We start from the raw sequence: 489145 nt of genomic DNA, 5'->3' as shown, positions 1-489145 counted from the left end.
AAAAATATGATGTCGGCGTGCATCTCACTCACTTTTGGTGCACGATAAAAAAAGTGATTGGCAAGATTGATTATCAAAAATTAATCAAGCAAGGCTGTTGCAAATATTTTTTTGCAATTCCGTCGTGAAACTACTTACTTTTCCTGTCATTCTTGAACGACGAAATAGCCTACTTTTCTGTACCAAAAATAACAGAATCGAATAGCAACACTTTTCAAAAAAAAAGCTGAAAAGTTCTACTTTTCAGCACTCAAATGGGTGCTGAAAAGTTGAACTTTTCAGCACTTGTTTCGAAAAGTAACACTTTTCAACATTTTTTTGATTCAAACGATTTATTGACAAAATACATGAAAATTTGACATAAAATTTCACTCAATGGGTGTTTTTCGGAATTGCAAAAAATGTTGTATGGAACTCGTTGCAAAACTTGATTTTTTCAGCACTCTTCGTATTTATCCAACTCGGTGAACCTCGTTGGATAAATGTACGACTCGTGCTGAAAAAATCCTCTTTTTGCATCTTGTTACATAAACTACTATTAAGTTTTTCAGCCCAATAATCCAGGAGCACAAAAAATATTTTTTCAAAATAATTCAAAATTTTAACGAAATTTTTAGGGCAGTCAGCTGAAAACAATTTAAAATGCATTGTGCGGCGTTTTCAATTATTGTTTACATGATTGAATTCGTTTAAAAGTATTTTCAATTTAAGTGATTTATGATGTACAACAACGCAAAAAGTATTTTATTTTGCAAAAAAAAAAATCTGCTAAAATTTAGATTTTTTATACACTAATGATTGCAAAAATCAACTGTACTAGTGTATAATGCATTTTTCAACAAAGTTTTTATTAAAAAATTGAAATTCTGGCTAGTAATTTCAATTTTTATAACTATTTTTATGTTTATGACACGAGGGACAAAACTTTGAAAATATTTGCACCGGCCTACTTTTTTATTTCGTCATTTGGCATACGAAATAAAAAAGTTGAAAAAAAAAACACAAAATCAACACTTTTCTCAACCGTATGGCGAAAATGCTACTCTCGATGCCTTCAAAGTTAAAATAAACTCAGGAATTTAAAATTCTAAGAAATTAAAAAAATTCTGAAGTTATCTAAGCCCGATCTCACGCACACTAGTACACAATTTTTTTTTGCTAGCCGGTAAAAAAATTAACCCTCAATCTTTTTCGTGTACGTAGACGCAATACATGCGCACGTAGAGAACTCTATTTTGTTATTTTGAATTTAAAAAAAATCTAATCGTCCAAAACTTTAAAAATTAAAAATTTTAAATATTGAAAAAACGCAGTACCCAGATTTAAAAATTCATAAATAAAACATCAAAAATTTAAAAGAAAACAAAAAATATAAAATGTTAAGCCATATTCCCAACATTTGAACGAAAAAAGTGTTTTAAAAAGCATTTTACAATACAGTTTTGTTGTTTTGTAATCTTTCGTTTAAAAAAAAAAAGATGTGACGAAAACAAAAATAACAAAGAAATTTTTTTTGCTGTACTGCAGTACACTTGTGTCTAGCCTTGTTTACTATTTTGACCGATTTTTACAACTGCACTGATATAAATCGTGTCCAAAACTTGCGCATAATATGCCAGTACACTCAACCCCCGGTGGTTGGTCACTCTTTCGTTTGACACTTTTTTAGTTTGTACCCCGTTGGTTGGTCAAAGTCAAACTAAAAAGTGGCGAACTGTCACTTTTTACACGGCGCTCACGCACACTATCAAAACAAACGTTTAGTAGTGTGTGTGAACTCCGTGTAAAAGGGGTGTCAAACGAAAAAGTGACCCCGTTCGTTTGACAACAGTTGGTGTCAAACCATCGGGGTTTGAGTGTATCAGGCCAGTATTATGCGCGTATGGTACGCGCGCCATACGCGGTATGTGGTATACTCGAAGTGCTTAACCCTTAGGCAGTACATGTTCATTGAACATTTTCAAAAATTCAATAATTAATGCTAATGTTTCTTAACGCAGGGGAATCAGCCCGGGAGCATGTTGACAGCTCCCATACAAACTGAGCGTACCTCTTTTTCCTGGGCCTAAGATGGCGGCCTTGATATTATCTAGCCAAATTTTTGAAAATGGCGAAAAGTTTAAATAAATAGAGTTTCTGCCCTGTTTTGGTTTAAAACGACAAAATAAGCAGTTTGGAATCATTTTTTTTTAAAACTTGTTTAGAGGTACGCCTCGTCCAAATATTAGTCCAGAACAGTTGAAAGGAGCGTGCCGCGAAAGCCGTCACGAAAAAAAAGTTTCCCATGCAAATTTTGAGTTGCGTAATTAATGGGCGGATCCGACGAGGCCCACTGGCCATCTGTCGGTGAAAACGCGCAACTCACTAAAACTGTCATCTTAGGGAGCGTTCTTTTATTACGTAACGTAAAATTTGGGATTTTTGACCCCCCCTCCCCCCCCTTTGTAACAAATCGTAACAGATGAGCCATCCCCCCTACCCCGCCTGTAACGCGTAACGCAAGGTCTTTTTGCAATTTTTTATGAGTGCTTATATGAAAATTTTGCGTTACGTAACAGAATTTTTCAGCACACCCCCCCTCCCCCAATTTTCGTAACATTTCGTAACAGACACCGACGCCCCCTCCCCCCCCTAACTGCGTTACGTAATAAAATAACGCTCCCTTAGGGTCCGGCTGAGAGGAATGCATTCATTTTAAATTGATTTAAGCGTGATTTAAGCCGATTGCACTTAAACTTTCATTAAAATTATGAAATTTCTTGAAAATTTTTTTTTGCCCATTTTGGAGCCGAGTGACAAACACTTTTAAAAATATTTGTACCAGTCTTAAGAATCTTTGTTTTTTTTTATTTTCGTATATTGGAATCTTTTTTTTAAATTATTAATTTTAATCAATTAATTTTTATTTTTTTTTAAGTTCTTAATTTTAAGATTTTTTTTAATTTGTATTTTAAAATTTTGATTTTTTTATTTGTAAATATCTTAATTTTGAGAATGTTGTATTTTTTTTAATTCTAAAAAAAACTTGAAAAAAACTCTAGATTTTGATTTGCAACCTCGTTTGCAACGGTCTTAGCAAATCAAAATCTAGAGTTTTTTTTTAGTTTTTTTTTAAAGGTTAAAAAAAAATCTAATATAACCACCTTGTGTCAGGGGTATTCAAAAACACCCAAAAAGCAAATAAAAAATATTTATCGGACCTTTTATTGGACATAATATTGCTTATTGCGAGATAAAATCACGATTCTGTCAACCTGGTTTGCAGTGTCGGTATTATCGCGCTCTCGCGAGATAATTTTCTCTCTCTCGAGTTCTCGCCGCGAGTCTCGAGCTGCCGAGAGAAACTCACCGATTGCCCGAGCTCTCCTCCGCTCGCGAACGGGCTTTCTCGCGAGCCAGAATTGCCCGTTCGCGAGAAGTTGAACGTGTTAGAAACAAACAAAAAACAACACAGCGATTGAGGTTACACCTCTATACCATCGCCTGGTTCGTATTCATAAGCCTGATGAACAAATTGCTAGCTTGGGACGAACGGCTAGCACGAGGCGCTCGCGAGCGCTCGCGGCGAGAGCGAGAACGCGAACGAAAATGCGAGCGCGAGCGAGAAGAGAAAAGTACTACAAGTTCTCTCCCTCGTTCGCGAGCGAGAAATGCTTTCCTTCTTCTCGCTCGAATTCCAACAATGCTGGTTTGTTTTGAATATTTTGCAAAAAGTCAGCTGAAAATTCAAGGCAACCTTTGACAATAGTCAGAAATTTGTTCTGCGGCTGTCATGCGGCCATTCTCCTGCGGTCGTATCAGCACACGTCCGCGATAATATTTATTGAAACATGAAGTAAAACGTTGTTAAATTTTCTGGTCATCGTAACTGAATACATCGTTGTCCTCCGTCAAAAGAGATGTGAGCAGTTTAACTTCTTTTCCGTCAACTGTCATCACAGCTTTCGCTTTCTTCCATCGTTCGCACATCTGTCAACTTGCTGCGCTGCGACGTTTTAGTTCGATTCCATCAACCGTGCTCGTCGGACGTGCGTTTATCTTCCTTCTTATCACAGTTTGTCAACAAAGGCAAAGAAAGCAAAAACTTCCATTCCGCTCTCAAATCGCATCGTGTGCAGTGTTTTGCTTTTATTTTATCAATCGAACCGCGCGCGCTCCCCCGTGCATGTGTGTTGTGTCTGTGTGAAGCCGAACTAAATCGAACGAAAGACAATCGCGCGCGCCTTCGCGGGAAGCAAGAATTACATAAGGATTCCGAGTCGCGGTTGGCTCTCGGAGCAGGAGCCAGTTCAGTTCGCAGTTTCCTTTCGACCAACGCGGAGTGCAGTTTCGGTTTAAAGTCTCCTTTTGCTTTTGCTTGCTCTTCCGGAAGAAACACACACTCACAGTCATGGCTGATAAGGTGAAGGTTTGCATTGTTGGATCCGGAAACTGGTGAGTTTCTTTTGTGAGGGATTTCCTTTTATCTATGCTGATAAGCCACAAAAGAAGAAGCGATTGCTTCGATTTTAGGGGAGAAAGGATTGCATTAGCGTTTATTCAAAGTAGGTTACGTAAACTTGATGGCCCCAAATAAAACAAAGACGATGGTGATAATAGTCGCAAACTGATGAAAAGAAACAAAATATAATACAGCAGGTCATTGAATTTAACGATTTTTGCACCCGCAAAAAGATAGCATCAGACGCAAAAGAAGAGAGAAGGAAAAAAGTTGTTTTTGTTTACATCACGCCACATACAATCGCTCCCCCAGAAAATGTGTGTAAAATGAAACACGTTCAGCGTGGGATTCTGTCCATCAGCCACTGTGCTGTGAATTGCCCGTTCACGATCCTCGAGGATCGCGCTAATTAAGTCAAGAACGTCCCCAAAAAGACGACATCACCCACCGCAGTTATTTGCTCCTATTTGCCCTTCCTCGCGTCCCGGGCTGACAAACATTTGCCCTTGACCTGAGAGCACTGTGGGAAGAGGAGAGGAAAATCTTGTCTAGAAGTTGGATTTTCCTGCGACAAGTTTCGTTACTGAGAAAGATACGCCGGCTGTAACCGGAGTCAACAGGATCGAATTTTCCTCCTCGATATTTTTAAATAAACTGGCAGGAGTGATCAGTCAATATTGCTTAGCGGGGTGGTTTCGAGGCGGATGAAAAGGTGTAAAATAAGCGCTAATGATGAGTAATGAGTTGAACTGGAATTTTTCATATTAATAAATTGAGCATCGATAAATGCTGCCTCTACCTGGAACATTTAGAATATTTGATATGATTTAAAAAATCCAAATTATAAAATTTGAATTGATTGTACTGCTGAAAGAGAGCTTTTCTCATGTTTTTACACTCACTTTTTCAATTTTTTGCATGTTTTTCACATTTTCTGCTCTAGAATGGCGCTATTATCATTTAAATAGTCAAAAAAAAATCAATCTTCTTTTTAATAAAAATATAGGAAACGATAGTTTTAACTAAAAAGCCCTTTCAGATGCATTTTGAATTTTAAAATTAAGTTGAATTTTGCCTAAGTTATAGCCTTTTTAAGATTTTTACGTTTTTGAACCTTAAAAAATTCTGTACCGATTTGCCCCACTTCCCGTTGACCTAGAGTGCTCATATTTTGGCCAGATGCTAGTTTCATATGTACAAACAACCCCTTAAAAATTTCAGGCAGATTGGTGAGTTCGATGCGAGATGGGTATGCTTTGCTCGTGGACTCGCTCTTAAAAACACAGCCAAAGTTGACCCTTACAAAAATGACATTTTTAAAAACATTGGCAAAGTCACATAAAATAAGAAAAACTTCCAACTTTAGAAGCCGGATTCGTATTTCAAAACTTCAACTTTATATATGAACAAACAACAATATTAAAAACAAATCTCAGCAAACTACGGCCTCTGTTCTGTTTTTGAGACCTTTACAAAGTTAACTAAAGTTGATGATTAATTTTCATCTTCATTTTCAACAACCAAAGTGCCATGGATTTCCTATGTACTCTCTACTGATAAGGTTAATTTGTTGCATTAAACGCAGAGATAGCTGCAGTGGACGGATCACATTCCACAGAATCAACAGAAGAGTAAGAATGCGTGGACATACCGTACCAAATCCTCCGGTTTATTGATTTATAATGGTTTATCGTGTGTTAGGGGATTATATGGGATAGGATATATCTAGTGTTTTTATACAAGGTCCAATAAACAAAACTTAAAAAAAAATTACAAGCCAAAAACTTTGAATAAAATGTGTACCAGGCTAACTGTAGCAAAAAAAAAAAAAAACTTAACAAGGATTAAGAGCTTGATTTCTTCTCGTTTCTATGTTTTTACATTTGAAGAAACTTCACGAAATTTCACTAGACCACAAAATCCATGAAAATAAGTTATAAAAGTAAAAAACAAAAGTCCCTGGGCTTTGTCATAATGAGTGTCATAGGTTTGATGCTTGTTTGGCAAAGAGTATGATTTGATTCGATGTGGAATTAAAATCGAAGTGTTCAGTATATTGCTGAAGCTTCCATTTTTACACATGGACACCACTTCATGCTGCGAGAACCCACTTTGGCGCAGTCTCAGGGCTTAATCGATGGCCGGTAAGCTGTCATCGAGACAAGGAGGTTCTCCGATAGTGGAAATATCACATTTGTACAATGAACCGCTACATATGTGATTTTTCCCTATCTTAATGTGGGTGTCAGGTTAGGATGCGGGTTTTTTAAAATTTAGTTTTTGTAGAATTTAGGATTTTAACTATAAATATCAACTTTTTATACTTTGCCTTTAGTTATTTAGGGACAAAATTAGTAACAGTGAATTTAGTAATTCTATCAGAATCGGTGATTTTCATTCAAGTAGCATAAAAACTATTCTGATTTGTCAAAATTTCCATAGAGTCTCGATCAATCAATAGTGAAATGATATCGGACTAAATTCGTTGATCTGTTGAACTAACGGTTGTCGGATTATGATTGTATCGACCATTGTTGCGAATCGAGGATCTACTGGAATTCTGACGATCAAATGGTCGTCTCTTTTTCAATTAGCGACTTGTAAAATATGAATTGTCAATCTTTTTTTTTTTGTTTTAAAAAGAAGCCAAACAGGTTTTAAAAGAAACGTTCTAGATTTTTTGGCTGTTAATTAAAATTTCGGGGATTTGAGATGAGAGTAGCTTTCGGATAGGTTACTTTAAATCTTGTATTCAATTCAAGTTAGGTAGTTATCCGCAAATGAATATTTGGACTTAAATGAATAATTGAACATTATGGACTTATGAATAACACACAACTGTGCATTTATTCTAGAGTCAGATCCATACAGCGTCAGTGTTTATTTGGTCGAAGTGTACTCATTCGACGGTAACATTTCAAAAGGCATCATGTACATTTTGACACTTTCTGGGTTATTGCATATTCTGAAAGTACTCCTAATAAGCTACCTCTCCACCAAAAATGGGCAAAAGTTACTTCAGTAAAGTCTGTTTAATCATGATTTTTAATAAAGTAACATAAACAAAATCTCTGCCATCAGCAGTCCCTGTTTATATAGCCCTGTCAACCTGTCAAACAAAAGACTACATGAACCTCGTGACGAAAAAAAAAGCAACATGAACAAAGCGCCATAGAGCTTTATGACGTTTCGCGTACGCACACTAGCGCACCATTTGATTTTGCTGGCCGGACAAAATTTAACCTCACTTTTTTTCGTGTACGTACACGCAATACATACGCACGTAGATAGCTCTATGTACATTCGGCGAAGAAAAACGAATCATAACAAAGCGTTCCCCTCAATGACAGCAGGGTGATATAGACGTTGGTGATTTCAAAAGAAGTTATGTTTGTTTTTCTCAAATTAAATTACGGAAATGATGTTTTATTGAATTTGGATGATCAAGTATCAATGAAAGCAACGTTTTTCATCGTTTTTTATTATTAGAACATCTTATTTTGCTTTTATATTAAAATGGGAATTGAAAATGGATGCTCAACATTCAAATGCGTTTTTCTCAAAACGCATGGTTTGTACATGATGCTTTTTGAAATGTTGGCGTCGAATTCATTGGCAGATCTGATTCTAGTTGTAATGTACGACAAGACTACTGACGGACGTGACAGGACGAGGGTCCAGTTTAGAGGTTTCGACATCAACGATGTGCGGCTGGATCACCATAAAAAAAAAAAAAAAACTTTTGACAGAAAATGGGTTTGTTTATCACTCGATTTCAGTTGAACACGCTTTTTATGAGCTGTAATTGAACGTCCAAGTGCTGATATGCGAACATAAGGCGCTCGATGAAATTACATGCTGTTTAAAATTACTTTCTTAGCTAGACGAATGTTTTCAAAGTGTACCAAAACAAAATTTAAAAAAAAGTGCAAGTTATCTAACGAATTCCCCCCGAAACCTTTTCGGTTTTCTCCATTCTCCATTCCGCCAGGGGCTCGGCCATTGCCAAAATCGTCGGCGTGAACGCCAAGCGGCTGCCCACGTTCGAGGATCGCGTCACGATGTACGTGTTTGAGGAGCAGGTCGACGGCAAAAAGCTCACCGAGATCATCAACAGCACGCACGAGAACGTCAAGTACCTGCCTGGACACAAGCTGCCCGAGAATATCGTGAGTATAGTTTTTTGCATGCAAAGCGGTTTTATTTTTAGCACAATGCAGTTTGGGTGCACAGTTGATCAACGGCCAAGATCGAAAATAACTCTCTTCTTTCTGAAACAGACGGACGGGGACAACCTCGCCCTTGAAGCGACCAAATGCAATCGATCAGCTGTGACTTGGCGGATTTTGAATTTAGTTCAATTTTTAAACAAAATAACCTGATGATTTTGTTTACGCCAGCTTAAAATGAGGAAATGGCAAACTGATTGAAAAAGTGAGCTCTTCAAACAAGTTCACTCATATGGTTCAGATCCCCCCTTGTCATCGTACTAGTTAAACACTTGAATAGCTTCATGATTAGCCCCCATCACTTGTATGGCTTTTGTAGCACAAACACACGAACAAAGCCACTTTTGGAGAGCGCTTGATTAGCTTTTATCTTATCAATAAGTGACCGCCGCGGGAGCTCTCTCTCTCTCTGTTCTGCTCCCATCAACACCGAGTCCGTTTGTTTATGCTTGAATGCAGCTTAAATGAAATTACTTTGCGGATTGTACTTGTCACGCACAAACAGCGCTGTTTATTGTTTCCAGTTGATTTGGTGGAACCAGATTAGGCGAAAATTTAGGTTGGTCCAGAGTCCAGTTTTTTTTTGGTTGTTTCTTTTGGGGTGGCTGATAAGATTCGTTTCACTTTCGCTATAGACAAACAGGTTTTGAGTTGTCGGGTCTTTCGCGTTGAAAATAAATTCCATTCCATAAGAAGAAAGCCGACGTCGTTGTGTTTCACAATAGTGGCATTTTGATCTTTCAAACCACTTCCGAGTATTCTCCATCGTACGTGGTGCGAGGGTGTTCGAGCAAGACAAGCAAGTCTTGATGAGTACAGATACTTCAACTACTAACTACTATAGTGTGATGGTGAATAATTGACGGTCGCGCTGCACTGTATCACTACATCTTGCATTAGTGAACAGTTCCGGAAGACATGCATGCAGTCTCGGCTAGAAATAACGGCATCTTTGCGGTAGAAGTATCAGACCCTTATTAGGTTTGTCGTTGATGATGATGACGGTGGTGGTGGTGGTGACGAGGGTGGAGGTTTCAAAGTGCAGCCGCTAGGCACGTGACGGTCGAGGTCGAACACGATTCGTGCCGGTTACACTTACACGAATGATGTGGTCGTGTTGTGGGCTGTTAAAATAGCCAGTAGCACTCATAGTGGTATACTGTACAGGATACTCGAGATAAGTGGACTGGACTGAAAAGAGCATTGCCGAGTTGCACCAGGAATGAAGTTCAAAGTGAAGGTTGCAATTGGATAGAGGAAGTTTGTAGAGAGTTCTACGAACTTACGTTTGCTGTAATGAATAGTTAAGTAGAAAAAAAAATACATTGGATAATACTATTTTTAGGTCAACTGTACTTTGCCTGATACATTAAAATACAGTCCACTATCCGACTATCCGAAGGCCTGGGCGAAATTCACTTCGGATAATCGAATCACAAGCATTATTTCCGTTGTCTTATTTTTGATTGTCGAGCTATTTTAAAATAATTTTAATTTTTAAAATAAGAGATGGCAGATTTTTTAAATTTAATATGCAATCAAACATACAAATTTAGCTAAAATGGGGTCGCAGAATTCGAATTTGAAAAGCAAGAAAATAATTTACGAATAAAAATTTGTTCATGATTCGACTATCCGAAGTCCTATACAAAACTTCGGATAATCAAAACTTCGGAAAATCTAAGCTTCGGATAATCGAGTCTTTACTGTACATTAGAAACTAAAAACTGAAAACTAAAAACCAAAAACTAAAAACCAAAAACTAAAAACCAAAAACTAAAAACCAAAAACTAAAAACCAAAAACTAAAAACCAAAAACCAAAAACTAAAAACTAAAAGAGCAATTCCAGCCCAAAACAGGAATTTTTTAAGTACTTTTTTCTCGACCCTCTCCGATTTCAATGAAACTTTGTAGACATGTTAACCTAGGCATATATAAGCCATTTTTGTGTATATGGAGCCAGTAACGCTCGATAATGACATTTGAGAAGGGCGTACTTTTTTTCAATATTTTTGTATTTCGTAATTTAAATATTGCTGTATCTCGAAGCCGTTGCATCGTATCAAAAAGTGGTCAAAGACTAACTTGTAGGAAATTTGACGGGCTTTTCGAAAAAATACGAAAAAAAAAAACGAAGTTGACTTTGTAACTGTCGGCCACCATTGCTAGTACCAACCACTAGTGTCTTCCTTTTAATCTACAAGGATTTCGCCGCCCTGGGCTCCTAAGTGTATGAAAGTATGGCACGGAGCGACGGCGCCGAATACCCATATTTACACAAAGAATTTTAGAGCGCCCGCCGCGGGATTCGAACCAGTGACCTCTGGATTGTGAGTCCAGTGCGCGGTCCGATTGATCCACACGGGCGGGAAAAAATACACTGAAAGAAAAAAACAGTCCACTTTTATGAGATTTTTTGATTTTTAAGTTTAAAAGTCAAATTTGGAGGTGAGCCCACGATTTTTTTTCGCTCAAAATTTTTGTGAAGATAGCCTAAGATGTTACAAAAAGACTCACGAAAAATGCAGGATGGAGCAACTCACCTAAAAAAATACAAAAATCATTTACTGAAACTGTTTTTTTGAAAAGTGCTCTAAACGTCAAAATTTTCAAAATCCGAATACGGGAATCGATTCTCTAGACAATTTTACATAAAAGTCTCCATATTGACCATTGTCCTAAGTCCAATCCTTGTGAAGTTACAGCGGTTTTAAAAATAAAAATGTTGAAAAAATAGGTTTTTTGATGGTTTTTGACAATTTCTATATGACGGACTTGATTTTTCAGTTTCGAAAATATTATTACCGAAAAGCTCGTACAATTTCCCATAAGTTTGCCTTTGACCACATTTCAATTGGATGTATGGGCTTACAGATATAAGCTAATTTATTATCCAGGTTACTTTACTACACTGAAAAATTTTTATGTTTTCAGTTATGAGCAATGTAATTAGCTTATATCTGTAAGCCCATACATCCAATTGAAATGTGGTCAAAGGCAAACTTATGGGAAATTGTACGAGCTTTTCGGTAAAAATATTTTCGAAACTGAAAAATCAAGTCCGTCATATAGAAACTGTCAAAAACCATCAAAAAACCTATTTTTTCAACATTTTTATTTTTAAAACCGCTGTATCTTCACAAGGATTGGACTTAGGACAATGGTCAATATGGAGACTTTTAAGTAAAATTGTCTGGAGAATCGATTCCCGTATTCGGATTTTGAAAATTTTGACGTTTAGAGCACTTTTCAAAAAAACAGTTTCAGTAAATGATTTTTGTATTTTTTTAGGTGAGTTGCTCCATCCTGCATTTTTCGTGAGTCTTTTTGTAACATCTTAGGCTATTTTCACAAAAAATTTGAACGAAAAAAAATCGTGGGCTCACCTTCAAATTTGACTTTTAAACTTTAAAGTCAGAAAATCTCATAAAAGTGGCGTGTTTTTTTGTTACAGTGTATTTTTTTTCGGAAAGCCCGTCAAATTTCCTACAAGTTCGTCTTTGACCACTTTTTGATACGATGCAACGGCTTCGAGATACAGCAATATTTAAATTACGAAATACAAAAATATTGAAAACAAGTACGCCCTTCTCAAATGTCATTATCGAGCGTTACTGGCTCCATATACACAAAAATGGCTTATATATGCCTAGGATAACATGTCTACAAAGTTTCATTAAAATCGGAGAGGGTCGGGTACAACCGATTCCCTATTTGACATGGAATTGCCCAAAAGCTAAAAACTAAAAACTAAAAACTAAAAACTAAAAACTAAAAACTAAAAACTAAAAACTAAAAACTAAAAACTAAAAACTAAAAACTAAAAACTAAAAACTAAAAACTAAAAACTAAAAACTAAAAACTAAAAACTAAAAACTAAAAAAACTAAAAACTAAAAACTAAAAACTAAAAACTAAAAACTAAAAACTAAAAACTAAAAACTAAAAACTAAAAACTAAAAACTAAAAACTAAAAACTAAAAACTAAAAACTAAAAACTAAAAACTAAAAACTAAAAACTAAAAACTAAAAACTAAAAACTAAAAACTAAAAACTAAAAACTAAAAACTAAAAACTAAAAACTAAAAACAAAAAACTAAAAACTAAAAACTAAAAACTAAAAACTAAAAACTAAAAACTAAAAACTAAAAACTAAAAACTAAAAACTAAAAACTAAAAACTAAAAACTAAAAACTAAAAACTAAAAACTAAAAACTAAAAACTAAAAACTAAAAACTAAAAACTAAAAACTAAAAACTAAAAACTAAAAACTAAAAACTAAAAACTAAAAACTAAAAACTAAAAACTAAAAACTAAAAACTAAAAACTAAAAACTAAAAACTAAAAACTAAAAACTAAAAACTAAAAACTAAAAACTAAAAACTAAAATTAAAAACTAAAAACTAAAAACTAAAAACTAAAAAACTAAAAACTACATTATTAAACTAATTTGACTTACAAAATCAATAAATTTCATCAAAGCGCCATTAAAAATAAAAGCATTTTAAATTCACCGCATTCAGTACATTAATATGATTTTTTTTATTTTGCTGTTTTTGTGAGGTATTTTGTGAAATGATCATTGATATTTTTTTTAAATTTTATAAGCAAAACCATATATATTCGCAATTTCATTTGAACAGAGAACGAACTGAAAAAATAGTTCTCCGAACCGAATTTATCTAGGGTTCTTGCCTAAAATCATTAAACCCATTTATTTTGTTATGTTCTGTCATTAGGGTGACCTACGTGCTAGGGCGGCCCAAAAAAGGCATTTTTTTTGTAAATTTTCGCAAAAACCACATTTAAAAAAAAATCTCGCGCCATTTCAACCGCTGTCTTAGTTGCAAATGAAAGGTGATTCGTTGGCCTTTCAAGGAAAAATAATTTAAAGACCGACAAAAATCAGCCAAGCATTTGAAAATGTCGTCTGAAAACTTAAAATGGCGTTTTGAATTAAATTTAAAATAAAATTTACGTTAGCCTTATTGGCCAAACATGTTTTCGGAAACAAAAGATTGTTTCTTAAAAACTAAATTCATTAATTCAGAGTTTGTCAATCCTTTTGAAATAGGTAGTCGTGCCATGTTGTGAAAACAACATAGTATTTTGTTCTGTATATTTTCATATTTATTGTTTTTAGAATTTGTTAAGCCGAAATGATGAAGAAAAAAATACTTATTTTGAGTAAACCTACCTACTATAAGGAAATGTGCTTTCAAAGTTATTCCAACTTACACTGTACTGCAGATAATTAGCTTTATTAAGCGTGAGCACCGCACACACACACACAACTACGCGCTAAGTAATTGCGCATATTATCATTATTAAAGCTTAGCGGATCAATTGTCGACAGAGTGATTAGTATTTCACAGACATTTGGATGTAGTTGTCCCACTTACGAGGCTTATGTCAAGTACTACAATACCTATATGATGTTTATGATTTGCCTGCCTTGTCTGATCCCGCGTAACATTGATAAGCGCCGGGTGACAACGTCAATATTTAATCCAACAAAAACAACAACACACATCACTATCTCTGATGGCGACGGTATGATGGCAATTTGTGCAAGTGTCTCACGTTGCCATTCTGTGTGTGATAACATCATCGTTCAACACAGCAGCGTCGCTGCTCAAGTTTATTGCAACAAGAGATTATATCGGTGACGGGTTGGCTTCACAACGGGCCACGCGATAACCCACCGCCGCCTTCAAAAGAGACTTAAGTCGTTTGAACATTGACCTAAGATCGCGCGCGCGCGACGGTTTGGCTGACCCACTTGATTTAAAACTATTTTAATTAATGCCACACTCGGCGACAGTAGCTTCAACAAAAGGTGCATTCACCCTATAGTGTCGCTATTTCGAGGGCGCCCCTCGATCACGGCCAAACCCGGCAGAGAAAGGGTTTCAAGGTCGGCCGCGTTCAACCTGAGATGTCTCGACATTGGCAGTTGCAATCGCTATGCAAAGTGCTTTTTAGTTGGGGTTCAGTTGCACACGTTCTTTTCTCCTTTCTTTTTGCTGTTGCATAATGCAATCACTTGTAACTTTTGGCTTTATTTATGCTGGGAGCGGGCGAGTTTGCACTGATTCGAAATTTGTTTGGGAAGAGGAAATGCATAAATCAGTTTGTGGGTGGTAAAGTTGTTGCTTGCAAGAGCTATTTTTTATCAATCCTTCAAAATGAGATACATAAAAATGTACAACGAATTGTAGTGTTGAAATAGAAAGTCATAAAATTAAAAATGAATTAACAAAGTGTCGATTATTTTAAAAATTGAAACTGTCTTACAAGTGTCCTGTTTATCGGTTCAAAAATAAGAAATCACTCACTCATCGCCGAACGAATCTTTGCTGATTGCAGTTCGTAACCACTCGCTAGCTTTCAGCGACTTGGCCAATCGCTTCACAATTGATACCTACAAATACTTTGTGAATTTGTTTGCCTGCTACCTCTGTCGACCCGAGTCACAAATGAATATGCTCAGAGAGGAGAGAACCTTACAAAATACCAGCGTGGCGCTCACTTGGCTTGCACTACCAAAGTTTACCGTTAATTGAGTCCTAAAATGAAGTTTAAATTTGTGATATTATTGCTCATAACGATAAAGCTTATTTTTCTGAGTACAATGACCCTTTGAACGACCACAAAGGATTTAAAATGGATTTTTAATTGAATTTTAAAAAAATAACTTCATGGTCCTTCTTGACAGAAAAGGTCCTACTTGACAGCTCGTTCCAAGGGGACCATAGTTTATCAATCGAAAAAATGTTGTCTTGTCAATTTTTTTTTGCATTAAAATAAAAAAAGTGATTAGAAATGGTTTTTAATCGTGTTTTTTACCATTGTGCATAAAAATTTACATAGGGCTTTAGTACCCAATTTGAATTTGTCATGATGGACATTTTTTATCAAATGAGTCTTCAACGTTGAGTACACAACAAAATTGCTAAATATTTTCGATAACATTGGTTTTTTAAAGCTTTTTAATCAATGATCAAAACAAAGCCGATCGCAAACTTGTTTGACTTGTTTGAGCGTTGAGCGACATAACGCACAACCCGATTGGAGTGAGAGGGAGAGCAAAGTGTTATACTTGAACTCAACAATCAAATTAAAGAAACGAGAAAAAAATCTTTGGTTCGATTTGCCGATTTTTTTTTTTAAAAAGTAGTATTTATTTTAAATAGTAATAACTCAAAATTTAAAAATTCAAAGCAGAGAATTAAAAATACGAAAAAAACGAAGTTGACTTTATAGCTGTCGGCCACCATTGCTAGTACCAACCACTAGTGTCTTCCTTTTTAACTACAAGGACTTTGCCGCCCTGGGCCTGGGCTCCTAAGTGTTTGAGTAACGTCATGATTCGAATTCCCGAACGCTTCGAAACCCGGACACATCAACTTGTTTTATCAATTATTTGGATATAAGTTCGCATTATGAATGTCAAAACTGTGTTATTTGATGAATTCTAACATCAACTTTCATTTAAAGTTTGTTTGAACGCTTTAGTTAATGCCAAAACAATCAAATAAAATAAAATTATAAGTTTACCAAAAATGCGAAACATTTCAACTGAAATATTTCATAGGCGTCCAAAGCACCGGGAAGGCAAAGCAGAAATTTATGTTTTTGATTTCCTTAAATTCTAGCAAATGTTTATATAAACTATCGATTGTTTTGATGTTAACAGCTTATTTGAGACCTAAAGAATGCCATTCACTAACATTTCAGTCCAAATTTGTGCGATTCATAAGCAAAATCGAGTGTCCGGAATTCGAAGCAAAAGTATCCGGATTTCGAATCAGCCTTGTGCGCGGTCGGATTGATCCACACGGGCGGGACTTACAGGAATTAAAAAATTCGAGGGTTAAATATTTTATATATTCTTTATTTCTTAAATTCTTAAATTGTTAAAAAAATGTTAAAAAAAAATTGTACAAGCCTAAATTTGGGTTATTTTTGGAGGCATATTTTAGGTTAAGAATAATTAAAATTTCGTTTTTCGATTATCGAGTACGAACTGCATTTATTTTTCAAAAAATCCCTGGATTACAGAACTTTTTTATTTTTTTATGTTTTGAATTTTGAATTCTTATTTGTTGAAAAAAACTCGAATTCATAAAAATTTGAAAATAAATCCAAATTTATGAAATTTAAAATCTTTAAACTTTTTTTTGTATTTTTGAATTTTTAAATTTCTGAATTTCTGTTTTTTTCCGGTCAGAAAATTAAATGATTATTGTCATGGCTTTTCCCTCTGAATCTTGAAATAAAATTTAAAATTACATACCAAAATAGAATTTTTTAACGAAAAAAAAGATTGTCAATTTGCACAGCAGAAGAAAATGAATTTTACAAGCCCTATAAAAAAACAGATTTTCGCTGGCAAATATGCAGAAAGTTAAAAAAATAATTTATATTTGCCATTATTTTGAATTCCTGACAATTTCTTTGAAAAGACTTTTTTCAACTGTTTTATCAAGAAAATTAAAAAAAAAACAAATTGTTCAACTATACAAAAAATAATTAGAAAAAGATAATTCATTTTCCCAGTCCATTATTGAATGTTAATCGGCACCATTTTTTTAAACTTTATTTTAATTGTTTACGCCAGGTCGCCGTTCCGGACGTGGTCGAGGCCGCCAAGGATGCCGACATTCTGATCTTCGTCGTGCCCCATCAGTTCATCCGCGGATTGGGCCAGCAGCTGCTCGGCAAGATCAAGAAGACGGCCGTCGGTCTGTCGCTGATCAAGGGCTTCGATGTGGCCGAGGGCGGTGGCATGGAGTTGATCTCGCACCTCATCACGAAGCACTTGAACATTCCGTGCAACGTTCTGATGGGTGCCAACTTGGCCAATGAGGTCGCCGAGGAGAAGTTCTGCGAGACGACGATCGGCTGCCGGGACATGAAGGTCGCCCAGACGTTCCGGGACCTGTTCCAGACGCCCAACTTCCGGGTTGTCGTGGTGGACGACGTGGACGCGGTCGAGATTTGCGGTGCGCTCAAGAACATCGTGGCGTGCGGAGCTGGCTTCGTGGACGGCATGGGTGGCGGTGACAACACGAAGGCCGCCGTCATCCGGCTTGGTCTGATGGAGATGATCAAGTTTGTGGACGTGTTCTACCCGGGCAGCAAACTGTCGACGTTCTTCGAGAGCTGCGGCGTGGCTGATTTGATCACCACCTGCTACGGTGAGGAGTGTTGTTGCTGGATTGGAGTGATGAACGTGACTGATGATGCGATTAATTGCAGGTGGCCGCAACCGCAAGGTGTCGGAGGCGTTCGTCAAGACCGGCAAATCCATCAAGCAGCTGGAGGATGAGATGCTCAACGGGCAGAAGCTGCAGGGTCCGATCACCGCCGAGGAGGTCAACTTTATGCTGAAGAGCAAGTCGATGGAGGACAAGTTAGTTGGCGAAGCCACCCATTCTTCAACAGAAACAACTGAAACATCTCCCTTTTCAGGTTCCCCCTGTTTACGGCGATCCACAAGATCTGCACCGGACAGATCAAACCAACGGGCTTCCTGGACTGCCTGCGCAACCACCCGGAGCACATGTAAGTCCCCCCAACTCAACAAACAAACACACACACACACCCACCTCTTGAAAGCAAGAGCAGTTTTCCATCAAAATCTCTTCCACCTCTTTTTTTTTTGTTTTTGGCTCGCGTAATTTAAATCATTTTTCGTTGTTTATGTTGGGAGTTCAAAAATATTTATATTTATACAAAATTAATTACACAAGTACAAAACACCAGGGCAAAACAGAGCCAGAGTTTAATCGTTGGAAACTGCTGCTTTTCGTAGAATTGGCGCGCATAGTTTAGGCACACACACAAACACACAAGCAGCAAGAATCAAGTGTAGTAGCTGTGTTTAACAGAGTAGTAGGGAAAGCGATAAAAGTTAGAGCGATTGTATTTATTTTCTGATTGTTGTTCACATCTTGTTATTAATACCTTCAAAGTTTATGATGAAATCTTGTCACACCAAACACACACACCCACACACATCTATAGAATGCTCATCAAATGTGCAATATGTAAGCGCTGTATATTAAGTTTATCGTGTCGATTTGCTAACGATTTGAGATAGTTGTGTCATCATTCATTCAGGAGTACTTTAATCGAAATATAAATGTGTTGATTATGGTTGTATTTAATTTGCCATCCACCTGAGTTGTACTTTTTTTATATGTTTTATTTGTTGTGTGCTTTTCGGAGAGAGAGAATATATGAATTCCGTTTGTTACCCCCACCCGTCAATGTTCTATCATTTAACGGTGAATCATTAGTAAATCAAAAGAAAATCAGCTGCTTTAAAAAAGAGAGCGTTGAGAATAGTCAAAATTGTTAGTCATATACTGCCGTTCTACGCATAATTGTCCCATGTCAGTTTTGGTCGATTTTGACTTTATGACATTTTTAAGTTTAGTTTGATGTGTACTTTAAGAAAAACACATAAAATCTGGTACTTTGTTCGGAAACTCATTAAAAACAACACCAAGTCTGTTTGTCCCATCGTTAAACTTCTACGCATAATTGTCCCACCAAGTATTTTCTTACACTGAATCATTAGTTTTACTAAACATTATGTCTTGTTTACCTTTTGTAAAGCAAGAGAATCACAAATAAAGGTGATAAACTGCTAACTGGGGTGATTAGGGACACATAGGGCGAATAGGAACCCACGGGACAATTATGCGTAGAAACACAGAAATCGGTCGAAAAATTTCAATCGCGTTTTTCTCAGTTGCACTTTTTTGAACATGGGACAATTATGCGTAGAACGGCAGTATAGCCACTGGAATTAGTAGAATTAGTGTGGAAGAGAAAGTGTGTAGAATAATCACGAGTTAAGCGCCTTTAGAGACTATTTCGCCCTCTACAATATAATCACTGTTGTCGAAGCTAACCAATAATTGGCTGTAGTATCAATAGGCAGAGTACAAAATAAAGCTCTAAATTATTTGACCCAGAATGAACGATACTAATTCGATGTGTTTCTTTTTCTAAATTTACTCGTTACCAAATTTCCCTTTGTAGTCCAGCGTACTTTGCATGAAATTGTGAGAATTTGGTGGGTTAAGGGGTTAAGAAAAATTGATGAAGATTCTTAATTTCTAAACTTATCACCATGACTTGAATTGGTCTTTCTATCACTAATATCGTTGTTTTATACTAAAGGTGGTATTCCACTGCGGGATTTTTTTTTTGCGAATTACCTTATCAAAACACATTTTGTGTTTCTCCATTCCACTACGGCAAATTTTCTGTTAACGTCTGCCCACATATTTTCCGATTTTATTTTTATCTTCTCTTGTTTTATTTTTAGTATTTTGATATATATCACTTATCTTATAAACACCAATAATTATATCTTCCTTATTTCGGTAATATTATAGACATTCGCTTTTTTCGGTTTTTTTTTATATTTTTTTTTATTTTGGATGAAACTTTCTATCTGACTTCATTAGTTTTTGCCTTCCTCACCTCACTGAGGCAAGGCTATAAAATCACTCAAAAATTGAACTTTTTAAATAAGCCTCCCAGATATACCTTTACGTATACATATCGACTCAGAATCAAATTCTGAGCAAATGTCTGTGCGTGTGGATGGACGTAGAATTTTTTTTTCTCACTCACTTTTCTCGGAACTGGCTCGACCGATTTTGTCCGGATCTATGTTTTTGGATTTGCCTTCAGGTTCTTTAAGTCTTTTTTAAATTTCATCCGGCTTGGTGTAGTACTTTAAAAGATAATTTATCATACCTAGATGGCAGCACTCAGATGTATAGTGTCTTTACTAAGTAAGCGTTAGCCAAAGCTTTCGTAGTGTGTGGTTGCAAGGCTTTTAGGAGGAAGGCAGCAACCACCTTCCGGTGGATTAAGTAACGTTTTCCATTGAAGTATCTATACAATTTTGCGGCCTAGTCATACAAAATGGGCATGTTTATATTCGAAAATCAGTATCTTGAGTAGGAGTTTTCGGATCGATTTGGCCAAGTTGTACAGTTGTGCCTAAAAAATCTACATTTTTGTAAAAAATGTTTTTTACGGGTTAAATCCCATTAAATAATCAAATGCAAAACGCCAGCTCCTGTTAAGTTCAATCAAGATCATATTTGGGATTTGAGCTCAGCCCCTGAATGACCACCAAAATGTAACCCTCGTCTGCCAAAATTTTTTCCGAGTTTTTTTTTATTTTTTGCCTTCCTCACCTTACTGAGGAAAGGCTATAAATTCACTCGGAAAATGAACTTTTTAATTAGACCTCCTAGACCTACCTTCATTTGTACATATCGACTCAGAATCACCAGCTGAGCAAATGTCTGTGTGTTTGGCTGTATGTAGACATGTGTACCAAATCAATGTCACTGGAATATCTCATCACAGGCTCAACCGATTTTGGCCGGAATGGTTTTAATCGATCCGTCTTAACGTCCCCTAAGTTGCTATTTAAATTCATGCAGTTTTATCATGTATTTAAAAAGTTATGTTAAAAGAACTGTTTCATATTAAATTAAAATTATGGTAAAAAGGGTGGTTTTTTCATGAAACCCTCACATGTTATATTTTTAGAAAGCATATGAGAAGACCTTTTAGGTGGAGTAAGAATTTTCAAGATCTGACTAACCTATCTTAAATTACAAGCAGTTTAAAAAATGGTCTGAATTCACATAACCTCAACTGGTCGGGTCTGATCGCCACGAAAAAGCCGTGTAGAGGGATGCCATTTTCCTCAAAGGCCGTGTCTGTATAATCTTGACAAAAAGTCTGTAAGTAGTCTGTTTTTTACTCATCACTTATTTTTATTAGGACCTCTTAGGTGCTGCGAACTTTAGGGGAGATCCATAAACATGTGGACACTTTAGGGGGGTTGGAATCACTATAAATGAGAGGAAGGCATGAACCACCTAAAGGTGGATTGAGTAACGTTTTTTTTATATTTTGGATAATTTTTTGTATTTGACTTCATTAGTTTTCCATTGAAGTCTCCATACAATTTTGGCTATGTTGTAGGTTAAAATTTGGAATAAAAAAAAATAAAAAATAGATGCAAGCAAAAAACTTTTATTTTTATTTTTAAGCACTAAATTTGGATGTGCTAGAATTGAGGATGGTGCAAATTCTGATACCAGAGATTTAAATTTGAAAAAAATAATATTTTTTTCCTCATTTTTTGCAGTTTAAAAATACTTTATGAAGGAAACCCAGGCAAAACATATTTTTGAAGAGCTGTGAAATTTCCTGTAAATTTTTTTTTTTTACTCTTTTGATCGGACTTTGATTGCTGAGATTCAGCGATCCAGAGTCAAGAGTAGCATAAAAGGGACTAAAATCACTTATATTTGATATTTTCAGCATGATTTGAAATTTTGAAAATCGAACTAAAAGTTTCCAAGATATCGCGAGTTGAAAAATAAGGGCAAACTTAAATAGGCTGATATATTATCAGCTGTCCGATCAACAGAGTCAACACATGAAAATTGTATAAGCTTTTCAAATAAATTTTTTTGAAGTATTTTTAATTTTTTCGAAAAATAAAACCTAAAAATGGCAATAATTCGAAAACGGTGCGTGCGCTTTCATAAAAAGCCATTTCTATTGAAAAAAACTAAAATTGATTTTTGAAGATTCGTTTGGCAATATTTTCAATCCAAAATCCAAATTTCAAAATTTCTTATCGGCGTTACCAGATTTTACACCGCACTCTACCGAAAAATATGCCTTTTTTTAAATCGAAAACTAAAAATTAGTTATTTTAGGAATTCTACTTATAAAAAGTCAGATAAAAATCGGGTTTTTTCGTGTACCTCTTTTTTCGGAAAAGTCCTAATCATAACCTACAACTTTGCCGAAGACTTGATGTCTTAATAACAAAATCCCTTTTCAAGATACTGATTTTCAAATAATCACTAGTAAAATTGTATGAAAAAAACTAACAATGCAAAATGATTTCTTTTGACATAGGGAATGCATGGACAAAGTTTCATTAGAATTAAAACAGTTCAATATTTGCGAATACGTAGAGCATCATTTACTGTTTTCACAATTTGCAAGTCCCTTTTTATTTATTTTTTAAAAGTATTTTTCACATTTTTTGTACAAACTTAAATCATTAGCTTTACAGTTGCCCTAAGTGTGTCAACACATAATCTGGAGCATAATTATTTTGACATTCAAAGTAGCAGATAATGGGCATAAACACGACCAAATTTTACTAAAAAAAATACGTTTTTTCATTGGCAAAATCATACAAAAAAAGTTTTAACATCAAACACAAAATATTAAAAAAAAAGTATAAAAACGTGACGAACTTTCTGTTCCAAGTCCGTCAACAAATAGTGTTGACACTTTCCGTGTTTGTTAATAAATGTTAAATTAATTTTAACAATGTGTGGCTTTTCTAATCATGAAATTTCTTGAATAAACTCACTGAATCAGAAGTGATAGAAATACCAAGTGTCAAGTCAAGGGAAAATCTAAACATAATTCAGATCAATTTTACTTGCTTCCCCTTTAATATCCAGGCGTTTCCATGAAACAAGTTGCTTCGATAATAATTCAATGGAGACGCATGGTGACTCACGACTTGTCAACATCAAATACCATCACTTTATGTGAAATTACGCTGAACTAGTAGTGTTGTACTGACTCAAAAAATCATCTTTCGCTTCCCCGCAGCCATCAAGTGAAAAATTTGCTGATGTTTTGAAGACTAAACTCCTGCTTGGCCGTCCCAATCCCTTGCTTTATGTGTGTTGTTTGCTGCATGCTCTCCTCTCAAGATTGGCGCACAAATATTTTCCGTTTCTTTCCTGCTTGTAGTTTGCCGAAATTCACCTCTGTATAAAAACAAACCCCTTCACCGATTATTGGTTTTACATGTTGTTCTTTTCTTCTTCGTACATTTTAGGACGCAACGGGCAAAGCTCTAAAAAAAATCATGACTAATATCCCCCTCCACAAAAGAAATAAAAAAAAAAGTATCACACATCCAACACCCCAATTGTGTACGCTCACACTAATTGTGTCACGGTTCTTCTTCTTCTTCCACCAAAAAAGGTTTGAAACACCGTGGGGAAGTACGCGTGAAATGATCTCGAAAGATTCGTTTTTTTTAACCAATATTACTTTAGTTTAAATTTTCTGCAAGAATTAAAGACTGCGTTTAGTTTGCATTTATCAGTTACGAGGAAGCAATCCGTTCCATTTTTAACTTCCCCATTAGTAGTAACGCAAACATTAAAGTTCCAGGTTGCACTCAAGATGCTTGAAGGCTGAAAGTAAAAACCAAAATCGTAGGGGGAAAATTGCAATGCTAAAAAGACAAATAAATTCCGGAAATCATCCACTAAATTAGACTCGATTGGTTTTCTTATTGCTGAGAAATGTACGGAGTTCTTTTTGTTTTTTATTTCACAAACCCACATTCAATTTGACTAACTTTGTTTTTTCAACTTGTCAATCGTGGTCCACCCCAACTGTCGTGTAAAACTGTGACTCATTTCCGCTCATGACAATTCGTGTTCTTTTAGTGTAGTTGCACAATACTCGAAGTAGCTGTTACATATTTTCAGTTGCGCTCGGTTTCTTCCAAATTTACTTGCACTACTTTAAGCTCGTTCTTGTAAATGAATGTGTATCAATCGCTGTGTTTCTGTTTTTCCCATTATTTGTTCGGTAAGTATTTCACTTATTTTCTAATCACACAATGTTTGTTCAGCAACTATCGTAAACTTCCATGTTTTATAATTTACCCGCTTCTTTTTCTTTCTCCCCTTTTCTCTTACAGGCAAACTTTCTCCTAAATTCACCCTCCTACAACACACGAAAACACAAACACTCTTTTCGAACACGTGTACGTGTCTAATGTAGTAGCAAAAAGTGCAATATTGAAAGCAACAAAAAAAAAACATAAACGAATCCTAGCGTCGTAGAGTATCACCACGAAACTCACTGTGATTTCCTAGAAATCGAATATTAGCGTAAAAGTTACTAGCCACACCCTTGACCCTCAATGCAAAACTAAAACCAAAAACACAGGAAGTCCCAGCAGGTGCCGCCCCCGCTCAAACCCAGACATCCCAGATTTTCAACTGAAAACCCAACGATATGATAAAAAAACAGTCTCAGTCAGTGACCACGCCAATTGAGTTCGAAGCCGCGTCGTGTAACGTTAGAAATTTGCGAAAAATCTTCCCGATTGTTTGTACAAAGAAAGAGAATATAACGAATGTAAAATACGGTGTAAAGTATTTCGGTGATATTTTAGTAAACCTCTCTTTTTTGGAATTCTTTGAAAGTCTGTAAAAAAATGAACGGAAACAAAAATCTAAGTTGTAAATAGTGACGCTAACCCCGGTGGGGTTGAATGTTCAAACGGAGAGTAAGATGGTTCTATTGAAACTTATGAGAAAAAATGATACTTTGGAAAGAGAATTTATTGTTACCTCGGATGAATATGAATAAAATGATAGTAAAGTATGGTATTTGTTTTCGTAAGATGTCCGAAATCCCAATAAAAATCCTTGAGAGATCCCTCCGCCCCCCTTAATTTATCACTTTGTGCTAAACAGAACATAGCCCATATTTAAAAAAGTTTATGCACCTCCTAAAAACTAAAAAAATCTAGGAAATTAAAAGTGCAAGCATTCGATAACAATTGAAAATACTTAAGGGTGCACAGCAACCAAGGAAGTTGTTGTCTTCTTATTCCAAATTTGTCAAACTTACGGACCCAATCCTGCAATAATCTGATTGTAAAAATAGTCAAACTTTGTTGTGAGTTACTTTGAAGACAGTAATTTAGGGGATGAATAAAAAATCATAACGATAGTTCCCGTAGTTTTGAAGATACTAAAATGTCTGTAACAGAAATCTGGGTGCAAAAGCTACGGTTGATGTGTACCGTTAAAAGTTACAAAATTTATTCGACGAGACTCTGATCAGTTGGATAAACACGACGAGTGCTGAAAAAACGAGTTTTGCAGGTGTTACATTAGTGGTTGCATGGAAAAAAAAGTTGTCCAAATTTAGTGTGCACAGCAACTTTTCAGTTCCTTTTGGGGTCCTAAACAACTCCCTAAAGTTTGGGAACGATTGGTAAAGTCCCCACTTTGCGCAAAGCTGTTCAATTTTGTATGGGAATTAAGCTAAGAACAAGATTGTCCGTTCGACGCAGTGACGAACGCAGAACGCTGTGCCAGTTCGATTTTTCCATCAACTGTCAGTCGAACAATCTACAGGGGTTGCTTTGTTCAATGGTCGATGACTGGCAGGCTATGATGACAGGCGCAAAATTTTGCGTTTGCGTTCAGGCCTGACGGACAATCTTGTTCTTACCTTTAGTATGGGGAAAATCTTTTTTTATGTTGAGATTTAAAAAATCTACGTTAAATACCAAAATTTAAATAAAAAACTTTGCCTAATCCACCCTTAGGTGATTGGTGCCTTCCTCACATTAAGAGGGTAATGCTATTCAAAATAGATACAAAAGGGTGGACCTTTCAGTGTTCTATCAACTTGATTCATTATTCATACCATCAGATTGGATAGTCAGATCTTCATAATTCAGGGCACTTATGTGCTTATAACTTTTGATAGGGTTGTCAGATCTTCAATCTTTTGAACTCGTTGAAAAGGTCTTTCGAATACCCTTCTAAAAATGTATAACATGACGGGGTTATTTACAAAACCCTTTTTACAATCTTCCGGACTTTTGCTAAAATCGATTTTTTAGCATAACTTTTGAAGTACTTAACTAAACTTTATAATTTTCTATAGCGATTTATGGGACACTAAGACGAATCGAATGAGATTAATGTAGGGATTATGGGTTGCTGGATTGAATATGTAATGAATTATTAAATGAGTATTTATTATAAGATTCATAAATAAGAGTTTAGAGCGCAACAAAAAGTGCGCACCTTCATGAATATTGCCTTGTTAGCTGATTGCGGATTGAGTGCGAGAGCGCACTAGCGAGCTGCGAGAGAGAACAACGAGCGAGAAAACAACGAGATGCTCGCGGCCGGCGAAAGAGAGAATGAAGATTGTCAAATCAGTTTTGTGGTTAATTTGTGTGGAATAAGACGTGTTGTTTGTTAATTGCAAAATATCTGTGTTTTCATTAGGTCTATTCCCGTACTTGCAGAATTGCAGAATTTCTGCAGCTTCTGCAGATTTCTTCAGCCCGCATAAGTCACTTTTTTGCAGCACGTTCCCGTACTTTTCAACTCGCTCTCTTCATCTCTCTCTTTTGCAGAAGTTCTGCAAGGAGAGAAGCAGCAACTATTTTGCCTGGGTAGCGCGTTCCAGTACTTTTTCTGCAATATTGTACACAGTTGAATGGATTTACTCAAATTGGGTATGAAAGTTATTTAATTATTTCAAAAAATTAAAATAGAGGGATTGACGAGGGGATTGAGAAAAACAGTAATTGAAAGGAGTTTGCCTCTAGAACGGGGGCATTATTTTTTTATTCAACTTAATATTTTATTTAAAAGCATGTACCATTTATTAGGTAACTAGAAATAAATTATGCTTAGGTAGAAATTATACATTAAAAATTATTCAAAACTTTTACATTAGGTAAAAAAATAGTGAGGGTTGCAGGTACGTTTTACAAAAATAATTAAAAAATGACAAACACGTACCATAAATACACGTTTTAATAGCAAAATGTTTAAAAGATTATTCAGGAAACCATAAATAAATTATAAATGGATGTCACATAGAAGAACAACGGTGATGCAGCGAAATTGACAAATTTTAAAAAATAAGTGAATCACAAAATCATAAAATTAGAAATCTAGACATTTAGAAATTCATGATTAAAAATATTTACAAAAAACTTATATTTTCAAATTGAGAAACATAAAAAAAATCTGATATTTGAGAAATTTAAAAATGCAAATATTTATATCAGAAAAAAAATAAAACACAAATTCAAAGCCTCGTTCAAAGCTTGAAAAATACAAATAATTAAAAAATAAATATATCAAAATGTTCAAAATATCAAAAAAAAATCATAATTTTAAAAATTCAAATTAAACTTAAAAGTTCCTAAACTTAAAAATTCTTATATTTTGAAATTCTGAATAAAAAAATCAAAAGTTTGAATATTTCAGAGTCCAGAACACCAAAAATTCAAAAGCTACAATTAAAAAAAAAAAAGGCTGCTAAAAAATTTCAAAAATAAGTAATGTTTTAAAATTCTGTGAATCAAAAATTTTAAAATTCAGATATTAAAAAAAATAGAAACAGTTAGTACTCTATTTTCCGAAGAACTTGTCAAAATTTCCAACCTCTAAAACCTCTAATCTGAGCTTCTAACCTAAAATATGACTCCAATAAAAAATTGTACTTTTTATGATTCAAGATGGCGGCATTTAAAAATTTCCGAATTTTAGAATTTAAATTTCTTAAAATAGAAGAATTCGACAAAACTACATCAAATTTTTTTGGTTCATATAAGAATACAAATTGGTAGCACCGTTAAAGGTACAATGAATTATTTGCCAATTAAATTTACCTATTATTTAAACAAACATATTTAGTCTTTTCACAATCAATTGAAGATCAAAAATTATTTCTAAACAAATATTTATTTGAAATTATTAAACACAAAATAAATGTGTCTTTTAAAAGATTTTTGAAACAATCTGTTATTATAATATTTTTTTTGTTGAGGTATTAGCCGTGCTGTAATACTGACTTTAGCTATCTTTTTTTTGTCAGGTTAAAATATTAACACTAAAAAATCGCTATATCATAAAGAACTAAGCCTGATACCGTTCTCATTAAAAACAGACATTAGAAAAACTACCCCAAAAATTCATTAATTCAAAATATACAAACTTCCCTTCAAAAAGACTACTTTAATTTAGTAATAATAAAACATAAAGTTTATTGCAACTAATAATTAAATTGATGATTTCACCCAACTTGCAAATTTTACGTAAGCGTGTACTCAACATCCATCACACCAAATTGCAGTAACTTTTCAACAAGAAAGAGAAGAGAGAGCTTGCAGAAAAGTACGGGAACGGTTTTGCTGCAACTTCTACCTCTCTCACTGCAGAAGTTCTACCTGAGAGAAAAGTTACTTTTGTTGCAGAAAAGTACGGGAACGCTCTGCTGCCGTTTTTGTGCAGAATTGCAGAATTCTGCAGTACGGGAATATACCTATTATAAAAGAAAGTCCTCAATCACGACAATTAAAACAGACCAAATCGGTTAATACAGTCCCGAGATAATCGAGTGGCAATTTTTTTTCTGCATCCCACCACACACACAGACATTTGCTCAGAATTTGATTCTGAGTCGATATGTATACGTAAGGTGGGTCTAGTAGGTCAAATTAAGAAGTTCGCTTTTCGATTGATTTTATAGCCTTTCCTATTGAGGTGAGGAAGGCAAAAAGAATCCCATACAAACATATATGGAAAATTGAATCGCTTTGCGCAGAGTGAGGACTGAACCAATCGTTCTCAAACTCCAGACTCGATTATCCGAAGTTTTGATTATCCGAAATTCGATTATCCGAAATTTGATTATCCAAATGTTTGTATGGGACTTCGGATAATCAAATCACGAACAAAAATATCCAGAGTTTTTTTTGAAAAGGACCAATAAACTATTGTCTTTCATATGTTTATAGGACCTAATAAAAAAAAACTCTAGATATGTTTTCTATTTTTTTTTTTTACTTTCAACATCAAATTCGAGTTTTGCGACCCCATTTTAGTTGAATTTGAACGGTTGGTTGCGTATCAATATTAAAAATGCTTTTTTTTTTCAATATTTCATCACCGCCATTTTGGCCGCCATCTTGGAGGTAAAAATTCTTATTCACCTTAGATAAGTTTAGAGGTCACACTAAAGCTCAACAATAAAAAATAAGACAACAATTTTCGCAAAAAACCACATTAAACAAAAATCATAGCTCCGTACCATTTCAACCGATGCGATGTTAGCTTTCTTGGACGCAATTGAAAGGTAAGGAAAGAAAGGGAAAAATAATATGAGATCCAAAAAAAAGTCAAACATTTTAAAAAGTCATATGAAAACTTTAAATTGCGTTTTGATCGTGTCTGGAATACTTTCATCGGAATCCTCGGGAAATTTCACCACACATTTAAAAAAATGTAAGATGTTGATCTTTACGTTCCCGAGATATGATTTTTTGACAATAAATACTGAATTTTCGATGCGCCACGCGCAAAAACAGGAAAATGACGGAAACGAGAAAAATCAACTTTTCACTAAAACTGCGATAACTTTAAAATTTCAGCGATGACCTATACTTTTTTGGGTACCAAAATTTTCGTAATTGACGCAACTTTTGATACCCTTTTTTTAAAGTTACTGTAGTGCAGCGTGGCGCATAAAAAAACTCAGTTTTTATTTAAAAAAATCATATCTCGGGAACGTATGGATCGACATTTCCAAACTTTTGACATATTATGTAAAATTTTCTGATGAATCCGATAAAATATATTTTCAGACATTGGCCCTTTGGTACAGACATAGTAAAAACGACAGTTTTCTTGCGACCTTTTCAAATGTTTGGCTGATTTTTTGGATCTCAAATTATTTTTCCTTTAAAGGCAAACTAATCACCGTGTGTTTAAGTCAAAAACAGCTAAAATCGGTTGAAACGGCTCGGGATAATGATTTGTTTGAAAAATGTGGTTTATGCGAAAATTGGCGAAAATTGCCGAATTTGGGACCACCCTAGCCAACCCTGACTGCAAAAAAAAAAAAAAATACGGGTCTAAAAATTATTTTGGCCAAGGAAACCCAAGACAAATTTTGAGCCCGATTGGAGAACTGTGGCAGTGCGTGGCCGAATGGTTACGCTGTTCGCTTTGTAAGCGGATGATTCTGGGTTCGATTCCCATCTGCTCCAACCTTCCATCGGATGAGGAAGTAAAATCGACGGTAACATTTCAAAAGGCATCATGTACATTTTGACACTTTCTGAGTTATTGCATATTCTGAAAGTACTCCTAATAAGCTACCTCTCCACCAAAAATGAGCAAAAGTTACTTCAGTAAAGTCTGTTTAATCATTATTTTAAATAAAGTAACATAAACAAAATCTCTGCCATCAGCAATGCCTGTTTATATAGCCCTGTCAACCTGTCAAACAAAAGACTACATAAACCTCGTGACGAAAAAAAAAAGCAACATGAACAAAGCGCCATGTACATTCGGCGAAGAAAAACGAATCATAACAAAACTTCCCCCTCAATGACAGCAGGGTGATATCTCGGGTGAGTTTTCAAAAAGCCGTAAGGCCCACCGTGACCTCTGACACTAATTTTCGGTTTTCTCCTATATTAAACAAAATTTCATTTATTTTTAGTTTGGGGCACTTGAAGGACGTGTAGATGAACAATCTCAAGCATTTTTGATATTGGTTTTTCGTAAGTAGGTCGAATACCGATGCAAAAAGGACTTTGTTTACCAATGGCTCTTACGGCTTTTTGAAAACTAATCCGAGATATAGACGTTGGTGATTTCAAAAGAAGTTATGTTTGTTTTTCTCAAATAAAATTACGGAAATAATGTTTTATTGAATTTGGATGATCAAGTATCAATAAAAGCAACGTTTTTCATCGTTTGTTATCATTAGAACATCTTATTTTGCTTTTACATTAAAATGGGAATTGAAAATGGATGCTCAACATTCAAATGCGTTTTTCTCAAAACGCATGGTTTGTACATGATGCTTTTTGAAATGTTGGCGTCGAAATGTCGGTCCCGGCCTTGGTTGTTAGGCCGTTAAGTCATTCCAGGTGTAGGAGTCGTCTCCATGCCATAAGTACAAACAACACACCAAACCAAGCCTACTCCGGTGGAATCGCTGGCGGCGGTTGGACTCTCAATCCAAAGGTCGTCAGTTCAAACACTGGGGTGGAAGGTTCCTTGGAGTAGAAAGAGGTTTGGGTGCTCTCCCCATTCAAGCCTTCGGACTCCTAGGTTCGAGCAGAAACTTGCAATAGAGACCACAAAAGACCCGGGGGTCGTTAATGTGGATGGTTTGATTTTTTGGAGAACTTTATTTCGCTCTTTTCAAATGGAATATTTATTGCTGTAGACCTAACCCTTTTTCATTGCAATTTTATGATTTATTTAATGATCATTTTTGTTGTATTTTCTTAAAAAATGAAGATAAGAAGATTGTAACCTTTAAAACCAATAACAAATATTAAAGAAAATAAATTGAGCGAGGGTCACCCTAAACTTATTATGAAACATCAATGAAATTTCCACCCCTTCAGAGACATCCATTCATTCGACTTGTCATCACCACGTGACAGCAAGGTTTGTGCACCATCACACCACCCACTGTGCTTCTCCAGCACCACGCACACAACGGCACTCGTAGTAAAGTAGTAAACAAACCGAACCCGCTATCTCTCTTACTCCACTGTACCGTTCATTCATGCGCTCACAACCACACTCCCACGAATCGCTCATTCAGCGCACCTCCTCTCTCCAGCTGTCATTCTCATTTCTCTCTCGCGAAATTTTTTGACGTTTGCTTCATTGAAACATCAGGCTCCGCTCCAGCAAAAGTCAGCACTGGACTGCTGTGTTAATTCTACTCTCGCGACGGCCAGGACAGGTACCCCGAATCGACCTCCTGCGAAAAAAAAGTGGTACGCGTTTTTTGTCGGGTTTTAACCTTTGCTCACGGAGCAAAGCATTGCAAACAATTGGCTTGCAAAATAGTGCGAACTGACCGCGATCAGTGACTTCGACGAGGCGATGAAAACGCTGAATCAGCGACGGCGTTCGTAGTGTGCATCGGAATTTCACGTGGAAAATCCTTGGTCCTTGGTGGGACACAAGCACACACACACACACGCTCGGGTCGGGAGTGTTGCCAGGAGGTGGCTCAAAGGACACAGCGGAAAAAAATCAGCCCCAAAAATCAAGATGGCGAGCAGCCTTCGACGTCGCTGGAGAGTGTAAAGTGTGTGCTGTGTTGTGCTGAGCCTGCTGAGATCTCGGCGAGGACGACGAGAAGGAAGAAGTTGAAAGTGATCCTTGAAGGAGGATACGATCTGGTTAAAGTTGGAGCTTGTTGTGTGCGTGGGCGAGTGTGTAATTCATTCATACAATCCGTCATTCAAGGTTCAAACACATCAGGCCAAATTTCATTGTGCTGAGCCGCGAGGGTTTTTTTCCTCCTTTATTGTTATTAAAATTTCTGTATTGCACACACCAATAAATCAAGTGAGTCCAATACATGTAAGGAAAAAGAGTGTGTTTGTATGTGTGCGTGATTACGTGTGCTGGTGTGTGAGTCAGCACGAAGAAAAACAAGTGCATAAAGAGGTGGAACCCACCCCGTCCAACCTCCCTGAAGTCATCGCCGACGAGTGTTGAAGGATTTTTGCTCGAGAAAATTTCCAATCCTCACCACAGCACTGCTCGAAGTGTGTGCAAGAGCAGGCAATGTTCGTGATTGAGTGTTTGTTGTTTTGCTATTAGTTATAATAGTCCTACACCCTACACAGCCGAAGGAAGAAAGAAGAAAATTGGTTAGATTAATGTGTTAATCACGCAATTTCGTTCTCGAGGATTAAAGAGTCCCCCAAACACAACACAACCATCGAAAATGTCGGACAAAATCAAAGTCGCGGTGCGGGTTCGACCCTTCAACCGACGAGGTAAGTCCCACAACCCTGCTGACCATATCAGGAAATATGGTGTGCCTGTGAATGGATTAGTCATCCTTTGTGGAGCTCCCATTGATAGTGTGTTCCCGAACTAGGCAGCGCGATCGAATTTCAATATTTCGCTCTGCTCCCCCCCAAAAAAGCTCACCCCATACTCGCAGGCCGGCGATGGCCAAATAATCACTCACGCGAAAAAGAGAGATCAGCAGCAAAATATACACACGAAATCGGCCAGCGCGTTTGACCTTCTCAATTAAGGCGAAACCCCCTCGACTCGGTTGCTGCTGCTGCTGCGGTGGTGCAAAAAGCTCACAATTATTGTGGGGCAGCAGTTCGCGCTCACTGTGTTTTAGGGGAGCTGAGTTTTGTTTTAAGTGAAGGGAATTTGGGGGAAAATTCGAGGATATTCACGATATTCGATAAAATACATGTAATCTATGTTAAAGCACAGCTGACCGAACCAGTCTTCAAGTACTAACTTCTACTCAAGAAACGCCTTTTGCGCTATAATTACCAATGTTATTTACTGGCAAAATATAAACTGTACTGTTATCTGGGGTTAATCGGGACAAATGGAGCAAATTGGGACAGTAGTTTAAGCAATGTTGCAGCCTAATGTTTTGATATTGTTGAGAGGTTTTGGTTAGACCAGACTTAAAACAACAAATACATTCATTTCCAAATTTGAAGCTCTTACGTGCTCTAAAATGTGATGTCCCTATTTAGACTGTAGTCCCGATTAGCCCCAATTATCAAATAATTCGGAGGAGCAGTTTAAACATATCTATTTTTGCTTCAGACTTTCAAAATCAATTTGGTCAATACACACCAAATAATAATTGTATAAATTTTTCCAACAGTCGCACATTGCGAAACATGATTTAATATAAGGTTACAAATACTATTATTTGCAACTTTCGAATTTCCTGGTTGTACTCTTGCACTCAACTTATTTTTTTGTCCCAATTCTTCAAAATATCAATAAATTCTGGAAAATATTGTTTTTTTTTTCTAGAGTGTTGCGTCAGTTTTTGATGTGTGGTTAGCAATCGATTGTACAAGATTTTTAAATGAAAATTTCCATTATTAGCAATAGGGTTTGACTTTTTTTTTGCATTTTCAATGAAATGTTTAACTTTTAACAAATTTTGAATTGAAATTTTTGTCTGATTGAAAAAAAGTAAGGATTTTAAATGAGAATTTCTAAAACAAAGTTTTCAATGTTAAGTTTTTTTTTAAATATTATTAAAACAGTATGACTTTTCTAAAGATTTTACATTTTTAAAACATGTACTGGGGTAGACCACACACTTTGTCCATGTCGTTTTTTTGCCTAAAAAGCTTTTTTTTAATATTGATTGAAAAAAAATCCCCCTAAAAGTGAGCAAATTGAATTGATTACGTCACATTGACCATTCTTATAGTTACCTTAAATGTTTCTTTTGAAATAAATTACAATTAAATCCAGAGGTAAAGAGAGATAAAACTTTTTCAAAAGAACTCTAGAAATGTTTTTTCAAGCGAAGTTTTATTAACTTGCAATAAAATGTATATACATTTGAGGTTAAGAAAAAAAAGTTTAATAAACCTTCATTAAAAATTGATTATTTCATGAAAATCTCAATTTATGTTGCCATCAAAATCATATCAAATCATGATTCATATACCTATTTTCAATATTTACTAAGAAACTTGTTCTAATGAAAATTATTGTAAATCTAAAGATATTTTTGAACTATGTTTCAATAACACTTAAAACTTGTAACTTAGAAACTAATATAACTGTCCATAGTGTAAAGTTATCCGAAGAATCTGATTAATCTGTCCGTTTTCTGATGCGAACTAATTTTCATTGAAAAAAAAAACATAACACTTTGAAAGTATATAAATAATCCTATTTATCAATGTTTTCATAATTATAGTTAACTAAATTTTAAAACTTTTCAAATTCAAACTCAGTATGGTTCCATACCGTTTGTATTTTATCCGTATTTTTCTTTTTGCTATAAATCTTAATTCGGTTTGCGGTAACCAATATAAGTCAATTTCGATATTTTGGGCGCCATCTTGGAGGATAAATGTGACTCAGTTATCCGAAGTAATTCAAAGGGTCCATACTAGCAAATACCTATCAAGGTTATCGCAAAAAAAAAAAAACAAAAAGTTCTTAACATTTTTTTTATAATTATAATTCCAGTACTATACCCCACACGGGCTTCTTATAGCCGGTTATAACCGATTTTAAAACCTCCGCTATCAAAGTTGTATGAGTTAAAACCTTTTTTACATTTTTAGAACTAAATATAAGGAGCCCATGTGAATGGGGTATTATTCAACGATTGTTAGCCAAAAAATAGATTTTTTTAAATGACAAAGTCATATAATAACTGATCACGTAATTTTTTTGAGAAAATTTAAGAATTCCTCTTCGGGACCATCCATAAACCACGTGGACACTTTTTGGGAATCTCTTACCCCCCCCCCCCCCCCTTCGTGGACAATTGTCCATACAAAAAAAAACTTTTTTGTATGGATCGTGGACAATCGCAATACCCCCCCCCCCCCTAAAGTGTCCACGTGGTTTATGGATGGTCCCTTCTCAATGTTTTTTGAAATCAAAAATTGTTTAAGGGACTTTTGGACGGGTTAATTCAGATATATAAAATTGGACGCCAAGGTAACAGATCTTAAAAGAAGTCTGGACATGGACATATTTTCTGAATCCCTTCATAAGGTTATTGAAAAGATCATAAAGCCACACATAAAAGTAATAAGAAAACATAGAGTTATCCGAATTCGGGATATCCGTTATCCGGATATTACTATCCGTGCATAAATCACCAGGTTAAAATCATTAGATGTTGAAAGTAGCTGACTCACTTAATGTTGAAAGAGAATCACAGTCGCAAACTTATTTATGTTGAAAAACCTCAAAACATCAAAATCTATTATTGACATCGTCGTCAGCCAAAACATTTGACAACCTCTCCTAAATAATGAGCACACTGGAACAGCAAGAGAGCAAAAGTTTATTGATGAAAAGCGAACTAATGCAAAGCGCAAAGCGGAAGCTGTCTCTTCTACTGTGTACTGACGACGACGCGGACCAACCACGGCTGTGGCGCTGACGAACACCAATAATCCGCTGGGGTACAATTATGACTGCATCAAAGTGTAATACAGCGCGCATTTGATGCCATCGAAAACAAAGAGCATTGCCAAAGCGACTGAACTGCTGCTGCTGCTGGTTGAGATGATGAAAGCAAAAACAGTGTGCAAAGAGAGCAGAAGTGCATCGCCGATTGATGGCCAGATGACAGTCGAGACAGCCAGAAAGGCTTCAGCGAATGAGTTCTGCGAAGAACTGGGGGAATGTATTTTTTTCGATGAAAATCGATAGAAGTGCAACGGCAGAATGCAACGAGCAGCCAGCGGAAGTGTATGCTACTGCAGGCATGCTGGGAACCAGCATATTTTATTCAATGCAAAACAGCATGAAAGCTGTGAAAGGTTCAATCTGCGGGACTGCGACCTTGCCACTTGATTTGTTTTTCTTTCATTTTGTCAGTCTTGAAAGAGAAGTGCGCGCATGTGAAACGTTAGTAAGTTAAAGTTAGGGTTTTGAATTTCGGTACTACACTCAGGTGTACGAAAAGTATAAATGAATGAATATATTGAAATAATCTTAAACCTTGCATTTCTTAAGCAAATCTATATCAAGAAAATGGATACAAGACATGATTTGAAATCGAAAATAGACTAGAAATTACTGTTAGAAGCTTCAAAAGTTATATTTTCATAAATATAAAATAAAGTTAAAATTTTATAAAATGTTTTATTGTTAAAAATGCATTTAAAAGTAGCAATAAAATTCGTTTGTTCTAACTTAAAATGTTGAAAACACCTTTGACGGTGTTTATTTATACATTTTATTTGTACATTTCATTTATGTTCAAACAAAAATATAATATTATTAAACCCAAAAAAAAAAAATTCAAACAGAAACTTCCATTTCAAACTATTTGAACAAAAATCAAAGTATTTGTAAAACATGAAAAAAATTAAATTTATAAAACTTTTATAATATTGCTGATTCCTTGATCATTTCTTTCTTAAAAAACAAAAAAAAAAAAAACATTTCATACCCATGAAAAGTAGGTATTTCTCCTGAAGCTTGCAACAATGTTTTTTTTGGTTAAATTTCGAGTATAAAACATGTTTGGATCCATACATCTGTTTAATGTTTCGTTAAGGATATCTGATATTTATTAATAATAAGCCAGCAATACCCGATTTAATCAGCTATATCATAAGGCTACCAACTCTTGCTGAGCCAAAATCCGTATACTTTACCGATATGACACCATGGTATAACAAAAACTGTCAAGGAATTATTTTGATAAGTTTGGAATTTGGGAATTAAAAATATGTTTGTTAAACGTTTAAAAGTTTACGAAATGTCAAGTTTGCTTTTACGAATAATATCGTTGTTAGTGTTTTCACGAAAACATTTCTAGTGTTTTTATTGGAAAGGTCCTATAAATACAAGCACAACACAAGGTTTTCACAAGCCAAAATTTGATCTTTTATTTAATAAATATGTTTTGTAAGGAATTTGAAAAGAACAATCATTGACTATCAAGTTTGAACTGAGGAAAACCCAGAAAATTATGCAAGTTATCCCTTTAAAAACAAACTGACAGTTAAATAAAAATAACTAATTAGAGAAAGCTTTGGCCCAATTAAAAAGCAATGAAATTTTTAGAAAGTTGTTAAAATTCCGTACAAATCCGTTTTATGCGAAAAATTCCGTACAAAAATTCCGGCCTGTTAAAAATCCGCGGAGAAGGTCGAAAATCCGTACGGTAAGGAAAAAATCCGTACAGTTGGTAGCTTTAGCTATATCCAAGCTAAATCATATAATCAATTTATTATTCTAAAACATATATTTTAATTCGGTTTTATGATTTTAATTTCTGCATAAACCTAAATATTCAAAAAATTGGTTAAAACTTAATTTAAAAAATGTTTAGTGATTTGTAACCTTCACAGCAAAAAAAAATGAATTTTGGAATGTTGAAAATTTGGTTGGTTTAATATTCCCTATTTTTTAGTACAATATTACTCAAAAAATCATCATTTTTTTTACACGCAATCTGTCACCATTTCTTGATGAATATTAACATCATTTTTTTCTGTGTTCTACAAACTTGTTTCTTGTTTTATTTAGCACATTTTGATGAGTAATTGAAACATACAACACATCATTTGACAAGTTTTCTGAGCTGTTATTAATGCTGTTTTTTAAATCCAATAAATGATGAAAGAAACAAAAAAAACATAAAAAATTTATATCTCAGGAATTTCTCGATGAAAAATTTCGCTCTTTGAAGCATTGGAAAGCTGAAAAAATTCCTATAAGACACATTTGAAAGCAGCGATGACTATTTTTTCTTCTTAAGGTTGTCCAGAAATAATGCCTTGGTTGCATAAGTTCTTGTTCCAATTGTCATAAATATGTCACGAAAGACTCTTGATTCTTGATCACACATACTTAGTTTTTAAGCATTCTTTAAAATAACCCTAAAAGCTTTATGTAATGCCCATGTTAGCAAAAAATATATCATATGCAACAGTAAGCTGAGACGACGCAAGGCAAATTGGTGCCACACATAAGGTTACGTGTTAATTTTTCGCGAAAAAACTGTGTTCCCTCCAGTTTCTAGAACAAAGTACTGGTTATTTTTGTTTTTTTTTTAACACGAGTTTGAGCCAAACTGCGTCAATATGAGACATTTATGCGAAATGGCAATTTTTCGATCAAAATATAATGTACAAATCCAATACCTCAAAATTATGTACAATTTTTCAAGTATTATAATATTTTAAAATTGAGACCAAAAATTGCGATCGTGTGTTAACGACTTGCTACAAAAATATCATGTGATTAGAAAAACTTTCAAAATTTCCTATAAACCTATAAAGTATGAGTGTTGAAGGTTGTTCACAAATATTTTGGGGTTTCACCTCCGTGTACGCACGAGTGCAAGCAGCAGTCAAGTGCTCAGTGCTCCATCGTTTTTTCGAAATTTTTCGCCGTAATTTACCGTGATTAGCCGCGAGTTTGCTCCAACAGCATGCCAAGGGCCGGCCGTGGCCGAGGCAGTTCGAGTGCGCCCTCGAAAAACCCGCGAAGTTCGTCTACCGGCCGTGTGCAGAAAAGTAAACAAACCAACGCCGCGTCGACCGCCATCGCGCCGGGGAGTGTGTGCGCCAAAGGATTTGACCCCAAGTTATTACACCCTAATTACCGTGTCCAGGGCCGCAGCCCTATAAGGCTCCGTTCAGCTACTTCCGGCAATCCGTCGACCGATGGCGCTTCAACATCCGCCAACATTCCCACCAGTAACAAGTTCGCGAGACTGAGTGACGAGGAAAGCAACAACAACACCGACGGTAGCACTACCGACGACGACGACGACGATGGTTGTGCACGGAAGAAAGTGATTTCGCCAAAAAAAGTAATTACTCCAAAGGAACGACGACCACCACCAATTTTCGTTTTGGACACGTTGGCGGACGATGTTGACGAGCAGCTGGAAGGCCTCGTGTACTGCCTCAAAATAGGTAAATCGTCAGTGCAAGTGTTCACATTTGACCAAAAGAACTTCGACCTGGTTGTGGAGAAAATGAAGCGTAAAAACTTCAAATTCTACACATTCGACCCCGTGCAGAAGACCGCTGTTAAGATCGTCTTGCAGGGGTATCAAGACCGCCCGATCTCCGTCCTCAAGGAGCACCTCTCGGGTGTCGGAATAACGCCGCGAGACATAAAAGTCCTCTCGCGGAAGACAACCGTCACAGGTACACACACACTGTACCTGTTGTACTTCGACCGCGGCACCGTCAAAATTCAAGACCTGCGGCGGACTAAGGCGTTGGACGGTTTTTGGGTAAACTGGCGGTTTTACTCCAAAAATCCGACGGACGCAGCGCAATGCCACCGTTGCCAGAAATTCGGCCACGGCTCGCGGAACTGCAACCTCCAGCCCCGCTGCGTGAAGTGCGGTGAGTCACACCTCTCGGAGGTGTGCGCACTGCCACGAAAGGCGGACTTGGGGGAAAACGCAGAACAAACCAAGCCGCGCGTAAAGTGCGCGAACTGCGGCGGTAACCATACCGGTAATTACCGCGGATGCGTCGCGCGAAAGTCCTACCTCGAGGAGCAGGAAAAGAGGAAGAAGAAAGCAGCAGCGTCCCACCCTCCTCAGCGAAGTACGGGTGCAGCCGTTCCTGCAGCTGGCCAGCGAACGGTTCCAGCAGACAATTCAGCGTTCCCTCCTGGCTGGGGGCGATCGTTTGCCAGCGTGGTCGCTGCCGGTAGCGGCAATGCGGCCCAGCAAGAAGTCACCGGGGAAGATCTCTTCACCCTGCCGGAGTTCTTTGCTCTCGCGGAGGAGATGATGACGCGGTTTCGGAGCTGCCGTAACAAGGCGGAGCAATTTCTGGCCCTCGGGGAGCTGATGATTAAGCACATCTATAAAGGATAAAAAACTGTGATCTAGTTTTAAGCTTTCTCTATTTCTATCCCCTTTCCCTTGCAATTTTAGTAAGTTTTTTTTCTTAATTTTTCTTACTCTTGGCAACACCTTTATTTACAAGCAATAACTGTTCCAAAATGGATTATGATGTAAAACACAGCTGAAAGGAACACCAAAACTCTGTTTTGTACCTCAAAAGAACTTATTGTATCTGATTATTCACCAATAAAACCGAATTTGAATTTGAATATTTTGGGGTTTTTTAAATATCAAATTTTTACAGTAATTAGCAAAAGCTTTAAGGAAACGCGGAACCAAATACATAATTCTGTCCAAGGGTTTTAGTGCAAACGTATAAATTTTAGATGTTTCAGAATTACTTTGTCTAGAGGCGAAACATGGATTTTTATTTGAGTTTAAATTCAAAAATTAATTGAAAATTTCCATTCAAGTTCTTACTTATTCTGCAAAGCTCCAACAAGTTTTACCACCAAATTCGTCACCAGACCGCGAAAACAAACCGCTTCCTACGTTCACTTCGACTTGATTCCACTGCCAAAATTTTCTGCGTCAGCAAAAGTGAGCAAATCTAATGCCACTTACATTATATATAGACTGGGAGTTTGGTTTGTATTACGATCCAAGCACAAGCAGCAGCAGTTAGCAAGTTGGTATAGTAGGCACCACCCAGCGTAAATGCCAACAAATCGCTCTGATGGCTATAAAGCAGAAACAAAGTGCTAAAATATTATGCGCACATGAAGAAACCGCCAACGACTCTCTGTTGGAGTGCCATCGCAAAGAAGCGAAAAACTGAGTTGAGTCTGCAGACTTGGTTGAGGTTGGATGAATGAGCAAAAGCCCACTGACTTCCTTTTGCGCTGTTGCGTTTCTACAGAACCAGCTGGTGGGGTTTTGGTCACAAATTCGGTACATGATTCTGCCGTTGAAACACTCTGTCAAAATGAGCTCCTTTTACCCTATACATGAATCTTGATTTTACTAAAAGGCGCGTCATTTTTCCTTTTTTGCAGAACTCGAGCTCGCCACCGAGAATGTGATAGAAATGAACGATTCCCAGACGATTTTGAAGTATCCTGCCACATTAGATAAGATGGAACGGTAAGTGTGAAGAAAAAAACAAGACGTCAAGACTACTCAAGAAAACGCGCACACTGACTGATGATGAATATGACAACAAAAGGTACTCCTGGGAGGATTGCATGCTGGATGTTGTGTTACGATGCAAGGAGGAGGACACCTGGTGGGTGGATTGGTGGAAACACACGAAAAACACATTCACAACGAAAGGACTCAACCCTACCTGGATGGCTTTTCAAGGGCTTTTGCACGTTTTCCGCGCACCGACAAAGAAGACTGGGGGTGGGGAAACCACCCACCCACTATAATTCTGTGCCCTCGTCCGCGGAGAGTTTCATACTACTTATAATTCAGCACTTTTTCCACGACGACGACACTATTGCTCTCGTGTGTATGTCGAGTAGTGTGTTAGTGTGTGATGTTTTTATGAATTGTGGGTGGGAAAAACAAAAGGAGGGTGGAAAAAATTTTCATTTCCATTCTCTTGAGTGTGGAGTGGCGTTCTTTTTTATGCTCGTCATCGACGGAACCAAAAGCAGGAAGGACGAAGCCGAATGACGACGGTGGCGTCATTCATTTGTGGACCACCAATCAGTGAGGTACTCCTGGATATTAGCTCCTGAAAAGTGCTTAAAAAGTGCAAAAATGCCTCACGGCAAGAAAAAGAGGCGGTCCTCACCAGCAGGATCGGCAGATTTGAAAAAGTTAAAGAATGCCGAGGCGCTACCTGCAAAGCCAGGCAGTTTGAGTAAGGACGCTCAAAATTCGTCTGGAAACCAGTTCGCTACCCTCCCTGTGGACGTGAGCGAGAAAGAAGAAGTTGAACGACGGGAAAAGTTGCCGCCCATTTTTGTGAAAACATCGTCATCGGATTCGGTGCGAAAGTGGCTGACCGGGTTTATCAAATCTGGTGCTTTACGAGCTTCCATTCGCTTGTGTGCTGATGGACTCAAAATTCTGCTACCTACCAGAAAGGATTACAACTACGTTCGGGATTTCCTGAACAACACAAAGATTGAATACTACAGCCACGACGATCCAGGTAAACGCCCCATGAAACAGGTCCTCCGAGGCCTGTACGACATGGATGTGAGTGTGCTGAAAGAAGAGCTCAAAACTCTTAAGTTGAACGTGATCGAAGTCTTCAAGATGACGAGACACAACAAGGACATCAAGTATCGTGATCAACTGTACCTGGTTCATCTCGAGAAAGGATCGACAACGCCGTCTGAGCTGAAAGCAGTTCGGGCTATTTTCAACATCATCGTGACTTGGGAACGTTATCGTCCAGTGCACCGTGACGTGACACAATGTTCGAACTGTTTGCAGTTTGGACATGGTGGAAGGAACTGTTTCATCAAGAGTCGTTGTGCAACCTGCGGAGGTGAGCACAAAACTCAAGCTTGCGAAACAATCAACGAGAACATCGAAGCGAAATGCTTCAATTGCGGCGGCGACCATTCTACCAAGAATCGAAGCTGCCCAAAACGTGCTGAGTTTGTAAAAATTCGCCAGCAAGCGACGACGAGGCACCAACCAAATCGTCGCAAAACACCACCAGCATACACGGACGTGGATTTTCCTGCTTTGGCGTCACCTGGAGCGGGATCTGTTCGAGTGGTTCCAAATCTGCAGCCATTGCCGTTGAATCAGCGGCAAAGAGTTGCAGAGAATACAACACCTCCAGGCTTCAGTCAGCAACCGAGGGAAAACCAACCAACATCAACGGGCGAAGGCAGTAGTGACCTGTTTTCACCACAAGAACTTTTGAACATTTTCATCGAGATGACAACAACACTGCGTGGTTGCAAAACTTGCCAGGAACAAGTAAGAACTCTTGGAGCATTCATCTTAAAATACAGTTCGTAGTTTACTCGTTCTAGTGATTTTGAATATTTCAATGGATCAATTTTTTTTTAGTTTTAAGTTAGGATTAGTTGTTAAAGTGATTTTTTTTTCTTTTTTACCCAAGTGTATTCAATTCAATGCAAATATGTAAAACAATTTGAAGTAAATAAAATAAATATGATCAGTTAATAATAAAACGAAAAATATAACAAAGATGAAGAGCATTAGGCCATACCACTTAGCATGTAAAAGAAATGTAATTATTATAAGAAAGTTCAATAAAGACATATTTAATTTCAAAAAAAATGACGACGGTGGCCACGAAACCGCCCGGTTCGTGAGAGAATATGCGGTGCGGTGGATAAGAGGGCGAACAGTGGTCGCTTGGGAATTGTTTTCAGGTTATTGTGGAAAAAAATGGTAGCTTTTAGATGATATTGTGGGGGAATCAAAACCGCGTGAATTAATTAATAAATTGGTATTTTTTGCTTTTTGAAGGATATATTTTTGTGCTATACATTTACAAATCATTCTTCAAATGAACATTCTAATTGGGCTACAAATATGGACCGAATTTGAATCTCGATTGGTTCTCATGCTGTCCACTGGTCTGTGTCAGATCAAGCCGAATCTATCAATTGATGGATTATTTTTTGTCCAAACTAATGACTTAATCATGGATTACCTAAAAGAGTTGCTATTTTAACTACGAACAAATTTAAGTAACTAAATTTTTCAGCAAATAATGTTTTAGACTCAGGACAATCCGTCGATAATTGTTTGTGCTAAATGACTTCTCTTGTCTTATTTTTGAAAAAAAAAAAACGTATTTGACCAACTATTTTCATTAATAATAAAACACCTTAAAATTTTCTTTTATGTCGCCCCCCCTTCAAAGTCGGCCTGAATAATCAGGGGGTAAAAAAATATTTTTTGAAAAACTTTAAAATTTTAATGAAAATTATCAACTGAAACCCAGTTAAAATTCATTTTCATGCGTTTATAATCATATTTAGCATGTTTGAACTCCTTTGGAGACATTTTAAAATTTCATGAAATGCCAATGTACAGTCCCACGAAAAGATTTTTTTTTGCGAAAATATTCTGAAAACAAATGATTGGCAAGCAACTGGACGCGTATAAAATGCATTTTAAAACACTTTTTTCATCCAAATGTTTCCCGGGAATTACCGAAAAAATATATTTCCCGTTTCCCGGGAAATTTGTAAATTTACCGGGAATTCCCGAAATTCAAGCGGAAGTATACATTTTCTTAAATTTTGGGCACCAATGTTTTGAAAATCTACAAAAAAAAAAAACAATGACAGAACCTTACTTGATTTTATTCATTTCAACCAACTGTCAATTTCATGTCAACGGCCTAGTTGAAACCTAGGCTTGTAGTTTAAATTTTTATATTTTTTTTTATTTTTTTAAAATAATTTTCTAAAAAATATCTTATTTCTAATGTAGTCCAAACTCGAGTATCCGAATCCGCGATTATCCAAATTTCGATTATCCGAAGCTGCGTGGTGCGAGGTCTGTCGCCGTTTTCACACCAGCTCAAACTGTCAAAATCGCACCAGCGTTTCAAGGCTTTGAAGGCTCATGGTATGCGAGATTTTTGAATCAAAATATTATTTTTTTCTAAAAGTTTTTTTTTATTATGAGAGTTTTTTATGAACGTTGATGATTTTTAGACAGTTGTGAGTCATCAGTTTTAATAATTACAAATTTTGAGAATTGTTTATATTTACAATGTGACGTAACTTTTGAATGATCCATTTGATGATTACTTGAACAATGAAACTGTTTAAATAATTGTTTTTATGTTAAATTTTGTAAAAATGAAGGAGAATTTTGGGGTTGTTCCAGTTTCAAGATGATTCCGATCTGCTTGAAATGTGGTTTGTGTTTGTGTTCCACTGAAAAATCTGCTTCAAAGGTGATTTTTGGAATTGCATATAATGCTGTATGCAATTCGTTTTAAAACTCGTTTTTTCAGCAATTGTCATATTTATCTCACTCGGCAGAGCCGCGTTGGATTTTCATCATTTTGCTAATTGTCGGAACAATCGAATTTGTCTACATCGAGATAGCTAAATACCGTTTTGCCACAAAGGTCGCTGAGATGGAAATCTGAGAAAAGAATATTTCATTTATAAAAATCGTAATGGTATAAAAAGTGATAAAAAATGTTAGATATTTATCTTTGATTACTTTTTATGTCAGAAAATAGAAACGTCAAAAACTGAAAATATTAACATGATTTTAGTTTCCTTATTTCAAACATTGTGAATTTTACGTGAAAGTTTATAAAATGACTACCGTGACACTAATTTGTAGTTTTCTTATAAATAAAACAAAACTTCTTTGTTTTGCAGTTGAGATGTCAACCGTTTTTGGAGATGTTTTTATTTTGCATGCTGATCAAAATAGCTTTGTTTTGAAAAGGCTTTTGCGTCCTTTCGATTTTTTTTAAATGTTGTCAATACCTCATAAAGAAAATAGATTTATTAATTGGAAATGAAACACAATCTACCTATTCCAATTTTATATAACAAAAAAATGTAACAGGTTTCCCAAAGTCACCCCCCTCCAAACAATCAACCAAATAGGAAAAAACAGAAATCCCGCACATTCTCCGTTCGTCAAATTGATTTTCGGGGGCTTCCGCCTCCGTTCTCGATCACTGTGTGCGTGTGTGAATGACCCGGTCCTAAAATATTGGTTCTGGGGCTGCCACTCCGGCGGCGGCTTCTCTTTTCACCCCAAAACTTCCGAAGGGAAATTTATTCATTCCAAGGCAAAAGCGTTATGAGTTTTGTAGTAGGATTTTTTGTTGTTGTTGTGAGTGTGTGTATTTGCTCGTTCCTTTCTGGGCCAGCAGCCACTGAGCTCAGCTCGAGTCAAGCTCGGGCACGATAATGAAATGTTGCATGCTTTTTTATTTATTATATGATAGGATATTTATTGTTCGGTTAGTTGGTTTGGCTTCGTTTCGTTTTTGAAATTCGGAAGCAACAGAAAAAAGTCAGTTTTTTTTCTCTTTCTTTCTCTCGATCTCTGTTAACGGGTCGACTCATCGTACACAACCTGGTGATATTAGCTTTTTCGGTACATAAGTATAGCACCAGCACCAGGTAGCTTTTACTTAATGTTTTTTTTTTTGTGAAGGCTGCCAATATAGTAACAACTTTTCGGTGGGGTAATATTTCAGATATTGAGCTATCGAGCCTTGCGATGGCGACAGAAGGGCTTGAAATGAATGGGATGATTTGTTTCGGATATGTTTGTGATGTACGACTGCTTCTTTGTAACTCGGAACAACTTGGAGGTAGCACTTTGTCAAATATTAAACATGCGTTCTCGTCGTTGAGTTGATTAGATAACGACCTCAACTCGAAAGACTTGTTAAATATTTGTACAAGTTAAACTCGTGGTCGATAAAAGTAAAAAATAAGCTCTCAAATCACTACACGTGAAGAATCTTAACCCTTCTTGACTTTTAGATGAGCAGCCCACTTCAATTAGTATCTCGTTAGCGCCCGTTTGGCCACGGGACTGCAGTCTCAACCCACGCGATCACACCATCATCATCATAGTCATTGTCATCGTCGTCATCATCACTAGCCCCAAAGTAAACCCGACAAAGTGTCCAATCCATCCCTGGTGGCAATAGCTAAAGCCTTAAAATATTCCCCTTTCAGCCTTTCACAGCCACAGTTTTTTTTCCTTGACTTCATGACTATATGGCAAAGGCCGAGTCCGAAACTTTTAACGAATGTGACGACGGAACCGTCCATCGGATCAGACAGCGCTCCAGTCAACCTTTAGAATGTCATAAACGACGGAAAGAATTACCAAAACCAGTAGCACAAGTGTATTGTATGGCTCACGTAACTCCCCCTGTGCTAATGGCTTCTGCCAAGTTACTTCCTTGATTCCTTCTTTTTTCCAAGTCCTGTGAGGAAAAAGAACCTTGTCAGTATGTCACTGGGGAAAAAACCGACTCTCCTCCTATGCCGTGCAAGAACAACAGAGTCCACCACCCGCACTGTGGATCCAGTAGAGAAAGCCTTGACCAAAATAGCAATTATTTATTCGAAATTGGCACGAGTCCATCATTTCGTTTAAAAATACAAACCCGTCCAGAAATCAGTGGCATGCGGTATGTGAGCACTGTGAATGAACAGAAAAAAAAACAAGAAGGTGGTGCATCTGCGAGAACCGGCTTTCCGCGAAACCGCCTTATCGCCGCCGTCAGGTGGACGCGGCGACGAGCCGATAAAGCCAGTTCTGTGTGGGGCAACCAGCATGGTTGTGGCAGAGGTTCCCAGTCTAAAAAACAAAACAAAAACTAATTTTGTGGATTTTATTCAGAGAAAATTGATACATTGCTCATTGACACATGGGTGGCAAATAGAGCTTCCAATTTCCCGTCCCGGGAATTCCCGGGATATCCGAAAACATATTTTACCCATTTCCCGGAAATTCCCGAAATTCAGGCGGACATACAAATTCTCTTAACTATTTTGTAACTAAATGTGCAAAAAAAATGAATTAACCCAATTTGGTTTAATAAAATTCAATTTATTGTTCCTATTTAAGTTATCAGTTCGTCTGTAAATTTCATGTCATGGTTTATTTAAGAAGATATTAATTTCTGGAGTATTCACAACTGAGAATAGATCTTGTTTATTTGTTGTTCAACAAAAATTACTATGTTATGGAATGAAAATTAACAATTAAAATTTTGGTAAGTTTTTTAAACGATAATGGTTGTTCTATCATTCGATAATAAGATACCTCTTCGCGCCAAAATCAAAATTGAGTTTTTTTTTCGTTTATGTTTTCCCTGACCAAATTTGATGAAAATTTAATTGGTATCATTAAATATGTCTCAAAGAGGGTTGTGCAAGAAGAATTAGGTTAATTTGTCCAAAGTGTTCGAGAAATTTCAGTTAAAAGTTTAAAATTTGTAGAGTACTAGAACTACAAAGGGTGCAAGATAATGAATATGAAATTACTAAAATACTTTTTTTGCTATAGATTAAAAAAATATTTTTGCAATTCCGTCGTGAAACTACTTACTTTTCCTGTCATTCTTGAACGACGAAATAGCCTACTTTTCTGTACCAAAAATAACAGAATCGAATAGAAACATTTTTTCAAAATAAATGCTGAAAAGTTCTACTTTTCAGCACTGAAATGGGTGCTGAAAAGTTGAACTTTTCAGCACTTGTTTCGAAAAGTAACACTTTTCAACATTTTTTTGATTTAAACGATTTATTGACAAAATACATGAAAATTTGACTTAAAATTTCACTCAATGGGTGTTTTTCGGAATTGCAAAAAATGTTGTATGGAACTTGTTGCAAAACTTGATTTTTTCAGCACTCTTCGTATTTATCCAACTCGGTGAACCTCGTTGGATAAATGTACGACTCGTGCTGAAAAAATCCTCTTTTTGCAACTTGTTGCATAAACTACTATTAAAAATCTGCTTCGTCTTATATCACAAAATTGCAAAAATAATCAAAAAACTCGCTCCAATAACTTTGAAATGTTATCGCATAAAAATGGTTTTTAAGTGAAAAATTGAGTTTTTAAGGTAAATTCATTGTTTATCTATTTATTCATGAGCTCAAAACGATTTATTCTAGAAAAATATGTGCCATTAAAAACATAATTTCTGCAGGTTTTTTTTTATTTCAACTTAGTTACCAATATTATTATTTATCATATTTTCTCAAACCGTTTATAGAGACAAATTTAAAAGCAATTTCATGGTTTTTTAGCATGGATTCATTTAAATAACTGTAAAAACACTGCGATTAAAAAAATAATTCATACTTCTTAACAAAACAAAAAAAATATCATATTTTATTGATATTTTGTAAGAATTGGAAGAAAGCTTATAAATTTAGAAATTTTTATATTTTCTTGAAGTTATATGTTTTTTTTTTACAAGCAGTCATTAATTGATCCTCACACTTATTTTGCCCATTTAAGTTGCTATTCTATACATCAGAAACAGGATCAGAACAATTTTCAAAAAAAATCAAATTTCCCGGGAAATTTGCTATAAATTTCCCGTTTCCCGGGAATTTCGTATTCCCGGGAAATTGGACGCTCTAGTGGCAACATCTTCTTAGGGACCATCCATAAACCACGTGGACACTTTTTTTTACCCATTTAAGTTGCTATTCTATACATCAAAACCAGGTTCGGGACAACTTTCAAAAAAAAAAAAAAAAATCCCGTTTTCCGGGAATTTAGTTTTTTTTCCGGGAAATTGGACGCTCTAGTGGCAACATCTTCTTAGCGACCATCCATAAACCACGTGGACACTTTTTTGATAACAAAATAAACCTTTTTTTTAAACTACCCGACTTTGAAAGCTTTTTATAAAACTATATTTTTGATAAAAATTACAAATTATCAGTACCCAAAAATTTCTACAAAATACCTTATTTTTTAATTACTAAAATTTTCTCTATTTAAAAAATGGGTATCAAATGACGCAAATTTTTGTATATATATTTTCATTTTTTTTTAAATAATGTTTTTTTAATATTATTTTTTATATTATTTTTTAATATTATTTTTTATATTATTTTTTAATATTATTTTTTTATAATTTGCAATATGGTATCAAGCGACGACAATTTTCGTATAGATTTTCAATTTTTTCGTATGAATTTTAAATCACAAACAGACAAGCAAACTGATTAAAATTCTGTTGGCAAGGTAAAATTTACATCTGTTTTTATGTAATTTGTTTTTTTTTGGAACTTTTGAGAGGTTCAAATAATTCACACAAGAAAATTTTATTTGGAAAAATTATTCCTTCTGAAAGTTTTTGTGTCAGAAAAAATTGTTGATTTTAAATCACAAACAGACAAGCACACTGATTAAAATTACGTTGGCAAGGTAAAACTTACATCTGTTCCTATGTAATCCGGAATTTTTGAGAGTTTCAAATAATTCACACAAGAAAATTATATTAAGAAAAAATATTCAATAGTTGAATTTTGGAAGATTCAAAATCTCTCTTTTTGTGGACCTTTACTTAAAGTAGTAAAGTAAATCTTTCCCAGTTCCTGAGGGGAACACCCATGAAGAGTATCGGGGCCGGCATTTACAAAGCGGATTCAGTGGCAGTTTTTCACTCAACTAATGTTAACATGTTAAGGTTATTGTTAACATTCCATAGGTCGCCTCCCTAAGGTGTCGTCGTGATAAGGTCCAGTTTGTGACGATACACTACCTTCCCTTTACACCCAAAGGAAAAATATATCTCAAAATCTGCAACATTGGATTTGCTGCAGAAAATGTCATATTTTATTACATTTTTTGCAGCAAGCCCGTAGATCATTTTTGCCCGCGTGTAAAAATTTCAGCGATCTACAGTTCTCACCAACACATATAATGCTGACCCATCCCCGAGCAACACTCCAAAGAGAAGCATATGTTGGTGCTCTTTCACTCACTTTTCATCTAGCGTCCATGGCGCGGTGGTAGCGTGTCGGATCAATAACCAAGAAGTTGGTGGTTCAATCCTCGTTCTGCTAAGTGTTTTTTTTTGTGAAATACAACCAAAAAGCCGTCGGTAATGTCGATAATTGTCGGTAACGGGCAAAAATGTCATACTCCTATATCGCAAAAAATGCATGAGGACAGATTTCATGCAGATTCTGATATACTTTCATGCCGCCATGCATCACAATCATGCGACTGCCAGTTGGGTGTACTAAGCAATCGATTCCAGAAGGGAAAAGATCACCAGTTGTGTTGGTCCGAGTCGGGATTTGAACCCCGATCTACCGCTTACGAGGCGGAAGCGTTACCTTTAAAAGCGTGTGTAAAAAATGCGACATCAACAGAAACTGATGAAAATATTTTAAAAAGTCCGTGGATCGATCTGTACATTTATGTGGCCGATTTGAATTTGAGCAAAATTCATACAGGAGAAACTATTGGCCTAGGGGTTTTAAGTTTTTGGCTATGTATGAAAATCAATAAAAAACATGTTTTTATAGTTTTGAGTTTTCAATGAGAGTAGGCTTCTTTTGGGTCAAAATATGGCCCTGCTCAAATTTGCATGTAGAAAAGCTTTCGTTTTTATTTTGCAACACGAGAAATTTGGTGCTGAACAATTTTAACGAAGATCACAAATAAGGCAAATTGATCGCGAATTGTATGAAATTTCAAAATGCGTATTTTTAATTTTTTTTTATTGATATGAAAAACCTTATTCTAGTTGGTTTCCGCATCGGATATCAATAGCGTGTAGATGAAAAGGATCTTTAAAATGCTCTTTTCAAAGGCAAAGAACCACTGCCCCCTTATGACAACCCAGCGCTCGCTAGACCAACCGCGTGCTGGACTGAGGACTTGGTGTGGTAGATAAACCTCGCGTAATGTAGGTGAACGCGAGCCGAGCAGGTTACAGGGATGGCTGTTTTGGCTCTTGACTCCAAGTGCAGCAGCAGCACCACAACCACCAGCAACTAAATGTAGTCGAAGAAGTTGCATGAACTGAACTGAAGCAAGAGACCAATGAAAAAAAAAGAAGAAGAAGAAAAAGCTCGGCAATTATTAGGTAATCGAGCGGCAATCGAATGCTGTGTACTGACAGTGTAGCAGCAGCAGCAGTTTGGACGACGAGGAGTCTACCAAGGATGGGTGGGGGACTGGAATGTGGAACCGGGTCAGGAGACACAACCGGACGGAAATGAGGTTCCATTTCCGATGCCACCGTGTCTGGAGCGTTGCTGGTCCTTTGGTTTCGCTTGGCACGAGTGTTTGTCGTCGATTTGGACTGCTGTTTTTTTTTCTCGCTGCTCTGGACTTTGGAGTCCTTTGGATGTTTTTTTTTGCTCTAGTTGTGTGTGTTTGTTGGATTGGACTGTTTATCGGAGACTTTTTCCATGTGATTATAGCTTCGAGGCTGGAATATCGATTCGATTTTTACTTACAGGGAACTGTCTAGTGTCTATACTCTATTCATAGAAGAACATATTTCAGGTTGGAAAATTTTTGTTTCCATGAAATGTGCGTTTTCCATATTCACCTATTTGATCCATCGATCCGACTACAAATACTTACAGGCACGCGCATCTGTAAAGTAAACAAAAAAAAGTAACTTCTGGCGCATTAGCACTAATTAGCACAAATATACCTCTCAGAAGCTATAAATACGTCTGAATTGAGTCAATTTCATCAATAATGTGCCAGTTTACAAAAATGTCTATCGCTCGTGGTTCACGGAATTGTACCTCGGAACTGGCAATATTTCGATATGGTGGTACGGGTCGGTGTCGTTGCAGTCAGTTGGTTCAAGTGACTGATAAGAGCACCCTACATTGCTCGACTTTATTTCACCGTTGGCCTAATTTTACCTCCCAATAACATCACATCGATGTAGAAACTTTCAATTTGGACGTCGTCACAGCTGGTGCTCCAAACTTCAGAAGAACTTTTAGGCTCCGAACAGTACTCCGTCTTCATTAGACAAGGTCAAAATCGTTGGGGCACAACCGCTTTTGTGTCCATCAATGGACAAGTTTATGTTTGTTTTTATGTGTGTGTGTGTGTGTGTGTGTGTGTGTGTGTGTGTGTGTGTGTGTGTGTGTGTGTGTGTGTGTGTGTGTGTGTGTGTGTGTGTGTGTGTGTGTGTGTGTGTGTGCTGTATGTGGCACTCTCTCCTTGTTTGTGTGTCTGGTGCTTTCATTCCGGTGAAATTCAGGTCTGCTGACCTGCCACTATCAGTCAGTGTTTGCAGTTAAGCTCACACTACGGCACACAAACACACATGTTCAACTTCACAGTTTGGATTGCTCAATTTTGGCTAGCAATTTCCTTTACGGTCGTCGGGCCATGTACACCGGTCCCGTGGTCTCGGGATGGAAATTGTTATTCCAAGAAGCGTAAATTTTAATCAGACCTTGCTTCGGGATTTTTATTTGCCCACCGGATCTTGGGACTAGCTCGTAATGCTTCTGAAAAGGGGATGTGTGGTGATCCTGGTTGGAAAGGCTTGATTAAATCTTGTTTTCTAGACTAAAATTAAACCGTTTATTTGTCTTGAAGATGCCAAGTCGTTCCCAAAATTGAAAGAAAAAAGAAGTTGATTACAGCAATAAATATACGAGTTGCCACTTTTTCGCAACTCTTGATCATTAGTGCGTAGCAAAGTAAAACACAAACCAGCGAACGCACTCTCACATCGATTGCACCACCAACAATTAATAAATGTTGAACATTGTACTTAACAGCCACAACAGGCACAAACGCCGCCTTGTTGTTAGTCAATGTCCGCCGCCTCTCTCTTCAAGAACTGTTCTGACTGCTTTACAGCATGATGAGTGATGTCCTTCTCGCAACTGAACTCAGACCGTTGGCAATTCGATGACCCCGCGGGGTTGGCGTGAAAGTCTCCACAGGGTTATTGATTTCAAGCGATAAGCTCGTACTAATTTTCACTCAACCCTCAACATCTTTAAAACACGCTTCTGACGGACTTCAATGTCCAATGTCTGGCGACCAATTAATCAAAACAAAAAAAAAAACGAAGTTGACTTTATAGCTGTCGGCCACCATTGCTAGTACCAACCACTAGTGTCTTCCTTTTATCTACAAGGACTTCGCCGCCCTGGGCTCCTAAGTGTATGAAAGTATGGCACGGAGCGACGGCGCCGAGTACTCATATTTACACAAAGAATTTTAGACTGCCCACCGCGGGATTCGAACCGGCGACCTCTGGATTGTGAGTCCAGTGCGCGGTCCGATTGATCCACACGGGCGGGGTTAGGTTAATCAAAACAAATAATCTATAAAAAAATCAATATAACAAAACAAGTATAAAAAAATTTAAATATAAAACAAGTGAAATTGTTTTTTTTGTAAAACAAAATTGCACAAAATCTTCCTTTTGAACACGAGTTAAATATTTCTTTCGTAATGATCAGTAGAGGGATAAGTCGGGTAATTTATTAAATAATCGAGCACTGAGCACAAGTCGTTAGTTCGCTATACATTTGTGATGGCGATGCATTGACAGTGGCTGGTTTGGCGATTGGCTGACTTATGAGGACGATGATCAGCCGGGCCACAACTCAAGTTTGAATAAGAAGGCCGCGCAGCGGGGTTTAAGTTAATCCACGGTTGACTCATAGAGATGGAAAGATAATCGATTTTTTTTTAATTATTATAAATGTTTTGGAAGAATTGAATAAGAATATTATTTTCATTTCAAAAAATTGATTAATTAGAAAATTTGGTCAAAAAATATCATCAAAATTCGAAAACACAATTTTCATCAATTTTGAGCAACTTCTTACATTTTCCAAATTTCATTTTTTACATAGCCATGTCTCAGCAATCAAAAGGTGGAATCAACTTATAAAAAAATGTAGGGTATCTTTTCGAAAATGTTTTTTAAGGGATGGACATAGATAAACATTTTTTTATATTTAACTGTCTCATTTTTGTGCTGCAAATGCAGTTGCTTTGTCATCACTGAATTGCAGAAAATGACTCTTTAGCCAAATTTTGAATTAAAAAATTATGTTCAGATTTTTTCTTCAATAGAGTATATTTTTGATACTTTAAAAAAAATACTTATTTTTCACAACTTCATAATTTCTACCAAAACAATTTATCCGTCAAACACTATAGGTCACAAAAGTGGTAAAAAATGTCAAAATCTAGATTTGTGACAAAAACCTAATACAAAAATAAAGTATTTATTCTTAGTGTAACCTTTTTTCTGGTACTGGTCCTGGTCATAACCTGTCATAACCTAAAACTTTTCGAAGACGTCAAATCGATCAGAAAATTCATACCCAGTAATTCATTGGAATTTCGCTATTTTTCTGATAAAAAATATTTTGTTCTATATTTTTCCATGCATTAGCTTTGTCAAAAGAAGACAGAATTATACTTTTAATTTTAATAAGTTAAATAAAAAAACGAGACTTTTTTCTAAAAAGTCCTTATCACTAGTTACAACTTTGCTAAAGAGACCAAATCGACCAGAAAATTTCTTGTTTGACCATCCCGTGGTGGATGAATAAGCTGGAAAAACAAATTATGCAAAATGGCTTTTTTTAGACATAGTGAATGAATGATCATTAGAGTGTTTCATCCAAACAAAAAAGTTCTCAGAATCAGGCAAACCGAGGTTCCCCTAGTAGAGGATACCCATAGGGACTCTCATGCCAAATATCAGCCCATTTGGTTGAGAATTGGCCTGTCCCCAGCGGTTCAAAGTTTACATGTAAATTACTATGGGATTTTTATGCTTTTCGTTCAATCGTTCCTACAGGTCTGGGGACAACATGGATTCACTCGGAATAAAGACAGGTGTGTAGGGGATGGTCCAATGAACAAATTCCAGAAGGAATTAGGGTTGTCCATTCTGTCCCCAAGGTGCGCATTGGATTGACGTCCGGTGTCTCCAGAATCAACGATTCACCCTTCAAATGTACGCGTTGTCCTTAGTATGCTATGACGGCTAGCTGAAAATTACGACGCACCATGTCAGACGGTGAACACGTGCAGAAGCATCGATTGCATTATTATTACTAAATCATCATGTTACGTTATTTGGAATAGTTCAAATTGTTACAGGAACATCAAAAATTATAATTTTATTACATTAAAGAATGTTTCTGAGCCAAAACTTGAGTGTATGCTCTGCCACGTGTTCACCGTCTGACATGGGGCGTCGTAATTTTCAGCTAGCCGTCATAGCATACTAAGGACAATGCGTACATTTGAAGGGTGAATCTTTGATTCTTAAGACACCGGACGTCGATCCAATGCGCACCTTGGGGACAGAATGGACAACCCTAATTCCTTCTGGAATTTGTTCATTGGACCATCCCCTACACACCTGTCTTTATTCCGAGTGAATCCATGTTGTCCCCAGACCTGTAGGAACGATTGAACGAAAAGCATAAAAATCCCATAGTAATTTACATGTAAACTTTGAACCGCTGGGGACAGGCCAATTCTCAACCAAATGGGCTGATATTTGGCATGAGAGTCCCTATGGGTATCCTCTACTAGGTGAACCTCGGTTTGCCTGATTCTGAGAACTTTTTTGTTTGGATGAAACACTCTAATTGATCATATTTACTTTAAATTAAAAAATATATATAAAATTAAAACCCGCGTAAGAAAATGCGAATAGCTGAATAATTGCGATGTAAATAAATCTACAAAAACCTGCTAGCAGGAATATGCATATTTGAAAACCTGAGAAAATTGAATATATAATATATTGGGTTATTTCGCGCCAACTGGCACACCACTCGAAATGCACTTTCTCTGATCAGGCTCAAATTTGGTGGAGCTATCGATACTATCAAAACATGTAGGAATCAGGATTTTGAACCAAATTGGACCACCCCTTCTGTTTTGGTACCACTTTGCGCTTTCGTATTTTTTCCAAAAACCTCTTTTTCAATTATCTCAATATACATCAAAGATGATGTCCATATTTAGAAATTTTCTGAAAAGTTCGGCAAAAATAAAATGTTTTCAAGTGATCAAATGTATATTTAAATTAAAAACAACAAAAATTTATTGCAGAATATTGACAACGGCCTATTTAAATTTCAGTATTTTACAATTTTACTTTTTTGACGGTTGAAATTTATACAGCAATTCCCCACGAAAATAGCATGGAAAAAAACAAAAGTGCTCGGATCGGGCTCAACATTTTTCTGGAAATTTCCTGGCTGAAATAATTAGACCCGTATTTATTTTGTTTTGCCATTAGGGTGACCTACGCCGTGTTAGGGTGGTCCGAAAAATTGCCATTTTCGTCGATTTTCGCAAAAACCACTTTTTTCAAAAATTTATAACTCATGGTGAGGAGTTCAACCGATTTTAGCTGTTTTATACGCAAATGAAAGGTGGTAAGTTGGCCTTTCAATTTAAAAATAGTGAGAAGTTTCAAAAATCTAGCCTAACATATGAAAAAGTCGTATGAAAATTTGAAATGCCGTTTTGACGGTGTCTGGATGAAAAAGCATATGTCTGGAAATATTTTTATCGGATTCCCCAGCGGCAAAAAATCAACTTTTTTCACTAAAACTGCGATAACTTTAAAATCTCAGCGATGACCTATACATGTTTGGGTACCAAAATTTTCGTAATTGAAAGGCGCAACGCTTTTTCAGTTTTTCGGGTAAAATTACATCATAAAAGGATAAATATTCAACCTTCCAGAATTACACCTTCCAAATTTACATATTTTTTTACTGTGAGAGAAAATTATTAAATTTGATGGAAATAGGACAGAATCCTTAAAGTGTCAATCATGTGAGAACTTCCATTAAATAGACAAAATAAACCCAACTCATCAGACCGACTCTCGCACCACAAGCCGGTCACCGCTGCGCAGCCACACGGCGATGCACTGGAACAACGAACGAAACGTTTCAGCAATTGATCCAAGTACCGTAACGAGCGCGCAGAAATGCTCGCGTATTGCCCAACTTTTGTGTAGCCTCCTTTTTGTAGACCTGACTGACCAACCGCCGACGAACCAGAAAACCTAACTTTTGCTTTTGCTACCCACCTGACCAACTACGAATGAATGAATGAATGTACAGTTTTATAACACTGCTTTTTCTTCTTTCTCTCTCTGTGCAGAAAACCGCCAAAAATGTTTGCGTTCGATCACTGCTTCTACTCGACGGACCCGGTGGCGGAGAACTTCGCCTCGCAGGAGCTGGTCTTCAAGGACGTCGGCCGGGACATCCTGGACAATGCGTTCCAGGGCTACAACGCGTGTATCTTCGCGTACGGCCAGACCGGCTCGGGCAAGTCGTACACGATGATGGGCAACCAGGAGAACAAGGGCATCATTCCGCGGCTGTGCGACGAACTGTTTGCGTCGATCGCGGCCAAACAGACGGACGAGCTGAACTACAAGGTCGAGGTGTCCTACATGGAGATCTACAACGAAAAGGTGCACGACCTGCTCGACCCGAAGACCAGCAAGCAGTCGCTGAAGGTGCGGGAACACAACGTCCTGGGACCGTACGTGGACGGGTTGTCCCAGCTGGCCGTCACGTCCTTTATGGTAGGTGTCCTTTCCCTAAAGCAGCAGCTCATTATAGTTTTTTTTTTGCTTTCACCTGGACGACTACGCGGACGCGTGTGGTATGCTGGTAATCGATAACCACCACCGATTGTCACGTGTTTGATGTTGCGACACTTTTTCCCTCTTTCTGAAGGTGGGTGGATTGAATTTCTTCACCATTCGACCGTCCCGACAACCCAGGGCTTATTGCCGGTTGGGGGTTTGGTTCCATTTTTTTGGGTGGAAAGTGAGGTGTTTTCGCTCTGCTTTGCTTCAAAGGGGCTAACGATAACGAGTATTGCTCGATGCGTGGCTTCTACGTGTTGGAAATATTACTGGCATGAAAGAAGCAAGCAAATGAAGACTATTTTGAGTTGGATATTCAATTTCAGGGAATTTTTTGTCAAGCTTTCAAGTAGAAAAATTCTCCATAGTTTCTATTTATTAGTTAGCAATCCTTTTTTTCGAAATTTCCCTTAATTTTTTCTCTAATCAATAATTTAAAAAAAAAATAAAAATTGTAGAATCTGCGAAAAAAAAAAACGATTGCAATCAAAACAACAATGTGAACATATTTTTTTCTAAAGAACTGTGCAAACAATTTTTTTTATCAATGTTCATTCAAGATATTTTTCCGTTATCTAAATCTTATTCAAAATATTTGCTGATTCAATTTATTTTATTATCAATATTGTTCAACATTTGTTCTTTCAAAATTGTCGCCCCTTCAAAATTGGTCCAAAAAATCAGAGGACAAACTATTTTTTCAAAAAAATTCAAAATTTTAATGAAAATAAAAGTCAAATCAACTGAAAACAATCTAAATTGCATTTTTCTGCATTGATAATCATATTTAGCATGTTTGGGCTGGATTAAAAATATTTTGAATTTTTATGAAATTCCAATGCCACCACAAAAACTTTTTTCCTTAAAAAAAATTTCGTCAATATTTAGATATCTTGGAAACAAATGATTGCAAAACAACTGGATAGGTGTATAATGCATTTTAAAGCACTTTGTTCATTCAAAAGTTGAAACCATGGCTCGTATATTCATTTTTTACAGTTTTTTTTAATATTATTTTTGTGCTCTCCCTCGACATTGGACAGAGTCGAGGGACATAAATAGTGCTAAAATTCAAAACACAACAAAAATGTGTTATATTTTCTCATGGATGTATTTTTTTAAATATTCCTTATCAATTTGTATAGTTTGCCGAAGATTTTAAATTGATCAGAAATTCCATTTCCAAGTTTTTAAATATATATATACAGCAATTCCATTTGAAAAGAGCCTAAACCAAAAAAAAAGTTCTCCGATCGGGCTCAAAAATTTTCTGGGGTTCCTTGGCCAAAATAATTAGACACGTATTTTGTTTTGTTTGGCCATTAGGGTGACCTACATCATACTAGGGTGGTTCGAAAATTGGCAATTTTCGTAATTTTTCGCAAAAACCACTTTTTTCAAAAAATCATCTCCGCGTCATTTCATCCGATTTTAGCTGTCTAAGACGCAAAAGAAAGGTAATTAGTTTGGCTATTTGAGAAAAATAGTAAGAAGTTTCAAAAATCTAGCTTAACATTTGAAATAGTCGTATGAAAACTTGAAATGGCGTTTTGACCGTGTCTGAACCAATGAGCCTATGTCTGAAAATATTTTTATCGGATTCCTCGGAAAATTTCACATCATACATGAAAAAATTGACGATGTTGAACCTTACGTTTCCGAGATATGATTTTTTGAAAATAAAAACTGAGCTTTTCAATCCGATAACAATATTTTCTGACATAGGCTCTTTAGTTCAGACACGGTCAAAACACCATTTTAAGTTTTCATACGACTTTTTCAAATGTTAAGCTGGATTTTTGAAACTTCTTACTATTTTTCTCAAATAAACAAACTAATCACCTTTCTTTTACGTCTATGACAGCTGAAAACGGATGAAATGACGCGGAGATATGATTTTTTGAAAAAAGTGGTTTTTGCGAAAAATGAGCCAAATTTTAGCACTTTTGAATCCTGCCGGTTTGACATGGAATCTCTGAGTTATGCTTCGATAACTCTACAACACCTTGCTGCTATCGTGTTCTTTCCGAAGGATAACAACTTTAAATTACTACTACTCCACCAAATACATCGTCGTAAATTACTAACGGATAACCCCTTGCCTGGAGGCCGTTCGTGGCGCCTAAGTAGCGTGCAGCAGGTCATCATATTCTGTCGTCGTGTACCTGAACCTCTGAGATGTCGCCTTTTGCGTGAGAGAAGGCCAAAACTCCCCCAAAAAAGGTGCTGTGGGCATGAAGGGGGCGGACTTTATGACTTACACTTTTTGTTGTTTGGATTGTTGCGCCTTCTGGGCTTTCTCTCGAAAGCCAACAAGGATCAGCAGGATGGGACAGGTGTTGTGTGTAAATAAATATCACTTCGGTGTCATCATTACCATCGCATCGTTTGTATTGAAAGCTTTTTTTTGCTTCTCTCTCGATTGATGCTACACAAAACTTGTTATTGTTATTGTGGAGTTTATGTAGCTATTCTATATTGAGCAATGTTGGACGAATCGAACAAAAATATTATTTTTTTGGGATTTGAGATCTTCATGAAAATTTCATCAGATTAGTTCGGTTTGAAGAGCTAAGTCCAAATCATCTGCAGTAACCCTGCAAGCTACAGCCAAGTCATCCACCCACTCACCTAAATTTTCGAGACACTGCTCACTGGTGTTGTTGTGGGTGGTGGTGGTGCTGATGATGGTGGCTCAGGTTTCCTTTCTTCTCTCGCGGAGAGCTCGTTATGTCTAGTAGCGATCAAGCGGCAGCAGCAGACCATTTAGTTTGGGGTCTGCGGCCACGGACGATGACGAAGGTGGTGAACGAAATTAACAAGTTCGATTTTTTGTGTGTTGCTTTTTGCTTTTCTTGCTTTGTAGTAACACCCCATGAGTAAATGGTAGATAACGGCGGTCAGTGAGTAAGCACTCTTCCCATGATTTACTCGCTTGTTTTTGGAGAGAGCTTATGAAATGAGTAAGAATTCTGCGGAATTTTGCATTGTAATGAAATTGGAAATTGGTCATTTGAAGCTAGGTAAATTTGAGTTCATTACTATTCATAGTATTTTTTCGCAACACAATTTTTACAAAAATAAAATTTCTACTAAAATTTGAAATTTTGATATATTTTTATGAAATTTGTTGTCGTTGGATAATTCTCGCTTTCTTTTTCAAAAAGTCCTATTATACATATTGATTGTTTTGAAAAAGAACTCTAGAATTATCCTTAAACATGAATAGTAATCTTTTTTGTATGGAGCGTGGACAATCGTCAGAGAGAGTGATTTTTCTTTAGTAACTTACTTTCACTATTTCAATCTGGCTACACTCCGGTCCAAAACATAAATCCAAGAATGTTTAATTTAGGTAATTGCAAAAATATTCAAAAAAAATTTTGAAGCATTTATAGCTGAAAATCGATTTTGCTTAATGAAAATAAACTATTACAATTTAGGTTAGCTTTGGAATAATTGGTGATATTTTCCGCTAAAGCAAAATTGAGATTTTAAGACGTTTTTGTTTACCATGATCAAATTGTATAAAAAAGGATATGTTCAATACGTTCAATAGTATTATCCGCGCACCACCAAACCGAAGTGCGCATCTCTTCTGTTGCGCCAAAAAAATCGAAAAAAAAGAAATTATATTTTGAAAAAAAAAAAATGTTATGGAGCACCGGTGCTACCATGGCTGACCTAGTATGACTTGTTCAAGAAAATATATTTGTCATAAAAACATAATTTCTGCATGATTTTTTTTTTCAATCCAACACTCTCTCAAACTGGTCACAGAAGTCAGCTTTTAAAACTTATGATTGTTGAGTATGAATTCATTTTACTCACTGTCCAAACACTTTGATTTAAAAATATTTCTCAACAAAAAATACCTGAGATCATTTGTTTATTTATTGTGTGATTTGAAAGACAACTTTAAACTAAGAAAAATAAACATATTTTCTTCAAGTAGTATGATTTTTTTTAAATGCTGTCAAGCTCTCAATTTAACCTCGCACTTATTTTAACCATTAAAATCGCTGCCCTATAATTTTTATGTAAAATATCAATCAAAATCAAAACTAGAAAAAAAATCAATATTTTTTTAAATTCCCGGGAATTCCGGGATTTCCCGGGAAATTTGTTGAAAATTTCTCGTTTCCCGGGATTTTTGTAACCCCGGGAAATTGGACGCTCTATATTGACATCTAGAAAAATCAACAATGGTTCAAAAATTCTACATCAAAATTTTCAACTTGGTACTTGGCAAAAAAAAAAATAATTCGTTGAAAGAAAAATAACAGTAATCATGTTTTAAGCGTTCTTTGATTTGAAATAAAATTAAATTAAGAATACAATTTTTAATTCAGTTATCTTTAACTTTTTGCCATTTTTAGTTAAAACGATGTATCAAAAACTATACGTCTGCAAATTAAAAAAAAAATAAACATTGAAATTATAGGTATTGTTAAGCCTGGGTTTTTTTTCAAAGACTTATTGTATATGTTTCTACTCTAGGTAAATTTAATGAGTGCTTTCATTTTTGAAGTGTTTTTTAGGAGTTTGTGGTAAAGTTTCTGTTTATTTTTTTTTTTTTTTTCTTTCCCAGTTCCTGAGCGGAACACCCTTGAAGAGTATCGGGGCCGGCATTTACAAAGCGGATTCAGTGGCAGTTTCATTCTCAACTTAATGTTAACATGTTAAGGTTAATGTTAACATTCCATAGGTCGCCTCCCTAAGGTGTCGTGATAAGGTCCAGTTTGTGACGATACACTACCTTCCCTTTACTAAGCAATCGATTCCAGAAGGGAAAAGATCACCAGTTGTGTTGGTCCGAGCCGGGATTTGAACCCCGATCTACCGCTTACGAGGCGGAAGCGTTACCACTGGGCTACGTGGCTCGGTCGGTTCTGTTTATTCAAAAATTATAAATAGTTTGATTTTTTAAATTCATCTAAAATTCAGTTTTTTTTGTATGGTTGATATAGAGTGTTTTGTTTTGTGTAAAGAATTATTTAGATATTATTTGAGTTTCTGGAAAAGTCGAGAAAATGTAGGCAATTTGAAAATGGGATTGGAGTGGTCACCCTGATAGTATAATAAAATTCAGCCCTGAATGAATGGTGAAAAGTCTAATTTGAACCACTCTAGTGTTAAAGAACCTTTTTTGTTCGCAGTACAAGTCCATCGGTTTAATTTTTGGCAGTGATTTCAATTTGCATAAATTTACATTTTACATGTTGCTAATTGCTGTACAAGACATCCTCCTTAAACATATGAACATTTTCGGCAGTATGACGTCCGCCTGTTCCACAGTAGGACCATAAAACTGAATCAAAAGTTTTCTTGACTTTGAAACGAGCAACCCGAAAACACTTGAAGCGACTCGGAAAACTTCTTCTTCAACTTTGTTTTGAGAACGGCGAATAAATTAAATTTCCGTCCGAAAAGTTGTAACTTTGGCCGTGTGATTGATGAGTCCGACAATGGAACGTGTCGGGCCGTGTTCAATCAAATCCCACGCCACGATACATGAATCCGTTCCAATTATAACCCGCACGCCGTCGCCGCCGCCAAGTGGATAAGTGTTACCTTTTAGCGTTATAGAACCAAGGGTGGTCTAAAAATCTCCGTCACGCAATTGGTTCAGAGCAGTGGTTTTCCCGGCGAAAACACGCGAATATCGCGTCCTCCATTAATGCAGAACGGTCGGTTGGGGTGCGAAAACAAAACAGCGAAAAAAGGAGTGTCTAATAAGAACAAGGATAGTCACAACACTATATACACGGGATTTCCTCGTCGTCGCCGGTCCCCGCCGGACTAACGCGGACCATGATGCGGCAACCTTTGGCCGTCGGGTCGTAACACTGCTGGCAGGCAGGACATGAAGCAGAAGAAAAATGGTGCGAATTTCCCGAGAGACGGAAAATCGTTTCAGCCTTCCTTTTTTCGCAGCCTTGTCTGTCGCACACGATTTTTCACACATGTGTGTCTGTGTGATTGTGTACTTTTATTTATGGCAAGTCGGGTCAGTAAAACAACCCGGTTGACCCCAGGAAAGTGCAATGTTGGATAGGAGTTTATTTTCTCAGATAAGATATCAGCATTCTTTTTACCATCTTGAATTTAAGGGGAACCGGGACTGCTTGCCAACGTTAAAAAAATACATTTCAACGAAACTTCAAAAATCCAAGAACATGACGCTTTAGTACACAATCTCAGGAATCAATGCTAACAAAATCATGTGTCTAAGTTTTATCATTAAAAACTAGTTTACTTTTTTAGGTTTATTTAAATGTTTTCCCCAAAAAAAAAAAAAAAAAAAAAAAAACAGACAGAACCAAAGTTGGGAACCTCTGCTCAAAAAAATGTTGATATTTCACTTCGATCCGATTCCTTGGCACCAGTTCCAGCTTGCTATAGGGGTAGTGAAAGCTATAACAATAATTCACGCCTATTTCAGCAAAGAACAATTCACGATACATTGTGCATACAACCAAAAACGGAAGAAAATTCCCGATTTGGCCATCGCTACGGGCTTGTTTCTGGGTCGGCCCAAACTCGGGTCATTTCCGTTAATATCCGCTGCAGGGCGAAAGGGGAACCGAGTGACATGATTGACAATTTAAACGGCTCGATATTACAATCTGGGTTGATTGAGACTCCGCCAAGTTACAGTAGCATTACAGCGACGATTTAAATCAGTTTCAAAACAGAAGTGGATGCATTATGTAATTTCATTGCAGTAATTTTTTTACACTAAACTGACAATTTATTCTAAACCCGACTCCCCTTGGAACCATATTTTACATTCACGTAATAATGCCACCATATGCGGTGCCGGTGTGCTGGTAGGACCTGCAATTTACTATATTATGTATGCAGCCAACCCCGGCAGAGCAGTTCCGATCCGGTTCTCCTTCTTTGCCATGCAAACGCATTTTTTTCTCGCTCGCTCATAATATGGTTGTGGAGTAATGTCCCAGATCATATGGTGGCGGGTAAAAAGGTACAAGTTCGAGAGAAAGGTTCAAGGGCACATCGATTTACACCTCCGTGTTCCGTTTAGTCGTGCAGGGTGTTACAAATCGTTAAAGTTATTCCGTCAAACACACAACTCGACACTTTGTGAAGTTGATGTCAGTAACGCTTCAGTTTCGTAAAGGTATGATAGATTTGGGTGCTCTGAACACACTCCAATCGACAGAATTGCATTGTAATGGGAATTCCAATAAATAATATTGTTGATGTGTGCATGAGTCATCTTAAGCAACCATGCGTACCCCTTATTTTTGCTACCTCCAGAGATAATCGTGGGTGCGCATGGTTGCTTAAGTCGCCTAAATCTATCATACCTCGACGAAACGCAAGCCTTTACGCGTTTATATCAAATGATGTTAATATAACCATGAAATCTCCTTCTCCCCCCACAGGACATTGACAACCTCATGGCCGAGGGCAACAAGTCCCGTACGGTAGCCGCTACCAACATGAACTCCGAGTCGTCCCGTTCGCACGCGGTTTTTACGGTGGTGCTCACGCAGACCCTGATCGACACGCTGTCGGGCGTCACCGGTGAGAAGGTGTCCCGCGTGTCGCTGGTCGATCTGGCCGGAAGCGAGCGGGCGGTGAAAACCGGTGCCGTCGGCGAGCGACTCAAGGAGGGCTCGAACATCAACAAGAGTTTGACCACGCTGGGGCTGGTGATATCGAAGTTGGCGGACCAGACCAGCGGGAGCAAAAACAAGGACAAGTTTGTTCCGTATCGAGACTCGGTGCTGACGTGGCTGCTGAAGGATAACCTCGGTGGTAATTCGAAGACGGTCATGTTGGCAACGCTATCACCGGCGGCGGACAATTATGAAGAAACGTTGTCCACACTGCGGTACGCGGATCGAGCCAAACGAATCGTCAACCACGCCGTGGTGAACGAAGATCCGAACGCGCGGATCATCCGGGAGCTGCGGATGGAGGTTGAGACGTTGCGGGAGATGTTGAAGCATGCCACCGGAACGAGCCTGCCGGGTGAGATGAAACGGGTTGACATCCACGACAAGCTGGCCGAGAGTGAAAACCTCATGAAGCAGATCTCGCAAACGTGGGAGGAGAAGCTGGAGAAGACGGAACAGATCCAAAGCGAACGGCAACAGGCGCTGGAGAAGATGGGCATCAGCGTGCAGGACAGTGGCATTAAGGTCGAGAAGAACAAGTACTATCTGGTCAATTTGAACGCGGATCCGTCGCTGAACGAACTGTTGGTGTACTACCTCAAGGAGGTCACACTGATCGGCGGGCATAACAACGAAGGCACTACCAAGCAACTGCCCGACATTCAGCTGATGGGTTTGGGCATCCAGCCGGAGCACTGTCTGATTACGATCGAGGACGGCGAACTGTTCATGGCGCCGATCGACAGTGCCCGGTGCTGCGTGAACGGATCCGTCGCAACGGAAAAGACCTCCCTCAACCACGGCGATCGCATCCTGTGGGGCAATCATCACTTCTTCCGGGTAAACTGTCCAAAGTCCAACAACAATAACAATAATCTGTCCTCGGAACCGCAAACCCCTGCTCAACATTTGGACTATTACTACGCTCAAGAGGAACTGATGCAAAACGAATTCAGCAATAACCCCATCCAGGCCGCCATCTCCCGGCTGGAGAAGCAACACGAAGAGGACAAACAGGTCGCGCTGGAGAAGCAACGCCAGGAGTACGAGAAGCAGTTCCAGCAACTGCGCAACATCCTTTCCCCAACAACTCCGTACGCACCGTACGCCCCCTTCGATCCATTCCGTCTAGGTAAACTCCCTCCAAACACACCAAACGCTCAACTGCGCGTCGAAAAGTGGGCCCAGGAACGGGACGAAATGTTCAAGCGTTCCCTGGGTCAACTCAAGACCGACATTGTCCGGGCCAACTCGCTCGTCCAGGAAGCGAACGTGCTCGCCGAAGAAATGAACAAGCAAACCAAATTCAGCGTAACGCTACAGATTCCACCGGCCAACCTGAGTCCGAACCGGAAGCGGGGCGCGTTCGTCAGCGAACCGGCCATTCTGGTCCGTCGGATGAACTCGGGCAGCCAGATTTGGAGCATGGAAAAGTTGGAAAACAAGATGATCGACATGCGCGACATGTACCAGGAGTACAAGGACAACAACTACACCGTTACGGATGAGAACAAGAACAAGTCGGACCCGTTCTACGAATCCCAGGAAAATCACAATCTGATTGGAGTGGCCAACATTTTCCTGGAAGTGTTGTTCCACGACGTTAAACTGGACTATCACACACCAATCATCAGCCAGCAGGGCGAAGTGGCCGGAAGGTTGCAGGTTGAGATCAGCCGAGTGGCGGGTCAGTTCCCGCAGGACCGTGTCAACGAGTCGGCATCGGAAAGCTCCCAGGACAGCCACGAGGACGACGATATGTGCGAACCGGCGAGCAATCAGGTGACGTGCCGGATCAGCGTCAAGCAAGCTTCCGGCCTGCCGCTGTATTTGTCAAACTTTGTGTTCTGCCAGTACTCGTTCTGGAACCATGAGGTTGCGGTCGTACCGGCTACCAACCAGGAAGTGGCCGCCCACAATCAGAACATTACGTTCAAATTTGATCACGAGTCGGACTACATCATCACGGTGAACGAGGAATTCCTGGAGCACTGCAGTGACGGAGCTTTATCGATTGAGGTTTGGGGCCACCGGTCGGTTGGATTCTCGCGGGCAAAGGACTGGGAAGTGGAGCAACAGCAGGCCAAAGCACGCTCGCTTGCGGATCGATGGGCGGAACTGTCGCGGAAGATTGAACTGTGGGTTGAAATTCACGAGTTGAACGACAACGGCGACTGGGCTCCGGTTGATGTGCAGTGTTCAAAGGACATGCTGACCGGGGGAGTGTACCAGCTGCGGCAGGGATTCCAGCGGCGAATCATGGTCCGCGTGAAACCGGTTCAGAACTCGGGAACGCTGCCAATCATTTGCCAGTCGATCATTAACGTTTCCGTGGGATGCGTTACGGTCCGCTCCAAGCTGCAGAAGCCGATGGACTCATATCAGGAAGAGGATCTGACCGTGCTGCGGGACAAGTGGAGTGAAGCTCTCGGTCGTCGACGGCAATACCTGGACCAGCAGATCCAAAAGTTGATCAACAAGGACGACAAAACCGAACAGGAGAAGGAACGCGAACAGAGTCTTGTCAATCAGTGGGTCTCGCTGACGGAGGAGCGTAACGCCGTCCTCGTACCGGCCCCTGGATCGGGCATCCCCGGTGCTCCGGCGTCCTGGGATCCACCCATGGGAATGGAACCGCATGTACCTGTCCTCTTTTTGGATCTCAACGCCGATGACCTGACGACGCAGAGTGTCAACGACGAAGTGCCCCTCGCCGGCCTCAACTCGATCTTGCCAAAGGAACACGGAAACAAGTTCTACAATCTTCAGATCATCCAGCACCTGGACAAGGACATTTGCGCCGTCTGCAGCTGGGACTCGTCGATCCACGACAGCCCGTCGCTCAACCGAATGACCGAAGCCAACGAGCGCGTTTATCTGATCCTCAAGACCACCGTCCGGTTGTCCCATCCGGCACCGATGGACCTGGTGCTACGGAAGCGACTGGCCCTCAACATTTACAAGCGCCAAAGCTTCACCGACCGGCTGAAGAAGCTCCGCATTGGACGTGCCGAGTGCAGTTCACTGCAGTCCGGCGTGACGTACGAGGTCGTGTCCAACATTCCAAAGGCATCCGAGGAGCTGGAGGATCGCGAATCGCTGGCACAGATTGCCGCCACCGGCGAGGACGTTTCCGCCAGCGATGGCGAAACCTATATCGGTGAGTTTGTGTTATTTGATGAAATTTGATCGATAAGTAAATTCAATTTTTAAATTGCAGAAAAATATACCAAAGGAGTGTCGGCCGTGGAGAGCATCCTCACGCTGGACCGCTTGCGGCAAAGTGTGGCCGTGAAGGAGCTGGAGCAGGTTCGCGGCCCGGCGCTATCGATGCGAAAGACGGCCAGCGTGCCCAACTTCTCACAGGTACAGTGTCAACCAAACCACGAATCTCCCCCCCGTTCCCCCTCTTCCCAAAAATCCCGAGATTTTTCCGTTTGTTCAGTTCAGCAACAGAGCATCATCGTCGTCGTCGTCATTGTCGCTGCTGCTGCTGCTTCCCGTTTGCCGGTGGGCAACATGCTTCTTCGTCGTGCTGGAGAAACTTTTCTTCTTTTGTCCTCCTCCGAGTGTCGTGCTACTTTTTGTCGTTTTGCTCATTTCTGCTCGATGCGAATATAATATACATAACTTCTCTCTATTCTCGCTGCCGCCTCCTCAATCACACACCACTGTACAATTTCCCATGCTTTTTCGGGAACAAGAAACATCCGTTTTCCGTTTCCAACACCTTGCTATTATATCGACACGGGGAGATTGACCAAGGTGTATTCGGCAATCGATTGGTTAATTTTTTTAAATTACTAATAAAATTGAGAAATTTTCTCAAACACAACTCACTTCAACGAATCATTTCTGCGGTTAATTTTATATAGTTGGTCTGGCCGTTTAGAAAATAGGTATGCTGGAAAAAACGCCCCCGGATGCTTCCGAAAGGATCTCTACGCTAGATTAGATTAGACTAGATAAGAAACTAGAATGTTGATCAAATTTGCTAAAATTTTAGTTAAGGAGGCATTAGACTACGGCAAACAAACAAACTCGCACAGTTTGACAGTTTGCCTCAAACAAGTTTGCGAGTTTGGCAAATTATCAAACGCGAAAAAGTGCGAGTTTGTTTGTTTGTTTGTTTGCCATAGTATTATACCTCCTTTAGAAAAAAACAACTTTTCAGCTACCTTTCTGCCATTTAAAAAAATAACCAGTCAATTGTCAGATCGGATTTTTTTTTTATAAATTTCTCCGTGTACTACTTCTACCTACTATCTCCCAGTTTCTTTCTTTCACACTATGCTCTTCCTGTTTCGTGACAAGACATCTTCTCCTTCTGGCTTCCTCTCTGATGAATTCTCGATTAAATTTTCAAAAGGCCCTATCTGCATAGGAAACCCATGAGGGATAGGTTGTTTTGAAAATTTAATCTAGAATTGATATACTCCAGCACAGTTGTCCCTCCAGTTTGCGATTGATTTTTTCTCCTCACGTTTTTTCTCACATCCCTTCACGATATCCCCCTCTGTTACAATAAATAAATATTTCATGAACCACCAAATGTTTTGGAATCGCTCTATTTTTTCTCTATTGTTTTTATTGCATATGCTTCACACGTTGACATATTTATCTCTCTATTTATACCATTATCTGCACGCTGCTAAAAATAATAATAAAAATGTCAATAAAAATTCGAAAAAACACCCTCTTCAAAAAAAATCAATCACGCTCAATCCATACCAAAAAAAAAAAACAAAAAAAGGTCGTTAGAGACACCCGGGAACATACTGGCCTCAAAACCTCGATGACCGTAAGTATAGTAGATGTGGCTTAACACTCATTCACTGTTTTGTCCGTTCTGTCTTTCGTTCTTTACTTAAAAATCTTTTAATTTCCTTACATTGCCAATCCGATCTCTTCTGTCTTCTCTTGTTGGCTGATTCTCTCTCTCTCATCATTTCATTCGTTCGTTCGTTCTTCTTACAAAAACAAAATCTTGTGTTGTTCGCTGCGGACAGACCCCCGAAAGTCCATTGCGTTGTTTGTAATAACCTTTTTGAGTGCGGTGCGTTTGTATGTATTTGTATTTTTCGGAGGGGATCGAGCAAATCTCAACACCCAAAAAAAAAAGAAACGTATTGGTTCGATAAGTTTGTTTAATATTGAGTCTCTCTCTCTCTAGATTGGTTGGACAGTTTTTTTTAGCGGAATGATTTGCGACCACTTGGCCTGGGCTCGACTAACTGTGGCGGTTTCTCTCCTTTTGCAGATGCGATTCTTTGACGCTTCGCTGGAATCGCTGCTGGGAATTGGCCGCTCCGAGTCGTTTGCGGATCTTAAGATGGGGCTGAATTCCGGTGAGTAATGTGGGGGAAAATTTAAAGTTTATGTTTAAGCTAACATTCCAAAAATGATTTCAGCTCAAAGCACTCGGGAGACGGCTACCAGTCGTCAGAAGCTGAAAGGAACCTCCCCAGGAGGTGGCGAAGATTCGGCCAACTCCTCCTACGGGCTAAGTAAGTAAAAGTATTATTTAAGTTACAATTCAATCCTGATGGTAGAATCACAGACAAACAGATAAGACTCTCGAGTTCCAATCCATCTATTAGTATCAACCTGTACAAACAATTAATTTAAAAATAAACAAATTAGTTCGGCATAAGCTCGCACCAACAAGTTGTGGCGCTGTTTTCACGTTCCTTTTTTGATATATTGTTGTGTATGCAAAGTTTTTATAATGTCGATGTTATAAAACTTTTGAATCAAGACTATCGTTTCAAAAGGGCGTAAAATTGAATATTGTTTTTAAAAAGATTAGAAAATTTCACGAATGTTTAATTTCTTAACATTAGAAATTGGACCATTAGTTGCTAAGACACTCATGGTAACTATTTATTTTAAATCGAAAAACTGCAAATATTTCGCTGAAATCAAACATTCGGTGACTCTATCTTGAAAACAGAGCCCTTTGTGAAGTACTTTTTGATTGCAAATTAAATTTTACATAAACAATAGGTCAACAAATTTTATGTATAAAACTTCGATTTTTCACAAAAATCTTTTTTTTTTCAATTCATGACTTGGCGGAATTTTTTTAACCATCTTTTACTATGGCACATAAGTTGCGGGTTTTTGTCCAAAACAAATAAATAAAAAATCTCGAAAATAAAAAAAATAGGGATTTTGTGAAATTGAATTTTCTGCATGGACCTCAACGCTACCTACAACTCTGCCGAATATACCAAATTGATCAGAAAATACCTTCAAAAGTTACAGATTTTCGAACATTTACGTACCATTTTTGTATGGACAGCTGCCAAAATTGTACGGTGACTTGTATGGTTGAACCAATGACACAAAATGGCTTATTTGGTTATAGGGAAGGTCCCCACAAAGTTTGAGCCAAATAAAAAAAATACAAATAAAATCCATTTCCGGTAAAGAATTGCTCAAATGTTTTCTAAAAATATTTTTTTTAAATCCCTAATAAAAATGTAGGAAAATCTAAAATTCATAATCTTTTATAAAAATACTCATATTTCTTTTTTCAAATTTACAGTTATAAAATTAAAGAATTTAAAACTCATAATTTAAAAATTTACAAATATTCAAAAATCGGGGGAAAACTGAAATCAATTAAAAATAATTTGCCTGGATTTTCTTTCACGATGCCTTTGTTTTAACTACTTTAAACATATTTTGAATATAGGAGAAGTTATGACGTTTCATTCACTTTTGACATTGAATATCGGTCCATTAGGTCCTTCCGAAATTACCGAATTGAATATCGGTCCATAATCCTTTTATAGATTTAAAGAATATAAAAATTATTAAAAAAAATTGTTGGAATTTGTGGAAATTTTAAAAATGTCAGAATTTTTGAAAAAAAAAATAAAAAAAATTTCAACTTTTTTTTTAAAGATTTGAAAACGTCTAAAATTAAAAAAAAAATTGTTTTGTAATTTGTTTTATAGGTAGACTGTTAGCATAAAATGTGCACCATGTTAAAAATTCAGAATTTTTGATTTTTTTTTGAATTTTTAGAAATTTAAGAGTTCTTAGATTTTTTTTTAAATTTTAGATTTTTAAGAATTTTAAGAAGAATTTTAAAAACTTCTAAGAATTTTAAGAATTTTAAGAATTTTAAGAATTTTAAGAATTTTAAGAATTTTAAGAATTTTAAGAATTTTAAGAATTTTAAGAATTTTAATTATTTTAAGAATTTTAAGAATTTTAAGAATTTTAAGAATTTTAAGAATTTTAAGAATTTTAAGAGTTTTAAGAATTTTAAGAATTTTAAGAATTTTAAGAATTTTAAGAATTTTAAGAATTTTAAGAATTTTAAGAATTTTAAAAATTTTAAGAATTTTAAGAATTTTAAGAATTTTAAGAATTTTAAGAATTTTAAGAATTTTAAGAATTTTAAGAATTTTAAGAATTTTAAGAATTGTAAGAATTTTAAGAATTTTAAGAATTTTAAGAATTTTAAGAATTTTAAGAATTTTAAGAATTTTAAGAATTTTAAGAATTTTAAGAATTTTAAGAATTTTAAGAATTGTAAGAATTTTAAGAATTTTAAGAATTTTAAGAATTTTAAGAATTTTAAGAATTTTAAGAATTTTAAGAATTTTAAGAATTTTAAGAATTTTAAGAATTTTAAGAATTTTAAGAATTTTAAGAATTTTAAGAATTTTAGGAATTTTAAGAATTTTAAGAATTTTAAAAATTTTAAGAATTTTAAGAATTTTAAGAATTTTAAGAATTTTAAGAATTTTAAGAATTTTAAGAATTTTAAGAATTTTAAGAATTTTAAGAATTTTAAGAATTTTAAGAATTTTAAGAATTTTATGTATTTTAAGAGTTTTAAGAATTTTAAGAATTTTAAGAATTTTAAGAATTTTAAAAATTTTAAGAATTTTAAGAATTTTAAGAATTTTAAGAATTTTAACCTCCTCTGTGTACGCACGAGTGCAAGCAGCAGTCAAGTGCTCAGTGCTCCATCGTTTTTTCGAAATTTTTCGCCGTAATTTACCGGGATTAGCCGCGAGTTTGCTCCTGCAGCATGCCAAGGGCCGGCCATGGCCGTGGCAGTTCGAGTGCGGCCTCGAAAAACCCGCGAAGTTCGTCTACCGGCCGTGTGCAAAAAGGTAAACAACCCAACGCCGCGTCGTCCGCCATCGCGCCGGGGAGTGTGTGCGCCAAAGGATTCGACCCAAAGTTATTACACGCTAATTACCGCGTCCAGGATCGCAGCCCTATTAGGCTCCGTTCAGCTACTTCCGGCAATCCGTCAACCGATGGCGCTTCAACATCCGCCAACATTCCCACCAGTAACAAGTTCGCGAGACTGAGTGACGAGGAAAGCAACAACAACAACACCGACGGTAGCACTACCGACGACGACGACGACGATGGTCGTGCACGGAAGAAAGTGATTTCGCCAAAAAAAGTAATTACTCCAAAGGAACGACGACCACCACCAATTTTCGTTTTGGACACGTTGGCGGACGATGTTGACGAGCAGCTGGAAGGCCTCGTGTACTGCCTCAAAATAGGTAAATCGTCAGTGCAAGTGTTCACATTTGACCAAAAGAACTTCGACCTGGTTGTGGAGAAATTGAAGCGTAAAAACTTCAAATTCTACACATTCGACCCCGTGCAGAAGACCGCTGTTAAGATCGTCTTGCAGGGGTACCAAGACCGCCCGACCTCCGTCCTCAAGGAGCACCTCTCGGGTGTCGGAATAACGCCGCGAGACATAAAAGTCCTCTCGCGGAAGACAACAGTCACAGGTACACACACACTGTACCTGTTGTACTTCGATCGCGGCACCGTCAAACTTCAAGACCTGCGGCGGACTAAGGCGTTGGACGGTTTTTGGGTAAACTGGCGGTTTTACTCAAAAAATCCGACGGACGCAGCGCAATGTCACCGATGCCAGAAATTCGGCCACGGCTCGCGGAACTGCAACCTCCGACCCCGCTGCGTGAAGTGCGGTGAGTCACACCTCTCGGAGGTGTGCGCACTCCCACGAAAGGCGGACTTGGGGGAAAATGCAGAACAAACCAAGCCGCGCGTAAAGTGCGCGAACTGCGGCGGTAACCATACCGGTAATTACCGCGGATGCGTCGCGCGGAAGTCCTACCTCGAGGAGCAGGAAAAGAGGAAGAAGAAAGCAGCTGCGTCCCATCCTCCTCAGCGAAGTACGAGCGCAGACGTTCCTGCAGCTGGCCAGCGTACGGTTCCAGCGGACAACCCAGCGTTCCCTCCTGGATGGGGGCGGTCGTTTGCGAGCGTGGTCGCTGCCGGTAGCGGTGATGCGACCCAGCAAGGAGTCACCGGGGAAGATCTCTTCACCCTGCCGGAGTTCTTTGCTCTCGCGGGGGAGATGATGACGCGGTTTCGGACCTGCCGTAACAAGGCGGAGCAATTTCTGGCCCTCGGGGAGCTGATGATCAAGCACATCTATAAAGGATAAAAAATTGTGATCTAGTTTTAAGCTTTCTCTATTTCTATCCCCTTTCCCTTGCAATTTTAGTAAGTTTTTTTTTCTTATCTTTTTCTTACTTTCGGTAACCCTTTAACTACAAGCAACAATTGTTCCAAAATGGATTATGATGTAACACACAGCTGAAAGGAACTCCAAAACTCTGTTATGTATTCCAAAAGAACTTATTGTATATTGATAATTCACCAATAAAACCGAATTGAATTGAAAAAATTAAGAATTTTAAGAATTTTAAGAATTTTAAGAATTTTAAGAATTTTAAGAATTTTAAGAATTTTAAGAATTTTAAGAATTTTAAGAATTTTAAGAATTTTAAGAATTTTAAGAATTTTAAGAATTTTAAGAATTTTAAGAATTTTAAGAATTTTAAGAATTTTAAGAATTTTAAGAATTTTAAGAATTTTAAGAATTTTAAGAATTTTAAGAATTTTAAGAATTTTAAGAATTTTAAGAATTTTAAGAATTTTAAGAATTTTAAGAATTTTAAGAATTTTAAGAATTTTAAGAATTTTAAGAATTTTAAGAATTTTAAGAATTTTAAGAATTTTAAGAATTTTAAGAATTTTAAGAATTTTAAGAATTTTAAGAATTTTAAGAATTTTAAGAATTTTAAGAATTTCAAAAATTTTAAGAATTTTATGTATTTTAAGAGTTTTAAGAATTTTAAGAATTTTAAGAATTTTAAAAATTTTAAGAATTTTAAGAATTTTAAGAATTTTAAGAGTTTTAAGAATTTTAAGAATTTTAAGAATTTTAAGAATTTTAAGAATTTTAAGAATTTTAAGAATTTTAAGAATTTTAAGAATTTTAAGAATTTTAAGAATTTTAAGAATTTTAAGAATTTTAAGAATTTTAAGAATTTTAAGAATTTTAAGAATTTTAAGAATTTTAAGAATTTTAAGAATTTTAAGAATTTTAAGAATTTTAAGAATTTTAATAATTTTAAGAATTTTAAGAATTTTAAGAATTTTAAAAATTTTTAAAATTTTAAGAATTTTAAGAATTTTAAGAATTTTAAGAATTTTAAGAATTTTAAGAATTTTAAGAATTTTAAGAATTTTAAGAATTTTAAGAATTTTAAGAATTTTAAGAATTTTAAGAATTTTAAGAATTTTAGGAATTTTAAGAATTTTAAGAATTTTAAAAATTTTAAGAATTTTAAGAATTTTAAGAATTTTAAGAATTTTAAGAATTTTAAGAATTTTAAGAATTTTAAGAATTTTAAGAATTTTAAGAATTTTAAGAATTTTAAGAATTTTAAGAATTTTAAGAATTTTAAGAATTTTAAGAATTTTAAGAATTTTAAGAGTTTTAAGAATTTTAAGAATTTTAAGAATTTTAAGAATTTTAAGAATTTTAAGAATTTTAAGAATTTTAAGAATTTTAAGAATTTTAAGAATTTTAAGAATTTTAAGAATTTTAAGAATTTTAAGAATTTTAAGAATTTTAAGAATTTTATGTATTTTAAGAGTTTTAAGAATTTTAAGAATTTTAAGAATTTTAAGAATTTTAAGAATTTTAAGAATTTTAAGAATTTTAAGAATTTTAAGAATTTTAAGAATTTTAAGAATTTTAAGAATTTTAAGAATTTTAAGAATTTTAAGAATTTTAAGAATTTCAAAATTTTTAAGAATTTTAAGAATTTTATGTATTTTAAGAGTTTTAAGAATTTTAAGAATTTTAAGAATTTTAAAAATTTTAAGAATTTTAAGAATTTTAAGAATTTTAAGAGTTTTAAGAATTTTAAGAATTTTAAGAATTTTAAGAATTTTAAGAATTTTAAGAATTTTAAGAATTTTAAGAATTTTAAGAATTTTAAGAATTTTAAGAATTTTAAGAATTTTAAGAATTTTAAGAATTTTAAGAATTTTAAGAATTTTAAGAATTTTAAGAATTTTAAGAATTTTAAGAATTTTAAGAATTTTAATAATTTTAAGAATTTTAAGAATTTTAAAAATTTTAAAAATTTTAAGAATTTTAAGAATTTTAAGAATTTTAAGAATTTTAAGAAATTTAAGAATTTTAAGAATTTTAAGAATTTTAAGAATTTTAAGAATTTTAAGAATTTTAAGAATTTTAAGAATTTTAAGAATTTTAAGAATTTTAAGAATTTTAGGAATTTTAAGAATTTTAAGAATTTTAAGAATTTTAAGAATTTTAAGAATTTTAAGAATTTTTAGAATTTTAAGAATTTTAAGAATTTTAAGAATTTTAAGAATTTTAAGAATTTTAAGAATTTTAAGAATTTTAAAAATTTTAAGAATTTTAAGAATTTTAAGAATTTTAAGAATTTTAAGAATTTTAAGAATTTTAAGAATTTTAAGAATTTTAAGAATTTTAAGAATTTTAAGAATTTTAAGAATTTTAAGAATTTTAAGAATTTTAAGAATTTTAAGAATTTTAAGAATTTTAAGAATTTTAAGAATTTTAAGAATTTTAAGAATTTTAAGAATTTTAAGAATTTTAAGAATTTTAAGAATTTTAAGAATTTTAAGAATTTTAAGAATTTTAAGAATTTTAAGAATTTTAAGAATTTTAAGAATTTTAAGAATTTTAAGAATTTTAAGAATTTCAAAAATTTTAAGAATTTTAAGAATTTTATGTATTTTAAAAGTTTTAAGAATTTTAAGAATTTTAAGAATTTTAAAAATTTTAAGAATTTTAAGAATTTTAAGAATTTTAAGAGTTTTAAGAATTTTAAGAATTTTAAGAATTTTAAGAATTTTAAGAATTTTAAGAATTTTAAGAATTTTAAGAATTTTAAGAATTTTAAGAATTTTAAGAATTTTAAGAATTTTAAGAATTTTAAGAATTTTAAGAATTTTAAGAATTTTAAGAATTTTAAGAATTTTAAGAATTTTAAGAATTTTAAGAATTTTAAGAATTTTAAGAATTTTAATAATTTTAAAAATTTTAAGAATTTTAAGAATTTTAAAATTTTTAAAAATTTTAAGAATTTTAAGAATTTTAAGAATTTTAAGAATTTTAAGAATTTTAAGAATTTTAAGAATTTTAGGAATTTTAAGAATTTTAAGAATTTTAAAAATTTTAAGAATTTTAAGAATTTTAAGAATTTTAAGAATTTTAAGAATTTTAAGAATTTTAAGAATTTTAAGAATTTTAAGAATTTTAAGAATTTTAAGAATTTTAAGAATTTTAAGAATTTTAAGAATTTTAAGAATTTTAAGAATTTTAAGAATTTTAAGAATTTTAAGAATTTTAAGAATTTTAAGAATTTTAAGAATTTTAAGAATTTTAAGAATTTTAAGAATTTTAAGAATTTTAAGAATTTTAAGAATTTTAAGAATTTTAAGAATTTTAAGAATTTTAAGAATTTTATGTATTTTAAGAGTTTTAAGAATTTTAAGAATTTTAAGAATTTTAAGAATTTTATGTATTTTAAGAGTTTTAAGAATTTTAAGAATTTTAAGAATTTTAAGAATTTTAAGAATTTTAAGAGCGAGTCCACGAGCAAAGCATACCCATCTCGCATCGACCTCACCAATCTGCCTGGAATTTTCAGGGGTTGTTTGTACATATAAAACTAGCATCTGGCCAAAATATGAGCACTCTAGGTCAACGGGAAGTGGGGCAAATCGGGACACAAAGTTTGAAGGTTCAAAAACGTCAAAAATCTTAAAAAGGCTATAACTTAGACAAAATTCAATTTATTTTCAAAATTCAAAATGCATCTGAAAGGGCTTACAAAATCCAACAAAATGCAGGGTAGAGCAGCCTAATTGGTTAAATCTAATGAGAGTTATTGGCATTTTAGTGAAAAAATAGCATAATTTTCAAACTCAAATAAAAAAGTGTTCCATCCAGATATCAACTCGGTACGACCTGCAGCTTGTAGAGGCATCTGGGACTACCATCTGAGACTGAGAACGCTTTGGGTAAGGCAGTTTAACATATTAAATAGACACTTTTACTTTTAGTGAATTTTTTGGTTGTAAATTTTTGCTCGGGGGACCCCTTAGATCCCATTTTCTGGTGATAATTTCATCATATTCGTGTTCCTGAGACAATTTCACAATAGAAACATGCATAAAAATGTTTATTTTTATCCATTTTTACCGTTTAAAAAACAAAAGTTAAAAAAAATCTTCGATTCACATTTATTGAAAATCAAGCTCGTTTCCAAGGATACTAGATGACACCAGAAAAAAGCAGCTTCTTATTTTTTTTTAACTATTATTTTTTAAAGGGTTAAAATGGATAAAAATAAACATTTTTATGCATGTTTCTATTGTGAAATTGTCTCAGGAACACGAATATGATAAAATTATCACCAGAAAATGGGATCTAAGGGGTCCTCCGAGCAAACATTTACAACCAAAAACATCACTAAAAGTAAAAGTGTCTATTTAATATGTTAAACTGCCTTACCCAAAGCGTTCTCAGTATCAGATGGTAGTCCCAGATGTCCCCTACAAGCTGCAGGTCGAACAGAGTTGATATCTAGATGGAACACTTTTTTATTTGAGTTTGAAAATTATGCTATTTTTTCACTAAAATGCCAATAACTCTCATTAGATTTAACCAATTAGGCTGCTCTACCCTGCATTTTGTTGGATTTTGTAAGCCCTTTCAGATGCATTTTGAATTTTGAAAATAAATTGAATTTTGTCTAAGTTATAGCCTTTTTAAGATTTTTGACGTTTTTGAACATTCAAACTTTGTGTCCCGATTTGCCCCACTTCCCGTTGACCTAGAGTGCTTATATTTTGGCCAGATGCTAGTTTTATATGTACAAAAAACCCCTGAAAATTTCAGGAAGATTTGTGAGGTCCAAACGACGTCCCATACAAAGGGGTATGCCCTGTTCGTGGACTCGCTCTTAAGAATTTTAAGAATTTTAAGAATTTTAAGAATTTTAAGAATTTTAAGAATTTTAAGAATTTTAAGAATTTTAAGAATTTTAAGAATTTTAAGAATTTTATGTATTTTAAGAGTTTTAAGAATTTTAAGAATTTTAAGAATTTTAAGAATTTTAAGAATTTTAAGAATTTTAAGAATTTTAAGAATTTTAAGAATTTTAAGAATTTTAAAAATTTTAAGAATTTTAAGAATTTTAAGAATTTTAAGAATTTTAAAAATTTTAAGAATTTTAAGAATTTTATGAATTTTAAGACTTTTAAGAATTTTAAGAATTTTTAGATTCTTGAGATTTTTTAGAATCTTTAGATTTTTCAGAATTTCTAGAAATTGAAAAAAAAATATAATTTGTAGTATTTCAAAAAAATAAAATAAAATTTGATACTTTAAAAAATATATAATTTTCAGATATTTTAAAATTTTAAGAATTTCTAAAATTATTTGATGATTATTTGAAAATTTGATGGAATATTAAAAAATCATGAAAAGTCCTATCTGTTTGTCTGTGATGTAATGCTAGAGCCTTACAGTCGTATGCAAATACAAAACTAAAAAAACAGCTCGTCCCTCCCCGAAACAGTGTTCTAGGTGCTTTCCGAATGTGTCCTCCCCACCCTCGATTAATGAAATCCAGTCATCAATGAGCGGAAGTGAACTAATTGCGTCCGTTTGTCTTGTGCTCTCTCTCTCTTTCTTCCTTTCTCACTCACTCACACAATCATACAAACTCACACTCGTTTTCATGGAATGCAGCTCGTCCCACATTCCTAAATCTAAACATAAATTTGAACTCCCTGCGACTTCAGCCAACCAAGCGTACGTAACCAACAAAAAAAAAGCGTGTTTTTAACTAACTTTTCATTTTAATTTCCCAATAATGTTTCATTTCCTGTTCATTTCGTTTCGCGCGTTCGATGTTGTGTTTCGATGTTTTAGGTTGTTTTTTTTTTTTGTCTACGTTCAATTTCGATTTCGGACCGTGCTAATCGTTTTCAATTCAATTTTCAACAGCATCCCCGGCGGCCAGCAAGTTGGCCCAGCGGATGACGACGCTGCACGAGGAACCGCTGATCAAGCAGATCTGCTACGAGGAGGAGGGCGAGGACCGGTTCAGCGAGCCCGAGTACGCCGAGTACGAGGACGATTACGAGCCGCCCAAGAAGCCGACCATGTCCAAGATGAAGTCCTCGTACACGGTCGAGTCGTTCATGGACATTGACAAGCGGCCCGGGCATGCCGGCGTTGGCGGAGGTAGCGATTTGTGCAAGTTCTCGGCGGCGGGAAAGGGCGTTAAGCCTGGTGGTGGAGGTGGTCAGGTGGCGCAGGTCAAGAGCCAGAACATTGCCGCCGGCACGCCCAGCATGAGCTCGTCCACTTCGAGCGGGTACGGCTCGCAGGCCGTGTCCTGCAGCAATCTGACCAACGACGACACCTACTCGATCCGCTCGCTGAGCGTCGGAGAAACGCCTGGTGAGTTGTACTTGAGGATCTTTGATTGAATCGGCAACTTCAACTATTCAATTCTTCTCCAGAAACCATGTCACCGTCCAACAACGTCCTGCGCAGCAACAATCCACTCATGAAGGACGTGGTCAGCTTTGACGAGCTGAACGGCAACCGCGGCGGTGATCTGCTCGAGCAGGAAGCCCTCGCGTACAACAGCAACGCAAAGCGGGCTAGCGAACCGGCGGTCATGACCGGCTCGCGTGACGCCATGATCGACGAGGAAGACGAGGGCGTGGTCAACGAGCAAGAGGTGGAAGAGGACGAGGAGGTGATTGCGATGGACGAAAGTCACGTGAGCAGCACCACCGATGATGATTCGCATCTTCAGCATGAGGATGTGGTCGACGAGGAGAACAATAGCTCCAAGCTGCTGCAGGATTCCGATGGTATGAAGGTCAAGTTTCTTTAGAAATTTGTCAATTTGAATTTTTGATTTATTTTGCAGTTATGGAGAATAGCTTCTCCACGCCGAGCAAGCACGAGAATATTCCGGACTGGGTCATCGTTGGCGAATCGGTTCAGATTCGACCGTACAATACGAGCGGTGTGATTTCGTTCGTCGGAGGAACGCATTTCCAGGTGAGAAGTGACTTCATAATTGTAATATTTGTGCATTTCATGTGTAATGTTTATCTAAAATTGCAAAATTTAAATTTACAGTCCAGACTCAACTATCTGAAAGTTTCGGAAAATATCATTTCGGATAATCGAATCACGAAAAACATTTTAGTGTAATCTTATTTTTAACTATCGAAATCTCGATTGTCCGAAGTTTCGATTATCCGAAGTTTGATTATCCGAAGTTTTGTATGGGACTTCGGATAATCGAATCACGAAAAAAAAAAAATTTTTCTTTTTTTTCTTTCTTAGTTTTAACTTCAAATTCGAGTTCTGTGACCTCATTTCAATCAAATTTTAATGATTGATTGAATATAAAATTATTAAAAAAATCTATTTTTTATATATTTGATCACCGCCTTTTTGGCCGCCATCTTGGATTTCAAAATTCTAAATCACTTTAGAGTAGTTTAGGGTTCATACCAAAGCTCAAAAAAAAAAAACAAAAATAAGACAACAAAAAATATATTTTTTTTGTGATTTTATTTATCCGAAGTGAAATTTTGCCAAGGCCTTCGGATAATCGAGTCTGGACTGTATTCGAAATACATTTCTGCGCAGACTCAGTTGGAGGGAAGCAACAACTTAGAGGTCTCCAAAAACAAGTTTACTTTGATTTTTTTTAATATTTAGGCAGAACCGAACGGTTTCTTCAAAGTTGTTGTACTACAGTAGTTGTAACTGGGCTGCTTTTTAACTGGGCGCTCGAAAACTGGGCTGTAGCCCAGTTAAAAAGCAGGCAAACGTCAAAATACCAAAACAAACCGAAATGACCGAGGGGTTAATGGATGCAAAAATCATGTTCAATAAATAAAATAGTAGTTTATACAACAAGTTGCGAAAAAAAAGGATTTTTTCAGCACGAATCGTACATTTATCCAACGAGGTTCACCGAGGTGGATAAATACGACGAGTGTTGAAAAAATCAAATTTTGCAACGAGTTCCATACAACCTTTTTTTGCAAGAATTATAGGGCAAAAAATGTTGAAAAGTATTACTTTTCCAAACAAGTGCTGAAAAGTTCAACTTTTCAGCACCCATTTCAGTGCATAAAAAGAGGCTCACCGCATAAACCTTCGGACGCCTAGAAATGAGCAGAAACTTGCAAGAGTGCCCACAAAAGACCCGGGGTCGTTAAAGTGGATTGCTTTGCTTTTTTTCAGTGCTGAAAAGTAGAACTTTTCAGCATTTATTTTGAAAAGGGTTACTATTCGATTCTGTTATTTTCGGTAGAGAAAAGTAGGCTGTTTCGTCGTTCGAGAATTACAGAAAAAATAAGGAGTTTTACGACGTAATTGCAAAAAAAACTTTTTCAAACTTTTATTAAATTTCGAGTCACAAATAAAGAAACACAAAAAGTAAGCATTGTAAACAAAATTGAGTAACTTTTATTTTTATATTTCATCAGGAAAATATTATGCATCGTTGGTCCCCTCGTTATTTTTCGTTCAGCTCAGTTAGCGAGCAGCATTCGGTGACTGGGCTACGTTCTCAGACCAGTTACCGAACAAGTACTGTATATTGCCCTAACTCTCCATACAAACTTTGTAGAGAAACCATTCCTGTCATTCTGGGTATATCTCTGACATTATCACTGCACCTTCTTTTTATTTATTTATGTGAAATTTATGTTCAAATCAGATCTGCTACACGACTAGCAAGCTTTTTTTCGAAAACACTTTTTTTAAATCTTGCACAGTTGGGGATCATCCATAAATCACATGGACACTTTTTTTGAGTAAATTTGACCCGATCGTTTAATTCAATTTCAATGTTATTTTCGGGTAGGTGGGTAGGCAGTGCGTGGCCGAATGGTTACGCTGTCCGCTTTGTAAGCGGATGATTCTGGGTTCGATTCCCATCTGCTCCAACCTTCCATCGGATGAGGAAGTAAAATGTCGGTCCCGGCCTTGGTTGTTAGGCCGTTAAGTCATTCCATGTGTAGGAGTCTTCTCCATGCCAAAAGTACAAACAACACACCAAACCAAGCCTACTCCGGTGGAATCGCTGGCGGCGGTTGGACTCGCAATCCAAAGGTCGTCAGTTCAAACACTGGGGTGGAAGGTTCCTTCGAGTAGAAAGAGGTTTGGATGCTCTCCCCATTCAAGCCTTCGGACTCCTAGGTTCGAGCAGAAACTTGCAATAGAGACCACAAAAGACCCGGGGGTCGCGTTAATGTGGATGGTTTGATTTTTGTAGGCAAAATCAATCACAAAAATCAGGGGAAAAAATGTTTTCAAAAAACTTCAAAGCTTAAGGGGTTACATGCATGTAGAAAAACACAAAATTTCATATTTCAGAAAATTTATTAAATCCACTTAAAAGATGATTTTTAATCACTTCTGATAGTTTCATGAAGATATTTCATAATTAAACTGAGTAAGAGATGATTTACGCTCAAAATGTTGCCATGCGCAAGGCGAACTGTCAAACTTTGTGAGCGTTTTTCTCTGAACACCGAGTTGATTTACGGGTGCCACGATATCTCGAGATGGGATGGACCAAATTGGCTGAAATTTCAGTTGAAGACTTACAATATATATTCCATGTGCATGACGAAGCCCAATTTTGAAATTTTTGCATTTTAAAAAAATACTAAAATCAAAAACTGGCGATTTTTTATTTTATATCTTTTTTTTTAAATAAACTTTTTGAAAATCGTACTTTGTCATGCACATAGGATTGGTTTAACGAGTCTTCACCAAAATTTTGAGCCGATTTGGTCAAAGCAGTGTGGAGATATCGTTTTTTGAAACTTCAAGGTTAAAATAGCTGACCGATTCTTAGCGAAGCTACACCAAAATGTCACATTTTTCAATTTTCAATGTGATTTTTGATATGAAAGATTTAATTTTTATTATGATTCAATAATTGCAATGTGCTTTAAATGCGTTTTCTTACCTCAAAAGCCAAAAATATTGACCAAATATGGTCTGCAAGCCATTGAATGGGAGAGGAGTTTTTTCATAAATCTGCTCCTTTCGTTGTCCCGTCACGAAAAGAAATGGCTGGCAAAAACTCAAATTTCAACCAATTCGTTCAGTTCAAGGAGCTAGAGATTCATTTTTCAATTTGTGATAACGTGTTGAAGAGCAAAAGTTTTTTTAAATCAAACTGGCAAAACTGTGGCGATTTTTGTAGTGTGCCTTTTAAAAGTCCAGTTTTACGATGTTGTCCCGTCACGCTACATTTTTATTTCAGGGGAAGCACAGGTACTATATAATTCATTCTGCATGATATTTCTTTGTAGGAAAATCAATTATCTTTCCAAATATGTAATAACATTGGGGGGTTTCTTCTTTTATTTTGCCACTACAGCCAAAACGCTGAAAAAAACTTGGGATTTTTTTGAAAAGGAGCCGAAGAATCGGTCAGCTATATCTCGGCAATGGTACATCCAAATGTCTTCATATTTATTTTGTTAATAGATGAAAATGTACATTTAAATGACCTGAAAACAGATTTATAAAATGTTAAGTGTGTGCTCAAACCAACCTCTGACATTTTTGCCGATTTAAATGTATGCAACCCCTTAATGGAAATAGAAATCAAATCAACTGAAAACAGGGGCGCTCAAAATTTGTGGCGGTCCAAATTTGAAGCTCACATAAGGTTGCGGGCCAAATGTATTTCAAACTATAAAATTGTAAAATACATCTATCAGTTTAAGTTTTTTGAAATTGTAGGTAACTTTTGGACGTTTCCGCCATTATTATTAAAGAACAAAAAATTAAATTCAAATTTTTTAAACAAAATAGCAAAATTATTACAATTCTCATGCCTCAACCAACAGATCAGGTTTTACAATAGCTTTGAAAAAAAAAAAATCACGGTCTGGTCTGGTTGATAGATGATTGATACTTTTGTGACCGAAGACATTCGTTGTTGAACATATTAAATAAAAATGAAAAATGGTTTTTAGCTTTTTTTCTGTAAAAATATGTTTAAAAAGGTTTAAGTAATTTTATTTTTCAATAAATTTCTACCAAAATTATAACAATTATTCCTCCAATTTCAATGAATTTTAGTCAACCTGAATCAGATGTTTCGTACTCAATTCGTAACTTAAATGACTTAAGTTTGGGCGGTTTTTAAGTGAAAAAATGGGGCCCAGCCTTTAAATAAGTTGCGTCATGACTCATCAATTAATATGGGATACCTTTACTGTTTTCCACTTAAGTAAAATTTGAACGTTAAATAACTTATTTCCAAAAATGTTTGATGAAGTTTTTGACGAATTTTTGACGAAATTTATTGTTTTCAATCACACCTTTTGGGCCAAATTTGGCCCGCAGGCCATCCAGGTTTTTAAGCGAAGATGGCGTTCGAATGGTGAACGTCCGAAATGTCAAAATCGCGCAGTAGCACCAACATTATAAAAAAATGTGGCTGTCATGCCATGGCACACTTTTTTCGTAATGTTGGTACCACTGCATGATTTTGACATGTCGGGCGTTCACCTTTCGAACGCCATTTTCGCTTAAAAACCTGGATACTTTGGTCACTCGATAATAAAAATTTAATTTGCATTGAAAAAAAGTTTAAACATTGGATTCTTTTTTTTCAGGGCGGCACCTGGATCGGCGTCGAGCTGGACACGCCCACGGGCAAGAACGACGGCACCGTGCAGGGCATCCAGTACTTTAGCTGTCGGCCCAAGCACGGCATCTTCGTGCGCGTGGACAAGCTGATCCTGGACAAGCGAGGCCGAGCGATGCGGGAGCTGAAGCGGGCGGAGAAGATGAAGGGTGAGTTTTTGTTTTAGATTTCCGTTAGAGAGAAGTTATTAAAGTGGGGTACTTGTTTCAGCCGAATTTGGCGGCAAGAAAGCGGTCAGCGCCAACGGCCCCCGCAAATGATACGGGTTTAACCGGGGCCTCAGCGCTGCCCTGACGGCGAGTGGTTCCTGCTCGGCTGCGGCAGTGATGCGTCCGATGCCCAGGAAGCGGTTCGTGCCCAAGTCGGCTTCGATGGCCGCCTTCGGGCGGACCAAGTAAGAGCGACCTTCCAGAGATCATCTATAGAGTACCTTTCGGTTTGTTTCGTTTTTCGTTTCGTGTAACGTTCGTTTACATCCCCTAGTGATATATGCAAAGCAAAGAAAATGAAACACAAACACACACTCAATGCGCGGTAAGTAAGCAAACCCACACACGTTTCTGAGCAATGGAAAACGATAATAATTGTGTACGAAATTATTTCTATTATTTATACACTTTTACATTGTGTGACACACGCAAGATTAGAAAAAAAAAATTCCCTAAAAAAATGTCCTAAAAACCACACAAAAAGCGGAAAAATATATTTATTGAGTAAGTGTTTGCAAGTGCATTCTAGATAGAAAGAGTGAAAAGCTACTAAAATATGTAATATGTCGTCAGGAAAGCAAATTTTACGATCCAAACAAAAAAAAAAGAGATATAAAAATCAACCAGTTCTGTCCAAGGTCATTTAAAGAATACAAACGAAGCTCTAAAGTATAATTATTATCATCTATTGTATACACATTAACCAGAGAAAGAGGTGAGGTGAGGCAGGATTTTCAGCGCGGAAAAAATGGGTGAAATCATTGAGGCGAGAAACCTATATATTGCTAAGAGAATCAAGAAACCAACCACTTTGTAGCCAAAATCAGACGGAGAGAATTTAACAGGGGGTTCAAAGACGATTGAGATAAGCATTATGAATATTTATATTTATACACATATTTAAAGACAAACAACAACAACAAAAAAGTAAGTATGTTATAAAAGAAACCTTTTTATTCTACTCCTTTGCTACACAACAAGCATTTTCAATAACATCTTTCTTCTGTAAATCTACAAAGCAAATTGATAAGAAAAAACAAGCAGTGTTTAACCCTCTAAACAAGTTGAATCAAACCAACCCTCCTTCACAGCCAGAAGAAGCAGAATGGAAAGACGCGTAGTAAAGTAATCCCAAACAAGCAGCAGCAGCAGCAGCTTCAAACAGCAGACGTAACACCGCTGAAGAGACAGGCTAGACGAAACAAAAAAAGTAAAATAACTAATCCTAGAAGCTATTCAATGTGATGAATGTGTCCACGCAGTTGTAGAACGCGAAATTACCAAATCTAAGTAAAATCAAACACAAACACGAAGAAGTGAAACCATTCATTCAGTCCATCCCGTTCATTTTTTGAGTCTGGTTTACAAAATTACAAAACGAAATCGTAGTATCACGTAGTGAAACGACACGTTAGAGGGCGGAACTTGATGGTGTGATCGCGCAAATATCACTAAATTGTCCAGCAGATCACACACACTCACGACGGAGAACGAGACGAGATATCATTAGTTTGTAGTGGAGACTGTCTGTAAAAATTAGTTCTTTTTCCCTCCCCAAATTTCTTAGATTCGTGTCATGAGTACCAGAGGTAGGTAAATGTTCGGTAGTGGTTTTTGAGATGTTTATTTATTCTACTAAAGTGTTAGACATTGGCAGCGAAGACGCGGGACTTTTGAGTGAGAACAACGCAAATTACGAAGAAAGCAGCAAATGAAAAGCAAAACGAGCACGTCCATTTTTCCCCCTGAGAAATTAAAAAGGTAAAAACTTTGGAATTCTGATAAATTTATCCACAAAACGAGAGATTGAGTAGGAGCAGTCTAGAATAGCAGTCGAACAGCCGGTTGAGACGCAGTGATTAATCTTCAAATTTCTCAGTGTTTTACTAGGCAATAAAGTACACATATTAGAGAGAACCTAGCTATCTTGAGCGCGTGCGGCTTTTTAGACCAGAAAAGAGTGTGCAAAATGATAGGGCAGAATTAGAGGAGTTACTACTAAAATAACGTTGAGAGCGAGCATCGAATAGAAAAAAGAGAGGCAAATTATAGAAGTTACGTAGAGTAAGGTTGACCAGTAGGACCTCGAATATTCCGATTTCAAGTTGGGGACGCGGCGCCGCCGCGGGAAGGATCAAACTAATTCCAAAAAGTTCGTTTCGAGTGCTGCAGTATTTTGCAATATTTCTCAGAGATTGCGCTGTTCGATTGGTGGTAAGAAATTCAAATTTGTTCTGGGAAAAATCACGATTTCGATCGCGAGAAATCAAAAAACAACTTCAAAACACGTCCTTTTCCTTCCACAACTGTCAAATAACTGATCGAGCAGCACTCTGTCAAAAACGTTGCAGTACTGGAACGACGCCCCAACCTTCATACCCAACGTCAGCCGCGCGCCACCACTGAAGCACGTGTTCAGGAAAAAAACAACAAAACAAAGCCTGCTTTGATGGCTACGCCCCGTTGCGTAGCCGTTGTTAGCGCGAATTCCCCCTCCTCTTTTGAAGCTTCGCGCACAACGAACCCGCCCTGGATATGGATGAACCTGCGGCCTGCTTGGATTACGACGTTTCGTGCGTGATGTGGGTCCAGCGCCGAACGCAGCGTGCGCCACGTGCTTCTGTGTGATTTTTTCGAGAAGGCGCGCAGTGGCGTGGGTGAAAAGGTGGGGGTATTTTGAATTTTTGAGTTATCCTTCCCGAAATTGGATGGCGGTGATGGTTCAAAGAGTGTGTGCATTAGATGAGATTTTAGAGCGCAGAAATTCCAAGGGAAACAAGTGCAAGACGATAGACTAGTTTAAATGTGTAACTTTTTTGCTGTCTATGTCAGTCAATGTCAATTTTCGCCACTATTGCCACAACAAGCGCACACTCTTCTAGAACAACGAAAGAGTGTGTGTCCATTTCCTAGAACCAACCAACAAAATGCTAATGTGTAGAAAGCAGAGAATCCAGACAGAGAAAACAAAACATTCAAACACCAGTTAGTCGAAACATGTGAGGGAAAGTGCAATAAGCAAAGAAATGCAATCTTTTGTATTTTTAATCGCAACTGTTTAATATTTGCACCGATCGGAAAACAAATCCTCAATCTTTTTATTGTTCCGTTACATCGACTATCATATCTTTTTTCAAGTTTATTTTTTCTTTGTTTAAGCCTTACGCAAGGCTGAGTGATATCATCAACTGAAACATGTAAATCAAACTTAGTTTAATGCTTAAAACATAAGATTAAAAAAAAAGACTCCGCTTAGTTATCAATCTACTTCCTAAGTTTTTTTTCCAAGTGTGTAAAGATGTTTTGTGATTTAGTTTAATATCATTCTATTCCATCAATATGTTAAAGTAATGAATGGCACAACGTTATTCCATTAAATGTAAAAAAAAACCAAAAAAATCAAAACGAAAAAATATCATTCGAGCTTGCACCGTTATTTTGCGTTTAACTTTGTTTCCCCTTCTATGTTGGTGCTTTGTTTTGAAACGTTAACTCAATTTGTTCATTCCTGTTTATTACTTGAGTTAAGTTCATGTTAGTGTTAACTTTCACACTCTTATTCACACTAAGCAGAAGCACACACAGTTCAGCGTGGAAGAGGCACCGTTTCTATCTAAAAGTACCGTGGCGCGGGAGCGTTGTGTAAAGAACAAACAAAAATCTAACACTCTTTTCTCTAACCTCTAACATGTAAGCGAATAACGCAAAACAAAACAAAAAAAAAAAAAACAAGCATCAGTCTAAATTTATCATCTGTTGAGAATAGGCGATTAAAAAGCGCTACCTTAGTTGATAGTTTATAGAGTACATTAAAGGAAGCAAGTAAAAAAACTGTAGAATAGAAAAAAACAAGCAGTGGAGCAGAAAAGATGGGAAAAGGTGTGTTAAAAAAATGGATAAATTCTAGTCAAAAAGAGAGAAAAAAAATCTACTACAGAGAAGAAAGGACATAATATGCACAGAGGCGCAAACAGCTGCAAGCAGGTTAACAATTATAAGGTTGAACATAACAACACACGGAGAAAGGATTAAAGAACAAAAAACACACACACGCTAAGAATCAGCAACTATACAGAAGTGAAAGCAAAAAGGGAAAATTAAAAATCAGAAAAAGATACAAATATATTAATACTGCTTATTCTGTAATTAACAGAACTGGGTTTAAAAGTTTCTAGTACTTCCGAAAGCCATTTTTACAAATTTTATTTTTAGCTTTTATATCTTGGGCCTGGACTGAACCAAGTAAAGTGCAACCCACCCGCGGATGGGAGTAATTTTTTAAAGCCTCAATTCAAAAATGTTGATACTTGATACAATTATTGAATTTTAGAAATTAAAAAAAGGAAATTCTAAAATCTGTAAACTCAAATTCTGAAATCCTTTAAAATTCTAAAATTCTTATATTGTAAATTCTTAAAATAATAAATTCTAATATTCTACAATTGCAAATTCAAAATCATTAAAAATCTCAAATTCTTTATTTCTTAAGCTCTTAGATTCTAAATTTCTAAAATACTAAAATTCTGATTTTCCGAAACTTTAAAATTTTAGAACGACAGAATTGAGAATTTTTAAATTCTAGAAGTGTAGAATTTTAGAATTTAAGAGTTTTAGGAATTTAGAATTTAAGAAATTGAGAATTTTGGTATTTTTAAGTACTAAAAATATTAGGATTTCATGATTTTAGAATTTTAGAATTTCATTTTAAAAGTTTAGAGTTTAGAAGGTTAGAACTTTAATGTTTTAGAATGTTAGAATTTGAGAATTTAAGAATCTAAGAACTCACGAATTAAGGATTTTTCGAATTTTATTGATTCAGAATTTTAGAATGATAAATTTTGAAAATTCTAGAATTCTAGTTTAAGAATTTTAGGAATTTAGAATTTTAGAGTTCTAGAATCCTAAAATATTATTTTAGAATGTTACACTTTGAAAATTTAATTTTAAAATTTTATAATTTGGGAATTTCAATGATTTTGAATTTACAATTTTAGAATTTAGAATTTTAAATTCTAGAATTTTAGTAATTAACAATTTTAAGAGTATAGAAAATTTAGAAATTTAGGATTTATTTTTTTTCCAGCATTCTAGAGAAGGTTTTAAGTATTTAAAACTCTGAATTCTAAAATTTTTCAATTCTCCTCTAGAATTCCGGAATTGAAAAATTATTTTTTTTTATTTTAAATCATTAAAATTCTCAAATTATAAAACTCTAAAATACCAAAACTTCAAAATTCTGAAATAAAAAAAAAATTGAATTTTAAAAAATTTTAGACTTTAAAATCCTACAAATCTGCAATTCTAAAATACTAAAATTCAAAATTCCTAAAAATTCTTAAATCCTTCTCTAGAATTCTAGAATTTGAAAATTCGGAAACTCATTAAAAACAACACGAAGTCTGTTTGTCTCATCGTTAAACTTCTACGCATAATTGTCCCCCCAAGTATTTTCTTACATTGAATCATTAGTTTTACGAAGTTGTTTACCTGTTGTATAGCAAGAGAATCACAAATAAGGGTGATAAATTGCTAACGGGGGCGATTAGGGACACATAGGGCGAGTAGGAACCTACGAGACAATTATGCGTAGAAACACAGAAATCGGACGAACAATTTCAATCGCGTTTTTCTCAGTTACACTTTTTTGAACATGGGACAATTAGGGGCAGGGGGGGCAGAATGGCCCGCCTAAGTAAAATGCGCCAAAAACCATAGAAAAACATGAAAACTTATGAATTCAGTGTAGTAGGCTTATGCTTTGGGATGTTCCCTTCAATGTTCTATACTTGGTTGATGAAAATTTTTAGCTTAAAACTATTTTTGAGCCACTTTAAAAAAAATGTTTTTTCGACTACTTTTCCAGGGTGCGGGGCAGAATGGGCCACCCTGCGGGGCAGAATGGGCCACCTTAGAAAACGAGCCATTTCGTCTAATACAACGTTGAAGGGAGATAAGAAATGACTTAAAGTACCTTTCTAACATAGTTTCCATGGAGTTAGACCACTTTTATAAAAATAGTCACTTACCAAATCAAACATTTTTGAAAATAGTGTTAATATGTTGAAATAAGACACTATTTTAACAAATAAGCGTCAAAACAACTGAAAAATCAACTATTGTTGCATTAAAGGTGATTTGTGAAGCTACCAGGAGTGAAATATCCATTTAATCCAAATTTCATAACTTTTGATTGTTTTTATAAGGCAGGATAAGGGTGGTCCATTCTGCCCCCAAGTGGATTTTAATTTAACACTTCCACCACCAAGCCTCTAAATGATTTGAAGGTTCCGTTGTTGTTTGTATACCTTGGTAGTTACATCTAGTAACGTTATAAGCATTGAGCAAACTTTTTCAAACAATCCAACTTTTCAGAAAGCTTATTTAAAAACCTCGAAATAAACAACATTTGCGTGGTTTTTCAATAAATTTACATTTTTGCTCATAATTCGAAAAATACAATGAATTCAAACGTCGTTTTCGGTGTGGTGATGTTATTTGACGTCCTTTATAAGACCCTTGCCTTACAATTGGTCTAAATCCATTCTAAAGCCCAAAACCAAGGGTGGCCCATTCTGCCCCCCTGGTCCATTCTGCCCCCCCTGCCCCTATGCGTAGAACGGCATTACTGTTTGCCAAAACAATAATGTTGTGCAAATTGATGTCCTGAGCCGCACTGTTAAAACTACAATTTTGGTGGATTTTTTGTCAAGCTTAATAGGAAAGTTTTCTCATGTCATGTCGGTGAAAAGTCTGGCGGGGATTGACAGTTTTTCGTGTTGGTCCAACACAAGTGCCATTAAATTGATGCGATAAAATGTCTCCACAAAATCCACTAAAAATTGTATGTTTAACAATACTAATCTGACAAAAGAAATAAGGGTTGTTTGTATTTATTGCACCTGCCCATTCAAAAATACTGTTCATCTTGAATGCGATCTATGTTCTGCTTGTATGCAACATTTTGAATCCAATTGCGTTACTATCGAAATCGCACGTGGCGTTACATTTTGAGTTTACTGTCATGACGTCTAAGAAGCAAACATAAACAAAAATAAATCTCTTTGAAAATTTGTGATTTTATTTAGAAAACTTTATTAATTCATATTTTTTACGATGGAGAACATAAATCCTGCCTTCAAGATTGTAAGTTTAGTTATTTGAGTAAACGTTTGTGTTCCTTTATAAATTAAAGGGAGAATTATCGGTGTTCATTGCAAATGTTTTCAAACAAAAGTGTAACGCATGCACTGAGAGAAATATTCTATTTGATTAAATAAGTTTAATTGTTTAGCTCAACGAAATTCGTCAACTCGGTTGCACCGATGAAGCTCTCTGCGCAGCGACCTACCGGACTTATCTGCATCTTTGTGAAGGTTTGAATAGTTTCAATTTTCAAAAAATAAATCGTTTAGAATGATATTTTACATTGTTTCTAAAGACCGCTCCATGTGGGACGTCCAGTACAACTACTCAAGCCCACTGAACACGCTCTACCTGAAAGCCCGCAAGCAGCAGGATTCCCCCGAGGACGTATACATTCCGGTGCCATCCTTCGACAGTATCCCGCTGGAACGAATTGAGAAACTACAAGCTGAGCTTGTTCCACCTCCAGACAGTAACCAAAACGGCAGTCGATGCCTCGTGCTGGCCGTGTGCGATCCAAGCTCGACGGTGCTGTTGTACCGGATGTCCAACGCCATCAAGCCGGTGTTTGGGAAGCCACTGTCGCGGAATAAAATGCTCAAACAACGGGCGGCAGCACGGGCAGGGGGTGGTGATGAAACAATGGAGGTGCAATAAAGTTGATTGTTTTTGAGATAAAGTTAAAAACATTCTTTTAACTAGTGTGCTCTACCCTTTAGTTCCCAAGATTGTATGTGAGAATTTTCATTTTTCACATTTCAAATACAGTCCATACTTGATTATCCGAAGCTCTCGCCAAAAAAAAAATCACTTTAGATTATCGCATCTTCGGATAATCGAAACACGAATTTTTACTTCTGTTTTTATCAAAATTTGGGTCTCTAGCTTGGTCTCTAGGCTGAGCTAAGATGAATGAATTTTAATAGAATTATCGACTTTAAAAGTTTAGACTTTTGAAATTATAGAAATTTTGAATTTCAAAATTTCAGAATTCTAGATTTAAGGAACTTTAGAGTTTTGGATTTTCAAAATTTTAGAATTGGGTCCTAAAATTAGCATAACGATTATTTTATTTTTATCTGGAATTTTTTTATGAATTAAAATGAAAACAGTGATCAGATATGGATTTTAATCGTGTTTTTTACCATCTTCTCTGTATCTATATATATATAAAATTTCGACGGTTTTGTTCGAACGCGAATCAATTCAACACGAAACGTCGGATCGAGGTGCTCTTTGTTGCGTTGGGTTCGTATAAGCTCAAGGAAGGTTCTTACGCCAAAAAGTGACTACTTTGGCCACTTGGAACCGATTCTGGAAAATCTGCAGATTGTATGGGAAAAGTTATTTAAAATCAAAATTTGATCACAGGAGGCTGAATAAGCAAAAACGTCAACAAACGAAAAAAGGCAGAACGAAGTTTTTCGGGTTAGGCTTGTTGTACATAAAAATTGACATTGGGCTTTAGGACCCTATTTAATTTTTTTTTTAGTTTAAGAATTTTAAGCAATTGTCTAACATTTCGGACGATTTTTTTATCGAGAAATTAAAAGTGAGAGTGTGTGCGTGCAACATGGAGTTAAACTTTTCAAAGTGCCATGGTAACCTTCACAGCAACTTCATAGAAAGTTTAACTCCATGTTGCACACACTCTCACTTTTAATTGCTCGATTAGGTTGAAATTTTGATCAGAAAATCCGATCTCAAGATACAGATTTTTGTATGACCAGCTTGCGGGCTGGAAACTTGTATGGACGAACTAATAATTCAAAATGTTTTCTTTGGCCTTGAAATAAGGAATAACAAAAATAAATTTAGAAAAAAATAGCTCACTTCTAGAAGAATTGCTTTTAAGAATTTTAGAATCTTTGAATTTAAGAATCGTAGACTTTAATTTTATTTTTCCCACTTGATATTTTTTGATGACTTTTAGTTGATTTTTTTAAGATACAGTCAGACTCGATTATACGAAAACCTTTTTGTTGTCTTATTATTTATTGTCGAGCTCAAGTATGACCATCAACCTCGAGTGTTTAGAATTTTTAGATCCAAGATGGCGGCCAAAATGGCGGTGATGAAATATCGAGAAAATGTTTTTAGTAATTTTATAGGCAATCACCATTTAAATCTGCCTAAAATGAGGTAAAGTTCTGCGAATTTGATGTCAAAGTCTGAAGATAGTAAAAGAGGAAAAAAATGTTCATGATTCGATTTTCCAAAGCCCCATACAAACCTTCGGATAGGCGATAATTAAGGTTTCGGATAACCGATACTGGATTGTAATTGATATTTAGAATGTCCACTTTAAATTGTTGCAGAATAAAAAAATGTCACGTTTTTTGTTGAACATGTTATGATTTCAATTGTTAATTAAGATTATACTTTTTTAGAAGGATTTTGTGATATTTCCACGGCTGATAGGAACAAAAAAAACCAAGCTTAACTTTTAATCTTTCTGGTACATTTGTTAACCTCGAAAAATGCATAATTGTTTTTTTTTCTTTACCAATAAACGACTATTTAGTACAATGTGTGTTTTTTCTTCACTTTAACTTTCTTTCACTTTTCTTTTCTTAACTTTTTTTTTGCAATTCTTTTAATATGTAAACTCTCTCTCTCTGTCTCACATTTTTCCTACTCTCCTCGATAAAAGTTATAATCACGTGTTTTGTATGGATGTGTCTGTGTTTCCTTCCTTCTTTTTGTGACGATGCCTGCGTTTGATTGTGTGTGTGTGAGTGAGTTACTGTCTGTTTCTAAATTAATGTAACGTTTTTTAAAAAATAAACAACGCGCCTACTAATCTTCTTTCTCTTTCCTTGCAGCAACTGAGCTTGGCTTCTACATAATTCTGCTGTTTTTTTTTACGTTTTATCGCTAAGCCTAGAGTCATACATTTTTTTTCTGTAGTAGTAATAGTAGTTAATAGTGATAGGGTTTTGTAATATTCTAACATTATCGCGCGCGCGCGTGTGTGTGTATGTGTGTTTGCGTTGCTTCTTTCTACAGCTAATATAAACACAATCCACTAATATTAATGCAACTGTTTTATCTCTTCTTTCTTTCTTTTTTTGGGAGGTGGAGGCGATTTTCTTAAAATCAGCAACGTTCTTGGAATTGAACTGCAAACGTAACGTAATTTACGGCTACAGGAAAGGAAGTTGGGGAAAAAAAACTAGCATAAATTGTGATTTTGTTGGTTTCACGGCGTGTTTTAAAAGAATAAATAAACAGTGTTTTATAAATACAATAAAAAGGCAACTGTTACTGAACGAAGGCGCTGATTTAGTATTTTAATTTTGATTGTCTTCAGTGGGGGAAAAAGAAGAAAAGAGAAAAGAAACGTAATCGAATCCATTGCTTGGCAGGGTTCAATTCCACTTTGCTTCCAACAAGCTTTCAACAACAATAAAGGCACCTTACAATTACTTTTTCGGTTTGCTGCTGCTGCTTCTGCATAAATGTGTGATTTTGAGGGGGCTTGATTAACAGTTAAGCTTAAATTCGTATAAAAAGAAAGGAAAACAAATCTTTTTCACTTTTCCCTCTCTCTAAATGTTGATGATGCATTTTTTATCACTCTTCTCGTCGTCGTCACGCGAATCCTTAAGAATCATCTTTAAAGCCTGATTTTATTCCTTCTGTTTCAACCTTAAATAGAGCTGCTGCTAGTCTTTGTCTGGCTTCTTTCTTAAATGTTTGTTTTTTTTTTTTTGCTACCTTTTTCATTCACTTGGAAGACCATTCTTGTTTGTTTTTGTTAGTTGTGTAAAATTTTGTTTTAAAAATCATAAAGAAAAAATCTCTCTCTGCTTGCAGTAGAAGGGGGTTTCTCCACACTCTCTCGCTTTTTTTTGTTTTGTTTATCACCTATTGTGTATATTTTTGCCGCTGTTTTTTTTTGTTTAATCAGCTGTTTAGCATACGTAATTGTATATATTATTAACATGTTTTTTGTTTGTATTTTTTTATATCAATAACAACGACTGTTTTCTCTACCCATGCAGTTTTCTTCAAACCTTTTACTTTTTTTTGTGTTTGCTTTATATCCAATTAGTCCACTTGAGCGATAACGAACGGAAAAGGAAAATAAAGAAAAGTACTCGCTCAAAGGGGAGGAGACCGCAATAGACGATAGGGAAGAAAACAGAAAAAGAACAAAAAAGAAACTAAAAAAACGACGCAAGCTTACTGTCAACACCAGTCCGCCATGTAGGTAAAGTCCTTGAAGTAAGTCTGTTCGCTCTCGGTGAGGACGCGCGGATCCTTGGGCGGCGTCAGCGCCGGCTTCTCCGACGTAAACTCCTCGTCAAAGTTGGACACGTCCTCGGGGGAGCGCTGGAAGGGGAAGAGAGAGAAACAAAATCGTCAAATTGTTGTTTTAGTTTATATTTTTAGTTTGAATTTTATTTAATTTTAATAATTTTTAACTCAATTTTAACTAAGATACCTTGGTATCTTATGAAGCCATAACACATATTTTGTTACCCTCTGACCTCCTCAAATATCGATTTACCTCTTATTACCGAACTCTGTTAATTTTACCGATTTTTTAACTGCTGAACAGTTCGGTAAACTGAAAACTACCGATTTTGGTGAAATTCTACCAAAATACCAAGTTCGGTAAAAAAAAATCTAATTGTGTATACATTGATTTATGTCGAAAAGTTAAATCAAATTTCAATAAGCATAAACCATAATGAAAATTTACACATTTGTGAATTAATTTTTTTTCTTTTTTTAACAAAAACAATCGGACAAGATTGTACATTTACATCACCATTTGACAATATGTAAATTACTACATCGAACACATTTAGATTATTTTTAACCGAATTCGGTAGTTGAAAAATCGGTTAAGTTTAGATCGGTAAACTGCCGTTCTACGCATAATTGTCCCATGTTCGAAAAAGTGCAACTGAGAAAAACGCGATTGAAATTTTTCGACCGATTTCTGTGTTTCTACGCATAATTGTCCCGTAGGTTCCTATTAGCCCTATATGTCCCTAATCGCCCCAGTTAGCAGTTTATCACCCTTATTTGTGATTCTCTTGCTATACAACAGGAAAACAAGATATAATGCTTAGTAAAACGAATGATTCCGTGTAAGAAAATACTTGGTGGGACAATTATGCGTAGAAGTTTAACGATGGGACAAACAGACTTGGTGTTGTTTTTGATGAGTTTCCGAACAAAGTACCAGATTTTATGTGTTTTTCTTAAAGTACACATCAGACTAATCTTAAAAATGGCATAAAGTCAAAATCGTCAAAAACTGACATGGGACAATTATGCGTAGAACGGCAGTAAACCATCTGTCAAAATTAAAAAAATACCAACTTTATTACCGAATTTCGGTAATTTACAGTTTACCGAACTGTTCAGCAGTTGAAAATTCGGAAAACGTCACCGAATTCGGTAAATAAACTTAAGTGTGAAAGGAGGTAAATTTAATCTTTAAATTTTTAACTAAATTTTAAATTTCTGAACACTAGTAACGGAGGACCTCTTTTTCTTGGTAATGAAAAAAGTGAATTTTAGAAGGTAACGCATGAGTGGAAATTACTGCACATGTCTTTTGTTGCGAAATTTGCAACAAATTTTGATTTTTTTTGCAGATTTTTTATACTTTTTGCAATTTTCAGAGATAAAAATTGTTGAAAATAAATTATTAAATTGAGATACGATGTTTAGATGAATAATGAGTAATTTTGCACAAAAACGCGGTAATGTTGAAAAAATATTGACAGTTTTGAATTATTTTAATTTAATCAATGACTTCACCAAATTTAACGAATCACGTTAGATCTAATAATTGGACGCAATAATAAGAGATATTTTACCAAAAAAAAAAGTATGGGATTCATCCCTATGACCAAAGAATCAATTTTGAGTCAATTGTTAAGGTGAAGCCGTTGATCATTTTCGAAGAAAATTGATCATCACTCTAAAATTCTTCTTTTTGTAATTCAATTCAACGAATTTCTGCACCAAAATGAATCAGCATGCGCTGGTTGTTGCCTTCTTGAAGCCGCTGAAAGATTTTTTGGTCTAAATCAAATGTGTTTCAAAATTTATATAATTTTGTGGTACAATCATTGACGTCTTAGTTGGCAATCATTGATTAATGACGATTTCCATAACTTTGTAAGGAATGGGTACAGAGAAACCTCTTTTTACGCGGTGGCGTTACGCTTTTTATTTCGTCGATTTCTCTAAAACCATACAATATTTTTGAAACCTTAAAAAAGCGTTTTGTAGATCTGAACACAACCTACAAATTGCTTTTTAAAGATTGCAAAAATGTTGCGTCGTTTCCGAGAAATCGACAAATTAGAAAAACGTAACGCACCGCGTAAAAAGAGGTTTCCCTGTAATCGTTTCCAAAAGGATTCAGCTTGTGTAGGGCACTATTCTAAACAACTTGTAGAAGGAATTTTGTCAAAATATTGATAGCGACGCAAAATTTATATCTTTGAACGAAAAATCATGGCAATGATGGAAGTCTTCACGTTAACCCCATACAAGTCTCCATACAATGTTGGTAGCTTTCCATACAACAACTGTACTGCCCCTGATCGCATAAATGTCCCATATGCATTTTCATCCCTTTTGAGTTATTGGTTCAAAAACGTGTGCTCTTTCAATAGAGCCTATAACATCCAGTACTTTATTCTAGAAATGAGGAGGAAATCCATTTTTTCGCGTAAACTTAACACGTAGCCTTATGTATGGGACAAACTTCAAATGCGTTTTTCTCAGCTTGCTGTTTTGGCATATGGGACACTTATGCGAACATGGGTAGTGTACGTAAATATTCGAAAATTAGTTTTATTAAAGGAATTTTCTGACCGATTTGGTATCTTCAGCAAAGTGTAGGTATTGATGAGGAAATTTTAAATTTTTAACATTTTTTAATTTTAGTAAAAAAAAATATTCAAGGTTTTTTATTCCTGAATTTTAAATTGTTTGAATGCAAAAATATCAGTTTTTTTTTGTATATTTGTATTTTTGAATTTCTGAATTTCTGGATTTCTAAACGAAGTTTCTTAAAATTTTAATGTTTTAACTTTTTGAACTTCATGATTTTTAAATACAATTTTAATTTTTTTGAGAAATGGAATATTGTCTATTTGCATTCATTTATTTCAAAATAACTGATGCTTTTAATGGTTCGAATTATCTTTTTTTTAATTGTTTGAATATCTATTTGTATTTTTTAATTTCTGAATTCAAAATTTGTATTCCTTAAATGTTCTGTAACTTTGTTATTATTTTCGAATATTTTTGCTGTTGAATTTATAAATTTCGGATTTTTTATTATTGAACTTTCTATAAGAAAATTTTATGATTATTGTTATGCTTTCCTCTGGTTTACATCATTTCAAAAAAAAAAAAAAAAAAAAAAAATCCTTCTGATTTTAAGATTTTGAGTTTTTTTGGCCTTATGAGGCTATTTTGATTTCCAATATTATTGTATCGAATACAACATTATTTAAAAATTTGTAATTTTCAGTTCAGCCGCTTAAGAAAAATCTTTCCGTGACCCTTTCCTTGACCTTTTCTGGAGCATTTTTTTAATAGAGCTTTGCGTTCTTTCCGAGCTCCGTACTTGCCTTAAGTATGACCGATAAACTACTCTAAAGGTATTTAAAAAAATAATCCAAGATGGCGGCCAAAATGGTGGTGTTGAAATATTGAGAAAATGAATTTGTTAATTCATTAGAAAATCAACCATTCAAATTTAACTAAAATGGGGTCGCATAACTCGAATTTGATACAAAAAGTATACAAAATAAAGTGTTTTTTGTTCTTGGTTCGTTTATCCCAAGTCTTGTACAAAACATCGGATAATAGAGGCTTCGAATAATCAAGTCTGAACTGTACAAGGAAATTTGTGAAATAACTCCAAAATTTCAAATTCAATATTATCATTTTAAAGACCCAACATGATCTTTAAAAACGCAGGCTAATTATAAAAACAAAAACAAAAATTACGAAAACCTGGTAAAATTTTATCTTGGGAAAAATGGTTGAATACGACTTAAGTGGTCATTCGTACATTAAAATTGTCTGATCTTTCCGTACTTCCTATTTTTCTTAATAGTTTGTATGGCACGAATAATATGATACACCGCTATCTTGGGATGCATTGAAAATAGATCCTGAGTGTTGAATGTTTAAAATTTGTAAATTTATGTTCAAATTTTATGATTCTCAATCTGTTCCCATCAGAAATCAGAATCAATAGTACACTCAATAAAAAAACTTAAACTTGTGGATTGGTTGAGCGTTTTAGCAGAATGCATTACTATGAATAAAAAGAGACGAAACTTGTGTATGTAGCAAAGTAATAAATTAAAATCTGAAAACAATCTCTAAATACTCACAATGGTTGGCACGAACGGCGGTTTCACTTTCCTGAGCAGCAGATCGTCCCAGACAATGTTCCGGAAGAAGGCCTGTCGCTTAACGTCCTCGGCGTCCCGCTCCGACGAACCGAGCCGCCGTTCGGGATTCTTACGAAGTAGCTGTTGGTGGAAATTATGGTTTGAAATCTCATTTTCAAGACATCCAGACAAACAGTTTAAGACTCACCCTTCTCATGATGGCTATCGCCTCCAGCGAAAGGAACCTCGGATACCGAACCTCGTCATTTACGATCGAATCAAACACCTCCTCCTCGTCATCCCCAGGGAACGGTGACTACAAATAAATATTGTTTTGTTTATATTCCAAACTACTCAAATTCAAAGCAAGCTCACCTCTCCCACCAACATCTCAAAGATCAGCACGCCGAGACCCCACCAGTCGACGGCCCTCGTGTACGAAGTCTCCGTAAGCACTTCCGGCGCCAAAAACTCGGGCGTACCGCAGAACGTTCCCGTCCGGTCACCGAAGCCCATTCCCTCCTTGCACAGACCAAAGTCGGCAATTTTCACGTAACCTTAGAGAGAGAAACAAATTTAAATTCTCAACTTGAAAAAGAATTTAAAAATCCTACCCTCCGTGTCCAGCAGCAGGTTGTCGAGCTTCAGATCGCGGTAGATGATCTTGCTCTCGTGCAGGTACTGCAGCCCGAGGACTACACAGGCCGCGTAGAAAACGGCCCGCGGTTCCGCAAACACATCGGTGTGGATGTGCATCATCAGGTCACCGCCGGCGGCGTACTCCATCACGAAGCAGACGTGTTGCTGGAAAATAAAAATAAAATAAAGAACGATTAGTATATTTTCCTGTTGAGTTTATTTCAAACGCGATTAAGTGTGTGTTTATTTTAATTGAAGAATCGTAAAAATACAATTCTAAAATTCTAAAATTCTAAAATTCTAAAATTCTAAAATTCTAAAAAACTGGTTTTCGAAAACTTTTAAATTATGAACCTTTAAACCTCTTAAATTTCAAAATTCCAAAATGAGGCGACAATAAATTATTTTGAAAAAATATAAGCATAATGGAAACAGAAGTACATTCTTGAGTTCAATAGTTTTTTTGTCCCTTTTGTTGTCCTTTGACTTCAAGGGATGTTTAAAGAATTTTTTACTTATATTTCAAAAATAAAATAAATTTTCAAAGAGCATTGAAAAGTGCGAAAATCTATTATATAAACCAATATATATTTAGGATTTTTTAACTTGTATTTTTATTAACTTTTTATATCTATATATATAAAAAATTTCGACGGTTTTGTTCGAACGCGAATCAATTCAGAACGGAACGTCGGATTGAGGCGCTCTTTGTTGCGTTCGGTTCGTATAAGCCCAAGGAAGGTTTATAAGCTAACTAATTGACACTTTTGGCCACTTTGGAACCGATTCCGGAGCATCGGCAAATTGTGTGGAGAAAGTTACGTAAAATCAAATTTTAATCACAGGATGCTGAATTAGGCAAAAAAGTTAAAAACGTCAACAAACGAAAAAAAGGCAGAACGAAGTTTGTCGGGTAAGGCTTGTTTATAGATAAAAAAATTAGAAATTTTAAAATTTTTGATTTTTTGAACTGAAAAATTTTAAGCAAAATTAATAATTCCGAATTTTTAACTTAGTTTTCTTTTCATGTTTGAACTTATATTTGTTATAATTTAAGAATATTTCTGTATTTTTTTAAGGGTCCTAAAAACATTTTTTTTCGATTTTTTTGATTTTTTTGTTTTTTCGGTGTTTTTGAATACCCCTAACTCAAGGCTGTTACAAAAATATCCAAAGAGCAGAAATTTTAAATTTTGTTCTAATGGACCTTTTCAGAAAAAAATGCTCTAGATATATAATTTTAATTTCTGGAATCTGATTTTAAGGGAATCTTTAAGAGATAGGAGACAAAATTTTAAACAAAATTCGCAATGCAATTTTAGAACTTTGATATTATTGCTCTTTTATTTTTAAATTGTAAATTTTAAAAAATTTAAGGGTTGGATTCTTTTTTAATTTTTTTTGAGAGTTTCAGAATTTTATTGTTTTAAAATTATAGATTTTTGTTTTTTTTTTTATTTCAGCACGGTCCAGACCAAAAAAGTGCTCCGATTTGGCTCAAATTTGGCAAGTAAAGTAAATAATAGATCAAATGAATAGATTGATTTGAAGGCCTCGAGACCAATGAGCTCATAGCTAAAAATATGTTTCTATGCATTTTCAGAATGTTTTCCCGTAACATTTTCAAAAATGGTGAACATCCAATTTTATTTAAATGCCGTTATTGCAAAAATCATTCATTTTTAAGACGGGTCTAGTTATTTTGGCCAAGGAACTCCCTTGCCAAATTTGAGCCAAATCGGACCTAAATTTAATAATTTAAGAATTTAGTTTTTTTATTTGTTTTTTTTTCAGCTTGATTTTTTAGAATACTCATCAATCAATTAATTTTTTAAGCGTTTTGAATGTTTGTTTTGTCATGTTAGTCGCATACATCTAAGCGATTTCGATCTCTTGACCATGACTGCACCTTCAAATGATTGCTGTCACCACACTTTATCGCACAAGCAAGAAAGCGATAGGTCGCGAGAGAAAGAGAAAGCATGTGCCGTGAAACTCACCTCCGTCTGGAAGCAGGCAAACAGATTCACCAGGAACGGGTGCCGCATCGTGTTGGCCACCTCGAAGATGCGCTTCTCGCTCAGCAACGACTCGACCTCGTCCCGCGCAATAATGTCGCCCTTCTTAAGCGCCTTAATGGCAAAGTACTCCCCCGTATTTTTGTACTGCGCCAGAATGACCTTGCCAAAGTGGCCCCGACCAAGCACGCTCAGCAGCCGGAAGCTGTCGATTTGCATTCCTGCTCCGCTTCCGGCACCTCCCACCTGCGACTGGCGCCGACTCTCGTACGCACTGTCCCTGTACTGGAGGGCACGGGCAGGGCCTTGGCGTCGCGCCGGAGCCGCCGGACCGGCCACGGCCAAATCCGGTTGCGGGTGGAGGGCAGCTTGCTGTTGCTGCTGGAGCTGGAGTTGTTGCTGGTAGTACTGTTGCTGTTGTTGGAGGGCGGCTGCCGCTGCCGCCGCGGACGTGGCCACGCCCTGTGAGTGGTGATGTTGTTGTTGTGGTAGTGGTAGTACTACATTGCCGGAAACGCCCAGGTGCTCGAACGGTTGGATAATCTGGAATGGGAAGATCGATTGAGATTTTTGTTCAATTTAAAAGATTTGTTGGTTACAACATTTAGTAATATTAGACGATTACAATAAGCGAGAACGAATATTTTTGAGTGGAAGGGGTCAACACAGATGCTGGAGCAGATGACCGAATGTACGGAGTGAGATTGGGGGAGGAATCTTGACTTACGATGCCAATGGACGGTATATGTATGATGCGATTTGATCAATTAAGTATTACGGAGATTGATGAATTGATGAATTGTTGGATGGATAAAATGATGTTATCGTGCACAAAACAGATGCTTGAAAAATTAAATACTACGTACTGAATAGCATTATTGATTCAATGAAAAATCAATGAAGCAAACGAATCTTCAAAAACGTCATTTTTTTATAAGATCGCCAAAAAATATGTTATGATTCGATTATCTGTACTTCCTTAGAAGACCTTTGGATTATCAAAACATGAGATACTATTTTTTTCTAAAATGAATTTTAAGAAATTGAAAATCGGACAAATAATTAGAATAATAGAGCATTCCAAAAACATAAACTAAAAATTTATAAGCGTTTTCCATTTAACCTTAATTTTTCAACTTACGATAGTTTTGTCGTTTTTCAATGTTAAAAAATGAAATCTGCGCAAAAGTTTCCATTTAATCAAACACAAAAATATTTTCTAAATTTAAAATGCAAGCCTATAATTTCAAATAGGCTGAAAATACAAATCATGACCCTCTTAAATGTTTTTATAAGACCGTTGCAAACATTTTTTCAAAGAAAAAGGAAAAAAAAAGATTTCTGAGTTTGACCAAAACAGCCTCCTTTTTAATAATACCAATATCTCAGTAACTAATGGTCCAATTGCAAACGTTAAAAGGAGAAACAATTGTAAAGATTACGCATTTCTTCGAAAAAAAAAAATAGAGCGTTATATTGAAATTTCCAAAAACGTGTCCACATGGTTTATGGATAGTTCCCTACAGTGCTTTTCGATTGCAAATTTGATTTTACATTAAAAAAAAACTGATGCCAAACAAAATTTTGCCGTGCAAGCTTTGGTCCGTATTACCTTCTCTATGCCTCAAAAGATGCGGGTTTTGTCCATATTACACAAAAAAAAAAATAATAACAAAATCAGCTATTGAGAGAAAATGTAGTTAAACAAACCAGGATTTTTCCGTGTGCCTATTTGTTTTAAATAGTTCTAATCAATACTTAATAACTTTGCCGAAGACACAAATTCAATCACAAGATTCCTCCAAAAGATACAGAATATTTACGTACCAAATTTATATGGACAGTAGGGTGCCCAGAATATGGGACTTTTTCTCAAAACCTCGCTCCACAAGCTGAATATTGTTCCTTGAACTATTCTAGGACTCTGGACCAAATATGAGCAAAATCGGTCATCATTTACCCATTGATACTCGGAGGTGAAGTTTGTATGGGAAAAATCGAAAAAATGTATGGAAAATCCAAGTTTCTTATGGTTTGGTCTGCACGGTGCGCTACTTCCATCCGAATATTCCCAAAAGTGAGATTCTTAATGAAAATTTAATGCTCTACAACTTTGTACAACATACCAAAGCTGTAAAACTCGATCCTGAAAAGTTATTAGCGATTTAAAAAAGTCATTTTTGTATGAAAAACATTTTTTACACCAACTTTAGGCCCGGGTATCAATGGGTTAATCTCATCCAATTTCGCAAAAAAATTACACAGATGCTTAAAATAACCCAAAAAACCGTTTTCCGCTTGTGGAGCAGGGGTCATTTTTTTCTGGGCACCCTAATGGACAGCTGCCAAAATTGTATGGAGCCTTGTATGGGTGAACCAATGACACCAAATAGCTTCTTTGGTCATAGGAAAGACCTCCACAAAGTTTGAGCCAAATAAAAAAAATGCATGAAATCGGCCATTTCTGGTTTCCAGTCGCTATATTGAAGTTTATTGTAAAAAATAGAGAAATTAAAAAAAAAAATCATGGTTCGATTATCGGAAGTTCTTTAGAAGACCTTTGGATAACCGAAACATAGGATAATCGAGTCTAGACTGAATATTTAAAATTTTTGGACTTTGATAATCACATAAACAATTGTTGAGATAATGCATTGGAAAAAAAATAAAATCTAGAAAACAGGTTTTTAGGGGTTTTTTCAATTAGCCTTCATTTTTCAATTAACGATAGCTCGGCAACTTTTGGTCTGATTTTCAATGTTGAAAAATGAAATCTGCGTGAAATTTTCTAATTTATAAAACATAAATATATTTTTTGAATTTCAAATTCGAACCTAATATTCCAAAAGGGCTGAGAAAACAAATGTTTCTTGTGAATTTTAAAAAGATTTTTTTAGAAAGATTGGACAATTTTATGCAGAATTATTTTTTTTTACAATGAAAATCGGACAAACAGTCGCGAGCTATCATTAAGAAGGTTTTAGAATATGATAAACTCGCACTTTTTCGTGTTTGACAGTTTGCCAAACTCGCAAATAAAGAAAAATACATGCAGGCTGACGTTTCTGCAATCAAACATAGCAGGCAAATTGTCAAACTGTCAAAAAGTGCGGGAAAATTAAAATTTTATTCTTTGCAATACAATTATTTGTCCGATATTCAAAAAAATCATTAAAATTGTTGAGCATTTCCTCAGCTACTTGAAAAATAAATAAATTTTTTATTGACATTATTTTAAAAAATCCTAATTATATTTTTTAACCTGGGGTTGAAATGGCTATAACTTGAAAAAGGAGCAATTCCAGCATAAAACCATTGTTGTGTATATGGAGCCAGTTTGACTCGATAATGACATTTGAGAAGGGCGTAAGTGTTTTCAATATTTTTGTATTTCGTAATTTAAATGATGCTGTAACTCGAAGCCTTTGCATCGTATCAAAAAGTGGTCTGAGACAAACTTGTAGGAAATTTGACGGGCTTTCCGAAAAAAATACACTGAAAGAAAAAAAACACAACACTTTTATGAGATTTTTTATTTTTAAGTTTAAAAGTCAAATTTGACTTTCTTATGGAACATTGGACGAGCTTTCTAGTAAAAATATTCACAATACTGAAACATCAAGTCTGTCATATAGAAATTGTCAAAAACCATCAAAAAACCATTTTTTTTCAGCACTTTTTTATTTAAAGCCGCCGTAACATCACAAGGATTGGACTTAGGACAGTGGTCAATATGGAGACTTTTATGTAAAATTTGCCTGGAAAATCGGTTCCCGTATTCGGTTTTTGAAAATTTTGACGTTTAGAGCACATTTAAAAAAAAAAAACAGTTTCAGTTAATGATTTTTGTTTTTTTTTTTAAGGTGAGTTGCTCCATCCTGCATTTTTTGTGAGTCTTTATGTCTCAGACCACTTTTTGATACGATGCAACGGCTTCGAGATACAGCAAAATTTAAATTACGAAATACAAAAATATTTAAAACACTTACGCCCTTCTCAAATGTCATTATCGAGTCAAACTGGCTCCATATACACAACAATGGCTTACCTAAGCGTAGGATAACATGTCTACAAAGTTTCATTGAAATCGGGTCGGTTACAACCGATTCCCTGTTTGACATGGGATTGCTCAAAGGCCAAATTCAGCCATTTAAAAAAAATGAGTCTATTTTTTTCTTAACAAACCCCACACACAGATATTTGTACAGAATTCCATTTTGATATCTTGAGTTATTTTTAAAAGGTCAAATTAACAAAATATTCAACTTTTGTTATTATTAAAAAACACTCAAAAAGCAAAACAAAAGGAATTTTGTTTATTGGACCTTAAAAAAAACTCCAGATGAGAATACTTGAAGGTATATCTAGAAAGCTTATTTAAGAAGTTAATTTTTCGAGTGTTTTGTAGTTTTGCCTAAGTGAGGAACGCAAAACCTTAAAATTCGTTTTTTCTTGAATTTATAAAAATAAAGAAATTTCAAAATTCTTTACGCACTCAAAGTATAACTTGAGAGTCTTCAATTCCAAATTTAGACCAATTTGGTTCACGAGCAAAATGACCTTAAAATGTATTTCACAGAATTGTTATCAAAGATTTTATTTTAAGCAACGTTTCTGAAATTATTAGGTACTTAATTTAGAAAAAAAATGCTACAATAAACATGCAATTAAGAAGATCGTGTTAGTACAGACTAAATACCATGCTCATGCAATAACCAATTTACCAATTTAGTAGTTAAAATTGTTAGTAATAGATAGCGAGAATGTAAGATCCCAGCGAACCAAAACCAAATCCAGCGAAGAGGAAGAATATTACACAAACGGAAAGAATCGCATTCGATCGCATCGCGGCAAAGCTCTATTAAAGACAAAAAAAAAAAGAGAGACGATTTCGCAGCATATTAAGCCGAAGCCAACGCGCTCTGACCTCGATAATCTGGTCGTACGTTTCTCCGCCACCATCATCGTCCTCATCGACCGTGTACGCATCGTAGTCCAGCTGCTGGTTCCGGTCCCGAAAGTCCGGATACTCTAACCCGCCCGGAGCCGGTGACGGCGGTTCCTCCACGATCGGACTGGCCGTGTACGAAATAAAGCTGTCCCTGTTGTTGTTGGCACCTGCTCCAACTCCTCCCATCAGGACCACCGGAGGCATCGACAGCACCGGTCGGAGCAAATCACCGGAGAGACTCTTTTGCAGGGGCGTAGTCGTCGGGGAGATTGGTGGGGGCGTTTTGGGCAAGGGCGGCGGTGGCACGTCGTAATCATCGTCGTCCAGTTCTGAAGGCGCCTGAGTGGCAAACTGAGGGGCCATTTCGTCCTCCTGCTCCTGGTGCTGCTGGTTGTGCAGGAAATCAAACTCCCTCAACGCATTTTGTAACTGGTGCGCAAGAGTAGGGTTCGACACGAAGATAGAAAAGAAGGAGGTTCGAGTTTGTGTTGGTTTTCGGTTGTATTTTAGTTGAAAGGGGATTTCACCGAATTCTCTTAAGTTTAATCGTATTCTAAAGAGACATGCGGTGTATTTTGCAATTCCAATGAGTGTTTTTTGATCGTGCATGTGAAAATGTGTGTGAAAGTACCAAACATTCATGTGTTTTGGTGCTGGGTATTGTGCACACACCAGAAGTTGAAAAGACACATCTATTGACCAAATTGTGGTTCAAATATTTACACAGAGCAGTTGTCAAAGGAAGCTTCATAAAAGCAAAACTGGACCAGCCTTCAGCTGAAAAGCTGAAAAAATAGAAGCTAAAGCACTTCTAAAGTCTCCAATACAATTATAGATATTTTTCAAAGATACAATTGAACAACGTTTTCTTTGTAAGAAGATATAATACTTTGTTAATTGTCTTATTTATTTTTCATTTATCTCTTATATGTTTTCACACCGTACAAATCTTTTTTCTTTTGAGTTTTTTTTTTAATTCAAAGCGTTTGGTACGGTTTGTCCACGTACAGGGTTGTTACGGGAAAGTCGAAAAAAAATCCGCGCCAAATCCGCGCCGAATCCGCGCCGACCGAAACCCCAATCCGCGCGAAATCCGAGCCATATGAAAAAAATCGCGACCAACATTCAAAAAATGTTATTTCCAAAGAAAAAAAACTAATACAGAAACTATTTGATAAAAAAAAAATGAAACTCGTTTTATGTTTGAAGGAATGAAAGCAAAAAATCCTTTTTAAAAATACCTCAAGAGACGTCAAGAAAAGTGTCACGAAAAAAAAAAATTATTTTTGCAAATCAAAGAGACTTAACAATAGTTTTGACAAATACAAACAAAACAGAAAATCAATTATTTGAAAATCTTATAAATAAAATTTAACTTCAAAAATATAAGCTCAAAAAAACCAAAATCTAAAATTTGAATATGATTGAATTCCAAATACCTCACTAAAATTTCATTCCGAAACAAATTGCATTTCCAATATTTGAAATATTTTCTTCTAAAAATATCAAAATCTCTAACCTAAGATATGGCTTCAAAAATTGTGGCATTTAAGAATTTATGAATTTAAAAATTTAAGAATTTAAGAATTTAAGAATTTAAGAATTTAAGAATTTAAGAATTTAAGAATTTAAGAATTTAAGAATTTAAGAATTTAAGAATTTAAGAATTTAAGAATTTAAGAATTTAAGAATTTAAGAATTTAAGAATTTAAGAATTTAAGAATTTAAGAATTTCAGAATTTCAGAATTTCAGAATTTCAGAATTTCAGAATTTCAGAATTTCAGAATTTCAGAATTTCAGAATTTAAGAATTTAAGAATTTAAGGCAATGTGAATATATCCAGTCATTTTTCGGCGGTTCGTATAAAGAAAACACAAATAAACATTTTCAGAAAAAAATATAGTATATACAAATATATAAATATATAATATAGTATATAAAAAAAATATAAAATATAATAAGAAACTGAAATTCTTGCACTTAATAAAAAAAACAAATTATCGTAATTCCTGATAATATTTTTCTTAATAACTTAAAAGTAATTCTATCTCTCCCAATTAATTTATTTATCAAAATTGTCATTCGCACGAAATCCGCGCCTGAGCAAAATTAGCCAGCAAATCCGCGCCAAATCCGCGCTATCCGCGCGAAACGCGCCATCCGCGCGATCCGCGCCGTCCGTAACAACCCTGCACGTATCCTTCCTCCCCTGTAGATTCTGTGAAATGTGATCTGTTCACAGAATCCCTTCTGCGGTTAATGCAAGGAGACTTCTTATATTTATTTATATCCTGTGTTCATTGAAAAAATATGCTATGTACTAGAAAGTTGTGCGGAATTGATAAGAACTCACTGTACAACAAAATATTTTTTTTTTAATAAAATATACGCGATGTCCTATAAGTTCATCAAAAAATGCTTAAAAAAGGAACGGTCACTGATATTGATTGGACGAAATTCTAACTTGCTTTCAGTCATCCATGTTTTGAGCTATGACATAAATTGCACCAAATTTATTTGGCAGTGTTGCCAATATTGATTTTCAAAAATTGAGGAAAAAACAAAAAATAAGCATTTATATTTTTGATGTTAAATTAAATTTGCAATCGAAAAAATCTTATTAGAAACTTTGATATCATGCATAATTTCCCTGTTATAGCAATTGAAAACTGTTTTGTGTGTGTTACATACGGGATATTACAGAATACGGGAGTTAGCAGAACCAAGCTTGATAATTTCTGATTATTATTTTTTTCAAAAGATCTAAATAAATATATTTTCGAAATTTTCAAATCGAGCCGAACATTTGATGTAGAGCAATTCTCTTGGAAATCGGTATTTTTCTTTTAATTTTTGTATTTTTAGTCCTGCTGAAACATTTTTTTCATACAAATTTGGCAACATTTTTTTCATACAAATTTGGCAATTATATATGAAAATTCAAAAATCTGTATCTATTGAAGGATTTTTTTGATCAATTCATCAATCAAAATGTCTTTGGCAAAGTGGTAGGTATGAATAAGATCGGAAAATTTCACGTATCAACAAAGTTCAAAAAAGCAAAATATAGAGATTTTTTTAAGCTTTTAATTTTATTTTTCAAAGGTGGGCAAACATGAATAACTGCGACTATTTTCAAAAAAGTTACTTAAACATGGTTATAACTTGAAAACGGTGCATTTTATCAAAATTTCACTTAAGTAGAATTCTGGAGTTTTTTTTTAAATGGTTCAATAAACCAAATTTCCAGTTTTTGCTTTTTGGGTGTTTTTGAAACCGCCTTGAGTCAGGGGTATTAAAAACACCCAAAAAGCAAAAACTGAAAATTTGGTTTATTGGACCTTTCAAAAAAAAAAAAAAAAGCTCCAGAATACCCAAGTAACATTTTTAAACCAACTAGCCACCACCTAGTTTTATTGAGGTTTTATGGTAGCATCTTGATTGCTTAATAGTTTTATTTGGGCATTCACCGCAACCAATAAGCAAGAGCTAATTAATAGGCCGGGACCGTGGTGTAGGGGTAAGCGTGGTTGCCTCTCACCCAGTCGGCCTGGGTAGGCAGTTGGACTAACAATCCAAAGGTCGTCAGTTCGAATCCCGGGATGGATGGAAGCTAAGGTGTAAAAAGAGGTTTGCAATTGCCTCAACAATCAAGCCTTCGATCACCTAGTTTCGAGTAGGAATCTCGCAATCGAGAACGCCAAGGCAATGCTGTAGAGCGAATAATTTGATTTTGATTTTTTTAATTAATAGGTTCTAACAAGGTTTTATGCCTCGGACATAAAACCTGGTGAAAATAATAGCCGACTGGCCTTTAATAAGGTTTTATGGAAGTTTTAATAAAGGCTTGAAACCAGATGGCAATGCCATGCCAAACGGTTTTATCGCATGCTTCTTTAAAACCAAGGGTGTTGTAGCTGTCAAGTGCCATTAGGCATGCAGAAAGCTCACTTAAAACCATAAGCTCCTAAAAGAGCATTTAACGCAGCCAAATAGCAATGCTTAAATATGGCGCTAAACGCGTGGTCTAATTGAATATGATTGACCGCCATCTTGACAGAAAAAAATGAAAAAGGCATAAATTTGATGAAAACACACAATTATGATAAATTTGTGACATCAATAGCATAGAAGTTCAAAAATAAATTAATTTTTTTTTGCGAAAAAAATGCAAATAAAAAAAACTTTCATTAAAACTGTGATTGCAGAACAAAAATTTTCTAATGAGGCGAGTTGATTTTTTGGCTCTATCTTTCCCACATTTATCGATAATATTTGAACCGAAGCTGAATTTGAGTCACCAATTGCGAGGAATAAGCTTTGGAATTATTTTAATTATTTCCAATATCTATCATATCATCATCGTCATTTTTGACAACCATCTCCATTATTTCATTTGGCAAGACGAAGACTTATTTTTTGCCGTATGAAATGTGATTTTTCCCAAACTCCTAACAAGGTTTAAACAAAGGTTTTATCAAGGTTTTAAGGAGGTTGTTAGGATTCAGTTGAAAAGCCTGAACTCCTATGTGGGTTTTATAAATAGGCCGTAACAACCTTTTGCGGAGGTCCTTTTGGGTTTCAAGTGGGGTTTATCGAGCTTCTGGGGAGTTTGTTACGACTATGTGGTTTTAATGTTGGTTTTGGCTGACAGGTTTTATAGCGGTTGTGACAGCCTTGATAAAGCCTAAAATGTTACTTGGGTAGCTCTGTAATCAAAAATTAGTGTAATTTTCTAATAAGTTTGAAGTAAAATGCTACGAAATTTAATGATTTTTTCAAAATAAAAATAAAAATCAGCGATGGGCAAGCGGTTTTTAGTGGCTATGACTTCGAAAACTGGTAACACTGTAAAATTAAAATTGACCAAAATAGGTTTATATTTTTTTTTGTGTAAAAATAAAATTGTGTAAATGATATTTCTTTTGGACTGTAACTATTTCTGAGATTTCCGAAATCAACTTTGCCGAGGCCACCAAATCAATGAGAAAATCCAATTAGCTGCCAAAATTGGACTGGAGTCTTTTATGGACCAACTAATGATGTAAAATTGTCTTATTTGGTCATAGAAAAAGTACACAAGAAGTTAAATTCAAATTAAAAAAAAATAATGCAAAAAAATCTAATAAATTTGCTTACTCTTTAAGTCATGATTATCAAAAAACAGCAAAGAGTCAATTTTCTCTGATAAGTTAAACTCCTTTGATAAAGGTTCTTCCAGTTGATCAAAACAAAAATTAAATCAAAAGAATAGTTATAGATAGTCAAACTATGTAAACATTCATATTTACTCAAAGATCTTTTTTGATTGAAATCTTATTATGCTGTAAAATAAGATTTCGACAAGCAAAGAAAAAAAAACAAGATAAGCTCGGCCAATAGATGTGTCTTTTCAAGTTCTTTTGTACGCTAAAAGTGTTGTGTCATTCATTGATTGTAGGAATCTTTACCGTTCACCATAAAGGAAAAAACTCATAAATATACATTTTCACTCCTGGAGTGGACCACCATTCACCGCAAATAAAAAAAAACTATTCAAACTAAACAGAAACTCCGATTACATAACCAAAAATAAAAACAAAACAAAAATTAGTCCTCAAAAAATAAACGAAAAAACTGAAATCAACGAAAACTAATAAAAATAAAACCGAAAAAACCGCCGAAGCACAATTCCCGTAAAGTCCCGAAAGTACACTGAATCGCTGCCAGCCCAAATGGTCCCAAAAATGCCCAAAATGTAAGATATGCACGAGGGCGAGATATGATTGTTGTTTTATCGAGTTTTTTTTTGTGGTGTGGCGGCGACGGTGGACGGTGATAAAAGCAGCAGCGATAAGTTTCCCAATTTCCGATAAAACAGGATTAGGAACTTTGATTTTCTCGCGTCAGGGTCTTCTCCGGCAATGGAGGTAATGATTCAGCGCCACAAATGAGTTAAAAAGGGAGGGTGGACACGAGACAAAAAGACGAAAAAGAAGTGCAAAACACTCACCTCCTGGTCCATTTTGGCGGCGGTGGCCGTTGGCGACGTCACCGATTGCGTCAACGGCGTCGTCGTCGTCGCCTGCTGTGATGGTGGTGATGGCATCGGAGGTTTCTTCTGGCGGAAGCTGGCGGGTGTGCTGCCGGGTCGCATTCCGGCCGTCGCCGTCGCCGCCGTGAGGGGACTCGTCGGACTTTGGAGCGAGTGCGTCGAGGGACTGTCCGGCAGGACGGCTACGCCGTGGATTCCTGAAGGGGAGGGGACGGGTGTTAGACGATATTCTCTTGATAATGGTGAAGTTGACTTACCGAGTGGCCTGCCACCGCCGAGGCCGATGGTGTTAAAGTCGGCCGACTCGCCGAGCGTTTCCGCGGGGTCGTGTTCCACGACGGTGTCGAAGGGTGCGGCGGCGGAGCTGGGCGTTGACGGGGTCGTGATCATTGGTTGGGCGGTTCCAGCCGCCGCCGACGATCCGGTGTTCCGCTTGAGCAACCGTCCCCAGGTGGCCACGTTGATGTTCATCTGTTTGGCGCGGGGGATGTTTTTGACCTGCTGCTTGTTGAAGATCATCCGCTGTCGCTGGAGCTTTGGTTTGCGCGATATCATCGGGTTGAGGAATTTGATCTCGGCAAAGAGCAGTCCCTGCGGTTCCAGCTGCAGGGCCATCCCGTGCCGGATGTCGTCGATGAACTCCTCTAGCCGGAGGAACTTGACGGCGCACAGTGACCGCCAGTCCCGCCAGTAGATGCCGATTTCGAGCTCCCGCGACCGGTCTAGGTCTATCGAGAAGCGTTGATCCCAGGCCTGTTGCGAGCAGGGTCGCCACGAGGTCTGACCAACGGTGATGTTGTCTAACTTAATAACAGCCATAATCTCCGACGACGTTTCGTCCTTTACACTGTAACTCTTGGACGAACTCCGACTGGTGACGCCCTTCACGAAGCTCTTCAAATCGCCCGGACTCGAGCCGGAGTCCTTGTCTCGGCGTGACCGTCCCGGAACGTCCTCCAGCAGGTCCTGGCAGCCCATGAGCCGTACCTCGAGCTTCCCCGTGACGGCGGCACACCGGCTGAAGGACAAACTGTGCGCGGGTTTGCCCTGCGTCGTCCCCCGGAATGGGTGAAGGGAGGTGTACTGCACTGGGACGGGGCTGGAGGCTTGCACATTTTGAAGTTCCGCTTTGAGCTGGATCGCGGCTTGCGAATCTTGCGGGAGTTCTAACCGGCGGAGCTCGAGCGCTTTTCGGAGCAGGTCAAGCTTGCGGGAGGATTCCGAGAGACGCGTTTGAGCCTGTTGGGAAAAAAATGAGAAAGTTAGTTTTTTGGCATTTTTTTGAAGGGGTAACATATGTAGGGAACATTCTCTCAAGCACAACATTGCTTACCTATTTGAAAAAAAATGAAAAGACAAGGAATGTGATATTTTTAAAAGATTGTAGTTATTTTAAGACTAGATTTTATTAAAATTACGTCCTCAACTACTGCTAATCTTCCACTAATAATTGCAAAGAAAGAATCCGAAAAAATGCACTTCTAAAAGCAATATTTACACCGAGAAAAAAAGCTACGGAGCCAGCGACGAGTGGTTGTAGTTCCGCAGGTGGTACTTCCGGCGCATGTCTACAATATTGTACGGCGAATCGTCCACCGAGAGCGCCCTCTCGCGCAGACCACCTTCCCGTTCAACCACCCAGCGCCGGCAGTGCTCGCACTGGCACTCCGGATTCCGGACCGGTCCCATGTGGACGCCGGGTTTCCGCTTGCCGGTGATGAGACTGCCGAACCGTCGCGCAAGCGCCAGGTACTCCGTGGAGTAGCCCTCCACCGGGGACCAGACGCGGGTTGATACCGGTGGTGCACCACCGGCTTTCAGCAGGGCCTGCTGGAGGATCCGCTTGGCGTTCGACGCACTTCGACTGGGACAACTCTTCACGGTTGACGGACTGGAGTCGCTAAACTCGGCCTGCGAGTGATTGCTGGGCTCGCTGGGCCCCGGCCGGGACGGACTGTCGTACACGAAGCTGTGGTCCGACTCGGACAGATTGTCCGACTCGCTGTTTCGGCGACGAATCGGAGGATTGTGGATTTCCAGCAGTCTTCGCTCGACGGACGGGGACTTCCAACTCTGGTTGCCCCAACGGCTTTCCATCTCGTAAATCCGATACCGGTCCTCGCTGTTTTCGTACTCGAAACTGTCCGAGTGCGTGGCAGTTGTGCCGCTGCGGTGCAGATTCACGATACCTCCGGTAGCTTCGTCCAGATCTCCGACCTCGTCACCTCCGCCCGAAGCCAGCGCACTGGACAGACTACTGCCGGTGATGTCCCGCTTGGTGGACCGGTTCGAGAACGGGTAGTTTGAGCTGAGGTTGTCATCGCTAGGATCGCGTGGAAGGTACTCCACGTCCGGGAAGGGGGTCATCTCCTTAGGAGCTTGCCCAAGTATGCGACTGAACAAGATTTGTTTGGATTCGTTGATTTCCTCGTTGGTAGTGCAACGCTTGCGACCCTGCCCGCCAGCCTTCTTCAGACTCCCAATTGTGGATAACGTACTCTGATCTGTAAAAAGAACCCACTTTAAAACATGTAAAAGTTATCCCGCACGGAAAGGAGTTCCATCTAAAAGTTAACAGTTCAAATTAGCTGGCATCAAATTGGTGAAACAGCAAATTTTTCGATTAAATCAGCAAACATTTTAGTGAAATTAACCAATTCGGAACTGGTTAAATAACAGACCCCAACTGTTACATTTCTAATCTCAATCGACTTCTCTTGTTATTTTGAATTTTCAGCATCATTTTTAAATAATTATTTCAGGTATTTAAAGTATTTTTTTTTTTAAATATTTAAATCATTTAAAGTTATTACAGTAGTTTTAGTATTTTAAGAAATTTAAGTATTTTAAGTATACCAAATATTCTAAGTATTTAAAGTTTTTTAAGTATTTTCAGTATTTTAAGTATTTCAGGTATTTTAAGTATTTTGATTTTTGTAAGTATTTTAACCCTCTACTGCCCAAATTTTTTTTTCGAACAAGGTCATTTTGAGCAACTTTTGTTCTACGAAAAACTTTACTTCTCTTGTTTTATGTTTTTCTTGTTACATTTATAGTATTTTAATTTGCATTTATCATGTTTAGTTTATGTTTGGTTTTGGTAGTATTTGGCCTACTCTACCACCTCCTATCATTACATTTTGCCTTTCTAATTTTTTCATGTTTTTACAATAACTTTTTTAATTGTTTGCATGTTTTTCACATTTTCTGCTATAAAATGGAACCATTATCATTTAAATTGTAAATAAATGCGTAGAGGCTTAGCCTGGGGCACTAGAAAAATTACTGCATTATTCTTTTTACTTAAAATATAAGAAATGTTAGTAAAAAACACAGCCAAAGTTGACCCCTAAAAAAATTACATTTTTAAAAACATTGGCAAAGTCACATAAAACAAGTCAAACATCCAACCCTAAAATTTTCCAAAATTTTAAAAGTTCTTCTTTCCAATGCTTTTTGAAGATCAAAAATTGGTTGAAAAATGGATTTTTGGCGATTTTTTAAATCGAAGCCCGTCTAGAGGCATGGTTGGGTTGTAGAGGGTCAAGTATTTTGAGTAACGGTACACATCAACCAGAGCTTTTGCACCCAGATTCTTGTTACAGATATTTTAGTATCTTCAAAACTACGGGTAGTACCGAAATATTTTTTTATTCATCCCCTAAAGTACTGTCTACAAAGTAATTAACAACAAAGTTTGACTAATTTTACATTTCCGTTGTTGCAGGATTGGTTCCGTAAGTTTGACAATTTTGGAATAAGAAGACAACAACTTCCTTCGTTGCTGTGCACCCTTAAAGCATTTATAATATTCAAAGTATTTTGAGTATTTAAAGCATTTAAAGCACTTAAAGCATTTAAAGTATTTAAAGTATTTAAAGTATTTAAAGTATTTAAAGTAGTTAAAGTATTTAAAGTATTTAAAGTATTTAAAGTATTTAAAGTATTTAAAGTATTTAAAGTATTTAAAGTATTTAAAGTATTTAAAGCATTTAAAGTATTTAAAGTATTTAAAGTATTTAGAGTATTCAAAGTATTTAAAGTATTTAAAGTATTTAAGGTAGTATTTAAAGTTTTTTAAGTATTTAAAGTATTAGATGTATTCAAAATATTAAAAGTATTTGAAGTATTAAAGGTATTTAAAGTAATTCAAGTATTTAAAGTACTAAAATTATGAAAAGTAATTATAGTATTCCTATTGATTAGACTTGGCTTTACTACCTAGTGTTGGAAATTTTTAATAATAATTCCATTAGCTAGACTAACCAGAAAATACCTTAAAATTTAGCTAAAGTAGCCAACAGACTAGATGAAAACAAGTTGCTTTGAAAACTGTCAGCTTTTGTTATCTGGTAATTTAGTAAAATCTTCAAATTTTTTAGCCAGATTTTTTAGTGATAGAAACTGTATTTTTTTTAAGGATATTGAACTAAAAATTATTGTTCAAAGTACATTTTCTTTTTTTACTTTCAATTTATTTCACGATAAACCTCCTTTCCGTGCTTGAGTCCCCTCTCAACTAACCCACAGTCTGCTGAAGTAACCTCCTGGGAACCTCGTGCTTCCCAGCCCTCTTGTGCCGAACCTTGCACTCTTCCGACTCGTAGACCGTCGGATGACTTGCGCTATTAGCCACAGCGGCCGCAGCCGCTGCCGACTTCAACTCCACAAAGTGACTCGTGTCGAACCGACTGCCGGAAGAGGACGAGGAAGACACGGATCGCGCCGAAGACTCCGCATCCGACGAGCTCGAAGATTCCGCGTCCGACCCGGTGCAGTACACGTCGATGTGCACCGTCCGGGGCTTCTTCCGACCTCCACCACCGCCAGCGCCTTCCCTTTGGCTGGACCGTTGCGATTGCAGCGTATTGCTAGGGGAGATGATGTCCGCCGCCGTCGAGAGGGGCGACTTTCTCGTCAACTGAAACACACACAAAATTCCATTGAAAACAAGAACGTCTTCCTGGACTCTCAAAAGTCTACTAACGGAGTTGTACTTCTCCGCTGGCGCGACCTCCGCGACCTTCTTGCGCAGATCATCTCCACTGGCGCGCACCAACTTGTCTAGCGCGGCCTCAATGTCACTGGTTTGACAGCTGGCGTCCTTCGCCTCGTAGATCCTAGTTGGCTAGAAACCAGCAAAAACAGTTACAAAATAAACAAACACCCCTCCAAAGATTCAATTCCAACCTGCTCCGGAAACAGCGTAAACTTGTCCACCTTGCTGGTGGAAGCGCACTTGCTGACAATCGTCGGAACTTCACCGCCCGGAACCTGCACCGGATGCAAGTCCGCCGTCAGCACGATGCTGCAGGTACTGGTGCACTTGGGAAAGAGATGCGGTGTGATGGTCAGCGTCTGGGGCCGCTCGCTGGCCGATGCCGAGCTGGAGTTGTTCGACAGGCCGGAATCTTCGCTGCTGGTGGGTTTGGGCGGGGGTTTGTCCGCGGTGGGGGGATCGCTAGGGGAAAGGTTCGGCTGGAAACGATGATACGTGGCCGACACGTGGGGTTTAGAAATTGTGTGGTTGTTGCGAATTTGGGGCGAAGGACGTGCCTGGTGTGGTGGTGACTGAATCTTACTTTATATGAGATTTTGTTATGTTGAAATCTTAAGTGTAATTTTCACTTTTATTTTATTTTTGGAAATTAAAAAAAAATAAGTTGCATAGCTTCAAAACGCATTCTCTTTTGAGTCACTCTCTAGAATTTCGCTCATTTATTCGAGATTTTCTACTGTTTTTATATGAAAATATAAATAACAAGCTAGAATTAGAACATAGAACATTTTAATGAAAAAATCACGGAAATGCATAATACATGTTTAAAATTATTATAAAACCATTTCCAGCTAATTGCACTTAACTGAAATTTTTAGGTTGCAGTTTGCAGGTTATTTTTGCGCCCTTATTTTTCTGGCCGTTTTGAAAGATGGGGAGTTCAAAATGTTTGAAAAATATTTGCAACAGCGTGGGGAGCATTCTTTTATTACTTTGAAAAACTTGATTAATTTATCAATAAAAGTTAATTTTTGAAAACTTTTTTTTTAATATTTGACTGAAAATGGTATTTTTTGCGCTAGAGTTTAGGATGGCGCAAAATCTGGTTCTAAGATATGCATTTTAGATTTTTTTTTAATCTAAAGTATTGTAAAAATAAATTTTATATTTCATTTTAAGATGCAAAAAAATGCAATCGAAAACTACTTTACACATTTTGTGTTAATATGCATCGTTTTTAAATTGTAGGAATTTCAAAGGAATTTTTGTTCAGTTTTTTTGGTTTTAAAAAATACTTCATGAAGGAATAGCGCCAATACAAATAAAAAAAAGTGCGCAGGGCTGAAAATGTTAGGAAATTAAAATTTTGTGAAATTTTCTGTACTTTTTCATAAAAATAATTTCTAAATTCAAAAATCAAGCCCAACACATGAAAATGTCCAAAACTAGTGATCTAGTTGACTCTTTTAAAAAGTTATTCTTGATTCTAAAATTTCGAAATTAAATTGAAAGAAATGAAAATTTCGAACCAAAAGTTTTTGAGTTATCGTGAGTTGAAAAATGAGGGCTGATTCACTGATAAAAACTGATTTTTCACAAAATTTAAACTTTAATAAGCTGTATCTCAGCAACCAGTAGTCCGATCGACAAAGTAAAAATAAAATACAATTGTAGGTCAGCTTTTGAAAAAAAAAAAGCTATCGCAGGGTACATTTCCTTAAAAATATATACCGTAAACTGGGGTGACTTTGATAGCCCGGGGTGACTTTGATAGGTTTTTCAAATGCCCGTCAAATTAATATCTTAACATTTTTGAAAATTTTGAGTATGTAAGCATTAAAGGATAACTTATTATCGAACATATATGCAAAAATGTGACTGTTCCATTGGATGTATCAAAATTAGTGACCAAATCAAATTTCTATCAATGTCACCCCGGGCTATCAAAGTCACCCCAGTTTACGGTATTTAAATTGCAAAAAACTGAACATTTTTCGAAAAAAATCACCATTTAATCAAAAATGATGTTCTAAATTCTTTTTTCCGGATTTTTTTTATATTATTTTTTTCGAGACATTTTGTTTTTTCATGTCTGTTGCAGACCTATGATCCAAAAAGTCAATTTCTTAAAAGTTGAAAAGTTAAAAATAGTATAAATTCAATTTAATTCTGTTTATTTCTTTAGTTAGTTAACAATAGTTTTTGTAAGTGCAGTACAGATTTTTGGGGGATCCTTACAGCTGTGACTAATACATTTATCTCAATGGATGAAATAGTATAAATTTAACTCATTTTTCAATTCTTTTGTGTCTAAACACCACTTGTTTAACCACCTTTGAGAGGTGAATTGTGTAATTTGTTTATCTGACAGTACCAATTATAATATGAAAGACTTGTACATAAAAATACAAAATTTAAAAAAAGTGCATTTTTATTTTTAAATTATTTTATCATTTAAAAAAATTTAATCGACAATAAACAAGTATGATTTTTTCCACCGTTAATGACCGAAATTTGTCTATTTTTGATATTTTTTAAATTAAATGATAAAATAGACATTGCATGTACATTTTAAGTTTTTAAAAAAAACATTTTTTTCCTGTGTTAAAAAGGTAAATTAACTTGTAAATATAAACGAAAAATATAAAATTTACACCTTCCAAAATAACTTTCAGCGGATTTTTTTATTTTCAATTTTTAACCAAAAATAATGCAATCGGACAAGATTTTGTCTCAGAGCCAAATAAGTTCCAATTATTCAAGGTTTGCTAATATTCGTCACAATTCACATACCAAATAGAATTTACTTATTAATACCATATTTCATCATAAAAAAAACTATAAAAGTTTTTTTGTTCAGTATGAATTAGTCAATTTCTGTCTTTTGCTAAATTAATGCTTTAATCAAGGTTTAACACAAATTTAAGTACTTTTTCTTACATCACTTCTTTTGTATACATATTTTAAAATTATGTTTAAAAAATTTCAAGGAAATTATATTTAAATTTGAATAATGTACAAATTTAAACTTATTTTGATAAAAAATAACAGCAGAAAACTTATTATGTAACAAAATAAGAAAGACAGCTAATCGAATTTTATGTTGTTTACACTTAAATTGAGATTTTAATCTGATTAGAATTTATATTATTAGATATTAATGATAAAAATAGTTTTGTGCAAACACAAACATAACATTGCTCACAACAAAATTTCATAAAATCACTATATACTGGAAAATCAAATTTATAATCCACGTTTTTTTTTGTTTTGGTATCTCTTAAGTATTTTAACATTGAAATATGATTTTTTTTCCTTGTTTCCTGATATAATTTATCTTTAAAAGGCTCGAAAATGTTGTGTAATGCCGATTTTAATTGGTCTCAGTGCTCTTAAGAGCATTTTTTCAAATAATTAATTCAATTATTTGTTTTTTTTTTCACTAATTTCCTCCATTTTTAGTTGATTTTGCTGCTGCAAAGTTTTTTTTCGTTCGCAGACAAAATTTACTTTAGCTGAACACTCACCACAAAAAAGTTTAAAAAGTAATAATTCATTGGCAGTCACCACACCACCTCCCAGCCCACACGTCCTTCCCCTCACATGTTGATCCCGCGTTCTGCAGGACAATCCACCCTCACCTGTGCCGCAGCAGCAGCCACACCGTCGACGGCTGATTCACCGAAAATAGCACCACCACCAACGACTTTTCCCTTGGCATTTGGAGAATTATTACAGCAGCTTCCTTCGGCGGCCGAGTCGGCGGTGCTAAATTTATAGACCACCTTTACCGGTGCCGGTCCCGAAGGCCTGCTGGACAGGTCTGACTCATTTGCGTCGTTTTTGGCGGGATCTTCCGGATTGGCGGCTGGTTTATCACAGTTGGAACTGCTACCCTGGTGGGACAGGGTCAACTGGGCGTGGACCGTCCATTCGGCGGTTATTTCCGGCGGGGACTGGGGAGTCCCGGATGTGGCCATTTTCTGGACGGGGGTTTCAGTTGACGTTCACTGCGTTGCACATGTTTTTTTTTAGTTCACTCACTTAATTAGTAGTAGGCTGTGTGATCTTCCTCTTGCTCTCTTTCTCTGCGAAGAGTAGAAATGGGAGAGTAATATTCTTTCATGAAGGGCGTCCCCGCGATGCAAAAATATTTATGCACTCAACGACACTGACTCTTCGTCGTCGTCGTCGCCGTTCTAGTGTTGCTCAAGGTTTGTCCCACCATCGAAGTAGGCCACAGACGTCACGCAGACCTGATTTTCTCTGATGGTTCTGAGATATGGCGGTGACACGCGAAAGTACCTGCAAAACTGCGGCCTACTGCGATGACGATTTCACTTGCAATTGTTCTATTCTCGGCCGAGTTCCCCAAATCTAAAACAAAACACACAGCTGTTGAACCGCCCAACTTCCTGGTGGTCGCTCGATCTTCTACTAACATCACACACATTTCCACCACAATTAGCGAATCAGTTTGTCACAGTTGCCTCTAACAAGGGTCGGCCAATGGCCTCTTTTTCACCAATTACACGCCACTTTTAACAGATCTTGTCCGTTTTCTTCCCCGCCCAAATAGCCTACTATTGTTGTTCGTTACTTTCGCGACTTTAAAATAGTGGCCAAAAGATCATCGCGACGAGAGTCGACCAACCGTTTTTTTTTTTGTTGGTGAGGAAATGTTATAAATAGCTGACCAGAGCAGAGTGAGAAGTAGAGAGAGAGTGTAAGAATCAATGAAACAACAAGTGCGTTTACGCAGGGAGGAGTAGAACATGGTTTCGAGGAGGAGAGACGGGACTTATTAAACAAACATGTTTGCTTTGCAACAAACTGCACCGGGTTTACAGAAGAACCTGCTGCAAAAACGCTGCGGGGCAGTGAGTCACCTGCGGGAAATGGTTTCACGAGAAAGGTGGATGCTGTGAAGAGATTTTGTAGCAACTGGTTGGACAATTTATTTGTGAGTAATATTTTGAATCAGGAAAATGTAAATTTTCATTTGTTGATGTGTGAACATATTTATTTCACATCAATTTAGGTAAAATCACAGGTAAAAAAGGTAATATTCAACCATCACAATGATTAAACTTCCAAAAATCAAAATTTTTAGTTTGTAGCACGTTTTTTGAACAAGAAAACTTTTTAGACAGACAACAGTCATAAGAACTGCTGTTCAACTTGATTGCTACCACCGAACACTACACAGTTTAAAAGTTGAATAAAAGTGAAATTTAATAGAAAATAATCAAAATTTCACGAGTTCATAATGTACAACAATTTTGTTGTTGAAATTTTATAAGTATACATCAGAAACAGGTAACATTTTTATATTTTCTATTAAATTCAACTTTTATACACAATCATTTCAGTAAAATTACGTAAAAGAGTAACATTCACCCATCAAATTATCAATTTCACAAAAAAAAAACTTTTTTTAATGTGTACAAATATTAAGGAAATAGATTAAATAAATACAATTTATTGATTTCTATAACATAAAGAGCCAAATAGAAAGGTAATTAAATCTTGTGCGCATCATACAATTGAATTAAAAAATAAGTTTAGATTTGTTTAATCTAAATATGAATTCAAGAAAACTTTATTTTGCAAACCACATAGTAAAAAAAATCTTGGTAATAGTACATCTGCAAGTGTTGAGTTTTTTAAAGGTTTTATGAACTATTGTGTTTCATATGTTTATAGGATCTTGAGAAAACTCTGGAAATGTAATATTACTCTTTAAACATATACATATACATCTCGTTTCATGTAATTTTACTTATTCAACATAACGATGCCTTTGTGTTCTCTTGTACTAAGCTTGCTGGTTTTCCTATCTAATTAGCATAAGAGAGCGCAGAGGCATCGATGAATTGACGTAAAATTACATCGAAAATTATGTAATTTTCGTTCATCAAATTTTGGAATTTTCTAAATTAATCTTTTTTTTTCTGCGCAGACAAGACTCGCACTTTTGACAGTATCCAAGTCTCTTGATAAGATTGTGCACAGTAAGAAAAATCGTGGTAATATTATATCTGGGAATGAGAACTTCTTGTATGACTGGAAAAGTGTAATTTCTCATCTAAAAATGAGTAAATTTACCACGTTTTCGTGCTACAACAGGTTAAATTTAATTGTTTTAATTGATTTGTAATTTAGCTCCTTTGATCAAAAAAATCAACAAAAATCCATTTCGAAATCAATTTTGAATCTTCAAAAATCATAAGAAAGAAAAACATTTAAATTTTCTAAAAAATCCTGTTATGAAAAAAAAATAAGAATCGACATAAACTTTAACAAATATTTGCATCGGCCTAATAGGTAAAGGATAATTATTGGAGATTTTAAAACAGGCCTAATACCACAAAAAAAATGAATAAATGAAGAAAGTCATATACAAAAGAAGTATTTTTTTTTTCGTTAAACGACATATAAAAAAATAATGCAAATTTAGGTGGCCAAGGGATATATTTTTTTCAGAAGAGTTGTTGCAAATGAGAATGGGCAATTTTTGTGAAAAGAAAGTTTCAAGAAATCTAACTTTTACCTTCTAAAAAGTTGTTGAGCGTACCAATTCGAGCTGCTTGGCCATATTATCAATAGAATCAGAGTTGCATTCAATAAAGAGAAGTTTTATGTAATTTTTAAAGGAAATATGCACAAAACTTTAAAATTAACTAATTAACTTTTTTTCCATGTAATTTGCCAACTGAATCGGAATTTTCTTCAATTCGCAATTCGCAATTTTCAGTGTAAGAACGGGCCTTGACCGATCTTATGCACCAGGTTCCCGACGAACACGCACTGCCTTTACACCTACATCTCACCCTTGCTCTGAGTCAGTACGAGCAGCACGCTAGAACACGCTTTGAGTGTTCGTGCCAGGCATGCACACCTTCTTTTCCGGTTACGCATTTTAACTCGGCCGGGAAAAGTATATTATTAAGGAAAAAAACAAAGTTTGTTACAGCAGTATCAATTGGTAAAAAAGAGTGGAAAAGCTTTGAGAGATAAGAGAATCAAAAGTTAGTAAAATCAAAATCAAATGATTAATATAGAAGAATGAATGAAGAAGTGAGAATCAGTAGAGCAAAATAAAAATAGGAGATAGGTGATAGCTGAGAATGAAAAGAAGAGAAACCCCGTTGTGCGATGCTCAGGTACATCCACAGCAGTTGACTCAACATACTGCGAATCGAAACAATACCGTCTACAATCACAAATTACTTCCCTTTCCCACATTGTTGCGCCCCTTTCTTTTAGCCGTCTCGACTCTGAACCGCGGTGGTCAAAGGTTTACGATCCGTTTCCACAGGCCACAAGCTAGGTCATCATGAAAACCAAGCCAACGTGGAGGTAAGAAAATAGGACACTCGCAAGGAACCAGAGCTATACTGTTCTGATCAAGATAATTCGGATGATCTAACAGAACTACGGATGTAGTTAGTTACGCTCCTTCCAGGATGTTCCTTACGTGGACGTCAACCGAAGAGCACGCAACAAGGTTAGTGCCATTGCATGCTCTTAGGTATCAATCCTTGGCCTGCAATCGGAATTTTCTTCAAATCGACAAAACATAAGTTTTTAGTCATATTGAAGGTTAGTTTTATGAAAATACACAGTACTTTAATGTTTGACATTTTGACAAAATACAATAGAAATAATATCTACCAAACAGCAAAAAAAAAAAAAAAAACATAATTCAGCGTCCTGGGTGTAAAATGAATTTGGTATTATTTCATAATATTTATGTAACATGCAATAATTTCAGTCAGTAAAACTACTTGACCGAAATGTCAAGCTCATATTTTCTATAATCATTGTACGTCTTTTATTGAACATTCAATTGTTTTTCCAAAAAGGTGCAGTGCATGCTTTTACATGCGATTTTACTTTAAATTATTAGGAATGGTCTCATTCTTCAATTTCTCTTTCAATCTCTCAAGCATTGGTACGTGAAAAACCATTTAATTCTGAATAAAATGTGTAAAATTTCAATAGTGAATGAAATGTTCAAAATAAACTAAATAAGGGGAAATTCTCGTATGTTTGGCAGGTTAAGCACTCGCTCCTAACTCTATCCTATTTGCTGAATTAGCTTTAATTGAATGTCAAAGTTCTGACCTGCCAACATAAGAGGCCCGCTGGAATTAGATGCTGTTCCCCTATTTATCCGAAATCGCTAAATTTTCGAAGAATATGTTTAAATCTCGTTTACAAGAAATTTAACAAAATAGTTCACATTAGATCAAAATTCCATTATTTTTCAAAATCAGACACAAATGCTCATCGAAACTCCACTCTCTCATCTCTACAATGTCACGTCTGCCAACCAGATGTCTTTAAATTCTACAAACGACGACGACGACGGCGGCCACGAGCACAAATGTCCAACCACATTGGCTGATTAAACCGAGTGGCATTTCCCAACATCATAAATTTCTTCCCACTTTGAAGTTCGTCTTTTTTTCTTCTTTATGATGATTTTTCTTCCCGCAATTGATAACATCCAACAAGTGCAACAGATGTGCAATTTATTATTTTGTTTTCATTCTGGATGGCGGTGCGGTGAATCTGCACTCTTTGAAAAACGTGGCTCCCCGAAAAATGTGACACCACTCAATCATTGTCGTTAGAATCGTTTTTTTCTTTTCTTTTTGTCACAACCACTCTACATACACAATCACAGACAAGCCATAAATCCGTTGCGCACTCAGATTTTCGTAACGTTTTTTCACAGTTTTCCACTTTCTTTTCCCCTCTTGAATCACTTGTTATCTCTTCCTTATTTTTTAAATAAATGGTGATAAATTCCACCAACGCTGCTCAAACCACACACACCCCAATAAAAACGCTTGAATAAATGCACTGGAATTCACATTTTGGAATTTCCGCGAGGAGGCAAAAACCGGCGCGGATTCGATCTCGCCGACCGAAACAATTCAACTGACCGACCCGAACCGAACCGACCACGATCGGAGGTCCTCACGCGGCCAAGACAAAACATCCGAATGGGTTTGCTTTCGCTTTCGACGACGAGCATCGCATGTGAATGGGACCAGCGAAAGAGAATGAAAGTGACGATCACGCACGATCGCACGAAGAAAAAAAAAACGAGCACGATTTCGTTTTTTTCGGAAATCACGAAATTGACGACGTTTCAATACGAATCGATAAATCTGTCAACGGGTGTGGCCAATCGGGAGTGGATTTTTTAAAATCACAAACTCAATTTATCTGGCTCGTTTCGTGCGTGTGGTTTGAGATAATCGTTTTTATTTTCGTTCGACAGATCGCTACCGAACCGATCATCATCTGTAGTCGGGTACTGACGACAAGTCGAAAGATCGAAAGGATTGCAGCCGGTAATGGGTGGAGGGGGAGCGGGGGTTAAATGGGCTTCATAAAAATAAACCATAATTTTATAAATGTTTTCCAAAAATATTGGCCCAAACGTGATCAAAATTGGCCCAGACGTGATCAAAATACTTTTTACATTAAATGAGATAAAAAAACTATTAAATATAATTTAAGTTATAAACCTTAAAACATATAAACGGTTTATTTAGAAATAACCTTTAAAACATATTTGCAACTACTTTTTCACAAAAATGCAAAATTTCTTCTAAATTGAAACAAATGACAAAATCCATTGTTTGATAAGTTTAAATCCAAACAGAAAAAAAAATCAGCAATCAATGTTTTTAAATTAAAGTTTATATAATTTTGGAATCGGGATGATGTCAGCTATCCACTGCAACTAAATTTTGATGAAAATTTTGACATAAATGATTAAATGCAATGTTTCTCGAAAAAATACTCCTTTTTTTTATTGAAATATGGGCATCAAGTGATCGCAAACTTTAACTACATTTCAAACTTAAATACTTTTTTTTTGAAAATTTTCAAATTATTCACAAAACTACGTTTTACAAAAAAAACTGAACTGAAATTTTAAGATTTTTACAATATGGATATCGAATGATCAGGATTTTTTATACCTTTTAAATGTAATATTTTTTTAAATACTCGAAATTTTCACAAAACTACGTATTTTCAAAAAAAAAAAAAAACTCAGGATTGAAATTCGCAGTACGCAACTCAAGATTGTAATTATTAATAAAATTACACATTTTTCAAGAAAATATTCAAAATTTTCACGTAAAAGTGCTAAAAATTAAGATTTTTGCAAAGTTAGATTTTTACAGAACCAAAGTTAAAAATCAAATCAAATTCAAATTTGAGTTTATTTTATTGGAAAATACTCATAAATTTCACGTAAAAGTGATAAAAATGAAGTTTTTTGCAAAGTTAGATTTTTAAAGAATCAAAATTCAGTTTTTTAAATACGTTTTGTTTTTTTTAAGTATTTAAAAAAAATTAATTTCAAAGGTTTGAAAAAATTCTGCTTATTTGATATCTATATTATATTAATCAAAAAATGTCAGTCTTTTTTGGAAAACGTAGTTTTGTGAATAATTTGAGTTTTTTCAAAAAAATATTTATCTGGTTTAAAAAAAAAATAACGATAGCTTGATAGACTCTTATTGTAGGAGTTCAAATTTTGAGTATTTTATTTCGAAATTACGTAGTTTTGTGCTCTTGCAAAAAAAAAAAAAAACTTTTGAAAGGTATGTAAAATCATGTTAAAAATTTCCTGTATTTGGCAGGTGTGCGTGAAAAAATATTCATCAAAAATAAAGCGTGCCATTTCTAAGGGATAAACTTATTTGTTCACTATATTGTTAGTAAATTTCATGATTGCTTGCGTTATGTACGGTATGTCCACGCATGCTTCCTCCCCTATAGATTCTGTAAAATGTGAATCGTTCCGAATCCTCTCTGCGATAAACACAGTAGGGCTGGCCGCTGCAGTTATTAATATTGATAAGAAAAATGGGGCGAACTCTAATCACAAGACACAAGGTTAAAGTGCGTATTTTTCATTATTTCAGATTTTGCATCAAAGCACATAATTTTTTTAATCTGGTAATACTTAATTTTCATCCTGTGTTCACTTCTCTTGTATATATTTTCCTCTAAACCATTTGTGCTGTTTATAAACTTCTTTAGTTTTATTTTTCCAATAATATATTTATTCCTAATAATTCCTTATTAAAAATTAGATTAAATTTTCCGAATTGAATGCAACTATTAAGGGATTAAGTTGGATAAACTTTTGTTTAAAGTCTGCACTCTATTGATATACAAATTATTTCTTATTAAGGTTTCAAAATCTGGTTTCACCCCAATTGTCCCCTTACCCCCAAAAAAACAGTGGCAGCACCCACAACCCATCAGACGTCATCGTGATCTTTCCCGTGGCAGCATCAACATCAGCGTGAGGTGTGCACGTCGGCTTCTCCCACACGACACATTCATGGCGTCTTCTTATTGACGTCGACGGAGTGATGAAAGATGCTGCCAAAAAAGATGCTTCTTCCCCTTAACTCTTTGCATCCTTCTCATAATATGCACAGCCAAGAGTCGCGAGAGAGTAAAATTGCTCGATATTAAGTGGATTTTGGCACCTCCTAAAATTGGAAAATTTCGGGGGTGAAGAAGGCGTGAGGTTGGAATGCAATCCACTTCACCCCGATGACCACCCTCCCAATGTTTCTTAAGGTGCGGGTGTTATTAGGAAGGTGTTAAAGTCGGAATAGAAAGATATTGCTTCGGTTGGACGACACTTCTTGGCTTAGAAATGTTTACGAAAATTAAGCGTGGAATGTTGGTGGGATTATTTTCGTTTCTCTATATTGAGCTGTCAGTTGAGTTGAACGGTTTTTTCAGCTTCTAAAAATTACTTTTTGATTACGTTGTTTCACGATGGGAATTGACTGTTTTGAATGGAGTTGGGGGTGATAAATCAGTCAAAATTAATCTAAATTTTAGTTAGCAACTTGACAATCTTGGCGATTTTCGACCAATTTGCAGAAAATATTTCAACATTAATTCCGAGAAACATCTGTCCGGTTCAGCTCGGCAGTTCATAAAATTCCAAAGAAACATTCAAACCTGCTGCATTGTTTACCGCGGTGGTGGGATCTGTCTACTTGGACAAGACAAACATCATTGCCACAAGGTGAGACGACGCACCGCACCGCCTCCTTGGTCGAGCATAAATTTCCCACATTTTCCGAACTTGTTTCAATCATCGCGGAGGCAGTAAAGTTTGTACCATAAACCTCGGCTCGGCTGTAAACAAGGCGTAAATCTGGCCCCACTCTCTCTGTGTCTTTCAATGAATGGTGTGTGACGAAAAATTCATAAGATAGTTTTTCTCTCACCAAGCTCAGACACCGCACAAACTGACCGAACCAATGGAATGACATTCGGCCACTTGAATATTTTTTTCCGTTGCGGTGGAAAACAAAGGAAAAGTAGGGGAAAAAGATGCTCCACGGGGAAATCGGATGAGGTTAGTTTTCGAAAGGCAGTCGAATAAATATTATTTTAAGCTAGAGCATATGGTTTGGGGTTGACTATAAGGAACAAATCTGAATTTGAAAAGTTTGGACTACCTAGCAGGGAGGAAATGAATAGTTATCATGAATTTACTTAAACAATTTAGCCGTATTTTTGAAGTTTAACAAAAAATTGCTTGTAATTTTCGCGCATGTTTTCCTACTTTCATTTATTTGAAAAGAATGTGCTTTGCAATAAAAAAAAATATATATTTGTGGATCGAACATTTTATAAATTTATAAAAAATATGACTCTTTCAGGATATACTTTTCGTATAATCTTCAAAATAATTTTCCCATCATTATCCTGAAAAAACAGATTTCACTAGAGTTCAAAATATTTGCAAGGAAAATAAAAAAAGTTAAGATTATTTTCAATTTTACATTTTATCACTGAATGTAAAATATGTTGAAAAAAAATTAGAGGTCGAAAAAATACTTTTGAATCAAGGCTTGAAAGTAAAAATCAAAAATCTTTAAAACTTGAATAGTTTGCGATTTATTTTTATTTGGATGAAACTTTGTCCTTACACTTTAGGGACGGCATTCGAAAGAAACGACGACTGTTGGTATCCAACTGATCCACGAAGCGAAAAAAATCACCGGGCTCCAGGCGGGACATTACATTCTATTCCTTTGTCCAAAGAAGCAATTTTTCATAATTATGTTTTCCATACAAGTCTCCATATTATTTTGGTCATACAAAATGGGTATGTAAATGCATGAAATTCTGTATCTTGAGAAGAAATATTTAGATCAATTTGGTGTCTTCGGCAATGTTGTAGGTTATGATTAGGGACCACCCATAAACCATATGGACACTTTTTTTTTGAATTCTCAACACCCATACAAAAAAAAACTCTTTTGTATGGAGCATGGACAATCGCAGAAAAAAAACCCTACTCACTCCTAAAGTGTCCACGTGGTTCGAATTTGCAATCGAAAAATTCTTCCTTTTTTTTGATACGATGTTCCATTCTCAAGTTATAGTTATTTTCCAAGTTTTGTTATTTTGCGTTAAAGAAAAAAAAAATCTTGAGATAAACACCACCAGCAAATATTTTTGAAGAGTTGAGAAATTTGCGGAAAAGTTGTCTTGGCCACAAACAAATAATAACAGATCGTCATACAAAATGTTCAAAAAAGCCATAAAATATTCAAAAATCTGTAACTTGAGAATGTTGTTTCTGACCGAATATCAATCCATTTTTTAAAAACTTTATTTTTGAATTTGTTAAAAGTATAGCTTTAAGGGGTTACATACATGTAAATCGTCAAAAATCTCAGAGGTTGGTATGAGCACACAATTAAACTTTTTTTAAATCTTTTTGCAGGTCATTAAAATGTACATTTTCATCTATTAACAAAACAAATATGAAGACATTTGGATGTACCATTGCCGAGATATAGCTATTTTAAATTAGCAGTTTAAAAAAAAACGGGTGCCACGATATCTCAACACTGCTTTGACCAAATCGGCTCAAAATTTTGGTGAAGACTCGTTAAACTGGTCATGTGTGCATGACGAAGGCCGATTTTCAAATCATAATTTAAAAAAAAGATTAAAATATTTTTATGTATTTCATATAAAAAATCGTTACATTTTGATTTTTGTATTTAAAAAAATCGTAATTTCAAAATCGGGCTTCGTCATGCACACGGGATATGTCTTGGGAGTCTTCACCCCAAATTTCAGCCAATTTGGTGCACCCATAAATCAACCCGGTGTTTAGAGAAAAACGTTCACAAAGTTTGACAGTTCGCTTTGCGCAGCTGTGAACTTAAATCGTCTCTTACTCAGTTCAGTCACGAAATACCTTCATGAAACTTTCAGGAGTGATTGAAAATCATCTTTTTAGTGAATTAAGTGAATTTTTCTGTAATATGACATTTTGGAATTTTCTACATGTATGTAACCCCTTAACTGAGCCAAATGGTCAAAATTCATTTGGTAGAGCTCTTTTGAAAACAAAAATCACGAAAAAACACATTTTTTTGAAAAAATCATGATTCATGAAATCTTAGGAAATATTCCACTGATTTTAAATAAAACATTAGTTAACAAATTACAAAATTTAAAATCAATCGTAACATTTGAAAAGGTAAAAAAACACAAATATACAAAACATAGTCCTGCAACAAGTTACAAAATGATAACTTTTTCAGCACGCGTCGTATATTTTTCCAACGAAGGTTTGGCAGTTTGGAAAAATGAGTGCTATTCTGAAATTTTCAGCACTGTTATTTTTAGTGAAGATAAGTAGGCAATTTTGTCACTATAGTATGACAAGAAATTGCTAAAATGCAATGCAAATGCAATTTTGCATGTTGTTTCTAGAAGCACTCTACCCATCGTAAACCAACTATTTCCCTTTCCTACCTATAATTTTTCAACAACACCAACCATCTGGTGTTCCGCGGTACCACTATTCGGCAGGGGAAGCAATTACTAATTTACGTCTGTAACAGATTTTTTCCTCATAACTCGAACGCTTCCCTTGTTAGCCTGGCGACTAATTTGAGGTGGTTTGCTACCGGTCAACCGCCAACTTGTAAAGTGTCGGTTTTGATTTCGAAATGCACCCGCGGCATTGGCACGTTAGTCATAAAAGCAAACGGGATGATTTGCTTTTCCGTGTTGTGGGTCACCCCAAACGACCTATTAAATGTCAACGGTTTATTTTTGGAAATTTTTCATATTTTTTTACGAGAGTTATGTCACTGCTCAAACTTCGCAACAAAAATCAGCTGATTCAAAGTAGCGTTGCCGGAAAATTGGCTGTCAATCCCCCCGAAACGGCACGCAAAAAAGTTCGCTTCCTGTTGGCACGTATTTATTTTTAAGTCTCTAAATTCACCTTAAAATAAAACATCCCATTAAATGGCGCGTACGATCGGCGACTGCCCCCACAAGTGACACCGCAAAAACAACAAAAATCAATCCACTTCAGCAAACGCACCCAGAGAAAAAAAGAATAAACATCCCGGTTAAATTTGAGAGAATGTTTCATGTTTTACGATCATTTTTGGCGCAAAAAATAAACAGAAATCGCACAAACTCAAACTAACCTCTTCCTCCATTCGAAGCCGCTCCTGAAGTTGCCATTCCTGTGAGGACGACTTTTTAGATTTGGACGACTTGCGGCGAATCCAGTTCATATTTTTAAAGGGATTTTGGCGCGAAATTCAAGAAACGCACCCGCGAACGCGCAGTACTTTGGAGAAACGATCGCGCGCGACGATTGTTCACACGGTAAAACAAAACGCGACGTTTTCCGGCGACGGCGGCGCGATCATCTGGTTTCGCGTTTCGCGATTTTGTCTCAAAAACGTTGAGATTTTCGAGGTTGGCGCGGATTTGGATTATTTTTGCGCTCTTCGAGCGGCGCGCGAATCTTTCGGAACGTTTGGCTGCCTTTTTTCTTTGCTTGCTTTGGTTTTTGGGGTTCGGAGCGGAACAAAAGCCAAAAATAAAAATCTTTCGAACTCTCGCGTGATAAACAAACCGACCCCAACATAGTCGGCGTGTCGTTGCCATCAGTGACATGGCGTTGTGCGATAGGGTTGTCAAAATTTGTTGTTTTCAATCAATTTCAAAAAATATCCAAAAAATAAAATTCATTTGACGAAATTATTTTAACAATAATCTTTAAAGTCCACTTGACCCCTCCTTGCCTCCTCAAAAATACCTTTGGCACGGAATCGATCAGGTTGGCCTGGCCAAAAATTCGAAACGGCTTCCAAGATGACGTTCCCGAAAAAAAAAAAAATCACCCACCGAGTGCTGTCAAGCAGTGACTGAGTGACACACACAGCTACCGAGCACAGCAGGCCGAGATTTTTTTTTGCAATACACACGTGCGAAGGAGGAGAAACGCATTATCTTCCCGCGGAATCTCCGCCGGGATCACGAAATTGGGATTGACATCTGATTGGTGTCTGTTTACAAATTTGTTTGCGGGATTTTTTTTTGTGTGTTGCATAATGTGCGGTAAATCAAAACATTTGGAAATGTTTACCTATGCCAGTGGTGGCGCACACGGTGGGATATCGAGACAGTGTCTGAGTTTTGTCTGGGCAGAAAAAAAAATAACTGCTAACCAGATAATTGTTGCTTTCATCCCATTTCATTGGCTATTTTCTAAAATAAAATTGTATTTAAAAGGGTTAAATAATCCATCAATATTTTAGATGAACCCTCTGCAAGGAAACCTATAGACGAGACGAGAGCATTAGAAAGAAAAACTCTTTTTTTTAATAATGGGTTAGCTGTTTTGTCTTGTTTCATTTGACTTTGCCGCATGATAAAAAATGACATATTTGGAGATTTTCTTTGGCTCTGTTAAAGACTAAAATCCGCTATATTTTATGTTTATGATTTAAATAAATAAAAGTTCAGATTAGATGTATCGTATCGAACACAACACACATTTAACAAAACCATAAAGCGATCAGATAACCTGCGTTGAATTAACTGCAGAGACAGATTCTGTAAATGGATCACATTTCACAATATCAGCAGTGGAGGAAGGATGCGTGGACACACCGTACTAAATCAATCTGACAAAAAAATGGGGAGTGCATTTTTTAAGTGCTTTAAATCTTTCAATCGTGAAATGTATACGTTTAGTTTATCATTTGAATAGTAATAATAAAATTCAAGAATTTGAAATCCTCAATATTCAATATTAAATATTTTTAGCATTCCAGTTCCTTCTTTCAATTAAATATAAAAAATTTAGTGGATACAATTGATGTTTGTAGCCCTTTTATATTTCAAAAATGTTTTTAACTGAAAAATAAATTATATTGATTTCACTTTTTAACGTTAAATACAGATTTCAAAATGCGTTTTCAACTAAAACCAGTTAAAGGGACTAATGAAAGGGAATTTAGCTGGTTTCTCTCAAAAGTTTTGCAAAATAAGTTGTTTAAATAGTTAAAATTGTTGAAATGAATAGAAATTGGACTAATAGGCTTCCAGCTGCCAAACAAACGAGAATTTTGCCTTCTTAAAAATAATGTTTTAATAAATGGCACCAATTTTTTAGAAATTAACCAGTTAAACTTGAAAACGGAGCATTTTATTAAAAAATAAGAAAATTATTTTATTAAAAATAGGAGTATTTTAAGCTTGTAAATTTAGATTTACTTAAAAAAAACGATTTGTAAAATATTTTTGTTTTTACTATCCATATTTTTTTAAATGTATTTTTTCAAGAAAACGTATCTTTGTAAAAAAAACTTCTAGTACGCTCAAAAGTTTCCTTTTTGTTCCCTAAATCATATCGACACATTTTTTTAAATAGCATTTTCAATATGAAAAAATGAAATATTCGTATAATTTTCCGATCTTTTCGAAAACAATATTTTTATTTTTTTTAAATTAGACTAACATTTCAAAAGGGCTAAAAATTCAATATTACGCCCTTTTTGAAATAAAAGTCTTGATAAAAAAAAATTCAAGATATTGTTTTCGTTAAGATCGGAGAATTTCACGAATGTTTCATTTTTTAACATTGAAAATCGGGCAATAAGTTGCTGAACTTTTCGAAAAAAATATTTTCAGAATTGGTCACTCACGGTCACTATTTTTAAAAATCGAAAAAATGCTGAAATCAAACTTTCGGTGGCTATATCTTGAAAATGAGGCCTTATATATAAAAATCTGTAAAGAACATTTCTACATAAAAAATTAGGTAAAAAAAAATTATGCATAAAATTTCGATTTCCAAAAATCAATATTTTTTCAAAATTTCATAACTCGGTAGCAGAATTCCTCTAAAACATATCAAAAAATCTCGAAAATAAAAAAAATACGTATTTTGGGGAATTGAGTTTTTGTGAAAAAATTTTTTATTTAATTAAAAAATCTTAAAAAAAATCCGTGTTCCTTTTTTTATCGGAATAGTCCTCAACAATACCTACAACTTTACCGAAGACACCAAAATGATCAGCAAATTCATTATAAAATTACAGATTTTCGAATATTTACGTACCATTTAAAAAAAAAAATCAAAATAAAATCAAAACCATTTGTTTCCAATTTTATAAAAAGTCTAAAATTAGGAAAATAAACTTACAAGAAGAATTGCGAAACGGGAATCACGATTCTGTTCTTATCGATAAGGAGAAGCGTCATAAAATTGGTTGAGTATCTCTGCCTTAACTCATCATCATCAACGATATATTGTTCCTGGTTTATGAAGAATTGCTTGCTTGATTGAAGGAGCGAGTTTTGCATCGGCCGAGAGAGCACGCATTTTCGGGACAAGGTCTTGGCGTCGTGAATATTTTCGTTTTTTGAAGTGATTTTTCGGGATTTTTGGTCAAATTGGTTTACGGGACGATTAGTGTTGTTGTGTCGTTGAGTTGATCGTGAAATTACATTATTTTGAAGTGTTTTTGGTGTATCAGAACGTTGTGAAGTGTTCGTTTTCTGCAGTGCAAACTTGTTTTTCGAAAGGGGTTTTAGGGGTTATTTACTGAGTGTTTGACGAACGGCAGCAGACAACGAAGTTCGGAGTGGCTTAGAAATCGGAATAACATAATGGAAGTGAAAATTTTCTAGAGTTTCTGGTGTTTTATTGCAAAATTGTGAAATTTGATTTGCTATTTCCAAGATGGCGGTACGAGATGCAGTACCTCGGCTGATGAAAATTTCGGAAGAGAGAAGAGAGATATAATTTTTGCGAGAGCGGAGCATAAAAACTCCACAAGCAGGTTTACCAGTGGCCACAAAAGAGAAAAATGGAAATGTTTCTGAGTTGTGTCAGTGTGTGTGAGCGAAACATAATTGAGAGAGAGAGGGAGAGGGAGAGCTAAGGAAGAAAACATAAATTGCAGAATTTTGAGCCACTGTTATGTTGCGAGCCGTGTGTGTTGGTGTAGCTAAAGAGAAGGGAAGGAGTGTTTTTTATGCTCTCGACCTACTTGGCTTGTGTCTGTGTGAGTTCGTGCGTCTTGGATTACCGCGGGCTTGAAAACTGGAGTGAGCTGTGAGAGAGGAGCGGCCGGTGCGACGAAAGGTGACAGTTCATCGACGCTTTGTGCCAGTGTGTCAGCCACCACGCCATTACGTTTGACGGTGGTCGGTGGCGGAACTAATTCAGTGATGCCTTCTTCGCAGAATCCCGGTGAGTTTGTTCCAAGAAAAAGTTTGTTCTTTTGGTGTCATTCATCATGCATTTAACTTTAAAATTCAATAACTCAATCATAATATATTTTACTTGAAAATTAAGTAACTGAATTTTGCACTGGACAGGAAGCATAAAATACATGTAGATCTTGAATCGGTCTTGTTTCAAATTATTCGTTGATTTGTTAGTGAGTTAAATCTTTCCTCAGTCGCCTGTCTTTGATTTACTTACCATTAACTAATCCTTTAACTCCTTTAAATTTAATATTAATTTTCTTGACAGCAGCATCCGATTGCATGCCGTGAGAATAAAATACATCAATCAACTAAAATTTAGAAAAAAAAAAACTCAGTCTGTATTCTTCGCATTATTCTTAGTTTATCAAATCTTTTCCTTCTCTTTCTAAATTTAATCATAAGTTTGAAGATGTCTTGTCGTATCGAATTTCTGTTCTTTTCTTTTATAAACAAAATAAATCAAGAATCGCTTCAATATTCAGTACAGACTATAAATTTACAACACTTTAAAATATTGATAAATCAATATGTAAATTACTTACAGGATAAAATACAAAACCAGTTAGATTTCAAAAGAAATAGTTTAGGATAGTTAAAATGAAAACTTTAAATCTTATTATGTGCACTCTGAAGCCGGCTGAATGAGTTTAAATACAACAATCTAACAAAAATGCTAATTTAGCAAAAAAAAACCCCAAACAATTAAACAAACTTACATATCACCCGCAATACCTCTCGAGGTATATCCTAGGGTCTTACCTGTCTACTAACATTGAGTCCAAAACCTCCCTACAAACATCTATACCACTAAGGTGACGCAGGGATCCTTGCGCACTTTAGATAGGTGTTTACTAACATTCCTTCCGATCCCCAAAGGATAGCTTGGACCCGGCGAGGACCCCCTTATGCCCTGGGCTGTATTACACACTCATCAAAAGATGAAGACATGGTATCTCCCGTGTTGGATTATTGTTCCGGATGAGGGTCTAACACAACCAGACCAAACAGTGGGATAAGCGTTGTGGAGCCATCCGTGGATAGGGCGTCCTAAAATGCTAATGCTAATGCTAATGCTAATGCTAATTGCTTGCTTGATTGAACTTTTTTCCACTTAAAGTCTATCATTAACTGGATCTCGACACTGTCTCACTATACTGGTCAAATATTTGGTAAGGGTCTATCTTAAATAATGAAAAAAGAAAATAATATTTTTTTCAAATATTGATGGAAAATTCAGGTTGTAACATAATTAAGAAAACATATAAAAATAATCAATAATTATTGTTCAATTCTAAAGTTCTAGAGTAGTACATCAAAAGTAATCTAATATTTATGCACTTTCGCACACCCACATACGACAGTAATTTAGCATTCTACTGCTGCCGGCACCAATATTATTAGCATATTGGCAAGTGGTACATTAGCCAGCTGACACGGACACGCAAACATTTAAAGTTCCCTCCCGCGGACAACTTCGCTGAGAGAGAGCAAACTGATTTAGTGGGGTAAATTGACAATCTCAATCATGTTTTGTTCAATTTTAATTTAATTTTTTTCTGATTTTTTTAAAAACAAATAATTTTAAATTATATTTGAAAAATGTAGAAAAATACAATAAAATGATAATTATTTGACAAATCACCCCGAAGTCCATAACCATGGCTAGGAATCGACCAAAACAAACGCAATAAGTCGCGAAATTGGCAAATCAGCCTGTGTTTGTGAACTTACTCACGCGCTAAGGTTAAGCGACTTTACGTTGGGGAAGATCTCACGCGCTCAGAGGCTTGTTGGTCAGTGTTGGTTCTCCTCTCGCTCATTCTAGGTGGCGTGTTTCAGTAATACGTTGGAATTTTTATAGGAGAAGATTTTTTTTAAAGAGTTTGATAGTGCAACAATTTGTGGTGAGTATCGAAGCGCGGAATTTACGGGTGGCCCCATAATCGGTCGCGATTGATCCAAATAACTTTGGGGATGCCGCGAATTCTAGGTTAAACGTTTAGATTTATGACTTTTAATGGATGATGACGGTTGAGTCAAGCGTCGATTAAGATTTTTGGGGTGCGTGAATTGTGAAGTTGATTGCGTCAGGCGGGCTGTATTTTTTTGGCGCCGAACCGAAGTTCGTTTCGAGAGGAGTCAAAGATTGATGGGTTAAAACAGGTTTCGCGTTGTTTTTTTGTTGTATAGTTTTGAATTGCGGCAATTGCGCGTTGGGGTCTTCCGTATTTGGGTAGATTAAGTCCGGCTTGAAATTTAAGACGATTCTCTATTCATCTTATTATTTTTTTAATTTTGTGTGATTCAGATAATACGAACTCCCGTTAAATGTCTCATGCTTAAAAAGGAACAGTGTGCACAAGATTTGATTGAATTTGATAAGACAGATGCTAGATTGACCAAAAAAGGTACTAACGATCCTAAAAATAATGAATCATTTCCAATTGTCTCTTTCTCCAAGTACAATCAAAAAGTGGTCTTTATCGTTTATTACCTTCATGCTTATTTTCAGCGCGTTGACCGGCACTGATAAAGCCCAAGTCGTTCCAACACCCAGCTCAGTTTGCTGATATCACTTCGAAGAGCGACACATCGCCATGGGTTCCACAACTCGGTTACTAACGCTGCTATTCCTGGTCACAACAACCTCCGTAATTCTGCTAAATGGAGCCGATTCCGCAAGAATTCTGTGCGTCTTTCCGACCGCCAGCAAATCCCACGTGCTGGGCATGCAGGCGTTGATGAAGAACTTGGCCAAACGAGGTCACGAGGTTTGTAACGCAAGGTGATCAAGTGATCGTGTAACGAGAACCTTTCCCTTGTAGATCACCATGGTCAGTGCATTTCCGCTGTCAAAACCCGTGCAGAACTACCGGGACGTGAACGTCCCGATCGAGGCCGCCTTTGGACCGCTGATGGCCAACTTCATGCAGGGCAAAGATCGGAACATGCTGAAGGTCATGCCGGTGATCGTGGCGGCATCGCTGGACTACACCAACACTACGCTGAATTCGCCCCAGTTCCGGAAGCTGGTGGACGAGGAGCGGTTCGATCTGGCCGTGGTCGGGTGGTTCATGAACGACTACGTCGCCGGGATCGGGCAGCTGTTCAAGTGCCCTACGGTGCTGTACTTTAGCGCCGGGTTCAGCAGTATGGTCAACTTTTTCGGAAACCCAGCGGAGGTGGCCGCCGTTCCTCACATGATGCTAGGCAATAAGAATCCGATGGGCTTCCTCGATCGAGTGCAGAACACGCTGATCTACGGAGTAGATGTAGCCATAACCCAATATTTGCGCTACAAAACAAAGCCGTACTACGAGTAAGTACTGTTGACTCTGCTATCATGCGATCGGATCTGACGATCATTCCCCCTCTTTTAGCTACAACTTCCCCGAAGAGCAAGGATTCCTCCCGTACGACGAGGCCAAACGTCAAGTTTCGCTGGTGATCTTCAACTCGTACTTTACCCAAGCGGTACCCCGGCCATACCTGCCGAACGTGATCGAGGTCGGCGGCTTGCAGATCAAGCCCAAACCGGACCCCCTTCCCGCGGACATCCAGGCCTGGCTGGACGGGGCCGAGCACGGCGCGATCTTCCTGAGCTTCGGATCGAACCTGAAGAGCTCGAACCTGCGGCAGGACAAGTTCGACGCCATCTTGGCGGCCCTCTCGAAGCTCAAGCAGAGGATCATCTGGAAGTGGGACACGGACGTGATGCCCGGCAAGCCGGCCAACGTCATGATCGGCCAGTGGCTGCCGCAGGACGACATTCTGGCGCACAAGAACCTGGTGCTGTTTGTGACGCACTGCGGACTGGGTAGCGTCACAGAGTCCATGTACCACGGAGTGCCGATCGTGGGCATTCCGATGTTTGGCGATCAGGAGCACAACGCCGCCCAGGTGCTGAAGGAAGGTTGGGGCGAGGTGGTGACCTTTGAGGATCTTACCGAGGAGACGTTGAGCAGTGCGATTCGGGGTGTTTTGGGGAATGAGCAGTACCGCCAGACGGTGCAGAAGATGGCCGATCTGTACCGGGATCGACCCCAGACGGGGCTGGATCTGGCCACGTTCTGGTTGGAGTACGTGGTGCGACACAAGGGAGCGCCTCATCTGCACTACCAGGGAGCGGATTTGAACTTTTTACAGCGGAACTTGATCGACGTTTTTGCGGCGATTGGAGCTGTGCTGTACGTTGTGTTTAAGATTTTAGGATTGTTGTTTAGAACGGTGAAACGGGTGGTTTGTGGCCAGAAGAAGCCGAAGCAGAAGCGGAATTAGGGTTGGGTTTAGGAAGCATTCCTGTGTTCTTATGTAAGATTTGAGTGATTGAAGACAAGTACTTTTTAACTAAATTTAAGAAGAAAATAACCAAGTTTTTGTAAACCAGGGATTCACCAAATCATTCAAGTCATTCCAATAGAAAATAAAAGTTCAGGTTATTGTATTTTACACAATAAAACAATTCTGTTGATACACAGCAAATAAAGTAGTAATCCAGCTGCGTGTAAAAGGCCTGGGTGTAAAATAAATTTTGCATTGTTTTATGAAATTCTGTGTAATATTACACCCTGAAATATGTAGCCCATCTATATGGGAAATCTACTTGACCGAAATGTCAAGCTCAAATGTATGTATGTATGTATGTATGATCCCCATACCCGCAGGCAACTTGGTCCTGGAACACATGTGAGCGCTAGGTGAACAATTCGATCATCTTTTACTCCGTAATCTGTACACCCACGTGCATAAGTTTTTTTGCACGAATTTTAGTGCTACAAATACCGGCGCGAAGAATAAAAAGAAACCCCTTTCCCCTCCCCAAGCGCCGGAAATTTGTAGCGGGTGTAGGGACACTTTGTATAGACGCCCTTGCTCCCATCACGTCACTGAGGGTATGGAGCGACGAGAAATTAATAAGCATGCCCCCTCAGTCGAACCTTCATTAGAGAAGCAGGCAATCCACAACTCACAGCGAACGACCAAGGGAACACCCTACCGCGTATATAGTAAGATTGGCGTGGTTGGTCTTTAATGAGTTGTAAATATGTTAGAATATATGAAGAGTTGCCTGTATTAAAATGGAAAGCTCTCACCAAATGAATTAATCTTCATTTGACCGAAATGTCAAGCTCAAATATACATTTATCCTTTCCATTTTTCATCGGTCTGATGGCCGAGCGGGCTAAGGCGCCAGTCCTTACTGATGGTGCTGGGTTTGAATCCCGTCGGTTGCAACTTTTTTTTGTATACACAAAAGTTGTACACGCAGTGTGTAATATTAAGTGTCTTTTTTGACGAAGGTGATGTGCATGCTTTTGCATGCGATTTTACCATCGGATTTTTGGCTGTGTAGCTGTAATTAAACTGGTATCATCATGCATTGGGATGGCCATCTTTTTATTGTTTTTGAATGAGTAAACTAATTAAGATACCTAATGCATTTGTACATCTGAATGACTTTTAATTTCTTCTCGGCCTTATCTTTCATCGAGATGACAATTCATTTCTTGTTTTCTAATAAGTAGATTGAGACATAGATACCTAATGCACTCAAATACACAGTTAAAAAGTCATGGTAATGTTACATCTGGCAATGTGTAAATTTACATATTTTAATGTGTAATATTTTTCCAACGTTAATTGCTGTAAAATTACACAAAAATGGCAAAAAAAACACCTTTCAATTTTACACATTCCAAAATTCCACTTTATTCACTGTGTACGTTCTCCAAATCAAATAAGTATGAATACTTGAGCTCCCTCAGGATGACAAATGAAGTTTCAACGCAAATGGAAAAATTGCATAAGCATGATGTAAGCATTTGTGTGTATACAGATTCACCTGTTTTGAGTGCCGCCTATCTTTGACACTCACACTTATTTGTTGTTTTATATAATAGGAAATGTGCGCACAATAAGTTACTGATTACATTTGCCTTGGTTTGCGTGACCGGTTACTTGATAGAGACGATGCTTCCATACATGGGTTAAAATTTGAAAAATTGAATCAAATTTGTCAACCCTGCACAGTATTAAAAAAAGTTGCAAATAAGCGCGTTGAAAATTTGAAGGCTATATATTTAATTTAACATAAATGAATGTGTTAAAAAAACATATTAAACAGATGTAATTATTCCCAGTTTCTTATGTAAACCTACACATTTGTAAGGACACATAATCTTTCAGACAAATTTTGTGACAATTTTTTTTAATTTTCAGTCAAAAACTGAGAAAATTTAGATAGGTGAGGTAAAATTTTCTTCAGTTCCTAACGAAAAAAGAAAACATCATCTGTTTCTGAATGATTTCAATTTTTGCACATTAATTTGGGTAAAATTACACAAAAATTGGGTAAATTTACATCTCATCTTCTTTTTTCACTAACTACGTGAATATTGATATTTCAATTTTAAGTGTAAATTTGCCTCTTTTGCATGTAATTTAATAGAAAAATAATGTTTTAAAAAATAATTACATAGAAAAAGCTGTAATTTTACTCTATTTCTGTAATAAATGCATTTTTTTTGACAGATTATGAACAGAAAAAAAAATTATAATCAGAAACTGATAAAAATGACATGAGCGGGGTGAAACTTTTCATCTTTAATTTTAATTTTTAGCACAAATTAATGTGAGAAAATTAGTTAATCTGTTTCTAAGCGATTTCATTTTTACACTTAAATGTAAGTTAAATTACACAAAAGAGGTAAATTTACATTTCCACTTTTATTTTTTCTTATTGTGTGAAAATTGATATTTGGTTGACAGTATGTGTAAATTTATCTCTTCTATAAGTAATTGTTCCTAAATTACTGCGTAAAAAATAATTACAGAGAAAAACTGTAATTTTACCCAGTTTCTGATGTAAAGCTACACAGTTTTGGAACACAATTAGGCACATTTTGTTCCAGAAAAACTAGTGTAATTTTTAATCTGAAACTGAGCCAAACTACATAAGTGATGTGAAATTTTCATCTGTTTCTATGTGATTTAATTGTTTACTCAGTAATCTGGGTAAAATTGCATTAAAAATGCACATCTCGATATTTATTTATTTAACTTTGTAAAAATAGATAAGAAAGAATTGTTCAACAAATAACTAAAAAATAGGTATGACATTTCATGTATAAGCTTACCTATTTCTACCAAGAGGTATACAAAAGTTCACATAACATTCCACTACCAACCCACCGTCCGCGATATCATCCGACGACTCACTTCCATCGTCACAAACCGTCCAGCAACATTCATCTATCAGTTTCGCACCAACTTCGGGTGCGATCAGAGCGTTCTGTACCATGACGTTTGGCAGTTCTTCAACGGTTACGGCCGCCGCCGTAGCGGTCGTGATTTGCACCTTTCTCGCACTTCCGGGCGCGGTCCAGTCGGCCCGCATTCTGTGCGTGTTCCCGAGCCCCAGCCGATCCCACGTCCTGGTCGGGCAGGCCCTGCTGAAGGGGTTGGCCGTGCGGGGACATGAGGTAAGTTGTGAAGATCGAGTTGAGATTTTGAGGTAATTTAGAATTTTTTTTTGTAGGTCACCATGGTGAGTCCGTTCAAGCTGGCGAAGCCGGTTGCTAATTATCGGGAGGTGATCATCCCGGTGGATGACTACACCAGCAAGATGACCAAGGAGTTTTTGGAGAAGCCCCCGAACATCCTGAAGACGCTGCCGGTGATGATGATCAAGATGATGGAGACGGCCAAGCAGATGGTGAACGATCCCAAGTTTGTGGCGTTGAAAAGTGAGCAGTTTGATGTGGTGATCAATGGAGTGTTTGTGGCGGATTTCATTCTTGGGTACGGAGCGCACTTCCAGGCACCGACGGTGGTGCTTTGGACGGCGGGATTGACCAAGATTACGGCTGATTTGGTGGGGAATCCGAGGGCGGTTTCTGCTGTGCCGCACATCATGCTTGGACCTCAGGACTCAATGGTGCCGGTGGTGGCCCGGTTGAAGAACTTCATGGTCAGCTGTATCGAGAATCTTGTTGGGTTGTACTCGTGGTATCACCAGAAGGCGTTCTACGAGGAGGCCTTCCCACAAGATCGATATCCGAGCTATGACGCTGTCCGGAAGAACGTTTCTTTGGTATTGCTGAACACCCACTTCTCTCACGCCGGTCCTCGTCCATACCTGCAGAACGTGGTCGAGGTCGGTGGTCTGCAGATCAAGACCAAGCCGGACCCATTGCCGCAGGACATCCAGGAGTGGTTGGACGGTGCCGAGCACGGAGCAATCTACTTCTGTCTGGGATCGAATCTCAAATCTAAAGATCTACCGGCGGCTAAGTTGCAAGAGTTCGTGAAGAGTCTGGGCAAGCTCAAGCAACGTGTCCTGATGAAGTGGGAAGCGGACACCATTCCGAACCAACCGGCCAACGTGATGACCAAGAAGTGGCTTCCACAGGACGACATCCTGGCCCATCCCAACGTGGTCCTCTTCATCTCTCACGGAGGCCTGGGTGGAATGGCCGAGGCACGATATCACGGCGTCCCGATCCTCGGAATCCCCATCTTTGCCGAACAATCCGGCAACGTCGGGTCGATTGTCCGCGAAGGTTGGGGCTTGGAGGTAGACTACACCACCCTGACCGAGAAGCGACTGTCGAAAAAGTTGAAGCAGATCCTCACCGATCCAAGCTACCGCGCACGAGCCAAGGAAGTGTCCGTCGTGTACCGGGATCGACCCCAGTCCGCGATGGACACGGCCTGCTACTGGGTCGAGTACGTGATCCGACACAAGGGCGCCCCCCAAATGCACTACCAAGGCGCCGAACTCAACTTTTTCCAAAACGAAATGCTGGACGTGATCGCGATCATCTTTCTGGCGCTGTATCTCGTAGTTAAAGTGCTGAAATTGGCGTTCAAGGGCATCGCGCGACTGCTCTGTCGCAGACAGACCAAGCAAAAAATAAACTAACTCGCCGCTTCATTGCTTGATAAGATAAGAGATACGAGAATGTTCCACAAATAAAAATAATAAAAATCATCCTCCTCCACCTACCTCCTGCAGCGCCTTCTTGTCGATCGTCTTTGTACTCTGCAGCGTCCGGATCACATTCTTGGCTCCGTCCACCACCGCCGCCTCGATCCGTAACCGATGCCGCAGCTCGTCTATCCGGTCCTCGAGCGAGTTCTCCAACTCCCGCGGCCGCCCCTCGCCGTTCTCCTCCGCCACCTTGTTGTTCAGCTTGTTCTGGCGCACCTTCAGTATCCGCAACCGAAGGAACTCGATCTTGGCCTTGGAATCGGCCAGCATCTGGTGGGCTTCGGCGAGCAGCTTCTTGTCGCGGCCGTGGTGCCCGCTCGAGATCGACTGGATCATGTTTTCGGCGCCGTTCTTCACCTTGGTTTCGATGCTGAGCTGCTTTTCCAGCGAGACGAGCAGTTTGTCGTTGGGGGTGAGGTCGCCGCCGGACTGTTGGCCACCGACGCCCTGCGCCGATTGTGTGACGGGGGAGGGGAGCATGTCTGGAAAGGGAGAGGGGGAAAGTGTCGTTAATAAGATTTTAGGGAATATCTTTGCAAAACAATTTAACATTTTCTTGATATTTATAACGATTTCTAATATTTAAAGATAAATTACTGGAACAACCAAACCTTTAAATTTTGCCACCTAGTTTTTTGATTAGCAATCTTTAACGTTAATTCTGTTAGAATGAACTACATACATTCTATATTGTTGTAGACATTCTAATTAGGTATTCATGATCGAAGGCTGTGCTTTTTTTTTTTTAAAAAGAATATAAAGGTGGTATTACACTACCGGAAACTTGGTTTGCAAACTTGTAAAAACATAGTTCAAACAGTTTTCTTTCATCAAAACCTTATTTTGACAAGTTTGAAAACAAAGTATCTGGCAACCTTTAACAAAAATGAGTAATTTTCTACTTTTTCGCACATGATTTTTTTTGTAGTTTGTCGGTAATTTTGTCGGTTGAGTGCACCCTAAAATTTGAATTTTCAAAATATTTTTTTTAATTCTCAATTTTGGATATGCTTTGGGGTATTTAAGACATGCATCTTTTGCGCTAAAGTTTAGGATGGTGCAAAATTAGGTACCGGAGATATAATTATTTAAAAAAAGGATTTGAGAAAAATTAAAATGTTTCAAACAAAATTAAAAAAATAATATGCAAAATTTGAAAAAAAGTTTACATCTAAAATAATAAAAATTTTGATGCAAAATTAAATTTGTGGAAAATAACAGTACACATTACTTTCATGAATTATTTTTATACTACAAAAAACTGAACGTGTTTCGAAAAAAATCACTTCGAATTAGAGGTGGGCAAAACCGCTCTTTTTTAGGAGCCGCTCATTTTCGTTCGCTCATTAAAAAGAGCCGCTCTTTTGAACGGCTCTTTCGCTTTTTTTAAAAATTTGGATGAAAAGGTTTTTTTTTAATAATCGTGTGATTTTATAAGTTATTTCACATTGGACTTTTACAAATTATTTGATAAAAAAAATTCAAACTGAAAACGAGAAGATGCCTTTTAAACCATAGATCTTGGCGGGCGCTCTAAAATTCTTTGTGTAATTATGGGTATTCGGCGCCGTCGCTCCGTGCCATACTCAAACACTTAGGAGCCCAGGGCGGCGAAGTCCTTGTAGTTAAAAGGAAGACACTAGTGGTTGGTACTGACAATGGTGGCCGACAGCTATAAAGTCAACTTCGTTTTTTTTCTTGGCGGTCTCTATGTCAAGATGTCTATGTCAAGATTTTCTATTTAATATTACATTTTTTGGAAATTCAATAAATTATATTGATAACAAAAATCATGCCTTCTTGAGCCGGTTCTTGCAAAAGACCGAAGTTTAAAAAAGAACCGCGGTTCTTTTTTTGTGAGCCACGGTTTTTTCGCTCTTTTCAGTGAATCGGCTCTTTGAGCGGCTCGCTCTTTTTTGCCCACCTCTACTTCGAATTGTCTGAAACTTGAAACCGTGAACTTTATCAACAAATGTGTTGTGCCATTTTTGATAGCAAATTTTTTGTTGCATCTTAAAATTATGTTTGACAATATTTGTTTTTGCTTAACTCAAGCGCAAATCTAGAGTTTTTTCAAAAGATCCTATGAGCTTTTGTCTTTCATATGTTTATAGGACCTATTCAAAAAAAAAAAACTCTTGATATATTCTTTTTTAGTTCCAAACATATAAAAAATAAAAATAAAAAATTCATATTTTGGGAATAAATTTAGTCTTAACTAAAAACAGATTATAAATTAAAAACTGATTAGGGTGTTTTTTCAAAATCTGCTCCTTTTTTTCAAAAAACTTCAAAATTTCAATGGAAATTCAAAAGCAATCAGCTAAAATCAATTAAGAATAATTTTTGACTTGTTCGGGTCTATCAAAAATCCATACAAATTCCCCCTTTTTCTCGAGCAGTTTTTAGGTGTTAAAAATAGAAACTTATCAAAAAATATATTTTTTGTAAAAAATACCTTGAAAGAAAGCACTCATATTTTCGATTTACAGAGAACTTTTAGAAAAAAATGGGCTTAACATTGGCTTTTCTTCGCACTATATTTGTCTGTATAAGTTTTTCTTCCAGTTCATCCGATAACTTTATCTTTTTATCACATTAATCACATTAAACAAATAAGGGGAACATTAAATCTGGATTAGGTACATGTCAAAAAAGGGTAATTTTAATCCACAACATGTTTAATTTTACCATGCTTAGTTGAGGTAATATTAGACCTTCAAATTAAAAATACTTTATTCAATTGTTTACTGTGATGGTGATGTAAAATTAAGTTGTCAATTTTCAATAGGGCGTATCCTTGGATGTAAATACCTAACTCATCCCATGGGATAATCTATAAGTAGAATCTAGTGACGGTTGTAAAGGTACACATAAAAAACGGTTGTAAAGGATGGTAATATTCATCAGGGAATGGTGACAGATTTTGTGTCCAAAAAATATGTAATATAATCATCAGGAACTGGTGAACTTTCGTCAGGATCACATTTTTACACAATTTTTAGGTAATATTACTTATTTTCAACCAACCAAATTTTCAACATTCCAATTTTTGTTTGCTGCGTTAGATTCCCAGAATTTTTATATATGTTAAATATTAATTTTATATAACGAGTTGTTATTGTTAATTATTTAAACAAAGTTGATAACTTTGTACAAATCAAATTAATTAATTTGTAAACATTAACCGACACATTTTACTCTTGTTGTGTTATATCAAAAATTCGTTAATTCCCGGGAATTCCCGTGACTTTTTTAACGACCAAAACCGACCCAATCCGTTTCGGCGTGATTCATGCCGGCTCAGGTAGGACGTTTCCCCAGAATCAATTTGGCAGGTCAATTTGGCAAGCCTGAGTGTGACAGGTATTTTCGCCTCACTCACCATGAGCGAAACACGTTATTTGCTTAAAAATTCCTGGCCGGGAAACAACTCAATAATGTGCATTCCTTTCTGGACTCCATTACCGAACCGTAATATCGGAATCGCTGGCGCAATTACACAACAATTCATCCGGGCTGCATTTTGCGAACCTCCCTCAACATGCAAAAACAATGGTTATTTTGCTGTTGCATAACTTGAGCGCCTTAACTGCCGCATTGCTTATGCTCGTTCGTTCGACTTATAAGATAGAATAAACACCCTTGAGCCGGGCTAAGCTGAGAGTTGAGCCCCAGTACAACAAGAAGAAGAAGAGGGAGAGGAAATCCATTCAGTCTGTACTACAAGTGTATCTGCATATAGCAATAGTACAACATTCCATCCACCAACACCACCCCCGACGAGCAAAGTGGCTCAGCTTCCTTCAACCGAGCAGCCAAGTAAGAGCCCTTATCCAGCGTTATATCCACCTCGCGCGCAGCACGTCAACATCAGATGTCTCAATTATATTACACTTTGCAAACATATGTGAGGTGAATGAAAATAAAGCTCTTTTTCTCTCTCTTTCTCGCTCTCCGCACAATTTCTGCGGAAATTTATTCGCAAAAGTTGGTGAATCTCACGTCTTTGGAAAACTTTATTCAATTTTCACACTGTCGTCATTTGCACACACGTTCGCTGGCACCCTCGCCGGAAATGGCCTTGTGGAAAACTGTGACACAATATGCACAGGCGAAAATCTAGGGATTTTTTTCATCTAAAAACGTGATTTTTTTAATAATTCAAAATAAATTGAGGAAAAATTACATAAAATAGATGTAAATTTACAGTATAAAGATTTAACCCCTTTTTTTTACTGTGCCGGGAGCACTTTCCTCTAGTGGAATTTTCGCGGCAGTGTGCGTGTTGAAAAAAAGTTGAACTACATTTGCTGGTGTCTGAGTGAATGTGTGTGTGTGCGAGAGTCAATTCAATCAGCTTGAATAGAATTACGTGAAAAGCCACGGAAATTGGATTTTTATGCCAGCTTAAGTCAATTCAGTGTAAAATCAAATTTGTTAGCAGGAATCCTGCAAAAAATAAGTGCCGACCAGATTATATTCAGAAAATGCGAAATAGTAAGACGATAACAATTCAAGTTACATATCCAAAAAAATCTTTGAAGCAAAACATGCATTCAAAAAAAAATCAAATTATTCGCTCTACAGCATTGCCTTGGCGTTCTCGATTGCGAGATTCCTACTCGAAACTAAGTGTCCGAAGGCTTGATTGTTGAGACAATTGCAAACCTCTTTTTACACCTTAGCTTCCATCCACCCCGGGATTCGAACTGACGACCTTTGGATTGTTAGTCCAACTGCCTACCAGCGACTCCACCGAGGCAGGACCCAGGGAGACGACTCATACACCTGGACTGAGCTAACGACCTAACCTTTTTAGGTTAGTCCGGGGCCAACATTAACTTCCCGTCCGACGGAAGGCGTGATCAGACAAATCTCGTCTCGAAAAATGCCACCGGGACCGTCTGGGATCGAACCCAGGCCGACTGGGTGAGAGGCAATCACGCTTACCCCTACACCACGGTCCCGGCTGCATTAAAAAAAATAAAAAAATATAGCTCATTTTTCAAATTATTCAGCGATTCCACGTCAAACCAGCAGGATCCTCATCATAAGTGCTCTGATTTGGCTAAAATTTGGCATGGGAGTTTCTGGACCAAAATACTTAATGATTAAACCCATATTTTTTGTTTGGCGATTAAGGAGGGTCCTATCCGAAATGAGGTGGTTTAAAAAATGGCGTTTTTTGACGATTCTGGCAAAAATTAATTATTTATCTAATCTAATCTAACACAAACGCAGCCAGTCCGATGAAAGCAATGCAGTACATCCGAGAACACCCGAAAATGTATTGCAAAAAATAAAGCGGCCAGCCCTACTGCGTTGTGTCTGAGAACGTATCACATTTCACAGAATCTACAGGGGAGGAATGATGCGTGGACATACCGTACAAAACGCTCCAGTTTACAGTTTCATATGAGCAATTCTCTGAGATTTCGGTCATTCGATTTTTTCTATATTTTTTTATCCGGCTGAAACTTTTTTGGTGCCTTCGGTATGCCCAAAGAAGCCATTTTGCATCATTAGTTTGTCCATATAATTTTCCATACAAATTTGGCAGCTGTCCATACAAAAATGATATGTGAAAATTCAAAAATCTGTATCTTTTGAAGGAATTTTTTGATCGATTTGGTGTCTTCGGCAAAGTTGTAGGTATGGATATGGACTACACTGAAAAAAAATGATACACGGTAAAATTTTTTTTGTTGATTTTTTATTTAACTTTTTGTCACTAAAACTTGATTTGCAAAAAAAACACTATTTTTATTTTTTTTTATTTTTTGATATGTTTTAGAGGACATCAAATGCCAACTTTTCAGAAATTTCCAGAATGGGCAAAAAATCTTTGACCGAGTTATGATTTTTTGAATCAATACAATTTTTTCCAAAAAATCGAAATATTGGTCGCAAAAATTTTTCAATTTCACTTTTGATGTAAAATTGAATTTGCAATCAAAAAGTACTTTAGTGAAATTTTGATAAAAGGCACCGTTTTCAAGTTATAGCCATTTTTATGTAACTTTTTTCAAAATAGTCGCAGTTATTGATTTTTTTAAAATAGTGCCCATGTTTGCCCACTTTTGAAAAAAATATTTTTGAAAAGCTGAGAAAATTCTCTATATTTTGCTTTTTCGGACTTTGTTGATACGACCCTTAGTTGCTGAGATATTGCCATGCAAAGGTTTAAAAACAAGAAAATTGATGTTTTCTAAGTCTCACCCAAACAACCCACCTTTTTCTAATGTCGATATCTCAGCAACTAATGGTCTGATTTACAATGTTAAAGTATGAAACATTCGTGAAATTTTCCGATCTTTTCGAAAAAAATATTTTAATTTTCTTTAAATAAAGACTAACATATCAAAAGGGCGTAATATTGAATGGAAATTTAAACATTTTATTACTTTTTTTAAATACTGTCAAAGTTAGTAATCCGTCTGCCAATGTTTACTGATTTTATTCAGCATTAGAAAATATATAATATTCAATTGAAACAAATCAGGGGCAGTAGCGGATAGTAAAGTTATACCGTAAACCGGGGTGACTTTGATAGGATTTCAATTTGTTTTTAGAATATTTTCCAACAGGTAAGGTTTTTCTCAAGATTATTATTTTTAAAACATGTACTGGGGTAGACCACACAAAGTCCATGCACTATTTTGGCAAAAAAGTTTTTTCAATCATGTTTAGAAAAAAAATTACGTTAAAAATTCTTAGTTTTAATTCCGGGGTGACTTTGATAGTCATAGTTTTTCATGTTAAAATCATATTTTAGATGTTCAAACTTTATTTGTCCGCTAAATGTACCATCACTAAAGTAGCTGATATAGTTTTAAAGAAAAAAATCAATGTTTATATTTATTTAACTAAGTTTATAAGCTTTTTAGCAAAATACATATAAATTTTAGGAAAAATTGTTAAAAAGTCGGAATTTTGCCTGAAATTTGTAAAAAACTAGTTTTGTTTGTAAAATTATCGATTTATATTGCATTTTATACTGAATTCAAAGCACGATTCACAAGTTTTCACATTTTACATGAAATTTGTTCAACTGAAATTGCCTTTTAATTTGGAGATTTTTTTTAAATTGTGTTTTAAAAACACATATTATTTATTATTTACAAACTTTTTTAACCTTCTCCTAGTGGAAAATTGTCCAAAGAATCCGAAAATGCATTCCGATTTCCGATTAAAAATCATGTTCATTGAGAAAATCAAGACACTTTGAGAAGTTTAAAATAATGACTTTCATCAACATTTTCTTAACTATAGTTAACTAACTTTTTAAACTTGTCAAAATTTTATGAAAAGTAGTTCTTGAGGTACTTTGAACACTTCTCTACCACGGTCAGTATGTTTCTAAACCATTCCTTACGTTTTTTAATTGTACTCTTCATTTTGCGGAAAAATCGCAAACCTATCAAAGTCACCCCGGCTATCAAAGTCACCCCGTTTTACGGTATGTTGACGCAAGTAAAATTTTATTGATGCAATAACCCCAATGAAAATATTATTTCAAGTTTTCACCTCCCCTGCAAATTTTCCACAAAAAAAAAAATTGCTGGAAATTTGTTTTGAAAAAATAGTAAAATCTATGGTACCCTTTTAACAATTGTATTGCACAGAACAATTGTAACATTTATTTATGCATTTTAAATTTTGAATGTTGTCCCAAGTAACCGCGAGGCACTAAATAGCGGCATTAAATCAGCATTATATTGGCATTTAATACCAGCAAATAATGCTTCAAAACATTAAATCAGCACTTTTCCCTTGAGAAATATTTCAAGTGGCGCACAGTGATGCCGATTTAATGCCTCACCGAAAGCTCGAACAAAAAAAACTGCTTTATCGACGTCAAGGCTGGGGGAAAAAAAAGGACAGCTAGCTGCTCCACACACTTGGTGGTGGGCCTCCTTTGTTTTTTTTTCTCCTGTTGCGTGTCATGTGTGAGTGAGACACTTTGATGTTATTCTTGCATTTTCCTCGTCGATCTCCAGGATGCGCGCCAGCCAACTGATGTATTCTGAAATGAGTGTTTGTGTTGAAACTTTTAATCGATGTGGTTGATGCATCGAACAATAATGAAGACTTTCTTTCTGCTGTTTTGAGATTCTGGTTCATGGTTCTGGTTCAAAAACCCGTTGTCATTTCGTTGGACGGAAATTATTTACGAGTCACTCAGCAAATTGCGGCCAGCCAGTAAGTGCAGTACAATCAATTACGGAAAGCTTGAGGTTAATAGGGACATGTACTGGCTAACGGCTAACGGAAACTGTTTTTCCGAGGAGTGCTTGGTCCACGGTTGGCAAAATTTCACAATGTGTATCAGACTTCCGGAAAGCAGCTTATTGCTTCACCCAATCGGCGGTCGCATGATTGTGATACATGGCGGCATGAAAGTATATCAGAATCTGCATGAAAACTGTCCTCATGCATTTTTTGCGATATAGGGGTATGACATTTTTGCCCGTTACCGACAATTATCGACATTACCGACGGCAGATTGATTGTATTGCAGAAAAAAAAATCTTAACAGAACGAGTATTGAACCATCAACTTCTAGATTGCTGATCCGACACGCTACCACCGCGCCATGGCCGCTTGATGAATAGTGAGGGACAGAGCGCGAACATAATGTTCTCTCTAGAGTGTTGCTCGGGGACGCGCCAGCATTCTATGTGTTGGTGAGAACTGCAGATCGCTGACGTGTTTACACGCGGGCAAAAATGATCTATGGGTTTGCTGCAAAAAATGTAATAAAATATAACATTTTTTGCAACAAATCCACTGTTGCAGATTTTGAGATATATTTTTCGTTTGGGTGTTGTAAGAAAAGTCATTCAATTTACCAGAGAACTTTTGATAATGTCCTTTGTGCTATGGGCATATGTTTTGAAAAATTTGGCTTAATTACAGGCTGCAGTTTTCCACAAAAAAAAAATAAACAAAAAAAAAACACTTCAGTCAGCGGGAATTGAACCCAGTTCACGCAAAATTAAAACTTATGCACACTGGGGGAACTGCGCCTTAGCCCGCTCGCTTATTAGAACGGTATGACGGGAGGAGGATCAAAGTCAATAACAGCGTGTCTGGCTGAAATGATTTCCGTATCGATGGGTTACTTTGTTGATAAACATCAAATGCTTTGAAGCACATTTTCAAGGTCGTAAATGGTGATTTAATGCCAGTTGTAATGCTGCAAAGTTTTGGTACTATGAGGCATTCGCAAAGCTTATTTACTACTTCAAAACATTCGAGTGCTGATTTAGTACTGAATTAATACTTCAATTTAGTGCTTGTGGTTACTTGGGGTGATCATAAAACGATAAAAAAACGTAGAACTAACATTAGGAAAAAATGTTTTAACATTAATGCATTGTTGAAATTTTGCAAATTTGTAACTGTATTTATGTAAAAAGCATTTTGTGATACTTTAAGCTTGTTTTTTTTGGTAAATCCGATTTGTTATTGGAAATTTAGTTTATTTTCTGTTTATGTTATGTCCCTCGATTTCAACCAGAGCTGGAGGACAAAAAAATACATTTCAGCAATTGCTGAGAAAACAACCATTGCTCAACTTTGCAAATCGTTGCAACAACAATCATTTCAAAACTTTAACATTGAACCAAATTTTCCCATGCCCACTCGATTGTCCATAGCAAAACCAGATAACCACAGAAACTGGCACAAGCGCGGCACAATGCAGCTCAGCATGGATACATTCGATTTAAAAAAAAGCGGCCCAGTTGAAATAATACAAATTCTTCCGGCGCTCGCTCCGAGGAATTCCACCGTGGCCAAATTGCTCTAGCCCCGGGGTGGGCTCCTCTGCTCTTCTTGTTTCACGCACATGATCCGCAAATCCGAACCGGTCGTGGAAAATTGCATGAAGCGAAACACGTGGTGGATCGGTAAACTAACAATAAAATGTATTGTAAATAAAAAAAATACGGTAATGAACAATACCGCCTCTCGACGGTGGATGTGAAATGGAAATTGAAAAATTGCATTGTGCGGGAATTTCCGTGCGCAACTTCTTGTGCAACTTTACTTTTTTTTTGTTTGCAGTGAAATACCATGGCGCCATCCTACTTTGGCTGCTATCAAGGGAATTGGCGCAGTGTAAGGTGCAGCTGGAATTTTGATAAAAATATTTTTTTTTGTTTAAATAATTTTTTAAACTTATTTTTCTCAAATTACTTAATTTGAGCAAATGAAACACAAAAATTCCCAACAATTGCAAAAGTTCAACAACCTTGCCACGTGCGTGATTGGCAACGGTACAAATAAAGCACAGTACAATGGCACAGTCTCTCTCTCATTCACTCGCTGCTTTTCATTTTTATTTTTCTGCGACAGGGCCAAGATTAATGAACACAATATCTCTCGTGTGTGTGTTTGTTCCGCTGCACTGGGAACACGAACCTCAGCTCAGCTGAACCGAAACTAATCGGCTTTTAGTGTCGTCCACTCATTTGTCATGTTTTGACGCGGGCTAACACGACAGCAAGGCTGTGACAGGCTGTTTGTTTGGATGTCCTGGGGCTTCTAATTGAAGTGCATTATGGAGGAATTTGGTTTTGCGACATTCCAATGCCAGAAAAAGCTGACAAGCAAGCTTTTAATCGGTAATGAAAGGTGTTTTATTAATTCTGTAAACAACATCCTCAGAATACTACATAATCATAAGAAACACACACACACACACACACACACACACACACACACACACACACACACACACACACACACACACACACACACACACACACACACACACACACACACACACACACACACACACACACACACACACACACACACACACACACACACACACACACACACGCACCATTTAAAAACAATCTAAAACCTATTTTTTTACAATTTTACCATAGTCCAGGAAACATCTTAGCAAATTCCAGTGTCCACGTAGTTTATGGATGGCCCCTGATCCGTAAAAAGATTTGTTTTTTTTTTTCAAATATGCCGATTTTTTAGGCATTTTGGTTAGAGAGCCTGGAACTTATTAGAGAACGGACATCTCAAACCAAAAGTACCAATCGAAGCACGAGCAAAATCCTTTGTCTTATGCTCGATTGGTACCTCCGTTTGACAGTTATCATGTTTCGATTGGTACTTTTGTCTAATTTTGGTCACTGCAGCGATCCAGATCGCAAAATTAAGTAGAAAAAGGAATTTCCGAAAAATTTTGACGGTCCCGGAGCTTTAGTGTCTTCAGATGGTTTCACAATTAGGGTGGTTATCAGCGATGGAATAATCATCATCAAAAGAAAATCATTGGACGTTCATCAAGAGAAAAAATCCGAAGGGAGCATGGCTCTTCTCTCTCGCGCACGTAAGACCAGTAAGTAAAAAAGTAAATCTTTCCCTGTTCCTGAGGGGAACACCCGTGAAGAGTATCGGGGCCGGCATTTACAAAGCGGATTCAGTGACAGTTTATTAATCAACTCAATGTTAACATGTTAAGGTAAATGTTAACATTCCATAGGTTGTCTTCCTAAGGTGTCTTGATAAGGTCCAGTTTGTGACGATACACTACCTTCCCTTTACTATACTTGACAGCTCGTTCCAAGGGGACCATAGTTGATCCATCGAAAAAATGTTGTCTTGCATTTTTTTTTTTGCATTAGAATGAAAAAAAAAAGTGATCAGAAATGGTTTTTAATCGTGTTTTTCCGTTGTTCATAAAAATTGACATAGGGCTTTAGTACCCAATTTTGTGGATAAAGACTACAGTAAAAAAATGATACACGGTAAAAATTTTTTTTGGTGATTTTAATTTTCACTTTTTGTCCCTTAAACTTGATTTGCAAAGAAACACTATTGATGAATTTTTTAATCAATACTTATTTTTTTCAAAAACTCGAAATATTGATTTGATTTTTGCACCGTTTTCAAGTTATAGCCGTTTTAGGGTAATTTTTTTGAAAATAGTCGCAGTTATTCATTTTTGCCAACTTTAAAAACAAATATTCACCTCCGTGTACGCACGAGAGCAGGCAGCAGTCAAGTGCTCAGTGCTCCATCGTTTTTTCGATTTTTTTCCCCGTAGTTTACCGTGATTAGCCGCGAGTTTGCTCCACCAGCATGCCAAGGGCCGGCCGTGGCCGTGGCAGTTCGAGTGCGGCCTCGAAAAACCCGCGAAGTTCGACTACCGGCCGTGTGCAAAAAGGTAAACACACCAACGCCGTGTCGACCGCCATCGCGCAGGGGAGAGTGAGCGCAGAAGGAATCGACAAAAAGTTACTACATCCCGGATATGTTCCAAGATCACCAGTGCGAACCCGTTCCGGTACTTCCGGTGCCACGACCAACACGTCAACATCCGCCAACATTCCCATCAGGAACGAGTTCCAGATGCTGAGCGACGACGAAGAAAACAACAACAACAACACCGACGGTAGCAGCACTACCGACGACGACGACGAAGACGATGGTCGTGCACGGAAAAAAGTGCCAACGTCAAAAAAGAACAATTCTCCAACGGAACGAAGGCCACCTCCAATTTTTGTTTTGGACACGTTGGCGGACGATGTTGACGAGTTGCTGGAAGGCCTCGGATATTGTCTGAAAATTGGTAAGTCGGCAGTGCAAGTGATCACACTGAATAAAAAGAGCTTCGACCTGGTGCTTGAAGAACTGAAGCGTAGCAACTTCAACTTCTACACATACGACCCAGAGAAGCCCCCTGTTAAGGTCTTCTTCAGGGTTACCAAGACCGTCCGATCGCCGACCTGAAGCGACACCTCTCGAACGCCGGAATAAAGCCAAGGGAGATAAAAGTACTCTCGCGAAAGACAACAGTCACGGGTACGCATACCCTGTACCTGTTGTACTTCGACCGCGGCACCGTCAAGATCCAAGATCTGCGGCGGACTAAGACGTTGGACGATTTTTGGGTAAACTGGCGGTTTTACACCAAGAACCCGACGGACGTAGCGCAATGCCACCGTTGCCAGAAATTCGGCCACGGCTCGCGGAACTGCAACCTCCGGCCCCGGTGCGTGAAGTGCGGTGAGTCACACCTCTCGGAGGCGTGCGCACTGCCACGAAAGGCGGACTTGGGGGAAAACGCAGAACAAACTAAGCCGCGCGTAAAGTGCGCGAACTGTGACGGCAACCATACCGGCAATTACCGCGGATGCGTCGCGCGCAAGGCCTACATGGAGGAGCAGGACAAGAGAAGAAGAAAGCAGCAGCGTCCCACCCTTCTCAGCGGAATACGAGCGCAACCGTTCCTGCAGCTGGACAGCGTACGGTTCCAGCGGACAACCCAGCGGACAACCCAGCGATCCCTCCTGGATGGGGGCGTTCGTATGCCAGCGTGGTCGCTGCTGGTAGTGGCGATGCGGCCCAGCAAGGAGTCACCGGGGAAGATCTCTTTACCCTGCCGGAGTTCTTTGCTCTCGCGGGGGAGATAATGACGCGGTTTCGGAGCTGCCGTAACAAGGCGGAGCAATTTCTGGCCTTCGGAGAGCTGATGATCAAGCACATCTATAATTGATTATTTTTGTCTGTGATCTAGTTTTAAGCTTTCTCTCTATCTATCCTTTTTCCATTGCACTTTCTGTAAGTTTTTTGAAAACTTTTTCTTACTCTTGTCTATTCCATAGTTATAAGTAATAATTCTTCGATTGAATTACGATGTAAAACACAGCTGAAAGGAACACCAAAACTCTGTTGTGTACCTAAATGAACTCATTGTAACTTGATTATTCACAAATAAAACCGAATTGAATTGAATTGAATTGAAAAAACAAATATTTTTGAAAAGCTGAGAAAATTCTTTATATTTTGCCTTTTTTAACTTTGTGGATACGACCCTTAGTTGCTGAGATTTTGCCATGCAATGGTTTAAAAACAGGAAAATTTACGTTTTCTAAGTCTCACCCAAACAGTCTACCATTTTGTTATGTCGATATCTCGGCAACTAATGCTACGATTTTCAATGTTAAAATAAAAAAAAAAAATTTGAGACAACATTTGAGCAGTACAGGGTTAAACTCGTGATATCTTCATTTGAAAATGTCTAATTTTCAAGGGAAAAGTGTATGGGACCACCCTAATAAAACTATAAAATTGTCCAACTACATGTTTTTCCATGTAATTTTGTCCACTGAAACTGAATATGCCCTCAGGATTGAGCCAAAGTATCGAAATATCGATTTGTGGTCATATTTTGGCTTTCTATGGGCTTATATGATGATTTCCACCACCAACAATGTTCATCAATTTGGTGGTAAAACATAATAAACCAAGCACACACAATCACACGCTCCTCTCTCTCATTATCACTATTAATTGTTTATTTTCCAGTTATTATAGCCATGATTAATTCAGTATGTGTGCTTTGTCTGCTGCGTACGTGTGCTCTCCCCCGGCGCGTCGCTGGTTATTGTACACAGATTACAACACCAAACCGAGAGAAAGACAGACTTTTATTGTGCAAACGAACACACACGCCGAATCGATTCGAAATTAGCGCGATAATTGGATTGGATTATCGCTTCTTTCTAAAAGACCACCAACTGATATGTTTTGTAAGGTTTCGCCGGGTTCAACGACATTTCGGGACTCACCTTGGCCGTTACTGCTGCTGACGCTGTTGCCCTGCGTCAGGATGATTTGACTCTCGAGCTCGTGCAGCTCGGACTTGAGCTCGGCCAGCTTGTTGTTGCTCTTCTTGACGATCGACGCCACGTCCGAGAGCGAGCGCCGGTCGGTGGCCACCTCGCGCAGCTTTTCCGCGCCCTCTTTGATTTTGAGCTCTTTCCGGATTTCGCGCCGGATCGCCTCCTTGATTTCCTCGAGCCGGTTCGGGAGCAAACTTTCGGGCAGGTTATCCGTGAGTCCATACTTGTGGCTGAGCTCGTACAGGACGGGGTGTTTGATGTATTCGCCCTGGAGGGAAGGAGAGAAGAATAGACAGAAAAAGGGTTAGTAATGTGGTGACTCAAATTCTCGATTTGTGAAATGCTTGCGTTTAAATGGAACTAGAACTCTATCGTCAAGGGGTCATGATTTCCTCAAGAAGCTTAATCGAAAACTATTTGTAATTTATATTTTTATTTATAAAAAATAATTGTTTTGTAGTACAGCCTAGACTCGATTATCCGAAGGCCTCGGGTAAATTTCACTTCGAATATTTGAGTTTTTGAAAATACGTTTTTTTTTCTGTATTTAATTATTTTTGAATTTTTTTCAAATTTTGCATTTTCGCATTTTCTGCTTTTTTGCAATTTAAACAATGTAGGCAATTTTAGCAATTAGAGCATTTTTGACAATTATAGCATTTTTTGCAATTTTTGTACTTTAGATTTTTTTTTTTGCATTTTGTACATGTTTTGAAATATTTGCAATATTTGCAATATTTGCAATTTTGCAATTTTTGCAATTTTTGCAATTTTTGCAATTTTTGCAATTTTTAGCAATTTCTGCAATTTTTGCTATTTTTGCAATATTTGTAATATTTGCAATATTAACAATTTTTTGCATTTTTTGGCAATTTTTGCATTTTTTGCATTTTTTTGCAATTTTATCAATTTTATAAATTTTTGCAATTTTATCAATTTTATCAATTTTATCAATTTTATCAATTTTATCAATTCTATCAATTCTATCAATTCTATCAATTCTATCAATTTTATCAATTTTATCAATTTTATCAATTTTATCAATTTTATCAATTTTATCAAATTTATCAATTTTATCAATTTTATCAATTTTATCAATTTTTTCAATTTTATCAATTTTATCAATTTTATCAATTTTATCAATTTTATCAATTTTATCAATTTTATCAATTTTATCAATTTTATCAATTTTATCAATTTTATCAATTTTATCAATTTTATCAATTTTATCAATTTTATCAATTTTATCAATTTTATCAATTTTATCAATTTTATCAATTTTATCAATTTTATCAATTTTATCAATTCTATCAATTTTATCAATTTTATCAATTTTATCAATTTTATCAATTTTATCAATTTTATCAATTTTATCAATTTTATCAATTTTATCAATTTTATCAATTTTATCAATTTTATCAATTTTATCAATTTTATCAATTTTATCAATTTTATCAATTTTATCAATTTTATCAATTTTATCAATTTTATCAATTTTATCAATTTTATCAATTTTATCAATTTTATCAATTTTATCAATTTTATCAATTTTATCAATTTTATCAATTTTATCAATTTTATCAATTTTATCAATTTTATCAATTTTATCAATTTTATCAATTTTATCAATTTTATCAATTTTATCATTTTAAAATTTTAGAATTTTAGAATTTTAGATTTTTTTTAGAGTTTTAGAATTTTAGAATTTTAGAATTTTAGAATTTTAAAATTTTAAAATTTTTAAATTTATAAAATTTTAGAATCTTACAATTTTAAAATTTTAGAATCTTACAATTTTAGAATTTTAGAATTTTAGAATTTCAGAATTTTAGAATTTTAGAATTTTAGAATTTTAGAATTTTAGAATTTTAGAATATTAGAATTTTAGAATTTTAGAATTTTAGAATTTTAGAATTTTAGAATTTTAGAATTTTAGAATTTTAGAATTTTAGAATTTTAGAATTTTAGAATTTTAGAAATTTAGAATTTTAGAATTTTAGAATTTTAGAATTTTAGAATTTTAGAATTTTAGAATTTTAGAATTTTAGAATTTTAGAATTTTAGAATTTTAGAATTTTAGAATTTTAGAATTTTAGAATTTTAGAATTTTAGAATTTTAGAATTTTAGAATTTTAGAATTTTAGAATTTTAGAATTTTAGAATTTTAGAATTTTAGAATTTTAGAATTTTAGAATTTTAGAATTTTAGAATTTTAGAATTTTAGAATTTTAGAATTTTAGAATTTTAGAATTTTAGAATTTTAGAATTTTAGAATTTTAGAATTTTAGAATTTTAGAATTTTTGTATTTTTGTAATTTCTTGTATTCACTTTTGTCAATTTTTTAAAGCCTATACCGCCCAAATTTTTTTTTAAGATCTAATATTGGTTTAAAAATTGATTTTTGGCAATTTTTCAGATCGAAGCCCGTCGTCTAGAGGCGGAGTTAGGTTGTAGAAGGTTAATTTTGTATCAACTGACCATAATTTTTTTTTATTATATTATCTTTTATTGAAATTTTGATAAGTTGTTGATATTTTCAACAACAACAAAAAAAACTGCAAAATTCTCGCTTTCAAACTTGAACTTGAACTACAGAGCTTGTCCCCTCGTTCGTCAAAGGGGCATGACCACCTCAAGACCACTTTCGCGTGCCAAATTTGGCCGGCAGCAAGCACACCGGCGTACCGGAACGGCCACGCTGAATAGCAATTTCGTGTGTCAAATGAGTGCCGGCGAAAGTCGGTCACCTGTCGCCGGCCGAGACGCCGATCAATTTCAACCCCGGCAATCGAATGCAAATTACAGCGGAGGGACCGAAAAATGATAATTTTGGGACTGCCGGAGGGATTCCCAAAGTCACATAAATCACTGGCGGTCGAGACTCTAAACGCAAAGAAACCGGGTCAGTGAGCAGCAATCATCGACGGCTTTTGGGTGGTGTGGGAAAAGATGTCAACTTTCCAGGTCAGCGTCGAAGCTTGAGGTTGAATTTAATTAAGTTGTTAATCCTCTCGAAAATTGACTCACAAATCAGATGTAAATCGAGCGGACCCCTTCAAAAAAAGGGCTTAAATTAAACAGTGCAGCAATGAATTCTTCAGAAAAAGCAGAGCAGCGATAACCGTTACGTGAGTACACGTCAAATTACTTCCCACCAAGACCTGGGTAGCTCAAGGTTGGGAAGAGAAAATTGAATTTCAAATCACACTCTGAACGAGGAAGGTGCAACTGTCAGACAGCGATGATTGGAGCAGTCTGTTGAGAGATGTTGTGTTTGTTGTGTACTCCCTTTCGCATGATACCTTGGTGCAGATGAGAAACACAATTTGCATACAATTTCCATACGCTTACCGATGGTGCCTGCCGTTTTGTGCCAGTGTGTTTTTGGGCTGCGACAAGAAAAACTCTTCCCTTGAGGAGAGTGAGAGAGCAAGCAAATGTTGAACGAAACTTTTCATGAGAAATTTCACCAGAGAATTTTTTTGGAGCGAAAAGTTTTCTGACAAACATTCAAAGCCGCGCAGCGGAAGTTGATAGCCTGAAGCGAGTCTCGTGTTTTTTTTTTTCCTTTTAGAGTGTGAACGAACAACTCAATCTAAAACACTGTCGAAGGTCAGACCAAGTCATCAAGCCACTAAATTTTATGACCACACAGACAGACACACACAAACCCTCCAAAGCAAACAATTACCGTTGATTGTGAGGAGCGCTAACGAACGGATGATGAATGACCTCTGACTGGTTATCAAGAATTAATTTTCGGTTGTGACAATTTGGGACATGTTTGAATGGTAATCAGGTAATCAGTCAAGTTGACCAATGTTTGGGTATTTTGCCATTCGAGCTTGTAGAATTCACTTGACAATAATTAGTTTTTTGAAATCACTTCAAAAAAAAATCTTTCTTATTTTTTAATAATCTTTCAATTTACCAGTCGCAATTTTTCGGGAATTTCAATCTGGTATTTTTTAATTTGTGTGAAACTTTGCCCATTGATGACTTGTTTCCAAATAAGCCATTATGCATAAGTAAACAATTTTCCATTCTCGATCAAGTTGAGTGAAATGATTATGATTTTTTATTTCTTACACTTCAAAAAAATACATATTTTTTAATCGCAACAACTCGATTTTGACAAATTTTACTCCCCGGGCAGACGGTAATTACAAAATTCAATAACAAATATTTTTAAAATATCAGAAAATGTTATGGAGTCTTCTTGAAAAATCCATTTTTGCATAAGAGTTTATAACAGTTTATGTTATCATAACAAAATTTGTTATTGGTCTGATGTTGGTTGAAAGCCAAAACAACTTTGGAATAACATTTTTTGTTATGAAAGAATAACTCCAAATGTTATGGGATGATCGGATTAGTTGTTAAAATAACAAAAAATTATAACAAAGATTTGTTCGAAGAATAACTAAAAATGTTATTAGTCTGCTATTACAATAAAATTCCAATAACAAAAAAATCATAACGACGAATAACAAATCCTGTTATAAATAACATAAAATGTTATTGGCCTAATATTTTCAAATATCAAAAAATGTTATTCCCAAGTTGTTTCCGTCTGCTCGGGCCCGTTAATTTTTATTTTTTTTTATGTTTTTTTTTTTTGAGTATTAAGACACGGAATCCTGATTACAAGGACTATTGTATCGTGTTACCCATTTTTACTGTTATTAAGCATTCCAGATCTATAACACAGTTCCTATTGAGAGGAATAGTGCTGTTAAATCCAGATGCTGTAAACTCCATTCCTTGTGCCTTGTGCGCTATGTATCGCTAGAACCGCGGTGACAATTTTTTCGTGTCATTTTTCAAGCTCTTCCCAGCAGCTATTATTTGCCGCGCGGGGTCTTGTAAAGACAATTGTCTTTTTGCGGTGCTACTTTTGCGGTGTTCCCTTTGCTCTGATCTGGACAAAGCGACTGGACTGCAGTGCAATACCGATCGGCTGGGCATTATTTACATGCGAAGACACGAGGAAAGTATTTTGGGAAGAGGCGCAAAGGAATATCCCAAGATTGATCACATGCTAGAAGAGCACGTGAAACAACCGTTTTATACTCATACGGTTGCTGCTACCTCTGAACTTAAACCTAAGGCTGCCACCCTGAGAAAAACCCATGACTTTCCGCTTATGAGGCGAAACCCGTAACCATTCGGCCACAGGAGGTTGGTTTTTTTATGTTTAAGTAGAACTTAAACAGTCATAAAGTCATAAAAAAGTATGAACAAAAATTTTGTCGCTGTGTTATGATTTAAAAAAAAAAGTTGTTTTTTGGAAAAAAATAGAAACTCAATTTTAACTGATAAATTCCAGTTTTTCATTTTTTTTAAAATAGTGTCCATTCCAGGAAATATTTTCAGTGAACAGTTGACAAAATGCCTAACAACATTTCTTTAAAATAAACTCTGATCACATCGAAAAAAAATTGTTTTATTTTGGAATCAACCTTAACGTTTCAAAATTTGACCTTTTTAAAATGTTAGTCTTCATTCCAAAATTTAAAAATATTGTTTTCGAAGAGATCAGAAAATTTTACAAATGCGTCAAAAAATTCAAATATAAAAAAATATGGATTTTGAGTAATTGAAGTTTTGTGAAAAAATGTTATTAAAAAACGGCAATGTTTTTTTTCAATTTTCCATTTTTTTATCTGAAAAGTCCGCATCACCTACAACTATGCTGAAGACACCAAACCGATCAGAAAATTCCGTCTATTTTTTAATTTTTTAAAGATTTTTTTTGAACAAAGAGATTGGAAATTTTGTTATTAGGCTGGTACAAATTTTATTTCAAGTTTTGATGGGTAGATTAAATTTATTTTTGTGTTTGAGCAATTCTCTCAGATTTCAGTCATTCGATTTTTTTGTATTTTTTAATCCGACTGGAACTTTTTTGGTGCCTTCGGTATGCCCAAAGAAACCATTTTGCATCATTAGTTTGTCCATGTAATTTCAATACAAATTTGGCAGCTGCCTATACAAAAATGATTAATGAAAATTTAAAAATCTGTATCTTTTGAAGAAGTTTTTTGATCGATTTGGTGTCTTCGGCAATGTTGTAGGTGGATAAGGACTACACTGAAAAAAATGATACACTGTAAAAAAATTTTTGGTGATTTTTAATTAAACTTTTTGTCACTAAACATAATTTTCAAAAAACAAGGGGACATCAATTGCCAACTTTTTAGTAATTTACTGGTTGTGCAAAAAAAAAATCTTTGACCGAGTTATGAATTTTTGAATCAATACTGATTTTTTCAAAAATCTGAATATTGGTCGCAAAAAAGTTGCAATCAAAAAGTACTTTAGTGGAATTTTGATAAAGTGCACCGTTTTCAAGTTAAAGCCATTTTTTGAAAACTTTTTTGAAAATCGTCGCAGTTTTGCATTAGTGCACATGTTTGCCTACTTTTGTAAAAAATATTTTTACAAAAGCTGCGAAAATTCTCTATTTTTTTCTTTTTTGAACTTTGTTGATACGACCCTTAGTTGCTGAGGTCAAACACAGAAAAAAAAATCATGGTAATATTACATCTGGGAAGGGGTACATCTTTTATGTCAGAAAAAATGTGTAATTTTACCTCTGAAAATGTGTAATTTTAAAACTTTTCTGCTGTTATGTCGCTTTTACTGTCTAAATCGAGGAAAAACTACATCATAAAAGAGGTAATATTCAATCTAAAAAAATTATAGCTTTCAAATTTACACAATTTTTTACTGTGAAGGTTTAAAAACAGGCAAATTGATGTTTTCTAAGTCTCACCCAAACAACCCACCATTTTCTAACGACGATTTACAATGTTAAAATATGAAACATTCGTGAAATTTTCCAATCTTTTTGAAAACAATATATATTTTTTTTAATCAAGACTAACATTTCAGGGCGCAATATTGCTGAAAATAATAGCACGAATGTAAACATTATAACCCATTGTAATTACCGAAACAAAATCCAAACACAAACACACTAAAGAGTACGTTTACTGATTGCAGGAGAAACAAGCAAAAAAAAAAAACAACACGTCCAAAGCATCTTTTAAAGCAACAGTAAAGTTACGCACGATTCCGTTACGATTTGGAGAGGAAGAAAGATAAAATAAAAACAGCAAAAGAAAAAAAGCAACATCAACAAAAAATACCTTATCTGCGGCGGCACCGGCACTGACGCAGGTGCTAAACACTCGACTGCGGCGCCGCCTCTTGCTCTGGCTCTGGCTGCGGTAGCGGTACTCGGCAACCTGAAGATCCATTCTCCCCGGTGCCTTAATTATGTCTTAGCCCCGAGAGAGAGAGATAGAGCTTCACCTTTCTTCGATCGCAACACGCACAAGGAAGAGAGCCCAACGTCTCAAGTTGCTTCCACTTTTGAACGCACACACACACACACGACTGGACTGGTCTTAATGAAGTGCCCTCACTCTCTGAGATGAGGGGGTAGGACACCTGAAGACCTGCAGGACGACGATGCAGGTCCACAAATTGCACTCAATTTAATCGCTGCCAGTGCTGCAGTTTTGCAGGTAAATAATTCTCTGAGAAACAACCTGATTTAAAAAAAAATCTTAGGGGTAATACGTGTTGTGTACAATGACAGTCCCTATTACTCCTTAGAAAATTCCTTTTTTGAAATGTCAAGTCAGATATTAAGAACTGATTTGTTTTTTTTTCCTATGAGGTAATATGTGTTGTATACAATTACAACATACATTACCCCTTTCATTTATTTTTTATTTTTTAACAAAACAAGTTAAAAATTATTTTTGATAATAATTATTTGAACTATAACTTTATTTATTCAAAACAAAACTTGAATAAACAATTTCCACAGAGAAGGGGTCGTGCATAAACCACGTGGCCTTTTTTTGGAGAATTTTTGACCCCCCCCTCCCCCCTCATGGTTTTTCGTGGTTTCACGCCAACCCCCCCCCCCCCCCTATATGGCCACGTGGCTTTTTCCTCCCAGGTTAAAAATCTTAAAAAAAAAAACAAAATAAGTATAGATTTCAAAAATGTTTATCCACAAATGATGAACCGTCAGTGGTGGTGACTTTTGGTCAAAAAACGATATTACTGTTGTTATTTTAACACAATAAAAACATTTCAAATTATATCGAAATAAATAATGTTGGGGAATGCTCCTGAATTTACCAACATTTTCCCAGAATATGGCTAGTATAATCCTACGTTCATAAATGCCAATCGTTTTAAAATTAACTCAAACTCACCCTTTAGAGGGGGTGACATTGGGTCAAATAGAAAACATTTTAATTTGTGTAGGTGCTGTAACACCATTAACCAATTTAATCATATATTTAAAAAAACAGAAATTCACTTAAAAGTGTGAAAAAAGTATGATATTACAAAGTTTAAGGTAAATAATAACAATTTATTGAATTGGTACAGAAAGTAAAAAATATTCTCAACAAAACAAGCAACTTAGTAAAACATATGTATTCAAAATTATGGAATTGCAGTGCAATTTATTGCATCCAGAATAAATATGCTTTAAGAATTAAAGCTATTTTGATATATAAACAGCATTCATGATTTAATTTAAATGCGCTTTTAAATATTTTCTTAAAATCGAAATTAATTAAATAGAAAAGTTTTGTTTCAGGAAAAAAATATTTTCATTTTTTTTAAGGATAATATCTAGTAATGAAAGCTCCTGGTTAATATTTATTTTATTCCAAACTTTCATAAAAATCCAAACTAAAGCAACTTTTCTTTTTAATTAAGCATGATTGATTCCAATGATTCAGTGTGTCCAAAAAAGTCGAGCTGTTTAATTTTTTTCTCCATACAAGAATCAGAGACAGGGACAAACATTCAATATTACGACCTTTTGAAATGTTAGTCTTAATTTTTTTTGTTGAAAATATTGATTTCGAAAAGATCGGAAAATTTCACGAAAGTTTTATTTATAAACATTGAAAATCGCACCATTAGTTGCTGAGATATCGACAAAAGAAAATTATGGGTTGTTTGGGTAGTAAACATCCATTTTTCTGTTTTAAAATCTTTGCATGGCAATATCTCAGCAACAAAGCAACAAAGAATTTTCTCAGCATTTCAAAAATATATTTTTTTTTCAAAATTGGGCAAACATGGGCACTATTTTTTTTAAATTAATAACTGCAACTATTTTTAAAAAAAAAGTTACCTAAAAATAGCTATAACTATGAAAATTTCACTAATGTACTTTAAAATTGCAAATTCGATTTTACATCGAAAAATAAAATTGAAATTAAGTTGCGGTCAATATTTCGATTTTTTTAATCAGTGATTCAAAAATTCATAACTCAAACAACGTTTTTTTGCCCGTTCTGGAAATTTCTGAAAAGTTGGCAAAATTAAAAAAAAAATAAAAATTACCATTTATCATTTTTTTCAGTGTAGTCCTTATCCATACCTACAACTTTACCGAAGACACCAAATCGACCAAAAATTTCTTCAAAAGATACAGATTTTTTAATTTTCATTGCTGCCAAATTTGTATGGAAAACTATATGGACAAACTAATGATGCAAAATGGCTTGGGCACCAAAAAAGGTTTCAGACGGATTAAAAAAATCAAAAACTAAAATTTAAGAATAAAGACCGATTTTGTATAGAATTGCTCGAAAATCGATTTCGTGTCATTGGAAAAGTTGTAGACAACGCGCTAAAAATCATTCTTTTAGTCATGGACATCCAAATTGTTGCCTTCCTCACTGAGGTAAGGCTATAATCCTGCTCGAAAAATGAACTTTTGAAATACAGCTCGTAGACCTATATTCATGTATACCTATCGACTCAGAATCGAAAACTGAACAAATGTCTGTGTGTGTGTGTGTATGTGTGTGTGTGTGTATGTATGTATGTGTTCAAAATTCTTGCCAAGTTTTCTCAGCACTGGCTGGACCGATTTTGATCAAACCGGTTGCATTCGACTTGGTTTAGGGTCCCATACATCGCTATTGAATTGTTTGAAGTTTCGATAAGTAGTTCAAAAGTTATATATAAAAATGTGTTTTCACATTTAACCGGATCTCATTTATATGCATGAAAACTATGTCCGGATCCATCATCCAACCCGTCGTTGGTTAGGTAATCGAAAAACCTTTCCAACGAATCCAAAACACTGAAGATCTGGCAACCCTGTCTCGAGATATGGCCACTTAAGTGATATTGATGCACTTTTTGGAAGCCGAATCTCACTTAAATGTATGTAAACGAAGTCCGGATCCATCATCCGACCCATCGTTGGTTAGGTAATCGAGAGACCTTTCCAACGAGTCCAAAACATAGAAGATCTGGCAACCCTGTCTCGAGATATGTCCTCTTAAGTGATATTGATGCACTTTTTTGAAGCCGGATCCCACTTAAATGTATGTAAACTATGTCCGGATCCACCATTCGACCCATCGTTGGTTAGGTTATCAAATAACCTTTCCAACGAGTCCAAAACATTGAAGATCTGGCAACCCTGTCTCGAGATATGGCAACTTAAGTGATATTGATGCTCTTTTTGGAAGCCGGATCTCACTTAAATGTATGTAAACTATGTCCGGCTCCACCATCCGACCCATCGTTGGTTAGGTAATCGAAAAACCTTTCCAACGAATCCAAAACACTGAAGATCTGGCAACCCCGTCTCGAGATATGGCCACTTAAGTAATATTTATGTACTTTTTGGAAGCCGGATCTCACTTAAATGTATGTAAACTATGTCCGGATCCACCATCCGACCCATTGTTGGTTAGGTAATCAAAAAACCTTTCCAACGAGTCCAAAACATTGAAGATCTGGCAACCCTGTCTCGAGATATGGCCACTTAAGTGATATTGATGCTCTTTTTGGAAGCCGGATCTCACTTAAATGTATGTAAACTATGTCCGGATCCACCATCCGACCCATCGTTGGTTAGGTAATCGAAAAACCTTTCCAACGAATCCAAAACACTGAAGATCTGGCAACCCTGTCTCGAGATATGGCCACTTAAGTGATATTTATGCACTTTTTGGAAGCCGGATCTCACTTAAATGTATGTAAACTATGTCCGGATCCTCCATCCGACCCATCGTTGATTAGGTTATCAAATAACCTTTCCAACGAGTCCAAAACATTGAAGATCTGGCAACCCTGTCTCGAGATATGGCCACTTAAGTAATATTTATGTACTTTTTGGAAGCCGGATCTCACTTAAATGTATGTAAACTATGTCCGGCTCCACCATCCGACCCATCGTTGGTTAGGTAATCGAAAAACCTTTCCAACGAATCCAAAACACTGAAGATCTGGCAACCCCGTCTCGAGATATGGCCACTTAAGTAATATTTATGTACTTTTTGGAAGCCGGATCTCACTTAAATGTATGTAAACTATGTCCGGATCCACCATCCGACCCATTGTTGGTTAGGTAATCAAAAAACCTTTCCAACGAGTCCAAAACACTGAAGATCTGGCAACCCTGTCTCGAGATATGGCCACTTAAGTGATATTGATGCTCTTTTTGGAAGCCGGATCTTACTTAAATGTATGTAAACTATGTCCGGCTCCACCATCCGACCCATCGTTGGTTAGGTAATCGAAAAACCTTTCCAACGAATCCAAAACACTGAAGATCTGGCAACCCCGTCTCGAGATATGGCCACTTAAGTAATATTTATATACTTTTTGGAAGCCGGATCTCACTTAAATGTATGTAAACTATGTCCGGATCCACCATCCGACCCATTGTTGGTTAGGTAATCAAAAAACCTTTCCAACGAGCCCAAAACATTGAAGATCTGGCAACCCTGTCTCGAGATATGGCCACTTAAGTGATATTGATGCTCTTTTTGGAAGCCGGATCTTACTTAAATGTATGTAAACTATGTCCGGCTCCACCATCCGACCCATTGTTGGTTAGGTAATCGAAAAACCTTTCCAACGAATCCAAAACACTGAAGATCTGGCAACCCCGTCTCGAGATATGGCCACTTAAGTAATATTTATGTACTTTTTAGAAGCCGGATCTCACTTAAATGTATGTAAACTATGTCCGGATCCACCATCCGACCCATTGTTGGTTAGGTAATCAAAAAACCTTTCCAACGAGTCCAAAACATTGAAGATCTGGCAACCCTGTCTCGAGATATGGCCACTTAAGAGATATTGATGCTCTTTTTGGAAGCCGGATCTCACTTAAATGTATGTAAACTATGTCCGGATCCACCATCCGACCCATCGTTGGTTAGGTAATCGAAAAACCTTTCCAACGAACCCAAAACACTGAAGATCTGGCAACCCTGTCTCGAGATATGGCCACTTAAGTGATATTGATGCTCTTTTTGGAAGCCGGATCTCACTTAAATGTATGTAAACTATGTCCGGATCCACCATCCAACCCATCGTTGGTTAGGTAATCGAAAAACCTTTCCAACGAATCCAAAACACTGAAGATCTGGCAACCCTGTCTCGAGATATGGCCACTTAAGTAATATTTATGTACTTTTTGGAAGCCGGATCTTACTTAAATGTATGTAAACTATGTCCGGATCCACCATCCGACCCTTCGTTGGTTAGGTAATCGAAAAACCTTTCCAACGAATCCAAAACACTGAAGATCTGGCAACCCTGTCTCGAGATATGATTACTTAATAAGACATGAATGCCACAAAAGTGGTAAAATGTCTATAATAAAAAAAAATGATTACTTAAGTTATATATGTGTACGTTTTCTCTGGATTTAAAAAAATTGCTGAAATATGTGTACAAATCACTCCTATTACCCATTGTTGATAAAAAGTGAGGAAGGCATCAAACACATAGGTGGATTGAGTTAGTTTTTAAGTCTTACTCTTACTTTAAAATGGTTTTGCTATCGACTACGTGTTTTGATAAATTTAAAAAAAATTGAGCTAAAATTTGGAATTTATTTTACATTTTTTTTCAGTTGTTTAAATAGGCAATTATCTACAATTTAAGATTTTTGATCCAACTTTTGGTTGCTGAGATATTACCTCAAAATAAATACAAAAAAAAAATAAATAAGTTAATTTTTCAATCTTTTCAATATCTTTGAAATTATTAACACTGGGACGCCCAACGCATGTCCAATATACACGGATGCCAAAGCCTCCTTAAAACGTTGGAACGGTAACTTCAACTCACAGGTTTTCGGGCTTGTCTCCGCGGATTTTCGGGCAATTTTTTTTACTAGAGCAAACAAAAGTTGGAACGACGTTTTTGATCACATAAATTACAGATTTGATCAAATCGAGTTCTGCAAAGTTTAAGGATCATCTAGACATCCTTATAATTCACTCAAAAAAAAAATGTCCCGGTTGGTTGAGTTATGTCGGAGAACCAGCGAGTTGAAAATACCGTTCCATCTTTTTTAAGGAGTTTTATTGCTGTTGATCTTTAACGGCATTGTATTGAAATTTATTTCACAAATTGATATCGGCATTTAAAAATTAAGTGACTTTTTAAAACTTAAATTATTTTAATGTGTCTATATATTTGAGTGGTTTTATCTCAAATATGAAGTTGAGGGTATAGTATATTTTCTCAGCTTAAAGAAAAACTAATATTTTCGAGAAAGGGCACCTTTGGCCCCTATTTTTTAATCTTTAAATTAATTGAGAAACAAATACAATGTTTGCTTGAAGCTCGTTTTTTTTCTCTAAAAATCTAAAATGTTTGCCCATGTTTCTCTTTGGCTCAAGAGATGGTCCCTATTAAGATAAAAAAAAAACTTTAAAAAAATACCTACAACTTTGACGATGGATAGTAAACGTGTATTTTATGAAATGTTATGTAATATAACAATCCGAATTGTGTAACCCATGAAATAAGGAATATATTTTAGACCAAATATTCATCAAATTTTTTGGTGAATCTTAAAGTATGTATCGTTCGTTTTTTCGTTACTGGTTATTTTTTAATGTTAGACGTTTCACTTGCAAATGAGGTAGTGAAACTGAAATTTTGCACGATAATCCTGAAATTGGGGTTTTTAGTTTCTTTGTACTTAAAAAAATATTGCATGAGAGAGGAGATACAAGATATCTTGAGTTTATTTTAAGTGTCAAAAGGAAATCTTTCGATTAAGATTCTTCGATCACTTATAGGACCAGCTACGGTAATTAGCTAAGATCTGAGATTTTGAAAATTATTTTTTTTTCGCAGAGAATCATTTTTAGACACTTCATTTATAATACATATTTGGTTTTTTGCCTTGTTACGAAAATCTTATAAAATTGTCAGCAATATTTATTTTTTAAGTTGTTCCAAAATAGAACTATCGAAGACTACATCTTCTTTCAATGCAAATTTGCAAGCACATTTTTAGCTACTTGATAGCATCAACAAAAAAATGAAATTGTGTTTGCATTTTGGTACGCATTTTTTAGGGTATATTAATTTTGGATACTGTCACCTTAGTTTTTAACAGCTTTTAAACTTTTGCAAGACGTAGTTACATGAGTATTAAAAAGTGTACATTCAATAACAGGCTCAAAGTATTGATATGAATCTGGCGAAATATATAATTCAATATTGAATTGGAAAATATTATGACATTGAAATATAAGTAATAATTTTAAACACAATAATTGTATGGTTTTGAAGTGTAACAAAAAATGTATGCAGATAAGTAAATTCAAAGCGCGTATTTTTTTGTTTTTTTTTTTAATAAAAGATTTTTTTTAAAGGCCACGTGGTCAGCCGTCGACCCCCCCCCTCCCCCCCATGGCTTTTCATGGTTTTTTTCGGTCGGATTTCGGACCCCCTCCCCCCCCCTAAGGAGACCACGTGGTTTATGCACGACCCCGAACTGCACAGGTCGATTCTGCTTGGTGCTGCAAGTTGCGGAAGGCAAAAGTTATTGATTTCCCGATTGGTTTCACTTTCTAGGTATCACACAAGCACAGGCGCGACCGTCAGCGGTAGACCTTGGGACAGTTCACGCGGCCGGACGCGGCCAGATTGAGTTGACCAGCGGACCGGCGGCGGAAGCGAACGACAGTGGGCAATAAAATTAAGTCTCATTATGTTTCTCCAAATTGGCCGCCTTTGGGTGGCGAGCGACGACTCGGGGGACTTGGGGTAGGTTAGGGTGGTGCAGAGGAGAGAGAGAGAGAGAGGAGTGTTGTCTCTTAGGGCATTTATTAATAGATGAGGACATTTATTTAGAAAGAGGAAACTAGCCAGATTGCCGGTTGAGGTGGGGTTCGTCGCTTGAGGAAATCGGCGAAGTCTCTTGAGCAAATAAGGGTATTAATTAGGGGGACTAATGCGTGATAAATTTCTCTAATTGTGTTTATTGTATGGAAAAGTAATACACATGGCTGTTTATTTGTAAGGCAAGCGGATTTTAAAGTTTTCTTTTTAGAAACAAAATTAGGTTAAATTTTGAAAATTTATGATTCTCGGGTTTTCTTTGATTTAAAAAAGAGATATTGTTTTAAATATAATTTGAGCAAAAACTTATTTCAAAGGTTTCCATTTTTTACAATAACTTCACTAAGAGTGAACAGAGTAATTCTCCACAACGCAACTTTCTTTCTTGATTTTTTAGTTTTGTATTTTTTTTTCATTTGTCTAGGACTGATCTGACTGTCTTCGGCAAAGTTGGTGCAAAATCTGGAACCAAAGTTCAGATTTTTAGAAAAAAAATGTGATTTTTGAACAAAACAAAATCAAACATACGGCGATAATAAAAATATGAAATCACAACTTTTTGATGAAATGCACCATTTACATGTCTAAACCATTAAAAAATCGAAAAATGATCATTTTTTTTTACTATGTTAGAATGTTGTATGAAGGAAAATCACCCGTCAGTTGAAAAACTAGGGCAATTTGGTGACACTGAGAAACACTCATTTTCACAAAATTCAAATTCTAAGAGTCTATATCTCAGCAATAGCAACACTTTCGCAGCTTTTAGGAAATATTTTTCGGGCGCTATAAAATATTTTAGTTGTATAAATTTGAATACTTTTCGAAACATTCAACCTTAAATTGCATATAACTTGAAAAGTATACAAAAAAAAAAGAAAATAATAATAATAATTTTCGATTACGAATTTCATTTTTCATGCCAAAATAAATTTTTAATTTTTTGATATTTTCCAAAAATCATATTTTTTTCAGTAATCATAATTTCGTGACCAGATTTTGCACCATTATAATCTAAATCGAAAAAGATGCATTTTTTGTTTTAAAAATCATAAAAAATCCGAGAATAAAAACAAACACTTATTAAAACCTAAATTAAAAAAAAAAACAAGATTTTTCCGTGCTAGAAGATTGTTTTTGATCGTATTAAATTTCACGGCTGCATTTTATTCATGAAAACATGTACATTTTCATGAAATCATGAAAAGCATGATTCACAAATTCACGATTAAAATTTTACGACGTAAATTTTCTACATGCATAAAAAATCGTAAAATCATGAATATTTTTCATGAATTCATGATGTTTAGTCATGATTTCATGAATATTGATTTCAGGAACGAAAATTCATGAATATTCGTAAAAATATGAATAAAATTTATAAATTCATGAATTTTTATTCACGACTTCATGACTAAAATTCATGAAATCATTAAAGGAAACATGATACCCTGAATACAATTATCCACGAATTCATGAATCGAAATACATGATTTCTCACACACTATTTGCCTTGTAGAAAAGTGTGCTGTTTTTGGTTTGGTTTTACATGTATGACTTGAGTATTTTTGTACTTTATTCTGCGCTTTATAAAAAATCTAGATTTTTTTTTGGCAAATCAATATGGCAACACTGCTAATAAAATATGGACAATTTTTTTCAATAATGCTTTTTATAGCACAATTAAATTTTATGTGAGAAAAAAGGTTTTTTTAGAGTATAAGCATATTTTTTGATTTTTTCTCATGGATTGTAGCAATTTTTCAAAACAGATCGATCAGAAAAAAAAACTCCGAATCGATTTTTGAATATTTGTTTAGACTGCTTCCAAAAATAGCATGGTAAAACAAATGATGCAAAATAGCATCTTTGGTCATAGAAAAGGCACTCTTAAAATTTAAGAAAAAAATCTTTAAATAACATTTAGCAAGAATAATGAAAATCAATCGAAACCAGCGTCAATATCGTTTCCAACATCAACCTGAAAATATTCGATCATCGAACCCCCATAAACCGGTCATCGTAACAGTTTCCCAAAACTCGCCACCGACGACTTGTCTCTCCCCCCGGAGACCATATTTGAAAACATAAAGTCCAATTTTATATAATTATCACAACCCTCCCGCCTAATTGATAGTCAGCTTGTCCTCCCGCGCAGCAACGCAGCAGCTCGTTAAGGGTGTCGCCCCTATTTTGGGGACGATCGCCGCCTCCTCCTCTGCATATCCAATGGAAACGTATTGGCTTCGAGTGTAACATTTCATACGGTCGCATGTGCGGTGTTCGCAATACCAACTTGGACTTGGAGGTTGGGGTGTTCCATTTCCAAGCAGGAGGTCGCGTGGGAGTTGGACGGCCAAGAATGCCATCAATTCGACCTGTAATTGCGCGACGTGGTTTTATGTCATCGTGCGAGCGAGTGAGCTCGCGAGACTTTAAAGTGTGGGGCATAGCCAACTTTGGTCAATGAGTTTGAGGTCAGGTTGGCCTTGCGGTTCATTAAGAAGGTGGTTACACGTCCGTTTCGGAGTCGGATCGTAGCAGGTGTTGACTCCGACGGTCGATGTTTCCACTAATTGCAGTGCCTCCTTTGATTGTGGGGTAAAAGTAGTTTTTATCGGAAGAATTTTATCTTATCTTTGGTTTATTTTTTTTCGTAACAGCAAACAAGCGAGATACGCGAGTTCTCGTACAAACATACTCGGCTGTATCGGTTCTCACATAAAACAGAACCGAAAGCAGCGGGGGATTGCCGTTTTGCCGTACGTAAATCGCTGCCAAACACGCAACGCAGAGAAAAGGCAGTCGAACGGAAATAGAATGAGAGTTTATTCGCAATGGAACCCAACCACAGCTGACTTGACTGGTTGACGGTTGTTCCAGCCAGTAGCGACGGGGATTGCATGTCAAAGTGTGAAGACGATGCCGTGGCACGCGAACGGCCCTAAATTGGCACTATAAATTGAGATAAAAGCAACCGGCAGAGATTTCCCTGGGGAGAGTTGCTCAGACTACTTGGGGTTGAGTTGTGTGAGAATCTGAAAGGCTGGCCAATTTTTGATAAAGTTGGACAGTTTTTGATAGCAGTGTAAACGGTTCTTATCTTGAGTCAATAAAGATGTATTCCATACAAATTGAGATTAAGCTGGAGACATTCCCTTACCCCCTGAAAAAAGGCGAAAGTGTGCGCCACTCCGTCCAATTTTCTCCGCTCAGCTGGACTTTGACAGCCGTGGAATGCTTCTGTTGAGCCGGGCTTAACGGTTTCGCTGCAAATTCTTCGGCATAACTCTGCGCGGAGCATGAACAATTTCGTTGGTTTCAGCCCGCTCGAGCTTTTGTTTCTGCTTTAGAAGCCCTAAGCTCACCTGCTGCTGGCTCAATTGGAGGCTTCGGTAACGGTATGCAACTTCACTTGGAGTATGTCTGACGTAAAATGGCTTACCCGAAAGGGGCACTCTAAACTTTCACTGCATTAAAGAGTTGAAGATTTTTTTTTCATGCTTCTTCAGTGGTTATTATAATGGCTACCCCAGGAGCAGCATCCATCGGCAGACTTTATCAGATTTTTGTTCGCTGTCGACAGATGACCGCGGACAGGCCAGACAGCTATTAGCGATTTCTTTAATGAGTTAGCGCTACCAACCAACCAACACGGCGGTGTGGGGACCCGGGCAAATCCGTCAGTAATCAAGCTAACAATTTTGTGTGAGTACACTTTACTACCGCTGCTTGAAGCTTATGAAACCGGGCCGGCTATTGCGAAACCCTAAGAAGCAGCAGCAGCAGCATAGGATTTTTTTGGATTCCACTCACTCGCTGTTACTTATCAGTGCCATAACTGTTAGGGCCTTTTTTTATAGAGTGTGGTTAATCACTCGGAAAAATATGCATTAATCAAGGAATTAATCTTTGTTCGTTGGTAACGTGCAGTTATGTTGCCGTAAGTTTTTGTGAACTAACAAAGCAGAAAGTCATTTCTTCTATTTGTAAGTCTTGGGTAGGTTCAACTCTACCTTGAATAAGTCATATGATACTCTACTTTTTAAGGGGATAAGGGAAATTTGCCTCAAATAACCAACCGGTTTAAGAACATTTTTTGGATGAAGGGAATTGTTGATACCCTTGTTTCTAAGAGGATAAGGGAAATTTTCCCCAATAACATTCGCTTTAAGTTGAATCGTTTTTGAGAAGGTTAACTAACGGAATAGGATGCGCCCTAAGCAAGCGTTACGACCATTGGCAGGCAAATATTTAAAAATTTGTAAGTCTATTTAATATATTTTTTTGAAAATGAGGAAAAACACTCCTTTTCATTTTTTTATATTAGGACACAACAAAAAAAAAAAAAAAAACGAAAATTTAAAAAAGTGTAATGTTAGTGGGAATGTTTGTAAACTCAGATAGAAATAAAGCAATTTTGCTCTTCTTAAACTTCAAGGAAATTGCCTCTCTCAATCTCAAACACCAACCGCATAAACCTCAACCAATTCAACCGCAGAAACCTATGGCCAAGTTCATCCGGAGAAGAAAAGGGACCCAACGAGCAGACAGGGCAGCAAATATTTGCCTGTTTACCGAGTCGCACCCGCCACGGAGAATACAAAATGAATGAACGGAACACTTCTTCAAACATGCACGAGGTCTAATCCAACTTAGTCATCGTCACTTTTCAAACAGACACTTTTTTCATCACATCACTTTTCGGCCTCGGATCACTTTCAGTTTCTCACGCCAAGATCTTCTCATCTTCTTTCGAGGTGTGACAACGAAAAACTTGTCACGTTTTCGATTACGCACTTGATTATTCCGGTCAGAACATTTTTAACGAGCTTCTGGTCAGTCCTCGGCACCCCCTAATTGGATTTGCTTCCTTAAATACTATTCAAGACGAACTTGGGCCCCGGCGACGACGCGTCCGACGAAAGCAAGGGCGGCTTTGGCCACCCCGAAGAACTGACTGGTCGATGACTATAGTGTGGTGTGGCTTGGGCAGCACTGCCGGTGTGTGTGCCAGCAAAGCTGACGACGACGACGACACAGGAAGGAGGATCGATAACGGTGCCGCGCTGCTGCTGCCGACAGGCGATAACAGAGACGGTGTGTCGAAAGTGTGAATTTCTATGAAAATGTTAAAATTTTAGAATATGCTCAGAATTTGTAATCGATTTTGTCTTTACTTATTTTTCATACATCCGTAACATAAAAAAAATCAAATAAAAAAACAGAAAAGATAAATTACAGAAATGTTTAATTACAGAAGATGTTTAATTAATGAATATTTAGAGCACTTATTGGTACAATCGGTGAAGAATTTGCGAAGAACTACTACAATAACTATTAGGATGTAATAAAACGAGTCGATATATTTAAATTTACCTCAAGTAACGTGTAAATTTACCCCTATTCCACTGTAATTTAACTTAACAACCCAACTCGAAAAAAGATAATATTACCATCATCATTTTTTTTACTGTGTGGTGCTACGAGTTTGAAGTTTAATTGAGATTTAAAGTCGTTGATTTTTGCTATTTTTGAGTATCTTACCGATTTTTCGAATATTTAATGGTGCACATCAACCAGAGCTTTTGCACCAAGGTTTTTGATACAGACATTTTAGTATCGAAATCTAAATATTTTTTTATTCATCCCCTAATGTACTGTCCACAAAGTAATTTACAACAAAGTTTGATTATTTTTACAATCACGTTGTTGCAGGATTGATTCCGTAAGTTTGACAATTTTGGAATAAGAAGACAACAACTTCCTTCGTTGCTGTGCACCCTTAAACCACATGAGCTTATATTTTGTGTTCCAGGAAACAATTTTGCGAAAGAATGTTAAGAGATGTGCCCACTCTGTAGAACAGTACAGTATTTAAAACATCATTAAAAAAAACTCAAACTTTTTCTACAAGCTTATCTACTGTCTGCTAGCATGATTTTACCAAGTTCTGATGTAAAATTACACAAATTACACAAATTACACATTACAATTTTAAGACACATTTTGTGTTTAGTGATTAAAAATCAGAAACTTATAAAATTACTTGTTTCTATGTAATTTTTTTATTTATTAATTCAGATAAAGTTACATCAATCCGCCGTATTTAAACTTTTGTACTGTGTAAAACTTAAAATACTGATTTAAGTGCATTTAAAGTGCTTTTTTAGGACGTTTTAAATATTTTTCAAAGTTTATGTCGCCTTTCTTCCAAAATCGCCAAGAAAAAATCGGGGACAAAAAACATATTAAAAAAAAAACAAAAAAAATGGCAAAAGAAGTCTTATACTGCAGATAATTGGAAATGCATTTACCAGCGTTTCAAATAATATTTTACATTGTTAGGATCGATTAAAAACATTATTTTATCCTAGATTTTTTCAAACTTTTCAGGATTACGTGACATTTACATTCGTGAATTCGGTAAAATTTATTTAAAAAATCGATGAATTTTGGTACTTGGCGGAACTATTTAGAGACCTTCCATGTTGTGAATAAATAAAAAAAAAACATAGAAATATTACATTTGGAAAAATGTTGTGTCAGGAAAAATGTGTAATATTACCTCTACTGCTAATTTCCATTTTTCATATTTAATTTTACTTATTACACATTTTAAGGAACAACAACATGAAAAGATCTAATATTCAACCATTAATGTTATTAACCTTCAAAAATTAAACTTTTCAATAGTGATTATTATGAAATTTTTTATCATGAATTGATGTTTTATTAATGCATGAAAATTATTTCTTTTTTTATTTATGTCGCAATAAATGCCATTCACAAAACAATTGTACAAAACTTGTACAATTGATTGTAAACTATTACATGGTATGTTTTTTGTTATGTATTTTTTTTGTAAATTGAGCATTTTCAGACTTTTTTCTAATTTTGAATTTTGAGGCCACAGATCGGAAAGAGACATACAACCTTTGGAAAAAAAATATTTTCAGAGATTCACTATTATTTTGCAAATTTTAGTAGCATAGTAGTAGCGTAGTAGCATAACTGTAATATTGTAAAAAGCATTTTGTGATACCTAACCTAATGCTTAAAATTTTCAAGTTTAGGCTTTTAATTTGAAATTATAGTCCAGACTCGATTATTCGAAGGCATTGGCAAAATTTCACTTCGGATAATCGAATCAGAAAAAAACTTTTTTTCGTTGTCTTATTTTTGATTGTTGATCTTTAGTATGACCCTTAAACTACTCTAAAGTGATTTGAAATTTTTAAACCCAACAAGGCGGTCAAAATGGCGGTGATGAAATATTGAAAAAAATCTTTTTTTTAATTTTACAGGCAATCAACCATTCAAATTTGACTAAAATGGGGTCGCAGAACTCAAATTTCATGCTAAAAGCAAGAATATAAAAAATACAATTTTTTTTTGTTCGTGATTTGATTATCCGAAGTCCCATACAAACCTTCGGATAATCGAGGCTTAGGATAATCGAGTCTGGACTGTACTTCTTTTTTATATTTTGCTAATTCTGCTGCTTTTTGCAGAAATGTCTTCAAGTCTTTAAGTCCAGAATGATTTTTCCAATTTTTTTTTTCGTCAAATCTCACTACTAATTAGTCGCCGTTTGCAAACACCGAGTGACAACGACGCCGCGGCTTTACACAATATCTCGGAAGGAATTTATCAGCACGTTTTCTGCCATCACTTTCGATTATCGCCTCCGGCTTAAGAAGCAGCATGTTAGTAAGTGAGGAATATCGACACATTTGACCACACACACTTACTCACGTATTGAGTCATGAAATATGTGTTCACTTTTTCTGGGAATTTACCACTGTACAAATCTTTGACAACATTTTCCAATCGATCGCTCACTTCCAACCGCACACACTGAAAAAAGTCGACATCACGTCTTCTTCACCTAGGTCACACGCTTCCGACCCGTGACACACTGCTGGGCGGTGATGCATGTGTCCGTCCCTCAGAAGTGTTGCGTGTTCGTGCTGTGTACCATCCTCTTATGGACAAAAGTGCGTCGTTCCGTTCCGTTCCATATTCCGGCATGAAATTAGATACATTTGGCTGTGTGTGTGTTTCCAGAGTGCAGAACAAACAAAACAAAACGAATAAACAAGTACACGCGGGGTAATTTGAATCCGTAGCATCGTAATAATCGGTGCCCAGACCCGCTGCTCCACCTACGTCTCACAACAGGCTGGGGGTCACCCCAGAAATTCAACGCCAAAACGGGGAGTGCGCGCACCTGTGCCTTAGAAGGGCACCACCGACCGTTTGCTTTCTGGATGCGAAATCCAATTATCGTACCGTAAAACGGGGTGACTTTGATAGCCGGGGTGACTTTGATAGGTTTGCGATTTTTCTGCAAAATGAAGAGTACAATTCCAATACGTACGGAATGGTTTAAAACCATATTGACCATGGTAGAGAAGTGTTCAAAGTATCTCAAAACGAACTTTTCATAAAATTTTGAAATGTTTAAAAAGTTAGTTAACTATAATTAAGAAAATGTTGATGAAAGTCATTATTTTAAACTTCTCAAAGTGTCACGATTTTCTCAATGAACATGATTTTGAATCGGAAAACGGAAACAATTTTCCACTAGGAAAAGGCTAAATAAGTTTGTAAATAATAAATAATATGTGTTTTTTAAAACACAATTAAAAAAAATCTCCAAATTATAGGCAATTTCATTTGAACAAATTTCATTTGAATTGTTAAAACTTGTGATTTGAGCTTCGAATTCAGTATAAAATGCAATATAAATCGATAATTTTATAAACAAAACTTGTTTTAACAAATCTCAGGCAAAATTCCGACTTTTTAACAATTTTACCTAAAATTTATATGTATTTTGTTCAAAATCTTATAAACTTAGTTAACTAAATATAAACATTGTTTTTTTTTCTTAAAAACTATATCAGCTACTTTAGTGATGGTACATTTAACGTACAAATATAGTTTGAACATCTTAAATATGATTTTAACAAGAAAAACTATGACTATCAAAGTCACCCCGGAATTTAAACTAAGAATTTTTAACGTAACTATTTTTCTAAACACTATAGAAAAAACTTTTCTTCCAAAATAGTGCATGGACTTTGTGAGGCCTACCCCAGTACATGTTTTAAAAATAATAATCCTGAGAAAAACCTTACCTCTTTGAAAATATTCCAAAAACAAATTGAAATCCTATCAAAGTCACCCCGGTTTACGGTATTGTGTATTTTATCGATAGCGAAAATAAGGTGGAGGAGGTTATGAATGGGGTGTTGGAGGAGGTGGCACAACAACACCTTCCCCTTAAGCGAAATCGAAAATCTTCGTGGAAGGGAGCGTTCGGTGAGATTTTGCGGGAAAATTGCCGGGCTACATTGTTGTTGTTGGTTGTTGAAGGTGTTGTGGGTGGAATGTACCGAGAAATTGAGGTTACCTTGGAATGTTCACGGCTGATTGGAGAAACGAGGAGAGGTTGTTTGATGGGCTGCGGATGACCTTTGGCGCGGGAGGAGTGCCTTATTTATTATTCAAATATTGATTGGGATTTCGGTGAATTTGATTGCACTGATTTATGAATGAACCGCAAGTTGTGGTGTGCTCATGGTGAATAAGGTGTTTGAAAAGTCGTAATAAGGTTTGGGATGGTTCAATTTCATGAAATTGGGTAAAAAAATAGTCATGGTAATATTACCAGTTAGGCCATTGCCCCCCCCCCCCCCCCCTCTCTTCAAAGTCGAAAAACTTCAAGTTTTTTTTTTCGCGAAAAAAAAAATTCCGTCATTACATCGATATTTTGAAAACTAATGATTGGAAAGCAACTACACGCGTGTAAAATGCTTTTTAAAACACTTTTTTCATCCAAATCCAAATGTTGGCTTGTAATTTCAATTTCTATATATTTTTTTACTTTTGGAGACACCAACTCTTCAGAAGTGTTGCAAATGGAAAAGGGAAACTTTTGGTTTTGTTCAAAATTAGGGTGGTTCACGATTATGGTGATTTTAAAAATCTAACTTTTCAGGAATATTTTTGGGATTTTTTTCGTCTTCTAAAAAGTTGTTTGGCTTGCCAATCTAAGCAACTTTGTCGAAGACACCAACATTTTATATCGCAATCTACGCCTTCTACGACCAAATCGTGAACCACCCTAATTTTGAACCAAACCAAAAGTTGCCCTTTTCTATTTGCAACACTTCTGAAGACTCCAAAAGTTCGCCATTTTTCGGAAAATCCATTTTCTACTTAATTTTGCGATCTGGACCACTGTACATTGTTAACATAATGTTTTGAAGGTTTTATCATTCTTTCAAGCCATAATAAAACCTTGTAAAATAATTTAATTTTCAGATAATTTTGATTGTTTTTGCTTTCAACAACAAAAAAAAGTTGTTTTACTACCTATGAAAAAAAACATACATGTGATTTATTTGTGTCAAGTGTTGCTGAATACCAAATAAACAATTAACCCTCTACAACCCAACCCCGCCTTTAGACGGGCTTCGATTTAAAAAATCGCCAAAAATCCATTTTCAACCAATTTTTGATCTTTAAAAAGCATTTTAAAGAAGAACTCTTAAAATTTTAGAAAATTTATTGGTTGGAAGTTTTACTTGTTTAATGTGACTTTGCCAATGTTTTTAAAAATGTAATTTTTTTAAGGGTTAACTTTGGCTGTGTTTTTTACTAAAATTTCCTATATTGAGCATGAGCATGAGCATGAGCATGAGAGACCACCCATGGTTGTCCTTCTCCGTTACTGAACAGGACCGTAATATCCTATCAACACAACCGGTCATACGCTTCAACGATCAAATAATGTTTCCCTTATCAACAGCATGCATAAATGCGCTGAAAAGATAAAACATCACGATCATCAAAACTAGAGCCGTTGCTAATAGGTAACAGTCATTGGCCACCAACGGCGCCCGCCATGTCAGTTTGTAGATCTCGAGGGAACGGGACGGGAATGTTAGTTAGCACAGGCTGCTACAAAGGGTGGGTTCTATACGATATCCACACCCCCGCGTGTGCCGGAAAACTACTTCTACTTGGGATTTTGTTAGTGGGAAAGGGTAATGGCCAGGATTCATCATAGAGGATGATGATGTGGCCCAATAATCAATAAATTTCGTTTAATAGGGTGATGTATTATTCTCAAGGCAAACAGTCGGATGCTGCGGATGAGACTATTCCCGTTTATTTGCTGTTAAGTTTAGCTTAAATGATTCAATCTTAGACAGCCGGCTGTGGAAAGATATGATCAAAATAATATGTAATTAAATTGTGAAATATTATACTCAGCGTAAAATTTTTGTATAGAGTTTAACTAAGATGATTTATACTTTCAAATAATTATAAAATGAGTGCCTAATCAATGTATGATGAATTACGATGTTTTAGGCAGGACTGGAATAATCGCGTTGAAACATTATTTGTCGCGTGTTTTTCGAGCTACAGTGCTAAGAAGAGGTATTCTCACCATGACCCGACGGAAAGACGCTTTAAATTGGACTAGCATAGTTGTCATCGCAGCCACCAGAGCCAGCCGCATTCTTCAACACACGCACGCACACGCCCGAAAACATACCGGCGACGAACTCGAAAAAACAAGCGATCGGATGGATTGGCGCTACAAGTCGAACAAAAAATAAAATGTCTGACACAATTTTGAATACATTCAAGAAAACGCGTTATTGGACCCTGCGTAAATTTCGACCGTTGAAATGCGTACATCTTCTATTCTCTTCGCACATTTTACAAAAAGAAGCGATCGCGACCAAAATAAATAAAGACAAAAAGAAAAACAAAGAACGCTCTCACCCAAATCCAGCAACGATTTCTGTCATCTTAGAGTAGGGCTGCAAACAACAGCTGACAAGTGCACTCAACCGACTGCTGCGCCAACGGAGCCGTTTTTCTTGCACAGGACAACAAGCGATGCTTTCTTTTCGACCCCATGATAGTCAGCAGCAGTCATACACGCCCATCACAATTATAAAAACGCGCACACGGCGGCCCAAAACTTATTTTGTTTGTTTAAGCATCATTCACTACTGGTTCAGATACGCAGCATTCAAAACTACGCATTTTTGCAAATCTCGGGACATAAATTGGCAGAGTTCGTCGTTCACCAATGTACCCAATTATGCTCTCATAACTTTAAACTAAAACTAAACTAAAATTCACTCGCGCTAATGAAGTTCATTTTCAGTATTGTAACAATAATTCCAATTTCGACCACTTTCTTTTCGACCAAGATTGCAATTCCACTAAAACACTTCAGCTCTTCTTGGCCGCCTCTAGTACTGCAATTTTGCAGTCACACTAATACATAAACACTCGCGGACGAATGTTAAAGTGAGAAAGAAAACCGGCACTTCAAAACACACGATCACTGCTTTTGTTTCTCTTTCACACATTCGCACACAGACAATTTACAAAAAGCCATGATTCCATGATTTTCCACAAAGTTTTCGGACACATAAAAAACATGTTTCACGGCATCCATCACGAAAACCGTTCGCCATTATCTCCCGCTTCCGTGTTGTCGGCGCAGCGCACTCATGCTAGAAGCCAAGCTCACCACAACACTCATGCCAGCCGGACCAAGCCCGTCACACACACATTTGTACCCTTTTTCCGGAGGGCAGAACGCCACTTCAGCACTCTTCCGACGACACTTTTGCGAAACAAAACACAACACATCAATCGAAAAATCAAATTTCACGACCTTTTTCTAGAAAACTTCACCTATCTCCACAAGAAAGCAATCACTCGCGACGACTCGACCACTTCCGCGACCCGCTCCGCAACTTCAACGCCACAAATATCGAAAAACAAACCGCGGTGCCACACGGCACACGTCCAACTCGACCGCCATCTTCTTCCCATCCTTTTTACTAAAATTTCCTATATTTTAAGTAAAAAGAAGTATGCAGTAATTTTTCTAGTGTCCCAGACTATGCCTCTACGCATTTATCTACAATTTACATGATGATGGTGCCATTTTATAGCTGAAAATGTGAAAAACATGCCAAAAATTGAAAAAGTTACTGTAAAAACATGAAAAAATTAGATAGGCAAAATGTAGTAATAGGAGGTGGTAGAATAGGCCAAATACTACTAAAAACAAACATAAACTAAACAAGATAAATGCAAATTAAAATACTAAAAATGAAACAAGAAAAACATAAAACAAGAGAAGTAAAGTTTTTCGTAGAACAAAAGTTGCTCAAAATGACCTCCCGAACAAGGGAAAAATAAAAATTTTCGAAAAAAAAATTTGGGCAATAGAGGGTTAAGCAAGGATTGGCATACTATAAACTGCATAAATTTGCATTTTTCATACAGGAACAGTTAGAAATAGAGTATGTACTTTTTTTTGCGAGGTAATAAAATGTGAATGTACAGTCATCCCTCATATTCGGAACAGTTTACATATTAATTATATTTGTAACAACAGCAAGGAATTCAAAATAGCTCAAGTTCAAGTTCCACCTTTTTCCCAATAGAACAAGAATAGATTGCTTTTCAACTGCAAACTTCTTTCCCAAGACCCAGCCATCTCTTCACACGTCCAACACCGTTCGTTCACCAGCTCTCTTCAACAAAACAATCGAAAGCACGCCTGTTGCTCCACCTCTCTTCTGGGATCTGAGAAACAGTAAGTTCGAGCGGTCTTCTAACTGTGCATCATCGTCGTCGTCTTTCGTTTGTTCAAATTTTCAACTGATTTCAAAAGATTTATCGACGTTTTTTGGTTGTTCCACGGTGAGATTCCGTTACGAGAAAAGCATTCTTAAAAAAAAAAAACATTTCTAACAGTTTCGATCCAAGTTCAGTCTGAACTCCACCACTTTTGCTGACAGCCAATCGATAAAACATTGTCGAAAAGAGGGGTGCCGTTGTATTGTAGGGCAAATCGGTCGGTGTTTAGGTCACCATCGCACGTAATCGAGCCCAGAGCCAGGGAAACCTTGCAGTGGCAGCTCGGTTGTGGAGGCTAAGCATAAATTCAGGTTAGGCGAGCGCGTGCCATACTGCCATGCCGGGGTCATCGATCCGAGAAGGAATCGCCGGCTTAGTCAGTCTGTTAGTGGCGCTAAGTAAAGCACAAACATCTCGCGCCGGCCATAAATGCTAAATGCTTAAAGTGGTAATCGATTACACGGACTTTGCATATAAGCTGCAGCAGTCATCATCACCATAAATAAAGTACGGTCATGAACTGCATAATAAATAGCGCGATTCGCGAGCGAGCTCATGTGCGCTAGAAAGAGAGGCCAACAATAACAATAACATTACAACTGGGCTGGAGTTGTACTCTTCTTGTTGTTGCCAAACAATTCACACATATTCACGTAACGAAAAAAAGCGAAAAAGTTTTTTACGAATCGTACCGAAAATGTGGAATGGATGTGATAAGTCAAAATATACACAAAATTATGTCAGTTGCGGGGAAGGTCTGAAGTTGGGTGGAAGGGAAAAATCGCAGTGCTTTTAGGAGTTGTTGTACACTACCCCTATAGTATATTTTGTACATGTGCGAAACCAAGTGCTAACAGCACTCACTCTCAAAAGGTACCGCGCACCGCACCCTGCTCCTTGCCTTGGGTTGTGGAACGCTGTTTATGCCAGTTGGACACGAAACAGATAAAGATGCTTTATGTAAGAACGAAAAGCTCTGGAGCAGGAGGGTTGCGGTTGCGGAATAAATGATGATGAGCTGTGAGAGGTTTGCGAAAACAGTTCTTTTAGAATTGTTTTATTTTGTTTTATTTTGAAAGGAAGAAAGATTTGTTGTTTAAAAAAAAAACAAAACGATTTGATTCCCCAAAAAGTTCAGGAAAAAATAAAAATATTATTGCTAAGAATGAAATACATTGTATAACTTTTGATTTTGTATTTCAAATCAGGTCGGACACTGTTGGACTTTTTGCAATTTTTTAATTTAGGGACCACTTTATTTTGATTTTTTTCGTGTTACAAATATTTTTGAGAAAATATCCTTCAATTTTATATTTTTGATTTTGTCAACCAGACTGCTGTTGCAGAGATGCAGCCTCTTAAATTTGAAATGTTTAAAAAAATATTTTTTCAACTGACGATATCTCGATATCGTCAACAGTTTTAATATCAAAATTATTGTCGAAAATTTTATTTAAGTTTCATTTTTAAACATTGAAAATCGAAGCTATTGTTTGAGAAGTATTGCGAGTTGAAGAATAAGGGTAAATTAGATGACATTGGAAAAAACACATTTTTACAAAATTGAGACATTCAGATACTGTATCTAAGCAGATAGTTGTTTGTAAACAAAATTGTGAGAAAATTTCTCAGCTTTTTCAAAAATATTTTCCTTCATGAAATCGCAAAACATTATCATTCTCGCAAAAAAAAAACCTAAAAAAGTCAATATTTTAATTTTTTTTTAAATTCAACGATTTTTCAAAAAAAATATAACTTTGGTATCATATTTTGCACCATCCTAATCTCTAGCGCAGAAAATACCTTTAAAATTATAAAAAAAATGAAAAATAAAGAAAATGTTACCTTGGAAATTTATTTTTATGCGAAATTTAATCAATTTAGATTCATTTTTCCATAGATTACCAGGTAAATCCTATATTTCCGAGAAATTGGACGCCCTTTTTAACAATTTATTTGAAAAAAGTAGCCACACATGAAAATATGTAAATTAGTAATATTTTTTAATGGGAATATTCACATTTTTCAACACTACTCAGTATTTTTTATTGTAAAATTGGAAGGTTTCATTTTCCCAAAGATGTAATTTTACCTCAATTCAGTTTGAAAAAGTTACATTACACCAAAGTTGTAAAATTACTTATTTTCAGAGGTAGAATTCACATTTTTTCTGACATAAAAGATGTACCCCGGCCCAGATGAAATATTACTATGATTTTTTTACTATACAGATCTGTCCACATTACCAGATGTTAAATTACTACCTTCCAATTGAGGTGTCCTTGAAACAAACAAAATAAAATTTATATTTTTAAAAAAATAATGAAAAAAAATATTGCAAAAAAGATAACAGATTTAGAAGGGCCTTAAATAATAAAATTAAAACAGATTAGGGATCATAAACAAACCACGTTCATTTAGTTGGCTTTTACATTTTTGTTCATTTTAATCAAAAGGTCAAGATTTCTTTAAAAAAATGTCTTCATGTATCAAGATTATTAAAAAAAAATGCAGAAATTACTTGAAATTTACAAGTGACTACAATTGTCATGCTGTCAAATGTTTTCAAAAATCACATCCCAATCCCAATTAAGTTTCATTTTTTGCTTTTTGTGTGTTTTTGAAACCTCTTACTAAAGGAGGTTTCAATTCACTCAATAAGCAAACAAATTAAAATTCTGTCGATTAGATATTTAAAAAAAGTTACATTTTAAACAATAAACTTCTCGTAATATCCCTCATATTTCTCTGAATTGAATATTAAATATCCGGCGACGTCCCAACCAAGCTATGATACTATGTATCAAGTTAATTAAGATTCTTAGTTGATTTCTCCTCACTATTGTCTATTTTTGGGTTAAAACTCAATCAATAAATTGCTATCAACCTAATATCCTTCCGCAAGCAACTCTGCAACAAACTGCTAGAAAGTGCTGGCGAAATTGCTCATATCTCAATATTTCATGCACTCACAAATTGAAATAGTTACTCATTCCACAATTTACGATCCCTTCCTGCTCGCATAGATCTCTGTCCAAGCCCACAACTCTTACTTTCGCCTCACGTCGTCGTCGTGGCTGCTCACAAACAAATTTGTGGGGCAACTTTTATCCTGATACACGATCGTTTGCTGCAAATGCAGTCCGCGGGGCTGCACCTATAATTCTGAAAACCTGCACACTGCAATCGATAATTGATGCCTAGGTGCATATGAAAATTAAATATATATCATACACCTGGATGAAATTGCTTTCACCTCTACACCATTCCCTTTTGTTTAGCTTAGTCTCTCTATTTTCTTGTATTTCGAAAGCGTGCACTATTCCTCTGTTAAGCCTGCGCCGCGACCAAAATGACTCAATTTCACAAAGCTTTTTCTTTTATTTTCTGTTTTCCAAACACAATCGATCCACGACTTGTGCCCCGACCAGCTGGGAAAGTGTAAAAATAAAAGTCGAACCCGGTGACAGAATGCACCGCAAGAAAGTGAAAATCCCCTTCCCCCCTCGGAGAAGGAGGGAGGAAAAGACTAATTTGTCATTTTTCCTTTCCAAGTTTTTCCCCCCACCACTTTGGACAAATTAGTCAACTTTGAGAATTTTGCCCCGACATCGACGTCATGCACGCCCGGGGGGGTTGTGACGAAGGACGATGATTTAGTGCTTCGGTCGCACTCGGGAGGATGATAAAAAGTCATTCACACTACTGGAAGAGAGGATAAAAGAAGGAGCGAAAACTTTGATGTGGGATGTCTGGTTAATGGAAAAAGTTTTTCCCCTGTTGCGAAACTAACTTGACCGAGGATGTGGTTGAATAACTTTCGGTTTCTTTCATGTATAAAAGGTATGGGAAGATGTAGTGGCGAAATTTAGGAAAAAAATGAACTAGGCAGAAAATAAATAAAAACATGCCACGATTATTCCAGAATAAAATATCTTAGAAGAACTATAGTTAATCGAGCAAGTCACCCAGAAATCAGACGTTTTATTTTATTTTTAATTTGCCCTGAAAATTTGTTAGAGTTTTTGTTGAAGATTGTTGAAGAAATCGATATTTTTGGGAAAAACCGCAAACTTGGTCGAATTATATTTGTAATCATTTTTAGATAGTAAAATTGGATTTGCAATTAGAAAGTACTTTAATAAAATTTGATAAGTGCATCGTTTAAGAAATAAATCAGAAGATTTTCAAGTACCGTAAACCGGGGTGACTTTGATAGGATTTCAATTTGTTTTTGAATATTTTTTAACTGTTAACGTTTTTCTCAAGATTATTATTTTTAAAACATGGACTGGGGTAGGCCACACAAAGTCCATGCACTATTTTTGAAAAAAAGTGTTTCCAATAGGGTTTGGAAAAATAGTTACGTTAAAAATTTTTAGTTTAAATTCCGGGGTGACTTTGATAGTCATAGTTTTTCTTGTTAAAATCAGATTCAAGGTGTTCAAACTTTATTTTTACTACAAATGTACCATCACTAAGGTCGCTGATATAGTTTTAAAGAAAGAATTTCAATGTTTATATTTAGTTAACTAAGTTTATAAGCTTTTTAACAAAATACAAATTTCAGGTAAAATTGTAAAAATGTTGCATTTTTTCCTTAAATTCTTAAAAACTAGTTTTGTTTGTAAAATTATCGATTTGTATTGCATTTATAGTAAATTCAAAGCACGAATCACAAATTTTCACATTTTACATGAAATTTGTTCAACTGAAATTGCCTTTAAATTTGGAGATTTTATTGAATTGTGTTTTACAAACACATATAACTTATTATTTACAAACTTATTTTACCATCTCCTAGTGGAAAATTGTCCAAAGAATCCGAAAATGCATTCCGTTTTCCGATTTAAAATCATGTTCATTGAGAAAATCATGACACTTTGAGAAGTTTTAAATAATGCATTTCATCAACATTTTCCTAGTTATAAGCATGAGCATGAGCATGAGAGACATTTCATCAACATTTTCCATCAACATTTTCCTAGTTATAGTTAACTAATTATTTAAACTTTTCAAAATTTTATGAAAAGTTCTTCTTCAGGTACTTTAAACACTTCTCTACCCCGGTCAGTATGATTCCAAACCATTCCGTATGTTATTTATTTGTACTCTTCATTTTGCGGAAAAATCTCAAACTTATCAAAGTCACCCCGGCTATCAAAGTCACCCCGTTTTACGGTACTTTTTTATTCCACATTTTTATGTTACATCTAAACATTAAGTTTTTGTACCGTGTTTTCGAAGTTTATCACTTTGCAATTTTTTACAACTAGTTCTTAGCTCAATAGATTGCCTTTTTCATTCCTCTAAAAATATCCAAAAATAAATGTAACAAATTTTTTCTTGGGCAAATTATCTTTTTGTGGCAAAAAGGTGAAATAAAATTAGTGCCTGCAACTTTGCCGAAAACAACAACTTGATCAGAAATTTCGTTCACAGCAAAAAATCCGATGGTAAACTCGCATGCAAAAGCATGCACATCACCTTCGACAAAATAAACACTTAATATTACACACTGCATGTACATTTTTTGGATACACAAAAAATAGTTGCAACCGACGGGATTTAAACCCAGCACCAACAGTAAGGACTGGCGCCTTAGCCCACTCGGCCAACAGAACGATGAAGATTGGAAAGGATAAACGCATATATGAGCTTGACATTTCGGTCAAGTAGGTTTCCCATAGGGGGATGGCGTCGCTATTTTTAGACCACGTTTTCCACTTTCTCATCGAAACCGACTACTTTATCGACTTCATTTTGCTGGGTGAGATAGGACGCCGTCTATTTTTAGACGATGACTCAGCACTTTTACACTCTTGCGCTTAAAAAAACCAGGTAGCTGTGTTCTTAAGATACAGATTCTAGAGTATTTAGATTTAATTTTTATATCGATGGCTGCTAAATTTGTACAGAAACATGTATGGACAACATGTATGGACTTCGGTCATGGGGAAGGCTCTCGTTAACTTTAATGCAAATAATAAAAAAAAACAAAAAATCTATGACCGAAATTCCGGAAAATTGCTCAAATAAAAAAATCAAAATCGCTTAGCTTGGAGACGGTGTTTTTTTGTGGCATTGCAGACTGGATTTCACCATGTGATGTGATGATTGTTTAAGCCCAAGTTACCTAAGAATTGATAATTGGGAATAGAACCAATTCCACTTAAACCAAATTCTCACCACCAATACAGCCGTTCATTGCCGGCCACTCCAGGGACAAGGCAATGGATATGGGAAAATTTCCACGTTAACCCTAAATCGCTTGCAGTTGGAATTCTGCTGTAAACGACAGTTTACATAAAATTTATAATTTACAAAAATACAGCAGGAAAATTTAATTAAATTTATAATTTAAAATCAAACATCAAAATAACGGGATTTTTTTCGAGAAAACAATGGATTTTTTTATTAAATTAGAAAACAAACTATTTTTTTTAAGGAAAACAAATAATTTTTTTAAGGACATTTATGTACCAACAGAACGCAGAATTTATGATCATAACAATATCATTAAAAAACTTTAAAGGACCTAATAAAAAAAAGTCCAGATATAAAACGTGACGGAACAAAATTGTATGAACTAGTGCGTAGATATATTTTTCAATGTGCCATGTGCGCTGATTTTTTGCTGTTAAATTTTTTAGCTTGATTCACTATAATTTTTTTTTTTAAATAGTTTACTTATTTCTTTTATCGCTCGGCAACTCGGAAAATATAAAACGACTTGCAAAATTACCTCATCAAGAAAAAACTGAAATTGTCATACTTTCAGACATAATTTTCAATTCAGTAAATTTCAAAATACATGAGTTTTCTAGATACATACAGCAAACAGATACCCCTTCAGCTTGGCGGTCAAATCCTTCAGCAGCACCATCTTGCTCGACTTGTAGCTGTAATCGTTGGGATCGTTGATGCTCATGGTTGGCACCACACACCTCGTAATTAGTATATCCTTGGATACCTAATTTCACCAATCTTCTCTTATTTATTTTTTCTCTTTGTATTTTTCTTCCTAACGCCAACCAATTGGCTGAAAACGACGCTTCATTGCGAGGTGAATCACACAGTTGTACCCACTTGTAATTCTATAGATTTCCTCACACTCTCTCGGCCTCGGCTGCTATTTCATTAACACTTCATCCAATTATGCTCATTTGCAGAACACTGGCCGTATTCTTGACCACACGGTGCGGGGCCCCACTCCACGACGCGGCCATCGAACCACTTCGGAACACTTTTCTCTTCCCCCACTCTTCTTCCTTTTCCTCAATCAAAACAGCTCACTTTTCTTGCACTTTTTTTTTTTTTCTTCTCTCGATTATTCAGCACCATCACTCTTACGCGGAAATTCCTCACTTACACGCTAAAGTGCGCGCGCGGTCATTTTTTTTAAGCTGCATTTTTTTCCTTCTTCTCTACGAAATGGGAGAGTCTGTAAAAAAGCGTATTGGTATCTTTATAAATATATATACGCTCGCGCGCGGTTAGTAATTGCAACCTGTGTCCACCACGAGCGACAACGTGTTGCGCGAACCCGCCAAGTAATGGTCGGTAATTACGGTTTGGAGAGCGGTTCGACTTTTTTTTGCTGCTTCCTTCTGTTTGTCTGTTTTTGCGTCAGAGTCCGTAAATCGATCGATTTCTGGTCTCTATTGAGGAAGCTGTCGATTTTTAAAATAAATGCGAGCGAAAAGTTGGTTGAAACGCGCTTGTGATGACGCTTTGGCGCGCATTTTCCGCTTGGCGGCGATAGCCAAGCGTGTAGGGGCGCGCGTGGAATCTCGGCTTGGCGCGCGTCACTGGTTCGAATCCCGTCGGGTGGAACTTTTATTTTCCTCGTGCCGGCGCCACTCACTTCCGATTTGCGTTAGCCTGGTTTATTTTTCTTTATCTGACCACATTTTGCGCGATTCAGGAAGCCGCTCTGTGGCGGCCCACGCAATTCCGCGATGCAAACAAGCCCCGCGGGGTTGAGATCTCCAGAGAGAGGGAGGAGGAAAAAATAATCACGCTAAACCAGAAAATCGTTACGAATTATATATTTGCAGAGAGCGATAAAAACAAGATGCTGATGCCTTAGTGAGTGTGTTTGTTCGTCCGGATGAGTTGCAGAAAAAAAGAAGAAGGGAAAAAAGAGCAAAAACAACAAAACAAACCAAGACACGAACCTCGGGGCGTAGGATTGATTATGCAGTGAGTACGGAGAGCAAATGTAGACACGTGTGTCTTACATGGATCCCAGATGGAATGGGATTTTCTGTTGATGGAGCGAACTTTTGATTTGATGGAGTTGTGTCGAAATGTGTGTGCTGGTGGTACATGTTGAACAAGCTGCTTGTGGGAAATTGTGTCGATTTCCTGTGCCGGGAAATTGCTTTTCCACTGTTTTTGCATTCTGGACAACATCTGTGTAACGTCCCTTTCGGTTACATCTGATGGCAATGCTAAACTGCTGATTCGAACTGTTTGTAAACATTTAATTGAATTTTATATCCTCGTAAAAAAAGTTATTGAAAATCCGAAAACAAATCACACTCTTTACGTAACGAAACCGCACCCCATATTTCGCCTATTTCGCAACAAATCTCCCTCAATTTGCTCTAATTTGTTTACCGTGGCACAAATCTCGCTCGGTCGTCGTTGACGTTGTTGGTTTGCATCATCTGACTGACTGACTGTGTGTGTGATGCTATTTCATGAGGTGTGTTGCGTTTTGCTGCTTCTGCTGGATGCTATCAAATTGCACTTCTACGCTGGTTGGCGTCACCATATCATATGATCATCATCCCCCTCCACCTCGATCTTAATTGAGGAAGGAGCATTTCGAAAGGGCTTATTAGAACACATTTTCGATTTAAAATCATCAATTTTAACAAACCATATTTTTTGGCTTCCTCTCCGAGGAATGCCATATAAAATCACTTGAAAATTGGCCAAAAAATTGCACTTCGATTTCTCGGAAATGGCTGAACGGATTTGGACACTTCCGGTTGCATTCGATCCCTCTTAGCTTCCGATAAGTCGCTATTGAAAATCTTCCCCGTAGCCCTTTCCTGTCAAAAGATATTTACGAAAAACGATTTGCAAAACTAAAATGGAAAAACAAAAAACGATGAAAAATTTTCAAAATTGCTTCATTTTTGCACAACTAGGTAGTCTGGAATGTCCTCCATCCACGGCTGAAACGGGACAAAAATCCATTGAAATTAGCCAAAGTTACAGCCACTTTAAGAAAACTGTTTGCATTCAGCCGCCTCCAAATCGACTAAAACGTGGCCAAAATTAACCAAAATTTCGGCATGTTGCACATTTTTGTAAAGCTTTTTCAAAACCCAATCCAATGAGATACATATCTCGACGAATTATTAGGCTTAGTCGCTAATATCTGCACTAAACTGCTATTTTTGACGATACCAATGCATTATCACATGCTGGTTCGCCCATCCGGCTAAAAAACCCAGAACTATTATACTTCACTCGAAAGCATTTTTCATCGTGCTTCGAATGTCATTTTAGGAAATAAAATTCCCTTTGTGAATCGCGTCCAGCACGCTAAGATTCTGTCGTCCCTAAATCAGGACCAGAATAGCCTCAAAAGTCGAGCGGCCGGAAGATTGCTCGAAAAACCAAGTCGAGCACCTTCCGGCCGGAAGATTGCTCGACAACGCGCAGAGAGAAAAAAAAAAACAAATCAGCTCAGAGAGCGAGCGGGAGAGAACGAGATTCGAACCCACGGCCAAAAATAAAATTCTAGGGCGCGCCCTAGCTCACTACGCCGACTCGACTTGTTGAGAAGAGTGCAACAAGAACGCGACCAACTGGTCGCAATTGGTTTACGGCAGATTATTTTATTTTGGGGGAACCCGAGTTTTGGCTTCCTCTCCGAGGAATGCCATATAAAATCACTTGAAAATTGGCCAAAAAATTGCACTTCGATTTCTCGGAAATGGCTGAACGGATTTGGACACTTCCGGTTGCATTCGATCCCTCTTAGCTTCCGATAAGTCGCTATTGAAAATCTTCCCCGTAGCCCTTTCCTGTCAAAAGATATTTACGAAAAACGATTTGCAAAACTAAAATGGAAAAACAAAAAACGATGAAAAATTTTCAAAATTGCTTCATTTTTGCACAACTAGGTAGTCTGGAATGTCCTCCATCCACGGCTGAAACGGGACAAAAATCCATTGAAATTAGCCAAAGTTACAGCCACTTTAAGAAAACTGTTTGCATTCAGCCGCCTCCAAATCGACTAAAACGTGGCCAAAATTAACCAAAATTTCGGCATGTTGCACATTTTTGTAAAGCTTTTTCAAAACCCAATCCAATGAGATACATATCTCGACGAATTATTAGGCTTAGTCGCTAATATCTGCACTAAACTGCTATTTTTGACGATACCAATGCATTATCACATGCTGGTTCGCCCATCCGGCTAAAAAACCCAGAACTATTATACTTCACTCGAAAGCATTTTTCATCGTGCTTCGAATGTCATTTTAGGAAATAAAATTCCCTTTGTGAATCGCGTCCAGCATGCAAAGATTCCGCCGACCTCAAATCAGGTCCAGCATGGCCCCAAAAGTCGAGCGGCCGGAAGATTGCTCGAAAAACCAAGTCGAGCACCTTCCGGCCGGAAGATTGCTCGACAACGCGCAGAGAGAAAAAAAAAAAAACAAATCAGCTCAGAGAGCGAGCGGGAGAGAACGAGATTCGAACCCACGGCCAAAAATAAAATTCTAGGGCGCGCCCTAGCTCACTACGCCGACTCGACTTGTTGAGAAGAGTGCAACAAGAACGCGACCAACTGGTCGCAATTGGTTTACGGCAGATTATTTTATTTTGGGGGAACCCGAGTTTTGGCTTCCTCTCCGAGGAATGCCATATAAAATCACTTGAAAATTGGCCAAAAAATTGCACTTCGATTTCTCGGAAATGGCTGAACGGATTTGGACACTTCCGGTTGCATTCGATCCCTCTTAGCTTCCGATAAGTCGCTATTGAAAATCTTCCCCGTAGCCCTTTCCTGTCAAAAGATATTTACGAAAAACGATTTGCAAAACTAAAATGGAAAAACAAAAAACGATGAAAAATTTTCAAAATTGCTTCATTTTTGCACAACTAGGTAGTCTGGAATGTCCTCCATCCACGGCTGAAACGGGACAAAAATCCATTGAAATTAGCCAAAGTTACAGCCACTTTAAGAAAACTGTTTGCATTCAGCCGCCTCCAAATCGACTAAAACGTGGCCAAAATTAACCAAAATTTCGGCATGTTGCACATTTTTGTAAAGCTTTTTCAAAACCCAATCCAATGAGATACATATCTCGACGAATTATTAGGCTTAGTCGCTAATATCTGCACTAAACTGCTATTTTTGACGATACCAATGCATTATCACATGCTGGTTCGCCCATCCGGCTAAAAAACCCAGAACTATTATACTTCACTCGAAAGCATTTTTCATCGTGCTTCGAATGTCATTTTAGGAAATAAAATTCCCTTTGTGAATCGCGTCCAGCACGCTAAGATTCTGTCGTCCCTAAATCAGGACCAGAATAGCCTCAAAAGTCGAGCGGCCGGAAGATTGCTCGAAAAACCAAGTCGAGCACCTTCCGGCCGGAAGATTGCTCGACAACGCGCAGAGAGAAAAAAAAAAAACAAATCAGCTCAGAGAGCGAGCGGGAGAGAACGAGATTCGAACCCACGGCCAAAAATAAAATTCTAGGGCGCGCCCTAGCTCACTACGCCGACTCGACTTGTTGAGAAGAGTGCAACAAGAACGCGACCAACTGGTCGCAATTGGTTTACGGCAGATTATTTTATTTTGGGGGAACCCGAGTTTTGGCTTCCTCTCCGAGGAATGCCATATAAAATCACTTGAAAATTGGCCAAAAAATTGCACTTCGATTTCTCGGAAATGGCTGAACGGATTTGGACACTTCCGGTTGCATTCGATCCCTCTTAGCTTCCGATAAGTCGCTATTGAAAATCTTCCCCGTAGCCCTTTCCTGTCAAAAGATATTTACGAAAAACGATTTGCAAAACTAAAATGGAAAAACAAAAAACGATGAAAAATTTTCAAAATTGCTTCATTTTTGCACAACTAGGTAGTCTGGAATGTCCTCCATCCACGGCTGAAACGGGACAAAAATCCATTGAAATTAGCCAAAGTTACAGCCACTTTAAGAAAACTGTTTGCATTCAGCCGCCTCCAAATCGACTAAAACGTGGCCAAAATTAACCAAAATTTCGGCATGTTGCACATTTTTGTAAAGCTTTTTCAAAACCCAATCCAATGAGATACATATCTCGACGAATTATTAGGCTTAGTCGCTAATATCTGCACTAAACTGCTATTTTTGACGATACCAATGCATTATCACATGCTGGTTCGCCCATCCGGCTAAAAAACCCAGAACTATTATACTTCACTCGAAAGCATTTTTCATCGTGCTTCGAATGTCATTTTAGGAAATAAAATTCCCTTTGTGAATCGCGTCCAGCATGCAAAGATTCCGCCGACCTCAAATCAGGTCCAGCATGGCCCCAAAAGTCGAGCGGCCGGAAGATTGCTCGAAAAACCAAGTCGAGCACCTTCCGGCCGGAAGATTGCTCGACAACGCGCAGAGAGAAAAAAAAAAACAAATCAGCTCAGAGAGCGAGCGGGAGAGAACGAGATTCGAACCCACGGCCAAAAATAAAATTCTAGGGCGCGCCCTAGCTCACTACGCCGACTCGACTTGTTGAGAAGAGTGCAACAAGAACGCGACCAACTGGTCGCAATTGGTTTACGGCAGATTATTTTATTTTGGGGGAACCCGAGTTTTGGCTTCCTCTCCGAGGAATGCCATATAAAATCACTTGAAAATTGGCCAAAAAATTGCACTTCGATTTCTCGGAAATGGCTGAACGGATTTGGACACTTCCGGTTGCATTCGATCCCTCTTAGCTTCCGATAAGTCGCTATTGAAAATCTTCCCCGTAGCCCTTTCCTGTCAAAAGATATTTACGAAAAACGATTTGCAAAACTAAAATGGAAAAACAAAAAACGATGAAAAATTTTCAAAATTGCTTCATTTTTGCACAACTAGGTAGTCTGGAATGTCCTCCATCCACGGCTGAAACGGGACAAAAATCCATTGAAATTAGCCAAAGTTACAGCCACTTTAAGAAAACTGTTTGCATTCAGCCGCCTCCAAATCGACTAAAACGTGGCCAAAATTAACCAAAATTTCGGCATGTTGCACATTTTTGTAAAGCTTTTTCAAAACCCAATCCAATGAGATACATATCTCGACGAATTATTAGGCTTAGTCGCTAATATCTGCACTAAACTGCTATTTTTGACGATACCAATGCATTATCACATGCTGGTTCGCCCATCCGGCTAAAAAACCCAGAACTATTATACTTCACTCGAAAGCATTTTTCATCGTGCTTCGAATGTCATTTTAGGAAATAAAATTCCCTTTGTGAATCGCGTCCAGCATGCAAAGATTCCGCCGACCTCAAATCAGGTCCAGCATGGCCCCAAAAGTCGAGCGGCCGGAAGATTGCTCGAAAAACCAAGTCGAGCACCTTCCGGCCGGAAGATTGCTCGACAACGCGCAGAGAGAAAAAAAAAACAAATCAGCTCAGAGAGCGAGCGGGAGAGAACGAGATTCGAACCCACGGCCAAAAATAAAATTCTAGGGCGCGCCCTAGCTCACTACGCCGACTCGACTTGTTGAGAAGAGTGCAACAAGAACGCGACCAACTGGTCGCAATTGGTTTACGGCAGATTATTTTATTTTGGGGGAACCCGAGTTTTGGCTTCCTCTCCGAGGAATGCCATATAAAATCACTTGAAAATTGGCCAAAAAATTGCACTTCGATTTCTCGGAAATGGCTGAACGGATTTGGACACTTCCGGTTGCATTCGATCCCTCTTAGCTTCCGATAAGTCGCTATTGAAAATCTTCCCCGTAGCCCTTTCCTGTCAAAAGATATTTACGAAAAACGATTTGCAAAACTAAAATGGAAAAACAAAAAACGATGAAAAATTTTCAAAATTGCTTCATTTTTGCACAACTAGGTAGTCTGGAATGTCCTCCATCCACGGCTGAAACGGGACAAAAATCCATTGAAATTAGCCAAAGTTACAGCCACTTTAAGAAAACTGTTTGCATTCAGCCGCCTCCAAATCGACTAAAACGTGGCCAAAATTAACCAAAATTTCGGCATGTTGCACATTTTTGTAAAGCTTTTTCAAAACCCAATCCAATGAGATACATATCTCGACGAATTATTAGGCTTAGTCGCTAATATCTGCACTAAACTGCTATTTTTGACGATACCAATGCATTATCACATGCTGGTTCGCCCATCCGGCTAAAAAACCCAGAACTATTATACTTCACTCGAAAGCATTTTTCATCGTGCTTCGAATGTCATTTTAGGAAATAAAATTCCCTTTGTGAATCGCGTCCAGCATGCAAAGATTCCGCCGACCTCAAATCAGGTCCAGCATGGCCCCAAAAGTCGAGCGGCCGGAAGATTGCTCGAAAAACCAAGTCGAGCACCTTCCGGCCGGAAGATTGCTCGACAACGCGCAGAGAGAAAAAAAAAAACAAATCAGCTCAGAGAGCGAGCGGGAGAGAACGAGATTCGAACCCACGGCCAAAAATAAAATTCTAGGGCGCGCCCTAGCTCACTACGCCGACTCGACTTGTTGAGAAGAGTGCAACAAGAACGCGACCAACTGGTCGCAATTGGTTTACGGCAGATTATTTTATTTTGGGGGAACCCGAGTTTTGGCTTCCTCTCCGAGGAATGCCATATAAAATCACTTGAAAATTGGCCAAAAAATTGCACTTCGATTTCTCGGAAATGGCTGAACGGATTTGGACACTTCCGGTTGCATTCGATCCCTCTTAGCTTCCGATAAGTCGCTATTGAAAATCTTCCCCGTAGCCCTTTCCTGTCAAAAGATATTTACGAAAAACGATTTGCAAAACTAAAATGGAAAAACAAAAAACGATGAAAAATTTTCAAAATTGCTTCATTTTTGCACAACTAGGTAGTCTGGAATGTCCTCCATCCACGGCTGAAACGGGACAAAAATCCATTGAAATTAGCCAAAGTTACAGCCACTTTAAGAAAACTGTTTGCATTCAGCCGCCTCCAAATCGACTAAAACGTGGCCAAAATTAACCAAAATTTCGGCATGTTGCACATTTTTGTAAAGCTTTTTCAAAACCCAATCCAATGAGATACATATCTCGACGAATTATTAGGCTTAGTCGCTAATATCTGCACTAAACTGCTATTTTTGACGATACCAATGCATTATCACATGCTGGTTCGCCCATCCGGCTAAAAAACCCAGAACTATTATACTTCACTCGAAAGCATTTTTCATCGTGCTTCGAATGTCATTTTAGGAAATAAAATTCCCTTTGTGAATCGCGTCCAGCACGCTAAGATTCTGTCGTCCCTAAATCAGGACCAGAATAGCCTCAAAAACGTCTTCGCCAAGCCAAGACAAGTCAAGTCATTTCGGGAAATGACAATATGTAATGTGTTCTTAGATACCTATCCATGAGCCATCGATCGACTCCGTTAGCGATACACTTTTTACCCTTTCTTAAATTTTCGCTTTAGCTGTAGAAGGTGAGAGCGGAATGCAAGGCGTGAGAAGGAGAGAGTTTACGGAAATTTTGACTCGTTTGAGCACTGCATAGGGACGTGGCGTTACATCGTGCTGCCATCTGGTTTTTTTAAGTGCAAAAGTGCTGAGTCATCGTCTAAAAATAGACGGCGTCCTATCTCGCCCAGCAAAATGAAGTCGATTAAGTAGTCGGTTTCGATAAGAAAAAGTGGAAAACGTGGTCTAAAAATAGTGACGCCATCCCCCTATGCCGTCACGGTGTAAAAACTCGCGTGCATTGCTTACATGGATTTTCGTCGACGAACATGGGCGTATTTTACTTCTACTCGGATTGAATAGCATTCGATTTAGTAAGTCTCTAGACTATATACTAAGTATTCTGCTTTCATTCAAAAAGGATCGCAAAGTTATTATTTTAAATTGTTTTAAAAATCCATTTTAAATCCTTTGTGGTCGTACAAAGGGTCATTGTACCCAGAAAATTAAACTTTATCATTGTGAACAATAATATTACCAATTTAGTTGAATTTTAGAACTTAATCAACGAATCGCCTCTATATATACATGTACATTCTCAATACATTTATTTGTGTATGAACCGAGAAGAGGAAGCCCCCATTCACCTAGGTGGATTAAGTAACGTTTTTTTAAATCCAGCTTAAAAATGTTTTCACAAAAAAACATTCTCAAGTTGTGAAACCACACTGAGTAATTCATCACCACGGCAGCAACAACAATTGCAGGCCATTGTTGGGCAATAAGCGTTTTTTTTATTCGTATTTTCGCACAATAAATCTGTCCATCTTCGTTGGCAGATCCTAAGTGGTTTGAAGAAGGGTGAGAATCTGTAACTGACCTTTATGGAATATTCCGGTGAGTTGGGAATCTTGTTTGTTGAAAATGAAAAACAAAAAATCGTTGCATTGAGTGCGCTCAACATCGGCGAATAAAAAATGTTTTTTTTTAACAATCAAAAAATGTGATCTGCCAACCCGGGACCAAATTCCTGGAATGTTTCCAATGCCAAAAATTTCCGAATCCCAGGATTTTAAATATTGGTTGGTTTCGGTTTACTTAGAATTGAAAACAAAACATGCGTTTGAACATAATTTTTGTAATTGAAATTATGGTAAACATAAAAACCTTGCTACTGAAATGTAATTTACATAACTTGTTTCATTTTTAATAAATCTGAATTATATCTAGGAAAATTAAAAAAAAAATGTGTTCGCTGATGTAGAGTAGTCGTCATATTTTATACATATTTTTTAAATCTTAATTTTTTTAAGATCTTAGAAAAATAAAAGGAATACATATACAATACAGGGTTTAAGTTCACCACAACCATTACAATGATTACAAATATGAGTTTGAAACACAAAAAAAAAATGAAAAACATAAATTAGCCCAAAGTTTAGAAAAAACTTGCATAACAAGACATGTTTATTGCCTTGCCTTTTTTTTAAATAAAAAACATTTTTTTAAGGGAAATAATTTTAATTTAATTTCAAAATAAAATGAACAGTAAATTGAAAATTTATTTAAATTCAATTGAAAAAACTAGTTTTCAAATATTCGTAAATTGATTTTATGTTCAAAAAACGTATGCGAAACCACGAATTGGAAAATATTCAACATAACATATTATGTTACATGTATAGCTATTCTTAACGAAACCCGGAAATGATTTTATTAATTTGGTCTTTATTTTTAACTCACGGTATCTCGCCTCAACTAGTGATCCGATTTATAATATTGAAAAAAAAACATTTGCAATCTCTCTAATAAAAAAAATTTCAAATTTCAGCATAATGCCTTATTTTTCAAAGGCTTAAATTTATGTTTTTAGCTCTTTTAAATTGTGAAACCTGATTTTTTTTCAATTTGATAATATTCGATTCAAAGGATTTGAATTCCACAAACATTTAATTGTTTTTCCATTGCATATCGTCAGTTGATTTTTTTTTTTGGGAAATTACAAAATTGACATTATTTTTTAAATCAAATGTATTCTTATTTTTACCTCAAGTTAACCCAAAAAAGCTCTGAAAACAACATTTTGTTTTTGTAATATTTTCCAACAGGTAAGGTTTTACTAAAGATTATTATTTTTAAAACATGTACTGGGGTAAGCCACACAAAGTCCATGCATTATTTTGGAAAAAAAGTTTTTTCAATGGTGTTTAGAAAAATAGTTACGTTAAAAATTCTTAGTTTAAATTCAGGGGTGACTTTGATAGTCATAGTTTTTCTTGTTAAAATCATATTTAAGATGTTCAAACTTTATTTGTAATTTAAATGTACCATCACTGAAGTATCTGATGTAGTTTTTAAGAAAAAAAAATCAATGTTTATATTTAGTTAACTAAGATTATAAGCTTTTTAACAAAATACATATAAATTTTAGGTAAAATTGTTAAAAAGTCGGAATTTTGCCTGAAATTTGTTAAAACTAGTTTTGATTATAAAATTATTGATTTATATCGCATTTTATACTGAATTTGAATCACGAATCACAAGTTTTCACATTTTACATGAAATTTGTTCAACTGAAATTGCTTATAAATTCGGAGATTTTTTTTAATTGTGTTCAAAAACACATATTATTTATTATTTACAAACTTATTTAAGCTTCTCCTAGTGGAAAATTGTCCAAAGAATCCGAAAATGCATTCCGTTTTCCGATTCAAAATCATGTTCATGACACTTTGAGAAGTTTCAAATAATAACTTTCATCAACATTTTCTTAACTATAGTTAACTAACTTTTTAAACTTTTCAAAATTTTATGTAAAGTTCTTCTTGCGGTACTTTGAACACTTCTCTACCACAGTCAGTATGATTCTAAACCATTCCGTACGTATTTTAATTGTACTCTTCATTTTGCGGAAAAATCGCAAACCTATTAAAGTCACCCCGTTTTACAGTACTTTTCAATTACAATACGATTTTGCATTAACAATTTATTTTGAAATATTTACAAAGTAAATTTTCCATGTAATCATATTTAAAAAAAATATAATCTTTGTGAATTGTTTTTTGTCCATACCTCTCTGTGGTTCAAAAGTTGCCATTCATAGTATATTGAATGATCGAAAGATTGATAAATTTTAATTTGTTAATAAAAAGTTATTTTAGAAAACTTGTTTAACAGTGTAACTTATTTTCTGATTTGTCTTTATCGAAACCTACTTCTTTGCTGAAGACACCAAATCGATCATGAAATTCCATCCGGAGATACAGATTTTCGTATTTTTTGCTATACCTATGGAGACTTGTGTGGAAGAAGCATCGATTTCCTAAAGAATTGCACTTTAATCCAAATGAATAGAAAATTAAAAATAGCCAAGAATACGTTATTTAAATCGTTTCAGTTGATCAAACTTCTTTTGGCATCACAAATTTGATATTGTTTGAAATAATAAATTATGAATATAGATTAGCAGCGGCCTTATTGCATTTTACGACATTTTTCAATACTTTCCTAATTTTTTGGCATTGAAAATTTATATTGAGAGTTTAAAGCTATATAAACCAGAATGTGTGTGAATGTTTATATTACTTTTTTCATCTTAAAGGCTTCTTTTTTTGATAAGAAACAAACAACAAAACTTCAAAAATATTGCTATGGTTTACAGTTTGCAAACAAACATGATAATTAAAAAAAAATATTTTCATGAAAACATGGTTTATGGTCCATTCTTGTGGTAGGATAGCCATACATTTGTTAAAAGCATTTTTAAATATTTTTTTCATATAAAAATTGAAAAAAAAACATATTTTATCAAAATTGGATACTATTATATTCAAAACCTTTGAAAAAATGTAATGGATTTATTTTTTCAATATGCAAAATTGCTATTTAGTTTATTTGTTCAATATTCGTTCCTTTTTTTGGATAAATTTGGTAAACTTTTGGCTAAGATATAAAAATTATATTACGAACAATGCTAAATACTAACAATAATCTACATTTCATAAAACTAAGCTCTAACTAGTTTAAAATTCTTGAGATATTTGACCAAAATTAAAAAAAAAATCCAAGTTATATCGAGAATGTCGACATATTTTCCGTCAGAAAAAATATGTAACTTTGCCTCAAAAGAATTGTAAATTTTCATGTTTTGAAGAATAATTGTAATTTTCCTACACCAATTGAGGTAAAATTGCGTGTGCAATCATTGACTTTCTAAATATTTCTCGAAAAAATAAGTTAATTGGATGGTAATTTAAAACTCTTCCAAAAGGTCAACGTATAACGACATCACAAAACATTGACCTGCACATGGTGCAGGTGCAAACGATCTTCCGTTCAACGTGCGCTGAAAGAATGTCAATATCAAGGTGCATCAAAACACAAAACAAAAACGCATCCTTGAAACGCAAAAAAAAACACACACACACACACACTTGTAAGGCTCTTCCTCATTCTCCACGCGATGGATCATATGATCAATCACTCAGGAGAATCTCTTTCTTGATTCGACGACGCTAATCAACCAAACGAAAGTGAAGGTTGCCGTTGTCTCTTCTCAGATGCTGTGAGTGTTCCGATTTTTCCATCAACTCAACGACTTCGTCGTCGTCGACGTCGGCATTTTTCCTTTATTTTCGATCTTCATCGTTGATCGAACTCCGCCGCCGACTGACCGACTGACATAACCGCGACTCCACACGATCAATCGCGGTGGACCCCGATGTGCTGTGTTATAATTACGTGTTACTAGAGTAAACGTGGTGTGTGTGTGTGTGCGGGCTGCAGTGTGGCCGGCGTTGAGTTATGGCTTTTAGCAGTTTGAAGCGAAGAAGTAGAAGAAAAAAAAACACGGCAATAACTCAAAAATGTTGGAGTCGAAGCCGTGCAGAGAAATGAGGTAACTGCTTTCAAACTGCCCAGCGATCGATCAATCCCGCTAGATCGATCGATCGAGGTTGTAAAATTACTAGGACACTTATGTAAAAACGCACTCTTTTCTGTGGAAGTCTCGGTTTTGAAGATTAGGTCACTGATTTGTTTTCTTCTGGTTAAAACCTTCACTTTTTCTTCCGGAATCCTTGAACTGTGATCCCCTAAAAAAACGACCACTTTCTCGCACACACAGACAAACAGACTTGACAAAAAAAAGCGAAGTCTCCACTATCACCAAGAGGTCATCACCTCAAGTATTCCGTCTTCTGCTTCACATTGTGCACACACACACCCAGACAAAGCCCGCGACGCGTGATCGTCACTCACAACAATAAATCCCCGAAATACGCGATCCGATCGTCAAAAGCTCCAAAGTCCCGGAGTCGCGAGAGAAACATTCACCGCGAGCGTCAATTTGCTACTAACACGTTTCGGGCCTGTTATTGTTTGGCCGAGCCTCGACCGTCCGACTGCTCTCTTCTGGAGTGCTTTTTTGCTGCTGCTGCTCCCCACACGATGGATGGAGACCGACGACGCTCGCTCCACGTACGAAGCCCCACCGAGTCAGCAACGAGAGCTTGAAAGCCGGGGAATGGGGCTCGGACTGGTGGAGGAGCAGTAGCAGCAGAAGCTGTGACGTGGTGGTGCTGGACAGTGGGATCGGTGGGAGGGGTCAAAATTACAGGACATATCTACAGTTTTTAGAGCTATTTTTTTTTCACTGTTATAGGAACTTAAAAAAATGTTTATTTTATCAACTTGTTCCAAATTTTCAAGAATTTTGAAATCCCAAAATTTACAAAGATTTACACCAGGAGTGTTTATTTTATTTAGAGAGTTTTTTTTTCGCAAATCAATGATTTCAGAAAAAATGTAATCGTGTATTATGCAAAACTAAATTTTTTATGACCTTTTCAAAAATTAGGGATGATTTGAAAATTTAAAAAAAAAATTATGGGACGGAAAGTTTTATAATAGTCTTATTTTTTAAAGATAGAAACCCTGACGCAATTTTCCGAGTTAAAGTCAACTACAAAGTGAACGCTAAGTAGTTTTTGATTGTTCCACATATAGCTCCATAATTTGGCATGGCACATATAGAAGCCATAATTTGGCATCTGAAACATATCCAAAAAATAGATTTATCGTGTCGATTTAAAAAATATGGGTAATTTTTTTAAGAGTGCGACTATTTTTTCTGAGAAGTTCTAAGCATTATCTCCAATTTACAGAATTTTGAATATTTCCAAATTAAAATTTCAAGCCAAACATTCTAAATTATGAAGCGAAAAGTATCACAAAACGCTATATTGTTACGGTAATGTTTCTTCCGAAAAAATGATATTTCTGAATTCATGAAAATATTTTTTTTCCTTGAAGTTTTATGTCTTTTTTTCGAATACGGGCCGTATAAGTCTGAAAATATCTTATTTGATCAAAAATAAAAGTTTCTAAGAAGCCTTCGAATGATCAAACTTCGGATAATCGAATCAGGACTAAAATCCGAAAAAAAAAATCATTACAAAATATTCTATCTTCAAATAAACCTTAGGTATATATATAAAAGTTGAAGTCTCAAAATACCGTTGTCATGAGGGACATTGGGTCTTGTGGGTGACATTGAGTCATACAAAAGTGCAGAAATTTATATGACCCAATCTCACCCACCAGACCCAATGTCACCCCTGTTGACGGTTAGTATTTTATGAATTAAGATTTTTTTTTAATTTCAAAAGTTAACACGAGCCATAAAAAAAACACCTTTTTTCAGCAGAAAAATGTATGGGACCACCCTAGCGAAATTCGAAAATTGTCCAACTACATAATATTTCATAAATAGCGATTTTTTGCCATTTTTGCCGTGGGTTTTCTATGTTTTGTTTTATGATTATTTTACAAATAAACTCAAAATATCACCAAAAATCCATATTTAAACATTTTGGGCCAATTCCGAGGGCAAATTTTGAAACAGCGGGCAAAATCGTATGTAAAATCATATAGTTGAACAATTTTCAAATTTCGTTGGGGTAATCCATGCTTTTAAATTTAAAAAAATCTAAAATCCGAGACTTTCAAGTTAAAAGTTGTATCATTCTATAGAATATATATAGAACGAGTTATATTTCAAAAGACTTTTGACCAATAAATCCGAATCCATTTTTTTTTTTCAAAAAATGCAAATGTTGGTTTTTGGAAACTCTAAAAAGGCTCTGAACTTCACTTTTCTTTAAAACTCAACCCTGAATAACTACATTTAAAATCTATTGAAGCTTATAATAATATTTTTCGAAGAAGATGTATATTGCGAGATAAAATTTTGAAGTATTCAACAAAGTTGCTTGGATCTGCATTCCCAAAAACTTTCTAGAAAAGAAAAAAAATCCCAAAAATATTCTAGAAAAGTTAGATTTTCTAAATAAAAACCCGAACTTTCAACCAGGCAAAAGTTGCCTCTTTTCATTTGCAACTACTCTTCAGAAGACACCAAACTCTAAAACTGCATAATTTTTCAGAAAATCCAGTTTTCACTGTGAAATAGCCCAAAATTTCTTAGGAGTTTAGGGTGGTTCTAAAAGTTTAACTGTCAAAAAATGACAAAAAATTAATACTAATTAATTAACTCCCAGATCCCAGATGGTCCCGGTGGCATTTTTCGAGACGAGATTTGTCTGATCACGCCTTCCGTCGGACGGGAAGTAAATGTTGGCCCCGGACTAACCTAAAAAGGTTAGGTCGTTAGCTCATTCCAGGTGTAGGAGTCGTCTCCCTGGGTCCTGTCTCGATGGAGTCGCTGGTAGGCAGTTGGACTAACAATCCAAAGGTCGTCAGTTCGAATCCCGGGGTGGATGGAAGCTAAGGTGTAAAAAGAGGTTTGCAATTGCCTCATCAAGCCTTCGGACACCTAGTTTCGAGTAGGAATCTCGCAATCGAGAACGCCAAGGCAATGCTGTAGAGCGAATAATTTGATTTGATTTGATTTGATAACGAACTCAAAATGGGAGTCTTCATTAACAGGATTCCGAGATATTTTTTTATTTTTTTGTAAACTAACGCGCTCGCAAACTTAATATTGCTAAAATTGAAAAAAAAAACAAGCTGATTTCTTTTTTATTCAAAATAACAGTAAATACATGCCAATGACTTAAAAAAACGAAAAAGATACACAAACAGTGAGTTTATCACACTGTGCAGTGTCATACCAAAAATAATACCTGTAAGATTAAAAAATAATAATTTCATAAGATATTTTGTACGCCAACTGGGTGCAGGAGAATTGAAGATTGTAAAATAATATTTCTACGTTTATTCCAATCTCTAATCACGAATTTCATTATCATATTGAACATACTAATCCTGGAAAATTATGTATGTAGATAGGCGATACAATTTGTAGAAATATTTGGTATTTTCAAAAACATTAGTTACCAAAATAATTGATATTTTCAAGTTATGCACATGATTTCGTTGATTTTATCTTTCAATTTTGAAAATGTTGCTTTAGGCAATTTAGAATCAAAAAAAAAATCTGAATAGGATTTTTGTTTTCATATCATAATTGTATTAAAGTTCAGGGACAGACAAGCTGTTTTGTAATCTACATTTTTCTAGTTTGGGAAATCTTGCAATAATGAATTATTTCATTTCATTAAAAAAAGTTACTATCGATCTGCTAAAATAATCATAAAACTTTATATTTTTCCAATATTATCTACACGGAAAAAAATCAATTCTCGAAATCGTGAATTAAATTCACGAATGCGAGAACCACGAAGGAATATATGCACGTTTATAGTGCAAATGCACCATACTCATGAATAAATTCCTTCGTGGTTCTCACATTCGTGAACTTAATTCACGATTACGAGAATCGATTTTTTTCTGTGTAATTTTGACCACTGCTCTCATCCCACTGTGAACCCATTCTCCAGCAGCACTCAACTCGGCAGTTGGTCGAAACAAGTGAACTCGCCACGATGATCGTCGTCGTTGCCGTCGTGACGTATGATCGAATTGTTGAACGCCGCGATCGTGTGGTCCAGTTGATGCTTTTTAGAGTAAAAGAAGAAAAAAAAAACAAGCTCGCCCGATCGTTCGAGGGTCTCCTCTCAAAGAGGTCTGTGGACCCGCGGTGATTGATGCGTAAGTAATCGCGAATAAATGGTTCTGCGTCGTTATCATCAAAGAGTAAGGACCGCGGTCGGCTTGTTATGAAATGTGATTCTTTCGGTAACGTAATTGGAGTGCGAGTCATGCAAAAAGACACTTTTTGCTATCAATGTTGGAAAAGATGACAACATTGAGGTTAATTTGTTTTCTTTTTGCATTTTGATAATGAAACAATTCATGACGTGATGCGAGAATTTTAATAACACTTTCGGCCAACTGTCGATCCAGGAAGCAATCAGCCGTCAAGTGAAACTTTCTCTACGGGACAGTTGAAACACAATAACCAACCCAAAAGACAGTTGCATCTGCCGCAAAATAAACTGTCATCTTGGCCAAGCTGCTTCCGTCGTAAAAAATAATCTTCGAAAACAAAAAGAAAGCAATCAGCAGCACAAACTGGGAAAAGCGGAACATTGCCGAAAACTCTGAATTTTCCTGGTTGTCTTATATAACAACAAACGGAGGCTTTTAACGAAAAAACATAGTAGGCCTGCACACAAAAAAGCAACCAAGGGAAGCCAACTGCACCACAGAAATAAGTGTATGAAAACAGCCCAGTTCCGTGAACTACATTCCGGGTTTAGTTTGGGAAAATTGGGAGCAGGGCAGCCAGCGCAAGGCCCTTAGGGAAAAAGAGTGAAACTGGACCAAATCATGACTGGCGGTTGGTTGCCGGAGTGACCGTGAAAGTCAAGTTCATCATCGGTCAGTGCAGGGCAGGTTCCGCTCCCGCTCTCCGGAATACAATGGGCTCGTAAAGTAAGGGAAAGATATGGGTCTCTGGATTGGTTTGTGTGCGATGCACTTGAAGAAATGTATGATTATGGGCTAGAGTTATGGCGCTTGTTGTTTGATTTGGACCGACTTCAATGTGATGTATTCCAGATAGGTCGAAAGTTATTGGTTTACGTTGGAAATGGTTAGCCACAAGAAGTTTGTTAATAAAATTATAAAAACTGCTTTTGAAATTTCAAGACAGTTTTTTTAAAAAAATTTGAAGCAAAAGGTATCACAAAATGTACATTATTACAGTTTTGCTACTACCAAAAATTTGCAAAATATCAATGAATTTATGAAACATTTCCTATCTGTAGTCACTAAATTCAAAATTTTCAAACGGTCTAACAAAAGTGTCCTATTCGATTAAAATACAAAAAAATATATATATAGTTTAAAATCAACTGTACAACTGACCAAAATTTTTGAAATTATTTTTATAAGACGCAAAACAGAAAAAAACTGATTTTTAAACAAAAAAATGCACTTCACTTCCTTTGAAGACAGTGCTTTTAGCGGATTGCAGACTGGACTTCGCCATGGTATATATGATGATTTTCCAAAATAGGTTGTTTAGGAATTATAATTGGGAATAAAATCAAACCCACCTGAATCGGAAGAAGGATTTGGAGGACGGAAAATGTTAATGCTTCACTTTTTTAAGGAGACAAGGGAAAATCTCCACAGTATCCCCAAATAAGTTTCGCTTGAAGTTTGACGGTTTGTGGGAAGGTAACTTATTTCGAAACAATATCCAATATTTCACAAGAATATTTACGAGTTCTTTTAAAATGTTTTGAAATAAAAACACTTTTTGTTTTAAAAATATTAAAAGATCAGTTTTTTAAAGTGTACAGAGGTCAAAATACATCAAAAACAGTCAATAATTTTTGAGAACATATTTTCAATTCACATAGACGAGTTTAATTTTTTTCAGTAAAACGCAAATATTAAAGAAAGGAATAAAAATAACAGTCAGAAAATTCTAAAAAAAATCGCAATAGAAATTTGGTCATGATTTCTTAACAATTTCCGTATAAAATTTCGAAAAAACGTACTTTTGTATTATTTAAAATAGTTTTTATTAGGCAAGCACACAAGTTGGGGGGCAAAAAAAGATAAATTCTAAACTTTGGCCCTGGTGAAATTTTCAGCAAAATCGGTGCAGATATGACGATCCAAGATGTAAATTTTACTGATTTGTGGTCCTATAAATAAAATTTACATTTGCCTTAGCATATCTAAAGAATACCATGTTGTGAAAACAGAAGTTTATGCCACAAGTTGCAAATTCTGTTCAGCACTCGAGTTGGTGCTGTAATGAACTTTTCAGCACTGTTATTTTTGGTGTCGATAAGGTGGCCATTTCAGCCTTTAACCCTCTACTGCCAAATTTTTTTTCCCGTGTTCAGGAGGTCATTTTAAGCAACTTTTGTTCTACGAAAAACTTTAATTCTCTTGTTTTATGTTTTTCTTGTTTTATTTTTAGTATTTAAATTTGCATTTATCTTGTTAAGTTTATGTTTGTTTTTGGTAGTATTTGGCCTATTTTACCACCTAGTATAATTACATTTTGCCTAATTAATTTTTTCAAGTTTTGACAGTTACTTTTTCAATTTTTAGCTTGTTTTTCACATTTTCTGCTATAGAACGGCACCATCATAATTTAAATTTTAAAAAAATACTTAAAGGCATAGTCTGGGACAATACAAAAATTACTGCATACTTCTTTTTACTGAAAATATAGGAAATGTTAGTAAAAACCACAGCCAAAGTTGACCTTTAAAAAATGACATTTTTAAAAACATTGGTAAAGTCACATAAAACAAGTTAAACTTCCAACCCTGAAATTTTCTAAAATTTTAAGAGTTCTTCTTTCCAATGCTTTTTAAAGATCCAAATTGGTTGAAAAATTTATTTTTGGCGATTTTTTAGATCGAAACCCGTCTAAAGGCGGGGTAAGGTTGTAGAGGGTTAAGAATAACATGAAATGTAGGTATTTTCAAAACGGAATTGCAAAAAAGGTGCTTTTGCAAATCCGTTTTGAAATTACTTACCTTTCCGGTCATTATTACATTAAAAATCACTTAGAGTAATAACAAAACCTAATCTAAAACTATTTTGTTGAGAGATCCCTGTAAAATAGTGCGTAATTTTACAACAACAAAACTCGTTCTCACCATCAAAAATACCCTTTCCCAATCTCGAGCTTACAGAGTGAGAACCAGAACCTTCTCAATTGTGGTGTGTTCCACAAGTGGCGAAACCTGTACGAGAAGTGCTGCTTCTGCTGGCTGCTCACTTGATGCCTTTAGTCTCTACGCTGACGGAGCATAAATCCCACGAATCAGATCGAAACCCCCTCCTCGGTGTGAGTGGCACTCCACTCCACTCCAGACTAATAGGCGGGAAAAGAACAAACCTGAAATTGGAGAAGAAGAAGAAAAAACGGCAAACTGTTAAAAAGGGTAATAATGAAGAGCACTTGAAGGGAAGGGAAATACAAATTTGTAATAAAAACGTGTGGAGCAACAGGAGAATACAAAAACAACAACAAACAGAATCAGGTTAATCGCATTCCACCAAACAGAAGCGAAGAAGTTTTAGTCTGTGGGAGATCAACTCCTTTTACAGAACGGAAAGAAGAAGCAGCCATTGATTGGCCGTTGGCGTTAATTCAGCCTAGAATGAGCTACCGACGACGACGACCAGCAAATTGGTCTGATTTGTGTCATATTACTTACTATGGAACACTTCTAGCTGGGCTGCTCTAGCGCTGTAAATTGGTCATATTGTGGGCGGCTTTTTCTAAATTGAGCAAATCTTGATTGGCGCGCGAGAGGTGGAAGCACACGCACTTGCCGAAGTGGGAGTTGTTGACACAGTTGAGGAAGCTACCACTTCGTGAGTTCTTAGTGATAATTTCCTTGTTGTGATGTGACACTTTGTAGATTGTTTCTACTTGTCTCATTTTGAAGCAATTGTTGACTTTTAATGAGTATTTTGTGTTTAATTAATTGTAGGCCGACTGTGAAACTATGGGAAATTACAATTTGTAGAAGATTGAAACTAGTTGTGGAATAAGTAATTAAATATTTATTGTAAAGATTTTGATATGTCTGTAAAACTTATCCAATTTGCACAGGCCGGCAACGAAATTATGGCAAAATTTAATATGAAGCATTTTGGAGCAATTGGTGGCATCTTATTTAAAATTTCATTGTAAAGATTTTTGTTATGGTATGAGTCGTACTTGTGTTCAATTTAATGTAGGCCGGCTATGAAACTACAGAAAAATATTTGAAATTTATTTTCTAAAAATGTTTCAAAAGAAATATCTTAAACAACGTAAATCAAGCGGTTCTGGAAGTGATATCGACCTTCACAGCTGTCTTTAATCTTTTCAGCAAATGTCTACGAAATTAACGTCCAAGTACAAAACAACCTCCAAAAAGTACAAAACAAGCGACATCTGGTCACCGTCAGCGCGTTCCACATTTTCTCTCTCCGGTGGCCAGTGCACTAATTCCGCAAAGAGTCCGCTAGGTTTATTGCTTAATTGCACTGGATCTGGAGGCGGCTGCTGCTGGTGTTGGTCGTCGTCATCGTTTGCAGAGTGTTAATCTATTTCCCCTTTTCCGCGAGTTTGTCGTAATTTAACGCGCTCGACGTGAAACATCTCTCTCGCACAGAGTTGCTGGCCGATCTGGCGTGTTTTTTTTTTTTTGAAGAAAATTTCAGGTCAGAACGAGGTTGTAAAATTTGATTTGACACGCAGCTCCGACGTACGGTGGGGACAATTTGTCTCTTTCAACGAGAGCTGTTCGAGCGACATCTCGGTTACAAATTGGGAACCGTTGAAAACAACTCGAGGGGTTTTCCCCCGAAAGCAAACTCAAGCGGAACGTGTCTTTCTAGCCAGAAATCTCAACAAATCACACAAAACTACTGCTGGTCAGTTTGCGGTCGAACCGGATCGATAATTAGCGGAAAAATAACATTGAGATTAGATCTCGCTGACCGGCAGGGTGCCCCTACGGGGCATGTACTCTGCTGGACTACTGACGGGGCTAACCGCGGGCCGACCGGCTGTGGTTGCTTGCTCAATTGTCCCGATTAGAATCGGAACGTGGTTTGTTGGTTTGCGTTCAGGGTTAAGATCAAAAGTTGTCTAATTAGAGGTATGCCTGATGAAGTAGTCCAAAGTCAGTCAGTTTTCATAAATGCATTTACAAGATTTTCAGATTGCCATTCATTTTCAAAAATATAAAATACTTAAGAGGGGGAAAAATTTTGAAAGCACTATTGAAATTCATAAATTTTTGAACCCTGTGTTTGCTTCAAATCATTATTGAAATAAACATTGACACCAAATGTTGTCTAATGTTAATTTTGAATAATTTATTGATTTTTTTCAAAATGCGCAAAAAAAAACTTCCTTGAATTCGATCCGTCAAATTTTGTTGTGCCTTATGAAGCCTTTCCCATATCATTGCTGATAGGAAGGCACAAAGTTAAAACATGTGCGTCTCAAGTTTCACACTAGTATTATAATGTTTTTTTTTGTTATAACTCTCATAGCATTGCAGCTTGGAAGGCACGTCGACGGAAATAGTTCAGCGCAATTAGGGGCTTCGTAAACATAAGTCTAATATTTTATAATTGCATATTAGAGGAAATTCCCATCCGTTTGGCAGGTTGAGAAATCGGTCCTATTTTCACCCAATTTGCCAATTTCTACTGTTTAAAAAGAACTAATTTGGCGAAAGTTTTGAGCCTGCTTGCCGACAAAAAAAACCATATATTCAGGCAACACATTTTTTCAAATATTTTTTAAATGTAAAATCGATTATTGAAAATACCCGTTTTCAAATTATAGCCACAGTAAGATCGATGAGAAAAAAAATGTCATAAATTTTTCGAATTTAAAAAGTTCCTATTTCTAAAGATATTTTTTACCTGGCAAAATCTCCTTTAAATACGTCCAAAAGATATTGAAGATAAGTCTTTTCATTCATGAGATTCAGCCATTCAAAAAATAAGACAAAAAAAGTTTTTTAAGTGTCACCCCAACATGCAAATGCCAATATCTCATAAGCTAATGGTCCGATTTTTGATGTCAAGCAATGAAAAAAAAAAAAAAAGCAATGAATCATTCGTAAAATTTGTTAACCTTTCGGTAATTCGTTAATTTTGGAATCCACTCTTCCGGCAGCAGCATGCAGTTCCACATCGCATGTTCGGGTGTAGACAATTCATAAAATTTGTTAATCTTTTTGAAATAAAATATTTTTAAAATTTTAAAATCAGGACTAACATTTGGAAAGGTCCACACATTAAAAATTACTCTTTTCAAATGTAAGTCTTAATTTAAAAAAAATCAAAATATTTTTTTTCCAGTACATCAGATAATTTTACGCATGATTAATTTCTTGAAATTGAAAATCGGACCATTAGGTTCTGAGATATCGACCTGTATCTAACAAATAAAAAGACCAATCTTTAATGTTTCTAGGACGAATTAATAGGAAATTAGCGATAATTAGTTTGAAAATAGATTTATTTAAAATACTCAAAATACGGATATTTGGAATTCAACTTTTAATGATAAAAAATATTAAAAAAAATTACACGGATAGAAATCTTGTGAGCATATCCGGTAACTCTATGTTTTTGAATTCGTAAACATTGAAATGTTTCCAAAACCGTCAACATTTTTCTCAAATTCGATATAAATGTTTTCAAAATCGACAACAATGTTGTTCGAAATCAGGAAAATTGTTGACGATTTTGGAAACATTTCAATGTTTACAAATTCAAAAACATAGAGTTGGGGGGTATGGCGATTGTCCACGATCCATACAAAAAAGTTTTTTTTTTGTATGGACAATTGTCCACAAGTCCCGTTACCGGATATGCTTACAAGATTTCTATCCGTGTAATATTTTTTTTAAAGTTCCTTTTCTTTTTCTAAATGGTCCTAATCAATACCTTCAACTTTGCCGAAGACACTAAATTGATCCGAAAATCCCTTGGGATCATCCATAAACCATGTGGATACTTCCCCTTCCCGATAAACATATTTTCGAATATTTAGGGGGAGAGGGGGTAATATGCACCCCCTAAGGGAAAACTGTGATTTCTCAACCATTACAGCATTACTGTGGAAGAATTTTCTTCGATGTTCTAAAACAACTATTATTCTTCGTCATCCATGTGAAAAAAAGTCTTAAAAAACCTCAAAATTGTTCGAAAATATCAAATTTCTAAAAACATTTTTGATTCATTTCAAACAACCATGCGGGGCAATATGCACCGCAACATTGGGGCAAAACGCACTACAACAACGGGGCAAAATGCACCACAACATGGGGCAAAATGCACCGGGTAAAAGCAGTTTTCACTAGTCACCACTAGATGACACCGCTGTTTTTACAAAGGAGCTTCACAGCGGTGCATTTTTCCCCGACCACGCTTTTTGCAGAAAATTTAATTAAAAAGGCATTTTTTGATGTTTTTCGACTCATCTATCTACAGAATAATGAAAATTATGTCAAAAACTATATACCTCACCACTTACAATATAAATAAATGGTTTTTATATTGTCCAAAAATCATATTGAAAGTGCAATAAAATTTAGATCAAAACACAACATTTTAAAGTTTTGCAAATAACTTTGGATGTTTTTATCCTACGATGCTCAAATTTTTCCAGCATAGTTTTACAATGTTATGCTTCCAATTTCTTTGATTTTTTCCCGGAAAATTCTTTCAAATACCGAGAGTTGCAGTTGAGTCTTTTTACCGGACGGACGCGTTTTTTAATTCGCTCTACACTTTATTTTTATTTACCTTCACTGACCCAGTCCACAAACGTAAACGTAAACATATTTATTTTTTTTTTGTCGCGCGTCGCGTGTGCACTTATTAACAAACGTAAGAAATTAACACTATAACATCTGAAACCGTACCTACTAGAAGAAGACGACGTAATAACACAGGCAATAAATACCCAGTGTGGTTCACTCCACAACTAAGAAATTTAAAAAATAGAAAACAAAAAGCCTACAAACTATACAGAAACAATACAAATGACACAAATCTTCTGAATTATCTGAATATTTCCGACCATTTTTTTTCTGCACTCAATTCTGCCAACGAAGAATATAATAGTAAAGTCGAATCTGAAGTCAAATCATGCCCGAAAAATTTCTTTAATTACGTAAAATCCAAATCCAAAAGTAGTAACTTCCCATCGCAAATGCAACTGGACGAAAATGTAGGCAGTAACTCAAAAGAAATTTGCAATCTTTTTTCAAAATTTTTCAAAGAAGTATACACCTCATTTTCCGAAGAAGACCGCGACCGCGACTACTTTTCATATATACCAGAATTTCCAAATGACGTCTTAGTCAATTCTTTGTCAGAAACGGAAGTACGCCAGGCATTGAAGGACTTAGACTCATCAAAAGGACCAGGACCCGACGGAATAGCACCTGCATTCCTAAAGAACCTTGCAGAAGAATTGACATATCCACTGCATCATCTTTTCAACATGTCAATAAATACAGGAAAATTCCCACAAACATGGAAAAAGTCTTTTTTGGTGCCTATTTTCAAGTCAGGCCCAAAATCAGACATACGTAATTATCGCGGAATTGCCCTTTTGTCTTGCATTCCAAAACTTTTCGAATCTATTATAAATGAAAAAATCTTTCAGCAAGTAAAAAACCGCATCACATGTAAACAGAACGGCTTTTTTAAAGGCCGCTCTACTAGCACCAACCTTTTAGAATTTGTAAATTTTACACTGAATGCAATGCATAATCGCAATTTCGTAGAAGCAATTTACACAGACTTTAGTAAGGCATTTGACAGAATCGACATACCATTATTAATCTTCAAACTGCAGAAAATTGGAATTCAACCGAATCTTTTGGAATGGCTTAAGTCATATTTGACTAAGCGCGAACAAATTGTTCGCTTCCAAAATGTACTATCGGAATCAATTCACGTCACCTCTGGGGTTCCGCAAGGATCCCATCTAGGACCTCTTCTTTTCATCTTGTATGTAAACGACATTTCCTTCATTCTTAAAAAAATTAACGTACTTGTATATGCAGACGACATGAAATTGTATATGGAAATAGGAAATGCCAATGACAGTCATGTATTCCAAAACGAAATTAATCTTTTCTACACATGGTGTAGTAAAAGCCTACTCCAATTGAATGTAAAGAAATGTAATTCCATTGCCTTCAGCAGAAAACATGAAACACCAAACATAACAGTATTATTAGGAAACCAACCAGTAGAAAAATGCAAAGTAGTACGTGATCTAGGTGTCATCCTAGACTCACAACTAACTTTTGTAGAACACTATAACACAATAATAAACAAGGCAAAAAGTACATTAGGCTTTATAAAGCGCTTTGCATTCAACTTCCAGGACCCGTATACTATTAAATTACTCTATATAACGTATGTCAGGCCACTCTTGGAATACTGTAGTATCGTCTGGAATCCATACTATGCCGTACACCAAGCACGTATTGAATCTGTCCAAAAACAATTCTTACTGTACGCACTACGTAAACTTAACTGGACTGCATTTCCTCTCCCATCGTATGAAGCACGCTGCATGCTCATAAACATACAATCATTACAAGAACGTCGTAAATTTGCCATGCTCTCTTTCATCAACGACATTATTTCTCAACGCATACAGTCAGCAGCATTATTTTCAGTAATACGCAATAGTATTCATGAACCAAGCCGTACTCTTAGAAATTCACCACTTTTTAGAATAACTGCATACACGACAAATTATTTAAAAAATTCGCCATTAAATCAAATGATGCGCTTTTATAATGAAAATTCACAGTACATACATTTCGACATGTCTAAACCGGAACTACGAAAAAATCTGTACAATAGAAATAATATCTAGTATGTAAGAAAATTGTAAGTAGTCTACATAAGCTTGACGAATAAACAATAAACTCTAAAAGCAGGGGGTGCATTTTGCCCCAGGGGTGCATATTACCCCCTCTCCCCCTACATACATTTTTTTTGTATGGAGACACTTTTTAGGGCAAATCAATGATGGCCCTAGAATGTTTTTGCCAAATAAAGGCAAAAAAAATAACTTTTTAAATCGGCCGATTTTTTTTAAATTACAAGGGTTTATAGAAGCATTTTACACCAGGCAAAATTACATGGATAGTGCAATCATAATCATAATCGCTTAATGTTTTTGCCTTTCTTACTAAAGAAAGGTATAGGTTTTACTTTAAGGCAGGACGTCATTTCCATCTTCGTAAATATGTCGATTCAGCATGAATTTTAATCGGAAAAATCGACAAAAAATCACACTGCATCGATTTTTGACGCTTCGTCGCCAAGTCGACAAGTTGTCAAGTTGAGCTTCGAATACTGGCGCGAGAATGCTGGCGCATATATTTTGTGGCTCGACTTATACTAATTTTGTAGTAGCTTGTCTACCGATGTTTCCTTCAATATGTAAGATATCGTAGCTTTTCGGTTTCTTTTGCCCTGACCGTTTTTGCATAACTGTCCAATGTTTATGCAAAAACCTTTATGACATAGGACATTCATCCGGCTACTATCATTTTGTTTCCCGTGCGCTCCTAAAATCGCCTAAATGTAGACTTCATTTTTTCGTGATTTCGTAAGTTTATTTAACAAAGTTCATTGGATTCCAATAGGAGCTTTCTAAGCTTTTCATCGTTTATATCGTTTTCAAAGAGTTCAATGCTGGCGACTCCAATGGCTTTTTTCCTAAGGTTCTCGCGATTGAGTGTGTAGTGGTGCGGTTGTTAAAAATAGCTATCTCTGACTCTGTCACTTTCGTAGAAGCTGAATGGCTAGCTTCCCTGCACCGTGCGGCACACGCGGTTCACTTGTACCTCGGTTTTGCTTGTCTTGGTGCGCTGGTACGATGAACCAAAACACCAACACAGTCACACAAAAGGGCTCGTACCGAAACTAGAAAACCAAAACCGCGGTGTGCGTTGTTGGGAAGCTTGCTATGATCGCGTTTGTCATAAACGCTTGTTTGATTAGAAACGTACAAACATATTGTACGATTAAAAATATTCTTTTGGTGAAAATTGCGTTTTTTATTTCTTTTGGAAATCATATCATTCATAATACTCATAATATCATCATAATACTTTGCTTTCATCATAAGACTTTCTTTTGTGCTGACGTTATAAATAAACAAAGTCGATTTTATTAATTGAAAGAAGTTCTACCATTGTTATATTCTTTAGTAAGAAAAGCTCTTTCTCACCCAGGTGGGATTAAATCGGGTTTTTTTTTATTATTTGGAATATTGGAGTCGAGGGACATTACAATCAAAAAATATTTATCATTTAAAAAAAAACTATTTAAAAAAATCCAAGATTTTCCAAGATTTCCCCCGCTTACGGCCCAAGCCCAAGACACTCGAGGCACTAAACCGATCTCATTTATTCAACAATTTACTCAATTTGCGCGGCACGCCATAAATCATCATTTTCCCAGCAGGCAAAATGTTGCTAGCTACTTCGAATCTTTCTGCCAAGTGCACTGCTGCACACTCTTCAGAGTCGTCGTCGTCTGAGAGAAGATACGATACTACGTGCCCTTCTTTCCTTCCTTCCATCTTTACTCCACGGTAATAATACTACAATCATTCAGCAAAGTCAGCTCAACTCAGCCGCTGTTGCAGCCAAGAAAGATACTCGAAAATCAACACCGGATCGTGTCTCATCGTAAAAACCACCCCCAAGTGGTGCTGTCCACGGCTGTCGAGTTGATTTGTGGAATAGGTTTTCAAAGTGGCTGACAACAATTTCTCATTTACCTTTAATTTCTAGATTATTTGGAATTTTTATCGAAAAATGTCGATAGTTGAAACAATTAAATTACGCCCTTCTAAATTGTTCCTCCCCAAAGTGTCCACCACGACGTCACGGACACAACTTCGAGACGAGCCACTAAACGTTATGTCGTCGTTTTGCCAACGCCCGCCCGGGGCATCTTGCAGAATTTAGAACCCAGACTAATGCCCATCGACGAGGACGGTCGAGCTGTGCGCAATTAAAATCAATTAAAAATTTGCATCTAACGTTTTCGCTTGCGGCCGTCCAGCAAAGTTGACTCCGAAAAAAATACGGTTCAGGAAATCACGCTGCGTCTGCTTGCGTTTCGCAACCGGGAACAACTTAATTGAATTTCTTGGAAAGGATTGGTTGCTCTTTTTTTTTCTTTCGAAGATTTCTGAGCGGAAATGATTGAAGTTGGAGGTATCACGTTACACGCGCAAAGTGTTATCAACCTCGCAAAATTCCAAGCTTCTAGCCATGATTCAGGCAGATCGGCTACCACCATTAGGTGAGTCAGCTGATTTCACGGCGTTGAGATGAATCTCCAAATATGGAACACACTCAGTCAGAGCTTAATGTCCAGTGGGTCCTATCCGGAGGGCTGAACCTAGTCGGAATGTAATGCTGCTGGTCGGTTCTAGGAAATCCGCCAAGGGGCAATGAATCAGAGGGCAAGCTATAATATCGTGATAATCTGAAACATGTTTAACATTGGAAATTTACCAGAATTTTTTTGTTCAACTGATTAGCAACAACAAAATTTGCGACTTGGGAGTAGAATGGTTAGGAACAATATTATCGTTTGTCATCTCGCCGATCGTCCATCGGAAAGTCATTAACATGTAGTCGGGAGCCAGCATCGGACTTTTGCTTTCAGAAGGCACCAGCAGAAGCCAGTTAGTGGCGCAACGCTGCGTAATGGCACCGGGTCATTTGGGTTGTAGGGGAGACTGGAACATTAAAGCTTTTTTAAAAAATTCAATAAATCCGAAGTTCAAGTGTCCAAAGGATAAACAAAACTTAAAATAATAACAAACATAATATATTTTCAAACATAATAATATTTTCAACTTTCCGTTTCCAACATTTCTTCGTTTTTTTTTTTCCATTTTGTTGAAATGATTTCTATTAATTCACAGAAAAGAAATCATGGTTATATTACATCTGGGAAGGGATGTACATCTTTTATGTCAGAAAAAATGTGTAATTTTACCACTTTTTCTTGTGATGCCGCTTTTTCAGTCTAAATTAAGGTAAAATTACATCATAAAAGAGGTAATATTCAAGCTTCCAAAATTACACCTTCCAAATTTACACAATTTTTTACTGTGTTCCCTAAGTGAAAAGAACCCATTTTGACTGTTAGTTTTCCATAGAGAATTTGCAGCAAAGCCAAAAGACACATGCCGCCACCTATGAACAAATAGCGTAAACCTATGATTTTTTGAAAAAATGTGTTTTTTCCTTCATAATCAACATTTTTATAAAACTTATGCCGGATTCAGATGAGAAAAAATATTTCCAACAATTTGGTGTACATTTTTCCAATATTTGTTTGATTTTTCTATGAGAAAACTGTAAATTAAGAAAAAGATAGTAATTTGGACTACTTGGCAAGAAAGTCTGTCAAAAATCAATAAAATCGTTTAATATACGTTAACACATCTGTTAACAACTATATAACTGTTTATTTCATTGATATATACGGGGAAACTATTTTTTTCGTGTTCCAAAACATGTTTTTTAAAGAAAAAGGTCACAAATTTTTGCGCGCCCAAATATTGATGTTCATTATTTTAAAGCAAAAAATTTTTCTCGTCTTTTGCAACCAGTTTGATTAAGATTGATGCAGAGAATCATGAGAAATAAGCGATTTTGTTCTTCAATCCAGCAGAAAGGAATACGATTTTTGGCAAGTAACCTCATTTTGGCGCCACCTACATTTGAAACACAGTCGCGCTGCAAAACCTCAATACAAGGCTCCAATTTGACCAGCCTGCAATGGTCATACAAAATGGGCATGTGAATATTCAAAAATCTGTATCATGAGAAGGGGTTTCCTGATCAATTTGGTGTCATTGGCAAATAAAGGCTGATTTTTTTTAAACTTTTGCACGGGTATGAATCTTCAAGCAATTTCAGTTTGGCGACTTGTATCAGAAGAAAGTGAGGCATTTTCGCTAGTTCTCACTGTTCTGTGTTCTGCGTGCACGTCCGCAAATATCGACCACACACATACTAACACAAAGCACCACCAAGAGGCAAAAGGTAGTTACGAATATTGTTGGCACTTTTGTAAAAAAATATGCGGTTTTGCAAAAACAAAACCAACTTTTGAGTGTAGTTCGACTATCAAACTTATTATTCGTTGCTTATTTGTTAGGAAATTTTTTAAAAATAAAAAGTTTTTTTGCAGCACCCCTTTTGGGCGGACTTTTCTGTTGTCACCTTTTGGTTCCTTGGATTAGCCTTGGATAATTTCACAGTGTAATAAACAGGGCAGCTACCACCACGCGGTGCCACCGTTTTGAGAAAATGATACAGGTTTTTCGGACGAGTTTCAATCCCGTGCTTTTTGTCACTAAAATTCGAATTCAAAAAATCGTATTTTTTAACTATCGTTTTTTAATGTTTTAGGGAACTAAAAAATGCAGAGTAGATTTAGGATAATGAAAAATCTGGTACAAATCTAGAAAAAAAAAAAAATTTGGAAAAAAAATATTTCTAAAATATTTTTGTTTTGATAAATCAAATTTGCAATCGAAAATGACTTAACACATTTTTCAATAAAGTGCACATTTTTCAAGTTATAGACCTTTTTAGGTGATTTTTTTTTTCGAAAACTGTTCAGTTTTTTTTTTGCGATTTAAAAATACTGCATACATACTAAGGAAAACCACCTTTGCCAAAAATATTTTAGAAAATCTGACAAAAGTTTCTATAATTGGGTACTAAAGCCCTATGTCAATTTTTATGAACAACGGTAAAAAACACGATTAAAAACCATTTCTGATCACTTTTTTTCATTTTAATGCAAAAATTTGTTTTGACAAGACAACATTTTTTCGTTGGATCAACTATGGTCCCCTTGGAACGAGCTGTCAAGTAGGAGCTTTTCTGTCAAGAAGGATCGCTAGGTTATTTTTTCAAAATTGATTTCAAAATCCATTTTAAACTCTTTGTGGTCGTACAAAGGGTCATTGCACAGTGTTCGGAATGGCAAAATTAAGTGGAATAAATTGATAACTCCTTTATTTGACGTCCTAGCCAAATGGTGTCTTAGGAAGAGTTGTTGTACTTGATAAAGGCTATCTTTTAAAGTTATTGACATACAGGGTGACGACCTTCCAGGGTGTCAACCAAAAACTAACTTTGTTGGATGACGTTTTAGGGCTTTGGTGTCTTGGGCAAAGTTGTAGAGGAGAAAATTTCATGAAAGTTTGTCGAAGGCGCCAAATTACTCTAAAAAAGAGCGAATATCGAAGCATATCGGACAATGGGACACAAAATCCATTCGTCAGGCTGAGTTTCGTGGGGGGAAACACCGGGAAGAGTCCGCGAACGGTAGACGTTTTTTCCCCTTCCTGAACTAAAAACCATCCTCCCCCAACCACTCTTGAAACGTAATGATGCATGTAACTGCCGGAGAGCAGTGGCGGCAGCAGAAGCCCAGGTAAATTAATTTTCCGCCGTTTTTTTGCTTTTTGACGACCGTCCAACAAGTGTTATCGATTTGCACACGATAGGGCTGACAGCAGCGAGTGGTGACGAGGACTTTTGTGTTGACCAATTTCCACTATGCTGCTCGAAATCATTAGTTCAGTGGAAGGATGAGTTCGATGTGAGATACGTCTTTTTAAATGTAATTTTACCTTACCTTACCTGTGTAAAAAAAATTGAAAAGAAGAAAATTACACGTCACTGATGTAATTTTGCGTAGTTTTTGATGTAAAATAGCACTATTATGGAAATATTTAAGATTAATTTAATTAATAAAAACATCAGAAACTGGTAGAATGCGTGAAGAATAAGTACGAATTACAACAAAAAAAAATGTAAGGATAAGTCATGTAATTTTACATACTCTGATGTAAAATTATTAATTTGCCTGACACTAAATCTTTCAAACATATTTTTTTTATAAAATGTGTAATTCTTCTTAGAAACTTATTAAAACAATTAATATTGCAATTTCATTTTTTAAACATTATTAAATATAAATTTACATACAAATGATGTAAATTTATGCATTAATATTTTCAACCTAATTATACTTTTTTTGCTGTGTACTTAAAGGCATATTTTTTTCCAATGGAAACATATTCAGAATTGAAGAATAGATAGTTTGTGAATGGTCCTTGTCTATTGCCAAAATTAATTAAGTCCAGCCTGTTATCTGTTGCACGCTGAAAGGAAGCTGCGCGCAATGCAATCACGTAAACAAAAACAAAAGAGAAAAAAAACCGAAAGTCAACGACGATAGTCATTTTAAATTTAATTTGATGGCATCATCGATGCCGTCATCGCTCGTGGAGCCGACTTTTGCCGTTTTCGTGGTGGTTGTTTAGCTTTATGGTTGGATTTCCGCGAAGCCTCATCAACAACTTTAGGGGTTGGTTTTGTCGTTTGCAACGGGATGTTATCAGTCGTTGACTTAATGGTTTTGATTTAAATTGTTTAAATAATTGCAAAATTAGGAGCTTTTTAACAAATTTGAAATTTGAGATTTTGTATCAACTTTTTGAAATAAATCTTCAAAATTGCGTAATTTGCTTCAAAATCAAATCAACAGTGCAAATTTCTATCGAAACTATGTCCAAAGAAGCCTTACACACCAACCGAAACTATGCGAAATCGAAACGCGGATACGGACAGGTAGAAAGACGGGGTAAAACTTTCGCTATCGTCTGACTTTTTAATCATCTCCGGTCCGGCGACGACGACGATTTTGAAAAAAAGGTGACCATCACGCGGACCTGCCCAAAATGAAGTGGAAATGGTTGTGTGAATATTTTGCATTTTTGTTTTGCTCAGTCAAACAGAGTTCAGGTTGGTGCCACAGTTGATTAACATTTTCTGATAAGTTTGTTTTTTAATTGAATTATCATCTGGAATCTCAAATGGCGCCAAAATGTGGTGCGTTATGACACGATGCGATATTTCTTGGCGTCGCAGGTCCCGGATACTGGAGTATGTCTTAAGTTTGTGAAATTTATGTTGATGGTTGATGGGGATACCGTGGACATTTTCCCTTATCCCCTTAAAAAAGTGGAGCATCAACACTTTCCGTCTTCCAAAGTTATTCAATTTATATGTTGATAAAAAAAAACATTTTTATCATCAAAAAAAATTCTGTTAAGGGTTATGTAAACATTCACAACCGAGTAAAAACCTTTCCATAAACATGAACCCCAGCTCAAGTTACACTCAGATTTAGTATTTGTTATGCAAAGCTTCACAAAACAAACGACGCCAAGTGGCTCGACTTGATTTTTTTGTCTCAACCACAAACGCGTGAAACTTAAATAATAAAATGTAAACAAGACACCCATTAACAAAACACAACTCGGTCACTGGGAGCGCGCTACCTGTTTCTGTTGATCCCCCTTGGGGAAGGAATGTTGGGCGCCACATGTCACCTCTGGCCAAAGCAGGCCGCTCAACTATCGTAACTCAACGCCTACTTTTATCAGCTGCTGTCGTCCACCAATTATGAAATTAACATCTGTCACCCGAGGGGTCCCCGAAAAATCGGGGGGCCTACTTTGTAATGACCCCAAACTGGATTAAGCTGCAGTGCTTAATCATGGCTGTCTTTGATTATTGTTTGAAAAAATTTTGACAGTTGAGTGATGTCAACAAAAGTTTAAATTTTGCAATGAAGAGTTAGGTGATCAATTTTGAATGTTTTTGATATTTATCCAATTCTTATGATTTACCCAAACCATAATCTGTCAACGGTTGTCACCCCCATTGTTGACAGCTGTTGCGCGCGCTTGTACTGACTGTCACTGTTTTGTTTTGGTTTTGCGCGCGCGCGCAATCGCAGCAACCTGACAGTTCAGACCCGCGATTTTCCGTGAGATTTGGCACGTCAAAATCGCTAAAGTGGCATCAGACACAATGGCTCTCCTCGTCGGCACACGCAAAACTAGAAAGGGTCTCACGTTCTCGTTTTTTGGCCAGACCTGCCTCGTGGGTTGCAACGGTAACAACTCTTCAAGAGTGTGCTTTGCGTGGCCTACTAGACTCGGCAGTCATTTTCGGTTTTGAGGCGGTTGCGCGTTTGTTGTTGTTTTGGGATTTTGTCAGACTTCAAACGTTGACGTTTTAAGCTAACGGGGATAACCCTCAACTGTTCAAATGTGTATTTTTTTGTTTTGAAACATTCATTTTTTTATGTTAATTTTTCGAAGACAACTTTTGAAGTTTTTTTTTTTATTACAGCCACAAATTTATAAATTCAAAATTAAAACGCCAAGGTTTAACTGGAAGCTTAAGGTAAATGAGCGGAGTTTGCGCGCGCGAAAAAAAAACCACGTCTTACATATTGCGAGTGAGTAATAAAAATTTCAAACGTTTCGCGCCGAACTCTGCTCTTCTGGTGGCCGCGCTACGCCGAAGTTGCCAATTAGTAGGGTGAGAATTTGGCGTGGTTTAAGACACGACCAGTCAGCCGATGAGGTAAGAAGGAAGTTTGGACACTGTTGAAAATAACTGTCAGTTTCAGCTTAAATAAGCAATTCAGAAAAAAATCTGATTCTGTTCATTCGAAAAAGAGAAAACATATTTTTTTGATGATTTCTTTTCACAGTGTATGAAACTCATTTTTTTTGTCCACGTATTAATGTTGGTTTGGACTCGACAAAAATTAAAGAATTAAATAGACTTCATAAAAAAAAACAAAATATTAAGATTTGCTATGAAAAATTGGCAACACTGTTTTTAAGTTTTTAAGTGAAATTTACAGGTTTTCAAAACCAAATGACGTAAATTGGGATAAATGTCTTTCGGTACTGACTTCTAAGACATGGTAACTCATAAAATATCATCAACAATAACTGGAATTAAGTGAACATTTTCGATGTTTTTGAAAAAAAAATAAAAAAAAATTGAGCTATTAAATTTATGATTTGGCAACCCTGACATAAAAATAGTAATTCCAGCAATGTTTATGTAAATTTTAATGAAAGGAACATTCGGAATAGTCAAACATCATATACGGTTAGTTTATATTTGACTTTTCGATGTATTCTGAATATTGAAAATCTGGCAACCCTGACCTGTGATATATTTTAAGAATTTTAAGTAAAATCTATATTATGTATTCATTTTTAAAAGTAGAAATTTAAAGTCATGTAATTGTCAACTGTAGAAGCAAATTTGTTGAACAACAGTTTTAGTAATCACTGTTCAACAATTTACAGGCCTGCTTGCTACATGGAAACCAAAATTGTTGGCATGAGTAACATTTTTCGAACTATTTTAACGGCTTTTCAGAGTGAGTAAGGCTAAGATCAAATATACTGGATTTGATTTTTTTTGTACCATATTTTTTTGAAAATAAACATTAGAAGTTTTATGAAGATAAATCTCTAAAATGGAAATAAATATTATTTTTTAAATAGCTGTACAATTTTTTATTAAAAAAAAACTATATTTTAAATGTTAACCACAATCAAAGTGGAATTAATTTGTTAAATATTTGGAGAAAGGGAAATCCGCGTTAATTATGCAAATTAAGTTTGCCCAGCAAACCGCCTCATTCGACCTAACTTATTCAACTAAATCAAATATTGATAAACGGTCGACAAGTGAACTTCAACCACAAACTTTTTCCAAATATTGGTAGTAATTACACACGCCAACCAGCATCAGTCGTCGCCACAAATATTTGCCAACAAATCGGCACAAATTCGGGGCCATTTGTCACGTGCTCGTTATTTTGGGGTTTTTTTGCCGGCTTCTTGTTTTGTTGACTTTGTTTCCAGTGCTCGATCATTAAACTTTCTGTTTTTGGTTTATTTTTTCGATTAAGATGAATTAGTTTTGTAGAAATTTATAAGATGAAAATGATTGAAAAAGTGAAAGTCAAATAATATGAAATATTGAATTGTTCAATCTTAAATTTTAGAATTTACAAACTTTAAAAAAATTTAAATCTTATTAGCTTATTCAGCTTGTATCATCTCTCAACATCAACTTAAGATTAATACTTTGTCCACTCCACTATAAACAAGGTTATGTTTTGCCTGTCCCACCATCACGAAGTGATGAGACACATGAGATTAAACACTTCCCAGCTCCACATCTTTCAGCTCAAACGACGTGAGATAATTGTTTACATTTTGGCTTTCGGGGGAGGTGTGGTGGCTTGACCGTGGCGTCGCGTCCCCCTCCAACTTGTAGTGACTAATTAATTTGGGAAATATTTTTGTTTTGGATCCGTTTTGATGTTTGCTTCCGAGGCCATTTCGTGCTGTCTGTCTTTACTAAAGTGTGTTTATGTTTGGCGAGCTAATCGCACCCTCCCCAGACACACTGCTAGAGTGGAGCGATGATGAAGTGGATTCGACGTATCAATAATAATTTATTTTAAGAAACATTTCAAAAAGGCCTAATAATTTGTAAACTTTTATGAAAATGTTGGAAAATTAAGCAAAAGTGTTACAAAGTTGGAATTTTTTATGAACAAAATACCGAATTAAAAAAAATCAAATGCCCTTTTGAAATGTTACTTCCGCAATGATTTCCAGCCAGAGATATGCTAAGTGGCCACCACCAGTGCAGCAGGCAGCAGGCAGCATCGTGGCAATGCAACAGGTCGAACTGGTTGGTTGCACTTCCCGCCGCCAAGTGAAGTGGTCGCGTGCCACTTCGTGATGCTGCAATTTTTCCTTCTCTTTTTGAGCTAAACCTTCGACTCCGGAATTAATTTAGAGCAAAAAAAAATTAAACTGACAAAAGTTTCAAAAGTTTCTGGAAAAATATAAAAAAAAAAACAAAAAAGGCGAAATATAATGGTTATAAAAAAAAAGTGGCAAAAACAATTTAAAAAATAAAAATAAAACAATAGAAGTTAATGTTCTTCTATTATAAAAGTTGCTTAAAACGACCAGCAGAAGATGAAAAAATTAAAATAAAAAAACGTAAACAATGTGCAGTTGAGGGTTAACACCACAAGTGCCCTCCGCGATTGAACCATTTTCCGGGCACAAAATCAGGCCATGTTATGCGATAACACGTGAAGCATGAAAAATTGAAAGAAAATATACAAAAGTCTAAAATTGAGCTCACTAGTCATTTCCAACGTGGAAACAAATCCGGCAAGCGGATTAACTTGACAGTCTTTTTTTTTTCGAGCCAAAATGCGTACGTCGCGCGTGTGGCCTTAACGGCTAACAAATCCTTTTGCTCGCTAACGAGATGAGGTGACGGAGAGGGCGTTTAACTGGATTCGGCAGACAGGACCATCCTGGGACTGCAGGTGTACAGGGGTGTAACGATTTTTTGACACTGATCAATCAAAACTTTTTCAAAAAATAAAAACCAAGAAATTTTCTATGAATAAAAGAATTGAAACCATTTAAAAAAATTACAAAAAAATCTCACTCTTCCTGTAGCAACATTTCTCCCGTATTTTCTCTAAAAAAAACAAAACCCTCAGCATACCCAGAAACTGGACAAATAGTTTCTGCCCAAAATGGTGACGGCGCCCCCACATTTTATTTGGCAAAGCGCGCTCCCTGCTGGACAAATTTATTCACCTCAAACTCGTCGGGTCCGGGCGCGCTTATTTATGTTGACCAGTTGCTGAGGTGGATTCGCCACTCTCTCCGGCTCGGTTCTGTGTAGTCCACGGTTTGAATTATTTTAATTGCGACTGTCGCGCGGAACGCCCCCGCACATTTTTCGAATTGGCCACGTCGTCCTCCCCAAAATAGGTGTTCTCGTTTGTAATTTGGACACAGTAAAAAATACTTTGAAAATTGGGGATTCAAGATTCAGGGTTGAACATTTGACTTAATTTAAATGTATTTAAAATCTTGTTTCAACATAAATGCAATATTTGTTTTTTTTTATATTTTCTTCAAATAAACCTAAAAAATCTAATTCTCTTCCTTCTTAAAACACTCAGAAATATCTTTATTAAGTTTAGAAACATTATGCAAAGGCTGTATTGATTCAAATTGATTGCACCACTTGGCAAGACAGTGAGCGAGAGAGCAAATCTCTTTCTGCCAGATCTCTCCCTTTTCGTCACCTCTATACTGCTTCCTTTTGCTCCTGTCACTATTTTGCTTTACTGTCTTGCGAAAAGGGAGTTGCTACCAACAAATGAGGCCAAATCAAGTCTCATTACAGGTTTTCGTCTCTCTTTTAAAAAAATTTCCTCAAATATAATACATTGAATAACGTGAAAAACATTGAATCGAATGGTACACATTTGATTTTGGAGACCACGAATCTGCAAAAGACGTTAAACATTAGGAAAAGATATTCATGAAGTCGTTGAAATTTTGCATATTTTTGACAGAAACATTACTGCTACAATGTTTAAAGCATTTTGTGATACTTTTGCATTATATTTTTTTTTAGTTTTGCTTGATAATTTTTTTCCTCCCTCTTCGACTTTCACCAGGGTTGAGGACAAAAATTTCAAATAAATTTTTAAATGATAAAAAGGCCAATTTTCAACTTAGCTTTTAATTTTTTTTATAAAATATCCGAAAATTTTAAATCTTTATTTACAGTTAAAAATGACGCATCCTTGAATGTAAACATAAAGCTCGTCCCTTTCACACTCAGTGTAAAAATGAACTAGAGTGAGTTATATATGTTTACATCGAAGGTTACGTCTTTTTGCAATGTATGTTTTAATATTCATTAAGGGGTTACATACATGTAGAAAATCACAAAATAACATTTAGAATTTTATTTATTAAATCCACTTAAAAGATGACTATCAATCACTCCTAGAAGTTTCATGAAGATATTTCATGATTAGACTGAGTAAGAGACGATTTGAGTTCAAAATTTTGCCATGCGCAAAGCGAACTGTCAAACTTTGTGAGCGTTTTTCTCTGAACATCGAGTTGATTTACGGGTGCCACGATATGTAGAGATGGGACGGATCAAATTCGCTGAAATTTGGGGTAAAGACTCGCAAGATATATCCCGTGTGCAAGACGAAGCTCGATTTGGAAATTTAGCATTTAAAAAAAAAATACAAAAATCAAAAACTGGCGATTTTTTATATGGAAAACATAAAAATATTTTTTTTAATAAACTTTTTGAAAATCGGGTTTCATCGTGCACACGGAACCGGTTTAACAAAGCTTCACCAAAAAACAGATTTAATAATCGTCGAGCAATTTTTCCAAAAAAAAGGTGCATTTTTTCAGCTATTTTTGGTTTAGTTTTGTTGGGTGAGTAGTTTTTCTATAAACAAATAAAAAATTTAGCATTTAAATATTGTTCCACTTTGACTTACAAAATTCACCAAAATATACAAAAATTGATGTCTTCAGCAAAGTTGTAAGTATTGATGTGAAGTATTCAGGAACAATGCAGAACTTGACAAAATTATCCAATTCACCTTTTGTAACAAACATTCAGTAACAACATTTCAAAAGGGCGAAACCTACAATCCTGCCGTTTCGGGAAAATCAACAAACAAAAAGCATGAAAACCATCAATTTGTCAACACGTAATAGAAAATAGCAATAATTTCATCATAGAGAGCAATTTGAAATTAATTAGATATTTCGCTATTAAAAATTGAGAAAAAGAAATTACGCCTTTTTGAAGAGCGTGCCTACATTTTCGCCCCACCGTATTCGCCACCCACCCAACCAGAACAACGGTATCGCCCGTCAGGTTACGCCACAAAGCAGCGGGTTTTCAAAGAAAAAAGTGGTTAAACAACTATTTTATCATTGTGAAACGTTACAGTCAGATAATACAGTGATATTTGCGACCTCAGTGATTGGTCTAGAAAGCCTTCATAAGGAGTCCGATTCAGGCCAAGACTCGTTGAGCTAGGATACACCGTAAGTAGCAAGTTGGTTTGACGATGTGGTCTATATTGGAGTGACGTTCCTTGGGGTGGCCCCGCCGGAAGTGGGAGACATGGCAGCTGACGACTAGGCCAAGTCGCGACACCATCCTGCCTTCTCAATCTTTGCATAGCTTCAATGGTTACGGAGGCGATGATTTTGTGCGGCATTTTTCTTAAACCTCCCTACACTAACTTTTTGTCCTGCAACTGCTCCACCCAGAATCCCCGGATGTCCCAAGAACCGGTAAATTATGGACCTTCATGTCTAGATTGTGAAACCAGACCAGATCCGATACTACAATAATTGAAATAAAAAAGTTATGTATTTAGGATCATACAAATCTGTGTTTGTTGTGGAATTTTGATCCATTTTGAGGATTGTCAGTTTAAAATGCACTAAATTAGTGTTTCTAAATATACGTCGGAACTTGCAGAAAACACTACATTCGCCCCTCGTGATTGGGTGAAAACACAAGGGCGGAAACTCAATTTGGTTTGTTTTGATTGGTGTTGTTGATTAGCCCTTTTGTTTTTTGCTTGTAAAACTTCGTAGTTTCGGAATTCTGAGATGTTGGAGGGTGTTTTAGAATCAGTTTTGTTCGCTTTACATGATTCTGACGAAAACTCAGTTTGTTTACATCTGAGGGTTCCGCCCTTTTGAAAAGTAGTTACTGAATTGCGCAAACATTTTTTTTTTTGTTAATAGCGAAGGTTTAAACAAAGTCCCACATTTTTAGCACCCTATGAGCCACAGAGATGTATGATTTTTACGGGGTTATTTTTTATTTTTATTGAAAAGTATGTATTTTTTAATATTGAAAATGTACTCTTAAAACATTAAAAAAAATCCATTTTTAAAGTCAAATTAAATTCAAATTGAATAGAGCATTTTTTGCTCAGGAAAATACGTTTTTTTTAACCCTCAAATGGCTATAATTTGAAAACTATGCGCTTTATAGTTCTATTCGATTTAAACTTAATTTAATTTTAAAATAGATTTTGATTTTTTTTTATAAATTTAAAACAATAGAAAAATAATCTTTGTCTAATAAATTTCCCTTTTAGATACTAATCTAACTGTTTTTAACTGTGTATCATAGACGAAAGAGAGTGAAATTTTTTTCAGGTCACCTTTAAAAGCACAGACTTGTAATTTTAAAGACTGCTCGCTCTGAAGTTAAACAGCACGCTATCACATTGCAGTCAACTCTGCGCTTCTTTACTGCAAAAGTCTTATCTTGTTACAAGTCGCCTGATAAGCGCGACACACTAGGATTAGCTTGCGATAAGAAAGCGTACACTTTCGAAACCGTTAGTTGGAGTTTGGGGTTGACGCTCTTTGCGAAAAAGGAAGAGATTCCAAAAATGTTTGAATTACTCAACCGCGATGACTTCATCGCGCGCAAATATATTGATTAGGTTCCCTTAGCCCTAGCGATTAATAACAATCTCTGAGTTGTCGTCGTCGTCGCCGTGCACATCGTGACTTGGATAGTGATCTCCCAACTCACTATCTTCAGCAGGGACCCTTTCGTCGAGTTGGCGAGCGGAGATGTTTAGGGAAATTAAGTGTGGTCGCGTGCCGCCGAGGTTGGCGCCTAATTGTCGTGAATAGTAGGAAAACATACTGTTTTTGCGAGAAGACGTTTGTCATACGTGATACAACGTAGGAAGAGGTTGTTACATGTTGTTCAGGTGGATGTTTTTTGGACGTTTTTCTAATATTGAGTCACTTTCCACAGGTGCACCTCACAAAACCTTGAACCTTTTGTGTGCTCTCGAAATAGTCATCATAAAATCAATAAACAACTGTCGGTATAACTCAATTTTACACAAAAGCTACCATTTCATCGGCTGAATAGAGAGCTATTTTCTGTGCACGTTCTCAATGGAATTGTACCGGCAGCTCTCCGCCCTTTGAAGATGCCGTGTACGTGACACGAGTACAATAGCGTCGATTGTGGCACACAGACACACGGAGTCCGGTTGGATCATCCGGTAGTGTTGTGACCGCCGACGATGAAGATGTCCCCCCCTAAAGAGACCAACCAAACCAACATTTATTAGCTCGTTAAGCTCTCTCCCTCCGATATCACCCAATGTTGCGCAGTGCAGAGTTTCCCTCCCTTTTTCCAAACAGCTGAAAAAAAAAAAACGGGTCATCGATGTCCTTTTTGATAAGTTTGGTCCGGCCGGACTAATCGATACGTTGGTCATTATCCGAAACGACAGCACAGGACAGATTGTGACGCACCACTTTCTGACCACAACGACAACCCCAGATAAGTGGCGATAATTAACGTGTCCGCTGCGGCACCGGTTGGCCGGATTTCATCCCAACTCCATAATGACACATTTGAGATGTGTCACGCCGGGATGGAAAGAAGTTGTGTTCTACACAACAGTTATATACAGTAGCTGGGTAGTCCAATTGAGATATCTATTTCAGAGTTCCCTCGTTTCGTTTCCTCCAGGTTGTACGTGGCCGTAACCGGCGATTACGGCAGCCACTCAATGGGGTGTTGTTGTGTAATTAGGTGGGACTGTTAACATGATAGTTCTAGTATTCATGACCGGTTGCGTGAGCCGTGGAATTAAACTCTGGAATAGAGTTATTTCTAATCAACTTTCAAATCTGGACGAACTACCTTAATCATACCGAAGGGACGCTACAACAATGTTGCAACAGCGATTCCTGCATCATGTATCAATTTATGTAAACACCCTCGCACACCACCTTCTTGGTCGTCGCATGACAACCACAACAACAACAACAACATGCCTCCGGCGGCTGACGCTGATGATGAGGTAAGCTTCAAATCAACTGAAGAAGGGCTCTCGTGCACTTTCATTTCCTCTTCAGAGAGAGATCTTCATGTTCTGCGTGAATGGATCAGCTCACACAGAAGTGCAGCACATCTCTGATATGTTGAAAAGCAAGCAAAATAAGCTGCGGATTCGTGTGTGATGAGAGATTCGAGCTTGATGTGGCTATGTTTATTCATTAAGCAAAGAAGGAAAGAAAAGTTGGCGAACGCAATTACCCATAGATGAAGAGATGTTCGTTCTTCACTCTTTATCTCATCAAAGATGCATTTGTGGTTTTGATTTAATCCGTGCCGAAGGGAAAAGGTAAATCAAACGTGTGTTGATTTACTTCCTGCGAGAAAACGCTTGGAAGTCGGCGAAGCAGTTATCTAATCGTGAAGTATATCTGATTAACTCTTGTTTCGAAACTGTTAGTATCGAATTTAAATGCATTGAAGCTACCTTTAAGAAGTTCCAAGTTTAACCCCGTTTGCAATAAAACTTCTCATGCGAAGCAAAACGATCCGGAAAATGTACGTGGGTGGTGAACTCCCTTTTAGAGTGATGGTCATTTCAACCCAACAATCAGGTGTGTAAAACGGGATCGGGTCACTCGTCTGTACCAAACGACCGTGACGACAACTTAGAGGAAAAGTCATATTGGGGGAGGGTTAACCCTCTACAACCTAACCCCGCCTTTAGACCGGCTTCGATCTGAAAAATCGCCAAAAATCCATTTTCAACCAATTTTTGATCTTTAAAAAGCATTGGAAAGAAGAACTCTTATTTTTTTTGAAAATTCATGGGTTGGAAGTTTTACTTGTTTTATGTGACTTTGCCTATTTTTTTTTAAAATGACATTTTTTAGGGGTCAACTTTGGCTGTGTTTGTTACTAACATCTTCTTCTATATATATATAAAATTTCGACGGTTTTGTTCGAACGCGAATCAGTTCAATACGGAGAGTCGGATCGAGGTGGTCTTTGTTGCGTTGAGTTCGTATAAGCCCAAGGAAGGTTCTTACGCCAAAAAGTAACAAATTTGGCCACTCTGGAACCGATTCCGGAAGGTCTGCAGATTGTATGGGAAAAGTAACGTAAAATCAAATTTTGATCACAGGAGGCTGAATTAGCAAACAAGCATTAAACGTCAGGAAAATTAAAAAGGGCAAGACGAAGTTTGCCGGGAAGAGCTTGTTTCCTATATTTTAAGTAAAAAGAAGTATGCAGTAATTTTTGTAGTGTCCCAGACTATGCCTCTACGTATTTTTTTACAATTTAAATGATAATGGTGCCATTCCAGAGAAAAAAAATGAAAAAAAAACAAGCAAAAAATTGAAAAAGTGACTGTAAATACATGAAAATATTAGAAAGGCAACATATAATGATATGAGGTGGTAGAATAGGCCAAATACTACCAAAAACAAAGATAAACTAAACAAAGTAAAAACAAATTTAAATACTAAAACAAAACATGATGAACATAAAACAAGAGAAGTAAAGTTTTCCGTAAAACAAAAGTTGCTCTAAATGACCTCCTAAACAAGGGCAAAATAAAAAATTTCGAAAAAAAAATTGGGCGGTAGAGGGTTAATCCATTCAAAAAATCAAAAAGATTTCTAAAGAATTCCATAATGGAAATTTACCATCATACAAAATTAGCCTCTTTTAAATTTTTAAAATGATATTCCAGCATGTTCTTATTTCTACAAAACCTCTTTTGAAATGTGAAGCGAGAATTTTTGCGTACACTACTACCACTATACGGAATCACTAATACTAATTCATCAGTGACGTCATCGAACTAACATTATCACATTATTTGATGATCATCAAACTAACATTATCAAAATGCACTAATACATATGAAGTCAAGATTGCCTTCACGTTTCACCTTAAATGATGATGGTGCTATTCTATAGCAGAAAATGTGAAAACAAGCAAAAAATTGAAAAATTGACTGTAAAAACGTAAAAAATTAGATAGGCAAAATGTAATCATATTACGTGGTAGAATAGGCCAAACACTACTAAAAACAAGAATAAACTAAACAAGATAAATGCAAATTAAAATACTAAAAATAAAACAAGAAAAACATAAAACAAGAGAAGTAAAGTTTTTCGTAGAACAAAAGTTGCTCAAAATTACCTCCTAAACACGGGAAAAATGAAAATTTTCGAAAAAAAATTGGGCAGTAGAGGGTTAATCGGTGGCCGAATGTAAGAAACATTTTTTTCCTTCTAAAATCAGTTATTTTATTTATTTTTACAAGCAAAGTTTGTTTGCATACTTCCAAAACCAGTTTTTAAAGTTTCCGTGCGTGGTAAAAAAAATCATTTCAAGTAATAGTTAGCCATAGCGGAAAAAAACCAAAGATCGCAATTTGGAAATTGATTTTCCGAAAAAAGACGACGTTTACAAGCTTTGGTGTATTCAGAAGAGTTGTTGCAAATGTTGAAAATTACGATGGTTCATGGTTAGGGTGGTTTTGAAAATCTCACTTTCAGGGTGGCCACTCAAATCACGTTTTCAAATTCCCGACTACTCAATAATTTAAAAAATAGGCATTTCTTACCCAAATAAAACAATAAAAATATACAAGAATTGGTATCAACCAATCGAAAAAAAATTAAAAAAAATACATCTTTCGGAAAAAAATTGACAAAAAATGTTGAAAAAATTCTTCAAGGAATCACTCAATCTTTTTAATCAGAAGAAAAAATACAGAATTACAGACTTAAAATATATTGAACAATCATCATATATTAACAAAATAAATTTGAAGATATTTGGTTTTATGATTGCCACGATATCTCAACACTGTTTTGACCAAATCGGCTCAAAACTTTGTTCAAAAGCAAAGGCCGTCTTCACCCAAAATTTTAGCCACTTTGATTCATCTAATATCGTAAATCAACACGCTATTTCGAGAAAATCGCTTACACATTTTTTTTTTGGTATTTAATTTCAAAGGTAAACTTTATGCAATTTTGGTTGAAAAAACAATTTCTAAAACACATTTTTGTAAATGAAAATTTCATTGCTTTTGATTTTCAAAAAGCTAGAAAAAAGGCATTATTTTGTTAATTAAGTTTTTCCGATCAATGAATTCTGAGAATTAAAAGGGCTATTAGGATTTTTAATGTGTGTGTGTGTGTGTGTGTGTGTGTGTGTGTGTGTGTGTGTGTGTGTGCAACCAACCAAACGGGACCACGCGGCCGCTTCTTACAAATTGAGTTGTTTCCATGTATTTTTAGATCTACATTCTATACATGCAAATAACTCGCATAGGCATTTGGAAGGTGTTAGCTCTGCCGAGCTTCGTTGACCCATTTCTACGCTGGCTAGCCGAGCGCGAGGTACTTCAGCTTTATCGACAAGCCCCACAAGAACGTTTACACCAATCGGATTCAAACGACCCAGCGGACCCAGCGCGTATATAGTTGATAGTAACAGTATTCCTAATTCCAGTCATAACTCACCAAGCCGTGATGGCCTAGTGGTTAGCATTTTTGCTTACCAATCCAGAGGACGGGGGATCGAACCCCGACTCGAGCGACTTTGATTTTTCGTTCATGTTTAGAGTTTTAAGATTTATATTTCCTATACTTTCTCGTTGGGAGCAGATGGGAATCGAACCCAGGACCATTCGCTTACAAAGCGAACACCGTAACCAGTCAGCCACGGCCGCTCCTCTATTAGAATTTTTAATGTCTTCAAAATTCCTTTCATTCTCTTCAGTGCAATAGTTTTTAAAGTTTTACAAGAAATCAAACAATATTCAAGAACTAGAAAGTATTTTTCAAATAAGTTTGCATGAAATTCCCATCTTTTTACTTGAACTTTCTTCCGATTTTTGCGAATTTTAGCAGATTCCAGACTTTCTCCCGACTTGAGTCGCCACCCTTTATCTTGCAATTTACGACTTCTAAGATTTATTTTGTCAATATCATCTGGGCAAACTCTAAAAAATCAGGTTTTTAACGAAGCAATTCAGGGTAAAGATTTAGAGAAAAATAATGCTCTGAGCCATTTAAAAAAATGCATTTTATTTGCAAATTAAAGTATTCGACTCCAATTCATTCCATTCGTTAAATTACAGGCCTCTAGGGAAGGCGCCGGTATTGTCCAATAATACAGAGATCTGACCATGAAAAAAAATAGAGCACATAATATAACCAAAAGTCCCGAGTAATAATTAAACATGTAAACAGCAGGCGTGCATCCAAAAGATCTTAGGATCGAAATCGTCTTTTGGTGACATGAGAAGGTGCAATTCTAGCAAAACAATGTATTTGGGCCAATGTCGAAGTGTGAACATGTCGTTACTAATGTAAACGTCAACTGACGTGAGCATGATAGACTTTTTTGTTTACACTTCGACATTGGTTCATTTACATTGTTTTGCTTGAATTGTTTGAATAAACTAGAGATTACGTAGTTTTTTTCAATTCAATTCAATTCATTTTATTTACCGAAGTAACAATTTTACAACTTGTGTGAATGGCTGGTTCATAGAGATTTGGTGTTCCTTGCAACTATTTCCTTTTCATTAACCGCTTGGTAACAGAAGGTTCTTCAAATGCAATTAAACAAAAACTAGGGAAAATTTGGCCAAAAAACCTAGTGAGATTGATTACGTAGTTTGTGGCTAACCCAACAAGACCTAGAAGAGAAATTTGACAAAGGTGAGAAAATATGATAAATTTGATAAGAAAAACAAATTTTTACAGAACAATTTTTGACAATTTAAAAGAAATAAACAAATTTAGCAAATATTCAGTCAAAAATTACCCACAATTGCGAAATCTCCCAAATTCTCCCCAAAAAGTTCTCATCTAACCGTCGAAAAAATCTCCGTCACCTTCGCCTACTTTTTTTTCTATCTGACCATCTCACAAGGTGTTGCAGCAACGGTCGCCGAGACCTTCAACCTTCCGACGATCTTCTCGCCGCCACTTCGTTCCATTCCTTTCAGACTACAGACTACAGTCAAGTCGTGCGAAAAATATGTTCTGCGTTCTTTTTTGAAGATCAACGATCGCGCGCGCCCACCTTGTCTCACCCACTCACTTCTTCGGTGCCCCGCGGTCCGGTTTCGAGACCCAACGATCAGCAAGAGATGAGTGAGGGGAAGATCTCTCATAGGTGTTATTATTTGCGATTTTTTTTGTTGTTGTTTTTGCAATAGTTGGCTTCCGACTACTGTTTCGCATCAAAGTTGGCCGTGTGTGTATGTGCGTTGCGTTGCGTTGATGACTACAGAGTCGACTACACGGAGCGCGCAACACACACGGCCGCGGTCGTCGCGATCGTACCTGATAATAAGAGTCCGCCATTTTGAGATTGTAGTTCCGCTCCGTTCGTCGTCGTCGTCGCCGTCGATGTCTGGTCGCCTGGGCTGGTTGTGTGCGATGGCCAGAAGAGACACGGGAGGATCAACACTACACCGCAGAACACGGGGACCGAATTCCTTCACTGTCAAACTCTCTATTGATCGCGATCCTTGAATCAGATCATACACAATTGGGACACAAACTCTATTTTCGCTCTTCGTTGGTCACACAGCAGGCCAATTATTGTTGTCACTTGGAATCTAGATCTTGGTCACTACTTTTTAATTGGGATCACCCCCTTTTTTCATGAATCTCAGTAGGCCACTTCTTGGAAGCTGCACTTGCTCAACATTGTTGACGATCGCAACTTGATCGCTCACTCGCGGCACAGGTTCCTTCGATCCAAATCACACTCCCGACGAGCAAAATTCACAAAACGAAGATCGCGGAACCGTGGAACGGAATTTCTTGAAACAACTCAACACTGGCCACTTCCTCCACGGGGTCGCACCAATACCGACGACGACCGTACAAACGTCTGCGTGTCGGAACACGGAGAATCTACCACCACCAACAGAAGAGAGACACAACCGTCGTCGAGACTTGGGAAACCCGATCGCGACGTCCGAGACACGGAACTGGTTCCGGACCGCCGGATGTGACCACACTGAGGAGCGCCAACCGGAAGATCACAACACAAAGAGAGTCGTCGGGAACGCCGCGAATTTACACCACACGCACGAACAGCGAAATCCAGAGCACTTTCACACACCACCAACGATGAATGGAAACTGAACCGGATTGTGCAAAGGAACGCTCCCACTCTGTGTGTTGGCTCTCTCTCTGTCACTCGGGTTTGTTTATGTGTGTTTCTTTTTTTGAGGTTTGTTTGAGTCACGGATGACAGTTGGAAAAAATTGGTTGGCAAAATTTCCAACAAATTTTTTTCTCAAGTTTAATAATGCGTTTAAAAATGTGTTGTTTAAATTTTTGTTCCTAATTTCTTAACATAAAAAAAAATTGCGTCATTTTTCCCACCGTGCAGCAATCCCGTTGTACCGCGGTCGGTCGTGTGTGCGTGTTGGCGAGGGGCACGGCCATCGCATCCGCACGCACACAAGCGCGCAACTTACCGCCGTGGAAAACAAAAGTGCGACGCGATGACAGTTTGCGTTGGAATTTTTGTTGTTTTTTCGTTCGCGTTCCCGAAGAGAAACGTCAACAACAAATTTTTCGGATGACGTTTCTGGGAGAGATGTCAAACGAGGGGTGTGATACGAGTGGTGAGTTTGGTTTGGATAAGGAACTGGGGCAAAGTGGGTTATTTGAGGATTTTTTTGAAAATATTTCTTAAAAATGTTCAATCCCAAACCAGGCTGTCCCTGAGGAATACTGCTGTTGATAACCGCGAACATATCTCTGGTAAGTTTGCTATAAGTCGTAAGAGCCATCGCGAAATCCGACACTTTATTGATTTTTTGCGTTTCAAAAATTTGATAATTCGTAAATTGGTCGAGAATCAATCAATAAACGGCTCAGTTTACAGCTAGCAAGATATTATTTTTTAAACTTAAATGTTTTTTTATAGATTTAGGACCTATGACTTTATATGTTTATAGAATCGTTTCCAATTGAACGCTTTGAAATCTATTTTAAACTACAGAGACGATACGCTAAAATAAAAAAAAATAAAAGGCCTTAGTTTCAACAAAAACCAAAGTTTTCTAGTACCGTCATCAGGGGTGACATTGGGTCTGGGGGGTGAGATTGGGTCATACAAAAAAGCTGAAATTTGTATGACCCAATCTCAAGCCCCCAGACCCAATGTCACCCCTGATGACGGTATCTAAAAATGCTAAAAACTATCTTTATTATGCTCTTGGAAAAAAAAACATTAAAAAATATGAGATTTTTATTTTTTTTTATATTTTACAGAAAAAAATCAATGTCTCCATGATGTTAAAAAGTTCAAAACATGCCTAAAATTAGTAAAATAAGTAGACACATATTTATTTTTTCGTAAAAGCTTCCTCCAAGTTATATTACATTAGGCAAGGTATACAAAAAAAATATTTTAAAGAAAAAAAAAACACTAGTACTTTTGGCTCTTAAATATTGATCCTTGCACTGTAACTTGGATTTGGCCCGCACTTTTCTCTCGCACTTTTGACAACAAATTTTTTAAAAACTAGGCAACCAGCAGTTGTTTATTTACATTTCCAGTCGCAGTTTCCACCAAACTGGACATTCGCACTTTAAAATTGCGATTGACAGGTGAGAAACATCGGCTCCCTTTGATCATTTTTTGAGAAAATTAAAATTTCCCAAGCCAGTTTGACAAGTCGCAATAGTGCGATCGATAGCAATAATTTAGTGCGAAGTCCAAGTTAGTGAGAATTGCGCAATAGATGATTTTATTCATTTCTAGGAGCTCTTGCATTCTTTTCAACATGACCACTTATTTAAAATTAGTTGGTACCTCTAAAATCCCTGGTAGGTACCTGTTTTTTTTGCCTTTTTTCAAACATGACCAATTTGTTAAACATAAATTGGATTCACAGCAAAAAAAAAAATCTGTGACAAGTTCTTTGGACAGTTTGAAAAAAAAAATGATTTTATGAATTTCTGGGAGTTTTATAACCATTCCTTTGAAATTATTCCGTCTAAAAACATCGCTTATCTTTTGAGTTCCGTAGTAACAGTTCAATAGGGCGAATCTGCGTTTGTAAACAAGCAGTCTATCTCTTTTGCTCAAGTGACAGTTCACGTAAAGTAAGAGGGGGATAGACTGCTTGTTTACAAACGCAGATTCGCCCTATTGAACAGTTACTACGGAGTTTTTTGCAAACAAACAATTTTTAAAATAGGTTTAAAATAGGCTCAAAAAAAGTCTGTATTTTTAACATTCTTTAAAACATGACCATTTCTTTGAACTGTTTCGAACATGGTTAAATTTATTTCTTGGATCTTTTGCATTCTTTTCAACATGAACAGTTCTTTGAAAATAAATTGGTTCATAAACAAACAAGAATTTCTGCGGTTTTTTTTTCATTTTTATATATTACCAGTTCTTTGGGCTGTTTATAAGTCGATTTTGGTTATTTCTGGGAGTTACAGTTTTCAACGTCCTTGAAAATAATTTGTTAAGAAAAACTGTGTTTTTTTAAAAAACAAAATGGGCATGCATGTTTTCTTTCAAACAAAAAAAAAAGTTCTGCGAAAATTTTTAAGAGATTTTATTAAATTAATTTTTGAATGTCTTTGAATTTGTTATGGCATGAGTAGTTCCTTATAAAAAATGCTAGCCTAAAAAATGCTAGCCTAAAAAATATAATTTCGATATTTCTCATTCCGTTGCAGTTTCACGGAGTGATTGATGTGGCAAATGAAAAGTTCGACTTGAAATTAGTTTTCTATAGTCACTACTTGTAGAAAATTCAATTTCCAATCAAAATCTGTAATAATCTCGGTAATATTATTTAAGTTTGGGACAGGTTTTGATATCATACGAGACATATTTAAAAAAAAAAGTGTAAAATTTCGTGACGTTGCTACGCCGGAATGCGCTAATCAATTTTGTAAATGATTTGATAGATTTTTACAGTACGAATAAATTTGGTTTTGGTTTTGTTTTTCGGCATAAATAAATCTTATCCTAAAGACATTTTAATATTGATAATCTGTATCTTATATTTGCACCTGGAACTTAAAACCACCCACCTCAACCGCACAGCAGCTCCGCCACCTGTTCGGGCGTCTTCGCCAGGACCGTCTCCGGCCGCTCGAACCCACCGGCTGGGTCGTGGATGCGCTCGTAAATCTGCTTGTAGATGGCCACAATCACGTTGAAGGAACGCTTTTGCACCGTCGCACGGTGCACTCCACTGAGCAACAGGTTGACCTGCGGCAGCAGCAGTATTTCCGGCATCTCCAGGAAGCTGTCGAGCTTGGACTAAAATGATTTTGAGATTGGAAGTTTGTGTTTGGGGAATTATTGGTGGGTTTTATACCATAAACAGCTGTAGATGACGCTGTTCGATCTGCGATGCACTGCTCTGTAGAACGGTGTAGATTGGGCCAAGGTTAAGATTTGCGACCAGCGAGGAAGCCTGTTCCGATGTCAGCGTGTCCAGTTGGGCGTCCGATTGGGCTTGGAGACGTTCCAGTCGTTCCTCCATGTATTCGTAAATGGTTAAAACACTTTCGATTTGATACAGCGAGTTTAGTAGGTAGACGGCCATGTCGGTGGTCGGAAGGTGTGAAGCCGATTCTTGGATTGACTGAAGAAGTGGGTCGATTACGCAGGAAACGATTTTGATGATGTCGGATTGGCTGCCTTCGACCATGCTGGCCACGGATAGGATTTCTTTCAGAAGGTTCAGGAGACGTCCAACACTGAGGGACGGTACCAAATCCGTTGATGGAGGTTCCAAACCAAGTTTGTGTTCGTTCGGTCCGGTTAAGAGTTGTTTGACTTGGTAGGTGAGTGATCGTAGGTATGAAGTCTCCGAATGAGCTTGCAGCTCAACCATGCACTGTTCAAGCTGACCACCTTTCACGACATTGTTGATGATATTTTGATAAAACCGCATTAAATTGGAGATCGAGTACAGAACGATTGTGTCATTTTCAGAGTTCAAAATTGTTTCAACTCGAACTTTCAGCGGGTGACAAACTCCGTCGGAAATGGTCGTCATAGCCAGTTGGATCTGCTCGGTTATATCTTTATCACACATTTTAACCAACATCAAAAGGTTCTCCTTTTCAACCGGCAAAATTTGATGGATGTAAGCGAACATATCTCCAATGTACCGTTTCGGATCATGGGCCAACATTTCAATCGGCTTCGCGCTCGAACTTCCAACGGTCAGCGCATCGATGAAACTTCTCACCACGACCGATCGCCGAGCCGTTGAATACTCATCAATAACGTACTTAAATAAGACGGGTCTCTCCTGAAGCCGTGCCATCCCCTGGATCACCAACATCCCAATCTCGTTGGCGTCCACGTTTCGGCAGTGACTCTGCGTCCAACGGTACAGCCGTTCCAGGGCCGCTTCCTGGTGCAGAGTCATCTCTTCCATGATATCGAGCGCAGCCGTTTGATAGCCACTCTGAAGCAGAGTCCGGCAGTCGGCGTGAATCAACTGGACGTGGTCGAGAACGTTGAAAAATTCCGCCGTTATCGGCTCATCCCGAGTGGCCCCGTACAGCGTTTGATGTTCCGTAACGGACAGTTGGAAACGTGATAGAAAACCCGTTGCGATCCGTTGTTGCAGTAAAAGTTTGTTGTTATCTTCTTGCAGTGTGTTAGCCTGCTGGATGAGCTCTTTCTGCTGAGCTTCCGTACTGCTGAGAAGGTTTTTCATGCTATCTACAGAATCGCTGACAGCGTCAATGTCCCCGCAGATATCGTCCAGGGCCAGTTTGACCTCACGGAATGCGGCTAGGAAGTTCTGTTGATTGAAATTTATGTTTTATTCACTTCAAATCGAAATCTTTAAAAAAAATCTTGTTAAGAAACATTGAAAAAAAAATGAAAAAAATATTAAATAAATTTTGTCAATATGTTTTGCTGCATTAAATGAGTTTCATATTATTCGGAATTCAGAATTTGTTGAACTTTGAATATTTTTCACATTGAAAAGAACATTTTTCGACACTGAAAAGAAGTGTTATTTTTTCCAGAAATTATACGAAAAAAAACTCCTTAAAACATATTAAATATTCAGTGTTAAATATTTATTAAATTATTTAGAAAAAAATCATAATAACAAATTTTAATTTTTCACGCAAAACGGACATTAGGTATAAATTCCTAATTTTTAGGTATAATCGAACCTGACTGCAATAAGGTATTTTATTACTAATCGGCTATTAGTAATAAAATTACTAATAGCGTTTTAGTACGAGAATTCCTATATTTTAGGTATAATTGTAGAACCAAAATACCTGAATTTTAAGTATTTTCTGGAAAAGTGAGGGAACCAAAATAACTGATATTCAGGTATAATCCAAGATGGCGGACCATTATTATTCCTAATTTTTAGGAATAAATACCAAAATTTGAGGTATTTTCAGAAAAAGTCAGGAATCCAAAATTACTAATATTTAGGTATAATCCAAGATGGTGGACCATTATTATTCCTTATTTCTAGGTATAAATACCTAAATTTGAGGTATTTTCTGGAAAAGTCAGGGATCCAAAATTACTGACATTCAGGTATAATCCAAGATGGCGGACCATGATTATTTCTTATTTCTAGGTATATATACCTAAATTTGAGGTATTTTCTGGAAAAGTGAGGGATCCAAAATTACTGATATTTAGGTATAATCCAAGATGGCGGACCATGATTATTCCTTATTTCTAGGTATAAATACCTAAATTTGAGATATTTTCAGAAAAAGTGAGGGATCCAAAATTACTAATATTTAGGTATAATCCAAGATGGCGGACCATGATTATTCCTTATTTCTAGGTATATATACCTAAATTTGAGGTATTTTCTGGAAAAGTGAGGGATCCAAAATTACTGATATTTAGGTATAATCCAAGATGGCGGACCATAATTATTCCTTATTTCTAGGTATAAATACCTAAATTTGAGGTATTTTCTGGAAAAGTCAGGGATCCAAAATTACTGACATTCAGGTATAATCCAAGATGGCGGACCATGATTATTTCTTATTTCTAGGTATAAATACATAAATTTGAGGTATTTTCCGGAAAAGTGAGGGAACCAAAATTACTGATATTCAGGTATAATCCAAGATGGCAGACCATTATTATTCCTAATTTTTAGGAATAAATACCTAAATTTGAGGTATTTTCAGAAAAAATGAGGAATCCAAAATTACTGATATTCAGGTATAATCAAAGATGGCGGACCATGATTATTCCAAATTTTTAGGTATAAAAACCTAAATTTGAGGTATTTTCTGGAAAAGTGAGGGATCCAAAATTATTGATAATCAGGTATAATCAAAGATGGCGGACCATGATTATTCCAAATTTTTAGGCATAAATACCTAAATTTGAGGTATTTTCTAGAAACGTGAGGGATCGAAAATTACTTATACTTAAGAATAATCAAAGATCAAATTAGGTATTATCCAAGAGATATGCAGGCAGAAGAAAACAATGGTTTATATGATATTAATCTTTTTATTTATATCAAACACAACTATTTCATAAATGTTCTCACCTAAAAATAAATATTGAAATTTAAATTATATTTTATTTTTGCAATGTATCTATATTTTAAATATTAAATTAATCTTTTTTATAGATATTTTAGTTTTTTTATGTTTTAATTTTTTAAAAGTTAAATATTTTAGTATTTTAATATTTTAATATTTTAATATTTTAATATTTAAATATTTTAATTTTTTAATATTTTAATATTTTAATATTTTAATATTTTAATATTTTAATATTTTAATATTTTAATATTTTAATATTTTAATATTTTAATATTTTAATATTTTAATATTTTAATATTTTAATATTTTAATATTTTAATATTTTAATATTTTAATATTTTAATATTTTAATATTTTAATATTTTAATATTTTAATATTTTAATATTTTAATATTTTAATATTTTAATATTTTAATATTTTAATATTTTAATATTTTAATATTTTAATATTTTAATATTTTAATATTTTAATATTTTAATATTTTAATATTTTAATATTTCAATATTTTAATATTTAAATATTTAAATATTTTAATATTTTAATATTTTAATACTTTAATATTTTAATATTTTAATATTTTAATATTTTAATATTTTAATATTTTAATATTTTAATATTTTAATATTTTAATATTTTAATATTTTAATATTTTAATATTTTAATATTTTAATATTTTAATATTTTAATATTTTAATATTTTAATATTTAAATATTTAAATATTTAAATATTTAAATATTTAAATATTTAAATATTTAAATATTTAAATATTTTAATATTTTAATATTTTAATATTTTAATATTTTAATATTTTAATATTTTAATATTTTAATATTTTAATATTTTAATATTTTAATATTTTAATATTTTAATATTTTAATATTTTAATATTTTAATATTTTAATATTTTAATATTTTAATATTTTAATTTTTTAATATTTTAATATTTTAATATTTTAATATTTTAATATTTTAATATTTTAATATTTTAATATTTTAATATTTTAATATTTTAATATTTTAATATTTTAATATTTTAATATTTTAATATTTTAATATTTTTATATTTTAATATTTTAATATTTTAATATTTTAATATTTTAATATTTTAATATTTTCATTTTTTAATATTTTATTTTTTTATTATTTTAATATTTTAATATTTTAATATTTTAATATTTTAATATTTTAATATTTTATTATTTTAATTTTTTAATATTTTAATATGTTAATATTTTAATATTTTAAAGTTTTAATATTTTAATATTTTAATATTTTAATATTTTAATATTTTAATATTTTAATATTTTAATATTTTAATATTTTAATATTTTAATATTTTAATATTTTAATATTTTAATATTTTAGTATTTTAATATTTTAAATATTTTAATATTTTAATATTTTAATATTTTAATATTTTAATATTTTAATATTTTAATATTTTAATATTTTAATATTTTAATATTTTAATATTTTAATATTTTAATATTTTAATATTTTAATATTTTAATATTTTAATATTTTAATATTTTAATATTTTAATATTTTAATATTTTAATATGTTAATATTTTAATATTTTAATATTTTAATATTTTAATATTTTAATATTTTAATATTTTAATATTTTAATATTTTAATATTTTAATATTTTAATATTTTAATATTTTAATATTTTAATATTTTAATATTTTAATATTTTAATATTTTAATATTTTATTATTTTAATATTTTAATATTTTAATATTTTAATATTTTAATATTTTAATATTTTAATATTTTAATATTTTAATATTTTAATATTTTAATATTTTAATATTTTAATATTTTAATATTTTAATATTTTAATATTTTAATATTTTTTAATATTTTAATATTTTAATATTTTAATATTTTAATATTTTAATATTTTAATATTTTAATATTTTAATATTTTAATATTTTAATATTTTAATATTTTAATATTTTAATATTTTAATATTTTTTAATATTTTAATATTTTAATATTTTAATATTTTAATATTTTAATATTTTAATATTTTAATATTTTAATATTTTAATATTTTAATATTTTAATATTTTAATATTTTAATATTTTAATATTTTAATATTTTAATATTTTAATATTTTAATATTTTAATATTTTAATATTTTAATATTTTAATATTTTAATATTTTAATATTTTAATATTTTAATATTTTAATATTTTAATATTTTAATATTTTAATATTTTAATATTTTAATATTTTAATATTTTAATATTTTAATATTTTAATATTTTAATATTTTAATATTTTAATATTTTAATATTTTAATATTTTAATATTTTAATATTTTAATATTTTAATATTTTAATATTTTAATATTTTAATATTTTAATATTTTAATATTTTAATATTTTAATATTTTAATATTTTAATATTTTAATATTTTAATATTTTAATATTTTAATATTTTAATATTTTAATATTTTGATATTTCAATATTTTAATTTTTAAATTAGGTATTTTCTAAGAGCTATGCAGGCAGAAGAAAAACAAAATTTTAAATGATATTAATATTTTTATTTACATAAAACACAACAAGCATAAATGTACTTACCTAAAATAAATATTTAATGATTTGAATATTTTAACATTCTTATTTTGTATAATATTATATCATATGTTAGTTCTTTAATTTTTCAATATTTATTTATTTTAAATATCTTTTATTATTTTAATATTTTAATATTTTTACAACTTCAACATTTTAATCTTTAAATATTTGGAATTGTAGAATATAAGATTTTTTGGATTTTTATAATGTTTGGAATTAGAGATTTTTTAAATTTTCTCTCTCTCCCCTCTCTTTCTATTTTCTCGCTCTTCCTGTTCCCTGCTACCTCTCTCTTCCCTTCCTCTCAATTCAACTTTTTCTCTTTCTCTCCTACCCTCTCTCCCTTTCTTTCTTTCCCATATTTTCTCACCTCTCTCTTTCCCACTTTCTCTTTACCTCTCCTACTCTCTCTCCCTCTCCTACTACCTCTCCCTCTCCTACTATCTCTCCATCTCCTACTCTCTCTCCAACTATATCTCTTATCTCTCTCTTTCTTCATCTTTGCCCCTCTCACTCCCACTTTCTCTCTCCCTTACTTCCTATCTCTCTCTTCCTCTACCCTCACCCTATCTCTCTCCCACATTTTCTTTCGCTCTTCCCCTCCAGCCTCCTCTCACAAACTCCCCCTTTCTCTCCCTTTTCTACTTTCTCTCTCCCTTTCCCATTTTCGCTCTCTTTCACTCCCTCTTCTCTCCCACTTTTTCTCTCCCTCTCCTCTTCTCTCTCCCACTTTCTCTTTCTTTCTCTCTTTCTCTTCGTCTACCCCCACCCACTCACTTTCAGTCTCTCATACACACACGAGCGCGCACACACACACACACACACACACACACACACACACACACACACGAACACACACACGAACACACACACGAACACTTTCACAAACGCACTTTCATAAACGCATACATACACACACCCGCAACGTCCAACCAAATCACAAAAAGATAAAAATTGGTTCGTTAAACTCAAACTCGATACAATTTTTCATTCACACAATCGCCACGGTCGCACAATCCCCACGGGTGGGGTCCGTTTATACTTCCCCTTTCCAGCTCTTCCGCAAATATCCGTCCCGAGATCCGTCCTCCAGAGCACGAGAGGGAAGAGGCGGCTTTTTTAATTCCGCCGGGAGTTGAAGGTTCCGTCCTCCTCCTCCTCCTCTTCCACAAGCACGCGAGCCACACTTCCTCTAACAAGGATGCTCCGGGTTCCGTTCTCCGTGCAGAACCGGAGAACCACTTTTCTTCCTGCACAAAACTTACCTTGCCAAAGTTCCTAAGTTTTCAGCAGCACTGCGGAACACCAACTCACAGCCACGAAATTATTTTGTTTTGACTTGTCAAAACGTGAATCGCAATTTTAGAACTAAAAAAATACTAAAATTTAGGAATTTTTAAGAAGTACTTCAGTGTTCTAAAAAAATCCTAAATTTTAGGAAGAAAAAAATACTAATTTTTAGGTATAATTTGACAAGCTAGAACATAAGTTCAAAAAATACTAAAAATTAGGAATTTATACCTAGTGTCCGTTTTGCGTGTTGGAACTGAAAATCTTCTTAATTTTGCTCAAGTACCCCCACTTTACCCCACATTCCCCTTGCAATGTTTACATATTTTTGATGACGAGAACAGAACAAAAATGTTCCTCAAAATCGCATAAATTCACTCTAAAATTACCTCATTAATCGCCAGGCTCCTCCGCTCGATCTGGCTTCGCAGGTTCCGCCGGGACTGGAGCGTATTTTCGGTGTAAAACTGGGACAGATCCGTCAGCGCATCGAGCGTTTCCCGGTCGGAGTCGATTCGATTCTCCAAGATCTTGTTCAGCCGCTTCTGGATGTAGTCCTCCTTCGGGGGCACTCCCGCGGCTGCCGTTGCTTCCTCCGACATCGTTTCCGGCGGAGTTCGAAGGCTTTAAATGGAATTTTGAACGGGAATATTGAAACTTTGCATTCGTGGTCACTTTTTTGATGTTTGCGCAGAATGAAAACAAATTTACTGATGACAGCGCAGCGTGTTGACGTTTGCAAATCAGCTGACAGCGGCAGTGTTGCCATTTGTGAAACAGTTTGCTTTTTTGGTAGGGTGACCAAAACTTAAATCAATGTTCAATACCTACGTCTGAATTTAAAATTTTCTCAATAAACCAAATTTCCAGTTTTTGCTTTTTGGGTGTTTTTGAAACCGCCGTGAGACAGGGGTAATAAAAAACACCCAAAAAGCAAAAACTGAAAATTCAGATTTGTAGGGTACTTCAACCATTAACCATTTGTCATAAAGTAGTTATATAGTTCATGACTATGCGGGTTATTGGACCCGCTGTCTAGAATTTTTCACAATTTTTCAATATGTTAAGCCTAGTTTTAAGCACAATTTCAAAACCTTTTGTACAAAACAATGAAATCTGATGTCTTTTGAACAATTCTGACTATTAGTTTCATCAATTCTTTGCTTTTGTGCAGAAAAATAGTCATTTGAAAAAAAAAAGTGTTTTTTGCCAGTTATGGACTAGAGCTCCCTTTTCCGGTTCGGCCTGTGCCGAGATCGCCGAGATAGTCGAGTGACAAGTTTTCGATAAACATCACTACACTACACTTGCTATACTCCCACACGTTCAGCCATTTGCTCAGAATTTGATTCTGAGTCGATGTGTATATTAGGTGGTCAAATTAAGAAGCTAATTTTTCGAGTGATTTTATAGTTTTTTTTTCCATTGAGATCTCGATTGAGATGATGTCTAACCAGCAGGCTTTTTCTGTACCGTCATCTGGGGTGAATCGGGACTACAGTCTGAATAGGGACAGCAGTGTTTAGAGCATTTAATGGTATAAATTTGGAAATGGATGTACACATTTTGTTGGTCTGAGTCTGTTCTAACCGAAACCAAACAGAAAAATCAAAATATTGTGCTCATACATGGTTAAAATTGCTGTCCCAATTCGCCCCATGTGTCTCGATTCGCCCCAGTTGACGGTACTTTAAGATTATTTCTTTCAGATTCGTAAACGGCTGGTTTTTTGGCAGCACTGGAGTGGTGAGTTTCCGAAACAGTAGGTCTATTCCCGTACTGCAGAATTCTGCAATTCTGCACAAAAACGGCAGCAGAGCGTTCCCGTACTTTTCTGCAACAAAAGTAACTTTTATCCCAGGCAGAACTTCTGCAATGAGAGAGGCTGAAGTTGCAGCAAAACCGTTCCCGTACTTTTCTGCAAGCTCTCTCTTCTCTTTCGTTTTGAAAAGTAACTGCAAGTTGGTGTGAGTGCACGCTTACATAAAATTTGCAAGTTGGGTTAAATCAAGCATTTTATTATTATGTAGTTGTAATAAATTTTATGTTTTATTATTACTAAATTTAAGTAGTCTTTTTGAAGCGACATTTGTATATTTGGAATTGATGGATGTTGGGGTATTTTTTAATGTCTGGTTTTATTGTTTAAAGATTGATTTCTGATCTTAAATTGTTTTTGAACAGACTAAATATATGTGTTAAAATACTAGGTTTAATTTAATTGGCAAATAATAAATTGTACCTGTGATGGTGCTACCAATTTGTATTCTTATATGAACCAAAATGTTCAATGTATTTTGTTGAACTTTCAATGAAGGAATCATAAAAAGGTATAAGACTATACCAAATAAATAATAAATATAATTGATTATATAATTGATTATATAATTGATGACCATACAATTTTTGCTGAAACATATGTTACGTTGTTTACACATCATATTTTATATTATTAAATTTGATATACATTTTATTAAAAAATATACGGTACACTCTGCACCACAATTCTTCTTAAATTCTTAAATTCTTAAATTCTTAAATTCTTAAATTCTTAAATTCTTAAATTCTTAAATTCTTAAATTCTTAAATTCTTAAATTCTTAAATTCTTAAATTCTTAAATTCTTAAATTCTTAAATTCTTAAATTCTTAAATTCTTAAATTCTTAAATTCTTAAATTCTTAAATTCTTAAATTCTTAAATTCTTAAATTCTTAAATTCTTAAATTCTTAAATTCTTAAATTCTTAAATTCTTAAATTCTTAAATTCTTAAATTCTTAAATTCTTAAATTCTTAAATTCTTAAATTCTTAAATTCTTAAATTCTTAAATTCTTAAATTCTTAAATTCTTAAATTCTTAAATTCTTAAATTCTTAAATTCTTAAATTCTTAAATTCTTAAATTCTTAAATTCTTAAATTCTTAAATTCTTAAATTCTTAAATTCTTAAATTCTTAAATTCTTAAATTCTTAAATTCTTAAATTCTTAAATTCTTAAATTCTTAAATTCTTAAATTCTTAAATTCTTAAATTCTTAAATTCTTAAATTCTTAAATTCTTAAATTCTTAAATTCTTAAATTCTTAAATTCTTAAATTCTTAAATTCTTAAATTCTTAAATTCTTAAATTCTTAAATTCTTAAATTCTTAAATTCTTAAATTCTTAAATTCTTAAATTCTTAAATTCTTAAATTCTTAAATTCTTAAATTCTTAAATTCTTAAATTCTTAAATTCTTAAATTCTTAAATTCTTAAATTCTTAAATTCTTAAATTCTTAAATTCTTAAATTCTTAAATTCTTAAATTCTTAAATTCTTAAATTCTTAAATTCTTAAATTCTTAAATTCTTAAATTCTTAAATTCTTAAATTCTTAAATTCTTAAATTCTTAAATTCTTAAATTCTTAAATTCTTAAATTCTTAAATTCTTAAATTCTTAAATTCTTAAATTCTTAAATTCTTAAATTCTTAAATTCTTAAATTCTTAAATTCTTAAATTCTTAAATTCTTAAATTCTTAAATTCTTAAATTCTTAAATTCTTAAATTCTTAAATTCTTAAATTCTTAAATTCTTAAATTCTTAAATTCTTAAATTCTTAAATTCTTAAATTCTTAAATTCTTAAATTCTTAAATTCTTAAATTCTTAAATTCTTAAATTCTTAAATTCTTAAATTCTTAAATTCTTAAATTCTTAAATTCTTAAATTCTTAAATTCTTAAATTCTTAAATTCTTAAATTCTTAAATTCTTAAATTCTTAAATTGCCGCCATCTTGAATCATAAAAAATACACATATTTTGGAGTCATATTCTAGGTTAGAAACGCATATTTAGAGGATTTAGAGATTAGAAATTTTGAAGAGGTCTTCGGATAACAGAGTACAAACTGTATCTTTTTTTATAATTGAGTTTTTAATATTTTTTTATATACAAAATTTTCAAATTTTACTTTTTTTCAAATTATAATTTCTTTGAATTTTTTAATTGTAGATTTTGAATTTTGATGTTCTAAACTCTTAAATATTCAAACTTTTGATTTTTTATTTCGAATTAAAAATATTTGAATTTATGAGATCTTAACTAGGGTCTGAACTTTTATATTTTTCAACCTTTTTTTTATATTTTGTTTTTTTAAACTAAGCTTTTTTTTCAATTTTAAACATTTTGAATTACTTAATTTTTAATTATTTGAATTTTTTAAGCTTTGAATCTGTGATTTTTTTTCTGATATAAAAATTTGCATTTCAAATTTCTTAAATACCTGATTTATTTTTTTTAGTTTCTAAATAAAAAAAATCTTAGTTTTTTTAAATATTTTTATTTATGAATTTCTTAATTTCCGAGTTTCTAAATTTATGTGTTTCCATATTTTTGAGTTTGTGATTCATATACTTTCTAATATTTTTCAATTTTGCTGCGGCACCGTTGTTCTTCCATGTGACATCCATAATTTATTTATGTCCCTGAATAAAAAATCCTTCAAATGGTCTGTTATCAAAACATGTATTTATGATCCCTTCTATATTAAACCTTTGTTCGTCATTTTTTTTAATTATATTTGTTGAACTTACCTGCAACTCTCATTTCTATTTTTTTACCTAATGTAAAAGTTTTGAATTGTTTCCAATGTATAATTTCTACCTAGGCATAAGTCGTCGCATAAGCATCTTTTAAATAAAATGTTGAGTTGCATAAAACAATAAGTAAAGGTAAACTTCCTTCAATTCAATTTTTGTCAATCCATTTTTTTAACAATAAAAAAAACTTTAATACCCAATTTGAGTAAATCCACTCAACTGTGTACAATATTGCAGAAAAAGTACTGGAACGCGCTACCCAGGCAAAAGTTTTGCGGCTTCTCTCCTTGCAGAACTTCTGCAAAAGAGAGAGATGAAGAGAGCGAGCTGAAAAGTACGGGAACGTGCTGCAAAAAAGTGACTTATGCTGGCTGCAGAATTCTGCAGAAGCTGCAGAAATTCTGCAATTCTGCGGGTACGGGAATAGACCTAGTGCATTGGTGAAACCAGCGATTCAGTTTTAAATTAATTTTGGCGCGCTTTCGTTAAAAAACAAGAAAGGAAGTGAAGATTTTAAATTTTTTGAGGCTACATTTTCTTCCTGAATCCATTCAAAGTTACTGAAAAATGAGTTCTTCAGAAGCCGGTTAGTAAAAATACATAAAAAATAGTCGTACTCTTTTGATCACGCTGATCATTTCCCCCCAGGATCCTCCACTTCCGTTCCGGATTCTTCCTCCGGTCATTCCACTTCCATTCCGGACCACGAGCGCAGCTTCCCTCAACAGATGATGCTGCACGTTTACAACACTTGTGGCATCGTTCGCGCTCGGCAGCTCCCATTCTGGATCGACTTCCGGGAGCGTCACCCGACCGAGGATCTGCCGTCGGCTCGCGAACTGCGGGCCATGTTCTTCGACGATGTTCTGCTAGACCCGGAAAACTACGAAGATCTTCCGTACGCGGTGATCCAATACCTGAACCCACGCTTCAACCGCTTTGATCCGGCTGTCCTCGAGGCCGGCGACGTAATCGAGGGCGAAGACTTTCAGCTGAACGTTCCGGCCGCATTGGGAGCTGATGGCGCCGCCAGAATGTCCTTCGAACAATTGGCCGAGTACGTCAACCGACCGGCCACGCTGGTCACTCGTAACGCACCGCTGGCTCCGTTGAACGTGCAGCTCGTGTCCACCGCCTCCCGGCCGGAGGATGCGGACGACTTAAGCGACCGCTTCGCCCAAGTTCTCAGCGAAATGATTTGGACGGAGGAGGAAAAGTTTGAGAAACCGGTGCTGGAACTGGCGGAAATTCGCGCGCGTGTTGTCACCCTGGCCAGATCCGGAATTTCACTGCTGGACATCATGGAACCGTCCATGCAGTCGTACCAGCTGATCAACGGCCCCAACGTGGAGCCAGAAGAGCAGGTCGTTCCTGCGATGGCACCGCCGCCGCCGCCAGTGGTGACGGACAAGTCGGCCAGGAAGCGTTGGCACTCGTTTGACGATTCCGGTCTCGGAGCGTCCCCGTCGAAGCGATCGCGTCTGTTCACGCCGAGTACGATTAGCGCGAGGAAGGCACGCCTGCGTCGGATTGTTTCCACTCGGGGGACATGTAAGGGCAGACTTTCTGCTTTTGATATTATATTTTGACAAATTTAACGAAAAGTTGATCTAAGTGCAAAGATACTGTTGGAACTCGTAGAAAACGTTTAATTTCAAAATTATTTAGTTTAGTTTATAGTTCTTTCCTATCTTCAAAATATTTATTAAATAAAATAATAATTGAAAGTTTGTTTTTTTTATGGTGAGAAACTATAAACATTGAATTGGTAAGTATGTAATGTAATCGTAAGTTTTTGTCGTTCTATTTTATTTTGTGTAGCCTAACATTTCAAAAGGGCTAAACTTTCAATATCACGATTATTTGAAATTTTAGTCTTGATTCCAAAATTTTCAAAATATTTCTTTTCGGAAAGATCATAAAGTTTCACAAATGTTTCATTTTTCAACATTGAAAATTGAACCATTAGTTGCATGAGACATAAAAATCTTTAATTTTTTGTTTTGTTTTCTCTTATTCGCTGTATTCCAGCAACCAGAGGTCCAATCTTCAATGTCTCTTAGGTAATTTTATTGGAAATTTTCTGAACTTTTCAAAACATATTTTCAGAAATTGATAATCATGAACAATTTAAAAAATACAAAAACGTAAATTTCTCAGTTAAAATTAAACTTCAAATGGCTATATCTTGAAAACGGTGCACTTTATATAGAAATCTTTAAAGCACTTTTCGTTTGGATATTTGATTTTACATTTATTATAAACTTTAAGTCAAAAAGTGCCAAATGAAAAAATACAGAAAAACAAAAATGGTCAAAATCGGCCGATTTCGTAGATAATTGCCAATTAGGGTGACTTACACCGTCTAAGGGTAGACACAAAAATGGCAATTTTCGTAAATTTTCGTAAAAACCTTTTTTTTCAAAAAATAAAATTAACTCCGCAAATGAAAAGTGATTAGATAGCCCTTAATAAAAGCTTGAGGTCCATAAATTGCAGCCAAATTTTTTAAAATGCCGTTTTGACGGTGCACCGGTTCGCCGCGGTGTCTAGACTAAAGAGCCTAAGTCTAAAATATTTGTATCGGATTCCTTGACACATTTTAAATAGCGGAGCAATTCTCTACCAAAACCGGAAATGGATTTTATTTGTATTCTCACCCAAACAGCCCACTATTTTCTAATGTCGATATCTCAGCAACTAATGGTCCGATTTTCAATGTTAAAACATGAAACATTCGTGAAATTTTCCGATCTTTTCGAAAAAAGTATTTTGAAAATTTTTAAATCAAGACTAACATTTTAAATGGGCGTAATATTCAATGTTTGGCCCTTTTAAAATGTTAGTCTTGATTTAAAAAATTTCAAAATATTTTTTTCGAAAAGATCGGAAAATTTCACGAATGTTTTATGTTTTAACATTGAAAATCGGACCATTAGTTGCTGAGATATCGACATTAGAAAATAGTGGGCTGATTGGGTGAGACTTAGAAAACTTCAATTTTCGTGTTTCTTTTTGTTTAAGCCGCTGTATCTCAACAACCAGAGGTCAAGAGGTTCAAAAAAAATATTTTTAGAAATGGTCACTCCTGGTCACTATTTTTAAAAATCGAAAAACTGCAAATATTTCGCTAAAATCAAACTTTCGGTGGCTATATCTTGAAAACGGAGCTTTTTATCAAAAAATCTGTAAAGTACTTTTTGATTGCAAATTCAATTTTACATTAAAAAATTACGTCAAATTTGTTTTTGCATGAAATTTCGATTTTTTCCAAAAATCACTATTTTTTTCAAAAATTCATAACTCGGCGGCAGATTTTTTGACCATGTTTCTCTATGGCTCAAAAGTTGCGGGTTTTTGTCCTCTAAAACATATCAAAAAATCTCGAAAATCAAAAAATACGTATTTTGGGAAATCGAGTTTCTGTGAAAAAATATTAATTAAAAAATCGGCAAATTATTTTTCCGTGTACCTATTTTTTTCTCAATAATCCTCAACAATACCTATAACTTTGCCGAAGACACCAAATTGATCAGAAAATTCATTCAAAAGTTACAGATATTCGAATATTTACGTACCATTTTTGTATGGACAGCTGCCAAAATTGTATGGAGACTTGTATGGGTGAACCAATGACACAAAATAGTTTCTTTGGTCACAGGGAAGGCCTCCACAAAGTTTGAGTCAAATCAAAAAATACAAAAAATAAAAATTGTCGTAATCGGCCGATTTCGTAGAGAGTTGCTCAGTCGTACTAAAAAATTGTGAACTCCTACCAACAGGATTCCAAGATATGATTTTTTTGAAAATAAAATTGGGCACGCAAAAACCGAAAAATTGCGAAACGGGAAAATATTTACATTTTTCACTGAAACTGCGATAACTTTAAAATTTAAGGGATGACCTATACTTTTTTGGGTCCTAAAATTTTCGTTTTTGATTGACGCAAATTTTGACAAAAACATTTGTCAAAACGGCATTTTGAAGTTTGATGCGACCTTTTTAAATGTTAGGCAAAATTGTTCAGTCCACAATAGGGTGCCCAGAATATGGGACTTTTTCTCAAAACCTCGCTCCACAAGCTGAATATTGTTCCTTGAGCTATTTTAGGACTCTGGGCCAAATATGAGCAAAATCGGTCAACATTAACCCATTGATACTCGAAGGTGAAGTTTGTATGGGAAAAATCGAAAAAATGTATGGAAAACCCAACTTTCTTACGGTTTGGTCTGCACGGTACGCTACTTCCATCCAAATATTCTCAAAAGTGAGATTCTAATTGAAAATTTAATGCTCTACAACTTTGTAGAACATACCAAAGCTGTAAAACTTGAACCTGAAAAGTTATTAGCGATTTAAAAAAGTCATTTTTGTATGAAAAACATTTTTTTCACCAACTTTAGGATCGGTTAATGGGTTAATCTCAACCAATTTCGCTCAAAATTTACACAGATGCTTAAAATAACCCAATAAACCGTTTTCCGCTTGTGGAGCAGGGGGTCATTTTTTCTGGGCACCCTAGTCCACAAACTATTTTTCCTTGAAAGACCAACTTATCACCTTTCATGTACGTCCAAGACAGCTAAAATTGGTTAAAATAGCGCGGAGTTATGAATTGTTGAAAAATACGGTTTTTGAAAAAAATTACGCAGTTGCTATTTTTGGGACCACCCTAGCACGATGTAGGTGACCAAGGACCCCAGAAAACGTTTGAGGCCGATCGGAGAACTATTTCTATCGTTTATGGCATTGCATCCAGCTTTTTAAGCGAAAATGGCGTTCGAATGGTGAACGCCCGAAATGTCAAAATCACGCAGTGGTACCAACATTACTAAAAAAGTGTGCCATGGCATGACAGCCGCATTTTTTTCTAATGTTGGTGCTACTGCGCGATTTTGACATTTCGGACGTTCAACATTCAAACGCCATCTTCGCTTAAAAACCTGGATAATTTTATATAGATGTTTTTCCTCAAATTATTTATTATTTTCGGTAAACCTTCCCACTGAGAATTTTGGCTCGAGCCTCGAGTCGATCTGGCTCGAGATCGAGCTTGAATCGAGTCGAGGCTCGAGCCAAAATTCTCAGTGGGTTGTCTTCATTTAATTATTTATTTATTTATTTTTATTTTAGAATTTTGCAGTTTTGGAAAAGTAAAATTTTAAAAATTTGAATCCAGAGATTTTTCGTCTTAAATTTATGGAGAAATTAAAAGTGAGTTGCTGTTAAGTTTATCATGGCAAACATAACAGCAACTTCACACAAAGTTTAACTCCATGTTGTAAATTTGACAGCTCGATTGAATAATTATTGTACGTTTCAATTATTTATTTATTACTTTGTCTGTGAGATGTTGTTCGGAACGAGTGATTTACATCGATTTTTTTTTTGAATATTAACTTATAGATTTAAACTTATGATTTGTTGAAAGTGATAAAAAGTGTGAAGTGATTGAGAGATAGAAAGAAGAGTTGACGGTCGTTATACCATCTGATATTTTGGTGCAGAAATCATCAAATGAAAGTTTTGTCTATCACTCATTTATAACACTGCCGAATATGCTAAAAAATATGTTTAAAGGAAAGGAATGCGTTTTAAATTGATTTCAGCAGATTGCACATACAATTCCATTGCATATGAACCTTATTTTTAAATAACAAAATACATATAGCTTGAATTTTCGAGCCGATTTGAAGAAATTGAAAAATATTTGCAACAGCCTATTAAGTTAATGAACTTTGTGGTTGTTGAAAGACTTATCTTGCAAAATAAAAAAGAAAATTGAAAGTAATAGTACAAAACTTTTACTCTCAGAACTTTCCAACCGTGAGAATTTCCGAGCAAACTCTGAGCAAAATCCGCGAAAGCTTTCGCGAGACCTCGCTCCGACACGTGCATCCCGAAAGCTCATCCGGCTGCTTCGTAGACCAGACGGAACCGGCCTCGGCGGAACAATGAGGGAAAACTGTCCTAATCCCAAAAACCGAGAGATCGAGAGCGCGGAGAAAACATCCTCTCGGAGAAGAGCCAAACCGAATCAGCTGTTGACGCGGGTTTGTTCTTGACGAGGCCGCCGCCAGAAGAACCTTTCAGTATTGTGTTGAATGTCCGTGAGGTTACAACGTGTGTGTCCGTGTGCCGTGGCCAACTTGGATTCCGCGGGGTCTTTCTTCGTCGTCGCGGCGCGGTTCTTTTTTGACAGGTGTTGTAAGTGCGTGTGGCCTACTTGACCTCGCCGCGTTGGAACGCTGGTGACGGCGGCGGCGATTGCATAGATGCAGGCGTTTTGTCACTTTTCCAAACACAGATGGCGCGCGCGATAAGAGGCGCTTCTTGAAGGAGTGTGGAGTTGGCGCGTGACTTTTTAGTCACTATCACTAGCAGCGGCAGGTGTGGAGGTTAATGATGATTGCTAGCTAGGATAAAATGAAGAAGAGGGATGTAAAAAACCCCCATGAATGAGCGAAGGGGGGGTTGAACGCCTCGGGAAAAGGGCAAAAATGTCGCAATAATAAAGCTGGAAAGGATGGTTAAGGTGAAGTGTCCAGGGCGGCAAACGAAACGAAACAACATGGAATAGAAGCTGGTTTTTGTTGGTGCTAGGGTGAGAGTTGTTATTGTTGTCTTACTGGATCAAGTGTCAACCTCCGTACCCTACACCCCTCGTCCTTACTTTCTTTCCCATTGAAAGTTGAGAGATGTGACACGGTTGAGAATGCCGTTGAGTTGTTTTGCTATTTGTAACTATTCTAGCAAGTAATTGCAGGAAACAATAGAAGAGAAGAAAAAAAAAAGCGAAAGTCATTAAAGCGTGTAACTCGACTCGGTTGGTGGAAATTGTTGTTTTCGTACTCGGTGTTAGTTTTATGGCTGTTTGTGTGTGTGCAAATAAATTTCCGCGAAAAATGGGAAAGTAATTTTTCACACGTCGATTTTAACGACGCGATGCCACGTGGAGTGACGATGGTGATTGCTGTTTGATGCGTTAAGCCATGCCGTCATCATCATCTTAGTGCAAAATCCAAAACCGGTTGAAACAGATGTAAGTATTTTTGTTTTTTCTTTCTATTTTGTCAGAACATCACGTAAACAATAACACACAGTCTGGGGCAGACCACCACCACCGTCTGTCTATTGTGTTCACAAATAGAACGAAATCGACAAGAGTAAAAGTGCAGACAACAAAATGTTGTGTTCGCAGCTGGTGCCGCTGTTGATGTGAAAGTGCGATTATTTTTTGGCTTTTATGAGTGTTTTTTTACTTCTACTTTTGCTTGTGTACTGAGATTTTTGTACATTTGGCAAATCTTGCAATAATAAATCAGCGCTGAGGTCTGGCTTCGGTTTGATTGAAATTTTAAATGCTCACATCTGGAGAGACGATGGGTTTTGTGTTTGGTTTCTTTTTAAACGTTTTTAAAAATATATTATTGGCACGTTATTGTTGTTTGAGGTGGATTCAGAAGTCAGTTTTTTTTTTCAATTTTCAATCAATTTAGCGTTATTTTTTTCAATAAACATCCAAATATGTATTTTGATCTGTTTTGCTATGTCTGTTTGAATTTCATAAAATATATGAATATGAAAAAAATCTCGAAAAAAAAAGAAATGGGGCAAAGGCTTAAAATGAAAATTTAAAAATAAATACAGTCCAGACTTGATTATCCGATATTCGATTATCCTGAGGTTTGTATGGGACTTCTGATAACCGAATCATAAAAAAAATGTTTTTTTTGTTTACTTTTTTTATATAAAATTGTAATCCTGCGGCTCAATTTTAAGTCAAATTTAAAAAGTGAATTGCCTATACAAAATGCTTTTTTTATATTTCATCTCCGCCATTTTGGGCGCCATCTTGGATTTAAAAATAGAAAATCACTTAAGATTAGTTTAGGGGTCTTAAGAATCAAAAATAAATAAACAAAAATTAGACCAATGCAAATATTTAAAAAAAAAATTGTCCCTCGGCTATGGCCGGGGCAAGGGGGGGGGGAGGGGCAAAAAGTAAAAAAAATATAAAAATTCAAATAACAAGCCACACTCTCAACATTTGAATGCAAAAAGTGTTTAAAAAGCATTTTACACTAGTTAAGGTGCCATTGGTCTGAAAAAAATTTAAGATTTGACGAAAACAAAAATTTAAACGAAAAAAAAACTTTTTGCGATACTAAAGATCGAAAATTTCAAAAAAATAAATCAACCCAAACATGCTAAAAATGATTGCACTTAAAAAAAATCCGTTGAAATTTTGATGTCTTTACAAAAAAAAAAATTCCTCCTGATTTTTCTGAAACAAAAACATTAAATAAATTTGGTACCAGCCTTAGGCAACGAAAAACTTTTTTTGTGAATCGATTACCCGCAGATTATACAACATTTATTTAAAGTTTCGGTAATTCCTAAATTTTCATGAAAAAATATTAAATCGATCGAGCTAAAATAATTTTAATTATTTTATTTTAATTGATTTTAATGTTTTCGATTTGTTACTTGATTGTATTGAAGCTGTATATTGTAGCTTTTTTACTGATGCAATAAGGCTACAAAACCTCAAAAAATCAAAATCAAGACTTGAAACTGACAGCGACAGCGCCGGTCATGATCATATTCGGATGAGACCGTCAGTTGACACACACGGAGTAGAAACGAACGAACACCGAGCTCAACAATCAAACAGCGACACGATGGCACATGCTTTCTCTTTCTCTCTTTTCATATCTCCTTCTTGCTTGTGCGGGTAAGTGTGGTGACAGCAATCAATTGAATGCAGTCAAGGTTTTAATTTGTTTGATGATGTCTCCTTTTTGATAGGTTGGGAATAAATCATTTAAAAAATATTGAAAGCATTCTTTCGAAGTTTTTTGAGGTGAAAAAGGTCAATTCTAGAATTTTCTTTGAAATGGTCCTATAAACATATGAAACATAATAGCTTATAGGACCTTTTTTTAAAAAAAAAAAAAACTGTAGATTTCTTTAAATCATTTTGGCATTTTTTACTAAAATGATTATTTTTTTATTTTTTTTATTTTATTCGGTTTCAACTTAGGGAGAACTTTGTCTGTGATCAGTCCAGACTCAATTATCCAAAGTCATCGGAAAAAATCACTTCGAATATTCGAATCACGATTTTTTGTTGTTTTCTGATACTCCAAAGTGTTCTTGATAATGTAATTCAAGATGGCGGCCAATATGGCATTTACGGATTTTTTTTAAATGTTTATTTTGTAATGTAATAGCAGGCATCAATCACTTAAATTTGACATTTCTATTTAAAAATAAAAATAAAAACAATGTTTGTTTCATGTTTCATTAGCCGAAGTTTCTCAGAAATCTTGTTTCTCTGATATGTTCGGATAATCGATTTTCGCAAATTGAAACTTCTAATAATCGAGGATTTGGATAATCGAGTCTGAACTGTAGCTTTTTTCTGATCGAGTAGATGTCTCCGGCAAAGTTAAAGGGATTGGTAAGAAGATTACAAGAAAAAATAAAATATGTTTTGTCGACAAAAAATGCCACCTTTTGAGCAAAATAAATTTGGAAGCGTTAATGTTTTTTTTAAATCTTCGTTTTTTGAAAACGATAAAAAATAAGTTTGCCTCTTTTAAAGATGTAAATTTACAAAAAAAAATACATTTAATTTAGAAGGAACACTGTGTCAAGTAATAAAAACATCTGAAAGTATCTTATTGAACAACAAAATAAAACAGCAAATGAATTGCTTCGTATGAAGAGAACTTACTGTTTAACCCTCTACTGCCCAAATTTTTGTTCGAAATTTTCTATTTTTCCTGTGCTCAGGAGGTCATTTGAGTAGTTTTTGTTCTACGAAAAACTTTACTTCTCATGTTCAATTTTTAGTATTTTAATTTGTATTTATCTTGTTTAGTTTATGTTTGTTTTTGGTAGTACTTTGCCTATTCTACCACCTTCTATCATTACATTTTGCCTATCTAATTTTTTGCTTGTTTTTCACATTTTCTGGTATAAAATGACACCATTATCATTTAAATTGTAAATAAATGCGTAGAGGCATAGTCCGGGACACTAGAAAAATTACTGCATACTTCTTTTTACTTAAAATATTGGAAATGTTAGTAAAAAACACAGCCAAAGTTGACCCCTAAAAAAAATAAATTTTTAAAGCATTGGCAAAGTCACATAAAACAAGTAAAACTTCCAACCCATAAATTTTCCAAAATTTAAGAGTTCTTCTTTCCAATGCTTTTAAAGATCAAAAATTTATTGAAAAATGGATTTTGGGGCGATTTTTTTTTAAATCGAAGCCCGTCTAAAAGTTGTAGAGGGTTAATAAAATTGTGTGTTAGAAGCAGGGATGCCACATGATTTTTTAAAATGTCTATGAAAAAGTCTGTGTATGTCTGTGCCTTTGTCTAAAATTCAAATATATCAATTTACAGTCATAGAAATCCATCAAAAAATGTGTTTTTAAGCATTTGAAGACTAACGAAATAATTTTCGATTGATATTTTTACAAAATAACAATTTAATGAAGTTTTTAAAAAGTCTGTGCACCTCAAAAAATGTCTGACACGAGCTCAAATGTCTGTGAAACACAGACAAATCTGTGTATCTGGCATCCCTGGTTAGAAGTGGGGGACAAACAGACCTCGTGTTGTTTATACAGTTTTTTTTTCTGAACAACACTTTTTTGAGAAATTTTCCTAGAAATATACGAAGAAAAAATAAGAATGAACAAAATTTAAAACTTCAAGCCTTATTTTAACAAATGTTTAGCAAAAAGTATCACAAAATGCATTATACATTATCACAGTTATGAAACGGTCACAAATTTGCATGATATCAATGAATTTATGAAAATATTCTTATTCCTTTTTCGATTTGTGGTCCAAAAATTCCAAATTTGTAAAAAAAAAGATTAAAAAGCCTTTATTTGATTGCAAATGCATACAACACATTGTGCATTGATTGTTTTTTGCAATGTTTTTTTTAACCCTGAGTTGCGAGTTGGATTACGTTTAATTTAAACATGAACTTACTTTAAATTGGTAAAGACAAAGCTATCTCTCCACCTCCCACACCAACGTCACACAAAATTACCTCCAGTGATGCCAATAAAACGGTCGATGCCGTAAACTTTTAATTAAACGGAAGTGCCGGGGAAAAAGGAAGCAGCACTGAGATGGATAATGTCCACGGAGCAGGGGTGCCAGGTTGCCAGATAAATCTGGCATTGCCAGATTTTTTGAGCTCCAATTAGAAAAAAATAATTTTCTATTTCTTCCTCACATTGTTTTATTGACATATTTTGTTTATTTTGTGAAGCTATAATGTATAAAAACTAAAAATACACAGTTTTTGAACAAAAAATTACTAATTACTTTGAGAAAAGTGGCTTGCCAGATTTTTGCCAGATTTTTTGCCAGATTTTTTACTCTTCAGACCTGGTAACCCTGCCACGGAGCAATCCATCTCGCCAAATTAAACAACAATAAATAAATAAATAAAAATACTCATCCAGGAATGGGAAAACTGACAAAGTCTAAGAAGTTTTCCACCCACCCCAAGAAGCTCAATTTAATTACACTCTTATCAATGGTTGCTCATTCCGACGAGGACGACCTTCTCCCGGTCCACAATTGACAACCCTCCCCCGTTCCTGCCTTTCCAGTTCCGGGAAATCAAATTTAACTGCCGCTCTGTGTACATAAAAGTAATAAAATTAACTCGCAAAATTGGCGCCGCCAACCTTAAATTGGTTCCCTAGCTTATGTTGCGAAATTTTAGCTGGATTTAATTTTCGCTCTGCAGTACGCGACGGCGGTGGTGGCGGTTTGATGTTTGTTTTTTATTTTTATTTTAGTTTCCACACTGTGTTAAATTTCATGTCACTTGGGGGTTGTCACGGTGTTTTCGTTTTATTGGTAGAGTTTGTGGAAAGGTTTTTTTGTTTGTTGTTGGCGAGTTTGGTAAAGGACACTTTTTGTGTTGCTTTTAGCGTGAATTTTGCTTTCCTGAGTGGGTGAATCCTGTTGCTGAAATATTAGAATTTGTAATAATAAAACTTGTTACCGTTGTTGTCACTTTTCATACGAAAAAAGTTTCAATCTTGTCGTGCTATCTTGACACACTCTGAAAATTCCTGTAAGTGCGACAACTGGGAATTGGGTCCTAAAATGAACTATAAATTTGTGATATTATTGTTCACAACGATAAAGCTTATTTTTCTGAGAACAATGACCCTTTGTACGACCGCAAAGGGTTTAAAATAGATTTTTAAATTAATTTTGAAAAATTTACTTCTCTGCCCTTCTTGACAAAAAAGGTCCTACTTGACAGCTCGTTTCAAGGGTACCATAGTTGATTCATCGACAAAATGTTGTCTTGTCAATTTTTTGTTTTGCATTAAAATGAAAAAAAAAGTGATCAGAAATTGGTTTCAATCGTGTTTTTACCGTTGTACATAAAAATTGGCATAGGGCTTTAGGACCCTATTCAGGTCAGAACGCGTTTGACGCACGTACATGCCCGACTACCGTAAACATTTGTAATTATAACTCGGGACCCGGCAATCAAATTCACCCAAACTTCGGGACAACGCACAAAATGGTCAGCCAAACAAAATGTGTTTGTTACACCCAAAACTGGCAGCGCTAGTCCGAGAGAATGATGGTCTCGAGTCGAGAGAATAGTGGTACCATTCACGGACGCAGAGAACACAGCTCGAGATGGGCGATAGAACTATTCTCTCGAGGTTCATTTGCAAAAAAAGTTCATCCGTCAAACAAAAAACCAAAAGTGTCGACAACGGGAATCGAACCAGAGACCTTTGACAAACCAATCCAATGACTTAGCTGCCTCGGCCACCACAGCTTGGTGACCAAGGAGAAGTCAAGAGTCGATGTATGACACTTGTTGGAGATTTATTGATTCAACTAACGAATGAACTCATTTGTTATGATGGTGTGAGTTGGTACCATTATTCTATCGATTTTGGCACTGAGCCCTCAATAAATTTTGAGAGAACGATTATCTCGATTCTGAATTTTGGGTGTATTGTTTACATTGCGTGCTCTCGTTTTTGTTTATTCAATATCAAACATTGAAACGAGTTATTCTCGGAACGTCAAAAAGCGACGTGCGACAAGATAGCATGACAGCGTCGGGTTGCTGTTGTAAAAAGTGTTTTTGAACCTTTTAAAATATTGTATTCGTTTGTTTAGAGGCTGTGCTCAGAGTTGCCGTAAGACCAATATTCAATGTTTTTAAAGCAAATTTCAATGTTTATAAAATGTGGTCTAAATGCTATCGAAAATCGAATGAATATTTGAATAGATTTTTTTAAAAATAAATTCGGAAAAGCAAAACTTAATTTTTCTTCTCAGAATAAAGCAAAATAAAATTTCATAAATCTCCAAAGTCGACACTTCCACCATGAATCATGAACCCAATAAAAATTTCATTAACCTTCCACTGAAGAAATTAATTTCCCAACCCTACACCACCACACATCCGGTGGCCACGTTCTTCCGCCCAGGGTCCCAGCCCAGCGAAAGTCCGAACCATCAGTCAATAAAAGTCTCCCGGGACGCAAAGGGACGGGGGAGATGACCAAACCAAAATTTTACGACTCACAGGTACCGAGCCACGGCAATGACCACACACAGAGTTGGTGAATCGAAATTTTTGACCAGACAGCAGCAGCACCGAATTCCAAAACAATCCAGGTCCCAAAAGTCCATTTCTATTATTAGACCGGCTGGACATCAAGTTGGCCCTGCCACGGCGGCGTGGGACTATCTCGCTCAGTACGCGGACTCATCAAAGTTGGCCTCGGTGCAATAGTTTTTCACGTGTCACCCCCTCCCCCCTCCCGAAAAAACGAACACGTGGCCAACTGTGACGACCTGTTTGTGATGACGTTCATTGTGCGAAAGGATGACAGAAAAATGAGACCTGGCCGGGGTGGGACTTGCGTGCCGCGGGACATTTTGCGATTTATGACATCTGCGGTTCCCGAAAGAGACCTCCTCCCCCTTTCTTTTGTTTTGCGGATCCTCAGGGGAGACATTTGATATTTTTCGCATCATACATACTTTATATTGAGTGCCACTAGAATCGGATAGACGGTGGCTAGTTCTAATGGAGACGCATTGTGCTCTACTGCCATCACTGTGGGTTATAATTTTTCATAAAGGTCTACTTCCCATTAGCAGTAGGTGGAAGGTCCACTCCGCTCCGCTTGGGAAATCAAAGTAACCAAAGCCTGCCTGCCTGTGTTTGCTCGGCAAATGGAAAATCGATAATCCTCCTAAATTCTAATCCACGTGGGGGTAACCAGCGCCACCTTTTCCACCTTTGGCCGAACGCCGCGGATGCGGGGTGGGAGTTGGAGGGTTGGAAAGTAGTCCATAATTTAGTTAAGCGGATGAAGCGCTCTCTGGCTGTGGAAGCTGGAATGTTGCGACTTGGCGGTTTCCTGGCCAGGGTTGTAAAGTGAAATAATGGCTGGGAGTTCTTTTTTCTTCTTCTACACGGAGAAAAAAGAGTTCTCAAAATCGTGAACAAGCGTTCATGAAAATGGGAACCTCGAACAAAGTGTTCAATTCCCATGGTACGATTTTGAAAAACGTACCATGAAATTTGAACACTTTGTTCGTGGTTCCCATTTTCATGAACGCTTGTTCACGATTTTGGGAACTCTTTTTTCTCCGTGTAGGAAGGTCGAAAAAGCAGTTAAATAAAACCGCGTGGAAATGTGGTCGATCACGCATTTAGTCGTTGGAGCTGGTCCTAAATGGTTCAAATGTGTGGCGGTTTTATTATCATTAAAGTAATGAAAAAATAATTTACTGGTGAAAGCCAAAATCTTGAATGGAACGTCGTTTGACCAATGGCTCCATTTTATATCTGTACTCAAAGGTCATGTGCCTTAAAAGTAATATTTTTCACATTTCTCTATTAGAAGGGGATGTTGGACTAAAAGGTGTAAAACAATTAATTTTTTGTGGCTTTTTTTTTTATTACAGTACTGTGCCCGAATACCAAAAATGCACTTGATTTGACGATACAAAATTTCCCCCTCCGACTTTATATTCTAAATGGGCTTCAACCCGTAAAAAGACATTTTTCAACTGGGTCCACTTTTGGACTCGACCTGCATCGATTTGGACCAAACTTGGCAGGAACGTTCATCTATCGATAGTTAACAGAAATCCCTAGTTTGGTGCAGATTGGACCTTTCCTCTTCCTTTGGCACCGCCCTCTTTTTGCCTTTCTTACAAAAGAAAGGTTTAAGGTTTGCTTTTGGGAAAACGCTTTTCTCAGAAATCTTAAAAAATTCGTGCACGGCGAGGAATCGTCCCAGGAAAAAATCCTATTACTAAATTGAAGGTTTAGATGCGCTCTTTCGATTGAATTTTGGCCCGAAACCCGGAACTCAAAGTCTGATTTTTGAGAGCTCTTTTTCTGAAATACTTGAGCGATGCTGTATCCGCTCATAAAAATTAGTGTCTTCCATCATTGGAAAACCGCTCGTAAAACCCACAATTTGTATAAGTCAGATTTGTAGCCGTGGGGTCGGAGACGAACATTTTATTTTTCGATTCACAATTTTCGACCAATAAATGTGGTCAAAGCCATTTTTAGAGGTAGTTTTTGGACAATTTTACAAATAACACTATTAAATTAAAAGAATTCAGTTTCAAACAAAAATCCATTTGAAAACATGCGCCATAAACTGCTTGGGTCCAAAATTTGAAGCTTTTCCAAAATGTATTTCCAGAGATATAGCCATATTAGTGTTTTTCTTCTTATTTTTACCCTATTTTTTCCCATTAAATTTTTGGTTTTATACAAAATCATATACTGAACATCAAATTCAAAGTCCCGGCTCGTTCTCGCTCGAAAGATCGACAAGTCATCAAGTCGAAGCATAAACGCCAGCACATTTACGCTTGCGCGTTTAACGCTGCGCGTGAAAGTTTTCTTTCTGGCTTCTCATAATATCGACAAAGATCGACAAAGTGCAATAGCGATAAATATTTTTTAAAGTTAATCATAGACTTAAATTAAAGTCTGAGTACCCTTTATTTTTTTCTAATAATGTCAATCCAATATGTTTTTCATATTAAATATAATATCTTGCGACCCATAATGTATCTCTGAAATTTAAAAAAAAATGGCATTTGAGGTTAAGCCTAAATTTTTTTGAAGTTTTAGGTCAAATTCTCACTGGGTGGCATCATTTTGTTTCTGAAAAATTAATTGCAACAATATATTTGTCGGAGTTTCATCATTTTGTAAGAAAGGCTCTATTTCACCTCTGGTGATATTAAATCGGGTTAAAAATGTTTTTTTTTACTCGTAACATTCCAACTATTAGTCCAATCCAACAATTATCCCAGGAATTTATTAAAAATAGAATATCAACCCTCAAATGCCCTCCAATATTTTTTCTTTGCAGTTTAATGTTTAAAACGTCATTTGAGTAGTAAGTGAAATCAACATAACCGTCAAGGCCAGAATTTGAAAATTTCTATGACCTCCGCATCCAACGATTTGATCATGATGGATGAAATCAAAAAGCTTTTTTTAACTTTATTTTGTTGCGATATTGACGTTGATGGATCTTATTTTTCAATTTAAGAAAGTGGCGGTCCATTAAAGAAAGAAAATACCGTAGTTGAAAAAATGATTTTTAGTGATTTTTGGGACAGAAAGCCGCTTAAAGCAGGGGTGACCAAAGTATGGCAAGCGGGCCAAACGTGGCCCGCGGACCAATTTTGAACGATCATGTATTCTCGATTTCATTGGTAGGTTTTCAAACGAATACTAACAATGAACTCACTTTCATGAGCAATGAACTCCAATGCATGTAAACAGGAATCAGGGAGTAGGAAATAGGACGCGAATGTAAAGAAAATGAAGGAATTCAAAAATTAATGAGAGAAAATTGAGCGAAAAGAGACCGGAAATGAAATTTTTTCCTTCAATTCTCTCTTGTTTTGCACAAACGATGAACGTTTTGACCGAACGATGAACGTTTTTACTTGGTTTTGACCGAACGATGATCATTTTGCTTCGTGCGTGTTTGAAAAGATCTGAGTGAAAAAGATAATAAAATGGCCCTTTGACCCATCTGTAAAGTGTTTTTGAAATTTCTAGTAAATTAAGGTTAAGGCTTTTTTTAGCTTTTTTGTGAACTTTTTTATTTGTGGTTAATATAAAACAAATACGTTATCCATACAAACATTTTATTAAAGAATCCATGTTTGTCTTCAGCATTAATATATTAGCAGCAACTGATTTCAATGTTTGTTAAGGCATGAAAATCGCAGTAATGAGATTTTGAATACAATTTTTTATTAAAAAAAATCTATGCAATTGGATTGGCAGCTTTTTTCATCGAAACTGTTGGAAAACAAATATTTTCGAAAAAATATGAAAATTGCAAAAAAACATTAACTTATTGATGTATTTATCAGTATTATAGATTGAAATAACGTTTTTTTTTTCTTTTTTTTTCAAATCAACAATTTTCACATTTGGCCCGCAAGCTTATGTGAGCTTCAAATTTGGCCCGCCATTCAAAAACTTTGTGCACCCCTGGCTTAAAGCTACTTATCGTTTAGAAATATTTATTGTTTCAACTTTACTAGCAAAACAATGTAATCGGACCAAAGGTGAATGTAAACAAACTCCTATCTTGCTCGTTAATTATGTAAACAACAACTGACTTAAGCATGCTAGACTGTTCGTTTACAATTCGGAGTTTTTTTTTATTTTTTGTTATTTTTTTTAGATTCCATATTTTAGAAGTAATTTTCAGTAATTTTCAATTCGGCTTTCTTGATTTTTTGTTTTTTTTTCAGATTCCATGTTTTAAAAATAATTTTCAGTAATTTTATATTTACAAAAAGCTTAACTTTTCTAGGTTTGAATTCGTTCTTTAATGCTTAATGCTTTTTTATATTTTCCTGTTCTTTTTTTCATTTTTCGCTTGTTTTTCACACTCACACAAATAACACTCAAATAAGAAAATTTTAGTTTTATTTCCACATGCTTTGTATTTGTGAAAAAATATAAAAAAAAAATTGTCAATTTTTTTATTTGTTGGGTAGATTTTTTTTTGATTAAAAACATACCAGAGATGATAATGATATTCTATTCGTTTTTTTGTCTTCGGTAATACTGTGAAGAGCTATGCATTTTTTGCAATGTTTCAAATATAATATTTCATATTAAACTTAATCTTTGATTCCCTATTACAGATTTTTCTATTGTTCAATGTACTATTAATCTTATAACAATTTATCGTCGCTTGTGTGCTATCTTCTGCCACTTCTGCTGTAAAAATATAGGTTATGTCATAAGATAGCACACAAGTGGCGATATGTAGAGCTATGTGAATTAAGACAAAATATAGTTTTGCTGTTTATGTTCTAAGCAAAAAAATGCATATTTTTAATTTTTTCGTTAAATTAGAAGTAACCTTTGTGGATCCCAACAAATACTTTGTTGAGAAACTTAAAATTAAAAGAGGAAAAAAGTTCTTTTTGTTGCTTGTAAAACCTTTCCTTGACTTTATTTTGTTGGGAGACTCTATTGATTCAATTTTTCAAAGATATTGCCTTTAAAGATATTAAGAGGATTTGTTATTTATTTCATTAATGTGGCTTTAACTAAGAGAGGTCATTTGTCATCAACAGAGAATATGATTTTGCTTACTTTCTTGAATAAAAAAAAATCCTATAACCTATAACTCAGTTGCACCACTTCCCTCACCCTAAATGAGAACAATAAAACTCTATTGAATAAATTAATATCATCTGATCATGCCACTCAAACCTTCCTTCTCCCTTTTGTCCTTATTTGTTTGTTTATATAACCAAACATTCCCACGTGCAAAAAAGGCTCCCCCGAAACAAGGACCCAAGCAAGGACCCATCAAAATTCTTCACAATATCGTTAAGCTCGGATCGATAACAATCGCCCGAGGTGAATGTTAAGTCCCCAAATCTCTTTGAGTATTGTTTTTTTTTTCTCTCTCTCTTCTCTCGTGTCCTGTAATGCTAATAACTGGACGGAATCGCCCGAGAAATGCCGGACGACGATTCAATTATTCCGACTATCAACTTTCGTCCATCTTCTATTAATACTAATTCGAATCGTCTCTTTCTCTTTATGAGTTCTGCTGGCGGTATTTAGCACGTGCTGCCCTCGTGCGGTCAGGTCGGGTTTCGTTTATGAATTGATATTTCTGGGTGACCTTGGTTTTTTTCTTTTTAAATAGTTTTTCATTTGAATTTTAATCAGTAATTTTAACATTTTCTTAAGTTTTTTTTTCAAATTCAATTTTTATTCAAAATTTCCTGCAAATCCAAGTCCTTGATTCAATTAGCTTCTGTATTCGTCTATTTGTGTGCATTAATTCCAAAAATGAGCCTTTTTCCCTCCTTATTTTTATTTCTTTTGCTGCTACTAAATTTAGCCACGTCCTTCCTCCTGCTACCAAGCGCGCATCCAAGCAATCCATACTGTTTTCTTTTTTCTTCTTGGAGCAACACTTTATTTTCCTTTCACAAACACCTCGACAACAATGGTGCCATTTAGACTTCCAAACGGCGATGGGGTTGCTTCGATTGGCTGCCGATTAAATACAAACACGAGCACAAAGGAAGGCTTCTTGATTGTTTTAATATTTTTTCTCTCTCTTAGAGGTGATACGTGTGGGTTTCTTTGATGACGTCCTATTCTAGAACTTTTTGAAACTAAAGATGTCTTTTGAAGATGTGTTAAAAAAAGTCTTCGTGGTGGATTATTCTCGGTTTTAAAAATAAAATCGATCCTTTTAGGTGTGAAACTATTTGAAATGTTTTAACGAAACGTTCCTTCAAAACCCTCGAAGTGAATTCCCCGAATATATATATTTATGTCATTTTTTAATACTTCAGCTTTTGTCTTTCTTACACCCAAAACAATAATTGCTGCAAAGCAATGTAATATCAGGGTGATGACAGTTCCACAGAGTCACTACCAGAGAGATAAAGAAAGAGAGAGTGCAAACGGCGAAGAGCGTGTTCGCATTCTGCCTCTCCGCTAGCAATAAGCTTTCGTGGCACAGCGGTAAAATGTTCGACTCTTACCCAAAGGGCTTCAGTTCGAATCTTGGTGTACGCGTTGAGACAACTGCTCAGATAGATCTGCGATTTTGATGATTTTTATATTTGTTAGTATTGAGAGATCTTCTGTAAAATCAGTTTAAAAGATGCTATTATTATATTTTAATACATTTTTGGCCTATAATAGCTTACATTAGGTGTCTAAGGGAAATGAGTAGGGACAATTTTGTTTAAAAAAGAGAAATGAAAAGCTATTTCTTCGATCCGCTTCAGGCCAATTCAATCCACTTCAATTATTTAACGTAACAAATCAATCCGGCTCATCCTCTCCTTTCTCCGTCTTACCATCCAATTGGACAGCTTTGTACCGTCTATCGATTACAAATCAACCACTTTCCACGTGACTTCCGCGAGCAATAATTGATAGCTTTCCTTTTTTTTATCTATTTCCTACTTCCAGACACAATCGTCGTCAATCGTCGCCGTCGGCCACGACTTCCGGTGCATCACCTGGCGGGGAAAACCCTGTGCAAAAAACGAAGAAGAAGAACAACCCACTATTTTTCAAGTGACCATCCCTGTGGCGTCGATAATGTCGGTTATCGTTATCTATCAATAGAGTGATATTACCTTTTCCCTTTACCTAGTTCCACAATCGCCGTCATCCTGAGGAAGAAACAGAAGAATAGTGGTTGCGACTAATCGAAATCAATCATTCCGGCGGTGTTTCAAAGTTGCACGGACCATCCGTGGTCCGTGGATAAAATAAAGGGGAAGGGGGTAGTACTTGAAGGATAACAATTGATTTTCAATTAGTGTGAGCGCGTGAACGGGAAAATCGATTACCGTGAGGATAGTTTATTTACTGGAACTTACTGGTGGAGAAGGGTTGAAGAGATGAGTGGAGGAGATTTAGGAATGGCAAATGGTCCGTATTGATTTTGTGAATTTTTAAAACTACTTTCTCGGGATCATTTGGTATTTGATTGGCATTGAAAAATCCTGACATTCATTTACGATTCAGTTGCTTACAAAGAATTCTGAGTGCTGTTTCCCGATTTATTGAACTGGCAAAGTTTTCCTGACTAATTCGATGGAACCCAGTCAAAGTTTATTATAGTTGAGAATTATTAAGAATAATTTATTCTACAATTAACAACGATTAAACAAGTTAAAAATGTTTAAAATCGGTAGTTAAAATTAGTTTGGATTTGCTGATTAAAATTACAAAATTAATTCTTTTGCATTGCTTTAATTCACTGAGTTAGAATGTAATTATTATAAAGAATATCGGTGTGATATTTATTCTTTATTACATACAAATTTATACAGTTTCATAATGCCCTAAAATGAGCAGTGATGATTTAATTTTCCATTCACCAATTTTTCCTTCAAACTTTTTGATCAGTCTTGTATTAATGTATCGATTTGAGAATTAAATCTGGTTTGTTTGTCAATGCTTCTAGCTGGAAAGCTTCAGTGTTTCTTCCATAATATAAGAGATGAGCATTTCTCTGGGACTTAGTTAAATGATATATGTTACTATTTTTTATTTTGCCTTTAACTTTGCATACATCTTAATTATGCTCAAATAAGAAATTTTTCATCATAAATTTGTCCATACAAATTTGAGGGTTTGTCATACAAAAATGTATATTTCAATGTTAAAAAGTATTCGATAGATTTGGTGTCTTTGACGATGTTGTATTGTTGTTGAATTGGTTTAATCCACTTTAATCCATTTCTTGGCATCTTTGACTGGACTTTTTTCAAATGTACATGATGAAATCCAGTCTACAAACCACAGATCAATCCATTTTTAATTTTGGATCAATGGTTGCTGAGATTCCAGCTTCTGATAAAAAAGCAACAAATTTTATGTAGTTTATGTAACAAGTTGAAGAAAGAAGATTTTTTCAGCACGAGTCGTCCAACGAGGTTTACCGAGTTGGATAAGTACGTTGGGTGTTGAAAAAAATCAAGTTTTGCAACGAGCTGCTTACAATTTTTTTGCAATCCCGAAAAACGCTTATTGAAATGATGTTTATGTCTAACATCCATGTGTTAAAATAAAAAAAAAATGAAAAATGTTTATTTTCGATACTAGTGTTGAAAAGTTCAACTTTTCAGCACTGGTATTGAAAGGTAATAGTTTTCTGTCATTTTATTTTTGGTAATGAAAAGTATGCCATTTCGTCGTTCGAGAATGACAGGAAAGTTAGTTGTTACGCGACAAAAAATATTTTTATGTTTTTGGACATTTTTCTAAATGGTCTAAATATAGTTATTTAGACATTTTGTGAGGTTAGACTTCATTTCAATATTTGAAAATATAAAAAAAATAACTAAAAATATTCTCAGATCTCGTTAATGAATTGGTTGTCGTAATTTTTTGCTTAATTAAATCAATTTACTGTAGATGAAAAAGCCCTATCTTCTCTTTTTTTAATCATAAATAATTCTAGGTTTGTATTTTTTTGAGTTTTATTAAACCAGAATATAGAATTAGGGTTTTGTATTTTTCAATAAAATATAGAATAATTGTAATAATAAATTGACCTGATAAAAACTTGCAATTAAAGTATGGTTTCAGCAATTTTTGTAATTGTATGTCATTTTAACATATTTTTTAAGTTATATATTAAATATTGAGCGTCCAATTTCCCAGGGTTACAAATTTCTCAGGAAACAGGAATTTTCGACAAATTTTCCGTGAAATGATTCTTATTCTGATAAATGTTTTGCAACAAAATTGCAAAGGACAGTCAAACTTTTGATGGTCAATAAGTTTGTGGATCGATTAATGGCTTGACCTTGTAAAACAGTCTGTTCAAGACGAAGACAAATAAATAAGAATAAACAATAGGGTGACAAGAAAAATTGAAAATTTCGGAAAATCGCAAGAGATACCCCCTGGATCGATTCTTTAGGCAAAAACAAGTAACTGTGCCAATTTTGAGCCAAATCGGTTAAGGCTAAGGGGTCGCTTTTCATCGTTGAAGTTTATATGGGGAAAATCGCAAAAATGTATGGGGAAAAACATCGCTTCAGGATTTTTGCAGCAGGTGGCGCAGGTCTCGCCCAAAATTGTCCAAGTGTGAGATTCTTGTAAGAAATTTAATTACCTACAACTTTGTAGAAGGGTGCAAGACGATCCGAGTTGATCCTGATGAGTTATTAGCAATGCGATGAAAAGAAATCGGCTTATATACTTGAAAGTATACAAGGGGTATATAGGAAGTATATAAGAAAATATTTTTTTCTAGAAAAATCACCAAAAATCAGGATCAACTCGGATCGTTTTGCAACCTTCGACAAAGTTGTAGGGAATTAAATTTCCTACAAGAATCTCACACTTGGACAATTTTGGTCGAGACCTGCGCCACCTAGCAGAAAATTACTGAAACGATGTTTTTCCCCGTACATTTTCGTGATTTTCCCCATATAAACTTCAATGATAAAAAGCGACCCCTTAGCCTTAACCGATTTGGCTCAAAATTGGCACAGATACTTATTTTTGCATTAGGAATCGAGTCAGAGGGTATCTCTGATGTCGATGTTTTTTATTGTCACCAGGGATGGAATAATCGCAAAAAAATCAATTTCGCTTGCAAACTTTCTTCACCCGCGAAAGAGAGAGGAGGCAAATCACGCAAAAGAAAATCGCTCCCGAACTTCTTCAAGAAAATCAATCTGCTGATGATTTTTTTGTGAATTTCCTTGCCAGCACCATTTAAAAATATTTGTTTCACTTTGTTTACACACATTGCCCATCTACAAAATGTGACAGGTCATATTTCGACGTGTGACGGTACACTTGCAAGTGTAGTAGTGAAAAAGATGTTCCGCCGAATAATCAAGATGATAATTTTTTTAGATTCCTTTTACCGATCTTTCGTGCGCGAGAGAGAAGAGTCATGCTCCCTTCGGAGTTTTTCTCTTGATGAACGTCCAATGATTTTCTTTTGATGATGATTATTCCATCGCTGATTGTCACCATAATAAACAATCAAATAACTTGACGAAAATACATATATTTTAAAATTTCATGGGCAGTACTTAAAATCGCACAAATAATTAAACAATTAACCATGATTTTTTGTTAAATGGTACTGTTGCATCAAAGTGTTTGGACAATTTGTAGAATGAATAAATTCATAAAATTCAGAAATCTGCTGCTTGCAAAATTTCTAAACAAACTAACATATATATAGTTTAATTTTAACCTTTCTAAATTTGATGTCTTTGATCCTTCAACCTTTCAGTAAACCTTCTTCAGCAATCGAATTAACCTCTTCAGCCGGCTAGGCTAGGCTAAGCGAACACACTAATTGGAGCACACAACACGACCATTTTAGTTCCAGTGTAGCGCGGAATAGTAGTAACGACCGTAACACGGTGCTGCTCCAAGGAAAATGTGATAATGAGGGGTCTGTTCCAGAGTGTCGCCATAGTGGTGGTGATTTTCTGACGGCGCTTTTCCGAAAATTGATTTCCCAAACCATGTAGAATATGTAGCGGAAGAACTGTGTGTCGGTGTGTTACCCTTTTTCCCCGCCGTAGTGGAGTTTCTGAAACGGGATTCAAAGTGTGACTAATTAGGAGAAGTAGAGGAAGAGCCATGTAGAGGTCGAAATGTGTCGAAAATTACCCCGAAATCATAGCTCGGTAGTGCAGTCGTATGTGGCCCAGTGAAACCGTAGGCCGGAACCGGAAGCAAGGTGTTGCAGCGGATTCGGTCCCCCCGGCCGCGTAGGGCCGTGGTGGGAGCCCTCGGTAGTGGTAGTAGGACCGACCTTCCCACGATTGGACGCGGAGGGGAGGGAGTGGGAGGACCCGTTGCGGGGGAGGAAGGGGAAGGATTCTCCGGCGGGGTCGCTCCAAGGACAACGGCAGTGATTATGGAAGAGGCCACCATCTTCGAGGTGGTGGACCGGGAAAGTGTGCAGGCCAGGATGGCGCTTCCGCCGCGGTATCGGTTCCGCGACCTGCTGCTGGGCGACTTTGCGTTCAACGACGACGGAGAAAGGTGAGTTTTGAAAAACTTTTGAATTTATTTTAAAAATATAAATAAATTTAGCCTTAAAAATGCTCTTTGTACTAAGAGTTATTTTTATCAATTTTATTTGATGTTATTTAAAAAAATAAGTCAACAAATCTCACCCAATTTTCGGCCAATGCCAAAAGACCATTCTCGAAATCACCACCAATGAAATCAACGCAGTAGATTCGCCCATTCACCCGCAAACCAATTGAGCAAGTTTGCCCGCCCAATCTAACCCATTACCGGTCGAGGCACTCAAGTTTTCCACCAACTTCAAAGCAAGCAAAAAAAAAGAAGGAACCTCCTCCGTACCAAATTGACCAGCAATAAGCTGTTCCAAGAAGGTTGCTATTTTTTCCTCAGGACTGCAAACCGAAAAGCGAGCAAGATAAATTTTTCACCAATTTTCCCCCGAAGCAAAAAATAGAGCAGAGAAAAAGGGTTTCAAATGGCGATCGTATCAGCGTCCAGGGAAGTGATTCATGCGATTTCGTTGAAAATGTGGAAATGGTTGCGATCCGGGAAAGCTTCGCACACTTTCCACTTGATTAAAATCGACCGTTTTGCTTTCTTTACCCCCCGAAGGGGGGAAAAGCACTATCATACGAATGGTTTGAAATTGGCAGGATACGGCTCATTGGTTTCCCTATTGATTTCCTTTTCAAATCCTGACCAACTAAAACAAGTTTAGTTCATTCTCGTAACTCCATTTCTCAAATTAATTGCCACTCAATAAATCCTGCTTAAATCCCAACTTCTGCAACATCTCGATTAATCGCACGACGAGTGCTTCATTTGTACCAATTGGCAAACAGCAAAGTGTGCCATGTCGGAAAATCCCCCTTCCATCCAAGTAGGAGCTGCAGCAGGAAAAAGGCACATCCGACCAGTAGATCGCACTCGTCGCCTACTTGATACAGAACCGTACCCAGCTTTAAAGCAGCACTAAAAAGCTGTAAGCAACAGCTAAGCACTCTAGCCCCAGCCTAATGTTTACAAACGACTTTGAAAGCTTGGGCGAGAATATATTTGCACTTGGCTCTTGTTCGCTTCTCGCTTCTCGGGGTAAAATGGCATTATGATGCACATTATGGAAACGGGTTGAAATTTGTTCAACGACCCATCAACCACCCTTCCCACAAAAAAACTTGAGCATTCACTCGATGAAAAAGCACAACATCCAAAGCGAACAAGAGTAGCAGTAATGTTGCGCTTAACGCATTGCACCCTGGAGAAAAAGAGGAGAGATGTTTACAAGAACCATGTTTTTTTCGCCCGGTTGTGATAATCATACTTTTTCTCATAGTTGCTTGGGGTTTTACAAGTTTTCACTTCAGCTTGGCATCATTATCAACTAGCTTGGAGAGTGGCTTGTGCCTGGGAGCAATGCTTTCGCGGGGAGAGTTATTTTGGGATTATATCGCATATTAAAAGTTATTTCGAGAAAAAGTGTCGTCTCATTTTTTTTTCAAATATTTGCAGAAACATAAGAATGCTTTCCCCACCATTTCTGGATTTATTTTTTTTCACGCGATGAACATTGCATGCTCAGTATTTCCATGATTCTTATAAAATAATGTTCAAAATTTTGATATAATTTTATTTCCTAATTGAACTTTAATCTAATCTAACACAAACGCAGCTAGTCTGATGAAAGTCTTGTGATTAGATTATGCCCCAAGCACTTTTGTTGTCATTATTAATAGTTGCAATATATCCGAGAACACACGAAAATGCGTTACAAAAATTAAAGTGGCCAGCCCTACTGCGTTGTATTTACCGCAGAAAGGATTCTGTGAACGGATCACATTTCACAGAATCTACAGGGGAGGAGGGATGCGTGGACATACCGTACCAAACGCTCCGGTTGATTTTTGCAGTATTTTATTAAATACTGATATAGTTTCATGTTTCAATAAGCTATGATCATCATTACAAATATCTGAGTAAGCGTTGTGCACCGAAATGGAATAAATTCATACATTTTTGGAAAGCCCCTTTTTATGAAATTTTGCATTTTTAGGGACTTTGTTTTGCCAACTGAGATTGATTTGAATATGTTTTAAAATTTAATGGTGAGGATCGATTTTTTTGGAACCTATGGGGTGATACAGCCGACTCTCCTTTTGTTAATATTCAGGGAACCATCGAAAAAGAGAAACATCTGTTCTCGGAACGATGAAAAATGAAGAGTCGATTGAAAATCTGTGTTTCGTTGTACCTTTCTTTTTATAGGACCTTAAAAAAGGAAATGATTCACAACCGGAAGAGATCATTACAACAAAAAGAATTGAGGAAGAGTTCCTTCATGCAAGAGAAAATATCGAGGAATGAAGATAATCGAAGTATACAGTTTGATGGGACTGAATAAGTCATTGGTAAATGGAGCAATATAGAGATCGAGAAGACCGGCAATCAGAGAGTCGACTGTAAATAGCTTTTTTTAATTACTCTTAGTTTAGTGCTGTTTATTTCTCAAATTTGTATCTATTCAATATGGTGCTGTAATTTTGTGACAAATTTGAAAATGAAAAGATTTTCAATTGATCGTCTTGGTTCTTGCACCTTTGATTTTAGGGTAATACCAAAGTAAGATTTTTAGTAAATTAAAATTTTGGAAACATTTTATTGATGGTCAGTAAGCCCATTGCAAATGTTTCTCAAAGTTTATGACTAATTAGGGGACAATTTTTTTTCTAGAAAACCTTCAAAATTTCGATGAAAATTAAAGTCTAAACAACCTGGAAACAATTTGAAATGCATTTTCCTTAATTTTTATTCATATTCAGCATGTTTGAGATCGTTTATAAAATAATGTATTTTTTTGTAAATTTCCAGAGTACAGTATCGCAAAAAGCTGTTTTTCGTATTTTTTTTTTTGTCGTGATTTAGATTGTTTCAAAATGCTGACAAATGCTTGCCTGACAAAAATAAATAAATTAATGGGATATTATTATCAATTTAATTTTAACGCTGTTTTAAACTAAACTATAATTAAAAAAAAATATTCTGTCTATTAACTTTTCCCTCAAACTAAACTATTCAATAAAACCTTCTGAAGAAGTAATGAAACGTTGATATTCATTTGAAAAAAATCGTGTATATTTATTATTTTTATTAAATTTGTTAACTATCACCCAATTCTGATTCCATTACGGTCTTTTTTTGCTTAATAATACAAATTTAATTATTTTAAAATGGTCTTGTAAAAAAAAGTTCCAATCGGGAAACAGATTGTGTTGTCGATTGTTTTTTTTAGCAATGTTTAGGCTTTTAGTTAGCATGCTTTTGAAACAGATTGTGAACATATCTAAAATTTCTATGTTTTTGCACAAGAACACATAACTTTTAAGGTTTAAAGGCTAAAAATTATAACATCAATTTACTTTTTATTTAGTTAAATTATAACATTTTATTAACTTAAACTCAATTTTGAAAGATAAAATACTTATTCAAAGATACATTTGATTGTTCGCTTTTTAAAAGTAAAGTGAAAATAAATATCAATAATTGTCCATTTGATGTAAACTATTTATCCTGTACTTTTGAGAAAAGCACATTTAAAAATCATAAAATTATTTTTTTCAACATTCCATGAATGTTGTGTAATTTCACACAGTAGGTACGTGTGTCATATAAATAAATTCGGATACAGGACTTGCAAATATTTTTCAAAGTTTATGTTTCAAAATAGTGCCAAAAATTAGGGGTTGAAAAAATCTGTTTTTCAAAAACTCCATGATTATCGCGGAAATAAGAGTCTTACTGACTGAAAACTATCCAAAATATTCCTGACACTTGGCTGAATTCTGCGGGCTAAAATAATTGGTAAAAAACTTTAAATTTCTGTTACTTTTTACCCTTAAGTCAAAAAAAAAAGCGAAAATGTTTGTAATTTAAGAGTTCTTCATGTGCTCAGAACATCACTTTTCTCTTAAATTTAAACCATGAATTGCTACGTTACAAAAACTATTTTTAATTTATTTTAACGGGGACAAAAAAAAAATCGTAAATATTGAAATAACAAGCCATAGTTTTAACATTTGAATCGAAAAAGTGTTTTGAAATGCATTTTACACTAGTTCAGTTGCTTTGCAATCATTAGTTTTCAAAAAATGTAAGATTTGACGAATACAAAAATTTTAGCGAAAAATAAACAATTTGCGATGATAAACATCGACAATTTTCATAAATTCCAATGAAAAAAAATCGACAATTTAAAAAAAAATCTAACCCAAACATGCTAAAAATGATTATAAATGCAGGGGAATGCACTTTAAATTGATTTCAGCTGATTGCGCTTCACTTTCCATTAAATTTTGAAATTTTTTGAAAAAAAAAAAATGTTTTTGCCCCCTGATTTTTCGGGCCAACAAAAACTTTAAATAAAATTTGTACCAGCCTAAACATCCAAAACCATTTTGACAAATATGATAACCATGACAGAATGCTGTACAAGGGTCAAATCGATTAAGATAAATTGATTGATTAGCCTTCATGACACCTGAATTAATTTCCTAGCTCATAGCCAGTCATCTTGCAAATTGGCTTTTGATCGATGTCGCTGGATAGTGACACATAATCAATTATGCCAGAATGATTTGAGGTCTAATTTGATTAGTGTAAATAAGGTAGTTGTAATGCAATAATTTGTATTATATTTAAACAAATGATTCAAAATTTTCACATATTTTAATGATTTTCATTCAGAATTTAAAAAGGTTAATAATATTAGGGTAAATTTTGATCAAATCTTTCGAAATATCAGCCAAAATTATAATAATTCCTACGATTTTGTTCCTTGCTTCAACTAATCTCCCTTTGCGCCATAAATCACGCAAATTCTGTTTCTTCTCAAGCTTAATCTCTCTCTCCTAAAATCCCACAGCATATTCGACTGGATCAACAACATACATTAGAGGTGGGCATAACCGCTCTTTTTTAGGAGCCGCTCATTTTCGTTCACTCATTAAAAAGAGCCGCTCTTTTGAACGGCTCTTTCGCTCTTTTTCAAAATTTTGATGAAAAGGTTTTTTAAAGAATAATGTTATTTTATAAGTTATTTCACATTGGACTTTTATAAATTATTTGATAAAAAAAATTTAAACTGAAAACGAAAAGATGCCCTTGAAAACCATAGGTCTTGGTGGTCTCTAAGTCAAGATTTGTACTTGAACCTAAACATTCGAGTTATTGAATGGCATCCAAACTTAAATCTAGGATGCTGTAAAATTACTATTTATTTTTAAAATTGCGTTTTTTTCTGCAAGAATTGAACTAATGCTGATATTTTATTTGGATAAAATATTCTGTGAACTCTTTTCTACATTGACCGATTCTTCGGCTCCTTTTCAAAAAAATTCCAAGTTTTTTTCAGCATTTTGGCTGTAGTGGCAAAATAAAAGAAGAAACCCCCCAATGTCATTACATATTTGGAAAGATAATTGATTTTCCTACAAAGAAATATCATGCAGAATGAACCATATAGTATTTGTGCTTCCCCTGAAATCAAAATGTAGCGTGACGGGACAACATAGTAAAACTGGACTTTTAAAAGGCACATTACAAAAATCGCTACAGTTTTGCCAGTTTGATTTTTAAAAACTTTTGCTCTTCTACACATTATCACAAATTAAAAAGCTAATCTTTTGCTCCTTGAACTGAAAGAATTGGTTGAAATTTGAGTTTTTGCCAGCCATTTCTTTTCGTGACGGGACAACGAAAGGAGCAGATTTATGAAAAAACTCCTCTCCCATTCAATGGCTTGCGGACCACATTTGGTCAATATTCTTGGCTTTTAAGGTAAGAAAATGCATTTAAAGCACATTGCAATTATTGCATCATAATAAAAATGATTTTTTTCATATTAAAAATCACATTGAAAATTGAAAAATCTGACATTTTGGTGTAGCTTCGCTAAGAATCGGTCATTCTGATTTAATCGATAAAGTCTATAAACACTAAAGTTTAATCGAACAAAAGGATTTATTTTTTTTCCAAAAATCTTTAAACTATTCAGTAGATTTTGCTCAAATTTGTATTCGGTAAAACTTTAATGTACAATCAGTTGTACAATGAAATGTTTTTTTTTTCATTTTGTTTAGAAAATCATTTTTTTGGGAATAATTTGTATGAACATATAACATATATTTGAAATTGCATGTTCAATTCTCATAAACAAATTTAATGCTAAATTTTTTTTTAATTTCAATTAAACATATTTATAACAACCATCATGCCAACTTGAAACGGTTCCTTCAAAAGACCTGAGTTTAAAAAAGAACCGCGGTTCTTTTTTCGTGAGCAACGGTTCGTTCCCTCATTTCAGTGAACCGGCTCTTTGAGCGGCTCGCTCTTTTTTTGCCCACCTCTAACATACATCGCTAGCGATCAATCAATCTGAAGCGTCGCTGGCGATATTAGATGCGTGTCTGTCATTTAATGGCAGCCTGTTTGGCCAGACTTGGTGATATACTCGCTGGGGGTGGGACACTGTATAAAATTTATAAATATTTTTGAATGATTGAGACATTTTTTTTTAAATAGGTGTTTAATATTTGTAAAGGTACTATCATCAGTTTTTTCTAAATTGCTTAAAAAAATATTTTAGGTGTCCCACCCCTCCAACGCAGTTGAGAAGAATCCTTTCATTCTCTTCCAGCCAGATGACATCCTTGAAACACGTTCCCGGGTTTCGCCCCGTGAAAGGGTGTTTGATGGCCATGCCATGATTATGGATGAGCCTCGCGATAAGCGGTGTCATAAATTGGGCCGCATAAATCTGCCCCCACCACTTTCCAAACGACGAGACCCGCATTTCATTGCTGTTTGCCCCCTGGGAGAAAAGCAGCTATTTATTAATGGTTTTGTTATGAGTATGGCTTTGTGTACAAGCAGAGCTACTACAAGTTAGAGGAAAAATGATTGATTATGAGAATTTCGTAGAATGTGAGCTTCAGCTGGTGTTCTGAATTGATTTTGACAATTAGCAAATTAGTGAAAATTACTTTGGCCGAGGGGCAAGTCACTCAATGAACACAAAATTGATCGTCCCATTTTGCAAATGAGATCAATTTAATTGACTCACCATTAACGCCACTTTTATAGCACAGTAATCAACGAGATGATTAAAATTGTTTGATTGGACCGCAGATGCGTGAAGCCACCAGACGCCCAATTAAATTTCTAATTATCGAATTGATTGGTGCAATAATATTCGAACGAAGCCATCCAAATTTGACGGCATCAATAAATCGTAATCAAGTAGGCACTTGAAAATTGCAGCAATTTTTTGAATTTCAACCATAATATCCAAGCACGTCATGTGCTGAATTTGTCAAGGCTTGCTTTTCTCAAAATACCCAACAGAGAAAGATCCAATTCCCCAGGAACCCTCCCCATTTCGCCCGGAATAGCATCCAATCGACCCAAATGTGCCCGTCGTCGTCCCCATCAGTCAGTCACTCAACCGGAAGCACCCTCTCTCGCAAGCTCCAAATGATGGGAAAAATGCTCCTCCAGAGACGTTCATCGTTTAGCAGCAACTCACCACTTTCTCGAAACCCGGGTGTTGATTTTCACATGAGGGCTTTCGGAAATAAAAAGGGTGTGAAATTTTGCCTGGGATCAAATTAAAACACTCCGATGATGGGATCGTTGGGAAACTCTTGGAGAGCATTTTCGGAATAGGGTAATTCAGCCAAAAGTTGATTTCATAGAGAATTTTTTTCCTCTTTATTCAATTTCTAGTTGGTTTGATGATAAATTGGTAACATTTATTAAACAGTTTCGACGATTTGAAATGTTTTTTTTAAATCACAAAGTAGCCACCCTGTTACACAATGGAATGCCCTCAGGGGTTAGAAAAGGTGGAAAACGGATCCTGATTTGTTTGTTTGTTTGTGAGTTGTGCACCTGCTAGAGTGATACGGCGCTTTGTTTGCGTGGATCCCTTCGAAGGCTCAATGTTATCTGTAAGATAAATGATCGAAGAAGGTTTATTTTCCTATCAAAATTAATTCAAATGGCACAGAAAAGGTTTATATTATTGGTTGAATATTTTTAAAACATTTTTTAAGTGAAAAATGTATTTTTTCAGAATGTTGAGTATGCCATCGAAATGTGCGTCCAGTTTTTGTTTCAAAGCCCCTTTGACACTAAATTTATATTTTCTCACGATTTCGGGTAACAAATTAATGATAAACATGTCTTAAGCAGGTATTAGACTATGGCAAACAAACTCGCACTTTTTTGTGTTTGACAGTTTGCGGCAAACTCGCAAACAACTCAAAATGTATGCAGATTGACGTTTCTGCAAAAAAATTCTGAAAAAAATAAATGAGTCGTACCGCCCATCCGTCACGAGGTATAGTAGAATGGACCTCGGATTAGTGATCAAGGACAAATATTACCCCTTAGAGCAAAGTTTAATAGAAGGGAGGGAGTGACTTTGAGTTGGCAGAGAATTATGGAGCGTTCTTTGATTACGGAACGCCGTGGAGGGGGTGGGGGGGTCGACAATCGTGTTAGCTTCATATATCTTTTTTTAAAGTATGAAAATTTTGTTACGAGGGGGGGAAGGGGTCCAAAAATCTTTTATTTTGCGTTACGTAATAAAAGAACGCTTACCCACATACTTTTACCGATTTAAACTACGCGGTCAAAAAAAGTTGCGCTTTTCGATTCAGTATGCGATTCTTGGAAGAAAAAAAAAGATCTGAAAATTTAAAATTAGAAAAAAATAATTCATTTAAAAAAAAAACCTCTAAATTACTAAAAAATATCAAAATTTTAAAAATATATTTGCCTAATTCGAATTTTTTTAAAAAAATTAAAAATTGAAAATTGTTGAATGCAATTTTTGCTGCCATCTTGAATTACAGAAATTCAGATAACTTTGATTGATTTTTGGGGACCTAAATTTTGTAAAAAATAATGATTTCGTGATTAGATTAACCTAGTGAAATTTTGTACATTCATGTACGAACTATACATAAATTTGTCAAGTTCCTAAATGTTTTTATTTTATTTTGTTTTAATTTCTCATTTTCTCATCTAGAAGTTTGGAAGTTTTGATTTCCAACTTAAGTTTGTATTTCTGTATTTTGAAATTTTTAAATTTTTAATTGGAGAATTTAAGTTTTTTAGAATTTCTTAATTTGAATATCTTTAAAATTGAGAATTTCGTTTTTTTTAATTAAAGAATTTCTTTGAGTCTTTGAGGTTGACATTTTTTTTAAATTTTTATTGTTGAAATTTAATATTTGTTTTAGATTTTTTTAATATATTTTTAATAATACTTGTATTGGGGTAACTCTCTACCAACTCACACGAAATCGAGAAAAGTTGCCCCGACCCTTCTTCGATTTGCGTGAAACTTTGTCCTAAGGGGTAATTTTTGTCCCTGATCACGAATCCGAGGTCCGTTTTTTGATACCTCGTGACGGAGGGGCGGTACGACCCCTTCAAATTTTGAACATGCGAAAAAATAGGTGTTTTTCAATAATTTGCAGCCTGAAACGGTGATGAGATAGAAATTTGGTGTCAAAGGGACTTTTAAGTAAAATTAGACGCCCGATTTGATAGCGTACTCAGAATTCCAGAAAAACGTATTTTTCATCGAAAAAAACATTAAAAAAGTTTTAAAAACTCTGCCATTTTCCGTTACTCGACTGTAAAAAATTTGGAACATGTCATTTTATGGGAAATTTAATGTACTTTTCGAATCTACATTGACCAAGAAGGGTCATTTTTTCATTTAGAACAAAATTTTTCATTTTGAAATTTCTTGTTTTTTCTAACTTTGTAGGGTAATTTTTTAGAGTGTAAAAATGTTCTACAAAGTTGTAGATTCATGATCAGGGACAAAAGTTACCCCTTAGGACAAAGTTTCACGCAAATCGAAGAGGGGTCGGAGCAACTGCTGTGTGAGTTGGCGGAGGATTACTCATTGTGAATTTCTTACCTTCAGATTTTTTGAATTTTAAATATTTGAATCCTTATTTTTTTAAAAAATTTCCAACATCATAAATTCTTGATTTTTTTTATGATTTTACTAAGTGTAATTTTTTTAATTTTCAAATAATTTAAAGATATTTATTTTTTTTGCAGTTCAAATTTCAGAATCATTTATTTTTTTTAGAGAATTAAATGATTATTGTTATGGTTCTCTCTTTGTTTTTTTTTCCACTCTGAGCATAAAACAAAGCCGTTCTTTGAATTTTCTGCATTTTAAGATTCTATGTGTTTTGATTCGGCCTTTTAGATGCGTTTATGGAGTTTCAATATTATTTAATAAATCGAAAACAAAATTATTTAAATGTTTGTTATTTTTAGTTGTATTTAAAATAAAATTTATTCGATTTTCATTTTTCATCAAAACATATTGCAGTAAAGCGAAAAAACAAAACAAAATCTACAAAATAGAATTTAATTTTGTACCACGTTGATACAAAACTCGTGGATAATTTTCTTGAAGATTTTACAACAAATAAATCAAATATCTCTTTATAAGAAAAAATGTCAAAAATCTGATAAACAGTTATAACTTGTAGTCATTGATAATTTCCCAATTAAAAAAATATATCAAAAATTGATTTTTTTAGTTCTAGTATCGGACTCTAATGGGTTATCGCAATTATTCTACCCTTTGTACACGCTAATTGGAACGATGATTCCAATCACGCGTAATGCACAATCAAACACACACCGAGCGTCTCCATAGAAATGCATTCCAGGGAAAATCCAGGGCCTGCTGCACACGTTTTAGACAGCCAATCAATGGGCAATGTATGATGATGATGCCATTGTTATAAACCAGAGCCATAAATAGATTTCACCGGAATTTCAACCGGAATTTCAATGATTTAAAATATTTCAAAAGCTTCTTTCTAGTTTAGAATTTTCAAACAATGCAACACGGAGAAAAAAGAGTTCCTAAAATCGTGAACAAGCGTTCACGAAAATGGGAACCACGAACAAAGTGTTCAAATTCCATGGTACGTTTTTCGAAATCGTACCATGAGATTAGAACACTTTGTTCGTGGTTCCCATTTTCGTGAACGCTTGTTCACGATTTTGGGAACTCTTTTTTCTCCGTGAACTCTTCTCAAATGTCAACAGCACCCACGCTCATAAGAGCTCGAAATTTGGCGAAATTACGTGTGTTCGCGGAGCGTTTATTGGCACAAACTCACCCCCTTTTTAACGCAAATGTTAAATTAAATTACACTCGAGTGAGTCGTTTTGGCTGGGCTGAAAGAAACGTCGCTTGCCCCTTCCCAAGCGGGAGCGAATTCAGTCGTGTAACTGAGTGCACGCTAATGGAATTTTGTGTAGTTTAGTGATTTGTTTTAAGCAATTTAATTTATTTCGAAATAAAAAGCGTTTTCGTTGATTAATTACAAATTTTAGTGAGAGGTGAGTTCTTGTTTACACAGCAAAAAAAAGTTGAATTTTGGAATGTTGAAAATTTGGTTGGTTGAATATAACTTCTTTTTTGAGTAATATTACATAAAAAATGTGTAAAAATGTGAACCTGATGAATATTCATCAAAAACTGATGAAAATTCATCATTTTCTGGGCTAAAATTAATCATTTTTTTGACACAAAATCTGTCACCATTTCCTGATGAAAATTACTATCATTTTTTTCTCTGTGTATGTTACGAGTGCTCGACTGAGAGTTGTCAAGAAAGTTACACAACAATGAATCTCATTATCTCAAACCATATCTCATTATACATTTGCCAAGGACTGAACAAGTTTCGCCCAATTGCGTCTTAAAGGAGCTCTCATTTGGGCTGATTTCAATCCCAACTCGTTCTATCCTTCTATCAATCTGTCCGGGCTTCACTCACATCAAGTTCCGGTTAATGGAAATGGAAAGCCTTCCGTTTCCGGCTCAAGATTCCACTCATCGTGCTTCGTTCCATTTCTGAAAACGCACGTGATCACCACTTCAAGGTATAGCAACGTTGCTTTGACTGGCAGACGCAGTGCTGTGCAAAATTTTGTAAGGAAAAGCTCGGCTGCATACATGAAGGCGCTTTCGTTGAGTGAAAGCATAACTTGAGGCGCTTGGTTTATTTATAGAATGATTATACTGAGGAGTCTAATTTTAGGAAGTAATCACCACTGAATACAAGTATATCCAATCGATTTGAATGATCCAAGACGATGAGACTTAAATTTCATAATTATATTTGTCCCTCGTCTCTCGGAATTACATACCATTACAAGCAACCTCAGCTACCGCTAATTGAAACGAATAATTTCGACAGGTTACGAGCTCCCTTACGTCCTATTTGTACCTAATACTCGAAAGCTGGATTTGATGGTAAAATCAATAGTTCTGAAGCCCCGGCTCAACTTGTAGATTCACCGAATTAGTCGAGCCTTTGGGCAAATTTCCACATTGAGACTTGGTGTGTGTATGTGTGCAGATAGGGTAATTGTGAGTACATTTTGATGTGTTTCTGTGTGAGTATTTGTGGGAACTTTGTTGGGTGGGGAGATTAAACCGAGAGTTGAAATTTCGCCTTGTGATGTGGTCTCGGTGCGGTTGAGGTGGCATCCGGGCGAATGCAGATAAAGTTGTGCGGGAGCCGGTTCGAGGTAGATTTGCTGGACGATAACTGTTGATTGAAGTGAAGCTGAGCGTGCATTTTCAAAGCAGAATAATCAGTTTTGTTATCACCATCCCTGTAACGGTGCACGCAAAGGCTGAAGGACATTATTATTGTATATCAATGTACCTAAAAAAATCTGCGTCAGAAGTACGCTAAGAGGGTCCTTTTCTAATATTCGTGACCTCATTGTTCATCGAGCATACGTTGGAGAAGGTTGTCTGATTCAACATGACTCGTCGTGTCCCGGCGCAAAACGCCGGCAATATCGCCCTACCTGCGGCTCAAGCAGGCAAAAAAGTGGGAATTTCCAAAAGGAAGGTTGAGGCCTCAACTGATGGCCAAAAACCGGGGATTTCCAAGAGGAAGGTGCTTTTGGAAGTGACATCGAACAGCAAAAAGACGAAAAAGAGCGACGGTACTGTACCGATGGACGAGGAGGAGGAGAACTCTTCGTCGCACGAGGAGCAGCTATTGAAGAACAACAAGTTTGCTGGACTGCCTGACGAGGACCAGGTAGCGAAAGCAAAGGAGAATGAAGTGAAACAGCGAAAGGAGAAACTGCCTCCTTTTTATGTACGGCAATCAGCAGCAACGATCGACTTTCGAGCGGGGCTGGTTGAACTCATCAAGTCTGGGAAAGTCCAAGGCAACATTCGTCTGTGTCAGGACGGATTTAAGGTGCTGGTGCAATCCAGGCAGCACTATCAACTGGTCAAGGATTACTTGACCGAAAACGAGGCGGAGTACTTTACCCATGATGTCGCCATGGATAAGCCGTACAAAATCGTCGTCAGAGGTCTGTACGACATGCCAGTGGAGGAATTAGCTGCCGAGCTAAAAGTTTTGAAACTGGATGTGTTGGCCGTGCACAAAATGAGCCGACGCAACAAAGACATCAAGTACCGTGACCAGCTCTACCTGCTGCATTTGGCTAAGGGATCGACGACGCTTCCTGAGCTGAAGGCAATCCGAGCGGTTTTCAACATTATCGTGTCGTGGGAGCGATACCGACCAGTGCACCGTGACGTCACACAATGCTTCAACTGCCTGGGTTTCGGGCACGGAGGTAAGAACTGCCACCTAAAGCGTCGTTGCGCCAAATGTGGTACCGATGCGCACATCACATCCCAGTGCATCCAGGATTCGCTGGTTAAGTGCCTCAACTGCAACGGCGAGCATTCGTCAACTGACCGAAAGTGCCCCAAGAGAGCTGAGTTTGTGAAAATTCGGCAGCAAGCATCGACGAAGAATCAGCCTCAGCGTCGTAGAACTCCTCCAGCCCTGGTGGAGCAAAATTTTCCACCTCTTCAACCGCGACGCCAGGTCCCAAACTTGGCACCGTTGCCGTTGGATCCCAGGAAGAGAGCTGAGATGAATCATCCACGGCCGGGTTCCAGCCAGGAGCCAAGACCGCCACCACCGGGCTTCAGCCAGGAGCCAAGACCAACCCAAGAACCAACAGTTGAGGAAAATGGTAATGATCTTTACACCTCAACCGAACTCCTCAATATTTTCCAACAGATGTCCGCTGCACTGCGTGGATGCAAAACCAAGACCCAGCAGATTGAAGTGCTGACCTCGTTCGTCATCCAGTATGGATCGTAGGTCTCTCAAGCTGCTGAACTGGAACGCTTGCTCCATCAGGAGGAAGAATTTAGAGCTGGTGGATTTTCTTCGCGAGAAGGAGATCGACGTAGCTGCCATCACGGAAACTCATCTGAAGCCCGGTGAAAAAGTTTATCTGCAAAACTACAAGATCGCGACGCAGCTCGATAGGACCACCTCTGGAGGAGGAGGTGTGCTTGTCGCTGTTCATCGTGATCTCAAGCCACGCCGGCTGCCACACTTCAAGCTGGACATCATCGAGGCCGTTGGGGTGGAAATTCCCACTTCGGTTGGCCCAGTACTCTTCATTGCTGCATACTGCCCACGTCAGGTGAATTCCAGAGATGGTTCAGCAGCAAAACTGAAGAGTGATATCCAGAAGCTGACACGGCGGAGCGCAAAGTACATCATCGCTGGTGACCTCAACGCGAAGCATGAAGTTTGGGGCAACAGCAGGAGGAATCGGAACGGAGTGATTCTGCACAACGATCTGCAAAACGGATACTACAACGTTGTGAGTCCGGATCGTCCAACGAGGGTGGCTCGGTCTGGGAATCACTCAATCATCGACTTCTTCATCACCAATATGGCTGAGAACGTGGCTCATCCTGAGGTGTTTGAAGAGTTGAGTTCTGATCACTATCCGGTGGTTGTGGAGGTTGGAGCATCCGTTACTCCGCAGCGGCAACCAACCCGGAAAGATTATCACAACGTTGACTGGCAGCAGTTTCAGCAAGTGGTCGACAGCAACATCGACTATGATCAACACCCGGAAACTTCTGCCGATATTGATCGTTCGCTGGAGGTGATCCAGCAGGCTATCAACCAAGCAGAGGCTGCCAACGTTCGGGAGGTTCCTGTTAATTTTAAGGTAACTGATATTGACGTAGATACTAAACATTTGATAAGACTTAGGAATGTTTATAGGAGACAATATCAACGAACTGGGGACTATGACAAAAAGATTTCAGTAAACAATTTGAACAAAATCATACAAGACCGACTTGACAATATCAGAAATCAAGAATTTTCAAAACATGTAAGCCAGCTTGGGAATTATTCAAAACCATTTTGGAGACTTTCAAAAGTTCTTAAAAACAAACCAAAGCCTATTCCTCCTCTTATTGTTGAGGATTCTCCTTTGATTACATCCGAGGAAAAGGCAAATGCACTTGGGCTTCATTTTGTTAGTTCTCATAATCTTGGCGCTTCCATGACCAGTCGTAAAGAAACATCAGTTGCCAATAGTATTTCAACAATCAATAACTCTACCTTTGAATTTCCTGCAGATTCCCATGTTTCTGGTGAGGAAGTCAAAGTTGCAGTTAAACAAATGAAAAATATGAAAGCTCCAGGCTTTGATAACATTTTTAATCTAGTGTTGAAAAAACAGAGTGATCAGTTCTTTCAACATCTAGCCAATATTTTCAATAAATGTTTACAACTTGGTTACTTCCCCACCAATTGGAAACTGGGCAAAGTCATACCAATTTTGAAGCCTCAAAAAGATCCAACATCGCCAACAAGTTATCGTCCCATAAGTCTTTTGAGTAGTCTGTCCAAACTCTTTGAGAAGGTCATCTATTCAAGGCTTTTGGATTTTACCAACGATAATAATATAATTTTGAATGAGCAGTTTGGCTTCCGTAAGGGACATAATACTGCTCATCAGCTTACGAGAGTAACTAAAATCATCAAGCAGAATAAGCTTGAGTCTAAATCAACTGCTATGGCTTTGTTGGATGTTGAGAAGGCTTTTGACAATGTTTGGCATGATGGTTTGATACATAAACTGTATTTGTACGGTTTTCCAATGTATCTTATCAAAATTATCCAGCACTATCTTTCGGAGAGATCGTTCAGGGTTTTTCTGAATGGGATTGCTTCTGGATTATTCAACATTGATGCTGGGGTTCCCCAAGGAAGTATTCTTGGCCCACTTCTATACAATATTTTCACATCTGATTTGCCTACTCTTCCTGGTAATGGTGTGTTGTCACTTTTTGCTGATGACACTGCCGTTATTTATAAGGGTAAAATAACCAGATATTTAGTTGGCCGTCTTCAGAAGGGTCTTGACGTTCTTTCTGAATACTTTGGCGACTGGAAAATTCGCATAAATGCAGCCAAAACTCAAACCATCATTTTTCCTCTTTCCAAATCGGCCAGATTTATCCCAAAGGATGATGTTTTGATTAAAATGAATGATGTTTCGATACCCTGGTCAAAGGAAGTTGTCTATTTAGGTCTCATACTTGACTCGAAACTTTTGTTTCGGCAGCATGTAGACAAAATATTGAACAAGTGCAGCATTCTCATCAGGTGCTTGTACCCTTTAATTAACAGAAAATCAAAGCTTTCTTTGAAAAATAAGTTAGCAGTATACAAACAAATAATTTACCCCGTTATTGAGTATGCAGTACCTGTTTGGGAGTGTTGCGCTAGAACTCATAAATTGAAGCTCCAGCGTGTCCAAAACAAGGTACTCAAAATGGTTTTGAATGTTCCTGGCTGGACAAGATCAAGTGAGGTTCATGAATTAGCAGAAGTAAAAATGTTGGATCAGAAGATTCAAGAAAAATGTTTGAAATTCAGGGAAAAGTGTGCAATTTCTGAATACCCCTTGATTCAAGGATTGGTTTAGTTTATGGTATGTTTAAGTTAGTTTTAGGTTAGGTTATGTTTTCTTAACATTTTTTTTTCCTCAATGTACCTAGTGTTACAAAAATGATAAATCATATACTTTTAAAGTTATAAAAATGAACAGTGTTTAAATCACGAAAAGCAAATTAAAGCTGAAGAGCCATAGCTGACCACTTATTATGTAAACCAAATGTAATTATTATAAGAAAGATTCAATAAAGTATATTTAATTCAAAAAAAAAAAAAAAATTAATATTCGTGACCTAGAAAATATTTTTCCTAAGGATTTGCAATGTTTTACAATTTTAAGTTTTTCTCATATATTTTGATGGAGGCGCACGATCATTCACAAAGTGTTGTTTTAGGTAAAGATTCGAGAAGTAGCACGCGCATCCTTTGAAATATACGGGAAAAATAATTGGAATAAAATAAAAAAAAACCCTTAGGTAAAAAAATTTTTAGGTCACGGATATTTGAAAACGACCTTCTATGCGTCCTTCCGACGAAGAAATTTTATAGGTACATTGATTTGCAATAATAATCTCCTTCAGCCATGGCGTGTGGTGTTCTAGCAGGATTCTAGCAGAGTTCTTACTATTATAACACAATATTTTCCCCTATTATAACACAATATTTTCCCAGAATTTGAATTCCCAACATTTGTGGAAGAAAATAAACTCGCTAGGCTTCAAACAGAAACCAAAAATTGAACAAAATGACTTAACTGCTGATCAAATCAATGATTATTTTGCTAGCCACTTTTCTAATGAAATCTTTTCTCCATCAATTTCCAATCAATTTAATGTTGTACCTGAACCATTTGTTTTCAATATAGTTGAGACATACCATGTAGTAAACGCGATTTATGATGTAAAATCTAATGCTGTTGGTCCTGATGAAATACCAATGAAATTTTTAAAGGCAATTATTCCACTTGTGTTGGTGCAAATTCGACATATATTCAATCAAATTATAAAAACATGTATTTATCCTAAAGCATGGAAAATTTCAAAAATTATGCCAATCAAAAAGAAAGCTGGTAAAACTACTTTAGATAATTTGCGTCCTATTAGTATTTTATGCGCTCTTTCAAAAGTTTTCGAAAGAATAATCAAAAAACAAGTTACTGACTTCGTATCAACGCACAATTTACTTTCTCCTTATCAATCTGGATACCGTTCAGGGCACAGCACTAAAACGGCCATGCTTAAAGTTTGCGACGACATAGGAATGGTTCTTAATTCCAATGGTTATGTTGTGCTTATTCTTTTAGATCAGCGATTCTCAACGGGGGTACCGGGCCTACTTGATTTACATGGTAGGGGGTACCAACCTAGAAGAAGGTTGAGAATCGCTGTTTTAGATTTTTCAAAGGCTTTCGACACGATTTCTCATGGCTTACCGTGTAAAAAATTAAGAAATATGTATGGTTTTAGTTTAGATGCAGTGCGTTTAATAATAGTAGTTTATGCAACAAGTTGCAAAAAGAGGATTTTTTCAGCACGAGTCGTACATTTATCCAACGAGGTTCACCGAGTTGGATAAATACGACGAGTGATGAAAAAATCAACTTTTGCAACGAGGTCCATACAACGTTTTTTGCAATTCCGAATAACACCCTTTGAACAGAATTAAAGGACAAATGTCCATGCATTGAGTCAATGAATCGTGTAATTCAAAAAAATGTTGTACTTTCCAAACAATGCTGAAAAGTTCAACTTTTCAGCATCCATTTCAGTGCTGAAAAGTAGAACTTTTCAGCATTTGTTTTGAAAAGGGTTACTATTCCATTCTGATATTTTTGGTACAGAAAAGTAGGCTGTTTCGTCGTTCATAAATGACAGGAAAAGCAAGGAGTTTCACGACGGAATTGCAAAAAATCTTATTTAACAAACAGATTTCAGACTGTAATAAACAATGGAGCTTTTTCAAAACTTTTACCAATTTTGTCTGGTGTACCACAGGGTTCAGTACTTGGTCCGCTGCTTTTTTCACTTTATATTAAAGATTTGCCATCGCAAGTACATAATTGTTATGTTCACCTCTTTGCAGATGACGTGCAGATCTATTTTGATTGCTCTCACAAAACAACAAATGAAATTTCAACACTGATAAATAGCAACATGCATACTATTTACAACTGGGCAAAACTCAACTCACTTAAACTAAATGCTTCTAAGACTCAGGCGATTTGCATATCAAGATCCAAAAGTACTGTTCAAAAACCGGAAATTACGATAAATAACAATGTCATTCAATATTCCGATACAGTTTCAAGTCTAGGTATTTTAATTCAAAGTAATTTTGAGTGGGATTCATTTGTATTGCAACAGTGTGGCAAAGTGTACGCAGCTCTGCGATCCCTGCGTCTTAAAGCTGGTCATTTGATTACTATAATTAAACTGAAATTATTTAAAGCACTTATTTATCCACACTTTTTAGCGTGTGATTTTATCTTGAAACAGTCATCAACATATTGTCATAACAAACTCAAAGTAGCGTTGAATTCTTGTATCCGTTTTGTGTTCAATTTAGACCGTTATGCAAGCGTGACTCACCGGCAACATATATTGGTAGGGTGTCCTTTTTCACGTTTTGGTATGTTCAGATCCATTCTAATCCTCCATTCAATAATATCAAATCAGTCTCCTCATTACCTGTTTTCAAAATTGACACCTCTACGAAGTCAAAGAGGGCGAAAATACAAAATTCAGAGAAATAGAACCACTCATTTTTCTAATTCTTTGTTTGTTAGAGGCATTGCAACTTGGAATCAACTACCGCATAATCTACAGACTATTATTTCTAGGTTGGGATTTAGGAAGGCATGTCTAGGGCATTTTAATAATTTAGAATAAAATCAAAAAAAGTATTTAGTTAAGTTACGTTTAGTATACGTTAATTTTTGTTTAGCAACTGATAAGCGCACTTCTTTCTACATTTATGGCGTGAACAGAAAAGACAGATGTCTTAAGTTCTTGGAATAAATAAATAAATAAATAACAATGGATATGCGTAGAAATACTTCTACTTTGTATCAATACCATAGTTTGGTATTCGAGAGCTCTTGAAAATGAGGCTCAATGATAAATGAAGAGCGAAATTTGGTATCTTGCTTTTTTTTATTATTTCGTTATTGAAAAAAACTCTAAAACATTCAAAGTTAGATACCATATTTCGATATTGTTGTGATATTACAGTTTGTTACCAAAAGCCCTTGAAACAATGTGATAATTTTGACGAATATTGACATAATCATTAATTTGGCATCAAAATGACATTTCACATTTTTTTCAATTTGTGATGAAAAAACTAAACTCCTGAGGAAATTTGTAAAATTGATGAAAATTGTCTGATCAATTGGTGGTTTCGGCAAAGTTTTAAGTTATTTTTTAAATACAGTGGACTCTCTGGCTGTCGATCTTCTCGATATCAATATTGCTCCAGCTGTCAATAAATTTTTCAGTCCCTTCAAATAGATTGCTTTGGTTTTTCGTTCTATAATTTGATAACTCACGCTCTCGACGGTCCCTTCAATATCGACAACGAGAGAGTCGACTGTATTTATTTTTATTGATCCTTTTCGGTTGCTGGTTGAGATCATGGGTCAAATTGTAGGCAATGATAAGGAATATTCAGAGAAAAAAGGTATACTACACAATGTTTTACTGATTCTAAAATATATTTTTTCACAAGAAATTAACTTCCAAAATTTCATGTTTTAAATTTTTATTTCATGCAAGCCTTACCCGACAAACTTCGTTCTGCTTTTTTTTCGTTTGTTGACGTTTTTGGCTTTTTTGCTTATTCAGCCTCCTGTGATCAAAATTTGATTTAACGTAACTTTTCCCATACAATCTGCAGATTTTCCGGAATCGGTTTCAGAGTGGCCAAAGTGTCAATAAGTTAACGTATAAACCTTCCTTGGGCTTATACAAAACCAACGCAACAAAAAGCGCCTCGATCCGACGCTCCGTATTAAACTGATTCGCGTTCGAACAAAACCGTCGAAATTTTTTATTTATATAGATTTCAAAGGGACAGCAATTCGCAAATTTTTAGCTAAAGAGTAATAAGCACCAAAGTTTTGCAGCCAAGTTATGGTTTTTTGAAACGGTGTTTTTTGAAATAATATTTTTTTCATTTGTAACATTTGTTTTTACTATAAAATCAAATTTGCAATCGAAAAGTACTTCACAGTTTTTTTTGATAAAAAAAAAGTTCATAAGTGTTCATATTTAAACATTTTTTTTATTTCCTATAAATGTGTCTAAAAAACATTGAAGTTTGTACCTCTGGTTGCTGAGATACAGTGGAAAAAAGAAAGACAAACAGTTGTCTTTTTAAGTTTTCTAATTCTTACCCAAACAGTCCCCTATTTTGTAATGCCAATATCTCAGCAACTATTAATGGTCCAATTTTCAATGTTATCAAATAAAAATTTGGTAAAATTTACTTACCCCTTCAAATTTTTTTTTTAATTTGAATCAAAACCAACATTTTAAAAGGGCCAAATATTCAAGATTACGCCATTTTGAAATATTGGTCTTGATTTCCACATTTTTTAAATAATAGTTTTCAAAGAGATAAAAAATCTTTTTCTATTATCCGCTGTATCTCAGCAACAAGAAGTTCAATCTTCAATGTTTTCTGTACAAAATCATAGGAATTTTTTGAAATTTTCAAAAATAAATATCTTTAGAAAAAAATAAATATTTTCAGAGTGGATATTATATTCAAATATCGAAAAACTGTTTTTTTAGCTAAAACTTTAATTAGCTGTATTTCAAAAACGGTGCACTTTATCAACATTTTTGAAAATTACGTATTGATTGCAAATTTGATTTTAAATTCAATGTAACGTTAAACAAATTTAGATAAGATTTCTATTTTTTCCAAAACAACATATTTTAAGCTTTACTCGGCTAAAAAAGTTGCGAGTACCTATTTTTCTGAATAGTTCTTACTTCAACACTTCAACCCCCTTCAATTTGGATGAAGACACAAAATCGATCAGAAATTCCTCCAAAAGGATACAGATTTTTGAGTATTTACGTACCATTTTCGAATGGACAGCTGGAGTCACAAAGTTTCTGCAGAACAAAAAAAAAATAATAAAAAATACTCCAAACTGGCTGATTTTGCAGAGAATTTCTCAGAAGCCAAACAGTAATTGAAGGTTTTGGTAGCATCGAAATAAGAAATTATCCCCATTTTCATTCACCACATGTTATTTTGGCAGCATTTAAAAATTTAACCCTTTTTTCTCTTCTTGAAATCGGAAATTTTACGGGAACCTTACGTTTATCAAAAAAGTCAATGTCAACTTTGACCCTTAAAATAAATAAAATTCATGGAACTGTATCAAACGCACGTTAATAAGCTTAAGAGGTAACTTAATTTGATTTGAAACCATAAAGTATTCCACTAAAAATGCGGCTACCAACTAGTAGTTGCTTGTCTTCTCCGAGCAAGGAAATGCAGCGAGCATGCTTGTGACCTTAAAAAGCCAACTACCCACCACATTTGGGTCCATTCAAAGCAAATTGAATCCCGAAGAAAAACAAGAAATTCCTTTTCAATCATCGCACGTGGGGGAAGACTTTCGAGGAATCTTTTGACCCCGTCCGCCACACTATACTCCTTCTGCCAGGTGCTCGCTGCGCTGGCCGGTGCTCGTTTTTCCATTTCAAAAGACACGAGTGGAAACCATGGAGAAAACTTTTTCCTTTTGAATAATTCAATCAAGTAAACTTTCACCCAACCCACTCACAGTTTTCTATGCCGTTGAACTACGTCGAGTACAAGATCCTGACGGGATAGCTCAACTGGTAGAAGATGCGAATCTTGCTGTTTCAGAGAGTTGGCAGCTGCAGCAGTACCAGCAAAGCCAACCGTCAAATCCATTAACATACATTTACATTAAGTAATCCGGGGGGCTAGCCGTATCAACAGATAAGTACACATCCCGAACAGCCTAGACTTGGGCTAGGCCAAGTCGTCTGCTCTTGGCAAGAAGACAAACAGAACTTTGGGTGATGCTGCTGCTGGCAATGACTATATCATAATGTTGATGAGGACGATTATGGTGCCTGGATTAGAGTGCAAAGTGATGTATACACCATCAGACAGCCTTCTCCGCCCACTCACTATGTCTTCTGCCAGGAGTTGGATCCTAGGCCTGAAGCGCCACCATGGAGGGTGGGATCTTGAATGTTGAATCTTGTGCGACACGCTTTCTCTCAATGGAAGCATCGTTAGTTGGAGATAGTCGGTGTTGAGGGAAGTATCGACAAACGGCGCAGACAGCAAGCATGAAACTGGAAATTGATGGGATTAATGGTTTCATTCCTCTTCCGTTGGAGGAGGAACTGGAAGTCGATAGGATATGCGAAACAGATGAGTCGGGAAAAGGGTGTGAAATCATTAGAATTAATTGGAAGGTTACTTCGGTATTTGAATCCGGGTCATGATTTTGCAATGCAGGTACAAGTTTAAATTCTGTAAATTTATAAAACATTGAACAGAATATTTGTGCTACCAGGTCTTGAAGTTTTTCACTTGATTTTGTAGCTCACTTCTCGCATTATACTGTTTAATATTGGTGATTTGTCAGTTTGTTATTACAAGCTAAAAGTGTAAAAATGCTTTTGAATGTATATTGTACCTAAAAAAACGGTGGATCTATCGCGGGGCAATAATTTTCCTATTTTGAACCTACCCTTTGACCAAGGTTGTTATCGTGAAATTATCGTCTAACCATACTGATAATGGTTATCGTTATCGTCGTGTTCACAAAATACCGTTTTTTTCGAAAATACTAAAATTTTCAAACGAAGTTAAATTCAGTATGCTTTTTCATCTTATTAAAGTTTCTTTTTTGGAAAATACCATAAATTTTCACAAAATATCGTATTTTTTTAGAAAACACTCAAATTTTTAAAATTTGCAATATGGCTATCAAAAGAAGCCAAACTTTTTATGCTTTTTCACCTTATTAAGACTTTTGGGAAAATACCAAAAATATTCTCATAATATCGATTTTTTCGAAAAAACTAAAATTTTCTAAATTTGCTATCAAACGAAATTTAATTTTGTATGCTTTTTCTCCTTATTAAAGTTTTTTTTTGGAAAACACCATAATTTTTTTAGAAAAAAAAAACCGGTGGACCTATCGCGGAGCAATAACTTTCCTATTTTGAACCTACCCTTTGACCAAGGTTTTAAATTCGATTAAATTATCGTCTAACCATACTGATAATGGTTGTCGTTATCGTCGAGACGATAACATTATTGTTTGTCAATGTAGTAATTTTCAAAGTATAAAGAATTGTTCACAAAATACCGTTTTTTTCGAAAATACTAAAATTTTCAAAATTTGCTATCAAAAGAAGTTAAATTTTGTATGCTTTTTCACCTTATTAAAGTTTTTTTTGGAAAATACCATACATTTTTTAGAAAATACTCAAATTTGTAAATTTGCAATATGGCTATCAAAAGAAGCCAAATTTTGTATGCTTTTTCACTTTATTAAAGTTTTTTTTTTGGTAAATACCAAAAAAATTCTCAAAATATCGTATTTTTTCGAAAACACTCAAATTTTTAAAATTTGCTATCAAACGATGTTAAATTTAATATGCTTTTTCACCTAATTAAAGTTTTTTTTTGGAAAATACCATAAATTTTCACAAAATATCGTATTTTTAAAGAAAATACTCAAATTTTTAAAATTTGCAGTATGGCTATCAAAAGAAGCCAAATTATGTATGCTTTTTCCCCTTATTAATGTGTTTTTTGAAAATACACACACAATTTTCACAGAATACCGTATTTTTTCGAAAATACTCAAATTTTCAAAGTTTGCAATATGAATATTAAACGAAGCGGAATTTTGTATGCATTTTCAGCTTATTAATTTTTGTTTGAAAATACCATGCATTTTCACAAAATATCATATTTTTTTGGAAAATACCCAAATTTAAAAAAATGCAATATGGCTATCAAACGAAGCGAAATTTGCTATGCTTTTCACAATATAAATGTTTTCACAAAATACCGTATTTAAAAAAAAAAACTTTAATTTTAAAAATTTGCAAAATGGGTACCAAACGAAGCGAGATTTTGTTTGCGTTTTCACTTTATAATTGTTTTTCTTTGTGTTGAAAACAAAAATAAAAAATTAGGTATTTTCGAAAAATACTGTTGATAGAATTTTATTAAAAAAAAAAAAACAATAAAAAAGTGAAAAAGCATGCAAACTTCCGCTTTGTCTGGATATCTACAGATTTCAAATTATGAAAATTTGAGTGATTTTGAAAAATACGGTATTTTGTGAAAATTTTAGTATTTTCCAAAAAAAAAACTCTAATAATTTGAAAATAATTGTAATTGTAATTTGTTGTTTTATTGGATACGATAAATTGTAGTGTGTACTTTTCGTCAAGTCAAGGAAGGAACTGTAGGATGCATGTGCATAACATATTTTGCTTCTTTCGACACTTATATTGCAAATTTTGAAAATTTAATATTTTCGAAAAAATACTCTAATAAAGTGAAAACGCATACAAAATTTCGCTTCGTTTGATATCCACATTGGTTTTTTTTTTAAATTTGAGTTTTTTTTAAATAGGGTATTTTGTGAAAATTTTAGTTTTCTAAAAAAAAGCTGTAATAAAGTGAAAACGCAAACAAAATTTTACTTTTAATCCCACATTGCAAATTTTGCAAAATTCGAAAATTTTAAGTATTTTCGAACAAATACAGTATTTTGTGAAAAAAAAATCAACAAAAAAAACTCTAATAAAGTGAAAACGCATACAAAATTTATCTTTGTTTGATTCCCATATTGTAAATTTTGAAAATTTTGGTATTTTCGAAAAAATATGGTATTTTGTGAACATTTTAGTTTCCAACAAAAAAACTCTAATGAGGTTGAAACTCATACAAATTTTGCTTCGTTTGATACCAATATTGCAAATTTCGAAAACCTGAGTATTTTCGAAAAAAACACGGTATTTTGCGAAAACTTTAGTTTAAAAAAAAACTTTAAAAAAGTGAAAAAGCATACACAATTTTGCTTCGTTTGATATCCATGTTGTGAATTATTAAAATTTGAGTCCTTTCGAAAACATACGGTATTTTATGAAAATTTTTGTGTATTCATACATAAAAAACTTACTACATTTTCAAAAAATATATTCTTAGTGAAAGCATTGAAAATATAACATGATATGGTGGAATTACCTTGATTTTAGAAAGATTTTAAAATGAGTTATCATCCATCATCGGCGATAAGATTATCACCGATAGAATTATCGAAATAATGATAACGATAATATTATCGTTATCGAGCCTCGATAATGTTATCGTTAACAACCTGGCCTTTGACATAGTGTGCTTGAAGAAGGTAACTCTGCCATTAATTGTTAAATTGAAATTTAGTTATAGAATTTAATAGACAATCACACCGTCTTTTCAGACTGAATTTACTACCTAAAAGGGACAAACACAGAACACCCAGAGGGAAGGGGGGGAAACGAACCCGGGCCCTTTAGCACACATGAGGGATCGGCAGCCAAAGCCGCTCACCACCGCGCAACGGGGACCTCAAATTTGATTGATCTTTTTGGAAATCAGGGCTAGTTAAGATGTCAACGATGTTTAGGTCTAAATCTATCATTGAAAAAACTTAAGCTTTCACTGACACCAACTTCAAAAATGTCATGTTTTGTTTTGGATAACAATATTTTGGTGTCAAAAAAACATTCAAAATTCCCATATTTTCAATACTTCAAACTCAAAACCCAGCGAGACCCACCACCGCCAAAGTTGTTTACAGATTGCATCGTTGTATAACATGTTTTCAGCGTTGCACAAAAGGGCCGAATGCAATTACAATCAACCTAATTTTATCCGTCGAATTGAGATGTAAACACGAGCGGGCTTGGTAACGTTCAGTTGATTAGTGCAGTGGTTTTGTTGCCAAACTCCCACGCTAAACCACCCGCTCACCCTTCTTCCCGCCCCAAAAGCTGGTTGATGATTATTAATTAAACGTGGTTGGAAGCTTACAAATATACTCGAGCATCACCCTCCTCTTCGAGCGTAATTAAGTTGTTTACATGGCTAAACAACAGTGAACTCATGACTGTAAATCGATAATGCGTTCATTAGCGACACTTTGGTGGTCTGCAATTGGAAAATCGATTTCACCGGTGATAAGCAAGTTGTTTGGAGTACTCAGCTGGTTATCGGTTACGAATGAATGTTGATAACCTTAACAATTCTGTAATTAGTTCTTTGTTCCAAATTTGGAACTGCTCAAGAAGCCAATATTTTAGCTTATCCCATGTTTTTCCCCAAAATCTTCCCAAATTGAACAAATCCATCACGACTCTCGAAAATAGACAAAGAATTCCAGAACGACCTCCAGGAAATAACGGATGACCCATAATCCGTCAGCGAAGGACAAAACACAATCACTTCCAGGGAAATCCATAACAAGCGCGGCATTTCCCGCTACAGCGCCCAAGAAAAGTTAGAAGAAAAACGCTCATAGCAATAATCCCACCAAGCAGGCCATGCGAAGCGTTTTCCACAGGATTTTGCTGCTGTCCAGAATGATGATCGCCAATCGGTCGCACGTAGTAAGCCTTGAAAAATGGTGACCGCTTTCAGAAACATGCGACGACCAATGCCTACTACAACTCTCTATCGTAGCAGTACTGTTGTTATCGTCGCGAACAAAAAAGGGAAGTGGGTGAGAAAGTATCCATCCGCGGCACGACACGCCGACTGGCGGGACAAATATTGGCGCGCAAAGTCGAGCCTTAAATTGATACCCGCTACGTGGAATTGATATTGATTTTGCTCCCACGGCGAAGTCGAGGGCGGCACGCGATGCTGCGGGGGTTAGGGTGGTTCAATAGTACCGACTATGTGTGTTTTACATATTTTTCTAGTTACTGTTTAATTTTTTTGCGTCCCAAAAAAATCTGGGACCGTAAAACGGGGTGATTTTGATAAATGGAATGCCATTGAACCATACTGACCATGGTAGAGAAGTGTTCAAAGTACTTCAGGAAGAAGTTTTCCTAAATTTTTTAAAGGTTTAAAAAGTTAGTTAAGGCCGTTGCAAATATTTTTCAAAGTTTATGTCGCCCCCCCCCCCCCCCTTCAAAATTGGTCTGAAAAATCAGTGGGCAAAAAAACATTTTTCCAAAAAACTTCAAAATTTCCATGAAAATATTAGTCTAATCATCTGAAAACAATCTAAAATGGCTTGTTTAAAAATGTTTTGAATTTTTATGAAATTCCAAAGCACAGCACCGCAACAGTTTTATTTTTCGCAAAAAAATAAAATTTTCGTCAATACTTAGATATTTTGGAAACTAATAATGCATTGATGATAACAATGCATTTTAAAACTTTTTTCACTCAAATGTTGAAACCAAAAACCAAGGCTCGTAATTTCATTTTTTATACTTTTTTATTTTTTTGACCCTAAAGTGTCATGACTTTTTCAATGAACATGATTTCGAATCGGAAAACGGAATGCATTTTGGATTTTTTTTTTTGCTTTTTTCCATTAGGAGAAGGTAATATATGTTTGCAAATATTAAATATCATGTGTTTATGAAATATAATTGAAAAAAATCATCAAATTTTTAGGCATTTTCAGTAGAATAAATTTCATATAAAATGTGAAAACTGTTGATTCGTGCTTCGAATTCAGTTCAAAACGCAATGTATCGATAATTTTATAAACAAAACTAGTTTTAACGAATTTCAGCCAAAATTGTGTCTTTTTAACAATTTACCAAAAAATCAAATAAGAAACACCTTAATTATCAAATAAGAAACACCTTAAAAATCAAAATCAGCCCGGAATTCAAAAAAAAAAAATTCAAAGAAAATAGAATTCAGTATTTTTTTATTCTAAAAATTAATAGAAAAACCAAACAAAAACAACACGATTTACGGTACATAATAAAAATTACCAAAAAAATATATTGACAAGAAATATTGAGAATGTTCAATGTTTACCAATTCGATATAGTAGGGTTAACGGATTTGCTCAAGGGATTTTTATCCGTTCGTTTTTATTTACCAAAAAAAAACATGTAATTTTGCAGTTCTGTTTTTTTTTTCAAAATGAGCGAAAATTTCTTAAAAGTTATTTTTTTACATTGAGAATCAGACCAATGATTTACAATCCAATCTAATTAGGTAGCTCTAGAAACACCTTAAAAATCAAAATCAGCCCGGAATTCAAAAAAAAAAAATTCAAAGAAAATAGAATTCAGTATTTTTTTATTCTAAAAATTAATAGAAAAACCAAACAAAAACAACACGATTTACGGTACATAATAAAAATTACCAAAAAAATATATTGACAAGAAATATTGAGAATGTTCAATGTTTACCAATTCGATATAGTAGGGTTAACGGATTTGCTCAAGGGATTTTTATCCGTTCGTTTTTATTTACCAAAAAAAAAACATGTAATTTTGCAGTTCTGTTTTTTTTTTCAAAATGAGCGAAAATTTCTTAAAAGTTATTTTTTTACATTGAGAATCAGACCAATGATTTACAATCCAATCTAATTAGGTAGCTCTAGAAATTTGGAATTTTGCTAATTTACTTTCTTTGAAAGGTTAATTTAACAATTTGAACACAAATTGCATTTGCGAATAATGTTCTCAGCTGTATTTCTTTATAAACAGATGAGAACAGACCCTTAAAGAAATGAAAAAAAGATTTTAAAATACATTTTTTATAAACATTTCCTGAATACCAGAAAAATAAAATAACTTGAAAACAGTGCACATTACCAAAAAAAAAAAAAAAATCTTCATAACTTTTAGATTGCAAATTCAAAATTACATCCAAAAATTATTTTGAAAAAAATCAAGCCATTTTTCAGTTTTTTAAATCAACGTCAGTCATGCTAAAAAAACTGATCGAACAATAAAAAAACAAATTTTCGAACGTTTTAATAATACTTTTGAAAAGACAGCTTCCAAGTTTGTTTAAATACTTGTATGGGGAAACCAAAGAATAAAAAGGAATCGATGGACCAATTTTCTTAACATGAAAAAAAACTAGCTTTCCCGTAATTTCGCAGTCGGTCAGCTGGTATTATATTGGAAACATGCAATGGGGATTTGGAATGATAAAATATAGAAAAATATTACTAAAAAATGCAAAATGAAAAAAAAAATAAAAAAAAATCATAACAAATTTAAAATTTAAAAGTCGGATACAAACTACACTTTCCCATAATTTCGTAGCCGATAAGCTGAAATTGGATTGGGAACATACAATTGGGGTTTGGGTTATTGTCAAAAAAATAAAGAAAAAATAATAAAATGGAAAATATCATAAGAAACAACAATAAAAATAAATCTAAATCAAAATGACAAAATGATAAAATGATACAATGATAAAATGATAAAATGATAAAATGATAAAATGATAAAATGATAAAATGATAAAATGATAAAATGATAAAATGATAAAATGATAAAATGATAAAATGATAAAATGATAAAATGATAAAATGATAAAATGATAAAATGATAAAATGATAAAATGATAAAATGATAAAATGATAAAATGATTAAATGATAAAATGATAAAATGATAAAATGATAAAATGATAAAATGATAAAATGATAAAATGATAAAATGATAAAATGATAAAATGATAAAATGATAAAATGATAAAATGATAAAATGATAAAATGATAAAATGATAAAATGATAAAATGATAAAATGATAAAATGATAAAATGATAAAATGATAAAATGATAAAATGATAAAATGATAAAATGATAAAATGATAAAATGATAAAATGATAAAATGATAAAATGATAAAATGATAAAATGATAAAATGATAAAATGATAAAAAGATAAAATGATAAAATGATAAAATGATAAAATGATAAAATGATAAAATGATAAAATGATAAAATGATAAAATGATAAAATGATAAAATGATAAAATGATAAAATGATAAAATGATAAAATGATAAAATGATAAAATGATAAAATGATAAAATGATAAAATGATAAAATGATAAAATGATAAAATGATAAAATGATAAAATGATAAAATGATAAAATGATAAAATGATAAAATGATAAAATGATAAAATGATAAAATGATAAAATGATAAAATGATAAAAAGATAAAATGATAAAATGATAAAATGATAAAATGATAAAATGATAAAATGATAAAATGATAAAATGATAAAATGATAAAATGATAAAATGATAAAATGATTGATAAAAGTCTAACATCACCCTAATGCTGTTTAGAATCTGGCAGAGTGGCGGAATGTTTTCCCTGTGTTATGTTTCCATCTCGTAAGCTCTCGACGGAGTCATTGTTTTATGCATGACAGGATGTTGGTTTACGCTTCATGTTTCAGATTGGCGAATATTTTGAATGCTAAATAAAAGATTTTTATTTTAAAAATAATTTCATTGGTAAAAATATATGATCTTATTACTATTTTCAAAGTTTGATTAACCACAATTTTATAAAAAAAGGGATTCGAACACCACCCTTTCACATTTTGATAAGAAACGCAATAAAGTAACATGCGAAATGTGTTTGCGTGCGTGCGATTGAACTTTACATTTTCCCCCGCTGAAGCGAAACAGATTGGAAGAAAATCATATTTTCTTCACTGGAAAAATTTCACTCCCACAGAGCAGCGGAAAAGCGGGCTTGTGTCGAAAAAAATAAGTTCCAAATCGAATTGGGAAATCGGGATGTTTACTTTGTGGGACTTTTGGGGGACTGTTTTTGGAAACTTTTGGTGGTGTAGAAATCGTAAACATTATGGAAATTGGTTTTTGCTAGAAATAATTTTATTCTCAATCTTCAAAATTTAAATTTTTGACGATATTGGAAGGTTAAGTAAAAATTAGATCACAAGAAAAATAATCGAAAATTCATTAAACGTAAATTCTCCTAATTTCAGCTAGGTCACACTTCCGTATGCTCCCAGGAATTCACAATTACCGTCCTCTTTGGGGCATTTTATGCAAATCGAACAGCAAAGTGGTCCAACACGATATCACGTCGCAGGAATCGACGATAGGAATGCCCCCACCCCGCTCAAAGTCCTTCGCCGTGGTCCGAGCCCTGCCTCATGAATTAATCGAACAATTATGATAATGGTGGGAATCACTTTCAAGGCTGCTGCTCTATAGTTTGTCAAACAAGTGCTACACAAAAGTGTCTCCGCGGGTGACGCGAGCAATTAGTAAGGCAAATAGTGTTTATGCAAATATTAAGAGCAGTGAAAGTGAGAGCAAATTGGGATTTGATTGCGTTCTTGATACATTCACAATACTGATTGTATTACGAGGTGATGAAGAACTTATAACTTAAACAATAAAACAATATTTTAACAGTTGTTTATGCAACAAATTGCAAAAAGAAATTTTCTTCTGTGAAAGTGCTGAAAACTTCAACTTTTCAGCACCCATTTCAGTAGTGAAAAGTATAAATTATTTATTCTGTAGTTTTAGTAGAAAACGTAGGTCGTTTCGTTGTTCGAGAATGATAGGAAAAACAAGTAGTTTCACGACTACGTTTCAAAAAACAGTTTCTAGCATCCATTTAACTTCAACTTTGACAACCTCCAAAGTTTCCCACCGCATGTTGACAAATCCACACCGAGTTCAAGAAGTTGGGAGAGAGCAAACAATCGAAAAGTCACTTACAAACATACAAGCTTTCACTGCAGTGACACACTCTTGGAAAAGCTTGCAAGTCGCACAGTACAAAACACCTTTGTGGCACACAAAGTTCAAGTGCATGTGCTTCCCCTATCGACATGTGCTGCTTTCAAAAGACTTCCTCCTTGCTGGAAAAGTGCATCACACTGTGATAGGTTTCTCGGTTAATCTTTTAAAAGGGTCTATACTCTATAGTGACGAATTAGGATGGAAAAGGTTAAGAATGAATTTTAAATATTATGCTAAGCCCTTTTACATTGTTACCCCCTGACTTAACAAGATTGACCAACAAACTTAAGGGTGCACTTTTCGAGAAATTTGCTTACGTTCCATGTATTATGCATTTGGAAAATTCTAACCAAACCGTACAGCACCAGACAGGAAATGCCACGATGAAGAATGGAAATGTCACCCTCAACCTGGCAAGAGATCAAATCTTATCTCGGTCTTCGAGACAAATCATTTCCATAACCAGAACGAAATAAAAGGCAAGGCGAGCTCGAAATTGAAATTTATTCTTCCCTCGTCGTCACCAAACCAAGCAGAAGCAAGCCGGCAGAGATTGTCCCGGACACTTGTTTTATTTGCGCAAAACAAGTGGAAATTGTCAGAGTTGCAAATCGTAAGCAATAAATTTCGCGCGCTTCTTGGCGCTGACAGCGACAAATGGTGGCTCCCAAAAGTGGCTCGCGAATGTCATGTGAATTGTGTGCAGCAGGAAACGATTATGTGGCTCTTGGTGGCTCACTTTTTGGTGGGAAACTGTCCAAGTTGTAAGATTAATGGACTTCTTGGGAAAGATATATTTTTTTTCTTCAAGAGGACCAATCGAAGATCTCCTTAAAATAACAACATCATATTATCACAGTTGGCAAACAAGAAAAAAAATCAAATGTTTACTTTTCAAGCCAAATTAAACACATTTTCTTTCAAATTTATCTCCCCACCCACAAAAACAATCATCAAACTTTCCCACGCACACGAAAACACCATTCAACTTCCTAACTTTTGCCATCAATCTCCAGGAACTTCCCCCATTCCATCAAAGCAGGCCACGGTGCGTACGCTTCTACGTAATTCTACGAGAAATGCCAAAAGCTGCTACAAACTCCACACACCTTCATGTGAGTTCACCACCTTGCGCCAGCCTACTCCGTTGCAGAAAAGCTCTGCCAAACAGCTGCGCTGGTGGGCGGGAAAAGACGAGCAAAATTTAATATTTTCCTCCGCGATAGGAGATCAACCCAATCTGTGTACAAAAACAATGGTTTCGAATTACCCGCAAACAATCACAATAAGATCATGGGTTCACGATTTCCCCTACCTCCACCATCTATATGACGTCATTGCATAATTAATTAAAATTTGCAAAGGGGGGCTAATTTTCGGCTCAACACCAAACCAGACGACAAAAATGCGATTTCCCGGCTCGGATTTGCTCCAAGCAACAGATCTCGCGCAGCATCTAATTATGAATCTTGAAGCGGGACTCGGGAGGGGAGCAAAAGTTTCGACTGATTTTCCGACAGTTGCAATTTTTCGGCGTTTTCTGGCGTCTTCCTCGAAATTATTTACCTAATTTGGTTTATTAAGCGTGGGGCTACTTTTCCCTACGGGGGGAATTTCCCCCTTGGGGGAAACACGACGAGTCAAAGCTTATTAGGTTTATTAAATTTTTCACGCGAATTCACGCACAGAGCGTCGGGGTTTTAACCAGATTACGGTTTTGGAATATTCTGATGTTTTTAGTGGGTGAGCTTTCTGGAATAAATTAATTAAACACATAATTCATATGAGTTTTCAACTTGCAAACAGTGCTTTCCCTGAAACCTGAGATCTGAGAATGGTTAACTGAATTTCATCGGAAGCAATTCCCGTCTGACCTGAAAAGTTCAGAAAGTATAACCAAATTAAAATGTAAACAAGATCTGCCTGTCACGTGAGCTTCCGGTGGGACCACCCGTCTAAGATTTTGCTGATAAACGTGGAATGGGAAAATTTCATCCTCCTCCATGTACGGTGATGTTCACTTTTATGCCCCCCCAACTAACAACAACAACGCAAAAAAAAGAAGCCCCTACAAAAAGGTCGAAAAACTAATCTAATATTTATCTAACCTTTCTCGTTTTCCTCTAGTTTTACAAACTCCCTGTGAGTGTAGTTTCTCAGTTTGACAGTATCTCCGAATCCCTTCCCTCCGAGAACTGATAAAATATCCTAAACAAATCCGAACCGAGCTGAAAAGTTGAGCAGCCTTTCAGGTTCCCTTTCGGGAAATATAGTCAAAGCTGGATTGAATAAACATTTACGTAAAAAAGGGGGCAAACGTACACTATCGCACGATCTGGATTGCATGTTATTGGAAGGTGTGAGATAACTAGCCCATTTTGGAAATGATTTAGTTATGTTTGGTTTGGCTGAAAATAGTACCTGTGAAAGTTGTAGGACATTACTTGCGAATGGGCATTTCGTCCAATTGACAGTTTGACATTTTTTTTTTGTAAAGTATTAAACTGTTTTAAACACATTCAAATTGAACACTATAAATCACTTAACACTATAAACACTAAACATCCTACATTTTGAGCTCACAGATCGGAAATAAGATACAAATCATTTTAAAAATATATTTTAACTGACTTTTTATAATCTATGATTTATTGTTGTATTAACAAAACTGTAATCATGCATTGACCCGCCCGTGTGGATCAATCGGACCGCGCACTGGACTGGAATCCCGCGGCTGGCGCTCTAAAATTCTTTGTGTAAATATGGGTATTCGGCGCCGTCGCTCCGTGCCATACTTTCATACACTTAGAGCCCAGGGCGGCGAAGTCCTTGTAGATAAAAAAAAAGACACTAGTGGTTGGTACTAGCAATGGTGGCCGACAGCTATAAAGTCATCTTCGTTTCGTAATCATGCATTAAGCACTTTGTAGTATCCATGGATTGGATTGATAATCCAAATTTCGATTATCCAAAGGTTAAACGTAATTTTTTTTTTCTATCATTTTTTCAAAATTCACTTTACAACATTTCTGTGATCATATTTGAACTCGACTACCCAAAATAAGACTAATAAAACTTTTTTTTTTACGAAGATTTTGGATAATTAAGTCTATTGCGAATATCTGCGTACCTCTCAAAATTTTCCATCCAATTTTCATCATTGTTTCCATATTTTTTCTCAAAACGTTCAAAAAGTCATCAAAAACCATTTAAAACAAGATATAATTGGACACACATTAAAAAATTTTGACAATCATCAAAATAATGAAGTAAAGTTATGCAAATAAAAAATATTACAATCTAAAAAGCCACCTTTTAAGCTAGATGGTCAACATTCATTTGGCAGTGTTGCCAATTTAAACTAATTTTTCAACACGTTAAAAATTAAGGGGAAAAATATGGATTTCATTTGATGTATCGTTGCTTATGTGCTATCATGTGACACGTCCTATCTTTATACAGCAGAAGTGTCACAAGATAGCACACAAGTGACGAAAGATAACTTTAAGTCAAAAAGGGTATTTAAAATTTTTAGATAGAGAGCACCATTTTTTTTTCGAAAAAATAAAATAAAATAAAACCATTTTTTTAAACGGTTTGCAAAATAATACGCCCAATATTTAGTTGATAATATTAACGGAATCATTGGACCAATTTCTCTTGCTAAGAAAAAAAATAATTAAAAAACAGTGATTACATTTTATGATCCTTCTAGCAAAAACATAGTAATATCCGAATATTCAACAAATATTTTATATTTTGGCAGTTTAAAATCACTAAAAAAATTCCTCAGAATCATACAAAGTAGAAAAAACAGATTTTTTAAATTTATGGCGATGATTTATGATTTGTGATTAATGATTGATGATTAATGATTAATGATTTATGATTTATGATTTATGATTTATGATTTATGATTTATGATTTATGATTTATGATTTATGATTTATGATTTATGATTTATGATTTATGATTTATGATTTATGATTTATGATTTATGTTTTATGATTTATGATTTATGATTTATGATTTATGATTTATGATTTATGATTTATGATTTATGATTTATGATTTATGATTTATGATTTATGATTTATGATTTATGATTTATGATTTATGATTTATGATTTATGATTTATGATTTATGATTTATGATTTATGATTTATGATTTATGATTTATGATTTATGATTTATGATTTATGATTTATGATTTATGATTTATGATTTATGATTTATGATTTATGATTTATGATTTATGATTTATGATTTTATGATTTATGATTTATGATTTATGATTTATGATTTATGATTTATGATTTATGATTTATGATTTATGATTTATGATTTATGATTTATGATTTATGATTTATGATTTATGATTTATGATTTATGATTTATGATTTATGATTTATGAATTATGATTTATGATTTATGATTTATGATTTATGATTTATGATTTATGATTTATGATTTATGATTTATGATTTATGATTTATGATTTATGATTTATGATTTATGATTTATGATTTAAGATTTTTGGATTTTTCCTGAATTTAATTTTACTTACAAACTGAATCTTGCTGAACTCCATCAGCATAACTTAATCAACGGAAATCGTTTTCTCAAACAAATTAACGATGACCGGCCCATCATCATCGCAAGTTTGATCAACTCGTCGTCGTCGTCTTCGAAAGTTGAGCCCATCCAGTTTGGCTTGCTTTCAGTTTATCCTGAACCATTTTCTTACAGTAACAAGATTAGTTGGTCCTTCCGGATCTCCGTTCTGTCCTGGCCGCTGCCGGTGGCAACGAAACTATTGGCCCTCGGACTTGATGGCACTCCTCCTCCTCAGCAGTAGCAACAGTTGTAGCAGCAGGAAGCAATTAACTCGTCGAGATTGAACCACTTGTGCTTTCTTTCAAGAAAGGTGCAGCGTTGGCTTGGGGACGATAGTGTCGCCAGGATGTGTCGTCTGTGGGCAATTCTGGAGATTTAAAGGTTTACTGTTTAGTTTTTGTGGAGCACTGTGAAAAATTCAATTTCAGCAATATTTAATTTAAGTTAAATTTCGTCAATTAAGAGATTTGATAAAATATCAGTTCTTAAAAGTTTCAAAGATTTTAAAGTATTTTTATCAGTCACAAACACTTTTCCCATAAATCCCCAACTTGAAAAGAGTGGTCGCCAGCAAGATTGTCCCCATCTTAAGCCAGCCACAATGTTTCTAGCCGAGATGAGTTGTTTGGGCCGCTCCGTTTATATTTACAACCGTCTGGGTGGTGTCGTGTTGCTGATAGAAACATGGTTTTTAATTAACTTTTGATCCCGATGGCTTGGCTTTGGTGAGTGGTTTGGTGACCCTTTTTGGGAAAGGTGGCAAGGGTCGATCAGATAGTCCAGGGTGGCTTGTTGGAAACTAAACAACTCTGCTGATAGATGAGTGGGGTTGGTTGGGGTGTGAAAACCTGACCAGAAACAAGTTTTCCGAAAGATTGAATAATTGATTGTGAGCTGAGGGTGAGGAAATGTGAGTGGATTTTAACTAAACATTTCCTCTCGCGGGGTTCTAAAATTAAAACAAATGGCTCTTTAGAGAACTTGTTTTATTCAGAAAATCCAATCGTTACCTTTAAATAACATGAACATGAAAATCAAAGTGATGAAAAGGCCACCATAAAAAGCAATCCGACCCCAAAAAGCCGTCAGCAAAATTAGTCCAAATTCAGCATCCTGGCGTGTCATCATTTGTTATCCCTCAGCCCACCACCTTCGGGGCAAACACAATTCCACAAAGCACCATCGTCAGCAGCAACCATAAAATCCTTCCCTCATAGAAAGAAAAATCCTTCCTCCTTAACATCCACCTCCGACAGTAAAGCACGTTTTGAGCCGTCCTCTCATTCCGCCACAGGCCATCACCGGAAAAGTCGTCCCTCATTCGAATTTCTCTCACACTCTTGCAAAAGATTTGAATATATCATGAACCATATTCGACACCGAATTGACGCTAACGTCGCCCCCAAATACTAACATTTCCCCCTCGCACTAACACTGCCATAGCTTGTTCGGCTCAGTCCTCGGCTTAGCTGAGCAAACAGAGCCAAATCCGAATGACAGCTGTGAGTGTGTGTGTGGGAGTTGGTGAGCTTGGAGTGGATTCAAAAAACTATGCTCCAAAAACCGAGATGAGAGCTGACAATGGCATTACTTTCGAGCACACGCCACACATACTAACACTCACCTAACAAAAGAAGGGTTCCGCTGGTGCGATTTTGTGTTTGTGGGGTAAAAAATCGGTTGTGGTTGTGATTTGAATGTTTGAACCTGCAGTTCTCTGTTTGGAGTGCGATAGCGATGTCGATTAGAGTGCGTCCCGATAGTTGGCGGTTAGCTGGAATAAAGGGGTTTCGAAGCTCTCTCTCAATTTAGAATCTGTGAAATTGAAATGGACACTCCAGCTGATTGATTTCGAATGCGCGGGTTTGGAACGTCAATCAAACTTTAAATCAAGCATACAAAACAACTGAGTGGAGTGTATTTTAGTATTAAATCGAGAGTGGGCATTTATTTTAGTATTTTAGTATTTTAGTATTTGTGTATTTTAGTATTTTAGTATTTTAGTATTTTAGTATTTTAGTATTTTAGTATTTTAGTATTTTAGTATTTTAGTATTTTAGTATTTTAGTATTTTAGTATTTTAGTATTTTAGTATTTTAGTATTTTAGTATTTTAGTATTTTAGTATTTTAGTATTTAAGTATTTTAGTATTTTAGTATTTTAGTATTTTAGTATTTTAGTATTTAAGTATTTTAGTATTTTAGTATTTTAGTATTTTAGTATTTTAGTATTTTAGTATTTTAGTATTTTAGTATTTTAGTATTTTTGTATTTTAGTATTTTAGTATTTTAGTATTTTAGTATTTTAGTATTTTAGTATTTTAGTATTTTAGTATTTTAGTATTTTAGTATTTTAGTATTTTAGTATTTTAGTATTTTAGTATGTTAGTATTTTAGTATTTTAGTATTTTAGTATTTTAGTATTTTAGTATTTTAGTATTTTAGTATTTTAGTATTTTAGTATTTTAGTATTTTAGTATTTTAGTATTTTAGTATTTTAGTATTTTAGTATTTTAGTATTTTAGTATTTTAGTATTTTAGTATTTTAGTATTTTAGTATTTTAGTATTTTAGTATTTTAGTATTTTAGTATTTTAGTATTTTAGTATTTTAGTATTTTAGTATTTTAGTATTTTAGTATTTTAGTATTTTAGTATTTTAGTATTTTAGTATTTTAGTATTTTAGTATTTTAGTATTTTAGTATTTTAGTATTTTAGTATTTTAGTATTTTAGTATTTTAGTATTTTAGTATTTTAGTATTTTAGTATTTTAGTATTTTAGTATTTTAGTATTCTAGTATTTTAGTATTTTTCTTGGCATATAGCCACAGAAAATATTTAATTTATATTTATATATAATTTATAGACGTTTTAAATATTTTTCAAATTTTATGCCCCCTTCAAAATCGATCCGAAAAATATGAGGGAAACACAAATTTTTTTGAGCATAAAAAAATAAGGGTAATTCTTTACCAACTCAAACGAAATCGGGAAAAGTTGCCCCGACCTCTCTTCGATTTGCGTGAAACTTTGTCCTAAGGGGTAACTTTTGTCCCTGATCATGAATCCGAGGTCCGTTTTTTGATATCGCGTGACGGAGGGGCGGTACGACCCCATCCATTTTTGAACATGCGAAAAAAGAGGTGTTTTTCAATAATTTGCAGCCTGAAACGGTGATGAGATAGAAATTTGGTGTCAAAGGGACTTTTATGTAAAATTAGACACCCGATTTGATGGCGTACTCAGAATTCCGAAAAAACGTATATTTCATCGAAAAAAACACTAAAAAAGTTTTAAAAATTCTCCCATTTTCCGTTACTCGACTGTAAAAATTTTTGGAACATGTCATTTTATGGGAAATTTAATGTACTTTTCGAATCTACATTAACCCAGAAGGGTTATTTTTCATTTAGAACAAAATTTTTCATTTTAAAATTTCGTGTTTTTTCTAACTTTGCAGGGTTATTTTTTAAGAGTGTAACAATGTTCTACAAAGTTGTAGAACAGACAATTACAAAAATTTTGACATAAGGGGTTTGCTTATAAACATCACGAGTTATTGCGATTTTACGAAAAAAAGTTTTGAAAAAGTTGGTCGTCGTCGATCATGGCCGTTCATGGTCACCCGCGACAGACACGGACGACGAAACAAAAAGAAACGCAAAAAGTAACATTTTCAAAACTTTTTTTTCGTAAAATCGCGATAACTCGTGATGTTTACAAGCAAACCCCTTATGTCTATAAATCAAAATTTTTGTAATTGTCTGCTCTACAATTTTGTAGAACATTGCTACACTCTAAAAAATAACCCTGCAAAGTTAGAAAAAACACGAAATTTTAAAATGAAAAATTTTGTTCTAAATGAAAAAATGACCCTTTTGGGTTAATGTAGATTCGAAAAGTACATTTAATTTCCCATTTAATTTTATGAAATCCCTTCTCACCCCCTCGACTTTGGCCAGAGTCGAGGGACAAAAACTTCAAATAATATTTGCAAAGGTCTAAAAGTAACAGTAAAAGTCAAGTAAAAAACCAAGCATATACGAAACAAGTAAACAGAAAAAATGAAGGTAATATTCATCAGGAAATGATGACAGATTTTGGTTAAAAAAGAAAATAATTTTACCTCTAAAAATGCTGCATTTTCATCAGTTTTTGATGAATATTCATCAGGTTCACATTTTTATACATTTTTTAAGTAATATTACACAAAAATAGAGGTAACATTCAACCAATATTCAACCTTCCAAAATTCATTTTTTTGTTCTGTGTAGACTAGGTTTAGGAAAGAAAACTTGAACATGAGAAAACTAGACACCGGATGACTAGATGACTCACCGGCAAACAATCTAAAAATTATAAAAAAAAGTCTTCATTCATCTTCATCAAACATGTAAAATTCCATGACAGGTGCCAAGTATCTGCCCACTAAACAGAATGTAAACAAATCGATCCGTCATCACCTTTAATCGCACCAACAATTAGACCATCACAACAATAGCACGCCGCCATACCATGTGTGAATTGGCCACAGCTTTGCAGTTTGCAGCCGATTCATGACCTACTGTGATCATATCTCATTGCGCGCTACGGCCATCCGAGAAAAAGAGCCTACCTTGTTCGTCACTTTAGTCGCGGTAGCCTTCCTAGACCATCGGCAGTCGCGTTTCTCACGCGATAAGATTATAAATTTGACGGCCAAGTATCGTGAAACGGTCAAAAACGATAAGTTTAAAATAATTATTTTCAAGTTCTAGTGGTCGTTGAAGCCGTTTTGAAATGTTAACGTTGACTTTATAACCGTTTGAGTGGCGTTTTATTGGGTCATTGAAAATGGTTTCGCGCGACAGACAGTAGCTGTCAAATTATCGATAATTTAGTGGGGGCGATAAAAGGCGACCGGACGGTAGTGGGGTGTGTGACTCCAATGGGGTGTTTTTCCGCATTCATGTCCAGTTTTTGGCGGTTTAAAGTGGTCTCTGTGGAGTGGAAATTTTAAATTAGTGCTCATAAAGTTGTAAACGTGAGGTGGATTAGAAACGATAAGTGCTCTCCTGGGAAAAGACAGAGTGGGACAAAAAAAAAGATGGGTTGGAATCACGACCATGAAAGTGACAGGTTGGTTGAAATGCTTTTAAATTACTTTACACATGATTAGTTTACGAATTTATTGTACGTTGTCACTGTAGGAAAAAATGTTTATTGTCTGGTACACAGATCCACCCAGATAGCAAACAGATTACACGCTCAAGCACCGTTCTGTAATTGGATCAATTACAATGCAATCAATGCAGGTCAATACAATCCTCAAACACACTCAAATCAAGTCCTGCAGCTATTATTACCAATCGTCAATATCTAGTCGCGTTCGTCCTCGCAATCATGTCCAATAGATTTCGATGAATCAACGACGACGACGACGACGACGAAGACCATGGTGGGTGGTATCACGTTTCTTGCTTTAATTAATTTTGTTGAAGAATATTTACGAGAAACGAGAAAACAGCATAGAGCACGCAAAGTTCAGCAGAATGGAAAATAGTGTCGGAGGATGCTCGATGCAGAATGTAGATACCTCTTTGTTGTGGATAGAAATTCAATTAAGGGCAGGGAGTGTAGCAAGCGTTTCTGTGCTAGAATGTTGCATGTAACATAGATTGAAATCATCGAAAAAGAAACTTGATTAGGGCTCGAAAAACGAAACTATTGGCACTACGCCCCCCGGGGCATGGCCTTCCTCTAACGTGGGATTTCTGCTCCAGCGCCTCTGACGAGACAGGAGAAACCGGGACCGACGTTTTACTTCACCATCCGATAGAAGCTCAGTGGATAAGGCGGGAATCGAACCCGCGTCTCATAGCATCATCGGGATCGGCAGCCGAAGCCGCTACCCCTGCGCCACGAGACCCACGCATTAGGGCTCATATCGACAGAAAACAAATTCGAAATAGCTACGACTACTTTATCTGTGATAAATAATTATAATTAAAAATTAGCTTACCATCTTAAACTCTAAAAATTAAAAAATAAACATTATTTGTTTGGAACGTCATTTTTTTTTTAATTTGCAATATAAGTGACAATCGCGATAAATATTCTATCGATTTTTGCAACAAAATAGGGTTTGGCATACATTCTTAAATATTCACTAAATTTTGCATTTATTTATTAATTTTCCGATTTTCAAAATAAGCATTATGGGTGAAATGAATTTTCAAAACATTGTAATTTAAAAATATTGATCAAACACATTTTACAAAGTAAATTTCATATAATTTCATCATTTAAAATTTTGCTATAGTGGTGATAAACGATACGAAAGCATTTTTTTAAACTTTTGAATCAAAATGCCAGTAAATGTATTTTTTTGTCTGATGGTGTGAACATTTATCCACAATTTCGTGTCGTTTGACACTTATAATGTGAAATTTAATAATTGTAACCAAAAATTTAAAAAGGTATTAAAAATAGAATCTTGTGAATTGTTTTGCAAACAATCCACTGTTGTGATATTAATTTAAAGTTTGCATTAATTGTGAAAATTTTATTAAGGGTCATTTCACGCCAATTGCAGGCAGAAAAGTACAAATTCGAAATCGAATCGAATCGTATCGAGTTGATGTGTTTACCTTGCTGTTGATTTAATCATGACTCATTTATTTTAGATCATATCAAGAAGCAAAGAAAATCCAATTTGTACAATTGATTCTCGGAAAGGTCCAAAATCCGATGCATTAAATTACATTACCGTAATCTGGGGCGAATCGGGACTACAGTCTGAATAGGGACAGCCGTTTTTAGAGCACTTAAAGCTTTTAAATTTGGAAATGGATGTACACATTTTGTTGGTCTGAGTCTGTTCTATCCGAAACCAACCAGAAAAATCAAAATATTGTGCTCCAACATGGTTAAAACTGCTGTCCCAATTCGCTCCATGTGTCCCGATTGACCCCAGTTTACGGTATTCATAAGAAATCTCGAATCAAGCATTCTTCCGAAGACCATCGGCAAGCTGCCTGCAATAAAAAATAGACGAATTTATTGAATGGATAATTGATGAGGATGAAGGGCAACCACAAGGCTGTCCATTTCCTCAACAACGGACAAATCGGAGAAGGGTCGTTCGAGTTTTTCCCCCTTCATCCTTTGTACCTACATTTTTCATTGATTTAACCTTCTTTTTGCCTTCCTCACCTTACTGAGGAAAGGCTATAAAATCACTCGAAAAATGAACTTCTTAATTTGACCTCGTAGACCCACCTTCACGTATACCTATCGACTCAGAATCAAATTCTGAGCAAATGTCTGTGTGTGTGTGTGTGTGTGTAGGGATGTGGGTCTGTGCACCAAAAAATATGCACTCGATTATCTCAGCACAGGCTTAACCGATTTGGACCGTTTTGGTCTCATTCGATTCGTCTTGGGGTCCCATAAGTCCCTATTGAAAATTATGAAGTTTAGTAAAGTACTTCAAAAGTTATGCTAAAAAAACGATTTTGGCGTATGTCCGGAAGATTGTAAAAAGGGTGGTTTTTGTAAGAAACCCCGTCATGTTATACATTTTCAGAAAGGTATTAAAAAGACCTTTCCAATGAGCCCAAAACATTGAAGATCTGATAACCCTATCAAAAGTTATTAGCACTTAAGTGTTATTTATACACTTTTTGGAGGCCGGATCTCAGATATTTCAATGAAAATGATGTCCGGGTCCATCATGCGACCCATCGTTAGTTAGATAATCGAAAGACCTTTCAAATGAGCCTAAAACATCAAGGATCTGACAATCCTATCAAAAGTTATTGGCACTTAAGTGTTATTTATACACTTTTTGGAGGCCAAATCTCAGATATTTCAATGAAAATGATGTCCGGGTCCATCATGCGACCCATCGTTAGTTAGATAATCGAAAGACCTTTCAAATGAGCCTAAAACATCAAGGATCTGACAATCCTATCAAAAGTTATTGGCACTTAAGTGTTATTTATACACTTTTTGGAGGTCGGATCTCAGATATTTCAGTAAAAATGATGTCCGGGTCCATCATGCGACCCATCGTTAGTTAGATAATCGAAAGACCTTTCAAATGAGCCAAAAACATCAAGGATCTGACAATCCTATCAAAAGTTATTGGCACTTAAGTGTTATTTATACACTTTTTGGAGGCCGGATCTCAGATATTTCAGTAAAAATGATGTCCGGGTCTATCATGCGACCCATCGTTAGTTAGATAATTGAAAGACCTTTCAAATGAGCCTAAAACATCAAGGATCTGACAACCCTATTAAAAGTTATTGGCACTTAAGTGTTATTTATACACTTTTTAGAGGTTTGATTTCAGATATTGTGATAAAAATATTGTCTGAATCTTCCATGCGAACTATCGTTGGATAGGTTTTTTTTTATCAGACCTTGCCGATGAGCCAGAAATATTGATGATCTGCGAACCATATCAAAAGAAATGAGTAATAAAGTTGATTTGTTAAACATGTTAAGGGGGAATGTTGCTATTTTTACTGAATGTATTGACTTTATGAATATGAGGAAGGCACCAACCACCTAAAGGTGGATTAAGTAACGTTTTTACATAAGATGAAGCTTTTTTTTCTTGTTTCCCGCCTTATTTTGCCTAAACACAGTTCTCGGGTATCGATTTTCCCCCGCGGTATGTGCGTTTCATACACACGCACCAAACTCCGCGTGATGAACGAGCCAATCCGTTCTCCGGTGTGTGCTGATGCCGATGTTGGTTTTGCTTCCTTCCTCTACCTTTTACCTTGTTTTTACGCTGTGGAGGAAGGATCTCGGGCATAATCGAAATTCAGAACCGCCGCATGATAAATATTTGCCTTGGTTTCATTTAGTCGACGAGCGAGCCCCGAAACGGAGGTCGACCGAGCTCGGCGCAGAACACCGGAAGTGCGTTGTTGTGGAATCTTGTGACAACATTTTATAAGTCACGAGAAAATAAGTTTTATTTGTAATTGCCAAAACAAAAAGAAATAGTTTTCACTAAAAACACAAAAAAATGCTCCAGGATAGCACACCCGCGACGAACACAGGTGAACCAATTAAGGTGCCATCTGGGGAGCATCACCACCGCAAGAGTTGAACCAAAGCTGACACCCGTGGTTTTTTCATGGTCTGCCTCCTAATGAGAGTTTTGTTTGATCTTTCCGGGGATTAGGCGTTGTTATGGTCTGTAACCGGTTGGCTGACCGCGTGTAAGGGGAGCAAAAAACTTCCTCCCCGAGGAGGAGATGATGATGACGAGGGTGACGAAATGTGCCCTAACGATGAGTTTGGGGTGGTGTTTGATGGAGAATAAACAGAAATAAATACTCCTGGTTTGTGGAGCACACACATGATAGCAATATATTGAGCGATGTAATGCCACGTAATACCGAAACGCTGATAAAAACCAAAAAATGACTTATTTTCTTCTTTGTTATACGATAAAAGCAATTGCCAATAATTTTTATTTGCGATTATTCTATCTATCAAAAATAAATCAAAATTCGAGGAAAATATACCCTTTTTAGACTTTGTTGATAAGACTGCTAGTTGATGCTTCTTAATTTATTTTTATATAATAATTAGATTTTTCCGAAAACTGCTTCGATTTTTATTTTTGAAAATAAAAATTTGGGAATGTTTTGCTCATCTAATTTAAATTTTCTCAACATTTTTTAAACATGTCGAACATTTTGTATCACCAACAATTATTTTTTTAAATCCTGTCTAAAAGCAAAGCTTTGATATTAGAAATGATTTTTATTGAAGAAAGCAGAAATTTTATCAAAACTAGCATGGCTTGACTTTCAATATCGAATCAGTTTTAAGAGCGAGTCCACGAGCAATGCATACCCATCTCGCAATGTTTATTTTCATCCATTTTAACCCTTTCAAAAATTAGAGTAAAACAAAATAAGAAGCTGCTTTTTTTCTGGTGTTATTTAGTGACCTTGGAAACAAACTTAATTTTCAATAAAAGTGAATCAAAGATTTTTTAGAATTTTAATTTTTTAAAAGGTTAAAATGGATGGAAATAAACATTTCTATGCATGTTTCTTTTGTGAAATTGTCTCAGGAATACGAATATGATAGAATTATTACCAGAAAATGGGATCTAAGGGGTCTCCCGAGCAAAAATTTACAACCAAAAAAATCACTAAAAGTAAATGTGTATACTTTAGAGGTGGGCAAAACCGCTCTTTTTTAGGAGCCGCTCATTTTCGTTCGCTCATAAAAAAGAGCCGCTCTTTTGAACGGCTCTTTCGCTCTTTTTCAAAAAAAGAAGAAAAGGATATTTTTTAAGAATGGTGTGATTATTAAAGCTATTTCACATTGGAATTATATAAATTATTTGAAAAAAGTCTATAGACGCTGAAGTGGAGGAGGATTTTTTTTTTCAAAATCTCTAAGCTATTTAGAAGATTTTTGATAGTAATTTACAAGTTAAGCAATTGTAAATGCTCAAATTTGTATTCGGGTAAAACTGTAGTTTACAATCTGTTTAAAAATAAAGATTGTTTAAAAAATCATTTTCTTTTGGAATTTAAAAAAAGGAAACTGAACATATGAGCTTGAAAACTATTAAAACTATTAAGTGGTTTTGAAACATTGACATAAATCCTATTAAAAGTCTTTCAATATATATTGATGAGAAAGTTGCTATAGACACCCCAATGAAATATGACGATTCAGCTCTGAAAATGTCGTGAAATAGCCCCTCTTTAACATGCCGTTTTTATCCTAAAGTACTTGAAAAAGTACATGTTGACAATGTTGGGATTATTTTTTTTTGAAATTGTGTTTTCAATTCTTAAAAACAAATTTAACACTACAGTTTGTTGGAAATTCAATAAATTATATATAGATATAACAAGTTTAAAAACTATTCCATATTGGAACGGTTCTTTCAAAAGACCGGAGTTTTAAAAAGAACCGCGGTTCTTTTTTTGTGAGCTATGGTTCGTTCGCTCTTTTTCATGAACCGGCTCTTTGAGCGGCTCGCTCTTTTTTTGCCCACCTCTAGTATACTTTATGTGTTAAACTGCCTTACCCAAAGCGATATCAGTCTCAGATGGTAGTCCCAGATGTTCCCTACAAGCTGCAGGTCGAATCGAGTTGATATCTGGATGGAACACTTTTTTTTATTTGAGTTTAAAAATTGTGCTTTTTTCACTAAAATGCCAATAACTCGCTTTAGATTTAACCAATTGGGATGCTTCTCTCTGCATTTTGTTGCATTTTTTAAGCCATTTCAGATGCGTTTTGAATTTTGAAATTTAATTGTTACAGCCTTTTTAAATATTTTTGACGTTTTTGAACCTTTAAACTTTGTTTCCGGATTTGCCCCACTTCCCGTTGACCTAGAGTGCTCATATTTTGGCCAGATACTAGTTTTATATGTACAAACAATCGCTGAATTTTCAGGCAGATTGGTGAGGCCCAAACGACGTCTCATACAAAGGCCCTGTTCGTGGACTCGCTCTTAAAGATATCGTCAGATTAAAAATTACGACTGATTAGGTAAAACTGATTAAAACCAGTTCTTTTTCTTAAATTGTAATTTTGTAGGCTGTATCTCAGCAACCAGTAGTAGTCTGTTCAACAATGTTTTGAGATACTCAGACCTTGAAAATGACGCAAAAAAAATGCAGGTAAAAGTTGGTTATTAAATTATTGATAATTAAACGTTGTCAATTAATTAGATTTACCAAGAAACTGCACTTAAAAAAACTTAAATTAAAAAAGAAAAACCACTAACGAGAAAAGTTGATACATTTTGCTCAGAAATGTTTACTAAATATGGAAAAAATAATTTCATGACAAATTAAAGCTAGTATCAATACTCAATACTATTCCATTCCGACAATTGCCGACGTTGATACTAAAGCTCAGTAATCCCGCTGTTTAAAATTTTCCACCTGAAAGAAGATGCCAATATTCAACAAAAGATGAAGAAATCACTGTACTGCCATAAAACATCATCATCTGGTTCACGTTGTGTATCCGAGCTTGAAATTTTTACATGCTCTCTCGTTCCATTGAATCTTCGACAAAAGCTAAAAATCCAATAAAATCGTCTTTTTTGATTTATGACAAATTGACCTTGCTTGTAACAATCTGAAAAACTAATTCTCCTCAAAGTTTTGATTGAAAATTTGTATTGAAGCATAGTTTAAAATTTAAAAATTATCCATATATACATGCATTTACTTTACTCTGTTGTTGCTTCTTGAAAATGCCCATGTTGTTGAGCCTCCAAAGAATCGTCGCCTCTTAAGGCATGGCATGAAAAGGTCCTCAAAGACACCGGCAAGTTAAAGCTCGAAACCAATAAATATATCGTAAACGAAATTTCCTCTCCCTCTCTCTTAAAGCTCGCCCGTATCTTGCCACTAAATCACCCGCAGAATCTATTTGGAGAGTGAACGTGAGAGTTTCTGTTTGTGTGACTGTACGAGGAACGTGCAAACATTTCCGGTTCCCTGATTTCTCTCCCCCTCCCCAATTCCATCACTCTGATACCCTGTGAGGAAAGTAGAGAGCAGCGAAGTTCGACCCTGGTGCTGGTGCCATAAATTAAAGACTTTATTTTTCCGGCTGCACACGAGGAATGCTCCGAGCACACTATTCAGTGATGACCTACTGGGAAGAGAGAGAGAGAGAGGTTGAGGGTGGATCAAAAGTGGCATTGCACCGAACAAAATATATGTGAGGAAGGACACATAGCTAGTAGATTGCACGGAACGTTGAAGGTTGAAGTGTCTAAGTCCAAGTTCCAAGTTCCAAGATCCAAGAACCAAGATCCAAGATCCAAGTTCCAAGTTGCAAGTGCAAGTTCCAAGTTCCAAGTTCCAAGTTCCAAGTTCCAAGTTCCAAGTTCCAAATTCCAAGTTCCAAGTTCCAAGTTCCAAGTTCCAAGTTCCAAGTTCCAAGTTCCAAGTTCCAAGTTCCAAGTTCCAAGTTCCAAGTTCCAAGTTCCAAGTTCCAAGTTCCAAGTTCCAAGTTCCAAGTTTCAAGTTTCAAGTTTCAAGTTTCAAATTCCAAGTTCCAAGTTCCAAGTTCCAAGTTCCAAGTTCCAAGTTCCAAGTTCCAAGTTCCAAGTTCCAAGTTCCAAGTTCCAAGTTCCAAGTTCCAAGTTCCAAGTTCCAAGTTCCAAGTTCCAAGTTCCAAGTTCCAAGTTCCAAGTTTCGGTTTCAAACAAAAATATGTCAAACTAGTGGGGTTCTACCGTGACAGCACGCCTTTGTTCTACGCATGGCAAGCTGTGATGCATGATGAAGTACGATGCAGTTTATTACACTGAATTCACTTTTAGGTTGATTGAATGACTTTTTTTTGCTTCATATTGTGATTCTGCAGTTTCTACGGAATGATGCAATCGCAAATCTATTTTTCGTGGAATCTAACCTTGTTCGTTTTATGTTTCATTCACGGATACATGACTTTAATCACTTTTTGTTTGTTTTCGCAACAATGTTACTGAACTTTACACAAAAAAAACCTCATAAACCGCACGTGCCGCCGCTCCGGAAGAACTCATAATCTGCAATAATTGCAAAATAAACATCAAATGGCCACGGCAAACCAACCAGCCAGCAAAAACCAGTAATTAAATATTAATATTCCGGCCGAGATTATCTCCCGCGCACGTTCTGAAAAGTTCAACTCATCACCTCCGACCGGTAGGTTGGTGAATGGACATCCGGTCGGGGGTCCAAGTTGGCGGCGAAAAACTTTCTCCTGGTGGTTGCAGTCCGCGACAGAGGCAACTTGGACCAAGTTTTTTTTTTTGTGCGGAATGAAGTAGAATCCTTTTGGGAACTTGTTTGTGGACAGGAAATGTTTAACCGCAGCTGCTAATTAGACTGAAAAGAAATAACCCCTTATGGGAAAATGGTCACAATGTTTTAACAATCTCTTTCATTATTTCTAAAACATGGCCATCAAAGGAATTGGCTTGTTCAGCTGATATTTTGGCTTTGATGGAGATGATGGAAAATCACATTAATTTATTTATGCATAGTGAAAACACAGTCATGGCATTATTACATCTAAAAATATGAAGTTTACCTATTTTTTGTGTAAATTTACTTCACATCACCTGTAATTACCATTTTTAAGCCATCCACTCTAGACACTTTTAGAAATCTGAGCAATAAAGTCGACACTTTCGTCTATAAACGCAATTTTGATACATTCAAAATTCGACTTCATTGAATTTAAATATTGTGCAAATATGTTGATTCGCCGTGATGATGATCCCAAAAAGCAATCTTATTTCAGCAACAACATTATTCTAAATTATGCTAAATAAAATTATCACTTTGAGCTGCCAACTGTTGCAATTTTCCAATAAAGACTTACACACGCGCGCGTCATGAATAATTCATCGCTCGCTTCCTGTTAAATTATTTTCAACGATTTCCAACAAAAAAAAAAAACACCATTTGAATAAATCCGTTTCCGTTTCCTGCGGAATCGCACCGCCGCCTGCTGAGCGACTTTTCAGCTTTGAACTGATGCGTTTTTATTTTCTGTGTGGGAAAATTCAAGGAAAATTGTGCATTACATCAAAGGGGGCGTTGAGATGCTGTCAATAGCAGAGTGTGTTTTTCATTCGAGATAATTGCTTTGTCCCCGCAAATGCCTTCAGCTGTTCATGGGAAAAGGTCAAGAATTGAGGCTTTGTTCAATAACACAGCAGGCGGTGAAAAATCGATCGCAGCCCCCCGGGAAGACCTCGAAATTCAGTTTTCTTCAAAAAGGAAATGCAATTGGAGCGGTCTCGGTTGAAAATTTAATGCCATTATTGTGCGATGAAATACTTTACCATAGACAAATAGACGTAAATCATCTCCTAGATGTGAAATCGCGCACTGCACGAAATTTATGGTGGAGTGCGTTTATTCAACATCAAATGGCGAGTTTCCGAACATTCAAAGTGAGCGGTAAATTATTAATTTAAGGATTTTAAAAAAAGATTTACGTCTTTTTGTCTGTACTTTTGTTGAGCCATGAACGAAAGAAAAACTCCTTTTTTACAATTAAGATAATGGATTGCTTGAAAATTACATTTCTAAGGATCTTTTTACTTATAATTCTTCTTCCTATCATTCCAGGTAAGACGGCAATAAATGTAATTCCTACCGGAAGCAAACACCACAATTCTAAGGGTACGTAACCCACCCCGGCATAATACTAACGACTATTGACCTCTGCCCCTGACCCGTAACTGCATCATCTCGGATTACATGCCGGCGGTACGGAAGATGTTTGCCCACACTTCTCGGTGCGGGGGAGTTCATTATCCGTTCATCAGAGTAGCCCACTGGTGGCCAACGAACCGAAAGACCACCTCTCTAGATAGCCCCGACCAATGGTTGCTTGGACCGGCAACTTTTCACATCTGCCTCCTAAACGACTTGACCGGGACGATGATACTTTCATTGACTCGTAAAGTTTCGTTCGCTATAAATAACACACGGTTCGTCATAAGTGGGTTGAAGTTTTTTCGTTTCGTATCGATGGAGGTAGAACTTGATTCCTGAAACTTTTTTGTGTTATCTACTCTTTTTTGTGTTCGAATGTCAATCCACTGTTCGAATATTGCTAATACTACCCTAGAAAAAAAAAAAAGAAAAGCTCCCACCCATCAGTTTGCACACCTTTTATGCTTGCTAACGTGCATCATAAATTTCCGACCTAAGTAAATATGACTAAAGTTTCTTGTTTCTTGGCTTCCCACTTTCTTTCCTTTTTGACTCGGGGTGAAATTCGCTTGTAGACAAAAAGTTCTCGTACAGGAAAGGTTTGATTTGATTTCTTGACGCTTTTTTTTCATAGAGTTCTTTTTAAAAACAACCAATGCGCCATGGGTTTCAAAACTTTTAAATAAAAAAGAACCAATCTTACAAAAACGCAAATAAGTTTAAGTTGCATATTATAAACAGTAACACATCCAAAATACACATCGGTACATTAATTGGACTTAAAGCACCTTGCGTCTCCAGCAAAATGTACTGGGAACTCATTTCAATGGAGAAGGTTGGTACTTTAGATCGATTGATATTCAAAAAATCATATCTCAAAATCCTGTTAGCAGTGAGCTCTTTGGAGCTCCGAGACCTTCAAATCAGAAGACGAAGTTTTCATTTGATCTATAAGTGTACTCAGCCATGTTTAAAATATGTCCCAGTTTTTATTCATTGACACACATACTAATCACCCTTCTTTAAGGCGTGGCGAGTTAAATTGATTCAACCGTTTCGGAGTATTTTTTTACATTGTGGTTTTTGCGTAAATCGTCAAAAACACATTTTTTTGACTTCTTATCAATTGGCCAAAGAATTGCCATGCCAAATGTGGTTATCTTTTTGGCGGGTAGAATTTTGGGTTACTCTAAGCTTCTGGCTAAATTTAGGACAAATTTTGAAAAGTTCAACTGTCCATAATTGCATAGTTGTCCTTCATGAAATTTTGTAATTCTTATGGTAATCGGTCAAAATTAAACAGTATAAACCTCTTGAAGAACGAAATAAAATTCAGAACAAGGCATAATCGTCTAGTTTTTTTTTGCAAAATTTTGCCATTTTATACATTCCTTATGCCATCATAATTGTTCTATGTGCATTTAAAGTATGAAAAAATATATAAAATGCGTTCTGATTTGACTGGATTCTGTGTCGGTTTCTTAGAACTTTGTAATACAGCAGTATTTTTGTCCAAATAACTAAAAAATTACAAAATTTAACATGGGGCAGCTATGCTTTTATGGGCAGTACTTTTGAGTAGTTCTGTAGAATTATGCAATTTTTTTGATATTTTTTATTTGGGATTGAATGAAATGTTGTCCTTGGTCAAAAGAAGCCATTTGGCATTATTAGTTTATTTATATAGTTTTGAGGGCTGATCATACAAAATGGGCATGTGAATATTCGAAAATCTGTATTTTAAGATGGATGATCTAATACTGTTGGTGTCTTCGGAAATGTAGATTGTGACTAGATCTTTACTGAAATAACATGTTTACGGAATTTTTTTCATTACAATTTTTATCACTATTTATTTTTATTTTTATTTTGGCTAATAGTTGAAATGATTTTTTCAACAATTGGTTTTTTTAGTGATTTAGGAGACCAAAAACCGGGATCTTTTGCGCTTGAGTTAGAATGGTGCAAACACCGGCGTTATTTTATTTAAAAAAAAAATGCATAAAAAAACAGATGCTTATTTCTGGTTACATGTGCTAAACCTTTTAAGTTTCAAATACAAAATCAAACTTGCAGTGGAAAATGGATTTAATATTTTTTTGTTAAGTTGAATTTGTTGAGAAAATTTCCAACGAATTTCCCTTATGAGACTTTTTTTTAAATCAGAGATATACAGCTTCCTGAATTTTCAATTTGTGAAAATTGAGTTTTGCTCGGTTTCACTTAATTAGCTTCATTAAAATCAGTTTCCAATGTTTACAAATTTAATTTTTGTAATGTTTTCTGCTCATTTAAAAGATTTTTTTTTATATCACTTCAATTACCTAACATCTTAAAAAAGCTAATAACGCGTTTTTTGAACATTATTAAACGGATGACTTGATTCTGAAATATATCGAAATCACAAATCTTTCAATTTTAGACTTGCAAAGAAAATTCTATTTTCGAAAACGTAAAAAATAACTCAGCTTCTCAGCTTTGTGAGGTGAAACAGGTGGGAGAAATATGCTTTTAAGGAAACTTTGATATGCAAAAGCTAAAATCGAATTTACTTTAAAAGGCATTTCTGAGCAGAACATATGACAGTATAAATGAAATCGAGTTTGATTTATGAGGAAATCTGTAGGTTAGATTTTCTAGAAAATGATCACGATGAATAATGCAAATTGACCTACATTTCATAATTAAAGAATTGGGCTGCCACTGTAATCATGAGATGAAATTCTGGGAAAAGGTTACATCGCATTCTCGTGTCTCGTGGTGGGCAGGAAAGGAAACAAAAAATCTTGACAAAAATCATGTTTCTTTTTCCTACGCAGAAACAATCCTGAACAATCTGTGCATTCAAAGTCACGTAAAAGCACTTTACAGTACTTTTGCCCAAGGTGGTTAGATTGTTTTTATATGGAGACGACAATCTCGTCACGATTTAAAAGTCAACTGAATTTATCATTATTGTAGTGATTAATGAGGGAATATTCCTACATGTTGTATAAATTTAATCAGACTTAAGTTTTACTGATCATATATATCAATACAGCTCATCTCAGATTTTTTTTAATTTTTATTTAAAAGATTCTTAATTGTTTTGCCAAAAGTTTATTTTGCAATCACCTCAGAAAGAGTTATAGATCAAAAACTTTTCCTTCATTTTTTTCTTTTCGTAAGTCTGTTGAACATGTGGAGAAAGGTTGAAAAGAAGCACTTCGCTTAGAGCAACGAAATAACAACAGAAACAAGCCCTTTAATTCCATCAACTTGTTGTATCCCAAAGGAGGCCGTACCAAGCAAGGCTCAATTCAACCTAACAAAAAGGAGCCAAAAGTCTGGTACTGGTACAGAAACATTACCCCCACCCCCGTTTAACCCTCCTCATCCACGGTATCTCAACATTACCAAGGAAGCAAGCCATGACGGAATGTTGCTGCGACCAAGAGTCGAAAAATTCCTGCGCCCAAAAGTGGATACGATATGGTTTTGGGTTTTCTTTGGCCTCCTCAAAAACCAGCCTGCTTGGATTGCGAGTGAGTTTCTGGGCATTTTGTTGCGCGCCCAAATTGAGCAGACGTGTACGGAATGCTCTTCCAGCGAGGGGACACATTTTCCCGGTAAAATTTTTCCGACTCACATGTGTAATTTCTTCCTCTGTGTTTGAATGAAGTGCCGAGAGTGCTTCCCCGTCATGGCCTGCCATGCCGGTGCGGGAAATGGTTGGCAAGGTTGTATACAAAAAGGAAGAGGAAGAAAGCTTTTCCTTGACAAAACAAGTGTGCTTTGATTGTTACTGGAGCACAATTGATATCTTGCTTTTCTTCCAAGGTTAGCATTACATTCGAGATGAATTGGATAAGATTTTAGTTCTGTTGCTACGAACTTTCAGTAAAAATGGCAGCAATGCTGAAATAAGCTAGTACGGCCATTAAAAATTCTCCCCAAAATAGAAAAAAGCGTAAACTGGGTTAATGTCCTTTTCCTGTTGCATGCCTTTAAGCTTCGTTGAAAATTCATCAAAACCCGTTGGCCCCGGTTGACCACACTGTAGTTAGAGGTTCCGGTGCCGAACACGCACACTTTCGCTTTCTACCCTTCTTTTTACGCGCTCGATAAAAAAAGTAAGGTTAATTTCACGTTGCATAACCGAAAATAGGTGACCTTGAATACGCGTTGGCGTGGGTCGTCGTGAGTCAGTGCCCAATAAATCGGGGACATTGTTGGGCAATTACCTAAACTATTGGGGACGCGCCGCGGCCAGACTTTTTTCCGAGCAATCAGGACGACTTTGGATGGTACAATTATTGAAAGTAAATTATTCATGGCTTGTCGTGGCGTCGAAATCGTTGGGATCGTCGTCTGTTGAATTTTATCTTAATTATGAGTGTTTGGGTATGTTTTTGGATTCTCATGGTACTACAATTTATTTGGATTATGTGTTTGATTATCAAATTTACAGCAACTCCCGGGCAAGTGGGATCAAAAACGAAGGTCAAAAATTGTAAATGTCTTATTTTGTTTTTTTTTATGATTTATGATTTATGATTTATGATTTATGATTTATGATTTATGATTTATGATTTATGATTTATGATTTATGATTTATGATTTATGATTTATGATTTATGATTTATGATTTATGATTTATGATTTATGATTTATGATTTATGATTTATGATTTATGATTTATGATTTATGATTTATGATTTATGATTTATGATTTATGATTTATGATTTATGATTTATGATTTATGATTTATGATTTATGATTTATGATTTATGATTTATGATTTATGATTTATGATTTATGATTTATGATTTATGATTTATGATTTATGATTTATGATTTATGATTTATGATTTATGATTTATGATTTATGATTTATGATTTATGATTTATGATTTATGATTTATGATTTATGATTTATGATTTATGATTTATGATTTATGATTTATGATTTATGATTTATGATTTATGATTTATGATTTATGATTTATGATTTATGATTTATGATTTATGATTTATGATTTATGATTTATGACTTATGATTTATGATTATGATTTATGATTTATGATTTATGATTTATGATTTATGATTTATGATTTATGATTTATGAAGCTTGAAATTTTAAATTGAAAAGATGATTTTATTTCTCTGGAGACTTGCGATAATTTTGTCAAAATAATTTTCTTTTTAATTGGTTTTAGTTGATTGAACTTCTTTTTTCATTAAAATTTCGTAGTTTTTTATTAGAAAAATATGTTTTGAACTCTGATTTTTCGGGACGATTTGGAAAGTGAATTTAGAAAATGAAATAAACTTTTTTAAACATTTTGAAACAAATAAATTGAAAAAAAAACCTGTTTTCAAATCATCAAAAGTAATTCATGACAATTTTCAATGAAAAAATTTTGATTTTATTTTCCATTTTCAAATACCTTTTTAAACGAATTGCTTCTGCTAGTAAACACTTGGAGGCGCTTGTAGCTTTGAAAATTCTCTCTTTATCCTGAAATTGTGCCGCGAAAGGAAAAAAAGCTTTCGCTTTGACACTCACGATGGAAAGCTTTTATGGCAGAGTGAATCTCTGGCACATGAACCCGCAACAGTTTGAGCTTTGCTTCATTGCAATGAATGCAAAGTGAGTGTCTTTATGTTTAAAAGGTGAGCATTAATGTTGTGTTTTTGTCAGAGTTAAAATAAATATTTACACCGCCTGCTGTTTTTTATTTTCAAAATTTGCTTGATATTGTTTGTTCATACTTTCAAAATTAACGAAAAAATGTCAATCGACAAATCAAATTTCTAACTGCAGATTATAGTTTTTGATGTTACAATTTAATTTGAAAATTAAATGATTTTATATTTTTCATGGCTTATTCAAAATAAATTCCTCAAAAAATACTAGAAAAAAACTTTTTTTCTGCCTTTATCAAGATTGAAATCTGCAAACAAAAAGCGGAATCCATTACTGGTGGTGTGGTGAGTGTAAATGTAGTAGAAAACACTCTTCAACAACAACAAGTTCAACACAGTCTCCTCGCATCCCAGACACGTTACATAACCACGTGACGCTGCGTCTGCACCCAATTTGCTTCCACAATTACACTCTCAACCGACAACAATTGATCATTACGCGAGTGTGTCACTTTTTCCCCCAAAAAATCACAGTAATTTGTCATCAATCAAAAAACGCGCTGACAATAACGAGAGAGAGAGAGAGAAAAAAGAGCATGGTCTGTCTGTCATCCCGGACGGAAATTGCACACGAGAAGTAATTTATTAGCGCTCTGGTCATCTCCCCCCCATGGAATCTTTGATTTTCCCCGGGGTTTCCCAGGTGGGGCTTGCGGTATAAACAAACGGCTCAGCGGTGGTGGGATGTTTGCGGAAAATTTGCGTCTTGTTACAAGAGAGCGAGAGAGAGAGTTCAACATTGTACACAAATTGTAAGAGAATTTTCCCCACTTTTTCGAAGCACGTGACTGCCGAGGAACTCGGAACTCATTCTGGGCTCGGGAGGTTGAAACCGCTGACGGAACGGGATATGCAACAGAGCATTTGGGAGTGGGATGCTTTTTGAGGAGAACTTGTTTGAGAGGTGAATTTAAGGGATGCTTGAATTTTTACAATATCAGAAAATTGCAAAAAAATCAAATTCTGATAAAATATGAGGTTAAAATAACAAGACATATGACTATTACTCAAAAATCCTTAGGTGGCCTCATGAGCACTGCTTCCAGACTCAATCATAACTCCAACCAGCATCAGTAGTCCACACACAACGCCCAAAATAATCCACTGTTCCATAGTTGATAGACCCATCTCTTGAGCTACTTTTGATTCTTTGGTCATATTGTACAGCGGCAGGGATTGGTTCGATTCAACAAGATTCGCCCACTTGCAGTTTTTGTACCACTCCTTAAATCCCTTAAGCGTTGAGCAGTTGCACGACTCCGGTGGAGATTCTTGCAGAATGTCCACACCGGTCCACATTCCGAACTCGATCAATCGCTCAAACCAATCCAACTGATCCGCGTTGATCCGGTCTGAAAATTGGTTGCTGTTCAGCAAAAGTGTAAAACTTTGGCCACGGATCAGGATCAAGTTGTTCACAAACATCACGTTGAAAAGCCCCAACATCAACGGGATGCATCCCAAAGGTTGGTCAGGTTTACCGTAGGATATTGTTGGACATGAGTCCGTGGGCCGTTGCCGAAGGTATTTGATATTGATGGAGGCTTTTTTGTGCTTGCAGCACTGATCCGCCCTTAACTGAAGTTCAATAGTTCGGTCAATTTTATTGTAGGTCACTTGGTACTGAAATTTGCGAGCTACGATGTACTTCAAAGTGTTGTATCTATCGGGTGAGGTTGTTTCTAAATCTTTAGCATAGTAAAAACGGGTCAAGTTTGCTGGAATCGTATTTCCATTCACGCAACCATTGCTGGTAATAGGTAGAAATTCACAAAGTTTTAGATCCATCGTTACAGTGCAAACGGCGGCCATATCTTCGAGAAATGCCAGCTGACCGTAAGCTGACAAAGCTAGCAAAATCGGACCGAACAAAGTGACCTTCATGTTGAGACTACCACCAGAGCTGAAGCAACCGGCAATGGATGTATCTAGTGAGAATTCGACCATATGCTTTGTATGAAATGATGATTTGCGCAACAGATTTACTCAAACTAAATTGAATTTCTACGCACTTGATATTATCACAGACAAACAGACGTAAATCTCTCCTAACATCCATTATTCAGCAGTGGTAAGGTCAATTCGAATATTTCGAAACTCATCACTGTCAAATTGAACTCACCGCGTTTGACAACTATAGAGCTCAAGTGAGTAGTGTTTGACGGGTTTTTCATAAAAATATCCATTAATTTACTTCTGCTTGTCTGTGATATTACTGATTTGAACACATTACTGAACCAAGGCAAACAGTGTTGCCAAACTGGAATTAAATCTAGGGGACCATCAATAAACCACGTGGACACTTTATGGGGGGGGGGGGGGGGGGGGGTATGGCGATTGTCCACGATCCACACAAAAAAGTTTTTTTTTGTATGGACAATTGACCACGAATTTTACCAACGGGAGCGAATGACCCACAGGGTTAAAGTTCCCCTAATAAAATCAACAACAACAACAACAACAATTGACCACGAGGGGAGGGGGGAATCTAAAGCAAACTTTTGGAAAAAATATTTCCTAATTGTAAGAGAATTTTGTTTCAAGAATTTTGAATTGCAATTCAATTAAACCCAATAAGCCTTGAGCACTAAACTTACTATTTTATATTCCTTCCACTATTTTTATCTATTTTAGAGTGAGATGCTTCAAGGGGAGAATGTTATTGAAATGAAATTTTCACGATATTTCTTTTATGAATTAAAGGATTTACAAACAGCGTATAGATATTTTTCTGTTTCATTTTTTCACATTGCTTACATTTTCGAAAAAATGGAATTGACAAAAGTTTTTTTACAGTAAATGTTTGATATTGTCAACTACAGCCAGACTGGATTATCCGAAGCCTCTGGGACTTCGGATAATCAAAACATGAACAAAAAAAAATCATTTTTTCGTTTTTTTTTTATTTCTTATTTTAAACAATAGATTCCATTTTTATCATAAAAAATATGTTTAATAGATCCTTTTCGGTACTGTGATCCGGTAAGGACCGAGTCGGCTTTTGTAATTACATTTTTTTAAAGTTAAGATTAAATACAGAGAATCTTGTGAATAAATAAATTCGAGTTCTGTGACTCCATTTTAGTCAAATTTGAGTTGTTGATTGCCTTTTAGCATACCAAATATTTTTTTCGGTGTTTCAACCTCGCCATTTTGGCCGCCATCTTGGGTTTGAAAAATAACAAACTACTTTCGAGCACGTTTGGGGTCATATTGAAGCTCAACAATCAAAAACAAGACAACGACAAAATGTTTTTTCGTGATTCGATTATCTGAAGTGAAATTTTTCAGAGGCCTTCAGATAATCGAGTCTGGACTGCACAGGATCATTGCGATTTTTTCCAAATTTTGAAAGTTCTTTTTGAATAAATGAAAAATATTGATATTGCATACATGTTCAAATTATTGCTAGATATTTTCAATTATTTCATTAAAAATACGTCAAACTCAAAATATTCAAAATAAAAAAAAAGTTTCGAGTAAAATTGGTATTTTGAAAAATATCCATTATTTTTTCTACAAAATAATAACTCGATGGCAAAATCATTGAACGTACTTTTCAATGCTCTATGCTTCTAAGAAGAAGAGTATTTGTATAAAAAGGAAATTATTTTTTTCCGTGTACCATTTCCATCCTCATCAATATCTATAACTTTGCCCAAGACACCAAACCGATAAAAAAATTATTTTACAAGATACAAATTTTCAAATATTTACTTACCATTTTTGTCTGGATAATTGCCAAAATTATATGGAGTCTTGTATGGGTAAACCAGTCACATCAAATGGCTTCTCTAGTTTGTTTGAGCCAATTAAAAATACATAAATTTTATCCATTTCTGGTTTTAGTGGAGATTGCAAGCATCCTTTAAGAAGAAAATTATTCATATTACTTTCGATTGTGGAGAGAATAAAAGTTGAAGAAATATCAACACTGTTTTAAGTTTTGACCAGTTATGTGATATTTATGTACTTATTAAAAGCCGGATCTCATTTATCTGTATACAAATCCTGGCCAAATCCATCATTCAAAATATCGTTGGATAGGTTTTCTAAAGAACTTCCTGAAAAATCTAGAATCTCTTGCAAAAAATATTTTTTCTGAAATTTTTCTGTTGATTTAGATAAAAAAAAGTATTTTTACTGCGATTTCTATATTTTTTTTAATCATTGTTTTTACAAAAAAAAATGTACACTCAATGTTTACATTTGTTTATAGGACCAAATAAAAAAAAGTCTGGATTTTTTCTGGATTCAAGGAAAAAATTAAAAAACGACTAGTCAACATTTGGTTGTGGATTAACCATGGTCTCCTAGAACCGAGCCTTCACAGAAAATACTTTCTGTCCAGAAAGGTCACAAAGAAGATGTTTCAAAATATATTTAATAATCTATTTTAAGCTCGCTTTGGTCGTTCAATGTATCATTGTGTTAAGAAAATGATGTTTCTTCGGTGTGTATGATAATACCAGGGTTTAAAATTCAATTTTCGGACTCAATTTAATATGTAGTGATCAAAAGAGAAATAATCAAACGGGTAAATTACACCGACCAACAAAATGTCTCTATTATTTTTCAGTTCAAATTTTTTTCAATGGATTCTCTTTACCTTTTCTTACAACTTAGCCAAGACACCAAATCGATCAGAAAATGTCCCTCTAAATACAGATTTTTGTACATTTACATAGCACATTTGTATGACCAACCCTCAAATTTGAATAGAAGAATAGAAGAATGAATAGAACATGAAGAAATAAATGAAGAATACTGGCTTCTTTGGGCATACCAAACGTGCTTCCAAAGTTCGAGGCAAATAGAAAAAAAAAATACAAAAAATCATTATTTACCGAAATCCCTGCGAATTGTTTGGTACACAATAAATAAATAATGGTAATATCTTGGACGTGGTAAAAGTACATCAGTACAGTACATGGTGACAGATTTAGTGAAAGTTGATCGGTTTCTTTTGAACTTCACATTTTTACACCTTATTTTAGTTGAAATTTCTACCTTCCCAAATTCAACTTTTTTTTTTACTTTGTAGATAGTTTGCAACCAAACTTTGCATCCTGCTCATATAGCTGATTGGAAACATTAAGTATGAATCAGATGTTTTTTTGTTTACAAAAGATCTACGTTGGTAAACATTGTGTACCCGTATATAAATATTAACTCAAAAAGTTTACCATTAAGGGCATCTCCACCGGTCGGCTTCATTTTCGCACACATCTCCTCGCTCCGCTCCCTGCCAAAGTTCAAGGTCACTCACGGCGTGAACACCACTCGGTCATCGAACGTCCTTGCCGTGAGTTCCCGTGTTTCACAGCCTCAAATTCCCCTTATTCCATTGCCCATGTGATTAGCAGGGAACTCAGATCAGATAGCTGAAGATGGTCCTCGTGGCGGACACTCCGGCCTAGAACCGCACCGTGCGGCAGTTAGTCAGTTGCGGGTTCGCAAAGGAAGCGGTGCGTCGCGTCGGAAGACCTCTCGAATCTGCCTGTCCGTGGGTGTGCGTGTGTGTTTGGTGGAAAGTTTCGTTCCGTGGGAAAGTTTTTCCGATTTTTTGAGAGTTGGGGAAAGAAAATTTGTCGGGGTCGAGAAGGGCGTCGGTATAGTGGGGGTTTGGTCCCCGGCGGAGGTGGTGAAGGTGACCAGGCTGCAGTTCCGGAATAGATTGCAACAGCTTCGTTGCGGGAGAGTTGAGCCTCATAAATACCGTGGACTGGATTATGTCGGCGGCCCTCAGGGATAAAGAGGGCGTTGGAGGGGCGTTGTGGCAACTTCCGGAAGAAACGAGCTGTATCGGAATCATTGGGCACAGTGCTAAAGTGGATAATTGAGAGTGATGTTGGGGTGATACTTCCGGAACGACTGCCAGACGAGACGATGATGACATCTGCGACATCATGCGACGCGTTCCCTACAGTGTCGGGGTGACAGATGTTCGATTTGGTTTTTTGCTCCTCGGAGCAACATGATGGAACTAATGTGGATTAATTGACCTACTGGAAGGAAAAAGCTAGCACGTCATGAGAATCCGTAAGGCAATCTTATTATCCAGGCAGGCGTGGAACTTCATACAACACATCCAACCGTACGGCGACGTTTACACTAAAACCCCGGTTTACGCTCAGGCGTTACGCTTTGTATTTCGTCAATTTCTCTGGAACGACGCAATATTTTTGCAAACTTTTTGAAGCGATTTATACGTCTTGTGCAGATCTACAAATTGCTTTCAAAAGAATGTAAAAGCATCACACTGTTTTCGAGAAATCAACCAAACAAAAAGCGTAACGCCTGCGCGTAAACGGGGGTTTTAGTGTACCTTGTTATGACCTTCTGGTCCTAGTAGGCTGTAATACGATTCAATTTTCACCCCAATCTCTCAATCTATCTGTGAACGGGACAAAAGAAAACGGTGCGGAAAAATTCCGAAAAATCTGTCCTGTTTACCGAACCGATTGAGTTGGCAAATGAGAATCTACTCCGAGTCCCATTGCGCCTGGATCCTTTTCACGAAATTTTTCATGATTTGAATCCTGCGAAAGGGAAGGCAAAAAAAAAGAAAGAAACGGAAACTGGGTGTGTAAATACACCATTTCCGTTTCTTTTTACGGCCCAGGTGACATCTCTCGTCGTCTCGTCCGCAGTGTCAAGGGCCTCCCTGATGGCATGCTGGCTTGCTGAGACTTTGTTTGTTTTGTCGATACTTTTCTGCGAGGAGGACAAAGTCGAGTGGGGGTGCTTCAGCTCTAGGATGTAGCACATCATCCAGGAATGACTTGTTTAGTGGCACTTTAAGGAGTCGTGCGTTACTTGGTTGCGGGCGGGGGGGGGGGGGGGGGGAGGTTTTATGGAAGTTACTTTAGCGAGAGTTGTGTTTATGAATGAAGCAATGGTTCTTTGTACAATTTAGTTTGAATTAGAAAAAAAACAAACTTGTAAGTTGAACTTTAAGATTTTTGACAAAAGAGCTTCAAAATTATTTACAACATTTGCTGCAAGAATTTCGATTTCATTGCTACATTAGCAAGTAAAATCTCGACTTTCATTTAAAAGGTCTTTTATTTATAAGAAACATATTCCATAGACTCTTCTGACTAGAGGAGGTATTAGACTATGACAAACAAACAAACTCGCACTTTTTGGTGTTTACTAAACTCGCAAACAAACAAACGCAGGCAAACTGTCAAAAAGTGCGAGTTTGGTTGTTTGCCATAGTCTAATACCTCCTTAAATGAACCATTTTGCATTTCAGTTATCTGCGGACAAGTTTTCATACAAATTTGGAGAATGTCCATTAACAAAAATATCATGACAATATTGAAAATATATTAACACAGAGTAATCCAGAGAGCACACTCCAAGGAAAAGTCATTAAAATTGTTGGCTCCGTTACTCTATACCCTTTGGAATCATAGCGGCTCAAGGCGTTATGTTTTCAGCGTTACGGGTCTGCTCAAGAAAAATGTTCATCAAAGCAAACTAAGGTTTTTTGCAAAGATTTGTCTGTTTTGACAACTGAGTCAGAACAAGAAAATTTTGATCTTTGACTACAGTGTTCCCCAGAACCGTAGACTCAAAAATGGCAGTGAAGCAAAAGTATGCTGTTGGGGTTGAAACCCGAAGTTCGGATTGGCCACGTTCGTACTGTGACATCTGCGAAAGCCAGATAATTCATGTCCAGCTTTTATCAGTCGTTGCCTTCAAATTTGTGCAGTGGTATTAGATCTGAGGGCAATGATTGGGCCGATGAATCATAACAAAAGTTTTAAAAACTTATTGTTTGCTTCAAACATAAATACCTATTTTGCGCTTGTTTTTTTTTTCGAATAAAGTATTTAATATTTTGTGAATCATTACTGAAAAATATATTTTTTCTCAATCTGTTTTCTTGGAGCGGTTCCAAGGTTTTTCCAGATGTGAATCTTCAGGAAAAATAAAAATGATAAATGGTCCTTTCATTGAATGGCGGCCGCAGCTCGGTTTCTGATTTTGGAAGTGGTGGTGTCTCGGGTGGTGTTATCGTTGATGGATTCAATAATTCCTTATTGAAGCCGAGTGCCAACACCGGAGAACCATCGAATGGATTAGAACAGTCGCTGAGCATTCTAATTAATTGAGCACCGCTTTTGCCACCAGGTTCACGCTTTCCCAGTCCGTTCGTCGATCCATCCACAGACAGGATCAGCTCGACAATGGGCCCAGGTCATGTAAAAGCTACACTTACACTTGTCCGAGCTGGCCACCCGGCACTTATTCTTTGATTCCACGGCGGGTAGTAATCTGCTCGATACGGAACATCCAGACACTTTTCCTTGGCGCAGCATTACATGCAACAGTACGAAGTAAACATGGTAACCAGAAAACGATATTTGTTGATTTTGGGAACTTGAACGCCTTGAACGTCAGTTTGCCTTCTATGTATAAGCAAAATTTTGCTGAAGGGGCGATGTACCACGATGTACCGCGTAACGCAACCATAAATTAAATGCCAGTGCTCCCTCTGGGTTACTCTGTGTATTAATCAAGTATCCATTTTCGAAAAATGTCGGTGTCATTGACAAAAGGTGTATGTTATGGTTGGAGTTTTGGGGTTGAATTGCGAAGGACAAAATTTTTATATTTTTTATTTGTATCGATTAGAAGACACAAAACATAATAAGTGCATCGGTTTCTTATTTTAAATCATTTCACGGCGTGGCTGGAGCCGAAAAAATCTGTGTAAACGAAAAAAATATATAAGAAAACATTTCTTTTTTCAAAATGATTTGTGATTTTTAACTGACCTAGCTATAAAAAAAGGCTTAAAAAATATGTGTTATAACATATTTTACAAAAAAATCTTACATTTAAACGAATGTTTTAATGTTTGCAAATCCGTTTTGTTTTTCAGAAGATATTCCATTTAGAACACAATCATAGTTAGCCTGATTTTGAGTGACAAATATGGTCCCAGAGGAGCATGGTTTTAATGCCAAACGAAGTTCCCATACAATATGGAATATCTTTTGACAATCAAAACGGATTTAGACACTTTAAAGAAATGGTAAAAAAATTTCTCTGTGAATCTGTTGTATCAAATATTTTTTAGATCTATACACTTATTAGAACAGGCCAGTTGAAAATCCATAAAACTGTAAATCAAATAACTACAAATTTTGAAAAACGCATTTTTACCGATTGAATATTGTAATGTATACAGATTTTGATTCAAGCCGGTAAAACAAGTGCTGTAAACTTTTAGCAAATAGCCCATTTTAATTTTTTTAAAGCTTATTTGATTTTGAACCCCTTTATTTTGCCTCTTAATTTTTTTTGCACTTTAGAAAAATCATTTCATATCAATCTAAATGCAAAAAATCATGTTTTTCACAATTCAAAAATAGTATTAATCTTCGTTAAACTTTTGAATATTTTGAAATTTTTGAAAAAAAAATCTGAATTTAAAGTTAAGATCAGCATTTTTAAAAAAGTAAATTATGTTTTTGTAGCTCTTTTTAAATGTTAGACTTTAGATTAAAGTTCCGATATTTTTTTCAAAATGGTTTTAAAAATAGGAAATGTTTTGTTTTCTTAAATAGAGCTATTTTTGATTACCTTCAAAATTTTTTCTGATCGCTTTGATTAAGATATGATTTTTTTATTTTTGAAAAAAATTCAAATTATTTAAAACATAGATTTTTTTTAACTGAGAAACGGCTCACATTATTTAAACTTACAAAAGAACTTTTTGATTGCACATTTGGGTTACAACAACAAAATGATTTTAGGGACTCCCCCTGGCTAAATTCCTTCGGCAAAATTAAGCATCTGTGCCAAATTTGAGCCAAATCGGTAAAGGTTGAGGGGTTAAAATTGTGAAAAAAAACTTTTCATATAAAAACTTCATTTTTTAAACCGTTAATAACTTTTCAGGATCAAATCAAGTCGCTTTGCACTCTTCGACAAAGTTTAAGGGTGTTACATTTCACATGAGAATCTCACTCTTGACAATATTCTCACTCAATTATCACCACCTTCCGAATAAAATTGGAATTATCCATACATTTTTTTCAAAAATTCCCATAAAAATTTCAACTTTCAATAGCGACCCCCTAAACCTTAACCGATTTGGCTCAAAATTGATACCCTCTAAAACATATTTTTTGAGGCTCAAAAATCATAACTTGTCTTTAATCAATATGTCGGTTATATATTTTAGGTAAAATCATCGATTATCGTGGATTTCGGTAATTTTGCAGCTTTCGAGAATTTGCCTTTTAATACCAACCCAAATGGTTCTGCTAATGGAAACTTTGATATTTTTTTTATATTAGCTTAATTATTTATAAACTTAAAAAAATACAAAATTACAACAAACAGTTAATGTTCAGAAAGACTAGAAAACTGGTCACGTGTGATTCCATTTATGTTCCAAAATCCACAATAAATATAAAAAAGGCGTAATGCTTGCCTTGCAAGTTGCCTCCGGATTGCTCGATTATCTCACACATTTCATGGGACAACGAGCAAGGAAAACAACGCATAAATTTCGATTAAAATTGGCATCGCTGTAAAAACATGCTGTCAACTGGGTGGGTACTTTTACATCGCAGAAGAGTAAGTAGTCCGCCGTAAGCGTGTATTCTTGTGCATGTTGGTTGAATCGAGTAGGCCTTGAGGGAACTTGAGCTGACTAACATACTTTGATCGGTGAAATGCGTCGTAATGTTTTCATTCAATTTCTAATGAGCTTTTGGCAAAATACTGTTTCACAGACAAACAGACGCAAAATGTCAAGTTTGATTCGATTAAAATGAAAATTTTCCGCAAAAAGTCTCACCAACAGCAATTTGAAAGATGAATCTTCCTCCACCAGATGGGTTTTCCTTCGTGTCCCATTATTCTCACAATGTTTACAATAACCTCGCGAACAATGCCGATGACAATTGCGTGGGACATTCCCGCGCAGTGCTGACAGGCAATTAAAGAAAAGCTTTCTTTTCCTTTTTTTCTTCAATCGTGTTTAATCTTTTGCGCGTATAATGGGATTCCTTTGTGCCTTCCTCCGCGAGGCTTTTCTTCATTTTCATGGATGAGAAAAAATCTTCTGAGGCTGTTTTCCACGAAGATATGTTTGCTCAAAAGAAAGCAAACGGAGATTCTTGGACTGTTTAGCAAGTCTTGCATAATTTTGTAGCTATTTAACGAGCTCGCTTCAAGTAACCTATCAAATTTCATTAGCTTCAACTCAATTCTCGGAATTGTTACTTTAACGTTGAAAAATTGGTCATTTTCTGCACAGTTTCTTCAAGCACAAAAAGCCACACCCAAGAAGAAAGTCCATAAAAACCTTCCGGCAAGAAATAACGAAAAAAAACTTTGTTTTTATTCCACCATTCCACAAAACAACTCAACTTTCGTTTCATGTTGTTTTTGCGAGGGTGTAAAGGTGAGAAAAACGAAATTTCATAAAGGTACACGTTTTGCACGTTTCTTCTTCACCTTATGCTGTCATCTAAACGTTTCGCCTTAAGATGGCAGACAACTTAAGGTTCTTCGTTAAGGAGAATGTTTTTGTTGGGGTTTTTCTGATCTTTTCCAAATGTTGCTGTTACTATTAAGTTTTTGCTTTTCAAGACATAATTCGAGATTTATTTTATTGCTGAACTATTACTTTTTTCAATTCTTAGTACTTTTTGTAAAGTCTTCTTTGAGATATTAGATCCTAAATTGCATTACTGTTCAGTGTTCCAGCAATCCCATCTAATTTCCCAAAGCCTACTGCAATCATACCTTCTGAGAAAATCGGTCAAATTGACAGGACATAAAATGGTGCCATCATTTAGGGTCGTTAGCTCCAGTGCTTCAAGGAAGGTGATGTCGATTATCTCCGGTGTACCACCTGTGATCTTTCTCGTGTTTGCCACACTCGGACCGTTCATGGAATCGATTAAATCTGACCATTTTATTACACAAAAGTCAAAATTGATACTCTGAGTTTAAAAAATGTATTATTTCAATATTCTATCAAAATTAATAGAGTCAAGCCATTCTTCAGAATTGTAGAAATTCAAAGCTTTCATGAAAATAAGAAATCAAAGTGAAAACGAGATGACATTGCTAATCCTGGAAAATCTCCACCCATCCCACAAATGGTTCTATCCTAGAAACCTTCCCTAATGATGGACCCATTTAGTGTCAATTACCACTTTGGCTTCACCGAGCACCTGTTAACCTGTCAGCAGGTGTCACCAAAGTATTATTAATTGGTTGTGCTCGGTGAAACCCACCCAAAGCCTCCTACGCGGCTTGCTTTGATGAAGCGATGAAGTTTTTTTTGCCGTCGAAGAAAAACTTTTTTCCAAGGTCGTTGGATAAATTTATCAAATTTATTCCGGGTTGAGAGTCCATCAAGATGATTAATTTTGGGGTTGAACTTAAACCGAAACGGATTTTGGTTTAAAAAAAGGACCGCCTTAATTAAAATGCAAAAGAAGTGCGGTTGGTGATTTTTTTTAGGACGAGGTCTTTTATCAGTCCAGACTTGGTCAACCCACTTCACCAGATCCGGTCTGATGAGCAACTTCTTAGGGGGCAAAGCAGGCTGGCCAGCGGAAGTCATGCCGGTTTTTTAAGGGTAGAGGGCAGCACCGCCTACCAGGATTTCCAAGCAGCTGGAACCACTGATTGCGCCCACCACAGTTCGTAATGGCATCGCAAGTAATTTGCATATGAAACAACAGCCCGGAAATTGTGTCGCATGGTTAAACCAATGTTTTTAATTGCACTGGTTTTTGCGTCACACGCCAGATTGTGTTTGGTTTTTGTCAAGTCGGGGGAAACTTTTTAATGAGATTGCCACTTTGCGATCGTTAGTTGGAAAGTGTTTCTAGGAACATCGGTTTTCCAACGAGCTCTTGGAAGGGAGAAGTTATCATTAAGCTTCATTTGAGATAATTTAAAACTTTCTATGCTTAAGTGCTTTGCTTTCATGTTGGATTGGATTTGCTTTGCTTTCATGTTATTAACAATTTTGTTGATGTTTTATTTTTCATTATAAGTTTTGCAACTAAAACAGGTGTCAAAATTACCAAATATTTCCAAATAATTGCAACTTTGTAAAGATTTCGTTGAATTTTCATTCTTCGAGCTGCCAAAATTGCACTCCGTTCAGATCCATTTTGAGCGCTAGCAAATTGAAAATATCAGCGTCTTTGTCTGTCGTGCCTTATCGGTGACAGGCAACGGCCACAAGTTGGCAATCGTTAGCTCCGCCGCAAACCGTAGGTTGGGGTTTAATTTCATGACTGACTCAAGTTTATAATTGGGCATTTCTTTGTCAGCCTAGTTGTCTAGATTCCTTTTCAATTTAGGTGAATTTTTGGATTTTTTTTCATAATTTTTTAGAAAATCAATTTAAAATAAATTGAAAATAAACTGAAATTAAATTGAAACTAAACTGAAAATAAATTGAAAACAAATTGAAAATCAATTGAAAATAAATTGAAAATAAATTGAAAATAAACTGAAATTAAATTGAAACTAAACTGAAAATAAATTGAAAACAAATTGAAAATCAATTGAAAATAAATTGAAAATAAATTGAAAATAAATTGAAACTAAATTGAAAATAAATTGAAAATAAATTGAAAAAAAATTGAAAATAAATTGAAAATAAATTGAAAATAAATTAAAAATAAATTGAAAATAAATTGAAAATAAATTGAAAATAAATTGAAAATAAATTGAAAATAAATTGAAAATAAATATAAAATAAATTGAAAATAAATTGAAAATAAATTGAAAATAAATTGAAAATAAATTGAAAATAAATTGAAAATAAATTGAAAATAAATTGAAAATAAATTGAAAATAAATTGAAAATAAATTGAAAATAAATTGAAAATAAATTGAAAATAAATTGAAAATAAATTGAAAATAAATTGAAAACAAATTGAAAATAAATTGAAAATAAATTGAAAATAAATTGAAAATAAATTGAAAATAAATTGAAAATAAATTGAAAATAAATTGAAAATAAATTGAAAATAAATTGAAAATAAATTGAAAATAAATTGAAAATAAATTGAAAATAAATTGAAAATAAATTGAAAATAAATTGAAAATAAATTGAAAATAAATTGAAAATAAATTGAAAATAAATTGAAAATAAATTGAAAATAAATTGAAAATAAATTGAAAATAAATTGAAAATAAATTGAAAATAAATTGAAAATAAATTGAAAATAAATTGAAAATAAATTGAAAATAAATTGAAAATAAATTGAAAATAAATTGAAAATAAATTGAAAATAAATTGAAAATAAATTGAAAATAAATTGAAAATAAATTGAAAATAAATTGAAAATAAATTGAAAATAAATTGAAAATAAATTGAAAATAAATTGAAAACAAATTGAAAATAAATTGAAAATAAATTGAAAATAAATTGAAAATAAATTGAAAATAAATTGAAAATAAATTGAAAATAAATTGAAAATAAATTGAAAATAAATTGAAAATAAATTGAAACTAAATTGAAAATAAATCGAAAAACAGTTAAAAATTAACCGAAAAATAGGTGAAAATTAATCGAAAATTCATTGAAAATTTGACGAAAATTAATTATTTTTTTTTTAATTTTGAAAATCAATTGAAATTTTATTGAAATAATTAAAAATAATTTGAAAATAATTGAAAACTGTTTGAAAATTCTTTGAAAATAAATTGAAAATAAATTGAAAATATATTGAAAATGAATTGAAAATAAATTGATAATAAATTTAAAATAAATTGAAAATAAATTAAAAGTAAATTGCACAAAAATTGAAAATAAATTCAAATAAATTGAAAATAAATTGGAAATAAATTGAAAATAAATTTAACATAATTGAATTAAACATTATTGAAATTTTATTTAAATTAATTGAAATCTATTGAAATTTGTTGAATGCATTTAATTTAAATAAAATTAAGTGTATTGAAAATTTGTTTACTGGATTAAAAAATAAACTTTAAAATAATTGAAAATTTATTAAAAAAGCAAAGCAATCCACTTTAACGACCCCCGGGTCTTTTGTGGCCTCTGTTGCAAGTTTCTGCTCATTTCTAGGCGTCCGAAGGTTATGTGTGGTGAGTCACTCAAAACCTCTTTTATGCTAATGGACCAACGTTTTACTTCCCCATCCGATAGAAGGCGTGATCAGGCAAATCTCGTCTCGAAAAATGCCACCGGGTCCGTCTGGGATTGAACCCAGGCCATACTGGGGTTTAGAGGCTACCACGCTAACTACTAAACCACCGGACCCGGCAAAAAAAATGAAAATTTATTGAATTGTGTAAATTAATTTGGATCGAAAAAAAAAGAAAATTAGCAACATTTTACGGTACGCCTCGAAAAGCACCCTTTGTGGCAGCTAGTTTTGGCAAACAAAGATGTGGAAATCTCCAATATAGAGGCAACGAGATATTGTCCTGCTCGTTAGGGGTGTCTGCCGGCCGTCGGTAATGGACGATAAACCACCAACATTCTGTAGCACCCCAAGATCAAACAAAGATTCGTTCTCGGGGGGGGACGCGCCAAAATCCCTCTGAAGAAATGGCTAGAGGGTGCAGAAATCATTTGCTCAACGATTTGTGAAGTTGGCCTTGATTTTCTTTTATTTTTTTGTTTTAATTTTGAAATTTTTCATTATAATGTTCAAAATCAAATATAACAATAATTTTGGGTAAATTTACTTAGTCAAGATTTTACACACCAAAGGTTAGTAGAACATTGGCTAGCTCCTAGCTCTAGATTTGCCGGAAGCTTACAATAATTTTCCCCACCAAGGAGAGATAAATTGGTCCTTTTTACTACTGTGTGGACCCGGTTCATTCCCTCCGGGGCTCGGGACAGTTTCTTGGATCGTTGTGAGGATTTCCCTTTATTTTTCACCCCGGCTCGATTCTGAAAAATAGGCTGCGGATGTCGGGAATGCCCGTCTTGGCCGATGTCGACAAAGATGTCTGGGCCAGAACAAGGTTACAGTTTGGCCACGCTGCCAAATGCAGAGAAATGAAGCGAGCTTATTTTTTTCCTCTCAATTTGTTCAGAGGAAATGTTTATCTTTTTCGAGTCTGAAACTGAAAGGTTGCGTATTGATCTAGGGAGGCTGTGGAATTTGTAGCTTTCAGCAGTGGAGGTCACAGTAGGCCGAGCAGGGTAAATCCAATGATTTCGTAGCTTGAAATTGTGTTGTTTGAAATCATCTTCCAACACTTAATTCAGTGGTTAGTGGTATTCTTCAGCAAATATCCCTTGGCAACTGTTTAATTTGTGAACTGTGCCAGCTTATCATCGAGTTTTTTTTGCTGCAAATCTTTCCGAACAGTGAGAGAGTGAAAGAAACTTTTCCGCCGTTATTAAATATCAACAAAAAAAGACCTCGTACAAGAGCTTCCGAAGAAGCGAAAAACTTTTTCCCTCTTTTCACTTCGCATGTTGAACAAAAGTTTCTGAGTAGTTTCTGCAGAAGAAGAGGAGTTCGTTCAGTGTTTCCGGCCGAGTTTTACTTGTTGTTGTAGCTCGAAATGTTGTAGTTCGCAGGTTGCTTGGATGGTCAACTCGCAAACAGCGAAATCTCAGCCGGGCCACTTGGATTGCTTTGATTTGTTTGGTACACAGTTTCAAACAATGTCATTTTTGGGTGAACTCTCAACGATGACATCTTTGCTTAAACTTTGTCAGAGCCTGCTGAGAATTTAGCTTTTTGACGTTTCCAAAAATCGCAAAAAAAGTCAAGAGTTCCAAGCAAAGTTTGTTATCCTCCCGCTGGAATTGATTACTTTGTAAATTGTTGAGTAAACTGAATAAATATGCTAACACGACGACTGGTGGGCAGGAAGTTTTGGTTCTCACCAGGGAGTGCGTCATTTTTTAGTACGTCAGATTTACATATCTTCATTTTGCACCCGACGTGAGACGTTTTGCGTCGAAAGAAAAGGAGCAGCCAAACATTTTTGGGGAAAAAAGTTATCACATTCCGTCTGGACTCTCTCATTTGTCGCTTATGGGTGGGTGTACGGCTGTGGACTAGGTTTCACAGAATAAAAGACATTTTAACCCAAAGAATTCGGTTGAGAGTAAAAAGATCTTGATTTCAATTGAGAGAATAATCGTAAAACTGAGAGCAAAATGCTCTCGAATGACCGATATACATATTGAGTACATTGTATAGGCATTGGACCTCTTATAACTTATCGAGTCACGATAGCCTAAACTGTAAAGGCACAAACTTGTCAAGTCAAAGGTTGAAGGATCGATCCCCGGTGTCGACTTTTTTTTATTTGTTGCATAGGTTACCTTTTTTCAAAATTAACTTGAAAGAAACTTTTTTTATTTTTTTTTGCTGCTCGAAAATGATCCAAATGTCTGTGACTCTGACGCGAGAAGTGATTGTTAGCAAGGCAGAATTTTATTTCCAGCAAAAAGAAGGCAAATTTATTTCTGACCATTTTTTTTGTTGCACAACCGTGAGGGTACCTTTTTTTCGGCTTGGTTCTTTTCACACATATCATTTTATTTTTGCTTGCGTGCGCGTTGGCTACCGGAAGGAACAAAAAAATAGTTAATGTGACTATTATGAAAATCTCATTTTTTCATAAGAATCTTATTTTCATTTTTCTTTTCCGCTGCCAGGCAAGAAGTCGTTGGGCGCAATCTATAAAAAGGCACGATTTTTCACAGATGGTTCCTCAAAGGTTAACTTTTATGAATACTCACCAAGTGGTTCATAAATTTATTCCGACCGCGCCAAAGCAGATAACCCCTAGGGGGTGGAGTTGGATGAGTAACTTGCTCACGGAAAAAATAGCAGAAATCAACATTTCTACGTTCCTAGACGGTGTCGGCAGAATTCTTAATTATACGAGTGCGTTTGTTACCCGATTAAGGTCTTATCATGAGAAAATGAACGCAAGGTTTTGTTCTTTTGCAAAGAAAGTTGATGCTTTCGTGAGACAAAGAATTGTTTCAAAAATCAATTGGAAGATTTTGTGAACTTTTATTAGTTACAAGCCTTACCCGACAAACTTCGTTCTGCCTTTTTTTCGTTTGTTGACGTTTTTTGATTTTTGCTTATTCAGCCTTCTGTGATCAAAATTTGAGTTTACGTAAATTATCCCATACAATCTGCAGATGCTCCGGAATCAGTTCCAGAGTGGCCAAAGTTGTAACTTTTTGGCGTAAGAACCTTCCTTGTACTTATACGAACCCAACGCAACAAAGAGCACCTCGATCCGACGTTCAGTGTTGAATTGATTCGCGTTCGAACAAAACCGTCGAAATTTTTTATATATATAGATTTTTAATTTTTCTAAACTTAAATTTAAAATTTTTACCAGCTAAACAGTTTATAAAATTAGTTTTATCGTGACATCATATGTTTATTTAATTCCAAACAATAGTTATGATACAAATCAGCCATCAACAATTTACCGTAGATGTCCCTCTGGGGCCACTTTTCACCGGAACCCATCTCACCGGAAAGGACCACATCCTATTACGACTCTCCATAGTCAGCGTCCCTCAAGGGACGACACAAACCTCAATTCGCAAAGGGTCTATCCGAAGTCCGGGAAAAACTTTTTTCCCACCCCCACTTTCGCATTTTCTTTGATGTGTTTTCCCCCTGTCTGTATGTTGGGGGGAAAAGTACGTGTTATCACATCCGGCCTACTTCCCCCCGGCGGGGGAGCTTTTCTTTTCTTCGTCAAAGTTTTTCTTTCTTCTCAACACACACACACACGTGACTACATCCGGTGTGAGATACATGAGCTTTTTGTTGTTGTTGTTGTGTGCGAGGCTCTTCTTTTGCTTTCCCAAAATCAGCCGGATTAATGCGTGGGAAAAATGGTTCTGACTTTTCGTAGAATTTGTTGGTGAATCCCTTTCTGCAGGGAAAAAACTGAACAAATATGCTAATTCGAAGTGGTCAAACGTGATCGGAATTCTGGACGCGTTGTTTACTTCGAAGGGAAGGCTCGAAATTTGGGTAAACAAGTTATCCGCTTTAAGGTCCATAAATCGCTCACAGTTCGGACGTAAAGTAAAATCGATTCCGGGCGATGCTCCCCTTTGGGGAGGGGAGTGACAATTTCATGGTGGAGCGAAAATTTACGACTTTGTGGCGCGATAAGTGGCAATTTCCAGTCGCTTTTGCAATCAACTCCGGCTTTTCGCAGTCTAGGCAACCTGGAGCCCACGGGATTAACTTTGGTTTTATGTCTTTTATTTTAATGATGATGTTGGAATAATAAAGTTTTCAGATAGTTTTACCGCATATTCATTTTCTGTATCAGATGAGAGCGCATTATTCTATGGATAAACCCCATTATTCCGTAGAAGATATCAACTTTTTTCATAAACAGTGCTGCCAGACCAATTAAAAAAGGTTCTATGCATTCTTATCTCATTTTGTGTTATTAACATGTTCACCATGTTCAGTAAATTTCAAAATAATCAAAATAATCAAAATAATCAAATAATCAAAATAATCAAAATAATCAAAATAATCAAAATAATCAAAATAATCAAAATAATCAAAATAATCAAAATAATCAAAAAAATCAAAATAATCAAAATAATCAAAATAATCAAAATAATCAAAATAATCAAAATAATCAAAATAATCAAAATAATCAAAATAATCAAAATAATCAAAATAATCAAAATAATCAAAATAATCAAAATAATCAAAATAATCAAAATAATCAAAATAATCAAAATAATCAAAATAATCAAAATAATCAAAATAATCAAAATAATCAAAATAATCAAAATAATCAAAATAATCAAAATAATCAAAATAATCAAAATAATCAAAATAATCAAAATAATCAAAATAATCAAAATAATCAAAATAATCAAAATAATCAAAATAATCAAAATAATCAAAATAATCAAAATAATCAAAATAATCAAAATAATCAAAATAATCAAAATAATCAAAATAATCAAAATAATCAAAATAATCAAAATAATCAAAATAATTTTGAGCTGAGACATGTCTATGTTTTCAATACTGAAGTACAGTCATCCCTCATATTCGAAACAGTTTACAGATCGGCCAATGCTCAAAAAATCATAGAAAATCGATAATTAAACTTAATGATTCGCTTTTACCTTCATTTGAAAGCTTTTCTTGCGATCTTTCGAATGCTGTATCGAACAACTGCAAATTTTTACTTTTAGATCAAGTTTTTGAAGAAAAACTTTGACCCTTGAAATCCACAAATTCGGAACACCTTTTTCTTACGGATGTAAAAAAACTTTGGATCTCTCCAGGAATACATATTAGTAACAAAATAATCACTTCACACACTGAAACCAATGAAACTCAAGCTTAGTGATGTTTTATCCATGGTTTGATAACTTTTTTTTGTTAAAATATCAGTTAAATTCAGGTGTTCCACAATTGTGGGAGGCACAATAACATCCCACAATCATGGAACAGGCAATTTGGAGGCAGTGTTTTGCTGCTCTGGATAAAATAGTCTTGAAATGAAGTTTTTTGTTCAAAAAGTACTACTTTTACTAGTGAAATTGCAAGAAAATGTCCAATTAAAGGTCCTAAAAATAGTAAGGTCAAGATAAAAGCTGCATTTGGCATACTATTGACAAATTATCACAAAAGTGTTCCGAATATGTGGGTGTTCCGAATATGTGGGATGACTGTACCAGTAGGTTTCCCGTGCGTCGAATACTGTATTAACTGTATAAGATGTATGGGGAACGTACAGCTTCATTGGTGTTGATCCAGCAAATTTCTCAGCGGCGAGAAAGCCAAGATGGTTGGGGCGCGTACTTGGTAATCTGGATATGGATATGGCCATATGATTGGTGGTATTTTAAGGGTGTGCAATTTTTTTTTCTTCCGGTGGGTGATGTGCATGCTTTTGCATGCGATTTTAAACAGACATTTTTTCGGTGTTTTTAAAAAAAAAACGAAAAACCCATCCAAACAAAAAAATTAGGTGGCTATCTTGAAAAGTGTGCACTTTATCAAAAATGAATTTCGGAAATGGATTTTTTTTTGTGAAAACAAAGTTGAAATTTTGCTGAAGATACCAAATCGATCAGGAAATTCCATTAGAAGTTAAAGAATTTTGATTACGTTCCGTTTGTTTATGGTTTTAGAATCTGCCATAATTGTATGGTGCCTGGTATGGGTGAACCACAGAATGGCTTCATAGGAAAAGACCCCACCAAGTTTGAACCAAATCAAAAATAATAAATAAAATCCAATTCCGGTTTTGGTAAAGAATTGCTCAACAACATTTTTCAAATATTTTTATCACACATTTATTTTTTGTATCAGTCTATCACACATTTTGACTTAAATGGTTACCACCTAAGGATGAACCCTATTATTACGCTGGAAAACGCCAACTTCTTTCATCGCCAGTGCTGCCAGACCTACCACCAGGGCACAGATGACTCCCGAAGCAAGTGAGGGTTTGGAAATCCGCCACGCATTGTTACCTTCATTCGTGCTATCAGAGTCCTTATCATAATCAGTCAAATTTTGATGCAATTCAGTGAAAAATATTGACGTGATGTTTGGCAACACTGGCTGCTGCAGAGTTAGGTTGCACCGTCCGTGGAATTCTTCGAAATTGGGCACATCTGTACAGTTGCACGAATCGCTGGGCACTGAAAATTCTATGTCGGATCTAGGGCGTCCAAATTTCCCGGGTTTTGAATTTCCCGGGAAACGGGAAAAATATTTTTGGAATCCCGGGAATTCCCGGGATCCCGGGAATTTTTTTAAACAGTAATAAAATCTAAGTTTTCAAGCATAAAACATAGAATTAGCTCAATCATATAAATTGCTGATAATCTACACTTCAATCTATACAAGGACGACAGTTTTTAAAAGCCTATATAAAATTAAAATAAGTTTTTTTTGTTCTTTGTTGTGCTTTGGATTTTATATGAACTACAATGTGATTCAAATTAAATAAACTTATACGCATATATTTCTTTTTTATTTGACATAATCAGAAAAGCTTGAAAAAATTCTTTGAAAATATTTTTAAAAAACAAGAGGCGACAACAAATTAAATGACACCATCCAATGTAAAATTTAAGATAAGTTTTGAATTTCATGTTTTACATAATAAAAATGTATGCAACAAGTGGCAAAAAGAAAAAAAATTCAGCACGAGTCGTACATTTATCGGATAAATCTCGATTACTTTTTCAAAAGGTCCTATTTACATATGAAACTCTTGGCGCATTTATTGTTTTGAAAAAGTTATCTAGAAATACGACAAGTGCGGGAAAAATCAAGTTTTACAACAAGTTGCTTACAACATCTTTTGCAATCCCGAATAAACGCCTTTCGAATGAAATTTTTGCAAACATCCATGTGTTTAATAAATTCACCGTTAAAATTAAAAAAATAATTTGAAAATTTTACTTATTGATACAAGTGCTAAAATGTTTAACTTTCACAAAAAAACATTTGCAAAAAACATATTTTACAAATTATTTTTAAGTTACTACCGCCAACTAGGAAAAAACAGTCTAAATAGGTAAGAAGATTTTAGAACAATAAATTAAAAAATCGGTGTTCTGTGAAAATGTTTTGTTCTGTTCCTGTTTTTACCACAGTAATTCAAAACATCATGCAAAAAAAAAAATACTAAATAGCTGTCTAAATTCGTTTCATTTTTCCTGATTTGCCCCACATACCAGTGCTTGATGAAACAGTTTGCCCTAATAAACTAAATTAATGCTGATATATGCCGAATACAAATTATAATGCTTTAAAATTATTATCGATTCTGAGGTATTCAACTGTTCATATATTTCCACAACCAAATCAGAATTTCCAGACCAAATTTTTTTTTCGGGAATTCCCGGACAAATTATAAAAAATCCCGGGATTCGGGAATTCCCGGTTCTGGAAAAATCCCGGGATTTTTGTCCCGGGAATTCCCGGGTTGGACGCACTAGTCGGATCCATACAGAAGAATACAAAATATCAAAGAGACATATTTTGCTTTCATTTCCAGATTTTTTGAATGCTTGCGATAATCTTGTAGCAACAGTCCAAAACTATTGCTTCGAATTAGGATAAAGTTTTGAAAAAAAAATATTTCTAGAACGTATCGAATGGTAAATCACATTTGTGATTCTCGCTAGAGAATCTTTCCAACTGATAGTAAGAACACTTTTCTTGAGTCGTTGAGCCACGACTGTACTTGAGAGAGGCAAAATAATTCGTTTCATTATAACAAAAACTTTCACCCACTAACTGAACTTGAACTGATCCCTCAGGTTTGCTGTATCTAAATTTAAACTTGAAAACATGTTTGTCAAGAAATTTAACTATTTGATGCGTTGAACTATCGAAACCATCTGTCGAATAATAAATCCAAACAAAGCTGCATGTAATCCTGTCTGAATGGATTGTGACAATTTTCAAACGAAGGTAGCTTGGTGCAAGATTGTCCGCCCAATTGAATGGAACAAATTTCGTATTCTGACGACGTAGATTCAACATTCCTGATCAGACTGTTTCAGTGAAAGCTACGCTTCGCATTTTAGTACTAATCGCTGGTGAGAACTTGAGCACGTGCCTAATTATTTTGTTTATTACGGTTAAGAAATTTTCTAGACTCATTGACAGAGATGGTATTTTCTCATTTCCTCGCCGATTGCCGAGGGCTTTTAGATATCGTCCCTCGCTCAAATCATCAAATTTTCGGCGTTCTCCCAAAACTGCATCAAGAGAGCGAAGCGAAAACGACGCCGATGAAATAGCGAGCAACGAACAAACCGATGCGTAAGACGGAAAAAAATCTCTCGCACAGCCAGTCCCCTCGCTCAAAAAGCAAGAGAAAGAGCAATCGTGAAATTCTCTCGCCCGTAAGCCCTGTAGAAATGAGTTCATTTGTGTGCGTGAGCTCCAGTGTATGTATACAGCAATTTCGTGTGCGTGTCTCTCCGGTTGGAACGATGGCTCCATCGGAGCCAGCGATAGGGTATTTCTCGTCGATGTGATGGGCTTTCGATATTCGCGATAGCAAGCCGACCATCACTCGGCTGCGAAAGAGAAGAGAAGTTTTAAGAGACGAGGAACGCACCGAAATATGCATCAATGATTGTGCGATGGTGATGGTTTACCTACCCTGCTCATTGATGGTTATTTCCTAGAAAAATGTGATGAAATTGAACACTCATACAATTTTTACGCGTTTTAAATAGATGCAATTTCACTTTAAATATTTCATGAATTATTCGTTTTGGTTTGCTATGTAAAACAACCCTATCATCACAATCACGAAACAAACGATTCCAAAAATCACCCATTTTTCTACATTTGTTAATTGAATACTATCGCGGTCTTTCTGAATGCCATTTTCTGTATAACTTTTTAACCGATAGACTGGCAAAGTCTTATTTTTCGGAACTTGGTAGGCCATGGCGCAGTCTTTATACCACGTTTTAAAGGGTTCCATCGTGGAACAGTTGCACGACTCCGGTTGAGCTCCCTTCTGGATGTCATATCCGATCCACATGCCAAACTCGAGCATCCGCTCAACCCACAGGAACTGATCTTCGTCGAAAGTATACGGATTGTTCCGGGTGATGGTCAGCAAAAGTCCATAGCCTTGCCCTCGAATAAGAACCAGATTGTTGAAGATGATTACGTTGAACAGTCCAAGAAACAGTGGGAGACACTCCAACGTAGAGTCGGAGGTACCTGCCCGCAATGTCGGACATGGGTTCGTTTTTTGCCGGATGTATTCGATGACAAATGTGACATCCGGATGGTTGCAGCATTGTCCTTCTGTTAGGTACAGGCTTACGAATCTCATTTCTTGATTGTAGATCAGCTCCAACCGGAACCGGCGAGCGATGATCAGCTTGATGGCATCAATCCGAAAGGACGTTCTACCTGCGGGATCGTCTGCAAAGTAATAACTGACCAAATTCAGCGAAAGAGCATCATATGTCTGGTGGCAGCCATCGAAGATTGGTAGTATGGAACAAGGCTGATCCTCCAAGGTAATGGAGCAAATGTCCGTCTGGTGCTGAGGAAAAAACTTCCAACTTTCCAAGCTTCCAACCAAGAGAACCATAAGAGATGGTATTACAATCGCAAAATACATTTTGAAACTGTGACAATGTCAGACTCGAAACTAATAGTTAAAGACATTTGTATTTTCCAGATTTCCACAAAAATCACTATTCATTGGGAAATCCGTGTCTAGACCGTGTGAAAAGCGGCATTCGAGGTTGATTTAGCTAGAAATGATTTTAATTCCATTTAGAAATGCAATGGATTTATCGAAATCATGACTGAAGTCACCTGAGCAATTCCAACCAACTTCACATTCGCAAACATGAACTTTACCAAAGTTGGCCTTGCTTTGTTGAGCACTTACGCGGTAAGCTGCTCAGCATTCTGCATTATTAAAGTGTCCAATCGAGTTTATTGTACCAAGTTGCCAGTTTTTGAAGGCTGCCTGCAAACTCAACTCACTTCAAATCTTGTGCTGGCTGGAATTTACCATGGTGATAAATTTAAACGAATGGAACCGGGATTATTTTCCATTCTGCAGATGGTTCTGAATCATAGCTTTAGGTTTCAATTCAGCTACGATCAACTTGGCAGATCGATGGAACTAAAAATGTTTGCTGATAACTGTTGCATCAACGACACAAACGCCTTTCTCACAGTTATATATGATCGCACTGAGTTGAAAATATGTCCCTCATATCTGCTTAACAAATCCCTCTACAGTGCAAGTTGCATTCCAAACTATTTTTCACTGTACAACATACTAATCCAAGAGGACATTGTAGTGATTCGAAGCAAACTATTCGGATTCTTGTTCGTAACCGCGGAGAATTCTTCAACCATTCAGCACAAACTAACGCTCTTTAATCGAATATCCAAACCAGGCATGTGGTTTGGGATCAACACAAAGAGTGAATTGCCGGAAGACTCGTGCAACTGTACAATGATTAAAAAGTTTGCCATTTTTTACGAAAAATGCAATAGATTTTGGCCATTCCTAGATCATCCAACTCTTGCAACTAATTATAGTGTTTCAGGCTTCATGAAGGAATCTAATCGACGAAATGTTACGACCATGTCAAACGGCTGGAACGCACCTTCGTCGGTGATCATCATTGGGCTAGTCTGTACTATGGTGATCGTGCTGGCAGCACTGCTAATCCAAGACGTGGGATGCCACCTGCGCAGCAACAGGGTTCGTCCTTTGACTTAGGATTATATGAGAATGGTTAAAAAAACTGACACTGAATAAATTACACAAAACAAGTTAAGAGTTATCCAAGATCGAATTTTATTCAATATCGTCATTGAACCATTTTGATAGTATTTCTCGAAATGTGCGATTATGATATTATATAAACGAACCCTCAAACCATTATCACAAAACTAATGATCCCAAAAATAATCTTTTTTCCATACACGACATTGTCCCATTGTCCAGAACTTGGTGGGTCCTGGCACAGTCTTTAAACCATGTTTTGAAGGGTTCCATCGTGGAACAGTTGCACGACTCTGGTGGAGCTCCCTTCTGTATGTCATAGCCGATCCACATTCCAAACTCGAGCATTTTTGAATGAGAGCGGATTCTCCCACTTAGCGGTCATCAGAAGCTCATAACCATTCCCTCGAATCAGAATCAGATTGTTGGAGATGACCACGTTGAACAGTCCAAGAAACAGTGGGAGACACCCCAACGTAGATTCGGCTGTACTTGCCCGTAATGTCGGACATGAGCTCGTACTCGATGACAAATGTGGCCCACGGATGGTTGTAGCATTGTCCTTTGGTTGAGTACAGGCTTACGTGTCTCCGTTCTTGGTTGTAGACCAGCTCCATACGGAACCTTAATGGCACTAATCCGGAAGGACGTTTTACCTCCGGGATCGTCTGCAAAGTAATATCTGACCAAATTCAGTGAAAGTGCATCATATTTCTGGTTGCAGCCATCGAAGATTGGCAGTATGGACCAAGGATGATCCTCCAAAAATATGGAGCAAATGTCCGTCTGGTCCTGAGAAAAAAACAAGCTTCCAACCAAGAGAACCATAAGTGAAAGTATTCGGAACTAAATTTCGGGTTGAGATGTCCAAAAAGTGTTCACGTGGTTTATGGATGGTCCCTTATCACATTTTATTGACAAAAAGATAAAAAAACAACCTTACCTGAGAAATTCAACACTTTGGATCAAATCTTAGCAAATCTCAGTATTTACTGACACAAACGCACAATTGTTTCACCGGTATTTAAGATTTATAAAAGAATGTAACAAAATTTAAAGCTACAACATTTCTTTCAAGCTGACATGGCAGCACTACAGCACGAAAGGAAAAAGGTGTAGGCGTCGCGACGCTCATTTACCCAAGTAGGCTGGTAGGGAAGAACTTGAAAAGAGCGTTGTACGTTTGAGTTTGTCGATGTCGATTTTTTTCTCTTTAACTTTTTTCAGAGTGGTCAAATCTCTTCGCACTCTTCGGCAAAGTTGTGACCTGGAACACGAACCAAAATCTTATGAGGTTCATGAAAAATCAAAATTCCAGTGAGGTACTGTCACAGTCGATAAAGCTCTGCTTGAAATAATAATGTCTGGCTTCAAGGTTGTAAAAAAAATGTCTGAAAGCAGTCGGCTGTCGTTAATTGAATTGTGCAATTTTCACAAATTTCTTAAAACTTGTTCACAGTTTCAACATGGATGTCTCGAGAATCAGTTTGATGTTACTAACAGTTTTAACAGTTTTTCGCAAGGATTGTGTTCAATTCTCTTCCATCCAGATTTCCAGAAAATCTTGTTATATTCTGCCACATTTTGAAAATTGCCAACCGAAATTCTATTCTGTCCCACAATCTTCACGGATGTTGGAACAAACGATAGCATCACCCCACTTTTAAACTTTGTTGCCGCCCATATATTCACGATCGCACTAAACTTCAACCAGTTCAAAAGATCCGTTGAGCTGCAGGCGCTGCCCGAAAACTGCTGTTTCGAACAAACGGCAGAACCCTTTCTTACGGTCCTGTTCAGCTACGACTTCGAGGACAAGTGTGCTGGCTATTTGATGGAAAAATCCAAGCAAAAATTTCGCTGCGGCTTTCCACCCTTTGCCCTGCTAAACATTTTGATTCTGGATGACTTAATCTTGATTCGCGGAATTAAGTACGGATTTCTGATGACGAGCGAGAAATTTAAATTACAGTTTTGGAGAAAATTATCCTTGCTGGAAAATCTTTTAACATTTCTGATGTGGATTGACGAAACCATAACAGTTGTACCCTTTTTAAACTCGTGCAACTGTGCACCGTTGCAGCAATTTAATGAATTCTACAAAGGGTGCACTCATTATCCAGAACAAACGAAACCTACCATTACAAATGATGCTACTGAAATTATGGTTTCATTCGAACTGCAACACGAAATTCAGAACAATGGAAAAATTCTAAAACAAAAGTTGCCGGGGCGATTATCGGCGCAGTATTCATGGTTCTGTTAGCACTGGTTATAAAAGATTTGGGATTGTTTCAGCGAAACAATACAGTGTACCCATGAAACCTTGTTTTGCATTACAATAAATGTATGATTATGATATATTGGCAAGGAATGTATGCAAAGTATGGCCTTTCTTTTATTTAAGTACTACATTTTGTATGAGGAAAAACTGGCCAGAAGGAGATGATTTTTTTACTGCAATAAGGCCATTGCGAGAGAAAAATGAAAGCTAATGCAGTCATTTTGTAAAGCTTGAAAATTTTAATGAAAATATTAGTTAAATAAACTGAAAACAATCTCAAATGCATTTTTAATTATGTTAGTTTGAAAATATTTTTAATGTTTATTAGGGTGGTCCAAATCCGGGACTTCTCGAGGCTACCCCCTGAGATCAAAGATCGACCCATCACGAGGCTAAATTCAAAATTTGAGCATATTCTGACCACGGGAACCCCTCCCTCTAATTCGTTAAAGTTTGTATGGGAAAAATCGTCAAAATGTAAGAAAAAAAACAACAGTTTCAGTTTTTTACCTGCGGAGGGCGTAATAGTCATCCAATCTTTATCAATTCTCAGATGTAGGACCTTCATTGGATTTAGAACAACTTTCCCGAATACACCATATTTTTAGGATTTTTTGCTGAAAAATTATTAGCTTCTGAAAATGATCATTTTTGCGCGGCCGGCTCAAAGGGGCAACATAACAGGCAAACTGTCAGGCAGGCAGGCGGGCAAGCGAGCACGCACGTGCATTTAAAAATTATTGTTTCTAGGTATTCATATTTGTCATTTGATACACGGAGTTTTAAGGACTATGAAATGAACAATAAAAAATTAATATGAATAATGAAATTTCGTCAAAAGTTAGGGAATTTCATGGACTATAAGCCTATGGTAATAACTTTTTGGCCAATCGCAGTTTTTCGATTTTCTATAACAAACATTTTACAACGTTTTTTTTGCCCTGTAGGCTTCCATAGCGGCACTTTTCGGTCTCAATTTTGTCATATTCGGAATCCTCGAAAAATTTCACGTTAGTTTCATTTCACGAAAAAATGACATTTAGAATGAATTAAAATATTTTTTAACAATTTGTTGGATTAGGGGTAAAACAGGTTTTCGCCTACTTTATACAGCATTTGACGTATTGATCACAGGGTAAATAAGATCTATTTCTTTTTAAAAAAATGTTTTTTGCAATTCCGTCGTGAAACTATTTACCTTTCCTGTCATTCATGAGCGACGAAACAGCCTACTTTTCTGTTCCAAAAATAACAGAATCGAATAGTAACCCTTTTCAAAACAAATGCTGAAAAGTTCTACTTTTCAGCACTGAAATGGATGCTGAAAAGTTGAACTTTTCAGCACTTGTTAGGAAAAGTTATACTTTTCAACATTTTTTTGATTTAAACGATTCATTGACTCAATGCATGGACATTTGTCCAATAATTCTGTTCAAAGGGTGTTTTTCGGAATTACAAAAAACGTTGTATGGAACTCATTGCAAAACTTGATTTTTTCATCACTCGTCGTATTTATCCAACTCGGTGATTCTCGTTGGATAAATGTACGACTCGTGCTGAAAAAATCTTGTTTTTGCAACTTGTTGCATAAACTACTATTATTAAATTATTTTTAAATCAAATTTACAAATTCAATACTTTTAATAAGGTGAAATTTTTCAGGGATTCCGAATATGTCAAAATTAAACCCAAAAAGTGCCGCTATGGAAGACTACAGGGCAAAAAATAACGTTGTAAAATGTTTGTTAGCATAGCATAGCATCGGAATAAATATAAACAAACAAACAAACAAACAAACAAACAACCAAAAATATCTAAGAACGTAAATTTCCACACTGTGCTCCAAGGCTACGCCCATACAGTCCCTTGGGGATTTGGGAGGGGATGTTTTTGTTGTTCACTAGTGGCAAAAGTGCAGGGAACCCATGCGACTTTTAAAAGTGAACGGAATATTTTTGGGATGTTTGGAATGGGGGTTAGGGGAATTTCATCGGGCCGATGAAAATGGTTGAATGCGTAGCGTATTAAATGATTTGGAAGTTTGTACGTGTAAATGTGAGTCTTTAGTGTATTATATAATATGCATATAGTTTTGTTATAATAACGTTGTAAAATGTTTGTTATAGAAAAATCGAAAAACTATGAGAAAAACTGCGATTGGCCAAAAAGTTATTACCGTAGGCTTATAGTCCATGAAATTCCCTAACTTTTGACCTATAAGAGTATGGGTGTTGGAGGCTGTTGCAAAAAGATATTAAGGTTTTAAAAAAATCCATTTTTAACAGTAATTTGCAAAAGCTATGAGAAAAAGTTAAACCAATCCTGGATGTCTATGGCTCATTTTGAAGTGCTTCAAAAGACCTTTCGAATGCATCTAAAAGAGTTGGAAATGATGAAGTTTTACTGAAATGCGAGCAATTTTAAGATTTTTTATGTTTTTTGGACCTCAAACTTCAATGCCCGTTTTACCTCACTTCCCTTTGTCGTAGAGGGCCCATATTTGGCATGAGTTCATCTCATGTATAGACAAACAAACGCTGAAATTTTCATCCAAATCGGAGCACCTCGATACGACCTCTAGAACAAACCGAGCAATATTTACAAAAACTGCCTATTATTTTTTTTGTCTTTTTTTCGATGAATAATACGTTTTTTTCCGAATTTGGAGTATTTCATCAAATCGGGCGTCCAATTTTACATAAAAGTCCCTTTGACTCCAAATTTCCATCGCATCACCGTTTCAGGCTGCAAATCATTGAAATACACCTCTCTTTTCGCATGTTCAAAAATGGAAGGGGTCGTACAGCCCCTCCGTCACGAGATATCGAAAAATGGAGCTCGAAGAGGGGTCGGGGCAACTGCTGTTTTAGTTGGCGAAGAATTACCTCGTTATTTTTTTTGATGAAAGGTCTTTAATTTTTGGAATTTTGAGTATGCCATCAAATCGAGTGTCCAATTTTTAAGTTCCTTTTGACGTCAATTTCCGAAAACCCCACCATTACAGGCTGCATATTTCATGTGAGTGAGTAGCGAATGACACAATAAAAATAAAACATAAATTTGAACCATATTTCCCAAGAAAAGTCTGAAAGTAGTCGGCTCTCGTTGATTGATTCGACCAAAAGCAGTTGACAGTTACAGAATGAATCTCCTGAAAGTCAGCTTGATTTTACTCGTTCTAACGATTTTCAAGAAAGATGGCGCGCATAGCTGTTCCATCCAGACATACATAAGATATTGTCACATTGTGCCATTTTTCAAAAATTGTCCTTCTGATTCTTACTCTGCTAACGTGGAAGTTGCGTCAATCTACTCACACAATAACGTGGATCCCTATATCAATTCAGTGCTACAGTTTGTTGCCAGCCACAGACTTGCGATCAAATTTCGCTACAATCAATCGGAACGGCTCGTTGAGCTCCAGTTGTTGCACATCAGCTGTTGTTCCAACAAAACGGAACATTATCTAACTATTCAGTACTCCTATGATACAGTGGAAGGATGTGCTGCCTTTCGGTTGAACAAATCACCGTGCATTGCTCCACCCCTTGGATTGCTGAACATATTTGTTTGGGGCGATTTCGTACTGATTCGAGGCATCGATTACGGATTTCTTCTTAAAAGTTTGAAATCATCAGCGCACGCTTGGGAAAAACGTGCCCCGATAGACATTTTTAATTCGTTTGTACAGTGGTATGGCGAAAACATCACTGCTCTGCCATTTTCGAATTCGTGCAACTGTTTAGCTTTGCAGAATGTGTATCAATTTATTGAAGGATGCATGCAGTTTTTAAAACTAAAAAACACGCCAAATAATGCAACAAATATCACTTGTTTCGCTGATGTGCACAACAATTCGTCTGATCGCCACATTACACGAAAGAGCGCTGAAGCTGCAGAAAAATGGCACTTTTTGAAAACGAGACTAGCTGTAGCAATTATTTGCACAGTGGCGACTATTCTGGCAGCACTGGTCATTAGGAATGCCGGAATTTTCCATCGTAACAATAGGGTGTTCCCTGGGTAGATTTCTTGGTTTTTACAATTTCATGAGTGTTTTTTTCATGTTTTTTTGAACTGATTTTTTTTCGTGTAGATTTTGAGTTTCAGAAAATCACAAAAATAAATTAATTTTTATTCTTTGAAGTCCTGCGTTTCTTTTTAAATTTTTCTTGAATTCCCTCTTTTATCGTCCCTCTGGCTGCAATTCTCTCCACATACCGTCCCGGCCAGTATCCATTTCCATTCCAATTTATCTTCGTTTAAAGACAGATCAGGACATTTCTGCAGACACGTTTGTGTTTTCGCTTCAAGAGAGGGAGTTTGGTGGTGTGCAAAACTAAGCTGCTTGATGGTGTTGCTTGTGGCGTTTTTCACTCATCGTTGGCGGTATTTTCGTCGCCAAGCTTTTTTTTCTTTATCTGCTCGAGCTTGAACCTTAATACTGCTGCTTCCGAGGGGATGCCCAATCGATGGGAAAATGAAGACGCGCCATGATTATGTGAGGGGGAGGAAATTACACTAGCAAAACGTCACGAGAAAGACCTTTAAATTTTTTTTTTGAATTTTTGACGTTTCGGCTACCTTTGCCGACTTTTCAGGGTTTATATTTTGATATTTTTTGGTTTCATTAAAAAAACGAGCAATTTTGAAATAAAACAAGCATAATCTACTTATCTATGTCCCTGTAAAGCTGCATTACCCCCACCCACTCCATTAAGGGACACCACCAACAGACATTGTACGGTGTGGCCTACATTCAGGGGACGGCGATGTTATCTCTTGTTTCTGTTTTTCCCCTGGCTTTTTTTCCCCGTGATGATTATAGCGGAAGGGTGGTTTAGAGATGAGAAAAAGAGCAGTTTGGATTACTTCTGCTCTATTTCGGGTCCACGTGACTTTCAGTCGGTACGTGTTGCCTGAAGATATTTGAAAAAAGGACAAAATCGATCCAGTTTCAGCCGCAAATTTAAAGTCTGCCGCTAAATCATTCAATAAATTTGGACAAACTTTTGCAACAAATTTGGCCCGCAGCAAGATTAATAGTATTTTATTAAACCAATAACACTTAATCGCACATTCCCGCACCTTATTTGCACAAGTGGCGCCCCCTCGGAGGCAAAAATTCGCCCAAAACTGTATTTCGCGTTGATATTTTACATTCCTCCCTTAGTCCCCAAAACCCTTGGCCGTGGCCATCGATTGTGTGTCACGCGAGTGGCGCGTCCAATTTTGCGGACGAGACCATCCGAGGGCGCGCATAAATTTTTATGCATTCCAATCAGCTTCCAGAAGTCGCGCCCGACCATTTTTGTTCAAACGCACCGAGGCGCGACAATTATCGATTTAAGCTTTTCGATCACGTTCGATGAAGTGTGCTGCGGGTGTCATTCATGAGTGATTGAAGGTATGTCTTTTGAAGGATTACCTTAAATTTGAGAATTAGTTTATGGATGACCCCTTCGAATATTGGAGATTGCAACACATGGCGCTTGTTGCAAATTTGACTTTGACCTATAATAACAATCGTGAAATAGAAGTATTTTATAAATAAAGCCTAAACCGAAATATTCAACATAAAATCACATAATATAAATCTCTCCACTGCTGTCCAACTTCATTTCCTCTCTACATAAATGTATAAACACTAAACTGCAAACAAGTTTGCAAGTGCCCAGTTTCAAATAAATCTCCGTGACACGCAACATTATAAATTTAAACAGTTGCAACTGCTACGCCACCCCCCTCAAACATCGCCCACTGCGATGTGCCGAGTTGTAGTTCTGCAAACTGCTCACTTCGAATGCCGACGCGCACGCTTACTATGATTCCAACTCCCTCGAGGGAAAACTTTTCCCATTGCGCCCCAAAAACTTTGCCCCCTCGCACACTTTGATGAGAGCAATGTGACACTGTAAGTTCTTGGGAAAACAAACGAACAAGCATTCCACTGATCGAATTTTCCGCCGAAATGTGCTCTGACTTTAGTTAGTGTACGACGTGATGTGTTTGGACAAAGTAATCAAAGTTAGAGTCATGACCTTTTCGGGGAGGATCGTTTGAGTAAATTGGAAGTTGTTTTTTTTTGTGAAATTTAGAGGTACAAGTCGTAATTGCTAGAGCTTTCTAAAGTTTAGGCTCGTTTAACGAGCAGTGATTATCCTAAAGATTTTGTTCTTGATTGGTCGAAAAAAATTATATGATTTCTACCCTTTTTAAAACTTTTTCGTCGGATTTTAAGGCGGAAAATATTTGAGAATTTGTTTTTTTTTTTGCTTTTTGACATTGGAAATCGGATCTAAAATGTGCAAGATATCTAAATGAGATAGGGAAACAATTAGTACCGGAAATTGAGCGTCATTTGAAAGTGCTATCAGTCAGCCAACGAAAAAACAAGGCAAATAAAGCGACTACCGTCATTCCGAAGCGACTGTCAGTGAACGCACACGAAGTTGTAACGAACCAAACCAAGCTCGGCACTCAAGCAGCCGCCCGACACGAAGGCACTCGCTCTCACTTTCTTTCTCTCTTTCTTGCTCGTGTGGTTCTGCGTGGTGACAGCAATCATTTGAATGCAGTCGAATAAACGTTCTTTGCGAGAATATATTTCTAGTGAGGTATGTGATTTTGCCTTGCGTTCATTCGTTTGTTTGTGAATGAACGATGGCAGAATATCAAAATCAAAATGACGTAGGGAAGGCAAACGAAGCGCCACTGAAAATGTTGAATGGTGACAGCTTGAATACACTAAAAAAATCATTCAAAATCAATATTCTTCGCTAGACTAAACCAAGCAACCAAAAACCGGCATTGTCAGAAAAAAATTGAAATTGTAGAGAACTGATTTTTTTATATCTGAGAGTGACATTAAGCCCTCGATTTTAGTGGAGATCCTAATTGGTAAGGACCAAACCACTTTTTCGCTCTCCACAGGCCGAAAACTAAAACAGTTACTTTTTTCATTTTTTTTGATGATTTTTCTCCTAAAAACTTAAACGGCTTAGAGAGAGAGGTTTCCGTGGTCTGATCCAGTTCAAATTTGAAATTTTGGGTCAATTCTTTATTTTAGGAAGTAACCTCAGCCAGGGTTTACCCGGATTTGGACCACCCTAATGGACATGGAAGGACACATTTTTCTAAGCGGAAATTTTTTCTCCAATTTTTTTTTCCAAAAATCCTCAAAATTTATTTTAGATTGCAAATTTAAATTGGACTTCCGACTGTTTTTGTTTCTTTTCGGCTTTAGGGCTATCTTCACCGCAAATTTTAAAAACCAAAAATATAAGTTTTTGAGGTAATTTTGCTCTTAGGATAAGTATTTAAAATACCAAGGAAAAGGTAAACATCTGGAAAAATTTCAGGTGTATTTTCAAAAATTAATTTTATCTCTTATTTTTCACAAATTTCATAACGTTGGCACAAAATAACTCTTTCATCATGCACTATACCTTAAAAATGGCTATTTTTTATACTGAACCTTTTAGAGGATATATTCGATTGGGATAATTCTTTACGCGAAATCGACTTTTTGAGATTAAAAATTGAATAAAAGTTGGGTATTTTCAAAGTTCATCCTCTAAGACAAAACCTCTCCTTCAGATGGACTTCGATCTAAAAAATCGCCAATTTTTATAAATCTTTTTTTATGATAATAGGGTAATTCTCCGCCAACTCACACAGCAGTTGCCCCGACCCCTCTTCGATTTGCGTGAAACTTTGTCCTAAGGGGTAACTTTTGTCCCTGATCACGAATCCGAGGTCCGTTTTTTGATATCTCGTGACGGAGGGGCGGTACGACCCCTTCCATTTTTGAACATGCGAAAAAAGAGGTGTTTTTCAATAATTTGCAGCCTGAAACGGTGATGCGATAGAAATTTGGTGTCAAAGGGACTTTTATGTAAAATTGGACGCTCAATTTGATGGCGTACTCAGAATTCCGAAAAAACGTATTTTTCATCGAAAAAAACACTAAAAAAGTTTTAAAAATTCTCCCATTTTCCGTTACTCGACTGCAAAAATTTTGGAACATGTCATTTTATGGGAAATTTAATGTACTTTTCGAATCTACATTGACCCAGAAGGGTCATTTTTTCATTTAGAACAAAATTTTTCATTTTAAAATTTCGTGTTTTTTCTAACTTTGCAGGGTTATTTTTTAGAGTGTAACAATGTTCTACAAAGTTGTAGAGCAGACAATTACAAAAATTTTGATATATAGACATAAGGGGTTTGCTTATAAACATCACGAGTTATTGCGATTTTACGAAAAAAAGTTTTGAAAAAGTTGGTCGTCATCGATCATGGCCGTTCATGGTCACCCGCGACAGACACGGACGACGAAACAAAGAGAAACGCAAAAAGTAACTTTTTCAAAACTTTTTTTCGTAAAATTGCGATAACTCGTGATGTTTATAAGCAAACCCCTTATGTCTATAAATCAAATTTTTTGTAATTGTCTGCTCTACAACTTTGTAGAACATTGTTACACTCTAAAAAATAACCCTGCAAAGTTAGAAAAAACACGAAATTTTAAAATGAAAAATTTTGTTCTAAATGAAAAAATGACCCTTCTGGGTCAATGTAGATTCGAAAAGTACATTAAATTTCCCATAAAATGACATGTTCCAAAATTTTTTACAGTCGAGTAACGGAAAATGGGAGAATTTTTAAAACTTTTTTAGTGTTTTTTTCGATGAAAAATACGTTTTTTCGGAATTCTGAGTACGCCATCAAATCAGGCGTCTAATTTTACATAACAGTCCCTTTGACACCAAATTTCTATCTCATCACCGTTTCAGGCTGCAAATTATTGAAAAACACCTCTTTTTTCGCATGTTCAAAAATGGAAGGGGTCGTACCGCCCCTCCGTCACGAGATATCAAAAAACGGACCTCGTATTCGTGATCAGGGACAAAAGTTACCCCTTAGGACAAAGTTTTACGCAAATCGAAGAGGGGTCGGGGCAACTTTTTCCGATTTCGTGTGAGTTGGTAGAGAATTACCCAATAATAATTTCATTTGACTTTGTTTTAAAAAAGGGGGTTTTCGGTTGTGTTTTTAACTTATATTCCTTACTTTATATGTCTAAACAAATATACAGTAATTTGTCCCAGAACATGTTTTGACACATGCTGTTACAACTCAGAAGCTTATGGTTTGAGATTATTCAAAAAATATAAAAAAATACTCCAAAATCTAAAAAATGATTGGAAAGTTATGAAAAACATTAAACAGTCAGAAGAGAATGATTAGAGTTTATTGAAAAACTCTAAAACTACAATAAACCTATAAAAAACAAGCCTTGCCCGACAAACTTCGTTCTGCCATTTTTCGTTTGTTGACGTTTTTAACTTTTTTGCCTACTCAGCCTCCTGTGATCAAAATTTGATTTTACGTAACTTTTCCCATACAATCTGCAGATTTTCCGGAATCGGTTCCAGAGTGGCCAAAGTTGTAACTTTTTGCCGTAAGAACCTTCCTTGGACTTATACGAACCCAACGCAGCAAAGAGCACCTCGATCCGACGTTCCGTGTTGAATTGATTCGCGTTCGAACAAAACCGTCGAAATTTTTTATATATATAGAAGAAGATATATAAGATGCTACGACTATAAATGATAAATGCATTTAATAATATCAAAAATGGATGAAAAAACACATAAAACAAAACAAGTTAAATAAGTATTTCGTAGAACAAAAAATGCCCAAATTGACATCCTGAAAACGTTAAGAATAAAAATGATTAAATTAAAAAAAAAGTGCCGTAGAAGGTTAAATCATTTTATTTGAAGGGTTTTATTGAGTGTACTACTATAATAAGAACATCTTTCGAACATCCTCCTAAATTTTGAGACTTTTATTGGATATCGAATGCAAAACGTCTTTTTTTGTCAAATAAAAAAATAAAATCATTTAGCGAAAACCTAGAAAAATTGCTCAATTGCTAAAACTTTTGCAAAATAAAATTCGTTTAGTGACTAGTTTTTCTCTCATTTGAGTCTGTTTCAGATTCGTTGATCATTTACGTGCAATTTGCTTTAATTACTACCCGGGTGATGAATTTCCAGTTCGTAATCCACATTAAACCTTCTAAAATATGCTCGAAATACCTCCACCGGTAATCTCTTCGAGCATGGCCAGCAAAATAACCCTCAGCCTCCATGCTAATGCTGATGTCGGGCAACAGCAATATAGTGAGAGCCATTAATTTCCGTTGTTTATTTTATAATTTGAACAGTTTTCCAAAATTTCTCTTGGAAAAAAGAGAGAAAATAATAAATGCAGTATTTCTTCTCTTCCTTATTTTCTCGGAGCATTTTTTTTGTTTCAAGTTTAAGACCTTCTCGAAACATCGTCATTGGCATCCAAATTCATTTCTCTCCAGAGAGTGTAATAAAATAACCCACTGAGAATTTTGGCTCGAGCCTCGACTCGATCTGGCTCGAAATCGAGCCTGAATCGAGTCGAGGCTCGAGCCAAAATTCTCAGTGGGAACGCTTTTGCCACTTGGCTCTTTACCCCAACTTTACCCACCAAAAACCACATAATGCCATATTACGCACTGGGTGAAATTAGTGAAAATTTGTGGTCAAAATTTCAATAATTTGCTAAATTTAATTACATTCTTTTCAGAGATTTGAAAAAATGTAAACAGATTTTTGTTGTAAAAAAATATTAATTTTGTCGAATTTTAAACTTAGTGAGATTATCCGCATCATGGATAAAGTGGATACGCATGGTCCTGACAAAGTGTGAACAACGTGGGAGTGGGAGGTTCGAGGTTGAATAAAGCAACCCAAATACACAAAAAAACAACCCTCCACAACATCGGCCGGCGTGTAACGGAATGACGTACACGCCAATTTGACGATTTTCATTTTATGGCAGGTATGATGAAATGTACGACAAAAAGAAATTTCTCTGAAATTGAAACGAAAATATATTCGGGCAATTGTGTAAAATTTGGAAACCAGTGGCGTTTACTTCACACCGTAAATTAAATATGAGCGCAGATGACCTGAGACGACATCGATGATGATGGCCAAAAAGCTTTTAATGGTTTTATGACAAAAGGGCCCCACGTGGCGCGCTGCCTGCCATCATCATCGTCATTGGCCTGGTTTGGCCTGCTGCGATCGCCGGTGTTTGTTGCGGGGGAGTGGATGTTGAAAAGGACCCGTCACGGACGAGGACCGCAGCTGTTCTGTGTCGGGTGATTTGATTTCAAAAGATGTGACAATCGCAGTAGTCCTGGAGATTCGATGATTACCTGGGTGGAAACATCAAAGTTGGCTTTGATTTTTTTTATTCTGTTCAAGATACGATTTAAATTTTTGTGATATTTGCTGTGTAATAAACTCATCCTAGAAAAAAGGGTTACATTTCAACACCCTCAAACATCTTCTTGTCACTAGAAACAACGTCTAAATATGCTGCAACGATTAATCTTGTCGTCGAAAAATAAAAGAAAAACAAAACACTGCTGCAGATGTGAAAGTCCTTACGGAGCATCAGTATAGTGGGCTGGCCAAACAACCCGGAGTTGATGTCCTTGCACGAAGAGTAAAGGATTCCCACCCGTCGCCGTCGTCGTCGGAGCCAACTTGATTGATATCAAGAGCTTGTTTTTCGACGTCGGACGTGTTTGCAAGAGTGCTCTGGTGGTAGTAGGCGGTGTGGCAGTGCAGTTGTGACTTTTAGAAGCAACTTTTTTTTAAACGGGATTGCTGGTTTTCAGCTGCACTTGTTTACAACGAGATGAAAACGTGACTAAAACGTGAATTTTAAGGCAGAATGTTTCAGGATTTGATACAAGTTTCATGTAAATTTTGAATTATTTTTAAAGCTGGTTCCTGTAGTTCCATAAAAGACACGTTTTCCTATACTTGCAAGTAACATAAATCATCTCGTCAGTTAATCCTTAACATACACAATGGCGGTCGGTGTTGGTATCCTCCTAAGTGACAGTGTCATAAAAGTGACATCGTTAAAGCGGAAGCAACTCGTGAGGAAACTACCAATATATTACTCAGGAAAAGCACTGAACCGTGGAGACACGGTATCATAACTGTATCGTAAACTTGCCACTGGCGGTCCTTGGAAAGGATGCTGCGAGCCATGGCTTCCTTGGTTTACTACCTTTAACTGTGAAAAAATATGAAATTTTACATGAAATTCCATGTAATGCTTTTATAATCTGTTGAGACCAAAATATCTGATTTAAAACAAGTTTATTTTTTCTGTTGAAAACTTCTATAATTTTATTTATAACTGTGTCTAACCACCTGCAGCGAAAATTCTTGGTATGCGAAGTACAACCAAGAATGTAAGCCGTTATTTATGGCAGTATTTTCCAATCAGTGCGTGCACAGCTGGCGTCCCTTTTTGGGGGGAAACTTTCACGAAAAGCTTCTTTACAGTTTCGTTAAAATGCACTGATCCAATAAGTGTTCCTAGTCGGCTGTTTCCGATGGAATTCTATTCTACTGGCGAAGTGCTTTTCAAAAATGCTTTGAAGTGCCTTTCTTCCAAGTAGATTTACAATTTTCCTCATGTAAAACTGCATTCCGTTAACGATGTTAAAATTACAGTCTCTTTTACAAAGTTAAATGCAAACCGCATTCAAATTTCGTCACGTCCGACTTGTTGAAAGCTCGCTCAAATAATCACCGCCTGCTGCTGCAAGCTGGCTGGTTAAATTTGCATTCATCATTTTCCACGAAAAGAAAAATCCTTTTGTGAAAGCTCGCTCAAACAACATAATATTTGCCAACGCGTGGGAAAGAGAGGAATTCCCGGGCGCCTCGTAATGCCGTCAGTAATACAAGGGACGACGACGAAAAAAAGAGGAGAGACAGATTCTCGTGCCATGTGTTGCCGGAATAAAGTTTAGAAAAGTGACAGTGTTACCGTTTTGGGTCACTCCGGTCTAAAGTAGGGCGGCGAATTTCAATGCATCCCACACATAAAAAACATGCTGGCATCCGAGGAATGACAGTCGCAAAGTGTGTAGCGTTAGGGTGTTGTTGGTTGTGGCCTTTCTAAAAAATTTGATTTGGCAGTGTTGCCAATTTATCAAATTTTATCGGAAAGGTTTTTTTTATTCTTAAATTATTTTTATTAGGTCCTTTTAGGTGCTGTGACCCGGATAACTCCTTAGACTCCAATGGAGATAATATAACGGACGAGGGTTATTTGGTCCAAACCGATATATCGAAATGGATATTGGGTTGATCTATAAGACTTTTTCCTTAAAGTTTATGATTATTGACCCTGAAAAATTCAACTTATTACATTAAATCAATATATTTCATGACAGTGTTCCCAGATCAGCAAATTATATGCCTCATTTTACAAAAAGTGAGTTTCAGAAACCGTTTTCGTAAAATTTTGACTGTTTGTTTTTGTTTTTATTTACCGTATACCGGGGTGACATTGATAGGATTTCAATTTATTTTTGGAATATTATTTTTAAAACATGCATTGGTGTTATGAGCTACACAAGGTGCATGTATTATTTTTGAAAAAAAAGTTTTTTCCAATGAGTTTAAAATATTAGTTGCATTGAAAATTCATATTTTGAATCCCGGGTTGGATTTAATAGTCATAGGTTTTCTTGTTAAAATCAGATTTAAGGTGTTCAAGTTTAATTTTATGTCAAATGTATGATCAATAAGGTTGCTGACATAGTTTTTAACTTTTTAACAAACTACATTTACATTTTAGCTAAAAATATAAATAAACTTTGCCCGAAATGCGTTTAAACTTTTTTTGTTTATAAAATTATCGATTCATATTACTATGAAACTTTGTCCATAAATTCCATTTGGGTAATTCTCCGCCAACTCACACAGCAGTTGCCCCGACCCCTCTTCGATTTGCGTGAAACTTTTTCCTAAGGGGTAACTTTTGTCCCTGATCACGAATCTGAGGTCCGTTTTTTGAAATCTCGTGACGGAGGGGCGGTACGACCCCTTCCATTTTTGAACATGCGAAAAAAGAGGTGTTTTTCAATAATTTGCAGCCTGAAACGGTGATGAGATAGAAATTTGGTGTCAAAGGGACTTTTATGTAAAATTAGACGGCCGATTTGATGGCGTACTCAGAATTCCGAAAAAACGTATTTTTCATCGAAAAAAACACTTAAAAAGTTTTAAAAATTCTCCCATTTTCCGTTACTCGACTGTAAAATTTTTTGGAGCATGTCATTTTAAGGGAAATTTAATGTTCTTTTCGAATCTACATTGACCCAGAAGGGTCATTTTTTCATTTAGAACAAAATTTTTCATTTTAAAATTTCGTGTTTTTTCTAACTTTGCAGGGTTATTTTTTAGAGTGTAACAATGTTCTACAAAGTTGTAGAGCAGACAATTACAAAAAAATTGATATATAGACATAAGGGGTTTGCTTATAAACATCACGAGTTAACGCGATTTTACGAAAAAATGTTTTGAAAATCGAAGAGGGGTAACTTTTCCCGATTTCGTGTGAGTTGGTAGAGAATTACCCATTTGTCAAATTACAAGAGGTGTAGGAATCGTTTTTTGACTGAACCCCACTGACGGTATCGGAGATATGATTTTTTTTTGAAAAACTTCAAAATATTGTCAAACATAAATTCAAAACTTATTTGAAAATGTATACTGAAATTTTAAATAGAAAACCAATTTAAACTCAGAATCATAATTATGTATCAAACAAAAAAATCTCAATTTTTTCAAATATTTTTATCATAGGTACCTATTTTACAACATCCTAAACTCTAGCGCCGTTTAGTCCCCTAAATATTATTAAAAAATTGACTATTATAAAATAAACTTTTTGAGGGAATTCCACTTCTAATTCAAACAAAATCATCGGGATTTTTTTCGTGTATTTTTTATAACAAACAATTTTGTCAAAGACACCAAATCTGTCAGAAAACCCCATCTCAAGATAAGGATTTTCGAGTATGGAACACTAAAGATGGTTTCTTTTGAAATAAGGAATGCATTTGCGAATACTTGGAAATTTATTCAATTTCTTCAAAACCCAAAAGCTGGTTGTCTTTTCTTTTCGCTTTTGAAATGTTATCAGAAATATTTGAAAATTTTTTATCAACCCTAAAATGGCTATAAATTGGAAATGGTACATTTTATTAATTTTGCTTTTGAAAATAATATTTAAAAAATTTCAAAGGGCAAGTGCAAGTAAATACCTGATTTTTTTTCAAAATTTTACCTTTTCTGGTCCATTTAACTTGTCGATAATCTTTGAAAAATAGTTGCAACGGTCTTAAAAGTATAAAAATGAGCTTTTTCTTAAATTTAAATTTTTGCGGATAAAAAGGTTATTTGAAAAAAAGTGATATTTTTTTCGAGGTAAACTATATTTAAAATTGATCCAAAACCTCAAGATACAAAATTCGGATTTTTTACGTACCATTTGTGTATGGACAGCTGTAAAAAATATAAGCAATCTTAAATGGACAGAAAAGAAGCTTTTTTTGGACGAACCATTCATGTAGGATGCCTTGTTTGTTCATAATATTCATCTCAATTTAAAAAAATTATACTTGAAATTTGCCGTTTTTTGTAGAAAATTACTTAAATTGCTGTTAACAGTCCTGGCTCGGTTATTCAAAGTCCTCGGAAACCTGCGGATAGTAAATTCACAAAAGAATTATGGTCTTATTTTAGTTCATGGAACCGTGGTGTAGGGGTAAGCGTGATTGCTTCTCACCCAGTCGGCCTTGGTTCGATCCCAGACGGTCCAGGTGGCATTTTTCGAGACGAGATTTGTCTGATCACGCCACGGGAAGTAAATGTTGGCCCCGGACTAACCTAAATGTTAGGTCGTTAGCTCAGTCCAGGTGTAGGAGTCGTCTCCCTGGGTCCTGTCTCGGTGGAGTCGCTGGTAGGCAGTTGGACTAACAATCCAAAGATCGTCAGTTCGAATCCCGGGGTGGATGGAAGCTTAGGTGTAAAAAGAGGTTTGCAATTGCCTCAACAATCAAGCCTTCGAACACCTAGTTTCGAGTAGGAATCTCGCAATCGAGAACGCCAAGGCAATGCTGTAGAGCGAATAATTTGATTTTTTAGTTCAAAAATGGTCTAAATTGATTTGGAAATTTTAAATCTGTGATGGCGGCCAAAATCGTGGTGATGATTTTTTTAAATGCGTCGGATTTGACTTAAATGGGTTCGCTGAACTCGAATTTATGTTAAAAGTAAGAAATTAGATTTTTCTTAGTTTCTGAGAATCCTTGGGATAATCGAGTCTGGACTATATCGTTAAACGAAAATTTTTATATTCTTCTTAGATTTTTTGTCATGCAAGATGAACTACCCTAAAGTAATGCTTGATGTTCGCATTCAACCCGCAGGGATGGAACGAGCATCCGCGCCATGTTTGGTTTTACTCCCTGCAGAGAAATAGAACGAATGTGACATAATGGTGCACCACATAGAGTTTTATGTTCAGTCAATACCGTGCCGATTCGGTGAGCTGTTGCTTCGGGTAAAGGTTAAAAGGACAGGATGTTTTTTTTTCGAGTCTGTTCAAGTATTATTCATCTTTAAATTCCGGCAAGGATTTCTTCCAGAATTTCTTTGCAAACTAAATTTGCATTGTATAAATTACATTAATAATTTGACTTGTAATTCAGCCCCAGAATAATCTAATTATTTTTAATACAGAAACCTTTCTGCTTATAAAATTTCAAGCGAAAAAGCCGCAACCTGTCGTAAAGGTCGCTCCCTAATACAATAATAATAATGCCATTTAGACTGTCATCCGCGCCGTCCGGAACCGGCACCGGAGTACCGTGACTGACTGTGGCCAACAACATCAACAACCGGAGTCCGAACCCTGCCGAGCAGGCCATGAATTATTCATTTAAAAGAACCGGGAAAGCTTATAGGACTTGAAAGACGAAGCTACCTACCCCGCCACAAATGTGGTTGTCAACGCCTACTGTTGAGCTTTTTTTGTTGAGAAAAACGGTTCGTGTTTGATAATTCTATTGATTTTCTTTTTTTCTTGGAAGGACACTCGATACCTTTCGATTTGAATGCAAATCGATTTCTTCAGCTTTCCGCAAACTTTTTGACAACAACACGATGTAACTGTAATGTAGTCTCACTAAAACTTTACTATCAAGCAAAGAGTGGGAGTGAAAATCTGCACAAATCACACGCCACATTAAGCGTCAACAGTTGCCTAGACCTTATTTCCGCAGAAAAAGCGAAAGCTCCGGTAAAAGTTGGTTTGGTTTCGCTTTCTTGTGTGCGCAAAAACAGAAAAAGCGAAAGGAAATCCACGTTTTCCGTCCGAGCCCCGGCCCCGGCGATGATTTATGAGCACGCGAATCGCAAATTTAGTGACGAGGCTTTCAGCGAGGACGAAGACGCCTACTTGGATGGCGATAGTCAAGGCGGTGGGAGGTTAGAGCAACATTCCGATTGGACAGAGTTGGTTTTGAAAAACTGCCGGAAAACGGAACCGGGGGTGAACGATTCTGCAAATCATAAAACATTTTTGGGTGGAATTCATTTGTTGAAGCTTGAGGAAAATGCAAATAGTTGTGTTTTCTCGATAGCAACTTTTCCCAAGTTCAAAAATTGTAAATATTTCATCCATATCGCGGATTTCCAAAAATTCATTCATCGAGACTTCGCTTTGCACCAAGAGCGAATAGGCCTCAACAGAAAAAAAAATGAATTGTCCATTTGATAAATTAAATTTATGGCATTTCAATAGGTTCCGGGGAAGAACGGAGGTGGTTCAGCTATTGCCACGGTCCAGCATGGTAGGAACGATTCATATTTATGTAAATTTTGGGGGAGCTATACTATGTGCTGTGAAAAATTACTTTACCTCCATTTTAAAATGATTTATGTTTTCAATAGCAACGATTATCCTGATTTATTTTGAGTTCAGTGTAAGAAAATGCATACATTTTTGAACAGGTCGTAAATTATCTTACTTATACAGTTGTTCAACTAAATTTCCATTACCTGAATACCACTTCCTCAACGTTAATTTCTTGGAAAACTTAAATCACGATCATAGTAAGCCACCAGCAAACACCTCCTCAAACAAGCGAAATCCCAAGCTTGACAAGAAGGATTTCCCTCCCACTCGCAGTAGGCGCTTCCTATTTATTTGCTATTGTTTTCCCGCGGGAAAACCTACCGCGATGAGCACTGTAGAGCTCAAAAGTCAAAAGAGCTCCCAAAATAACTAGTCCCAAACAAAGGATTTTCGCCAACCCGACGGGAAAAGCCATTTTGACGCACTTCCAAGAATTCCGGGTTTGCAGCCGCTGTCGGCACTCGGGCAGGATTTTCGGAGCCATTTTCCTTCGATTATGACGGGGGTTGTTTTGAAATTGTCGGACCCCCTGGTAAAACCGATCAGAAATTACCGAATTGCCCTTCTAAAAAGGAGCGCAAAAAGGCAACGTTTCAATTTTTGGCGGCCAGACTGGCAACGTCATCGAAAAGTCAGCTCGCTTGCTGCGGGAAATCATTAGATGAACAGCTGTTGTGCCACGGGGTGGGGGTGAAAATCCAATCGGAGCAACCATTTGCTCGACTTTCAAGGTTACTACGATTGGGCAGCAGCGGCGAAGTCGGGATGAAATCTGAGAAATTTAATTTGGGAAGAAATAACACACAAAAAAAAGTGTTCAATTAGCTCTGAAAAGTGGAGGTTTCATTCTCAGCACGGTTGAATTCGTAATTTTATGCTAATGTCAAGTGCAGCAGAGCTGATACTTTTCGCCGAGCTGAACATTCTAGCGCACAAGTGTTGAACTTGATGCTCGGGAAACGATGCTGTGTCATTTTGTATGAGGAGGGGAGAAAAAAAGATGAAACAATTTGCATGGGAAATTACCCACGAACAAAAGGATGCTTTTAACCCGGGAAAGGAATATTCACGGTGAAATCTGGCAATAAAAACCATGGATGGTGGAGGATAATTGTTTTGCTTTTTCATTTCACTGTATTTTTTATGGAGCTGGAAGGTTCTATCCCATCCCCAGAAATGTGTATTGATGTTGTTGTACCCAAAAAAGGTTATTTTTTATGAGAATGATATGTTTTTTAAAGATTTACCCTTCTTTTTTATATCGTCCATTCGACAATTCGTCAAATTTTCAAATCTTCAAATTTTCAAATCTTCAAATCTTCAAATCTAAAAATCTTCAAATATTTATTATTTTCAGAAATCATGTACACTGTACAGATTGCATTTCTTTTAGTAAAACAACATCAACAAATATTTCAGAAAAAAAAATAATGAATCATGTTAGGAATGATTTAATTCTGGGGTATAATTCTTTCAGGTAATGGATTCCTCAAAATGATATTATGGAAAAAGGCAAGAGCAAGCAGTAATCCTTAATGGTTTAAGTTTTGTGATTGCCGTGTTTTCTATCCTCGTTAAATTTTGGGAAAAAAATGTCCTCAATGAACTTACTGTGGTCAACAAAGTAATTGCCATTATTGCCAAACATTAACCAAAAATAAACAATTTTGATTTTATTCATTCCAAAAGTTTACGGTACATTACAACATACCGTTTTTTTAAATACCTTTTTTTGCTGAATTTGTTTCAAATGAAGTCTCATTTTGTGCGGATTGTTGCTATTTTACAATTTTTGTTTGGTAAATAAACAAATATTCAAAAGAAAAATATTTTAATGAAAATACTAAAATTTTATAATTTGGAGCATGAGTAACAATTTTCAAGACATTTTAATAAAATTTTCGTTTTTTACAACTTTAAGTGGTCAATATTAAAATGTTCACACAAATATAAGTTTTTACTGTTATACCTAAATTTTTACTTATTTTTTTTTACTCCAATTTACAAAGTGGGCAAAAACGATGTGAAACTTCTTTCAAATTTTCACCGTGTATTTGCATTGTAAAATCCTTTTTTTTTTACAAAATTTCAATACTCAAATATTCACAAATATTATAGATTTTTACCCAAATTCTCATTAAATACTCAAATATTCACCCAAAAAAAATCGGTTTTTTAAGAAAATATCCAAATTTCATTATTTGCTAGAGAGCATGGAACAGTGCGAAAATTCGTTTTGATTTTCACTGTGGTACAACTTTTTTTTGGTAAAATACTTACATTTTACAAATACTTGATTTTTATGATAATACTCCAATTTTCACAATTGACTGATTCGATTTGATTTTCTCTGAAATATAAATTTCATTGTGTTTCACCTAGTAATTTTTTTTTACTAATTATAAAAATTTTCAAAATGAGTATTATGGGTAGTCATTGACCCAAATTATGATGTGTAGATTTTTTCTATATAAAATTTTTAGTGTATCATACTCATATTTCGAAACAAAAATGTATTTTACGTATCAATTGCAATGAAAGAAAGTTGTATTCAAAACTATGCACAGTTTGATACCCATATCCAAAATATTGAAAATTTGAGCAATTCTTAAAAATACAGTAATTTGTGAATATTGGAGTATTTAACACGAAAAAATTTGAAATAAAGAAATCAACTATATATTACTCAATTTTTTCAATATGCAAACTATTAACCATGCAGAATTATTCTTAAAAAAAAATGTTTTAGTAAATTCCTACAATCTTTGATACTTTCTACAAAACACGAGTTTTAAAATGAAAAAAAAAAATATTCTGAATGATAAAATCGCTCATCTGGGTTTTGGCTGATTAGAAAAAAAACATTAGGGGAGCTGGGGGTAAGACGGCCAGGCGGGGTAAGACGGCCACCCCACTGTTTTAATAAATATATTAATGAATATTACTAAAATGTTTAGCAATACTGTTCCTCATGCTAAATAATGCATATTGAGTCACCTTTGTCAAAAATATTGTTTGAAATAGTATAAAAATAGCTCAAAATAAACAAATAATGTTTGAACTTGAAACTGGAAGTAATTTTCATGAATTACAACTTGTTAGATAACAATATGTTTTCCTGTCTTCAAATATTTGTTCATGTTATATTGAAGTTTTCCCTAGGTTATGTCCCTCGGAAAAGTTAAAAAAATGAGATGAGCTATTTACAAAAAAATGTTAAAAAAAATAATTTGTTTGGGGGCAAGACGGCCACCTCCTCCTTATTTGATATAGGTTATATTTTTGACGGTTTTTGACTATTAAGACATACTTGTAGATAAGAAAAAGCATTTTCAATAAAACTATCAATTTTTAATCAAAATTCTGTTAACTACCGTTTTGAAAACTCATTGAATAGTATGAAATCCTATCAAACTATTCATAAAAATCGCTAATTTAATATTGTTTTCATAATCTGATTTACTTATTCTAATCGAAATAACAAAATTAATTATTTTGCATCAAATTGTGTTTGTTTTGTAGTAGAAAATTCACAGTTTTTCATAAAATGTGGTCGCAATAATATGAAATTCACTGAGCCAAAATATGAAATTTTTTAAACAGCATTTTTCTTCACATTTGAAACTTGATTTTTTCAACCAAAATAGTTATGATGTTCAGAGAAGTCTGTTGAACCAACCATGTAGGTATTTGGGTGGATTTAGCAAAAAGTTAATTTATAGCACTGACCGTCTTACCCCACATGGGTCTTAACCCGCGTGTTTCATATATATACGATTTCAATTATTCTTTTAAAATTGCTGAAATTATTACAGTTGAGTTACAAAAAATGGTTACGTTTTTAATACTATATTCAGCGATGGAATAATCATCATCAAAAGAAAATCATTGGAAGTTCATCAAGAGAAAAAATCCGTAGGGACGTCGAAAAATGACCTGTCACATTTTGTAGTTGGGCAATGTGTGTAAACAAAGTGAAATAAATATTATTAAGTGGTGCTGACAAGGAAATTCACAAACAATCATCCGCAGATGGATTTTCTTGGAGAATTTCGGGAGCGATTTTCTTTTGCGTGATTTGCCTCCTCTCTCTTTCGCGGGTGAAGTAAGTTCGCTAGCGATATTGATTTTTTTGCGAGTATTCCATCCCTGACTATATTTCTTTTTAGTGAAAAAATTGTTTTAGTTCTGGAATTTTGAGTACGGCATCAAAGGGCGTCCAATTTACATAAAAGTTCTTAGACCTAAAATTTCCAAATCATCACCAATTCCGGCTGCAAACTATTTGTTTGCATCTTTTTAAAAAAGAAACTGCGCCTCTCCGTCACGTGATATCGAAAAATGAACCTATGATTCGTGGTCAGAGACCAACATTACCCCTTTGGACAAAATTTCACTCAAATCGAAAAGGTGTCGAGGCAACCTCTATTTGTGCTGGCGAGAAATGAGCCACATATATTATCCGAATAATCAAAAAAGCCAAACGCATTCAAGAAAAGATCCTAAAAAAAATCGACGAAGTAAATTCCGGCTGGTCATGTGTTGTATGAAGTCCGCACCGCAGTGTAAGCATTCACCTGTTCGAGCACCGCATGCTGCGCGTGCTCAACGGCAATAAAAAGCATGTGTAAATTATAAGTCTTATTACTTTCAATCGCCCCAGCCTACTACTGCCCGAACCAACCACAACTTCGACAACATCGTCATCGTGCCAGCAGTCGGTATGCAAAAAGGTCGCCCAGCAAGGCTTGCTTCGCCGTAGTCGTCGACGACACTTTCGATGATGGGGATGCAGCAGCAGCAGGAACATCGGCATGTGTGGGTGGGGGTGGCTAAAAACCACCCACCACTACTGAGAGAGTACCACAAAAACCACTTTTGGCTGGTTTCGCGCTCCGTGAATGACAATCATTAGATATTGCTGCGCTCGTAGAGTGGTAGTTTTGGATGTGTTTTCGTGCTGTTGGTGGTTTGCTAGCTAATTAATGGGCCTTTTCATGAAATTTGAATGAAGTGATTAATTAAGGTGATGTCAAGTGTACACATTTCGGGCAAAAGCTGCTAATTGGAATGCTAATCGGCGGAAAAGGGTGAAATTTCGGTGTGATTTGCTTTGGCTTAGTACCACGTGGGTGTGTGACGTGTGTGGGCAGGAGGGGTGGAAGTTTGTAGGGAGTTGTGTAGTGTGAAATGAGCAAATTCCGTATCAGCTACAGCGCCTTGGGTATGTCTGAGGAAGCGTCAACCAACGGTTCACCAACCGGTAGTTGGAAAGCGTTACGAAATGTTAATTTTCCCCCAGAAACCTATGATGGGACGCCGGGTTCCGGACGGGGTAGCGTCGAGGGAGGAGGAAGTGGGATTGGAGGTGCTGGAGCAGGAGGAGGAGGAGGCAGCGTCGGAGGAACGGGTGGCTCGCGGCGGGGGTCCAAGTTCTTCCAGCGGCCGCGGTCCATGTCGGCGTGGAGCGACATTAGCCGGAGCAGCATGCGGTTGGATGAGAGGTAAATTAAGGGTATTCGAGGATTTAAGGTCAACGGCATCCAAGGAGGCGGATATCAAAATCCTGAGGATGAACTAATAAAGGATCATCTTTTTTTTTTTTTTAGTTTGAAAATCTGCAGTTTCCATGAAATTGTTGTTTTCAAATGGGGGGGTAGTATTCCAGGATGCGGATTTTTTTTTTCAAATTTAATTTTAGCAAAAAAATTGCAATAGAATCAACCTATTTTCTTATTTTTTATGCTCAAAATTTCCTGAATTATAATTAACTCAAATATTTAAATTGCAAATTATGTCAGTCTATCATCATTTCCTTCAAACTCAACGATGCGTAAACCCATAATCATACCTTCAGGCAGTTCTGTACAACGTTATACTTGCAAATTTGTCGATGGTGATTTGCATATTTTCGGATAGTCTTAAAGCATCATGCTTGAACGAACAATTTCCCAGATTTTCCCCCACTCAGCTTACCGCCGAAAATCTTACCGTCTGTGAAGTTTCAAATCTTGCAAAATGTAAATCAAATTCCAATCAGTCTCTTTACGTGCACGTGTGTTCCGTCTCTTGCTTCCCTCATTTATCCAGGCATAATCACTGAAATCCTCCACTCAAGCGTGGAAATCATCTTGGTTTGAGGGGGAGTAGTGAGAGGCAACCTTACAGTGTTGCGTTAATCTTTCCTGGTTTCTGTCTAACCTCTTTTTCTCTTCTTCTTCTTTCGCAGGTGAGTTTAAATAAAAGGTGCAGACACTTAGCTTCCCCAACCGATGCATCCAACTGGAACAATCGGAAGTTGGCGTGGCATTAGTTGGGAGGGCTGAAATGGAATAAATTTCACACCACCCCTACTCTGGTAGTCGGTGTGAATTGAGGTCCATCATCATCGTCAATGCCAGCAGCAGCAGCATCGGCATCAGGTAAGCTTGCGACATTTGGATTCAAAAGTGTTGCGTCCCGACTGGATTGTCAGCAGAGTGCGGTACATTATTGAAAGTGTGCTTTCCGATGGACAGCAGATTGGGATGACAGCTGCGGCTGGAGGTTTTTCATGATCTCTCCCCTGACCATTGAAAAGTTCCAATACCATTTGCGAATTTCAATCAGAAATGTACCGTTTTTTTTGGGGGTTGGAAAACCGTTGTGGTTGAATGTGACAGAGCGGTTGGGGAAAATGGTGAAAGTGATTGAATATTTTAAGCAGTTTGGTTAGAATGCTTTTGGGTAAATTGTTTCTGATTTTCAAATTTTAATGAGGTTAGTAGAATACGTCTTTTTCTTTAGCTATTAGCATACAAATATTTCAGTATCAAAAAACAATTTTTCTACTGAGCTTTTTATCATTTATATTCCCATAAAATTTCAAAGCATAATTAAATTTAAAATAAATTGAAGTGCACTTAATAGGAAAAGCTGCTGTTTACTCAATTGAATGTTGGTTTTCAATCCATGTTCAAATCAATCTCAATTATTCAATTGCGTGTTTCCAGTCCTCCAGCTGCGTTTGCACGGTGTGGCCTGTGCGAAATATTTGTATATTTTTATTATTTCAATTGAATTGAATTGAAATGAAATGATAGTACATCACAAATCTCCGTTTTCCAAGAGTACCCTTGTGAGCATAATGTTTTAACCTTTAGGAGGAAAAAATGTCACAATATCCTTGGGACATGACTGCAGTAATTTTTTCGGAAGACTTGAACTAATCAGATGCATTTTTTTTTTTACTTTTAACGTAAGTTCTCTGTTAATTCGCTAGAAATCAAAATAGTCGCTCCTATTTTTTTCGATTTTCGTGAAACTTTGTTCTGATGGGATCTCGAATCTTTCCATTTTACGGGGTTTTACTTTGACCTCAAAGCACAAAATAAAGTTGAATTTCGGAGGGTTGAAAATTTGGTTGGTTGAATTTTATCTCATTTTTGAGTTATTTAACAAAAATTAAAATTAAACAGAATCTGATGAAAATTTTACTTGTTCCTGATGTAAAATTACACTTTTTTAACGGAAAAGCTGTCACCATTCCCAGTAATATTATTTATTTTAATTTAAATTGCACAGATAAACCTATTTTTCATGTAGAACAATATATTTCATTTTAAAATATCGTTATTTTTATAAGTATAAGATTTTTTTTGGTTTGTAACAATGTTATATAAAGTTGAAATTTAAAAAAAAAACAATAAACAGTGCGCTTGCGTTCTTCACGAGTTACAGTAATTTCACAAGACAAAGATTTTTATGAAAATCTGTCTAGTGCTTAAAAGTTGTACTTTTTGCACTCATATGAGTGCTTTAAAGACTTTTAGCAAATCTTACTTTGCCTGTCATTCTCGAACGATTAAACGGCCTACTTTTCTCTACTTAAAATGCTTTTCGATACAAGAGTTGAAAATTTATACTTTTCAGCACTGAAATGGGTGCTGAAAAGTTGATTTTTTCAGCACTGGTATAAAAAGTAATATTTTTCAATATTGTTTTGACTAATCACATGAAAATTTGACATAACATTTTATTTAAAGCGTGTTTTTAGAATTCAAAAAAAAAATCAAGTGCTGAAAAATCCTCTTTTGCAGCTTGTAGCATAAATTTCTACTTCTATTTAACCCTCTACAACCTAACCTCGCCTTTAGACGGACTTAGATTAAAAAAAAACGCCAAAAATCCATTTTTCAACCAATTTTTGATCTTTTAAAAGCATCGGAATGAAGAACTCTTAAAATTTTGGAAAAGTTATGGGTTGGAAGTTTTAATTGTTTTTTGTGACTTTGTCAATGTATTTAAAAATGTCATTTTTTCAGGGGTCAACTTTGGCTGTGTTTTTCACTAACTTTTCCTATATTTTAAGTAAAAAGAAGTATGCCGTTATTTTCTAGTGGCCCAGACTATGCCTCTACGCATTTTTTTTTGCAATTTAAATGATAATGGTGCCATTTTATAGCAGAAATTGTGAAAAACAAGCGAAAAAGTGCCTGTAAACATAAAAAAAATAGATAGGCAAAATGTAATGATAGAAGGTGGTAGAATAGGCCAAAAACTACCAAAAACAATCATAAAGTAAACAATATAAATGCAAATTAAAAAACCAAAAATGAAACAAGAAAAACATAAAAATAGAGATGTCAAGTTTTTCGTAGAACAAAAGTTGCTCAAAATAACCTCCTGAACACGAGGAAAATAAAAAATTTCGAAAAAAATTTGGGCAGTAGAAGGTGAAGTTCACTAACATTTAATTTCATTCAAGTCATGAGTAACCATTATTTCAAATCTCTTTTAATTTTAATGTTTTCAAATTTGAAGACATCTTTGAATCAGTTTTCATAAAATTTTCAAACTACTGTTTCAAAACAAATTTTTATGTTATTTTTTTAATTTTTCAGATAATTAAACATTGTTTTTTTCCGATTAAGAACACATTTAGAATCAATTTGAAATGGGTTTTAAATTGTAACTGAATTTTCAATGTGATTACATCAAGCATTTTTAACATTTGCATTTAATGTAAGTATCGAGCTTTGTTGACATTAAAACCAATCTATAATCATTTTTTAACATTAAATTTTGAATTTGAATTTTGAAAGGTATTTTAATTTGAAAATATTGTTTAACTTATTTTTAGAATTTTTTTTTTGAGGATTTTCGATTCACCGATTCATTATAATAACTATTGACACTTTGAGATTATCAGTTGCATTATAATAAGAACCAGTATTGGAATAATATATTTTTTTAAATTAAAATCTTTTCAAAATTTGCTGCAAAGAGCTTTCTATGTGCTTAAATTTCTGTTTTTTTTTTCATAAATAATAATTTTCAGGCTATCAAAGTCACCCCAATAAATCAATGTCGAAATTTAAAAGAATATTAGATAGTTATATTAGCAGTGTTCAAAACGTTAAAATATTTGATTCATTTATAAATTTTCAGAAAAAAAAAATAACCGGGGTAGGAATTAAAGTACTAATTTGTCGTACTGAGAGTTGGAAGCTTTAGTTATATCTTAGCCACCATGTAAAAAGCAATGTTTTCATGCCTTTTTAAGCATATCATTTCAAAGCGCTCGTCTCTTGTAAAAAATCCGAAATTTTTACAATTTTATTGGTTTATCAAGCGGATATTTTAAGCATCAACATTGCTGTTTCACTTCTCTTTGTCCTATAGTAATCTTTTTAGCTGAAATTTGAAAACTATTCTTGAATTAATGAAAATAGGTACATTTTCTGTTTTTGAAAAAGTTACAAAATTTGCAAATGCAAAATTTGTTGTTCAATCAAATAAGTTTTGTCGTTATGAGTGAGGCAAAATTGAATGACAGCCTATTTAAATGTTTGTGATACTTATTTGAAAATAAATCAATATTTTTCCTGGAGCACTCTTTCATAACAATCAATGCGCCATGGGTTTGTGTTCAAACTTCACCGTGTTTGCTAATTACCTCTCGGTAATCGCTATAAATCATCAACTTCAACCGAGGTCAAGTGTACCATGTACTATGTTTGTGAATTGAATATTTTTCTACTCAGCTTTAAAGCACACGCAATTTCTGTGTACGAAATGCATCGTCTTCTGCAGCAATAACTCATAACACAAACCGGCTTCTGAACGTAATCTACATGGTCGTCGTCCCAGTCGTCTAGCCAACGTGTCTTGCACATTCTACGTAAAAAGTATGATTCGAGCATAAAATCTTGACCATAAAACAACAATAAATTTTATTTCAAGATTTTCCTATCTAGTAGTCCTGGAAGGTTTCCCGAAAAAGCTTCAATTCTACTCCACAAATCACAAATCAGCCAGGTCACGTGCAGGTCACGTTCCGCTCCACCCGAACGCTCGAGGCCTACTGAGCTGTGTGCCTCGTCGAGAGAGCGACGGAGAGAGAGAGCCATTACACACCTGCAAATCGCGCGCGCAAAACTCCGCAAGACACTCTCTGCTCTGAGTGGTGGTGCACGTGTGGGTTACTTGGATGTGGGAGTCTCAGCTGTTGAAGGGGGTGAAGAAACAGGACATGCGCGTTGGGTTGGGGGTGGTTGGTCGTGGACTGGTTAGGATGAAGTTGCGGGAGTGAATTGGAGGTGAATTGAGTGTCGAGAGTTGCTATAAAAATGAAAGCTTGCTGGGTGACGGTTTTTGCGTTGAACTTTATCAGTGAGCTAAGAGAGCTTTCTTTTGTCGAAACTTTTGCTATTCGTTCCCAGGTGGCGTTTGCTTTGGGATAAACAGATTGTTTTGTTAAAAATTCTTAAAATTGTATCATCATAATTTATTTCTTAATAACTTCTAAATTTGATTCATCTTAAAGTTGAATCTGCATACACAATTCGTCAAGATATTTTTTCAGTAATTATGGTTGTTTACCTTGTTTACCTAATCGTTCAAGCCTTACCATTTGATGGATTTGCTTGGTCTTTCTAATTGAGAAATAAATTCTCTGTTATTTAAAAAAATCTTTTTTTTTATTTGAATATCTTTTTATTGAGGCAAAACAGCTTAAAATTAATTTTTCAATTTGAAGGCAACAAACTTTCAATAACCAACTCCAGTCACAAAGATTCCCGCAAAAATCCCTCCATCAAACAATTCCTGACCGGGCATAAACCTTTCGAGTGGCTATCTCCCCAAAAACAACATTACCTGCGGAAAGAAAAGGCCTCTCGCCGAAGGTCTCTAATTGGGATTCTTACTTCCAAAAGTTGTGAATGGGACTCATCACGTCGCCCAGCCTAATTGAGTGTTTATTTTATTGCCCATCATCATCGTTCTCTGTCGCCATCGTAGGAATGAAGTACCGGTGAATCGTGAGAAGAGGAATTATTATTGCAGCCCCAAAAAACAATCTTAGTCCTGGAAAGAGGGAAAACTTTTCCGGCAAGCTTTCCCCCCCAAAAGCTTGAGGCAAGGGCTAGCAAATTATGAAAGTGATTTATTTGAATTACCTTCGTGCGAATTGTTGAAAGAGATTTGCAAAGATAAATTGTCCGCTGCTCTGACTGCACTGCCTTAAACTCAAAACAGTGTTGCCAGAAAATCGTGCATCAAACTCAATTACCCCGCAAAACAAGGCTAATGAAGCAGCAGAAGGCAAGTTATTCGATTAAAACGATGTTCGTCTTTTTTTTGTGTTGCTCTTGCGAAGACACGCAACAAGAGTCGTGTTGCTTGAGCAACAAGGGTTAAAAAAACGGAGTAATAATTTCGAGACAGACAAGCACTTCTTGGCGGTGCTCGAGTCTCGACGTTGCACGAGGTTGTTAAATTTTCATGACACGGGAAAATGGTGGAAAATTATTTTAATTAATGTTCATGATGCAGAGCACAAGGACAGTGAAGTTCTTGTATGTTGATATTTATTTGTGTTAAATTTAAATGTAATATAAAACACAAAATTAAATTAAATTTAAGTAGATCTAGCTGGAATGTTTATTACAGTTCAGGTTGAAGCTGTGTGATGGCGGATGTGGTTGACCGTGATGTGTATGTTATGAAAACCGGTCGTTCACTGGAAGCAGTAAATAAATCATACTGCAGCATGGTTGGAAACCACAACAGCCATTCAGAATAATGGAAGTTGGTTCGCTTCTGTGTTTGATCAATATTTTTAATTGTTACTGCAATTCAATTTTCAATCTGTGTTATGAGTAATATGAGCATGTAACGGGACTATGATGACCTCAATTGAAACATTGTTTTTTTGGAACTCTGCTCTTTTTTTAGTTTACTTTTTCAAAGCTTTTTCAACACAGTCGAAATCGAAAAAAAAAACCAATCAAACTGTTACATAAACTTTGAAAAATATTTGCAACGGCCTAAATTGCAATCAACACATATTTTTTATAAATTTATTTTTATCTTATTTTCATATCAAAATAATTTAAAAAAAACTTGTAGCTGGTTGCAATAACTTTTTTTCGTTTCAATTAGAAAAAATTTCAGTGTTAAAAGAGAAATTTATTGAAATTTTGCTACAATTAGAATTCAATTTTATAATTTTTAATAAGACCATACATTATACAATATTTTGTAACACATTTTTAGTGTTAATTCTTCAAAATTTGCATTTTATTTTAATCATCGGCTAATATTCAGAAAGTAAATTAAAATCAGCGTAAAAATCTTAATTTTTTCTGCATCTTTCAAATTTTACATTTTGTTTAAGGTTTTTTTTGAGGAAAAATGTTTTGCCAACAGTTTTTTATGTAAGGTACATGGAAAAAAAATTGGATTATGTTTTAGACTTTTCATCACTATAAGTTAAATTTCCAAAATATATTGTACCAAAGTTATGACGTTTTGAAAAAAAGATCATCGTAGAAAAATGAAAGTTTTGTCAAACAAAATTAGTAAAAAAATAAATGCAGTATCAAATTTTAAAATAAAAATGAACTATTTTTTAATCAAAATTTTCGCTGATTTCAAGTTAGGCCATTGCTAATGTTTTTTTTGTATTTAATGTTTGGCTCGAAAAATTAAGGGTCCATTTTTACAAAGATCTTTAAATTTAAATGGAATTTTACTTGCAAATTTTACATTTTTTTTTCATTTTACAATAACATGAAAACTATAACAGTCTAGACTCGATTATTCCAAGCCTCGATTATTCGAAGCCTCGATTATCCGAAGTTTCGATTATCCAAAGTTCGATTATCCGAAGGTTTGTATGGAACTTCGGATAATCGAATTACGAACAAAAAAAAATTGCTTTCCGAATTTTGTTTTTTTTTTTTATAACTGAGCAGTTCTCTACCAAAACCGGCAATGGTTTTTTTTTGTATTTTTTGATTTGGCTCAAACTTTGTGGGGGCCTTCCTTATGACCAAATAAGCTATTTTGTGTCATTGGTTCACCCATACAAGTCTACATACAATTTTGGCAGCTGTCCATACAAAAATGGTATGTAAATATTCAAACAGCTGTAACTTTTGAGTGAATTTTCTGATCAATTTGGTGTCTTCTTCAAAGTTGTAGGTAGTGTTGAGGACTTTTGAGAAAAAAATAGGTACACGGAAAAAAAATTTGCAGATTTTTTAATCAACTTTTTTTTCACTAAAACTCAATTTCCCAAAATACGTATTTTTTGATTTTCGAGATTTTTTTATATGTTTTAGGGGACAAAAATCCGCAACTTTTGAGCTATAGAGAAACATGGTCAAAAAATCTGACGCCGAGTTATGATTTTTTGAAAAAATAGTGATTTTTGGAAAAAATCGAAGTTTTATGCAAAAACATTTCGACCATTTTTTTTTGTATTTTTTTTTGACTCAAACTTCGTGGGGGCTTCCCTATGACCAAATAAGCTATTTTGTGTCATTGGTTCACCCATACAAGTCTCCATACAATTTTGGCTGCTGTCCATACAAAAACTTCACAGATTTTTTGATAAAAAGCTCCGTTTTCAAGATATAGCCACCGAAAGTTTGATTTTAGCGAAATATTTGCAGTTTTTCGATTTTTAAAAATAGTGACCATGAGTGACCATTTCTAAAAATATTTTTTTTGAAAAGTTCAGAAAATTTGCTATAAAATTGTCTAAGAGACATTGAAGATTGGACATCGGGTTGCTGAGATAGAGCCGCTTTAAGAAAAAGAAACACGAAAATTGAAGTTTTCTAAATCTCACCAAAACAACCCACCATTTTCTAATGACGATATCTCAGCAACTAATGGTCCGAATTTCAATGTTAAAATATGAAACATTCGTGAAATTTTTCGATCTTTTCTAAAAAAAATTTTTTGAAAATTTTTAAATCAAGACTAACATTTTAAAAGGGCCAAGCATTGAATATATACTATTTTTAAAAATCGAAAAACTGCAAATATTTCGCTAAAATCAAACTTTCGGTGGCCATATCTTGAAAACGGAGCTTTTTATCAAAAAATCTGTGAAGTTTTTGTATGGACAGCAGCCAAAATTGTATGGAGACTTGTATGGGTGAACCAATGACACAAAATAGCTTATTTGGTCATAGGGAAGCCCCCACGAAGTTTGAGTCAAAAAAAAAATACAAAAAAAAAATGGTCGAAATCGGCCGATTTCGTAGAGCGTTGCTCAACTTCTTTTTTATGATGATCATGATTTCAATCTCTGCGACCTCATTTTAGACAAGATTGGTTAGTTTACTGCCTCAAAAAATACCAAATGCATTTTTTTAAATATTTCATCATCGCCATTTTAGCCGCCATCTTGAGTTCACTTTTTTTCAAACCTTTTAGATTACACAGTAAAAAATATTCCTGTAAATTTACATTATTTATGATGAAAAAGTATCATGATGATTGATGTATATTTACATTAGATTTATTGGAAATTTACATGACTTTTATTGTAAATGTTCCAATTGAAAATCTACTAAGATCGTGTAAATTTCCAACAAATCATTTTTTGTGTTTCAGGAGTTTGAAAGAGTACTTGAAGTGAGTTTTATTCTAGCGCGGTCCAAATTGCTATGCTGTAACTATCCTGAATAGGTCTTGTAGAACTGTTGAAAGTTTCTGATGCATTAAAAATTTCCAACACAAATTTTGTTATGTATCTCGTCCTTGATAAGTTAATCAAATTTTCTGAAATAAACAGGCTTCGTCTACTCTCCCCGTTGTACCTTCTACTAGCATTTGAAATGAACAATTAAATTTTCATGCCTGACATAACTTTTTACCGACATTAGGTTAAACCTCCTCAACCTTCCCGCACCACAAAAGCGTCTAAATTATCACCGCAAAGTGTCTAATCCCGTTTGCAAAGCCTTTCCAATGATAATTTCAGGAGAAGATAAAACTTCAAAGTATACACACAGCAAACCACCCCAACCCATTCATTCACGGGGAATGTTTACCCCGCGCCAACAAATCCAGGCTCTGTACCCAAAGTCAATTTTCTCACAAAACTCGCTACGACCCCGGAGTTGCTTTAAACCAACAAACTTCCCTCCCGGGCGTCATCGTCGTCCTACCCCACCACAGTAATTAGTCTGCCTGCCTAGTGTCACTTTCTCACAAAGTCACAAAGTCAGCACAACATGGGCCCACACACACACAGCCGCCTCCGGGGAATGTACTTGCTTCAGCCCCTAATTTCAAGTGCAAACACATTTGCCAGCAGCATCTAATCCCGGTGTCTTGTCGCCAGCGCCGCCATACGAACGGGGTAATATCTCTTGGAGCTTGCACCACCATCGACCTTTTGCTGGGTGAACTTTAAAGTCAGTTGAAATGTACCACGTACCCTTTTTGTTTACTTTCAATTTAGCCATCTCATTTCACCAGTCATCATCGTTTTCGTCGTAAAAAAGAAAGACCTGCCTCTAAAAAGGGTCATTAAATTTTTCCACATAACATAACACAAACATACCGCAGCCACCTCTTCATCGATCGGAGTTTTTCCCTTTTCCCCCATTGGCACTTTTCATTTTGCCCAGCCATAAATCGAGAGTAATCTCTCAAACATACCTACCTACTTCTGGCTGCTCAGAGCCGTCGATGTTTGTTGATTATAAAAAATAAACCAACTCTTCCGCGAAAAACTGATTGCTTTCCAATTAGGGGAAATATACCCTTTCTAATCAAACACCTATCTTCGTCATATGGAGAGTTTGATGCTCGATTAAAGCTCCAAAAATACTATTTAGGCTGTAAACTTACCAGCAACAGCACCGCCTCGAGTAAGCACGCAAATGTATGCCACTTACTGGCCAAAAAGATCAAATTTAATGCACTTTTGATCATAATTTCTATTTTGCGAGACCATTTCTCATCATTTTGGTGGCACACACATCCACACGCAAGATCAGAGGTTAACTGCTTAACGAAAGTCGCCATCAATATCCTTTCACTTGCGCTAACGATTTCAAAGCGCTTAAGATATAAAATTGCTTCCAACTACCGGCAACATGTTCTTTTGACCGTTACTTAGTCACTCACTTGAAAAATAATCCCGAAACATGTAAATAATTAGCAAGCGCCATCAAAAAAACAAACGCGCCAAGTCTTTTGACGATTCAATCTTGATGACCCATTCCAAGCGAAGCCTGAAGAAAACCGAGCGAGAGGCAAAGGCAAATAAAGAACAAATAGGTGGCCACCAACACCACCAGCAGCGCTTGTGGTGTTGCCAGGAAACTTTCTCTATAAATGCTACTTTTCGTGAGTGTTCGCTCAAAATTTCATCAATTTTGGCAGCACGAAGCAGACCCAAACGAACGTTGGAAGAAAAAAAGAACTAAGCTGAAAATAGAAAAATGGGCGTGGCCCAATGCACACGACTGATTAGAATGCGTTTTTGAAATATTTTTTTAAAATGCTTGTAAAAGAAATAGCATAACTTTTAATAAAAGTGAAAATAAACAGAAATGTTCACAAAAAGTTGCTCTACTCGTTGGTGTACTTGGTTTTACTGAATTTCAAGGAACACTCCAGATTATCCAACATCATTCAAACAAGACCGCTTATTAGGCTTAAAATGGGTTTATTTCCCCTATGTGTGGTTTTGACAACGATATCGAAGAAAAATAACGCTCATTTAACGCGCCATCAAAGTGGGCCGCGAATTGTTTAATTCTCCACGCGCACACTCACACACACGAGGACAAGCCTTAATTAACTAATTAAGGATTAAGTGCGCTTAAGCGCTCAACCGTTTTATTAATGACCAGGAGTCACTGTGTCCGAAATTGGCTGTCAAACGAATTTCTCTCGATTTTCCGCGTACAATTTCAACACCAGGTCAGAGCCAACAATTTGCATAACATTTGACACCCGGAATTTGCGCTGCGAAATGGCACACCACGCCGCGATGCAACAGATGACAGTTCCCAAGCGGCGTCATAAATAATGCAAAGTGAAAACTCTGTTGCATTCGGGAACAACTTGCATGGGGAGGAGGGAGGAAAATGACCCTATTTTTTGTTGTTGTTTGTTCGTCTGAAGAATCAGTTGGAATTCTGTCGAAGAGAACGTAGTGTGCAATGGAAATGATAACTCATAACTGTCATAGATGGGGGTACGAACGATGTTTAACAACCTTTCGCTTTGAAAAGTTGTACGAAAAAGTAGGCCATGGGTTGTATCGTATTGATTATGATTGAATTGAAACACGATTTTTGAAGTTATTTTTATGAAAATGTATATTTTCTAATATTTTAAATTGAATCAAGTAAAAATATATATTTTTTCGAAATTTTTATTTTCCATTTTTAATTTAAGTTAAGCGATTTCAAATTCAAAGGTGGCCGATTGGATGTTACACTACTCAAAAACGCACCACCGCCAATTTGAACGCCATCCTCGATCACGTATTTTCAAATCACTTTAGAACATTGTCGTGGTCATATTTGAGTTTATTGGCCCCAAAATAAGCTAACGAAAAAACCCGCTTGTTCGAAGTTTCTACTATCCAAAGTAAGGCCAAACAACCGATTGTTTTTAACATGAAGAATTAAGAAAAAAATGCAAAAAGCTTTTTGATTTTTTACAAAGCTTTACAACAATAGTTCTCATTTTTAAACACTGGAAAAAAAAACTTTGAAAAATAATCTTTAAAATATGATCTTTTCGAAAAAAATGTTTTGAATTTTTTTAAATCAAGACTAACATTTTAAAAAGGCCAAACATTAAATGCTACGCCCATTTAAAATGCTAGTCTTGATTTAATTTTTTTCAAAATATTTTTTTCGAAATGATCGGAAAATTTTACGAAAGTTTCATGTTTTAAAATTGAAAATTGGACCATTAGTTGCTGAGATATCGACATTAGAAAATGGTGGGATGTTTGGGTGAGACTTAGAAAACTTCAATTTTCGTGTTTCTTTTTCTTAAAGCGGCTGTATCTCAGCAACTGGAGGCTCAATCTTCAATGTCTCTTAGACAATTTTATAGCAACTTTTCGAAAAAATACTTTTAGAAATGGTCACTGATGGTCACTATTTTAAAAATCGAAAAACTGCAAATATTTCACTAAAATCAAACTTTCGGTGGCTATATCTTGAAAACAGAGCACTTTATCAAAAAAAATCGTAATGTACTTTTCGATTCCAAACTCAATTTTACATTAAAAAATTACGTCAAATTTGTTTTTGCATGAAACTTTGAGTTTTTTCAAAAATCACTATTTTTTCAAAAAATCTTATCTAGGCGGCAGATTTTTTGACCATACTTCTCTATGGCTCAAAAGTTGCGGATTTTTGTCCCCTAAAACATATCAAAAAATCTCGAAAATCAAAAAAATACTTATTTTGGGAAATTGAGTTTTTGTGAAAAAAAGTTAATTGAAAAATCGGCCAATTTTTTTTCCGTGTACCTATTTTTTCGCCAATAGTCCTCAACAATACCTATAACTTTGCCGAAGTCACCAAATTGATCAGAAAATTCACTCAAAAGTTACAGCTGTTTGAATATTTACGTAGCTGCCAAAATTGTATGGAGACTTGTATGGGGGTAATTCTCCGCCAACTCACACAGCAGTTGCCCCGACCCCTCTTCGATTTGCGTAAAACTTTGTCCTAAGGGGTAACTTTTGTCCCTGATCACGAATCCGAGGTCCGTTTTTTGATATCTCGTGACGGAGGGGCGGTACGACCCCTACCATTTTTGAACATGCGAAAAAAGAGGTGTTTTTCAATAATTTGCAGCCTGAAACGGTGATGAGATAGAAATTTGGTGTCAAAGGGACTTTTATGTAAAATTAGACGCCCGATTTGATGGTGTACTCAGAATTCCGAAAAAACGTATTTTTCACCGAAAAAAAACACTTAAAAAGTTTTAAAAATTCTCCCATTTTCCGTTACTCGACTGTAAAATTTTTTGGAACATGTCATTTAATGGGAAATTTAATTTACTTTTCGAATATACATTGACCCAGAAGGGTCATTTATTCATTTAGAACAAAATTTTTCATTTTAAAATTTCGTGTTTTTTCTAACTTTGCAGGGTTATTTTTTAGAGTGTAACAATGTTCTACAAAGTTGTAGAGCAGACAATTACAAAAATTTTGATATATAGATATAAGGGGTTTGCTTATAAACATCACAAGTTATCGCGATTTTACGAAAAAAAGTTTTGAAAAAGTTGGTCGTCATCGATCAAAGCCGTTCATGGTCAACCGCGACAGACACGGACGACGAAACAAAGAGAAACGCAAAAAGTTACTTTTTTAAAACTTTTTTTCGTAAAATCGCAATTACTCGTGATGTTTTTGAGCAAACCCCTTAGGTCTATATATCAAAATTTTTGTAATTGTCTGCTCTACAACTTTGTAGAACATTGTTACACTCTAAAAAATAACCCTGCAAAGCTAGAAAAAACACGAAATTTTAAAATGAAAAATTTTGTTCTAAATGAAAAAATGACCCTTCTGGGTCAATGTAGATTCGAAAAGTACATTAAATTTCCCATAAAATGACACATTCCAAAAAATTTTACAGTCGAGTAACGGAAAATGGGAGAATTTTTAAAACTTTTTTAGTGTTTTTTTCGATGAAAAATACGTTTTTTCGGAATTCTGAGTACGCCATCAAATCGGGCGTCTAATTTTACATAAAAGTCCCTCTGACACCAAATTTCTATCTCATCACCGTTTCAGGCTGCAAATTATTGAAAAACACGTATTTTTCCGCATGTTCAAAAATGGAAGGGGTTGTACCGCCCCTCCGTCACGAGATATCAAAAAACGGACCTTGGATTCGTGATCAGGGACAAAAGTTACCCCTTAGGACAAAGTTTCACGCAAATCGAAGAGGGGTCGGGGCAACTTTTCCCGATTTTGTGTGAGTTGGTAGAGAATTACCCATGGGTGAACCAATCACACAAAATAGCTTAGTTGGTCATAGGGAAAGTCCCCACATAGTTTGAGCCAAATCAAAAAATACAAAGAAAATCCATTTCCGGTGTTGGTAGAGAATTGCTCATATGTTGAATTCTTCTTCAATATTAGCATTTTTTCATAAATGATTTTTTTTTCTATACACAGGTTTGATTTTCAATCAGACACACAGCAAAATACAATATTACATCTGGGAATTAGTATATCTTTTATGTCAGAAAAAATGTGTAGTATTTAGTCTAAAATTGTGTAAAATTGCATTTTTTCCGGTAGCATTACATCATTTCGTAAGTAATATTAAAAGTTCTCATTTTACATTCTTCAATTTACACATTATTAAATGTGCTGTGAATTATGAATGCAATTTGGCATGGGTAATATTATTACTCCTTACATTTAGGGCGTTGCAAATATTTTTTAAAGTTTATGTCCCTCGACTCTGGCCAAAGTCGAGGGAGGGGGAGGGGGGCAAAAAAATAAAAAAATATGAAAATTGAAATTATAAGCCACGGTATTGACATTTGAATAAAAAAAGGGTTTAAAAATTCATTTTACATTTGCCCAGTTGTTTTGCAATCATTAGTTTTCAAAACAAATAAGTATTGAGGAAAATTTAATTTTTTGCGAAAAATAAAATTTTTACGGTCCATAAACTTACAAAATATTTGCAACGGCCTTATGTCAGAAAAAAGGTATGATTTTACTTCTGAAAATGTGTAATTTTACCACTTTTCTGGTGTAATGTCACTTTTTCAGTCTAAATTGAGGTAAAATTACATCATAAAGAAAGTAATATTCATCCTTCCAAAATTACAACTTCCAAATTTACACTTTTTTTTGACTGTGTACCAAAGATCGACATGATTACGATAATAAGAGATAATGTTATATCACTGGGACAAAAATCATAAAATTGTTATCATTGTTTTCGATTCAAGTTATTAAATCATCGATTTTTGATGACAATACATTGTATTTTTTTTAAACAAACATGGGTCGTGCCAATTTTATTTCAAGTTTGAACAAAAAATAAATAAAAAAAATCACCTTCATTTTTTTTAATATTTTAAAATATACGCGATTCTTGCATTTTTCTAGTTAATGCCATCTTATAAATTGAGAGATTCATTTTAAAAATTAAATTGTTTCAGCCTCGGGACTGTAAATTCAACAATTTTGATGTAAGTGGATAAAGCTTGATAGGGAACATTTATTTTGAATTATTTCATCTACTTTCATTAGTAAGGATCAATAAATTTGAGCATCCATTATAAAATCAATAATCGAAAGAGTTTACCTAGGTGCAATAAAATAAATAACTTAATCTTTAAGTTTTCCTTCTTTAGTTCCTACAATTTTTCCCAAATCAAAACTGTTCTACACTTTTCCCTCTCTAAACATCCTTAACTTGACAAATCTTCATCGTTCTCCGAAAAAAACACCAAAAAGCTCCCCAAATAATAAAACGTTTCTCTTCTCCCTCACCAAAACACACATCCACGAATCCGCCAGCTTTGATTTTCGGAAGCTTTCTTGGCCAACGACCTGCTCCAAACGTCTTCTTCTTGCGGCATCTCTGACATGTGCTTTCACCTGCCTTCGACCCCGACAAGGTTACTACGATTGAGAGCGGAAGCCGAACGAAAATCAGAGCGCGAGCTTTTTCACGAACAAGAGAAAAAGCTTCCGCGCCTACTTCGTTCCAATCAGCTGAGCCAAAAAAACAACAGGAGCATGGTGCCGGCCTCCGAACTTTCTCCCGGAACAGGTTCGGATGATTTCGCTCTCTCACTCTCTTTTGAGGAAAATTCTCTCCCGCTCTAGTTTGCAGTTGGGAAAAGCGCGCGCGATGTCGATTTTCCGGCCGAGATGCGATGCCCACCCACCTGAGAGAAGGGGCGGGTTTGGGGATGGGAGCGGGGTATTTCCTCGAAACATCTGGTCTCTGTGGTGGTTCGGAGTGGCCGACCATGGCCCGCTGTGTTCAGTTGTAATCTTCACGCGGCCGCGTCTGCAAGTCCGCCTGCTTTGTTGTTGCGTCATTGAGGGGAAATTCGTCACACGTACATACGCTCACACACGAATACCACGTTGAGATTACACAGATTTTCGTGTGAAATTGCGAGCGCGCGTCCAAAGTTCCCAAACTTCCGGTTTTGTGGGTTTGTGTTCTGTTCCGGAGATTACGCGGCGTTCCTGGGTTTAAGTTTGAAGAGTTTTTTTTTAAAGTTTTTTTTTGTGTGGCATTTTATTACTGTGTGTGAGACGCACACACACACTTGCACAGAACACAGCGGAAGGATGCTGTGTTCAGACAGGCAGGACGAGCAGCAATAACATCCTGAAGAGGCCGCAGGTTGAAGTTGTTCTTCTCGGAAATTAGGCGGATGTTAATTATTTGCGGCTTTTTATTGATCCGGTCGGGAATAGAAAGTGAAAGTGGTGCTTGCGAAACCCTTCATCCAGTTTTTCGTGGAAAGTTATAAAAAAAACAAGAAAAGTGTCAATAAGTAGCGTTTAAATCTGTAACCAAAGTTAGTCGAAAGCTTTTAAGAAATAGTCTGTAGACTCTGTATTTTTGTAGAACCTTTAGCATCGCTGTGCTTTTCGAAAAAAGACAAACAAAACCAAAAGCTTTAATTGTATCGTTAGGTGGATTACTCGTTCCTAGCTGTGCTGTAGCATGACCACAATTGGATACACCTAACACCTTCATCTTATGATAGAGACCACAGGTAACGTGTCACCAACAACGAAACAAACAAAAAGTCTGCAGAAAAACCATCTGCCCCCAAAAAGTCTGCAGACAGCAGTGTTGCCAGCTGCTCTGAATATTCAATGAATGGAGGATAACCCTGTTAACTCAAATGTGAGTACCTTAGGAGATCCCCGTCCCCCTCCTTTAGCCCCCTTCCCTGCCGCCGCACCGCGAGTTTGTCTGCGTCCACCCCCCAGTTCACTAGTCTGTAGGTTGAATGTTGGCAGTGGTGCCAACCAGTTTAGTTTGTTTGTTGCAGCGCATCGTTTGTGAATGTTTATGCGAGGCTGTAAATATTGCCAATTGCTTCCACCCACCCCGCGCGTGACCTCTCACCTCACTGTTTTCCATTAGCTAAGACGTGAATTAATTGGGGGCAGTTTTTCACCTCCGCCAAATACTGGCAGCACGGGAGTGGGAGTTTGTGTGTGAATCACCCCTCGGTCGGGCGGTCGCAGCAAGCAGCAAGCCGGGGTTTTAGTGGGATAATAATTCATCCGATCGAACTCGAATGGGAATATTTTTGTGTTGTTTGCTCGTGGTAGTGTTCACCTGGTGAATCAGGTTAGGCTTTACGATTGACGAGCCAGAAGTGGACTATTTTTAGTGTTTTTTATTTGCTCTCCGGATGGGAGAAGTGGCGGATTTCCGATGGATTTTGGCACGGATGATCAATTCGTTTTTTTTTTTTTGCAGTGATTGTTTACAGGATTACGAAGTTGGATTTGGGACGAGACTAACGAGATGATTGGAAATTGTTCGATTTTTTGTGTGTTTGTGTTTGTGAATACATTTCGATGACTTTAATGTCATGTTCAAAATATGAACTGTTTTAATGTAAGATTTGGCCAATTCAAATTTTATTTCAATTTTTTGTCCCCCCCACATTTCATTTTTATTTTCATTGTAAAAAATGTGAAAACGATTTTCGAAACTATTTAGAACACATTTTCCATCGTTTATATATGTTTTTAATCGAATAAAGATTAATTTTAAATTTTGAAACCTTTAATCGGAAAAGACATTAAATTTAAATTGAAAATTCAATGATATTTTGTGAAATCTGTACTGTCACAGTAATGTTTAAACAGTAATGTTTAAAAAACTTAATTAAAAAAAAGCAAACATGGCTTGAAATTTGAAAAGTTTGTTTGTTAATTTGGAACGCTAATTTGATTGTTTTCACAATGTTTATAAAATGTCTTTACAGATTCAGATTATATTTAAATTTGAATTTAACTATTTGTTACTGTAAAATAGATCGTTTCAGATATATTTCTAGTTTTAACTGACCTGTCCTTGATTTTTTATGGAAATAATTGTTGATAAACCAAATTTATTGTCTTAGAACTCAAACTAAACAAGTTACTCATCTAGAACCTTTGTTTTCAAATCATTTTATTCTTTTGATTTATATCATTGATATTTTTCAAACGTTGAATAATTTTTATCTTCTTATAAAAAAAAATGTTATCTCAAAATCCTATTTCAAAAAATTCCATTAACTAGAAACTAGAAAATTAAATCATGAAGCAGGTACTTTGAATTTCCCCAAATATTTAAATAAAAAATCAAGCAAAATGAATCAAAATAATCTGGAAGGCGTGATTAAAGGTTTTGACGGTGACAAAAATACAAAATATCAATTAATTAAAAAATGTCTGCATTAATTTTCAATGAAGATTTAAAATTTTAATAATAATTTATATGTTTTTAAAATTCTTGGATGAATTTGGAAGAGGGTAGACACACAATATATATAAAATTTAGATTGTTTATTCTTGTCTTAGTGAAATCAATTTTGAAGATAAATTTAAATAATATATTTCCATAAAATGTTGTTTCAAAACATTTTCGTAATGTTAATGAATTTCTCGTAGATCGTACAATTTTTCGGGGTTAAAAAATTCCCGGGAAACGGGAATGTTTTCAATGAAATTCCTATGAGTTCCAGGGAAATTTGAAATTTATTAAAAATTGTTTTGATTCTTGTTCTGATTTATATTCTACAAATTGTGTAGGACTAGGGCGTTCAATTTTCCCGGGTTTTGAATTTCTCGGGAAAATGGAAAAATATTTTTGAAATCCCGGGAAATTTTTGAAACAGTCATAAAATCTTTGTTTTCATTTTATTTGTTATGTTTTTCAAGCTTAAAATCATAGAATAAGCTCAATAATATTAATTGGTGATAATCTACACTTCAATTTAAACAAAGATAACAGTTTTTAAATAGATTAAAAGAAATTCTTTGTTGTGCTTTGGATTTTAAATGTACTATAATTTTTTATTCCAGTGTGATTCTAATCAAATAAGTCTTTTATAATAATATTTCTTTATATTTTTTATATGGAATGACTAAAGCTTAAAAGTTTCTTTAAAAATTAAAAAAAAAACCAAAGTCATTCAAAACATTATGCAAACATACATTTGTTCCGATTTGCCCCAGAAATATTGCCGGTGTTTTATGAAAAATAATTTAAAATGATTTTTTTTTTCAAATTCAAAATCATTAATATACGTAATTATAATATCAAGTCTTTTAACAATGTAAAAAAAATAAATAGAAAATATTTAAAGCGCTAAGCATTTAGCGGATCTGTAAGCTAAAATTTTAACAACTGTCCCTAATAAGCCAAATAAATTTTGATTTCCGAGTACAAATTTTAATGCTTTAAATTTTTTTATCGATTATTATCAATTCAACTGTTCATCTATTTCTACAACCAAATCCGAATTTCCAGACCAAAATTTGTATTTATTTCTATTTCTATGTAGGACATCAATGGTCTAATGGTCAAATTTAATCTGAGAAATAATTTATACCTTCACTGCTTATTAAAAAAAATAAACAACCAGAATGATTTTTTTTTTCAAACTTAATTTCCAGAAATTTAAATCATGCAATAAATATGAAAATTCTATTGAGTTTTTTTTAAATTACAAAATTGTACAAGACTGCAACTCTAATTGTAAAAATAAGTAGGATAATTTATTAGCTTGACTGCTTGTTTAAAAATTTAACAACCAGAATTAAAAAGCGATATAATGTTCAAATTTGATGATTATCTTTTGAAATTTGGTTTCATTGTTGAATATATTTCATTTAGATTATTTCGTTGTTCAAGCATCACTTGTGTAAAGTTACTATCCTAAGCTGAGATGTGGACTACCTTTCAACAGTTTATTAATTCAAGGTTGGAGAGTTTAAGGGTGCTCAAAGAATCAAATAAATCTATATTATATAACTATGATATTTACTGATACCAATTCAAAATTCATCCTATTTCTCGTTTATTGATTATTACAATACCAAATAATCTTTAAAAATAAAATTAAATTTAACGGTTTAGTTTTATCCGTAATATCTTAATTTTGCTGCCCATTAAATAAGCACGAGCCATTTCTATTTTCAAATGCATCAGATTTTGAGATTTTCTTAAATAAACATTGAGATGAGATTTTCGGAAGAGCTGGTTAGTTCAATAAGAACAGTATTTGAGTTGAATTAAATCAAACTAAATTCTTTCATTTTATAATTATTTTTTCAATACATTTTCAAAGAAAAGGTGCCAAAAATTTAAGAAAATGTATACTTCCACTTGAATTTTTAGAATTCCCGGGAAATTTACAAATTACGTATACGTTGTTTTGAAAAGGAACAATCAATAAATCATTTAAAGTTTAAATAGTACCCAAACCAATCCCGTGTTGCCAAATTGTTTGGTACATTAATTCTCGCTGTGTATAGTAAATAAAATCGCCGTGTGCTTGTGTTCATTTGTGTACCATACTCGTACGTGCCTTTGCCCTGTGGCAGCGTTCTGTCAGATACAAATGGGTGATAGTAAACAAACAGTAAATCCGTCCGCTTTCTGACACAACATCAACAACAACAAATAAACAAACAACACTCCCACCAATCAATGCTACATTGATTTGAGTGAGTGCGTGGGCCGTCATCGCCTCTGACCAAAATTTATCGTGCCTACTAGGACCGCGGTCCCGGGTCAGTCCGGTCGCAATAAATTGTCGGTCAGAGATGAAGGAGCGCAATTCGGTGCGCTGGTTCTGGTCAAACAATAACTAAAAACCCGGTGTAAAATTGCCCCGCAAGCCGTAAATAATTCATCCGGGCGGGAGGTTAACCCTCAACACCTAAATTGGCACTATCAATAATGACCTGGGGGGAGGGGTTGAGGGAGAGGGTGTTTAGTGAGCGGTGTAAAAGCTACCCAATTTTATGTGCGTTCATAAATAAGGATTTTGTTTCAGGAAATGTATTAATTTTATCGCACTCGGGCGATGTTCAGGGTTAGGTGCGGCCAAGCGTCGGCCGCGACACGGAATGAATTTAGTCGAATTTAGTGCTCCAATCTCCACCAACATTCCGGGCCATAAAATTCTATAAATGAAGTAATCCACCACCACCACCAAAACACAGCCAAAACGCCACATCCGGTTTCTTCTGGTAGAACGGACCATTGAACTTCCGAAAGCATGGCGGAGATTGTTCAAGCAAAAGGTCACGGAGTAAAGATTTTTTTGATGAGACGACCAAAACGACACCATCCAAGTAGCCACAGACCGGCCTCCAGAGCGGTTTTCGGTCAAACGTAGGTTAAGCCTCCGGTGAAAGTCCACCTGTTTAGGGTTCTGTAGGGTGCTTTGGGTTGTGCCAATTCGTCAAAAATGTGTCAACAATTTTCCCCGGATTTCCCCTACAAAATTGTACACCTCAAAACTCTAGTTTAGGCCGCTTCATAGTGAAGAGTGTACCTCCGATGGTGAAAATGTTTTATTTATCAAAGTTGGACCCGACTCTCGGACACACGGATGCTGGACGGCCAACTTGATGGTCCCGACGACGAAAACCATCAACCGACCAAAGCAAGCCATGCCGTGATGAAAGCCAGTGTTGTTGGTGATGGAAAGTGAGCTAGATTGGTGGCCAACTATGCGCTCGGCAGAAACACGAATTTGTGGTGAAATTAGTTTTTGTGAAAGTTGGAGGTTAGGTTACAGACTGGCAACACTGCAGTGCAAGCTTTGATTTCCTGGATCATTTAAAATTTTCAGACATCTCCGGGCTATCACTCTGGGTGCACCTGTCCCATAAAGCACCACAACCAGATTGTCTAGCAGCTACTGGAACGAACGTGGCGGCCTCGTGCAACATGAGCACCATGGGAGGGTGGATGGCTTTAATTATGCATGATGGGCGAAAAGTTTTGCGAAATCGATATCCATCCAAAATTTGGCCTCCCGGATAGGTAGGTTGCTGTACCGGCTGCAACCAGCTCAGGATGTCGAAGTAAAAGCGCCTTTGTGTGCATGAATTTTACATGTTTGGTGCGTTAATTGAGGCAATTAGTTTCTGGGGAAGTGAATGTTTTATTACAAATTCAAGTGTTTAGGCAACTGTTTGCTTAAATCGGTTTGGAATTTGTTTTTTTGTAGATATTGTATATTTTAAAATCGTGTTATAATCTCGACAGATTAATAAGTTAAGTAAGCTACGAATATCCGTAACTTAGTAAACACTTGACACCTGAAGAGGATGTTGCAAAATGTTGAAGAATTTGATGAATTACTTCTTTTTTACGTAATTTTACCTTGGAAGGCTGGAAATTTGGAAGCTAAATTTACATATTTTTGCTGACACAAAATCTGTCAAGATTCCTTTAAAAATTGATCATAAAAATAATAATCTTGTTTATTCCAGAAAGATTCAGATATTTTTTTTGCATTGAAAATTAGAACGAAAATTCCCGAGATAATAAAATAACGAGGTAGCCCTTGGGCAACTCTAAGAAATTGTATCATTTTTTTTCATTTTTGCAATAAAGTTAAAAATGCAAAATATTGGGATTTTTCTCAGCCTATCAATCTTTTTTTATTTTTAAATTGGCACTATTTTGAAAACAATGTAAAACCACTACCTTTTTTCAAAAAAGTGTCCTAAAAATGACTTTAACTTGAAAATAGCGCACTTAATTTAAATTTCACTAGGAGTTATTTTTTATTGCAACCGAAACTTTTCTTAAAAAATGATATCGAATTGTTATTAATTTTTTAGTTAAAAATAATAACCAGGTCAATGATTTCTTGCTGAAATTCAAATTTCCAAAATAAGATTTTTACATTTTTGACAAATTTTGATAAATTTTAAGAGACCATAACATGAATCTGTTTTGCTCAAGTTTTGGCTAGTTGAAATCTGGTACTAGAGTTATGAAAATTTTGGAAAAATGATGTTTTTTTGGAAACATTGCGAACACTGGTTGAACAAAAAAAAAAATTTAAGATTTGAAATCAAATTTAAATCCAGAAATGGATTTCTTTTATGGTCATGTTTTAAGTTTAAATGTTCGAAAATGTTTATATTTTCAATTGAAGCATATTTATGAAACAAAAGCAACCCTGCAGGTCAAAGTTGCCGGATGCACAGATTTGTCTGTGTGCGCAGACTTTTACAAAACTTATTTAAATAAATATTTTGTAAACATATCAACCGAAACTTATTTCGTTTGTTTTCAAATGCTTAAAACGAAATTTCTGACGAATTTCTATGACTGTTAATTAATATATTTGAATTTTAGACAAATGCACAGACATACACAGACTTTTTTACAGACATTTTAAAAACCATGTGGCATCTCTGCTACAGGCTTAGTTGAGATATGCCTCTTTACGTTTAAAATTGTATTTAATTTTCTCAGTTTTTCTAACATATCTTCATTATTCTAAAGGAAAATTGTGTTCATTCTACAATGCTCTGAATTCATTTCAAGTTCAAGTTTGTCGCCAACACACGTAAAAACACGTTTAAACCTTGAATCATTATTTAGTTATTCAGATTTTATTTTCTATTTATTCAGATCTAATTGTGCCTAATTGTGTCTAAATTGGTGATTTTACATGACGATTTGATAAATAATTCAGTTTGACCTTTTGGCAACCCAAGTTCAAGCGCTGATATTTAATGGATATTTTGAACACAAATTATTGAACTTTATCTTTTCTTGTCACTTTGTTTTTTTTTAAGAAGATGAAGTGATGAATTGAAAGTAATCTTTAAAAACATTATATTTTTTAATCCAAGATGTTCAATTCCTACGGTTAGACTAGGCTCCACCAGCTCGTTAAACTCATCCATCCATTCCCATGACAGTTCATCAACGCGGGTGACAATTTTATCAACTTTTTCCATCACGGATTCGAACTTTCTGTTGGCTGATAGAGATACTTCATCAACCACGACACAACGATGTCTGTCACCACACGTGGTTTTCCCCTTGGCGGCGGGCCTCGAACCTTAATCAATATTCTTCCTTTCAAGTAATCGAGGGAAAAAATGGTTGGTTGGTGATTATCAGCTTCATTTGAATACATCGATTTTCCTGGTCCTTTTTGTACAAGAATGTTGTGCTGTTAGGTGAGGGTGGGGGAGGACCTTTTTGAGTGACATCCAACCAGCCGGAAAGGCGCGATATGAGGTTGAAATCCGCATGCAAATAAAATGCCACGTCGTCGTCTGACGTTGTCTGTGGGACTTTGATTGAAAGCTGGCAACGCGGTTCTGACACTTAGTAGGGGGAAATTGTTTTCTGAAGATTTCCCGGTAAGGCGATGGAATGCTGGAATGTCATTGCGTTGCAAACCGGTGGCCAAGCCGGACATTACCCGTGATGAAATCTTGTTTCTTGAAAGAATTTCAAACCTTAGAGTGCCAGAACATCCCTTTAAGAATTCTTAGCAATTCTCGTGCGGTGGAACAATAAATCCAAAAGTAGGACAGGTTCATCCCATCTCCTGACAGCAGTTCCGATCCCGACCCCAGCTGCATTCCCTCGGCCGGGCCCAAGCTCCCCAGCAGAAAGTGTCATCCAAGTTTTTATTCCCACAGTGCCTGGAGCCATTTTGAACTTGGTGGAAACTCTTGCAGGGAAGTTCCATTCACAAGCGCACGTTACAGCCGAACGTGGAGAGGATGCCTTAGTTTGTAGAGTCTGTGCAGGTTGCGAGCGTGAGTCGTGTATGCGAACACAAATAGTAAGTGCTTTCGGGCGGGAAATAACGATCCGGGGAATAACAATGCAAAAGGGGTTATTACTAGAACTTGTTCAAACATCTTCTACGACCCAGATGAACTGCACTTTAACAAGAACAGAGTCTTCGTGTGATTAATCAAAGAAGGCCGTTTGAAGCTTCTTATTTCAGCAAACTCTCAAAGTCCCAATCTCATCAAAAGTCACTTTCAACTACACTCCAAAGGCATGGCAAAGCAACCAATAATACTTACGAGGAAACTTTGTGTACTCTTTGATTGCCTGATAAAATCTTGCCCGAGCTCGCTACCTCCCACATACACAGAGAACACTTTTCCCACCTCAGGGCACCCAAATTGAATACATAAACTCGACTCGACTCTCTGTTCTGCATATCGCGCCATCTCTCTGTGCTGGTTTGCTGCAGCGCTGCGCCAAGAAACCTCATCAAATATGTACTTTCTGCAATCGATGAAAATTTTCGTCTCTCCAAAAACCGCTGAATCGGAGAGGACACAGTAGGCGGTAAAGTGGGGACGAAGGGTGAAGTTTCTCGGAAAATGCCACCATCTAGCAACCCAGCGGTCGATGATGATGATAATTTTGGATGCTCGCCTACTTGTTAGTAGCTTGGGGAAGCTGTAATAGTGCGGTAAACAAGGTTGAGATCGAGGCAGGCCGGAATCGGAACCTTGTTAGCACCATTGTGCGGTGATTCTGAGTAAGACATTCGAAATTAGCGCCGTAAACTAGTGCGGATTGCTTGGATTTGCTTGGACAGTGGGTGTCAATTCGGAAAACTGGTCAAAAAGTTAGATTAAATTCTCCCACTGTTCAGTCGTCTTTACTGAAGTGTTTACATGAGGTGGCGGCGCGTTCACCTCGTTGAAATTGAACACGTGCGCACATTCCGCGGGGAGAAAATCTCGAACCGGCGAACTCTTACCCGACCACCATAATCTTGTCGGTCGGTGTCTTGGCCCGCCCTCAGCTGGTTTACATTTTCCAGGTTGCCGCTCTGATTGAGGTTTGAGATTTAACAGAATCTTGGTCCAAGAAATTTGCAATTTTGTGGTTGAAATTGAAACTGGGAAATAAATCACAGTTAACTATTTGTAAGGAAAATAAAAGAATGAAGAAAAAATATTCAAACGAGCAAGATAAAATTGTTATGATTACACATGGAAAATATATCTTAATAAAAAATAAATAAAAATTTCAAAAAAAATACAATAAACAAATTATAATAAATCAAATTACATAAATTAATTAACGCTTAATTTCGCAGGTTAAAAAAAATCTTCTCATCTGTATTTTTGAAATGCTGAACTATCTGCAGTCCATATGAGTGAGACATTTCATATAGATGCGTATTAAAAATTAAAAATCATTGTTTTGCTTGAGTCTTCATATTATTTGACAATTTACATTTAGAAATTTTCTGCATAATTTTGTGGAAACTCCGTGTTTTCAAAAAAATACTCCACATTTCCTTGAAAATTTCACTCTTTAAGAAATATTTTTTAAAATTTTGCAAAAAGCAGCTTTGAAAAAACTACTTTTTCTGTAAAACTCTCGAATTTGGCACAAATATACGAAATTAAGAAAAAAAACGCCCTGCATACATTCGTAACATTAAAATTTTCACAAATAAAAAAAAATTAAACATTCAGGTAAATGATAACAAATTATTGATTTTTTTTATTTTGCAGTACTGAGATTAACAATCTCCGCATTTTCGAAAAAAAAATTAAAAGCATAACATTCTTCTTTTAAAAAAAATGTATTTTTTAACATATTTCTAGGGTTTTTTCTCAAAATTTTAGTATTTAGTATTTTTTAAGTCAATTTAAAACGATTTTTTCAGATTTTGAAAACAACAAATATCACTTTCACAAATCAAAATTTTTTCATGTTAGTTTTAAAATATTCACAAATTCACGCGTGACTCCATTTTATATTATTTAATTTTTTCCGCTAAGGCCGTTGCAAGTTTTTTTGAAGTTTATGTCCCTCGGCTCTGACTAAAATCGAGGGGAGGACAAAAAAATAAAAAAATATAAAAATTGAAATTGCAAACCTAGGTTTCAACATTTGGATGAAAAAAGTGTTTTTAAATGCATTTTACACGCGTCCAGTTGCTTTCCAATCATAAGTTTTCTAAATATCGATGTATTACCTTTTTTTTTGTGGGACTGTACTTGCCACAGTGGTCCAGATCGCAAAATTAAATGGAAAATGGATTTTCCGAAAAATGGTTAAGTTTTGGAGCTTTGGTGTCTTCAGAAGAGTTGTTGCAAATGAAAAGGGGCAACTTTTGGTTTGGTTGAAAATTAGGGTGGTTCACGATTAGGGTGATTTTGAAAATCTAACTTTACAGGAATATTTTTGGGATTTTTTTGTCTTCTAAAAAGTTGTTGGACTTGCCAATTCAAGCAACTTTGTCCAAGACACAAAAATTTTATCTCGTAATCTACGCCTTCTATGACCAAATTTATAGAAAGCATCTGAGCAAAACTTCAAAAATGAGGTTTTTTGAACGTGGCAATTCAGGGTTAGGTTTTAGAGAAAAGTGATGTTCAGAGCACTTTTAAAGCTCTAAAAAACGAAAATTTTTATTTGTTGACATGTCAATTTGGACTTAAGGGTCAAAAGTTATAGCCATTTTAAGGTAAAAAAGATGCAAATTTGAAACTTAAATATCTCAAAATAGCGCAAGCCAAATTTTAAGCACTAGGTTGCATTTGAAAGAGTAGATCTAGCACTACAAACGCTGAAAAAATCTCAGGGGTGTTTTTCTTTAAACTCGAGATATCTCCATTTGAAAAAGTCTAATTTTCAAAGGAAAATCATTTGGGACCACCCTAACGAATTTCGAAAAATGTATGTTTTTCCATGTAATTTTGCCCGCTGAATCTGAATCTGCCCTCAGAATTGAGCCAAAGTATCGAAAAAGCGAGTTTTGGTCATTTTTTGGGTTTCCATGTAAAATTATCATTTATGACCAATGGGGGGGGGGGGGGGGGGGGGGGGGGTGCGACATAAACTTTGAAAAATATTTTCGGGGAAAAATACTAAAATTTTGAGTTCAATATTATCATCAAATAACTTCGTTGACATTCTTATGTTTAATTAAAAAACTTAAAAATGTGGTTTATTTTTCCAGGTATCTAAATTTTTAAATTTATTTTGTTTTCCCAAATCTAGGTGTTTTTTTGCTGGTTTTGCAATCACTTCGAAAGTTTTTTTTCTTCATTTTTAGAATTTTATTAAGGCAAATCAATGTGTTTTGAAAAAAAACTCCATTTCGATTTTTTTTTTACAGTACTTAAAATTAAAACAAATCTACTTTCATTCTTCCATTGCAAATTTAATTATTTTGTTTACTTTTTGAAAATGTTTTTTCAAAATTATTTAAGGATTTCTGCTTCGGGAAAACAATTTCTTATATTGTTTGTAAAATGGTGAAATTACATGTTTTTGAGAGTATCGTTTTGCTTTTTAAAACTAACTTTAAATTTTAGTTTTTGCGATATGGGCCAAATATGGGCAGTAAAACAAAAGTGAATTTCGTATAAATTTCAAAGCATGCATGAAAAAATCGTTTGCATGTCAATTCAAAACGATTTTTTCAGATTTTGAAAAATCAATTCACAAATCAATATTTTTTCTTGCTAGTTTTAAAATATTCACAAAATCACGCGTGACTCCATTTTATATTATTTATTTTTTTCCGCTAAGGCCGTTGAAAATATTTTTTGAAGTTTATGTCCCTCGGCTCTGACCAAAATCGAGGGGAGGACAAAAAAATAAAAAAATATAAAAATTGAAATTGCAAACCTAGGTTTCAACATTTGGATCAAAAAAGTGTTTTTACCTTTTTTTTTGTGGGACTGTACTTGCCACAGTGGTCCAGATCGCAAAATTAAGGGGGGTGCGACATAAACTTTGAAAAATATTTTCGGGGAAAAATACTTAAATTTTGAGTTCAATATTATCATCAAATAACTTCGTTGACATTCTTATGTTTAATTAAAAAACTTAAAAATGTGGTTTATTTTTCCAGGTATCTAAATTTTAAAATTTATTTTGTTTTCCCAAATCTAGGTGTTTTTTTTGCTGGTTTTGCAATCACTTCGAAAGTTTTTTTTCTTCATTTTTAGGATTTTATTAAGGCAAATCAATGTGTTTTGAAAAAAAACTCCATTTCGATTTTTTTTTACAGTACTTAAAATTAAAACAAATCTACTTTCATTCTTCCATTACAAATTTAATTATTTTGTTTACTATTTGAAAATGTTTTTTCAAAATTATTTAAGGATATCTGCTTCGGGAAAACAATTTCTTATATTGTTTGTAAAATGGTGAAATTACATGTTTTTGAGAGTATCGTTTTGCTTTTTAAAACTAACTTTAAATTTTAGTTTTTGCGATATGGGCCAAATATGGGCAGTAAAACAAAAGTGAATTTCGTATAAATTTCAAAGCATGCGGAAAAAAACGTAGCTGATTGTTTTTTTGAAAATATTAAAATTTTCATAAATAAATTGCAATTTTTCTACTGTATTCCAATTTTCTAGTGCAATGTACTGTCAGTAGGGATGACATTTAGTCTAGTGGAAGAGATTGGGTCATACAAATTACTGCTGAAGGTACATTAAAAAAAAATAAAACAGTGAAATTTGTAACTATTTTTTCGTTGTGCATATTGCATATTTCAATTATCAAAAATTTGATGACGGCACTAAAAGTTTCCTTCAAAATGAAAATTCTAAAATCGATTGAGGGTTCAATAACCATCATACACAATTCATGTCATCAAATCAACTTCCCACCTCCCAAAGTATAATTTCAAGAACTATCCCAAGATAAACACATCTCTCAGCACGTCGTTAGTCCGCGTTCAAATATAGTTTATGATTTATGGAATCTATCTACATATGTTCTCACTTATTATGCTTCCAACTAGCATCACACAAACTCACACACACACACACGTGTACTCCTCTGAGAACCTACCCTGCTGTTGACTTGGATGTGGCGGCCATCGAGCTACAATAACAAGCGGAATAAACACGCGAGCAGCTGGAGCTAGACCGAAATGTTCATCGGCCTGGCAGCTGATGATGATGATGAAAAATTCGCGCCAAAATCAACCGGATCGTGAAAATGCTCGCGCGAGTGGGTTCTTCCCCTGTTTTCAAACGAGGGTGATTTGCCAATTTTTAAACTTCTTGTTGAGAATTAAAGTTTGTCCGGCGAACGGCAAACTACCCGAAAATTCAGCGGTTATGATGCTGCAGGGTTGAGCTGATGCGGCATGTTTGCGGAAAACTGCATAATCGTATGCGATTATGTTTCCCGATGACGACGGCATCTCTCATGAATATTCAGAGGTCCAGAGCTAGGTCATGGTAATTTTGATTGTTTCCGGCAACACTGTATGGAAAGCAGATTTTGGAAAGAAATCAAATCGTAACCAAAACAATTACTCTCGTCGGTAACTAACGCAAAAAAGCTCTCCAAAAAAACAATCATTTTAATGCTTACCTCTGCGTGACAAATTCCCGGAAGACCAAGTCTCCACTCTGGTCCAAGTAGCCAACCAATCAAAAAGTAATGCTGGCAGACAAAATTTCATTCCAACTGTGGACATCAAAGCAAGCCACGACCCGACGGAGTGGCAATATTGCTCTTTCCGGGAACTCTTGGCCGAGAGTTTCATTGATAAACAACCTGCGAACTTCAGCAGCAGCCTACTGGGGAAGGCCTGCAAATTAACGATAAATAAATCAAGATAATTGGAGTTTGATTTCTTCTCGGACACCCTCGACAGAAGCAATAATAACACGTTTTAAACCGATTAGGAGAGATGGTTTCTTGAGATGAAATAAATCAAACCTTCATCAGAAAGGGAGAGATACAGACAAGTCTGGTTGGGCGATAAAGTTTTCCGTACTTTGAAATCGAAATTGGATCTCCATCCTGATGGAACCTTGACAAATGAGCTCCTCAACTGGAACGGAGTGCTTGCCTTCTTCCGGGTTTGATGCCAGATGTCCTTTCCTTGACTCACTTTCAATCCGGACGGTTGATGAGTGGAGGTGGAGTCCGCATCGATTGCGGGAACCGAAGGACTCTTCTGGGTTAAGTGGAAGATTTATTGTTTGGATTTTGGGGTCAATTTAGACGATTGGAAAGCTCGAGGTGAATTAATCTAATAGCATCGCTGGGAGTCACCGAAAATTTTCGAAAACCGGGCAGGATGATTTGTGGTTATGTTCAAATCATGAGCCTTTTAGCGGAATAAATTTCGTCTTCCAAAGAGCCATTTTGGGATTAGCATGAGGTCGTTGGTGAAGAACTCGGTGGCAGCGTAGTAGGCGGCGAGCGAGCGACATCCTTGGAAGGCAAGAAGCCCAGACTGCTGCTGACTGACTGTGGCCGCCGGACAACAAAGGCGGAGTAGGCCTTGCGGCTGTTAATAAACCGGGCATGCTTGGTGTGGTTCCCCGAGGACTCATAACTACTGGGAAGACGGAATAACGGCGCAACAGGGCCAGGTCGTAGGGTTATGTTTTTGTTTTTCTGTGAAAGTGGTTGGACGTCCGCAATTATTTGTTGCTGTTGATGGTAGTAACACATAAATGGTCAAAAAATTCATTTTTTTTACCTGACCAAAATCGCAGCAGGCAAATTTGAACATTTCCAGCAAGTTGTCCCTAGTTTTTTTTTTTTTTTCACAACTTATTTTTATTAGGTCCTTTTAGGTGCTACGACCAGGTTAGGACCGAGGATCAAAAATACAACAAATAATAAATAATAAAAAAAAAAACGTAACTGAATCAGATGATCATTTTCTCGTGCCATGTGTCAGCAAGTGTGCGATCACGTCAATCTGTTCCTCGGGTGTCTTGCACTTCCTCAAGCGAACTCTGTATTCTCGGTAAATGGCCCACAGCTCCGACTCGCAAGTTGTCCCTGGTTTGGGTGTGCCAAAGGTCGAATATCTGAACCAAATATCTCTTTGATGGTTCAACCTTGGTTCAACCCAGTGTAGCTAGGACATTCAAGTGCCATTCCAAGCATTCAAGGATAGGTTTCAACTTGTTGTTTCACCCCTCCGCTATGTGAACAGTGTGTGCTAGTCAACGAAGACCATATTGGGGTCAAGGCAGTGGAGGCACCCAAGAGAGAAGTGGTCGTCCTACACCACCAAGATTTGCTGGTCAATGAAGATAAATGGTTCACCACCACAAGCTTCCCCACTTCAGGGAAACCCGTCCCGTGGGAGATGAGTTCACGCACGTGAGATTTTCGGGGGTTGAAGTTTCTTTTTCCCGAGAAAGCAAAGAAAAGGATAATAATCAGGTAAAGGGTAATTGATTTTCCCGCTCTGTCCAGATTTTTTTGTGTTGCTTCGGACAAAGTTTACCAAACAGGTGGACGGATGGCACTTAGGCTAATTAGGAGAAGAAAACAAAAAAAAAGCACCTGCTCGGGATTCAATTTGGGGGCAAACAAAGTGCAACTTAATTAGTGTGCCCTCCGCTGTTGACCTGACGGGGCCACTCTACACATAAATTACGTGATTGTTAGGGTGATTGACGGTGCAGTCAACACCGGGGCCAGGTGAAAAATGAACAAGTTTCCCTACCAGACTAATGAAACATAGCAGAAACTCTGGGGTTGAATGAGTGTAGTGATAGGAGCTTGAAAGGTCACGAAAAAATAATTCTTGAACTGATTTGATGACTGATTGTTTTAGCTTGTTTACTGATGTCTGGTTTTGATAACCATTGCTTTTGATTTGTGTGTTGTTCTCTATCCTTTACAAAATTGCGTCTTTTTCTAAATTTTAATGTCATTTTTGGTTCTAATTTATTCCACATAATGACCACATATTAAAACAGTCTCCAGAATGATTAATTTCTTTTCAAAAAGTTTTGAAGTTTAAAAGATTTGAAAATAAGAATATCTGAAGTTCAACAGATTTTGAAGATTTAAAGATTAAAATAAAGAGAATTTGAAGATTTCATGTTTCGACGTTTGAAAATGTCAAGATTTGAAGATCTGTGAATTTCAAGATTTTAAGATTTCAAAACGCAGGGTGAATCTCAAAGAATTTTTTACTGTAATCATTAAAATTTAATCTTTTTTTTTAGTAAAATATCAACAATACATATTTCTGGAGAATGGGCCCATCTGGGGAAAAAGTAATTCTAACAAATAGTTTACTGAGGAACGGCATTCTGAAAGATTCTCGACATATCTGCAAATCAACTTTTCTTTGTAATTTTTTAATAAGGTTAACTTTATTCATTTCGCATCATTAGTTTTTCCATACATGAATCCGTATAATTTTGCACTCTGATCAAACATTATACGGAAAAAAATCACAGTTTTATTTTACTTTTACTACAAAAAGTTCAATTTCAAAAACCGCATTTTTTAATTTTCGTTTTTTTAATGAATACTTTTTTGAACGGCTAAAAGAGGCTTCAGTTTTGCAACTAAGGACTGTGCAGAATCTGGTATTGAAATTATGATCTCTTGAAAAATTATGATGATTTAGGATTTAGGGAAATTATTTAAGATATTTTCATATCCAAATTTAAAACTGATTTTTAGACAAAAAAATCAAATTTATAATCTAAAAATAATAAAAATAATATTTTAAAACATATTTTTCAAAATAAAAAAAAACAAAACATCTTTTAAAATTCATACCATAAAATGGCTTATACTTGAAAACGGCATAAAGTCATTCAAGATTGCCAGTTTATTTTGCTTGTAAAAATCAACCTTAATTTTTTTTTGGTCGTGTAGTTTGTCCATCCCGGGAATTCCCGGGACAAAAATCCCGGGATTTTTCCAAAACCGGGAATCCCTGAATCCCGGGATTTTTTATAATTTGTCCCGGGAATTCCCGAAATAAAAAAAAAAACAATTTTGGTCTGGAAATACAATTACGATTTTACAAAAAAAGTTTTGAAAAAAATACTTTTTGTGTTTCTCTTTGTTTCGTCGTCCGTGTCTGTCGCGGGTGACGATGAACGGCCATGATCGACGACAACCAACTTTTTCAAAACTTTTTTTTTCGTAAAATCGCGATAACTCGTGATGTTTATGAGCAAACCCCTTATGTTTACATATCAAAAAATTTTTAATTGTCTGCTCTACAACTTTGTAAAACATTATTACACTCTAAAAAATAACCCTGCAAAGTTAGAAAAAACACGAAATTTTAAAATGAAAAATTTTGTTCTAAATGAAAAAATGACCCTTCTGGGTCAATGTAGATTCGAAAAGTACATTAACTTTCCCTTAAAATGACATGTTCAATTTTTTTTTACAGTCAAGTAATGGAAAATGGGAGAATTAAAAAAAAAATATATTGTTTTTTTCGATGAAAAATACGTTTTTTTGGAATTCTGAGTACGCCATAAAATCGGGCGTCTAATTTTACATAAAAGTCCCTTTGACACCAAATTTCTATCTCATCACCGTTTCAGGCTGCAAATTATTGAAAAACACCTCTTTTTTCGCATGTTCAAAAATGGAAGGGGTCTTACCGCCCCTCCGTCACGAGATATCAAAAAATGGACCTTGGATTCGTGATCAGGGACAAAAGTTACCCCTAAGAACAAAGTTTCACGCAAATCGAAGAGGGGTCGGGGCAACTGCTGCGGAGTTGGCGGAGAATTACCCATGATTGAGCTTATTCTATGATTTTAAGCTTGAAAACATAACAAATAAAATGAAAAAATATATTTTATGACTGTTTCAAAAATTTCCCGGGATCCCGGGAATTCCCGGGATTCTAAAAATATTTTTCCCGTTTCCCGGGAAATTCAAATCCCGGGAAATTTGGACGCCCTAATCTGGAACGACGAAACAGCCTACTTTTATGTACCAAAAATAACAGAATCGAATAGTAACACTTTTCAAAACAAATGCTGAAAAGTTCTACTTTTCAGCACTGAAATGGATGCTGAAAAGTTGAACTGTTTGAAAAAGTTTGTTGTTTGAAAAAGTTTGTGTTTTTCGGAATTGCAAAAACGTTGTATGGAACTCGTTGCAAAACTTGTTTTTTCATCACTCGTCGTATTTATGTACGACTCGTGCTGAAAAAATCCTCTTTTTGCAACATGCAGCATAAACTACTATTTTGACCTTATGTTTTTTTTTTCAAAATCAATATATTGAATATAGTTTTTTTTTGTAAATAAAGGATTGAAAACAACGGTTGGGGAACTGAAATCGGCTAGAGGCAAATACTTCATAAACATCATAAATCATTTGCATCGGCCTTTTTTATTTGGACTATAATTCTTTAAAAACTATTCTGCAATTCTGTTTTGAAATGCTTACTATGCCTGTCATTCTATAATTATTAAATAGCCTGCTTATCATCATCACAAATAAGTTCATCATAGCTTCAATTTGAGTGCTGAAAAGTTAAACTTTTCATGTCTTGTATCGAAAAGTAATATTTTTCGACACTGTTTTGATCTGTTCAAAGGTGTTTTTTTTTTGAATTGCAAAAAACTCGTTTTTTAGCATTTTTCGTACTCATCAAAACACTCTAAAAATCATAATTTCACAGCTGGCTTCATAAACACATCACTTCTATCTTCAATAAAAAAAAAAATTTCAATCATAGTAAGCTTTTCCTGATTGAATAAAAATAGGAAGCCTTCATTATCGCTCACTTTTGCCCAGAAATGGCGCAGTATTAATTATTAACAGAAAAAGACAAAGTCTCGCAAGGATGGCTTCGCCATCGGCTCAACTTTGATAATGATCTAATCTACCGAAGGAATCGCTGCCAGTCGGTGTGCGCCTTCTTCCCCGCTTTTCCCACCACGGACGAGTTTAATTAAATTCAACCCCTAACAATGTTCGAACGTCAGTCGGCAGCAGGTGTGTGGCCTCCGGAAAAAAAGTTTTATTTTTCATGTAAAGTTTTAATAGTTATAATGATAATGTGGAAACAACCTTGCTACTTTTTTTCGAGCCTGAAAAGCTCAAAATCTTGTCGTTGTTTTAAAATTAATATTATTATTATGGCCCCTCTTCATGCTCAGTTGAAGGGCATGTCACCCACCTGGAACGAAGTGAACGGAACCCTTTTCACCCATCAGGAAAGGTTCCACCCTCCCTCCCCTCCCCCTTGCCACAACATCCGGGAGTTTTTTTATGTGTGAACCCACCGTGCACGTGTGTGTCTGTGTCTGTGTTTTTTCACATTACCGTTGAAAGGAGAATCGAAAAAGTGGTTAAAAATAAATTCCATAAAAGATATCGATTTTTTATTCTTCTCCTGTTCTCCGTTCAATGTCGGGATCGAAACAAGAGTCGTGCGGCAACGACGGCGTCGGAGACGGCATGCCAAGGATCGGCTACACTTTCAAAGTCGACCAGCCCTCCACCTCCCGATTGTTGGAACTTTTCGTGATATCACTCCCTTTGCTCCCACCCTTCGAGAGAAAAAAAACTTTAAGGACAAAGAGTGTAAAGTGGCGGGGATGTGTGGGGTGAAATGGGACAAGTTTAATGAAAGACTATGAATTTGTACCTTTTTTCATAAGAATTTAGCTGCATAGTAAACATAATGTAATTTTACATCTTTTCGATGTAATATTACATGATATTTTGTTGAAATTTTCAAATCCACAAAATAATTGGTAATGTTACACCTTTTCTGAAGTAATTTTACAATATTTTTTTTCCAAACATAATAATTCTAATATTTCATTCATTCTACCCCACCGTGTACCTTTCCTCGACAGTCGAATTGATTCTATATCTACTATCATTATGATTGCCGTCGTTGTTGTCTTTCCCAACACTCTTAAATGTGTGCGTGTGTGCAAGTTAGAGTTGGAGTGTGTTGTGTCATCCGCAGGTTCGAAGGTAGAGGAAGCCGGCACCGCCGCCGGAAACAAAAGCAGAACAAATGGGATCCGGGCGCCATAAACTCAATTGGGCGTGAAGGCATTTTCCGACCTTGAACCGGCGGCACGCAGCGTCAGCGACTTTGTCAAATTATAAAGCTATTTTCCGTTTGCAACTTTGACACCCCCATCGAAACGAAACATGACTGCATAATTGCACTTTGACTGGCAACACTGCAAGCTCATTCGCACCACACACCTGGTGGTGGTGTAATTGGCTGGAAAACTAGTGAAAACAATCGGCATGGTGCATAATGGATTTTCCCTTCTGCCCCCTCCCTTGGGGACAACGAAATTGAACGTGGCAAACCGTGTTAAATCGGCTCAACACGTGTTTATTATTTCATGCGACCCGGTTTTGCCCCCACCGGAAATGGAGAAGCTTTTTCGCAGCAGCAGTGCGAGCAGAGTTTGTGTTGTTAATTAAATTTGAAAATGGAACTGTTCGACGCTTCTGTGTAATAATTAAGGGCTTGTTTTGTTCTGCTGGAGTTAAATGCAACCTGCGTCGGATGTGTTATTATTTGCCCTTTTGCCTATGCGATCTAGCTCAACTTTTTGCTATTGTGACGCACCCTTATGGGGGACTATTGAAATCGGACCGGAATTCTAATTGCTGGAAATGTAATAGAAATGTTACGAGTGTTGAGCATCAATTGAAAATCTGAAGTTTTGTATGAAATAACATAAAACTTTAAAAAAACTTACGAAAAAATCATATTCTTTACATTTTTGCAAATCGACTTTTCCTTGTATATTTTAATTGAATGAAACTTTGTCTTTGCAACTCAAATGTTAAATAATCACTAATTCGAATTTTTTTTATATGTTTTAAAGGAAGAAAAGTTGCATTTCTGGAAAAAAAAATTTGAATAATTCTTTCTGGATGCAAAATCGAACTTGCAATCAAAAATGACGTTACAATTATTTTTTTAGATAATGCATGAAAGAAAAGCATCTCGGTAAAAAGTATTTTAGAAAAGCTCAGAAAATTCAGAATCTTTGTATGAAGGATATTGCGCTCACAATGTTTCTTTTTTTACTTTGTTGATTGGACTGCTAGTTGCTGAGATCAGCCTCTTGAAATTTAAATTTTGTTAAAAATGTGTATTTCTCAGTGTCATCTATTAGCCTTCATTTTTCAGCTTGCAAAAAGTTGACAACTGTTGGTTCGGGTTTCCATATTAAAATGTGAAACTTGTTTGAAATTACCTGCTCTTTCCGATTTCGGCAAAAAACACTTGTTTTGGACATATTCAAAGAATGGATTTTGTCTTTTTATTTTCGAAATTATTATATAGAAAAACATCAGAAATTTTACCAATGTGTTATATTATAACATTCAAAATCGAACCATTAGTTTTCCAGTTCCGAGATGACGAGTTAAAAAATAAGGGTCTAATAAGATGACACTGAGAAATCCTTATTTTTCTTAAAATTTATACTCTTGGAGGCTGTATCTCAGCAACCAGCAGTCCGATCCACTAAGTAAAAACAAAAATAGAAAGAAAATTTCTCAGCTCATTGAAAAAAAAAGTTTGGCTGAGGTGCTTTTCCACATGACTAATTTTTAAATTTTCCGAGAAAATTCACCTTGAAATGCCTTTAACTTGACTACAATGCACATTATCTAAAAAAATATTATTTATGGTTTTTCGATTTTAATTTTGCATCGAAAAATGATTTTTGAAATTTTGATTAATAATACAATGTATCTCCGATTTTTCCCAAAAATCTTTTTTTATTTCAAATATTAATGATTCTTGTATCAGATCCTGCACCATCCTAAACTTAGCTTAGCTCTCTAAACCAAAAAAAATCAGAAGGTAAAAAAATATAAAAAAAACTTCAAAATTTTAATGGAAATTTAAGTGCAATCAGCTAAAATCAATTTAAAATGCCTTTTTAGCATGTTTGAGCTGATTTAAAAATCTTTTGAATTTTTGAAAATTTTCGATCTTGTTCTTGTGAAATTTTTGTTTTCGTCAAATCTTACATTTTTTGAAGACTAATGTTTGCAAAACAACTTAACTAGTGTAAAATGCATTTTAAAACACTTTTTGCAATCAAATGTTGAGAGTAAATAAATATAGTTTTTGCCTAGTTTTGGGTTAAAACGACAAAATAAGCATTCTGGAATAATTTTCTTAAAAAAATTGTTTACAGATACGCCACGTTCAAATATTAGGCTTGTTATTTCAATTTTTATATTTTTTTTGCTTTTCTGGTCCCGTTTGCTCAATACATTTTTTTTACATAAATAGTTTGAGGAATTTAGCCAAAACAATTAGAACTGTAATATTGGTTCAGCGATAAGGGTGGTCTTAGACGAGTTTGGGTGTTTCGGCGTTTTTTATTAAGTTGATAAGCTAAGCTACGGTAAAAAAATAATCTTTTTCATACCCAGTCGGACCCTAAGATGACAGTTTTCGTGAGTTGCGCGTATTCACCGACAGATGGCCAATGGGCCTCGTCGGAGTCCACCAATGAAATACGCAACTCAAAATTTGCATCGGAAACTTTTTTTTTCGTGACGGCTTTCGCGACACGCTCATTTCAACTGTTCCAGACTAATATTTGAACGTGGCGTATCTGTAAACATTTTTTGTAAGAAAATGATTCCAGAATGCTTATTTTGTCGTTTTAACCCAAAACAAGGCAAAAAACGCCATCTTAGGCCCATTGGTCTCACAAAACGGGGTACGCTCAGTTTGTATGGGAGCTGTCGACATGCTCCCGGGCTGTTCATGAAAAAAAAAACAAAAACTGGATATATATAAAGGTTAATAAAAATTTTATTTGTTGGATTGAAATCCTCGAGACAAAAAGGATTTATAGCTGAAAATATATTTTTCCGATAATCAGGATGTTTTACGTAACATATCCAAAAATGGTGAGTATCCATTACCTGGATTCCGAGATTTGATTTTTTGAAAATAATTTATTGGATTTCGGAACATTGATCGAACTTAAAGCACCATGCTTCTCCATAGAAATCAGATTTCCCAGTATATTTTGCTGGAAACGTTTTATATAAAAGCTCAACATTTTATCTTTACGCCATTTTTGGACCACCCTTACTCGGCTAGGACCACTCAAATCGCCTGACAAAAATAAAATACAGGTCTTATCATTTTAGCCAACAAATCCAAGGCCAAATTTGAACCTTTTGTTTTAGATCCTGCTGGTTTTACATTAAATTGCTGTTTTCAATAATTTGGCGATAATTTCAAAGTTAAACGCTCGGATTCAGATGGATTTCATAATTCATTGGAAATTTTACAATATGGCGTCTATAACTAGCACCAGCACATCCTAGCGCGATGGCGCTGAAATGACAGCCCTCAAATTACGTTGTCACAAATGTCATCCCGCTAAATGCCAACCGCGCGCCAATCTCTAATTGACACCAATATCGGAAATCTCCGGGAATTCGATGCCACTTGATTTAATTGCCCTAAACGCCACTAATCTATATTGGATCTATGACCCACACACAAAACAACACTCACACATCCCGTATTCAATTGCCAGAGCGCGCATAAATAAATTGACCCGGACCCATCAATGGCGGTGGCGGACGTGATGGACGTGTCCAAATCATACTTTTGTTCCATCGACACCGAACGTCCCTCGCAGAATCCGTCCAACCGTGGAGGGCTCAATTTTCCTGCAATTTATGAAGGGGGACATTTTCCGGGAAAACTATCTTCATCACACCGATCGATCGATCGCAGCAGGCGCGTTATATTTCGGTGGCGTGAATTTTTGGTCAAATTACGGAACGCGCGGCGTTCCGTGCCAAAGGTTGCTTCGTCGAGCGAAAATAGTTTGCTGAACTGAAATTCTCGGACGGTTTAACTCTTTGAACAGAGGGCTCGTTAATTACAGATGGGAGGGGGGTTTCGAATCGGTGATTTTCCTCTACAAGGGAGCATTGAACTTTGATGGCGTCGAGGCCGACTAGATGGTGACAATGCAAGCTCATCTAGCAAGACAACACTTCCTGGAAGTATGTCTTTGAAAAGGAAAATTGAGGTACCTTCCGGGTTCGGTGAATAAAGTTTGCATCATGATGAGAAGGCAGGACGAAGCGACCAGAAGCAACGTTGTTTCCGTTTCAATAAATGTCACAGCGTGTAATTATTTAATTTGTTTACGTCTTGCCTGCCAATAGAGGACGTCTTGGGCTAGGTCTTCCTCGTCAGATTATTACACTCGTTCACACAGTTATTCTACTATAAATTTGTAGACCTTCCTGAAGCTTTCCCCATCCATCACAAAGTGTAAGCTGAGCTTGAATTGAAAACATAATTCGTAGGCCAGTGCAACTAACAGCAATTGTGAATGAAAGACCAAGGAACGGACGTTTTCTTCCCTGAGCTAATTTTAGACACTGAATAGACACGCAACAGCTGCGTCGTTTCGTGCATAATACTGATAAATTTCACGAAAAAGAATCCTCTTCCTAAAGCAATGCGGAAGATTTTATCATTGACATGGATTTTCAGAATTCTTTTTTTCGACGTTTTCTGTTGGGGTGACAGGTGAATAGACGTTTCAATTTACTGCAATGTTATCGTGGGATGAGGATTTAACTTTGATCAATTTATGACAAAGAAGAAGGATTATGATGAGTCTAACAAAAATGAAAACAAAATAACATCAAAATAAATTGTGGTTAGCTTAACCCAGATTACTGATGGACATCAATTAGCTCCATAGTGTCCTGCACCAATGAGCTAAATTTAAAATTTATTGTTCTATGTCACCGATAACCTCAACAGAAAAACAAATTGACACGCTTTCCACAAAGGCAAATTGACAGGTCAGATTAAAGCCCACATGACATGTGGTTTACGTTTTATCCCATGCAGAAACATAAAAAGGAATTTTCAGAAAATTGCATTCAATTACACACAAAAAAATATTTCCCAATGTTACATCATTTATGATGTAACACTTTTGCACGTCATTAAACATTTAAATTTAAATGAAATTTGATGTAAATTTGTTTTTTTTTGTTTGAGTCAACCGTTTACGTCGAATCTCACGTTTACATCAACTGAGTTTACATGTAATTCATTTTTTACGTGTCGAGTAAATTCACAATGTTTTTTCTGTGTACAACCCTCTGATACTCACATCTCACCCGAATCGACATTATATCACTACATGTGTCACGTTTCGTCGTGAATTTACACTCCCAGCTCAATTGGCAGTTCATGTTTAAACTGTGACGTGCGTGTGTGTGTGTGTGTTCATGCAGGTTTGCACGTGCTCAACTTAATTACGTGGGGGCAATGAAATTCCCACCACAGCAAAGGGGCACTCCTGCGGTAATGGTTGATTGTGGGAGAGGAAAAAAGTTTTGACACTGTCAGGGTTGTTAAAATATCAAAATATCAGCTCTCAGCAACTACAATTATCGCGCCTGAATAATCATGCCTTAAATACAACTGCTCTTCTCTCCTAATTGAAAATCTCTGCGCCGAACATAGCCGAACACGTTTTCGTGTTTACCTACTCGCGATTGACATTTTCCTTTTCTCTCTCATTCCCGCTTCCACGATCATCCTACCGCAACATCGTTTAACCACAAAATCCGCCACAAAACCAATTTTGCAAACGCAGTTTAACGGGACGTCATGCGAGGTCGGCTCGTAATCGCCATCTCGCGTTCTCTCATTGCAGTATTCGGAGAGATTGAGAGACTCAGCGGTGAGAGCGCATAGTCGAGGAAAAGGCGAGGAGTGATAGAGAGAGAATGACATCGCTGGGAATCACGAGACACAAGAAGAGATCTCACAAGCTAAAGTGACGGCCGCTATACTCTCGGATATTTTTGGTGCAGAGATAATCTATTGATAGCTTTTCTATTACTCATTTGCAACACTGGACACTGTCATTTTTTTTATTTTAATCGAAAATTTTCGATTGTAGATCCCATTAGATCAATTTTGTAAGAATGGCCAATTAAATGTATGATGCAATTTTTTAAAAGATTGTTTCACTGTGCAATAAAAATAAAAACAGGATCATGCATATGTGAGTACTATAGTGCAATGCTACGTAATGGGTAAACTTTTGATGATTTTGCAAACAAAAAAACAAGCGTTCATGATTGGGCTCTTGACGGCAATTAAGGTGAAGTGTCCATTTAATGTTTAATTTTGATATTTGGGAGACTATTAGAGAGGATTCCTGATTGAATTATTTGATTAAAGACAGTTAAATCAATAGATTTAAAGTTACACAGAAAAAAAGTTGAATTTTGGAAGGTTGAAAATTTGGCAGGTTGAATATTATTTCTTTTTAGAGTAATATTACTCAAAAAAAATTGTTGCCAAACTTAATAATTTGCATAATTGTGTTGTTTTCTTTTTGTATTCGTTGCAACTTTAGTTAAATAAAGTGCATTCCTCCAGATCATGCGGAATAAAAAATATGCAATCTCCTTAAAAAACTACACAGCAAAAAAAATTTAATTTTTGGAATGTTGAAAATTTGGTTGGTTGGTAAAATAACTCAAAAAATGTGTAAAAATGTGAACCTGATGAATATTCATCAAAAACTGATGATGATTCACCATTTTCTGGGGTAAAATCAATCATTTTTTTTTTTTTGACGCAAAATCTGTAACCATTTCCTGATGAATATTACCATCATTTTTTTTGTCTGTGTGCCGCTCTAATCGAGTCCGTCCCATATGTTAAAACAGCAAGCCGAGAAAAATGCATGTCAATGTTGTCCCACTTACAAGGCTACGTGTTAGAATTTCACGAAAAAGTGGATTTTCTACGGTTTTCTAGAACAAAGTACTAAATTTTATTGGTTTTTCTGATAGTTTACATGATTTCGAACCAAACTGCATCATTACCTCAAAATTGACGAAATTACATATGGGACGGACTAGCTTCGAGCGGCAGTACAGTCCCGACTCGATTATCCGAAGGTTTTTGTTTAGGGACTTCGAATAATCGAATCATGAACAAACTATGTTTTTAAAAAAAATAATTGTCTTACTTTTAACATCATATTCGAGTTCTGCGATCCAATTGTAGTAAAATTTGAATTGTTGATTGCCTATGAAATTAAAAAAATATATTTTTTTTTTCAATATTTATTCATTTCCATTTGGACCGGCATCATGGATTTAAAAATTCTAAAGCGCTTTAGTAGTTCTGGCCCCACATCAAAAATAAGACAACGAAAATAAAATATTTTGTGATTCGATTTTCCGATAAAATTTTTGCCAATGTTTTAACTGTTCTAATCAATTGTGTTTCCAAAACCGGGAATTTTCGAATTCTTGGAATTTTGTTATTTTGTCTCGGTTTTCCCAAAATTCATTAAAAAATTATACATATTTTTTACTGAAAAAAGTGGAACGGTTGAATAAACTGAAACATTGTTGTGTGTCCTGATTTTTTTTGCATCTTTTTAAACACTGGATTGCAAAAATGAACCAAACAATCCTTAACACTGGAACGCCCAACGCATGTCCAACTTACACGGACGCCCAAGCCTCCCAAAAAAGGTGGAACGGTAACTTCAACTCGCTGGTTCTCGGGCATTACTCAACCAATCGGGACGATTCTTGTTTCTAGTGATTTGTTAGGATGTCTAGATGATCCTAGAACTTTGCAGAACTCAATTTGATCAAATCTGTAATTTCAGCGACCGAAAACATCAATCCACCTTTTTTCAAATCGACTGCCTCCGCGGAATTTTTGGCGAATTTTTTTAACACGCGAAAAAAAAAGTTGGAGCGATGTTTTTGATCGCAAAAATTACAGATTTGATCAAATTAAGTTCTGCAAAGTTCTGGAATCATCTAGACATCCTAACAAATCACTGGAAAGAAGAATCATCTTGATTGGTTGAGTTATGCCCGAGAAGCATTGAGTTGAAGTTACCGTTCCAACTTTTTTGGAGCCTTGGGCGTTGGAATGTTAATTTTTGTTGATGAATTTTTTGTCTGAGATCTTAAATCTGAGAGTTTAAAAAGGGACATTAATCATAAAGATTGCCAAATTTGCACCGCTTTCATTATAATTTTCCCAACGACAATGCACACTGGTCCAGATCGCAAAATTAAGTGGACGATGGATTTTCCGAAAAATTGTGATGTTTTGGAGCATTGGTGTCTTGAGAAGAGTTGTTGCAAATGTGAAGGAGCAACTTTTGGTTTGATTGAAAATTGGAGTGATTTTGATGATCTAACTTTTTAGGAATATTGTTGGATATTTTTTCTTCTAGAAAGTTGTTAGGCTTGCCATTCTATGCAACTTTGTCGAAGTCATCACAATTTTATCTCACTATTTACGCCTTCTACGACCAAATTTAGAGAAAGCATCTGAGCAAACCATCAAAAATCAGTTTTTTGAACTTAGCAATTCAGGGTTAAGTTTTAGAGAAAAGTGATGATGGGAAAACTTTTAGAACTTTGAAAAGACTTTTTATTTTTTGACAAGTCAATTTGGACTTAGGGAGCGTTGTTTTATTACGTAACGTTCATATTTAGACATTTGAACCCCAACGAATGCAAGGCTATATGGATCGGCCAGTGGAACAATTGGCTGAACACCTTGCCGACGCTAAAGTTCACCCCCGGGACATCTAGGTGCTCTCAAAAACGACCACGGTGACGTGCTGTACCTACTCTACTTCGACCGTGGTACCGTTAAGCTTCAGGACCTCCGACGGATAAAGACGCTGGATGGATTCTGGGTAACTTGGCGGTACTTTTCCAAGAACTCGACGGACGCAGCTCAATGCCACCGTTGCCAAAAATTCGGCCACGGCTCAAGAAACTGCAACCTCCCGCCGCGCTGCGTTGCGTGCGGTGAAATGACTTTCACGGAGAAATGCAAACTTCCCCAGAAAGCAAAGCTGAGTGAAAGCGACGCACAGCAGCAACGGTCTCGTGTCAAGTGCGCGAACTGCGATGGCAACCATACTGCAAACTTCCGTGGCTGTGCCGCGAGAAAGACCTACCTCGAGGAGCAGGCCAAGAAGAAGAAGAAGCCTTCAGCGACCCGGCCACCTACGAGATCAAGACCAACCGTTCCTGCAGCTGGACAAGGCGCGGCAGACCGGAATACTCCAGCGTTTCCTCCCGGCTGGGGAGGTTCTTACGCAAGCGTGACCGCGGCGAGCGGTACGGTTCCGGAACAAGCAGCGGTGTCCGGAGATGATCTCTTTACCCTGCCAGAGTTTTTCGCTCTTGCTGGGGAGATGTTAACCCGTTTTCGTGCCTGCCGGAACAAGGCAGAACAGTTCATGGCTCTGGGAGAGCTCATGATTAAATTCGTGTACAATGGATAAGCTGCCTTGTGCAGCGCTGCTCTCGACGTCGAAAGACAATATCATTATGTGATCTAGTTTTAAGTTTTCCTCCAACTATCCCTTTTCTTTAGCAATTCTGTAGGTTTTTTTGTTAGAAATTTTTCCTACTTTTGATTAGCCCTTTAGAATAACCAATTGTGTCCATGGACAAACATTATCAAAACAAAGCTGAAAGGACCTCCAAATCTCTATTCGGTTTAACTGTAACAAATTGTGAACTGATTATTTAGGCCGTTGCAAATATTTTTTGAAGTTTATGTCCCTCGCCTCTAACCAAAGTCGAGGGGGGGGGGGGCAAAAAAATAAAAAAGTTTAAAAATTGAATTTACGAGCCATGGTTTTAACATTTGAATGAAAAAAGTGTTTTAAAATGCATTATACACCTGTCCAGTTGTTTTGCAATTATTAGTTTCAAAAATATCTAAGTAATTACGAAAATTTTATTTTTGCAATTCCGTCGTGAAACTACTTACTTTTCCTGTCAATCTTGAACGACGAAATAGCCTACTTTTCTGTACCAAAAATAACAGAATCGAATAGCAACACTTTTCAAAATAAATGCTGAAAAGTTCTACTTTTCAGCACTGAAATGGGTGCTGAAAAGTTGAACTTTTTAGCACTTGTTTCGAAAAGTATCTCTTTTCAACATTTTTTTGATTTGAACGATTTATTGACAAAATACATGACAATTTGACTAAAAATTTCACTCAATGTGTGTTTTTCGGAATTGCAAAAAATGTTGTATGGAATTCGTTGCAAAACTTGATTTTTTCAGCACTCGTCGTATTTATCCAACTCGGTGAACCTCGTTGGATAAATGTACGACTCGTGCTGAAAAAATCCTCTTTTTGCAACTTGTTGCATAAACTACTATTTTTGTGATGTTGTGCTCTGGAATTTCACAAAAATTCAAAATATTTTTAATCCAGCCCAAACATGCTAAATATGATTATCAATGCAGAAAAATGCATTTTAGATTGTTTTCAGTTGATTTAACTTCTATTTTCATTAAAAAATTTAAGTTTTTTGAAAAAAATATTTTTTTGCCCCCTGATTTTTCGGACAATTTTTGAAGGGGGGGCGACATAAACTTTGAAAAATATTTCCAACTTGTTACATGATTTTTTGCCAGCTATAACAAAAATGATATGCTACTAAGTGTCCGGATTTCGAATCATGACGTAAGCACTAAAAACGCAAAAAAAAATTTCATGGGTGTTTTTCTTTAAACTCCAGATATCTTCATATTAAAATGTCGATTTTTAAATGGACCACCTTAATGAAATTCGAGAATTGGCCAACTATTTTATTTTTTATTAAAAGTAATTTTGGCTGCTGAATTCAAATCTGCCCTCAGAATTGAGCCGAAGTGTCGAAATATCGATTTTCGGTCATATTTCGGATTTAAATGTAAAATAAAAAATAAACCCGAAACGTGAAAACATCTAGTTGGACAATTTTTGAATTCCGTTAGGTTAGTGATTTACCAAAACCAATTCAAACCTTCCAATGCGGACGGTCCAAGTAGCCGTAGCAAACGCTTCCGCCGGAAACAAATTATGCCAAATCAGGTGCTAAAACGAACCAGCGAGCGCCGATGAGTGGCGAAAACATGCTCAGAGGTGTGGGTTGCTTGGCCCACCCTCTTCATGCTTTGTGGCAGAAGGTTGATTTTCCACAACCGTTTATTTTTGGGGGATAGGGAAAATTTAAAACGGGGATTTGAATTCTGTGAGAGTTAAACTGTTGATTTTTTGAATATTTTACTGTATGTGATTTTGTTCAAATTGAATGAAAACATGTTATTTACATACGTTTTTTGCCTTCCTCACCTCACTGAGGCAAGGCTATAAAATCACTCAGAAATTGAACTTTTTAAATAAGCCTAGAAGATATACCTTTACGTATACATATCGGCTCAGAATCAAATTCTGAGCAAATGTCTGTGCGTGTGGATGGACGTAGAATTTTTTTCTCACTCACTTTTCTCGGAACTGGCTCGACCGATTTTGTCCGGATCTTTGTTTTTGGATTCATCTTCAGGTTCTTTAAGTCTTTTATAAATTTCATCCGGTTTGGTGCAGTACATTAAAAGTTATGTTCGAAAAACTGTTTTGGTTGATAATAAAAAGGGTCATTATTTACATAATTTGAAAGCTCCGGCGAAAGGCTGTCGGAACTTTCCGCTCAGTGCACGCACACAAACACTGCAGTGCTTTCAAATCGTTCAATAAATTTATCATAGATGGCAGCACTCAGATGTATAGTGTCTTTACTAAGTAAGCGTTAGCCAAAACTTTCGTAGTGTGTGGTTGTAAGCAGCCATGCCAGATATACAGATAAATCTGTATTATACAGATTTTTTGATCCCAAAAATCACAAAAATCTGTATATACAGATTTTTTAAAAATGCTTTAATTCGAAAATTTCAACAATTTAGTAATTGATTTATGCTTTAAAATGATTAAAAAGCTTAAATCTGTTGTGAAAAGTCTAAAAAAATCTTCTATAGCTTTAAATTTGACATGATACAGATAAAATACAGATTTATTTTTAAGAAAATACAGATTTCCCTTAAAATAATCTGGCAACGTTGGTTGTAAGGCTTTTAGGAGGAAGGCAGCAACCACCTTCTGGTGGATTAAGTAACGTTTTTCAAAATAAATCACTTTTTCATTGATGAATCGGAGCACATTTTTCAAAACTGCTCTAAATATTAACCTATGTCGTTTTTAACCTAATTTGCGGTCGTAAACCTTTGTATATCCACGCCACCAAACCACCTTACGAGGAAAAAAACGACTTCGTTTCGATGGTTCAGCGTATAACCTAGCCCAAAGCGGGTATAAAAATGAGCAAATTTGCACCTTTCATCACTCATCAGATGATCGCGCGTTGCTCGGGTTGCTCGCGGCTTCCATGCTAAAGGGACACACTAAAGGCGAGGACGTACTTTATCTCCTGCATCAGCAATTTGCTAACGAAGCTTGGAAGGGTAGTTTTCAATGGAATGTTTTATTTTTTGAGCAATTATATTTTCTGTGTAAATTGTTTTCACAGTAAATTATTTTTTTTTTCAAATATTGAATAAAAGTTTAGCTTTAAAAATTTACCCTAGCCACTCCATCGTTTCATTATTTCATGGCACGCTGAGATCAAAGTCATCCGATAAGCTCGACCCTTGCCGCCGGAGGCAGTACCCTGTCGCGTGCTTGATTTCTGCTGGGACCAGAATCGCTGGACTGCTGCGATTGCACAAAAATAGATTTGTTTTCTCCGTAAAAAATCCCGGAAGCGTTTCCAATTGTTCATTCAATTTTCATTGCTCTCAGGAGATGGAAGTGAGGAAGAAGCTTAAAACTTGTTTTTGTGTTCCGGTTTTGCACATTCTTTCTGGTTGTACAAATAACTTGCAAATAACATTTCATTATTTGTTCTGTTGGGTTGTTCATGTCACTGAGATTTTTTGCGGTTTTCCTCAATTTCTCTGTCTCGAGCTTCAGAAACAGACAAATATTCACCCGACTTTACTGTGGAACGATGATTCCGGGTCTTTTTTCGCTTCGGAACCATTTGATAAGAAACATTCGAAGCCACAGAGTAATCTCCCATTCAAAATCGGTGGGTGGAATAATGAGTTATCGATTTGAGAAGTGGATTCGTTCCAAAGAAAAAGGATAAGTGAGTGTTCTGGGGAACGGATTGTGTCCACTGAAGTAGCTCTTAGAAATAATGATTGGTCATTGAAGGAAAAAAAATCAATTGACGTCATTTTAATAAATATTTGCAATACTGCTGAAAGTGGAACCACCCTAATCTCCTCAAATCAAAGCCCACCAGAAGACTGATGCTTGTCAAACTTCCGCAAATCATCATTTCCATCACCATGAACATCAACATCAGCGACCACACTGCTGCTGCTGCTGAGTTGTGTGTCGTGTTATTTGCGCCAGCTGGCGTCGAACCTAATCAGATTAATGAACCACATCATTATCCGGAGCAGGGGGGAGGACGGCGAGGGGTGCGGATTCTGAAAAGGACACTCTTATTACCCTTGGCCTTCACCAGGTCCTGTGGTTTGGATAACATTTATTTATTTATTTTTTTGCAATTTTGAAAATTGATTAAAGATTTGTCTTTAATTTTTTCTTATTTTTTTTTTGTTTCTTTCAAATATTAGTAATTTTTTAAATTGTTTTGCTAGAAATACACAGTTAAAAAATTTCTGTGTAAAATCGCATGCAAAAGCATGCACATCACCTTTGTGAGCAAAAGCATGTAATATTGTAAGAGAAAACGTGTACACAAAAAGCATGTACAAAAGAAAAATAAATATAAATATAAATCCTTTTGCATGCGATTTTCCCATCGGATTTTTTGCTGTGTAGTCTGATTGCTAATATTTTTCATTGTGAGTTCTCTTTTTTTTCAAGGTTATAGGGCTGAATTCAAAGACATTTCCAACCTGAATTTTAATACATGTTTTTTTTTTCATATTTTAAGCATTTACAGTTTTTTCGACTTTTTGTCTACTTTCTGCCTTTTGACATTTGATATTTTGACATAACAATTCTAATAATTTTTTAGGGGCTTTCCCTTTGACCTAAGGAGCCATTTTACATCAAGGGTCTATCCAAACAAGCTTTTTTTTAATTGTACAGCTGTTCAAACAAAAATGGTATTTAAATATTAATCAAAAAATATTTTATTAATAAATAAGCAGAGCTTTGGAGTTTCTTTCAGCTTTAGATATTCTGTCAATAGATTTTTAGCAAGAGAAGAAAAAACGTATCATGAACCTTCGAATTTTGCTTAAAAAGGATAAAATTATAAAAGCTTAGAAACTAAATCATAGCCAAAAATTTAGATGCAGTTTAATTATGCATAGGAACAATATTTTTGACACTAAAAATGGCAACTGTTTAACCATTGCCAAGCAATGATTTTAAATTTAAGTCAATGTCGCCAATTTTTGAAAATGACTAAATTTTTGAAGAAAAAAACACTTTCAATTTTAAATATTTTAACTCGACTTTTCTCTGTATTTTTTTCAATTTGGACATTAGAATATTAACGAATATTTTTTATTTGACTTTTCATTAACATTTTTTTGCGCTACAGTTTAGGATGGTGCAAAATCCTTTCCGGAGACATGATTTTTTGACAAAAAATGGATTTTAGAATTGATCTAAAATATTGTCAAACGAAATATTAAACTCATTTTTAGATGCAATATCAAATTTTAAGTTGCTTGGAATTTTTTTCTCAGTGTCATCTAGTAAGCCATCATTTTCGAACTCGCTTTATTTATTGGTTCAAATTTCAATGTTAAAATATTACTTTTGTGAAATTTTCTGTTCGTTTATATCAACATAATTTCAATTTCTGTTCTTTATTTTTTTTGAAAAAAACATAAAATGAAAGTTATTTTGCAAAGCTTAGTAATTATTTTGGTTCGCTCCATTATTTGTGAGAATTGAAAAATAAATTATTCCTCAATTTGTATGATTCTATTGAGTAAATACCTTAAAACATCACTCTGCTCAATTTATTCGGACCAGCAGGTCCTTTCGCTTGCTGTACAAACAGCATGGAAATTACACAGACCACTGAACCAGGCAAATCGCGTCACCGTCTTTTGGTTCCGCCAACAAACATGTTCTTCATTCCGTGTCGTTTTGGTTCGAGTTCAACTATTTGTGAGACTGATAGGGTACTTCTACTCAATTTAACTTATTGATTGTATTTTCCAACATAATTTTTTAACATTTTAATACAATTTAGATTTAGAAAAATATGAAATGAACCACCCTAACCCCCTTCGACCACAAATTGAGGCACGCAAATGGACAGAAAGCTGCTGCTCGTGACACCCTGGCCATATCCGGACGAAGCGTGTCAACAATTTTCTTCTCGGCTTCCCATATACGACTCATCATCCTGTTTTGCCAGTTGAGCTTCGTCAGCGCAGCAGCAGCTTCTGATCAGCATGCACTCTTGCTCATCATCATCATCGTCCTCGTATGACACGTCAGAGTCACGTGACAGAAACGAGATGGACTCGTGCGATGGCCAGTGGAACCATACATTAAGTCGTTCCCGGCAGAGTAGGCTTTGACGTGTTTGTTTGGTTTGGACGAAAGCTGAGTAGTTTTGCCAAGGTTTCAACGCCTACTGGTGCTTCTCAATTTGTTTGGAGTGAAATGTCGCTTTGAAAATCAGAATAATTACTCAACTTTGCATGGCAAACGCTGCAAAGGATCCTTCAACCACTTTTCCATCAAAGTTTGGGTAATTCTGAAATTGATATGCCATAACTTTATACCGACCCATCGGAAACTTTCCGGGAGGTCCAGGTCACGGGCCCCGAGAAGCCCGGCACGTAATCATTCAATAACAACTTGGCCAAGTGCAGTTTACGGCCGGTAGTTGGCCATGCCGAAAAGTTTTTCCAACCCTCCGTGCTTCAAGTTTGACCAAGTTGGCCCGCCCGAACACGTGATTGAATCAAATTTCCTCACTTTCTCTTGAAGGTCCGACCAAACTGCACCTTATTGTCGGCAAGTGTGTTCGTGTGTGAGAGGTAAAAACTTTTTCCTCGAGTACTTAAAATTGAAAACTAATCTTGCGTCGGGGTTCAACCCCTTGAATGACTTTCTCCGCCTACTCCACTAGCCGCCAACCGATATCGGAACTTGCCTACTTTGTTTGGCTTTCGGAAAGCGACTTTTTGCGTCTCGTATGTTTTGGTATGTTCGTGATTGCTTGGGTTTTTGTCCAAAAGTGGCACTTCCAAGAGAGGCCGGTGCGGTTACTTCTGGCTTCATTTCCGGCCTTCGAGAGGATAGACCCGAGTTTGGGGCGCGATTTTGCCTTTCGGAATCGGGTAAGAAACCGTCGTTTGGTGTAGGTTTTGGGGAATTTGATTAGGTAAATATTCAAAATAAGGTACAAATTGAATTGAAGAAATGGAGTCCGATTCGCTAAATTTAGAAGCCTTTGCTGTTGAAGTTTCAGGAAGTCACTGAATCTTCAGAGCTCAAAAACGGAGCTAAGGTGCTAAAAAATCGGAGCGTTTGGTACGGTATGTCCACGTATACCTCCTCCCCAGTAGATTGTGTGAAATTAGGTCCTTTCTCAGAATCCTCTCTAAGGTAATCACAATGCAGTGGGGCTGGCCGCTTTAATTTCTGTAATACATTCCGGGTGATCTCAGATGTAGGGGAAAGTGGGGCAAGTGTAACAAGCTAAGGAAAAAAATATTACTTAGAAGATAAATAAAAAAAATTCATAATATCACTATATTTTGCATGGAATTTTTTTTTAACAATTGTTTATCAGTTTTTAAGTACTTTTATGTATTTATTTCCCAATAAAATATGTTGTTGCTGCAATTCGTATTTTTTCCATACTAAAAATCCATATGGTACACTTGCCCCACCTGAACATGATTTTTTAAAAGCTTTCAACAAAAATAACCTAAAGTTAAATCATACTTCAAAATAGGTGCAAGTCATTGATAGGGACACTACTGATCTAGGAAAAATAGCATTTTGATAAAATGAGCCTTAAAACGAACCCTAAGCTTTATTTTGTGCTTTCCAAATATTATAAGAAAACAAAGGCTTTGAAAAAAACTTCATTAAATCTTATGCCCCGTGGCGTTTACGCCGTTTTGGCGGTTGTGTGGTAGTAGAATCAGCTAATTGCATTGCTAGCAACAATTCCTCATACTGGAAATAATAAAAATTGTAAAAATTACGGCCGTACGAGCGATTGTTCCTCTTGCCCCATATGGTCGTCTTGCCCCACCTTCTACCTTCCCTACTGCAATTAGTAATATTGACAAGCAAAGTGCTTTCCAGCAAGTTTTTATTGGACTGGCTGCGTCTGTGTTTAATTAGATTAAATAAGAACAGATTAGATTAAATTATATTTAATTAAATTAGAAATGAAAAGATAAGACTTGAGTAAATTAGCTTTGATTAAATCAGGTTCGATTTGATTATATTAGATTGAATTTAATTAGTTTACGCTAGATTAGGTTAGAATAGATTAAGTTTGATGGATTGGATTAGGCTGGATTAGGCTGGATTAGGCTGGATTAGACTAGATTAGATAGGATTAGATTAGATTAGTTAAGATTAGTTTAGATTAGTTTAGACTAGTTTAGATTAGTTTAGGTTAGTTTAGATTAGTTTAGATTAGTTAAGATTAGTTTAGATTAGTTTAGATTAGTTTATATTAGTTTAGATTAGTTAAATAAGAATAGATTGGATGGTATTGGACTTGATTAGATTGGATTCGATTGGATAAGATTGAATTGGATTAGGTTGGATTAGATTGTATTAAATCAGATTAGATTAGATTAGATAAGATTCGACTCGGAGTTAAAGTCAGAATTAACATATTTTCAACAACTTTGTATGGGAGTTTCCTTTGAAGTCGGAGTAACTTAGTCGAAGTAGGTGTCACTTACTCTCCAAGGTGAGAATTGATGTTGGAATTGGCTTACTTCAACTACTTTGTATGAGAGTTTTTGTTGTAATCGAAGTTGATGTCGAACTCGCTGTAGAATATATCTGGTTCTATAGCTCTGGAATTTTTTTTTAATCTGTATTTGTTTAACTTGAAAGTAACAAATTACCCCAAATGACGGCCTTCAAGTCTAATTCAAATTTCACCACGTCCATTAAATGAAAATGTTTGTGTGAGAGTTCGTGCGATGGGTTAAGTTGGATTGCGAGCAGATCTCTGAAATGTGTCTGGAGCTTTGGCTCGATCCTTTTCTTGGCTTTGAGGAAAATCATCCGATGTTGAGGCTTTCCCGCATGTGTGAGGTTAAATTATCATTTTATATGGAAACGAATGTTTGTTGTCCGTCGAAATTGGATAAGTTTCTCAAGATGTTGAGTTTATTTGAGTGTGTTTGTGTATGTGCGCCCATGTTTCCTTGAGGGGATTGCTGCTTCTGATGAGCTTCGCAGGGATAACTTGTCCAAACCACACAGTTTATGTTTCTCAACCGCCTCGTGATGAGTTTCTGGGTTTAAACACAGACAAGCAGACTTAATTCATTAAGTATTGTTTTTTTTATAGTTGTTTAAACACTGTTACCCGAATTAAAATGAGCTGGGGTGAGTTCAAGATCATTTTAATTGACGGTTATTTATTTTAATAATGGATTTAAATCAAGATTCACTTCTGTTTGTCTCTGGTTCAAGGTTCATTCCCCTCGAGCACAACTCGGTGCGCGTTAAATTTAATCAACCCTTATTCGAAAATTTTCCACCCCGCAAGGCATCCTTTGATCGTCCCAACTTCACACCTCTGAAATCCTAATTTTCGCTGAACCGTGATTCAACCGCAAATGTTGCTCCACCCACCCATAACCTCCCAATGGCTTCTCCGTGAGATATTAACGCCGTAACGTGACGTGATAAATTTCGCACCCAATTGCTCAACCTGGAAGAATTACAAAATAAAGAAAAAAACGAGCGTGCAGCAATTACGTCAGAGTGGCAGGCAACACTGACAGCGCAGACAGACTGACACTGTAATGTCGAGTGAAAAATTAGCACAAGCAAAATTTTCTTCTTTCAGGACCAAAAAGCTGAGGCAGAGCAGATTTCCCGGCTGAACTCATTTGAAAACATATTCACACCAATCCTTAACCGCAGGACAAGGAAATCCTTTTTAGAGTGTTTGTGTGTGTCATAAGTAGGCGTAGGTGCGGGACGACAGCGGAAGAGCCTACTTTGATTGTGTGTGGGAATGTGTTAAACGTCATCGCTGTCGACAAAATATCAACAAAAAGTGTCATCCTTATTGTATACAAAACTGAAACTGCACATTTGTGGCAACTGTTTCGCCTTTTTAGTGAGTAGTGATTTAACTGGAACTAAATACTGAACGTCAATTACGGAAGCCCGCGAGGACTGATAGAGTTTCATATACTATAAATATAGTGAATAAAAGGAATATTTACCCACTCTGAGTTAAGTGATGCAACAAGGAACGATTGTGCTACGAAAAGTAATTCAAGTGAACCGATAATAGTGTCGCAAGTCGTCATCCAAAAGAAATCAGGTACATCTTGAATGTTCACGTTCGATGTCCTACCGACCAAAAAACTCCAAACTGAAATTAAATGTGCAATAAGTGTCTAAGATATCCATTGTTTATGAGATAGAGATCAAAACAAAAAAAAGCAATATCAATCAAGCAATATCTCAATATACTCTCTAGAATAGAAGACCATATCGTAGTATGCTGCGACCCCACTGTACCGATGTGATCTGCTAGCAAGTGTAACGGTGTATGTGAATATCCCCCTCAACCTAACCTTATTTTCTGCTAACGGTGTGTACGTGTGTGCTTCCTCGCGTGAGTTTCAACTAGCAATGTCGTTGTTTGCCACCCACTCTCTGCAACTCTTTCAACTACCGAACGCACCCCCTACTTCTGAAACGTATCTGTGATCTGCTTCCTCCTTAACCAAAAATGACCTCAACTGGTCTTACATATCCTATAGCTATACTTTCCTGAGTGTCTTTTACTCTCTCTCTGTGTGGGTGTGTGTAACATATACATATATATTTTCTAAGTGTGTGCCTAGTTTAGGGATGAGCCCCGCAAGTTGCATCGCACCAATGTCTGTAGAACACCAAGAAACACCAGTCGTAAGTGTTTGACCTAATTTGTTGTTTGTTTATTTTTTTTTTCGTGCATGCTTTTCGACAGTTCTGTATTGTTTTCATGGTCGATATTTTCACTTAAATTGTACAATGGGCTTGATTTATTTAATTTTCAAACTATAAGCTTTTTATTAGCATGGTTTTACCAAAGTAACCTAGGTTTTTTGAAAAAAATAAATCAATTTAATATGAATTATTTTTAAGCTGTAGGAGACAAAGGTCGAATGTGAATGATGGATTTTTTCAGAATAACTTTTGCAGCACTTTCTCAAACTAAATAATTTTCATAACGGACTTATGGGATGCCAAACTGGGCCGAATGGAACAAATCCGACATAAATCCGTTCAACTGGTTCCGAGAAATTTGAGTGACAATTTTTGTTTACACTTATCCCTTCACACACTGAAATTTGCTTAGAATTTGATTCTGGGTCGATAAGTGTACAGCACAGTAAAAAAAGTTGATTTTTTGAAAATTGAAAATTTACCGGTTGAATATTCTCTCTTATTTTGGTGTGACTGTACCGTAAACCGGGGTGACTTTAATAGGATTTCAATTTGTTTTTGGAATATTTTCCAACAGGTAAGGTTTTTCTCAAGATTATTATTTTTAAAACATGTACTGGGGTAGGCCACACAAAGTCCGTGCACTATTTTGGAAAAAAAAGTTTATGCAATAGTGTTTAGAAAAATAGTTACGTTAAAAAATTTTAGTTTAAATACCGGGGTGACTTTGATAGTCATAGTTTTTCTTGTCAAAATCATATTTAAGATGTTCAAACTTTATTTGTACGTTAAATGTACTATCACTAAAGTAGCTGATATAGTTTTTAAGAAAAAAAAATCAATCTTTATACTTAGTTAACTAAGTTTATAAGCTTTTTAACAAAAAACATATAAATTTTAGGAAAATTGATACAAAGTCAGAATTCTACCTGGAATTTGTTAAAACTAGTTTTGTTTATAAAATTATCAATTTATATTGCATTTTATACTGAATTCGAAGCACGAATCACAAGTTTTCACATTTTACATGAAATTTGTTCAACTGAGTTTGCCTATAAATTTTGAGATTTTTTTTTTTGTGTTTTAAAAACACATATTATTTATTATTTACAAACTTATTTAACCTTCTTCTAGTGGAAAATTGTCCAAAGAATCCGAATATGCATTCCGTTTTCCGATTCAAAATCATGTTCATTGAGAAAATCATGACACTTTGAGAAGTGTAAAATCATGACTTTCATCAACATTTTCTTAACTATAGTAAACTAACTTTTTAAAATTTTCAAAATTTTATGAAAAGTTCTTCTCGTGGTACTTTGAATACTTCTCTACCACGGTCAGTATGATTCTTAACCATTCCTTACGTATTTTGATTGTACTCTTCATTTTGCGGAAAAATCTCGAACCTATCAAAGTCACCCCGGCTATCAAAGTCACCCCGTTTTACGGTACCTAAATTAATGTGATAAAAAGTGAAATTAAATAGATACATTACTGAAAACCCCTTTGGAAAGGGGATTGGTTTATAATTTGAGGTTGTAAAATTTACCAATTTTTGTTCAATTCAACCTTAATTTATGTGTGAAAAATGAAATTACATAAAAAGATTAAAAAATACCTCGCAGACATCATTTTCATCACTTTCCAATGTAACATTTTTGCATGAAAGATTTCAGTACTAGTACTTTTCTTGTTCTGTCTAATTTCTTATTTTTCACATACATTTTTGTTATTTTACATCGAAAAAGAGGTTTTATTCGACCAGAAAGTTTTCAATCTACTAAATTTATCTTTTTCTACTGTTTATGTATTTTGATAAAATTTTAATTCGTGATTTTACACAGTTAAAATGTTTGATTTTGGAGTGTTGATAAATGTTTTGCTTAAACCTCTATTTCGTTGTTATTTTACCTCAATTTATGTAGAACAAATAATTTATACATGAAAAGATGCAAGTTTAAATCTTTTAGGAGGTTATTTTAGAGTTCATTATTCCCGGATGTAATAATTTTTTACTGTGTACCTCAATTTATTTGAATTTAATTTAATAAAACCAAAATTACGAGTGTAATAATTCTGAATTACAACTACATGGTGAAAACACCAGAATATGTCAATGAAGTGCTATTCAACCATAAAATGGTCAACCTTCGAAAATTTAATCTTTTTTTAATGTGTGGCGGTTACAATTTTAAATTTCTGTTGATACGATTTTAGTTGTATTTTAATTTAAAAAAATTTAAAAAAAAAGCTCTGCATTGGGAATAACCTGCAACAGAACTATTCAATTCTTATAAAACACAAATCAGTTGAAAAAATAGAGATAAAACTTAATCACGAAAAAATTCAATATATTTAAACAAAAAAAATACCATTCAAGCTTGTAAATTTCAATATTTCATTTGAGACCTTGAGGGTGAATGCATAATATTTATTTCAGCAATTTACAAAATTTTCGACATAAATTGAAAGCAAAAAGAATTACCTTCCCTAATTATTAAACACTTTTCATAGAAAATCTTGCAAGAAGCACTATTTTTTTAATTAATTTAAATTTTAAAATTTACGTTTCCCAAATTCTGTTTCAATATCATATTTCATTATTATTAGAATATTGAAGCCTTATATCCATAATTCCACAAGTATTTTAAGGGACCATTTCAAAAAAAGTTTAAATCCCAGTTGATATTGTCTCATCATTCGGCTGTTTAAAAATGCAATATAATTGATTGTCCTACAAGTTGGTGCTGCATTTCCCTCCCTCAAATCGAAAGTGATGAGTTTTTATAAAACCCTCTCTGTCGATTTCTTTTGTTAAGCTTTAAAGAATGCCTTTATAATGGAATTTAAAAATAGAGACTGTGACGTAAAGTAGAATGAAAACATAAAGAAGAGAGCTTATCATTCACAATTATGGTAAAAAAATAAGTTGGAAAGCTTTTTGCCTTGCTTTGTGGAAATAATCCGATTATGGTTTTTTTTCTTCCTTGTTTTGTTATAACCACTCAGCCAATTTTCACTTGCAGTTTTTTGAAGCAATTAAATTTCAACAATCAATAATCGTTTTCAATCTAGTAGACTTTGCTGCAAATCAATTCCCAAAACATCCATCAAGCGAGTCTCTCTTGCTCGCATCAAGGAGTACTCGATCAAAGTAACCAACTCGACACAAAATATGAACGAAACCGAAAATTCAATTATTCCAGCCTCCTTGGATCCAGGATGTACTTTGCCAAGTGCTTTACCTTTTATATACGCCCACGATGCAAATCGAGAGATCAATCGATTCTGGGGGCAAAATAAAAAAAAAGCTTCTGCAGTTATTGTTTCACAAAATTACACTCCAGGGGCTCGGGCTCCATCAAAAGCTTCTCAGTTTGGTCCTGGAATTCAATTACCCTTCATTAAAAGAAACAATCTCATTCCCCCCTGCCAGTGGCACAAACGAGGAGTGCAAATGCAAAGGGAAAAAAGCTCCGGTTCGAACAAAGAAATCCAAACGAAACGAAAGCTTCATTAAGCTTTCAATTTGCTGGTCTTTATGCTAATTTCTACCATCTGTTTGGCGCCTGACTTGGTTTTGCATTCCCTCTGCTCCTCCACAGTTGAAACTGCCGACGGTGCTTATTTTTAGACTCATTTGAATGCTTTCTCTCACTTTCACTGGCAGTCAGCAAAAGGTTCGTGATTTATGCAAATGACGTGTATTGTTGAAAAGGGAGAATGGAAACGAAAAGGGTCGTTCTCCATTTGGCCCCCCCTATTTTCCTCGTCACCAATTAATCGATCAGTTTAAGTTCCGTTTTGGCCGACTGAAGGATTCGTTAACTCAGCAAATCATCAAGCTCATGTAGAAAAACGTTATTCAGATTAATTTTAATTGTAAGTACTAAAATCAATATTTTCTGTTAAATGAAGCTTTTTCCTCTCCAGGAATGATTCGCACAGCAAATGAAATGCTGTTTTAATTAAATTCCCTCTCAAATTCTCGCACTTTAATTTAATTACTCCCACGATTGATATCGAGCTGACTCGGTGCCAAAAGTGGCCGCTTTTCCAACGCTTTTCCATGGAACCATTAGTGAATATTTATTTCCGGGAATAAACACCATCATTCGAGCGAGACAGAGGAGAGGCAGCTTCTGTTTCATAGCCAGCGGGGCAGCGAGGTGAATTAGGGAGCAAATTTCACTTTTGGAATTCGAACGATGATCTCAATGGCATAACGTCACACTCCGTGTTTTTAGAGAATTTTGTTGGGTAAGGGAGATGGGTGAGGTCAGGGAGGGTCGAGCTCAAACAAATTGGTAACAGAATACCGTGAATTTTATGTCACCGGAAATGGAACTTGTTTTGAGGTGGCATTTCAAGGTCGGTTCAGAGGGGCGAAGAGAGAAAAAGAAGCCTTTTGCATTTAGTAATTCTCTGGAATTTCGCAATTTTTTTGTGATTCTAAATTTGTATTTAAAATTTTGTATTGTAAATTTTGCATTTGAATTTTTTTTATTTAAAATTTTGCATTGTAAAATTTGCATTTGAAATGTTTTATTTGAAATTTTGTATTTAAAATTTGGTATTTAAAGTTTTGTATTTTAAATGTTGTAATTTAAATCATGAATTTTAAATTTTCAATTTTATATTTGTATTTCAAATGTATTTTTTTCAAATTCAAGATACAATATTCAAAATATTGTATCTTGAATTTTTTATTTTAAATTTCGTATTCTCAATCTTGTATTTTAAATTTAATTTTTGTATTTTAATTTTTGTATTTTGTTAAATACTGTATTTTAAATTTTGTATTTTAAATTTTGTTTTTTAATTTTTGTATTTTAATTTTTATATTTTAATTTTTGTATTTTAAATGTTGTATTTTAAATTTTGTATTTCAAATTTTGTAATTTAAATTTTGTATTTAAAATTTGGATTTTAAATTTTGTATTTGAAATTTTGTATTTTAAATTTTGTATTTGAAATTTTGTATTTGAAATTTTGTATTTGAAATTTTGTATTTTAAATTAGTATTTTAAATTTTGTATTTTAAATTTTGTATTTTAAATTTTGTATTCTAAATTTTGTATTTTAAATTTGTATTTTAAATTTTGTATTTAAATTTTTTTTTTAAGTTTTATATTTTTAATTTTGTATTTAAATTAATGTATATAAAAATTTTTATTTAAAATTTTGTATTTCAAAAAAACTTTTTTCGATTTTCTAGGATATTTTTTAGAAAAGTCACTAAAAATCGATGGATTTATATTGCTATCCATCAAATTTCTTATAAATATGCCTGAGAAGGTTCTGAATTACATATTTGATCAATATTTGGCCTCCAAGAAAATGATTCCGAACAAAACTTACCAAACTTTTAGCTTTCTTTGAAATAACCCCAAAATCCAAGCTGGAAATCCCAATATGACCGATCACAAATTATTTTTTTGTACAAATTGTCATGAAAATACAGCAAAATTTTGCCCAGACACAACATTGAGCATTAAACAATCCAAAATATAGATTAAGCATAAGCATAAGCATAGGTGCCCACCCGCAGTTGCTACTCCGTTATTGACCAGGACCTCCAGAAGTTACATCCACGAGCCGTGGAAGATAAGTGGGAGCTATCTTTCCTCGCTTCGCAACTTCTCAAAGGCCCCTATCATGCTGATCAATACCGGCGCCGGCCACGACCAGTGGTAAGGTCACGGGGAAGTGGATGGGAATGTTAGTCCGATACTTGAGTGATAGAGACCGCCCAATCGACTTTAACAATCCAAAATATAGATTATATAACAAACAAAAAAACTGTTTTTTACCTGATATTTCACCATTACATTTTGAAACATTTTTGAATCAATCACATTGTGGAGAACAGTGTGCTGAACAAATTCCCTAAAAAAGTATCAGTTTTGGCTCAATATAGGCAGAACTATGCCCAATTTCGTAAATAAAAAAATGACTTTTTCCAAAAAAAAATTAATTAAATACCTAGTATCATGATAGACACCGCAACTGAGTTTTCTTAACTAATTGTGATAAATTTCCATGAAATTCGTCAAAATTTGTATTAATTTTCACGTTCCAGCAAATTTTTATCATCATTAAAATTATCTGAGTTTATCATTTGAATCCTAGAATTTTGGAGAAAGTCTTTTTTTTATTTTACGAAATTTACGCATTTTCGGAAGGCTAACACAATCCTATCAGCAGAGACATGTACCTTCGATAAGCAGCACCATATGTCCTTTATCGGTTTTTATTTAGACACTCGTTCTAACTTTATTATTGTTTGCAATCCAAACAGCACACTATCTTATCACCCCGCAGGCAGCGTAAATTGAGCTATGTTGTTCGCCAAATTGGTTCTGAACTGCGGTCTTATTGCGCGTCATATATCGTACCGAATTGTTTCCAACCGGATTGAAATGCACCCCACATACTAGCTTTCGACTTTCGACATTTTCCACCACGTGGGGGAGCCTTGGACGGAGATGCCATCTCTCAGGCTCGACCTTTGCCCCATTTCCGATGGTGACCATGACAAAAACTACAAACTCACTTCCGATACTGCACTCTTGTCATGAATGTCACGTGAGCGTCAGGCTGCTGCAGCATCAGAAAGGAAGTAGAGGAAGGAAAACACAAGTCAAGGTAGTTTGCCAGCTACTTGTCTGAGTGAACAATGCCCACTCCCCAGTCTTCGACATTGCTGGAGACAGAGTCAGTTTTCAACGGAATTTTAGCTGGCGCTGGTGTCACATGTTCACTTCAGTAGTTCCAGGGGGGTGACATTGACGGGTGCCGAGTGACATGATGTGCCAGACAGATGCTGTCCGGCGTGGGGTTTGTGTGGAGCAAGGATGCGAAAAAAAAAACATTGGGAAGTAGATTGAAATCGATACGTATTGGAAAATTCTGGAAAAGAAAAAAAATTCTTGCAGCGATGCGAAAAAATGATATCGCTAGCATGAACTGCAAATTCAATCACTAAATTGGATTGGATTGGATTGGGAATCTAGCTTGTTCACTTTTACTTTGAGGAAATGCTTTGAAATCAAGCGAAGAATCCTTCTCCTTCTCCTTCTCCTTCTCCTTCTCCTTCTCCTTCTCCTTCTCCTTCTCCTTCTCCTTCTCCTTCTCCTTCTCCTTCTCCTTCTCCTTCTCCTTCTCCTTCTCCTTCTCCTTCTCCTTCTCCTTCTCCTTCTCCTTCTCCTTCTCCTTCTCCTTCTCCTTCTCCTTCTCCTTCTTCTACAAAATTGAGTATTGTTACTCTTGCAAAAAAAAATTGAAGTAACAGGTCTAGGTTTCAACATTTGGATTAAAAAAGTGTTTTAAAATGCATTTTACATGCGTCCAGTTTCTTTCCAATAAACATAAACTTTGAAAAATATTTGCAACGGCCTTAACAAAAAAAAAATTACCGAATTTACTGAGAAGTGAATGCTGAGCAATTCTCTGAGTTTTCGGTCATTAGTTTTTTTTTGCATTTTTTTAATCCGGCTGAAACTTTTTTGGTGCTTTCGGTATGCCCAAAGAAGCTATTTTACATCATTAGTTTGCCCATATAATTTTCCAAATTTGGCAGCTGTCCATACAAAAATGATATATGAAAATTCAAAAATCTGTATCTTTTGAAGAATTTTTTTCATCGATTTGGTGTCTTCGGCAAAGTTGTAGGTATGGATAAGGACTACACTGGAAAAAAAAATTATAATCGGTAAATTTTTTTTGTGATTTCTCATTCCACTTTTTGGTTTTAATACTTGATTTGCAAAATAAACACTATTTTTTTCTGATATGTTTAAGGGGACATCAACTGCCAACTTTTCAGAAATTTTCAGAACGGGCAAAAAATCTTTGACCGAGTTATGAATTTTAGAATCAGTACTGATTTTTTCAAAAAATCGAAATATTGGTTTTCAACTTCATTTTTCAATGTAAAATTGAATTTGCAATCAAAAAGTACTCTAGTGAAATTTTGATAAAGTGCACCGGTTTTATGTTATATCAAGTTTTAGGTAACTTTTTTGGAAAATAGTTATTCATTTTTTTAAAACTAGTTCCCATGTTTGCCCACACTTAAAATTCTCTCGCATTTTTGAACTTTGTTGATACGACCCTTAGTTGCTGAGATATTGCCATGCAACGATTGAAAAACAGGAAAATTTATGTATTTTAAGTCTCACCCAATCAACCCATTATTTTCTAATATCGATATCTCGGCAACTAATGGTCCAATATTTAATGTTAAATATGAAACATTCGTGAAATTTTCCGAACTTTTTGAAAACAATATTTTAAAAAATTTTCAAGTCAGGACTAACATTTCAATAGGGCGTAATATTTAATGTTTAACCCTCTACAACCAAACCCCGCCTTTAGACGGGCTTCGATTTAAAAAATCGCCAAAAATCCATTTTTCGACCAATTTTTGATCTTTAAAAAGCATTGTAAAGAAGAACTCTTAAAATTTTAGAAAATTTATGGGTGGAAGTTTTACTTGTTTTATGTGATTTTGCCAATGTTTTTAAAAATGTCATTTTTTTAGAGGTCAACTTTAGCAGTGTTTTTTACTAACATTTCTTAAATTTTAAGTAAAATGAAGTATGCAGTAATTTTTGTAGTGTTCCAGACTATGCCTCTACGCATAAATTTACAATTTAAATGAAAATGGTGCCATTTAATAGCAGAAAATGTGAAAAACATGCAAAAAATTGAAAAAGTTATTGTAAAAACATGAAAATAAAGATAGGCAAAATGTAATGAAAGGAAGTGGTAGAGTAGGCCAAATACTACCAAAACCAAACATAAACTAAGCAAGATAAATGCAAATTAAAATACTAAAAATGAAACAACAAAAACATAAAACAAGAGAAGTAAAGTTTTTCGTAGAACAATAGCTGCTCAAAATTACCTCCTGAACACGGGAAAAATAAAAATTTTCGAAAAAAAAAATTTGGGCAGTAGAGGGTTAAAAATAATATCAATCAATTGATTGCAATTATTCTCTTACCAAAAAATTGTATAACTTGTTGAAAGAACAATATATCAGAAAACAGAATATAGAATCAAGAATCGAATCCAATTGGATTAAAGAAAAATATTCAGGAAATAAATTGGTATTTAGAGTATTAATAACAGTGTTTCTTAGGATATTAAATAAATGTAGTAATATTTCCATTCGTGGTAATAACAATTTGACTACTTTTATTTATGTTAAAGGTATAATTTTGAAAGAAATTTTAAGATTCAAGCTTGGTTTATTCAAGATTAAATGAATAGTATTATTGATTTTCGAAACCACTTTTTTTGTATATAACAGTTTTTTTTTCTGATTTTTTTCCTAATTAATTTAATTTTCAGGATACCGTAAACTGGGGTGACTTTGATAGCCCGGGGTGACTTTGATAGGTTTTTCAAATGCCCGTCAAATTAGTATCTAAACATTTTTGAGAATTTTAAGTATGTAAGCATCAAGGGATAGTTTATTATCGAACATATATGCAAAAATGTGACTGTTACATTGGATGTATCAAAATTAGTAGCCAAATCAAATTTCTATCAATGTCACCCCGGGCTATCAAAGTCACCCCAGTTTACGGTATTTGATTATTTGACTGGATAGTTCCCGTGGAAATTGAAAAAAATACCACGTTTTTTGTTTTTTGTTTGGATTTTGATTTTTTATATAGTTTTTGAAAAGTGAGATGAAACCCTAAAAAAATCTACTTGGCAAAATGTCGCAGGAAATTCAAGTTATTTTAATCATATTGGCTGGACAAGATGGCTGGAATGTTGCTGTAATATGTAATTCAATTTAATGTAAAAAGATAAAATAGAAGCAATTCAGCGAAAACCTTTGAACTCTATTAGTCGTTTTTTAAAAAAACTAGTTCAATAAATGAGAAAACACATGCCCTACATTTCGTTTCAAAATATTTATAGATCAAAGTTATAAACCACGAGGAAACTGTTTTGGAAATGAAGATATGTTTTAGTTTTTGAAAAATAATATAAAATAAAGCAAAAGCATGCAGTTTCTGTAATTTTAACATAAGATTTTTAGAGTTATTCTAACGTTTTTAATTTTCCGCGAAATTTCCGTGAAATTTGATGGTTTGAAATTAACTTACTTATTGAATGAGTTTTTTTCTTATTTTGTTGTTTTGGTATTTAGTTTTATGGTAAAATTGTTTTTAAATTCTTCCATAATGTAATTTAAAACAATATTATCTATTATTTAAATCTCTTGCTACCCTAATTTCACTTCGTCTCTTCCAATTTGAGAACTCCTGTGTGTTGACACTTCGATAACCACCATCTGTCCGATTGCAGCAATTCACCCACGCTCGAGTGTGTGTGTGTGTGTGTGTGTGTGTGCTATAACGATAATTTTTTACTGCCAGTGCTTGAATCCTCCCAGTAGTGTAGGTGTGATAAAACCTCCGTTGAGCGATTTCCCGCAATATAATCGAATTACGGTTCCACAAACACACGAGACCAAGCTGTGCGGTGTCATATTAATTACTCGCTGCCCCATTTGGCATTCGCAGGTCGTGGTGGTCAGTTTCGTCCCCTTTTGCCACTAGCTATGACATCGCCATTTATCTTAATTGTTGCCAAACTGGTGCAGATTTGTGTGGCTTTGCGGTTGGGATTTTCCTCGGGGTAAGAAAAACGACCCACTGGATTTGCGGACACCTTGCGACTTGATAATAACTTGCTCCCAAATTCAAGCTTAAAGTGGCACACCATTTGAAAACCAGTCAGTGTGCTCAGCGATTCATTATTCATGTCTCCCGGAAGCCGGAAGTGGGTTGAACCCGAGCCATCTCTTACACTTCCACTTACCACGCGCCATTTTGCAAAACACAAACTAGCAGCTGCTAGGCGTTTATTAATTAATGTCGGATTCTCTACCAGTAAGACTAACTTTACATCTCCCAGCAAACAAGCTGTTTCTCACTCTCAGAAAGTTGCATCTCCTCACAGCACTTTGTTTTTGCGCCAAAAGTCGGTCGGAAATGCAAAAGTTACGTCCCGGGGTAAGTTTCGAGCTCGATCCAATTTATCATCTTTTTTCGCCTGTTTGCATCAATTACTTGTTTTATGTGCTGTATTTTAAGAGTCAGTTTTCCGAAAAAGATTAACGAAATAGTTGCAAAACCACCGCGCGGCTCCCTGATTGAAACCGATGATGAAAATCTTTTGAGCTCAAACTTAAACACCGAACTTTAAAAAGCTGACTTCCAGCAAAAGTCCATGATTTGGGGGTGCTGCGATAAGCCCTGAAGCTGTGACGATATGTTTGCTGAGCTTTCTCTCTATCGCGAGAATGTTTACCATCGACGACGAGGACGACGTCGACGACTAGCAAATAGAGTTAGGATTAAAACCCTGGGCCGAAATTCGACGGCTGGATCCGAACGTCCTCCCGTCATCATCCGGCGGAGAGCCTTTAATCAGCTTTATGGAGTGAGCCTTTTTTTTGTGTTGGAGATTTTTTCTATCCCTCCCGATTCGTTTCGTCAGATGGGAGATGTGTGTGATCAATCACCGAAATTCTGTTAGATGGCATCGGAGTTTCACAGTTCGAGCAATCGGCAGTGTCGTGGAATCTTGTGACATTTGATTTTCATTTCTAAGACTGAACAAACAATTTTAACAGAACGTAAAAATACAACTTGTGTTCATGAAATTTGTTTAAAATCAAAACTCTCACTCTGGTGAAAAAGTGATTTTAATAAGTTACTTTCTTTTTTTGGACTTGTTAGGATTACCAAAATTAAACAAAACTTTGACCACCAATTGTGAAGCTTAATAGTGAGAATTCAATAGAAAAGCTCTTCCATTTTTTAGGTAAATAGTTTTTTTTAAATAGAATTTGGAAAAAAATAAAACTTGACGATTTGCCTTCATAAGAATATAGGTCAGTTGCGATTCTTTAATTTTAGTTGAAAACCATCAGTTTCAAAGAAAACTCAGAGTTTTCTCTCGGCAAGACAGTGAGCAATTGAGTAACTCTCTCCAGACCTACTTTCTTGTCTCGAAATAATAAGCACTTAGCGTCTCATTTTCAGATATTTTCCCAAAAAACATGTGGACACATTTTATAAATATTTCATTATTTGATATTCAAAGTTTAGGTCCATTGGATGTCTATCAGTTAGTAATTTTTTTTTTGTTTTTTCAAATTTTGTCAGTGCCGAAAACACAACGTAAAAAAAAATGCAGTGTCATTATAACTTTTGAAGCTTACTCCAAATTTTGAAGTTTGGGACAACTTTTTAGATATAAACCTCAAGAATGTTTTTTCATTATGGATTAAAAAATCATCAAAAAATCAAACCATCCACATTAACGACCCCCGGGTTTTTTGCTTGAACCTAGAAGTCCGAAGGCTTGAATGGGGAGAGCACCCAAACCTCTTTCTACTCCAAGGAACCTTCCACCCCAATGTTTGAACTGACGACCTTTGGATTGCGAGTCCAACCGCCGCCAGCGATTCCACCGGAGTAGGCTTGGTTTGGTGTGTTGTTTGTCTTTATAGCAGGGAGAGGACTCCCACACCTGGAAAGACTTAGCGGCCTAACAACAACCAAGGCCGGGACCGACGTTTTACTTCCTCATCCGATAGAAGGTTGGAGCAGATGGGAATCGAACCCAAAATCATCCGCTTACAAAGCGGACAGCGTAACCATTCGGCTAAGCCTGCTGCCGAGGCAAATTTCCACACTGTTTGAATTTGAAATACTCTTTTTCATAATTCCGTAAAATTTGAAAGTGGTCATCCGTAAACCACGTTTTAACTTTTTTTTCCTTAAAGCTGGATGAAAAAAAAAGATTTTTTACTGTCGAGATAAAAATTATGTTAAATGGGGCTCAAAAACACATCTTTTGAACCATAGCGCTAAAAAAAATTGAAAAATGAGATTTTTGAATAATATCGAAGCAACAATAATTTTTGAAAGCAAATTTGCCATTTCAGATATAATTTTCAAAAATTTTAACATTTTTATTTTTTTTTAACCTTATAAAGGAGCTTAACAAAAAATTCCAAACGATGAAGATCAGTTTCTCTAATTGTCAACTAATGAGCTTGTTATTTTCATCTGACGATATCTGGCAAACTATTGGTTCGATTTTCAATTTAAAAAAAAACTTTTTGGATTTTTTTTGCATCTTTTCAATGAAAATAATTTCAAATTTTTTAAATCAAATATAAGTACTACAAAAAGACAGCTTTCCTGATTCCACATTATAAAAATTTAAAATTATTTTGTTTTATTTTGCCTGATATATGACCCAAAAATCAAAATTTTCAAAAGTAGCCTTGTAGAGCGTCCAATTTCCCGGGGTTACAAAATTCCCGGGAAACGGGAAATTTTTAAAAAAATTCCCGGGAAATCCCGGGAATTCCCGGGAATCTTGAAATTTTTCAAAAATTGATCTTATCCAGTTTCTGATTGATATTTTGCAACAAAATTGTACGAACAGCAACTTTAATGTTCAAAATGAGTGTGGGGGTCAATTAATGGCTTGACTGCTTTTAAAAATCATACAACTTTATTAAAAAAAAAATCTAAATTTATATGCTGTCTTTCAACTCCTACCAAATCAAAAAAAAATCAATTGATTTTTTTTTGTTGAGTAGTATTATTTTTTAAATAAAATATTGAATCAGTGAGTAGAATCCATGCTTCTCAACCATAAAAATGCTTTAAAATTTGTCTCTGTTACCATTTCAAGGGAATATGTTTAAGAATAACGTTGACACATAAAGCAAAAAAAATAATATCATGCAGAAATTATGTTTTTCATGGCAAATAACTTGTTCTAGATCGTAATTTTATCAACAAAACTCATTTTAACGATTTTTGGGCAAAATTTTGCCTTTTTATCAATTTTACCTAAAATTTATATGTATATTGTTAAAAAGCTTATAAACTTAGTTAAGCAAATTTACACATTGATTTTTTTTTCTCCTTAAAAACTTATCATCAACCTTAGTGATTGTGTAAAATTTGAACACTTTAAATCTGATTTTAACAACAAATACTTTGTACAAAGTCACCCCAAAATGCTAAATATAATTTTCAACGCTACTATTTTCGAATACTATTGAAAAACATTATTTTCCAACAATAGTGCATGGGCCTTGTGTGGCCTACCCCAGTACATGTTTTACAAAATAAAAATCTTGAGACAAACCTTACCAGCTGGAAAAAAATATAAAAACAGAATGAAATTCTATCATTGTTACCCCGTTTTACAATAAATATAATCTGAAACACACCTGAAATGAACCTGATTTTTTTCTTTTTAGTTAAATATGCACAGTAGATTAAAATCAATAAATTAAGTAAGGTTCTCTCATCATTTTTTTTTTATTTTGATAAATTTTCAAACATTTTGTACCAAAAACTAAGGAAAATGTATACTTCCGCTTGAATTTCGGGAATTCCCGGGAAATTTTCAAATTTCCCGGGAAACGGGAAATATTATTTTTCGGGAAATCCCGGGAATTCCCGGGAAATTTTTTCCCGGGACGGAAAATTGGACGCTCTAGTAGCCTATAATTTTCGTATGGTCCTCAGAATCATTTTCCCATTATTAACCTAAAATTATTTGTTTAATTCAGGCTTGAAAGGGTTAAATGATCAGAAAATTTCACAAAAGTTTTTTTTATCGCATCTATTCGAATTCTTTGTGAAGCTGTATCTCAGAAACTATTTGTCCGAGTTCCAATGTTTCATAGAGAAAATTGTAGGATTTGTTTTTAGCTTTTCACTAAATTTTCAGGGGTGGCTTTCCTTACCAAAGTATTTTGAAAAAAAAAAAAATACGAAAAATGTTCAATTCAATTCAATTAGTTTTTATTAGTAAATAATCAATTCACAATTTCGTAATTCTTATAACCTAATAGAGTTTTAAAGTTCCTTTCAACTATGATTTGAACTATAATTCATTTTGATGTAATTGGATATTCTAACAATGGATTTGGCAAGAGAAGGAAAAATTAAAAAAAAAACCTTCTAGATTTACTAAGGAAAATGATAGAAATAGAAAAGCTTAAAACTAAATCACAGTATGTTTTGTCCATTGACGTCGAAAAACTTCGCTGCACAAGGCAGCTTATCCGTTGTAGATGTACTTCATCATCAGCTCACTGAGAGCTTGGAATTGTTCTGCCTTGTTCCGGCAGGCACGGAAGCGCGTGAGCATCTCTCCAGCAAGAGCGAAAAACTCGGGAAGCGTGAAGAGGTCATCTCCGGTGACGTCTGCTTGTCCCGGTGAAGTACCACTCCCAGAAGCGGCTACTCTAGCGTACGAACCTCCCCAACCGGGAGGGAACGCTGGGTTGGTCGATGGAACCGCTCCGCCGCCAGCTGCTGCAGCGTTCGAGCTCGATGTCTTTGGAGGTTGGCGGGACGCTGGCGCTTTCTTCTTCTTGTCCTGCTCCTCGAGGTACTTTTTCCGCGCGGCACAGCCACGGAAATTCGCCGTGTGGTTTCCACCACAGTTCGCACACTTGACGCGCGCTTTGTGCTGCTGGGCGTTTTCCCCCAGCTGGTCTTTCCGCGGAAGATTGCACCTTTCGGTGAAGTGGGTCTCACCGCACTTTACGCACCGGGGTGGAAGATTGCAATTTCTGGAACCGTGTCCGAATTTCTGACAGCGGTGGCATTGAGCTGCGTCGGCCGGATTCTTCGTATAGAATCGCCACGTCACAAAGAAGCCGTCCAGTGCTTTGATCCGCCGTAGGTCCTGGATTTTGACGGACCCGCGATCGAAGTACAGGAGGTACAGGGTGTACGTACCTGTCACCGTAGTCAGTGTCTTGCGAACCTTCGAGGTGAACGGACACTAGAGCTGCGGTATTTTTTACTACCTAAGCTCAGAGTTATTTCAAACAAAATTCACAGTCTTTTTAAAGACTACCTGAGTTATTTTCCAAAATTCTAAACAGTCTTTTCAAGACTAACCCCACCTGAAATTTTGTTGTATTTTACAAACGAAGCCATCTTTTTAAGAGAACTTTGATTGCAAAATGCGTCAAAACAAAGGTAAACGCAAATCTTCTGAAGATTTGGTCGTTACGTCGGTGAAGCGTTTGAACGCTAAATCGGCTAACGGAAACAGAAAAAGAAAACAGCCTCATCCGAGGTCTGATTCTGATTCTGAAAGTGAGGTCAATCCTCCAATTCCATTGGCAAACGGTTTCGGTGTTTTATCCGAAACTGTTGACAAGGATCCTTCTCCTCGTACTGAGCCTACTGCCGTCGAGAAACGAGTAAAGGCTCCGCCAATTGTAGTGACTTCCGTCTCCGATTTGGCCAGCTTTCGAATGCAACTGAAGAATTGCAAGGAAACTTGCAATTTGAAGGTTTCGTTCCAGCTTGGTCGAAGAGGAGAATGTCGCTTGTTGACGGAATCTTTACAAGATCACCAAACTTTTGTTGGTTATTTGAAAAACCACAAACACAATTTCTACACGTATGAGACCAAGAATGCTCGTCCATTCAAGACGGTCCTGAAGGGGAAGTTGTCTCCGCTGGATCGGATTTTCAGTTTTTTTATTTCCTCAGCTCTGGCAAAAATCGGGTTTTGATTATTTTCAAAAACTAATCTTGTAGTGCGATAGAGGAGATTCTCAGCTTTCCGAAACACTATAGAACATTGAAGTTTTATTGATTTTATATATAGCTGGATTTCGGGCAATAAAAATGCGGTACGCCTAAAAAAATCGAAAAAATTTCCTTCCCCCCAGGATAACTCCCGTAAAATTTGACTTACCGCCTAAAAGAATCTTGCAAGGTTGTAGCAAATTTTCTTACGAGTAAAATGATACCATAACATTGATACTTTCTGTGAAAAATAAATGAGCTGGATTTCGAGTTTTGAAAATGTTTTGGATAAAAACGCGGCCAACAGCAGCAATCAGTCAACACACGCGGTGACCTTGAGACGGATGGAAGAACGAAAAGGGAGAAATAGCGGGACTCAGTAAAATCTGATTTGCCTTGCTTGTGATGTTGAGGAACATGTAGAACCGCGTGGCGTGAGTGCATGTGCACTTGGCATAATTATAATTGATTTATATTGAACAGGGGACCATCCATAAACCACGTGTATACTTGGGGGGGGGAGAGGGGGGGGAGGTTGTGGTGTTTTTGCGATTGTCCACGATCCATTGATTTTTTTGTATGGACGATTGCCCCCAAGGGGAGGGTGTGAGGCTGAGATTTAAAAAAAATAATTTCGTGGTTTATGGATGGTCCCTAGCTCAATTCACGAATATACTGAATCAATTGTTTCTATACTGCCGCTCAAATCGAGTACGTTCCATATGTAATTTCGTCAATTTTGAGTCAATGATTCAAAATCATGTGAACTATCAGAAAAATCTATAAAATTACGTAGTTTATTCCAGCGAACCGCAGGAAATTTCATTTTTTGGTAAAATCCTAACACGAAGCCTTATGGGCGGGAAAAATTTATCTTGCGTTTTTCTCGGCTTGCTGTCTATACATATGGGACGGACTAGATTAGTGCGGAAGTATAATTCCTAGAGAATTATTTCTTCGAAAATATGAGGAATCAATTGTTCGAGTAGTGATCTGAGAGACAATTCCACGCATTATGTAATTTGAGAATTGTTTTTCGTCAAGATGTTGAACTGATTGTTTTAATAGTCTGCCGGAGTTTCATTCCACAGATTAAAATATATGAAGATTTTTTTCATAAATATGTTGAAAAAGTTGTTTCAATAATTAGCATAAAAATTGTTCCGATGAAAACTTTTTTTTATTGGTAATATGTTTTTTTTTTAATAAGTGCCACACAGAAAATAATTCAAAAAAAAAACTTCAGTAATACATTCAACAATTCGATTCAATAGTTTACTGAAAATGTGTGTAACACAGTAAGTGATTTGAGACTTTTTTTTCAAGATGTTGAACTAATTGTTGCAATAGTCTGCTGGAGCTTCTTTCGAAAGATTAATTTATACGAAGATTGTTTATTTGTCATGCCACAAACGAAAAAAATCCTTCGTTATATTTTTTAAAATAACTGTTTTTTTCCATAAATATTTTGTTCAGGAATACTTTCAATAATTTAATTAGTTGACTAAGAATGTTTGTAACAAAGTATGTGATTTGAGAATTGTTTTTTTTTTTCAAGATGTTGAACTAATTGTTTCAATAGTCTGCCTTGAGCTTCTTTCAAAAGATAAATTGACATGAAGATTGCTTTTGTTTTTTTTTTTGCATAAATTTGTTGAACCAGTTGTTTCAATAATTTGTAAAATTTATTTGTCATACCATAAACGAAAATGAAATTTTTTGGTAACTTTTTAAAAATAACTGTTTTTATTCCCTAAATATTTCGTTCAGGAAAACTTTCAATAATTTGTTTCAATAGTTGACTGAGAATGTTTGTAACACAGTAAGTGATTTGAGACTTTTTTTTTTCATGATGTTGAACTAATTGTTGCAAAAGTCTGCTGGAGCTTCTTTGGAAAGATTAATTTACAGTATGTAAAAAAAGTATTTACACCCCTTGGGGACTGTGCACATTTTGTGATGAAACTTGTTAACAATTTAAAGTTTGACAGAAACCTAGTACCACATTTTGTTCAGAAACTCATGCCGAAACTTTTGCTATAAAAAGCTCATGAAAAGATGATTTCCATAAAAAGTTATATAACAAATACTATTACAGAAATCAAAAAAAGTGCAACAAAAGTTTGTACACCTATCAACAAATTTTCACAAATAAAGTTATTTGTTTACAAATCACCATAAATCCAGTCTACGAACTCCAAATAGGCTTCCTTGACTGATTAAAAACATAATTTGGATTGAATATAAAGTTTACTAACTACTTAGTAAAAAGGTAAATATAACTCTGGAAATTCTATATAAAACTTATCTAAACTTAATTTTGAAAATTTTTATTTCAACTAAATGTCAATATATTACCATAGAATTACTAAATAAACATTTTAGAGTGTGTATTACACCGTTTTGGGGGTCTTTGTATTGATAGAATAGATTTTTCGTTGGAATATCGTACCAACCCGGAATTACGTCGTCGGAAAATCCGCCGGCATCCAAACCGGTCCACAATTCACAAGTCAACCTATGTGGCATCGGAAAGTCCAAGTCCAGGTTTTCTATAAAACCCACGTTTTTAAATACCTAGGCAAAACGTTGTTATGGTTTCTTTTGAGCAATCTGCCAAAAAAGTATGGACTTTCGTAATTTTTGTTCTCGTTGATCAAACTTACTTTTTACCCAGGTATTTAAAACCGTGGGTTTTATAGAAAACCTAGATGTTTGGGTATCAAAAGATCGGAAATTTTATGCCCTTTCCGATGCCACTTAGGTTTACTTGTGAGTTGTGGACCGGTTCGGATGCCGGCGGATTTTCCGACGACGTAATTCCGGGTTGGTAAGATATTCCAACGAAAAATCTATTCTAGCGATACAAAGACCCCTAAAACGGTGTTATAACCACTCCAAAATGTTTATTTAGCAATTCTATGGTAATATATTGACATTTAGTTGAAATAAAAGTTTTCAAAATTAAGTTTAGATAAGTTTTATATAGAATTTCCAGAGTTATATTTACCTTTTTACTAAGTAGTTAGTAAACTTTATATTCAATCCAAATTATTTTTTTAATCACTTATCATCAACCTTAGTGATTGTGTAAAATTTGAACACTTTAAATCTGATTTTAACAACAAATACTTTGTACAAAGTCACCCCAAAATGCTAAATATAATTTTCAACGCTACTATTTTCGAATACTATTGAAAAACATTATTTTCCAACAATAGTGCATGGGCCTTGTGTGGCCTACCCCAGTACATGTTTTACAAAATAAAAATCTTGAGACAAACCTTACCAGCTGGAAAAAAATATAAAAACAGAATGAAATTCTATCATTGTTACCCCGTTTTACAATAAATATAATCTGAAACACACCTGAAATGAACCTGATTTTTTTCTTTTTAGTTAAATATGCACAGTAGATTAAAATCAATAAATTAAGTAAGGTTCTCTCATCATTTTTTTTTTATTTTGATAAATTTTCAAACATTTTGTACCAAAAACTAAGGAAAATGTATACTTCCGCTTGAATTTCGGGAATTCCCGGGAAATTTTCAAATTTCCCGGGAAACGGGAAATATTATTTTTCGGGAAATCCCGGGAATTCCCGGGAAATTTTTTCCCGGGACGGAAAATTGGACGCTCTAGTAGCCTATAATTTTCGTATGGTCCTCAGAATCATTTTCCCATTATTAACCTAAAATTATTTGTTTAATTCAGGCTTGAAAGGGTTAAATGATCAGAAAATTTCACAAAAGTTTTTTTTATCGCATCTATTCGAATTCTTTGTGAAGCTGTATCTCAGAAACTATTTGTCCGAGTTCCAATGTTTCATAGAGAAAATTGTAGGATTTGTTTTTAGCTTTTCACTAAATTTTCAGGGGTGGCTTTCCTTACCAAAGTATTTTGAAAAAAAAAAAAATACGAAAAATGTTCAATTCAATTCAATTAGTTTTTATTAGTAAATAATCAATTCACAATTTCGTAATTCTTATAACCTAATAGAGTTTTAAAGTTCCTTTCAACTATGATTTGAACTATAATTCATTTTGATGTAATTGGATATTCTAACAATGGATTTGGCAAGAGAAGGAAAAATTAAAAAAAAAACCTTCTAGATTTACTAAGGAAAATGATAGAAATAGAAAAGCTTAAAACTAAATCACAGTATGTTTTGTCCATTGACGTCGAAAAACTTCGCTGCACAAGGCAGCTTATCCGTTGTAGATGTACTTCATCATCAGCTCACTGAGAGCTTGGAATTGTTCTGCCTTGTTCCGGCAGGCACGGAAGCGCGTGAGCATCTCTCCAGCAAGAGCGAAAAACTCGGGAAGCGTGAAGAGGTCATCTCCGGTGACGTCTGCTTGTCCCGGTGAAGTACCACTCCCAGAAGCGGCTACTCTAGCGTACGAACCTCCCCAACCGGGAGGGAACGCTGGGTTGGTCGATGGAACCGCTCCGCCGCCAGCTGCTGCAGCGTTCGAGCTCGATGTCTTTGGAGGTTGGCGGGACGCTGGCGCTTTCTTCTTCTTGTCCTGCTCCTCGAGGTACTTTTTCCGCGCGGCACAGCCACGGAAATTCGCCGTGTGGTTTCCACCACAGTTCGCACACTTGACGCGCGCTTTGTGCTGCTGGGCGTTTTCCCCCAGCTGGTCTTTCCGCGGAAGATTGCACCTTTCGGTGAAGTGGGTCTCACCGCACTTTACGCACCGGGGTGGAAGATTGCAATTTCTGGAACCGTGTCCGAATTTCTGACAGCGGTGGCATTGAGCTGCGTCGGCCGGATTCTTCGTATAGAATCGCCACGTCACAAAGAAGCCGTCCAGTGCTTTGATCCGCCGTAGGTCCTGGATTTTGACGGACCCGCGATCGAAGTACAGGAGGTACAGGGTGTACGTACCTGTCACCGTAGTCAGTGTCTTGCGAACCTTCGAGGTGAACGGACACTAGAGCTGCGGTATTTTTTACTACCTAAGCTCAGAGTTATTTCAAACAAAATTCACAGTCTTTTTAAAGACTACCTGAGTTATTTTCCAAAATTCTAAACAGTCTTTTCAAGACTAACCCCACCTGAAATTTTGTTGTATTTTACAAACGAAGCCATCTTTTTAAGAGAACTTTGATTGCAAAATGCGTCAAAACAAAGGTAAACGCAAATCTTCTGAAGATTTGGTCGTTACGTCGGTGAAGCGTTTGAACGCTAAATCGGCTAACGGAAACAGAAAAAGAAAACAGCCTCATCCGAGGTCTGATTCTGATTCTGAAAGTGAGGTCAATCCTCCAATTCCATTGGCAAACGGTTTCGGTGTTTTATCCGAAACTGTTGACAAGGATCCTTCTCCTCGTACTGAGCCTACTGCCGTCGAGAAACGAGTAAAGGCTCCGCCAATTGTAGTGACTTCCGTCTCCGATTTGGCCAGCTTTCGAATGCAACTGAAGAATTGCAAGGAAACTTGCAATTTGAAGGTTTCGTTCCAGCTTGGTCGAAGAGGAGAATGTCGCTTGTTGACGGAATCTTTACAAGATCACCAAACTTTTGTTGGTTATTTGAAAAACCACAAACACAATTTCTACACGTATGAGACCAAGAATGCTCGTCCATTCAAGACGGTCCTGAAGGGGAAGTTGTCTCCGCTGGATCGGATTTTCAGTTTTTTTATTTCCTCAGCTCTGGCAAAAATCGGGTTTTGATTATTTTCAAAAACTAATCTTGTAGTGCGATAGAGGAGATTCTCAGCTTTCCGAAACACTATAGAACATTGAAGTTTTATTGATTTTATATATAGCTGGATTTCGGGCAATAAAAATGCGGTACGCCTAAAAAAATCGAAAAAATTTCCTTCCCCCCAGGATAACTCCCGTAAAATTTGACTTACCGCCTAAAAGAATCTTGCAAGGTTGTAGCAAATTTTCTTACGAGTAAAATGATACCATAACATTGATACTTTCTGTGAAAAATAAATGAGCTGGATTTCGAGTTTTGAAAATGTTTTGGATAAAAACGCGGCCAACAGCAGCAATCAGTCAACACACGCGGTGACCTTGAGACGGATGGAAGAACGAAAAGGGAGAAATAGCGGGACTCAGTAAAATCTGATTTGCCTTGCTTGTGATGTTGAGGAACATGTAGAACCGCGTGGCGTGAGTGCATGTGCACTTGGCATAATTATAATTGATTTATATTGAACAGGGGACCATCCATAAACCACGTGTATACTTGGGGGGGGGAGAGGGGGGGGAGGTTGTGGTGTTTTTGCGATTGTCCACGATCCATTGATTTTTTTGTATGGACGATTGCCCCCAAGGGGAGGGTGTGAGGCTGAGATTTAAAAAAAATAATTTCGTGGTTTATGGATGGTCCCTAGCTCAATTCACGAATATACTGAATCAATTGTTTCTATACTGCCGCTCAAATCGAGTACGTTCCATATGTAATTTCGTCAATTTTGAGTCAATGATTCAAAATCATGTGAACTATCAGAAAAATCTATAAAATTACGTAGTTTATTCCAGCGAACCGCAGGAAATTTCATTTTTTGGTAAAATCCTAACACGAAGCCTTATGGGCGGGAAAAATTTATCTTGCGTTTTTCTCGGCTTGCTGTCTATACATATGGGACGGACTAGATTAGTGCGGAAGTATAATTCCTAGAGAATTATTTCTTCGAAAATATGAGGAATCAATTGTTCGAGTAGTGATCTGAGAGACAATTCCACGCATTATGTAATTTGAGAATTGTTTTTCGTCAAGATGTTGAACTGATTGTTTTAATAGTCTGCCGGAGTTTCATTCCACAGATTAAAATATATGAAGATTTTTTTCATAAATATGTTGAAAAAGTTGTTTCAATAATTAGCATAAAAATTGTTCCGATGAAAACTTTTTTTTATTGGTAATATGTTTTTTTTTTAATAAGTGCCACACAGAAAATAATTCAAAAAAAAAACTTCAGTAATACATTCAACAATTCGATTCAATAGTTTACTGAAAATGTGTGTAACACAGTAAGTGATTTGAGACTTTTTTTTCAAGATGTTGAACTAATTGTTGCAATAGTCTGCTGGAGCTTCTTTCGAAAGATTAATTTATACGAAGATTGTTTATTTGTCATGCCACAAACGAAAAAAATCCTTCGTTATATTTTTTAAAATAACTGTTTTTTTCCATAAATATTTTGTTCAGGAATACTTTCAATAATTTAATTAGTTGACTAAGAATGTTTGTAACAAAGTATGTGATTTGAGAATTGTTTTTTTTTTTCAAGATGTTGAACTAATTGTTTCAATAGTCTGCCTTGAGCTTCTTTCAAAAGATAAATTGACATGAAGATTGCTTTTGTTTTTTTTTTTGCATAAATTTGTTGAACCAGTTGTTTCAATAATTTGTAAAATTTATTTGTCATACCATAAACGAAAATGAAATTTTTTGGTAACTTTTTAAAAATAACTGTTTTTATTCCCTAAATATTTCGTTCAGGAAAACTTTCAATAATTTGTTTCAATAGTTGACTGAGAATGTTTGTAACACAGTAAGTGATTTGAGACTTTTTTTTTTCATGATGTTGAACTAATTGTTGCAAAAGTCTGCTGGAGCTTCTTTGGAAAGATTAATTTACAGTATGTAAAAAAAGTATTTACACCCCTTGGGGACTGTGCACATTTTGTGATGAAACTTGTTAACAATTTAAAGTTTGACAGAAACCTAGTACCACATTTTGTTCAGAAACTCATGCCGAAACTTTTGCTATAAAAAGCTCATGAAAAGATGATTTCCATAAAAAGTTATATAACAAATACTATTACAGAAATCAAAAAAAGTGCAACAAAAGTTTGTACACCTATCAACAAATTTTCACAAATAAAGTTATTTGTTTACAAATCACCATAAATCCAGTCTACGAACTCCAAATAGGCTTCCTTGACTGATTAAAAACATAATTTGGATTGAATATAAAGTTTACTAACTACTTAGTAAAAAGGTAAATATAACTCTGGAAATTCTATATAAAACTTATCTAAACTTAATTTTGAAAATTTTTATTTCAACTAAATGTCAATATATTACCATAGAATTACTAAATAAACATTTTAGAGTGTGTATTACACCGTTTTGGGGGTCTTTGTATTGATAGAATAGATTTTTCGTTGGAATATCGTACCAACCCGGAATTACGTCGTCGGAAAATCCGCCGGCATCCAAACCGGTCCACAATTCACAAGTCAACCTATGTGGCATCGGAAAGTCCAAGTCCAGGTTTTCTATAAAACCCACGTTTTTAAATACCTAGGCAAAACGTTGTTATGGTTTCTTTTGAGCAATCTGCCAAAAAAGTATGGACTTTCGTAATTTTTGTTCTCGTTGATCAAACTTACTTTTTACCCAGGTATTTAAAACCGTGGGTTTTATAGAAAACCTAGATGTTTGGGTATCAAAAGATCGGAAATTTTATGCCCTTTCCGATGCCACTTAGGTTTACTTGTGAGTTGTGGACCGGTTCGGATGCCGGCGGATTTTCCGACGACGTAATTCCGGGTTGGTAAGATATTCCAACGAAAAATCTATTCTAGCGATACAAAGACCCCTAAAACGGTGTTATAACCACTCCAAAATGTTTATTTAGCAATTCTATGGTAATATATTGACATTTAGTTGAAATAAAAGTTTTCAAAATTAAGTTTAGATAAGTTTTATATAGAATTTCCAGAGTTATATTTACCTTTTTACTAAGTAGTTAGTAAACTTTATATTCAATCCAAATTATTTTTTTAATCAGTCAAGGATGCCTATTTGGAGTTGGGAGACTGGATTTATGGTGATTTGTCAACAAATAACTTCACTTGTGTACAAGTGACACCTTTTTTGATTTCTGTAATAGTATTTGTTATAAAACTTTTTTATGGAAATCATCTTTGCATGAGCATTTTGTAGCAAAATGTTCGGCATGAGTTTCTGAACAAAACGTAGTACTAGGTTTGTGTCAAACTTTAAATTGTTTACATGTTTTATCACAATATGTGCAAAGTGCCCAAGGGGTGTAAATACTTTGTTTACATACTGTATATGAAGATTGTTTTTTTTTTATAGATTTGTTGAACCAGTTGTTTCAATAATTTGTAAAATTTATTTTTCATGCCATAAACGAAAAAAAAATCCTTGGTAATATTTTAAACATAACTGTTTTTTCCAAAAATATTTTGTTCAGGAACACTTTAAATAATTTAATTAGTTGACTAGGAATGTTTGTAACACAGTACGTGATTTGAGAATTGTTTTTTTTTCAGGATGTTGAACTAATTGTTTCAATAGTCTGCCTGGAGCTTCTTTCCTAAGATAAATTTATATGAAGATTGTTTTTTTTTTGCATAAATTTACTGAACCAGTTGTTGCAATAATTTGTAAAATTTATTTGTCATACCATAAACAAAAAAATTCCTTGGTCATATTTTAAAAATAACTGTTTTTTTTTTCATAAATATTTTGTTCCAATAATTTGCAATAATGGTTGAGACTACCTTCCACAAAGGAATAATTTAAATAATTTGTTTCAATAGTTGACTAAGAATGTTTGTAGCACAGAAGATTTTTTTGTTTTTTTTTTTTTTGCATAAATTTGTTGAACCAGTTGTTTCAATAATTTGTAAAATTTATTTTTCATGCCATAAACGAAAAACAAATTCCTTGGTTGTATTTTTAAAATAACTGTTTTTTCCATAAATATTTTGTTCAGGAATACTTTCAATAATTTGTTTCAATAGTTGACTGAGAATGTTTGTTATACAGTAAGTGATTTGAGACTTTTTTTTCAAGATGTTGAACTAATTGTTGCAATAGTCTGCCTGGAGCTTCTTTCGAAAGATTAATTTATACGAAGATTTTTTTATTTTTGCATAAATTTGATGAACCAGTTGTTCAATAATTTGTAAAATTTATTTGTCACGCCACAAACAAAAAAAATCCTTGGTTATATTTTTAAAATAACTGTTTTTTTTCCATAAATATTTTGTTCAGGAATACTTTAAATAATTTAATTAGTTGACTATGAATGTTTGTAACAAAGTATGTGATTTGAGAATTGTTTTTTTTTTCAGGATGTTGAACTAATTGTTTCAATAGTCTTCCTGGAGCTTCTTTCCAAAGATAAATTTATATGAAGATTGTTTTTGTTTTTTTTTTTTAAATAAATTTGTTGAACCAGTTGTTTCAATAATTTGTAAAATTTATTTGTCATGCCATAAACGAAAAAAAAATCCTTGGTAATATTTTAAACATAACTGTTTTTTCCATAAATATTTTGTTCAGGAACACTTTAAATAATTTAATTAGTTGACTAGGAATGTTTGTAACACAGTACGTGATTTGAGAATTGTTTTTTTTTCAGGATGTTGAACTAATTGTTTCAATAGTCTGCCTGGAGCTTCTTTCCTAAGATAAATTTATATGAAGATTGTTTTTTTTTTGTATAAATTTGTTGAAACAGTTGTTTCAATAATTTGTAAAATTTATTTGTCATTCCAAAAACAAAAAAAATCCTTGGTAATATTTTTAAAATGACTGTTTTTTTTTCATAAATATTTTGTTACAATAATTTGCAATAATGGTTGAGACTACCTTCCACAAAGGAATAATTTAAATAATTTGTTTCAATAGTTGACTAAGAATGTTTGTAGCACAGAAGATTTTTTTGTTTTTTTTTTTTGCATAAATTTGTTGAACCAGTTGTTCAATAATTTGTAAAATTTATTTGTCACGCCACAAACAAAAAAAATCCTTGGTTGTATTTTTAAAATAACTGTTTTTTTCCATAAATATTTTGTTCAGGAATACTTTAAATAATTTAATTAGTTGACTATGAATGTTTGTAACAAAGTATGTGATTTGAGAATTGTTTTTTTTTCAGGATGTTGAACTAATTGTTTCAATAGTCTTCCTGGAGCTTCTTTCCAAAGATAAATTTATATGAAGATTGTTTTTGTTTTTTTTTTTGCATAAATTTGTTGAACCAGTTGTTTCATAGTTTGTATAATTTATTTTTCATGCCATAAACGAAAAAAAATTCCTTGGTAAAATTTTAAAATAACTGTTTTTTTTCCATAAATATTTTGTTCCAATAATTTGCAATAATGGTTGAGACTACCTTCCACACAGGAATATTTCAATAATTTGTTCCAATCGTTGACTAAGAATGTTTGTAACACAGTATGTGATTTGAGAATTGTTTTGTTTTTTCAAGATGTTGAACTATTTTTTTCAATAGTCTTCCTGGAGCTTCTTTCCAAAGATAAATTTATATGAAGATTGTTTTTTGTTTTGCATAAATTTGTATAACCAGTTGTTTCAATAATTTGTAAAATTTATTTTTCATGCCATAAACGAAAAAAAATATCCTTGGTAATATTTTAAACATAACTGTTTTTCCATAAATATATTTTTCAGGAATACTTTAAATAATTTAATTAATTGACTAAGAATGTTTGTAACACAGTATGTGATTTGAGAATTGTTTTTTTTTTCAGGATGTTGAACTAATTGTTTCAATAGTCGTCCTGGAGCTTCTTTCCTAAGATAAATTTATATGAAGATTGTTTTTGTTTTTTTTTTTTTGCATAAATTTGTTGAACCAGTTGTTTCAATAATTTGTATAACTTATTTTTCATGCCATAAACGAAAAAAAATATCCTTGGTAATATTTTGAACATAACTGTTTTTCCATAAATATATTTTTCAGGAATACTTTTAATAATTTAATTAATTGACTAAGAATTTTTGTAACACAGTATGTGATTTGAGAATTGTTTTTTTTCAGGATGTTGAACTAATTGTTTCAATAGTCTGCCTGGAGCTTCTTTCCTAAGATAAATTTATATGAAGATTGTTTTTGTTTTTTTTTTGCATAAATTTGTTGAACCAGTTGTTTCAATAATTTGTAAAATTTATTTGTCACGCCACAAACAAAAAAAATCCTTGGTTATATTTAAAAAAAAACTGTTTTTTTCCATAAATATTTTGTCCTTGTAATATTTCAATAATTTGTTCCAATCGTTGACTAAGAATGTTTGTAACACAGTAAGTGATTTGAGAATTGTTTTGTTTTTTCAAGATGTTGAACTAATGGTTTCAAAAGCCTGGAGCTTCTTTCCTAAGATAAATTTATATGAAGATTGTTTTTGTTTTTTTTTTTGCATAAATTTGTTGAACCAGTTGTTTCATAGTTTGTATAATTTATTTTTCATGCCATAAACGAAAAAAAATTCCTTGGTAAAATTTTAAAATAACTGTTTTTTTCCATAAATATTTTGTTCCAATAATTTGCAATAATGGTTGAGACTACCTTCCACACAGGAATATTTCAATAATTTGTTCCAATCGTTGACTAAGAATGTTTGTAACACAGTATGTGATTTGAGAATTGTTTTGTTTTTTCAAGATGTTGAACTATTTTTTTCAATAGTCTTCCTGGAGCTTCTTTCCAAAGATAAATTTATATGAAGATTGTTTTTTGTTTTGCATAAATTTGTATAACCAGTTGTTTCAATAATTTGTATAACTTATTTTTCATGCCATAAACGAAAAAAAATATCCTTGGTAATATTTTAAACATAACTGTTTTTCCATAAATATATTTTTCAGGAATACTTTAAATAATTTAATTAATTGACTAAGAATGTTTGTAACACAGTATGTGATTTGAGAATTGTTTTTTTTTTCAGGATGTTGAACTAATTGTTTCAATAGTCGTCCTGGAGCTTCTTTCCTAAGATAAATTTATATGAAGATTGTTTTTGTTTTTTTTTTTTGCATAAATTTGTTGAACCAGTTGTTTCAATAATTTGTATAACTTATTTTTCATGCCATAAACGAAAAAAAATATCCTTGGTAATATTTTGAACATAACTGTTTTTCCATAAATATATTTTTCAGGAATACTTTTAATAATTTAATTAATTGACTAAGAATTTTTGTAACACAGTATGTGATTTGAGAATTGTTTTTTTTCAAGATGTTGAACTAATTGTTTCAATAGTCTGCCTGGAGCTTCTTTCC

At 35.5% G+C, this 489145-nt stretch overlaps 9 protein-coding genes across 40 annotated transcripts in view; 7 read left to right on the top strand and 2 right to left on the bottom strand.

Moving 5' to 3' along the window:
• The first annotated feature begins 4004 nt into the window (after positions 1–4004).
• Positions 4005–25173, top strand: LOC120424423 (glycerol-3-phosphate dehydrogenase [NAD(+)], cytoplasmic). Of its 3 annotated transcripts, none has more exons than XM_039588535.2 (6): positions 4005–4434; positions 8433–8610; positions 17294–17873; positions 17935–18088; positions 18148–18240; positions 23603–24050. In XM_039588535.2, exons 1-6 carry the CDS (start codon positions 4391–4393, stop codon positions 23622–23624), a joined length of 1071 nt encoding a protein of 356 aa, XP_039444469.1. In that variant the 5' UTR covers positions 4005–4390; the 3' UTR covers positions 23625–24050. The 3 variants fall into 3 exon arrangements, with proteins under 3 accessions (XP_039444469.1, XP_039444466.1, XP_039444470.1); XM_039588532.2 differs by having other exon boundaries at positions 23371–23687; XM_039588536.2 differs by lacking the exon at positions 23603–24050 and adding an exon at positions 24482–25173 and having other exon boundaries at positions 4006–4434.
• A 7130-nt stretch (positions 25174–32303) lies between these two features.
• LOC120424430 (kinesin-like protein KIF13B) lies at positions 32304–91992 on the top strand. 3 transcript variants are annotated; one of them, XM_052709254.1, is made up of 15 exons: positions 32304–32743; positions 33224–33376; positions 41961–42048; positions 58549–58981; positions 66463–69859; positions 69920–70065; positions 71453–71500; positions 71960–72047; positions 72111–72206; positions 81830–81892; positions 82088–82546; positions 82609–82968; positions 83028–83161; positions 87769–87949; positions 88011–91992. In XM_052709254.1, exons 2-15 carry the CDS (start codon positions 33325–33327, stop codon positions 88058–88060), a joined length of 5595 nt encoding a protein of 1864 aa, XP_052565214.1. In that variant the 5' UTR covers positions 32304–32743; positions 33224–33324; the 3' UTR covers positions 88061–91992. The 3 variants fall into 3 exon arrangements, with proteins under 3 accessions (XP_052565214.1, XP_052565215.1, XP_039444480.1); XM_052709255.1 differs by lacking the exon at positions 71453–71500 and having other exon boundaries at positions 32305–33376; XM_039588546.2 differs by lacking the exon at positions 81830–81892 and having other exon boundaries at positions 32305–33376.
• A 3035-nt stretch (positions 91993–95027) lies between these two features.
• On the top strand, positions 95028–95849 carry LOC120424429 (uncharacterized). The gene is made up of 3 exons (XM_039588545.2): positions 95028–95152; positions 95301–95382; positions 95448–95849. The coding sequence occupies exons 1-3, from the start codon at positions 95123–95125 to the stop codon at positions 95807–95809; spliced, it is 474 nt and encodes a 157-aa protein (XP_039444479.1). The 5' UTR covers positions 95028–95122; the 3' UTR covers positions 95810–95849.
• A 2115-nt stretch (positions 95850–97964) lies between these two features.
• On the bottom strand, positions 97965–251645 carry LOC120424424 (serine/threonine-protein kinase N). Of its 4 annotated transcripts, XM_039588540.2 has the most exons (15): positions 125826–126232; positions 122376–122663; positions 122173–122313; positions 121710–122106; positions 118702–119689; positions 118604–118622; positions 117443–118424; positions 117144–117382; positions 111127–111579; positions 106182–106742; positions 104157–104346; positions 103918–104099; positions 103751–103858; positions 103543–103683; positions 97965–99490 (listed from the first exon to the last, which is right to left on the bottom strand). In XM_039588540.2, exons 1-15 carry the CDS (start codon positions 126162–126164, stop codon positions 99347–99349), a joined length of 5172 nt encoding a protein of 1723 aa, XP_039444474.1. In that variant the 5' UTR covers positions 126165–126232; the 3' UTR covers positions 97965–99346. The 4 variants fall into 4 exon arrangements, with proteins under 4 accessions (XP_039444474.1, XP_039444472.1, XP_039444473.1 ...); XM_039588538.2 differs by lacking the exons at positions 118604–118622; positions 118702–119689; positions 121710–122106; ... (1 more) ...; positions 122376–122663; positions 125826–126232 and adding exons at positions 150821–151287; positions 165415–165736; positions 201165–201773; positions 215148–215306; XM_039588539.2 differs by lacking the exons at positions 118604–118622; positions 118702–119689; positions 121710–122106; ... (1 more) ...; positions 122376–122663; positions 125826–126232 and adding exons at positions 150821–151287; positions 165415–165736; positions 250921–251645.
• On the top strand, positions 143607–146327 carry LOC120424428 (UDP-glycosyltransferase UGT4-like). The gene is made up of 4 exons (XM_039588544.2): positions 143607–143717; positions 144326–144584; positions 144639–145132; positions 145194–146327. The coding sequence occupies exons 2-4, from the start codon at positions 144411–144413 to the stop codon at positions 146089–146091; spliced, it is 1566 nt and encodes a 521-aa protein (XP_039444478.1). The 5' UTR covers positions 143607–143717; positions 144326–144410; the 3' UTR covers positions 146092–146327.
• Positions 149072–150815, top strand: LOC120424426 (UDP-glucosyltransferase 2-like). The gene is made up of 2 exons (XM_039588543.2): positions 149072–149294; positions 149351–150815. The coding sequence occupies exons 1-2, from the start codon at positions 149112–149114 to the stop codon at positions 150734–150736; spliced, it is 1569 nt and encodes a 522-aa protein (XP_039444477.1). The 5' UTR covers positions 149072–149111; the 3' UTR covers positions 150737–150815.
• On the bottom strand, positions 222119–262734 carry LOC120424425 (conserved oligomeric Golgi complex subunit 6). Of its 2 annotated transcripts, XM_039588542.2 has the most exons (4): positions 262423–262734; positions 254949–256394; positions 254659–254890; positions 222119–222264 (listed from the first exon to the last, which is right to left on the bottom strand). In XM_039588542.2, exons 1-3 carry the CDS (start codon positions 262633–262635, stop codon positions 254660–254662), a joined length of 1890 nt encoding a protein of 629 aa, XP_039444476.1. In that variant the 5' UTR covers positions 262636–262734; the 3' UTR covers positions 222119–222264; position 254659. The 2 variants fall into 2 exon arrangements, with proteins under 2 accessions (XP_039444476.1, XP_039444475.1); XM_039588541.2 differs by lacking the exon at positions 222119–222264 and having other exon boundaries at positions 254596–254890.
• Positions 262735–263045: 311 nt separating this feature from the next.
• On the top strand, positions 263046–268203 carry LOC120424422 (uncharacterized). The gene is made up of 2 exons (XM_052711196.1): positions 263046–263051; positions 267216–268203. The coding sequence occupies exons 1-2, from the start codon at positions 263046–263048 to the stop codon at positions 268191–268193; spliced, it is 984 nt and encodes a 327-aa protein (XP_052567156.1). The 3' UTR covers positions 268194–268203.
• An 87205-nt stretch (positions 268204–355408) lies between these two features.
• The window catches only part of LOC120417793 (potassium channel subfamily T member 2), a 367487-nt gene continuing 233750 nt past the window's right edge, over positions 355409–489145 (top strand). For 5 of the 24 annotated variants that reach the window (XM_052710607.1, XM_052710608.1, XM_052710603.1 and 2 more), the window contains exon 1: positions 355416–355971. The gene's annotated coding sequence lies outside the window, so the exon portion shown is untranslated. Of the gene's footprint in view, positions 355972–489145 lie in introns of all 24 variants that reach the window. The other 19 variants (XM_052710612.1, XM_052710610.1, XM_052710614.1 and 16 more) reach the window with 9 other exon arrangements.

This window comes from Culex pipiens, chromosome 3 (assembly GCF_016801865.2).
Source record: "Culex pipiens pallens isolate TS chromosome 3, TS_CPP_V2, whole genome shotgun sequence".
Classification (NCBI taxonomy): domain Eukaryota; kingdom Metazoa; phylum Arthropoda; class Insecta; order Diptera; family Culicidae; genus Culex; species Culex pipiens.
The sequence above is the reverse complement of the archived record's forward strand: the minus strand, read 5'-3'. Positions and strand labels throughout refer to the sequence as shown.

Bases quoted from the DNA above. Each gene is read 5' to 3' on its own strand.
- LOC120424423 (XM_039588532.2), top strand. From the start codon at position 4,391: ATGGCTGATAAGGTGAAGGTTTGCATTGTTGGATCCGGAAACTG. The intron at 8,611-17,293 runs GTGAGTATAGTT...TGTTTACGCCAG, and splicing joins ACAAGCTGCCCGAGAATATC to GTCGCCGTTCCGGACGTGGT. The intron at 17,874-17,934 runs GTGAGGAGTGTT...GATTAATTGCAG, and splicing joins TTTGATCACCACCTGCTACG to GTGGCCGCAACCGCAAGGTG.
- LOC120424430 (XM_052709254.1), top strand. From the start codon at position 33,325: ATGTCGGACAAAATCAAAGTCGCGGTGCGGGTTCGACCCTTCAACCGA. The intron at 82,969-83,027 runs GTATGAAGGTCA...TTTATTTTGCAG, and splicing joins GCTGCTGCAGGATTCCGATG to TTATGGAGAATAGCTTCTCC. The intron at 87,950-88,010 runs GTGAGTTTTTGT...TACTTGTTTCAG, and splicing joins GCGGGCGGAGAAGATGAAGG to CCGAATTTGGCGGCAAGAAA.
- LOC120424429 (XM_039588545.2), top strand. From the start codon at position 95,123: ATGGAGAACATAAATCCTGCCTTCAAGATT. The intron at 95,153-95,300 runs GTAAGTTTAGTT...TTAATTGTTTAG, and splicing joins TAAATCCTGCCTTCAAGATT to CTCAACGAAATTCGTCAACT. The intron at 95,383-95,447 runs GTTTGAATAGTT...TTGTTTCTAAAG, and splicing joins TTATCTGCATCTTTGTGAAG to ACCGCTCCATGTGGGACGTC.
- LOC120424424 (XM_039588540.2), bottom strand. From the start codon at position 126,164: ATGGCCACATCCGGGACTCCCCAGTCCCCGCCGGAAATAACCGCCGAA. The intron at 122,107-122,172 runs GTTAGTAGACTT...TGTGTGTTTCAG, and splicing joins CAGCGGAGAAGTACAACTCC to TTGACGAGAAAGTCGCCCCT. The intron at 99,491-103,542 runs GTGAGTATTTAG...TTCCCCTTCCAG, and splicing joins CGCCGTTCGTGCCAACCATT to CGCTCCCCCGAGGACGTGTC.
- LOC120424428 (XM_039588544.2), top strand. From the start codon at position 144,411: ATGGGTTCCACAACTCGGTTACTAACGCTGCTATTCCTGGTCACAACA. The intron at 144,585-144,638 runs GTTTGTAACGCA...TTTCCCTTGTAG, and splicing joins TGGCCAAACGAGGTCACGAG to ATCACCATGGTCAGTGCATT. The intron at 145,133-145,193 runs GTAAGTACTGTT...CCCCTCTTTTAG, and splicing joins AAAACAAAGCCGTACTACGA to CTACAACTTCCCCGAAGAGC.
- LOC120424426 (XM_039588543.2), top strand. From the start codon at position 149,112: ATGACGTTTGGCAGTTCTTCAACGGTTACGGCCGCCGCCGTAGCGGTC. The intron at 149,295-149,350 runs GTAAGTTGTGAA...TTTTTTTTGTAG, and splicing joins TGGCCGTGCGGGGACATGAG to GTCACCATGGTGAGTCCGTT.
- LOC120424425 (XM_039588542.2), bottom strand. From the start codon at position 262,635: ATGTCGGAGGAAGCAACGGCAGCCGCGGGAGTGCCCCCGAAGGAGGAC. The intron at 256,395-262,422 runs GTAATTTTAGAG...TTCAATCAACAG, and splicing joins GGAGCCTGGCGATTAATGAG to AACTTCCTAGCCGCATTCCG. The intron at 254,891-254,948 runs GTATAAAACCCA...AAATCATTTTAG, and splicing joins GTCATCTACAGCTGTTTATG to TCCAAGCTCGACAGCTTCCT.